This window comes from Schistocerca cancellata, chromosome 1 (assembly GCF_023864275.1).
Source record: "Schistocerca cancellata isolate TAMUIC-IGC-003103 chromosome 1, iqSchCanc2.1, whole genome shotgun sequence".
NCBI lineage: Eukaryota > Metazoa > Arthropoda > Insecta > Orthoptera > Acrididae > Schistocerca > Schistocerca cancellata.
Window position 1 is genome coordinate 1,025,879,366 of NC_064626.1, and position 576,716 is coordinate 1,026,456,081.

The 576,716-nt window shown below is 42.8% G+C and overlaps 1 protein-coding gene across 1 annotated transcript; it reads right to left on the reverse strand.

Moving 5' to 3' along the window:
* Positions 1-3,641: 3,641 nt before the first annotated feature.
* On the reverse strand, positions 3,642-467,033 carry LOC126089510 (GTP-binding protein Rhes-like). Its single transcript, XM_049906915.1, has 4 exons — positions 466,921-467,033; positions 190,477-190,544; positions 66,707-67,149; positions 3,642-5,567 (listed from the first exon to the last, which is right to left on the reverse strand). The coding sequence occupies exons 3-4, from the start codon at positions 67,103-67,105 to the stop codon at positions 5,205-5,207; spliced, it is 762 nt and encodes a 253-aa protein (XP_049762872.1). The 5' UTR covers positions 67,106-67,149; positions 190,477-190,544; positions 466,921-467,033; the 3' UTR covers positions 3,642-5,204.
* Positions 467,034-576,716: the final 109,683 nt, after the last annotated feature.

Consider the following 576,716-nt stretch of genomic DNA (forward strand, 5'->3'; position numbering starts at 1 on the left):
AACCTGTAGAATCGTTGCCACACACAAACTCTGGTGTCGTATTCCCAAGGCAGACCAGTACACTATTAAATAGGTGGTCATTACGTCTTGGCTCAACAACCCAGTTTGTCAGGAGAGTTGGCAATAATTATGTAGCTACATAGGTTGTGGCCTTTTTGTCTGTGTTATACATGTTTTTGTTTAGTCCGTAAAACACACGGTTCACGTTAAACTGACACGTGGCCTTTACCAATCAGCCATAGTAATGTAAAAAAATTTGAATTGTAGCTATTAGTTTTGCTACTCGTTTACTTTTGGACAAAGGCAATCATCAAATATAAAAACAAAGTTCATGAATATTAGTCTTTTATTAATAAAGTTAACACATATGTACAAAATACATCAAACTGTATGGCAATCAGTTGCATGAATCATGTGGTCGTGACGCATACAACCATCTAGATGTAGACAATGACAAAAAGTGTTAAAATATTTATAAACAAACTGGTTTAAATTGTTTATAAACTTACCAAAACTTCTACTACAATGACGCTTTTATATTGTATTGTATTACATGTAACACTGTAGTATATCTAAGTTTTCTGCGTTTCATTTCTACAACATTATGATATAACGAAATGACAATGAGTTATTCATGCATGAGATTCTTCTAATACATGCCGGATGTGGTACTAGGAGTAAATATAGTACTGATGGGGATAAATACTGGTATAATTCCGCACAGTAATATCTTATTCCTCACATAATTTCTTTTTCTGGCTTTCTAAACACACAACAAACTACATACACATATATATTTTTTGAGTCATGGCAGGAATTGATTCTTACATCGCGCAGAAAGCCTCTCACTGAAATCTGTCATTAGTTCATGTGTGAGCATGCAAATAATACATGCCGGACGTGCTACTAGGAGTAAATATAGTACTAAGGGGGATAAATACTGATATAATTCCTCACGTAATCCCTTTCTATGGCTTTATGGGCACACATCAAACTAACTATGCCGAATGTTATCTGTTATGAATTGTTTGGAGTTATAGCAGAAATTGATTTTTACATCATGCAGGATGTCAATTACACTTTCTGAAGTATGTCATTACTTTATATGTGTACTGTGATGCTGTAACATACTTAGGAGGTCTGTTGAAGCGCTCACCACTGAAGGACGAGATATAAATTACTTTTGCGCTGTTACTTAAACATGGAGCAGACTAGAATCTATCAAACACTTAAATAAATTATTCGATTAACGCGTAAAGTATTTATACGTTGAGAAAACTGCAGTATCTAGTTACTTGTGCTCATTGGTATAGAATCATTTTAATAGCACAGAGTACTAATCGATATAGTTTGGGATATATGTAAACTTTCTGTATTGATATTTAGACTGTACTTTTTCCAGTTATCTTTCGAAACGTTGAAGACTAACTCTGTATTCTATGTTTAGATTTAGCATGCGCAATTCAGTATAATGTAAAACGCATGTACACCGTACATATTCGAAAAATTAATCTTTTATATTATGTGTATGGGTTCTGAAACAATTCTCAACACATTTATGGAGCATCCGTATGGTATAAAAATAGGTGACATTCCACAGAACCAACTGCAGCCTCAGTCCTTTTCGGAAGTTTAGAGATCAATTTCATAATGTTCATTTTTTTTAATCAAGAATGTCTTATCATACGGAAAGTAAGCAGTAGATATGATGGATTCTAGCTCCTATTTTCGTTGAAGAAGTGATCAATGTATTTGCGATGTAATTCCTAGTTCCTATTCAACATGGCACACTTAATTTGACTCAGTATATATTATGGTCTCTGTTCCCTTAATTGAATCAGATGATGATATTTTCGAAACACGTCATTAAAAAGTGTGGTCACAAGTATACTTGTGGCTATTTTTCTATTATCATAACGTCCATAATAGCCATTCTCTTTCTCCTATCTAGTGAGCAATGCATTTCCTTTGTATAGCGCTGCGGATCAGCTACGACAATCATTTGTTACCCTTAAAATTCACACTACATGTCACTGTCTGCAGTAGTGTTGCCTGTTCACTAGGGTTCGCAACTAGTAATTGATCTGAGACGGTAAGTGTCAGTTCATTGAATTCAGAAAAGTCGTACTTGGAGATTTTAGCGCAAACTGGTGTGTCCTGTACATCTTACCTCGTATAAAATATTTTCGAATTTGTTGGTGAACTCGATCTTTCCGTGGACATAGTTTGCTTTCTTCGATAACTTCTATACTACAGTTTTCTTCGACGTTTTGAAAAGATGAGTGATAGACAATCAAAATATAATCAAAAAAATATTTACTACAGACAGCTACAGACCTGAAACAACATTGGTACTCATCAAGCCGATAAACGTGAATATTCAATATACAGACGCAGAAGCATCGAAAGGTATCTTATGAAGCTCTTCGATTCAACGACACAGTGACGATAATAATGTCTCACTTGCCTTCATCGGCGTCTAAAAACGCTAGTGAATGACCCTCAAAGCTCACAGGTTGCCTTATAACTTTATAAAGGAAGAAAAGAGAGCAACCGTTATTTCCACCCCAATGCTCATATACCTCAGGATATTGGAGACGGAGCTTTCAGCAAAGCGCAGTCCCCAACGTCGTGAAGGCAACGTTTTTGTGATCGGTCCGATGGCACACAAAGCCAAGGTAAGCGTAGCGCAGTCAGTAGCAGCGCCTCTCCCCGCCTTTATTCACAAAACTCTTTTCCTGTACGAAACCGTGCTGTTACAAGACAGCGAAACGAAGCGCTTGTTAACGAAAGTTTTATATGAAAAGCTGTTACATGGAACATATTTGACAATATAGGGGCTCTTTGCATCGTCACAAAACCCTATCTATATTTCCAGGACGATATATTGAAATGTTTTTAGGTCCAAAATAATTTTCAGCGAACAGTAATTATCCTTATTGAGAAATCACAGCAACAACAATGCTTTCTCATGGTATCAATATCGCAGATCTGTATCTTTGAGAGAACGTATTTATTATGATAGAGCTGTGAAACATTTACCAATTTAGTAACATGGCAGTAGCAAATGTTACAAGAAATAGTAAAAACAAGAAAATGCGGATTCCATCGTAAATTTAACCGAAATAGAAATGACCGTAATCTACATTAATGGATAAAGTCTGTCTGGAAATAGATTCCATCATATATCGCAGGTGGACACAAATTTGTAATTAAGTTTTGAGATTTCATTCTTCAACAGCTGCAACATTCAGGTGGGATGCTTACATTTTACGCACAACACAAGCAGAAAGAAATGTATACATAAATTTGCTGTCTTGGTCTCATTGCTCCACGAAGAAGCATGCTATCGTTTCCTGGCATTTTCATGTGTATCAAGCGACCACAAACCAAGTTTTACAGAAAAATATACCTGTTACTTTCCCTCTACAGATATCACTGGAATGCGTCGTAAAGGAATTGCTACTAAGACGCTAGTATGGTGTACGAACAAGAAAATGAATAAAGGCTAAAAATGTTTGTTCTGTCAGCACTACATACATGTGCGTAAAAGCTAGAGTGCGCAAATAAAAATGGAACACACAAAATGACGGAAACGATGTCTACACATCTAATATGAATTCCAAAAATCGTCGTTCATATAGATAAGTGTCATTACAGAGGGTGCTACAACCACAGTTTACAAATATTACAGCCATCAAACACACATATATCTGGGACCTTTGAAGTCACAAATATTTACAAAGTATCATGTAATGATATCGTCATCTGAATGATTAAAGAAAGCATTAGGGGAAATTTAGAATACATAACGTAATTAATAACCCACATGCCTTACTAATTCCGTAATAAATAAATTGTCACTACAGAATTTACACATCAGTCTGGTACCTATGATGCAATGAAATGAGCAACTTTCATCGAAGATAGATCTTTGGCAATCATACGTGATCAAGATTGCGTTGAAGTAGCATAAGCTCTTCTCTGAGATATGGTCAAACATTTTCCTAAGAAAGAAAGAATATATTGTCTTTGAATGACTTGAGATAGATTGTAAACGCTTTCTTAAGTTAATGCGAAATGTTATGCAAAATAATCAAGAAAAGAAATAATTTGAATGACACAGAGAACAGGTGAGTTGCAACGAACATCAGCCTCTCCTCAATTTGTTTCCCACTCCATTCCGCACAAAAATTTTGCATATTAACAACCGCCTGAATTCTTATATAATGGTCTTGCTACAGTATTTCCTTTAGGAAGACAAACAACTTAAACTATATATAATGACTGATGAACCATTCAAATATAACATCAGAATAAGGTTACCAATCGAACTTTCGAGGACTCTCCACAATCAACGATAGGAGAGCTTGAAGAGACCTCGGAAATTCGACTAACTGTATTGAAGCGATAAGAGTATTACGTGTAAATTATTTAATCAGTGTGCAGACAGAGATATTTTGCAAATAGCTGCTGGTTACAACACAGATAATTTTACATTGTCTGCACCAAAAGTGCGATCTCACTTTTGTCTCGTTTAGTCGCAACCTTCGTTTATATATCGGTGCGAGATATTGTATTCCGTTTCGTCATTTGCCAGAAAACGTCAACCTTGCAAACCTTGTACATAAAACACAACGGGGACACATTAAGCTTAAACTGAAGCAAAATGGTGTGACCTTGGTTATCAGTTACGGCACATAGCAAACACTTCAACTTCACTCGACCCGCCCTCACGTAAAATTTAAATTAACATTAGCTGCAGATAACAGCGTGCTAAGCATTACATGGCAATACAATGTTCCTCGAAGTTGCCTCCTCAGTTTTAGTAAAGTATCTGGTTAACTAATAATCGCAATTTCTTTGCTTGCTGTACGTCCGCAACTTTTTTTCTTTGAAGCGCAACAAAACTAGAGCTCCATTTGTAGCGATGCTGTTGCTGTTCCAGATGATGTTGGCTGGAAATAAGACAGTTGTCCCTTCAATACTAGCTCATGCAAGGGACTGAAAGTAAACTGCGAAAGTGGTATAAGAAGGCTGACGAGGTAAAGCTCGAAATGCTCGCCATGTGCCCCACCTGAAACTTTAAAAAATTCGTATTCTGGGCGCTGGTAGAAACGCGATCGCCCAAAGAAGCCATTTGTGGAGCCCCGCCATATCCAATACTAACAGCGGCCGGCCAGCGGCCGTGAAGGGTGAGGCGCTCATGCGACTGAGCAGGAGTTCCTCTTCAGCATGTAGCGCGTACCGCGGGCTTGCTGCCCATGCCCCTGCGCCTGGGCGTGGCCGTGGTGTCCGCCTGCGGTCGGGTAGTTGGGCAGCGACTGGCGGCGGCGGCGCACAGCCGGGCTAAGGTTGTAGCGCACCTTGGCCTGCGCCAGCAGCGCCTTGAACACGTCGATGATATGCGTGTTCTCCTTGGCCGAGCACTCCACGTAGCCGCACTCCCACTCGAATAGTGCCGTCGTCTCGGCCACCTCGCGCGCCACCTGCCTCTCGGCGTCCGGCAAGTCATCCTTGTTGCCCACCACCACTATAGGCACGCCGTTGCCACGCGCTTCCACAATCTGCAACAAGATATTACAGTTCTTCTTAACGCACTATGGGGAGAATGTCACTCACAGAAATATACTTTCACTCAATTTTCAATCAACTAATTTGGCAATTGGTCGAAACAAGACCCCGGGAGTAGACAACATTCCATTAGAACTACTGACAGCCATGGGAGAATCAGTCCTGACAAAACTCTGCCATCTGGTGAGCAAAATGTATGAGACAGGCGAAATACCCTCAGACTTCAAGAAGAATGTAATAATTCCAATCCCAAAGGAAGCAGGTGGTGACAGATGTGAAAATTACCGAGCTATCAATTTAATATGTCATGGCTGCAAAATACTAACACGAATTATTTACAGACGAATGGAAAAACTAGTAGAAGCCGACCTCGGGAAATATCAGTTTGGATTCCGTAGTAATACTGGAACACGTGCGGCAATATTGACCCTACGACTTATCTTAGAAGCCAGATTAAGGAAAGGCAAACCTACGTTTCTAGCATTTGTAGACTTAGAGAAAGCTTTTGACAATGTTGACTGGAATACTCTCTTTCAAATTCGGAAAGTGGCAGGGGTAAAATACAGGGAGCGAAAGGCTATTTACAATCTGTACACAAACCAGATGGCAGTTATAAGAGTCGAAGGGCATGAAAGGGAAGCAGTGGTTGGGAAGGGAGTGAGACAGTGTTGTAGCCTCTCCCCGATGTTATTCAATCTGTATATTGAGCAAGCAGTAAAGGAAACACAAGAAAAATTCGGAGTAGGTATTAAAATCCATGGACAAGAAATAAAAACTTTGAGGTTCGCGGATGACATTGTAATTCTGTCAGAGACAGCAAAAGACTTGGAAGAGTAGTTGAACGGAATGGATAGTGTCTTGAAAGGAGGATATAAGATGAACATCAACAAAAGCAAAACGAGGATAATGGAATGTGCCGAACCGTTCTAGGCGCTTCAGCCTGGAATCGCGCGACCGCTACGGTCGCAGGTTCGAATCCTGCCTCAGCATGGATGTGTGTGATGTCCTTAGGTTAGTTAGGTTGAAGTAGTTCTAAGTTCTAGGGGACTGATGACCTCAGATGTTGAGTCCCATAGTTATCAGAGCCATTTGAACCATTTGATAATAGAATGTAGTCGAATTAAATCGGGTGATGCTGCGGGAATTAGATTAGGAAATGAGACACTTAAAATAGTAAAGGAGTTTTGCTATTTGGGGAGCAAAATAACTGATGATGGTCGAAGTAAAGAGGATATAAAATGTAGACTGGCGATGGCAAGGAAAGCGTTTCTGAAGAGGAGGAATTTGTTAACATCGAGTATAGATTTAAGTGTCAAGAAGTCGTTTCTGAAGTAATTGTATGGAGTGTAGCCATGTATGGAAGTGAAACATGGACGATAAATAGTTTGGACAAGAAGAGAATGAAAGCTTTTGAAGTGTGGTGCTACGGAAGAATGCTGAAGATTATATGGGTAGATCACATAACTAATGATGAGGTATTGAATAGAATTGGGGAGACGAGGAGTTTGTGGCACAACTTGATAAGAAGAAGGGACCGGTTGGTAGGACATGTTCTGAGGCATCAAGGGATCACAAATTTAGCATTAGAGGGCAGCGTGGAGGGTAAAGATTGTAGAGAGAGACCAAGAGATGAATACACTAAGCAGATTCAGAAGGATGTATGTTGCAGCAAGAATTGGGAAATGAAGAAGCTTGCACAGGATAGAGTAGCACGGAGGGATGCATTAAACTAGTCTCAGGACTGAAGACCACAACAACAACAATTTGGCAATAATAACATCATTCAGGTACAGATGTTTAAAAAGTGGCAGGTGGTTTGCAAATGCCTTACAATGTCAAGAGGTGCAACAGAAGAGAAAAAATACGTAAAGAGGGTGCGTAAATTTATTTACCTCTATCTACGATCTGTACTTTCTGTCTTATTTACTTCTATTCTCTGATGAAGTGGTCAAGACAGGCTGCTTGAAGACTGACGCATTGCATGGCTCCATTCTTTTCAATCAAATTCCAAAATAACTGGGAGGAGATGAAGCAAGACGAGGTGTCACATACAGAAAAGTCTACAACCGTGCTACCGCACCATCTGCTCGCTACACTAGAAAACAGTGCGTCATAAGTACCATATAGGTACAGGGGCTCCACTGACTACCTGCACTCTTTTCCAGTCTGGTGACCGAACAATGTAACTACTACATTTTAAGTTGAAGAAAAGAAGCATCAGTAAAGAATTATCTGAATGGGAAGGAAGCCGGTAGACCTGATGTACAAGTACAGGCAAAGAATTAAATAAAATTTTGGAAAAATGTTAAATAATTTATTCAAGAAAACGAGCTTCACAACTGAGCAAGACAATAACATATTGATTCACCTTTGGCCGTTATGCAAGTAGTTATTCGCTTGGTGTTGATTGATAGAGTTGTGGGATGTCCTCCTGAGGGCTGTCGTGCCCGATTCGGGCCAATTGGCGCGTTAGATGGTCAAAATTCTGAACTGTTTGCACAGTCCTCCCCATAATGCCTCGAATGTTCTCAGTTGGGGAAATATCCAGCTGCCTTCCTGGCTAAGATAGGGTTTGACAAGCACGAAGACAAGCAGCAGAAACTCTAGCTGTGTATCGGTGGGCATTATCTAGCAGAAATGAAGGTCCAGGATGGCTTGCCAAGAAGAGAAACAAAACGTGGAGTAGAATATCATCGACGTACCGCTGTAATGTGAGGGTGCCGAAGATACCATGCAAAGGGTACAGCTGTGAAAGAAAATGGCATCTCAGACCATCACTCCTGGTTGTCAGGCCATGTGATATTTGACAGCCAGGTTGGTAGCCCATCACTATTCACATCGTCTCCAGACATGTCTTCAGTAAGCATCAGAGCATGGAATCTCATTGATTGCAGTATAATTATCTTCAGTGATGAGTCTGAAATGAGCCCCGACGATCAGTGAAGGAATGTCTGGAGACACCCCATACAGCAGTGGGATACCAACCTGAATATCGATCGCCATACAGCCCAACAACTAGGAGTGATGGTCTGGAGTGGCATTTCATTTCATAGCAGGACCGCTTTGTCTTCTGTGACACCCCTATAGTACAGCGACATTCTACACCCCAATCATACAATAAAGGCTTTCACGACCGGATGTTTCAGCTGCCGAGAATTCTTCCGGGTTGTATGGCCATGGTCCATGGAAGTCCAAAGCTACGTTGGACATCTTCGGAGGTGCTCCTGGTTGTGCTGAGTCTTGCCGACTGACGAGTCGGACGTCGAAGAACGGCTTAAATACCGTGGAAAGTGGGCGTGGTCTGGATTTCACGTTTTATCAGAGATGAACCTTGTCAAAGATAAAATACAACTATAGATCATAGTACGTCAAAGATAAAACTTCTCATCGATTCTGTAGCGCCACTGTCCTTGTATCGCTAACTTTCATAATTTCTTCTTTTCTGTTAAAAGTACCTCCATGTTTGAATATTTCGATGGCTTCTCTATATAGCCGTGGGTAATAGACCAACTAAGAAAATAGGCCAAACACTTCGTTCAGTTAAGGATAAACGTCCCCCTCTGTCTGAAAGTTGTGTATACAAGATTCTGTGTGCATGTGGTAGGGTCTACATTGGAACTACAAAGAGAAGTGTGAATGCACGGTTGGAGGAACATAAAAGTCTTTGCCGAGCAGGGAAAACAGGCAAGTCAGCCATGGCGGAACACGCTCTTCAGTCGGGTGATCACTTAGTGAAATTTTCGGAAACTGTTTATGTACTATGACGTACTATTATCCACGGCTATATAGAGAAGCCATCGAAATATACAAACATGGGGATAATTGTAACAGAAAAGGAGAAGCTATGAAACTTAGCGATACATGGACAGTGGCGCTACAGAATCGATGAGAAGTTTTATCTTCGATGTACTATTTTCGTTAGTTATATTTTATCCTTGACAAGGTACATCTCTGATATCACCTGAAATCCAGACCATGCCCACTTTCCACGGTATTTGGGCCGTTCTTCGACGCATGACTCGTCAGTCGGCAAGACTCAGCACAACCAGGAGCACCTCCGAAGATTTCCAACGTAGCTTTGGACGAAAAGTCATGGATAGAAGAGTTCCATGACCATGGCCATACAATCCGGAAGAATTCTCGGCAGCATTCTACACCCCGTTTTGCTTCTCTTCATGGCAGACCATCCTGGGCTTAAATTTCAGCAAGGTAACTGCCGCCCACACACAGCGATAGTTTCTACTGCTTGTCTTTGTGATTGTGAAACCATTTCTTGGCCAAAAAGGTCGCCGGATATCTCACTAGTTGAGAACTTCAGGAACATCACGGGTGGGGCCCCCCAACCAGCTTAGTAATTTGACGACGTAACACGCTAGATGGACAGAATTTTACTCGATGCCTCTCATAAGGCCGTTCAAGAACTCTATTAATTGTTTCCAAGCTGAATAACTGCTAACGTGGACAATTCATTATTAACCTGCTCAATTAATGAATATCTTTCTCTTGAACAAATCATCCAATTTTTCTGCGATTGTAATCACTTGTTTGTCTGTATATGCCTATCACAACTATCGATTTCTGTCACATTGGGATAGTTCCCTCGTTGTATGTTGATGTTTCTTCTCTTAGAGTGTATTTTGTTTGTCACTGGCTACCGCTAGACGACATAATGAATTAGATAGTACCACTGGATATAAAAGAACCGCTTCTCACAGACTGATAATTAATGATATTGTATTTAATAAGTTAATGATTTTGTAAAGTTAACATGTGCAAGAGAATATTGTTGATGATCTGAAAATGTATATAAGACGACTGTACGTTGAGAGAGGGTGTTCTAATTTGTAAGGTAAATATGCAAATGTGTAACGTAATACGTTGAAATAATATTGGTGAGGCAGGCGGAAACAATAATTGCAGATTACGTCTTTGAAGTTTTTTGACGCATTACGAAGGATACGCAGTTATGCAACGTGTTTATCGTTACGCATCTGTGGAGTAATAGTGCATAGTGTGTAGTGCACAGTACTAGGCGGTAGTGAGCGACGACTGGGCGTGCAGTTGAAATTATGAGAAAAGACAACGTTACTGAGAGGCTTTGGAAGTGCATTTCAGTGACAAGATTGTATTAAAAGCAATGTAACCTCTGGTTGTGGCATGGCTAGTATTAGTTAGGTCCCAAAGATTCGGAGACTCCACTTCTCAAAATAGTAGCTACAAAATAAGGAAGTGGAAGTATACCACGCAGCTTGCCAGACGTGAGTGCTTTGCTGTTTCATTGTGCACCAAATGAACTTCATCAGAGATTGAGAAACTGTTTTAAATTTGTATATTGCCAAAATACATGCCGTGACGGAATGAGTTGTTGGGCTACAACTGACTATGCCAGGGAAATGACCATTGTCCTCATGACACTATGTAAAATTAGATTTGGTACCCATCTGTTTGTAAAATAATAAAATGAGTATGTGTTTTTATAAAATACAGTTAAATTGAAATTTTAGATTTTAAATCAAACTAGCGGCTGTAATTTTAAAGAATTAGATGAAAGAGTGTATTGGTAAATATCGCAGTTTCGAAACTGAGTACAAAGTGGACTTACTAGTCATTATGCCTTTACTTAATTTCTTGGGATACCGAATTCTGTACAACTCTTATGAGTGACAGTGTCTGACATTTCGCTGTCCTCGATTTCCATTATTAGGACAGATTTATTGTTCAAGGAATCCGTACTTTGCATTTACCTTGACCCATGTTATTAATAAATGAATAAGTCTTCATGTATTAGCCTGAACTCAATCGATTCCATCCTTTTATTCTGCCGGCCGGAGTGGCCGTGCGGTTCTAGGCGCTACAGTCTGGACCCGAGCGACCGCTACGGTCGCAGGTTCGAATCCTGCCTCGGGCATGGATGTGTGTGATGTCCTTAGGTTAGTTAGGTTTAATTTGTTCTAAGTTCTAGGCGACTGATGACCTCAGAAGTTCAGTCGCATAGTGCTCAGAGCCAGAGCCTTTTATTCTGTCCTACCGCGCTAGCACACTACAATGTGCGCGCAAGTGCAGTCTAGTGTTTGTGCCGATGTTTATGATGTCAGAAGGAGAGTTTGAAGCCTAGAGCTCCTCTTGAATGGCATGAAGAGGGCCGCCGAGGTTAACGTTTCCATCCGATTGATTAATCACCATCTACAGTGCCCTGTGCCGTCAATTCATGACAAATGGTGAAATCTTTCATCCAGAACATCGATGAAGAGTGTGGTGATCAGGGAATTTACCACACCAACTGTCATTGCCTTTCTGGAAAAATACTAGTGATGGAAATCTTTGCAACGCCAGGATTTGAACGTACGACCTCTGAATCGAGCGCGAGCACACGTATGTGCATTAGTGCCTTGGGGTTTGAAAGCTTAGTAGTGATTGGGCGATTGGACATGTTGTTAACATGTTTCTAGGATAATGCGTTCCCATCAGAAATATAAAACCCAATTGTGGGTAACGCTATCTACATAGAACATAGGACGTTTGTGTATTTAAGAGAATAAAATCGATGACTTGTGCTGCAGTGTACATGATACACAGAGTATCCTTCACTAGAAATATTTGTTACGTTCAATTTTGTTATCTTGTAACTGTCTGAAAATAAGATGGGTCAGGTTTGAATATGTAAAGACCGGAAGAGCTGAGTGTTATGTAACTTATTTCTTAAACCTTCTTATCGGTGTATGAAAAATAAAATAATAGCAGCAACAAAACAAAAGACAAGCCTTTTTTCTAACAAGTACTATTCAATAATCTTTGTAACTCTTTTTCGTGTATCTATTGTCTGCAGAAAGAACATTTGCTTATTTAAATTTATGTGAATGTTAACAAAAATTTATGTCTTTCTGCTAAATTATCAGATGAAGCGTGCACCATAGACACTCACAGAAAGAGGAAGTGTCTTGAAGCAGCTTGTGGACAGTTTCAAACGTAACATGGAGTCCTAAGTCGAATACAGTGTAGGTAAAGTCTAAAGTGAGAAACGTCAACTGCATAAACACAGTCATTTTACAAAACCATTCAGCTGATTAAATACTTTGTGTCACGGAGTTTGAGAATGTTTGCATTCGCAACAGCATCTCGCATCTGATTACTGTCCTATTTCACCCAGCTTCTAACTCAGAGATGGATAGGTTCGCGTGAACATTCAAGACCGTAATCAAGAAGTCCATGTCTACCATGTCACACGATGACGCATTGTTTAGCTTTCTTGCCACGTAACAGACAACATCGATGAATGGGTGTGGTCCGGCGGAATGTTTGAATGGGCGCCAGCCATGGGGTTCTTGGATTTGATGCAACGCATGTCATATTTCCGCCGCATTTTCTTTGTGTGGCTGTCGTTTTGTCACAGCATTATTCTCGTTTCCTCCTGGAAGAGGGCGTGATAGGCCTTTGCTCCCATGACTCCTGATGCTGAGCCCATGCGGCTGCAAACTGCACCTTCCATTCCCCTCTCATCCGTGGATGACGCCTTGATCCCGATGATGCCGGTGGACCTGACATTACGCCAATCTCCAACACCTTCCACCGTCCCGGCGAAGTCAGGGGAGTCGTTATTGCCTACTTAGGTGGTAGACCCGCTTCGGAGGTCGTGGCAGAAATCAAGTCACTTTCAGCTCTATGAAGGGCTGGATTTAGTATCCCGCCAGTGGACATACATATGGACGCAGATGAACTCCCATAGGGCTTGTGGCAGGGTTGTATTGAAAGCTATCATAGACGGCACACGCAGAATGTGTATGTGCAGAAACACTGACTCAGGGGTTTACTTTCCGGAAGTGACAAGCCAGGCCAGTTGGTTCATGCACTGAGATTAAATAATAGGCACCTGGCATGACTTTCGCATTTGTTTCACTATTTCACGCTAGTTGCGTTTCGGATTTTCTCTGTGGTTGTCTCTGCACAGTTTTCGGACTCTCTGCTCCCCCTTATACTGGCCCACAAAGTCGAGTTTTCCTATACCAGGGTCCGCCTCTCTGGCTTCATGGTCTAGCACTCACCATCAGCACATCTGTGCCTACAGGACAGTTCTGCGGCGTTGTCACCCCTATGCAGAATCAAAAGATTTAATTGAAGTTCTCTGTCTATTAGCCTTGTTCCCTTCACTGCTCAAGATAAGTGAATCAGAAAAGGCTTTAAACAAAGTTGTTTGATGTCCCCACGATCCAGTAAACAGAAGAGTATCAGGAGAAATCAACCAATCTGACGGTATGGTAAACAGAGACAGGTAAAACTGCTCGCTTCTCTCAATTCACAGTTGGCTATCTGCAGACTATCCACTGTGTCTAGGATTAACAAACTTTTGGTATACTGAAGAGTCCATATTGCAATGGTTAAGCTTCGATTATACATGATAAACGTTGTGAGAAATGTAAATTTGAAAGAAACGTCAGACAAGGGGGTTAAATTTCAACAAAGTATTCTCAGCAGTCCAAGAGATATTTTTCATATAATTAAACTGGGAAAATTGAGAATAAAATGTATTAATCGAGGATATGCAAACAGCTCGGGTTCTTCTCATGATGTATCACCGTACTGTACCGACACATTACCTTCAGCGGAAGATATGGTCATCACTCCACATGATTACCACAGCTGTTGTCCAAATATCCATCAGAAGCTGTATATAAGGAAAAGATTAGTGTGTGCCTAAACTGCAAATAAAGCACACCAAAACATAGTTAACTTAAGAGCAAGTTTGAAAACTGATAACAAAAAGAGAATATAATTTAAGACTTTCCCGGAGATATAATGTCATCTCGTAGAATCGGATATACTGCCGGTGGTCTGCGTCTTCCCAACACGATATTTCAAAGTCGTAACTCGGCGTCTTCATCAGGTGTTCCCTGAGACTCGTGTTGGGAAGACGCGGACCACCGGCAGTACACCAGATTCTACGGGATGACAAAAAGAGAATAGTTTATAGTCCACGTATATAGAAGAACATAATAGGAATTATCAACGAAGTCGTAGAACCGGAGGATTAGATTTTTATATTTAGAGTAACTGAAGACAGGAAAGGATACAAACAGAACGGAAAAAAATGCATGTAGTGTTACTGGGAAACTAACTAGCGGATTCAAAATATAAGTGTCCTATCCTTATGACATGGAAAGTTTAAAATATTTGCGTATTACCAATTTGTACTTACGTTAGCGACTTTTAAAGTAAAAATCTGTAAAGATATATTTGATATGTAAGGGAGGGTGGAAACGAGGAATGTAGAGCAAATCTAGAACATTGAAACAAACAGCTTCTTGCACAAAGAAGAAATGAAGAGACTGTTGTCGGGTGTTGTCTGCCCTTGCGATAGTTGCCGTGTATTTTGTGGTATATGGGACAAACGTACTGTAGCAACCATGTGTAATTGACCTAGTTCCTACAGAGGAAATTTCGTTACATAGTATCCTTATGAGTACTGCGATACTAGTGCACTTTTATATGAAGTGTACTGTATTCAGTGAAGGTAGAATGCAGTGTTGTTATTCTGTGCCAAGCGCTAGTGTTTGTTAACAGTGATTGCAGTCGCTTCCATTATCAAGCTGTTAGCAACTGTGGACAAATGTACAGTGCTACGGCTAAGGTAAACATACTCACACGAAGTGGAAAAACAACGCTGTCGTTTCAGTAATCGAGAGCATGTTGCGCGGTTATCATATTCGTCTGTTAGCTGCAGCGACGAGAACACTTCTCCTCGACTGCTACCCTATATTGACTTAAAACGTTCGCTTTGTTAGGATCCTCCCCATTCGCATTTTACAGACAAACAAGTTTCTTAATAAATTAACATTTAATTGATTGAAAGGTAATGTTGCGATTCCCAATGTTAACGGCAATTTCCGGTGTCGCCCAGTGTTTATCACACTTACATCCGGTGTTGTAATTTAATGTGTGTACCTCTTTTTGGTTCAAATGGCTCTGAGAAGTATGGGACGAGGTCATCAGTCCCCTAGAACTTAGAACTACTTAAACCTAACTAACCTAAGGACGTCACACACATCCACGCCCGATGCAGGATTCGAACCTGCGACCGTAGCGGTCGCGCTGCTCCAGACTGAAGCGCCTAGAACCGCTCGGATACACGGGCCGGCTAAACATTTTTCTCTTAGCTTTAGAAGTGCTACACATTCTCTGTCTTAAAAAAAAAGCTACATACAATTTCTGTTTCATGACACCTATGCAAAATTGTGTCTTTATGAGTGGTTTTGTGGTGTTTGCTTTCGGGCAATTTCTGCATACTTTCATTTCGTTCATTTCGTAACTTGTTCTCCATTATGCATTGTCTTTGAGAAATGTGATCTGTAATGTCCGTCATTAGGTCGGTCAGCTTCAAACAATAACGGCATAGAAAGGGGCTCAATTATCGATAGAAAATTCGTTCAAAGCGGACTTCTAGAAATTAGCAGCTGCACAATGAAAACAGCATTTATGTTCTAAATTTTCATACATCAGTATTACTGTGCTGATGAGTGAACTTGATCAACTTTTTCGTTAATACAGCAATCATTTCAATTCACGCACATGCAACTTGCATCAGTTACGAAAGTAGTTGTTACTTATTGACTTCTATAATAATGACACAGTTTTACCAGTAAAATTATTCAATTTGTCCTTAATTGATGAGTTAATTTTATCAACATTTTTTGGATTTGGTCGATTTTAGCCATAATTATAAACAAACGATTCCTAATTTCATGGCAATGCTTTAATAAGGCATCCTTAGAACAAGGTATGCGAGAATAATAAGATTTATTCGAATGTGTTTCAATTTAAATACAATTTTGGTTCTGTTTTAATGCACTTAAACGGTAGATACTGACGTATTGATTTTCATTTACATCTGGTAACAAAACTATAAACATAAAATGTTCATATCAACGATAGTATAACTACAACCAAAGTAAAAAGTAAACATTTATACCTGTACGTGTGCATTTATATTTCTTGTTACAGTCGTCCCTGAACTTCTTTCTTTAATACTGCTCTCGGATTTATATTTGAAATTACAGAGCTTAACATGTATCGATGTCATTGCAATCAACTGACGAATTACAATACTCTATCGTTATTCGTGTGGTCTTCACGCCAGTGAATGGTGGGATGTAAATGTTCACGCTAGTCTACTCTGTGCAAGGCTCTTCATCTCTGCATAACTACTGCAGCCTACATACATAAGAACTTGTTTACTGTATTCGATCCTTGGTCTTCTTCTATAGTCTCTTCGTCTACAATTTTAAGGCCTCTCCCACATCCCCCCCCCCCCAGACTTGGCTCCATAACAAAATACACGATTCCTTGTTCACATAGTGTTTTTCCTATAAAATGATGCCTTATTTTAGACAAATTGTGGCAATAAATTCTCCTCTCTCCTCAATTCCATTCAGTATCTCGTCGTCAGATGTTCGACTAATCATATAAATTTCACGATTCTTATTTAGCATCTCATTTCGAATTCTCTTTGTCTTTCACGTTTCAATTTCGTACAAGGCTTCAACAAAAATAAAAAAATAAAAAAGAATATTCAGAAAAGAATTCCTAGTATTTAATTTTACATTCAGTGTAAACAAATTTATCTTTTCCGGAAACGCTTCTCTTGCTATTGCCAGAATCCATTTTATGTCCTCTCCGCTTCTGCCGTCATCAGTTGTTTTGCTGTCAAGTAGCAGTACTTATCCACTACTTTTATGTCTCATTTCCTGTTTTATGTCCCTCAATATCATATGATTTAACTCGACTACAATCCACAACAATACTTTTACTTTTGTTGATGTTTATCTCACAATCTCTTTTACAAAACGCTATTCATTTGATCGAACTGTTCTTTCAAGTCCGTTTCCATCTATGACAGAATCAAAGAATGAACAAAAGATTTTAATCCTTCCCCCTGAAGCTTAATCCCATTTCCATATTTCTTCTTGGTGTGCTTCACACTTTATGTAGGTGTTGAATAAAATCATAAAAAGTATAAAACGCAGTCAGACTTCCAATTAATGCTTCTGTTTCATGTTCTTCAATTTTTCTAAGTGCAGCCGATTTTCTATACTAGTTGTAAATAATAGCTCACTCCCCGAATTTTACACCTGCTGCCTACAGCATTTCACCGAAAATAGCTCAGTCAACATTTCCAGAAGCGTTCTGTAACTCTACAAACGCTATCTTTCTTTAAATCGTAGAAACAGTAATGCCTCGCGTATTCGTACACTTCTCCAGTACCTGAAATAATCTTCTCTTAAGCCGCCTTTCACCTGTTTTACCATTCTTCTGTAAATTATTCATGTCACTATTTTACAACCATGACTTATTTAATTGATAATTCGCTAATATTCGCACATGTCAGCACTTGCCTTGCTTTTCAACTACCACATGCTCTATCACGTGAACCATCACATTCCTCTTGAACCTTGAGGATATTTCGCAGGTCTCATACAACATACATACCAGGTGGAATACTTCTGTCGTGGCTGGCTTTCTCACGAATCCCTATAATTAAGATGAAATGTCATCTATTCCCGGAGACCTGTTCCGACTTCTGCGTACTGTCAAATTTTGCTTCCAGTAATTCCCCATCTCATCTTCATTTACTTCCTGTACCCGGCAATATCTTCATTTCCCGTGTGTAGCCATTCTGTGATGTGTTCCACGTTTACTTAGTAATGGCTTACCATCTCAACTCTTGATATTCACACAGCTGCTTCTCTTTGCTCCAAAAATAACTTTAATTTTCTTATAGGGGGCATCGTTCTTCTTCTAGACATGCATGGTTTTACAGTCTCGCATTTGTCAATTACTGCTTAGACATTTTGCACATTCTGTTAATATCAGTTTTTAGACATCTGTATTCTCTCTCGCCTACTCCACTTGCTGCAGTTTTGTATTCTCTTCGCCGGCCGCGGTGTCTCGCGGTTCTAGGCGCTCAGTCCGGAACGGCGCGACTGCTACGGTCGCACTTCGAATCCTGCCTCGGGCATGGATGTGTGCGATGTCCTTAGGTTAGTTAGGTTTACGTAGTTCTAAATTCTAGGGGACTGATGACCACAGATGTTAAGTCCCATAGTGCTCAGAGCCATTTGAACCTTTTTTTTGTATTTTCTTCATCCGTCATTTTAATTCGGCATCTCTCGTGTTATCCAAGAATTTTCACTGGGAATTAGGTTTTGCCTTTTTTATCCTCTTCTCATTTCACTCTTTCGTACCTCAAAGCTGCCCATTCATCTTCTGTTGCAATCGTTTCATCAATTGTCGGCTGAAGCTCCATTTCAACTTCTCAGAACCCTCTTGTTCTTTCAGTTTATCCAGGTCTCGTGTCCCTAGAATCCCACCTTTTTGCAATTTCTTCAGTTGTCATGTGGTGCTCATAAACACCAAATTACGGTCACAGACTATCTGCCCCTACAACTTATTTCCAGTTTAAAATTTGGCTTCGAAATCTCTGTCTTACCATTGTGTTATCTATCTGAAACCTTCCAGTGTTTTGAGGTAGCAGCAGCAGCAGCACTCCGTCTTCAGGATGCAAGTTTCCCATCGGGACCATCCGACCGCCGTGTCATCCTCTGATGAGGTTGCGGATAGGAGGGGCGTGTGGTCAGCACACTGCTCTCCCAGTCGTTATGGAGCCGCTACTATTAGGTCGAGTAGCTCCTCAATTGGCATCACGAGGCTTAGTGCACCCAGAAAAATGACAACAGTGCATGGCGGCCCGGTGGGTCAACCGTTCAGGTGCCGGCCACGCCCAACAGCTCTTAACTTCAATGATCGGAAGGGAACCGGTGTATCCACTGCATCAAGGCCGTTGCCGTTTTGAGGTACGTTCGATGTACACAACCTTCTTCCATGATACATCTATTAGTACGTAGTTAAATTATGCTCAGAGCAAAATTCTCCCAGGCTACTTCCCGTTTCAGTTTTTTCCCCAGTCCATGTTCATCTAACACTTTTCCTTGTCTACTGTCGAATTGCAGTATCCAATAGTAACAACGTTTTAATCTCCCTTAACTTTCTGAACAAATTATATCATAAATTCTCTCAATCCCTTCATCTGATAAGCCAGTTGGCATACAAACATATACTGCTGTGGTGGTTGTTTGTTTATCTTGACTACGATCATGCTCTCAGACGCTGTTTATACTAGCTTACACGCATTACTGTTATTAGACTTTCATCTGCATTACCTTTCCTTGAATTTGTATATATACTCCTGTACTCGCCTGATCAAGGTTCTTGCTCCTCTTGCCACCGTAATTTACTGATTCCCACGATTCCTGACTTCAGCCTATCGCTTTCCTGTTTTAAATTCTCTAACGTTTCTATCCGATTAAGGAACCTAATATTTCATGCTCCGATCGGTAATGTCAGTTTTGTTTTTCCTGATAGACGTTATCCTCCTGAACAATCTCTGCCCGGCGATCCGAATGGAAGACTATTTTATCTCTGGAACTTTTTACCCAAGTGCATGACCTCCCCTTAAGTCATGCAGTACAGCTGCTTGGTTTCAGGAAACATGTCAGTTGTTGTGTCCCCTTGTCTTCGTCAATTCGCAATAGCAACACAGCAAACTCGCGTGGCCAGTTGCACTAGGCCAGATCAATCAGCTTGATCCAGATACTGCTCCGTTGTAGTTGTATCCGCGGTGCGGCTGCCCGTGTCGTTGAGGCATGCAAGTCACCCGTCCACGGAAAAATCCATGGGGGATAGTTCACTAAAGTATGTAAAATAGGTAACTGAAGTTTCTGGGTGTACAGCGGCTAGTTGTTGACATGTAGACCCGTCCATCTTATAATTTATGCTCTGTCGCTGGGTATGTTGGCACTTCAACTGTTTCTTGATGGCTCATCATACGCTTATCACATTTGATTCTTTAGTGAAATAAATATTCCACACTTTTTACATTCGCTTATACATTTCTGTATCCAATTTATATGCAGATAATTTGATTAATAGCTGAAGACAGGACGTAATTCCGGATATACATATTTGTAGAAATAAATTTGCTAATATCTTATTTATGTAGATGACGCTACAATTCTGGAAGAAAGTGAAGATGAGTCACAAAAAGCATTGTATAAATTACACCAATTAGGGAACAGAGAATTGACTTTCGAATGTCAACAACGAAAACTAAAATTATAACCCATTATGAGAAGTAACCTACCCAGTAAAAAATAATAACAAATAATACCCCACTTCAGCAGGTCTCCAACTGTAATTATGTAGGATGCGACATAAGCTATGACATGGACAAAGGCATATAAAATGAGATCAACAGATATCAATCAGGGAAATGAATTATTAGCAAAACACTCCAGAACAAAATACGTATACGCAAGGAAACAAAATTAAAATGTTATAATACCATGGCTACAGCTGTACTGGCACAGGGAAGTGAGTCATGGGTCCCTAGAAAACGCAATAAGAGTAAACTGCAAGTAGCGCAAATGAGACTTCTTAGTTAAGTGAGAAGGGAAGGCCGTAAAAGAAATGAAAGTATTAGGAATGAACCAGATTTTTATAATATTAATAAGAATATCGTGGAAAATAAAAGATTATGAAAACATCACGTGCAAAAATAAGTGCAGAGAGAATCCCACATCATGTCATATTATACCAGTCAAGAGAAAGAAGGGACCTAGAAAGATTCGGAACGAGGTGGCAGTGATAAGTGAAGACGGAATATGCGTGGCTAAGTCTTGAAGGGCAGAAGAAGAACAAGAAGAAAACATTACGTTTTCAATGCTTACATGTCTGTAGTTGTGACCGTTGAAGAAAAATTCCTTTATGCTGGTATTGGTTCGACGAAGAATGGTTTGTAACCTGGTTTAGTTTCTCATGCCAAATGATTTGGCTGTGTAGAAGTTTCTCTCCCTTCTCTTTGTGGATGCCACAGGAAGGTAGTTCCTATAATCTCTCTTAAATAGAAACCTGACACTTCAGGCTTATTTAAGAACATTACTCTCATGTTATTTTGATTCAAACATGCGATCTTTAAGAGCAACTTTATGATTCGTAGCAATTTTGAGCGAAATATCTGATTACCTGAGATAAACGAGAAGGATATTTTTATGAAAGAATTTCACTGATTGAGTGAAAAGAATGGATGATTAATATGAAAATACATGGCAGAGATCGAGAAATTTTATGACAATGGGTGAACACAAAGAAAGAGGATACAAATGGTAAGTGTCGTTATTTAGCAGAACCCAGGAGGCAGCGGAATGGTACAGCTGGGCAGTGCGAAATCCAATTAGGGCAGAATGTGGCGCTTTTGCTGCCCATACAGCGCATTTATTACATCGCTGCGACTGCCGTAATTTTTCTGCCACATAAAACTCTGCCACTATTGAGCACATTATCTCTTCTGAGACTGGACGTTTCCTCTCAGCGCAAAAAACCAAATCAATATCATACTTGGCTGGGTGTGGAAGAAGTGGAGTATATTTATCGAAACTGGCCGTGTATTCCGCATGTTATGAAACATAGGTATTGTGTTGGTGATTTCAGTTCTGCGATTCAAAGTTCTTCCACGAAAGCTCGTTTACGTATCACTGCTCCTTGCTACTGGAATTAACGCCTGTAAAACGAAGGAAGATTTTTGATTGTTAAGTGTTGACAATGTAATCAGTCTAGTTTCTGTGTGTATGAAAACTTCAATTTTATACAAATAATTCAAAATACAACAATATGGAAACAACGTGACAAGTGGATGCTTGAATATAAATTCAGATGCTAGCCAAGCGTGCAGGTTGCATTTGGTTGTATTTGGTCACGAACGGCACATGTGCAATGTCTTCACTCCGTTGCAAGAATCAGTTGTGGTCATAATAGTATTCTGTGGAGTCGTTAGTGCATTATGTCGGAGCTCAGTACATTCGAATGTGGCGAATTGCAGGTGCTAGTATAGTGTCTGCATCTATAACGGAGGAAGCCGAAGTTTTTAGTATTTCCAGAGGCACCGTATCGAAGATTTATGCCGCATACCGGGAAAGCGTAAGAACATCATCCACTAACTCATGAGGCGGACGGAATTGTATGTTGAGTGATCGCGACGGACGGTCGTTGAAGAGGATTGTGACGAAAAATTAGACGACAGTAGCTGCAAAAGTCATTGCAGAACTGTATGTCGCACTCGCGAACTCTGTCAGTACCAAAACAATACAAAGGATGCTCCAAAGGCCGAGAACTGCAGGGCAAGCTGGAATTCCACGACCACTCATCATTGATGCAAATGCCTGTAACAGGAAAGCGTGGTACGGAAGTCATAAAACCTGGACTATAGAGGACTAGAAGAATATCATTTGCTCTGACGAGTCTTGTTTCGCACTGTTTTCGACTTCTGGCCAAGTTTACGTCTTAGGAGTGGAACATAGCGGAGGTTCGGTGATTTCGTTGGCGACCATATCGTGGTACTCTAGGCCATATGGTTATTCTGCAAGGTTGAATTGCTCCCAAGGATTATGTCAACGTTTTGGTTGATTAGGTCCAGCCAGTGGTATGGTGTTTATTCCTCACTGGTGATACCATGTTCCATGACGACATGGAACCGGTTTTGCTCCACATCCTCTGGCGATCACAGTCTTCAGATCTCAATATTGTTGACCCACTGTGGTCTAACATAATCGTTATCCACTTCCATATTCGTTACGAAAAGTTGCCAATATTTTGCAGGAGGAATGATGTGAGATTCCACGGAAAACCATACAGGACCTATATTTGTACTCTCCGAGACGATGGAAGCTGTTTTGATCACCAACGGTTTTCTACACAATATTGGAAACAGTAATGTGTTGTTTTTTGGCGGTTCCATATTTTCGTCTACTGCCTGTAATAGGCTCTGTTAATATTGCAGACATCATAGTGGCCGGCCGAAGTGGCCGTGCGGTTAAAGGCGCTGCAGTCTGGAACCGCAAGACCGCTACGGTCGCAGGTTCGAATCCTGCCTCGGCCATGGATGTTTGTGATGTCCTTAGGTTAGTTAGGTTTAACTAGTTCTAAGTTCTAGGGGACTAATGACCGCAGCAGTTGAGTCCCATAGTGCTCAGAGCCATTTGAACCATTTTTGAACATCATAGTGAAGGCTTGAAAGAATAAAAACATGTAAGAAAGGCAGTTCACTGCGTTCGGCGGAAGACAAATATTTTGAAAATTTAGTTTTATGAATGTTAACTTAGAATCTCTTAGAGCAGTCCATACGTAGGAAGAATTCATTTATCAGAAAGATTCTGTAGGTAATTTTTAATTTCTGGTTTTATGCTCAAATCTCATGTAGGCAACTGGAAAAGAAATCAGGCGTCCTAGCAACAAAAGTACGAGACAATAACCAGTTAATGCAACATTTTGTTCACAATTTTATAACAGTTTAAAAACAAGATTGGAATTCAAAGGGGGGAAATTCCTGCACTGTTCACATCATAACCATACTTTTGCATACATGTGAGACTAATATCTGATCTTAACTGTAGATTAAGAGAAACATAAAAAGTAAGTCACGAACATAATTAGCATGTAATCGTACTTCCAATGACAAAAAATGTATTATACTTGTAAATCCACTTATTTATTCCAAATAATATAAGGGGCGGTCAATAACTTGCTGATCGAAAGCCGTGAATTCCATCATAGATAAGCCAAACAGCCAAAATCCCCGTCAACATTGAGGTAATCACCCAACGACGCACTAGGTTGAAGATAACCGTTTGGTTAAACATGAAGAAGTCCGTAACTGCCTGCTGCACATCTTCGCCACACAGGAACCATCGGCACTACAAAGTTTTTTATATATATATAGGGGTCCAAAGGCATGATAATCTCGTGGGGAGAGGTCAGAAGTATAGGGCGAGTGTACGAGGTTATCCCACTTGAGTTACCCTAACTTCTGCGATATGATATTTGCGATATGGTGACGTGCGTATCGAATCGCGACCACCACGAAACTTGGAGCACCATTTCACAACATGCTGCACATTCTTCATTCACCGGTGTTAGATCTTCGACAGACAAGAAAAGAATAGCATCTCGTTAGTCCTGTTTGGAAACATTGGGTATTAACATCGACATAGTTGACGTTTCTGTATTTACCGGACGCGGACGTGCGTCGGAAAGACACGAATGCCACGCTAATCTGTTCTGTATATACGCATCGAAGTCGCTCTGTGTTGCATATACGTTGCAGCAATGCTCTCAAAATGAAATTTTTTGATCTCCCATGTAGCTAGATGTCGGAAATATGACCTTTCCAACAGATGCCACGGGTATGCTGAATACAAAATTTAAGTCGGTTTACAGGCTATTAGGTGGTTTCCTACACAATTTTGGAAAAATACCTTGGGGAACTAATCTAATCACTGTCCATTCTGTTGAAGTACAGTGTTATAACAGCTTGCCTTTAAACGTTTCCATGAACAGAATAATATTGCCCAATCATGATCAGTTTTTCCAAAGATTTCTTTCGAGAACGAATTTACTTTGTATGATAACGGGTCTGGAATGAGGTACATCAGTTTCTGAGTAGTCTATTTCTGGAGAAACAGATGTGTGAGATCACAGTCAAGAACGGTGAAGACGATAACGCGTGACACCTTTCTATGCCTTCCGGAGATAGCGGGAAATGATTACTCGTACACCTAAATGTCCTTCCCAGATAAAGTTGAAGTACTGACTCATGGAACAGTTTAATAACGTGTGAAAAACATCACGGGAAGCAATAGTTCTATCACGTACTTTGATTTGTCAACATTGATTATGATGACGTCATCTTGCGGGTGTCTTCACGATTGACGGTTGATGTTAGTGATTACTCATTTCTGGACAACTTTTATGCTTATTTTTAAAGTGCTTTTTCTATAAACTCTTATATAGGACATTCTATAGTTTTCAGACTGGAAAGTGGACCAATAAATGTTCACTGATTGCTTGTCGTACATCATCAATATATCATTTCCGGTTCATGTCATTTTGTAGACTAGGAGACAAAATGTTCCTGAGCTTCATGTCCTACAAATAAATTTTTATTTATAATCAACGGAAGTTTGATGTTCGCTTTAAATTAACGGTTATATTAACAATCCTGAAACAGAAGACAGGTCACAAAAATTATTTTCTTTGTTGATGATGATGATTTATTTATTGTTAATGGTGTTAACTGACTGACTTGCCAGGGTAGCCGAGAGCGCTAATGCGCTGCTTCCTGGACTCGGGTAGGCGCGCCAGCCCTGGATGGAATCCGCCCGGCGGATTAACAGCGAGGGCCGGTATGCTGGCCAGCCTGGATGTGGTTTTTAGGCGGTTTTCCACATCCCGCTAGGTGAATACCGGCCTGGTCCCCAAGTTCCACCTCAGTTACACGACTCGCAGACATTTGCAAACGTTCGCAATATCTCATGACTTACACTAGACGCAGACAGCTGGGGTACACTACTTCCGTCCCAGGGGATTCGGAGTGGCGGCAGAAAGGGCATACGGCCACCCTATGCCATTAACACTGCCAAATCCGTCATAACAAAGCTGACCCAGCGTTTTAGCAGGACAATGGGCCAAGAAAGAAAGGAAGATGTTAAATGGCTGGTAGTGTACTGTGACATTTATCAATTTTCTCACGGAAAATGGTGAGTAAGCATATCCCATTTTTTACTTCGAAATATTGTCTACAATACAGTTTGTTTATGGTAGTAAACATGTTGACCTACCCACCCAAATAGCCGAGGGCGTCAAAGCACCAACTCCCGAGTCAAGGGGAGGCGAACAAGCCCCGGGCAGAATCCATCCTGTGGATTAACGACGAGGGCAGGTGAGCCGCTCAGCCTAGATGTGGTTTTTAGGTGGTTAAGCACATCCATTTAGGTAAACACTGATCTGGTGCCCACGTCCATCTCAGATACATTTAGAAAACGTTATCAGAAGTGACCATGACATCTACACTAGACCCAAACATATGGGGTGCGCAGGTTCCTTCTAGGGAATGTCAGTGACGTCAGGAAGGTAAACCGACTACTAAATGCTACTAACACTGTCAAAACCGGTAAACAACTATGCCGGCCACGTCGAGAAACGAGAAACAGTAATACAGATATGTTTTCTGTCCAGCATATGTAGCAGAACTTGTAATAACATCATACTGTACATGCTTGCCTGTAGGTTCAAACTACCATATCAGTAATTACAGTAGTGAAATTTTTATAATGTGGTGTCAATTGTTTCGGACAAGTCGGAAAGAAACAAACAGCATTAAGACATAAAGGAATTACAAACACTGACTGAGTGTGGGCATTTATTGAAGTCAATGGGTAAAGTTGAAAATTTATCCGTGATTGAGACTCGAACCCGGGTCTCCTGCTTACTAGGCAGACGCTCTGTCAGTTTTTTTTTTATTACCATTAATACCAACGAGGACGGCAGGAGGGGGCGCGGCAAACCGCCAGACTCAGTGAGACACTCGAGGCATAGCTTTTCGGAAAAGAGCATTCCGATGACCAGAGAATATACCGATTATAAGACTGTAAGAGGCGGGGATCAATTTGTCATGGTAGGAACACCCCAGCTCTGGGCTGGTTTAAGGAAGACACTACAAAGAAAAGTGGAAAAAAAATGTCTGAGATTACGGGCAACCGCTTCAGGCAGTGCCAAAATTCAGTGAGATTTTTCTCGCTGTCAGCAAACAAGCAGAGAACTGCGTGTCCACGAATCCACTTGTCGGAGTCCGGAATGGGGAGCAGATGAGGGAATACATGATGAGGAGTCGTACGGATTATTAGGGCCAGCATCTATTGCACCAGGAACCAGACACCTGTCGTCGATCTTCACACCGGTCGATGTTCGTCCGTATCCAAAGATCACAAGCGATACACAACGGGCTGTCTGCAAGGTGAATCCCATGAAGGAGTGACCGGCATACATGCTTCCCGTTGGCCCTAAGGTACCATCCAGATTGGACATGAGTGGCAAGATAAGAAGCATGCAAGTAGAAGCGGAGATGTTTCCCCTCAACTACATTCGGTGACCTGAGCAGCCGAAGAAAGCCTTAGATCGCCTTAGTGGATGTCAAGCGCGTTGGCAGTATCACAGTACGGTCGTATCTCAGTTGAAGGAAAACGAAGGGCGACGGGACGTCCGAAAGTTCCGTAGGGTCGGCGAAAGAGCGCGCCACAGTACCGTCTGAGAGCTGACGAAAAGAGCTGTCACTGTAAGGGATACGATAGAGACTTAAACGGCCCCTGCAGCATGAGAGCTGAATAGTAAGACGTGGCAAACATATGAACCCAATGCCGCTAGCTGGCGGCGGGCCATGGACGGTGGAATAGAAAGTGTCTGTGCCACTAGGGGGATACGTGACGCCAAATGTACATATAGGTATTGTATCTGCTGCAAAAGATCGAATGCTTATAAACAGTGATCTAGGAGCCCGACAATTGAGGGCAATCATGCGCCGCAGATCACTTGCGAAATCGAGTCCTAATTATCGGATAGTATCAGCTGCACGCAATGGAGCAGTGCTGTCCGCAGGAAGGCCCGCACCCACAGCCAGAGTGCTCGATTTGCGGACCCTTAAGGAAGCTACCGGAAGCTTCACCGTATGTGGTAGCCCATGCCAGTGACTCCCTGGCCTCAGCACCACAACGACGATGAGATGGTTCGTCCACTAAGCCATCCGGACACAGTGGTCATTCCAAGTGAACTGCCCTAGCACACCCACATCAGACCCAAATTCTCAAGTTACACCACACAATACTTTTGTATTGTCCTTTGCCCGTTGCCACTTGCACAATTTTTTAACTGCCCCATTGATTTCAGTCAATGCCCACTCGCAGCCAATGTCTGCTGGGTCAAAATAGTTTCTGTCCGTTCTGGAATGTCTGAAATAAGACACCACAGAGCCGGCCAATGATATCTTCAGTGCAGATGCACACAAGGCTCTGAGTCTTACGGGAATTGGCGAAGTGCCTCAAGTAATGAGAATAATGGGCAAGGGGCACTCATTGGTATTGCGCGGATAAGTTTAGAATTTTGGTCTGACGGAGGCGTGTAGAATAGCTCCTGCGATTGCAACGACCACTGCGTCCGGCTGTGCTACAGTGCGGACACGTGACTGCGTTCCGCAGGAAGTCGCAGCCAGCCGGTTTTTGTGTTTACTGAGCCCGTAACAGCGTGCCGTCGTTTGTCTAACAATACACCATGGAATACAACTACCGCAAAGCGACATTGTGGTTCACTTTTTGCCTTGATTACGCCTGTCCCAAGGCGCTCGATGTCGAACGATTTCTGACCCAAAGCGAAGATACGGACGAAACGACATCAGTAGTACTGTCTACGTGAACATGATTGCCGCGCGGGATTAGCTTAGCGGTCTAGCCGGCACGGTAGCTCAGCGTGTTCGGTCAGAGGGTTAGCTGCCCTCTCTAATAAAAAAAAACTGAGTTAATCGATCAACAACGAAGTTAAACGGATGTCTTACGACGTCCGTACCGAGCATATGCAACGAACAAAAGCGAACAACATGAAATTAAAAATTTAAAAAAAAAGCGGTCTAGCGCGCTGCAGTCATGGACTGTGCGGCTGGTCCCGGCGGGGCTTCGAGTCCTCCCTCGGGTATGGGTGTGTGTGTTTGTCGTTAAGATAATTGCAAATAAACAATGTTCTTCAAACCAATCGCAACAATTGTTGCTTCATGAGATGGCGCACTGTCATCCATAAGAATTCTGTCGTTGTTTGGGAACATTAATTCCATGAATGGCTGGAAATGACCTGCAAGAAACTAAACATATCCATTTCCAGTCAATGACCGGTTCAGTTGGACCAGAGGACCTAGTCTACTGCATGTAAACACATTCGACACCACTATGGAGACACCACCAGCTTTCACGGTAACTTGTTGACAAATTGGGTTCATAGGTACGTGAGGTCTGCGTCACAGTCGAATCCTCAATGAGCTGTTACCGACTGGTATCATGACTCATCTGATAAGGCCATGGTTCTTCAGTCGCCTTTAGTCCAACCCACATGATGACTAGTGCAGGAGAAGCGCTACAGCCGATGTTGTGTTGTTAGCAAAGGAACTCGCGTCCGTCGTCTGCTGCCATAGCCCATTAACGCCAGATTTCGCCGCACTGTCCTAGCGGATACGCTCATCGTACGTCCTACTATGACTTCACATCCAGTGAATGACTTGGCCACGCATTTGCAGAATGCGAATCCCATCGAAAATTTATAGGATTTCATCGAGAAGTCAGTTCGTGCACAAAATCCTGCACCGGCGACACTTTCGCAATTATGGACGGCTATGGAGGCAGCATAACTTAATATTTCTGCAGAATACTTCCAACGACTCGTTGAGTGGATGCCACGTCGAGCTGATGCACTACGCCAGAAAAAGGAAGTTCTGCACGATATTAGGAGGTATGGCGTCTTAAGCATTTAGATGAGCGAAAAGCATGTTTTTGCTTAAAGTGGAGCGCAAGTTATTGCCACTATTCATCCAGTGTTTCGTAATGAGAGCTGTTTTATACAGGGAAGATCTATCTCTATACAACCGGGGGTTTCCTGGTATTTAATGGACAACAATAGACTCATCAAAATACTATCCGTCTTAATTAATTCGAAGAAGGTTAAAATAGGCGGGACAGAAGAAACTAGGTAAGATTTACAATAAATGATTTTCATAGAAGAAATCATAGTATCTCATCTGGTGTTTTAACGCTAGTAGCGAAGCATAGATTACTGAGAATCCTAGAAAAAAAAGCCAAGGTGAGAAGGAAAAAAGAAAAACATATTAAATTCATGAAGAGGTATTGGAAGAAAAAGAAGGCAGAAACCATTAAGCCAGTTATCATGTTTAAATGTTTTCTTTAAGAACATGTAAGAAAGAAATAATAATAGCAATAAATTGCTTCACTAACGGAAGACACATTCTGTTTTTGCACGAATGCATCTTGATTTCTGTTAGAGCTAGTTTCTGCACCATGTTGCTTAATAAATGTGCGAGGTGGTCAAGGGATTAGTTGGAGATGAGGCCTCCAGCCTTCAGCCAAGCACGTCACCCCGTCGGGACATGTTACGAGATGAACAGGGCAGCCATTCCTCGTGGGTATGACTACAGTCTTGTCCCCGCAGTTTATGTTCCAAGCGCGGAGCATTATCGTAAAAGGGTAAACATCGCCGACTAACTTTAACCTTTGAAGAGTTTACGGCTACCGGTCGTGTAAGTGTCCTGAAAGGCAAGCCAAATATTTTTTCAGTATAGTGGTCGCCGACAATGCGTCAGTAAATGTTTTTTACTCTTGTGTTACCTCTCTGTGTACGGTAGTGACAGCAGAGAGTAGATAATATCAGCATTCAGTCATAAATCATCTGGGGCGACCAGTAAAATTCCTGCCGCACGAAACGAATGAATGCTACACTGCTTATTGAAACACTAAGATACACTATTTCCGACGAAGGAACGCTTAGAATTTTTTAATTAATAAGATGTAGATTGATTAATAAGATGTAGATTGTGAGTTAGTGATAGTCTTCCCCTATGGAAAAGAAGCTCCGATGAAACTAGCATACACAATAGGTTTAAAACATAGTGAATATTACGTGTAGTAGATTTTCAGGTCGATTTAAATGGGTATACTTAACAATGACTAACAACGAGACTGACCAGCAAAATCCACAATTAAAAAACTATTGATTTTTGCAGTTATGGAAATTATTATTTCAATTTTTCTTCCTTGTATAACGTGAGCCATATTCTCGCATTCATTTTCGAAGATCTTCCGTCTTTTCCTCTCTCCGCGTTTGAGTAGAAACATTTGTCCACCATGTTTCTTCTCCGGAGGATCATATTTCGGGAAGTCATCGTGTGAAATTACTAGATATTTGAAATCTTTTTCCACTTCGGTGTGCCCAAACCTATGTTTTTTTAATTAAAAGGTAGACAAAGATTTGACTGGACAACATTAGTTGTCTTACTCTTTGTTGGTGGCAACAGAAAGAGTTCCGAGTCTTCCGAAGGTGTCTGTAACCGTCTCATTATATTACTGTAGCTCTTTTTTGTGCCTTATTCTGCACTCTCCATATGCTTTAACTGGGCCAAAAATCTTCTCATAGATTTCCTATCTTTCAAATGGTTCAAATGGCTCTGAGCACTATGGGACTTAACATCTGAGGTAATCAGTCCTCTAGAACTTAGAACTACTTAAACCTAACTAACCTAAGGACATCAGCCATGCCCGAGGCAGTATTCGAACCTGACACTGTAGCGGTCGCGCGGTTAAAGACTGAAGCGCCTAGAACCGCTCGGCCACAGAGGCCGACTCCTACCTTTCACTTTTAGAATTTCTGACATATGTTTCCTTTCTTTATGAGGCATTATTCTGTATAGAAGGCTTCCTGTCTAATGCCTACTTAAAGGCGTTCTATGTTATATACTTCTTTTTGCAACGTGCTCCATTACAATATTTGCAATGATACATATAGTTGAGCATGACGTATGTATTGAGGATTTTACATAACCGCCTTTGGTAAGGTAGTGTGTCCCCATCTTGAAAATTCTTGACTTAAGAGTCCTCTTTCTCACGCATTCTGGACACTGTTTACTTCCTTACGCAATTAGACCTTCCTACCTGTTTTATCAGTCTCTGATTCGCGATTCTATTCTTTGAGGTAAACATTTTATTTTCGCTAAAACAGTGTGGTAATTCCGGCAAGCAATAGATACAAAATCCGGGAATGACAATGCACGTTACAGATGGAACTACTAAACTTGAAGATATCGTACTAACTTCTACAACTTTGGTGATTTCCTCCAAGCGATTTCAGGAAAGTAAACGGAGACAACTAGATTATAGTTTAATGCTTTTACGACAGCTTCGTTACAAACTTCCTGGCAGATTAAAACTGTGTGCCCGACCGAGACTCGAACTCGGGACCTTTGCCTTTCGCAGGCAAGTGCTCTACCATCTGAGCTACCGAGGCACGACTCACGCCCGGTACTCACAGCTTCACTTCTGCCAGTATCTCGTCTCCTACCTTCCAAACTTTACAGGAGCTCTCCTGCGAATTGGCAGAAGCGAAGCTGTGAGTGCCGGGCGTGAATCGTGCTTCGGTAGCTCAGATGGTAGAGCACTTGCCCGTGAAAGTCAAAGGTCCCGTGTTCGAGTCGCGGTCGGGCACACAGTTTTAATCCGCCAGGAAGTTTCATATCAGCGCACAGTCCACTACAGAGTGAAAATCCCATTCAGGAAGCTTCGTTACAGCTGTAGCACGAGATCAAACTTACGAAAGAGAGAAGAAGAAAATCAGTCGCATCCTGACTCACATATCTTACTGTTTCCAATGTGCTTGATAGAGACTCTTGTCAACTGTTGCTGAGGACATGCTTTTCACGTCGGGTACAGAGGCCAGTGTAGCTTCACATAGCGACAGGCTGCGTAGTCACGAGAGGGAATGAGCGACGTAGATTGATGGGCTAAACACCTACTCATCGTCCGTTTGTGGATTAGCGGAAGTAGTTTTGATGTAGTGGTAGATTTATGGACTTTCATATTTCTGTCGGATGGAGTATTCCGTGCCGGTGGTATAATTACGTAACCACAATGTGATAGTTTGGACAAGTCTTTCAAGTTTAAACGCCGATGGTACAACAAATGAAAGTACTTACGAAATTACTTTTTTATAGTACCACATCTCCCACACTGTGATAAGAGTTCCTAATGGATCCACTTACATATCAGATAACGTTCATACACGTAACACAGTTATAATTGCGCTGTAGTCCCAAGAAAATCGTTTGTCCTGCACCGACTTAATCCAAGCTACATACCTAGTGCGGGTTCTGTTTCACGTGTATAGTGACAAAACCATGCGGTGCGTTATGGCACTTTACGGACATTCTTTACTGTTATGCAAGTAGTGACGTGTACCAGCATAACAAAAATAAAATTTCCTTGTAGTCAATACTATATCGTTGCCATGTTACACTTTTACGTATTCCTCCCGTAAATAATCGAAACGTATCTCTAATTTTGGATGCCAATTATTTTAATAACATATTAAGGTTTCACCTTATGGATCTCTGTTTATGTATTATATTCTATGTCTTAGTTCTGTTGCACCCATTTTCTGGAACTTATGTAGTTAGATTATAATATTTTTCTTCCTCAACTCCGTCTCCACAGGATGCAATGCGAGGGGCGGGGGTTAGATTCCCAGCAGGTTCCGGAATTTTCTCCGCTCGGGGAATGGCCGTTGTGTTGTCTTCATCATCATTTCATCCTCATCGACACACAAATCGCCAAGTGGCATCAACTAAGAAGACTTGCACCAGACGATCGGTATACCCGACGGGAGACCCTAGCTACACTAACATTTCATTCCATTTCTTCCTCTAGCGTTACGGCCTCTGTAGGACCACGGGTAGCCGCTTCACGGATTGCATTTTTCACTTCTCCTCCCAGAGCTTCTTCAACCTCTCACTTTTTCTCCCCCGATTTTCTTCCGAGTTCTTCAGAAAACCTTTATCTGCTCCACCGATGACTCTCTATCCTTTTCCTGTATCTTTCTCTGCGTCGATCTCCAGCATTTTGCTCTATATGTACTTACTTCTCCAATTTTCCTTTCTTTCCCCCTTGACAACCAATTCCTTATAACATTATGACTGTAACAACATTTTTTTCACTCCTAGAAATTTTCTCACCGATCACCAAATGTATAGCTAACTCCGCAATTGAGTTGATCATGTTAAAGACCAGTGCAAAACCACTCCTGTCGGAGCTCAAAAAATACGAATGTGTTCCTGTTTAAAAGACTCTCATATAAAATGAGAAACCAGAAGCCTCACAATATCATTCCGCTTTCCTCACCAAAATTTTGGTATGCGAAATAATTCGCTGTTTCTTAACGCAGAAGATTCTGAATCGCTTTCCCGAGTCTCTCTTTGTAGTTATGCTTTCATACTCAGCATCTCTCTCTCGCTACCATTGTGTGTATGTGCCTCTCTCCCACTGTTTCTTCTCCCATTAATTTACATTACATCCAACTGCCACTCTCTCCTCTCTCACTTACACTGTCTGCTTTTGTCTTTGTTTCCCACTCCTACTACCTCCCCATACCTTGAAAACTCATATTCTGGAGGGTTCCACTTATTTTTCCCTGTACCGATGTATTTAATATTTCGGTTCAAAATACGACCTCAACGGACTGGGCACGTCCAAACATCCCCCCCTCCACCCGAAGCCTGTATATGATCTACACATATCTGCATTTTGTATTTCCACTGTCTCTTTTTTTCTCGCACTGCTTCTATATCCATCTGTCTCTCTTTGTCCATTACTGCCACTGTCTCTCATTGACCATCCATATCTCTCCTCCCCTTTGGCTTCCAATGCTATTGTCTTCATCTATTTCACATTCACTGTCACTTTCTCTTTCCCACCAAACTGTCACCTCTGTCTTTCTCTTCCTCTGGTACTCTCTCTGCTACTTCTCTTTCAGCACAGAAAAGAGATAATATGTTGGCCTAGCGAGGCTGAAGATCGAGGCAGCTGGTTCTCCACTGTCAGATTCTTTTAAAGAGGAACATTATCATTCCAACGGGAATATTTTTCAGCTGGTTTCCTTCTTGTCCTTGCTACAGCATAGTGTACTGTTTATACGAAGTCTTCTTAACAATAATTAAAATATGCACATCATAGTTGTTGTCATTTGGTATTACCGCACCAACGTTTACTAGTGCACTAGCTGAGAGAATATCGGATGACAACCACCATGTTGTGCATGTTTAAACTGTTATGGAGTCGAATTTTTATATTTAACTGACGCCTTTCTGCTGTATTTTAACGTACCTGCAGACAAGTAGTTAATATTTCCTTCTGAAGAAGAGGTTTTTATAAATGTTGAAACCGTGGTGAAGAGGTTTTAATAAGCCTTCCATTTTGCAGCTGATTGGCTAATCACTACTTTTACAAGAAGATTTTATCCTATGGTTGCTACTCTAGCCATGTACAAAATTTTAAAACGAGTTCTATAGGTGAGTAAAGTCTTGACAGTTTATTTATATAATTCGACACATTTAAATACATAGGCACATATAAACAACAAGTAAGTATGCATAGTATAAATTTAGCATGAAATCCACTGATTTACATTGTTTTTCTGGACACTTCGGTCATTCATTACAGTTCATCAAAAATGCACCCCCTTGTGATTTATGTCTTAAAAGAGTAAAAATGTTAGTGAAAATTTTTTACTGAATTCGCAATCTTTCCAGTTGTACATGATTTGTAAGTCATTTTAAGTTCATCTCTGGCATTTTTGTTAATGCAGTACTACTTTGGGCATATACCACTTTGAGCACTATTGTATAAGCGTGAAGTGCCTATTATACAGATTCAGCACGTCATTAAATTTCATTGCTGAAAAAATGATGATGACTCAGAACTAGTCTGGTGATCAAAGAACCCTTCCGATGACCCTAGAACCTTCGCGTTTATGCCCCAGACTGCATGTTATGTCCATCGTCTTAATAACATATGGTAAAAAGTTCTACAACCCCTGCCTCACCCCACAATATATGTGGGTGACTTCAACAGCCACCACGAACTGTGGAAATACCGCACATCTGACCAGAATGGTGAAGACTTGGTGAAATGGGCTGAAGATTGCAATACACAGCTAATCTTTGACACCAAAGACGAAAGTACATTTAAGTCAGCTGCATGGGGAACAGAAACCCATCCTGATCTATGCTTTGTTACGGCTGACACTAATAACAAACCTATACCAGCCTCCCGCAGAATACTTGGGGACTTCCCTCACTCCCAACATCGTCCGGTTCTCATAGAAATAGGCCTTACTATCCCCCTAATTTCCTTGTATCCTCGGCCCTGATGAAACTTTGGGAAAGCGGACTGGGCTAGTTTCTCAGAAAAACTTGATAAACGCCTTGGATGGATACCTCCAACTTATAAAAATTACAAAAGATTTGTGGGAGCAGTCATCAGCTCAGCTACGAACAGCATTCCCCGGGGATTTAGAAAAGAATACGTGCCGGGGTGGAACGAAGAGAGTGAGCGCCTCTATAAACAGTTCCTAGAGCATGGGGATAGGGAGATTGCAGATGACTTATTTCACAGTCTGGACGCTGCCAGGCGCACTAAATGGATAGAGACTGTTGAGGAAATGGACTTCACAAAATCAAGCAGAAAGGCGTGGTCGCTACTTCGGAAACTTGGTGGCAGTAGCAGGAACCAACAACCAGCCAGCTCTATTTCTCCAAACACAGTTGCAGCACACATCAGGAAAACCTCTAGAGCTCCAGGGGATCGAGCTCATACCATAAAAGTTTAAAAGGAACTTAAAAAGTTGAAAACTTTAGTAGGAAACAATTCACTGCACTCGCAGCCCTTCTCAATCGAAGAGAGAACACTGGCTCTGAGAGACATCAAGCCACGGAAAGCCCCAGCTTTTGATGGAATTCATCCAGAGTTTCTGATTCACTGCGGTAAATTTGCAAAATTATGGCTTGCACAATTCTTCTCCAGCATGATGGAAACTGTAAGAATACCAAATACCCTTAAGAAAGCAAAAATCATAGCGATACTGAAACCAGGTAAACCGAATGACGAACCAAATAGCTACCGCCCAATTGCCCTTCTTAGCATGATCTGCAAACTACTGGAGAGATTTATATGTAACAGAATAAGTCCAGATATCCTAAAGTGTATCCCTGTGGAACAAGCAGGCTTCCGGCCAAACAGGAGCTGCACAGATCAAGTCCTCTCACTAACTTCCTACATCGAGGCAAACTTCCAAAGACAAGAAAAAACATCCGTGGTATTTATAGACCTGACAGCGGCTTATGATACTGTATGGTGGCAAGGCCTGATTTACAAACTACTCCGCATCGTGCCATGTTTGAAAATGGCTAACCTTACCAACGAGATGCTCTGCAACAGACCATTCCAGGTGATACTTGGAAATTATAGGAGCAAAACAATGAAGCTCAATAATGGCTTGCCCCAAGGATCAGTCCTGGCACCGCTACTTTTCAGCATGTATATAGCCGATATGCCTAATACTAAATCTGAAAAGTTTGGATATGCAGATGACTGGGCCATAGCTACACAACATCGAGATATGGAGCATACTGAGACTGTCCTGACAAGCGACTTGTCCTTGCTGGGAACGTACTTTCGTGAATGGAGACTACAACCTAGTCCAACTAAAACTGAGGCTATGTGTTTCCACCTGAATAATAAATTGGCTAACAGACGCCTTAAGATATATTTTGATAACAACATTCTGCCTTATAATAAAAATCCAAAATACCTGGGAGTGACATCAGATAGAACCCTGAGCTACAAACAACACCTCATCAACACTGCTGCAAAAATCCGTACTAGGAACAATATCATTCAGAAACTATGTGGTACCAGCTGGGGCTCCTCCGCCTCTACCTTGCGATGCTCTGCGTTGGGACTTGTCTACTCTGCGGCAGAGTACTGTTCCCCTGTTTGGCTAAAGAGCGCTCACACAAAGATGGTGGACACAGTACTGAACCAAACTATGAGGATTATTTCAGGTACAATAAAATCAACCCCCATTCACTGGCTACCTGTACTGAGCCACATACCGCCACCTCACTTACGAAGAGAACATGCGCTTCTCAGAGAATTTAAAAAAATACAAGACAACCCGCAACTTCCGATTCACGCTTTGAGCAATGGCATTGACAGAGATAGATCGCGCTCTAGACATCCACCCCTTATAACGCCCAAAGATCTGGAGGAAAATGGTTTCTGTCTTGAAGAACGCTGGAAAGTGGAATGGGAAGAATCAGCACCACCACAGGTAAACACCTTACTGAAACCGTCGAACAGACCTCTAGGCTTTGGCTTACCACGTAAAACCTGGACCATCCTCAACAGGATCAGGACGGGCCACGGTCGATGTGCGGACTCTCTACACAAATGGGGAAGAGCACCATCCCCAAAGTGCGACTGCGGCGCTGAGAAGCAGACGATCCGGCAAATCATTGCAGAGTGCCCTCTGAGAGCCTACTCAGGTCAAACAACGGACTTCCTGGATGCGACTCGAAGTGCAGTTCAATATATTAAAAACCTAAATGTTAATTTGTAATTATATATATGTTGTTCATGACATAACTGTATTTAATTCTTTATGTCTTGTTTTTTAGTGCCAAAGTTATAAAGTTATTGTAGCAGCTTATTCCTCTATAAACGTGATTCGTACTTGCCATACGCTAAATAAATAAATAAATGGTAAAAACGTCCGTGATCTGCAATGAATAAAATTTATAGAAGTCGACATCCCCAGAACTGGTACTTTCGATACTAAAAAAATCTTGTTATTTGGTATGTACCTTGGTAACGCATAAGAATTTCGATTACAGTAATTAATATGTATCACTAAAGATTTTACAGTAACATATGAGCCCTATGTTGGAGTTAGTCAGTTAGATAATTACGGCTCACGGTGCTGAAACTACTGGAAACTGGTTTTTAGGTTTTCTGGATAAATTTGGTCATCCCCATAATTAGTACTTTTCTTACCTCAGTCTTACGGTTTTTCGTGGTTTTCCCTGGAGCCTCCCATGAACGAATGGTGCTTTTATAAGCCCTCCTGAGGTGCCCCCTAGACCACACATAATCCAAAAGGGCCAACCGATTTGCCCCATTTTCCTGGGCTGGAGGATGTGTGTAACGTTCAAATTTTTATCCTCTATTGTAGGATAGCTACAGTATACCGTTCTTTCGATAGATATATGCATATTATCGCTAGGCCAAGGCCTATTCAAAACCCTTGACCCGTTATCTCTATGATCAACCGAACCAGAGATACGACCACCTGAAAAATCCCGTTCCCGTGCTCGGTTTTTGAACGTATTGGTATCGTTCACTATCATGCACGGATCGATGTTGTCGGCAGTAAAGAATTTCTCATTTGCGTGCTTTTGACGCTCTTTTATTTGGGTGCTCATTACAGGGAGTATCGGTGTTCATTTACTCGAATGATCAAAGTGCTAGTTGTAAAATACGCGGAACTACTAATTTTCACGGGTGTAAATTTTGGGGATGGTAACATTCACTATAAACTGTGGATACGTCAAAATGCAGTGCACTGTGGCACTTGAGCTATGCTTTTAAACATTCCGCTGCAAATTCCATAATATCTGGTTAATGAACAAATATCAGCTTGCCAACAGAGTACAGATCTGGAACGTATTAGGGTTGTTTGCGTCGCTATATTTTGTAACAACTATCAATGGTTCATTAGGGAATGTGTAACATAAAACAATAACCACCATCGAGGCAATTTTTCAGTACCTTATACTGATAAATAGTTGAAAAACTCAACAAAATTAATCTCTAAAGTAGAACGTGTCTAATAGTTAATGGCTAATTATTCTATATCATCTTCCGTAAGTTCCAAACGAGAAATTTGTTACGAAGCTTGACATAAAATTCCTCCCTGACGTCAATATATGGTATAATGGATAAGTTACCTAAACAGTCTAACTTTGGCGTTAACGTAAACGGAGTTTTAAAAAATTGTCACTGGCCTGTAAAAGGTCAAGTGCCATGTTGGAGTGTCCATCTGGCACTCAGTATTAATCTCACAGAATGTTCCACTCTTAGACAAAAATCATCACATTTATATCAAAGCCCTTCTGGGCTTAGTACTCATCATACAAAACGGAAGTACTTATTCTGGAACGGTGTGGTGCAATGAATCGTTGCTCAAATCCTACACACACTCGCAAGCTTGTAAATGCTTTACGTGTGGTTATAAGGAAGAGCCTGAGTAAATGGTAGAGAGAAACAACTTTGACCTTAGCAATATACATAGCGCAACGTGAATTTAGAGCTTTCCAGTAATGTGTACACGACTCGTTCTTTGGGAAGCTTTTCTTGACCAAATCCAGAACTACTATGGCACTAATGTTATTGAAAGAAGCACCTATATAAGTACTGAATGGCGTTCCCAAAATTTTATATTTCCCATGCTAAAATTACTTTCAATAGTGGTGTGAGAAACTTGAAAGTTTCTGAAGTTTCAAATTGTAATCACTCAATCGAAATCGTTGAGTCATCACTCATCGTATGATGCGGCCCATCGCGAATTCCTCTCCTGTGCCAGCCTCTTCATCTCAGGAACGCACTTGCATCTTACGGCCTCTGTTATTTGGCGTATGTATTCCAATCTCAGCTGCATTACAGTTTTTACCCTCCATAGGCTCTTTAGTACCATGGAAGTCACTCCCCGCTGTCATAACACATGCCTTATCACCTTGTCCCTTCCTCTCGTCAATGTTTTGATGATTCTGTCGAGATTATTTTCCATCAGTCCACCCAATGTATCTTCCTATAGCACTGTATCTCAGACTCTTCGAGAATTTAGATGAGCGTTAGGTCACTGTCTTACTGTAATTATTGACTGAATTCATTCCGCTTCAGGCTTTTATCAAATGTAAGCAGGATACCTACACGCAATCAAAAGCTTCGATATTCTTCTTTTCCGGTTTTCCCAGAGCAAATCTTTCGTTTCCGTGCGATGTAGTGCTCCAAAAGTACAGTCTCAGAAATGTCTTCCAAATTAAGACTAATCTTCCAAAGTAAGGCTAACCTTTAACACCAGTATATTTCTTTTGAACACAAAAATTTAACAGACATTCACAACTAAACATCTTCATGTTGAATAAAAACACTGATTCAGTAGTGTGGTTACGAAAGCACGATCGGTTATGAAAAGTTGGTTACATCACCTGGTCAAGTCAATTACATCATGATGCTGGAGTACATTTGTTATTAAACTATTTGCCCGTTTCCTATAATTTTACCCCATTCTATTTTATCGTGAGGGTGACATGATTTTTAGAATGGAGTAAAAATGGTTCAAATGGCTCTCAGCACTATGGGATTTAACAGCGGTGGTCATCAGTTCCCTAGAACTTAGAACTACTTAAACCTAACTAACCTAAGGACATCACACACATCCAAGCCCGAGGCAGGATTCGAACCTGCGACCGTAGCTGTCACGCAGTTCCAGATTGAAGCGCCTAGAACCGCAGGGCCACACAGGCCGGCAGAATGGAGTAAAGTTCTAGGAAACGGGGGAAACTGTTTCACATAAAATGTACTCTAGCATCATGTTGTAATTAACTTTTACCAGATGATGTAACTAACGTTACGAAACGACTCGTGCTTTTATAATAAAGTAGCCGCAGAGCTGCAGCGGTGGGTTTACTCAACAAGAGATTCCTTTACGAAAATAATGCCCTCTTTGCCTGTGATAATTCACCTGCTACTTGGGCCCCAATTTTGATTTAAGTTTATCATCAGTAACAATGTCATCAGCGAATCGCACTGCTAATGTTCGATGTACAGACTGAACAGTAGGAGCGAAGGACTATATTCCTCTCTTACACTCCTTTCAATCCGAGCACTTACCTCTTGGTCTCCCATTCTTATTATTCTATCTTGATTCATGTTCATATTATGTATTAACCGCCATTCCCTGTAACTAAAACCTAGATTCCTGAGAATTTTGAACATCTTGCAACTTTTTAAACTGTCAATCACTTTTTTTACTTCTACAAATCCTATGAACGTGTTTTGTGTTTAGTCACGCTTCCAGTATCAAGCGCAACGCCAGGACTGCCTCTCTTGCCCGTTTACCTTCCCTAAAGGCAAACTAATCGTCATCTGAAAGACCCTCAATTTTCTTTCCCATTGTACTGTATATTACCATTGCCAGAAATTTGGATGCATGAGCTGTTAAGCTGATTTGCGATGATTCTCGCAATTATCTTCTTTTGCTCTCTTTGGGATGCGGTGAACGACATTCCTCCGAAAGTCGGATGGTACGTCTCCAGCTCATAGGTGCTACAAACCAACTTGAATAGTCTTTGAGTGCCACTTTTCCCAACGATTTTAGAAATCCTGAAGGAGTGTTACCGAGCGAGGTGGCGCAGTGGTTAGACACTGGACTCGCATTCGGGAGGACGACGGTTCAATCCCGCGTCCGGCCATCCTGATTTAGGTTTTCCGTGATTTCCCTAAATCACTCCAGGCAAATGCCGGGATGGTTCCTCTGAAAGGGCACGGCCGACTTCCTTCCCAATCCTTCCCTAATCCGATGAGACCGATGACCACGCTGTCTGGTCTCCTTCACCAAACCAACCAACAACAACAATGAAGGAGTGTTACCCAAGCCTTCCGATTTATTTGATCGCAAGTCTTCTAGAATGCTGTTAAATTCTGGCTCCAGTATTGGATCTCGTATGTCTTCCCGACAATGGGTCTGGCATCACTTCACACTGTAAACACACACACGTATTTATCATAAAATGAAAACTGCAAGTCATTTGTTGTAACATGCGTTGGCGTAAAAACGCCGGAAATCGGGCAGCTGGATCATGGGGGTTAATGAACGCATGTCCAGGACCACACATATGGGCTAACAGCGCTGTAAATCGCCGCTGGGGATGCTTCACTAATAAAAGAAATGAAACGCGTATGGCAATAAACGAACTGCCTTTCATTTAATTACATAAACGATGAATTTTGAAGCAACTAAGGAACGACGGAAAACAAAAAAACGACAGTGTCAATACATATTTTATCATGTCATCAGGCAATTCTCACCATTTTTGAGATACACAATGTATTCTTTCGACCTATCTGCTCCATCGTGTTTTCTTTTAAAAGCAGAATCCTTCCTGCACTCTTAATGTTGACGCCAATTATTTTAATATAATCGAAAGCTGCCCTTGCGATTTCTTTTCGATTTCTTCACATTTTTCTGCAGCTTTTTCACTTTAGCTTCCCCATGTTTCCTGCTTGTTTCATTCGTAAGTGACTTATGTTGATGTGTTTTTGCCTCTTTCTTTCGTCCATCAGTTGAGAAGTATTCCATCTGTTATCTTCCTTGTTCCTATATTTGTCTGTTCAACTTCTGTGATTGCCCTTTTATATATATCCTTTCCCCACCAACAGACTTCCCTACTGTGGTATCCATTATCACAGTATTTCCTGCCTGAGAGAACTTCAAACGCATCTCATCATTCCTCACGACTTCCCTGACCCACTTTTCTCCATTCTGATTCTTCGTGACGATTCTTTTAAACTTCTGCCCATTTTTCATCGTTTCTAAACTGTGGTCTGAGTCTATATATGCTTCTGCATACGCCTTGATATCCAGCATCTGATTTCCGAATCTCTGACCATGATGTAATCTAGATGGTCTCTGTTTTGACATAACGAACTCGCATTCGGGCAGAACGGGGTTCAAACCCCCGTCAGGACATCCTGATTAATGTCTTTTCGTGGTTTCCCTAAATCGCTTACGGCGAATGCTTCAACGGTTCCTTTGGGAACGATACTTTCGATTTCTTACTCCATCTTTGCTCCTTCTGAAGCTGTACTTAGTCAATAATAGAGGTTCATGCAAACCCAATTCTTCCTTCCTTTTTTCTGTCTAGCTTACGTCCTTCAGGGTCAGTCGAACACTGCCCATGAGTTTTTAAGAGATATCTATCCCACGTTTAGCTCGTATTTACATGATGGCCCCAGCCCAGCAAACAATATTCATGAATAGATCATGTGATGATTTTGAAGGTGACCTTTACTCTAGTGTAAATTTTAATTACTTGGATCTTCTGATGTATTTTAGTCTAGGATCTGGCATCTCCACCGCTAGATTTGTGTAGTCTTTGGATGTAAAATCGCCCTCATCAGATACTCCAGCACTCCTGGCCGTTATGACTGTTTCCAATGCCTGATCAGCATCCGTGTAGATAAATGACATAATGTCTTTCCCTCTAATCGCTCTTGTTTTCCCAGCGTATCCCTAAGTTGTAGGATTCTAGGGTGTCTGCCCGGGTCACATCGTTACTTTTCCACAATATTCCGGGAAACAGACTCGTTCATGTCTTCGAGTGGTTCCTGATGACTTTTGTTCTGGCCGTGTCGGCATCCTATGTAAGTTGGTCGTTACCGCCTCCACCATTTCACACCTGTCGCTATCTGACAGCCGTCTGGTGGATGCTGGCTGTGGTGAGGGTAGCGACGCCTGTATGCAAACTGCGCTCTCCAGTCCACATGATACAGCCGCCGGGCGGCGACCTTAGTTGCACGCCTCATTCAGTTGTAGACCGCAGTCTTTGTTCATTAAATCGTCTTGGGCCATTATTTCAGTGGCCTCTTTGATTTCACAATCCCAAAATGAGGAAGACCGCCTATTTTGCTTTTGCTGTAATTACCCGGTTCTATAATATGGTCAACCACGAATAATTTGGTGGTATGGCGTAACTCAGTATGACGTCTACGTTCAAGGAATCTCTCCTACTGCCTCTCTTCTACTGTGCGAACAGGTTCCTCGATTTATAATTTGTCGCATTGGCTGGTGATTCGGTAGACCGTGTTTTGCTGAGGCCCATATTTTCATAGAACGTAGTTGTACCAAGGTCTCACAGGGATGGCGAAATACACATTAGACACTGTGTCGGTCTAGGATTCTGCTTACTTTTCTGGAGGTATTGCCGACAAACAGGATGCACGTTAGTGATTTGTGATCCTGTGTCTCTTCCTGCTGTTGTCTACGTACAACCTTTCTAAAAGCACTCCTTGCTTGCTGATGTATCCATTCTTTCGCAATGTTGTCACCAGGTGCTTCAGATCAATTGGAAGACTGTCTTCGCCGCAGGTGGATCGTGCTCTGTAAACAAGTGTGCTTACCGAGCGAGGTGGCGCAGTGGTTAGCACACTGGACTCGCGTTCGGGAGGACGACGGTTCAAATCCGCGTCCGGTCATCATGAATTAGGTTTTCCGTGATTTCCCTAAATCGCTTCAGTAACTGCCGAGATAGTTTCTTTGAAAGGGCACAGCCGATTTCCTTACCCATCCTTCCCTAACCCGGTGGGACCGATGACCTCGCAGTTTGGTCGTCTCCCCCTAACCAACCAACCAAACAAGTGTACTTAAGACGCTCTCACACTGGGACATGTGATGGCTACTGGTGGCGTGTAGACACAGATCGGCATGTGTAGGCTTTGTGTTCACCCTATGTCCCAGCTTGCTGTCTGGTGGTCTTTTCACCTGGTCGTCAAGAAACCTTGAAGACGCCATCACGTTCTACTTCCATTGTACACGGTATGTGTACCATGCATGTCCCATGCATGTGGCAAACGTGCCACCCACGTAATGGAAGATCAGTTTGGTTTCCTCCAGGGCCTTCACCTCGAAATACTCGATCTAGTAGGTTAAATTTTGTAGTAAACTCCTGACGGCGTAGTCTTCTTGCAACAACAGCGTTGTTTGTGAAGAGCATGAAAAAGCTAAAACCCTTGTCTGCCAGAGTGTTTACACATCAACTTTTTTTTTAAGAACACGTATAACTTTCGGAATATTTCGCAACGAATTAGACGTGACTCTAGGCAAAGAAGTAATTAACTTTCTTTGAAACGGAATGTACATTTTATTTACTGTAGAATCCCGATATAACACGGTTGTCGGGAGACATGCTTTTCTCCCGTGTTATAGCTTACACGCAGTACATCGACAGTGAACCGTGTAATGACAAACTACAAGTGCAAAGTTAAGAAGAAAATGTAGTGCAATATTATACATACTGAACGATACTGTATTTAAATTTAAAGAACATAAGAAGTAAAACATTTCAGAAACTTACCAAATAGGGTGTACACCTAAATTAATGTCGTCTTTTTTTTGGTAAAAACAAGGTTTTTTGTTTCTCTATCTCCTGATTGCAACGCATCAGCAGATGGGGGAGCTGTACAGTGATCACCGATTAGTAGAGTGTAAGTGACCGTAGGTGCGTGCTTTCTCACTGACAGAACAAACTCCTCTTGAAACCAACTGGTGAGAATGTCACATGTCAACCAAGCATTCCTTGAACGCTTTTAAATGAGTTGTAATAGTGACACGTTTACAAGCTTTAAATATCTCAGGCTTTTACTTTACCCATACAAGAAGGTCTCAGCGGATGGTTTCCCGATTTATTCGTGGCTAAAGGGACTGTTATTCTTTTATTCCTTTTTTAATCATTCTTAATTCTTGAAATTTTGTTTAGAGAGTTCTAGTTAGAGGCAATCGATAATACAGCGCTCTTTCATCATAATTATGCATTTGACGATTTTTAAACTTTCATTTACCGTTACATCGTGTAAAATGTCAAGAAACGGTGAAATAAATTCTGTGTCGCAAGACCTTGCCTCTCCTTCAGTGGTCGTTTGGAGAATTCAATGGTAACATTTCTATCTTGAAAACAAACCGTCTGAAGCCATCATGTAATTGGCTCAGAAAGTAGTACACCTTCATGTCTCTTTATTACATCAATCTATTTCTCCAGTTCAGTCTTTTCCTAGTTTAGCGCTTCTTACGTGCCTTCCCACCTATCTTTCAACCTTGTTTACAAAAGTACTAAGTTTATGTTTTCTATCCATTATCTAATTGTTCCTTCAGATAAATCACTCCCACGCGATAAACTTGCATTAGTTTCACAATTCTTCACACTATCAACAGATTATGCTTTCCTTTTCTATGACTTCGTAAAAACACAGAAATATAGACAATATATTAATAATTTATGATCCACATGAAATGCTCATTACGACTATTTTCAACCACTGTTGCATAATCACTTTGCTGACTGTGTTACAATGTCAACCGAGAGACGTGTATTCAAAGCTGATATGATGGCGAGACAAACCAAAGGCTGAGATCAGTGACGTCCATCTATTTTGGTTATACCAGGGTAAACCCAAAACTAAGGTCTCCTACTTTTCATAAGTACATAGACCTGTTTATTTCCACAATGGTTTACCTCAGTTTACAGCTTCAACATTTAGCTATTTTTCGACATAATCACCATTTCTGTCGATGCATTTTTGTAGATGCTATGACAGTTTTTGTATGCACATGTCATACCAGCTCGCCGCCATGATGTTCAGAAAGTTATGAACATCTTCTTTCACCTCGTCGTCGGAGCTGAATCGCTGGGACCACAATTAAAGCTGACAGGTACTGTGACACTCTGAAAAAACTCAAACGGGCAATTCAGAACCGGAGTAGAGGAATGTTGAGCACGGGCGTACACATTCTCCATGACAACGCTCGCCCAAACATCGCTCGGCAAACCGCTGCTCTACTGCAACAGTTTCAGTGGAACACCCACCCAGCTATAGTCCTGACTAGGCGCCCAATGACTATCACCTGCTCCCTAGGTTAAAAGAACATTTGGCAGCAAAGCGATTCAGGTCCGACGACGAGGTGAAAGAAGAGGTTCATAACTTTCTGAACAGCATAGCGGCGAGCTGGTATGACATGGGCATACAAAAACTGCCACAGCGTCTACGAAAATGCATCGACAGAAATGGTGATTATGTCGAAAAACAGCTAAATGTTCAAACTGTAAACTTATGTAAACCATTGTAGAAATAAACAGGCCTATGTAGTTATAAAAAAAAAGTGGGAGACCCTACTTTTGGGATTACCCTCGTAGCTGAGAGAGTTTGGAGGTTGCAGCAGCAAATTACACTGCAGAAAGGGTACATGCAGACTGGAATACGATTTTTCTCAAGTACATAAAATAGACTGAGAGTGCAAAAATCACTCATAAAGGATATATTGTGATATAATGGGAGAGATACTTCAAGCCGCGTTATATCCGACTCCACGGTACATCCGATCGCGATATATCGGACTTCTACTGTAGTAAGGAAAAAAGTGGTTCAAATGGCTCTAAGCACTATGGGACTTAACGTCTGAGGTCATCAGTCCCCTAGACATTAGCACTACTTAAGCCTAACGAACCATGCCCGAGGCAGGATTCGAACCTGCGACAGCAGCGGTCGCGCGGTTCCTGACTGAAGCGCATAGAACAGCTCTGCCACTGCGGCCGGCTACTGTAGCAAAATACGAGCCCTAACAAGAGCGTGCGCTGTATTTCCTGTTAATAATTCCGAAATACATTAAATTCCACCCGATGTTAGCACTTCTGCGGCAGGTTGACATTATTACGGAAATTTGTCGACGTGCGACGTCAGTAACGTGAGCCCCTGCAGGGACGAGAGCAGTGGCCGAGGCGCAGGCTTTTGTGATGTACCCAATACTGCGACAAAGTTCCCACGGGAAAGTTACCCCGCTACGGCAAAGAGTGTCTACGGAAGTTTGGCGGATTAGGAGAGCGACAGGGGGATGGGACGCGGAAGGCTGGATCGCAGCGTAGCCCCTGTCGGACACGCCCTCGCTGGTAATTAAGGGTAGTAGGGGGCTGCGAAGTGGGCGCCGCTGTGCCGGCGCACGTCAGCCGCAGGCGGCGCCGAAACATCAGGGGTGCGGGCTGCACACAGCTCGCCGACGACTACTTACGACGAGAGCCCCATTACCGCTGTTCCAACTTCACGACCGCTGATCTGAGAAGCGATGCGAAAGGATTCTAAGCAGCCGATTACTCCTCCTACAGCTACTTCTCTACATCTACATGGCTACCCTGAAGACCAAATTTAAGTGGCTGACAGAATGTTAGATTAGATTAGATCAGTACTTGTTCCATAGATCATGAATACGACACTTCGTAATGAGGTGGACCGTGTCAGGTTAATAAAAGGTGTCTATACAAGATATTGCATTAGACAAAATATTACATGGCACTCAATATTTTTAATTTTTTTATATTTTATTTATTTATTTAGTTTTTAATTTCTTTGTGGGGTTGGGAAATTACCCACTTACTATAACCAAAAATTCATCTAATGAATAGAATTAATTGCCATTAAGAAATTCTTTTAATTTCCTTTTAAATGCTATATGGGTATCTGTCAGACTTTTGATGCTATTAGGTAAGTGGCCAAAGACTTTTGGGGCAGTATAATTTACCCCCTTCTGAGCCAAAGTTAGATTTAACCTTGAGTAGTGAAGATCATCCTTTCTCCTAGTGTTGTAGCCATGTACACTGCTCTTACTTTTGAAATCGTTCGGATTGTTAATAAGAAATTTCGTAAGTGAATATATATATATTGTGAGGCTACGGTGAAGATTTCTAGCTCTTTAAATAAGTGTCTGCAGGATGATCTTGGGTGAGCTCTAGCAATTATTCTGATTACACGCTTTTGTGCAATGAACACTCTTTTACTCAATGATGAGTTACCCCAGAATATGATGCCATACGAAAGCAGAGAATGAAAATAGGCGTGGTAAGCTAATTTACTCAGATGTATATCGCCAAAATCTGCAATGACCCTAGTAGCATAAGTAGCTGAAGTCAAACGTTTCAGCAGATCCTCAGTGTGTTTTTTCCAGTTCAACCCATCATCAATGCATACACCTAGAAATTTTGAATATTCTACCTTAGCTACTGATTTCTGATCGAAGTCTATATTTATTAATGGGGTCATTCCATTTACTGTGTGGAACTGTATATACTGTGTTTTGTCAAAGTTTAATGAGAGCCCATTTGCAGAGAACCACTTAATGATTTTCTGAAAAACATCGTTTACAATTTCACCAGTTAATTCTTGTCTGTCGGGTGTGATAGCTACACTTGTATCATCTGCAGAAAGTACCAGCTTTGCATCTTCGTGAATATAGAATGGCAAGTCATTAATATATATTAAGAACAGCAGAGGACCCAAGATCGAACCTTGCGGCACCCCATTCTTGATTGTTCACCAGTTTGAGAAATCACCAGTTTGTTTGCATATTATGTGAACTGTTTATTTCAACTTTCTGCGCTCTTCCAGTTAGGTATGATTTAAACCATTTGAGCGCTGTCCCATTCATACCACAGTACTTGAGCTTATCTAGAAGTATTCCATGATTTACACAATCAAAAGCCTTTGATAGATCACAAGAAATCACAATGGGTGACTTCCGGTTACTCAGAGCATTTAATATTTCGTTAGTGAAAGTATATATAGCATTTTCCGTTGAGAAACACTTCTGGAAACCAAACTGACATTTTGTTAAAACTTTATTTTTAAAAAGGTGTGAAGCTACCCTACAATACATTACTTTTTTAAGAATTTTGGATAGGGCAGTCAGAAGAGAGATTGGGCGGTAGTTGTTGTCACCAGTCGTATCCCCTCTTTTTTGCAGTCGTTTAACAATGGCATACTTCAGTCTATCTGGGAAAACGCCCTGCTTCAAAGAGCTATTACATACGTGGCTAAGAATCCCACTTATTTCTTGGGAACAATCTTTTCATCGAACAACCTTCACACTAACTCTCTGTCGTTCCAATCTCGAAAAGCGCGCGGAAGAAAACGAACACCTATATCTTTCTGTGCGAACTCTAATTTCCCTTATTTTATTATGACGATCGTTTCTCACTGTGTAGGTCGGCTTCAACAAAATAATTCGCATTCGGAGGAGAAAGTTAGTGATTGAAAATTCGTGAGAAGGCCCCCCCCGCTACTCAAACCGCCTTTGTTTTAATGGTTTCCAGCCCAGATCCTGTATCATGGCTGTGACTCTCTCACCCCAGCTGGCCGGGGTGGCCGAGCGGTTCTAGGCGCTACAGTCTGGAACCCCGCGACCGCTACGGTCGCAGGTTCGAATACTGCCTCGGGCATGGATGTGTGTGATGTCCATAGGTTAGTTAGGTTTACGTAGTTCTAAGTTCTAGGGGACTGATGACGTCAGAAGTTAAGTTCCATAGTACTCAGAGCCATTTGAACACACACCCTTATTTCTCGATAATACATAACGTGCTGTAGTTCTTTTAATTTTCTCGCTGTACTCCGTTAATCCTACCTGGCAAGGATCCCACACAGTACAGCAGTAGTCCATAGCATAGGCAGTCATTTTAGTAGATCTGTTGTATCTTATAACTGTTCTGCCGATAGAACGCAGTCTTTGGTTCGCCTACCACACAAATTATTCTATGTATTATTTCCAATTTAAGTTGTTCGTAACGGTAATTACTAGGTATTTAGTTGAATTTGCGTCCGTCAGATGTGACTGATTTATCGTCTAACCGAAGTTTAACGGATTCACTTTAGCACTAATATGGATGGCCTCGCACTTTTCATTATTTAGGGTTCGCGCCAAATAGATATCTAAATCGTTCTGCAATTAATTTTCGTATTTTGTTTACTATACGATAAACGACCACAACATGTGCAAACAACCTAACGGCTGCTCATATATATATATATATATATATATATATATATATATATATATATATATAGATACATATATATATATACATATATATATATATATATATATATATACTCCTGGAAATGGAAAAAAGAACACGTTGACACCGGTGTGTCAGACCCACATACTTGCTCCGGACACTGCGAGAGGGCTGTACAAGCAATGATCACACGCACGGCACAGCGGACACACCAGGAACCGCGGTGTTGGCCGTCGAATGGCGCTAGCTGCGCAGCATTTGTGCACCGCCGCCGTCAGTGTCAGCCAGTTTGCCGTGGCATACGGAGCTCCATCGCAGTCTTTAACACTGGTAACATGCCGCGACAGCGTGGACGTGAACCGTATGTGCAGTTGACGGACTTTGAGCGAGGGCGTATAGTGGGCACGCGGGAGGCCGGGTGGAAGTACCGCCGAATTGCTCAACACGTGGGGCGTGAGGTCTCCACAGTACATCGATGTTGTCGCCAGTGGTCGGCGGAAGGTGCACGTGCCCGTCGACCTGGGACCGGACCGCAGCGACGCACGGATGCACACCAAGACCGTAGGGGACCGCACCGCCACTTCCCAGCAAATTAGGGACACAGTTGCTCCTGGGGTATCGGCGCGGACCATTCGCAACCGTCTCCATGAAGCTGGGCTACGGTCCCGCACACCGTTAGGCCGTCTTCCGCTCACGCCCCAACATCGTGCAGCCCGCATCCAGTGGTGTCGCGACAGGCGTGAATGGAGGGACGAATGGAGACGTGTCGTCTTCAGCGATGAGAGTCGCTTCTGCCTTGGTGCCAATGATGGTCGTATGCGTGTTTGGCGCCGTGCAGGTGAGCGCCACAGTCAGGACTGCATACGACCGAGGCACACAGGGCCAACACCCGGCATCATGGTGTGGGGAGCGATCTCCTACACTGGCCGTACACCACTGGTGATCGTCGAGGGGACACTGAATAGTGCACGGTACATCCAAACCGTCATCGAACCCATCGTTCTACCATTCCTAGACCGGCAAGGGAACTTGCTGTTCCAGCAGGACAATGCACGTCCGCATGTATCCCGTGCCACCCAACGTGCTCTAGAAGGTGTAAGTCAACTACACTGGCCAGCAAGATCTCCGGATCTGTCCCCCATTGAGCATGTTTGGGACTGGATGAAGCGTCGTCTCACGCGGTCTGCACGTCCAGCACGAACGCTGGTCCAACTGAGGCGCCAGGTGGAAATGGCATGGCAAGCCGTTCCACAGGACTACATCCAGCATCTCTACGATCGTCTCCATGGGAGAATAGCAGCTTGCATTGCTGCGAAAGGTGGATATACACTGTACTAGTGCCGACATTGTGCATGCTCTGTTGCCTGTGTCTATGTGCCTGTGGTTCTGTCAGTGTGATCATGTGATGTATCTGACCCCAGGAATGTGTCAATAAAGTTTCCCCTTCCTGGGACAATGAATTCACGGTGTTCTTATTTCAATTTCCAGGAGTGTGTATATATATATATATATATATATATATATATATATATATATATATATATAAGATGACGTGCTACAGACGTGAAATTTAACCGACAGGAGGAAGATGCTGTGATCAGCTTTTCAGAGCATTCACACAAGTTTGGCGCCGGTGGCGACACCTACAACGTTTCCAACCGATTTCTCATACACAAACAGCACTTGACCGGCGTTGCCTGGTGAAAAGTTGTTGTGATGCCTCGTGTAAGGAGGAGAAATGCGTACCATCACGTTCCCGACTTTGATAAGGGTCGGATTGTAGCATATCGCGATTGCGGGTTATCGTATCGCCACATTGCTGCTCGCGTTGGTCGAGATCCAATAATTGTTAGAAGAAGATGGAATCGGTGGGTTCAGAAGAGTATTACGGAACACCGTGCTGGATCCCAACGGCCTCGTATCACTAGCAGTCAAGATGACAGGCATCTTATCCGCATGGCTGTAACGGATCGTGCAACCATGTCTCGATCCCTGAGTCAACAGATGCGGACGTTCGTAAGACAACAACCATCTGCACGAACAGTTCGACGACGTTTGCAGCGGCATGGACCATCAGCTCGGAGACCATGGCTGCCGTTACCCTTGACGCTGCATCACAGACAGGAGCACCTGCGATGGTGTACTCAACGACGAACCTTGGATCACGAATGGCAAAACGTCATTTTTTCGGATGAATCCAGGTTCTGTTTACAGCATCATGATGGTCACATCCGTGTTTGGCGGCATCGCGGTTAACGCACATTGGAAGCGTGTATTCGTCATCGCCATACTGGCTTGTCACCCGGCGTGATGGTATGGGGTGCCATTGGTTGCACGTCTCGGTCACCTCTTGATCGCATTGACGGCACTTTGAATAGTGGACGTTACATATCAGATGTGTTACGACCCGTGGCTCTACCATTCATTAGATCCCTGTGAAGCCCTACATTTCAGCAGGATAATGCACGACCGCACGTTGCAGGTCCTGTACGGGCCTTTCTGGATACAGAAAATGTTCGACTGCTGTCGTGGCCGGCACATTCTCCAGATCTCTCACCAATTGAAAACGTCTGGTCAATGGTGGTCGACCAACTGGCTAGTGACAATACGCCAGTCACTACTCTTGATGAACTGTGGTATCGTGTTGAAGCTCCATGGCCACGCTCCCGTACACGCCATCCAAGCTCTGTTTGACTCAATGCCCAGGCGTATCAAGGCCGTTATTAAGGCAGAAGTGGTAGTTCTGGGTACTGATTTCTCAGGATCTATGCAACCAAATTCTATGAAAATGTTATCACATGTCAGTTCTAGTGTAATATATTTGTCCAATGAATACCCGTTTATCATCTGCATTTCTTCTTTGTGTAGCAATTTTAATGTCCAGTAGTGTATACATATAAGAGCAGAGGGCCTCTAATATTACATTGAGAAACACGAGCAATCACTTCTGTTTTACTCGATGACATTCCGCTAATTACTATGAGCTGTGAACTCTCTGACAGGAAACCAAGAATCTAGTCGCATAACTGAAACGATATTCCATAAGCAAACAGAGTCTGCGGACGTTAGCTCATACCATATTTAACTCAGTTACGCTAAGTAAACGACAGTTCGTTGGGACAGTTCCTAATATTTATACGCATGATGTATCAAAATGAGATACGATTTCGAGACTTTTTCAGTTTTATTGTACATTATAAAAGACAACGCATAGTCCCAGTACTCACTTTAACCACAAGGTGCATAACAGCGGTCTTTCGGTCCCGGACGCTTTCCATTTATTAAATGTATTAAAAATCGTTTATTTTAGTTCACGTTATGTATAATATTTGGGAATGCAGTTGACTTCGTTTAGTGAAAACATTATTTGATGTAAGTCCAATTAATTGTTTTTTATTAGTTTTGTAATGTTTCACATCTAATGCATGACAGTCATTAGACCCCCTTGCTATCAAGTCATCTTTCGAATAGTCGATTATTAGTCGGAATGGCACATTACACTGGCCAGATTACTTACAACAGTTAATCGTTGTTACTCCTACACTCACTGTGTAAAAGTCATATGTTCTGCATAAGCTACAACTGAGTGTTCTTTTGGAATGTAAGTCTATTTCTCTACGGCAAAACTGCGTCAAGTGAGCATAAGTTTAGTTTCACGGACAGAATAATTATGCGAGATATTTCGGTCCTTTACTTACAGCATGGGTCACAAATAATCCGTCAGAAGAAAAAAGAACGTCGTCTGAAGTCAGCACAATTAATCGATATTTTAGAGCAATAAATGTTGAAATTGAAGCTGTTTCTGATCACAAAGAAGATAGTGATTCACCTTTGGTCCCGAAGACAAAGAATCCGTGCCTTCTAGTCGTCAAAGTGAAGGCAGGCCACAGGAACGCTGATTTCATTATTGGTTGGGGTGGAAATCAATGGAATAACACACCACCACCAAGCAACTCACTTCGAGTACACAGTGTCATGAAAATTGGATTTGAATCAGTAGCAACTAGTGTAACGGTCACTTGTGACGGTACAAACCCCCGTTACTAGATGAATAGGTGTAGTATGCAAGGACTGCTTTGTGGAGAGCGAACGCGCGACATGGCGCGCGATTCGCGGAAGCGCGTGGCGCGCCCGCGCGAGGTTTGCAACGGTCAGTGGGATGGTCTCCGGCCCGGGCGGCCACGTGGCCCGTAGGTTGAGGCATTGTTTGGTTTTTCGCGCATTACGTGAAAACTATGTAACTTACAGTCAAGAGCGATGCGGCAGTGGATTTTCGTCCGCAATATGCACCTTCTGAAAGATCGATCTTTATTTCAAGTCACGAGACGCAAAAGTTATAGTAACCTCAGAATCGGTTAATATCACGAATACTGAAAGATTAATAAAAATAGTAAATAACAACTTACAGGGATGAGTGAGCACTCATTAAAAACGTTTCGTCATAGTGGACCGAGTGCCATAGTCATATGTTAAGATTCATAAATAATTAAGCACGTAAAGAGCAATAAACAAAGTTTGAGGGAAAATTGTTTATAAAATTCAATAGAAAATTTATGACGAAAAGAACGGCACTATATAATATTTTGGGTGGCATCACACGTATTTTAAACTAGTTAAGTTACACTATGCATGTAACTTGAAATAGCTTTGATTGTTTGGAAATTACTATTAACATTTGTCGCCCATAATTAATTAATTATTATAGATATGAAGATTTTGAGCAGCGCAATGTTTAGATCACTATAGATTACGTCTAGAAACGGTGCTATATACAGTTCCATGTTAAAACTTTGCAGCACAGATGTAAACAAACAAATTTGCGCTAAGTGGCGGAATTTTGCAGAAACTAAAACTTGATTTACGGGCGATAGAATAATCCTAGAAATTAATGTAACATGGTAAATAAGAATTACTTTTTAGCGCGGTTCCGGTGGTGTACTTATTTCTGTCGAGGGATGTATGTATCAAAATTTGTAACCTTAACTGGTGAGATTAGTACTTGCATAACCAAGGGATGGACATCCGAGCCTATATAAGCGAGCGGCCATCTTGGCCAGTGGTCAGTCGTTGGTCAGTCGTTTTGGAGGGTGGGTGGCGAGCCAGCACCACTTGAGGGTGGCCCATGTGGTCGTTTAAGAATTCCTTTCGCGCCGATTTATTTCGCCAAGAGTATAGTTTAATAGTGCAAATGTGCAAGCATATATTTGGTGAACTGGAAATGCTACGATTATTTGTGTGAGTGCGAATTACAAGGTATACACGGGCGTAAGTGAACATATGGCGATTTGTGATTTCGCGACAAAACTGCTAGAACAAAGAGGACAGTGGGACTTGCGGTTCTGTTCGAATTATCTGAATAATTTTCGTTTATAGCAGCCTACATTACTGCTGTTGGGGGCTTGGAGTAAAATTATTATTAAAGTAAAACTGTAAACCGTCTCACCAGTGATAATTTCATTGTGTGAAGGAAAAGGACAACGGCAATAAATGGTGACTGAACTGTGTTGTGAAAAAAAACTGATTTTGCTATAATAATCGCCTAACTTTTTTTCCCCTAGCATAAACTGTACTCATGTCTGAGTGAATAATTAATTCAAAAACTATAAAAATGCGCGGGTGTGGAACAGTATAACTAATGCACCGTGTGGAAATCATCCCCTGAGGCTTACGTGAGAGCCAAAATTTGCAATAATATTTTCTAAACAGTGAACATTCGAAACCGCTTCTTTATTATTTACGGCCCCTTCGCACACTCCAATAATGCATGGGATTATCTTACCCCGCCAGGAATGTTAGAGGAGATCACGCATTGTACTAACTTAGATGGTAGGCGCTTTGCTAATATCAAGAAAATATAGGCAGATATTACATCTGAGAAGATGAATACATTTTTTGGACCACTACCAGATAAAACAAAATAAACCTGTGTTGCTTTTGCTAGAATAAATACACAACTGGAGAAACCCCAAAAAATTCTACTACGGTTAATTTTTTCATGAGTGTTCCATTATATGAAGAACTAGAGTATGAAAAGATTAAAGTAATCGAACCAAGAAAACAAGAAAATCGCACGATTGATGAAGGCTCCTGGACCCAGAGAAATTTTATCTTCATCATATGATCCTGATGAGAGTTTTACAACTAAAGGTTATATTCCCAAAAAGAACAAAAATGCCATACAACTCACTTCTCTGCACCACAGTGCCACAGTTGACGTAAAATGAAGCCAGAGAAGTTCTACTCAACAACAAAACTAAATAAGAAACTGATTTTCCTGACCAGAAGCCAGAGGCCATCAAGAAGATGACCTTTTGACATATGGACATATGTAATTGACATAGTACCCATAAATACTATGTTTATTTTTGACAGCAACAGCCAACCACCTTGAAGGCAGCTCTGAAGAAAGAAGCATTTTCCTCAAGAAATTAGGGCAAAATGTAACAACTCACACCTCCAAAAGAATTTTCTTCCAGCCATGCCAAGATGTGACATTACTCGCCAACAGAGAACTGGAAGATCACCAAAAAGATGTTCCGTGTGTCCACATAGATTAGACAGAAAATGCGATGGAACATGCAACAAATGCACAAAAATATCCATAAAAACATAGATAATTATTTGTAAAACAGTATTTTTCATGAGAAGAAATTGCGGTTTAAGCACAGTAAAACAAAAATTTGTATAATCTCAGATAAATTATAACGTACTTTATGATTTTGTATTTCATGTACTAAAATGAAGGTCACAGTATCATGTTAAGTATTTCTTATTCGTTATGTGTCATCAAACCATCAAAATTTGATAATAGCTTTCTCTTTTTATTTGTTGTGTGGTGTGGGTGTTCACCTCTCGTACCCTTTTGTGAGTGCAGACGCTTATGTACCCAAGGGTTAAAAAGCAGGTGTTCAACCGACAAATTTACCCTACGTATGATCAGACATACCAAGAATACTAAATTAATGAGTTAATTTAAATTGTGCATCATTACCCATGATTTTAAACAGTAGATACACGTCCATTCTTCGTGCTCGCAATAAACAGTAAAACTAACAAGTGTCCAATATATGCCAAATGTGTATACTGACAAACTTCTTAATTCATAAATAAACAAAATTCACACAATAATTAGGTGAAACTGGGGTATAACCTGGTAGCTACGGAGAAAGCAAGATGACAATGACAATTTCCATTGTTTGGACTTCAAATTTATTTCAGTGACGAATAAACAAAGCATGAGCAACATAAATGAACTATGAGGACTTATTTTTGATGGTTTAAATCGTATTAAATGTAACTCACCACTATGCAATATACGGTTTACCCATACCTTGGGGTAAAAGTAGGTACTCTGTGGTGTAGAAACGCAAAATTTTATGTATCCTGTCTGACGCATGGGACACAGCTATAATCAAGCAAGTCATCATCTCTGTACAATCCTCATAGGCCAAACTCTCACACTTTAAATACATTACTTGTAACGCCGGAAATGCATATCCTCCTATTTCCATCTATTGTACTATAAATTTGTTTTCCTTATTTTTGTTACCTGAATATATGACATTTCTGTGTCTTTACATACTGTAATTGTTTTACTATTTGTATATATATATATTTACGCATTTATGTCGATGTATAATTGGCTTGTTTCGTAAATATTATTTGTATTTTTACGCTGGGTCTTGCCTAGGGAAAACTGCTATCGAACGATTACATCGATAGGTCGTGTGAAGAATCAAAGTTTGTAGGATCTTTGGTAGTGTTAACTCGGCCGCGTGGAGTGCGGGAGAGAGAGTCTGGCTGGAGTAAGGTGCAGTGGAGCAGGTGTGTTGTGTGAAGCTCCCGCGAGTTGCCGCGCTTTCGGGGTTTGGCAGCATGTAATTGCGCTCGACTTGTGATGATAGTTTCTGACATGGTGTCGCGGACGGGAAGGATTAGCTGGCGCACATCAAGAGCCCGTTTCGTCTGGTGACCGTGTCGAGAAGAAGGCGCGCCAACATCCAGCTTCTGCAACAGCGACGGCCGACAATGAGTGACTGTCGCCACCTCCTCGATCGACGGCTTCAAACCTTCAATCAACCAACAAGGAAGACTGGAAGCACGTAAAGTTTTAGAACTGTATGGCAGACCTCAGCTTTTCAAACTTTTAAAATTGTTGCATCACAAAATTACAGCAACTTAGCATGAACGTTTGTTGCTTGTTGTCCCAATTGCATTACCAAGCAGGGTCCCTTCCTTTTCCGGAATGAACCCGAGTGTCGTTGAAATTCAAACGCAGCATCATTCGATTTCGCTGCTTTAATTTCAAAGTTCAGTTAAGGTATTCATAGCTGGCTACAATATTCAGATTACACAAGCACAAATTAAGAGTGCGAGTTTTGTTACCGTATTTTAGCTTACCTGTGACTGCAGCTCAGCTTGGTACGTACGATATTTTACTACTGTTAATTGTTCAGAATCATTTAATTCATGTTCAAAGTTAAATCTCTTATTTCTAAATTGCGTAGATTCAAGTAGCTTTTGAAATGATTGTTGAGGTAGTACATGACTAACCGTATTTTACTGAATTTCGATGTGCTTCAGAAAGAAAGCTCACTATTAACTTCAGTCTCTAAATTAACTTTCGATTTTCCGGTTTTATTAATTCTTTTGCTAAATTAAGTCAGAGTGTAGCGAAATTTATTACTTCTGACAAACTTTCAGTTTTCACACTATACGTGTCAACCTTCAGTTGCCACGCTTCTAGTGCTAATTATATTTGTAATAACCTTTCTTTTTCAGTTACTATAGTAATTGTCCTTAGGACTGGCGACCGTAATTTCCCCCAAATCTCAAATATCTAATTACCGCTAGTTAATTGTTAACGTAACGGCCACACATTTCTTTATTAACTTTATTAACTTTATTAACTTTAACTTAACTTTCTTTATTAACTTTACGCCTTTTCAGAATTAATTTCCACCAGGTTCATTAGCATTTTTCCTTTCATTTAGATGTAACCCTTTCCTCCCTCTTTACCGACAAATTAACTTCGGTGACGATTGCTTTTCCCAAATTTCCATTAGGTACACGCGGTTTAATTTTTCACTGTCATTAAGGTCGATAAGTGAGGGGGAAGTTACATACTTAATCATCTTATTTTCTTGTTGATGAGTAGATCTCTTTGTAAACAAGACAAGGCATTTCATTCTGATCTTCAGAATAGCTGTTCTCCCACACGTCTTCAGACTCTTCCAATTTTTTTCTATAGACCCGGAGTCTTTCAACAATTTTTCAACCTGCGATGAAGACGCTTTTGTGGAATTGAGTTCATTTTCGTAGGAAGACTGCGCGATCACGCCTGCGTTTTCCTCTTCATCTGGTTGAGAATGGTCTTTCGTAATGAGGAACTGGCTTTACACTTTTTGGTGATACGGCAATCGAAGACTGTATCTGCACATCAGTCGCCGGGCCAGGATGTGGAGAACAAGCAATAACTGACACTTTTGTTTCCTGGGAATCTTGCATTACTCTTTCCGTTTTGTTTAACAGCGCAAAGTCCTCCTCACCAAATGCGTTTGCATCAAGCGGGAAAATGACTGTCTTTCTAAATCCATATAGGTCATTTTGCACTGCTATTGTTGCAGTACATGCAAGTCCAAACAAATGAGTTCTTTGGTAGTGAGTCCCGACTCTTCCCGGATGGCTACTAAGTCCACTTTTAATTTCCTGAGAGTATGAAGCATTTGATGGTTCCATCTCAAATGAAAATACTCCTCTTCAATAAGGGATAATTATTCAAATTAAAGCGACAAAAATAATCCGTAAATTAGCGTAAAATAATTGTAAATTCTATATGCTATTATTAAAACATGTACACACAAGTAGCGTACTGTTAAAAGCACATACTTCTTACGTCACACATATAAGTAATACGTAACGAAGTCATGGGGGTAATATCAGGCAGTTCCTGTTTTACCCCACTGCCTTTACCAGGCTTTACCCCAGCTGTACCATATCCATAAAATTCCTCCTGCATAAGAAAGAAGATGAAGAACCGTTTAACGTGACATTATGTTCATAAAACCTGATAAAAGTGTTATTAATTGTGTTACTGGTTTCAGCTTTTAATACGACGGTTTAAGTGTTTTACTGAACAAAAAATATCACAAGGTAAGATACAGAACGACAAAAATCTATTAAATCATTTTGCTCAACAACATCGCGTCTGGCGCCACCAAGTCTCATGACGGTACTGAGGTTTCCAATTGTCTTCACTGTTTCAGGACCAAAACTGAGGGTTCTTGGTTTCACCTCCATACCCAATTATACCCCAAATTCCCCTATATAAAATAACATCATTCCATAAATACAACCGAATTCACCGAGTGTAATAAAATGTTCAAATGTTTGTGAATTCCTAAGGGACCAAATTGCTGAGGTCATCGGTCCCTAAACTTTCACATCACTTAGACTAACTTCTGCTAAGAATAACATACACACAGTTTGGAAGAGGTCATGTAATAGAGCTACAAGAGGCTGGATCTTGCTGCAGCGATCCTGCAGAAAGACTTAACAGGAAAGTAGCCACTGTAAATGAAAGTAGACAGCGGTTGTCACGAGAATGTATGGTCACAAGAAGACTGGGCGCTGGATGACCACAGGGCACTACTGCGGGGGGAAGACCATCGTGTTCGGCATATGCTCTGTCTCACTGTACTGCTTCTGCAGCAGCAATTTAAGCATCAGTTGGCACCACAGTGACACAACTGTTGCTAATAGGTTACTTCGAGGATAGCTCCGAGCCAAGATGCCCATAGTGCGCATTCCACTAAGTCCAAACCATCGCCATTTACATTTCAGTGGTGTCAAACAAGAGTTTTTTGGAGGCTAGAGTGGAGACCCATTATGTTTTCTGATGGAAGCTGGTCCTGCCTCAGTGCCAGTGATGGCCATGTTTTGGTTACAAGGTGGCCACTTGAGGTCGTGGTAAAATCCTATTTGGGTGCTGGACACACTGGACCTAAAGTTGGATTTATTGTCTGGCGTGCAATTTAGTATAACAGCAGAGCACTCTCGTGGTTACCCTACCCAACCTGAACTCAAATTTGTGCTTCAGTTTGGTGATTAGACCTGTTGTGCTGCCATTCACGAACAGCATTCCAGGGGGTGTTTTCTGCCAGGATAATGGTCGCTCAAATACCACTCTTGTCAACCAACGTGCTCTGCAGTGTGTCAACATGTCGCCTTGACCTGCTCAATCACCAAACCTGTCCCCCTACCAAGCACATATGGGACATCATTGGGCCACAACTCCAGCGTCATCCACAATCAGCATTAGCCGTGTCTGTATTGAAGGAGTGGCACACAGCAATCAATCGCAATCCCATTAGTTTTTATTAGTCTTGCAAATCTAGATTTCGGCTGTAAATAGCCATTTCATTGAATTTGGTTTACAATTCAACAGACTCAGATGCTCTGAAGATGTTGCAAGAATAATAAAAATTAATGGGATTGCGGCTAATTACTGTATGCCTCTCCTTCCTTATAGTGTACGGTCTGTTTGACAACGGTTCCTCATGGAATGACAGTTGGTTTTTCCCTGTATTGATCGAACAAGTGCAACAGGCATGGAACTCCATCCCCAAAAACTGACACCTGTGCAACGCAATGCACGCACATTTGCATGCTTGCATTCAACATTCTGGCGGTTACACTGGTTATTAATGTACCAGAATTTCATATTTGCAATGGCTTATCTCACGCACATATTAACCTGTGATCTTGCAGTGTTAATCACTTTAATATGTTAGCAAACAAATGTATTCTCGAATTGTCATTACTTTATATTAATTATTTTTTCGTATTACGATTTTTTCCCAACGTGTATTATCATGTCATGACGGTGGGAATCAGTATCGAATGAGAATGACTCAATGTAGTGGTCCAGTTCCTGGTGACAACTGCCGAAACGTGGTACAAGTGTTTCAGCACCAATCCCGATCCAACGAAACAGGAAGCTCTGGGAAAGTACGCGCAGATAAGAATGGGAGAGGTGTTGATTTCCAAAAATATCTACACGCTAAATTTGATGGTTCAGCTCCTTCACCGCCAAAGATAGAGGGTCATGATATGCCCAGCCTAGGTTGTCCAGATTGATGGGGATATGTGTGAGGTTCGACTGTTTTTAGATAAAGTGGGGGAGAAAGGATACCCACAGGAAATCCTAGTGCTGCAGTCCTATTTGCAAAGGTCAGGTACAAACTGGATGTATTGTATGTATGAATACAAAGTGATAGATGCAACTTGCTATGAGCAAGGTAGACCTCAAAGCGTGATACAGTTAGAGCTAAACGTTGGCGGTTTGTTGATTAAAAGTACAACATGCGACAGATAAATCACTGAAAGCACTGTTAATCCATAACCTGACCTACCTAGACGATGTCACAGAAAACGACTTCCATCACTAACTGGAAAACTTACAGCGATGCAGGAGGGCTGACTTCCTCTGAGCAAATACTCCAGCATATACAATAGTGTTATGATAAACGGCACCACTCAGTTGTAAAGACGAGTGTCACAATATCCGGCACCCGGCACCCAGCGGTACTGACTGTACTTTGTGAAGTCTGCGTCTATTTTAGGTAGAAAATCTCTCATTCTCGAGAACTTCCAGTACGACAACTGCCAGTGGACTTGATTATCCATACAAATAAAGCTTAGTTAAGAAGAATTAGTTAACGAGCCAGCTAATAAAGAGTTGGAGAAAATGAGTTGCAAAGTGGAAACAAATGATTTCCAGACCCATGTTCATGTAACATAATTTCTTAGTCTACGTATGAGGAATGTGTCCTACAGTTTGTCCCGTACATTTTGTTACACCCTGTATTCTCTTTTCCCAGAGAGACAAGTTATACATTATTTTTGTAACTCACCACTTTCTTCCAAAATTGTTACATGATCTCCAGTCATAAGAATAGTGACACTGATTTCCATTAATGTGTATACCTGGGTTTACTATCTTCGGTTCTGAATCAGATCATGTATACATACATTAAATGAGATTGGTGACAGGCTACAAAGTTGTTTGAGTCCCTTATTAGTAATGATTTCTTACTGTTACTATTGCCAACTTTTATAATTATTTTTGTGTCTTTGTCTAAGCTTTTTGCAGCTTCAGTAAGATGAACAGGTCATACAGCTCCACTCACAATGTCCCATAGTTTCTTTCTGTTAACAGTGTTAAGAGCTTTTCCGAAATCAGTAACAGCTAGATGTGTCTCTAAGTGGCCTTCACGTTCGTTCTGTAAATTTCTGTACACGCTAAGAAAAATAAGAGGCACCACGAAGGAATTATCTAAATGGCATGGAAATCAATGGATCATATACAGACAAACAAACGATAACAATATCTGAAAAATTTGATGATTTGTTCAAGAGATAATACAACTCAGTAACGTGTTGGTCCACCTATGGTCCTTATTTAAGCAGTCTTTCGGTTTGTCATTGCTTGAAAGGGTTGTTTGATGTCCCACTCAGGGACATCTTGCCAAAATCTGTCCAACTGGCGCGTTAGACCATGAAAATCACGAGGTAGTTGGATGGTCCCACCCATAATCCTCCAAACGCTCTCAGTTGGGTGAAGATCGGGCGACCTTCCTGGCCAAGGTAGGGTTTGGCAACCACAGAGACTAGGAAAAGAAACTCTTACCGTGTGCAGGCGGCCATTATATTGCTGAAATGTAAACCCAATATGGCTTTCCATGAAGGGCAACAAAACGGGGCGTAGAATATCAACGATGTACCGCTGCGCTGTAAAAGTGCTGCGGATGACAACCAATGGTGTTATGAAAAGTGACATCCCAGACCACCGTTCCTGGTTGTCGAGTCAAATGGCGGACGACGATCAGGTTAGTATCCCACCAGTGTCCACGGCGCATCCAAACACGTCTTCGGCCTGGAATGTCATTGACTGGAGTAAAATTGTCTTCAGTGATGAGACCCGCTTCGTATTGAGCCCCAAAACTGCGTCTGGAGACCCCCTGACAGTGGTGAGATACCAACCTGACTGTCGCCCACCCTACAGCCCGACAACTGGGATTGGTGGTCTGGGGTACCACTTTCTTTCTGTCATAGCACAGCCCCTTTGTTTGTCATCAACTGCGCCATTACAGCACAGCGGTAAGTCGACGATACGCTACGCTCAGTCTTGATTCCCTTCGTGTCAAGCCATTCTAGGATCACATTTCAGCAAGATAATGCCTGCTCGCATAGGACGAGAGATTCTGCTGTTTGTCTTCGTTGGTGGACATTCAGTTTTAATCTTACGTGCTAGTTGGCATGTACTTCACGATAAACACCTGTATTTTGTGCATAATTTTATGAGACCAGTTTATGTAGTCTTGCGCTGAAGATGATCTCTCTGTGACTGAAATCCATATGAACGGTTTCCGGTTTATTCGATATCCAACTACTCTGACAGTCAGTGCCAAGCCAATTGCTTGCACAAGGACCAGACGTAAAGCAAAGCGTTATTGACTTGCTCTACACGTGAAGCTGTTTCTCTTGAATAAACCATCCAATGTTTCTGAAATGGTAATCAATTTATTCGTCTGTATATGTATGTGATATCCTCCGATTACACCGAATTGCTTCCAATTCGGACACGTCCTTCATGGTGCGTTATTTCTGCATAAATAGCCATTTCGGAATCTACTCTGTTGTTCTAATAGGAGACGATAACATTCACAATTATTAATTTTTTAAAATTTTGTAGTGATAGTTTATCAGGCTAATTCTTATATCATTTTCACAAACGTTTTTGACCTTTTTAAAAACTGTTATTGGTAATTAACTACAAAACTAGGTTGGTGATTATCTGTGACTAGCCATCGTCTTATTTCGTGGGGAACATACATACGGCCCATTCGGCATCGGAGGTTGGTCCAGAGGTGCGGCGCTCACCTGCTGCCGGAGGCGTCGCACCTCATCCCAAGAGGCGGCGTCGTCAACAGCGTAGACGAGCAGGAAGGCGTGCGCCGTGGCGATGGAGAGGGCGCGCATGGCGGGGAACTGGTGCGCCCCCGCCGTGTCCAGGATGTCGAGCGTGAGCGCCGCGCCGTCAGGCAGCTCGTACTCGCCGCGGTGCAGCTCCTCCACCGTCTGGCGGTACTTGGCCGGCCAGCGGTCGTACAGGAACTGCGAGATGATGGCCGACTTGCCGACGCGGGCCGCGCCCATCACCACGACGCGCTGCTGCTGGCTGACCGCGCCGCCGCCGCCGCCGGCAGCCCCAGAGGAGGACCTGGAAGGCGAGTCGGTGCCCAGCGAGGGCAGGCGAAGGCGGCCGCCCGCTCCCGGCATCCTGGTCGAGCGCTGCTCGGAGGAGTAACTAACGGGGGCTGGACCTGCAATGAGGAAACGCCGAGCTCAGGAACATTCTACTCAGTGACTGTAAAACCTGATTCGTTAAGTCGCGCCATAACTACTCTTAAATCTTATCCAGTGTTTGATATTTCGATCTCTCTTCTGGAATCTTCTTCAGCACTCCACTAAAGTCATTAATGCTCCTAGTGTTCAGCCATCCTGGGACAGCAGTAGGTAAAGGAAGGATATATACGAGACTAATCCCAAAAGTAAGGTTCCCTATTATTATAAGTACATAGACCTGTTTATTTATACAGTGGTTTACATCAGTTTACAGCTTGAACATTTAGCTTTTTTTCGACATAATCACTGTTTCTGTCGGTGCATTTTGGAGACGCTGTGGCAGTTTTTGTATGCTCATGTCATATCAGCTCGCCGCCATGCTGTTCAGAAAGTTATGAACTTCTTCTTTTACCTCGTCGTCGGAGATGAATCGCTGGGACTACAATTAACGCTTACAGGTACTGTGAGACTATGAAAAAACACAAACGGCAATCCAGAACAGGGGAAGAGGAATGTTGAGTAAGGGCGTACACATTCTCCATGACAACGCTCGCCCACACATCGCTTGGCAAACCGATGCTCCCCTGCAGCAGTTTCAGTGGAACATAATCACCCACCCACCCTATAGTCCTGACTTGGTGCCCAGTGACTATCACCTGTTCCCTAGGTTAAAAGAACATTTGGCCGGAAACTGCTACGGCGTCTACAAAAATGCATCAACAGAAATGGTGATTATGTCGAAAAATACCTAAATGTTCAAGCTATAAACTGATGTAAACCATTGTAGATATAAACAGGCCTATGTAATTATAAAAAAATGGGAGACCTTACTTTTGGGAATTACCGTCACATATATATATATATATATATATATATATATATATATATATATATATATATATATATATATATATGTGTGTGTGTGTGTGTGTGTGTGTGTGTGTAGCACTTGCCACCTATTACCTCAGTTATTTGCTGTCTTCCTCTACAGTTCTTTCCCTCTACAGCTCCCTCTAGTATCATAGCAGTTAATCTTCCACGTCTTAACAATTGTCCTATCGTCTTGTCCATGCCACTTGTAAGTGTTTCCCATAAATTTCTTTTCTTTCCAATTCTACGCAGAACCTCACAATTCTTTATGTTATCAGTCCACCTAATTTTCAACAATCGTCTGTGGCGCCACATCTCAAATACCTCGATTCTTTTCTTTTTCGGTTTTCCAACAGTCTGTGTTTCACTACCATACAATGCTGTGCTCGAAACGAACATTACAGAAATTTCTTCTTAAAGTGAAGGCTATTAGATTTCTATCGGCTAGGAATGCTCTTTTTGTCAATGCTAATTTACTTTTTATATTATTTCTCCGGCAATGATAGGTTATTTTGCTGCCTAGGTAACAGAATTCCTTAACTTCATCTACTTTCTGATCATCAGTCCTGATCATTTTCTCGCTTTTCTCATTTCTGGTACTTCTCATTACTTTCGTATTTCTTCGATTTACTCTCAGTCCATAGTCTGTACTCACTAGACTGTTCATTCCATTCATCAGATCATGCAATACCTCCTAACTTACACTCAGGACACCAATGTCATCAGCAAATCTTCACTTATATATCCTTTCACCTTGAATTTTAATTCCAGCCTTTTATTTTCATCATTGCTTCTTCGATGTATGGATTAAACACTGGGGCGAAACACCGCATCCTTGTCTCACACCCTTTTTTATCAGAGCATTTCGTTCCTGGTCTTCCACTCAGATTATTCCCTCTTGGCTCTCGTACATGTTGTACATTACCTGTCTCTCCCTGTAGCTTATCCCATTTTTCTTATCACTTGGAACATTTTGCACCATTTGACGTTGTCGAACGCTTAGGGTTACATATGAAGCCAACCACTAGTGATTCAGTCACACATGCTTCATGTTGCCATCCAAATCGTTGTAGACTGGATTTTTCAGCTCCTTGATTGATCGCATCCCTAATCTACCTCTTGGTAAAGATGCCACCACTGCTTGAGCTTGTGGCCCAATTTTCCGGATTCTGAGTTTGGCCGCAGCGTCCCTCATACGCGTTGTGCTCGCGTTTCATGAAGCTCTGCTGTACATGCCAATGAGTAAGGTAACTAAACGATTTTTCTGTATGTATTTTCGCGGTCTAGTTTCGTCTCCTTTTTAAATCTAAATAATTCACGTTTATCAAACCATAAAATTTATTCGTTGCACTTTTTCATCATTCCGGTTCTTTTCAGGAACACATTTGACAGACATTTGGGGTTTTCAACCTTTTAATATCCTAATCGCATTTTTACCGTCTACTTGCATCGTATAACATTTTTATGGACGGCCTGCCCCATGAGTAAGTTTGCGTAAAATCTTTTCCGTAGAGAACCCTCTTGCACGAGATGGGATCAGGACGTTTTCTTACACCTATTTTTGTAATTTATTGCACTGCAGTTAATCTGGAGATAACTATCACAGATGAAACGCTTCACTGAAATTTGAAACTCAAAACCTCCGCAATAAGACCGTATTTTTATCTCTAGGGCTTAACTTCCCGTAGACAACAAGGTTATTTGAGACGGAGCACATTCTCGAATTGGTTTAGTAGTGGAAAGGAAGTCGGCTGAGCCTTTTCAAAGAAATCATGCTACCTTTTCGCAGGACTGAGTTAGATAAATCACAGAAAATCTAAATCAGCATGATGGGTCGTGGATGTGAACCGTCGTCCTCGCGATTGCGAGTACAGTATTCAACACCTGCGCCACCTCCTTCGGAATTCCAGTGAAAGAGGATCCCTGTAGGGGGAACGAAAGGTCGAACGCTGGACAAATTTTAAGAGGAAATTGGCTGGCACTAACTTCTCAGGAAATTTTATCAGCAATGACAAAGGTCAAGAAAGCTTATAGACATGTACGTTTGTATGCTGTTTAGTGATTGAATCTCAGATTGCTGCCGGCAAGTGTGGCCACGCGGTTAAAGGTGCTTCAGTCTGGAACCGCGCGACCGCTACGGTCGCAGGTTCGAATCCTGCCTCGGGCATGGATGTGTGTGATGTCCTTAGGTTAGTTAGGTTTAAGTAGTTCTAAGTTCTAGGGGACTGATGACCTCAGATGTTAAGTCCCATAGTGCTCAGAGCCATTTGAACCATTTAGATTGCTGTCGTATTGGAAAAAGAGCGCTTTTGCTACCATTGTGAATGAAATATACTGAAGACAATTAAAATTCCAGCTTCTTGAAGGCGGCGCGTAACAAACGTCAAGTTGACATCAACATTGGATATGGAAAAAATTAGCGTGACAGTCAAGGCAATGAAAGTAGGTAGGAGCAACGAAATTTTCTTTCTGTGTAAAGGAATTATTACGCAAAGAGAGTGTATTTCTAAACTCACATTTCAATGTTGGTTGATGCAAAGAGTGTGTAATTCTAAACTCATATTTCAGTGTTGGTTAATACCGGTATCGTGTCAAGCCTGTGTAAGAGAGAGAGAATACCACAACGCACCCCATTTCGACAATGGCAGGATCATGACCCGTCTAGAATACGATTGCTTGGGACTTCACAACTCTAACGCAGGTATGGATCTGATGGTTTTATGAGGGCCGTACTAAGTGCAGGCGACACCACGCGACAATACTTCAATTACAATAAAAATCACGACACGACAATAGAAAGAATGGCACACTCTAACATCAAACGCACATCATCACACAGAGTAGGAAATATAATAAAGAAACAAGGATTACATATTGCTTACAGAACAAGAAACACGCTCCAGTCACGTTCACAAACAGAAATAGACAAACCAGATAAATACCAAGAAGCAGATATATGCAGATAGAAACTCAAGAAAGCGAATCAATGTATCTGGGAATCTACATCTACACCTACATGGCTACTCCGCAAATCACACTTAAGAGCCTGGCAGAGGGTTCATCAAACCCCCTTCACAGGCCGGAGTTTCAAACCTAAGTACAAAGCACATATAAGAAGTCTACCTTTACCGAAAACATGATTAAACATTGACACGAACCACTCGTCACGGAACAGGACATTAAAATTATTAGAGTGAACAATAACAACAGCAAAATTTTCATATCCAAAGAGCCCTTGCAATGAAAAAGAATGTAATTAATTACCAAATCAAAATAACAATGAATCTCTCCTCTCTCCGTCTCTCTCTCTCTCTCTCTCTCTCTCTCTCTCTCTCTCTCACACACACACACACACACACACACACACACACACACACACACACGCATACATACACATACAAACACACAAAATAAATGATGAGATATCAAACCAGCCATACACACCACAACACAAACAAAAGACGAAGGATAAACACATCAGCAGCTGGCAACATGACGAAGTGTAAAGACACGCATTCATTGCAGATTGTTGAAATAAATGTCGTCGAGGAAGCGGCCATCTGGAGTGTGAAGACAGAGTAAATACATGTTCACGACGACATACATGGATTAACAACATCGAAAATCGTAACACCAAACGACATTTTAATCTCAAGAAAATTGTGCAGCAATAGTTGATACTGACCTTAAAAACAAGAGAATAACGAAAGAAAATGTAATATTGTAACATACTTGCAATTACTACATAACGCATTTATTATATGCATGAAGCAAACACGTTTTACACGTCACCGAAGACGCTTCACAAGTAAAAGAAGTGAAATGAGTATCTCAAAAAGCAAACTGCTTTTCATTTACTTTCAAAGAGGAATATACCTCTACGATCTTATAACTGTACTACGGCCACGGTTCTCAGTATGTCTAATTTCCTCAACACAGTGTAAAATTGTAATCATCTACAAGGGGGCTCGTCTGTAATATTCGCTTGCCCAAAGGATTGCTGAGACTTGCCAAAATTCGTATTTCCGAATATCTCAAGATTTATTTATTTATTATTTTTTAGGGATGTGATGGTCAGTTACACTGAATCATTAAATTATACTTAAAGAGATGTACGTCAGGTTTTGTTTACATTGAATTATTATCCAAGAGATGTACACCAGCTCTACTTACAAAAGTATTTTTTATGTTTTCACGCTTACATCTAGAAACAAATAGAATTTTGTAAATATCCCATGCTTTTACCATTTTTGGCGTTCGTAAATCCCTTGTTTAGGTCCATAAATTGAGTATTATAAACTCCGGTAAAGGTAGAACAATGGTCACGTCGCTCGTACATGACAAAATTTCACCATTTTGTTCCTGCGCGCATAAGAAGATGCACAATACACGTACTTTCACGAGGCCAGATACAGTGGTTCAAAAGTTCAAGCTGCACTTAGAATTCCTTTGATTTTTTAGTTCTCGTGTTTCTAAGACATCACTGCAAGGAACAGAATCTATTTTCAGAGGGAAATCAAAAAGTACCGCAATGCTTTAATTTCGTGTAGGCAACTTTATTTTTGAGAATGGAACGAGGTGTACCGTGCTGTTGTGATTCTTAGCAGCAACAAAAGGGAAGACAAAGTAAAATGGACACAACTACAGCTCTATTAATAGTACATATTTAAACACAATTACTCCGATTTCTATTTTAAATATCATCAGAAGAATTCAAATTATCGTTTTTCTATAACTTCTGATTTTCAAAAGCTAGGAGGTTACACACATCGCTGCAAATATACTAACCAAAAAAAACCAACATATATTTGACCCAAACAGGTTTCACAGGACCAATGTGACTACATCTAAGGCAGCGTGTTCAATAAAAATCTTGCTTTAATTTTCCGAACCCATCAATCTGATTGAAATGTCGAAGATTTCCTGTCGTTGATAACAGCGCATTCCAAGTAACAAAATTCTGATTATAACTAGAAATGTTTAACTTAGCGCAAGTGCTATCAACGTCCTGCAACAGAGACTGAAAATAGCTATGAAACGAAATCCGAAAAGTTGTCCATCTTTATTCGATCGAAGGTTTTTTTAATTTTTTATTTTTAATGACTGCTGTTGAGGGTGCTAAGATATACTTCGACAAGTACGTGCGGAATTACACATATCTTTTGGCACATTTTCTAAGCATTAAAGTATTAACAATATATTTTCTAATGAACAAAGTGGAAGGCGCTAAAAACTAATAGTATGAAACACTTCTACAAACAACTGACAACTTTTATGCATTTCGAGAAGAGTCGCTGAAATGTGTAAGCGGGAAAGTTATTGTTTTAAAAATATTATAGGAAATTATCTATGAATTAACAAATTTCCACAAAGAACAGTCGCTACATGGGAACTGAGATTACCTTCGTTGATATCAAGTAGACCGCACAATGTTCAGTTTATTGCCAAGAGTATAGAATTTTAAGAATTTCCGCAAGTTCTTGACGGAGGTTTCCCCTGACCTCAAGTGCCAGCTGAAAGCTAAAAGTGTGATTTACCTCCAAAAACGAGAATACGTCTTCTTCCTAATGAGCTAGCACACGAAAAAACCTCAAGCACAAACCACTAAACAGACTTTTTCCTCGGAATCTGTCTTCTTGTGAATACACAGGAAAAAGGAAAAAAAGTGTATGCTCGCGACACAGCATTAGCTACTGGAGTACAACTGCCGCAAGTAAATAACAGTTTCGCCTACAATTAGGGTCACTAAGTTCTTCATTTGCAGAGGATGTGCCGTCAGCCTCAGAGAAGCATAAGCACTGCTGGGAACTTGCGGTATAAAGCTTTAACAAGTTCCACGCTAGCTGCCACGACTTTCATGTTTAAGCTCTACGTCTGTTGGAAAAAGTATTTAATGAGGACAACGAAAGTTGGTAGGCTGACAGAGCAGTAATGTCCTATAAGATGCGCTGCCAACAGAAAATTACTCGAAAGTAAGTTCTATCCTATTCTTGATAACTTGTTAACCTATTAATGAGTAGAATTAAATTTGAATTGAAATAAAATGAACTGGAAGACAGCTGTATTTGGTGACTTCTTTACTGTCACACCTCAGCGCCTTCCGTGCTGTTCCCTTGCAATCACCACAGGCATGCCACCGCGCTATTCGGCCCGATGACCCGTTTTATTTCACAACTTCCCCTCTTCACGAGTTTGATTTTTTACTACGAACTTTTGGGGTGTCTTAGTGCGCTAATGTGACACTTGTTTCACCTGAGAACGCTGTTTTAAAGCAGCAAAACCGGTTGTGACAATAAAGAAATCACCGATTACTGCTGTCTTCTCGTCCGTCTTAGATGCGTTAACTTTACTCATGAAACCGCATAAGCTTCACTTTAACTTGTGACTATTAAGTTTCAGATAGCTGTTGGAGGCGTACTTAATGTTGGCCTGCAACGCCTTTTACCCTCTGACCAACATTTGGTCTATTTTTTCCGATTTCACAACATACTGTGCCCCGTGACAATGATATGCAAAATATTTCAAAAATAATGTTAATTAAAAAGATATACAACAGATGATATTAACAGTGAGACAGTATTTTATTGAATAGTTAACATTATACATTATATGAGGTGAAGAGTTTGGCGCAGAAGAGGAATTCGTGGCGGGCCTCATCACACCAGTCAAAAGACTGATGACTAAAAAATAAAAAGAGCTCCGTTGTAAGAGTTAACAAGCGTTACTCGCCTTTAACATAGTAAGGTCTTCGAAAGACATAAACTGTTACTCTGAAGAATACGAAAAGAGAAAAACACAACCCACTTTAGTATCTCACTGCATATACAGGGTGAGTCACCTAACATTACCGCTGGATATATTTCGTAAACCATATCAAATACTGACGAACCGATTCCACAGACCGAACGTGAGGAGAGGGGCTAGTGTAATTGGTTAATACAAACCATACAAAAATGCACGGAAGTATGTTTTTTAACACAAACCTACGTTTTTTTTAAATGGAACCACGTTAGTTTCGTTAGCACATCTGAACATATAAACAAATACGTAATCAGTGCAGTTTTTTGCATTGTAAAATGTTAATTACATCCGGAGATATTGTAACCTAAAGTTGACGCTTTACCTTTTTCATGGTCTTTTTCACTGACGCACATGTACATTACCATGAGGGGTGAGGTACACGTACACACGTGGTTTCCGTTTTCAATTACGGAGTGGAATAGAGTGTGTCCCGACATGGCAGGGCAATAGATGTTCAATGCACACAATTGCAATCTCTGGCGTAATGAATGTCGTACACGCCGCAGTACATCTGGTGTAATGTCGCCGCAGGCTGCCACAATACGTTGTTTCATATCCTCTGGGGTTGTAGGCACATCATGGTACACATTCTCCTTTAACGTACCCCACAGAAAGAAGTCCAGTGGTGTAAGATCAGGAGAACGGGCTGGCCAATTTATGCGTCCTCCACGTCATGGTAATGTACATGTGCGTCAGTGAAAAAGACCAATAAAAAGGTGTTAGTATGTGGACGTAATGTGCTGTTCCAGTCTCTTCTGTACCTAAGGTCCATCACCGTTCCCTTTGGATCCCTACGTAATTCGGTGCTCTCCGATACACACGATCGAACAGCGGAGGAGTGGTACTCAAGCGTCAACTTTAGGTTACAATATCTCCGGATGTAATTAACATTTTACAATGCAACAAACTGCACTGATTACGTATTTGTTTATATGTTCAGATGTGCTAACAAAACTAACGTAGTTCCATTTAAAAAAACGTAGGTTTGTGTTAAAAAACATACTTCCGTGCATTTTTGTATGGTTTGTATTAACCAATTACACTAGCCCCTCTCCTCACGTTCGGTCTGTGGAATCGGTTCGTCAGTATTTGATGTGGTTTACGAAATATATCCAGCGGTAACGTTAGGTGACTCACCCTGTATATGCAGTGAGATACTAAAGTGGGTTGTGTTTTTCTCTTTTCGTATTCTTCAGAGTAACAGTTTATGTCTTTCGAAGACCTTACTATGTTAAAGGCGAGTAACGCTTGTTAACTCTTACAACGGAGCTCTTTTTATTTTTTAGTCATCAGTCTTTTGACTGGTGTGATGAGGCCCGCCACGAATTCCTCTTCTGCGCCAAACTCTTCACCTCACAGTAGCACTTGCAACCTACGTCCTCAATGGTTTGCTGGATGTATCTTAAACTCTGTCTTCCTCTAAACTTCTTTCCCTCTACAGCTCCCTCTAGTACCATGGAAGTCATTACTTGATGTCTTAACGATGTTCTGATGTCACTTCTCCTTGTACAGTGCTTCCCACATATTCCTTTACCCTCCGTTTCCGTCAGAACCTCCTCATTCCTTACGTTATCAGTCCACCTAATTTTCAACATTCATCTGTAGCACTATATCTCAAATGCTTCGATTCTCTCTGTTTCAGTTCTCCCACAGTCCATGTTTCACTGCCATACAATGCTGTGTTTCACACGTACATTCTCAGAAATCTGTGCCTCAAATTAAAGTCTATATCTGATAATAGTACACTTCTATTGGCCAGGGATGTCCTTTTGGCCAGTGCTAGTCTGCAATTGAAGTCCTCCTTGCTCCGTCCGTCATTGGTTATTTTCCTGCCTACATAGCAGAATTTCTAATCTTCATCTACTTCGTGACCATCATTCCCAATGTTAAGTTTCTCGCTATTCTTATTTCTGCTTCTGCTCATTACTTCCATCTTTCTTCGATTTATTCTCAATCTATACTCTGTACTCATTAGACTGTTCGTTCCATTCTGGAGACGCTTTCATTCAGGATAGCAATGTCGTCAGCGAATCGTATCACTGATATCCTTTCAAAAAAAAATGTTCAAATGTGTGTGAAATCTTATGGGACTTAACTGCTAAGGTCATCAGCCCCTAAGATTACACACTACTTAACCTAAATTATCCTAAGGACAAACACACACACCCATGCCCGAGGGAGGACTCGAACCTCCGCCGGGACCAGCCGCACAGTCCATGACTGCAGCGACAGACCGCTCGGCTAATCCCGTGCGGCTGATATCCTTTCGCCTTGAATTTTAATTCTACTCCTAAAGCTGTCTTTTATTTCCCTCATTGCTTCTTCATGTACAGATTGAACAGTAGGGACGAAGGTCTACATCCCTGTCTTATAGCCATTTTAATCCGAGGACTTCGTTCTTGGTCCTCCACTCTCATTATTCCCTCTTTGCTGTTGTACACTTTGTATATTACCCGTCCCTCCCCATACCTTACCCCTATTTTTCTCAGAATTACTAACATCTTGCACCATTTTACATTGTCGAATACTTTTCACAGGTTAACAAATCCAGTCAACGTGTCTTGATTTTTCTTTAGTTTTGCTTCCATTATCAGTCGCAATGCAAGAATTGCCACTCTTGTGCCTTTACCTTTCTTAAAGCCATACTGGTCGTCATGTACCACATCCCTAATTTTCATTTCCTTTCTTCTGTATATTATTCTTGTAAACAACTTGGATGCATGAGCTGTTAAGCTGATTGTACGATAATTCTCGCTCTTGTAAGCTCTCGCAGTCTTCAGAATTGTGTGGATAATATTTTTCGGAAAATCAGGTGGTATTTCGCCAGACTCATACATTCTACACACCAACGCTTTGTTGCCACTTCCCCTGATGATTTTAGAAATTCTGGTGGAATGTTATCAATCCCTTTTGCCTTATTTGGTCTTAAGTCCTCCAGAGCTCTCTTAAATTCTGACTCTAGTACTGGATTACCTATCTCTTCTAAATCGACATAAACGATACACTAGGACCCAAAAAATGAAACGAAGTGTCGAGGATATAAGGTCCGATGTCTATGTAATTTCGATGTAAATGATTACAGTTGCAGTTCTGTGTTAATCACTGTGACAGCGCATTAGCGTTGAGCCTGTTAATTGTTGTTACCAGGCCTGGTACTGCATACAAAGCGTGTGGAGGCGTAAGATGTCGAGCGACAGCCTTATCAGCACTTGACAGAGTTTGAAAGCGGCCTCAGTATGGGCCGGCTGGTTAGGTCGTACAATATCCAGATCAGTGGCATATTCGGACGTGACACTACCTGATGTTCCACTATGTGCAATCGCGACGGCAAGCGTACTCGCTGAGGTTTCCGACGAGAACGCCTCACCAGCACAAGGGACGATCGTCGTATTGTACACATCGTAGACCCTTTGCATTTGCGCCCGCCTTCCGAGAGCAAGTAACGAACTCTTTCTACGTTCTGTAGAACTCTGCACCATTGGATAGAAACTATCAGCAGCCGGGCTAGAGGAATTACAGTACCACGCATTGGCTGCCGTTAACACCACAACACAATGCAGTCGTGACCTGACCGGCGAGTATGGACTGCTGACGCATGGCGTTGAAGTGTGTTCAGTGATGACTCGCGATTCTGTCTACCCGCTACCCCGGATGACCATCGGAGGCTCATATGAGGGCAAGTTGGTGAGAAGTCTCGCTCTTCCAATGCTTTGGAGAGTCACAGTTGAGTATTCCTGTCGTGGGAAGCCATCGGGTGTGACTTGGGGCAACAATGACGGCGCAGCCGTACACCACGGACATCCCACTTCCCTTCCGACAGTATATACTGCCACATGTCAACGGGACAATGCTCATCGACACATGTCACGTATCCCTATGAGCTGTCTGCTGAAGTACTCCCACGGTCAGTAACATCTCTAGTTCTGTCTGCGATAATACATGTGTGGAACCAGCTCAGATGTCACCTTCGTCCCAGAGCTAGTATCCAGGATAACATGGAATAGTTACAATAGTTGTCGGTTAGCTTGCAGCAAGAGGAGACACAAGGGCCTTCTGACACCCATCCCAATCGAAGGCCAGGCCAGAAGCGGTGTAATATCCTGCTGTTAAGTGAGCTCATACTGGCAAGTTCTTGATAAATTTGACCCAATTTTGTAATCACTGAAAGAAATTCACACACACTTACAACTCACACAGTTTCATTTAATCCCCTCCCCCCACCACCACCACTTGTATGCTTGACCTTTTTCTAAGGCAAGGTGACAAGTCATGATATAATCGTGCCGGACCCCCTTCTTCCGGCTTAGTGTAACAACTCGACGTGGCATGGAATCAAGAAGTGTTCTGCAGAAGTACTGAGTCATGTTGCCTCTATAGCCGTCCGTAATTGCGAAAGTGTTGCCAGTGCAGGATTCTGTGTAGGAATTTACTTCTCGATTATGAACCATAAATGTCCGATTGGATTCACGTCGCTCGAATTAAACCAATGGCGAACAATCATGGAATGTTGGAAATTTGGAAACTTGTGGTAAGGATTATGGGACCAAACGTCTGAGGTCATCGGTCCCTACGCTTACCCACTACTTAATCTAACTTAAACTAACTTACGCTAAGGACAACACACACACCCATTCCCGAGGGAGGACTCGAACCTCCGACGGGAGGTAGCATGTTGACTAAGCCTATTATCATACATAAAAATTTGATCGTTGGTTGGAAACATAAAGACCATGAATGGCTACAAATCGTTTCTAAGTAGCCGAACGTAAACGAGGACCCAGTGCATTCCATGTAAACACAGCTCCACACCATTACGAAGCAACCAACAGCTTGCACAGTACCTTGTCGACAACTTGTATCCATGGTTTCATTGGGTCAACGCCGAATATGGACCCTTCTGTCAGCTCCTAGCAACTGAAATCAGGACTCAACTCACCAGGCCACGGTTTTCCAGTCGTCTAGGGTCCAACCGATATAGTCACAAGCCAAGTGGAAGCACTGCACTGTGCTGTTACCAAAGGCATTCACGTTGGTCGTCTGCTCCCCTAGCCCACTGACGCCAAATTTCGCCACACTGTCCTAACGGACACGTTCATCGTACGTCACATATTGATTTATGCGGTTATTTCAGGCAGTGTTGCTTGTCTGTTAGCACTGACAACTCTACGTAAACGCCGCTGCTCTCGGTCGTTAAGTGAAGGCCGTCAGCCACTGCGTTTTCCGTGGTGAGAGGTAAAGCCTGAAATATGATATTTTCGGCACACTCTTGACGCTTCGGATGTCGGAATACTGAACTCGCTAACGATTTCCGAAATGGGATGTCCCATGCGTCTAGCTCTGCTACCATTCCGCTTTCAGAGTATGTTAATTCCAGACGTGCGGCCCTAATTACGTCGGAAACCATTTCCCCTTTAATCACGTGTGTACAAATGACAGCTTCACCAATGCACTGACCTTTTATACCTAGTGTATGCGTTACTACCGCCATCTGTATATGTGGATATCGTTATCCTATGACTTTTGTCACACCAGCATATGCTGAACTTTTGCAAACGTGTAGAACGACAGCGAAGGAATAGTGTAGACTTACTTGATAAACGCCCTGTAACATTGTAGTAACGTGCCGGAATATATGTTGATAGCCTTTATCCAGCCACTAAAACAGATTTTTTCACTCTTGAAGATTTCTTGTAGTTTGTATCAAATCAACGTTACAACCGTTTAGAGTAATTAGATCACAGGGTATCAGGTTCGGTTCCCAGCCAGACACTCCATGTTTCTGTTGTCCTAATCGTTTCACCTCACCTTCATCATGAATACGTGCAAACCACTGAAGTGGCGTTGAATAGAAAGCCTTGCACCAAGCACCCCTAACGGGATCTATTGGCCAATAATGCCATACCATCATAAATGGTATGTAATGGACTGAGGCGATCCGAAATGCGTTCCCAATTCACCTGTTTGCAGCTAAAGCCGATTTGAGATTATCTGATCTTCTAACATATTTTATATTCCAACGCCACGTTTTCGCACATGGGTTCCTTATAAAAATGTTGTCAACTAACTGTCCTATGTATTTGCGTTTACTTATTTTTAGTTATTAGAACAATGAATCCATATCTTGTGTTTGTCTTTTCTTTGTATACTTCTCCTTTCAAACATTCTAATGTACACTCCTGGAAATTGAAATAAGAACACCGTGAATTCATTGTCCCAGGAAGGGGAAACTTTTTTGACACATTCCTGGAATCAGATACATCACATGATCACACTGACAGAACCACAGGCACATAGACACAGGCAACAGAGCATGCACAACGTCGGCACTAGTACAGTGTATATCCACCTTTCGCAGCAATGCAGGCTGCTATTTTCCCATGGAGACGATCGTAGAGATACTGGATGTAGTCCTGTGGAACGGCTTGCCATGCCATTTCCACCTGGCGCCTCAGTTGGACCAGCGTTCGTGCTGGACGTGCAGACCGCGTGAGATGACGCTTCATCCAGTCCCAAACTTGCTCAATGGGGGACAGATCCGGAGATCTTGCTGGCCAGGGTAGTTGACTTACACCTTCTAGAGCACGTTGGGTGGCACGGGATACATGCGGACGTGCATTGTCCTGTTGGAACAGCAAGTTCCCTTGCCGGTCTAGGAATGGTAGAACGATGGGTTCGATGACGGTTTGGATGTACCGTGCACTATTCAGTGTCCCCTCGACGATCACCAGTGGTGTACGGCCAGTGTAGAAGATCGCTCCCCACACCATGATGCCGGGTGTTGGCCCTGTGTGCCTCGGTCGTATGCAGTCCTGATTGTGGCGCTCACCTGCACGGCGCCAAACACGCATACGACCATCATTGGCACCAAGGCAGAAGCGACTCTCATCGCTGAAGACGACACGTCTCCATTCGTCCCTCCATTCACGCCTGTCGCGACACCACTGGAGGCGGGCTGCACGATGTTGGGGCGTGAGCGGAAGACGGCCTAACGGTGTGCGGGACCGTAGCCCAGCTTCATGGAGACGGTTGCGAATGGTCCTCGCCGATACCCCAGGAGCAACAGTGTCCCTAATTTGCTGGGAAGTGGCGGTGCGGTCCCCTACGGCACTGCGTAGGATCCTACGGTCTCGGCGTGCATCCGTGCGTCGCTGCGGTCCGGTCGCAGGACGACGGGCACGTGCACCTTCCGCCGACCACTGGCGACAACATCGATGTACTGTGGAGACCTCACGCCCCACGTGTTGAGCAATTCGGCGGTACGTCCACCCGGCCTCCCGCATGCCCACTATACGCCCTCGCTCAAAGTCCGTCAACTGCACATACGGTTCACGTCCACGCTGTCGCGGCATGCTACCAGTGTCAAAGACTGCGATGGAGCTCCGTATGCCACGGCAAACTGGCTGACACTGACGGCGGCGGTGCACAAATGCTGCGCAGCTAGCGCCATTCGACGGCCAACACCGCGGTTCCTGGTGTGTCCGCTGTGCCGTGCGTGTGATCATTGCTTGTACAGGCCTCTCGCAGTGTCCGGAGCAAGTATGGTGGGTCTGACACACCGGTGTCAATGTGTTCTTTTTTCCATTTCCAGGAGTGTATTTTTACATTTACCACTCCCTCAGTAACGACGTAATGATTTGTGTTCTAGTGATCGCTGGTTTTCAATGTTATAAGGATCTAATGATTTTTATTCAAATGTTCACTGGTTTTGTATGCCTCACTGAATTAGTGAGGTTAAGCACATGGATATGTGTTGTGTACGACCTTCCTAGCTACGTACTACAGACCACTTGTTGAATCCACTATTTAAGATATACTGAGACTCTTTACAGCGAATTGTTGTTTGTTATTTAGAAGTTTGTAATTGTTTTATGTATATTTTTACACATCTACCTTGTCTTCGTATCTTTTTCCTCGGCGTAACAATACAGTAGTAATCTTGCGATTACGCATCACTCTAAGTTAACTTCCTGTTTTGGACATTTAGGTTTTAAGGGAGCATTTTGTTTGTTCGGATTTTCTGCCGAATAGAAATTTTCTCTAGATAATCATATTGTCATAAATTTCATCTATGCTATAAATTATCTATACTGATGTGCCAACTTGGTCTCCAAAGAATGTGAGTGCTACTGCCTTTGCTTTGTTCTCTGTTTTATTTATGAAGTTATCAGCTTCCTAGTTTTAGTTGTTATTGCCGTATTCTGCTTAATTTCATATAATATTTGTACTACAAACGTATTTACATTCTTTATTTAAGTATGTTTGCCACAGTGCCATCTATCGCCTTGTAGTTTTCCTGAAAAGAATGTAATATCAGCGAATCCGCTCGTTGCTCTGAACTGGGCGCACATTACTGTTTGATGACTGCGTTTTCGTTATGGCTGCATGTTTGTTCAGTGTTATATATTGGGCACGTAACACATATTGCTATTAAGTGGTACACTGTTACTACATATGAGGTGTTCAGAAATTACCATTACAAATTTCCAGAACTTACAGAAGGAAGAGTACATAATCTTTTGAGTACCGTTTCCGTTCTACGACGATTTCAATTCAATTATGTAACGCGCTCACGTTTGCTGAGAGAAAGAGAATACTCACAGAGTTGCTTGTCCCGGTATAACTTAGGGTAGACAAGATGACGTTTACTGCCTCAGTCGGTCCTGGATCGAGTTCTGGTAGCTGCATTAGAAACTGGGGAGACACTACGTGCAATGGAGAGCGTGAATAAAACACATTTCGCGGGTATAATGTCTGTCACAATGTTGGTGGTCACCACATAGAGCCGCTGTTGTAATGCATCAGTACTGTTGTGTACATGCAGTACATATTTTTTTCCTTTGAGTAATGTAAACACGCAATGTTTAAGTGTTAATATAAATAAATGTGCTTTGAGTACTAAATGGATGCTTCGCTATGTTTCCTTTCGAACTGTTACCTAATAACTGTACGGTTTATGCCTATTTCAGTTCTTCGAGCAGAAGTGGATGAAATAAATATCTGAACTGAAACCCTCGTAGTACGGGAACGACTCGCCTAGACATGTGTTGATATTCAAAATATTGTGTGCATCAAAAAGAAGCATCCGATTAAAAACAAAAATCATAACTATTACGTTATTTCAGATATGTCCGTGAACAGCGTACTATTGGAAAGAGCAAACTCTCTCACTAGCTAGCAGCAGTGTGCGCCCACTTCAGTTCTAGCAAAAATGGTATCGGCACAACAGAAAGCGTTTTATATTCTACGTTTCGCGCAGTGCGGTAAGTAATAACTGTTCAGCGTGACTTTCGTAATAGGTACGGTGTCGATCCTTCAACAGCACAGAGCATGAAACAGGTTGTTTGTGTAAAGGGAAATCGCCGGGCCGCCCCGAGGGTATGACACAGACATCGAATGCATCCGTCATAGTTTCACAAGGAGTCCGCTGAAATCCTTTTGACGTGCAGCTCGACAGCTCAGGATGCCCCCGATGTGCGTCCTGCGTGTGTTGCGTCGACGCTTAAACAAGAAACCATACAAAATTCAGCTACTGCAAGCTCTTCGTGAAGGTGGCAAACAACAACGTGCGGAGTTCTGTAATTTCGTTCTTGGTAAGATGGAGCGTGACAGTTTTCCTCCACGCTTAGTGTTTAGTGATGAGGCAACATTCCATTTAAATGGAAAGGTAAACCGTCATAATGTGAGGATATGGGGTACGAAACAACATGAAGTTGTACAACATGAGAGAGAGATCTGCAAAATTTACTGTGTTTTGTGCAGTTTCACGGGATAAGGGGTCCATTTTCCTTTGCCGAGAACATTGTTACAGTAAGCACATGTCTCGATATGCCTGAGAACTTTCTTTTGCCATAGTTGGAGACTAATTCGAATGACTTCATTTACCAACAGCACGGGGCACTACCACACTGGCGTCTGGAAACACGTGAATTTTTAAATCAAAGAATTACTGAAGGACGGTTCGGTCGCACTGGACCAAATGATTCAGCCTTACATTACTGGCCTCCAAGGTCACCGGATCTGACTATATGTGATTATTTCTTGTAGGGGTTTATAAAAGACTCTGTTTGTGTGCCTCCATTGCCAACAACAATTGATGAACTGAAACATTGCATAACAGAAGCTGTGGAAGCTATAACTCAAGCAGCGTGAGAAATCTCAATACCGCATTGACATATGCCGTGCATCTCATCTCGCTGCTGCGTGGGAAATCTCAATACCGCATTGACATATGCCGTGCATCTCAAGGGGGGCGTATTGAACAACTATGTAAAAGTATGAATAAAAAAACTTTTGAGTTTCCCGTTCACCAAAAAAGAAATTCATTGTATATTTTTATTGGTTTCAGAAATATAGACGTGCCATATCGGATAATTCTTTTTGATACACCCTATATTATGTGCTCTCTCCCCTCTCCAAGTCCTACCCGTTTGTAACGGGAATTTCCGAACACCCTGTATACTATGTATAACTTACTTACCTGTCTGAACGTGCAATGGAGAAGTATGTGACGATTGATACTCTTAGTTTATATACATTTTAGGTATTTGTTAGACAATATTCCGTCGATTTCTAAATTCTAAAATGTTTCCTATGGTCACTTTCGTGCACAAGCTTGTGTTACGTTGATGAGAGTGTGTCTGCATCCAGTCTTGCGTGATTAGACACTGCACTGATTTACCTAATGTTAAATTTGTCAGTGTCCTTTATACTGTTTCCCTTTATGTATAGTTTTCTACGCTTTTTAAAATGAATATGTGAGATTGTTCAGCGAAACTAGTAACAACGATCGTTACAATATTGCGATACGGATTATTAAAGAATTTTAGATAAAAGGAACATTAACGTTTAATTTTTTGATAGACCGCTTGTTTCCAACCTAATTATACCAGGAAATAACATCGGTTAAATGGCCAGTGTTACCACCTGCATTTTCCAGGGTGGTTGCTCTTACTACTGAAACGCGTGTCTGTGCTGTTAACCCTGCAGTTAACAGGTACACGGCTGATGCAGCCGGTGCTCAGCGGTTGTAATGGATTTGCGGCTCTCATGATTACGTGGCAGCTGTGGGCAGAACCGTTGATGAGGCCGTGCAGAACGGCACGGTGCGTGCGTTATAAGCCAGAGACCGCCTGGTGCGCGCTTTAACAATTGCTCTGCTTCAGAGAGCAGCAGAAACGAACGCCGCGTGAGTGGCTTCATTAGAGCTGCGTCAAAAGGAAGAGCAGATAATTTGGTAGTATCGAAGCAGAAGATTGCGATGCGTGTTGTATGCCTTCAGGTCACTATCGTTGAGATGCTACAAGGAGCCAAAGCGTTCTCTGCCGAAAAGTGTACCTAAAAGTTAAAAGATATAGCCATTCTAGTGATAAACATAATATCAGTAATGCGGTAAGGGCAGTACGTTAACACTAGTGTCTACCTAGTAAGCGAAGTGAAGGTAACCTGCTGCCTCGGAAGCAAAATAATGCATGATATTAGAAGCAGACTAGCTAAGGTATATAGGACAGTCTTCTATACAACAACTGCATTAGTGTCATAGTGGTTAATTTATAAATTACTGAGAATGTACCTCAGCATTTCTCAACCGCCATGACGTGACCAAAATGCTGTCGCGAATACCTGTCAGGTGAGTCGTGAGCTTTTTAATGTCTTCTAATCTTCTATTGATAAGATAACTAGAACAAAAAAACTATGTCGCCAAATCGCTTCTTGGAGTAGCGCAATGTGCAAGAAATCTCTCGTCATTATTCGTGATTATACACGTAGTAATAAAACAATGTATTGTATGTACTTTATTCGTTTGATTTTTTGCATCTAGATGAAAATCACATGTCGGTGTGTCGCAGAAGTTTCAAACGTGCTTTGGTGTACCCTAAAGGGAAACAATTGTTGAGAAACGCGGGTCTAGAGTACCATATTGTATGGACGTGGTTCGTGGACTGCGAAGCAAACGAAAACCAAGAGGAAACGACGTTTTTGAGACGTGTTGCTATAGAACGACATTGAACTTTAGGAGTAAACGAAATAATTCCAGCAAAAAGTGAGATTCTCAGTGGGATTGACGAGAAAATAAATACGTGGAAAACGCTGACAAGTAGAAGGAACATATGTTAAGGCATCAGGGGTTACTTCTATGGTATTAGATGAAGCTGTAGATTATAAAAACAGTAGTGGGAGAGATATATTTAAATGTGTCAACAAATAATTGAAGGCTTTGGGTGTAAACTCTGTTATGAGATGACTATGTTGGCACAGGAGAGGAAGTGTGAGTGGGATACATGTCACCTGAGGCACGTTGTACGAGACGTCGGCGATTATGTCGAAGTGTCCCTACAGATTAGACTGATGTCGCCAGCGAATTGAGCTCACACTCGATAACGTCATGCCTCAGCTACAAATTTTAATATAATGTGAGCTAATAACAATGTAAGATCATATCTGACCTTTGATGTGGACAGTCACAAATCAGAAAAACATCCTCACCAATGCTGAGGTCAATCATGAAGAGCAAACACGAATTTATTTATTAACTCTTGCAACAGCTTTTTTCGAGTTTTCCTCTACGTTACACAACTTATGCAAATGAAAATAGCCGAACACAGAACGAAAGCGACCACCTTACATACAGCACGGTACTGGAAACACTTTATCTTCGACTCATAAGCTCACCGGGAAAAAAATTAGTCAACCGCTGGAGTAATCACTTCGACCATCATTTAATAGCACGTAATTCCGCCCCTGGACTTGATAACCAAGTGGATTTCGTAAGGAGGTGAGCCCACAAGGTTGTCCAAGTACGTCGCATCCATTTTAAGAAACTATCTGTGGATTTGATTATCCAATTCCTCTAAATTACAGGTATGCTGATGCATGCAGGTAGTCCAACATCTCCGACAGATTTTCTGTGTGGCTCACATCAGGTAACATTGTAGGAGAGTAGAGACGTAATAGCGTGTACGGGTGTTCAGAAAACTTATTCTTCCAGCCCGATGAACTTCGCTGCTGTGGTCTTTATGTGCCTGTATGAGCAATGGACTCTTGCCAGGTGACTGACTCCAAACGTTCATTTCATGTAGTCGCCGCCGCAATGGGGATGACCCTTCATTGACTGCCTGCAGCAAATCCTGTCCAATTTGGAAGCGATTGTCATTCGCAAGCTGTGATAGGCGTCTCCGATCTCTCTCTGTCAGGGTCTTCAAAAATGGTTCAAATGGCTCTAAGCACTATCTGAGATCATCAGTTCCCTAGACTTAGAACTACTTAAACCTAACTAACCTAAGGACATCACACACATCCACCGTAGCAGCAGCGCGGTTCCGGACTGAAGCACCTAGAACCGGTCGGCCACAGCCGCCGGCCTCAGGTTCTTCTTACGGCCAAAATTCTGAAATGGTTTTTCGTGGATACTGCTAGTAGACACCTTGAATAGTACGCCACGAGACACCAAAATATGCAGCAGCTTCACAAACCGAATGGCCATGGGTATGGCCAAACACGATAGCCCTTTTTTGCCACTCTCTCACGTCCTTACATTTACCCATGTTTATGACAAATAACGCATGAAACATAAATGTTTCACTGATCGCTGCTGCCTTAAGCTGACGTAGAGGCAGTGCGAGTGCAGTTGAGCACATGATTCAACCGCTGTGCCATCCGTTAAAGCTTAACGATTCATCTGTGTGTGCACACTGGGGAGATATATTTTTTTCCCGATGTGCTTATGAAAGCAGACTCACGCCCGCTAAAAGCTCTCACATCTTGCAGATAGCTCGAGGCAACATGTATTTATAGTTCATAACTTGTCCTCACTGCCAGTGTCAAATGTATTACCGTCGACCACCATCACAATGCGATGTTCCACAGGGCACCTGACTTTATTGATGCTTTCTCTTAGATTGGTTATATCATCTAATTTATATCCCTAGACAATTCGTAGTAAACTGACTGCTGTAAATTCTATAAAGTAATGCAGTGACTACTGGAACTGCGCTTTTAATTTCATGTGCGTATTAAGCATAAAACTGGAGGTGTGCGTACTTCACGTTGTGCAGGACACATCTCAAGCAATAGCTTTCTTAAGGAGAACATACCTTGAACCTTGAAGTGGTAACGGAAAGAGCGATTGATCTGATCTGATCGGGTACCTCATTTCACTTCGAGTTGACGTTTTGTCTACACCCAGAATGCATGCTCGCATATGTTCTTTCTTGTACCATAAAAACAAAATATCAGGTTGGTACGAAAGTTCGTAGCGTTTTTGTTTCTCATGTTGGTATTTCGGTTGCTACGGATTTATTTACCAACTGTCATATTTTTTGTAGTTCGTTGATGCTATTTGAGTTTATACACTACTGGCCATTAAAATTGCTACACCAAGAAGAAATGCAGATGATAAACGGGTTTTCATTGGACAAATTTATTATACTAGAACTGACATGTGATAACATTTTCACGCAATTTGGGTGTACAGATCCCGAGAAATCAGTACCCAGAACAACCACCTCTGGCCGTAATAAGCGCCTTGATACGCCTGGGCATTGAGTCAAACACAGCTTGGACGGCGTGTACAGGTACAACTGCCCATGCAGCTTCAGCACGATACCACAGTTCATCAAGAGTAGTGACTGGCGTATTGTGACGAGGCAGTTGCTCGGCCACCATTGACCAGCCTTTTTCAGTTGGTGAGAGATCTTGAGAATGTGCTGGCCAGGGCAGCAGTCGAATATTTCCTGTATCCAGAAAGGCCCGTAGAGGATCTGCAACATGCGGTCGGGCGTTATCCTGCTCAAATCTAGGGTTTCGCAGGGATCGAATGAAGGGTAGAGCCACGGGTCGTAACACAACTGAAATGTAACGTCCACTGTTCAATGTGCCGTCAATGCGAACAATAGGTGACCGAGACGTGTAACCAATGGCACCCCATACCATCACGCCGGGTGATACGCCAGTATGGCGATGACGAATACACGCTTCCAATGTGCGTTCACAGCGATGTCGCCATACACGGATGAGACCATCATGATGCTGTAAACAGAACCTGGATTCATCCGAAAAAATGACATTTAGCATTCGTGCACCCAGGTTCGTCGTTGAGTATACCATCGCAGACGCTCCTGTCTGTGATGCAGCGTAAAGGGTAACCGCAGCTATGGTCCGAGCTGATAGTCCATGCTGCTGCAAACGTCGTCGAACTGTTCGTGCAGTTCGTTGTTGCCTTGCAAACGTCCCCATCTGTTGACTCAGGGATCGAGAAGTGGCTGTACGATCCGTTACAGCCATGCGGATAAGATACCTGTCATCTCGAATGCTAGTGATACAAGGACGTTAGGATTCAGTACGGCGTTCCGTATTGCCCTCCTGAACCCACCGATTGCATATTCTGCTGGCAGTCATTGGATCACGACCAACGCGAGCAGCAATGTCGCGATACAATAAACCGCAATCGCGATAGGCTACAATCCGACCTTTATCAAAGTCGGAATCGTGATGGTACCCATTTCTCCTCCTTAACACGAGTCATCACAATAACTTTTCACAAGGCAATGCCGGTCTACTGCTGTTTGTGTATGAGTAATCGGTTGGAAACTTTGCTCATGTCAGCACGTTATAGGTGTCGCCACCGGCGCTAATCTTGTGTGAATGCTCTGAAAAGCTACTCATTTGCATATCACAGCATCTTCTTCCTGTCGGCTAAATTTCGCGTCTGTAGCACGTCATCTTCTTGGTGTAGCAATCTTAATGGCCAGTAGTGTATATTGCCATTTGTCGTTTGAAGATAGTGAATGGAGCTGTTGGCGCTAGAAAATGGAGTGACACATGGAGAAGTCGGAACATTTCCAACATATTCTTCTGTTTGAGTTCATTAGAGGGGTTACAGCAGCAGAGGCAGCCAGAAACACTTGCGCCCTGTATGGTGATTATGCCCTTGGGCAGAGCGAGGGACGAAAATCGTTCTCTCGTCATGAGGAGGATCGTTTTGACATTCGTGAAAAAATGGTTCAAATGGCTCTGAGCACTATGGGGCTGAACTTCTAAGGTCATCAGTCCCCTAGAACTACTTAAACCTAACTAACCTAAGGACATCACAAACATCCATGCCCGAGGCAGGATTCGAACCTGCGGCCGTTACGGTCGCGCGGTTCCAGGCTGTAGCGCCTAGAACCGCTCGACCACTCCGGCCGGCGACATTTGTGACTCTCCACGTTGAGGAAGTCTTTCACGGTTTGATGAAGATCGTTTGAACGCGTTAATCCACGATGTTCTTCGTCACTTTACTCGAAAACTGTGATGAACCGTGACTGTTCTACTACCGTGCGACATTCGCATGCAAAGGGGAAGCTTCAAAAATTCGGTAGTATAGACAGCGCATGCTATAAGCCAAAAACACAAAAATCAAAGGGGGGCGTCCATATGCGCGTCTCTGCTTGCTCGTCATCAACTGGCTCATGAACAACACCGATCATTCCTGTCTTGTGTTGTTACCGGTGACGCGAAAGAATGTGTTTGTGCTGACATAAGAAAAAGAAAGGAATGGTTGAGTCTAAACAAAGCAGCAACTACCCGAACAAAGACCTGCGCGCATCCAAAAAAGGGTAATGTTATGCTTCTGGTCGAAAGGCGACGGTGTGGGTTACTACGGATTGCTCCCACGAGGTACAACCATCACTGCTGACATTCAGTGTCGTCAACTGGTCTTGCAGACACAGTCCAAGAACAGTGACCAGGAAGACTGCCTGAAATAATACTTTTCCACGATAATGCCGTACCATTAGTGATAAAGTTGCAGAAGCACACTCCGCCACAGACAGTAAGGTGCCTTGCAGATTACACAGCGATGCATACATTTACAGACCTACACTGTTGACGTCGGTCTGTTGTAGAATTGTGGAACATGTTTTATGCTCAAGAATTATTACGTTTTTGGAGAACGAAAGTCTCATGTATAAAAAGCTATACGCATTCCTGCGAATCTCAGTTCCATGTGTTCCTCCATGCGATCCATAGTGTTATAGACTACAGCGCCGTGTTCCTTGACTTCAAGAAGGCATTTGACACCGTTCCGACTGCCAACTACTGAAAACGTTAGAGATTATCGAGTATCGAACCAGATTTTCGAGTGCGTTGAAAACTTTCTTGCAGATAGAATTTAACATGTCGCCCTGAACGGAACAAAATCTACATTAAAAGTAAATTCAGGAGTACCTTAAGTAAGTGTGATAGTACCGTTATTATTTACAATAAACAAGTACACAAAACATTAAAAAGAAAAATTTGGACGCCTATTAAGATTGTTCGCACATGATGCGATTGTGTATAACAAAGTATTATCGTTTTGCTGAATGGCCCACAGAGGATTGATAAACAGTGCAGGCTTCGGCAGTCGACCATGAACGCAAATAAAATTAACATAATGAGCTTACATAGGAAAAGAAAGTCACTTCTGTACAACTAAACTATTGATGAGAATCTGCTGGAAACTGTATTTACCGCAGAATCTACGAAAAACTATCCAGAGCGACCATAGTGCAGTGACCGCACAAAACAGATACTAGGAAAATCAGATGCCAGATTGAGAATCATAGGAAGAATCTTAAGGAAATGTAATTCAACCCCGAAGTAAGTGGCTTAGAAGCCGCTGGTCTGACCGATTCTTGAGTAATGATCAATATGAGATCTTTAACAGATAGAAACCCGTCGTGTAAGGGTAGTGCCGTTGAAAATTGTGAAAATGTCCTCGCCCCCGTGTTTGAACCGCACCACTGCTTAATTTTTTTAACAGAAGCCGTCAGCAATGGCGGCCGAAGACTTCGGCATAAGAACGGCCTTGTCAAAGAGGGCAGAGGAGCGGACAGAGATTCAGGGAGGTCACTTGCACTTGGTGTGGGAAACTGCCCCTGAAAACGGTATGAGAATGCAGAAAGAAATGGAAAGCGCTACATTAAAGACACATAACGTTTATCTACAGGACATGCAGCCTGTAACTGATAAAGTGTCATGATGATCTCTCCATTGGTGAAAGATTACGAGCTAGTCCCCATTCGGATCTCCAGGAGGGGACTGATGAGCGTGACGGTATTATGAGAAAGAGATTGAATAATCAACGAGAGGATGACGTTCTACGAGTCAGGGAGCGGAATGTCAGAATTTTGAAAGTCTTCTGACAGCTATAGAATCTGAAAAGGTAAATGCTAAAGTTCAATCTGTATATAATGGGAGTCAGTGAAGTGAAATGGAAACAAGACAAGAATCTCTGGTCCCATGAGTATAGGGTACTATGAAAAGCAGTAGTAAGAGGTATGACCGAGTAGGACTCGTTATGCTTAGGAGGGTAGGGCAGAGAGTGAGCTAATGTCATCATTTCATTGATAGTGTTGTTCTCTTCAGGATCGACGAAAACAGTTCAGGTATACAAGCCAATGTCACAAACAGAGGATGAACAAATGGGGAAAAAAGAGAATATTGAACGGGTAATTAAGTAATGGGAGATGAAAATCTAATAGTCATGGGCGATTGCATTGCGATGATAGGGGAAGAAATAGAACAAAGGGCTACGGGAAAATATGAGCTTGGCAGTGTGAATGAGTAGGGAGAAGGTTTAACTGAGTTCTACACAGATTTCTGCAAGTAATAGTGAATGAACGACAAGAGGAGGTGATATACTTGGAAAAGGTCGGTAGATACAGAATTTTTCAGTTAGATTACATCATGGTCAGACAGAGATTCTAAAATCAGATACTGTGTTGTACTGTGTAGTCATCGGCAGAAACAGACTGAGATCACAATTTAGTAGCGATGAAGAGTAGGCAGAAGCTTAGGAAACTAGTGAGGAAGAATCATTGAGTAAATAAATAGTATACGGAAATACCAAAGAATGAGGAAATGCACTTGAAGTTCTCTGAGGCTATAGATAATGTGATAATGAACTGCTCAGCACGTAGTTCAGTTGATGAGGAATGGACATCCCTAAAACGAGTAATCACTGCAGTTCAAAAGAAAAATACAGATACAAGGAAGGTAACTTGGAGGAAAATGAAATGAAATGAAATGATCGTATGGCATTGTTGGCCGGGAGGCCCCATGCGGGGAAGTTCGGCCGCCGTATTGCAAGTCCTTTTTAGTTGACAACACTTCGGCGACTTGCGAATCAATGATGATGAAATGATGATGAAGAACACACAACACCCAGTCATCTCGAGGCAGAGAAAAGCCCTGACCCCGCCGGGAATCGAATACGGGACCCCGTGCGCCGGAAGCGAGAACGCTACCGCAAGACCACGAGCTACGGACTTGAGGAAACCATGGGTAACAGAAGAAATACTTCAGTTGATCGAAGAAAGAAGGTAGTACAAAACTAAAGAGGAAATTAAGGAATACAAAAGACAAGTCGCTCAGGAGTAAATAAATACGAAGTATAGGGACGTTAAGGTTAAATGGCTGCACGGAAAATGTGAAGAAATCGAACAAGAGATGATTGTTGGAAGAACTGACTCAGCACATAGAAAAGTCAGAACGCCCTTGGTGAAATTAAAAGAAAGGGCGTAAACATTATAAGTATAATGGGAATTTCAATGCTAAATGCAGAGGAGAGACCGTATAGGTGTAAATAGTACATTGAAATCCTATATGAGAGGGGTGAAATGATAGAAGAAGAAACATAAGCCGATAGAGAAGAGAATCAGAATTCGAAAGAGCTTTGGAAGGCTTAAGAACAAATAAGGTACAAAGAATAGATAACTGTTCATCGGAATTTACAAAATCATTGGGGGATGTGGCAACAAAATACTATTCACCTTGGTGCACAGAATGTATGAGATTGGCGACACACCATCAGACATTGATAAAAATATGACCTACACAATTCAGAAGACCCGACAATTGATAGAATCATCGCGCAGTCAGCTTAACAGCTTATGCATCCAAGTGACTTACAAGAATAATATAGAGACGAATTGAAAAGAAATATGAGGATCTCTAAGGTGACGATCAGTTTGGCTTTAGAAAACGTAAAGGTGCTAAAAAGACAGTTCTGACGTTGCGGCTGATACTGGAAACAGGACTCAAGAAAAATCAAGACACGTTCATAGGTTTTGACGACCTGGAAAAAGCGCAAAATGGGACAAGATGTCAGAAATTCTGAGAAAAATAGGACTAAGCCATAGGGAAAGACGGGTATTATACAATGTGTACAAGAATCCACAGGGAGTAATAAGACTGGAAGACCAAGGACGAAGTGTTCGGATTAAAAGGTATGTAAGACAGGGATGTAGCGTTTTGTCCGTGCTATTCAATCTATACATCGAAGAAACAATGGCGGAAATTAAAGAAAGGCTCAAGAGTGGGATTAAAATTCAATGTGAAAAGATACCAATGGTAATATTCGCTGATGACATTGCTGTACTCAGTAACAAGAATTACACGAGCTGTTGAATGGAACGAACAGTCTAATGAGTGCAGAATATGGGCTGAGAGTAAATAGAAGAAAGTCGAAAATAATGAGAAGTAGCAGAAACGAGAACATCGAGAAACTTAGCACCAAAACTGGTGATGACGAAGCAGATGAAGTTAAGGAATTCTGCTACCTGGACAGCAATATAGCCAATGGCGGACGGAGAAAGGACAACATAAAAAGCAGACTAATACAGGCAAAAAGGGCATTCTTGGCCGAGAGAACTCTACTAGTATCAAACATAGGAAGAAATTTCTGAGAATGTACGTTTGGAGCACAACATTGTATGGTATGAGACATGGACTGTGGGAAAAGAATCGAAGCGTTTGAGATGTTGTGCTACAGAAGAATGTTGAGAATTAGGTGGACAGATGAGGTAAGGAATGATGAAGTTCTCCGAAGAATTGGTGAGGAAAGGAACATATGCAAAATACTGACAAGAAGGATGAACTAAATGAAAGGTCATATGTTCACACATCAGAGAATAACTGCCACGGTACTAGAGGGAGCTCTATGGAGTAACAACTATAGAGGAAATCAGAGGTTGAAAAACATCCAGAAAATAAATGAGGGCGTATGTTCTAATTGCTACTCTGAAATGAAAAGCTTGGGACGTGATAGGAATTTGTGGCGGCCCACATGAAACAAAGCAAATGCTTCAGAAATAAATATTGTGACTTGAAGATCACGTCAAAAGACTGATGTCGTTTAGTCAGCGCGTGATCGTTACCGACATGCCCAACAAACTCCTTTGGCAGTCGTTAGAAGAAAGGCGTTGTGCATCACGTTGATATCTGCTCCTGAAATTTTATGGGAACACTTTCCAGGAAGAGTCGGACAAAATATTACTTCTTCCCACGTTCATCTTGCGTAACGACCACGAAGAGGAAATTCGAGAAATTGGAGCCAATACAGAGGCTTACTGACCATCGTACTTACAAGGTGCCATTCGCAAATGGAACAGGGTAAGGGGGGATGAGACGGGGGGGGGGGGAATCAGTTAGTTGTACCAGATATACCTTCGACATACACCATTAGGTGCCTTCCAGAGTATGATGTAGATGTAGATGCATTAGGCACACGCGGTGCTAGGAGCTGCACAGTCGCCCTGTTGCTATGGACTGAGGCGCGGCGCTGCTGTGTAATTGCTTTCTGTCACGTGGCGATGTGGCCTGGAAGCCCCAGCAATGGGCTGTCCGCCTGTCCTTTGCAGTCGCAGCCTCGGCCATCAGTTAAAGGGGATGCTGCGCGCGACAGCGGAGCCCTCGCCAAGGCCGCGTGCCGGGGTCAGCACCTGCTGTTGCCCTGGCAACTGCCAAGCGCTGGCGCTCGCCAGACGCTGCCACGCCCCTCGCTGCCTCGACCGAGCGCAGCGGAACGACCCACTCGCGAGTCTCAATACAACTGTCATGTTGAAAAGAAGGTGAGCTACGAAAAGTCAATACCACGAGATTCCGCTGGCTGAGGACATCTCCAGATATTTCAATCTTAGTAAAGCTGCCCAAGTCGATTGTTAGTGATGTGATTGTGAAGCGGAAACGCGGAGGAACGAACACAGTTAACACAAGCAGCCAGATATCATGTACTGCCTGCAAGGATCGTAAAGCATTGTGGGAATGTGTGACAAAGCATGTTCCACCAATCACCCTACTTCTTATACACTCTTATTTAACCTATTAAGGCCAACAAAATTTTTCACTCTCTTTTCAGAATTCCGATGTTAATGTTTCTACATTAAGCACAAATATAACCAAATGGTAGAAACAAATTCCCCCACGAAAACTTAATTACGCAGATCATTTAGTTGTTTCCTAGATACAGTGAGGTAATTAGTTACGTTAGAAATGATGGCAATTGAAAGTTGTCTCAATTATAAAATTTCGTACATCTACCCATAGGGAATACCTTGTAATGCATACGTGCCAAGTATTACGCATAATTTTGCAATAGGGAATGCTCAGTAGCAGCCAAGCTACATGTACATTTGACAATTAAGCTTCAGCAAGGAGGATTAGGGATGAAATCATAGGAGGCAATGTTGTGGAACCTTAGTAGGGACAAGATCCGACTATTCGGGAGTAGGATCTTACAATCTGTGGAACGAGTCCATCACAGTTCTGTCTAACTTGTGTACTTCACAATTGATCTTCCATGCCTTGCTGTTAATTTATTTCTATGAGTTCATAGATATCTGCAATACTATTTTTCTTATATTTAAGCAGATTATTTCTTATAAAGTTAATAGTCACTTTAACAGGGATGCTGGTGTATAGGTTGACTATGCCTAGTGATGCTAATTTAGCTAATGGTGGGATGTGGATATCTTTAATTAAGCTTGTGAGTTCATGGGTGTTATGTATGGTGTCGTTACATTCACATGTATAGTATTTGGTAATGAGGTCTTTTAGTTTACGGCTTATGAAGTATGCAGGGCTGTTACTTGATTTAACAGTCGGGCGAATGGGACAATTTTCTTTATGAATTTTCGGCTGTGCATGCAGTTCTGGTGCTGAGGGAATCATTGTTATGCAGTTACGTACTTGGAATTTTACTGTGTGATATGATTTTATTTCAGTAATATTGTTGCTATGGAAAGATTGTAAGGTTTTCTCTATGTGTTCTCTTTCTTACATTACGATTAAAGGATTTCCTTTGTCGGCCTTTACTATAAGTGCCTTACCTTCAGATAGTTTGCTGTTAGTATTTTTCAAATCTTTAAGTTCAGTGCTTTGTTGGGTATTATTTGTTTTTAGTTGTTTCATTATCACTTTATTTGCGTTGTATGCAAGCTCATTTTTGTCACATGTGTCCAGTTTTGTTGTGTCACACGAAAGTTTTGTGCAGGCTATGACATTTTTAAAGTTGAAATTGTTTAGATTTGCTGCAAGATTATGTTTCAGACTTCTATTTGATAATGTAAGTTCACTGTTACTGAACTGGATGTTAGTTGTATTAATTACTCTGTCAAAAACATTTTGTTGTCTTAACTGTTTGTTTTTATCCCACTCGGATTGTTCATAGATTTTAAGGTTTCTATTTTCCGACGGCAAAAACGCGCAGCTTTCAAACACGATTTACCGTTTCAAAAGTACCTGATGCAAAAACTTTCGCAAACGCTTGGCGAAATTCCAGTGGATAAGCAGCGTAACATGTTTTGTCCTCGAATGATGGCGCCAGGTAAACTGTGGTTTCACCTGCAAATGTCGCCAGCGTTTCCGGAATTATTCAGCAAAATCCAAAGACATTCGTCCGAAGAATTGCAGCAGAGACTGGTTTCAAGCGTTCCAATACGCAGAAATACTGAGACAGAGCCTACACATGTTTCCATTTGAAGTCCAAACCCACCAGGCCATACCTGTACGACCTGGGCGACAGAGTGCGGAATTTGCGAACCAGATTCTCACAAAGTCTGATAATGAAGCCGGCCGCTGTGGCCGAGCGATTCTAGGCACTTCAGTCTCGAACCGCGCTGCTGTTACGGTCGCAGTTTCGAATTCTGCCTCGGGCATGACTGTGTGTGGTGTCAGGTTAGTTATGTTTAAGTAGTTAAATAAGTCTAGTGGACTGATGACCTCAGATGTTAAGTCCCATAGCGCTTGGATCCATTTGAATCACTTTTTTGATAATGAAGGATATGATGTTGGCTGCATCTGGTTCACAGATGAAGAACATTGTCATCTGGATGGAGTTGCGAATAAATAAAATTGGCGATTTTGGGGTTCCGAAAATCTGAATTTGTGTGAGGCACAACCGCTGTATTCTACTAAGCTACTGTTTGGGCTACGGTATGCAGCAGAGGCATTACTGCCCGTTTTTTCGTCTGAGAAATAATCAATAGTGAACGTTACGTTGCGGTTTTGGAACAATCTGTCGCCACACAGCTAGCGTTGGATGATCGACAAGGACGGACTGGTTAATGCAAGAGCGGGGCCGACCACGTTGCACAAATTTACTGGCGCATGGACGGGTTGGCATTCGTATTAACCGTTATGACTCCCTGTGACTACTTTGTGTGCGGCACTACGAAAGATAGTGTATACCAACCGTCTTCTCATGTGAGAAACGATAACCAGTGAATGTTACGTTGCGATTTTGGAACAATTTGTCGCCACACAACTAGCGTTGGAGGATGGACCGGGCACAGAGTTGTTCACGCAAGATCCGGCCAGGCCACGATGCACAAATTCACGTGCGCAGGGATGTATTGGCCTCCACATTCAACGGACAGACGCTGTCTACCGGAACTATCGCACCAGTCTGGATGAGCTTAAATTGCCAGTCTTTGTGACAACTGAATCCATTTCCGTTGCGACACAACCGAATGTGACGGTAAATTTCGTTGTTCGTTTGAGCCACATCCATACTGCGGATGGTGGACATTTCGAAAAAATTGTGAAGTGGTTGTAAACACCGCTTGCAGAGGACGATTTTAATTATACATGCTACAGTACTGTACGAGCTGCAAAGCGTACATCGCCATCTTTTAGCAATGTCTCGAATTATATCGAAATTTCTGTATAAATTCTGTATAAAATTTTTACAGCTTTCATAGTGCACTCGTCTGTAGATCTTAATTTTCGGGTTGTTTAATTCTGAACTCAGAGACTCCTTCGCTGGACAACCCTGTATTTTAGTGGCGCCCAATTTACGTGATGAATTAATTGGTGAGTAGCAGCACTTCACTGAAAAAGTTTTGGAATGCTAACGGTAGATTCAGACAGCTTTCTTCATGTAACCGCGCAACTGTAGACTGCTTTATCGGCGTGTTCCCTCTTCACACATCTCACTCTTGGATTAGCCAGAGTTAAGTCCCGTAAGATTTCACAGACATTTTTTGATTAGCAAGAGCGGTACCGACTTTGTTTTCAGTCTTTTGCTGTTTAGATCGGCGCTGGCAAGAGGCGCCACTCAGCGCCGGTAGGGGTGCACTGGGGCCAGTTGTTTGATGGAATTGTTGTCATCATGAGCGTTGTGAGTGTATGGTACACTACCTATTTTTAAGGTGTTATGGACTGGGCAGGAGATAACCATGGTGGCTGCTATGTCAAACTGACTTAGAATTTTGTATTACATAGGTGGACAGAAAGTGTAATAAACCTCTTAAAGGCAGTTAGTTTAGGTACTTATTTTAAGCATTTATTTTAAGTATTTGCACTAAGCAATTTGTTGTTGCCAGTTTATTGAAGCGCATATATGGCTCACTCGGGGTGTGAAGGATTGTTAAGCCGCTCATTCTCTTCGTTATTTCATGAGGAGTGTTTTAAGCTTTTTCACTGACATGGATGTTTTAGTTCCGGGCAGTTAGGGACCTTCTAAAATATTGTATGTGTAATACGCATGAGATGATGATGGGGATTGGGACTGTAAACTTATATCTTGACCGCACATTCCCATGAACAGCGCTGCCAGCAGTTATGTACGCTGGCGACGTTCCTGCCAGTCTATCTACATTACCGCGGATGAAACATCCAGCTTCTCGTAGCCCTATTACATGACGTACACTCATGCTCATAAATTAAGGATAACTGTAAAATGTGGTGCCACACAACGTGGCACTACACGAAACTGGCGCTAATAGCATATGCACATAGTGAACACACATGAAACAGATCCGCAAGTTAAGTTCACGGTATTGGTGATAAGCTGACAAAACGGTCCCGAAACACATGTGCTGCAAAACGCCACTGTTTCCTGTGTATGTACCCCGACATCAATATGGGATGTGATCACTATACACACGTACAAAGGCCGCACAACGGTTTGGCATACTCTGGATCAGGTGGTCGAGCAGCTGCTGGGGTTTAGCCTCCCATTCTTGCACCAGTGCCTGTCTTAGCTCCTGAAGTGTCCTAGGGGTTTGAAGACGTACAGTGATACGTCGACCAAGAGCATCCCAGACGTGCGCGGCGGGGTTTAGGTCTGGACAACAGGCAGGCCACTCCATTCACCTGATATCTTCTGTTTCAAAGTACTCGTCCACGATGGTAGCTTGGGGGCGGGGGGGGGGGGGCGTTATTATTTATCAGGAGGAAGGTAGGACCCACTGCACCACTGTAAATGCAGACATACTGGTGAAAAATGACGTCCCGATAGACCTGACCTGTTACAGTTCCTCTGTCAAAGTCATGCAAGGGTGTACGGGCAATAATCCTAATCCCAACCCAACCATCAAACCACGACCTCCATACAGGTCCCTTTCAAGGACTTTAAGGGGCTGGTACCTGGTTCCTGGTTGACGCCAGGCGAGAATCACTGTTCAGACTATACCTGGACTCGCCCATGACCATAAACTGGGACCACTGTTCCAATGACCATGTACTGTGTTCTTTACACCAGGCTTTACGGGCTCTCCTGTGACCAGGGGTCAGTGGAATGCACCTTGCAGGTCTCTGGGCGAATAAACCATGTCTATTCAGCCGTTTGTAGACTGGGTGTCTGGAGACAAATGTTCCAGTGGCTGCGGTAAGGTCCCGAGCTAGGCTACCTGCAGTACTCCTTGGCCGTTTCCGGGCACTGATGGTGTTGTACACTGTGGACAACCCGTACTGTAGCGACTGGACACGCTTCCTGTCTGCTGGAATCGTTGCCATAACCTTGTGACCACACTTTGTGGCACAGGGAGGGCCCGTGCTACGACCCGCTGTGTTTGACCAGCCTCCAGTTGCCCTAGTAGTCTACTCTTCATAACGTCATCAATACGTGTTCTTTGAGCCATTTTCAACACCCAGTCACCATTAGCAAGTCTGGAAACGTCTGTACACTTACTCGCAGCACCGTACTCTGACATGCACCAACACACCTCTGTATATGTGGACTGTTTCCAGCGCCACCGTGCGACGACCGCAGGTCAGACGCACCGCATGGTCATACCCCGAGGTGCTTTAAACCCGCATACCGCCAACCAGACCGTTGTTTCACCATGTATCAGCATTATCCTTAATTTATGAGCATGAGTGTAGTTTAGACTCAGTGAAGCATTGAGAGTGGCGTCGTTCTCGCCTTAAAGGCATCCTTTGCTAACATCAACTCACCACGTCCAGAGGTAACTAAAGCTCAGGAGCATTACAGCGTGTATTTAAAGTAAACCTGATCTGAAACCTCACAGTGACGCTACTACCGCCACTCTTACATGACTGGCATAAAATGGTTCTAATGGCTCTGAGCACTATGGGACTTAACTTCTGAGGTCATCAGTCCCCTAGAACTTAGAAGTACTTAAACCTAACTAACCTAAGGACATCACACACATCCATGCCCGAGGCAGGATTCGAACCTGCGACCGCAGCGGTCGCTCGGCTCCAGACTGTAGCGTGACTGGCATAAAACGTGAATAGACATCATGTTTCAGGTGAAGAAACACGCCTATGAACCTTCGTTTATGTTGCACATTTCCTGCTTGGTGCTGCAATTTCTCTTTCGTCAGTTTATTTGAATTACTGTGCAGCAGATATGCAGTAAGGTCATCTGTTTCATTAATCTTACACTGGCTTGCATATTTCCGGTAATCTTCGAAGTTTCGCCATATTATTGTTTGTAGTGACTTCGTTCGTTGAGACGATCGAACGAATCAGAGAATGGAAATTTCAACTCTTCATTGCACATGAAGATAACGGGGAATGGACGGGAGAGTTGTCTTCTTGAGCACAAGCGTCCATACACTTGCGTCATGTCATTTTTTGGTTAGTCATTCCAAACAGTGTAAAGTTATAAGCTGTACTTCCAGAAGGTTTGGATAATAGCTTCTAGAACATGTACACTCAAGCGCCAAAGAAACTGGTATAGGCATACGTATTCAAATACGGAGATATGTAAACAGGCAGAATACGGCACTGCGTTCGGCAACGCCTATGTAAGACAACAAGTGTGGCGCAGTTGTTATATCGGTTACTGCTGCTTCAATGCAAGATTTAAGTGAGTTTGGACGTTCTGTTACAGTCGGCGAATGGGTGGAGGGACACAGCATCTCCGAGGTAGCGATGAAGCGGGATTTTCGCAAACGAGCATTTCATGAGTGTACCGTGAATTCAGGAATACGGTAAAACATCAAATGCCATACTTCGCTGCGGCCGGAAAAAGGTACTGCCAGAACGGGACCAACGACTACTGAAAAGAATCATTCAATTTGACAGAAGTGCAACCCTTCCGCAAATTGTTGCAGATTTTAATGCTGGGCCATCAACAGGTATCCTCGTGGGAACCATTCAACGAAACATCATCCATATGGGCTTTCGGAGTCGAAGACCCACTCGTGTACCCTTGATGACTCTACGACACAAAGCTATACTCCTCGTCTGGGCCTGTCGACGCCGAGATTGGACTGTCGATGACTGTAAACAAGGAAACATGTTGCCTGGTTGGTCGAGTCTCGTTTCAAATTGTTTAGAGCGGATGGACGTGTACGGGTATGGGGACAACCTCATGAATCCGTGGAGCTTGCATGTCAGCAGGGGACTGTTCAAGCTGGTGCAGGCTGTGTAATGGTGTGACGCGTGTGCAGTAGGAGTGATGCGACCCCTGATACGTCTAGATACGACTCTGACAGGTGGCACGTACGTGAAACTACTGTCTTATTACCTGCATTCCGACGGACGTGGACATCAGCAGAAGAATGAGACACCCCACATGTCCAGAAATGCTACAGAGTGGCTCCAACAACACTCCTCTGGGATTAAACACTTTCGCTGACCGCCAGAGTCCACAGATATGAACATTATTGAGCATATCTGGGATGTGCTGTTCAGAAGAGATTTCCACCCCCCTCCACCCCTCCCCCCACCCCTCCCCCCTCACTCTTAAGGATTTACGGAGACAGTCCTGAAGGAATTAATGAATTCCATCCATCACTACTTCAGACATTAGTGGAGTTCAAGCCACCTCGTGTTCCGGCATTTCTGCGTGCTTGCGGCGGCCCTACACGATATTAAGCAGGTGTACTAGTTTATTTGGGCGCCCGTTGTGGCCGAGCGGTTCTAGGCGCTTCAGTCTGGAAACGCGCGACCGCTACGGTCGCAGGTTCGAATCCTGCCTCGGGCATGGATGCGTGTGATGTTCTTAGGTTAGTTAGGTTTAAGTAGTTCTAGGGGACTGATGACCTCAGATGTTAAGTCCCATAGTGCTCAGAGCCATTTGAACCATTTGAACTAGTTTCTTTGACTCTTCAGTGTATTTGTAATGGGACTTCCATTCTGCGTGTCTGTAATTACGCTTCTAAGCCTGAATGGTTGATAGTGAATGCTTATTAGCGCATTTTTAAATGTTCTTAGCCTCCGCGTCCTATACGCATTGATATTCAAATTGAATCGCTGAGATTAAGAAGTATCTGATCCATTATCTGTATCACAGCCACAAAAAGTTCTGTAGCGGCCTTCGCATGTCAGTCAAGCACAAGGATCGTAGGCAGAATGGGCGCCGGATATCTCGCATTTGCAGTGTCACTTCGTCTCACAGACGCCACACCGTGGACTGATGTCTCTGCTGCTCCTGTCAAATGATTCGAGCTTTTCTCCCGTTTTGACTGCTGTGTCCTTTTTCTTCTTCTTCTTCTTTTTTTTCCTGTCGGTTCTACATAGGCCTTTATAAAAGAAACAGACGCAGTTCTACATAGAAATTTAAAAAAAATGCGTCAACCCACTTACAACTTAGTGCTTATAGCGTCGAGATGTAATTCCTTAGTATAATTTAGTGGATCCATCTGTAAAAACGTGCAAATGAAGCTTAGGACGTAGAAATCGTAAGGAAAAGGTCTGACATACGAAGAGAATTTCTAACGTAGTAACCGATGCCTAAATATCTTCATGCATCCAATACGTGCTACACTGTGCGACCCAACAGTGAAGATGCACCACTCTGGGCCTGTATCATAATAACAACACCTATGGAAGTCACATTCTTGCCCCCTCCCCTCCCCCACACAAACACACCTCAAAATTTTCACCATTTTCTAGTAGGATGTCATTATTTCACGTTTATAAAGGACATATTATTTTAAACTACTTTATAGTTAACATTAATTCAGTAACTTGTTTCCATAATATGCAATTAAACATCTGGTGTCCAGTGAAAAATGCTCGTAACGTCAATAATAATATCCACTATACTTGTAAAAGTTTTTTATGAGCGAAAAGGAAAGCACTAACATGTTTGAGGACGTTGGTCTCGTCTTCAGGTGCATATTAAAGTGTGACCCTTCAATGTATGCATAACTAAGGTTTAATATTGCCTTGAATGCCGTGTACCACGGAGGCACTATTTTAAAATAGTTTTACCTTGTTTATGCGCATTTTAATATGCACCTGAATATAAGACATACGCCCTGAAACCTGGCAGTGCTTTCCTTTTCAGACATAAATAATTTTTACAACTGTAGTGGATTTTATCCTTGACGAGGAATAACGGTTGTCGATGTCTCTTCAAGAGTAACGTATGCTCGAAACTATGTGCAGTGTATTGTCTTCAAGGACAATTTCACACAAATATTACGACGATTTTAACATCCAACTGATTTTATGTACCAATCTGTTCCGCTGATGGGCTCCGGAACAGTATCTGAGAAGTTCCTTCTAAGGTACTAGACACTTCCCGACAACGGTGCCAACGAATCCTGGTATTCCATTAGCCAACCCTGCAACGATTTAACGCGTTCGTCCTATTTCGTACCACTTCGCGATATTAGCGCTAGAAATTTTACCGATGTAACTTTTTACCCCATCTTGTAATCTGAAACTGTCTGGTTGATCATGTGTTTATACTGAGGATTACGCATGCATTTTGTGATCGCCAGATTACAACTTACTACACTCCTGGAAATGGAAAAAGAACACATTGACACCGGTGTGTCAGATCCACCATACTTGCTCCGGACACTGCGAGAGGGCTGTACAAGCAATGATCACACGCACGGCACAGCGGACACACCAGGAACCGCGGTGTTGGCCGTCGAATGGCGCTAGCTGCGCAGCATTTGTGCACCGCCGCCGTCAGTGTCAGCCAGTTTGCCGTGGCATACGGAGCTCCATCGCAGTCTTTAACACTGGTAGCATGCCGCGACAGCGTGGACGTGAACCGTATGTGCAGTTGACGGACTTTGAGCGAGGGCGTATAGTGGGCATGCGGAAGGCCGGGTGGACGTACCACCGAATTGCTCAACACGTGGGGCGTGAGGTCTCCACAGTACATCGATGTTGTCGCCAGTGGTCGGCGGAAGGTGCACGTGTCCGTCGACCTGGGACCGGACCGCAGCGACGCACGGATGCACGCCAAGACCGTAGGATCCTACGCAGTGCCGTAGGGGACCGCACCGCCACTTCCCAGCAAATTAGGGACACTGTTGCTCCTGGGGTATCGGCGAGGACCATTCGCAACCGTCTCTATGAAGCTGGGCTACGGTCCCGCACACCGTTAGGCCGTCTTCCGCTCACGCCCCAACATCGTGCAGCCCGCCTCCAGTGGTGTCGCGACAGGCGTGAATGGAGGAACGATTGAAGACGTGTCGTCTTCAGCGATGAGAGTCGCTTCTGCCTTGGTGCCAATGATGGTCGTATGCGTGTTTGGCGCCGTGCAGGTGAGCGCCACAATCAGGACTGCATACGACCGAGGCACACAGGGCCAACACCCGGCATCATGGTGTGGGGAGCGATCTCCTACACTGGCCGTACACCACTGGTGATCGTCGAGGGGACACTGAATAGTGCACGGTACATCCAAACCGTCATCGAACCCATCGTTCTACCATTCCTAGACCGGCAAGGGAACTTGCTGTTCCAACAGGACAATGCACGTCCTCATGTATCCCGTGCCACCCAACGTGCTCTAGAAGGTGTAAGTCAGCTATCCTGGCCAGCAAGATCTCCGGATCTGTCCCCCATTGGGCATGTTTGGGACTGGATGAAGCGTCGTCTCACGTGGTCTGCACGTCCAGCACGAACGCTGGTCCAACTGAGGCGCCAGGTGGAAATGGCATGGCAAGCCGTTCCACAGGACTACATCCAGCATCTCTACGATCGTCTCCATGGGAGAATAGCAGCCTGCATTGCTGCGAAAGGTGGATATACACTGTACTAGTGCCGACATTGTGCATGCTCTGTTGCCTGTGTCTATGTGCCTGTGGTTCTGTCAGTGTGATCATGTGATGTATCTGACCCCAGGAATGTGTCAATAAAGTCTCGATATCTGAGTGCTTACACAATGCAAAGAATAGCGTTAAGTTGGATATATTGGTTTTTGAAATGGAGAGTTCTGACACGTTTCTTACAAACACTAGCGTCCCCCTATAGTATAAGTTCATAGTGGAACACTCGATGTACTGTGTTTGTAATATTTAATAAATTTACTATCAAAACAATAAGTAAAAAGAATTAAAGATAATAATTTATAAACTTCCTTGAAACACTTCTGTCCGATAGTATATGTACGTTCACATAAGTTTTCGTTTCATTTTTGTTTCCTTACAAGGTATACAGAAGGTTGAAGAAAAGTTGTACCGGTACAGTTTTTACACATGAGTAAATGCAAATTGGATTGGTATACGTGCAGTAAAGAACGTTTGTAACCTCATTACCATTTTCTGAAAGCTACATTTTGTTAATGCAACCACTCCCCAAAGGTACTGTGCTTAGGAAATACCGGGGACGTGCCTTTTCGACACTCAACTAGCAAGTCTTGCCGTTACTCAGTTCATCTTTAACCATGAGTGTGGATACTGATGGAACTGTTTCCACCATCAGGAATAATGATTCTACTTCTTCCTCTACCGTTAAGGCTGTCGTCTTCTACCGCCACTGAAATCATTGGTCTACCTCGTCTGTAACCTTAGATGAAAATATTAAAATAATAAATAATCGCAACAAATTTCTTCCTTTCATTTATATCAATCCGCAACAAGACTTGTAGCATAATTACATCGCTGGCCAATAAATAGCGAAACGTAGGAAATAACAGAACTTTACTTGTTGTGCAAATACCATATTGTAGGGATAATATATGCTTTAATTTATATGTGATTTGAGAGTGTACAGTATGCCAAAGTTAGAACACACTTCCACCACCTGTCACAGCAACAATAGTTCTAACCTGTCTGGACACGGTGCCAAACAGAGTATGAATGACAGATACGGGTACGTCATTCCATGCTGCTTCAACACTCTGTTATGGCGTTAATCAATCGAGGTGGCTGGCGCCTGGTGGCGTACAGGCGTAGTGGCGTCTCTCGCAACTCGAGATCTTTTTAATGAGTGAGCGACCTAGAGAACATGTTTTCCAGAGCAACAACTGAACACACTCTGTATAGAAGTGGGTCAGGACAGCCGAACAACATGTAGTCTTGTATTATCTTGCTGTAAAATAGCATCACGGAGATAATGAAGATGAGGCATAGTCGCCAGCCTTAATTCGTTAGAAACGTAACGCTTCCTATCCAAGTTACCGGCTTTGGGAACTACAGGTGATCGTATTGTGAACTCCTGGTACGATATGAAATCAGGCTACATACTGGGTCCGTGTGACGGTGACTAACACAACCTGGCGACGTTCGTTTTCTTCCGAACTTCCACACACGGATACATCCATCCTCACGTTGTACAGAGAAACTGGACGTCTGCCGCTCTTGTGTCCAGTGTTATCGTTATTCTCCATTGTCGAAGATGTTGACTCTGCTGCCACGTCAAAGGAAGCCACGACTATGGTCGCCCTGTTGATCCTGGTGCTTTAACCGTTGTCGCACTCTCTGTGGGTATACTTGCGTTGCTGCAAATTCGTGGTTGCACGGTCGAGTGATCAATGTATCTGTCGTCTCGGGGGTCTTTGGGGTACACTAAATCCTGCACGGCTTTGATGAACGTATTCCTCCTGAACACATCGGAAGTTGTTGGATCCTGACCACTACGAACTATACTATCGTAAAGCGAAAAGCAGCAATTTCGATAGTGCAGGACCTTTACGCTGTCGAATTCCGACCCTTGCTGATAAGATGTTTCCTTCCTACAAGACATAACTAGAGACATAAAAAAAATCGTTTTATTTTATAGCAACATTCTGTGGTTTTTTGCTAAATTCGGTTATTTTTTGCCAATTCCGGTGCTATTTTTAGCCAATTTCAGTGTTATTTTTTTGCCAATTCAGTGTTACTTTTTACCAATTGTTGTTCTTTGACAATTTCGGTGCTTTTTTCCAAATACGATGCTATTTTTTTTCAATTTCGCTGTTTTTACCGGTAATTAAATGTGTAGGAGATTATATTTGTGTGTCCCTGTGTTTTTTTCACGATTTCACTCTTTTCTGCCAACTTCGATAGTTTTATTTTTCGAAAATTTCTGCGTGTGTTTGGCGTCACATCACCGTTTGTTACGCAGGAAATGAATTGTCATTTCAAGACTAAACACGATGAAGCTTGAGGAAAACAGAGATCAAAAAGCAGTTACAATATTTAATAACTATGTTAGGAATATTGGTACACTGCCATCCTCAGCTTTGTAACACTTTTCGTACAGGAAAATGACAAATTTCACAACATTTCGTAAAAATCGTCGATTTCGCGTTATTTCACCAAAACCGGCTAATTTCGCCTTATTTTTCGCGTAAGAAAATCAGATACCATTTCTGAGTGAGAAATCCACTGTGTAATTTTTCCTTACATATATAATGTGTACATGGCGTTTGTAAGTGATCCGTGATCCCACGAACATAGATGCTAGTATCCGACGCCCAGGTCGATAGTAGACAGGAGTCGATCGTCAAGCTCTGCAGGAGGCAGTGAGACGAGTGTCGAGTGCGGAGTAGTACTAGAGAGTGTCGAGTGTCAAGTAGTGCTGGAAAGACGGGCAAGAATGGTGTGTCGAGTGAGAAGTAGTGTGGGAAAGACGGGCAAGAATGGTGGTCGAGTAAAATTCACCGGAGTACGACGAGTGAGCACGTCCCCCTGATCGTCATGGGGTTGACCCTCACTAATACCGATTCGCGAGTGATATGAAACAGAAAGCGACAAGTGCCGGATTACATGTTTCGCGTCAACCGCGTCGGCCAGCAACGTCCATGGATTGAAGTGAGGATTGTTGTGAATGTTAACCATCAGCATTGCGTATGACGAAGTACTGAAAATCAACAACCAATAAAAAGATATAACTGTGATTAGACGGGTAAGGCGAAGGTAGCAACTGCCTCAGAATGTGTGTGTTAGTAGGAAATATATATCAGTTTGCACACCGCAACCTTTGTGGTCCTTAATAATAGACAAATTTTCAATCATTCCACTATTCAGTTGCAAAACAGCCGCACTCGGTTGAAATACTCCCGAAACCATTGCAGAAAACCGATAGCCTTTCTTCCTTTAAGCACACGGTCATATAATCATAATAATTAACCGTTTGGCGGCTTTGATACATTACACAAACCCAAATAAGAAATTTTAATCGGGGGTGTTTCACGTTAGTGCAGGTACAGTGATGTGCTAATGATTTGCATATTTAAAGCATGCGGAATAATTCATGCTAGTTTTAGGTTTGCTGCATGTTATTTTCGTTGTGTTGGAATTTCAATAGCCAGCATTGCACTTAAGTCTGCATTCAGATTTTCGTTCAAAATAAAACTGTATGTACACTGACCCAGTGATATGAAAATTTCTATAAATCATTAAGATGTCGATGTTTTAGCGCTCCTTTTTATCCAAAGCCTAACTAAAGTCATGAATCATCTCCGGTGCGCAGAAGCATCCTTCTACGGAAAATTTTAACGTGATTATTAATTACGCGACTACAGCGTTTCATTCCCATCCACGGAACATAAAGCATCGTTATTAATTCTCTGTTAATTTCTTGACAGCCACAGAGAAGACTTATTGCGTTCTTCAAAGGCCTTGTCTCTCTTGCACGAATTAATTCGCTCTTACCTTCACATAAAATGGACGCTATATGTCTTTGTTTTCAGCAGTATTGTGATGTTTTTAAGCGCGAACGTACCCCTCTCCATTATTAGCTTCCGTTCGAAGCAGAGCTTTTCAGAGTTGAACAAGGCCGTAGTATGGAATCCGTGATGACCGACTCTAATCGAAAGTTTAAAGAAGTCGAACATGCTGTTGAGATCTCTGTCTATTGCAAAACGATGTGGAGCACATCTTCTTCGAGAATAATTCGGTTAACTATTTTTTTTTTTTTTTTTTTTTTTTTTTTTTTTTTTTTTAGAAACAACGGACTCTACGGAAGGGAATTGAATTGTAGGTCGGCTGTAGCCTGCACCTCGGCTCGACAGAAAATCAATCTCTTCAGTGACGTGTGTGTGAAACCAGAAAATCTGGTTAATTTGTAAGGCGTAACGTTTCCATAGGTGTGGTTCAATTCGTAGCATAGAGCACCACAAATTACTCACGGTTTTTGTTTGGCGACTAGTTATATACTGCGGATGATGCTTAATAATGTGTATCTTATCGTGTGCGTAATTTGACTGTAGCTTCGAACCGGCCACAAGTTTATCCGTAGTTCACGACGATCCTAGCTAATCCACAATCATCCTTGCTAATTCACATAACCCTTACAACCACACACACTTGCGTAGGTCCTAACGCACACCCACACAAGGTGTATAGATGAAGCGTCTAATACCATTACCCCTACCTCAGTTTTCAACTAAGAGATCCCATATTTTCAGTCCTCCCTCGGGTATGGCTGTGTGTGTGTTGTTGTTAGCATAATTTAGTTTAAGTTGTGTGTAAGTCTAGGTCCGGACCTCACGAGTTCAGCCCTTCAGGAATTCACACATATTTGAACATCCCATATTTTCCACTTACTGACATTACTCTCAAATCTCGAATCTACAACAGTAAGATCTTTTGTAACAGGTTAGAAAGGCATGTAGTTCTTGTAATACTCCAGTCGACAAAATATGTGAATGAGCTCATAACCGCCTTCCAATTTAATTACAAATAAAATTTGCAATTAATCATTTCTCATTATTTCATTACGTATTTTCCAGCATGTTTTCTATCCCTTAGTACTTAACAATGTTCACATACATTAAATTTCGAAAGTTCTTGTTCACTGAGTTCTGTTCGACAACACCATTCGAAGTGAGGCATCTAAGGTGGATTCTGACGACAGGAACACTTATTGTACACAAGGGGTAGTCAAATGAAAACCGAATACACTCCACAAGGGGACCAGGGAATAGTTCAGTTCAAAAGTAATTGCAACGCACATTAAGAAATATATCCCTCTAGGAGACGAGACGATCAACTCCTATTTCGTAGTATCGTCGAATGGGGTTGGCAGATGAATGATACACGATCGTACCCACTCTTTTACTTCCTCGTCCAGCTAAATGTGACGTCCACACATGTCTTTCCTCAGGTCGGAAAAGATGTGAAAATCTCACGGTGAAAGATCCGGCGGTCCGAAGGACGTTGTCGCGACTTTTTTTCCACTGCAGGCACCCTCTGCTCGTAGAGATCCTCGGGCGTGGAACCACAAACAATGTGCAGCGCTATGAGGACACTTTGCAGAAACTGCGACGCTCCACGAAGTCAACAGGCCCAGTAATGCTGTCGGACGGAATTATCGCACGATATTTTCTAACATTTCAGCAGTGTAGGGCCCCTGGTATTGTGTCAATCGGAACTCACCTGAAACATTTATTCGTTCTAAAAAGCACCTCTTACAGCAAATGGAGTGGTGTCACAATCATAAAATAAGAGCAAAATTTCTCATATTGTAATTCTTTTTCAGTACATACGAAGTATTTGAAATTACAGTATACCATGTTGCTTGTATGGGTTTTAAATTTAATTTATATCCGTTATTGGAAAGTATTTTTTATTTCTTGAATAAACTGTTGTGACAAGTTTGATAAACTGAATATATATAAACAGAAAATGTTGAGAGAGGGGATGGAGATATGATGAGTATCGACTGGCAGGCTTTCGAAGCGCGTTTCTGGAAATGGAGAGTGGGCAGGTGGATCGTCTTTGGCGGTATGTCGGTCGAAATCGAGCATAGAAGGAATCACAATGGACAAAGATGGCATGAGTGGGCGTAGTGATTCAGTCTGGTCAATCAAGCCGAACAGACGAAAATGATATCTGCGTATAGTATCATTGGCCGGGAGTTCCAAGTAGAATATCCAGCTGCTTGGCGCAACTCTTTTTATTTCCCACCACGTTTGGTACTTGCGCGTCGATGATAAAATGAGACGACAAACACACACACACACACACACACACACACACACACACACACACACAGTTCCGAGCGGAGGCCGTCCCCAACCTAGCCGGGAGTCGAACTGGGGGCCCTGTCATCGAAAGTCAGTAACGTAATCCCGAAATCACGAGCTGTTGGCAGATGAGCCAAAAATCTCGTGCAAATGCGCCATAGACGCGACGACTAATAACAGACGGCAACGAAAAGTTATGGCATTAGCGCCGTCGTGTGAACTACTGTGCACAAGATAATTCTAAGCAGTACATCTACATCAATATCTATCATCTGCGAACCACTGTAAAGTGCATTTCAGGGGCTACATCCCACTGTACCGGTTACTAAAGTTTTTTTCCCGTTCCATTCACGTATGGAGCGTTGGAAAAATGCTTGTTTAAACACTTCTCTCCGTGCTGCAATTAGTCTAAACTAATTCTCAAGATTCCATTCGAAGCGATATATAGAGGGTCGTAGTACATTCCTAGAGTCGTCATTTAAAGCCTGTTCTGAAACATTGTTGTAGACTTCTCTATTCTTTCAACATCTCAGTGACATTATCCCGCAGGTCAAAGAAACCTATGACCGTTCGTGCTGCTCTTCTCTGTATACGTCCAATATCCTCTGCCAGTCCATTTTGGTATGACACACACACACACACACACACACACACACACACACACACACACACACACACACTTGAGTAATATTCTAGGGTGGGTCGCACGAATGACTCGTCAGCGATCTCCTTTCTAGACGGCTTGTACTTCCCTAGTATTGTACCAATAAACCGAAGTCTGCTACACTGTTTACACACGACTGGGTCTATGTGATAGTTCCCCTTCATGTCCCTGCCAGTCCTATATAGCTTGGGTCCCATACACTGGAACAGTATTCTAGAATGGGTCGCACGAGTGTTTTGTAAGCAATCTACTTTGTAGACTGATCGTATTTCCCTAGTAATAAAGCGAAATCTACTGCCCACTTTAGGCGTAACTGAGCTTGTGGGATCATTCCACTTCGTGTCCCTACTAAGCGTTACACCCAAGATTTCCATGAGTTTGCAGATTCCAAATATAGTTAACTAATATTGTATTCACAAGACATTTACGCTTTTTGTTTTATGAAGTGCACAAATTAAATTTTTGAAAATTTAAAGCAACCTACCAATCATTGGACCTACCAATCTTTGGCCCGAGTGAATACTTGTACAACTTCCTTCAAACATTATTTTGTACCTCCAGAGTCCACCTATTTAAATATATGTTTTAGTATGCAAAGTATAAATTCAAATGTACAAAATATCTTGTTCAAGCTTCTATTTATTTTAATTGTAGCATTCGTAATTGTATTGCCATATCGTTTGTGGATGGCGAACTGCAAGTGTGATTTAAACTGGCGTTTTATGACAGTATAACATTAAACCAGTAGCTTTTTTGGAATTCTGATGTAATTTACTGTATTATTAGTTAGGTTTCAAGCCACTGTAGGCTCATAATAAGACTGCGTTGTTACAAGAGCATTATCTTGACCATGGGCAGCTAGAGATTACGGTCGTGGTGTTGGCGGCAATAATGAAGGGCTTATGAAGTGAAATGCTTACATAAAATTGATTATATCTTAAACTAAAGATCAGTTTCTCATTGTAAGCATGCTGTTTCTTGAACACTAGTTAACTGTACAATAAATAATATCAGAATTTTAAAACGCTTCTGGTTGCCTATTTTTTCCACATAGATCGCCAGTTCGAGCCACTGTATTGCATACAAATACGGGAGTAAGAGAGAGTGATGCTAAGGTATCGTATACAAGAGCGGCAGCACGACATTTTACCGGCGAGGCGGCGGCTGGCAGGCAGTAAGGACGCTGCAGAATGCTCCAGGCGGTCGTCGTGACGACAAGGTTCCAGGAGAAGCGCCTCAAAGAGCGGCCCGTCATCGCAGACAATAGGTCGCCACGGGCGACGCCTGATGCACCATTCATGCCTGCCACGTTCAGGACGCGCTCAGCGATGGCCACCAAGTCCTGTCCGCTGCAGAAACTTCGCCTCTCTGTGTTTACCGCAGAGACCGTATTACACCCTTGTTTGTCTCAACCAACGGATCGCATGTTCTTCTTTTAGTTCGGTATGGTAGCCGCAGATGCAGCACGTTTTATAATCACTGGGTATCATGTGTGCGTGTGTGTGTGTGTGTGTGTGTGTGTGTGTGTGTGTGTGTTTGTGTGTTAGGGGTGCTCACAACTAGATTATCCACGCACATACGAAGTTAGTATAAATGAATGAGGTTAAAACCGAGAAAAAAGATAAAGGGCAATCCGAGAGGAAAACGCAGTCAATCTCCCCCCCCCCCCCCGCCACCGCACCCCACCCCCACCAAGTCTCATCTTCGGTCAGCAGCACGATCGCACTGGTTCATATCACAGAAGAGAGTGTTAAAATTATTAAGATGTTCTAAAGCAGACAAATAAATCTAAGTAAGACAAGAAGAAAACTGAAATAAATTCTCAAGAATAAATGGCTGGCTGATCACTTACAAAAAAAAGGAAAAAACACCACTAATAAGTCAGTAACCATAATATAACGTTAAAGACATCGCCCTAAAATTTTAGGAAGCAAGTCGAACAGTTCACAAAAGCTTAAAAGTTTTACCTCCTTTGGCTGATTGTCAAGAAAAATAAATGGCAAATCTGTCGGTAAATGAGTTGTCACGCTTTGGTGCTAAAAGGAAACACAGTCTAGCAATTTTAGATGACATTTTTGGGAAACAACACTCAGCCAGTTAAGTAAAATCAATAGAAAAGAGTCTAGATCGTACAATCAGTTACTAAAACTGTGACCGTTTCCGGCCTCTAGCGGTAGGCCAGCTTCATATAGAGCACGATCCGGCAGACAATGATGACGCTTGGAACAGCTGTGGTGACTACAGTCGCAAAACTGGGATCACTACAGCTGTTCCAAGCGTCATCATTTGTCTGCTAGTTAGTCAGTTAGTTAGTTAGTTACGTGTTCCATTGATCAATAGCACGGAAAGCCGTTATGGTGTGGAATGTGTCAAATGCACAATAAATGTGCACAGGGAACAAGTTTTTTTACATTATAGTGTTATACCTAAATATTTCTGTTATCTATCCTATTCCCTTAAATGGCACAAAATGCATATATTATATCTCCGGATTTATTTACTCGTGTTCAAGAATTCATCTATGGTATAGAAGGAGTTGTCAAGGAGGTATGATTTTAATTTGTATTTGAAACTATTACTGCTGTCTGTCAGACATTTTAGTTCTTCTGGTAATTTATCAAAAAGTTTTGTAGCAGCATATTTTACCTCTTTCTGTGCCAAAGATAGGTTAAGTAAAGGATAGTGTAGGTCTTTCTTTTTTCTGGTATTGTAATTATGAATGTTGCTATTGATTTTAAACTGGTCCGTGTTGTTGAGAAAAAGTTTCGTTACTGAGTAAATGTACTGTGAAGCAGTTGTAAGAATTCCTAACCTTTTAAACAGATGCCTACAAGATGTGCGTCTATGAACCCCACACATTATTCTAACTACTTTCTTTTGAGCAGTGAATACCTTTTACGTAAGTGTTGAATTGCCCCAGAATATTATTCCGTATGACATCAGAGAGTGGAAGTATGCAAAGTATGTCAGCTTACTAATTTCTACATCCTCAAAATTTGCAATTATTATGATCTCAAAAGTTGCTGAACCTAGTCGTTTTAGGAGATCCAATATATGAATTTTCCAATTAAGATTCTCATCTATATGTACACCCAAAACTTAGTATGCTCTACCCTGGGTACTGACTTCTTTGGATGTGTTATGTTTATTGAAGGAATTATACTTTTTGCAGCAGAAAATTGGATTGCCGGGTTGTGCTCTATCTTAAGCTGGCCTACTACTAGACTCCGAGAACGGCCATATTTATGATAAATGTCTGTGCGATCGGCACTTTTTTTTAGTTATTTTACTGTGAAATAAAATGTGGCGCACTGTAATCTGTACGCCAATAGTAACACACATTGAAAGGTCCTCCCGGCAGAGCAAGAAGCCATACGTCACAGGGCTGTAGCCTATGCGAAGACACCTAAGCAGGGCCTCATACCGCCTGCGCAGCTGGCAGGAGGTACGCTACGGACATAACTAGGCGCTGCTTGTTGCCTGTCATTTACAGTTACTCTCCTTCTCATCGACGCGTGACTCCGTACCTCAACAGCGAGGCAGCAGTGTGCAGGGAGATGGAACACTGGGGTTCACGTAACGCCTCCTTGGCTGCTACATCTGTCCTTTCGTTTCCCACTCAGTAGCAGAAACACGCCTCCTTCCCCATCCTTCGTAAGTGCAGCAGGGCATCCAACATTTTCTGGATTCTTTTGTCTGCTAGGTACAAGCGTCGTAGAGAGTGAATGGAGAATGAAGGGTGCTGAGGGAACCGGAACAGATAAGGAGTTTAGCAATCGAAACACTTCTCGTCTCCTCCAGTGGCCGTAAGATGATCCATAATTCTGCGCCGAAGACAGTCTTGAAGCAGTCGTACCTTGATCACTCGATCGGAGAAAACACCAGATCAACCAACGGAATCCCCATCCGTAAATAAAACTATAGAGATTTGGTACTCAGTTAAAGTATCATAGCCGGCCGGTGTGGCCGAGCGGTTCGAGGGGCTTCAGTTTGGGACCGCGCGACCGCTACGGTCACCAGTTCGAATCTTGCCTCGGGCATGGATGTGTGTGATGTCCTTAGGTTATTTAGGTTTAAGTAGTTCTAAGTTCTAGGGGACTGATGACCTCAGATGTTCAGTCCCATAGTGCTAAGAACCATTTGAAACAAATATCATAAAATAATGTATTAAGAACATATGCAAGAGTGCAGCCTCTCCTCTACTCAATTAAATGTAAAATTACTCTGTGTCTCTACAGTAAATAGGTTGGCAGCCGATTAAAACTCTGAATTTTGGTTTGTACATGCTCCACTCCAGCACATGCTTCACACGGATCCCAAAAGTTCTTGTTGGTCGCTGACGCCACTCATCATCCGGCGGCATCTCCTCGTGGTGCGGCAGGCAAGTGTGTTCCTCGGTGCTCCGAATGCACCAGCATGCCATTCTGTGGCTCTTCCGTACTTGTAACACCTTTTCCTAATAGTCCGCGAGCAGCGTAGCTGTTTGGGATCTGCATGCAGCGTGTACTGGAGTCGCTTTGTGTGGAGATAGTACAAGCACCTACCATGCTAGTTGCAAAGACGCAGAGTGGTTTTAGGAACAGATTTGTGTAGTACACAAGAGGTTGCACTCCGCCATAGCACTGTTGAAGGTACATTATGTAATATACCCAGATCCCCAGGAAGAATGGTTAATATGCACCATCATTCGAAGCAAAAAAACTCTAGGGAACATGGTCTCAAAATGGCACACCTAAGAGCTATGAGCGCTTGTTCAGTAGCAGAGATATATATCCGATTATCGAAGATGAACAAGTGACCCTTAAGGTCTGCATTTTAGAAGCCATGTTTAATAGACAATTTTCTATTATTTTCGTCCATATTACCTCCTCCCAAAATATGGAAAGCAAAGAGCTTGTAGTAGAAAAATCTGTTTCACAGCATCAAAGATGAAGAAGTGGTCATAGGTCTTAAGGTATGCATTGTGGAACCCACGTATAGTAGTCTCTTTTGCTTCGCACGGTCGTTCCTATCATATCCCTGATCATCGACCATTCCTCCTGGTTCAGTCTAATTTCATTGCTATTGAGCAGTCCATTGCTAGATAGACCGCCAGAGACAGAGCACCTCATGTCCCTGTTGCTAATAACTGCACCGTTCATTTGTTATATACATTTTACAAGCTTCCATTACGAGCGACTTATTTACAGACACCTGTGCAGTCGCTAGTTTACTTTAATAACAGCGTAGCATACAGTACCACCATTGTTATCGACCCTCGTATCATATAGGCTTCTGTTTGTTTGGTTAGTGTTGCTCAGTCTCGTTTAGACTGTTAGTGAGAGAGCACTCCGAATTTCTGCAGCTAATAAGCCAAATACACTGTTCGTTTGTTACATATTTTTGCGAGATTCAAATACGAGCGACTGCAGTAATGAATAGGAACTGCGATTGCTGTGTACAGACGCGAGTTGAGTGGGGACCCTTCGCTCAAAGCTCCAGGCTCCGTAGGCTTCCGTCACACAGATTGAGGCTGCTGCCAAGGTGTATGACTGTGGGGGGGGGGGGGGGGGGGTCGGACGTGGGGATTCGATGGACTTCGAGCACGTCCCACATGTTACCCAATCGGTCCACTGCTGTGGCCGTCCTGGGTACTGCCTGCACTGAGGTTGACCCTTCACCTGTGGTCGAGCAGGCAGCGAAAAACATTCCGAGGGGCCGATGGTAGGGCCTCCCCAGTTCGTTTGACGAACAGGTTTCGGGCGTTATCTGTGGCTGACGAAGTCTCTGAGCCGGATGTAGTCGTCCAACCTGTTCCAGAGGAAGTTTCTCAGCTCGCAAGGTCTGGGCATTCACAGAGGATGGGTTTGCTGGTAGTTGGGAGCTCCAACGCTGGGCGCGTTAATGGGACCCCTTAGGAACATGGCTGCCAAGGAAGGGGAAGGAATCCAGTGTGCACTCCGTGTGCATACCGGGGGGAGTCATTCTGGATGTGAAAAGGCTGCTTCCGGATGGAACGAAGAGTACAGGGTGCAGCGAATTGCAGGTGGTGGCTCATGTCGGTACCAATGACGTGTGTCGCTTTGGATCGGATGAGATTCTCTCTGGTTTCGAGCGGCTAGCGGAAATGGTAAAGACTGCCAGTCTTGCTTGAGAGATTAAGGTGGAGCTCACGATCTACAGCATCGTCGACAGAACCGACTCTGGTCCTTTGGTTTAGAGCCGAGTGAAGGGTCTGAATCAGAGGCTCAGGCTGTTCTGTGACCATGTAGGTTGCAGATTTCTTGACTTGCGCCATCTGGTGGTGGGTTTCCGGGTTCCGCTTAGTAGATCAGGAGTCCACTAGACACGGGAAGCGGCTACACGGGCTGCAGGGGCTGTGTGGAAGAGACTGGGCGGTTTTTTATGTTAGAGGGTCTCAGGGAACCACAGAAAGGGCGTCCGTCTAAAATGGGGCAGGTAAAACACAGTAACGTAGTTTTAGAAACGGTCGGTATTGTAGTTCTGAATTGTCGTAGCTGTGTTGGGAAAGAACCAGAGCTCCAAACCCTAATAGAAAGTTATAGTTATAGGTACAGAAAGCTGGCTAAAACCAGAAATAAGTTCACCCGAAATTTTTTCAAACGATCAAACAATGTTCAGAAAGGATAGATTAAATACAGTTGATAGTGGAGCATTTATTGGTGTCAGAAGTAGTTTGCCTTGTAGTGAAATTGAAGTTATAGTTCCTGCGAATAGAATGGGTAAAGGCTATACTTGACAATCGGACTAAACTATTAACTGGATCGTTTTACCGCCCCCCCCCCCCCCGACTCAGAAGATATAGTGGTGACTTCAATCTACCCTCGATATGCTGGATAAATTATACGTTTAAAGCCGGTGACAGGCATAAAACGACATCCGAATGGTTCAAATGGCTCTGAGCACTATGGGACTTAATTTCTGAGGTCATTAGTCCCTTAGAACTTAGAACTACTTAAACCTAACTAACCTAAGGACATCACACACATCCATGCCCGAGGCAGGATTCGAACCTGCGACCGTAGCGGTCGCGCGGTTCCACACTGTAGGGCCTACAACCGCTCGGCCATCCCGCCCGGCAAACGACATCCAAAATTGTAATAAATGCTTCCTCAGAAAATTGTTTTGAACAATTAGTTCTTGAGCCCACTTGTAGCGTAAATGGTTGCAAAAGCATACTTGACCTCTTAGCAACAAACAATCCTGGACAAATAGAGAGTATAGTGACGAATACAGGGATTAGCGACCACAAGGCAGTTGCTGCTAGGCTAAATACCGTAACACCTACAACCATCAAAAAGAAACGCTAAGTACATCTATTTAAAAAAGCTGAAGAAAATGCTCTTAACGTCCTCACTCCTTCCGATCTGATCATGTAAGTTTAGAAAAGTTGTGGGATGATTTCAGACAGCAGTTGAGAGATATATGAAAAAATCATGTCAAATTGAAAAGAACACAAAATCCCCAAGACTGGCAAAGTTTTACAGAAGTTCGAAATATAGCGCGTACTTCAATGCGAGTTGGTTTTAATAATTTCCATAACGAAACTCTGTCTCAAAATCTGGCAGAAAGCTCAAAGAGACTCAGGTCAGACATAAAGCAGACAAGTGTTTAGACGCAGTTAATACCGTCACTACGCGATAATAACGGTGAAGTCACTGATGACAGTGCCAATAAAGCAGAGTTATTAAACACGGTTTTCCGAAACTCCAGCACCGAAGAAGACGAAGTAAATATTCCTGAATTCCAATCAAAAACAACTGCGAAGATGAGAAACAAAGAAGCATATAACCTAGGTGTCGCAAAGCAGCTTAAATCACTTAATAAAGGCAAGACTCTGGTCAAGATTGTATACCAGTCAGGTTCCTCTCAGAGTATGCTGGAACAATAGCTCTATTTTAGCAATTATATACAACCGCTCGCTTACAGAAAGATCCGTACCTAAAGACAAGAAAATGCTCAGTTCACACCAATACCCAAAAAGGAAAACGGGAGTAATCCGTTGAATTACAGGCCCATATAACTAACGTCGATTTGCAGTAGGGTTTTGGAACATATACTGTATTAGAACAGTATGAAGTACCTCGAAGAAAACGATTCATCGACACATAGTTAGCACAGATTAAGAAAATATCGTTCTTGCCAAACACAACTAGCTCTGTATACTCTTGAAGTAATGAGTGCTATCGACAGGGGATGTCAAATTGATTCCATATTTTTAGATTTGCTAAAGGCTTTCGACACCGTTCCTCACAAGCGTCTTCTAACCAAACCGCATGCCTATGGAATATCGCCACAGTTGTGCGACTGGGTTTGTGATTTCCTGTCAGAAAGGTCACAGTTCGTACTAATAGACGGGAACTCATCGAGTAAAACAGAAGTAATATCCTACGTGCCTCAAGGAAGTGTTATAGGCCCTCTATTTTTCCTGATCTATATTAACGATGCAGGAGACAATCTCAGTAGCCGTCTTAAATTGTTTGCAGATGATGCTGTCATTTACCGTCTCGTTAAGTCATCAGATGACCAAAACGAATTGCAAACTCATGTAGATAAGACATCTGTAAGGTGTGAAGTGGCAATTGACCCTGATGAAGAAAAGTGTGAAATTACTCACATTAGTACTAAAAGAAATCCACTAAATTTCGGTTTCGCGATAAGTCACACAAATGTGAAGACTGTAAATTCAGCTAAATACTTAGGGATTACAATTACAAATACCCTAAATTGGAACGATCACATTGATAATGTTGTGGATAGAGCAAACCAAAGACTGCCATTCATTGGCAGAACACTTAGAAGGTGTAACAGGTCTACTAAAGAGACTGCTTACACCACGCTTGTCCGCCCAATTCTGGAGTATTGCTGTGCATTGTGGGATCCACATCAGGTGGGACTGACGGATGACCTCTAAAAAGTTCATATAAGGGCGGCTCGTTTTTTATTATCACAAAATATGGGAGATAGTGTCACAGACATGATATGTGAATTGTAGTGGCAATTATTAAAACACAGGCGTTTTTCGTTGCAACGGCAACTACTCATGAAATTTCAATCACCAGCTTTCTCCTCCGATTGCGTAAACATTTTATTGGCACCCACCCACATAGGGAGATATGATCATCACGATAAAATAAGAGAAATCAGGGCTGTCACAAGAAACTGCAAATGCTCGTTTTTCCCTAGCGCCGTTGGTAGAGAGACTGCTTGAAGGTGGTTCATTGAACCCTCTGCCAAGCATATTTTTATGAATAGCAGAGTAATCATGTAGATGTAGATGTAGTTTTCAAGACCAGGGATGTAGCATGTTCCACATAAGGATGTGATCCTGTCTATCTAATTCAATTTGGCCATGGTTCTTTACTCTCTAGTAGATGGATAAACAGATTGGTGTGGAAACACGTTTTGTAATTTGGACCATAGTTTTAGGATTATTTGCATAGCAAGCCATTTCAGCTGTAATTTACTATTATTTTCAATCGATTTGTGTGGTAGTAAGTCCAACATGAGCCGATCCATGAGTAATATCCGGTGCAGGTAGGAGTTGTTTTATAGCCCGGAGTGATTCTCGACGCCTTCTGACGCACTCTTGTGAAAACGAATTATAGGGCGGCACCAGTGAACTCAAATGGGCAGGGACCACGTTAGGAGCGCGTATGCCATTACTTGTAAACTGTGAGGGTATTTCGTCCGCAAGAAATAAATGCACAGCTGTATACGTGCATTTTTTACGGTGCCCATCTACCTTGGTTTCATGTGGTGGATAACAAAATTCGATCACAAAGGGCAGATGTGAACTACTAACTGCGATACGAGAGGCTGACGTGTAAATGAATGGTCAGCTCTCTCTAGGAGCGTAAATCCCACGGATCGTACTGTATTGACTGAAGGATTCAAATGCTGACACCTCTTCTGAGCCGGCCGCGGTGGCCGTGCGGTTCTAGGCGCTACAGTCCGGAACCGCGGGACTGCTACGGTCGCATGTTCGACTCCTGCCTCGGGCATGGATATGTGTGATGTCTTTAGGTTAGTTAGGTTTAAGTAGTTATAAGTTCTAGGGGAATGATGACCTAAGATGTTACGTCCCTTAGTGCTCAGAGCCATTTGAACCATTTAGAACCTCTTCTGGTGAGCATTATTGACGGCACGTCCCCTAAAATGAGAGGTGTTTCCGTAGTTCATTCTAAACGACCTGACTCACAGTACGGGGATTTGTGCATGTTGTCTTGAGAGTGCGCAACACCACACACTGACGTTAAGTACCACTGGAGAGATACTGCAAATGCCACCCATGGCCGAGTTTCTAGCAAATGCGTACATATATTTATATGTGGCATGTATCACAATATTATTCTGTATCCTTTGGTACGCTCATTACCGCTGATTTCTAAGGTCTCTTTCGGACTGTTCTTTTTCATGCGTACCCCTAAGAGCAAAACTGAAACTATCGAAATAAACTGTTTATTTGAGATCACCTCAGACAAGCGGCTGTGTAGTTGAGTAGATAATCCTCACTAAGAACGAGCATATTAAACTACAAAAAATAGACCTAATACTCAGATGCTTTACTTTACAGCATCTAATGCGATAGAAAACCAAACAATGGAGAGCAACTAAACGACTTTCCTTGTTCGGTAACTGGTCGTCGACCTCTGGTAATTGAATCAATGGGTATTCGTACTGGAAACGGGAACTGTGAACCCTACGTCTCACGTAAAGGAAATGATACACGAATTGGGGTGACAATCATTAAAACAAAAGCGTTTCTCGTTGCGGCAGGACCTTCTCATGAAATTTCAATCACCAGCTTTCTCCTCAGAGTACGATTATATTTTGTTGGCGTCCACCTACCTAAGGTGAAATGGTCATGATAATAGTAAGAGAAATCAGAGCTCGCACGTAAAAGATTTAAGTATTCGTTTTTCGCGCGCGCTGTTCGATAGTGGAACGGTAGAGAAGTAAAACTTTCTGGCAGATTAAAACTGTGTGCCGGACCGAACTTAGAACTCGGAACCTTTGCCTTTCGCGGAAAAGTGCTCTACCAGTTGGTAGAGCACTTTCCCGCGAAAGGCAAAGGTTCCGAGTTCGAGTCTCGGTCCGGCACACAGTGTTAACCTGCCAGGAAGTTTCATATCAGCGAAGACTCCGCTGCAGAGCGAAAATCTCATTCTGGAAACATCCCCAAGGTTGTGACTAAGCCATGTCTCCGCAATATCCTTTCTTTCAGGAGTGCTGTTCTGCATGGTTCGCAGGAGAGCTACTGTAAAGTTTGGAAGGTAGGAGACGAGATACTGGCAGAAGTAAAGCTGTGAGGACGGGGCCTGAGTCGTGCTTGGGTAGCTCAGTTGGTAGAGCACTTGCCTGCGAAGGGCAAAGGTTCCGAGTTCGAGTCTCGGTCCAGCACACAGTTTTAATCTGCCAGGAAGTTTCATATCAGCGCACACTCCGTTGCAGAGTGAAATCTCATTCTGGAAACATCCCCAAGCTGTGAGTACGGGGCGTGAGTCGTGCTTGGGTAGCTCAGTTGGTACAGCATTTTCCCGCTAAAGGCAAATGTTCCGAGTTCGAGTTCGGTCCGGCACACAATTTTAATCTGCCAGGAAGTTTCATATCAGCGCACACTCCGCTGCAGTGTGAAAATCTCATTCTGGGTAGAGAAGTAGCCTACAGGCTGTTCGATAAACACTCTGCCAGTCACTTTGAATTGCAGAGTAATCATGTACGTTTAGATTTAGAAGTTGGGAGGTTTCCAGAAGCTCATTTGAATGATCAAACTGAGATGTGAACCAGTTCGTTATACTCGTCAGTGCCACCACGTCACTGAGATACGAAGAGGCTTCCCTATTTCCTTTTTCTCACAAAGGCTGGGGTCACAACTAACCTCAACGTGCACAGTATCCATTCGTACACTTGGCAAACTATGCATGGAATATGCACATCAAAGAGTGTTGCAAGGCTACAAACACATCCAGAAAATCTTATTTTTTTATGTTAAGTCCTCTAGTGGCTTTACAGTGTCTTGAACTGTCGCATGAACGGTACGCGAATATATTCTAGAATTATTGTACGTTCCTTTACGACATTTGCTCCACCAAACCATGTCCAGCAAACCAACAGCCCAGTTTAACGAATCAATACTAGAAAAAAGAATAATCTTCAAAAACATTTATAGTTATCTACTTTGTTGCAGAAGAGTGTACATTTTCAGGAACACACATCTTCATTAACTTGCCTGTAGCTGTAAAAAATTTAACCACGGATCAGTTTAAGAGGAGCCCAAAGGAGATATTGGCAGCCAGCTCATTCTGTTTCATTGGTGAATTTCTTTCAACCACAAGAACCGACTTCTAGTTCTGTCCAACTAACCACCTCAGTGCGTTGAATATTTACAAGTTGTGTGAAAACTTGTTTATCATCTTTTAAATGAAAATAGGTTTAATATATTTTTCTTTAGTCCACATTCATGATAATCATTTCACTTGGGAGCTGTGGAAAGTACATTTGCAATATTTGTTGTTCATTATAAATATGTATTGAGTATTCTTGTTTTTATGGCGTGTTTTGCATCTTCGGGGATCTCCTCGACATGGATCTACTGGAAAGAAAAGTGCAGCTAATGTAATCTTAACCTAAGCCACTGTAGTGACAGATGGGCTACAATCCGCCTTTCCTCACCACTTCCAAATGATTTAAAACTTTTCGTCCCCTGGACAATATTCTCCTACCGATTCTTAAGTTTTCTTCGGTCTATGTTTTTAAAATGCAGCCAAAATCTTTGACCGATAAATAATTAAATTGAGTCTACAATTTTCCAGAGTGATAATTCACTATTAATCATTTGCGCATGCTTTAATAGGTCAGTTTATACTTGACCCAAAACTCCATAGTAGCAGCCGTTCACGCAGCTCAATGATGACACAGCACTACTTGGAAGGTTTCTCTGCAGCCTTATATTTACACTTGTCCAACAGCCGACTGAGTCTAGCCAAGTTCGTTCTCTATGCCTTTCTACTAGAACGTTTACCTAGATGATTTTGTGGGCCTTAACGATGTTTCTTTTTCGATTTTTGGCGCAGAGATTTCAGACTGCCGGGCGGGAGTATGCAAATTTTTAATTGTTTCCCTTTACAAAGAAAAGCCATATTTTGGAAACCGCCTTTATTACAATTTGCAGCAACTGTGTTGCAAGCATTTCGGATTTTGCGTTGTCAGTGGCCATTAATCTTCATGCACTTACCGAGAGATAGTGATATTGCAGATTGGAGCATTTCACACCGTACTGGAGATTTCACCTGGCACGAATACACAGACTCCTGCAACTGAACGAGGTGTCGAGAAAAACACTATGCACCATTCACGCTGTTTCGTAAGGAACAAAAGCAGAAGTCTTTGGAAATTCTTTTGGTTTTACATGTTCTATCTTTTAAGTGCAATATAAATACAGGCGTACTTCGCTAGCTCATTGTCCATGTTGAACGCCAGCCCAGTGTATGATGAATTACAGTTCATTGTGACAAAAACCTCGAGCAACGAGGATCCGGGGTCAAATGACTCGCCATTTGCACCGAGGGAGTCGGCGCACTGGTTAGCAACTGTGATTTCCCTGTATCACTTCAGGACAATGCCGGGATGGTTCCTTTGAAACGACACTGTCGACTTTCTTCCTCATCCCTCCCTAAACCAACGGGACCGATGACCTCGCTGTTTGGACCACACCCCCAAAACAACCAACCAACCAACTCGCCATTTGTCACCCAGCTCAAACACCCAGGACGCTGTGCAGAGCATGGCGTGCGAAGCAGGAGGTCGGTCGAGTTACGGACGCGTGACATTAGGTGACGATACTGAATGCCGTGCTTACTTCTCCTCGGTCAGTAAGTGATGATCATTCAAGGAGAGTAGTAGTGGTGTTTTATTCAAAGTCAGCCATTTGCCATCCGTATCGCGATAAAAGTCTAGTCTCGACTTTTGAATGTAAGTCTTCAGCCACAAACATCGGCAGTTGCAATTATGGACAACCATCAGCTGTATAATGGAGTGACGACAATGAAATTTTGGCCCAGACTGGACTTGAACCGGTCTGCTTATCACGAGCGGTCGCTTTAACGTTAGGTTATCTGTGCGCGATTCACGACAGACCCAAACTTCCGCATTTCGTCAATCTTGTGTCTGCGACCTCCACATGTAGATACATGCACGTCCGAAAGAACATTGCTTCGTACTTCTGAACATAGGCACTATAATATCGTATGTAAACATCTACGTTGTTCCGAGATGTTTTCCATTGTCATCCCTGTTTAACTGTCTTCCGAGTTATTGTTATCTCTATTAATCTAGTGATGGATACTTCTCAAAGTAAATGTTTCGGAGTAATAGTCTCCCAGTCAGATTTCCGGGGGAGACGTTTTGTGAAGAATACAACAAAAGAAGAGGGTGCGAAAGAAGGCATGAAGTGCAAAATCAGAGTCGGAACTTTAAACACTGGGACATTGAAGGGAAAGAGTCGAGAGATTGTAGACATGGACGGTAAATATCCCGTGCTTGCAAGAGACCAGGTGGAAGGCTGACAAAGCCAAATATTGGCAGAAGGATACAATTTGTTCTATAGCAGTGCAGAAAAAGCGTCCAGAAATGGAGTAGGGATTATTGTGGATAAAGATCTAAAAGAGGAAGTCCGTGGAGTGGACAGAATCAATTACATAATCATGAGCGCAAAACTTACTATCGGAGGAGACGTCATCACAGTTTTAAGTGTGTATACTCCCCAGACAGGGTGTTCGGAGGAAGAGAAAGACGAATTTTGGAAAATCCTAGATGGAGTAACAATGGAAATACTAGTGAAGGAAAGGGTGATAATTGGGGGAGATTTAAATGGACATGTTGATGAGAGGAGGAGTGGGGAAGATAGAATGCATGGTGGATGGAGTCACGGAAAAAGAAATGCAGCAGGGTACAAGATTGCAAAGTACGCTGTATCCTTTGACCTAATGATCGCCAATACCTAATTAAATCGTAAAGGAGAGCAACTTATAACGTGTAGGAGTGGAGACCATAAAAGTCAGATTACTTGCTGTCCAGAAGGAAACACATAAAGGAAATAAAGAATACCAAGGTTGTATACAGTGAAAGTGTGGCTGCGCAACACAAACTCGTAGTGGCCGATTATGAAATGGTAGTGGGAAAAAGACGTAAATGTATCAAGCGAGAAGAACAAAGAATAAAGTGGTGGAAACTGAAAGAAGAGGTCTTACATGAAAAATTCAAGGAAACTGTATTAAGAGAAGTGAAATTACCAGAGGATGTACAGGAGTCGTGGAGTTATAATAGCAATGTAATTACAAATGCTGCAAAAGACGGGCTGAGTGTAAAAACAGGAAAGGGACCACCAGAAGATAAGGAGGCATGGTGGTGGAATGAGGAGGTTCAGACAGAGATAAAATTGAAGAAAGATGCAAAAAGAACCATGGGGCTTATCAGGAAGACAGGAGGATAGGGAGGCCTACAAGACTGCAAAAAAGATGGCAAAAAGAGCAGTGGCAAAAGCAAGGGCTGAGGCATTGCAAGAGGCGTATGAAGACCTGGAAAGAAGACAGGATGGCAGGCAACTCCTACGGACTGCTAAAGTAGGAGATGAGGCGACCAAGTACACAACATCAATGAGGCAGATAGAAGGTGAATCAGGTGTAGTATTACACGACCTTGATAAAATCCTGAATAGGTGGTGGGAGTACTTTGAAAGGCTATTGAATGCGAAAAATGTACGAGAGAAGTATGAGGATGGAGATATAAATGAAGGAATGACGCAAAGTAGGGAAGAAGCCGAACACCTGATGAAGAAAATTAAAATGGGAAGGCCCTATGGGCAAACCAAATCCCGATAGAAGCATGGAAAAGTCCAAGAGAACAGGGAACTGATATTCTCTGGGATCTAATACAGAATATCTGGAAAGGAGAAAGAATGGTACATGCATGGAGAAGCAGTATACTGGTTCCCATATATAAGGGGAAAGACGATATCCAAAACAGTGGCACTTATAGGGGGATAAAACTGATGCTGTACACCATGAAGATCTGGGAAAGAATAATTGAAAAGAGGTTTTGTCTAGAAACTGAAGTATGTGAAGAACAATTTGGATTTATGAAACTTCCTGGCAGATTAAAACTGTGTGCCGGACCTAGACTCGAACTCGGGACCTTTGCCTTTCGCGGGCAAGTGCTCTACCAACTGAGCTACCCAAGCACGATTCACGCCCCGTCCTCATTCTAATTTGGATTTATGTCGGGAAGAGGAACAACCGACGTAATATTTGCACTAAGGCAACTGATGGAGAGGCGCAGAGAAGTACAAGCTGCACTGCATATGACCTTTATCGATCTTGAGAAGGCATATGACAGAGTGCCGAGGCAAGAGATATGGAGATGCCTGAGAAGTAAATGCCTGACAGAAAAATATATCAGGGTGGTAAAAGACATGTATGAAGGTGCAATGACACAAGTCAGGAGCAGTGCAGGTCCAACAAAGGCATTTCCAGTGAGAGTAGGACCACATCAAAGATCTACTCTCAGCCCATCTCTCTTTGACCTTAACATGGATTTCTAATCAAAGATGTGAAGAAAGAGGCACCTTGGAGCATGATGTTTGCCGATGATGATGTAATCTATGAACCCACCGAGGAGTCATCTCAAGACCAGCTTGAACATTGGACAAAAGCTCTAGAGGAAATGGGAATGACAATTAGCAGGTTGAAATCAGAGTATATGTGTACAAACGATGCCAAACATCCATATATTAACCTGCAAGGAGAACAACTGAAGCTGGTCAAGAAATTTAAATACTTAGGCTCTTACATGCAAAGTGATGAAGGACTAGAGGCCGAAATACAGTACAGGATAAATAGTAGATGAATGAACTGAAGGAAACTGAGCGGAGTATGATAAGAGGGTTAGCTGCAGAATGAAAGGAAAGCTTTAGAAGTCTGTGGTGAGGCCTGCGATACTGTATAGCGCAGAAACTTGGCCAATTACAAAAGCCCAAGAGAAAAAGATGGAAATGGCAGAAATGAGAAGGTTAAGGTGGATGAGTGGGGTGACACGAAAGAATAGACTAAGGAATGAGTACACCAGGGGAACAATGAAAGTGGTGTCCATGGGGAAGAAGATCCAAGAAAGTAGGCTCAGATGGTGTGGACATGTGCAGAGAAGAGGGGAGTACTACGTGGGGAGAAGAGTTGAAGACCTAGAAATCGAAGGATCAACGAGAAGAGGAAGACCGAAACTGAGATGGAAAGACAAGGTAGCAAAGGACCTATGGGAGAAAGGATGGCTCAGAGAAGAAGCACTGGATAGGCATTTATTGAAGAGAAGGATCCAGCAAAGTAACGCCGACCCCACATGACGTCGGAAAAGTCTGAGATGATGATGATGATGATGATGATGATTAATCTGGTGTCAACTTCTCTGTTTCATCTGACATTCACTTTCCTGGACAGATAGCCTGTCCACCTCTTTTTGTTAGTTCTCCTTGGTTTTTGGATCGTTTGTACGTTAAAAGTCCTTGTCTCACAGTCATATATCATAATTTGAAACGTAAAGTAATTGTAACACATTGCAAGATTTCTTTCAAAAACGCTGCTTAATTTATCAAGTTCATTTTCATTTCTTACTTTCTTTTCCGCAAGTCTTACTCTTCAACTACCATAAATGCAATAATTCATCAACGGTTGTATGATCCCATACAAAATTTTTAATATTCTCTTTTCGATAAAATGGATACACTTTATTTTTGTCCGATTATAACTGAATTACAGGCCTACATCCATCTTCGCACCATTAAGTTCTTCCATGCGTTCTTGAATTTTACCCCTACTAAAAGTAGAAAGCAGGACGTCATCCTAAAAACGCAGGTGGTTCAAATGCGGTAAGTTACCACAGATTGCCCCGTCTGTTTTCCCGTCTTAAGGGTCTGATATTAATTGGGTCCCACTGAATCACTTTGTCAGATTTATTTTTTAAGTTGTGTATTTGTACCTTCATGAAGTCAAACTGAAGCTCTAGAATTGATAATTATATTTTCTTCAGTACAATAACATAGATTGAATAAGTGTCTATGAATACAGGTTCTTTCGAAAATGTGCCAGAAGTTTTATCAAAATCTTTTTATCCCTGTCAAAGTGGTAACTCATATTCATGGATCCGTTTGGACCTTCGTTTGAGATTTGAAAATGGTACATAGAGCAACATCCTTTTCTAACAGCAGACTGCTCTTTTTTTTCCGAAGTCCACTTTTCTTTCTATGGGATCGATGATAATTTTAGTGAGTTTCTCTTCCGTTAGGGAATGGTTTGGTAGAAACACTTAAACTATCTATTCAGTTCCCTTTGTAAAGCAATCTCTTGGAAATGTATGAAACCTTATTCATTCACTATGCCAAATACACTCTCATAAGAGCAAACGCAGTCACATAGACGAGGTGGCCGTAGGAAACTATCCGCGAACTGACATGGCTGCGCATCCCACAAACGCGTCCCAGTGTTACAAGATCGTAACTGCCTCCATCGAGCTAGATGCCCTGGTTAATTAGCAACCCTTCAAACAGAGAAGCCGTAACATGTTTAGACACGCCATACATGTGTCACAGAGTTATTCTCTTAAGCTTTATTCGATTATATTATGATTCCCACGGCAACCGCACTGAGTAGATCGAGCGGCAGCTGAAAGGCAGGTCGTTAGACGAAACTTGAGTCCCACAATCCACAGTTCTGTAGCCCTCGTTAGAGTGCAGTGATTCTCCGCTCACCCTTTCTCCTGTTCCTACCACTTCCTGTTATCTGGTCCTCTTTTTCATTCCCCCCCCCCTCCACACCACCAAACTCTTTCCCTCCGTACCTTCATCCCTCTTTCGCTCTCTCTCTCTCTTTCTTGCTGCCCTGCTCTTTCTCGTGTCAGCTGAACTTATTTATCGATCTCGCTCGTCTCCTGGAGGCACACGGGATGATAACATTTGACTTGCTATGCTGCTCCCCGTTTGAAGTGAGACGTACGAAAGGAATTCTGTCACGTAATACTTGGTGACAACACTTTCTGCGGCGTAGTTCCAAATAACAAGTCCTCGCGGAGAAGATAAATTGAGGGCTTTCTCGCTATTACCAGAAGGTGCGTATAAAGCCTGTGATACTAAATTCTGAATAGATGTGCATAAACATACCTACAAAGGGAATAAATAACAAGCAGGTTCCGTGTTTCTTAGATGACTAAAGTAAAGTCATCAGTCTAATGTGGCCCGCCACGAAACCTCTCCTCTGCCACACTTTTCATCTCAGTTACCTGCGGGATGTATTCCCATCTCTCTCTACAGTTTTTACGCTCTACAGCTCCCTCTAGTACCATGGAAGTTATTCCCTGATCCCGTAAGAGATGTCCTATTATATGTTCCTTCTTAGTGTCAGTGTTTCCCGTACATTCCTTTTGTCGCTGATTCCGCGGAGAACCACCTCGTTCCGTACCTCATGATTACACCCAGTTTTCAACATTCTTCTGTAGCGCCACTTCTCAGAAGCTTTGGTTCTCTTCTGTTACTGTTTTCCCACAGTCCATGTTTCACTACCATATAATGCTGCGCTCCAAATGTACCTTCTCAGAACCTTCTTTCTCAAATGACGTCCTATGTCTGAAATCGGAAGTTTTTTCTTGGCCAGGAACGCCCATTTTTATCAGTGCTACTTTGCTTTTTATATCCTCCTTGCTCGGCCCTTCATGGGTTATTCTGCTGCATAGGCAGTAGAATCCCTTAACTTTGTCGACTCAGTGATCACCAATTATGATGTTAAGTTTCTCGGTATTCTCCTTTCTGCTACTTCTCAGTACTTTTGTCTTTTTCGGTTTATTCTCAATCCACACTCCGTACTCATTAGACCGTTAATTCCATTCAACAGATCCTGTAATTCTTCTTCACTTTCACTACGCAATGTCATCACCGAATCTTATCACTTATATCCTTTCACCTTTAATTTTAGCCCGCACCTCGTGGTCGTGCGGTAGCGTTCTCGCTTCCCACGCCCGGGTTCCCGGGTTCGATTCCCGGCGGGGTCAGGGATTTTCTCTGCCTCGTGATGGCTGGGTGTTGTGTGCTGTCCTTAGGTTAGTTAGGTTTAAGTAGTTCTAAGTTCTAGGGGACTTATGACCACAGCAGTTGAGTCCCATGGTGCTCAGAGCCATTTTTTGAACCTTTAATTTTAACCCCGCTCTTGATCCTTTTATTCCGCTTATTACTTCTCCGATGTATAGTCTGAACACTACGGGTGAAAGACTACATCCCTGTCTTGCACCAGTTTTAATGTTTTCTCTTGGTTATTGTACAAATTATAAATTATACATCTTCCCCTACAGCTTACCTCTATTTTTGTCAGAAATTCGACAATCGTTTTATATTTTCTGATGTTGTTTGGAGGTCGACAAATCCTATGTACATGTCTTGGATTTTCTTCGCTCTTGCTTCCTGTATCACTCGAATGTCAGAAATGCCCCTCTGGTGCTTTTACTTTTTCTAAACCCAAACTGATCATCATCTAACACATCCTCAATTTTCTTTTCCTTTCATCTGTATATTATTCTTGTCAGTAACTTGGATGCACAAGCTCTTAAGGTGATTGTGCAATAGTTCGCGCAGTTGTCAGCTATTCCAGTATTCTGAATTTTGTGGATGACGTTTTTCCGCAAGTCTGATGGTATATCGCCTGTCTCATACACTTTACGCTTTAGCGTGAATAGTCATTTTGTTGCCACTTCCCCCAATGGTTTCAGAAATTCCGATGGTGTGTTATCTATCCCTTCTGCTTTATTTGAACTTAAGTCTTCCAAACCTCTGGTTCTGGTTCTAATATTGGATCCCCTATCTCTTCCCAAGCTAATCATGTTTTTCCTTATATCGAGTAATCAGAGAAGTCGTCCCCTTACAGAGGGAGAAAAGCAACGTGCCAAACGATGGGGAATAGAGAGTAGAATAAATGAAATAGTTCTGTTAGTTAGGTCACTATTTCACCGCGATAGTTTAAGGCGGTGTAAAAACGTTTTTGTTATCCGCTGAGGTATCAATGATGACGAGATACAACATAAAGTTGCCAAGTATTACGCAGTACAGATTCGCAGTAATAGTCCAGTAGTTCGATTCCTTAGTCTTAGAATGCCTTGCATGGAAGCGGTGCATGTTTTCTGTGTCTTTTTCTTACAGGTGTCTAGTTATTCCTTTCCTTCCCTTCCTTCCTCTCTCTCTCCCTCCTTCTTTCTCTCTCTCGCGCGCTCTCTCTCATTTTGTGTGTGGTTGTGAGCGCTTGTTTCCATGCATGTGCAGGTGTGTGTATGTTTTTGGCTTTAAGAGATTACGTATCATTCCTTATCCACGATAACGTTTTCGTGCGCTGCAAGTATGCTCTACCACTGTTGCACTGCTCTGGTATTCATGAAACCGGCAAAAATTTCGAATGAGACCAGCACTTTTACTACTACTCACTTTGTATTATATGCATTCCCACGGCCGTTCCGAAAAGTCACTAGCAATTCGGACTTCGTCCTTTTTCCCATTCTGCGGACGTCTGCCACGAATCCTGACACATTCAATCAGAATTCAAAAGTGCCTGCCTCTGAGACCCGCGACGGCTGTACGGTCCCAGAGGGAATGCACGAAGACGTATTGAGCCTGCGTAAAAAGAACTCCAAAGCTACGAGCAAGTTTCCACGTAACCAATAGCCTCTCACTTCGCTCGTCACTGCTGCTGTATGAGTAAACACATGTGGAGATTTTAAAGATGCCACGAACGGTCATTTGCAAAGCTGACAGCTGGATATTCTATGAAAGGATAGACAGAGAAAGCTAACTGCACTGACTGACAGCTACTCAACTCCGTAAGACTAATTGCACGGGACATATTCAACGTTCTCAGAATTAAAAACGTACTGACGATGGAAAAATGTATTGAAATTGGAACTACTTGTGTAAAGGAAATTGTGTCTTCCATCGAAACAGACCTACGGCATCACAATGACAAATCAAGTGAAGTGAATGATTTGGTTGAAGGAAAAACTTTTTTAAAAAATGCTATGTCACTCGCCATTACATTCACGCCTAATCATATACAAAACGGACAGTGATAACTTACACAAAGAAGTTTAGACCAGTCACCTTGAAGAAACAATAAGAGTGAGGGAGGTGATAGCACAATTTCAAAGTATGTACCTCACCTTATTTTTCAAATCATTTCACACAGAGAACGGATGATTGCATTAGGTTATGGTTGTCCATCTATTGTACAGAACTTTGTTGTTAAGTCAGTCTTCTGACTGGTTTGATGCTGCCCGTCACGAATTCTGTTGTGACAACCTCTTCATCTCAATTATTTGCTGTATGTATTCCAATCTCTGTCTTCCTCTGCAGTTATTACCCTCTACAGCTCCCTCTACTACCATGGAAGTAAATCCCTGATCTCTTAACAGATTACCTACCATCCTGACTTATGAGTCTTATCCATAATTCCTTTCCTCGCTGATTCATCGGAGAATCTCCTCATTCTTACGTGATCAATCCACTTAATTTTCAACGTCCTTCTGTAGCACCACGTCTTAAATGCTTCGATTCTGCTCTTTTCCGGTTTTGCCGCTCTCTGCAAGAGAGTTCAAAATAGGTTACCTTACTTGAAAGGTGCAAGATTGCCATTTTTGGCTGCAGTGACCGAAGCTTCTCGTGGTGATGACGGACCGCATTGCCTTTTACGCCTATATTCGTATAACATTCCTACTTAGAAACGAATTTTTATCTGTAGGTCCTACTAATTTTCTTTAATCTGAGGATGTAAGATTATTTCTTTTGAACTTAACTCCCTTGTTCTCAAAGAGCATAGGCGTGTTCGATATGGCATAGCGATGCTTTAAAACAAAATCTTTGGGGTTCTTCATTAGTATTTGTAGTATCACATAAAAATAACATTAAGGCTGTGTTTGTGTGTAATTTAAAAACGTGTTTCTGATTGACGCAAGAGGAAAATTCATGCATCATCCTCGACGATACGGCGTTCTTTACTGTGATTAATGCAATAACTTGATTGATTGCGATCAGTTCCAGGAGAATATTTGTTTGAGTGGAATTCCTGTTTTAACATATAGCCAAAAACCGATGTAGTTGGAGCACTGATTTAACACAGTTTAATAGCATTCGTTGGACGAAGCTCAATAACCGTCCGCTAATCGTAATCAACGTTTTTCATGATTTAAATCAAACATTTCAAGTCAACTCACACAACAAAGCCATAATCGATTTCATTACTTTCACTTGTCCAAGTGAATAACTGTGCTGTCGCTAATGGGCTAGGACCTTAAACTAAAATATGTAATAGATTTTGAAATAGTTTTACAGCCAGCAGTGGAAAATCTAATTTTAATCCCTGATCTGCCACATCAATCACAGCGGGTAAACAAGAGGCGCTGCTGCAGTGCGTAATTTTTAGATATCCAGTACCTTTAATTCAGTGTAGATTGATGGCGTAATACAAAAAATATGGAACTTCGTTTTTCCTTGGCGATCTTGCGGCTCATTTTGACCTTTATGACCGATCGGCTGCCGGTAGTAAATGTGAAAACGTTGTTGCCTTTGCCTTCAAATCGGACGTAGCAAAGCCGAGATAGTCTCTGGTCACCATTAATAATTTCATCAATCAATATGCAGATGACACAGTGTATAGTAAAATTATGTGTAACGTGGAAATGAATTTAAGGTGTATAATATGCCAAAAGTAAAGTGACAGACGAAAATCAGAGTTGCTAGTTGGAGTACTCCGTAGCAGAGCTGTTTATGCCGGTGACTGTAATTAAACTACAGATACTCGCGGAGGTACAGTGTGGGCTGTCATTACAGTATGTCTGCTGAACTTGCTAGATATATTATTAATAAGTTACTGCAGAACCTATTTGCGCTAAAAAAATTATTTCCACTTTTGGCCACAAGATGTAAATCTGGCGCAGTACAAGATTCATATTCAAGGATAACGCGATGTGACTGCTTTCAAATTAACTCAGAACAATGGCCCTGAATTAGTAGAAATCGTATCAATAACCTATACATTTCATAAGTCGCTTACCTCACAAAAATCTTCATTACCCGAACCACTGCAATTCCGGAAGAACCCATACTGCCAGCTAAATAAAACTATTGAAAGCTCTAACTACTGATAGGCATGTGGTTAGCAAAGGAAAGATTTCGTTGCAAAGCAGACAATGTATTTATACCTTAATAATGTGACATCCAGTTCAATAAAATATATAATCGTCCGTGACATCCAGGTCCAAAAATTATATCACAATGTAGACAAGTGTAATGTGCTGCGAATACATAGAAAGGAAGATCCCTTATCATTTAGCTACAATATAGCAGGGCAGCAACTGGAAGCACTTAATTCCATAAATTATCTGGGAGTACGCATTAGGAGTGACTTAAAACGGAATGATCGTATAAAGTTGATGGTTGGTAAAGCAGATGCCAGACTGAGATTCATTGGAAGAATCCTAAGGAAATGCAATCCGAAAACAAAGGAAGTAGGTTACAGTACGCTTGTTCGCCCACTGCTTGAATACTGCTCAGCAGTATGGGATCCGTACCAGATAGGGTTGATAGAAGAGATAGATAATATCAAACGGAGAGCAGCGCGCTTAGTTACAGGATCATTTAGTAAACGTGAAAGCGTTACGGAGATGATAGATAAACTCCAGTGGAAGACCCTGCAGGAGAGACGCTCAGTAGCTCGGTACGGGCTTTTGTTGAAGTTTCGAGAACATACCTTCACCGTGGAGTCAAGCAGTATATTGCTCCCACCTACGCATATCTCGCGAAGAGACCATGAGGATAACATCAGAGACTTAGAGCCCACACAGAGGCATACCGACAATCCTTCTTTCGACGAACAATACGAGACTGGAATAGAAGGGAGAACCGATAGAGATACTCAAGGTACCCTCCGCCACACCTCGTCAGGTGGCTTGCGGAGTATGGATGTACATGTAGATGTAGATATATAATCATGAATAATATTCAAAGTCGGACACGTACAGATCGTCCGCTCGCGCCAATACTGCAAACCTCCAACACCGACAATTACTGACCTCTAACTGCCATTACTGCTGACTACTCGCACCCAACTTCCATCACTGCTGGCTGTTCACCTCCAACTGCTGTCACCGCTGACTGTTAACTTCCGACTGCGAGTCTGACCAGCCACAGAGTCTCTTACAGAGGGCGCACAGCACAGAGTTATTAATGCAGAGCGCTACATAGCGCTGCCAACATACAAACACGTAAACAGCCTACTTACAGTATGACTACGACATCCACGCTGTCATTGGACGAGCCGTAACGTGAGTGAACAGTATTGCTAAAGTGGTCTAAAGAAGACGACAACGAAATTCGAAAACAGGGGTGAGATTGGTGTGTCACCTGAAGAGGTAGGCGTCCTATCCCAGTGACAGTTATTGAAGTGGTTGCTGTTGTTGCTGTAAATCACCCTGCAGAATGTGTCCTTGGTAGTGTTAGCGTTCATACAGTGTCACGAGAATTGCCTATCGCGTGGTCAACAGTACAGAAATTTATTAGGTCAATTTTATGCTAGTACTCGTTCAAGAGCCATGCGATGGAGCATCTGAAACCTCATGTACGGCAGCAATGTTCTCAACTCGTTCTTCAGTTTCCTGCAAAAATCGAAGTTAAGGCGAAGTTGATGACGTTTGGCCGTGTTATATTCTATAGGGTGACGAGACACATTTTACACTACAGGGTGCAGAGAATATACAGAACTGCCGAATTTGGGATACTCTTAAACTGCGTGTTGTGCACGAAGAACCATTGTAATCGGCGTGTATTACTATGTGGTGTGGATTCACAAGGATCTTCATTCTCGGTCCGTTCTGCTCTGAAGAGAATACATCCAAGGCACCTGTCGGGTATAACGTGACGTATGCACGTTATCGAGATCGCCTTGTACAACATGTGATTCCCGCTTCGGGAGAGGGCAATTCTATGGAAATCACTGTTTTCATGCATGATGGGGGGGAGAGGGCAATTCTATGGAAATCACTGTTTTCATGCATGATGGGGTAACACCGCGCATCGCTCACCCAGTGAAACGTCTGCTTTCACAAAAGTATTGTCTCCAGAGGTTTCCCAGATGCACGGCCTGTAAGACCATCTCATCTGAAACCCTGTGACTTTTGGCTCTGAGTATATGTAGAAGAATGCGTTCGGCCTCTACCTGATCTAAAGGTCAGTATACAGGGACACGTTAGTCACATTCCATTGGAACTGCTGTGAGGAACTGCTGATCACGCCTTTTTACGGATGCAGCATCTTGTCGACGTCTCCGGCGTTCTTGTCGACGTCTCCGGTGTTCATATTGAACAAATTGGGTAAGTGGTGGCTAATAATAAAATCAACATAAAGCCTTTCTCACTTCTTTGATCTTTTCTGCCCACTTACCATTCCTAATCCATTACATACGGTAACATTTCTATACATCTTCCTTGCCTCACTGCTCCAGATTGTCACCTAGTGGCCAAAATTGGCACTAATTCTTCTCAAGCATATCATCCAACATTCGTAGCCATACAAAATTACAGCCCACACTGGTTCTGTGTGATTAGCTGGACTTAAGTTACAACCAATGGTACATTTTCCTGTCCTGTAATTCCAATCTCGGTCTTCCTCCATAGTTTTTGCCCTCTACATCTACCTCTAGTACCATGGAAGTTACTATCTGATGTCGTAACACATGTCATATTGTCCTGACCCTTCTTGTCACTGTTTTCCATATATTCCTCACCTCGTCGATTTTGCGAAGCCACCTCGTTCCTTACCTTATACGTCCTTCTTATTTTCAACAGTCTTCTGTAGCACCACATCTAAACGATTCTCTTCTGTTTCGGTGTTCTAGCAGTCCACGTTTCACTAACATATAACGTTGTGCTCCAAACGTAGAGCCTCAGAATTTTTTTCCTGAGTTTAATGTCTATGACTGGTCATGAATGTTTTCTTTTCTCTGCCGGCCTGCTTTTTATGTCCTCTTTCCTACGTCCGTCATGGGTTATTTTGCTGCTTAGGTAAAAGAACTCCTTAACTACGTCTCCTTCGTGATCCCCGATTCTATTGTTAAGTTCTCGCTGTTCTCGTTTCGGTTACTTGTCACTCCTTTCTTCTTTCTTCGATTTGCCCTGCTTCCTTATTCTGTATTCCCTACACTGTCTTTTCCCTGCAGCACGTCCTGTAATTCTTCTTCACTTCCACTGAGGATAGCAATTGTCATCCTACCAATGATATTCTTTTACTCTAAACTTTAATCCCACTTTTGAACATTTCTTTTATTTGCATCATTGCTTCTTCGAAGTATAGATTGAACATCAGGTGCGATTAACGTTGAACAGTAGGTGCTATAAATTACATCCTACCTTACTCTCTTTGTCATCCGTACACTTTGTTCTTGGTCTTCCAGTATGATTGTTCGCTTCTCGTACCTGCTGTACGTTACCCATATTTCCCTATAGGTTATCACTATTCTCATAAGGTCCAACATCCAGTACTTTTACACTGTTGAAAGCTTTTCCCAGGTCGACAAATCTTATGAAAGGGTCTTGATTTTTCTTCATTCTTGCTTCCACTACCAAGCGCAATGTCAGAACTGCCTCTCTGGTGCCTTTACCTTTCCTAAAGCCAAACTGATCGTCGTCTAACAGATGACTCTTCTTCAGCCGTAACTCATCTCTGGTGCCAGCTGTGTGTCGCCTCTCCGCCTTTTAGCTTGCTTTGCCGTGGCGTGATTGGCCACGTGAAGTTTAAAAAAAGGAGCGGTCTAAGACGGGCTGACATGTCGCTCTCCAGCCAGGTTGGAGGGAGTTACTAGGTCGTCCGGGAGAGCTGCCGCAACTAATCATGTTAGCAGTGACAATTTTTTACCGCCAGTCGGGCGCGTTTGAAAACTTTTAGTGTCTTCTCACTATAAAATATTTTTCCTTATCTCTTTTTAGATGCAAGAAAATTTTAAAACATGTCTCTATAACAGCAGGTCTCATCAGTCAGCAGTTTGTCTTCGTTACCTTTCGCTCGCCATATTGACAATAATCACTGCAAAGCAAATTTTGACTGAGTATGCCCTGGATCTTCTAACGTTAAGACTATATTTCAGATATGTATTTATTAATTTTTAAGTCCACAAAATGTGGTGACACCGTACTGTCCTTTTTAGCATGTAGGTTCCATCTGTTGATAAGGATATAGGTCGCGAAACCGATTGGTTTTTAATAAACAACAATTTTACCTGCTGTTATCGAACTTCTAACATCAGATCTGGCAAAGGGTTTGCATCAGGACGCATGCGTGCGACTCAGATGTAATCCATGTAAATCATGTAAATAGGTTGGACTTCATTCCCTCCCGTTTCGACCAGTTACTGATTTGGGCAGAAGGCACGAATTTAGTGTCATTAGTTTTTATCCTACCTGTCAGATAACGGTAAAATTACTTAAGAGCGCTGCAGTTACCTGTGTGGTTTACGATTTGTTCTCGTAACATGAAACTTTATCCACAGCTGATTAGATCGCAAATATACGCTACTGGCCATTAAAATTGCTACATCAAGAAGAAATGTAGATGATAAACGGGTATTCAGTGGACAAATATATTTTACTAGAACTGACATGTGATTACATTTTCACGCAATTTGCGTGCATAGATCCTGAGAAATCATTACCCAGAACAACCACCTCTGGTCGGAATAACGGCCTTGATACGCCTGTACATTGAGTCAAACAGAACTTGGGTGGTGTATACAGGCACAACTGCCCATGCTCCTTCAACACGATACCACAGTTCATCAAGAGTAGTGACTAGACTATTGTGACGAGCCAGTCGCTCGGCCACCATTGACCAGACGCTTTCAGTTGGTGAGAGATCTGGAGAATGTGCTGGCCAGGGCAGCAATCGAACATTTTCTGTATCCAGAAATGCCCGTACCAGACCTGCAACATGTGGTCGTGCATTGTCCTGCTGAATTGTAGGGTTTCGCAGGGATCGAATGAAGGATGGAGCCACGGGTCGTAACACATCTGAGATGTAAATTCCACTGCTCAAAGTGACGTCAATGCGAAAAGAGATGACCGAGACGTGTAACCAGTGGCACCCCATACCATCACGCCGGGTGATACGCCAGTACGGCGATGACAATGTGCGTTCACCGCGATGTCGCCAAACACGAATGCAACCATCATGATGCTTTAACGAACCTGGATTCATCTGAAAAATGACGTTTTGCCATTCGTGCACCCAGGATCGTCGTTGAGTACACCATCGCAGGCGCTCCTGTCTGTGATGCAGCGTCAAGGGTAACAGCAACCAGGTCTCCGAGCTGACAGTCCATGCTGCTGCAAACGTCGTCGAACTGTTCGTGCAGATTGTTGTTGTCTTGCAAATGTCCCCATCTGTTGACTCAGGGATCGAGACGTGGCCCCCCACGATCCGTTACGGCCACGCGGAGAAGATACCTGTCATCTCGACTCCTAGTGATACGAGGCCGTTGGGATCTAGCAAGGCGTTCCTTATTACCCTCCTGTACTCACCGATTCCATATTCTACTAACAGCCATTGGATCTCCACTAACGCGAGCAGCAATGTCGCGATACGATAAACCGCAATCGCGATAGGCTACAATCCGACCTTTATCAAAGTCGGAAACGTGATGGTACGCATTTCTCCTCCTTATACGAGGCATCACAACAACTTTTCACCAGGCAACGCCGGTCAACTGCTGTTTGTGCATGAGAAATCGGTTGGAAACGTTCCTCATGTCAGCACGTTGTATGTGTCGCCACCGGTGCCAACCTAGTGTGGATGCTCTGAAGAGCTAATCATTTGCATATCACAGCATCTCCTTCCTGTTGGTTAAATTTCCCGTCTGTAGCACGTCATCTTCGTGGTGGAGAAATTTTAAAGGCCAGTAGTGTAGGTTGGAGTTCATTCCCTCCTGTTTAGACCAGTTACTGATATGTGCAGAAGGCACGAATTTAGTTTCATTAGTTTTTATCTTACCTGTCAGATAACGGTAAAATTAGTTAAGAGCGCTGCATTACCTGTATAGTTTATGATTCGTTCTCGTAACATGAAACTTTATCCACAGCTGATGAGATAGCAAAAATAGTTGGGTGTTCGAAAGTGATCTGTTGAAGCGTTTCGGGCTCTGCCCATCATCAAAATATCAAAATAAGAAAAAGTCCAGCGGATCCACATTACTCCATACTCTGTATGAATATTTGCTTCTTATTTTGGTGTTTTTGTTGATTTTCTGATACCGATGGGAGGGATACGTATTACTACATACTCTTTAACAAGACTTTGATCTCATCCTGATATTTTTGATGATGGTCAGAGCTCGAAAAGCGTCAATAACCCCTTCCAAATAGCAAAGAGAATAATTATGTTAGCGGTTAATCAGCAGTGATTAAAGTTTCAAGTTTACATGATCGTCACATGCCTCCTGCAAGAGTTCAGGTCGTATCTTAAGTGTTCTCGTAATATATATTTCATATTTTATGTATATTTATTTCATACTTTAAACAGATGATGCATGTAACAAAGTCTGACAAGAACGATAGACGCTCACGTCCTTTCTTTCTTTTTATTGCTGACCGCTACTTCTGTGTTTTCAGCACATGAATATTTTAACCGGCCGTAGTGGCCGAGCGTTTCTAGGCGCTACAGTCTGGAACCACTCGACTGCTACGGTCGCAGGTTCGAATCCTGCCTCGGGGAAGGATGTGTGTGATGTCCTTAGGTTAGTTAGGTTTAAGTAGTTCTAAGTTCTAGAAGACTGATGACCTCAGTGACCTCAGAAGTTAAGTCCTATAGTGCTCAGAGCCATTTGAACCATTTTTTGAGTATTTTAACTCAGATTTTTCATGGCTGTAATTCGAAACACGTATTATTGTCAGAAGTGTGTCCAACCGTGATGTATATATCGATTGTAGCTATAACCACTCGAAAATTATTAACAGGTCGAAACTGCAATAGTGGATATTGCAGTAAATGTAAAGTCAGTGGTGAATAAAAGTCATTTAAAATATTCTACGAGACTGAACCCACAACAAACTGAATTGTGTAAATGAAGAAATGGCAAACAACTACTTCTTGTGATGGAGTGGTAATTGCAGTGCACTGGATGCACGATTGTATCGTGGAGCGTATCCTCAGAGAAGACATCCAGACAGCAGACTGTTTACTAGGTCCCATCAGCGCCTGCATTAGATCGGTTCATTTAAGCCCAACAAACCCCACGCAGGTGGACTAACAACAGTGTCGACGCCACTAAAGGGAAAGCTTGATTACAAGTGGACGCAAAGCCGGGCACAAGTGCCTGAATGACGGTAGCAGAAGAATGTGTTTCGCACTCCACCATACGGTGGGTATTAGACGAGGAACAATTGTATCCACATCGTATACAAAGTATGCAAGCTCTGGACGCACCAGACTTTCCAGCACGGGTTGCCTTCTGCCAGTGGCTCATTACACTATATAATAATGGCCAACAGTTCCTCGTGCACGTGTTATTTACGCACGAAACATGCTTTACCCCAAACGGTATTATGAAAATCCATAAAAAACACGTTTGGGCTTATTTGAACCCAGTAAATGCCATTCAGACGATGCATCGATGATTTTCCGCCAACGTCTGGGCAGGTCTCGTTGTTGTCTGGTTGATAGGGTCACATTTTCTGTGTGGACGACTTACTGGTCGTGCGTACCTTCATTTCCTGTAACACAAGCTAATCGACTGTTTTGGGTGTAGTTCGTTATGGTGGAAAGATGCGTGTGTGGTATGTGCATATGGTGCAACGGGACAATTTCATGTGGCTGTTCGCTACACGTTTCACGAATTTTCAACTAATTTATCGGCCGTGGGTTGGCAGTACCACGGCTTCTCAGGCCCCCGACTTGAATCCATTATATTTTTTTATGCAGTGGCACCGTACACTTTGACTGGGATGTATTTATGATGCATACAACATTTTAAGTAAACCTTAACATTTCTACAGATATGCCTTTTTACTATACATCATGTATCGTAAGAACCAACAAGCTATGGTTGTGAATATACCCATTTTCACAAGGTGCTTTTTACCTGTGTATGGTTTTACTTATGACAAACCTATTAGAACGTGCTGTACTTTTTTTAAGGTAATGGAACACGGTTTTTAACCTAAAGCATTTTGAAGATTAGAAGATGACAATTTCAACATTCGTAACAGAGCTCAATAATATTAAATTAATGCTACGCTGGCTGTAATAACGTTTTTTCAGTTATTTACAGATCGGTCCTTCTATTTTCTAAATATGAGAAACTTTAATCATCCTATATACTCACGCCAAGGCAACCATACAAGCACAGTAAACCGTTTTAATAAGCAAAAAACTCTGAACGAACAGTGTTTACATTTTTATGATATAATGCGAAGAATAATTCATTTGGAAAGCAATTAATAACGGATAAATTGAAGGAAATTAATTAAATTTATAAGAAATGAAGACGATTAATACAGAAAAACTAAAGAACTGGATGAACGTGATGCACTACTGACATTTAGCATATCATCATATTTCGCCGTTGCAAGGCAATTACAAGTTATGTAATTAACCCAGTTTAATTAGCCAGACAAGACACAGAGAGTGGCAACGCAGCACGTGCTAGAATGTGAACACATTCATTATGCGCTACCTTTAGGTTAAATGATTTCCAAATTGTAATTAGTTGTTCAGTGCCAATTTTCGATTTATAATTTAAAAACCTCTACGTTGATCTCTATTAAAGTTAAAAGAATTCTGATAGCACATGCAGAATGGGAAGGTAATTCCAACAGGAATGATGCTCCACTTGCTTTGTAATTAACCATCTACTCACTACCTGCACCACTGTAAAGTTGTGCTAACACGATAATTTCATTTTTGTTACTTGTTGATAAACTGTTCAACTTGAACCTTAGTACGACATTTCAACTAGACCAGCTCAGTACCACGCTATTTCGTATTTGTTTGTATTCAAATTATTGCTCAAGGATACAAACGTTTAATTCTGTGATGGCGCCCTATCGCAATGCGGTGTAATACACTGCTAGGGCTTTCATTTATCCATCGTTTGTTAAACATCGATTCATTTTCAGTGTCAGTGCTGGATACGTAGATATTTTATAGCGTTTATCTAAGCGACTTCTGGGATCATGAATCAGAAACGGCCATTGTTTTAGACGCAGTTATAGTAAGATATTTCGATTCTTACTTGAGTTAGCATCGAGCTTGTCTTTTGTCAGGTGGTCACTAACAACAGTTATTAGTTTTTGTTATAATTCAGTAAACATTCAGGTCCTTCGTACAATAATCATATCGGCTGCGTGATTCACTATAGCTACCCCCAACTGCTATCTTAATGTTTGTTTTGTACCCTACACATAGCGTATTTTTGCATTTGTCTTTGAATTTGAGCTTATAGCGACGTCGCCACCTACGACTATACAATTATGAGCAAATACCAAAAACTGTGACTGAATTATCAGTTGAACATCTTGTTCTCGGCTTTACTACAGGAAAATGTACAAGATACGGAGATTTACCATGGTACGTTGGTAAATTTTGTAATGTTAATATTATTACAAGTTTCGTGTTACTAAGATACGGTTCATATGGGAAAAGATTTGAAAACTGTGAGTAGGACGCGCGTTCTGCGGCTTCCCCCGTCGGAGGCATGGGTGTTTGTGTGTGTGTGTGTGTGTGTGTGTGTGTGTGTGTGTGTGTCTTCCTTAGTGTAAGTTAGTCTAAGTTAGATTAAGTAGTGTGTAAGCTTAGGGACCGATGACCTCAGCAGTTTGGTACCATAAGTCCTTACCTCAAATTTCCAAATTTTACTCGCGTTCTGAGGGTACCCCGCACACTTACACTGATGATCCAAAACACTATGGCCATCGGTTTAATAGCTTGTTTGTCCACCTTTGGAATGAAATACATCACCGATTCTGGGTATCAGGGATCCGACAGTTCGTTGGTAGGTTTTTGGAAGTGTGAGGCGTTAGATGTCTATGCACAGGTCATGCAGTTCGCGTGAATAACGGGTCGTTGATTTCCGTACGTGGTGATGGCGCCCGATGGCGACCCAGACGGGTTCCATAGGATTTACATCAGGCGAATTCAGTCATCAAGACATCAACGTGAGTTCATTATAACACTCCTCAAATCACTGTAGCACGGTTCGGACTCCGAGATGCTGCTGCTTTCTTGCCGAAAGGTGACACCGCCGTCGGAGAAGACATCAAACAGGAAGGGTTGCAGGTGGGTCGGAGCTGTCAGCGTTTCTTCGATTACTACCACAGGTCCCTTGCGAGCGGAGGAGAATGTCTCCCATAACACAGTACTTCCCCCGCCAGCCTACGTCTGTGGCGCGCTGCATTTTTCAAGACGCCGCTCACCTCGATGACGGTGCGGCGTTTGTAGAGACGATCATCGATGTGATTCACCTGAAGAGCCGACACATTTCCATTGATCGACGGTCGAATCTCGATGGTCCCGTGCCCACTGCAAAAATAATTGACGATTCCATTGGGTCAATATGCAAACACGTAGGATTAGTCTACTGCGGAACCCTATGTTCTACAATGTACGAGAGCAGTGTGCTCCGAAACACTTGTACATGCACCTGCATTGTGATCCTTCGGTAGAGATGTCGCAGATCACCATCTCTCCTATTTTACAGATCAGACTAGCCTCCGAACCGCACGTTCTGTGAAGAGTCGTCCAACGATTTAGCGCCTAGTTCTAATTTTACTGTCCTACGTCATCTCGTAGGTGCTCACGACAGTAGCACGTGAACATTCCACCAGCTATGCCGTTGTCGAGGTACTCGTTGACAAGCTCTGTGCAATAATTACCTGCCCTTTGTTGAAGTCGCTTATGTCAACGGATTATTTCCCCGTCTGCAGCCCATATCTTCGCTAAAGTGATACGCCGTCCGTGCCTGCTCCGCTTACATACTTTTGGTACCGCGTCACGTGCCCGCAACACCACTAAGTGGCATCCACGGTCGCGGTGGGTAGTGGTCATAATGTTTTCGGTTATCAGTGTAATCACGTATACAGGTAGTCAACATGGAGGTTTGATAAGTGAGTCTGCAAGTACTAAATTGTGTGACTTTTGATTGCTGTGATTTAATTTGCAAGCTTACTCTTTTTTTTACACCGCCAAGAGGCACTAGACTTCAGTATCTTACATAAATGTCAGCTTGTTGCCTCTACCTATTCCTGAGGGAAAGAGGTCTTAACAGATGGACAGACAGACGGATCCTGTAAGGTTTCGGACTTAGGTATGTAACGCTAAAAATGACGGATAAAACCGGAAAATTTTAACAAAATAATATACAAGTGGTGTAGCACAACGAACAATGACAGTGAGAATTTTCGGTCGAATAGTCGAAATAGTGGCATAGTGGCTACTTGTTACAGAAATGAAGTCAACAGCGGCCAAAAAAATTAACAGCGTCGACATACTTCCCTCGTTGTTGAAATTAATATCACATGAATTATCTGTTTTCGTTACGAATATTGTAACATCAGTCTTCATTTGATGGGTATCAAAGGAAAGTCTGAGAAAATAATGATTTTGTCTGTGACATAAACCTTCACCTGACTAAAGAGTTATAGCAAAACGGTTTTACATTTTATTCTTTCCTAAAAAATAACCCGATCATTACCACCATTCTAGATGCTAGGTATCTATTTAAATATAGTAGATTCATTTTAATGCCCACGTCGTCGCAAAAATTAGAAGAGATTACATATCTTAGAGTCCTTGTGAAATATTTGTTACTCGATTTTCACCCGAACGGGTTTCTAATAATGTGACTGGATGTAAAATTTCTGCAGTTTGTTGCTCAACGATTGACTTTTGATTTGATGCAAATTTTCTTCAGTTTGTATTTCAATAATTGACTTTAACATGATATTTGTCTCCTGAAAGCAATTATACACATTCTCCCCCAGCTGTCTTTAATTAGAAAGAAGATTATGTGCCGTACATAGTTCACAGACATTTCTATATTCTTGATGGTATTGCTTGAAAAGCAAAGTAATACTCCTAAAGCCATTTGTGCCTTCACCGTATGATGGTTTTTGTCAGTTTCGTATGATAAAACTTACAGGAAGTGTCTCATTACTGATTTAAATATTAGGTCGAGGGAAGGTACGTCCGTTCGTCCGAATGAAGACAAGAGAAAACTTGACTGCAGTATTCGTTATAGTAGTGTGAAATCTGAATCACTTATGTTCAACGTTAGCCATAATTCTCCTGATGTCCTACCAAGATAACACAAAAATAGTAAATTATACGTTGTCGTAACACATTGAGAGATTACCGCACATTTAAAGCAGGCAGTCATGTTCCTTATGTTCGATGGAATTTTCATAGGAACTGTACAGGAATATCTGCTACTGTGCCAGGCTGGAATTTGTAGACTTATAATGTGATAGGTCCTGTTGAGAGTAAATCACTCATGCAGCACATCTCCGAATCAACATGATAATGGGTGAAAAATTTCCAGTCCAAACATGCGATATATTGAATATTCGGCTATAACGCCGAAACGTTATGCATACAAAAGACGGACATAACGAAATATAGTTAACGTTAGCAAGGGATGCACATTTAACATGTCAAAAAATAGTTTAAACTCAAGATCATGATTAAATGGTTCAAATGACTCTGAGCACTATGGGACTTATCTTCTGAGGTCATCAGTCCCCTAGAACGTAGAACTACTTAAACCTAGCTAACCTAAGGACATCACACGCATCCATGCCCGAGGCAGGATTCGAACCTGCGACCGTAGTGGTCGCGCAGTTCCAGACTGTAGCGCCTAAAACCGCTCGGCCATCCCGGCCGGCTAAAATCATGATTAAACTTAGATTTCTTTTTCTCCTGTGGATTCGCCATCAGTGAATTTACTTGAAGTGAATTTATTCGTAAATCATTGTTTTTTAGCGTATGCTCCTTACGAAACTAAGCAGCAATATTTAACAATCTTTATTCAGATTGTATCAGCGACATGTTAAGTTATTTTCCATACATTTTTTTCAGACTGTAGATTCTAATTTAATCGTGTGAAACGAGCCATAAAGAAAACTACGGGAGCTGTAGTTTTTAAGCGTGGCGTTTCGGTATTCATGAAGTGGTTTACACAGGATTACGTTGTAGAGCAGTGGTAATTTATTCGTTAAATCGCTTACTTGTGTTCTTGAAAACTTAATGCTTTAGGCAGACATTGAGACATTGGTCAGAGGCGTTAGAAATGGCAGGACTCCAACGGCTGTTATAATCTCTTGTTATGCCTGTGTCTTTCTTGTAGAGTAATTTCGTGTGTCGACTGCTGACTGTCCGTTGAACTTGACAACAAAACTTACAGGTATATCTCTTCCAACTAGAATGTAGTAAACAACACCTTCTGAGGCAGGAATATGTTGTGTGCGTATGTTCAGTTTAATTTGCCACTCTTCCAGCAGGAATGAAAGGCCTTAGCATATTGTCACTTCACCCAAAACCTTATTAACATTCTTTTCTTTCTACGGTCGTATAATTCTGGATATTACGAAAGTAGTTGTTTGATGAATGTAATCTGTGATGGACCCTTCCGCAGAAATTGGTACTGCGTTGATGTTCATAGCCAATTTTCTACACTTGCACCAAGCGGCAGTGGTCTCTAGATCTTTCGCTACAATTCCGCGGTGAATTCTTTCAAGAATATCCCATGGTATTTCGATTTATAAACCAGATCGTATACACTGAGGTGACAAAAGCCATGGAATACTTTAAACCATCATGTAAGACCTAATTTTGCCCTGCGTAGTGGAGCAACTCGACGTAGCATGGACTCAACAAGTCGTTGGAAACTCTGAGTGATGTTGCCTCTATAGCAGGCCATAATTGTGGAAGTGTTGCCGGGACATGATTTTCTGCCCTAACTGACCTCTCGATTATGTCTTATAAATGTACGATGAGATTCATGTATGCAGATCTGGCAGCCAAATCATTTCCCCAAATTGTCCAGAATGTTCTTCAAACCGATCGCGAATAATTTTAGCTCGGTAATGTGGCTCATGGTCATCCATAAAAATTCCATTAAATCAGTGAATGTCTGCAGATGGTCTCCAAGCAGCCGATCATAAGCATTTCCAGCCGATGATCGATTCACTTGGACCAGAGGCTCCGGTCCATTCCATGTAAACACATCCCATATCATTATGGAGCCATCGCCAGTTTTCACAATGCCTTATTGGCAACTTGGATTAATGGCTTCGTGGGGTCTGCGCCAAACTCGAACTCTACCAGCATCTGAACTGGTCTCATCAGACCGGGTCACGGTTTTCTTGTAGCCGAGAGTCCATCGAATAAGCTCACGAGTCCGGGAGAGGCGGTGCTGCAGGCGATGTCGTGCTGTTAGCAAAGGCACTCTCTTCGGTTATCTGTTCCCATTGTCCATTAACTCCACATTTCGTCGTATGTCCTATATTGATTTCTGCGGTTATTTCAATTTGTGTTTCTTGTGTGTTAGCACTGAAAACTCTATGCAAATGCCGCTGCTCTGGGTCGTTAGGTGAAGAACGTCGGCCACTGCGTTGTTCCTGGTGAGAGGCAATGTCTCAGATTTGGTGCTCTTGGCGCAGTCTTAACAACGTGCGTCTCGGAATACGGTATTCCCAAACTATTTCCGAAATGTAATGTCTCGTGCATCTAGCTCCAACTACCATTCTGCTTTCAGAGTCTGTTAATTGCCTTCGTGCAGCCCTGATCACGTCAGGAAACTTTCATATGACTTACCTGCGTACATATGACAGTGCCGCTAGAGAACTGACCTTTAACACCTTGTGTACGCTGTACTACCGCCATCTGTTAATGCGAATATCGCTATCCTGTGACTTCTGCCACCTCAGAGTATAAACATATTGTATCCAGTGTTCTTTTTTTTCCATTAGCGATTACCCCGTCTAGAACAGGCCCACCTGTACTCAAGTATTGGTAAATACACTACTGGCCATTAAAATTGCTACACCAAGAAGAAATGCAGATCATAAACGGGTATTCATTGGACAAATATATTATACTAGAACTGACATGTGATTACATTTTCACGCAATCTGGGTGCATAGATCCTGAGAAATCAGTACCCAGAACAACCACCTCTCGCTGTAATAACGGCCGTGATAGGCCTGGGCATTGAGTCAAACAGAGCTGGGATGGCGTGTACAGGTACAGCTGCCCATGCAGGTTCAACACGATACCACAGTTCATCAAGAGTAGTGACTGGCGTGTTGTGACGAGCCAGTTGCTCGGCCACCATCGCCGAGACGTTTTCAATTGGTGAGATATCTGGAGAATGTGCTGGCCAGGGCAACATTCGAACATTTTCTGTATCCAGAAACGCGCGTACGGGACCTGCTACATGCGGTCGTGCATTATCCTGTTGAAATGTAGGGTTTCACAGGGATCGAATGAAGCGTAGAGCCACGGATCGTAACACATCTGAAATGTAACGTCCACTGTTCAAAATGTCGTCAATGTGAACAAGAGGTGACCGAGACGTGTAAGTAATTGCATCCCATACCATCACGCCGGGTGATACGCCAGTATAGCGATGACGAATACACGCTTCCAATGTGCGTTCACCGCGATGTCGCCAAACACGGGTTGGACCATCATGATGCTGTAAACAGATGTAAGTAGGCTGTTTATGTTTTCTTTATGTAAGTTTGCTGTTTATGTTTTTTATTGGCAACGTTACATAGCACTCTGTATGAAAATCACTGGCTGTGCTGTGTGCAGTATGTGGCTAGTTTGCATTGTTGTCTGCCATTGTTGTCATGAACTGCTATAGCTGGATGCGAACAGCGCGTAGCGCTGGGCAGTTGGAGGTGAGCCGCCAGCAGTGGTGGATGTGGGGAGAGAGATGGCGGAGTTTTGAAAAATGTCATGAACTGCTGTATATATTATGAATCTTGAGGTAAATACATTGTTTGTTCTCTATTAGAATCTTTCATTTGCTAAGACTATCAGTAGTTAGTGCCTTCCGTAGTTTGTATCTTTTATTTAGCTGGCAGTAGTGGCGCTCGCCGTATTGCAGTAGTTCGAGCAACGAAGATTTTTGTGAGGTAAGTGATTTGTGAAAGGTATAGTTTAATGTTTGTCAGGGCCATTCTTTTGCAGGGATTTTTGATAGTCAGATTGCGTTGCGCTAAAAACATTGTGTGTCAGGTTAAGCACAGGCTTGTATAATTGTTCTAAGTGGACGTTTCATATGTATAATTTGTTCAAAGGGGACGTTTCATATGGCGACCCTGCCAGGATTCGAACCTGGAATCTTCTGCACTACAAATATTATCTGTATTGTTATGTTTTTAATGATGTTTTTTGTACCTTTGTCATTGTATTCTTATGTTATAAAATTGTAATTGACAGCAGTTCATCAAATTAAGTAACTTGTAAGTTCCATCTCACTGCACACATTTCTGTTGGTCATAGTATATGGACAATATGTGAGAAGTAGGGACTGATAGTGTTTGCACGTGTGTTACTAATTCAGCAAGGGACTGGATAACAGCATTGCTGGTTCTAAGGACAATTCCCAAAAACTTTGTGCGTGCACAAGTGGTGGTTTATTGCTATCTTCTCTGCAAGACTCTTCGATGGTGATTGTGCACCTGCACAGTCGCAGCAGATGGCTGCTGGCCATCTCTACCAGGACTACAGTGGGTCTACACCTTTGCTGACTCACCAGTACCACAATTTCTACAAGGACTACAGTGGGTCTGCACCTCTGGTGGCCCACCACTACAATACTCTCTACCAGGACTGCAGTGGGTCTGCTCTGTGATGACCTACCTACCAATATTCTTCAACACGTCGACTGACTCTGCTGTGGGTTTGCTCCATTGTGGCGCATTACCTGTCAGCATGTCAAGAGTCAGCACTGTCTTTCTGTTGGAAGGACAACACTACTTCTTCAAGACTGCATGGACATCCACTACTTCCGTGTGCATTGTCTTTATTGCTCAGACTTTGATAAAAGAAACGGCAGTTTTACTGTGGTGAATGATCAGGACTGTCTTTATTGACTGTGAGAAAATTTTAGCTTTTGCCAACATTGTATTAATCAGTGTGTGCATTTGATATCTTTGTGATTGTAATTATGAAAAATTTTTTCAAATCTGTATTGGCCAGTGCCCAACACCATTTGTAAAATTTTTTGTGGGGAGCATGGGGGCTATGTAAGTAGGCTGTTTATGTTTTCTTTATGTAAGTTTGCTGTTTATGTTTTTTTATTGGCAACGTTACATAGCACTCTGTATGAAAATCACTGGCTGTGCTGTGTGCAGTATGTGGCTAGTTTGCATTGTTGTCTGCCATTGTTGTCATGAACTGCTATAGCTGGATGCGAACAGCGCGTAGCGCTGGGCAGTTGGAGGTGAGCCGCCAGCAGTGGTGGATGTGGGGAGAGAGATGGCGGAGTTTTGAAAAATGTCATGAACTGCTGTATATATTATGAATCTTGAGGTAAATACATTGTTTGTTCTCTATTAGAATCTTTCATTTGCTAAGACTATCAGTAGTTAGTGCCTTCCGTAGTTTGTATCTTTTATTTAGCTGGCAGTAGTGGCGCTCGCCGTATTGCAGTAGTTCGAGCAACGAAGATTTTTGTGAGGTAAGTGATTTGTGAAAGGTATAGTTTAATGTTTGTCAGGGCCATTCTTTTGCAGGGATTTTTGATAGTCAGATTGCGTTGCGCTAAAAACATTGTGTGTCAGGTTAAGCACAGGCTTGTATAATTGTTCTAAGTGGACGTTTCATATGTATAATTTGTTCAAAGGGGACGTTTCACAGAACCTAAATTTGTCCAAAAAATGACGTTTTGCCATTCGTGCACTCAGGTTCGTCGTTGAGTACACCATCGCATGCACTCCTGTCTTTGATGCAGCGTCAAGGGTAACTGCAGTCATAGTATCCGAGCTGATAGTCCTTACTGCTGTAAACGTCATCGAATTGTTCGTGCAGATAGTTGTCTTGCGAACGTCCCCATCTGTTGACTCAGGGATCGAGACGTGGCTGCACGATCCGTTACAGCAATGCGGATAACATACCTGTCATCTCGGCTGCTAGTTATACGAGGCCGTTGGGATTCAGCACGGCGTTCCTTATTACCCTCCTGAACCCACCGACTCCATGTTCTGCTAACAGTCATTGGATCTCGACCAACGCGAGCAGCAATGTCGCGATACGATAAACCGCAATCGTCATAGGCTACAATCCGACCTTTATCAAAGTCGGAAACGTGATGGTACGCATTTCTCCTCCTTACACGAGATATCACAACAACGTTTCACCAGGCAACGCTGTTTGTGTATGAGAAATCGGTTGGAAACTTTGCTCATGTCAGCACGTTATAGGTGTCGCCACCGGCACCAACCTTGTGTGAATGCTCTGAAAAGCTAATCATTTGCATATCACAGCATCTTCTTCCTGTCAATTAAATTTCGCATCTTTAACACGTCATCTTCGTGGTGTAGGAATTTTAATGGCCAATAGGGTACATTTTTATTTAACTTTTCGCCGGGATGCGCTTCCTGTTGCGGCAGTCGTCAGTTACCTAAGGGAGGGAGATCGTGTGCCCCTCCACCGCCCCCCTCCTACTGCCCTCCAACCATGTGCGAACTGCGTAAACTTTTTTTCTGCGTGATCATGTTTTAGGTGTTCATGTATCATACATTCTGAGGCTAAATGCCTCAGCTGCGCCGGTTTTGTCGCTGGTTCCTTACGCAGACCACCATGGTGCCCGGATTTCTGTTCAAATGGTTCAAATGGCTCTGAGCACTATGGGACTTAACATCTATGGTCATCAGTCCCCTAGAACTTAGAACTACTTAAACCTAACTAACATAAGGACATCACACACATCCATGCCCGTGGCAGGATTCGAACCTGCGACCGTAGCAGTAGCGCGGCTCCGAACTGAGCGCCTAGAACCGCTAGACCACCGCGGCCGGCTCCGGATTTCTGTGATCCGTCGTATTCACAGATGACGCTACCTTTACGAGACGCTGTATCATCAACCTTCACAACACCCACCTACGGTGCGTCGAGAATCACCATTGGTGGTGGCAGTCAATCAGCAGTGCCGTTTTAACTCCACTGGGAAACCTGGCGGTCACTCCTGAGTGTGGAGCAGAACACTGATGGTGACAGATCATTCCCACTTGCTATGTGTGTTCCTTGTGTGCTTTCAGTCACTGTTTCTTCCTTCAGACGAGTGTAAGTATGTTACGAGACTGATTACTTTGTTTCAAAGACCAAGCAATTCTGAGAAGAGCAAAAGCAGCTGAACTAGACTGTGCTTCCTCAAGTTCACGTGATCGTCAGTATGTAACCCAAAAAGGTCGAGCTTTATACTCCGTTTACTGACTCTGTTCGTGTACTATGTTAGTTACTGGTATGATTCCATTTGTTATACAGAACTAAATTTAGCATATTTTCTCAAAATTTAGCCAGAGTCCACTTTCAGAGAACCACTTACTTATTCTTTCAAAAAGGAGAACCATTAACTGCTTTTACTGTTTGTTGCCTTCTCTCTAATGAGTTTATTACAACTCTAGCAAACGACTGTCTGCTTGAATGTTTAGGCATCATCCATATCCTCATAACGATTTTAAAAAAGGAAGGAAGAGAAACATTTATCTGTTACACCTACGTAAACAAATCTTAATTAAATTCGACAATCAGTATTTTTACTAAATTAAAAGGCTGAAATTATTTTATTCTCTTTTGCTATAAAGTTATTTGACCTTTTGTTATACAATGATGATGATGATGATGATGATGATGATGATAGGTTTGTGGGACACTCAACTGCGTGGTTATCAGCAGCCGTACAAAGTCTCAGTCTGTACACAGTACAATCTCGCCACATTCACGAATGACGATGAAATAATGAGAATAACACAAACACCCAGTCTCCGGGCAGAGAAAATCCCCAACCCAGCCGGTGATCCAGAGGCAGCAACGCTAGGCCCTAGACCACGATCGGCGGACTTCTGTCATACAATCGTGTATGTCTTCTGTTGCTAGAAGAGTTTTAACATTTGCTGGTAAAGCTCACCCTGAGGACATCAGACGCTGTATTAGTTACGTAGTTTTGTGATATCCTCTGCCGCAATCGTGGGTTATTCACATATTTAAGGTATGGTAGTGGATCCATAATTGAGCTCGTGAGTTATTCACATATGTAAGAAATGGTAGCTGATCCAAAGTTGTACGGAATGCCACTCCCTCCATCATTTCTTCACACTTATTACAATTTTCTAGCATAGTTTGAGTTCGCCTTTTTTATGTTTTCCGTCGTTCCTTAGCTGTTTTTATATTCTTCAAGTTATGGTCTCTCTGCGCAACTAAATCTCATTTCACTACAAGGGAATTAAAACTATAATACAGTAACACACCTACAGTCATTATGTAACGCAATAATTATATACACAAAACGAATACGGATTACTGGAAACTGAAAATGCTTCACAAATAAGAAGAAGCGAAAAGCGTTTGGCGCAAAACAACGGCCTTTCATTTTGTTTCCTTAGATGGATTACAAGTCGAAGAATTGCTTAAACTGTGCAGCATAGCCTTCTGTATTGTGTTTGTTCGTTATTATTCATACTAACAGTTGGTGAAGCCATCAGTTCCGCGAAACTTAAGTTTCCTAGGAGAATAACATGAGGTACACAGTTAAATTACTTGAAAAGAAGACTGAAGAATGACATCAGATATAATCTGCTTCTTTGCAATGGATACTATGTGTCTGTGTGAGGAGTTTCCCCAGAACATTACTGCAAAATTAAGTTTCTAATATTTCCATCACCAATTGCAAGTTCACCACCGTAGATACTGGTCATGAGAAGGAACCGGGTTCGGTTCCCAACTCTGTCTGGGGCTTTATTCGTGGGGTGAGGACTCGACCGCGGCGTAACCAGCCTCCTGAAACCAACTGAGGAGCTACGTTGTTGAGAACTAGCCCCCCCAGGACACCAGAATGACAACGACCGGCGGGGCGTTGCGACGACCCCACGCTCCTCCATATTGCATCCAGTGACGCCATTGTTAGAGGATGAAATGGCGGTCGGTCGCCTCCGATGAGCCCGTGATGGTCTGTGGACGGAGCTTACGTTAATTTCAAGTAGAGCAAATGCTGCTCTGCTGTATTTAGAAAATTTAAGTCAGACGGCGTAAATGTCACAGTTGCTTTATTTCATCCCCTTCGGGAATTTCCACCCAATTTGAAAGCGTCCGTCTGAATGTAACCGTCATGCCCTCCACTCTCCACCCCTTCTCTCTCTCTCTCTCTCTCTCTCTCTCTCTCTCAGATTCACCCTCCCCCTTTCCCACACCCTCGTTTTTCAACGTCTCTGGTTTGTGTGTACGTGCGTACGCGCCCGTATTTCTGTGCGTGTGTGTGTGTGTTTGTGTGTGTGTGTGTGTGTGTGTGAGTGGGTGGGTGCTTCCAGCAGCTGCATGACGAGGTCATTGCCCCCCGCAGCCGCTTGCTCCTGCCCGGCGTTTCCTCTGCAACTGACGGCTGTGAGCACCGCGTTGGCGCACGTGACCTGAAAAAGAGCAGATGGTGCTTGCTTGTCTGGCACTAGCCACACCGCAGTCTCTACAGAAGGGGCAGTCGTTACGCCCCCTCCCCCGTCCCTCCCCCCGTTCGATGCCCTCACTCCGCCGCTCCTAAAAGTTTTTCAATACTACCGCTACTCATGTGGCTCACGTACATCTCACAGTCGACTGCCCTGTGTCCGACAACTAACTGAATGGTCGTTACACTGCCTATCGGCCTTCCAGTTCACTTGGCTAGCCGCTGTCAGGTTTCACGTGCTCGGTGCTATCAGACGGACTCGCATTAAATCTCTGCTCCAGCCCTGACTAATATCTGTGGGAAGGCAAAGTGTTTCAGCAGAACGATCACTGTTTAAGTCCCAGACCGCGTGAATGACAAACGGATCCGATATTGCACTCCAAAATATAGTGTTAAGAACCTTACCCAGCAGCTACTAGGATGAAAGGCTGCCACAATATCTGTAAAACCGTCCATACATTTACCTCAAATAGTGTGCACTGCTGCCCAGATGAAATATAATTCCAGATTTCTCTCGAATCTTCAGCAAATACGCCGATGAAGACTGCAGGTGGACATTCAACACCAAGTTGGATCCTGAGAGTACTGCGGGGTCACACTGAACTACGACTTTGCACGTTGAATGCTTCATGCAGTAATTCTAATGATGTTGTAGTTCTATGAATGATAAATTACTGGCGAAGCGATATTGCAACTAGATCTCATCCTAAAAGGATGTTGAACCCTCATGAGTATGTTGTTACACCGCAGGAAGGCAATAATTCTCATATTTTGACACCTGAACACATTACGTCTAAAACAGTTTAACTGTTGATAAAAATATACACAGTTTTAACCTTAATGTGCTGCTTCGCTTAGTTTTGCGATGACATCTCTCTTTTTTCATTGGTTAATATTCTGCAAAAATAACTTAAATACTCGTGCATCAAAATTGAAGCAGGAGTAATGAATTAAAATTTGCGCCATGGCCAGGACTTGAAATTAACTGTTTCCAAAGAAGATGCACGAACTACTACACCGCAGTAGCAATATGGCTATCAAACCTGCACGGGCTACTCTCCCCCAGTGCCCTCTGTAAAACAAACTTCACGCTTTCAGTGCATTTTACCCTTCTTAAATCGTCAGTATCGCTGAGGTCCTTCGATATTGGAAAAGTACCCCAACGTTGTGCATAAAGGGAAAATCCAGCCCTGTACCTCAGACGTAGGTGATATATTGATCTGTAAGAATTACATTTTCCTACGCGCCTCAACTCCATCGGGGTATTTGTTGAATGTTCTACAGAAATTTGGGAATAATTGTTTCTTCTGGAATTATGTCTTACCAGGAGAACAGTTCACCCTATTTGAGGCGGACGGGGGAAAATGGGCTGAAGGCGTGAATTGAAGTTAGTGCTAGTTAGGACAGTGAACTGGAGATGTCCACTTAGGTGCGCTAACCACAATGCGACGGTGGTAGGTGGCTAGCACATCTACCTAATAAGTGAGAAACCCCAGTTCATCCCAGCTGTAGCACAAATTTTAATTTATTACTTCGGCTTATATTCTCATCGAAGATAAAGCTGAGACTCATATGTCTCCAGAGAAATGTATTTCTAAGTTTTATATAAATTATAAATTAAAAGAAATAGTTCTTTTGTCTTGCATCCTTATCAAATTGTTGTCAATGTGTTATCTGTTGTGAAGGCGCAGTACGACAGTATCGCAACATTAGTACAAAATTTGTGTGGTTTATTTAATTCAAAAACATAACGTTCTCATATTCTCTGTTTTCTAACGATACGACGATTGACTGTCGTTAGTCAATAAACAGAGCTCTGCTAAAACGTTACATGTCACTAGTAATTATGTATGTCATGCAATTATATGTATAACGGAGAGTCCTTATATGTTTAACAATGCGCCGAATAAATCACATGTTTGAACAACTGGTGCCTCATTATCTTTGTTCTGCGGTCAATATGATGCAGAGCTATGCAACACGTTGTATACTTGCTAAACATGAAGTCCGCGAATAGTGATTCACTCAACTCTGCTTGCTCTGTTCGTCCATGGGCCGGAGATAGCAACAGATATGAGCGACTGCATTGATGTTCTGTTACTAGATGGGGCTACGTGTTGTTACTTAGTGAAGAAAATAAAAGATAAAGGAATACTTAGCACACCATTCTTAAAGAGAAGATGTAAATGTAGTTTCGGACATACCCATACGGAATGTGATAGTGTTGTTACTAGATACAGTATATCACCTGCTCGTACAGCGTAACGCGCAGTGCGGTAGCTAGCGTGACAGGAAGATGAGCCAAACTAGAATCGCTGGCTGGTGCACCACGCTCGTTTATACAAATTCTGAACTCGTCCCAAATTTCGTGGGTAATAATACCCGCACATATCATGATGATTCGGATAGTGCCGGCTGACGCAGAGAACGTTCCACACGGTCGCCTTGCTTACCCAGTACCGGCTTGCCACATGCCTTATCCTGAGACCGGGATCGCATCCTATGAACTGATTTTATCTCCACCTTCGACCGCCTCGGTAACTGCGGGGTCAGCGAGACAGATTGCTAAGTGAAGAGATTCAGGCTCTGAGCACTATGGGACTCAACATCTTAGGTCATAAGTCCCCTAGAACTTAGAACTACTTAAACCTAACTAACCCAAGGACATCACACACACCCATGCCCGAGGCAGGATTCGAACCTGCGACCGTAGCAGTCCCGCGGTTCCGGACTGCAGTGCCAGAATCGCTAGACCACCGTGGCCGGCCAAGAGATTCAGGTTCGAGTCCCAACCGGGTCGGATATTTTCTCCGCTCGGAGGCTGGGTGTTGTCCTTACTTCGTATCGTCATAAATGACATTCTACTGTTGAGGTGGCTCTATGTACACGTGTCCCCCCCCCCTTTTTTTTTTTGTCACTGGTCTTCTGACTGGTTTGATGCAGCCTGCCACCAATTCATCTCCTACGGCAACCTCTTCGTAGAGTATCACTTCCAACCTACGTCCGCAGTTATTTGTTGGACGTATTCCAATCCCTTTTTTTCCTACAGTTTTTGCACTCTACAGCTTCCCGTAGCACCATGTAAGTTATTCCATGATGTCTTAACACACTTCCTACCACCCTGTCACTTCTCTTCTCGTTTTCCATATATTCCTTTCCTCCCCGAATCTGCGGAGAACCTCCTCATTGCATACCTTACCAGTCCACCTGATTCTCAACATTCTTCTGTAGAAACACATTTCAAGTGCTTCGATTCTATTATGTTCCTACATTCCATATAATGCTGTGTTCCAAACGTTCATCATGTGAAACTTTTCCTCAAATTGAGACTTAAGTTTGATATTAGTAATGCACTTTTTGCCAATGCTAGTCTTTTTGTTAATGTTCTCCTTACTCCGCCCGCCAAGCGTTATTTTGCTAGCTAGGTATCAGAATTCCTTAACTTTACCTACATCGTTATCGCCAGTCCTGATGTAAAGTTTCTCACTGTTCAAATTTCTACCATTTCTCAGAACCTTCATCTTTCTTTACTCTCAGTCCGTAGTTTATAGTCATTAGACTGTTCATTCCATTCAGCAGACCATGTACATATTCTTCACGTCCACTGAGCATAGTAACATAATCAGCGAATCTTATCACTGATATTCTTTCAACTTGAATTTTAATTCAACTCTTGAATGTTCCTATCATTTTCCTCATTGCTTCTTTGATGTATAGATTTAATAGCAGGGGCGAAAAACTATATCCCTGTCTTAGACCCTTTTCGATTCGAGCGCTTCGTTCTTGGTCTCCCACTCTTACTGTTCCCACTTGGTTCTTTTACATATTGTATATTACCCATCTTCTCCTTAGCTTACCCCTATCTTTCTCAGAACTTCGAACATCTTGCACCATTTTTCCGGACCCATACACATAAAACTTGGGGAAAAAAAGACCTTTATTACACATTATTAAAGATGTCAGAGTACGAGAAGGGAATTCAATACCAAAACACTGGGAATCTTCACTAGTCACAGCGTAACCTTACACTTGCACTGGAAGAAGCCATTTACTCAACCATAAAAATATACCATCTCACTTACGAACTAAAGATGGTAAATCACGTTCTCAAACGCCTGTACTGAATCGCTGTAGTCTAATCTTCTCCCTTGTCCTTAGGCCATAGCTTCTTGAAGTCGGAATGTTGATTCCTGTAGCCTCCACCCCCCCCCCCCCCCCCCCCCCCACCGCCCAGGAAATTGTGTACGCCATCTGTTTGCGCCTAGTGGTATCCATGTGGAAGTGTCAGAAAGTTTTCGAAATGTTTGAGAAACATTTAACTAAGTAGGGACATGGCTACCAGGCTATGTGGGAAATTGACCAAAAACGACTTTCAGGCTGGCCGGCCTACCGTTCCTCGTCGTTAATACGCATGATACATTTGATCCGGGCCGGTACTTTGCCCTATAATCACTGAAGCGGCGAACTTGTGGTGTACTTCGCTATCTGAGAGCGGGGGGGGGGGGGGGGGGGGGGGCAGATGTCGTACCCTAATCACTAACACATTCAGGTGTTACGTGTTTCACATACGACGCAGCTGCTGGGTCGTATGATGCTATGCGAGAAACAATACCCCAATAGTAAGTCTCTAATCGCTGCATACACTCCCGTTTCCGATCACTACAGAAGGTAGCGTACTGCTTTTAGCTGATGCTTCACGCTTTAGAATCGGCCTTCAAAAGAAGTCTCAGAAAATGGTTGCGCTGTTTAGAATTTTACACGAGTAAGTAGCATCTTCTCAGAGAACTGAAACCTTACAAAGTAGCAGTAGCATGATGAGGGATCAGTTCATATACTTTTACTTTAAAAGACACCATTCTCGTCACGGACCGTACTACATGTTATAATTTCCACAATTGTCATTTCGATATTTAAGTCAGCTTAACGTGGCTAATCTGCTGTACATCAGAAACAGTAATGCCGGCCGGTGTGGCCGAGCGGTTCTAGGTGCTTCAGTCGGGAACCGCGCGATCGCTATGTCTCCGCATTATCCATTCTTCCAAGAGTGCTAGTTCCGTGAAGTTTGGAAGGTATGAGTCGAGGTACTGGCTGAATTAAAAGCTGTGAGGAGATGTCCTGATTCGTGCTTGGGGAACTCAGATGGTGCCGGCACGGTCGCTCACCGTGTTCGGTCAGAGGGTTATCTGCCCTCTATAATAAAAGAAAAAAAACTGAGTAAATCGATCAACAACGAACGGATGTCTTACGACGTCCGCCCCGAGCAGATTCAACGAACAAAAGCGAACAAAATGAGATTAAAAAAAAAAAAAGATGGTAGAGCTCTTGGCCCCGAAAAGCTACGGTCCCGAGTTTGAGTCTCGGTAGGGCACACAGTTTCAATCTGCCAGGAAGTTTCATATCAGTGCACAGTCCGCTGCAGAGTGAAAATTTCATTCTAGATCCGATTTTGGTAAATACTGTTACAACCTTGGATCAAGTAACGCCATCTGTTAGCGCAACATGTGAATTCAGTGTCAGTTAGTCTTATTTATGTCAATACGGTGAGTTTTTATGCAGACGATACGGCCTTTCTGACAACTGGACGACACTAGGACCAACTAATCGCTAGGATGCAACGGCAACTTGCTGTAATGGAACGCTGGGCGCTGCAAAATAAGATAACAATCAACCCGACGAAGACGGCAACCGTTCTGTTCACACGGAGGAAACCAGTTCTGAACGACAGACTCCAAGTAGCTGATCAATTTATCCCATGGTCTCCGGGAGTGAAGTACTTCGGTGTCTACCTTGTTAAAAAATTACTCTTTACGCAGTATATTGACGACAAGAAGACGGCAGCCCAGAAGATGGCCAGGTCATTGATTCCGTTCCTGAAGAGGGAGGATCTCAACCCTAAGACTAAACTCCAATTGTATAAGGCAACGGTGGAACTCACAATGTTATATGGCTCCACCTCGTGGGGAACTACGTGCGTCTCCAACTACAACAGACTCCAAACGCTGCAAAACATTTGCTATCGATGGATTAAAGGAGCTCCATGGTGGACAAGAAACGCCGACATCCGCACCGCACTCCACGAGACTACCATACAAGAGAAGGTCCATGACAAGGCTCTACGAGTTTTTGACAAAACCGATGCCCTTAGGGACGAATTTCGACAATTAGAATCGGTAGGAACGGTAAACCCTGCAAGATGGCACAAGTATCGAGTACCGAAGTCAATAACGTTTCACCCCACATAGGCAATCTGCCATAACACGAGGAAGCAGTCACACAAAGCCTAGACACATGCCACTCTCCACAGCAGATAGACATCACCAAAGACAGCAGGCTAAAGGATCCATTGAGTGCCCAAGCCTAACTGAATGTGTAATAAATAAAGTGTGTTCCTTTTATCCTTACATACCATCCTAGAAGAATGAGTTATCTAGGATGATCTCTTCAGCTCACACTACAAAAAAATTATGTCAACAAGTTTATGTTCACAAGGTCGTCACACAGATGGAGTTGCTTGTTGCGCTTTCTGTATCGACGATGAGAGCAACTTGAAAATCTAGCGCCGTCTTTCGAGAAAATATCAGACATTTACAGTACTACTGGGCTGAAACTATTTAAACAGCGTCGCTTTGAAGAATCAGGCGTTCCTATTTGAACAGCGATCTGAAATACAATTCTTTCTAAACATAATACGAACAACGAGTGCAAGTTGGTAATGTTGGAAGTGCTTACTGCGTTTGTATAGGGCGTGAAATGTACAGTGACGCGTACTTCGATGGCTAAAGTGCTACTGTCGACTTTTTACCGTCTAATAAAGTTATCATAGCCTGCGATAGCCTACGAAAATCCCTAACGATGGAAAGAGAAAGTGTTACTTTTCGAATGAGTACACAAAAGAGTGGTCATTTGTCAAGAAAGGATGTACGGATTAGGAAACGTTGTGTGAGATTTTTAGCTGTTTCATCTCAGTAACTCCCGGAGTTATAACAAATTTGAGGCATCACATTTCTACGAAGAATCGTATAAACAGATTCGCGGTAGCATTGACATCAAATCCTATTTCTCCATTCATGATTAAGGGAGATACCCAGGAAGAATTTGTCGTTGCTGCTGTAGAACTAACAACAGCTTATAAAGTTGTCAAGCGTCACCATTCCATCAGTTTAATAAAAAAGTAATGATTATAGTTTTTCCGAGTCCGTTTACTGAATTAAAACTGCGACAATATGTTAGAATGAAGTGGCGAAAAGGTTTGCGATACATTATGCATAATTACAGGTCACAAAACACAGCAAAGGAAGCACAGTATCACAAAAACCCAAGTACAGAACACCCACTGTTGGTATTTCCGGCCTGTTACAGGGATCACGATATCTCTTATTTATTGTTTTGGTTATTTATTTACTGCTGCACACCTGTTGCTGTTGTATAGGCGTTATATTAAAGAACAAGAGTACACTAGGGAAAGTACCAGCATGCTAACAGTGGGAGCGGATTTCAGTCTGTCAGTTCAGGCTGTGCTGTAGCGGTTGCTGCCTACTTTGCATGCACTTCGCATCACTCTCGCGATTGTGTAAGGAACATTGATATTCAGATAATTAAAGTTCGTATAGAGTATTAGTCAGTAAAATTACTCATAGTATATTGTTTTGTCAAAACATGTTTTTTGTCGATGTCCGTCGTCTATTTAATCACGTAGCTAATATAAATCGCTGTTCGTCATACAAGTTACAAATTTTATTGTCATTATCAAAGTCCTTCAGCTTCACATAATGTCGCTTGGAATGGGCGCAAAATTTCGCAAATACCGGTGACATTACCCTCGGCTGTGGACAGGAGAGAAATCAGAGCTGTGCGAATCGGAGTGTAACAGGCAGCTCGTCCCACGGGAAAGGTGACTCATTTTACATTCGCGTAACTGATAATGCCATCTGTGAACGGATGCACGACTTAACTAGAGTGCTATTTTAACTACCTCCCGTTTCAAATTTAACAGCGCTTGCATCACATACTGCCTGTAATAAGCGAAACTTGAACACTGTCTTTTGAACTTCAGTTGTGAAAGGAGTAACTGAGTGACGTGGAAACATTAAGTTTTGTTTTAAATGTGACACTTTTGAAATACAGACTGTTTTATAGCAGTGGAGCAATGAGTTGTGAAAACGATTGTACGAGGTGCATTCAAGTTCTAAGGCCTCCGATTTTTTTTTCTAATTAACTACTCACCCGAAATCGATGAAACTGGCGTTACTTCCCGACGTAATCGCCCTGCAGACGTACACATTTTTCATAACGCTGACGCCATGATGCCATGGCAGCAGCGAAGGCTTCTTAGGAGTCTGTTTTGATCACTGGAAAATCGCTGAGGCAACAGCAGCACGGCTGGTGAATGTGCGGCCACGGAGAGTGTCTTTCATTGTTGGAAAAAGCCAAAAGTCACTAGGAGCCAGGTCAGGTGAGTAGGGAGCATGAGGAATCACTTCAAAGTTGTTATCACGAAGAAACTGTTGCGTAACGTTAGCTCGATGTGCGGGTGCGTTGTCTAGGTGAAACAGCACACGCATAGCCCTTCCCGGACGTTTTTGTTGCAGGTCAGAAAGGAATTTGTTCTTCAAAACATTTTCGTAGGATGCACCTGTTACCGTAGTGCCCTTTGGAACGCAATGGGTAAGGATTACGCCCTCGCTGTCCCAGAACATGGACACCATCATTTTTTCAGCACTGGCGGTTACCCGAAATTTTTTGGTGGCGGTGAATCTGTGTGCTTCCATTGAGCTGACTGGCGCTTTGTTTCTGGATTGAAAAATGGCGTCCACGTCCCTTCCATTGTCACAACCGACGACAAGAAAGTCCCATTCATGCTGTCGTTGTGCGTCAACATTGCTTGGCAACATGCCACACGGGCAGCCATGTGGTCGTCCGTCAGCATTCGTGGCACCCACCTGGATGACACTTTTCGCATTTTCAGGTCGTCATGCAGGATTCAACAGTCATTCGGCGATCCCCCAAAACAATCCTCTCCACTTTCTCGATCATGTCGTCAGACCGGCTTGTGCGAGCCCGAGGTTGTTTCAGTTTGTTGTCACACGATGTTCTGCCTTCATTAAACCCATGAACGCACTTTCGACACATCCATAACTCCATCACCACATGTCTCCTTCAACTGTCGATGAATTTCAATTGGTTTCACACAACGCAAATTCAGAAAACAAATGATTGCACGCTGTTCAAGAAAGGGAAACGTCGCCATTTTAAGTATTTAAAACAGTTCTCATTCTCGCCGCTGGCAGTAAAATTCCATCTGCCGTACAGTGCTGCCATCTCTGGGACGTATTGTCAATGAATGTGGCCTCATTTTAAAACAATGCGCATGTTTCTATCTCTTTCCAGTCCGGAGAAAAAAAAATCGGAGGCCTTAGAACTTGAATGTACCTTGTAAGTCATATGCAAGGTTTCGTGGTGGCAGAGAGATCATTGAAGATGATCCACTTCCATGAGCATCCATGACCCAAGATCTGGACAAGGTTTTTTGTTTGAGGGATCTAACACAAATTATAGTTAGAAAGGGGCTAACTCAGTCAGAAATTGAATATAGAATTCGACACAGATTCCACTGGACCCTGAGGCTTTGTTTATTTTTAACGATTTCAGCTGTTTCTCAACACCACTTACACTATTCAACTATGATTACATAAGGAACGCCGGCCGCGGTGGTCTAGCGGTTCAGGCACTCAGTCCGGAACCGCGCGACTGCTACGGTCGCAGGTTCGAATCCTGCCTTGAGCATGGATGTGTGTGATGTCCTTAGGTTAGTTAGGTTTAAGTAGTTCTAATTTCTAGGGGACTGATGACCACAGCTGTTAAGTCCCATAGTGCTCAGAGCCATTTGAACATAAGGAACAATTCTTCACAGCGACCATAGACTGCAAGGAAAGAGAGACACACAGGAATCAGACGCGCTACCGTTAGTTTTCATTATTCTTGCAAAACTAAATTTCAGCTATAAACGGCCAATTTTGCTGAATTTCAGTCGAGGCAGTACGTCATCCTGTTCCTTCTGTAAGAACATGTAGTGATATGTACTGCCAAAAATCTGTTGAATGTAACTCAAATGCATTGAAGATGGCTATTTATACCTGAAATATAGATTTTCAAGAATAATAAAAACTAATGGCATAATGGGGAGAGGCCCCCCAGACCCCCCCCCCCATGGATACTACATGTAACATCCACAAGATAAATTTTAGCTACAGTGCGACGAGAGGACATTATACCTCTAACAGTGATAAACATTAGCTATCCAACATATGGAAAGACAGTGAAAAAAACGATGATAAATATAAATTATTTATATAATTTTTATGATGTAATTGGACATATCGATGTGTATCATACAAATGCAATGATAATTGTAAATTCCTTTTATGATCTGCGTTTCTCTTCCATTGTTTTTTACCATTTTGTGGCTGGCTTTTGTAGGTTGCGGATGCAAGATGTACATCAAACTGAGATCTGTTAAGAAATTGTAATTATTTGTTAATTATTACTGGAAAATAGAGTTTATTATTATTATAAATATAAGTGAATAATTATTTGTAACTTTAATTCCTCCCTCAATAAGCATTATCAGTGTTAATTATTTCTTTCTGCTGCAAGGAGTGCAGCCATTGATGATAGCGATTTGTATTGCGTTTTTATCTGTGTTTCTTCTTTATCTTCTTTGCTTGATGAAAATTAGTCTAAATAGTGCATAATATGAAGGCAAAATTTAATAAGCATTTCAAATACTTATCTTGTTAAAAGGGAATTTGCTCTAACAATAGAAAGTCTCTATCAATTGTCTGCCGCCATCTTAACAATTATCAATTATCAAATTACGCAAGTCTGCACACATAAATGCCAAAGGTCATAAAAATGTGTAAAAATAAATGTGCACCAGAGGTCCCGAACTCATTTTAATGAAAATAATTCGAGTCAGATTGGTTCTTTAAAAAACAGTGCTCATAGCACGATCCATATAACAAACTTTTCTTGCTGATGTATGGAGCCGAAATTGATTGCACGCGATTTGCGAAGAATATTGTTTCACGTAACATACATCAGTGTTGCGCGCGTCTGATATTCGGTGGTTTTAATGATCAATTTGCTGAAGATAACTGTTTACATCATAATCAACAGTTGTATAGAATCTGTTGTATGAACTGTGAATTAGTGACACTTACACAACTTACAGACAACTCTTTAACATAACGTTAACTGGAAGTTCTTTAGCAACTTGACCAAATCTTTAGCTGGGAGAAAAATTATTTAGTAATTACTCACGTAATAAAATAAGTTTACCATTTTCATTTACAAATTAGTTAAATACCAAACCACTGAACAACACATGCACGTTGATCTTGCCAAAAGCTGAGAAGTGTATTTTACTATACCATGGTACATATTAACTCCCAATTAAAAAGCAAGAGTCAAAACAACGAAATCATCAAGACTTTGGCTATGCCACCATTATATATATATGTGTGTGTTTGGAGCTTGAATTACATCATCCCTATGTCAAGAATTAGACATATAGCATCCTGGAAGGTATCATATGAAATACTGATATACTCATGAGCTAGAACTGCCATTACTCCACTACTACTAGTTACATAACAGCATGACTTGCACTGACTAACTTATGACCATGGCTGGCCGCACAGAATACACTGAGCATAACATGGAGATCTTATCAGCTATACACAGCAGCCGCACCGCGATACTGCATGTACATTATGCGTAGCATATGGGGGGTGGAGGTCTGGGGGAGGGGAGGCTCCCCACCATGGATACTACACAATGTCGCTGAAATTCTATTGAGTGACCTTTGTGCATCTACTACGTTAATTTATGAGCTGACTGAGATTCCTAAAGTAACTGTGCGTCTCATTCTAAATGAAAAGTTGGGCAAAAAGAAGATTTGTTGTCGCTTTGTTCCCCATTCACTCAGTAACGATCAAAAAGATTGCTGAGTGGAACATTGCATAGACATGAAAATATCGGCAGCTAGGAGACCCAGACTTGATGTCTTCCATCGTAATAGGTGATGAAACATTGTGTTTTCAGTATGAGCAAGTTACAAAGCGCTAATGGTCGGAATGGGACTGTCCAGAATCTCCGACACCGAAAAAGTGCGCATGCAGAAAAGCTGCGTCAAGACACTGCTCACTGTTTTCTCTTATCAAAAGGAATTGCCCATAAGAAATTCGCTCCAGAAGCTCAAATGGTGGACGCAGATTCCGGTTCCACCTGAGTACGGGAGTCAAGGAACATGGTGTTCATTGCACGACAATGCATCGGCGCACGAAAGCAGGAGTGTGCGCGGACTTCTTGGATCAAAAATGCATCGTGGTGCAGGAACACGTTCCTTATTCGCCCGATTTCTCTACCTGCGGCTTCTGGTTATTTCCAAACATGAAAAGCTTTTCGACAAGATTTCAGGTACCCAGAATGCTATGCTCATGGAACTGCAGGCAATTTAAAGCGTTAAATGTCAGAATTTATTCAACAATTTCCCAACGCTTCGAGTTCTGTGCTGACTCACAAGGAGCCCATTTTGAAGAAAAAGTTATAGAAATTAAAGAACGTCGTCTTGTATTTTCTTTCATATGAGACACCTTTCCAGGGAGACGGACTGTGACAAGAAGAATGCAAAATCCCCAAGATTGGCTAAGTTTCACGGAAGCTAGAAATTTAGTGCGAACGTCAGTGCGAGATGCTTTCAATAATTTTCACATGAAATATTTTCTCAAAATATGGCAGAAAACCCAAAGAGATTCTGGTCGTATGTAAACTACACCAGTGGCAAAAAGCAGTCAATACCGCCACTGCTTGATAATGATGGAAATGTTACCCATGATGGTGCCACTAAAGCACAGTTACTAAAAACAGTTTTCCGTAATACCTACAAAAACGAAGACGAAGTAAATGTTCTAGAATTGTTAGCATGACTGACATAAAATTAGATATCTTAGGTGTTGCGAAACAACTCAAATTACTTAAGAAAGGCAAGTCTTCCGGTCCAGATGGTATACCAATCAGATTCCTCTCAGAGTATGCAGACACAATAGCGCCTTTCTTAGCAATCATATACAACCGCTCACTTGACGAGAGGTCTTTTCCTAAAGACTGGAAAGTAGCACAGGTCACACCAACATTCAAGAAAGGAAATAGGAGTAACCTATTGAACTACAGACCCGTATTACTGACCTCAATTTGCAGTAGGATTTTGGGGCATATAATGTGCTCGAAGATTATGAATCACCTGGAAGAAAATTACATATTGATACATAACCAACACGAAGATCTCATTTCTGTGCAACACAGCTAATAGCTCTTTATTCCCATGAAGTAATGAGTGCTGTCGACAAGGGATCTCAGATCGTTTCAATATTCCTAGATTTCCAGAAGGCTTTTTATATCGTTCCTCAGAAGGGTGCATATGGAGTATCGTCTAAGTGGCGTCACTGGATTCGTGATTTCCTCTCAGAGAGGTCACAGTTCGTAGTGATAGACGATAAATCATCGAGTAGAACAGAAGTTCCGCAAAGTAGTGTCATAGACCCTCTGCCGTTCCTGATTTACATAAATGATCTAGGTGATAATCAGAGCAGTCCTCTTAGACTGTTTGCAGATGACTCTGTAATTTACCGTCCGATAAAATCATCAGACGATCAATTCCAATTCCAAAATGATCTAGAGTGAATTTATGTTTGGCGCGAAAATTGGCAATTGGCACTAAACAAAGAAAAGTGCGAGGGCATCCACATGAGTACTGAAAGAAATCCGATAAATTTTGGGTATACGATAAATCGCACAAACCTAAGGACTGTAATTCGACTAAATACCTAGGAATTACAATTACGAGCAACTTAAATTGGAAAGACCACATAGATAATATTGTGTGGGAGGGTGAAACAAAGACTGCGCTTTGTTGGCAGAACACTTAGAAGATGCGACAAACCCACTAAAGAGACAGCCTACATTACACTTGTCCGTCCTCTGCTGGAATATTGCTGCGCGGTGTGGGATCCTTACCAGGTGGGATTGACGGAGGACATCGAAAAAGTGCAAAGAAAGGCAGCTCGTTTCGTGTTATCGCACAATAGGTGTATGAGTGCCACTGATATGATATGCTAGTTGGAGTGGCAGTTACTGAAACAAAGGCGATTTTCTTTGCAGCAAGATCTATTTACGAAATTTCAATCACCAACTTTTTCTTCTGAATGCGAAAATATTTTGTTGACCCCCACCTACGTAGGGAGAAATAATCATCATAATAAAATGAGAGAAATCAGAGCTCGAACGGAAAGATGTAGGTGTTTCTTTTTCCCACGCTCCGTTCGAGAGTATTATGAAAATGGTTCGATGAACCCTCTGCCAGTGAATTAAGTGTGAATTGCAGAGTAACCATGTAGATGTAGATGTGTATATGACGTCCAAAGGACACCGTTAAAGTATGTAGGACAAGCCGTCGTGACCCTTCGACGTGGCATCTACGAGTGTAAAAGACTGGAGTGACTCGCGACAGAGAGCAGGCTAGAAAGAAAAGTGGATAACATACGCAAAAAGAAAGAATGAGTATGAGAATGGTGACGCTGCAACGCAGACGCTAGTATACATGGATGAGGGAAGAGGGAGGTCACTCTCTGGTTAAGATATTCACGCTTCTCGAGGTGTGAAAAATCCGATCACACAGAAGTGGGTGTATCTGGTGTTCTGCAAAAACACCTCGTCAAGACTCGTCCTCTTCATAAGCAGGTCACGCTTACAACATGTAATTTGGGTAAGATATCCGTCGCCCCTGTTTGTATTTCGCAAGCTGACGAAACTGCCGCGGGCACGGGATTTTCTCCCTGAGCGCTGTCGCCTAGTATTTGGCACTGGCTGGGGATTGGCTGCGCGGCTTTGATGTTCCTCCGCCGGGACTGGCCTTCCACTCACTGCCCGTGACCCCAGGGGCGTAAAGTCGACTGGGCGAGCAGAGGTTTACTATCGGGGCGCCTCTGGTAGCGCGTACAGTGGGTCAGTCCCCAGACGCCGCGCAGATCATACGCAGCAGTTGCTGTGTGTCATGCCGAATCTCCGTGGGTGGTAATTCTGAAGGGAAGATTGGACAGCAGAACATACAGGGCTTTGTTTAATTTAGGAAAACGTTTCCCATCTCTCTTTTAGCGTGAAAATGACACTGAGTGTCTTTGTACATTTACCTGTCCTTTTTCTTGGTGTGGCAAAACGGACGATGTTTCTGGTGCTTTAGCATGCAACTTTCATCCAGATGATTGCGCTGTCTCCTTGATGAAGACTGCTTGCAGTGTAGCCTAAATACGGTAATTTTATCACATTATGTGGAGAATTTTATTGAAAAACAACGGGATGCTAAAATTCGCACTCATTTATACCTCACTGCGCTTCAGCGTGTTTAAAAAGGTTGATACATACTAATTAGAAATTTGTGACAGAAAATGTAAGAAATGACGCTGGGAGCTTATGCTTACATCTGTTTTAAAGTTGGTAACTAGTACCGAAGCGAAAAATAAAAATCATGATCGTGCGCATTTTCGGGTTAGACGCCTTTGCTGTTCCGAAATAAAGAACATTAGAGTTGATCCCACCATATTCATTGTGGTGCTCCTATCTTCTTCTAACCTAGGGTCTCTCGTCATAGATTTTCCTTCATTTCTGGTTTTCATCTGTACACGGTAAATGCTCATGTCATTCTTTTCTATAGTGTTGGATCTTTCCTGCTATTCTTAGAACAAGGAACTCCTCTCTTACCTCACTGTTCCTCTTACGAACCACTGACTTCCATCCTGCCAAAGGTCTTAGAAGTCCCATTTTCTCCGTTTCATTTCCCGGAGGTTTTTTGGTCGTTAAAGTCCATGTTACAGGTCCACAGAGGAGTGAAGGTATATTCGTAATATTATAGAATTAAATTTTTGTTTCTTTCCTGCTTTTGTGCATGAACTTCCTCTTAATGGCACATAACATGTTTAAGTATCTTTTTAGTTTCTTTTCAACCTACATAGATGAATGTACGTACTTACCACAATGAAAAATGCTTTGTCAATATATCTCGAAAGAAAATGGAAGATTCCTACCTACCGACACGTACAGTATGTAACCCACTCATTTTCGCAGATGGTCAGACTGTACTCGCAGTTGTGAAAGACAATCTACAACTAGCTGTTTGGTTCTTACATGTAATGGCAAAATTGTAATATAAATCATATCCACAAAGAGAATTAAAGTGAAAGCGTTTTCACATTGACATATACGCACTTTATTATTTGTTGTTATTAGAATCCATGTCATCTACTGTAATATATCGTGAAACAACAAATCCATACCCGGAAGTTTTTAGCTATTAAATGTATGTTGTTCAGCCAATTGATATTATATATTGCTTACTATGGCGGGCGAATCTTCTAGATTCTGGCCACAGGGGCGGGAACTGCCCGTAAATTATAAGATGTAGGTGTGCCAAAATCTTGCAGCTAACAGACCTCCCTGGAGCACTCATGTAAGGTTAACTCGTAAAAAAAGAGCGAAAACATTATATGTTTTGATTTAAATGTCTTTGAAGCTGCCAGATAAGTGAAAAAGCTAGTTCACTTCTTTACATCCCTAACTTTGCCCAGGACGTATTCGCCTTTTTGTGGCATGACAAGCATTTTTCATTTTGTTTCCCAACATTTTTTCTCTTCCATGATTTCGACATTAGACCGGAACAGGTTGGGAACCGATGTAAATTTTTGTTGACTTGGGCGACGCTGATCCGGTATAGGCTTTTTTATTCTTGCTCGAAACATGTTTCTTATATCGTGGTAACGGTAAAGATCTCATAAAATAACAGGATGGCCATTAATTACTTGTATCCGTATACGTTCTAACAAATTTTAGACAGATTCGCAGATGTCTTTAACATGTAACTGACGTGCATAAGAAACCCTCACAAAAAACGTGTTTTTTTCACTAATTAAGCTAGATTATTGAAACGAAGTTTCCAATTTTATCGATAGAATGCAGCTTCTATCTATTTGAATCACTTTAAACCGTTTCCACATTAAGCCCGATCGGTGCCTACGGAAATGATGTCATTATATCTGTATTAATTTCAGCCCAATTAATACTTTTTGCAAAGGGAATCAATCGATACCCACAAACTACCTGCGCGCCAGCTGCGGTTCGTCGTTCAAACCTTACTGTAGTATAGATACTATAAGACAGAAGAGCGAATGCTTCCACAAATGGCCTCTGGTTCGCGCTAAATCAAAAACTTTTTATCCATTATCCTAGCTGAAATAGGAACCGAAGACCCCCTCCCCCCTCCAACCGCGGCCTTCACGGTCTTCGATTATGATTTTGGCTCTACGTTGTTATTTTCCACAGAATTGCTATAACTTTAGTTTTCTTTGTTGAATTCGATTAAATTATAGTTTTGCCATTACATGTAAGGAGCAAACAGCTAGTTGTACATTGTATTCCGTATCTGCCAGTTTATCCTGGTAATCTGCAAAAATGAGTGAGTTACATTTGTACGACTCGGTATGTAGAAATCTTTTGAGATTTATTGACTGTGTCGTTTATATGTATGATAGTGTGGGCTATAGAAGACGCGTATCTTGATATTGTTACTAGCATACAAACTCTAATTCAACTTATTGAATGCTAAGAAAAGCCACACTCTTCAAACATTTCCCGTAGCTTAAAGCTCACACCTCAGTGAAGGCATTTTCATAATACTCAAAAACTATATGCGTTGGGAGAGTAAATTCTATATGCTTTTCTGTTATCTGGTTCGTAGAGAAAACACAATCCGTACGTTATTTTCTCGATCTAAAGCCACTCCGTCGTTCTGTCAGAAAAATTTTTGTTGAAGTATTTAATCTTTTGAAAAGTGTATTGTCATGTACAGTCGTGCTCAAAAGTATCCGAACGACCTGAATTGCATTTCGTCTGATTCGCATGCAATCCACATAACGCAGCTGTCTAGCACGTCCTCTAATCGCTCCTTGGTACAGCCGTTTGACTATTGAAAATGGCTCCAACAACACGCCACTAGAAAACTCGGCACTGTATCGCAATAATTCAAGATGTAAAGTAATACCACAATACTACAAATATCAGGGAACACCTTATCACAAATAAGACTGTCCTTAAGGCTTGTAAGCTCACATTTATTGCAATAAATGACATACCTGAAATCTTACCACTCTTATTATTACGTCAGATGGGTAATGCACGGAGTAAGTTCGTCGTATTCATGATTTCCTCTCCAAAGCAACAGACCGTACTTGTTATTTAACACAAAATGATATTAAAAATTTAAGTTATTCACGAGCGGCTAGTTGAGAATATGTATGAAATACAAATGGCACGACGAACCGTCTCGTTCTGCATTTGGATTCAAACCCAGGTCATGCAGACTAAGGTTTCGTGACTGACGGAAACTAACAGTCATTCCTGACTAGGCATACAGAGAGTGATATACCTCGATTTTAGACAGTATCAGTTAGCAAATATCAACTTTAAATTACATAACGTAAACATTTTTAACGGATGCGAATTCCCACCCAGCATCTATTGTCCCTGTTAACGAACTACAGGGGTGTTAAATATTACTTCTTCAAAAGTAACTTACTTGAAATGCCGTGATGCAAAGCTTTGTGTTGGACAGGGATTCGAAGCCAGAACCTAATCGGATTGTTATCGTAGCACAATCAACTGTGACATATCGGATTTCCTCGGCAGTAGCTAGATGTTTTAACTGAAATGACGAGACGAAATATTAATTTTTTCCTTCCCGGGACTCCAACTCGGAACCTATCGCTGTTATATATTAGAGAACGTTACATATGGGTTTGCTACATCAGCAGCGACATGTGATCATGTTTGAACTAGAAATAATATGACGAAGAGTTCAATGCTGATTGGGAATCGAACCCCACACATACCGTTGTTGACCACACACAAACAGACGTCAGCTACAGAATTTTTCTCCACCAGAAGCTCGGAATAACATCCCTGAACTTAGAGTGATCTCTCAAATAGTCCTGTGTCTCACTGGGACTCAAAAACGTCAGATACCGTTAGTGTTGACAATGAATGAAAATGCATTAAAAATCAAAATTGTTATCCATCAGCAGATAGGTGTTCTCATGCTAGAGCTTGATAATACATAATGAAAACTTTAGTGCCGGTCCAGCATTCGAACCCATTTACGCGCAGTATGTGGAGATGTTGAGGAATCTGCAGTTTTCAACAAGCAACAAATTGTAGTCGAGCTGTATTTTCACGAAGGGATCAAACTCTGCGTTAAGGGCGGTCTGAGTTGCATTCCAAGTTCAGAACCAATTTTATCGACATACAGAAGCTCAAATAAAAGATGGAATATGGGTCCTGTGACCCTACATAGCGTCTGTTTCGTCACTATAAATAAATAACTAGTATAAGAAAGCTTACTGGTGACAGAGATCCCACATTTCGCCACTCCTGACTTTATTGTGGTGCAACCTAACGACTACTTGGTAGAGAAGGAATATCATGTTTAATGTGAATTTCGGACCGCAATGCCATTATACCTTCTTTACTTGGCGTACCCAGAAGAGTATAGAATCTGTCTCTCCCTATTAAAAATCATGGGCAGAAGTTGGAATCGAACCCAGCATCAACCCAACAGACCACCAGACCATCTTCTGTAAGACCTATTTTCCTTTCATAACACCGTTGCGGCACACTCGATGAGAATTATGACACACAGGCTCCCTGTAGTGGTTTGCAACATGTTCGGTACATTCATTTACTTGGTTGAGCGAATCGCCATGCACTAGTTGCCTCGGCTACCCAGTGCATACATTCGACTCTATTTTGTAATCACCGAAATAAAATCATGTAACTGTCACCTACACAGAACTGCCAACAGTGTAGGATGCAGAAATTTAAAGAGGAAGTGTTCCTTTCCATTTGAGCTGCTCTATTGCGCTATCTGTCTGTTGAAAACGTCGTGCAATGCAAAAGAAAATCTGTAACTGTCTGTCACTCGGAAGTCTAGATCCGGCCATATGCATTATCTCACAGCACTGAGGAATGCGGAAGATCTGGAAGAACTATTGTTGACTTTTGGAGGTGCGTCTGCTGAAGTTACCAATTTAATGGATCTTTGAACATAATTACCTTCACTTCTCAACACAAAATAGCCGCATGTGGAAAAAGGGCTAACTTCTGAGACATTTTGTTCTTTTCAGGTTTAATAGACGGCCAGGCAGCAGATGCATCTCGAATCTTTTCTATTATGTATCGGGAGAGCGCATCGTGCCAAAATGGTCAGAAAAGTATTTTCTACATTATCTGTCGTCTGGTAGTGGTATTTTATTCTTCTTCAAACCTTGTTTGACAGCTTTAACTCAGAACAAGTTTTGTACATGCATGTAATCAATAAACTGCATGTGCAATCTCAGAGTGTTATAGATAACATCAGAGAATTAGCATATATCATTGATGAGTAATTCTCTCTCATGTTTAGTATTGTTTCAACAACACTAAAAGAAACCTTACGAAAACTGTGCACTGTATTGAAAGAAATGAATAAAACTACGCACGATAACCTTACGATGAAAGTCTGTTTTGATAAAACTGAGTATCTGTACACAAGTGTGCCTCTATCGGCACGAATTAGTAAAAAACTACTCACTTAGATTTCGATTGGGTCTGTGTTTAATTGGTATGCTGTGTCATACTCAACAGGTATGCAAACGTGGCATTTCATAAATAACGTTATGTATTCCTAGAGACCCAAAATTTGCTTGTCAGCGCCGGCCGAAGTGGCCGTGCGGTTAAAGGCGCTGCAGTCTGGAACCGCAAGACCGCTACGGTCGCAGGTTCGAATCCTGCCTCGGGCATGGATGTTTGTGATGTCCTTAGGTTAGGTAGGTTTAACTAGTTCTAAGTTCTAGGGGACTAATGACCTCAGCAGTTGAGTCCCATCGTGCTCAGAGCCATTTTGCTTGTCAGCAGCGGAGCGAAGCGTTACCTGTTGTGCAGCATTGTAAGTTTTTCACCATTGCATTATGAGCTGAAAGTATTTTCTTGCGATTTCCTTATCGATGTTTCATCTGACTGCTTGTAGCTCTTTCACACAAGGGATAAGAACGTTACATTCAGCGAGGCTGGAACCGCGAACCATAACAGACGCATTTTCAGAGGTCAACGCGTCACCACAGAGCTAGCGAAGAGGTATGTGCACACCAGGAAGTAACTCGTCGATCATAGAGTTTCCAAGTATACCTTGCCTTGTTGCCAAATCTCAGTTACAGTACTAGCAGGAAGAAGACGAACCGATGTGGTCCTACAGCGGGCTGGGAAGTGACCACAGGTGGCCTTTCAAAGACGCGGCTGCGACGGCGTGGAATACATAATGCGTCTGATTCGCATTTCTCTAACCAGGTTTACGGACTGGAGCGTAGTTACTAATAATACTCAGAACTGACTGCGAACTAAGCATCATAAATCAGTAACTCTCATAGTTGTTTTTATATTTATTTCGTAACTGTACTCAAACCTAAGAAACTCATTCACAGACGTTTTCGTGCCTCGCCGATAGTCGAGTACACCAAACAAATAAAAATAAAAAAGAATGTGTGTGTGTGTGAGAGAGAGAGAGAGAGAGAGAGAGAGAGAGAGAGAGAGAGAGAGAGAGAGAGGAATAAAGATAAAGAAGAATGAGAGAGAGGGTAAAAAATTGTTGTAAAGAAATTGAATACCGGTATGGAAAGAAATCTTTCATTGAAATAACACGTTCCACATCATTACGAAGTGTCGTATTCATGATCTATGAAACAAGTATTAATCCAATTTAATCTAATCAATCATATTGCTGACTAGCCGTGAAGAGTCATGAATTTCCGAAATTTTCGCCAATATCAGTAACCAAATCTAAACTTGAAAATAGAAGACTACAGTTTTTGTAATAAACTAGGACTCCTATCAAGACCCTTTCATCCCTGTTAACTAACCACGAAAGATGTCTGATATACCTCCATTCAGAAGTAACAAAGTGTGTATGCATTTAAAGATGAAGTGCATGATGTGAAGTTCTGTGACAGAGTTACAAACCCAACACGTAATCGGATTGTTAACTAAGAAAAATCAAATGTTACGTATCGGTTTTTCTTACCAGCTGCTAGGTTCAAATGGCTCTGAGCACTATGGGACTTAACATCTATGGTCATCAGTCCCCTAGAACTTAGAACTACTTAAACCTAACTAACCTAAGGACAGCACACAACACCCAGCCATCACGAGGCAGAGAAAATCCCTGACCCCGCCGGGAATCGAACCCGGGAAAGCTGCTAGGTGTTTGAATCTAAAATAAGGATAATAATTTTTGTGCCTGAGCGACATTCGAACCACATTCCTATCGTTCTTCTTTATCGTCCAAGAATGTAGCTGAAGTATCAATTACTTACTCACCAACAGTAAGATGTGTGCGTGTTTGACAAGAAATTGTTGTCAACACATGAACAAACATTAAAAATACACGTTAATTTTCAGTAGCAGGTCGGCGTGCACGTGATAGGGCTTGAAATGAAATTATGAATATTTTTTAACTAACCACGAAAGATGTCTGATTTACCTCCATTCCCGAAGTAATAAAGTCTGTATGTATTTAAAGCTGAAGTGCATGATTTGAAGTTCTGTGACGGAGTTACGAACCCAACACGTAATCGGATTGTTATCTAAGTAAAATCAAATTATGGATAGGTTTTTTTTACCAGCTGCTAGGTGTTTACACACAAGTATACAATACAATGATGGCTTGCAGAAAATAAAGGCGAAACGCGTATGACACTAAAATTGTGTTTTATTCAGTTGCTGTCAGACGGTCCTTAAGTAAAAATTATCAGTATTCCGTAATACAACTTACTGTGTCGAGCTACCAAGAGAATTTGATGTGTAAAGGTTTTCTCCTGATTTCGTTACAGAACTTTTATGGAAATTCGCAGCCCCTTAAAATAAATCAGAAAAAAGCATGCACACGCTGGCCCCTTCCACAGTTAGAACTGACGACTTATTGAGCCGTTGCAGCACGAGACATGGGCGGTATCTAGGCTTTTGCTTCCTGGGACTTCAGTTCTTGTCGGAATTTTAAAAAAACTATTCAGATGCTCATCAATGCAGAAGGCATTTTTTTCGTTCCCATTTTCGTTTTAACATTTTCCTTCTCTCGCAGAGCAGTGGAGTAACTTTCCTTCAACAATGAAGTGATAGTCTTTTGTGCACCATAAAATTTTCTGTTCACTACTTGGCTAAAAAAAAAGGGGGGGGCTACGGAAACACTGCTAACAGCACGCCACTCTAATCATGGTGTTGGTCGCTCAGCCTCATAATGCATCGTGAAAGATAATAAAAGTGTCACTTATGTAAAGAACAGCATTTCTTTAGCCAAAAAATTGAATTTTCTGACTCAGTGTCTTAGATTACATGAGGATTATGTAGCACGAGTCATGCAAATGGATAAGTGAGTCAATTAAGTACCATACGCAGAAGTGATTGCACTGTCACAGTGTTTCCAAATGTTTGTGACGATGTTGCCAGTTCTCAACTGTGCTAGGAACAGCTCTGTAGTGTTATGGGAGGAGAATCCCGTGCTCATAATATAGGAGGATACAGAGAGGAGACGCGGGGTTTGGTTAATATGCAGCGTTTTCTCCTACCAGTTGCGTCAAACATTCAGGTGTGCAATCTTCCATCACGATTACAGTTTCCCACAAAATATATACGAATAAAACACTTACCTTGTTACTTTGTGACAAAAGATTATTTCAGTACAATAAAAAGTCTTTGGAAATCAACTTTGCCACCTTTCATAAAAAGTTAAGATAACAAACACTTTGCACCTCGAAATCGATTGCATCTATGTACAGTCTTGTGATCATACAAGTAGAATTTCATGAATTGCACGAGAATGTAGAAAAATGTTGGTGCAAACAGAAGCTGTAAGAAACACAGTTAACTAATTATTTTGTACCACGTAATAATCAATTCATTTTAAAATTCAGAAGAGAATAAACTAAAAATTATGCCCATTAAGACAGAAACTAAAGTGCAGATTCGGGCACTGTGCAGATGTGCACTTTTTCGTCTTCAGATATACACTCCTGGAAATGGAAAAAAGAACACATTGACACCGGTGTGTCAGACCCACCATACTTGCTCCGGACACTGCGAGAGGGCTGTACAAGCAATGATCACACGCACGGCACAGCGGACACACCAGGAACCGCGGTGTTGGCCGTCGAATGGCGCTAGCTGCGCAGCATTTGTGCACCGCCGCCGTCAGTGTCAGCCAGTTTGCCGTGGCATACGGAGCTCCATCGCAGTCTTTAACACTGGTAGCATGCCGCGACAGCGTGGACGTGAACCGTATGTGCAGTTGACGGACTTTGAGCGAGGGCGTATAGTGGGCATGCGGGAGGCCGGGTGGACGTACCGCCGAATTGCTCAACACGTGGGGCGTGAGGTCTCCACAGTACATCGATGTTGTCGCCAGTGGTCGGCGGAAGGTGCACGTGCCCGTCGACCTGGGACCGGACCGCAGCAACGCACGGATGCACGCCAAGACCGTAGGATCCTACGCAGTGCCGTAGGGGACCGCACCGCCACTTCCCAGCAAATTAGGGACACTGTTGCTCCTGGGGTATCGGCGAGGACCATTCGCAACCGTCTCCATGAAGCTGGGCTACGGTCCCGCACACCGTTAGGCCGTCTTCCGCTCAAGCCCCAACATCGTCCAGCCCGCCTCCAGTGGTGTCGCGACAGGCGTGAGTGGAGGGACGAATGGAGACGTGTCGTCTTCAGCGATGAGAGTCGCTTCTGCCTTGGTCCCAATGATGGTCGTGTGCGTGTTTGGCGCCGTGCAGGTGAGCGCCACAATCAGGACTGCATACGACCGAGGCACACAGGGCCAACACCCGGCATCATGGTGTGGGGAGCGATCTCCTACACTGGCCGTACACCACTGGTGATCGTCGAGGGGACACTGAATAGTGCACGGTACATCCAAACCGTCATCGAACCCATCTTTCTACCATTCCTAGACCGGCAAGGGAACTTGCTGTTCCAACAGGACAATGCACGTCCGCATGTATCCCGTGCCACCCAACGTGCTCTAGTAGGTGTAAGTCAACTACCCTGGCCAGCAAGATTTCCGGATCTGTCCCCCATTGAGCATGTTTGGGACTGGATGAAGCGTCGTCTCACGCGGTCTGCACGTCCAGCACGAACGCTGGTCCAACTGAGGCGCCAGGTGGAAATGGCATGGCAAGCCGTTCCACAGGACTACATCCAGCATCTCTACGATCGTCTCCATGGGAGAATAGCAGCCTGCATTGCTGCGAAAGGTGGATATACACTGTGCTAGTGCCGACATTGTGCATGCTCTGTTGCCTGTGTCTATGTGCCTGTGGTTCTGTCAGTGTGATCATGTGATGTATCTGACCCCAGGAATGTGTCAATAAAGTTTCCCCTTCCTGGGACAATGAATTCACGGTGTTCTTATTTCAATTTCCAGGAGTGTATACAAATAATATATACTAACCAGCGTATTCATTGCTTTCGTAATGTTTCCCTCTTGTTTAGTCTTCTAGTGATGAACTGGATCCACACCCATGAATCTGATTGTTTCTTTGTATCCTTGCATCTACTATCTTTGTGTGTTATTGTTCGGTGTTCAAAAAGCAAAATATTATGCCTGCTCCCACGAGGTATTACAACGAGGTTCCAAGAAGGCTAACGAATTATAATCAAAATACAGTGAGACGCCAATTTGTCTGTCGTCATGGTGTTAAGTCGACAGAAATAGTTTGGTGTTATTGCCTGCATCACCGGCATCGCGTTGTCTTTTCTTATTGAGATTTTCATATTAACCTGAACACAAGACGCCGAGATAAATGTGTATATTCTCCGCGACGGAACATCCCATATTCCATTCATCCTGATCCATTCGTTGCATGCATCGGCAGCAATGAGTGATAGGGAAGCTATTGTGAGCTGACGAATAACAATAAAAATGGTAGTAATAACGAATCAGTAATCAAGGATGTTATTGCATTACAGACGATTAACAAAATAACCAAGAAAATCTGAGTGTTTAATTGGCCCACTGCATAGGTGTTCTTACCACTTTGCTACTGAATTCTGTTCTGGTTGTTTGCAGAGAGAAAAGAAAGAACCCTGTTGCCATACATATCGCTAGTACAACGAGATATACCTATCAACTATCCTTGCTTTACATCACATGGCCTCCCCGAGCTGATATTTAAAATACATTTCTGTTTTCTCTCTCTGTCTCTCTTCATTTATTTTTGTTTTTATTTTTTGAGGAAAGCATCGTGAAGCGCGAATAATAATCAAGTAGGCATATAAACTGTTTACTGTTACTTTCACTGGGATACGTAATGCAAAAATACAACTTTTAAGTGTATTATTGCGTAATTCCAGTTATTGAGAGTCTATTCGTGAACTTCTCGCATTCAGTTGGGTGAAACCTATCACAGAAGCAAGCAAAACACAAATATTTCTTGCACCATGCGCATCACACAAACGAAATCTCGCTGCACTCACGTGTTGTCCGATATATGGCACGGAAAACATATCTGATTCATGTTGATAAATACAGCTCTATCAGATACAAATTTGGATGCGTACCAAGTGTATAAAAGTGTATCTCGAAATACGCAGAAAGTCACATGCAGGTATTCGACTGAAACATAGCGATGACCAAGACTATAACTGTGGTCGACAGCATCGTCGTCTACCACCTTGACAACTCGTACGGTGACAGTGCTCGGCCGGTTACTTACGTTTACTGGTATCAAAGCTACAGCATGATAGCACAAAAATGTTAATAACCTGAAGATCATTAGAACCCATAGAAAGTAAAGCAGTCATCAGTCGGTTTGAATACCACAGTGCTTTAATAGGCACTGTCTTGTTGGAGGTGGTATGCCGTTGCTTCCCTCCGACCTTTGAATTGACTTACCTAGCCAGTTAATAGGGGAACATACAGCTTAACGTGGCTTTCGGACCACAGCGCAACTCGGCATTTTTCACATCAACAAACACTGCCTGTCGGGAAATAAGTGTAAAATGGCACATAAAAATCATGGGCCTAACGACGGATTGAACCTGAGACCTTCGTATCCGTTCTCTTGCTCTTTATCACTTTGCCACTATGCAGGGACTACTTTGGTTTTTGCTTAGCATTAAAATTAAGGATCTCTCGTTTGAGCCTGCGTTATCACATGTGTGTCCCTTAGGAGTCCTTACTTTTGGGATTACCCTCGTATACGTGTGTGTAAATGCCTTACGATGCCCACTCAAGGAAGACAAAGATATGCAGTCTAGCTACAATATTATAAATATATCTCAGTTTGTGGATGAACTCAGACTTAGGTTGATAATCATTTTGAATATTTAGAAGCGCTGTACCCACTGGTGTTAAACTAGTTTTCAGCCAATGATTCCCACACCTACAGTGTGGGGCGGCGAGTGGAATAATTGTTAATGTTCCTATTATTTATTTAATGCTGTTGTTTGCTGTTCTCAACACTGGCTCTCTAACTACAATATTGGCAACCAGAAAGTGATTATCAAAACGTGAAGCCTGTAATTTGAATTCCTAGTGCCCACTTCATCTGAGAAATACATTTATAGCTACAGCTTATAGCTCTGAGGAATTAGGGGATTGTCTGGGATTCATAATCAAAAACCATTCTGTCTAAAATGTTCAATATATTCTGAAAGTCACATGAAGGCTTTCCGGCAGTCGTTCTTCCCGCTAACCTTACGCGACTGGAACAGGAAAGGGAGGTAATGACAGTGGCACGTAAAGTGCCCTCCGCCACGAACCGTTGGGTGGCTTGCGGAGTATAAATGTAGATGTAGAAGCAGCAGTGAAGTGGTATTGTTGTATGATAACTTCCTTCTGCCTATATACACGTGAAGTCGTCTAATGGCATTTACTGCTGCGAGTTTGTTGTCACTCAAATGCACTGAAGATAACTATTTACAGCTGAAATCTGTATAAGCACGAATAATAAAAATCCAATGGAATTTCGACTTAATGTTTTGTCCCTATCCTTCCTTAAGTAACCACTCGTCCTTCTTGTTCCAAGCTGGGTGGCTAATACTGTCTTCCACACGCTGACAAAATACCAACACAGGGAAGTAACAATGATAAACTTCCGCAGATGCACATCACAACTTGTGCAGCAAACTTATTTTTCACTTGTGGGATGGTTTTAGTGTTCCTGCAGTGATTCTGTAGAAGAAGAAGCATTACAGAAAGTCACATATAGTTATCCCGACAGGTGGTTCCATAGGGCGTTACCTGAAACGCAACACCAACTCAAATTAAAAAATGGAAAGCCCAGTACCAAAAGCATTGTCTGAAAAATGTTTAAGAATAGGAAGTATTGTCCGTGCAGTAAGCGTTAAATTATCTTCTGTGTTGCAGCTGAAATATGGAAATGTTCTTTCGTTTAAAGGAGCAGAACACGCCGAAAAAGGGAATGCAAATAAATGAAACATCCGGGGAAATAAGATAATGATACTTCAGCATTTTATAAAGGAATTAAGCAGGTGCAGTGATCTTTAGAACAAATGTTCCGATCTGCAGAAACAGATCCAAAAGCAAATTAATCAGATTAATACATTTCCCATGAGAACTTATGGTACTGGCTACAAGAAATGAAAGGTCGTGCTATTATGAATGGTCCATCAGTGCATTTCTGTTGCAGATATTCTCTTCAAGACTTATGTCAAAGTCCACTGTTAGAGTTATTCTGCTAGAGAAGCACTCAGCACTTGTAATTTTGAGAATTTTCCGGAGACGGAACATCCATTTAAACACATCGCGTTGGGCCCAGCAACGAGAAATCGTAGCGGATGTGATTGGCGCTGGTGAATGTCACGTGATACATCACATGTTTCCACAGAGCATTTTGTCTACTCAAGATTAGCCATCTGCAGGGTGAGATATATACTGCCACCTCGCGATAATTTCGTCCGCAGCTGTGAATCATGCACTCTTCCTCGTTCCAAAATCAACGAGTCATCAGAAACAGCGTTCTCACTGGACAGTATAGCAAGCGTGGACAATCTAATCAAAAGTTAAATTTCCTTTTCCTTTCACTTTTCTTGTACATTGTCAGTTGGCTATGAATATACTTTTGGATCCCCGTAACAGACATTAAAACATAGTAGTACAGTAATCGTTACTTTTTCAGGTAACTGAGTATCCTCACTCAGTGCATTTGGTGCAGCTCACTAATTTCTATTTTATGAATGTTGATTAATGAACTAATTAAAAATTGCGTGTCTGAACTGTCTTCCAGCGGCTGGGACTACTGTATGTTCTTGCCTTATATTTAATGACATGATATGACAATTGACTACATTATTTCATCGGAAGCGAAGAGTAACAAAGTCAGATAAGGAAATGCTAAAAAACTGAATAGTGAAATACTGAAGTATTGTGCAGCTGCTGAACTACAGCTATGAACAAAATCATTAATGCTAAAAAAAGAAATAACATTCTGGGGGACAATAGTGCAAAGATCACTTACCTTGCTTCTGAGAGCGACATATTAATACTATGTGTGGGGGCTAATGTGCCAAGAAAAAACTTGACAGTCTTATTAAAGCAGACGCAGAGTCGTCTACAAGGAAAGGACATTGGACATCACTGGAGACTAGAAAATGCCTAAATGCACTGTGCAAAATGGGGACAAATTTAACAACATGGGAGGGTTTCGCTATGAAGAAACAGGAGTATTGAGGGTATAAAAGAGAGGGCGAAGAAGTTGAGAATGATGCGTGATCAGAAAAGCTTACAATTTTTTTTTAAATGTGGAAAGATGCAAAAGTTGGACACGAAAAGGCAACAGAGAGGATTATTTTCGGCCGAGCCGATACCGCCTGGAAAAAGTGGAACTGAGAACCAGAAGAAAGTAGAAACCATTAGTAAAAGGAGGAGATGAAACACGAGAAATATGATAAACAGTAGAACTATTTAAGAACTTGAGGAAGATATCAGAAAAATCTAGTCGCACATGTGATCACGATTTGTAAAGTGAACAGAACAGGAAGTCAGAAAATGAGTGGGAAACAATGGAATGACAAGAACCAAGTGGATTATTGAATTCAGTAATATACGCTCTGAGAAATTACAACTGGCGAAATTACACGCCGTAGATCAGTGATGCAGAACGGTACAGAAACAGGATGGATGGTTACAAATTGAGCAGAGGAGGAAAGAGGACACTTAAGGCCTCAGAAAGAAAGTGGGCGAGGAGGAGGAGAGGAAAACACAATCAACGAATCTATGGATATACAGAAGAGGTAGCTTATAAGATGGCACGAATTAAATAGCCAGGATGATGACTGCATGAATCTGCCTACGAATGTTAGAAATCTTTCCATTGGTGTGCAAGCAGAGGATTCATGATGTTAAAAGGATACTTACCAAACAACGTGTGGAGAAGCGAAGTGACTTGGTCGTTCCCGAGAAGATGAAGGACGTTCTAGTTTCACCTGTTGACACACGAAATAGACTCTATTAACAAAATGAACAGGCAGACAGTTAAATTATGATTTTTTTCCATTATTTAGATGGTTCGTAATTCTTTTTCTCACGTGCTCGTAACACGAAAATGCACAGCGTCTCCAGGACACTCATATTTGTCTTTACATTCGAACTCATTGATTTAGGAACATCAATCTGAATCTGAAAGTAAAATGGTAATTTCTATACACTCATCACTGTAATACGACGGTAAAAAATATCGGAGACATGTTCGAGTCAGTATTCAACATACACCACCTCGAATTACACAAATAACTCATTAATTTAATGAAAGAATGACTGTTTCATAATTTCATTTCTGGTACACCGTAATGAAATATGCAATAACCACAAAAAAGGTTAGAATATGTGCTTCTTTACGGCTTTAGACAAATAAACGCCTTTGATACTCCGCAGTTCCGCGTTTAATATAATATTGTACCAAACGTAATGCAGAACTGCTAATAATTTCGGCACTGAAGGTTAATTCTTAGTGGATTCGAGGCCATGTCATTTTCCTCTCCAGATTATTCTAATCGATCGACGTTTCAACATCTGATCTTAGCTGAACGTGAACACCACGAGATCGCAATAGATGGTTTGATACGTCGATCGAGTAGAAGAACTTGAAAAGGAAAATGACGCGCCCTGATATCCTACAAGATTTTACCTTCAATGACAACGACCACAGAAACGTGCAGACTTGGCGACAGTTCTTCACAAAATCCCGCGCTCCAGAGTGTTTAGTTCAGTACAAGGTCGCAGGCGTTTTAGCCGCTCAGCAATATCTATAGTCGATAAGATATAGAGTACTTTTTATTTCGATCAGCCACTCACAAGTAAAGGAGTTCTATTAATGCTGCATATTAATTCATAGGATAAGATACACTCTATTTTATATTGCGTTCTCTCTCTCTCTCTCTCATAAATAAGATCTCGGATTGTGTGGCAGTTTCACTCAAAGAGTCCCTAATACTTTTCTAAAAGTAGAATAAATTGTTTACTGTGATGTAAATGTGCCAATGAGATATTCAAGATACTGTTTACTAGAGGAACACAAAGCTACTGAGATCGCTAATACAAACTGCAAAGTACCATTTATGGCAGCGTTCGATGGAGTACACGTAACAAGTCAGTTATGTATAATAATTATTACCCCTCACAAAGCGAAGAAGAACTCACATTATGGAGCGTACCCACCAGACAGTGATATAACAGAATTTTATAGTATTGATTCAGATGCTTTTTCTGCATTTCGCGATTACCGCTTGCATGTGTGTTTGGGTTCTGCAAAGGCGGAGCAAGCTCACCTGCAACTGTTTTTATTGTGCGAATACATTGCAAGTGCATATTGCTGTTACAAACAGTTTTGCTTACAATCTCGGTGGCTTTCGTGATCCACCAGAGTGCTCAATACAGAGCGCTGACTACCTCAAAAGCAAATACCAGCACGGAAGGAGAGCTGTTGTATCGTAAAATAAGATAAAATAAAAAGCAGCGTTCCATATTAGAGTGTTCAAACGCGCAGCTGCAACGAAAATCCACGGATATCAAACTAACATTCAAAGTACGTCCAGATTTCAATAACACGTTTAATAGTACGAGTGGCCAACTGAACACCTGCGTAAGCGCAGCGACACAGTAATCGTCTATCAGAAGGATCACGGTAGCTCCTGATTGCCGTTCTGCTGTGGAGGCCGGATTTTATCGAGTAATTATTTCCACGTGGTGACAAGCGTGGTCGTATACTGATGGTGCAGGCTGCTAATGGACAGTTTAAAAGGCTACAATAAATTTGTGTCCTCTCTAAGCCGTAAAACAGTGATGTTCGCTTTCACATTTTGTGCTGGTGTACAGTGAATAAATTTACGGTATGCAGTGAATAAACTAACGGTATATAATGTCTTTACTCCCAGGTTTAGCTTTAGAAATTTTGATTTTGTTTTTCAGAATAAATTTTTCTCAGTCTAAATTATCTAACTGCGTTGTTTTCGTATTAATTTTTAGTGACTGTATCATTTTACATTTAATCTACTGGTGTGGTCTTTCATGGTATTGAATTTATCACTGTTAACAAGCCTTAACACTCACTTTAAACTTGTGGCTCTTTGCAGCATTCATTGGCAGGTTGTGAGATTGTTTTGATTTGTATTTTCGACACCACCTTCTTTATTTTCGCAAATAATTTCTGGTCTCTGGCATGTTATTTTAATAACTAGTGAGTCAAAACCTTTTTTGATTAACACTAATTTCTGTAACCACTTGTTACTAGACTCGTTTGTAATTAATGACTTTCTTTGGATTCTGGCACTGGACTTGTGTTTAACTGGTAAAAATGAGGCTTTGGAGGGTGTATGTTGAGACTGTAGTGAAAATCAGGGGGACCTGCAGAGAATGGACGATTAGTGCAGGGACTAGCATTTAACCATACAAGGAAATAAACGCGCCATATTGTGCGTAAATAGTCAAAGAAACTCACTACGCTGTTTACGATAAACTACTGGAATCAGAAATAAACATAAAATACCTAGTAGTCACTGAACGGAGTGACCTAAAGTGGAATGTAACTAATTACAGGAAAAATGTTTGCCAGGCTAAGATTTATAGAAGGAAAATAATGGAAAATGCAACTCATCCACGAAAGCACTTGCATTCGGGCGCTGATAACCACGCAGTTGAGCGCCCCACAAACCAAACATCATCACACACTCCGAAAGCACTTGCAACACAGATTATCAAATACTGCTCTTTGGTCTACGATTATATCTAGGTTGGATTAAAAGAAGAGATAGAGAAAATCCGATGAAGAACAGCACATTTCGTTAAGCGATGTTTAATAGGCACGAGAGCGTTACTGAAACGCTACAAAAATTCCAGTGGAAGACGCTACACGGACGGGGTGTATCACGGACAGGTTTACTGATGACGCTCGGAGTGCGTACGTTGCAACATCAATATGCTTCCTCCCACACATGCCCGCGAAATGATCATGGCGAGCAATTCAGAGAAATCAGAGCTGATACAGAGGCATGTCGACAGCTGTTTTCCACTCCGTGTAGCTGATCAGGGCAGTGCAAGTAGGAAATTGTACTAGAATTACCAAACTTCACACAACGTAACGTGGTTGGCAGCATATAGATACAGATGTAAATTTAGATTGTAATATAAAATGGGTAGGAATAATGAGAATATCATTACGATATAAAATATCTGATCATTTAATCGCAGCCAGATCACTGGGGAAGTGAAAAGTATCACTCGCCACATTAATACACACATCAAAAAAAGTTTTGTATCACCTCGGTTCAGATGGCTCTGAGCACTATGGTACTTCTGAGGTCATCGGTCCCCTATAACTTAGAACTACTTAAACCTAACTAACCTAAGGACATCACACACATCCATGACCGAGGCAGGATTTGAACCTGCGACCGTAGCAACTGTAGTGCCTAGAACCGCTCGGCCACTCCAGGCGGCTTTGCATCACCTCGGTTCCCAGAGTTTGGGAACTTGTACAGAAAATGGGAATAGAGATCAACATAAATATTATTTCCGCCCTTTTTATTGCTCATGGAAACCACATATTGCATGTTGTACCGCCATACAACGAGACCTCCAGATTGCTGTACACACCGGTACTTCTAATACCCAGTAAAAGGACTCTTGCATTGATTCATTCCTGTGTTCGTCGTGGCATACTATCTACAGGTTCATCAAGGCATTGTTGGTCCAGATTGTCCCACTCCTCAAAGTCGATTCGACGTAGATCCCTCAGAGTGAATGGTGGGTCACGTCGTCCATAAACAGCCTTTTCAATTCATCCCAGGCATGAAGTTGCACATCATGCCGCTTACTGAGCAGAGTTTGAGTCGTAACACGACGTCCTGTTTCTGCACGAAAAGCATTATTCAACATGGTGACGTTGCTGTCAGGGTTCCTCCGAGCCATAATCCGTAGGTAGTGGTCATCCAACGCAGTAGTAGCCCTTGGGCGGCCTGAGCGATGCATGTCATCGACAGTTCCTGTCCCTCTGCATCTCCTCCATGTCCCAACAACATCGCTTTGGTTCACTCAGAGACGTCTGGACGCTTCCCTTGCTGAGAGCCCTTCCTGGCACAAGTAATAATGCGGACGCGATCGAACCGCAGTATTGACCGTCTAGGCGTGGTTGAACTACAGACAACACGAGCCGTGTACCTTCTTCCTGGAGAAATGACTGGAAATGATCGGCTGTAGGACCCGCTCCGTCTAATGAGCGCAGCTCATACACTGTTGTTTACATCTTTGGGCGGGTTTAGTGACTTCTCTGAACAGTCAGAGTGACCGAGTCTGTGATACAATATTCACGGTCAACGTCTATCTCCAGGATAGGGAACCGGGGTGAAGCAAAACTTTTTTTGGTGTATGTAGTTAATCACTAACAAATGTATTATTTGATAAAAAGTATCCGAACATCTATTATAGGACATTAATATGGTGTATGTCCACACTTTGCCTTTATGATGGCTTGAAGTCTACTGAGGACACTTTCAGTGAGGTTTCGGAATGTCTGTGGAGAAACGGCAGGCCTATGTTCCTCAAGGGCCGAAACCAGAGAAGGTAATGATGATGGCCCTGGAATCTTGAACGAAGTCGACATTATAATTCATCCTAAAGGTGTCCCATTGGGTACAGTTTGGGGCTCTTGGCAAATCAGTCCATTTCAAGAATGTTACTGAACACAATCAATTGCATTACAGATGCTGCTTTATTGTGGGATGCATTATCATGCTAATACAACATCGTCTCCGCACCGTGCCTCTACCGTACACAGTAACGTAAACTATGTTCGTATTCTTCCGCATTTAGCGTTTTCTTAGGCTCGATTGGGGGATCATACCCTAACCACTAAAAACACCCCCATACCATGACACTACTTCCTCCATACTTCACTATTGACGCAACACATGGTAGCATGTAACGTTTTGCAGGTAGTAATCGAACCAAAACATACTCATCAGACAGCCACGGAATATGGTTTGATCCTCAACTCCAAATCGTTTCCAGTCGTCCACTGTGCATTGGCTTCCCTCTTGACGCTGCCCTAATCGTCGCATAGCACTAGCTACAGAAATGTGTGGTCATGAGGAGCAGCTCGACTATCGTTCCCCATTCTTTTTAAAACACTATGCACACATGTGCACAGTGGACTGCTGGTAGTGATTCCAAGGCAGGCTCCATGCAAGTTTCTATGAGCGCTTTCCACAATATTCCACTCTTCATGTACGTCAATAAACGAGCTCTGTCTGTTCTTTGATCAGCTGTGCTGGTTTCTTCGCTTTCACAGTCACATCAAAGAAAGTCGATCTTGGCTGCTTTAGCAGTGTTAAAATGTTCCCGATGGATTTGTTACTCAGGTGACATCCAGTGACTAGCCCACGTAAGAAGCCTCTCAGCTCTCTTGACCGACATTTTCTTCATCTACATCTATAAGATGCTGTGCAAGCTACTTAATGGTGTTTGGTGAAGTTTACTTGTGGTACCACTAACTGATCTTCCTACCCTGTTCCACTCGCGAATGGCACATGGGAAGAATGATTCCCGGTAAGCCTCTGTATTCGCTCTAATTTCTCGAATTTTCTCGTCTTAATCATTACGCAAGATGTATATGGGAGAATGTAATACGTTGTCGGACTGTCTGCTCAATGAACTTTATAAAGAATGGTGACCTTATACGCAAGGACTAGCATGGTGACCGTCACAATAGGAAGGAAGATTAGAATTTAACGTCCGTAGACAACGAGATCATTAGAGAAGGGCAATGAGCTCGAAGTGTAAAAGATGGGGAAGCAAATCGGGCGTGTCCTTTTCAGAGGAATCATCCCGGTATTTTCCTTCAGCGAAAGTCACGGAAAACCTAAATCTTGATGAGTTTTCCCAAATGCGAGTCCAGAGTGCTAACAACAGCTCCACTTCGCTCGGTCCATTGCATAGCAGTTTCCGGATTCTTTTACCAGATACTGCATTCGCAGCTCTGATATCCTATTCTGTTGCTCGTCAGGTAGCTAACTGAATTGCACATAATTTCATTAAGTTGTACATTTTCTCGCTAAATAATGATAGTGTGACGTATCCTTAACTGGCACATCTTACTTGAGATATTAAACGAAATGTCCAGGAGTTTTTCGTTACACTATACGAAGCAAGTCGGTGGACACTGCAGTGCTAAGAACGTACAACGAAGTTGAATACCTGCTAGGTGGAATTTGATCACTCTTTTACATATATAAGAAGGACGTTTTGCTTTCCTTTGAAACTTCTTACATGTTTCTGCTATGGGCCATGTCTAAAGCAAGAACAACATTGGAATGTCTCGTTGCCAACTGTTTCATAAACGAGTGCAATTTTCTGCAGAAATCTTCATTCAAAAAATAAGTGTTGCACTCTAGCTCTGCTATTTCTCTTCCACGTCCTTTCTTTACGGGTAGCTAGGTCAGCAAAAAGTATAGCACATTTTGTAAGTTATTTTGAAATTTTGCGCCATGCACTGACATACTGAACATACGACTTGGCTGGTTCAGACGAAAACATCGTCTGCGATAGACAAGGGTCAATGTGAGTACCATACAGCACGCACTTTTAATCAGAAACCGTAGATAATTTAAACCAACGTTATGATCGCGATGGCACGTGGCGTTATTACAGCCACAACGTCTGCCGGATTAGCTACCAATGCCCGCTGAGTAGCCACGTGCCGATGAATTCGTGTGTTCACATTGAGCGCTCTCTCTCTCTCTCTCTCTCTCTCTCTCTCTCTGTGTGTGTGTGTGTGTGTGTGTGTGTGTGTATTTCTGTATTTCTCTCTGTGGTCGTTGCTGTACGTATTTCCATCTAGAATGGTAACATTGCTAAAGATATTCCGGTTTTCTCTTGAAAGCTTAACCACATCCCTTACCTGCTGTCTAACTATGTTCTAAATTAAAAAAAAAATTACAAAACTTTAATATGAATTTTCTTTTCACTGCCATCCCATTACTTCATTCTACCAAACAACCCCAGTTACGCTTTCACTTTCTTTTAAGAATTAGCGACATTAACCATCCCGTAAAAAATATGGTAGCAGTAGTTAAATAAGGTAACAGTGTTGGCATTCCCTTCATTAATTATTCACTAAAGAGATGAAAGCGGTAGTCAGACGAGGAATAACAGCAATATAAACACGAATAGTGGAGAAGATACTGTACGGCTGAAAGGATTGTAGTAAGACACGAAACACTTCAAGATGACATCTGCAAGGCGCTTAACAGGAATCTTGCTGTCGCAAGTTAAGAAAGCTTTCTTCACACGTAACTCTACCATTACCAAGTACTGAACTGGAAATTAGAAAATAACGCGTATGAGGCATGAAATTATACAAGGTGTCTCCATACATTGGAAAGACAAAAAAGAATCAGTCATAAGCCATTTTTGGCCGTGACCCCCCGAGGTGTATCTTCTAACATCCTATCATAATTTTCAAACGATTGTGTCTTGTTTTGAAGGGATCCCACAGACGAACGACAAGTCTCAGAAATCTGTAATCGCCAGGTCGCGAGAAATGTTAGCAGATCGCACGTGTGTGGGCAAATCACAACCGTTGAAATCGATCATGAGCGTGATCTCAAGGTATAGATTGTAAAACTGCACACAACACACTTTACTTGAAGCAGATAATTTCTTCTGTAACAGAGCCTACTGTTACTGTGATAAGCATTCCAAAACTAATGTAATAAATTTTAATTCACACACACATTCACATGGATTTGGAAAGTACACTGCCTGACAAAGAAAATGAAGTACCCAGAAGACATGCTCGGATGCCTGTGTAACATTACAGACGTGCGCACCATTGACAGGTGTGTAAAGGATTAGTATTGCAGTTATCTGTGAGTGATGGAACCTTCACCTAAGTGCGTTAGTGTTGTTCGTGTTTAATGTTGTTCCCAGGGCTAGTAAAGTATATAAGGAGTGTGAATGTCATCAGATGATGATACCTCTGAATAACATACAGATGCCGTGTACATGTATGAAATGGTTCAAACGGCTCTGAGCACTATGGGACTTCACTGCTGTGATCATCAGTCCCCTAGAACTTAGAGCTACTTAAACCTAACTAACCTAAGCACATCACACACATCCATGCTCGAGGCAGGATTCGAACCTGCGACCGTATCGGTCGCGCAGTTCCACACTGTAGCGCCTAGAACCGCTCGGCCACTCCAGCCGGCGTACATGTATGAGACAGCGTTATCAGTGCCTAACGGAATTTGAAAGGGGCCTCATTGTGGATCTCCATTTTGTAGCGTGACTTTTTAGTGCAATTAATATATCTATACCTGTAGTGTAGGGGTAGCGTCTTTGATTCATAATCAAAACGTCTGTGGTCCCGGGTTCGATCCCCGCCACTGCATAAATTTTGATAAATAATCAGCATTGGCGGCCGAAGACTTCCGGCATAAGAAGTCAGCCTCATTCTGCCAACGGCCTTGTCAAAGAGGGTGGAGGACCGGATAAAGGTTCAAGGCACTCTCTTGTCCTAGGGGTGGGAAATTGGCCCTAAAGGCGGAAGAATCAGCAATGATCAACGACATGAGGATGCAGAAGGCAATGGAAACCACTGCATTAAAGACACGTAACGTGTATCCACAGGACATGTGGCCTGTATTTGAAGAAGTGTCATGATGATCTCTCCATTGGCAAAAGATTCCGGAATAGTCCCCCATTCGGATCTCCGGGAGGGGACTACCAAGGGGGAGGTTACCATGAGAAAAAAATTGAATAATCTACGAAAGGATAACGTTCTACGAGTCGGGGCGTGGGATGTCAGAAGCTTGAACGTGGTAGGGAAACTAGAAAATCTGAAAAGGGAAATGCAAAGGCTCAATCTAGATATAGTAGGGGTCAGTGAAGTGAAGTGGAAGGAAGACAAGGATTTCTGGTCAGATGAGTATCGGGTAATATCAACAGCAGCATAAAATGGTATAACAGGTGTAGGATTCGTTATGAATAGGAAGGTAGGGCAGAGGGTGTGTTACTGTCAGCAATTCAGTGACCGGGTTGTTCTAATCAGAATCGACAGCAGACCAACACCGACAACGATAGTTCAGGTATACATGGCGACGTCGCAAGCTGAAGATGAACAGATAGAGAAAGTGTATGAGGATATTGAAATGGTAATGCAGTATGTAAAGGAGGACGAAAATCTAATAATCATGGGCGACTGGAATGCAGTTGTAGGGGAAGGAGTAGAAGAAAAGGTTACAGGAGAATATGGGCTTGTGACAAGGAATGAAAGAGGAGAAAGACTAATTGAGTTCTGTAACAAGTTTCAGCTAGTAATAGCGAATACCCTGTTCAAGAATCACAAGAGGAGGAGGTATACTTGGAAAAGGCCGGGAGATACGGGAAGATTTCAATTAGATTACTTCATGGTCAGACAGAGATTCCGAAATCAGATACTGGATTGTAAGGCGTACCCAGGAGCAGATATAGATTCAGATCCCTATATAGTAGTGATGAAGAGTAAGCTGAAGTTCAAGACATTAGTCAGGAAGAATCAATACGCAAAGAAGTGGGATACGGAAGTACTAAGGAATGACGAGATACGTTTCAAGTTCTCTAACGCTATAGATACAGCAATAAGGAATAGCGCAGTAGGCAGTACAGTTGAAGAGAAATGGACATCTCAAAAAAGGGCCATCACAAAAGTTGGGAAGGAAAACATAGGTACAAAGAAGGTAGCTGCGAAGAAACCATGGGTAACAGAAGATATACTTCAGTTGATTGATGAAAGGAGGAAGTACAAACATGTTCCGGGAAAATCAGGAATACAGAAATACAAGTCGCTGAGGAATGAAATAAATAGGAAGTGCACGGAAGCTAAGACGAAATGGCTGCAGGAAAAACGTGAAGACATCGAAAAAGATATGATTGTCGGAAGGACAGACTCAGCATACAAGATAGTCAAACAACCTTTGGTGACATTAAAAGCAACGGTGGTAACATTTAGAGCGCTACGGGAATTCCACTGTTAAATGCAGAGGAGAGAGCAGATAGGTGGAAAGAATACATTGAAAGCCTGTATGAGGGTGAAGATTTGTCTGATGTGATAGAAGAAGAAACAGGAGTCGATTTAGAAGAGATGGGGATCCAGTATTAGAATCGGAATTTAAAAGAGCTTTGGAGGTCTTACGGTCAAATAAGGCAGAAGGGATAGATAATATTCCATCAGAATTTCTAAAATCATTGGGGGAAGTGGCAACAAAACGACTATTCACGTTGGTGTGTAGAATATATGAGTCTGGCGATATACCATCTGACTTTCGGAAAAGCATCATCCACACAATTCCGAAGACGGCAAGAGCTGACAAGTGCGAGAATTATCGCACAATCAGCTTAACAGCTCATGCATCGAAGCTGCTTACAAGAATAATATACAGAAGAATGGAAAAGAAAATTGAGAATGCCCTAGGTGAAGATCAGTTTGGCTCTAGGAAAAGTAAAGGGACGAGAGAGGCAATTCTGAAGTTACGGCTAATAATGGAAGCAAGGCTAAAGAAAAATCAAGACAGTTTCATAGGATTTGTCGACCTGGAAAAAGCGTTCGACAATATAAAATGGTGCAAGCTGTTCGAGATTCTGAAAAATGTAGGGGTAAGCTATAGGGAGAGACGGTCATATACAATATGTACAACAACCAAGAGGGAATAATAAGAGTGGGCAATCAAGAACGATGTGCTCGTATTAAGAAGGGTGTAAGACAAGGCTGTAGCCTTTCGCCCCTACTCTTCAATCTGTACATCGAGGAAGCAATGATGGAAATAAAATAAAGGTTCAGGAGTGGAATTAAAATACAAGGTGAAAGGATATCAATGATACGATTCGCTGATGACATTGCTATCCTGAGTGAAAGTGAAGAAGAATTAAATGATCTGCTAAACGGAATGAACAGTCTAATGAGTACACAGTGTGGTTTGAGAGTAAATCGGAGAAAGACGAAGGTAATGAGAAGTAGTAGAAATGAGAACAGCGAGAAAGTTAACATCAGGATTGATGGTCAGGAAGTCAATGAAGTTAAGGAATTCTGCTACCTAGGCAGTAAAATAACCGATGACGGACGGAGCAAGGAGGACATCAAAAGCAGACTCGCTATGGCAAAAAAGGCATTTCTGGCCAAGAGAAGTCTACTAATATCAAATACCGGCCTTAATTTGAGGAAGAAATTTCTGACGATGTACGTCTGGAGTACAGCATTGTATGGTAGTGAAACATGGACTGTGGGAAAAACGGAACAGAAGAGAATCGACGCATTTGAGATGTGGTGCTATAGACGAATATTGAAAATTAGGTGGACTGATAAGGTAAGGAATGAGGAGTTTCTACGCAGAATCGGAGAGGAAAGGAATATGTGGAAAACACTGATAAGGAGAAGGGACAGGATAATAGGACATCTGCTAAGACATGAGGGAATGACTTCCATGGTACTAGAGGGAGCTGTAGAGGGCAAAAACTGTACAGGAAGACAGAGATTGGAATACGTCAAGCAAATAATTGAGGACGTAGGTTGCAAGTGCTACTCTGAGATGAAGAGGTTAGCACAGGAAAGGAATTCGTGGCGGGCCGCATCAAACCAGTCAGTAGACTGATGACAAAAAAAAATAAATAAAATAAAATAAAATAAAAATAAAAACAGGTAAGAAAGACACTGTCACGTAGTGTAACAGTAGCCACAGGCTAGTAGCCACAGTGTGGCGACGTGTGGGTCGAATAACACGTACAAAAAAAGGATCAGGAGTTGGACTACTCACACTCGTCGTAGAATTGTACTGCGCAGCGGCAGTAGCCGTAGCAGGCGGGTCGATGTCACCATAACGTGACTGGGTGCCAGGTTTGAGTGTTACAATTAAGCGCCAGGGCCGTATATACAACTCTGAATTTTGAAGCAGAGACAGTTTGGAGTCCAGCAGCACCACCTTGACACCAGGACCATACGGGACGACGAGACGATTGGGCATCATTGCAGCAGCCATGGGTTCGTGTTCACGTTGGGCCAACCGCCACCAGCACTGAGTTGCTTTGCAAAGCTTGGTGTCTTAGCGCTGCTGACTTGCCAACCGAGCAGCAGCCGTGCGACACCTGGCAGAGGGCAGTGAGTACCATCCCTCACACAGCAATCACCATTCGCTGCCGCCATGTAGGTCTGAATCACAAGGACAGGGCGCTCCCTCAGGGGAACGCCGTCGCAGTAGAACACGCCGCGCCGCTGAGGTCACAGCCGTGGCTTACTGAAACTGCCACCCTCCGGCTTGTCGTCACTAGGGCGCCTAAGCGAGTATCTCCTCGCTGAATGGAAGCAAATGTCCACGAGCCAGCACCGGCCAGGGTCGACTGAGTGAGGCGTCTTTGCCTCGCCGAGCCAACGACGCGGTGTGTTATTAAAGTTGAAGGGAAGCATTCATTTCGGTTGGCAGTATATCCACTGGGCTTCCAAGCGCGTTGTCACCCTCATTCACCCTACCGAGTGCAACAGACCCATACTGGACCACTGTCACACTCGAATGCTTCACAAATTTGGGTACAGCCCTGGGAGCGCAACTGCACTCCTCAGCACAGTATCCAGATTTTGGGGGATCAGTGTGTGACAGTGTTCCAGACGGGGCTGCACGGTAACGTGAGGGCATGCGTACTCGTTGTCAATCGACCATATATGACCACCACAAGGGAGGATCGCTTCACATCTGCACTTGCTGTGAACAGTGCCGCACTGTGTTCGCAGTTAATCGCAGTTCCGGAGTGGACAGGATGTCCAACGTCAGCGAGTAAGGAGGCGACACGGAGAGAGGTCCCATTTTACAGTGTTAAGGAGAGGCAGAGAGAGTGGTACTCCTGGCATCATGGCATGGCAAGCCGTCAGGTATGACTTCAGGCCACGACTGGTCGTGACTGAGGGAATTCTGACAGCACAATAGTACGGTACGCATCCGGCTTCCTCATGTGACAGTTTTGTGGCGAGATTTTTCTACAGGACAATGCTCGTCCACACTTGGCATGTGTCTCTATGAACTGGCTTACTCTTGTTTCCAGCAAGATCCGCAGATCTGTCCCAGGTATATCGTGTGTGTGACCAGCTCAGATGTCAACTTCGACCCACTGCCAGCATCCAGAACACCAAAGACCAATTACAGCAGTTTTAGGCAACCTTGCTCGCTCTTCAGTTTTGAGCCATACGTGGGAGGGAAATGCATGGCCATAATTCGGCGACCTGCCCTCCCTCACGCTTCTGTCCTCCAATACCCCACCACTCTAAAACCCGTCCAATTATCCGAAAACTTTATCCCTTAATACGGTTCTGCCGACCGTTGTGACCGAGCGGTTCTAGGCGCTTCAGTCCGTAATCGCGCTGCTGCTACGGTCGCAGGTTCGAATCCTGCCTCGGGCATGGATGTGTGGGATGTCCTTAGGTTAGTTAGGTTTAAGTAGTTCTAAGTCTAGGGGACTGATGACCTCAGAAGTTAGGTCCCTTAGTGCTCAGAGCCATTTGAATACGGTTCTGCTGCAGTAATCTGCCCTTAGAAGTGGAACACACCATTAATATTTGTCCTTAAACCATCTCATTTAACAATAAACATTAATTTTATACCATTAAGGTACTGCTTTTAATAATCTGTGAGTTTTTCATCCCCATTATCTTCTGTTGGCCCACTGCAGCCAGTTTTCTGTTGTTTTTCCCACCCACCGCAAGACAGCTGCCCGCAGTCTGCTGGAAGTCTGCGCAATTATGACCGCGCAGAGGCTTTTTTCATGGCACCGAATAGTAGATAATCACGAGGGGCCAAGTCAGGGGAATACGGTGGACATGGCGGTACCTGGAACCACTTTCCAGCGATGGCATCCGTGGATTTCCGACTCATATGGGAACAAGCATTGTTTTGCCTGAGCACTTCACGTGCCGGTGCACTACCTCCACATACTGCCAACAATCGCCTGTGAATATCGGCAGTTTTTACACACCCGTTCCACAGGAACCCAGTCGACCAGCCCTGTCCTTGATCATCACGCACCATATCGCCACTAATATAATGACAGCAGTGGTTGGCTCTAAGCACTATGGGACTGAACAACTGAGGTCATCAGTCCACTAAGACTTAGAACTACGTACACCTAACTAACCTAAGGAGATCACGCACATCCGTGCCCGAGGCATGATTCGAACCTGCAACCGTAGTAGCAGCGCGGTTCCCGACTGAAGCGCCTAGAACTGCGCGGCCACAGAGGTCGGCAATGACAGCAGGGAATAGGAATTACACTTCTAGTGATTGTCCTACCACTGACGGCTGGACCAAAGTACTACAAACACGCAACTGTAATGACGAGTCGTATGGCGCACCATGAAATATGAGAAAAAGTAAAGTGTGGATCAGCATGGAACGCCCCTAATAGTTTGTGCGTGGCTTCTACAGAATACAGCACTTACAGACAGTAGTAATAAGGTAATGTCGCTTGGGAGGAGAAGGCTAGGAGAACTTTTATTCCGAGGCTCCTCCTCCTCAATGACATCCTGAATAGTATTTAAAGTATACTGCACACAAGCAGTAACATATTGCTCGTCTTATTGTGTTCTGACACAAGTATATTCTCTTCTCTATTCAAAGCTACAATCAATGAATTTTATATATCAGAAATGTGTTAAGGGGGGTAGGACGCCAAACGAGCCGACTTGGAGCAGCAGAGGCATCTCAGGACATTTTAATTTCCAGTGTCTATACTTTTCCAAATAAATTCATAAGACTTTGTCAGCATCACCAGGAAGGATTCAAGATTGACACTCATTGCAGTGGAAGTTCGCAAACATAACAAAATAATTTTTTTACGTGCGAAATTTCATCATTTTTTCACTTACTAATGGCTGCATTTGTTGCTATAGGTACACATTTCTTCATAAGTTAGAGAGACTCTTCGATGAATTTTACACAGTATACATACCATACTCACAGGTGTATGAAGCTATACAACTTATTTAATTTACGAAAAAACGAATGAACTGTTATATTTCAAACTTCATGTTCAGAAAAAACACAAATTTTATAGTTAATTACCTCAATTTCTACCAGTTTTTAATAGATTTGGAAAATTCTAGAGTTTCATACACCGTTAAGTATGGTTTGTATGCTGTGCAAAATTCATCGAAGAATCTCTCTAACTTATGAAGAAATGTGTACCTATAGCAACAAATGCTGCCATTAGTAAGTGAAAAAAATGATGAAATTTCACACGTAAAAAAAAGTTACTTCGTTATGTTTTAGAACTTCCACTGCTATGAGGGTAAATTCTGAATCCTTTCTGGTCATGCTGACAAAGTTTTATGAATTTATTTGTAAAAGTATAGACAGTGGAAATTGAAATGTCCTGTAGTGCCTCTCCTGCTCCAAGTCGGCCTGTTTGACGTCCTACCCCCCTTAAGTTATTTAAGGAATAATGCGTTCAGGTAGCAATGAACTATATTCTATTTCAACTAACAAGCTACAAACATAAGTGTATTTCTCATGTAAAGCTAAAATTCATTTATTCTCAAGTGCTCAATCAGCTTTTAATCTGTATAATCTGTGTAAACACACATTACACAAACCAGTTCAGATAAGAATACCTCGAGGTTGTACCGAGACCTTCTCATCTGAAATAGGTAGAAACAGGCCATTATTAACCAACATGCTACTTAGACTGTATTACTCACCCAAATACAGCACATCACTTCCCTCTACGTACTAGAAATTATTTTCGCCACGCTCATTGTGTTACATTTTATATATTTTTTTTATTTTTCTTTGGCATTTGCATTATATAAATTAATTTCCATCAACTAGGTAGTAACAAATTATATGGAACCATTTTAACAATTGTTAAGAATTCTATTCGCTGTAAACTCAGAGAAATCCTTATACATTATGTTCTTTATATTATAAAAAATGCATTAACAAATCTATACCAATAAGATTGTAACAATGAGATTTCTTTGCTATTAGATTCAGAAGCATCCGACGCACCTTACATTTCAAGTCGGTGGGTTACTCTGTACTATTAATGAAGTAAATAAATAAATCAATCTTACGGACTCCCAGAGCATTCCGGGCTAACGTTAAGGAAGTCGTAACAACCTCCACGTGAATTTCAGGTTCGGCTACTTAAAATGTTGGAGGAATCAACAAAGTGGCTAAACCTTCGCTCTGGAAACCCTGTTTCTGTTTTTATGAGCTGTTAACGGACGTTTAATGTTGATGTTTCGATACTGTTAAGACTTTCTTTTGTTTCTGGCCTTCAAAATTCTACATAGTGTTAAGGCATGCTAAGTTAGTAAATGTAATACGGTAACTTCAGTTTCAACACGAAAGGCGCGAAACCTAATTTAGTCGGTTAAATAGCTGATAATCTCTGGCAAGAGTTTATAATCGTGCTAATGGGTCTTCGGCTGTTTTATTACATCTACCAACTGTCTGTTGTCCCTGCTGCAGTCACCCAGGCGTTTGAGCTCTATCAAGACGCCCACACCCAGTCAAAAATATCTATTGAAAAGTGTGCCGTCCGTGAAACCTTACGCTCACAAACTAGTAGTTGGTCCCTTGCCTCGGTGCCCTTATTAGATTTCGGACATGATAGGACAACAATAATTGGGAATCTGACCTGATGTAAAACATAAACCTCTTGTTTACGTCATCAGTAACAGGCCGCACATTGTCTCGAAGTTAATACCTGCCTCGCTCAATTTTTTCCCTGTGATGTTTTGCAGTATTTATTGGGTAATCGAAAATCCACTTTGTTTAGTAATTTAGGAGCACTCGTTATGTGGGAGTGGAATTAATAACGCGAATGTACACAAAGCGCTGGCTAAATTTCACTGTTCATGAAATTCGCTGTTTGCCAGGAGCACTTCAAATTATTTACATACGTGGAAGTGCCTGCAGCGTTGTATGCGGGGTGAAGCCATCCATCTAAACTATATTTATTTCGTTTACTGTTCTTTGTAGAAGTTCCGTTTACCTAGAAAACTAGTATTTTCAATTACAATATACCAATAACGCTGTGATAGCTTTCAACATATTTCTGAAAATAATTCCATTATTGAGACTCCAGTATTACATTTTTCCACATGAGCTGCACTGAAAATATTACATTCCCAAAACTGAAACTAGTTAATGGTATATGTTTTTTTATAACCAATCATTCCCAACTAATTCCCTCGCAGTATGACAATTTCTAGTGCAACAGTTCCAATGTATCCGAAAACAGTCGTTGAAGATACGATATACGAAAGGGTGTGAATATTCTCCGAAAGCACGCAGCGTGCTTATACTATAAAGTTCATAAAATTTCCTGTACTGTACAACAATGTTAGATGTTTCGGCGTAAATCATGACGTTTTCGTAATTATCATCTCATCGATGAATGTGCCACGTGTTTCAGCGTAATCATTACCCACATATCACTTCATAAATGTGGGTGATATCAGCTGAAAATCAAAATCAGTTATATCAAATAAGAGAATATAATGTGTGATCACAAATGTCTTATGGACGATCTACAATACATTATAAACGCCTGCAACTCCTACGTTGGTTTATTGTCATGCGTCACAAACTCTGCACAATCCTAACTGTTCCATGAAACTAGCCGATTATGCTATACAAAATTTCAATGTTGGTGATTTTCTCAGAATTTCCGCTTTAACATTTTTATTATTTCCTTGGATATTTTGCTATTTTTATTATTTTGAAACCTGGTATACCTTTCTGATATTCCAATGTTCCAATTTATATCTCGTATTTTTGTTATACTTCTTCCCTGCGTCTGCAGTTTTTATGTTAGACTGATATTACTCTCACTTTCTTGCATTAATTTAGTCATTCTCTACGGACGCAAGAGTGCGTTATTCATGCCACAAATGTCGTTTGTCTCTAATGGTCATCCTTTGTACTCTTCCTTCCAGTGCCAAGAACAGGCAAATTAAGGTTATCGTTCCATCAACGACTACATCATTAAAGATGGTTATTTCTGGGCGCCGTAACAGATGAGATATTATGCCATTCGTGTTTCTACAAACAATTTCAGATTCACTTTCCTTCTTTCTTCTTTCTTGTACCACATCACTTTTTATTTTCTCTATCAAAATAACTTTAATTTCTTTTTATAGTTTCTTTTTCTTCTAGTTTCCCTACTTTTTCTAAGCTACAGTTTTCATTCCCATTTAAAAGAATGTGCTAAACATTAGAGTGAAAATTATACACACGATACATGATCCTAGACCGAATGTTTTGAGATGAGGAACCAATTATTGCAAATAAACATTTCTCACGGTACGTGATCCTGAATGAGCTAAACTTCGTGTGTCTTGTAGCAAACAACTGTCTCATTCAGCATTTGTTGGTGGTGAAACGTTAGGAGCCACACACACGAGTGACTGGTCGCCGTTGATATAGCCTACAATCGGTCGGTCAGCTCGACTCCGCCACACATGAGCGATTTACCAAGCACTTTCAAGCCGTATTTCGAACGTCACTGTATAGTGCAGTTTGCAGTTCCAGCATCAGAAATGAACTGCTGTGTTTAGCAACAGTGTCGATTTATCTATGCGTGTCAGCAAATGAACCGTTTAGAAAAGACGGCCTGGGAGAAGAGAACGAAGCGAAATGAAGGATCACGGGTTCAGAGGATATATGACGTTATTTCATTACAATATCGATGAAATTTACGAATAACTCGTTAATACTAATCCACTTATCAGTGCGATGTTGCACGCAGTCTGGCCGGGAATGATTGCAGTGATTCGCTGGATAGGGTGTTTGTATAGAGGAGTTATATTAAGCTTTTTGAGTACATATTTATTATAATGTTAATAATGAATAGGACTGCTCTACAGGAAATTTAATGCAGTTTAATTTTTTACTGGGAAAATATTCGCTATAAGCCGAGATTGTCGAGGAGTAAAGCAAGGGAAACAGAAAAAGTCACCTAGAATTCCCCAGCCCCGCGGTCACCTCCGGTTCCCCCCCCCCCCCCTCCCACACACACACACACACACACACATAGGTCAGTAATTTTAGTACGTTAATAAAGGCACTCTCTTACACGAATTCTTTCCCCTGTTCGACGTTTTTCTTTTTTTTTCGACTTCGCTGATTGGGCTGCTGATCCAAGATATCATTTAATCGTTTCGTTTTGTCTCTGAAAGGTTTCTGGCACATCAAAAGAAAGCTACATTTCCGTGGATTTTGTGGTCTGGGCCTAGAGGGTACAGGCTAATTTAACTACGCTGTTTTTGGTATTATTAGTATTGAGCTTTTACTCATAAGGGTTTCTTCTCTTATTGTGGATTTTAGTTACTGTTATGTGAATCTCTGTCGCTGAAATTTGTTAGTCACAAAACCGGTTCTAGTTATTCTGCATTTATTTAGCAATAATTTATATGCTGTTCTTGAATTTTAGATGTAAGAGTTTCCTGATTAAGGATTTGTTGCATTATTTGAGTGTTATTTAAAGTTTGACTCTTGAGCTTCTGTTATTCGCTTACATATTTTTAATAGAAAATCTTGTCACTTGTTTGTAATTGCCTTGATGATAGTGTTACCAATAACTATTGTATTCTGGCAAGAAACGCATGCGCCCCCGCAATCCACAGTAACTTCCGCTCCTCAACCCACGTTGCTGCTTATTCAGCCGTATCACAATCTCTGTCCGGACGGTACTGAAGATGATGTGCTCTTGAACGAATCTCAGAATGATGGGGGAGGAGGAAATGAAACGGACTCCCATGATACCGGTAATAATGACTTTAGTGATTAATGATGAGTAACGTACATAATTTACGGTATGTTAGTTTTCAGGTGATGTAAGTAATCAAATTAGGTGTCCTTTTCTAATAATGACTTTGTCAATTAACAATGGGTCACTTAAAAATTGTTTTTGTTTTCATAGTTCGTGTATAAATCTATCTATTGCGTAAACGAAATTTAGCCTACAAGTGATGTGCCAACGAACTCATTTTTTTTACGATTTTAACTTTTAAAGTTGGGGTGGCATTACATTGCCAGGCACATTATATTCGCGTAAATAGTTATGTAAAGATGTAGAGGCTTATCTCACTAGGGATAAGATGGACACTGCCTACAGGAAAATTAAAGAGACCTTTGGAGAAAAGAGAGCCACTTGTATGAATATCAAGAGCTCAGATGGAAACCCAGTTCTAAGCAAAGAAGGGAAAACAGAAAGGTGGAAGGAGTATATAGAGGGTTATACAAGGGCGACGTACTTGAGGACAATATTATGGAAATGGAAGAGGATGTAGATGAAGATGAAATGGGAGATATCATACTGCGTGAAGAGTTTGATAGAGCACTGAAAGACCTAAGTCGAAACAAGGCCCCAGGAGCAGACAACATTCCTTTAGAACTATTGACGGCCTTGGGAGAGCCAGTACTGACAAAACTCTACCATCTGTTGAGCAAGATGTATGAGACAGGCGAAATACCCTCAGACTTCAACAAGAATATAATAATTCCCAAAGAAAGCAGGTGCTGACAATTGTGAAAATTACCGAACAGTCAGTTTAATAAGTCACGGATGCAAAATACTAACGCGAATTATTTACAGACGAATGGAAAAACTGGTAGAGGCCGACCTCGGGGAAGATCAGTTTGGATTCCATAGAAATGTTGGAACACGTGAGTCAATAATGACCCTATGCCTTATCTTAGAAGCTAGATTAAGGAAAGGCAAACCTACGTTTCTAGCATTTGTAGACTTAGAGAAAGCTTTTGACAATGTTGACTGGAATACTCTCTTTCAAATTCTGAAGATGGCAGGGGTAAAATACAGGGAGCGAAAGGCTATTTACAATTTGTACAGAAACCAGATGGCAGTTATAAGAGTTGAGGGACATGAAAGGTAAGCAGTGTTTGGGTAGGGAGTGAGACAGGGTTGTAGCCTCTCCCCGATGTTGTTCAATCTGTATATTGAGCAAGCAGTAAAACAAACGAAAGAAAAATTCGTAGTAGGTATTAAAATTCATGGAGAAGAAATAAAAGCTTTAAGGTTCGCCGATGACATTGTAATTCTGTCAGAGACAGCAAAGGACTTGGAAGAGCAGTTGAACGGAATGGATAGTGTCTTGAAAGGAGGATATAAGATGAACATCAACAAAAGCAAAACGAGGATAATGGAATGTAGTCGAATTAAGTCGAGTGATGCTGAGGGAATTAGATTAGGAAATGAGACACTTAAAGTAGTAAAGGAGTTTTGCTATTTGGGGAGCAAAATAACTGATGATGGTCGAAGTAGAGAGGATATAAAATGTAGACTGGCAATGGCAAGGAAAGCGTTTCTGAGGAAGAGAAATTCGTTAACATCGAGTATAGATTCAAGTGTCAGGAAGTCGTTTCTTAAACTATTTGTATGGAGTGTAGCCATGTACGGAAGTGAAACATGGACGATAAATAATTTAGACAAGAAGAGAATAGAAGTTTTTGAAATGTGGTGCTACAGAAGAATGCTGAAGATTAAATGGGTAGATGACATAACTAATGAGGAGTTATTGAACAGAATTGGGGAGAAGAGTAGTTTCTGGCACAACTTGACAAGAAGAAGGGACCGGTTGGTAGGACGTGTTCTGAGGCATCAAGGGATCACAAATTTAGCATTGGAGGGCAGCATGGAGGGTTAAAATCGTAGAGGGAGACCAAGAGATAAATACACTAAGGGCATTCAGAAGGATGTAGGTTGCAGTAGGTACTGTGAGATGAAGAAGCTTGCACAGGATAGAGTAGCATGGAGAGCCGCATCAAACCAGTCTCAGGACTGAAGACTACAACAACAACAACAACAACAGGGTGGTTGAGGTGCCTCTGCCAATGGGTTTTAAGCAACCAGCCTTCAAACACCATACACAAGATTTTCATATTCTCTCGCTTGCTATATGCAAACTGTTGCTGTTGTTGTGGTCTTCAGTCCTGAGACTGGTTTGATGCAGCTCTCCATCCTACTCTGTCCTGTGCAAGCTTCTTCATCTCCCAGTACCCACAGCAACCTACATCCTTCTGAATCTGCTTAGTGTATTCATCTCTTGGTCTACCTCTACGATTTTTACCATCCACGCTGCCCTCCAATATTAAATTTGTGAGCCCTTCATGCCTCAGAACATGTCCAACCAACCTATCCCTTCTTCTAGTCAAGTTCTGCCACAAACTTCTCTTCTCCCCAATCCTATTCAATACTTCCTCATTAGTTATGTGATCTACCCACCTAATCTTCAGCATTAGTCTGTAGCACCACATTTCGAAAGCTTCTTTCTATTCTCTTCTTGGCCAAACTGTTTATCGTCCATGTTTCACTTCCGTACATGGCTAAACTCCATAGAAATACTTTCAGAAACGACTTCCTGACACTTAAATCTATACTCGATGTTAACAAATTTCTCTTCTTCAGAAACGCTTTCCTTGCCATTGTCAGTCTACATTTTAACTACTAGTCCTATAAAAAAAATGAACAGGACTTTCTATAGGAAATTTAATTTAGTTAAAATTTGTACTGGAATACGTTGTCGCTAGAGGCCATGTTTTTCACGTTATTCAAGAAAAACGCGTTTGAAGCTCACTTTTGCAAATTTCTCTTGAATAATTCGAAAACTGCGGCATCTAGAGAAGACGCATCCGAGTAACAATGCAGCTACATTACATTTCCTACAGAAATGTCCTTTTAACTTTTTCTGTGGGACTAATAGTTGCCCGCCGGAGTGGCCGAGCGGTTCTAGGCGCTACAGTCTGGACCCGCGTGACCGCTACGGTCGCAGGTTCGAATCCTGCCTCGGGCATGGATGTGTGTGCTGTCCTTAGATTAGTTAAGTTTAAGTAATTCTAAGTTCTAGAGGACTAATGACCACCGAAGTTAAGTCCCATAGTGCTCAGATCCATTTGAACCATTTTTGACTAATAGTTTGCGCCTAGAGAGCAAGAAATAACACAAATCTTGTGGGTGGTTTTTGAAGGCGTTGTGTGTTGCATAAAACCCGTAGGTTTGGGCAGCTCAATAACACTTAATGTTTGAATCTGGTTATGCTATTACAGCTCAGACAGCGGAGATAGCTATTAGGAATATGATTTTTCTCATCTGTCCAAAATATCGTTGCAAATAATGAAATCGCTGTTAACGTGAATTAGCGAAACGAGCACTAACTACACAGATTTTATGCAAGCATTCAGAGAGTGTGTGTGCGCCATATAATCCTCAGGAACAATATCGCGCGCGGGGTATGACGTCGTAGCGGCTGCAGTCCGGGAGTTGGATTACGGCCGCCCTTTGTCAGTAAGTGTTCCCTGGAGAGAGCCGCGCAGCTGCGGCTGTCGGGTTGTTGTAAACTCGGGCTGGTCCAGCACGCCGACGCAACCGCCAATTTGAGTGTCGATCAAGTTCGCTGGCGCCGGAGTTGGAGGCGGCCCCACCCCAGGTCAATAGCCTTGTGCAAGTGCCGGAAAGGACCGCAACCCGACACGGGAAGGGCGCACGACAAGGTCAGTAGGAGCATACCGAATGCTCGCCTGATACTGCAGTGGCACCGAGCAAGTCAGGAAAGATTATCCGAACAAAACGGTGGAATTTTATTGCATTACTGCTTCGGGAACATCCTCTACGTATACGCATTTTATTTCTAATGGTTTTACGGTTGTTTCATCCAGGGACGCACAACGGCTAATGTCGTTCCCACAAACACAGTTACTAATTATGAATCAAGTCAATACGTTAACTGGTTCACCTGTTACAGTACTGTGAATGGCTACGATGTGCAGTACAAATGGGGCACCGGTAACGGTGAGAGGGGGGGGGGGGGGAGGTTAGAGGGGCAGGGGTCAGTGCTGAGGCCACTACTGTATCTTATTTATATAAATGATTTGCCATCTAGTACTGCAGATGATCTTAAAATATTTCTGTTTGCTGATGACATTATCTTGTGAAGGATGCAGTGTACAATATTGATATAGGAGGGGGACCCAAAAGAAACCGGATTGTTGTCTTAAAAAATTTATTGATGAACCTTTTTACAAAATTATTTGAGTCACCTTCAAAATACTCTCCATTACATGTGATGCACTTGTCAAGTCTCTTTTTCACTGTTGGAAGCATGTTTGGAACTCTTCAAGTTTGATATTGTCCAGTGCCCTTCGCGAAGCTGTTTTTACCGCCTCCACATCGTCCCCTTTTAGCGTTTTTTTTTTCATTCGTGGAAAAATGAAAAAGTCGCACGGGGCTAGTTCCGGCGAATACGGAGCGTGGGCAACGACAGACCACCTCTGAGATGCCAAATAGTGCGTCACTCGCAAGGCCGTGTGTGCTGGAGCGTTGTCGTGATGCAGAAACCAGTCACCTGATCGCCAAAGTTCCTGGCGTTTCCTCCTCACATCCTCTCGCAGACGCCTTAAAACATCCAAGTAAAAGTGCTGGTTAACAGTCTGGCCAGGGGGTACGAATTCCCGATGCACAATTCCACGAACATCAAAAAAGACAATGATGATCGTCTTCACATTTGACCTCACTTGCCTTGCTTTTTTTGGTCTGGGAGAGTTGGGAGTCCTCCACTGGCTTGACGATTGCTTGGTATACCCGTAACACCAACTCTCATCCCCTGTAATGACTTTGTTCAAAAAGTTTGTATCACGTGCAACCTCTGTTTTCAAGTCCTGACGCACATTCGTGCGGATGGTTTTTTGCTCATGTGTGAGAAGGCGCGGAACAAATTTAGCAGCAACACGTCTCATGTGCAAATCCTCACTCAGAATCCGCTGGCACAAGCTCCAACTGATCCCTGTCTCTGCTGAAATTTGGCCGATCGTTTGGTGACGATCCTCGTTGACCTTTTGCCGGACTTTTTCAATGTTCTCCTCATTTCGCGATGTTGAAAGGCGTCCAGAACAAGCTTGGTCTTCAACACACATCTCACCACGTTTAAAGCGCCCAAACCACTCGAAAACCTGTGTGCGGCTCATAGCGTCCTCCTGGAAAACTTCCTGAAGCATTTGGTGTGTATCCGTTGCAGTTTTTTTAAGCAGGAAACAAAATTTCACACACACTCTTTGTTCTTTTAAAGTTGCCATAACGACTTCGCAGAGGTAACCCGCCAACAGTCAGAGAAACACAATACCACACTTGCATGTTTAGCTCTACACTGACGCCGTCTGCACAGCTGTTTTATGAAGGTCTAAACTAACACCATCTAGCGTGAGAACCCTGCACTACGTCTACGAGTGGCAGGGCCCTCGGAGTTTTGACAAGATCGATGCCCTTAGGGACGAAGTTCGACAATTACAATCGGTAGGAAGGGTAAACCCTGCAAGATGGCACAAGTATCGCGTACCGAAGTCAATAACGTTTCACCCCCCATAGGCAATCTGTCATAACACGAGGAAGCAGTCACACATAACAGCCTTGACACATTTCACCCTCCACAGGAGATAGACATCACCAAAGACAGCAGGCTAAAGGACCCATTGCGTGCCCAAGCCTAACTGAATGCGTAATAAATAAAGTGTTTTCCTTTTATCCTTACATCCCATCCTAGAAGAATAAGTCATCCAGGATGATCTCTTCAGTCCACACTACACACACACACACACACACACACACACACACACAGACACACACACACACACACACACACACAAAAGCCCTCGGAGTCCGGTTTCTTTTGGGTCCCCCCCTCGTATCAAATAATGTACTTAAAGACACACGTTCATGGCTGTTGCTAAATTACAATAAAGCTCCAATTTTACAGCCTATAACTCACAATTCAGCAAAAACTGACATTTTTATTATACAGAATGGGTCTATGATGTGAGGCTGAACAGTTCAAATTTCTAGGCGTTAGACATTAAGCTGTCCTCGAAAGGATGTTCAGGATATTGTTCAAAAACTAAAGCTTCGTTAACCATTAAACTAGTATATGAAATAAGTGATAGTTCAACACGAAAGGTAGTGTACTTTGCTTATTTTCATTCGCTTATACTTATTGTATTATTTTTTAGGGTAACTCTTCTGATTCAGAAGTCCGCAGCTCGTGGACTCGCGGTAACGTTCTCGCTTCCTGGGAACAGGGTCCCATGTTCGATTCCCGGCGGGGTCAGGGATTTTCACCTCCCTCGAGATGACTGGGTGTTGTTTTGTCGTCTGCATCATCATCATTCATCCCCATTATGGTCGGAGGAAGGCAACGGCAAACCACCACCACTAGGACCTTGCCTGGTGCGGGTCTCCCGCATCGTCCCCTGCGCTCTGTTACGAAGTGTGGGACTTCTTCATCATCTGATTCAGAAACAGTATTTTTTCGACCAATGTGTGGTATAAGTTCGTGAACCTCTAGTCGATCACTGTTCAGTAGTCTAGAAATTCTGAAATTGGCCTCTCAGTACATATTTTCTTTAATTTTGTTTTTTGTTAACATTATCAGCCTATTCCCAAGAGTTCGCAGCTTTCACTCAGTTAATACTAGGCAGAAATAGCATCTGCGTTTAGAGCGCACGTCCTTGACTCTTGTTCTTTGTTTTCGATAAGATGCCACAAGAATTCAAAGATCTTAGCAGTAACCCACACACTTTCAAGTGCCTCGTGGCTCACTCCTATTTTGTCGAGGAAGTCCTGAAAAAATTAAGTTAATTCTTAAGTTACGTTGTTGATTGTGTTTATTTAAATTTATGACTAGTCGCCTGCATAGGATCCATTTTATCTATTAGTACTCTTCTGTTGTAATTTCATGTACTGACCCGTTACACGACTATGGACACTTGGTAGTACGGAACATGAAATATAAAGTACATAAAACATAAGTCCTGTTTTCATAAATTTAATAAGTCCGAAAGTCCAAACCATCAAAGAATTTAGGGTTGTAGGCATGTCGTAGCGTATGTTAGGAGAGTTTCAGGTCAAACAAATAAACTGCCATGCCAGAATTGCGGTTTGGTGACTTAATAGGTGAGTGCCGGTTCGGGGCGCGATTCCCATTCGGTCCCAGAATATTTTTCTCACATACCCATTCTTTCACCTCTGCAAACGATCTGTTAATGTGATTGCCAAGTTGTGCCTTGGTTTGGAATTAAACTTATTTCTATAGACTACTGAGTAAATCTGTTCAAAGATCGGAGGAAGTATGGGGAATGTCGCCTCCAATAGGTGGGTTGGGTATTCAATGCAAGCTACGTTTTGACAGCTTAATTGTGTTAAGAGCCAAAAGAGAAAGGAAGAAAGGATTTCAAAACACACAGATGGAAGGAAGTCATCCTGAGAAGACACTTAGTGGGCCATTGCCATGTGAAACAAAGCTACCACCTGTACTGAAAGACTGGTTAGTAACTGGTGCGTAAAATACACATATTTCTATGTACACTGTCCGTTAATGCATTTTTCTGTATTTTCTGACACCCTTTTACCTCTGAGAATATCAGACAACCCACCATGAATTTTGTCTGACTACGATGAAGAGCAGACCGAAGTTAGAGACTCGTCTGAAAGAAAAAATGTGGAAAATACTGGGATACTGAACTACTGATTAATGATGAGGAGCGATCGACAGTAGGCTCTTCAGTTGAAAAGAGGCGTACATCTCTAAAAAAGGAAATGTGAGACTGTGGATATAAAAACACAGGTACGAGGAAAGAAACTGCGAAGAAAATTTGGGCAACATAAGAAATTCTCCAGTTGACCGACGAAGAAGGAAGTACAAAAAGTGTTCAGGAAAAGATGTGAATAAAGCAATACTGCCGGGAAGCCAAGGCGAAATTAATGCAGGAAAAATGCAAAGAAATCATCCGAAAAACATATTCAACCTATAGAAATGTCAAAAAATCGTCTGTGAAATAAGCAAAACCGTCAACCTTAAGAGTGCAAGAAAAGTTCCAATGTTAAACTCAGGGTAGGTAGAGAATAGGTGGAAAGTGCACACTGAAATTCTCTGTCAGAAAGAGGAGGAACTATCCGAAGTGATAGAAGAATAAATAGGAGCCGACGTGGAAGACATGGCGGATCGTGTTTTAAGTATCAAACAGAGTTTTGGAAGACGTGTGCCCAAATACAGCTGACGCCAAACATAACATTTCTTTGGAAAATCTAAAACCATTGGGGAAGTGTCAGCTAAACGCCTATTCATGTTGACGTGTAGAATCTATGTGTCTGAAGACACACTATGAGGTATACAGAAATATCATCGTTCATGCAATCTCGATGATTACAAGGGAACATTAGTGCGACTAGTATCTCACAATCAACTTGACGGCTCATACTTAGAAGTTTCTGGCAGAAACAATTTACAGAAGAACGAGGAAAACACCTAAGCATCCATCAAATGGCGGTCGGGTTAGCTCTAGGAAGGGTAAAGGTCGAGAGAGGTAATTCTGGCACTGCACTTGATATGGAAAAGGACTCAAGAAAAATCAAGAGAAACTCATAGGATTAGTCAAGCAAACAAAAAGAGTTCGATAGTTTAAATGGTACAAGATGTTCGTAATTTTTAGCAAACAACAGAGAAGGAAACAACAGAGAAGGAGAGGTGATTACAATATATGAAAATCAAGAGAGAAAAACAAGATTGAAAGATCAAGTATGAAGCGGTCGGATTCGACAGGGTTTAAGACAGGTACGTAGCCTTCCGCTCCTACTGTGGAATCTGTCTCACAAAAGTATTGGTGAAAATAAAACAGAAGTTCAGAGATGGGATTAAAATTTAGGGGGAAAGTATATCAATCGTAAGATTCGCTGATGACATTAATATCCTCAGTGAAAGTGGCGAACAACTGCAGGACCTGCTGAATGGAATAAACAGTCTGCTTATTACAAACTATAGATTGAGAGTAGATCGAGTAAAATAGAAAGGGTACGAGGATTAGTAGAAATACTATTAGCGATAAACTTAACATCAGAACCACGAAGTAGACGAAGAAATTCTACTTAACGTAACACTTGGTGGAAGAAGCAAGGATGAGGTAAGAAGCAGACTATCACAGGAAAAGAGGACATACCTGAGCAAAATAAGTCTAGTAATATCAAGGATCGACCTTAGCATGAGGAATAAACTTCAGAGAGTGTACATTTTCAGCACAGTGAATCACTGATTGTGAGAAAACCAGAAAACAAGAGAACTGAAGGGTTTGAGGTGTGGTACCATGGAATGATGTTGAAAATTAGGTAGGCTGGTTAGATAAGAAATGAAGACATTCTCAACACAATCGAAAAGGTTAGCAGCACGTGTAGAATATAGACAAGAAGAACTGACAAGATGATAGGTCATGCGTTTAGACACCAACGAATAACTTCCACTGTACTTTAGGGGGGTTGTGAACGCTAAAATTGTTAGAGGAAGACAGAGACTGGAATACACCCAAAACGTAACTGAGGACGTTGGGTGCCTGGTCTGAGATATAGGAATTAGCGTAGAAGAGGAGTTCGTGGTGAGTGACATCAAACAATTACGAATACTGAGGAAATGAGAGTAATTTTCTTTGTTTTGTTGTATTTTCAGTCTTTTTCTTCGAATTTAGCTAAAAATTTAACATTTAGTTTGGTGAAAAAATCTCTTCTTGAAATATTCTTAATCATTTTGACCACCATATATGATTGACACTAATATCAACGACTGCTGAAAACCACTAACTTTGTATTATTACACAATTTATTGGGTCACGCCCGGTTTCGTTCTTAGGAGATCATTAGGTTCCTGAGTTGTACCAACATGATGATGTTCTCAAAATACAGTCTTCCTACGACCCCTTCAGATGCATCAGATCTATAGCAGTGGCAGTCGTTTCATTCTCGTCTCATTTTACTAGTTTATGAAAGTGATGTGAAGTCGCAATGTTATGAAATTGTAGCGATATGTAGGAAGGCCTGCAGAGGTTCGTTGTTAGATGTAGGAATTGGCCAGTTGGTCCTCAATATAGACACACGTAAGGTATTGCGTATAAATTGGCATAAAGAGCCATTATTCCCTGATTAACTGATTATAGAAGCAGTTTAAAGTGAGGCGACCACATACGTGACGTAACAGGCGTGAGTATATTTCTATTGGTGACTGAGGACGGTAAAATACGTCATTTTCAGACTAATAATTACAGCTATTAGAATTACTACGTTATAAGGTTGGTTAGTAACTCCAAGTACATGCGGTAAGAACAAGTTATTAATGATTAATTCCCACGGGCAGCAGGTCAGGTGGTGAAGTGTGACGCGTGGACGCAAAACGGAAAGTCTATACCGCGCAGAAAATATGAGGTAGTACATTATGTGACGTGTTTGTGAGAACACTGTTCGACGCAAAGAACAAGACAACCAACATACTGATATGTGTACATTATGTGACGTGTTTGTGAGAACACTGTTCGACGCAGAGAACAAAACAACCAACATACTGATATGTGTACATATTAAGGTACCACACATAAAAATATTCGCACTTATACCCGTTACACCCTCTATAACTGATCACAGAAAAGGTGGAAACCAGACTGAGATTCATTGGAAAAATCCTCAGTGAGTTGCAGTACACCAAAGAAGGGAGTAACACATAAAATCCTCGAACGACCAATTTTCGAATGTTGCTCGCCAATCTGCGACCTGTGCCAGACAGAACTGACAGAAGAACTGGAGAAAATCCAAAGAAGAGCAGTGTTTAGTCGCAGGCGCATTTAGCAAACGCAAAAGCACCACGGCGATGCTTATCCAACTCCAGTGGCAGGTGCTGCAAGAGATGCGTTGTGCATCATAGAGTGCTAGCTATTAAAATTCTGAGAACGTATCTTAGTAGAGGAGGCTACCAATATATAGAATTCTTCCACATGGACCGATCAAAAGTATACATACACTTTTTACTGGACATTGTATTGCACAGTCAGCATAACAGATCGTGCATCAAAGCAACCGACAAGTGTAATATATAGAAGAACGGTAACAAATATTTAGGATCTGTGAGACGACGATCAGTTTGGTTTTGAGAAATATGAAGGCACCAGAGACACAGTTCTGACATTGCGCTTGATAATGTTCAAAATGTTCAAATGTGTGTGAATTCCTAAGGGACCAAACTGCTGAGGTGGTCGGTCACTAGACATACACACTACTTAAACTAACTTATGCTAGGAACAACACACACACACACACACACACACACACACACACACACACACACACCCATGCCCGAGGGAGAACTCGCCGGCCGCGGTGGCCGAACGGTTCTAGGCGCTTCAGTCCGGAACCGCGCGACTGCTACGATCGCAGGTTCGAATCCTGCCTCGGGCATGGACGTATGTGATGTCCTTAGGTTAGTTAGGTTTAAGTAGTTCTTAGTTCTAGGGGACTGATGACCTCAGATGTTATGTCCCACAGTGCTCAGTGCCATTTTCGAGGGAGAACTCGAACCTCCAGCGGGATGAGGAGCTTGATAATGGAAGCAAGCCTGCAGAAAAATTATGACAGATTCATTGGATTTGTAGACCTAGAGAGCGTTAGACAGTGTATAATAGTTGAAGACGTTCGAAATTTTGAGAAACATATGAGTATGCTATAGGGAAAGACGGATAATATACAATATATACTAGAACCAAGAGCGAATAAGACAGGAAAACCCAGAACAAGGTGCTGTGATTAAAAAGAGTGTAAGACATGGACGCAGTCTTTCGTCCCAACTATTCAGTCTAAACATCGAAGAAGCTATGATGGCAACATAAAAAATGGTTCAAGAGTGGGATTAGAATTCAAGGTGAAATGATATCAACGGTAAGATCCGGTAATGACTTTGCCATCCTCAGTAACAGTGAAGAAGAATTACACGATGTTCTGATTGTAATGGTTCAGTGAGTATAGAATATCGGTTGACAATAAACGGTAGAGAGACGAGAGTAATGAGAAGTACCAGAAATTAACAGCGAAAAACTTAACATTAAAACTGATGATCACGAAGCAGAGGCAGTTAAGGATTTCTGCTACCTTGGAAGCAAAATAACCTCCGACAGAAGCAAGAAAGACTTTAAAAAACTGACCAGCACAGGCGAAGACGTCATTCCTGGCCAAGAGTAGTTTACTAGTATCAAATATAATCTGAAGAAATTTCTGAGAGTGTACTTTTGGACCATAATACTTATGGCAGTGAATCATGGGCAGTGGAAAAACTGGAACAGAAGGCAATCGAAACGTTAAGATGTTGAAAATTAGGTGAACTCATAAGACAAGGAATGAGGAGGTTCTCCGCAGACTTGTCGAAGGAAGGAAAGATGGAAAACACTGACATGAAGAAGGGGGTAGGATGATAGGAAAAAATGGTTCAAATGGCTCTGAGCACTATGCGACTTAACTTCTGAGGTCATCAGTCGAACTAATTAAACCTAACTAACCTAAGGACATCACACACATCCATGCCCGAGGCAGGGTTCGAACCTGCGACCGTAGCGGTCGCACGGATCCAGACTGTAGCGCCTAGAACTCCACGGCCACTCCGGCCGGCAGGATGATAGGACACTTGTTAAGATATCAAGATAAAATCTCCACAACACTAGAGGGAGCAGTAGAGGGTAAAAACTGAGTGGGAAGAAAGAGATTGGAATTCATCCTAGAGAAAGTTGAGGACGTAGGGTTTAAGTGCCACTCTGAGACGAGATGAAGCGCTTAGCGCAGGAGTGGTATACGTGGCGGGCCGCATCAAACTAGTCAGATGAAAAAAAAGGAAGGCCACAAAATGTCAGTTTTCGACAAAGCAGAACTGACTATATGAGTTGTGTCAAACAAGAAGTGCGCGGACGGCGACTTCCATCGGTTCGAAAATCCCTGTGGTATCATGATTTTCGTAACCAGCATCACAATGGAAAAAGATGTTTCCATAATAGTTTCTAACACATATAAAAGGGCCTGCGATTTAAGGTCGAATTTTTTCAGATGTAATTAAACGATCTGCGACATATTTTTTTTTCATTGTCTTTGGGAAAAAAGGAAACTCTCGTATTTAATGAAGAGCTGTTACATTGCCGAATAAGGTCCTAAGCTTCATGGTTAGCGACATCGTCTGGTATGTTGGAAATGTTTGTAATCAGACTTAAGTTATTCTGTGTTCTGAGAAAGCACTGAGAACGTTTTACAGCTACGCAAAACCTAGCTAGCTAGCGTGCGGATGGAGTCCCTGGAGAGATTCTATGATGGCGGGACCGCACTAAGCTGCATGCTGACGGAGGTCAGCCGCGAAACGGGATTCTGCCGGCAGCAGCAACACCACCGCCCGCTTTTATCGCGTTAGGGGGATTACTGCCCTCTGACGTCGGAGCAGTCCGTGCCCGCCTGGGGGCGACAGTCTTTGTAAATAACGTGCCGGCTAGGAGCGGCGAAAGCATTCCCTGTCCAGGAGTTGCAGCACATCGTACTTGTCGCACGGTGCCCCAAGGATAATCACTTTATGTACAGGCTTAGCAGCCGGCCGAAGTGGCCGCGCGGTTCTGGCGCTGCAGTCTGGAACCGCGAGACCGCTACGGTCGCAGGTTCGAATCCTGCCTCGGGCATGAATGTGTGTGATGTCCTTAGGTTAGTTAGGTTTAACTAGTTCTAAGTTCTAGGGGACTAATGACCTCAGCAGTTGAGTCCCATAGTGCTCAGAGCCGTTTTTTGCTTAGCACTCACATGCACGTTTACTCAATGACCAGCCTAATTTAAGGAGGGCCCACGTACGTTCTCACGACGAGAACACGGCAAGTGGCATCACCCTATTTCCCAGAGACTTACCCCGGTTGAACGGGACTCAAAATAAGCGATTACGTGTCTCGGATTGTGAGCAGATACTCAACCGTTTCTGAAAAAAAAAAAAACGGTCAAAGTTTTCGCAGTATTTTCGATGTCATTTATTTGCCTTTTATCGCATAATATTCTCAGACGATAGGGTGGATCAGCGGTTGGCGTCATGGGTTTTTAATCTTCCGCCCAGTGCTCGGAAACCGATTTTTTGTTATTTTATTTTTATTGTTTCATTTATTTACTCTCCCCGTATAAGGCTACTATACGAACTAGGGGATGCAAGAGCGTTATAGTAATCGCAAAATTACGGATGGATTTCATAATAAGTGCCACAAATTTATGATACACTCAAGTGCCAAAGAAACTGGTATAGCCAAGCGAAATCAAATACAGAGATATGTAAACAGGCAGAATACGACGCTGCGGTCGGCAACGCCTACATGAGACGACAAGTGTCTGGCGCAGTTGTTAGATCGGTTAATGCTGCCACAATGGCAGGTTATCACGATTTAAATGAGTTGAAACTGGTATTATAGTCGGTGCACGCGCGATGGGACACAGCATCTCCGAGCTAGCGATGAACTGGGGATTTTCTCGTTCGACCATTTCACGAGTGTACCGTGAATATCAGGAATCCGCGAAAACATCAAATCTCCGACATCGCTGCGGCCGGGAAAAGATCCAGCAAGAACGAGACCAACGACGACTGAAGAGAATCATTCAACTCGACAAAAGTGCAACCCTTCCGCGAATTGCTGCAGATTTCAATGCTGGACCATCAAGGAGTGCCAGCGTGAGAACCATTCAGTGAAACATCATCGATACGGGCCTTCGGGGCCGAAAGCCCACTCATGTCCCCTTGATGTTCAAAAATGTTCAAATGTGTGTGAAATCTTATGGGACTTAACTGCTATGGTCATCAGTCCCTAAGCTTACACACTACTTAACCTAAATTATTTTAAGGACAAACACCCCCCCTCCCGAGGGAGGACTCGAACCTCCGCCGGGACCAGCCGCACAGTCCGTCTACCCTTGATGACTGTACGACAAAAAGCTTTACGCCTCGCCTGGGCCCTTCAATACATACATTGGACTGTTGACGACTGGAAACATGTTACCTGGTCGGACGAGTCTCGTTTCAAATTGTATTGAACGGATGGACGTGTGTGGGTATGCAAACAACTTCATGAATCCATGGAACCTGCATGACAGCAGGGGACTGTTCAAGCTGGTGGAGGCTCTGTAATGGTGTGGGACGTGTGCACCTGGACGGATCTGGGAACCCTGATACTTCTAGATACGACTTTGACAGGTGACATGTACATAAGCATCCTGTCTAATCACCAGCATTCATTCATGTCCATTGTGCATTCCGAAGGACGAGCAATTGCAGCAGGACAATGTGACACCCCACACGTCCAGAATTGCTACAGAGTGACTCCAGGACCACTCTTATCAGTTTAAATTCTTCCGCTGGCCACCAAACTTCCCACACATGAACATTATTCAGCACATCTGGGATGCCTTGCAACGTGCTCTTCAGAAGAGATCTCCACCCTCTCGTACTCTTGCGGATTTACGGACAGCCCTGCAGTATTCATAGAGTCAGTTCTCTGCATGACTACTTCAGACATTAGTCGAGTCCATTCAGTGTCATGTTGTGACATTTCTACGCGCTCGCGGGTTCTCTACACGATGTTAGGCAGATGTACCAGTTTCCTTGGCTTCTTAGTGGTTCAAATGGCTCTAAGCACTATGGGACTTAACATCGGAGGTCATCAGTCCCCCAGACTTAAAACTACTTAAACCTAACTAACCTAAGGACCCACACACATCCATGTCCGAGGCAGGATTCAAACCTGAAACCGTAGCATCAACGCAGTTCCGGACAAGCGCCTAGAACCGCACGGCCACAGCGGCCGGCGGCTCCTTAATGCATAACATATGTGTGTATGGTATAACGACTGGTTACAGTCTTTTTAAATTCTCACATTCTGTTATATCATTCCCGTATCAATTCTTACATTAATTATTATATTTTATACTGATATTAGAAACATTCGAAAGAAAGACATTCCCAACACTACGAGCATCGCGCGAAGGCAGATTTCCGACAGTGAATCTTACTGGGGAAAGAAACGTCGTTAACACTGGTGAAGATTTCGGCATTGGCAATAATTTCACGGCAGACCATGCATAACGGATCATTTTTCCGAAAACTGGCACTTACACTACAGGAATTTCACAGAAAACAATTTCAAATAATCTTTTTATTTTAAAAAAAAAGATATTCATCCGACACACAGTTAGTAGATGAATAAGAACAGCGTTATATCAATACACACTGGAAAACATTCGTGTAACAATCTTCTACAGAAATGGGTATGTAAACGATAAAAAAGTAGAAGTAATAATCGAATTTCGAACATGGGACGCAAAATTAACAAGCCACCACTTTGTACGAGGATACAGGGCGGTAACAAACACATAAAATAACTCAACAAATACCTCAAACTATGGACGTCGTTTTCTTTTTTTCAGATACGGTCGAGTATCCACGGATAAGCCGAGATATGTGTTCGCTTATATCGGTCCCTGTTCCACTGAGCCAAGTTTCTGGGAAGTCGGATTATGGCACTTGCCGTGTTCTCCTCGCCACCTGCATACTTTAAGGTGCAAATGGTTCAAATGGCTCTGAGCACTATGGGACTCAACATCTTAGGTCATAAGTCCCCTAGAACTTAGAACTACTTAAACCTAACTAACCTAAGGACATCACACACACCCATGCCCGAGGCAGGATTCGAACCTGAGACCGTAGCAGTCTCGCGGTTACGGACTGCAGCGCCAGAACCGCTAGACCACCGCGGCCGGCATACTTTAAGGTACGGGTGAGCACTCGGCAACCCGCGTGAGGCATCCGGACAGCGGTTGGTTTGAATCGGGTCAGCGGAAGAAATTAACGTGTGTGTTTTGTGTGTTGTGTGAGGGGGAGAGGGGAAGAGGTAGAGAGGAAGTAACAGAAATGGAGCGACAGCGAGGCGTTCCCGTCGTGTTCCCGTCGTACTCCGCCAAGTACGCATCTACCGATTTTTCCGCCAACACTCTGCTCGCCTCTCGTTTGAAACTCACGACGTAGACCACCGAACGTATTGCCTAATCTGCGCATACGCAATACCATTTCGCCGCCGCTGGACCTCAACAACAATGAGATGCACGTTGCCAGTCTGAGGGTGAAGTCAAGGCTTATGTGATTATCTGCAGGTGGAGAGTGAGGGAGACAACTCACTACCTTGGAGGTGTGTGGCTGGACGTATTTTCACCTCAGGATGAGTGACACACACTTTATTTACTGCGAGATCTTTCAGAAATGAACAACAGCACAACAAGTCTTCCGGTCCAGATGGTACAACAATCAGGTTCCTTTCAGAGAATGCAGACACAATACCGCCTTTCTTAGCAATCATATACAACCGCTCACTTGACGAAAGGGCTGTTCCTAAAGACTGGAAAGTAGTACAGGTCACACCAATATTCACGAAAAACCCATTGACTAACAGACCCATATCACTGACCTCAATTTGCAGTAGGATTATGGAGCATATACAGTACTCGGAAATTATGAATCACCTTGAAGAAAATGACTTATTAATACATAACCAACTCAGATTCAGAAAATATTGTTCTTGTGCAACACAGCTAGTTCTTTATTCCCATGAAGTAATGAGTGCTGTCGACAAGGGATCTCTGATCGATCCCATATTCCTAGGTTTCCAGAAGGCTTTTCATATCGTTCCTCACAAGCGTGCATATGGAGTATCGTCTCAGTTGTGTGACTGGATTCGTGATTTCCTCTCAGAGAGTGATAGACGGTAAATCATTGAGTAGAACAGAGGTTCCGGAAGGTAGTGTCATAGGCCCTCTACCGGTCCTGATTTACGTAAATTATCTACGTGATATTCTGAGCACCCTCCTTAGATTGTTTGCAGATGACTCTGTAACTTACCGTTCAATAAAATCATCAGACGATCAATCCCAATTACAAAATGATCTAGAGCGAATTTCTGTTTGGTGCAAAAACTGGCAGTTGACACTAAACAAAGAAAAGTGCGAGGTCATTCACATGAGTACTAAAAGAAATCCGATAAATTTTGGGTATACGATAAATCGCACAAATCTAAGGGCTGTCAATTCGACTAAATACCTAGGAATTACAATTACCAGCAACGTAAATTGGGAAGACCACATAGATAATATTGTGAGGTGGGCGAAACAAAGACTGTACTTTGTTGGCAGAACACTTAGAAGATGCGACAAACCTACTAAATGGACAGCCTACATTACACTTGTCCGTCCTCTGCTAGAATATTACTGCGCGGTGTGGGATCCTTACCACGCGGGATTGACGGAGGACATCGAAAAAGTGCAAAGAAGGGCAGCTCGTTTCGTGTTACCACACAATAGGGGTGAGAGTGTCACCGATATGATAAGTTATTTGGGGTGGCAGTTACTGAAACAACGACGGTTTTCTTTGCGGCGAGATCTATTTACGAAATTTCAATCACCAACTTTCACTTCCGAATGCGAAAGTATTTTGTTGACACCCACCTACGTAGGGAGAAATGATCGTCATAATAAAATGAGAGAAATCAGAGGTCGAACGGAAAGGTTTAGGTGTTCGTTTTTCCCACGCGCCGTTAGAGAGTGGAATGGTAGAGAAGTAGTATGAAAATGGTTCGATAAACCCTTTGCCAGGCACTTAAGTGTGAATTGCGGTGTAACGATGTAGATGTAGATGTTACACTGCAGTTCCAGTACACCTTAAGTCGAAGTACTGATAGACTGCTATTGGATAATCCATTCAACTATAATAGTGTGCAATTAACATGACAGATTTCGAAATTATCTCAATGAAATAACATTAATAACACAGCCGAACTGATCATCCGGTAAAAATAGACGTGTCAATGAAATACATATGAACACCCCTGAACAGCCATGACGACCAATCAGAACAACATAAGACGAAATATTACTTTATAGAAGCTTGTCAGAGTTATTGCTTATGTCTAACTGACACTACTGCACAAAAACTGCCACGAAAAATCAGTAGAAAAATTAAATCAAAGAACGGCGACGCGAGGGTTTTTTTAACATTTTCGGCAGCAGGAAGCACCATGAAGCAACTGGAAAACTCACGGAAACAAGACAAGCATGTCCTCCATGTGATTTCTGTGTTTTGTGGGAGCTTCGACAAGGCAGTCACGAAATCATCGTCTGCGTACGTTTCTTCTTCATTACCTGCCGAATCGACTTTCTAAAGCCATTTAAACTATGACCTTCATTACATATCCCTGCCTTTAGTGTGAGCTAATATCTGGACGTCAGACGTGGGGTCCAACTACAGCCCGCCGTCTTTCCTGCTATGCAGGGAAACGTCGGCTGGTATAGGCCACTTACGCAAAAGTTATGTAAATATTTTGTTGTAGCTTTGAAATAAGTTATAAATGCATAAAATCTTTACATTGACATTTGTTTTGGTGTAAACAGTGAAACAAAAGGTACCTAACGAAACCGAGACACAGAAAGAAAAAACTTTCCAAGATTTAAAGTTCAAATTTTTAAGAAAAGTTTCGGTTAGTATGAGCTACACAGCGAAATACAGGTTTTTAAATGAAAACCGTCTGTTCGTGATTCGCAAACAAATTAATCTGTTTATATATCAAAAGTGCCACTTGTGGCCCACTGTACCTGACAACACATTAGACATGCTGAGTAAGGGTTCCTGTGAGACAGTTCAAGGTGTCTCTTTACACAGTTTTGGTAGTGTACAATACCAGATACTTTCCTTTGTTAAATCTACGACCCAGGTTTTAATTTTCTGCAGTATCATAAGCTAAATTTTGAGACTCAACCTTATCTAACGGTATTATCATGGAAACAAAATCTATCATGTGACCTACAAGAATTTCATCCTTTTTCTGAAAATACTTTAAAAACAACAGTCTCGACTGCAATAAAACATTTCGGTCAGTATGTCACCATCCTCATACCCTTATACCATCATCATAGGAAATGGCGGTGAACGGAACAGGTGATATGACTTCTGTTAATTCCCTATAATAGTGTTGAGCTCAATTGCAAAGTAGTTCTAGGAATAGCAGCCGCCGCGCGCGTTTAGCCGAGCGGTCTTAGGCGTTGCAGTCATGGACTGTGCGGCTGGTCCCGGCGGAGGTTCTAGTCCTCCCTCGGACATAGGTGTATGTGTTTGTCCTTAGGATAATTTAGGTTAAATAGTGTGTAAGCTTAGGGACTGATGACCTTAGCAGTTAAGTCCCATACGGTCGCAGGTTCGAATCCTGCCTCGGGCATGGATGTGTGTGATGCCCTTAGGTTAGTTAGGCTTAATTAGTTCTAAGTTCTAGGCGACTGATGACCTCAGACGTTAAGTCGCATAGTGCTCAGAGCCATTTGAACCATTTTTAAGACCAGACAAACGTCTTAAAATGCCTTCCTGATGCTGTGTTATTCACAAAAGCAGTAGAACTTTTTATGTCTAAAGCAACTGTTCAGTACACACGGCAGAAATTAAGACAAAGAAATAATCGCAAGCAGTAGTCCGATACTGTTTTGGGGCAACTCACATGTCGGCGCCAGCTTTAAACAGAACATACAGAGTAATCCTGTGGTGCCACCTCCCCTTGTTATACCTCCATAAACATAAAAACGTAATTACTTCTCTTTCCATTATAAAAAAGTAGCATCTCTTAGAATATCGTAACTATTTTTTCCAGCGTGTATATGATAATTTTTGCTATATGGTATTATAAGGAGGATGTAGGTGGGCAAATGTGCTACATTATAACACAAAATACGGATAATATCACGATTTATTTAACAGGTAGCTCCATTACGTCTTCAGTTTCTTCTGTAAGAAACTTCTGTCACTTCCAAAAAATACGAGCAGCAGATCTATCTTTAAACATATTGTTCAGAATAAAATTACTCAAAAAATATAGAACATATTTCGGCTGGGAGTAAGAAATTAAAAGTAAGTAGACCATGAGATTCATCCTTGTTGTCAAATTTAGTCGATTATTTAAAACGTATGACATGTACAGTGAGTTTCATTGCCATGGAAACCATTTTCGCGCACAGAAAAGTTTGTTCACTAGTTTTTGGCAAACAAATAAATATTCCAATTAGTTATAACCGCAAATTAAATGTTGCCAAGCAAATAAAATCAGTGTATATTAATTAACGATTATATAAACTTTTTTCAGACGAGGTTTATTCAAGTACAAAGTATTCCAACTAGGTCACACAGGAAAAATAAGTTAATAATGCTTCCTTGTCGTATGTCGAATTAGAACTTCCGCAAACATCTATGTCGTTAAATGTGTCTGGCATGTTAAGATGTTGCTCTTGAGTATGTCTACTGCTGCTAAAACTCTTTGTATTTAATCGTGACTGCATAGAACTAAGAATAGTTGTTACTTTTATGTAGCCACTGAACTTGTTAAAATACACTACTGGCCATTAAAATTGCCACACCTAGAAGAAATGCAGATGATAAACGGGTATTCATTGGACAGAGATATTATACTAGAACTGACCTGTGATTACATTTTCACGCAATTTGGGTGCATAGATCCTGAGAAAACAGTACCCAGAACAACAACTTCTGGTCGTAGTAACGGCCTTGATACGCCTGTGCATTAAGTCAAACAGACCTTGGATGGCGCGTACAGGTACAGCTGCCCGTGCAGCTTCAATACAATACCACAGTTCTTCAAGAGTAGTGACTGGCGTATTGTGACGAGCCAGTTGCTCGGCCACCATTGACCAGACACCATCGCTGGCGCTCCTGTCTGTGATGCAGCGTCAAGGGTAACCCCAGACATGGTGTCCGAGCTGATAGTCCATGCTGCTGCAAACGTCGTCGAACTGTTCGTGCAGATGGTTGTCGTCTTGCAAACGTCCTCATGTGTTGACTCAGGGATCGAGACGTGGCTGCACGATCCGTTACAGCCATGCGGATAAGATGCCTGTCATCTCGACTGCTAGTGATACGAGGCCGTTGGGATCCAGTACTGCGTTCCGTATTACCCTCCTGAACCCACCGAGTCCATATTCTGCTAACAGTCATTGGATCTCGACCAACGCGAGCAGCAATGTCGCGATACGATAAACCGCAATCGTGATAGGCTACAACCCGACCTTTATCAAAGTCGGAAACGTGATGGAACGCATTTCTCCTCCTTTCACGAGGCATCAAAACAACGTTTCACCAGGCAACGCCCGTCAACTGCTGTTTGTGTATGAGAAATCGGTTGGAAACTTTCCTCATGTCAGCAAGTTGTAGGTGTCGCCACCGGCGCCAAACTTGTGTGCAAGCTCTGAAAAGCTTATCATTTGCATATCACAACATCTTCTTCCAGTCGGTTAAATTTCGCGTCTGTAGCACGTCATCTTCGTGGTGTAGCAATTTTAATGGCCAGTAGTGTAGAACTGGCAGTACAAGGCCCAGGTCTACACAGATTTATGGCGTTTCCCAACGGGCATAAGCGAACAGTGTATCATCAGTCATATGGCCTGTAACGTCTGTCATTTAATTGAGAAATGAGCTCTCCTTATTCAGACATTCAGAGTAAATCTGCAAAACAAGTTTTCTTGGGATGGAGCACCACTGTTCCTCGTGCTCTCCATTAGGTAGATATATACAGGACGATTCACCTACGCTGCTCACTCCAGATGTTTCATAAAATCTTTTAATATAGCATAATCCTGACTCCACAAAAAATTTGTGAGAAAGTACTCACTAAATGACGTATAGTGTCCTTTCACAGCTATATTAATTACAGAGACATCGGTATCAAGTTGGCTCTTCCAAATGGATGCAAACTAATTTTTTCTGACAGTATTTTAGATGTAAAAGAGCCAAATTCAAAGGCGTTTCTGTCTTGTCTTCAAAATCCGGTTAGTTTTCTCGAAGACATTTCAGTATTTAGAACTAAAGAGTTATATGTTTCGAAACCGGCCGATGTCTTACGTGAAAGCTCATGCTACTACATAGGTCTGTGGCATCAGACTTGCTTACAGCTGTCTTGAAGAGTCTTCCAGTTCAGTTCCTTCAGTATCTCTGTGACACTCTTCCATTGCTGAAACAAACCTGTGACCATTCATGCTGACCTTCCCTGTAAATGTTCAGTATCCCCTGTCAGTCCTATCTGGCACAGGCGGGATGCCCCGTGTGAGAACACAAAGAAAAGAGAATGCTGGCTAGCCTGTTAGTCAAGGTGCAGCTGTGCCATTAAGTGTAGAAGATCAAGCATGCTCCGTTAGTTCTGCAGTATTTTTCACATGATTTTAAAGAAACTATTCATAAAAAATTATTTACACTCTACGTATAACTTTATATTTCACCTTAAAGGTGAAGCACCCACCATTTCGCTAATCGTCCTACTTATTGTGATATTCTCTTTTAAGTAAGACGCTGCGCAAAATTCGAAGAAGTGTGCAATGAAAATTATGGCTCGCTATGATTTTGCGTTTGGTGCATATTATACCATATGTTGCTGCAAATAAAATTTGACTAATATAATTAATTTTTCTTTAGACTTGGGAGGAGATCTCTCACTGTCTCCAACCTTGACATAATTGAATTTATGTAGCACGTTCACTTATGAACGCACATGCGAGAAATGAAACATTTATAACATGCCTCATACCTCTTAAACCATTCGAGAGATATCGAAACAAGATTTTAGCAAATGATAGCACACAGTGAGAGAGTGTGTTATCGTACGGTTAACATACAGAACTCTCTCATCTATGTCGATATACCAGAAGCTGTAATTTTTATGTAATTTCTTTTGAATCCAGTGATGTAATCTTTAAGAAGTCATTGATTAGTAGTATGCAGTATTGTACTATTAGAAATAACAAACTTGATGCCTCTGTATCTGTGGATAACAATGTTACAAAAACATGATAGTCATTACTTCATGAACTAGTTATTAAGGTTAAATTTACTTGAAGGTCACCACTTCACTATGTTTGGAGATCGCAATAGATATTAGATACACTAGTTGCTACGAATTATTTTCTGTTTACTCACATGAAAAAAATGGAGAAAATCCTTTGGTAAGTTTCCATTCCAGTTGTTCACTATTAAATTTATGGTAGGTTACATGATTCCATCAGAATTGAAATGGAATAGACGATTTATTTTTGTCTCAATTGTTAACATTGGCCATTTGAAGAAGCATCATTAGTTATCCAGAATAGCTACATTTCTCTTTTTGACAGGTTTAATTTTACTTTTTTTGCCTAAACGCGGTATAAACTGCACAAACTCACCTTGCAATAGCTATTGCGACAGAATGTTGGAACACAGTGTGTGATTAAACAAGCAGTAGGCGACCTAAGTGGCCAATACTTCACAGAAAACCTCAGCGTGTCAGTTTGCTGTAACTTAAAATGAGAAATTTCTCATATATTTTCATCCTAGTAAATTCTCTTTTTAATTTCTGTCAAAAATTCTTAAAAAAATTACACTTCTGGATTGAAAAAATAAAATGAAAACCGCCACTTCTACTGTATCGGCGCAGGTAAGAATGTTATGTATGTTAACAACACAGCAGAATACTCCCCTATTCACATACTACCACTTTCCAAAATCTCTAATTGATATCTTGAACGGTTTATGAGAATTTCATTGTTGTGCACGTATGATTAGACTGGATTGGATTGATTTGGCGCCGGCCGGGGTGGCCGAGCGGTTCTAGGCGCTACAGTCTGGAACCGCGCAACCACTACAGTCGCAGGTTCGAATCTTGCCTCGGGCATGGATGTGTGTGATGTCCTTAGGATAGTTAGGTTTGAGTAGTTCTAAGTTCTAGGTGACTGATGACCACTGCAGTTAAGTCCCATAGTGCTCAGAGCCATTTGAACCATTTGAATTGATTTGGTGGAAGAGACCAAACAGCAAGGTCAGCGGTCTCATTGGATTAGGGAAGGAAGGGGAAGGAAGTCGGCCGTGCCCTGTCAAAGGAACCATCCCGGCATTTGCCTGAAGCGATGTAGGGAAATCACGGGAAACCTAAGTTAGGACGGCCGGATGTGGGATTGATCCGTCGACCTCCCGAGTGCGAGTCCAGTGTGCTCGTACGATTAGAGCTGTACGTGCTATATACTTTCATTCTCTCGCGACTTAAGACAGATGGAGACCTTCTCCGAAATCTAAAGAAAAATTCACTATCTTAGCTAACTTTCAGTCAGAGCAACATATGGTGTAATATCTACCAAACGCAAAATGGTAGCGACCCACATTTTTCATTGCACTCTTTTTCGAACTTCGCGTAGTGTTCTACTTAAAGGAGAATGTCACAATATAAGTATGACCATTATCGAAAGTTTGGGTACTTTACTATGAAGATGGCATATGAAGCTGTAACAGGTAGCCCACTTTCTTTCTGTGCGCGATCTAACGCGGGTTAGAGAATCTGCTTACAAAAGTGGAATAGTGGAGAAAAGTTTTGTTTAGAACGTCCTAATCACACTTGTATGGTTCAAAATGGTTCGAATAACTCTGAGCACTATGGGACTTAACATCTGAGGTCATCAGTCCCCTTGAACGTAAAACTACTTAAAGCTAACTAACCGAAGGACATCACACACATCCATGCCCGAGGCAGGATTCGAACCTGCGACCGTAGCTGTCGCGCGATTCCAGACTGAAGCGCCTAGAACCGCTCGGCCACAGCGGCCGGCTCACACTCGCATGAAGACGGCAGAAACACCAGCTGGAAGCCGGTGCAGTGACACAGTTTTGTCACAGTGCGTGGGGGCGGCAGGGACAACACAGAACGTTGTGTGTTTCCGGACGCTGTGTTTACTGCTGAGCCTGACGCTGCAAGACAGCCAGCGCTGTTAGCAGTAGGCCGGCCACTGTTGACAGAAAGTGTAACCGGGGCATGTATCCGTCACTCATGTTGGCAGACTCGCCTCTCATTCGTCAATAACAGCAATTAAACTACTAACGATAAAGCTTACAATTGGTTCGCCTCTTACTTTAAGAACAGAAAGCAGAAGGTAATTCTCCGCAATATTGAGAGTGGTAGTGATGTTCAGTCCCAATGGGGCACTGTTAAGTGGGGCGTTCCCCAAGGGTCGGTGCTGGGACCACTGCTGTGCCTTCTAGTATTACAGGTGATTCAAAAATATTTCTGTTTGCTGATGACACCAGCTTGATAGTGAAGGATTTTTTGTGTAATATTGAAACAGTATCGAATAATGTAGTTCATGAAATAAGTTCGTGGCTTGTGGAAAATAAGATTCAGTTTTTAAAGTTTCTAACTTACAATTCAACAAGAACCGATATTTCGATCAGACAGAATGGGCATATTATAAGCGACACGGAACAGTTCAAGTTCCTAGGCGTTCGGATGGATTGTAACCTGTTGTGGAAAGCCCATGTCCAGGATCTTGTTCAGAAACTAAATGCTGCTTTATTTACCATTAGAACAGTATCTGAAGTAAGTGACACTTCAACACGAAAAGTATTCTACTTCGCATATTTTCATACGCTTATGTCGTATGGTATTATTTTTTGGGGTAATTCTTCTTATTCAAAAAGGGTATTTTTGGCTCAAAAACGGGCTGTTCGAGCTATATGTGGTGTAAGTTCGAGAACCTCTTGTCGACCCCTATTCAATAGTCTGGGAATTCTGACATCGCCCTCACAGTACATATTTCCTTTAATGTCGTTTGTTGTTAGCAATATTAGCCTGTTCCCAAGAGTTGGCAGCTTTCACTCAGTTAATACTAGGCAGAAATCCAATCTGCATGTGGAATGCACTTCCTTGACTCTTGTGCAGAAAGGAGTGCAGTATTCTGCTGCATCCATTTTCAATAAGCTACCACAAGAACTCAAAAATCTTAGCAGTAGCCCAAACTCTTTTGAGTCTAAACTGAAGAGTTTCCTCATGGCTCACTCCTTCTATTCTCTCGAGGAGCTCCTGGAAGAGCTAAAAAATTAAGCAAATTCCAGTGTTACATTGTTGATTTTCTTTATTTAAACTTAAGACTTGTCACCTGAATATGTTTTTTTTTATATTTCATTTTATCTGTTTCTAATATCGTGTTATAATCTCATGTATTGACTCGTTCCATGACCATGGAGACTTCTCCTTAATTTGGTCCCACGGAACAATAAATAAATAAAAATAAATAAATAATAGTACGTGAGCCTCCCTCACAATTTACACAGTCCTGCCCTCCATTGAAATGTCGAATTCATTTTCTTTGTTGATAACTGATAATAGGAGAAACAACTTGCAATCAGATCCTAAACTGGCATTTAACCTTGGATTACTGAACCCTCCAGAAATTTACCATTGTAGTGCGGTGTAAGACAGAACATTTTATAATTAATTTGGTAGGTAACATACCACTGGAGATCTAACAACGGCTGTTACCTAATGCGGAATCTGTAAATCATGATTTCCTTTGAATAAAATGTGGGATAGTAAACTTTATGGTAGTTTAGTAGCAACGCATCATTCAACTCGGCACCCTTCAATGCCCTAGGATTAATCAGCAGCAAATAGAAGCATTATCACTTGCAACAGTGGCACAACGATTTATCTACACAACGTGATAACGCACTCAGATACCATGAAAAGTATTGACGAGGAAAAAATGGTCGCAGAAGTATAAGCTAACACGTATTCAGTGCACTATCTGCCGGCAATAGATACAGAAATAATCAAAGGTTCATTGTTATAAATTACTTTCCCTTCTTGGTGTTCACAGTCATTTCAAACTTTTCGAAAGGCGCCATAATCGCCTCTGACTTATTTCTAAAATTCACTATAACTGTTGCTACCTTTTGTCATTTACAAGTGTAACTTGGCGAAAATTTCATGCTTTGGCATATACCAAAATGTATGTGTGTCTCCATGACGTGTTTTATCTTCATTGGATGGGTAGTGCGATAGTGACATATATACAAGTATCAGTAATGTCCTTTTGAAAACCATGGGTGTTTGGAAATTTCCCTTACAGACTACTAGGACTTGTAGAGGGGAGTGAGTGCATACTACTTTTAGCAGGAACCCAAATCCGGAAACGTAGCGTTTCCGCTCTACGACGGTTTTATTTCAGATGCTTAACTCATTCACTTCTGCCCTGGGAATTGAATTAGGCGTGACGCTGTACAACTATTGGATAACATAAATTTCCTTTACTTAACGTACAGCCGGCCGCTGTGGCCGAGCGGTTCTAGACGCTTCAGTCCGGAACCGCCCTGCTGCTATGGTCGCAGGTTCGAATCCTGCCTGGGGCATGGATGTGTGTGATGTCCTTAGGTTTAAGTAGTTCTAAGTTTAGGGGCCTGATGATCTCAGATGTTAAGTCCCATAATGATTAGAGCCACCTGAACCATTTATTTACTTCACGTATATGGTCACAAATTTTCTTGTCGTCAGAATACTGGTTTCAGTCTATAAGACCATCTTCAGATCTGCAACAAAATATGGGAAACACACAAACAGACTAGCAAATTGTCTACAGCTTAAAACAATAAACTAGACCATAACGAAAACTGTTACCAACACACATGTGCATTTGCCCGCTTTAAATGTGATGAGGCATACCTGTATTATAAAGACATGTCCTAATATACCGGAGCCATGGTGGCATCGTCAAATGTTAAACACAAAATCAACACCAGCGTCGTCAAATATATACAATTAACATCATATGTAGAAGTATCTTGTCAGCAGCACTACTGCCCAAAACAAACTGCCGTACAGCAGCCACAAAATGTTTGTGTAGCAAGGTCACCAAATGTCGCTATTGTAGGCATACACATATTCTTCAATGATTAATTGTACAACATAAAATAAAGGGTGGTACATTCAGTAAAGTCTGCAATGGGCTTATAAGGTGTAAGAGGCATTACAGTAATAAAAAGCGATGAAATAAAACACGACAAAAAGAAAAAGGTAAGGACCGTAACTGACATACGCTCAAGTGCCAATATTATAGATAATGATATAAATAATAACCAGCTTTCAGAGTGCACACATCTAGTGGGTTGGATCCCCTCCTTCGAAAGCGTCAGATTGCAAAGCCTGGGCTACTCTCAGGGTGGAATCCCCGTCTTCCAAGATTGTGTCTGTCTGTCTGTCAGTCTGCCTGTCTGCCCGCCCTCCGCTTGCTGCTGTAGCTGTTCGTCCGTCCGCCCGCCTGCTCGCTGTCCGTCGCCGTAGCCGCTGCCGCCGCCGCCGCCGCCGCCGCCGCTGCCTGCTGTCCGTCCGTCTGCCCGTCGCCGTTCGTCCACTCCCCCCTCCACTGTCATCTACACCTCCCCCTCCCCCTCTCCCACAGTCACTTCCTGGAGTGCCGCCCCTGGCCTCCCTCCTTACACCTCCCCTCCCCTTCCCCCACTTTTCTATCCCCCTATCTCCTCTCCACGATCCAAGGTGGCCTTGTACCCTTCCCCAGCACACCCGACCCAAAAGTGACACCACCCCCGATGTTGTCATTGCCTCTGCCAAATTCCTTGGGCGTATCGCTGTCGCCGTACTTGACCCCACAGGTAGCGATCACCTCCCTGTCGTTCTCACCATAACGTCTGCTCACCGCCCCCTCCAGCTGTGCACCCTGCACCCCCTCCCAAGGTCGTCCATGACTATCACTGTGCCAACTGGGATGCCTACCGGGAATCCATCACCACCTGGGTCGAAAGCCACCCTCTTACCTATCGCCACCCTGGTGACATCATCCATACCTCGTCCTTCCTTCAGAAGGTAATTACTGACGCTGTGGAGGCCCATGTTCGTACTAAAACCATCCACCCCCGCCGTCCCACTCTCCCTCCAAGGGCTGTCCTCCTCCTCCGTGAATCCCGCCACCTCTATCGATCCTTCCTGCGCACTCGTGACAGGGCTACACTCCAACACCACCGGCAAATACAGCGACACGTACGGAACCTTATTACAGCAACGAAACGCCGAGACTGGCGCCAGACCTGCACAGGACTCAACGCCACCCTCCCTCTCAGATCCTCCAAGTACTGGTCCGCCTTCCATCGCCTTACTGGTTCCCTTTCCGCTCCCCACTACCCCCTTCTCCATAACGATTGCCCCCTTCCTGACAACCTCAGTAAGGCCAACCACTTCGCTTCCCACCTTTCCGAGGTCTTCTCCATCCCAGATGATCCCCACTTTGATTATTCTCTTTTCCCCACCGTCATAGAACGTGCTGATACCTCAGTCGCTCCACTTGCTCCTAGTCTCCACTACTTGGGGCAGTTGCCCCACTCTGACATAAACACTCCCATCACAGCACAAGACATTAAACTTATCCTCCAGTCCAAACGCAACACGGCCCCTGGTCATGACTGTGTCACCTACCGCCACCTTCGAGAAAGCCCCTATTCCTTCCTGACTGTCCTCGCCCATCTCTACCTGTGGAAGACCTTCTGCATCCTCTTATTCCTCAAACCAAACAAACCCCCTTCTGCCGCCTCTTCCTATCGTCCCATCTGCCTCACCTCCGTCTTCAGTAAGGTCTTTGAATCCATCCTCTCCCACCGTATCCATCAGCACCTTGCTCAACACCATCTCCTCCCCCTTACCCAGTGTGGCTTCCGACCCTCCTTCTCTGCTGAAGACCAACTCCTCAACCTCATTCACCTTCTGTCCCTCCAGCTCAACTCCCATCACTCCGCCATTTTTGTTTCCCTTGACCTCCAAAATGCCTATGACCGTGTATGGCATCCCGGTCTCCTCTTTAAACTCTAAACCTATGCCCTGCCTATCAATTTTGTCCATCTGGTCGCTTCCTTCCTCTCTCACCGTCCTTCCTATGTCACCCTCCACAACACCAACTCCCGTATCTTTTATCCCACAGCTGGCGTCCCCCAGGATTCTGTCCTCTCCCCTCTCCTTTATCTCTTGTATATGGCTGATATGCCCAAGCCACCCCCACCAGTCCACCTTCTCCAGTATGCTGATGACACCGCCTTCCTGGCTCTCTATCCTACCCTTCAACGGTCCAAATGTACCCTCCAAACCCACCTTAACCAGTTCACCACTTGGTGTAACCAGTGGTTCCTCTGTCTCAACCCCTCCAAAACCCAGGCAATCATCATAGGCCGCACCACTCACTCCTTTCGCATCCATGATTTCTACCTCACCCTTTATGGTCGTCCCATCCAGCTCACCCCCACCCTGAAATACCTTGGCCTCACCCTCGACCGACGTGTCAGCTGGACCCCTCATCTCCAGACTGTCCAGCAGAAAGCCCATTCCCGCCTCCGCCTCCTGTCTGGCCGGACATGGGGATTGCATCCTTCTACCATCCTCCACACCTACAAATCCCTCATCCGTCCTATCCTCTGTTATGCCAGCATTGCCTGGATCTCCGCCCCCACCCGCTTTTACATGGCCCTCCAAATCCTTGAATGCCATGCGCTCTGCCTTGCCTTCCGTATCCGCCTTCCTTCCCCCACATGGCTCCCGTATGAACTGATCCCCTTCCCCCACCTCCTGCTGTTCCTCCAACATCTCCGCATCCTTTATATTGTCTGCAGGCTTGATCCCCCCACCCTCTGGTTTCCTCCTTCCTCTCCACCCCCCACCCGTTGCCACGCACCTACCACTGTATCCCTGCCTCTCTCCACCTCCACACACCCCATCTCCTTCATCAGGACAATTTCCAACACCTCCCCCTCATGGATGACGAACCTCACTGTGACATCTACCCTTCCTTCCAACTATAACCTGGCCTTGTTCCCCCCCCCCTCCCCAGGGCCCCCTTTTTTCTCTCCCCTCCTTCTCCCAGAGCGGATTTTCCTCCTTCCCCCCCCCCCGAGACCCTGCACCCCATACTTGCCTCTTTCCTTCCCACATCGCTCCCTACCTGGCCCTCTCCAGCGCGCTCCCTGCCCATCTCTCCCCTCTCTTCCCCTCCCACCCTTCTTCCGGTCTCCCTCATCTCCTTGCGCCTGTCAGTTCCTCCCTTTTTTATCATCGTCAGTGTGCCACGTCAGTATTGTGTTTAGTGCTGTTTCTCCTGTGCGCCAAGAGGTGTGATTTTAATTGTGTACTGCCTAAGAGGTTCGGCGTCAGTGTTTGTTATGTGCTACGCCATTCGTCGATACCTTTTATGCTCCAGTCATACTGTGCCTTGTGTTCTTTTAACTGTCGCAGTGTGTGGCTTTTTGTGTGTGCTGCTTTTAAACAGTTTTTTATCTCCATTTTGCAGTCACCCCGTTTTTTTGTCTGTTGCCTTCCCTGATGTTCCCCTTTTTTTATATCTATGTCCACCATATTCTCTCCTTTGTTATTTTTAAATGTCTTCTATTGTTTGTTCTATGTCTTTCGGCTGAAGAGCAGCGCATATGCTGCTGCCAGCCCGCTCCGATGGGGAATTGAAATACAATAAAGGAAAAAAAAACAGAGTGCACAGAGTAATATAAAAAGTATAAAACAAGTATCTAAAGACGTTTTGTTGTGTTGGGTAGCAATTCGAAAGGAAACAAATGAACCATCAATTTATCACTTAAGCACATATACTCATACTAATATACCGAGCGAGGTGGCGCAGTGGTTAGACACTGGACTCGCATTCGGGAGGACAACGGTTCAATCCCCGGTCCGGCCATCCTGATTTAGGTTCTCCGTGATTTCCCTAAATCACTCCAGGCAAATGCCGGGATGGTTCCTCTGAAAGGGCACGGCCGACTTCCTTCCCCATCCTCCCCTGATCCGATGAGACCGATGACCACGCTGTCTGGTCTCCTTCCCCAAACACCCAACCAACCAACTTATATTAATATTTAAATGTTACCTGTTTACATTATTCCAAAACAAATGAGAATGCAGCATTCTGTTCGCACAGAACGTATTGTTTAAGTATTAATACAAACAAACGTGCTTAGGTGATAAATGAATGTTCCGTTATGTTTCCTTTCAGATTGTTACTTAATAACTGTATTGTGTCACGCCTAATTCAGTTCCTCAAGCAAAGGTAGATGAGTTACAGATCTGAACTAGAAGTTTCTAAAGGGAATTTCGAACACCCTGTAATTTTTTGATAGGGCAAATCGATGGGTAAATACAGCGCACAGCAGTGTGACTGAAGTGATTTGTTAAAGCACAAGAAAGCCGTGTTTTGCTGAGATGACGCTGCAACAGAACATACCATATGATGGCGAATAAAAAAATCTGACCTCATCCATCATGCAGGAAACTTGTGTTTTGCTTCAGAGTTTCTAAGCTGCACGCTGTTTTGCAAGTTGTAACATAACCTACCATTCGAGAGAGTTATGGCATAACTAGCCAGAATTTGCGAACTCTGCAATTCAAATACTGTCAGTGCGCGTGCAGACCCACATTTTAAAACTGGTCTGTTCTTTTTTGTATCTACACACCGCAGCGCAAACTCATCTTCAACGTGTAAAACATTTCTAAATTTTCCACTGTTTGATGTTTGACGTGTAGAAGTTTGCGGCCCCTCTGCATCACTTTGCTATATGCATCGAAGTTCTCAGCGCAAATTTTAAATTTACCATTAATATAGCACGCCGGAGACAACCACGGTGGAGTAATACGACGAGGCATGTCTCACTGAAGCGTCGTCAATATATTTTTCAATATCAACGATTTTCTGTATTTTTAGAATGGAACTGGTAACCTAATGTTACAGTTAACTGTACTCCTACATTATATGATGGAGTCATTCTTATACTGACACCTGCAAAGCTCGGTTCTATTATTTTTATTTTGCCCTAAAATGCCGTTAAGCTACATTTTTGGTTTTGTAACGTGCATTGAAGTTCTTTAAAAAGTGTCATTCGTTATTGGTCTTACGGGATGTCGATTTAGGAAAACAGTACAACGCATAGGATCTGATACGAATTTGCGTTGATGGCCTTTAAAACTATCACGAGAGGGAAGCAAACGATAAATTTTATTTTCTGTCCTGTACAGTGGAATAATAAGAAGGCATGGTTAAATTTATTGATAATCCGAAGGCATATAGAGTGGGAAACATAACACACTGAACACCTCTTGCAGTGACAATGGTTCTAACGATTTTGGACGCAGAATCGAACTGAGCCTGGATGAAAGATCCAGGTACGCCGCTGCATGATGTTCCAACTCTATTACAAGTTTCATCAACCGTAGTATAGAGTGCCACAGAACAGAAAAACAGATCAAATACTGGAATTTGAGTATTAACAGAAAGGACGAGGAAAACAGCCCTCAGATACCACAGATATGAAAATGAGAGAAAGCGCGTGATGACGCACCTTGATTGGATTATATGTACAAGAGAAAAGAAAGGAGGAAGATACAATGATGTTCTGTCATACAGTGCAGACAGAAATTGAACAAACGAATGAAGAAGACTATTTCATTCTGGTTGGAGATTTAAATGCAGGAGTAGGGAATATGGAAACATAACACGTGCTATGACAGTATGGAGGAAAAAAAACACCGGAAGTGACATATCTAACGCTCGTTTTCTATTTCTTACTAAAATGATTCTTTGGGCAATGTGTAAAGGAGAAAGGAGAAGTGTAAAAACGTGTTCTAAACGAGACCGATTCATAACTGGCGAGATAAAACAAGAGTCTCAAGTACAAACCCTAAACGATGAAATACAATTAGATAAAAATGGGAAGACCATCTAGAATTTTCTAGAACGTCTGATTTATAGAAGATTACCAAAAGCAGCAAGTCGATGCAAGCCATTTGGAAGAAGAAATGTAGTAAGGCCAAAGAAAAAACTGGAATAAATCCTATAAGCCGAAAAAGGTCACTAAGGCACAATTCTTGTTGGGATGAAGAAGAGAGGAAGACCAGTCGAAGTAACTGGCGATGGTGGGGTGCCATTGTCTCGGCAGTCCATGACCAGATATTTCCCATGGATGCGAGATTTGGAGAACGTGCTCGTCATAACATATGTCGAACACCCTCAGTAACGACGTAAGTCAGGACGGCATGGCCAACATACAGTTCAAAATGGTTCAAATGGCTCTGAGCACTATGGGACTTAACATATGAGGTCATCAGTCCCCTAGAACTTAGAACTACTTAAACCTAACTATGCTAAGGACATCACACACATCCATGCCCGAGGCAGGATTCGAACCTGCGACCGTAGCAGTCGCGCGGTTCCGGACTGCGCGCCTAGAACCGCTAGACCACCGCGGCCGGCCCAACATACAGTCTTCCGTTCTATGATAACGTCGCGGAGAGCTAAGAATCATATCAAAACCACCGTCCTTATCACGCCAGATTACCTGTTATGCGGATCACAGGTGAACGTTCTGCATACCCGATGGCACTTCACACCATAACGCCAGTTATTGAGCCCGTATCATAAGGACAAATACAATCTGACAACGTTCATTTTTTGTGATATGCGTCCATTGTGATCCTGAATACAAAACCGGGAATATTCTGAAAAGACGACTCGGTGCTCTTCCTGTGTCTAGTATTATCGTCGGGCGCAACACTCTCTCTTCTTCTGCCTCAAGGTAAGACGCAACAATAGTCGTCGAGCTGAATGTCTCTGATGCCCCAGTAATATTCGAACTGTCTGGGCTTGCCATTTCCTGACTGAAAGTATCAGACATGGCTGAACGTACCTGCACGGCCGAGTAAAGAAAATGTCTTTGTAACCTCCCCCTCTCTTACCGGCCTTAATGACAGTGAAAAATGAAACCGCGTGTACCTAATGGGAGTTTTGGAAAAGCAATCGTCACCGAAGTTAACCTGTCGGTAAAGAGGGAGGAAAGGGTTACATCTAGATGAAAGGAAATGTGCTAATGAAACTGGTGGAAATTAATTTTGAAAAGGGGTAAAGTTAATAAAGAAAGTAAATGTGCAGCCGTTACGTTAACAATTAACTAGCGGTAATTAGGTATTTGAGATTTGGGGGAAATCACGGTCGCCAGTCCTAAGGACAATTACTATAGTAACTGAAAAAGAAAGGTTATTACACGTATAATTAGCACTAGAAGCGTGGCAACTGAAGGTTGACACGTGTAGTGTGAAAACTGAAAGTTTGTCAGAAGTAATAAATTTCGCTACACCCTGACTTAATTTAGCAAAAGAATTAATAAAACCGGAAAATCGAAAGTTAATTTAGTGACTGAAGTTAATAGTGAGCTTTCTTTCTGAAGCACCTCGAAATTCAGTAAAATACGGTTAGTCTTGGACTACCTCAACAATCATTTCAAAAGCTACTTGAATCTACGCAATTTAGAAAGAAGGGATTTAACTTTGAACTTGAATTAAATGATTCTGAACAATTAACAATAGAAAAATTTAGTACGTACCAAGCTGAGCTGCAGTCACAGGTAACTAAAATACGGTGACAAAACTCGCACTCTTAATTTGTGCTTGTGCAATCTAAATACTGTAGCCAGCTATGACTGAACTTTGAAATTAAAGCAGTGAAATAAATTGATGCTGGCGTTTGAATTTCAACGACACTCGGATTCATTCCGGAAAAGGAAGGGACCCTGCTTGGTAATGCAACTGGGACAATGAGCAACAAAGGTTCATGCTAAGTTGCTGTAATTATAGTTACTAAAATGGTACAGTTTGAAATGCTGAGGTCTGCCATACAGTTCTAGAACTTTACGTGCGTCCAGTCTTCCTTGTTGGTTGATTGAAGGTTTGAAGCCGTCGATCGAGGAGGTGGCGACAGTCACTCATTGTCGGCCGTCGCTGTTGCAGAAGCTGGATGTTGGCGCGCCTTCTTCTCGACACGGTCACCAGACGAAACGGGCTCTTGATGTGCACTAGTTAATGTTTCCCGTCCGCGACACCATGTCAGAAACTATCATCGCAAGTCGAGCGCAATTACATGCTGCCAAACCCCGAAAGCGCGGCAACTCGCGGGAGCGTCACACAACACACCTGCTCCACTCGCTACTCCAGCCAGACTCCTTCTGCTCAGCCCGCGCTCCACGCGGCAGAGTTAACACTACCAAAGATCCTACACATTTTGATTCTTCACACGACCTATCGATGTAATCGTTCGATAGCGTAGTTTTCCCTAGGCAAGACCCAGCGTAAAAATACAAATAATATTCACGAAACAAACCAATTATACATCGACATAAATGTATAAATATATATATATACCAACAGTAAAACAATTACAATATACAAAGAGACAGAAATGTCATATCTTGAGGTAACAAAGCAAGGAAAAAAATAATAGTACAATAGATGGAAATAGGAGGATATGCATTTCCGGCGTTACACGTGCCCCACATTGTCTGAGGATGTTCCGTGTAACGTAAACAGACTCAGAAAATGTCCCAAAAAAGAAACAGCGGAAATGCATATGCTCAAAACATCAAAAAAATTTAGCATTCGTCTAATTAACCATAAACCAATTTTTAGACAATAATAATTGAGTGGAGACATTCCTAATCTTATTCCACTCTGTCATCTTGCACAAAATAAAATAGGTTGACAACATATCAAAATTCATAGAAAACATAGAAAATGGTTTAGCTATTCCAAAATCATTATAATTCGTAACACTATAAGAAATGGAATACTATTTGCAAAATTAATCAGAGTACATGGTCATAAAAAACAGGTATATCAAAATACGCAAACTAATGATTAATTACATAGAATACACATTTTTATGTAACCTTTTCATAATTAATTTTCTCGGCATGTCCAATTAACGCTAAACAAGAAAATAATATACAGCAGATCGAAAGAAAACATAAATATTGACTGCAGAATTCTTTCACATCAGCTGTCCGGGAAGAAAAGCAACTCCACCTTCCGTACTCGCAAATACAAAGGATGCCGACAGCGGCATAAGAGCCGACAGCGGCACAAGAGCCGACAGCGGCTTCGGCTTGCAAGTATTGTTGCGCCCGCCTGTGCGGCACGCTTGATCTCACTCGCCCTTGTAACGGCGTTTCCAGAACGTCCGTTTCACTGAATTCTTTCGGAAAAACTCACTCCCGAGTAATCTCAAGGAGTCCATAAACACTATCATAGCGGATAATTCAACACTGTCCATCATGACACGCATGTACTAGCCTGAAACTTAAAACAACGTCTAAGTACATCGGCAATGACTAATAAAAACACACCTTCATGAAATATTACAGCAAGTTACAATATCATATTTACATTCCTTAATCTACTGTGACTCAGCTGAAAACTTAAACTAGCAGCTTGGATTTTTCAGATGATTACCAATCAGTTACTCTTAAATCATTTAGTCAAAATTAATTACTTATTAATTACAACTTCTTTAATGACCTCTAGGTCAGGCAAAAGCATCGTAACATGGCACATCCTTAAATCTTACACTCTATATTTACATACTGTACAAGTTACCCATTGTGTGGTATTAATCGATCCTAGGTTGGTACAATTTCAAGTCTACAATATTCCGTATACCTAATCGTTTTCCAGAGCTTGGATACTCTAAGCAATAAGCATTTGCGTGAGGTATACCAATGACTTTATATGGTCCATTATAAACAAACTTAAATTTAGAGATTTCATTGTCTATCTCGCTCGATTTCTCGTGAGCTTTTACAAGTGCTAAGTCTCCGATTGCAAACTTAGCAAAACGCGCTTTAGCGTCATGACGATGTATGCGACCATCGGTTCTTGGCTTCATTACTTCTCGCAAACGATCTTTTTTCACACCAATACTAATGTCAATCCGTGGAGGGAATTTGATTATCTCTTCCAATTCACTTTCTACACTTTTGTCAATGCCGAAATTCCTCACGTTACGGCATTTCAAATTCATTCCTACGTCAATGTCATCCGGCCAGTTAACAATGTGTATAGGCTGGTATTGCCTATGCACACCGTCTCCTGCCTCGTCAAAACCAACTACCATTGTTTTATCTAGTGACATACATGTCAAAGTTTTGCTTTCGCAATTAATCACTGCACGGTACTTTAATAGCCAATCTAACCCGATAATTACTTCCGTAGTCAAGTCTGGCACGACCACAAACTCTTGTTCAAATCGTGCCCCACCTATCTCGAAGTTGACAAAAATCTGTTTTGTGACCGGTTTACTGGCCTTCCCAGTAGCACCGATAATTTTCACTCCTGTTACTGGCATAACTACGATGCCGGGTCTGTCTTTCAGTAACTCAAATATTTTCCCAGATACAGCACTCAATTCTGCACCGGTGTCAATCAACACGTTTAGTTGTAGGTCGTGCATATTAACAGACACTACTATCTGTCTACACTTGTCCTCGGCTGTTTCTTTATTTTCCCACAGTAAATCCTCGTCTGTATCCAGGTCATTCCAGAAAAAACCATCCGGCTTTGACCCTAAATCCGGCTTATCTGGCGGCTTTTTCAGCCTCTGTTCACATACAGTTTTAATTTCAACACGTTTGTCCTGAGGCTTAGCCTGTAGCTTCGCCTCCAATACCGAAACCTTTTCCTGTAACTCGTCAACTAGTGAGTGTTGCTTTGCTATCAATTCATTAATCGTCACCTTCCACTTTGGTCAGATCAATCTCATCCGCCAATCTACCTGGAGGAATGTGTCCAGTAGTTTCTGCAATTACTTCCGCTAGATCTGCGCAACCCACACTGCTATCGTCTGACCGTATAATGTCAGCTCTAACCTCATACACGTTGTAATCTATGTGCTTTTCTACCAATCGTGTCCGGCTATCACTAAAATTTTCGCAATCTTTCTCCTTAATACTCTCGCAATGTTTAAACTGGAGGTTTGCGTCGGGTGGGTCGGTTACTTTTACCACTGAAACTTTCGGTAAGGTCTGCCGGTTAGGGCCAGAACTTTCCGTTACTACTTCAACATCTAACTCCTGCGGGACGAAACACGACGAATCTTGCTCGTGCTCCCCCTTAACATCAACTATTTCTAGTAAAGTCTGCCGGTTAGGGCCAGAACTTTCTATCACTTCACAAACACTATCTTCCTGCGGGACGAGACGCGGCAAATCCTGCACGCGCTCCCCATAAACACTTCTCCCATACAGACCCCTATAATCTCTTAGTTCGTCGTATAAGCGACCGAACTGCCTTAACCAGACCTCATCCCTCTCTGCATCCCCTCGCTCGATGACGGACGTTTTATCCGACATCTGATCTTCTCTCAACACTTGTGAATCATTATTAAACTCAATCTCCAGTTCCGCTGTGGGTATTACAGCTGCCACTTTATGATCGATTTCCGGAACACTACTTAAATTGTTCTCACTGACAGCGAATATATTTTCTACTGCCGTGTATACAGCTGATCTACTACTTGTGGGCGCACTCTTTTCTCTTAACACTGGCACACTCTCCCGCCGTTGATTAGTCCATACGGAATTTTCATAACGGCGACACCTGGGTTTTCTCTTGTTATTGGGCCGCCAAAATTTCTCCACGCCCGCTCGGCCCCTCACCGGCGCGGCTAATGGTTTCCCTGTCTCGTCCCAGCAGATACGCTCCCCGGATGCTGCTGAGGCGGCTGATCACACCCTCTGGCGTTACATCTTGCAGCCGTTGAAATCCTGAACCCATCGATTCCATATTTACAAGACAGTATTGGGATCCCGGCCAACGCGGACTGGGAACAAGTAACTGCAGCCGTGATAGATCACGATTGTTCAGCTGTCGGATTCCGACACTTGCTGGTAGATGCACCCCATTTTACACGAGGCAGTATCTGATTTCGGAATCTCTGTCTAACCATGAAGCAATCTCGCTGGAATCTTCCCGTGTATCCCGGCTTTTTCGAGCTATACCTTCTCCTCATCTTGTGATTCTTGGACAGGTTATCCACTATTACTACCTGACATTTGTTGCAGAACTCAATTAGTCTGTCTACCCTCTCATTCCTACTGCCAAACCCATATTCTCCTGTAGCCCATTCTTTTACTCCATCTCCTGTAACCGTTTTCCAGTCCTCCTTGACTATTAGGTTCCCATCTCCCTTTACGTACTGAATTACCCGTTCGATTCGTCACATAATTTCTCTCTCTCTTCACCTTCCGACGTCGGCATGTGTGCCTGAACTATCACTGTCGGTGTCGGTTTACTGACGATTCTGATGAGAGCAACACTAACACTTAACTTTTCACAATATCGTACTGCGTGATCTGCATTCCTATTCGTAAAGAGTCATACTTTCGTTACATCGTTTTCTGCTGCTTTTGATGTTACTCTATTCTCTCCTGACCGTAAATCCATGTCCTCTTTCCATTTCACTTCACTTACACCCCAGTGACTGAGACTTAGAATTTCCCGTTTCAGATTTTGTAGCTTGATTTTCTAGCTTGTCTGCCACGTTCAAACTTATGACATTCCACGTCCCGACTCGTGGAACAGTATCCTCTCGTCTCCTCCCCCTCGACATTCTTTCCCCGCAAATCCAAATGGATTCGATCATTGCCGATTCTTCCGCATCTAGGGATGATTTCCCACCTCAAGACAAGTGAATGCCTTGAATCTCTGTCCAATCCTCCGTCCTCTTTGACAAGGCCGTTGACAGGTTCAAAAATGGTTCAAATGGCTCTGAGCACTATGCGACTCAACTTCTGAGGTCATTAGTCCCCTAGAACTTAGAACTAGTTAAACCTAACTAATCTAAGGACATCACAAACATCCATGCCCGCGGCAGGATTCGAACCTGCGACCGTAGCGGTCTTGCGGTTCCAGACTGCAGCGCCTTTAACCGCACGGCCACTTCGGCCGGCCCGTTGAGAGGGTTAGGGTGACGTCTTATGCCTGTTGTTACACCAGGTCGATGGTCGTGTCCAGATAGGCTGTCATTCACGTAAAGTGCTGCTCGAAGCACTAATCACACCACAGATGCAGGTCGGTAAGGGCTGTATTATTCTATGAAGGACATTCACCTGTGCTTCCATGGGACTTCAGGTAATAATCGCAGACACAATGACAGCTGTGGACTACGTGCGGATTATTGTGGGCCACCAGTATCCCCACATGGGTGGTGTCTTTTCCGATCATGATGACTTCTTCCAACAGGATAACTGTCTATCTTACAAAATGGTGCTACAGTGGTTTGCGGAAAATGATAGTTCCTCCATTCCAATGAACCAGTCTCCCGCATTCGTCGACCTACAGAAATAAACACTCGTGGTCTGCATGAAGCCTCTTATGGAAATCTACGTATCTTTCCAGATGGAGATATTCATCCACCAAATAATTGTTAAAATTCGTGGTGAAATCTTCAGCTGTCATTTGTTTTGCACAATTCGCTGCTAGTTTCAATCAATGACCACTATCAAGCTTAGCTGGCATAAACGGCAGGGAAGCTATACCATAATTTGAATTTTTCCGTCAACAAGTAAGTCCACGTTGACAGCTAGTAACGATCCTATAGTGGTCTTAAAAGAGCAAATTATTTTTGTTCAAATTATGGCATGAATTTCCTGCCGCTTATGCCAGCTAAGCTTGATGGTACTCATTGACCGAAACTAGTAGCAAATTGTGTAAAATAAGTGTTAGGTAATCGTTGCCCGTACGGTCTTTCAGCAGCGGGAGCACTGCAACGTACTTCCCCATTCACAAGGTGCATGTCAGTGTCTTCTGCGAAACTCTTCCGGTACTGCTCTATCGTATTGTACTGCAAGTTTCTGAATAGCACTGAGTAATGAACGGGTCTGTCGCTGATTCATAGCGCAATCTGCCATGGGGCGATGTAAATACGATATACTAGAACTACCTGATGGACAAGTAAAGCAAACAAAACCTGCATCATGACTTGCTAGTAATCAGGCTCGTCTTCCTTATTTCCTTGCAGGAAATAAGGAATGTACATGTAAATAAACAATACACTACGTGCGAACCTGTAGACATCTTACTTGCAAATAAGTGGAAAACAGTAATGACAGACAAAGGTATAGACAAGTTTACTTCTTTATGACCTTCGGCTGGCTTCTATGACCCCAGATTCCCTACCTCAAATTGTTCAGTGGAGCGTTCTCTATATCTGTTACGAAAAATCCCTGTACACACATACTTCTTCTTTACAACAAGTACAGTGTGGTGCACGAAAAACTGGCCCAGTCTCTTCGGTCTGGAACGGCCCGACCACTATGGTCGCAGGTTGGAATCCTGTGTGTGATGTCGTTAGGTTAGTTAAGTTTAAGTAGTTTTTAGTTCTGGGGGACTGATGACCTCAGATGTTAACTCCCATAGTGCTCAGAGCCATTTGAACTGGGCCAGTGCACAGATTGCCCGCCAATTACGCACGATTTGTTGCCCCTCAAGAACAGATACAACAACAAATTGGTAAACATGTAATACTCAATTAATAAGGAAATACGAGTAACAAATAAGGTAATACAAAGGTCTATATTTACGGAACTGATCCTGTCTTTTACATCACATTAGGTACTGAAAAACGCCCTCCTCGTTCTTCAGGGAACTTTTGCGCTCTCCGTACCATTTTAATATACACTCTGCCCAAGTTTGTCTCATCAGTTCTCGAAATTTCATTGCGAATATTCTCTTTCAAGTCCTATTATTGGGCTATTTGCATGCAGTTCATCCTTTACGCTGCCCCACGGGTGAAAGTCACAAATGGTTAAGTCCGGAGAACGCAGCGGCCGCAATCCTTTGCTGACAGTCTTTTCCTCTGTGGATCTTTCAGAAACTCGTGAAGTTCGACTCGCGTGAAATGTGACCCGTCGCCCCATCCCGATGAAAGACAGCATACGTAGGCTTCTGAGGAATGAGGGGAGTCAACTGTGCGTAAAATTCCCCAAATATTAGCATATACAGCCCGTCGCAGTGGCTGAGCGGTTCTAGGCGCTTCAGTCTGGAACCGCGCGACGACTACGGTCTCAGGTTCGAATCCTGCCTCAGGCATGGATGTGTGTGATGTCCTTAGGTTAGTTAGGTTTAAGTAGTTTTAAGTTCTAGGCGACTGATGACCTCTGATGTTAAGTCCCATAGTGCTCAGAGCCATTTGAACCATTAGCATATACGCAACAGTGCTTACTGTTGTTTCAAAGAAATATGGGATCTACCATCCCACTTGCATACTACATTCCGATTTTTGCACCGTGAAGAGGTTCCTCATTAACCGTACACAGTTTGTTGACAAGGACCTGGTGCTCTGGGAGTTTAAAAGTACTATCAGATGGAACTAAGCTTCATCACTCATTAGATACAGTATCGGATCCAACATTCCACTCTCCATTGTTTCACATAGCCAGGTACAGTAATTCACACGTTTTGCTTATCTCCTTCAGTTCTTCGACAAATGTCATTCAGTGAGGATTCGTCCCTATATGGTGTAAAACAGACAAGACCTACACGAAACGTTCTATTGTTGCGACAATTCTGGTATCGACTTCTTTGGCTTCTGCATCAATCGTACGCGAATATTCGTGATCACTACAGGTGTACGAAGAGACGAATTTCGATTCATTTTTGAGTTTGTATCTGACCCTGTAGTACGGTACATTGACATTACATTTTGTATGCTGTTCTTTGTTGGTATGGAGCGCCAGGAAACATTTTTGCAAAAATGTCCCACATTTCCTTAAATGAACGGGTAAACACGTACGTCTGCACTATTGCGAATGTTTCTTCAAGAGGATACATCTCGCTGAGGCATTTACTTCTTGAAACGTCCTGTGCCGGGCCGAGACTCGAACTCGGGACCTTTTCCTGTCGCGAGCGAGTGCTCTACCAGCTGAGCTACCCGAGTATGATTCACGCCCCGTTGTCACAGGTTTCCTTCTGCCAGTACCTCGTCTCCTACCTTCCAAACTTTACAGAAGCTCTCCTGCGAACCTTGCAGAACTAGCACTCCTGAAAGAAAGGATATTGCGGAGACATGGCTTAGCAGCAGCCTGGGGGATGTTTCCAGAATGAGATTTTCACTCTGCAGCGACGTGTGCACTGATATGAAACGTCCTGGCAGATTAAAACTGTTCTGCAAAGTTCGCAGCAGAGCTTCTGTAAAGTTTGGAATGTAGGAGACGAGGTACTGGCAGAAGTAAAGCTGTGAGGACGGGGCCTGAGTCGAGCTTGGGTAGCTCAGTTGCTGGAGCACTTGCCCGCAAAAGGCAAAGGTCCCGAGTTCGAGTCTCGGCCCGGCACACAGTTTTAATCTGCCAGGACGTTTCATATCAGCGCACACTCCGCTACAGAGTGAAAATCTCATTCTGCATTTACTTCTTGTTTTATCCAAGTCGCAGCGTCAGCGTCTTTCGTGCTGACAGCACAAAACGGAGTCGCAACAGCTTTGAAACAATAGATGGCCATTGGGGCCGGATTTCCGTGCGCCACTCTGCGGCAGGTCCTAACGGTGCCGCACGGCCGGCCGCGGCCGGTCGACCCTGGCTCGTGCTGTAATGAGAGACGGCGTGGGGCAGGCGCGGGCTCCAGATCGATGCCCGCCTCCCCGCAGCCCTGACCGGCCCTTATCGCGCTGTTAATTGAGGCAGCAGAGCCCGCGGGAGATAAAGCGCGTGCCGGCCGCGCCAGGCAGCCAGGTGCCGCTCTGGCGGCGGCCAAAGGCGGCCGGCTAGGGTCGTAAACACGCGGCCCACTGACAGCCAAACAATTTCACACGACTTCCACCAGAAACGCGACACTGTGTATTGACATAAGGGGCGACCAAGGTGTTGTATAGCTAGAGAAGGCCGAAATGCACGCGTTAAACTCAAGCAGGCGGGCGTGAGGTCTGAAACAGGATACGTAATGAATGCTATAAAGAAAAGTACGTAGCTTCTGGAATACTTAACTTTAATCCACATTTGTAGAACATTGCTCTTGATGATACAAAAGTATTATTGCAATTGAATACGGCGCCTTGCTAGGTCGTAGCAACTGTAGCTGAAGGCTATGCTAACTATCGTATTGGCAAATGAGAGCGTAATTCTCAGTGAACCATGGCTAGCAACGTCGGCTGTACAACTGGGCCGAGTGCTAGTACGTCTCTCTAGACCTGCCGTGTGGTGGCGCTCGGTCTGCAATTACTGACAGTGGCGACACGCGGGTCCGTCGTATACTAGCGGACCGCGGCCGATTTAAAAGCTACCACCTAGCAAGTGCGGTGTCTGGCTGTGACACCACACAAGGAGTTTCCGTTCAAATCGCCTTGAGCGTTGAGACAATCATCCCACCGAACCACCAGGCTGAAGATACCCGTTCGGTAAAACACCGTGTCCTGCTGCGATAAGAACTCCGTAACTACTCGCTGCACGTCCTCGTCCGACGGGAACGGTCGACCTTTCAAGGCCTTTTTTAAGGGACTGAAGGCGTAATTGCATGGGGAGAAATCAGGACTACACGGCGGGTGTTCGATTATCTTCCACTTGAGTTGGCGTAACTTCTTCGTTACGACGTCTGTGATATGGGAACGAGGGTTATCATGAAGCAGCAGTATCCATTGTCGTGCCATTTGACAAGGGTGGTTCTCGACGTATGGTGCCCCACAAATACTTCACTTTCCGATGAATGTCAACCGGTGTTTGATCTTCACCAGCCAAGAAATAAATAAGGGCACTTTGGTCCTGATTGGACGCATTTGGTAACAACTTCGTGTAAAGGAATTTATAACGCGTCCTCTTATATTATTATGTTTTGTTATTGTTGTTGTTAGAAAAATCTTTATTCAGTCGGTCGTCGAAATTTTGAAATAAAAGTTGTTGTGGATGTCGCGTAATAATATGTCGTGTGAAGCGCTGTTGCGACACAGGCAAAGATCAATTGTGGAAACTAAATGGTTCAAATGGCTCTGGCACTATGGGACTTAACTTCTGAGGTAATCAGTCCCCTAGAACTTAGAACTACTTAAACCTAACTAACCTAAGGACATCACACACATCCATGCCCGAGGCAGGATTCGAACCAGCGACCGCAGCGGTCGCGCGCTTCCAGACTGAAGCGGCTAGAACTGCTCGGCCACTCCGGGCGGCGTGGGAACTAAGCCACTGAATATTACAAATAACGTTATTAAAGAATACGGCCGACCGACTACATCAAATAAGAGGGCACGTACATTCGCTAATGAGTGGTAAAAAAAAGCTTTAATACTGTGTAGCAAATATAGTTACGCTTGTACACACTCAAATGTATGCGAACGTACGAACAGGATAGAGGCACGTACAATTTGTGTGTAATCATCCCCCGTGGCCTGGATTAAAATAATTGCAGTTAAATGCATTTATTCATCTTAGCACGTAAATGCGTGGACTTCGCAATTAAATGAAAAGAAAGACTGCAGGTTTTGAATGTCGCGGGAAATATATTGAAATTGACGGTAGCGGCCACGAAAGGAAAAAGATGAACACAAAAAAACTGGCTCTGAGTATTATGGGACTTAACATCTGAGGGCATCAGTCCCCTAGAATTACTTAAACCTAACTAACCTAAGGACATCACACACATCCATGCCCGAGGCAGGATTCGAGCCTGCGACAGCAGCAGTCGCGCGGTTACAGACTGAAGCGCCTAGAACCGCTCGGCCACACCGGCCGGCAAGATGAACACATTCACGTACCTCTATTGTTGAGCAGCGTCGCTGTGAAGATCGTTGCCTCCATCTAAATTCTCTGAATAAAATTAAAATAATAGTAACAATTTTCCAGAATTTCAGGAGCTGGGACCCATGGTATCAAAAAAGACGAAATCGCTCTGCTTCAAAATCACTTCCATTATTTAACCCAATTTTATCAGTAAGAAATGGCACAACACTTCTTAACACTAGGACAGGATAACAGCGAAAGGTAACTTATTCTAAAACTAATAAACGAAGAGCGTAAAGCTTCTTTTGTTCAGCAAATGCTTTACGCATTAATCTCTGGTAGTTGAACTGGTGTCTATACATTCATAAAAAAATTTATATAATTCCTTTACAGTCGCCATAGTTCACGCTTCCGCATTTACCGCAAGCGCGTGGGGAAGACACGAATGCCACACTAGTTACTTGCCTACATTTCGGTGCTTATATACCCACATCGAAGACGCGCTACGTTGCAGATACGCTGCAGCAACTCTCTCAAACTCAATCTTTTTGATCACCCTTTACATTACTTTCAAATAAATCAAGTGATTACTCAGTTGCTGTTCCATTTAAAACCAGATACCACTGACTATCTTTTTCATGGCCATCCTGAATCACATCTACACTCAGTTAAACACTGTGCTGAATCTTCCACAACAAATAGACACCGTTCATACAGATTCTCGTAACCACCAAGAACAAAAGGCATCGTCGATGATGCAATTAGCCGTAGTGATGTCGTATGGACCTGGAACAGTTTTTATAATATGGGTAGTACTCATGAAATGCCCTGTACTTGTCGTCCATGGGCAACAACTGTGGTAGATGGCTGGCGTATGCGACATGTAACCAGACCAGACTGACACCGTGATGACTGGTGACTTCGTGAGGGCCGGCAGGAGACACGTGAAAACAGAGTACACGAAAGTTCTTTTTATTCTAGATGGGCGTGAATAGTCTCGACCCTTAAACCCAGACACCACGCCCAAAGGTTCAGATAGACGTAAGATCGCCGAGGAAGAGCTCTGAAAACGTGGTGCAAGGTTCTATTCAGAAATGAATGCTGCAAATGTCTGATACCAGATCACCATCGTTCTGCCTGGAAGAAACATGTTAATACAGCAACCCGGAGAGATCTGGTCAGACGAGTGCAGGGAGATGACAGGTCAGCAATGTTCAGGGTTAGTACCATGTGGAGGTGTCAGATTCCACTGCTGACCATCCAGGTTAAAAGCAATCCTCCACAACACAACCAATCCCAGAACCGTCTCAACAATATATCTGGAAATAATTGAAGTTTACGGATGAAAAGTATTTAGTTTATCGCGCACGAATCGCCAAGTATTGCATCACTAGTGCCGTTATTCAGTGACTGAATTGGCCTTCATGTTCCCCCAATATGAATCCTATAGAATACGCCTGGTAAAAAAAAAAGTGCAAGCACGTCCTAGCCATCAAAAAATATGCAGGTGTTTCACATGGATGCCCTAAAGAATGACATGACTAAACAATGGGCCTTCACGAGGTGGACCAGTTGATACGCTGCCTACGATTTAGTGATTCCTCAAGGGTTGGAAGGGTTGGACCTAGTTGAAGATTAAGCACCATTCGTAAAATACATAAGTCAATTTATTTAAAACTACATAACAAGATTGAAATGCTATCTTCATAAAATATTTAAAATAATTTTAGTAGTGATAAAAATATTTCGATTAACACAGAACAATAGCCCTTAGCCTCCGTTGGAGCTTTGAAATAACCAGTCAACAGTGATTCTGAAATGCTGATGGCAAACCATTGCTCAAATTGAATACAGTTTAACAAGGATTATTAAGCAGTATTTAAACTTTACAGGAATGATACTTGACTTTACTACGAGCGTTGCCCAGAAAGCAATGCACCTCATTTTTTTCTTCAACAAGTCTTTATTGAATAAAATAAGAATTACACACACGAAATAATAGTGTTTTATTTACACACTCTATTTTTCCACGTAATCTCCTTCCCGTTCTATGGCCTTCCTCCAGCGCGAAACAAGGGCGTGTATGACCTGTCGGTACAATCCTAGCCCTGGTGGCGGAGCCAGTGCTTCATTGTTTGAATCACCTCCTCATTGTCCTCAAAATGTCTTCCACGATTTGTATCCTTTAATGGCCCAAACAAGTGGAACTTCGAGGGGGCTAGGTCAGGGCTGTAGGGTGGATGGGGTATCACTGGGCAACCCTGTTTTGCGATGTGCTCAGCAGTCCTCAGACTTGTGTGGGACCGAGCGTTATCGCGTTGCAGCAAAACATGTCCTGGGTTGCTGTCTACATCTGTGGCACCGAAGTAAATGGAAGCGCGTCTTGAGTTTTTGTTTATGTGTGAACACACCTTCTGAGTTAATGGTACCGTCTCTTGGCATCACATCAATGATAATCACACCTTCACTGTCCCACAACACGGTGATCATGCCCTTACCGGTGGAAGCATTGCTTCGAATTTTTTCTTCTGTGGGGAATGGGACTGGCGCCATTCCATCAACTATCGTTTTGTTTCGGGCTGAAAATGGTGAACCCACATTTCATCACCTGTCACAATCCGGTGCAAGAAGGCCTCTCCCTCGGCTGCAGAACTTTGCAGCAAATGAAGACAAATGTTTTTCTGTGCGATTTGTGATCCACCGTTAGACACCCCGGGACCCACCTTGCACATACTTTTGAGTATCCGAGAGTGCGGATAATTGCATCCACACTTCCTATGTTGATTGACAGAAGCAGCCCCAACTGCCTAGTCGTAATGCCTTTGTCCTCGAGAATGGCAGCATCAGCTCACTGTAACGGATGAATTGTGACAGCCGTGGATGGTCTCCCCAACTGCTGCAAATCGTGAAGCTCCGCCGAACCGACTTCTGACGACCTGGCCCTCCTTGCCCAGCGACTAACTCTGCTTCCGTCGACAGCAAATGCTCCATAGACTTCGCGCAAGCGATTGCGAATATTCCCCACAGTTTCTTTCTCTGCAGTGAGAAATTCAATGACGGCCCGTTGCTTGTAACGTCCATCATCTGCCGAAGTTATTCTGCAGCTACGCTATCTGTCGGAAGTGACGGAAAATTGGCGCGCTCACTCGGGAGACTTCAAATAACACATACGTAACGTTTCGCATTCGTAGCATTGTTTTCGACTGAGCAAAAAATGCGGTGCATTACTTTCTGGGCAACTTTCGTAATCAGAAACCCAAAAGGGGGTAAGATGAAGCGCTCCAAGAGCTGTACAAAATTTAAAATAAAATTTTAGCAACGAGAACAGTTACAGAATAACAATGGTTTCATAAATACAGCATCAGAGTGCAAACTGCTGTATCCCCCATGCGGTACTATCGTATTTTGTCGCCTCCTATTTTCTCTCGAAAATTTTTATTGAAAACACTAGAAGGGATTATGCAAGTAGTAGAGTGGATTCAGGAAGGAAGGGAAATTATGTGTTAGGTAGATAAAAGTTATGTTTAAGGTAACTTGTGAAAAAAAATGGTGCCTACCGGTATTCATTTTCAGTTAATGCAACAACGGAATTGATACCACGGTTACAGTATGCCTACAATGAAGTGCAGCAATGCGTTGTTTCATTGTTTCTTTTCTCTCACTATTCTGCGGCCTCGCTTTCGTCACTATCATCACTACTTTGAGGCTCAGATAACACACAATTTTCTTCATTTACACTATTCCACAACATGTGACCCTCGAAACCGACAATGGCACAAGAAATTCTAGTTTTCTTTAAAAAAAATGTCGTAACAGTATCGACACTATTGTTCTCCCATGCAGGGATTATCCACTCGCACATAGTCTATATTGGTGGTTTCCTTATTTTGCCTTTCGGAGTCAGCTGATGAGATCCCGCCGCCATCCATTCTGAACACAGGCGTCGAAGATGTTGTCTGAAAGATTTGTTAATGCTGACATCTAAAGGTTGAAGAATGGACGTTAAACCTCCCAAGATGATAACAGTACGGGAGCTCATCCGATTCACTTCCTCTCTTACAGCTTTCACAAGACGACCCTGGAAGCTGTATAGGCAAAAAGGGACTTCTTTTGTAATAATGCACCTGGTCGGCTTCCCCAGACTTTCTCTAACCAATCCATCATAAAATCTGTTGTCATGCAGCCCCTTTCCTGGATTTGTAAGTGAATTCCATGTCGGGTAGTCCCCTGTGGTAATGTCTTCCTTGTAAAGATGGCATACGGTGGATGTTTATTGCCAGCTGCTGCAGTGCACAACATCACTGTGCATCTTAGTTTCTCCGTTCCATTCATCTTCAGAAGAATACTTTTTGAGCCAGTTGGAGCAACGGTAGTATTATGCGGTATATCAAAAAACACTGTCGTCTGGACAGTGTTACCAACCAACCTGGCAGAGCAAATAGTCATTTTGCTGCCGCACTTGTATTACTTAACGACGGAATTCGATTACCTTATCTGTGTAGTCTCGAGGCAAACGCTGGCACAATATGTTCTCCTTCGTAGACTGACATTTTGCCATGTCATGAAACAAACCACTCAACCAGTGCTTTCTTGAAAATCGTTTCTGTCAATGTTGAGCTTGGCAGCTTTCTCACGAGCTTTGTTCTGAATCATTTCGTAAGGGACAGCACAACCATCATTCCGAAGGTCACTGACATAAACAATTACGCCATTATCAATTTCGGGATGTTTCCCGATTTTAGGCCCTCAGAAAATTTGGAGCTTGCCTTTGCAACCATGTCTCCACAAATACCGTATTGAATTACGATGAACGGAGAAATGTCTTTCTGCATCTTTCATTCCGTTTGTATCGGCATAAGATAAATGATTTAATTTAAATTTTGCCGTATACTTTAAATATTTCGGCACTATGGTGACTTGTAACAAACTGATCCAGAAACACGTAGCATCACTTTTCAAATTTACGGTATATTGTGAACCGCGATATTAATAAAATAAATTTTAATGTTGAAAAATGGCAGAGAGGAGGGGGTCGAGCTTATGCGACAAAATAGATATATTATCGCATCCGGTGTCCTCTGGCCAACCGACCCGCTGCACTACCTTTAAAGCTAAGCATGGGAGCAGAGCATGTCAGCAACGCACAAAATACTCTCTTAGAAATACACATAACAATTAAATATCAGTTCAAGGATCTGACCGCAGTATCGGGTGTGAGTTCATCACAGGACAAATCAGTGCCGGCCGCTGTGTCCGATCGGTTCTAGGCGCTTCAGTCCGGAACCGCACTGCTGCTACGGTCGCAGGTTCGAATCCTGCCTCGGGCACGGGTGTGTGTGTGAAGTCATCAGGTTAGTTAGGTTTAACTAGTTCTAAGTCTAGGGGCCTGATGACCTCAGATGTTAAGTCCCATAGTGCTTAGAGCCATTTGAAACAGTTTTGAAACGCCACTCTCGCGAATGTATATTTTCATATTCTGTTTTTAATAATGGCATTCACTTTATAATTGCTACATTAAAAATTACAGTAATTTCTCTGGATGATTAAAGTTTTTTTTCAAACTGAAAACGTATTCCAAGGTACAAAATTGTCATGTACTAAGGAGCGAATATGCTACTGAAATTTAAAGGATTTACAAATCGTAGAAAGCTCGCCCATACAGTATTTAATCTGTTACTTCATTACTCAACTAGACTTCAGTAATCAGTAAGTCACGCCAAATTTAGCAGAATTATTAGAAAAAACCAGTTACAAGTTAAAAACAGTTCAAAACATTTTAAAAAAACACAGTTCATTTGACAATGCCACGTGTTCCATGATACAAGTGCTTTTTCCGCTTAAAGGCGAAAAATGCTGCATCACTGATGAATTATGACTTAACTGTCCACATTTATATAACTAATTTTAAATTTACACCGACTTTCACTCACCATAAATCTCTGTAATTGAAGAATTAGCAGTATCCTCCAAATACCTTTAATATATGATAGAGCACTTAACAGTGTAGAACTCGAAATAATTAAACGTGCTACACAGGAGACAATCTCAAGTCTGACAAGAATAAAACCTGTAAAAACTTGTGGAAACTGCTTATGGCGGTCTCTAGTGTACATGTAGTTATGTAATTCTAAAATCAGTCACTATACTAAAGTACCGAACGTAAACATTCCCAGGTACAATATTCCCTGGATACAACACTCTCCCATACTTTGTCATACTACGACCCTCCATATTTTCCTTAATTAGATTTCTTAATTCTTACTAAGTCCCATAAATTAAACTATCCTGTTGAACAGTAGCTTACAGAGCTACAGGATCGTAGTGGGATGCCGTTTCTCTGGGCAGAGAGACCTTGAGCACGACACAGATCCAGGTCAGTGGTGTGAGGAGAATTTCACTACGTGCCAAGATTCTTGCGCGCTGCTGTATATATCTGAGATGAATCGGAGAATGGGAACCACTCATAACTCGAATTATAAATATTAATAACGTCGGTCGCTCATTTTTAATTCAGAAAATGTCGAGGGGGGGAGGGAGTCTATCATTCATTCACCATAATTATGCCACTTTCACAATGCAGGAGACTTCGATTGTTTGCTAAGTAAACGAGGGTGACAGAGTCGTCCTGCGAAGAAGTACGACACAGTACGGTGTTGTGTAGATCTTGCAGCACAGCAAATTTGTAAATCGGCGCTTCGACATGATACACTCAAGATCCCCGTCTAGGTTATCACATTAGTACTATTTTCCACTTTCATTATCATTGCCTAGCGTCGAAACCCCATGAGCTAAGCGTGGCCATCCCAGACAGTAGCTTTCCTTAGGGCCAGTCGAAGGGCTTGGTTTGATCTGTCCACCTACTCGCTGCTCTCCCATCGGTCTCGGGCCCTCGATCTTTTCTTCCGTGATTCCTTCTTTTGGACTTTATCCATCCCTTCTCACAATGCTTCCAAAGATAATTTACCGTTCTACTCTAACAGATCTTGTGAGCTGCTTCATAGGTACTCCCCCAAGCATGATCCGCCTTATTCTTCACAACTTCCAGTGACGCAGATGGTTCAAGCAAGATACAGTAGATGAAGTAATGCACAACATCTAATTCCTATAACAATCCTGTGAGCTGGACCTGCAGTCTGGACTCGCTGAGATTGATGTTTAATCCATATGAGAGACTAACATTCTTTACTTTTTTCAATAGCTCAGCAGGTTCGCCTTTGCTGCTGGCTAGAAGAACACTGTCATCGGCAAATCAGAGATTTTTAATAATTCTTCCACTGACAGATACCTTTAGTACTACCATCAAGAGCTTCCTTAATGACGTGTTCGGCATATATGTTGTACACTTGAGGATAGGATACAAGTCTGTCAGGCACTTTTACACTCCTGGAAATTGAAATAAGAACACCGTGAATTCATTGTCCCAGGAAGGGGAAACTTTATTGACACCTTCCTGGGGTCAGATACATCATCACATGATCACACTGACAGAACCACAGGCACATAGACACAGGCAACAGAGCATGCACAATGTCGGCACTAGTACAGTGTATATCCACCTTTCGCAGCAATGCAGGCTGCTATTCTCCCATGGAGACGATCGTAGAGATGCTGGATGTAGTCCTGTGGAACGGCTTGCCATGCCATTTCCACCTGGCGCCTCAGTTGGACAAGCGTTCGTGCTGGACGTGCAGACCGCGTGAGACGACGCTTCATCCAGTCCCAAACATGCTCAATGGGGGACAGATCCGGAGATCTTGCTGGCCGGGGTAGTTGACTTACACCTTCTAGAGCACGTTGGGTGGCACGGGATACATGCGGACGTGCATTGTCCTGTTGGAACAGCAAGTTCCCTTGCCGGTCTAGGAATGGTAGAACGATGGGTTCGATGACGGTTTGGATGTACCGTGCACTATTCAGTGTCCTCTCGACGATCACCAGTGGTGTACGGCCAGTGTAGGAGATCGCTCCCCACACCATGATGCCTGGTGTTGGCCCTGTGTGCCTCGGTCGTATGCAGTCCTGATTGTGGCGCTCACCTGCACGGCGCCAAACACGCATACGACCATCATTGGCACCAAGGCAGAAGCGACTCTCATCGCTGAAGACGACACGTCTCCATTCGTCCCTCCATTCACGCCTGTCGCGACACCACTGGAGGCGGGCTGCACGATGTTGGGGCGTGAGCGGAAGACGGCCTAACGGTGTGCGGGACCGTAGCCCAGCTTCATGGATACGGTTGCGAATGGTCCTCGCCGATACCCCAGGAGCAACAGTGTCCCTAATTTGCTGGGAAGTGGCGGTGCGGTCCCCTACGGCACTGCGTAGGATCCTACGGTCTTGGCGTGCATCCGTGCGTCGCTGCGGTCCGGTCCCAGGTCGACGGGCACGTGCACCTTCCGCCGACCACTGGCGACAACATCGATGTACTGTGGAGACCTCACGCCCCACGTGTTGAGCAATTTGGCGGTACGTCCACCCGGCCACCCGTATGCCCACTATACGCCCTCGCTCAAAGTCCGTCAACTGCACATACGGTTCACGTCCACGCTGTCGCGGCATGCTACCTGTGTTAAAGACTGCGATGGAGCTCCGTATGCCACGGCAAACTGGCTGACACTGACGGCGGCGGTGCACAAATGCTGCGCAGCTAGCGCCATTCGACGGCCAACACCGCGGTTCCTGGTGTGTCCGCTGTGCCGTGCGTGTGATCATTGCTTGTACAGCCCTCTCGCAGTGTCCGGAGCAAGTATGGTGGGTCTGACACACCGGTGTCAATGTGTTCTTTTTTCCATTTCCAGGAGTGTATATACAGTGAAGAACTCAGGCATACCAATTAATTAAGTACGTCAAAATCAGAAGTGCATTTCTGTAACCCTGACGGTGTTAACTCTGTTTTTATTTATTAATGACAGTTTCGCCTAATCATATCGGAAGCCACACGTTATCAGTTTACAGCATGGAAGGTATTACCGACTGCGAGGAACATTATTACAAATGGCTCTGAGAACTATGGGACTTAACTTCTGGGGTCATCAGTCCCCTAGAACTTAGAACTACTTAAACCTAACTAACCTAAGGACATCACACACATCATGCCCGAGGCATGATCTGAACCTGCGACCGTAGCGGTCGCGCGGTTCCAGCTGTAGCACCTAGAACCGCTCGGCCACCCCGGCCGGCGAACATCATTACATGAACTGGAAAACGGAGCAGATAGAAGATTGACTTAATACTTACTTTAAAGGTCAATTCTGAGACAGACTAATTTCATCTTTCTTCTGAAATGCTTTTACCCCATGTATCTGTACGGCAACAGGGATACCGTTCATGGGCCAAGAGTCTGCTTATAATTTGCAATCGTGGTGGCAAGGCGAGAGGGGAACGCTGCAAGTTCTCTTATTCTCCCGAACAATGAGACGTGACTGGGCTGGAGGTGTAATATAGTACCTCTTTAGTTAATTACAACGTTGATTCGTCAGTAAACAAGAGACAAATCGTTGTCAATGAAACTTTAACATAATTCTTCATCCTGAAAGGAGCGTAAGTATTATACTTGCACCATATAATGAATTAGTGTCTGTCAAAAAACGATGCGTATTGGAAGAAACACAAACTATTATAACACTTTTTTTACCAACTGCAAAAAAAAAAATGTCTGAATGACTCTGGAATGAAAAAGTCATCATAGATAAGAAGACATTAGAAACTTAGATGGAGGCATATAGTCGAAAGTTTACCTACGGGTATGTTGATACCTTTACACAGTCTGTTTGCTTTACGTGTCCTAGAACTGGAGAAAAATTTGGAGAGAGAGGCATGCAAAGAAGACAGTCGTGAAACTAGGGCATCCTCTGAAGAAGGCTGTCGAAGAGGCCCCGTGATGGCGAACTGCAAAGTGTCATTTGTGATGGACGTCTTTTTAGTGTCGGCGCACGGGGCAAGGACCCACTCGACCCACAGCGTGCCTTGTAAACAAATAACGCCAGAGCGGCGCCCGCGCGCTGACGCAGCAGGTAAATGGAACGGCCTCCGCTAATGAAAGTGCCCGCCACGTGGCATCATGTCGACGGGAGGAGCAGAACAGAGCCGACACAGGAATGCGGTGGCCCTCCTCGACTCTGGACGTGACCCGAATGTAGGCCACCAGCGAAACACGGGGCTCTCGCTGGAGGCCGAGGACTGTTCGCTGTGTGCAGTTCTTCGCTGACGTCACAGAGACAGTACGAGCCCCAACTACAGCGGCCATCACGGAAATAGGCACCATCACAATCCTACAGCACTCTCAGTTACTGTTAACTTCAAATGTTTGGTAAAAATTTTGGAAACTGGACATATATATTTTTATTCTGGAATATGATGGAGTACGTTCTAAAATAAAATTCTTTCCCAGTGCTACGAAAAGAAGTTGAAAATTAACGGTAAGAATATATGAGTAAAAAAATTTTTTAGTTCAGCCTGTGGAAAAAATCAGCACCACTGACATATTTGTACTGAAAATAATAATAAATGAACGTTGTCAAGGTTTATGGAAGCTTGTACTATTTTTTTACAGTGAATACATAAAAATATAAAATACGTAAGAGGTGTGAAACTTTTCCACCTGTGTAAGGAAAAACGTCGTCGATGATGTATTTGCGTTCTATTGGATCCTGTGGAAAATTTCAAGCGAAAGTTGTTAAAGAAACAATGAAATTAATTTTGATAACATGTGAGGCTTGATGTATGACCATATTTCATTTACGAGAGACTCAGACTCAATGCGCGATTTTTTTTTCTTTATTGTGATTTATCACCTTACACAAGGCGGGCTGGCAGCAGCAGAGTACGCCGCTCTTCAGCCTTGAGTGTTACAATGAGTAATACATAGAGGGGGCACAGAGAATACAATCAAAACGGCGGGCAAAACAATGTAGACACTAAAAAACAAAAAACATGGAGCCGTTCACGCTGGACGAGAAAACATCACTGACACTAGTTGACACGGCGCACATAACATGGATGATGGCGACGGTACACGTGAACAGTGGCGGCGTGACGGCGAACAAACACTAAACACAAACGAAGGCACACACACGAGACTCTGATGGCGATGACCTCCGGCGCGCGAATGTTCACTGTGCGTGTGCGAGTCCGGGAACCTGCCAAGAGAGGAGGAGGAGGAAGGGGAGTGGGAGAGCGAAAGGGGATAGCAGAGATGCCACGGGCAGGGGAGATAGAGGGAGGGAGGAAGGGGGAGGGGAAGCCCGGGGTAAGAGGGGTGGAGGGAGGGGACGGGGGAAAAGGAAAGAGGAGGGAAGGGAAGAGAAGGGAGGGAGGGTGCCTAAAGGAAAGGACACCGGAAGTGGGGGGTGGGGCAGGGTCAAAGTTGATAGGAGGGGTAGATGGAGGGGAGGAGGACATCTACATCTACATCTACATCCATACTCCGCAAGCCACCTGACGGTGTGTGGCGGAGGGTACCTTCAGTACCTCTATCGGTTCTCCCTTCTATTCCAGTCTCGTATTGTTCGTGGAAAGAAGGATTGTCGGTATGCCTCTGTGTGGGCTCTAATCTCTCTGATTTTATCCTCATGGTCTCTTCGCGAGATATACGTAGGAGGGAGCAATATACTGCTTGACTCTTCGGTGAAGGTATGTTCTCGAAACTTTGACAAAAGCCCGTACCGAGCTACTGAGCGTCTCTCCTGCAGAGTCTTCCACTGGAGTTTATCTATCATCTCCGTAACGCTTTCGCGATTACTAAATGATCCTTAACGAAGCGCGCTGCTCTCCGTTGGATCTTCTCTATGTCTTGTATCAACACTATCTGGTACGGATCCCACACTGCTGAGCAGTATTCAAGCAGTGGGCGAACAAGCGTACTGTAACCTACTTCCTTTGTTTTCGGATTGCATTTCCTTAGGATTCTTCCAATGAATCTCAGTCTGGCATCTGCTTTACCGACGATCAACATTATATGATCATTCCATTTTAAATGACTCCTAATGCGTACTCCCAGATAATTTATGGTATTAACTGCTTCCAGTTGCTGACCTGCTATTTTGTAGCTAAATGATAAAGGATCTATCTTTCTGTGTATTCGCAGCACATTACACTTGTCTACATTGAGATTCAATTGCCATTCCCTGCACCATGCGTCAATTCGCTGCAGATCATCCATCATCAGGGAGGAGGTGCTGGCGGAAGCCACGTTGGGAGAGGGTAAGGAGGGTGGAGAGATGGAGACCGGGTGGGACGTGGGAATACAGGCGCGGCAGCGGGCGGGGATGGGAGAATAGCGGGTGAGGAGGATCGAGTTTACGGGAGGTGTACAGGATCCGTATCCTTTCAAGGAAAAGGAGGAGGTGGGGGAAGGGGATGAGATCGTACAGGATCTGCGTGGGGGAGGGGAGACGGATGCGATAGGCAAGGTGGAGAGCGTGGTGTTCAAGGATTTGGAGGGATTTATAAAAGGTAGGGGGGGGGGGGGCGGAGATCCAAGCCGGATGGGCATAACAGATGATAAGGCGGATGAGGGATTTATAGGTGTGGAGGATGGTGGAGGGGTCCAGACCCCACGTACAGCCAGAGAGGAGCTTGAGGAGACTGAGTCAGGAGCGTGCCTTGGCTTGGATTGTCCGGAGGTGGGGAGTCCAGGAGAGGCGACGGTCGAGGGTGACGCCAAGATACTTAAGGGTGGGAGTGAGGGCGATAGGACGGCCATAGATGGTGAGATAGAAATCAAGGAGGCGGAAGGAAGGGGTGGTTTTGCCTACAATGATCGCCTGGGTTTTGGAGGGATTGACCTTGAGCAACCACTGGTTGCACCAAGCGGTGAACCGGTCAGGATGGGATTGGAGAAGGTGTTGGGAGCGCTGCAGGGTGGGGGCAAGGGCAAGGAAGGCGGTGTCCGCCTGGAGAAGGTGGACGGGGGGTGACGGCGGCGGCATGTCCGCCGTGTACAAAAGGTACAGAAGGGGGGGGGGGGAGGACGGAGCCTTGGGGCACACCGGCGGAGGGGAAAAAGGTGGAGGAATCTGTGTTATGAATGGTGACATAGTAAGGACGACGGGAGAGAAAGGAGCCGATCAGACGGACGTAGTTAATGGGAAGGGTGAAGGTTTGGAGCTTGAAGAGGAGACCGGAATGCCATACGCGGTCATAAGCACGTTCGAGGTCCAGGGAGAGGAAGATTGCGGAGCGACGGGAATTAAGCTGGTCGGAAAGGAGATGAGTGAGGTGAAGGAGAAGGTCGTCGGAAGAGAAGGACGGCCGAAAGCCACACTGGGTAACGGGAAGGAGGCGGTGCTGGCGGAGATGCTGGTGGATGCGTCGGGTGAGGATAGATTCCAGGACCTTGCTGAAGACCGAGGTAAGGCTGGTGGGACGGTAGGGGGAGACGGCGGACGGCGGTTTGCCAGGTTTAAGGAACATGAGCATACGGGAGGTTTTCCACAGGTCGGGGTAGTAACCGGTGGACAGGACTACATTGTAGAGCCTGGCCAGGGTGGAGAGGAAAGAGACAGGAGCTTCACGAAGGTGACGGTAGGTGACACGATCGTGACCAGGAGCGGTGTTGCGTTTTGTGCGGAGTGTAGCAATGAGATCCTGTCTAGTGATAGGGTCATTGAGTTCCGTGCGTGCAATGTTGTCCAAGTACTGGAAACCAGGAGCGAGGGGAGGGACAGAGGTGTCAGTTCGATCGCGGATATCCGGGAAGAGGGAGTAATCGAACTGGGGATCATCGGAGATGGAAAATACATCGGAGAGGTAGGAGGCAAAGTGATTGGCCTTACTAAGGGTGTCAGGGAAGGGGTGATCATCATGGAGAAGAGGATAATAGGGGGAGGGTTTAGTTCCGGTAAGGTGACGGAAGGCTGACCAGAACTTGGACGAGTTGATATGTAGGGTAGCATTTAAACGGGTGCATGTCTGTCGCCAGTCCCGGCGTTTCTTAGCCGCGAGCAAATTACCAATGTGTCGCTGGAGTTGCCGGTGGCGTTGTAGTGTGTCTGGGTCACGCGTGCGGAGGAAAGCACGTGAGAGACGGCGGGATTCACGGAGGAGGAGGACGGCCTGTGGGGGTAAGGTAGGACGGTGGGGGTTGATGGCGACAGTAGGGACGTGGGCCTCCACGGCCTCAGACAAGGTCTGCTGGAGAAAGGAGGCGGCATGGGTGATCAATGCGCGATAGTGCACGAGTACTTATTTCCCACGGCTCGCCTTAATACGACTGAGAACATTACCTACTTCCTGAAAATTGTTATTTGTAGCTCTTACTGACCGTTCGTCACTGCAACCACCGCCCGAATCGCTGATATACGCCACACAAAAGTAGCTGTAGGCACTTTTGAGCCAGTATTTCCGTTAAGTCGAGCATTTCGTTTTTGTGAAACTCAAGTTCTATCTAAGTATACTACAAGACTGTTGTTCTCAGCACGCAGTAACTGCATTTTACACAAAACTCTGTTCTTGTCGCTGCGATTTCTCTGCATTCCGTTAAGAATATTTGTCCATTATTATACTTTCTGAAACAATTATTAAATGAGTGGGGAATCCGAAGAACGGGGATCTCTAAAACAGTGTAATTAATTTTTTCACAGAGTTCATTCCATATTATTCTAGCTGTCGGATACTCTTCTCTGTCGTAGTGGCTCTGAGCACTATGGGACTTAACATCTGAGGTCATCAGTCTCCTAGAACTTAGAAATACTTAACTAAGGAGATCACACACATCCATGCCCAAGGCAGGATTCGAACCTGCGAGCGTAGCGGCCTTGCGGTTCCAGACTGAAGCGCCTAGAACCGATCGGCCACAACGGCCGGGCCTCTGTCGTAGTATCGAAGCACAGTTCTATGCACAAAATTTTTCTCAAAATCAACAAATTCCGTAATCTCCGTTTTCATTCTATCCCACTCTTGGAGAATCGAAACACATGCTCAATCCTAGAGCTTCTGTCGACGTTAGAGCACTGTTAACAAGAAATACAGTTGATTCGGAAATACCACAAGGTTTTGTTGTTACTTTATGAACGTGCGTAAAATTTGTATTAGTCTTGGCTTCTTCACTGTTGGTCAGATCAGCAGAAAATCTTCAGTACGATATGACAATTTTAGACTTTGTCTTTTAGCCCTTCACGCTCACGGATTGGACTAGAACTACATGTAGGACCTTGCTCCTGCATTTCACGCACAGTCAGGTCAGTGCACAGTTACACGGAGTACACGTGAACACACAATATCGCACTGAAACGCAGAACATTCAGCTGGCCCTGGTGCTGATCTACTGAACTGTACCAGTATACAAGCGGCAACAAGGCTATGTGGCGGGCGAATCACAGCAGCGGAGGCGGACCCCAGGGAGCAGGTGTGACCTTGAGGTGTCTAATTTCGTGACAGTCGCTCTGATGATAGCAACGAAATGAAAACAATCGAATGTCGGTTGTTTGAAAGCGATGGATTCTTTCGATTGTAGTTTTACTTATTGGTTAAGTTATTCATTTATTCTGTTGTCTGGAACCTGTATGTAGGAGCAACAGAAAGGAAACAGTCGTCGCAGTCATGCCCATTCAGTACTGAGCGGAAATATTCCATCATTTTGCAGTTGTTAAATCATTATTGTTGGGTGCACTCTATTTTCACCTGTCGTCGCTATTACTGCCGTTCCGAAATTTGCTTTTTGTTGGGAGCCATTAAGTAACTTTTAGTTAAGTTTTTCGTCCATGGTTATGAACAGACGTTTTATTAGTACTGAACTTCGTACCTGGATCAAAGTGATCCTCGGGCAAATTCAATGAGATACACAGTACGTGCAAGAATAATTCATATTATGAAACTAAATTAAAGAAATTCATAGAAAATTGGCGAAAAATAACGATTATTTCTTGAAAAAATTGTTGTTCCAAAGAAAGTGATACAAAATATTTCTCTTATATGCTTCCTGTTCATGTCAACTACGTATTTACCGGAAAAGAATTATCGATGGCGAGTGCAAACCAGCGTGAAGAGACAGACACAGAGCTCCAACACATTTAAACAAAAACGTAATTCTTCATTTACTTAAACATAAATATATAATGTAGCATTAGTCATCAACTTTTCAGAACCAACCAAACATCCATATTTAATACCAGAAGTAAGTAAAATTCGTATTTAGGTACAAACTTGCATACATTTTGAAAATATTTCATGCTTATAAATATACTTTTTAGTCATCTCTCCTTGAAATAAGATACGCTGTATGTCTCCATAAAGTTGGCAACCCTAGTCATCGTTCATGTGTAACGGAAAACGCTGAAAAAGTGTTTAAGCGAAATTGCTCAATCCTGCCGTCATTTTCGAAGGCTTGGAATAGTCAGTGGTCAAACAGTGAGTGAAAACGCTCATATGACTGATGATGGCTGTAGAAAATACTTTCTTTCGGTTGTTTCATTCGACTGGAAGAACTGACTGAACGAAAAACAATCGACTTTTCAAGTGGTTCAAATGGCTCTGAGCACTGTGGGACTTAACATCCGAGGTCATCAGTCCCCTAGAACGTAGAACTGCTTAAACCTAACTAACCTAAGGACATCACAAACATCCATGCCCGAGGCAGGATTCCAACCTGCGACAGTAGCGGTCGCGCGGTTACAGACTGAAGCGCCTAGAAAATCGACTTTTCATTCGGTAGTTTAAACCAGTCGACTGTCTCCCATCACCAGCCCTAACGACGCCCAGCCATGCCATGTTACAAACCACCCGACTGAAATGGCTCATTATCTACTTTACGTTAACTTTTCATAGCCTGGGTTTCGTGCCTATATCGCCAACATACCTAATTTCCAATTTGTCGTTGCAACGATGTGCTGAACAACATATTTGGAGACAGTTTGATATTTTACTTAGGTTCTTGTAAGACAAACTCAGTGCAGATGTTTCTTAAATTTATTAAATTATTTTCGACATATACAAGGAGAACAAGGGTGGCTATAGGTCAAATCCAAGGCTGTAGAAACAGGTATAACTAGGTAAGTGGTAGGTGCCCCATACAGAAAAATTTTTAAAAAAGTCTTTGGAGAATAGACGAGTAACTGTAACTATAAAGAGCTCAGATGCCAAGCTACTACTAAGCAAAGAAGGAAAATCTGAAAGTGGAGAAAATATGTAGGACTGTTCAAGGGAAATGAACTTTAGTGTGGTATTATAAAAAGAGAAGAGGGAGTAGATGAAGATGAAATGGGAGAAGAATTTGACAGGGCACTGGAAGACCTGTCTAAACAAAGCCCCTGCAGAAGACGAGACTCCCTCAGAATTATCGATATCGTTGGGCGAGCCAGCCATGACAAAACTGTCCCACCTGGTGTGTAAAACGTACGACAGAGGCGAAATATAGTCAGTATTCATGACGAAAGTAATAATTTCAGTTGCAAAGAAGCCAGACCTTGACCTGTTTGGATATTACACCCGGCCGGTGTGGCCGAGCGGTTCTAGGCGCTTCAGTGTGTAACCGCGAGACCGCTACGGTCGCAGGTTCGAATCCTGCCTCGGGCATGGATGTGTGTGATGTCCTTAGGTTAGTTAGGTTTAAGTAGTTCTAAGTTCTGGGGGACTGATCTTCTCAGATGTTAAGTCCCATAGTGCTCAGAGCCATTTGAACCATTTCTTCAACATTACCGAAGTGTCAGTTTAATGAGAAATTTACAGAAGGTGGAAAAACTGGTAGAAGACAACCTCACTAAGACCATTTTGGTTTCCGGAGAAACGCAGGAACACGCAAGGGCATGCCAAACCTACGACTTGTTTCAGAATATTATCACATTACTCTGAGTTTAATGTTGAATACTTTTCCGCTATTGGGACCGTAAATCCACATAAACAAAAGGTAACTGGGCCAACAAACCAAACGAATCATAATTATACACAACAGGCCATTAAAATTGTTACACCAAGAAGAAATGCAGATGATAAACGGGTACTCATTGGACAAATATATTATACTAGAACTGACATGTGATAACATTTTCACGCTATTTGGGTGCAGAGATCCTGAGAAATCAATACCCAGAACCACCACCTCTGGCCGTAATAACGGCCTTGATACACCTGCGCATTGAGTCAGAGACAGCTTGGATGGCGTGTACAGGTACAGCTGCCCATGCAATTTCAACACGATACCACCGTTCATCAAGAGTAGTGACTGGGGTATTGTGACGAGCCAGTTGCTCGGCCACCATTGATCAGACGTTTTCAATTGGTGAGAGATCAGGAGAATGTGCTGGCCAGGGCAGCAGTCGAACATTTTCTGTATCCAGAAAGACCCGTACAGGACCTGCAACGTGTGATCGTGCATTATCCTGCTGAAATGTAGGCTTTCATAATGATCGAATGAAGGGTAGAGCCACGGGTCGTAACACATCTGAAGTGTAACGTTCACTGTTCAAAGTGCCGTCAATGCGAACAAGAGGTGACAGAGACGTGTAACCAATGACACCCCATATCATCACGCAGGGTGATACCGCCAGTATGGTGATGACGAATACACGCTTCCAATGTGCGTTCACCGCGATGTCGCCAGACACGGATGCGATCATGATGATGCTGTAAACAGAACCTGGATTCATCCGAAAATATGACGTTTTGCCATTCGTGCACCCAGGTTCGTCGTTGAGTACACCATCGCAGCTGCTCCTGTCTGTGATGCAGCGTCAAGGGTAACCGCAGCCATGGTCTCCAAGCTGATAGTCCATGCTGCTCCAAACGTCGTCGAACTGTTTGTGGAGATGGTTGTTGTCTTGCAAACGTCCCAATCTGTTGACTCGGGCATCGAGACGTGGCTGCACGATCCGTTGCAGCCATGCGGATAAGATGCCTGTCATCTCGACTGCTAGTGATACGAGGCCGTTGGGATCCAGCACGGCGTTCCGTATTAGCATCCTGAACTCATCGATTCCGTATTCTGCTAACAGTCGTTGGATCTCGACCAACGCGAGCAGCAATGTCGCGATACGATAAACCACAATCGTGATAGGCTACGATCCGACCTTTATCAAAGTCGGAAACGTGATGGTACGCATTTCTCCTCCTTACACGAGGCATCACAACAACGTTTCACCAGGCAACGCCGGTCAACTGTTGTTTGTGTATGAGAAATCGGTTGGAAACTTTCCTCATGTCAGCACGTTGTAGGTGTCGCCACCGGCGCCAACCTTGTGTGAATGCTCTGAAATGCTAATCATTTGCATATCACAGCATCTTTTTCCTGTCGGTTAAATTTCGCGTCTGTAGCACGTCACCTTCGTGGTGTAGCAATTTTAATGGCCAGTAGTGTATTATTCCCCCTTAATACCACGGCTCCCTTATACCTAAACGCTTATAAAATTTCCCTGAACAATATAAACTTTGGTGGTGGAGTTCATATTCACGCTGAATACTATTCCGCATACATCTTCATTAATTTTTGTCTTGCAGATGGTATGTGCATTCATGTTGCAGCCATTTACTTGTTCGTAAAACTAAGTGTTTATATTTCTATGTCGTTTGTGTTTTTATGAACTATTTTTCTCTTTTCTCCAGGCCTCTATGCGTGCTTAAACAATTATATTTTTACATGTACTATTGCGATTCTTACAAATGTTAAGCCATGAAGCTGTACTACGATGTCTGATCGCAATTTAGTAAGGCATTTCATAACATGTGTTCTTCAGAAAAATCAGTAAATTAGCCTTTTCCCCTGATTTCATCTCGTATTGTTTTAAAAGTGATAGAAGAAAAGATTTTGAGGCATTGTAGGCGACGCAGCGAATGCAGGAAAAGAAAGGAGATGAGACTATTATCACATGCACTCACAGAACACTGAAAAGCGTTTTTTTAAAAAAGAAGAAAAAAAATTTTTGTAACTAACTTCTTTTATAGATTCCGTTCCCTATCCTCAGAGGCGCAGATCCAAAATAAGAGTTCGAGGGGATCATGACGTTTCCCGCTCCTTCTTCTCCTCCCATCAAAAGACATTTAACTAGAGGTGCTTATATTTTTCATACACATAAATTTCCTAATTTGTCAGTGTGATTTCGGAGAATGAAGGATCATGAAAACTAAGGATCTCAGAAATGGACAATTCTAGGAAATTGCAAGCCATTTCTAATACAAGATACTAGTTAGTTTCTAGTCAGATACCGAAACCACATGAATGGGATTGCGGCAACAGTAAAAATTCCAAACATTCACAGGCTGATCGTTTCCGGTCCCCGGAAAAAAACTGACATAGTTCGCGACTCAAAACATGTTCAAATGTGTGTGAAATCTTATGGGACTTAACTGCTAAGGTCATCAGTCCCTAAGCTTACACAGTACTTAACCTAAATTATCCTAAGGACAAACACACACACCCATGCCCGAGGGAGGACTCGAACCTCCGCAGGGACCAGCCGCACAGTCCATGACTGCAGCGCCTTAGACCGCTCGGTTAATCCCGCACGTTCGCGACTCCACAGGTGGAATCCGGAAGCTACAGCTGCCATGGCAGCAATTCATTTATTTTTCCTTCACCAAACAGGGTCTAATAACCCTTTAGGCCTAAATGGAAGGTCAGTCAGGCAAGACAGACTTGAAAACACACTTCATAAAAAATAAATAGATAAATAAAAATAAATGGGGGACTGACTTTCCCGAATGTAGGCAGAAAAAAAACAGCTAGATAGTGTCAGTCTACATACCTGTGTCCACAAGCGTAGAGGTAAATGACATATTGATAATGACGAAAGCAGAATTTCGATTCCCGTGTGGAGTTTGCTGGTCTCCCATCGGGCGCCTCCCCAGGTGGCGGATAGGGGAATGCTCACCAGACATGGTGGGTACTGGGGAAATAAAATACCCGCGGTGGACCAAAACTAGCAACTGCTGCCTTGTAGTATGATATTGGCTTATCAAAGGCTAAAGGAAGAAAACCTTGATTAAAAATTACCTGGTCCTCCGGGTTGGGGGTTGTGCAGTGGGCCAGTCCCTCACTCACATAAAAACACAAAAATGCTAAAAAACCTAATAATATGCCTCGGAAAAATTGGAACTTTAGGCCACGAAATGGCGATGAGAAACGGAAAATGATGTTTGGACTAAAATAAATTTACTACCTGCAGAACTTGACATGTTCAACATGGATGTTGTCGTACCCTCTGAAACAAAGAAGAAAGGCCAAAGAGAAGAAGAACTGGATAATTATGTACATATCTGGAGTGGGGTATCAAAAGCAGTAAGAGCCAAAGCAAGAGTCTCCATTATGATAAAGAAATCATGGAAAGTAAGAATCACATAGTGGACATTCAACGATCAACGTATTATAACTGTTGAAATGACATTATTTGCTAGGGAAGTTGTGATTATTGGCGTATATGCACCCACGAACGAGCAAAAGATAAGGAGAAAGATACATTCTGGGCCACCCTCAGGGAGACTATTGAAAAAATCCCAAGAAGAAAGGAACTGATTATCATGGGAGATCTGAATGGAGTGGTAGGAATTAGAGAATCCTGTAGAATAGTAGGAAAACATGGAGAGGACGAATATAATGACAATGGGGAACGATTGAATGCAATTTGTGAACAATTTGATCTAAAAATTACCAACACATTTTTCAAACATAAGGGCATTCATAAATATACTTGGCAACAGCACACTAAAGAACTTCGTTCTATAATAGATTATAATATCAGTAGGCAAACAAATAGTTTCAAGGCAGTAGACGTCAGATCTTATTGAGGAGCCCAGTGTGGATCAGACCACTATCTAGTAAAAATGAAGTCTTTCTGGCCATGGAAGAATGCAAGGAATGATACAAGTAACATAAATAAAACGAACCAGACTGAGAAAGATGAAAATTTACCTTTTAATATTGACAGCCTACAATACGAAAGTATCAGAACACTCTTTTCGGCCAGGATGGAAAGGAAACTGGTTGAATCATTTGAAGGAAGCACAGAGGAAATGTATGACTATATAAAAGCTAATGTGAAAATCATAGCAACAGAGGTGTTGGGTAAAAAAGATAGCAACCACAACCGTGCAGCAGAGTGGTGGTCAGAGGAAGTAAAGGTCCTCGTTAGAGCAAAACGAAATGCGTTCCTTCAGTGGCTGAATGATAAATCAGAAGAAACAAGATCAATATACAAGGAAAAGAAGAATGAAGTGATGAAAAAAATAAGGATGGCAAAAAATGAAGCATGGGAAAGAACTTGTGCCAAGGTGAATAGCAAATTAGGATTTGGTAGAGCAAAAGAAGCATGGTCGGTATTAAAAGGGCTTCGACAGGATACAAAAAGCAAAACTAATCTCCAAATGATAAAACAAAAGGAATGGGAAGATTATTTCCAAAAATTATTAAATGAGGACAGAGAAGAATATCTAGAAGAAGGAACAGTGGAAGAAAAAGGACATGAAGATGATGAAATCCAAATTTTAGAAAGTGAAGTACTTCAGGCGTTGAGAACAGGAAAGAATGGTAAATCAACGGGACCAGGCAATATCAATCTGGAGTGTCTGAAATATGGTGGTGACAAAATTGTGAAACTGATAACACAGCTCTTCAACAAAATGATACATGGAGATTCGATACCCAATGAGCTGAAGCTAGGTTACACTAATACAATAGTTAAAAAAGGGGATCAGAAAATTTGTTCAAACTATCGAGGTATTTGTGTTAAAAACAAATTAATGAGAATTTTTGCGAAAGTAATTAAAAACAAACTGGAAAAAAATTTAGAACCCAAGAAGAACAATGTGGATTCACCGCTGGGAGATCATGTGTAGACCATATTTTCACATTACGACTGATTTTGGAGAAACATAGGGAAAAAGCAAAAAATATAGGATTAATTTTCATAGATCTAGAAAAAGCGTATGATACTGTTCCAAGGAAATTACTTTGGAGAGCACTACATATGGCAAACATAAACCCTTCCTTGATTAAAATAATACAGCAGATGTATAAAGATAACATTTGCCAAGTGAAAGTTGGTAGTAAACTTTCACAGAAATTTAGAACAAGCAAAGGCCTTTTACAGGGCTGTTTCATGTCACCATCATTATTTAAAATCTATATAGATATTAGCCTTAGAACATGGTCTAGTAAATGTAATAGTATGGGATTAGAAATTAGAGATGGAGTTTACCTACATCATTTATTGTTTGCCGATGATCGAGTAGTCTTAGCACAAGATGGGGAAGATGCTAACTATATGTGCAATCAACTAGCAGTAGCATACGAAACTTGGGGTTTGAAGACTAATTACCAAAAAACAGAATACTTGACTAATGATTCAGATGAGCTATACATTGAAGGAAAGAAAATCAAAAAGATAAACACTTTCTGTTATTTGGGATCCATTTTAGAAATCGAGGGAAAATCAGAGTCAGAAATCAGTAAAAGAATTAGTAGCGGACGGAGGATCTTTGGGATGCTTAACTCAGTCTTATGGAGCAGGAATGTAATGAGCAGAACTAAGAAATTAATATACATATCCATATTAGAGAGTGTGGTTCTGTATGGAACGGAGTTTTGGACAATTAACCTGAAGCACATTAAAAAATTACAAGCTCTAGAGATGGACTCCTGGAGAAGATCGGCAAGAATCTCCAGGAAAGAAAAGATAAGGAACACCGATATAATAAGGAGAATGGAAATAAAAGAAAGAATATATGACGTAATGGAGAGGAAGAAATTACAGTGGTACGAGCATGTACGACGAATGGAGAAAGCTAGAATACCAAAATTGGTTTCGGAGTGGGAACCAGGGGGGAGGGGGGGGGGGGGAGAAGAAGACGACCTATGACCACCTGGCTACAGGATGTACAGCACACAGTATGGATAATGGCGCTGAGGAAGAGGACACACAAGATCGAAACACCTGGAGGAATACTTTGAAAATATAGTTTAAGAACTTCATTCTTTGTATTGTAATTTCCAAGTAAATTATTATGTTGGAGAAAAGCCTCTGTAATGAGGAAAAGCTCAAAATAATAAAAATAAAGAATTTCCATTCATAACGTGTAAATTATAGCTTTCTGAAAAGAGCGTGTTTGTTGCTATTATTGTTGTGAAATTACAATCATGATACATATCCTTCTCAAATTTTACAGGAACTTATTCTGAAATAATATATCTTTATGAATTTGAATTTCTTAAGTGTTAAGCTAAAATAATGCATCAAACACTGTTAAAAACTGAGTATTGCTGTTATATTAAACGTCTGTTATATCTTTTATTGCCATAAAAATTCTAGGCTTATGTGACATAAAAGAAGTGGTGTGTCAACAAGTTATTTTTAAGAAAAATGTGGGTACAGTAACAAAACATAAAAAGCTTCCTAGAGGTTCATTATTTATGGTAGCTGTTACCGCATTTTCTACGGTAAATGTAGCAGACAGCACAAAGAACAGTCGTTAAATTTGCAGTAGATTTATATAGCGCCTTATGTTTTCTTTTCAAGTGCTTTAAAGAGATCTATACTGAAATGAAAATAAACTCTTCTGTCGTGAAATTTAGCCGGCCGCTGTGGCCGAGCGGTTCTAGGCGCTTGAGTACGGAACCTCGCTGCTGCCACGGTCGCAGGTTTGAATCTTGCCTCGGGCATGGTTGTGTATGATGTCCTTAGGTTAGTTATTTTTAAGTAGTTCTAAGTCTAGGGGACTGATGACCTCAGATGTTAAGTCCCATAGTGCTTAGAGCCATTTTTTTTTTTTTTTTTTGGTCGTGAAATTTATGTCTGATATTCTCCGATTATTACAATTACTAAAGCAACTTCAGTGCATATACAGTTAATTTGCCAGAAATATGACGTAATTGCGAGTCACTGTAGTACAGAGTGGGTCTCATTAAGAGCGTTCGAAACTCTCGTTCTGCTGCGGTGAGGTTCAACGACATGCGGACAAATGTCCCGGAAGCGCCGACCACATGACACTGACAGACTGTCCCGTTGGCTCGGTCATTCCAATATCAGACGAACAGAAATCTCATACACTTTCATGGGTTTTGAAAGCGGCGTTTTTTTGGCGAAATTCTGCTTCGTGAGTAAATATGTAATAACCGACAGTGGTTGATAAAAATCCGTTATCGTGGTAACATAATTATTAAATGTAAAGTAGAAACAATCGCTTTTTTAAAGTAGACCTATTAATTGCAACAAGTTTCAGGTAAGCATATTATGAGATGGTGATACAATCCTTTATGACTTACCGTGCGAGGTGGCGCAGTGGTTAGCACACTGGACTCGCATTCGGGAGGACGATGGTTCGAACGCGCGTCCGGCCATCCTGATTTACGTTTTCCGTGATTTCCTTAAATTGCTTCAGCCAAATGCCGGCATCGTTCCTGTGAAAGGTTACGACCGACTTCCTTCCCCGTCCTTCCCTAATCTGGTGGGACCGATGTCCTCGCTGTCTGGTCCCCTCTGCCAAATCAGCCTACCAACAAACCTCTGTGACTCGCGTCCTGTTCACATTACGTCCATTATATTCAGAGTCATATCTCACAGTGTTAAGGTAAACTCTGTCTGGTATTTGCGAGGCTCCTATTTCTAAAAAGAAATACTAAATGTAACTACACCTTGAGCAAAGCTGTTTATTCGATGAAGATCACCATTACCGAAGTAATATGTCGTTAGCAGTTACCTGCAATTTCTCACTTCATATAATGCCCTTGTTCCACATCAACTCCAGATAGCAAAAAGTGCTGTCGAAATCGTAAAGAACGAACCCAAAACAAGAAAACGAGAGTTTATACGAATATAGACCTCGGTCCATCCGAATTAGGCTGTACAGCAGTTTTTAACTTTCTCGGTCATTGAACCGTACTATCAGCCTGCGGCGATAGATACGTGGATACATATAGTAGACAATGTTGTCAGGGTGTGGGAGCATTGTTGTACATTTCCTTCCTGGTACTAGACTGAATTCCTAAAACGCACTCGTTACGCATTATAACAGGATAATGAAACATTTGACCAACATTTAAAGAAAGATCTTGAATTGCTTTTAAACACCAAAATTCTCACTAACAAGTAAGCATCATTCCATTTGTACCATAAGTATTCAGGGTTTGCATAAGGCAATTAACCCATGTTCTGTTCTGTACAAATGAGAGGAGGCTTCGAGAAAATTTTAAAGATCGAAAACGGGATAGTAAGATAAGCAGATCAGAGTTTTGATCACGTCGAAAAGATCATTGCCCAAGGTCACTACTACAAAACAGATAACGGACATCTGGAACTTTATTCCAATGACTTACTACCACATAGTTCTTTTTGTCATCTCCATGAAGATTTAATCCAAAAATAATAAACGCGTCTATGATGCATAATTTCTTTTTCTGTTGCGAAAGGGTAAGTTGATCATCTCCAAGCAGAGCATCCGTAACGTTTCGGTATATTTCCATAGGGTTTAAAACGTATTCAACAAAAATTATTCTCTTTTGGAATTTCTCAATGCCTGCAGGGACGGATGCAGAATTTTGACGATATCGTGTGAAAGCACTTTATGATTTCAGACTGTGAACGAGCGTGGTCCATGAAATTACTGGAAGTCCCGTATTCCCTAGCTTCTACACAAATTACGAAATTTGGGACCACAAAAGTAGGTTCATGTGAATGCAATAGCTTTGCAGAAATGAATAGGCTTCCACAGGATGTCCTTGCGTGGAAACATACATCAAGCTGCAGTGAAGACAGAAACCATATGAAACAAGGAGTACGCTCTTAACTCCCGCACTCCCCCACATTCGAAAAGACTAAAATCTCGTATATTACTGAAGACTATAATATTGTAAAGGTAATAGGAAGATATTAAGAAACTTTCAGGACCTTCAAAGCGGAGTAAGCATATCAACACTCCGATATACAGCCAAATAAAGCGTGAATGAGATAAATATTGCCCTCTGGAAAGTCGGATTACGTTGTAGAGCAACTCGGGGCTTCGTGTATCATTCAACTCTACGCGCAGTCGGAGACAATTAACGGTCGTAAGGAATTAGCAAACTTTCTCGGTGCTAAGGCCTTAGGAGAGATAGGGGGAACACCGACGCCTGAAGAAATTTTTGTTTTATTTCTGAATCTGTCCATGGAAAACTCATGATACCCCACGTGACCTAGGAATGTTAGACGCACAGCCGTACAGGGAAAATCGAAAAAATATCGAACATCTTTGAAGCTCTGTACGTATTTTCTCAAGTCTGCAACCTGCCAGTATTGCCCCAAGTACCTGTGAAACATCAACACCCTTACAAGGCAACAACAATTTCATCAAACATAGAAAGAAAAAATTCTTGTTCTAAGAAAGTAACACACTTTATTATCTTAACAAGCATCAAAATACGTGCACAGCCTGTTTTTCGAAAATGGTGTACAAGTTGAAAAAAATAAATCAACCTATACTGTACTGAAACCTAGAACTCTATTGACATTTGTTGCTGGTGCTTTTCTTAAGCTTGTTTTAGGATTTCTCTTTGTAAAAACCAGAAACTCAGTCTTTTCCATCCATTTTGGTGATTTTATTGAAATTCGATTAAGACCTAGTTTTCGGGCAGGGTCAAAGGGAACTCACCGCATTGCATCCAGAGAAATACCGTAGGATAACTGTGTCAATTTGTAATATGGTTGACTAAGTCTTGCCCTTATACATGAGTAGAAACAGTTCTCCTATGGAAGATTTACTGTCTGATTTTGCTTTTAATCGTTTATGAAGTGTAACTTTTAGTATGTTCAGCTTCTGTGATAAGGTGTTCAGTGATTTTCATGAGCGCATTGAATTCACTCACTTCATTAAACTTAATGCCTATTTCATTGTTCCTTTACTCCATTTAGCCCGTCCTGATTTTCTCATTCTTGTTCTCGTCATCCTAAATTAGTTATAAGGCCTCACTTAAGAGTTAACAACTTTCTTCTCAACTTTATTGTTATTGCTGTCAGAAAGTACTGAAACGCTCATTTTAGTTTAAGTATAAACTAAACATAATGTCAAAATTCAATATAAATTTACTTTTAGCGCCACAATAAAACTATTGTTTACAAAACTCCTCGTCTCTGTTCCCTACTTCTGGCATCATCCGCAATTCTACAGCGATATCCCCCACTGACTAAAGAGCTACTCAGCTGTAAAGACGATGGTGTCTGTATTGCCTGACATGTCAGTGTTCCCCCAGTCTACTTTATAGGGAACTTTCAAAGTATGAGCAGTAACTAATGGTCCGCCTTCGTGGACATGAACGTTGAAAGTAATTCGACGGAATGTAAACCAGTCAATAGACCGCAAAATGACCACAATACGCGAGAACACCAACTCAAAAATCATCATTATAGCTGCAGAATGCAGAGTTTCGTCTTTGGTGCAGTTCCAGTTGTTCCACGTATGCCACTGCCTGGATCCTGCTGCATCATCCTCCAGATCGATTAGCGAATCTAGATGGTGCTGTAGACGATGAACACAACCGCCGACCGGGGACCGATGAGGGACAGTCGGTATAGGCTATAGCGAAGCTAGATAATGTGACGACACAGTGGACAACCTCGGCACTGATTTGGCTAAGCGAAGGGAAAGAAATCATGGCTGTCCGCATCAAACATATCAGAAGACTGATGACTCAGAACAAAAATAATGTGACTGAGCTCGGATCTTGTACTATGCGGTCAGCGAACAGACACAGACTAAAGCGGTATTTGGAGGTATGATATGAAGTTATTATTCGCCCTCCGAAATAGCACTAGCTAGAATCTGATTGCTCATTTCATTGTATTGTTCTTCTTCCTTGACTTTCGTAGTCATAGATTTCAACGTAAGTTACACATCACATTGCATGAGGTTTCATCTATGTCACCTATACGAAAATAATATACACTCGACATTTTACGTTAGGGAGGGATCATTTATCTCACGTTTTTGAGCAGACGTCTCATTTCAGAAGTATGTGTCCCATATGCAAACTTCCGTAAGCTAGAAATTGTATGTTTTTCACCGATGCGGGCAGCAGATACTCAAGGACATCATATTCTTGGCTATTGTTACAAAAAATGGTTCAAATGGCTCTGAGCACTAAGCGACTTAACTGTTGAGGTCATCAGTCCTCTAGAACTACTTAAACCTAACTAACCTAAGGACAGCACACACATCCATGCCCAAGGCAGGATTCGAACCTGCGACCGTAGCGGTCGCGCGGATCTAGACTGTAGCGCGTAGAGCCGCTCGGCCACACCGGCCGGCGGCTATTGTTACAACAAATAACATTTGCTTAGTTGAACACTATGTCTTTTCATGTAATTTTTCGTGAAAAACTGAAATCGGAGGCCTGAATCTCAGTACCTTAAAGCTGTTTCTAAATTTTAAAATGTTTTCGAAGTAGTAAAAAGCAATGAACACACAGGGTAAAACATCTACGTTGTTCCCTCAACTACCTCTGAAGCAGTGCAATATACTGTAAGTCAGTTTACACCTTGAAAAATTGGAGGAAAGGTTACACTAAAGAGCGTACAGTTCCTTTGCATAGAAATGTTTGGTACGAAAATGTTTAATTCCCATTTTTAATTTCAAGTGAAAATACAGTAACTTTTGCTACTTATATCATAAATTTGAAGGAAAGAAAATCTGTAGAAGTTTACTCTCCGAAAACCAATAATTAGTTTTGCAGAATCTAGAGTACTTGCAGCTTAATACTTCTCTGTTTTCTACATAAAATAGAGCATCGTTTTATGAGGAAGTGCCTTACAGCAATGTTGGATCTGACAGATGGGAGATGTGTCGCTCTGCCTTGATCTGAGTGAGACTAATTGCAAACTGGAAATAGTGAAGAGACAAAATGCAGAACTGTAATTCCTCTCTGCTCGTTTAATATCACTGTTGCAGAGGTGCAACATTTCCTACCGTCTGTATCCGAAGCGACGTATTTCGTAACTTGATAACTCGAGTATAAAGACGATGATCTGTAAAAGACAGCAATAAGTTTCCTGTTTAAAACAAAGAAATCATACGTTCAAAAAACTGCAATATTCCACGATGTCCCACAACAAATTTCGCGTTTTTTTCAACCGAAACTTGCTGAGAATGCCCCTCATATACTGTACGTCGCGTAAGACAAAACAGTGCCCTTGCAAAAGCATTAGAGAGAGTCTATTTCCCTCTCTCGATAGGGGAAAGGACAGGGAATCTCTACTGTTGTGGCAAAGTACCTCCGCCTTCACTGCAAGTGCCTTGTGGAATGTACGAGGGCAGTTCAATAAGTAATGCAACACATTTTTTTTCTCGGCCAATTTTGGTTGAAAAAACCGGAAGTTTCTTGTGGAATATTTTCAAACATTCCCGCTTCGTCTCGTATAGTTTCATTGACTTCAGACAGGTGGCAGCGCTGTACGGAGCTGTTAAAATGGCGTCTGTAACGGATGTGCGTTGCAAACAACGGGCAGTGATCGAGTTTCTTTTGGCGGAAAACCAGAGCATCTCAGATATTCATAGGCGCTTGCAGAATGTATACGGTGATCTGGCAGTGGACAAAAACACGGTGAGTCGTTGGGCAAAGCGTGTGTCATCATCGCCGCTAGGTCAAGCAAGACTGTCTGATCTCCCGCGTGCGGGCCGGCCGTGCACAGCTGTGACTCCCGCAATGGCGGAGCGTGCGAACACACTCGTTCGAGATGATCGACGGATCACCATCAAACAACTCAGTGGTCAACTTGACATCTCTGTTGGTAGTGCTGTCACAATTGTTCACCAGTTGGGATATTCAAAGGTTTGTTCCCGCTGGGTCCCTCGTTGTCTAACCGAACACCACAAAGAGCAAAGGAGAACCATCTGTGCGGAATTGCTTGCTCGTCATGTGGCTGACGGTGACAATTTCTTGTCAAAGATTGTTACAGGCGATGAAACATGGGTTCATCACTTCGAACCTTAAACAAAACGGCAATCAATGGAGTGGCGCCACACCCTCTCCCCTACCAAGAAAAAGTTTAAAGCCATACCCTCAGCCGGTAAAGTCATGGTTACAGTCTTCTGGGACGCTGAAGGGGTTATTCTGTTCGATGTCCTTCCCCATGGTCAAACGATCAACTCTGAAGTGTATTGTGCTACTCTTCAGAAATTGAAGAAACGACTTCAGCGTGTTCGTAGGCACAAAAATCTGAACGAACTTCTCCTTCTTCATGACAACGCAAGACCTCACACAAGTCTTCGCACCCGAGAGGAGCTCACAAAACATCAGTGGACTGTTCTTCCTCCTGCACCCTACAGCCCCGATCTCACACCGTCGGATGTCCATATGTTTGGCCCAATGAAGGACGCAATCCGTGGGAGGCACTACGCGGATGATGAAGAAGTTATTGATGTAGTACGACGTTGGCTCCGACATCAACCAGTGGAATGGTACCGTGCTGGCATACAAGCCCTCATTTCAAGGTGGCGTAAGGCCGTAGCATTGAATGGAGATTACGTTGAAAAATAGTGTTGTGTAGCTAAAGGATTGGGGAATAACCTGGCGTATTTCAATGCTGAATAAAACAACCCCTGTTTCAGAAAAAAAAATGTGTTGCATTACTTATTGAACTGCCCTCGTATTTATGTAAATGTCGTCATTCGTCATCTCGACGCACACGTCAGAATAAGTGGTCTACTTGAGGACGCGCTTTCACAGTCTCCCAAATGACACCACTTAGAGCGGAAGATGGGGCTGGTTTAGGGGCCTCTGTGAGGTGGCAGGGTACGGACCGTCGCCGCTTCGCCGCGCCTCTCCCGCCCCTAACAAGCTGAGACGGGCGGCCGCGGCAGCGCAAACTTGTCGCGACGCGTAATGCGGCGCACCCCGTCGCCCCGCCCTGTGTACCTTCCGCGCGGCCTCGGGCAGACACCTGCCGACCTGGTGACCCAGTAACTCCCAGGGCGGCCCCTAAAGCTCCGTCCTAATCCCGGCAGCAAATGGCGGGCTCAGGGCGCGCCGAGGCCCTGCCGCAGGGAGCGCTTCTTAGGATGCGAAGCGACCAAGGCGAGGTGCCTGGCATTTCTCACCAGAATCCCGTGATGGAGTGGGTACTACCGTCACATTAGAGCCTGCGCAGATCCAACTTACGTAACAGTGGGCGAAAAACTCCTATCAATAACCACACAGAAACTGCGTATTACTGTCGCGTCCCGGCACAGCCTCACTATACCAGAATGAAGTAAGTGCGAACTGCGTAGCGCAATCGGGACGTTAACGACAATGGGTTAGTTATAAATTGCTGTCAACCTTTATATCGGAGATGAGAGGGAGAGAATCTCCTTGGTTTGAAGCAAATAGGTTTCCTGAAAAATAGTTTACAGAAATGCAACAGGCAGAAAAGATTGGTTAGTTTCTATCAAGTTTATTCTCACTTATACTTACGTGAGGTGTTGAACCATAAACCCCTTAGTAAGATTCAGTCTATTTATTCGGACTTGCTACTTCAAAGCTAATTGCCGGTACATATAAGAAACAAGAACAAAGCAATCACTTGTTCTTGGTTAGCACTAAAATCTCTCTAAGTAATTGAGACAAAGACTGACAGCCTCTGTTCGACACTTGTAAGTAGGCTGTTTAGGTTTTTATGTTGGTAACGTCACGTAGCGCTCTGTATGAAAATCACTGGCTGTGCTGTGTGCAGTCTGTGGCTGGTTGGCATTGTTGGAATGTTCGCCATTGTAGTGTTGGGCAGTTGGATGTTAACAGCGCATAGCGTTGCGCAGTTGGATGTGAGCCGCAAGCAGTGTGGACGTGGGGAGAGAAATGGCGGAGTTTTGAGAGCGGATGATCTGGACGTGTGTCCATGAGAGACAGTAAATTTGTAAAACTGTATGTCATGAACTGCTATATATATTATGACTTTTGAACACTATTAAGGTAAATATATTGTTTGTTCTCTATCAAAATCTTTCATTTGCTAACTATGCCTCCAGTAGTTTGAATCTTTTATTTAGCTGGCAGTAGTGGTGCTCGCTGTATTGCAGTAGTCCGAGTAACGAAGATTTTTGAGAGGTAAGTGATTTGTGAAAGGTATAGGTTAATGTCAGTCAGGGCCATTCCTTTGTAGGGATTATTGAAAGTCAGATTGCGTTGCGCTAAAAATATTGTGTGTCAGTTTAAGCACAGCCGTTTAATAATTTTTCCAAGGGGACGTTTCACACTATTCCAATGAAACTCTAAAAATCCTACTTGATCTGCAGTTCCTGAGTGTCCACCAGAGTCTATCACCGTCTTCTCGTAGTTGAAGTCTTTATCAGCTGTATCGGCTGCTATGGGCCTACTCGGCCCCGCTGGCGTCTCGCTGCGGAATCTCCAAACTGCCGGCACTGGCTCTCAATCTGCACCTGAATCTCTGTCTCTAACTATTTCGCTGCCTGGCCTTTTACTTCCTTTCTCATGTACTTGGGCGCACACGAGTTAATTTGTTTCACATGACCCTTTCATTTCTAAGTGATCGGATTGCACAAGAATGCCTATGGTTCCACACGACACTCTCGTTTCTTATTGGTCGGCTTGCACAAGAATGCCTTCGGTTCCACACGACACTTTCGTTTCCAGGTGCATACAACTTAATTTGGTACCACAGGAGTCTTTTCCGCATGTGACTGACTCTCTTTCTTGCTGTATTATCGCCCTGGTGTTTGCGTCTTCCACTGCGCAATTTTGATTCATGCTGCTTCCTCTGGCAGGAATTCAAACACTAAGTTATATGATCAACAAGCCATACTTGGCAGCCTCCGCCGCTTATCTTGTCCCTACGTCCTGGTGGAATATTTCTTAATGTCGGCTGGCTGTTTGCCTATGGAGCCTGGACTCTTATTATGGTCACAAAACCAAGAATAAAAATTAAAATTTTCTACGGTCACAACAATACTTTTAACTAGCAAAGTCCCAGCTGTGTGGCCTGCACATACTTTTTTTTGTTTTTTTTTAGTCGAGTTTGTGTGACGTTCACAAATAGTAAAATCTCCTTCTAAGCTTTTCTCACTAATTAAAGTAACAGAAGCACGGTGTTTTCCGAATTACTTCTGACCAAAAAGAGCTTCTGTTACCTGGAGTCAGTGGTCGTTAATCATGCCTTTTGAGTTATTGTGGTATTCCCAAAACAAATTTAATCCCCTAACACATACTTCTTTAGAAGCCAATTACCAGTTTTCACAGACTTAGCTTTAAATGTGTTTTAATATAACGAAATATTTTAATAAAAAATTTCCTCCCCTATTTAACTTCCTTATGGACTGAATTTCCAAAAAAACCTTGAAACACATATTATTTTTATTTGTATCCACGAAGCCGAATACATATTTTCAGAGATTTAGTTTCAAAAATGCTTTTGTAATGAAATACTCGCATAAAAACTTTCACTCTCTATTTTGCCCCATTATGTGTTAAATTAGGAAAAACACTAAAACACCTACTTTTTTTTATTTCTAGCCAAGAACGTAAACATCAAATTCAACAGTTGTATCTTTAGAAATGCTGCAGTATTACTGTAATCATAATAATTTATTTACATTATAAATTTTCACCCACTATTTGACTCCCTTAGTGAATGAATTTTAAAAAATGCCGAAACGATAGTTTCTTTATTTTTGACAGAGCAACCAACTATAAATTTTCGTAGTTCTAGCTTCAAAGTTGCCTTAGTAGCGACATATTCTCAAAAAAACCTCTCTTTTCCTACACACCCCCTTAGGGATGTAATTTCGAACAATCCCTTACTAAATGATACCTGCAGTGTAATATTAAGAGGTTTGGGCTGGGTGGCGATGTATCAGTTAATCAGTCGGGCCCTGTTTCATCCCCTTAGGTGTTGAACTGCCAAAAACATTGAAACATACAATTTTTATTTCAAACCGAGGAGACAAATTCAAATTTTCGTAGACTGAACTTTCATGATGGATTTCATTTCTAACATTTCACCGCCTATTTAACCATCTTATATGCTGAATTTCCAAAATAATTAAAAAATTTTTTTTGTATTTGTCACCAAGATGTCAAATACCAGTTTTCATAGATGTAGCTTTAAAAATGCTTTAGTAGTTCCTTCATAATGATTTCTTTTCAGAGAAATTTTCATTCACTATTGCACTCCGAAGGTCAAATTTACAAAAATGCTGTACGACGTCTTTCTTTATCTATGACCTACAAACCAACTACCAATTTTCATAGTTCTAGCTTCAAGATTACCTTAAAAGTGACATTTTTCAAAAAACTTTCATCCCTTATTTCATCCTCTTAGGGGTGGAATTTCGAAAAAATTGGTTCTTAATCGACACCTACGGTTTAAGATCAACATATTCCCCAATTTCAAGTTTTAGTCTTTAGCGGTTTTGGCTAGGTGATAATGAGTCAGTCAGTCAGCACATTTCCTTTTATATATAAAGTTTACATTTTTACTTCTTTACGGACAATTTTGCCTAACTATCTGTCAGTGAACATATGCTCTGGACCTTTTATTTAATAACTTTTTAAAATACCAGTTCACAAAAATTCACTAAAAATTTTCTTTAATTTTGAATAAACCAGCTGGGTAGCCACAATAATAACAAGCTTCCTCAATAAAAGCCGAATTCAAGAAACGGTAGCAAGTAATTGAAGCCCACAGTGATTTCGTTTAAGCTCATTGTGATTGTTCAACCTCAAGGAATAACAGCAATTATAATCAAAAACATTAAAATCAGATAATAAATTTACACTGTTCAAACAGAAATCCAAATAAAACTCCACTGTGAGAAACGTCCACTAAACGCAATAATAATCAAACATATTTAAAGCCGAGAATAAAATTACAGTATTACGTTAAATATAAATTAAAGCGGAGGACCAAATAAAATTACTCTCGGCCTCGCTTAATATAGCCTGCGATCCTGATGAATTATGTATTGCAAAATAATTAGAATTACCACGATGCCTGAAAAATGTCGAACAGCGTGTTATTCAGATGCGTATGCATCAGCAAGACAAACACAGTTTTATTCACTGAGCACGGTTAAGTAAATTTCTAGTTCAGCTTAAAGCTTGTGCTCACAATCAGTCACATAATCATTTAACAGCTGTACAAGCTAACGTAATCAAACTCTTAGAGGCACTAAGTGACAAAATACAGATTACGGCTATAGTAGTTTAAAGATCTATTTGTTGTAACGGATCCGATTCGGCTACATTTGCACCTTCAGACCATCTGCGCAAGTTACCTCTGTTTTATTACAATGTTGGTTAATCGTATTTTCGGTTAAACAAATTTGGTCTACATACCCTCAGTGGTCGCTGTCACTGTATTGTATTACGACATGGTGTAGATGTAAGACTCATATGCCATTATCTGTTTTGTGGTTTCCTCTTCTTGTTAATCGCCCTTTCTTGTAGTTTTTTAAAATTTGACGTTTTATCGTCATTTTGACAAATTGACGGTTGTAACAGCTGGTCATAGATGCTATGGTGTGTTGAAGTTATCATTATGGGCTGTATGTATGATTTTTGTAATCGATACTGCTGTCGATAGGTGTTTCTGTCTTTCCAATGTCTTCAGTTGTAAATTCAATAAAATTTTGTATGGAAAGTTTATGTTGTAAATCAATTTATTCATTTTAAATATCATCCGAGCGTTGTATTGTGTGTATGCAGATTTCTTTCTCTTCAAATACGTTCATTGTTAAACCTTTATGTAATATGTGTAAAATTGTCATTGCCAAATCATTTTGTTTTGCGCTACGGTTATTATTCTTTAAGTAGTTGAAAAACGTGGTGGATTATTTTCGCTAATCCTCACATGTTGTTGTTGTGGTCTTCAGTCCAGAGACTGGTTTGAAGCAGCTCTCCATGCTACTCTATCCTGTGCAAGCTTCTTCATCTCCCAGTACCTACTGCAACCTACATCCTTCTGAATCTGCTTAGTGTATTCATCTCTTGGTCTCCCTCTACGATTTTTTACCGTCCACGCTGCCCTCCGACACTAAATTGGTGATCCCTTGATGCCTCACTATATGCCCTACCAACCGATTCCTTCTTCTAGTCAAGTTGTGCCACAAATTTCTCTTCTCTCCAATTCTATTCAATACCTCCTCATTAGTTATGTGATCTACCCATCTAATCTTCAGCATTCTTCTGTAGCACCACATTTCGAAAGCTTCTAATCTCTTCTTGTCCAAACTATTTATCGTCCACGTTTCACTTCCATACATGGCCACACTACATACAAATACTTTCAAAAACGACTTCCTGACACTTAAATCTATACTCGATGTTAACAATTTCTCTTCTTCAGAAACGCTATCTTTGCCATTACCAGTCTACATTTTATATCCTCTCTACTTCGACCATCATCAGTTATTTTGCTCTTTTACTACTTTAAGCGTTTCATTTCCTAATCTAATTCCCGCAGCATTACCCGATTTGATTCGACTACATTCCATTATGCTCGTTTTGCTTTTGTTGATGTTCATCTTGTATCCTTCTTTCAAGACGAGGGTCCATTCCGTTCAACTGCTTTTTTCAGGTCCTTTGCTGTCTCTGACATAATTACAATGTCATCGGCAAACCTCAAACTTTTTATTTCTTCTCCATGGATTTTAATTGCTACTCCTCACATAGGCAAACACAATTTAATTCACCGAGTACTGTCCTATTAACCGTCAGCTCAACCTAAGCCTTGAACTCAAAGACTGGTCTGACCGGTCCGTCACAGCAGAACAACATAGTCAAGCTCACAGTGCGATTGGATGTACACGCCCCATGATACTACAGTCTGCCTCCTGTAAATGCAGTACCGTCCTTTCAACAGGTAGGTTTACAATACGCACCAAAGCATGTTAAGAGCTGCATGTTAACTAGTACACACATAGCTCAAGGACAAGCCCAGTTCAGACACTCCAGTAAGGGCACAAGGCGGACAGCTTTACTCAACGCTCTCTGTAATTGCCGTACTTGTTCCCACGAAAGAGCATAATCTTATTGTCAGCCAGCTGTTACCCAAATGTGTCTTCTAAGGTTTGCTGCTTGACCGGTCCACAATACTGTGCCTTCCCGTCGTCAACATTCTCCTCGGTGGTACTCACAAGGGAACCTCCCCATCGCAACCCCCTCAGATTTAGTTATAAATTGGCACAGTGGATAGGCCTTGAAAAACTGAACACAGAACAGTCGAGGAAACAGGAAGAAGTTGTGTGGAACTATGAAAAAAATAAGCAAAGTATACAAACTGAGTAGTCCATGCGGAAGATAGGCAACATCGAGGTTAGTATGAACTCTGGAGCGCTGTGGTCCCGTGGATAGCGTGAGCAGCTGCGGAACGAGAGGTCCTTGATTGAAGTCTTCCCTCGAGTGAAAACTTTAATTTCTTTTTTTAAGACAATTATTACCTGTCCGTCCGTCCGTCCGTCCGTCCGATGCGGGGTAACTGCATCGTAGTATGGGGACGCTACACCTAAACAAACATCGAAACACACGACGTCAGTCGACTACAGCGCACGGAAAAGAGAGTATTCCTGCTGACGAGGCTCCCTGGCTGGCAGTTGACTGTTCGCTACTTTGGACGATAGTGCATTCAATACGTGAGATGTATTCCGTGGGCAATATGAATCCAGCAAACATAGCTCGCGACTTCAATAACAAGGTCAATGAACATTAACCGAACAGTAAGGAATCTGAAAGTTCCTTAAGGGATCGAACGATTGTCGAACATTTGTATGATTATTTCCTATATTTGTTGATAAACAGTACGTGTGGTCATGACGATACCTTGCTGATTGCTGCGGGGCTGTATGTATCAGATGATGAGGTTGTTGACGGTCCGTACGAAGAACACGAAGAGGAAATACTGCGACTTCAATCTGATGGTATTTCTTTGGGTTACATGCTCCAATACAGGCTACGTCCAATTAAAAGACGCAAATATAGATTATGGAGTGAAGTAACAAATAAATTTAAGAAATTCAAAAGGATGGAGGAAAAAAGCACAATTAAATATTGCAAAGAAGTCGTGGAACGAGGTGGAACCCGAAGATAGAAGTTCAGTAAACTAGAAAACCATGTATACCGACAATTTAATAAAGCCAGAAATGAATGATTTGGGGATTGCATTACGCTAAACAAATCGGCCTGGATTTCAAGGCTTCATCTCATTGGCTTGTCACGTTCAAAAGAAAATACAAAATTACGAGCAGGAAGATTACGAAATATGTAAGCAAGAACTACGCGAGTAAACTGGAAGAATTTTTAGAGTGTTCCAAGACGTTTGTTACAGAAATTAACGTCAAATTCCAACAGTATGAAGACGCATATATTAACCACACGTATCAGTCCGGTTTTAACTATGAAATGAAATCGACCCGCACGTTATCGTTAGTTAGAGAAGGCAACACGGAATGTACTGTACATTTACAGCTGTAGACCAGCTGCATGCCAATTCACATAGTTATACCATGCAATATGCTCTGAACAAAGCAGGATTTCTTTCACCTACATTTTATTTATGTTTGCAGGAAAAAAATGGTGTATTTGGACCGCAAGTTCAGCAAACAGGTGAATAGGGTACTTGCGCAAACGCCGAATGTCATTGTGAATTGCAGTGCGTCAGGAAAAATGGAGAAAAGACTAGTGAAAGACTTTAATGAGCGTGTGATTGATCCTTAGGCGGACAAAGATTTTGCCTTACTCCTTGACAGCTATACAGGACAGAAGGATCAGGCATTGTACAATTTTAGTGTGGGAGTAGACGTGATTACCATTCCTCCAGGTTGTACACCTCTTGTGCAACCGTTAAATGTGTTTGGTTTTCGGCAAGTGAAATACTTTGTGAAAAGATTCTGTGATTTCGCGAAGCTGCACAGTTACACAGAGCAGTATTGTTTACGTGATCGTGTGTCAATTATCAAAGTTCAGGCACTCACACGTAACAACTTCGCTCTCAAAAATTCCAGGACATGTTCAGATTTTCTTGGACATGTGCAGGATTTGACGGTCTACACACGGAAAAATTTGAAAACGTTAATATGTTTTGACAGAGCACAGGGAAAACTGTGCGACTGTGAAACTGTTGCATTCATTTGTTGCAGTTTATGTGACGAACTCTTATTTTTTCATCACTTTTTTGGGAGTGATTATCACATCTATAAGAAAACCTAAATCGGGCAAGGTAGAAAAATCTTTTTACTCATTCGCCAAGTGTACAAGTTGGGTGGGTCGACAACATATTCCTGTCACGTGACACACATGCCGTCACCAGTGTCACATAGAATATATCAGACGTGTTTTCCTGTGGAGGAATCGGTTGACCTATGACCTTGCGATCAAATGTTTTCGGTTCCCATTGGAGAGGCACGTCCTTTCGTCCACTAATCGCACGGTTTTGCGGTGCGGTCGCAAAACACAGACACTAAACTTATTATAGTGAACAGAGACGTCAATGAACGAACGGACACATAATAACTTTGCGAAAGTAAAGAAAGTAAACTTTTCACTCGAAGGAAAACTTGAACCAAGGACCTCTCATTCCGCAGCTGCTCACGCTAACCACGGGACCACGGCGCTCCTGTGCTCACATTATGCTTCTTGTTGCCTATCTTGCGCATGGACTACTCATTTTGTATATTTTGCTAATTTTTTTCATAGTTCCACACAACTTCGTCCTGTTTTCTCGATTGACCTGTGCCAACTTACAACAAAATCTGAGGGTGGGTGCGATGGGGAGGTTCCCTTGTCAGCGTCCTTGTCGCTGATCCACGGCGGTCTGGCGGCCTATTCCTTCACCACAGCCGGCTCCGCACGTTGACTGACGTTACCGCTGGCGGCGCCATCGCACTGCAGCGCTGGTGCGGTCGTTGTTCTGTTTTTAAGCAGCCTTCGACGTTGCAGCCAACATGTGACGTCTAATGACAGAACAATTTCACAGAGCAATTCAAAATAAATGTACCAATTACTATTTAATACAGGGAGATACGTCGATGAGACTTAAAAAGATCGTAAGAGGAAGTTCAAAATTTCGTCGCTGCCCAATCGCAGACCGGCGCATGTGCGGTGTTACGTAAGTGAAAATTGCTTTGTCATAAGTCGAAATAGCAATTACCATAGAGAAGGCATCCAGTGTGTTAACAATTATTATTCTGTCGTCACACTACAGAGACGATTTCATCAGTGATATTATCAAGCACCTTTAAATGCCGACAATCCGCAGACGGCATCAGCTGTTTGTAGCAACAGGGTGTTACAGCGAAGGAAGAAGAAAACCCGCCGACCACGAGTATAGATATAAAACGTCTTTCGTTCGATTGCTTTGTAAGGGGTTGTGTGAGAAACCTTGTGATTCGGGGGCAAGGGACAAGTGGGAAGGGGTTGGAAGTGGTAAGGTGATGGTTATAATTTTAACCAGGACATTACTAACTTATTCTTCTGTAAAATGACAAATACGTTTTGTACAAACTCATTTCCATATTTCCCCACAAAGGGGAATTACTCGATTCGATAACAAAAAACAAATATCGTGAATTTAATAACAAGTACAGCCTTTAGCTATCTGAATTGATTAATAAACTCCGCCTCAAATGTCGGCGAGATTATTGAACAATAAAAAGAAGAACAAAATTTAACTAATGTTATTAGTTAGCCACTCTTATTTCAAATGTTCAAATGTGTATGAAATCTTATGGGACTTAACTGCTATGTTCATCAGTCCCTAAGCTTACACCTGCTTAACCTAAAGTATCCTAAGGACAAACACACACACCCATGCCCGAGGGACGACTCCAACCTCCGCCGGGACCAGCCGCACAGTCCATGACACTCTTATTTCAAAACAATAATTGAAGTATACTTCTGGTTTAAAGGCACTGGCATAGCCAGCCAACTGGAGCTTTGGAGTGGTAATAAGAAAGCGACAGGATAAAACAGTAACAGGTTACTGTAACAGCCAGAAATCAATAGAATAAAAAAACTGGATTTAGACTGTTAATAGCATCTAAACGCAAATGAAATTTGGCCTCTAAGAGGACGGGAGATGCTCAGACATACTTGTCGAAAACTTTGAAGCATTTAAACCACAGCAGTGATGATTATGGTTAAGTGCAGTTGAATATATTCTGCTTTGGCACTCCCGACACCAATATAGCTTAAAGACCATAGCTATATTAATTGGATTCCACAGCTGAGGCAATAATAAAAAAAGGAAACACAACTGTCAAATGGGTCAACTGCCTCTGAGCACTATGCGACTTAACTTCTCAGGTCATCAGTCGCCTAGAACTTAGAACTAATTAAACCTAACTAACCTAAGGACATCACACACATCCATGCCCGAGGCAGGATTCGAACCTGCGACGGTAGCGGTCGCTCGGCTCCAGACTGTAGCGCCTAGAACCGCAGGGCCACTCCGGACGGCACAACTGTCAAACCATTATCACCCAAGGCTGAGGAATATCAGAACACGTTCCAACACCCAGCCTATTCAGTGTCGCTATGCATCAGCATGGAGGCAGATTCATCCTGGAGTGTGCAGTGGTAGCACTGAGGGGTGTTTATTGGGCCAGCCTTATACAGCACTCCATTTGGCCACAGGAACGCACTGTGTGCTCGCAAACGCAGCCGACTGTGGAGTTCTCACACACACCCGTCACACTGGCGACGTTGACGTCCGTTGTTCTGGGTCATGGGCGGCAGCTGCCAACGGCGAGAACGAAGGTGGCCACCCAGGGATTTCTGGAGTTTCGCTGGCTACGCACCCCCGTGTGTACTCGTTATCCCCATGTTGTGCACTTCGATGCAATAGCTGACGCCAGATATCCTTATGCCGAGTAGCAACGCCCCGGTCACCCTCCAGGGGTAGACCAGGCCAGTGGCCGATGACGGCTAGGCGTCGAGGAGGCCGTGAGGGAATGTCTGCCCTTATACAGATCATAGACAACTTGTAGTTCATTAGCCGAAGTCCCTGCATCAGTGAAATCTCCCCAAATTCCACAGCCGCTACGCCACAGGTATGGCGCGTCTCGTACCGGAACTTGATGAGTTAATCAATGAACTGGCAACCCAGTGATAGCTATGGTTTCTCTGAAACTTCAAACGTTTTCATTCTTTCCGGTTGAGGATGCCGATAGAAAGGCGGCTCGACTCAGTGGCTTGAGCCCCTAAGCTCAATTATGCGTACCCTTACAGCTACTCTCTCGTGTAGTCCTACTGGGGGAGGGGGCGGGGGAGGGTATGTTGGCTTCATTACTTCTCCTGTAAGTTTTCCCTAGCTTGTTCCCCGAGCACGAGTTGCTAAGCACGAGTTGCTAAGCACGGTGAAATTTCCAGCGGGTTTCTCGGTAGCATGCAAGTGTTCTGTGTTAGATTTACTTCACTGTCGTCCACTCTGTGATGCGACTTTTGCGGTCCTGTGCACACTCGGCCATGACCTGTGTAGCAAACCTCGTCTGGCTCGAATGTTTGGTCATATTGTAAACAATACTCCCCAGTGGCTTACTTGACTAGTAAATCACCCGATCGAGCGAGGTGGCGCAGTGTTTAGCCCACTGGACTCGCATTCGGGAGGACGACGGTTCAATCCCGCGTCCGGCCATCTTGATTTAGGTTTTCCGTGATTTTCCTAAATCGCTCCAGGCAAATGCCGGGATGGTTCCTCTGAAAGGGCACGGCCGACTTCCTTCCCCGTCCTTCCCTAAATCGATGAGACCGATGACCTCGCTGTTTGGTCTCTTCCCTCAAACCAACCAACCAAATCGCCCGAATTGGCCTCTACTCCTGGCCATGGCTGCAATTTCGAATTCACGAGCCAAACTTCTTCCGGGTGCAGCAATTTTATCCCTCAGAATAAACGACACTAATGATCACATATGCAAAATATTCTCCATAAGTTAAAATTCAGTGCCGATCTCTGGTGAGATACGAAATGGCAATGTTTAGAATAAGATTCTCACCAAAATAATTCTCCTCTGTGGCTGCTCAAGAATTAAGATTTCCTAGCTGTCGGTGCCGTGTGCCAATGAGAATGCACTCGGGCTCGCTTACTTCCTAAAACACTTCTTGAAGTTAACAATCAGGCTTGGAGTGAAGGAAACGCACCAGAAAAAGAGGCCCCAAGTTTAAACCCCGCACTCACCCACTACCTATGAGCAGAGACACTATCCACACTTCCTCCAACCGAAGACTACCTCGGCTAGCACGACCACTAAGAAAAACAGTACTTGCGAATCTAGCAAAGATACAGCCACACATCCATTTTTGATCCTGTGGACTCCCAATGGCCACCTTGTGCAATGCTCTGTGCCGGCCGAAGTGGCCGAGCGGTTCTAGGCGTTTTAGTGTGGAACCGCGCGACCGCTACGGTCGCAGGTTCGATTCCTTCCTCGGGCATGGATGTGTGTGATGTCCTTATGTTAGGTAGGTTTTAGTAGTTCTATGTTCTAAGGGACTAATGACCTCAGATGTTAAGTCCCATAGTGCTCAGGGCCATTTGGATCGTTTTTTTGGAATGCTCTGTTGCCCAAAAGTAACTCCAGAAATCAAAATTAGCGTTTCTAATCCTCTCACATTGGTGACTAGACATATGCTGTAGAACATAAGGAGTGAAATGGATCATACTTCGATGTTTCCGTGACACCAACAAAAGCCATCCATTGACAAGCCGGAACTTTTTGACCACTTCCCACCACGAGACTGATGCCACCTGGCGGCGTTTCATAAAGGGATAACGGAAATATATAAGCGGAGCAGAGTCGATTAACGAGTCAGTCTAACACCTGCTGTGCAACTGAGGAAATGTGACATTTATGAGGAAACCTAATGACAACCAAACGACAGAACAACTAAAAATGAAGACAACTAATAAAGAGACTCGATGTATAGCTTTCGTGTTTGAAATCCACCGTCACTCAAGGGGAGATCCATTCCATCGTATACTGTAGCAGTGGTATGGGCCCAAATGGGGAAATCTACTGATATAAGCGACAAGGGACATTGTCATGGCCCAGTTACTGGGGCAGTCACCTCAGAAACTGCATAGCTGGTCGGCATTTTGCATGCTATAGTCGAGAGCACGTGTGTAGGAAAGTAGTTGAAGCACATTGAAACGACGAGCAGGCGAAAAAGTGTTGGCATCCACGACTCACTGCAGAACCTGGAGGTCGAACGATAGTCGGCACCTGTTGAAGGTCTGACGACAGTTTGCAATACTGGTGCTGGCATACATGTTTTGCAGCACATCATGTAGACTGGCAGCAGACGATCCGTACGTTTTCCCATAAGGACCCAATGACATCAGAAATCACCGTGGTATCACATTGCGATACCACCCAATGGGCGTCGTGAAGATGGTAACTGAACTGCAAGCCTCCGTCAGACGCTGATAGCCGTCGCGCGGGACCTGGCGGACCCAATGGTGCGCGCCCACTGAACCCCATCTTCAGTGGCTCAAGACTGTAAGCACCTTCTGCTGTCGCAATATACGACGGCTGGCGTCACCCATTCAGCCACACGCACTTGGAGCCTCTCCGCGACGACACCATAGTTCGTGCTTGTTTTAGGAAACCTCATCCTTGCAAAAATTGTCATAGCTGGACTCTCTGTCTTGCTTTGCACAGGCTCTGATGACCGCGCAGTTGAGTATCCCACAAACCAAACATCATCATCATCATTACTCTCTCCTTCATCATGTATTCTCTATCGCGAATGTAGAACTAAGGGCCGTTGCCGAATGTGCACCCAGTGCTATAACGAAAAAAAGAATTGAATAAAGTTACCGGATCGTTACGATGAAATAAACAACCACTTATTCGACGGTATAGGGTATATTACCATATTAAAACATATTCTAAATACATTGTAGTCCAATAGTACTAAATGTAAGTAGAAATTACCATTAGTTCTAGAAGCCATGGCAGCAGTTCGATAAACAGCTTTATTCAATCAGATGCTGAAACCTACAGGGACCTTGTAGGAACGAGAACAGTTGATGGGCAGAAAGCACATGGTGCAAAGTACACGATACAGTCAGACACAGCAAACTTTCGTTAATTGACTAAGCTAGAAAAGAATAAGAATTGGATGTATGATAATGCTACATGAGGACTGAGGAGGATAAAACCCAAAATGAGTAACATATGTGACGGGAAGCAATAATTTATTGAAGGGACCATAGAATAAGTTGGGTTTAGTGTGAGGTGAAATACGTTGTACGAAGAAAACACTGACTTTAGAACGAAAAAAAAAAAAAGAAGAAAGGAAGTAAGTCCATGGAATATGTGATGAAATACGACCTCTGACATTAAAGTTTGCTGAATGAAGTCAGAACAGTCGATTTGGCAACAATGGCGTAGCGGCCGGTGTTGACAACCTGCCCCCATCAGAGTTCAGTTGAACATCGTGTGTGTTCCGTGTTAGTCCTGTTGGACGAAGTGCTCAAAAATGGTTCAAATGGCTCTGAGCACTATGGGACGTAGCATCTGAGGTCATCAGTCCCCTAGTCTTAGAACTACGTAAGCCTAACTAACATAAGGACATCACACACATCCATGCTCGAGGCTTGATTCGAACCTGCGACCGTAGCAGCAGCGCGGTTCCGGACTGAAGCGCCTAGAAACGCACGGCCACAAAGGCTGGCCGAAGTGCTCGTTTAGTGCTTTGGTTCTGAACTGAGAACAGGACAATGGATGAGTAAATAATCAATTTGAAGTTTTGTTTTAAGCTTTGTATGGCATCAAAAGAAACGCATGAAATGCTGATACGTGTCCATGAAGTGTGTGTACGAGTTGTTCGGCCGTTTTCGAGGAGACCGCGAAAGTGTTTCTGACAACTGGCGTAGAGGACTTCCGGCGAACGCCATAAGTGACGAAAACATTGAGAAAGTGTGTACATTAATCACGAACGACTGTCGATTAACTGCAGATGAATTGCAAATCCGTGCGAAGAATCGTTGTCCAGGAGTTAGGGAAGAGGAAAACGTGTTGTCGTCCTGTGCCACATCGCTTGACTGACGATTAGAAGCAGGCATGTTTAGAGGCTTCACAGGATTTTGTCGAAACGGTGGATGCGACACCCAATTTCTTGAACCGTATTGTCACTGAGGATCAAACCTGGTGTCTCTGGTGCAATCCTGAAACTGAACGGCAACGCATGGAATGGCGTTCTGCGACATCACCTAATTGGAAAATGGTCAGAGCGGAAAAATCGATCAAAACGCTGCTCATCACATTTTTCAATATCCACGGCATTATCCACAAGGAATTTCTACATGAGGGAACGACGTCGAACGCTGCACGGCACGTCGAAATTTTGACCCGTCTCATGCAACGTATACGCAGTGTACGATCACAGTACGCACAGCAAGGTTCCTGGTCTTTTGTTCATGACAACGTTCGCCCACACACAGCCAATATCGTCAAACAGTTGCGGACCAAAAAAAGGGGGTGGTGCAGCTTGAACATCCACCATACCCGCTGGATCTCAATCCTCCAGACTTCTTCCTATTCCCTCGACTCAAACTCGCTTTGAAAGGAAAGTGATTTCATGATATTGCTGACATCCAACGAAACGTGACCATCCCAAAGCAAGACTTCGTGCAAAGTTTCCAGGACATGTACCGCAGAGCTCATCGGTGCACAGTTATTGGAGGTGATTATTTCGAAGAAGAGTAAGGTGAATGTAGTTCATAGTTCACCTACGTTAATTGACCGGACTTTACTGTCAGAGGTTGTATATTTTGTAATGAAACTAAATGTCTTCCCTATTAGATAGCTGGTATGAATTTATTTCTACGATTTTCGTGTGAACTCCATCAGGCTTTTAGTTACAACTGCTGCGTTAGTAATAACTGATGTCGTAGCATTTGTGTACACGTGTCCACCAGGCAGGACACCCACGAGCCGTAATCCGCAGAGCGTCGGGCGCCACCACATCCCTAATGGATGAGACGGGATGGACACACATGTTGGTCGCGTGCACGGTCGGGGCGCCGCGGGGGTCGCGAATACCCTTTCTGTTTGCGTAACAGGCTGGCGCCCATCCGCTTTCCCCGCTGCTGGCCAAAGGTCAAACGCCCTGAAAAGAACTTTTATGGCTGCCTCGGTCGGCCCATAACGCTGCCGTGACTAGTGCCGTTCAGTTCAGCCAACGCCGCCATTTCCCCGTCGTACTTACAAACTAGAATAGTAAGAAAGAGCGGAACTCTTGAAATTAACGCTACCTATCGTGGCCGTTGCTACTCAAGTGCCGTATCACGATTAAAGAATTACAGGGTGACACACGGGAGACGGACGGTTTTTAATGAAATAATACTCTGCCAACTTTCAAATTAATACATGTTTATTTACACAAAATAGCTCATTATTTGCCATTTTAGTTAACAAAGTTATTTGTGAAACATAATGTCGTCAAGGTGATGTCCATCACACGGACTAAAATCTCTGCAGGGATGGTAGCAATTACTTGAATGATTACATTCTTCAACTCGTCCAAATTTCGTGGTTTGTGGTTATAGACACAGTTCTTAAGGTACCCCCAAGGAGAAAAGTCACATACTGACAAGTCGGGTGACCTAGGAGGCCAAGAAACATTGCCAAAACGCGAGATAATCCGGCCAGGAAACATGCCTCTAAGAACTGTCATTGAAGCGTTTGCGGTCTGCGATCTTGCCCCATCCTGCTGGAACCAAACGCGTTTTAAAGGGATTCGTCGTCTTCTTAGTTCTGGTTTCAAGAATGTTTCAAGCATACGAATGTAACGAACCGAATTAACAGTAACTGTGGCCCCGTTCTCTTAAAAAAATAAGGTCCAATAATGCCAACAGAGCCAAGAGCACACCAGACTGTTACTTTTTCCGAGTGTAGAGGACGCTGGTGGATTAGGTGTGGATGCACTGGAGCCCAGTAACATAGGTTTTGCTTATTCACGGTCCCGTTTAAATGAAAATGAGATTCATCGCTCATCAATAAAATTTCATTTTCATTCGATCCCAAAAGCATTTGCATTCAGTAAGCGAAGTCTTCTCATACAGCAAAATCTGTTTCCTTAAGTTGTTGGACAATGAGCATTTTGTAGGGATAGAATTTTAATTCTTTATGCAAAATTCGTCTGACCGATTCTGTTGTTGCTCTGCGTCTTGGGCCAGGATGCTTCTTATCCAGTATGTTTCCAGTTGATCTGAAGTTTTTCACCCATCTGAGGATTGTGTTATGGCTTGGAACAGCTGAATGTCGACCGACGTTAAAACACGCACGAAACAATCGCTGTGTAGCAATAACGGACTCACCACTTTTCTCGAACTTATCATAGACAAACACTCGACGTTGCAGTGAGCGAGTAAATGAAATGGCGTCTTGTGTGGATCAGAACTATCCCCACCACGACCACCTACCACCACCACACCCTCAGTACTACGCAGTTCAAAACCGTCCGTCTCCCGTGTGTCATCCTGCATTTATTGTCCTTCTTTCTGATTAATTTGATGAGCAGCAGCGCACAATGGTACGCTATCTACGATTACTGCATCTACATCTGCACATCGCATGCCACCTAAAGACTGACGGAGTGTATCAACGTCACTTCCCTCCTTTCCTGTTCAAGGTGCGAATGGCGCTTGGGACGAACGATTGTTCGTTATTCTTGAATTCGAATGTCTCTAATTGTACCTTCGTGATCTTTTCGTGCCGTATACGTAGGAGGATGTAATATGCTGGTCGTCCTAGAAATGTACGATCTCGGAGATTTAGTAGCAAAACCTACAGTGATGCATTCCTCTCTTCTAACATCTGCCACTGTAGCTGAATGAGCATTTCTGTGATGCTTTCGCGCTTACAATCAGAAAAGATTCTTCTGTATGTAAATATTGCTATAACTAGCGAACCGGGAAATGTTTCGCATCTGCGAAATATGTGTGAGAGTCGGATATATGTCGCCATGTCGTTCTCTCTTCCTCGCCCCTCTCTTTGACGATCTCACTCTGCCGATCACCTCCTGCCATCTCTGTCTGTCCAATTCCTCCTTCCTTCTCTTCCCTGTCCTGATTCACCCCTCTCATTGTCCTTTTACTCCTTTCCCCTCCTCTCTATCTCACTAAACCACGTCAACCGCCCCCCCCCCCCCTCCCGCCATCATCCCACCATGTACCTTAAATATTCTTTATTCTTATTGCAAACGAAACCTTGATTGGAAATCGAAGTCATTTAAAATGAATGGGTTAATTGGTTGCGATCGTTTGTGTACTAGGTTTGAGAGAACCTCTCCAACTGCTTGATGAGGACAGTAGCTTCAATGATAGTGTTTCGCGCAGTTTTCGTTTGCGAGCGGGTAGGGTTACAAAATTTCGGATGGTTCAGATTCCCTAGTAGTATTCTAATCGTAAGCCGATAAGCTATAAATAAAACTTTCCTGTTTTCTGTTGAAATCAACTCCAAGGAATATAACAAAACAGCACTTTTGTCGTGGATACAATTTTTGTTTAAATTATATATAAGGAGAAAGACTATATTTGGGAGAAATAATTTTTCTAATGGTTTAAAACCCTGCTCCGTAGCCCAGCACTGCATTTTGTTTCTTGATGTCACTTTTACAAGAAAACTCGAACATTGTTACATTGTTAAAAAAAAGGTACATAGCCTGTGTTCCTCCTAATATTTATGAGGACATAGCGTAGAAATTTGCAGTAAATGGGTCACGAACTTTTCGAAATTTTTGGAAAACCTTTAAATGATTCCTTGTCTTTATGTAGTAGTACTGATTACATTATTATTATTATTATTATTATTATTATTAATTTACTTAGTTTCAGCTTGTTTCTAGGATATTAATTGTGATCTAAGGCATATTTATGTATCTACCTCTTCGTCTCTTACATTGGGAGACATATTCAAGGCTGTGGAGGCTGTTTGAAGGCTACGTGTCCTCTCCGTAGGCAACCAGCTAGTACCTACTAGTACAACGAGGTTTACATAGGAACCACAAAAAGAACCACCTGGCTTGTGGTGCACAAGAACAATATTTTCATCTCGGTCACAGTGTTAGCAGCAGCAGCAGCAGCAGGATCATGCCCTGAGACACGGTGACTAGTATGTACGATTCACCGCAGCTGATGTCTGAATTGAACAGAGCGTTTACAAATTGAAAAACGAAAAGAATGGGAGCAGCTGTAGCAGAGAAAGAGTGCTCGATGTGCGTAGCCATTGGTCCCGAAATTGAAACAAAGAGAACAGCAACTGCCGAACGAACTCTTAACACACCGAGCAAGATGGCGCAGTTGTTAGACCACTGGACTCGCACTTAGGAGGACGACGGTTGAAGCCTGCGTCCTGGTTTGGGTTTCTCGTGATTTCCCTAAATCGCTTCAGGCATATGCCGGGACGATTCCTTTGAAAGGGCACGGCCAACTTCCTTCACTGTCCTTCGCTAATCCGATGGGACCAATGACCTCGCCATTTGGGGCCCCTCCCTCGGATAACCATCCAAACAACCCTTAACGCTGACTTTATCGCGATTCGGCGATCTTTCACAATTTGGGATGACTACTCGACACAACTAAGCACTGAAATTCTTTAGTTCAATGGCTCTGAGCACTATGGGACTTAACATCTGAGGTCATCAATCCCCCAGAACTTAGACCTACTTAAACCTAACTAACCTAAGGACATTACACATCCATGCCCGAGACAGGATTCGAACCTGCGACCGTAGCGGTCGCGCTGCTCCAGACTAAAGCGCCTAGAACCGCTCAGCTACAGCGGCCGGCTGAAATTCTTTGAGAGTCTTCTTCATTACTCCCGGAATGAACAGAAGTCTGCAACGTAACAGTTTTTCCTTTCATTTTGCTTAGATGATAATGTTTGCTCTTTACGACTGGTTATTTTACAATTCGTTTTGCTCCTTCTTTCACTACTTGCTGATTAGCGTGTCATTGTGTCTGCACTAAGACGATGCTATTGGCGCTAAGATGACGTTTGTGTCAATAGCGTCCGCAGCTCGTGGTCTCGCGGTAGCGTTCTCGCTTCACGAGCACGGGGTCCCGGGTTCGATTCCCGGCGGGGTAAGGGATTTTCTCTGCCTCGTGATGACTGTGTGTTGTCCTTACGTTATTTAGGTTTAAGTACTTCTCAGTTCTAGGGGACTGATGACCATAGCTGTTAAGTCCCATAGTGCTCAGAGTCATTTGAATCATTTTTTGTCAATAGCCTGGATGTGGTGGTTGTGGGAATTCCACGATTTCTCATAAGGGAGTCATCAGACACCTATTTTCGTACTAAGGAGGGAAACGACTGCTGCGGTTGCGCTAAGGGAACTCCGATGCTAGATGGTGTGCCAGACACAGTGCAATTCTGTGGACTCCTGGTTCGACGTGGATGTGTATTTGCCACACTACAAAGGCGTAATACTGTGCCAGTTCAAAGTGTGGTAGTGATGTTGTACACTGACAAGCCAAAATATTATGCCCCTTGTCAACCGCAACGTTGGATACTGCTTGGTGGAGTTGCGGCCACGTGAAGCGGTAACAAAAATGTGTAATCGAAGCAGTCACGGACAGGGGACCACCCAAGCAAATATATGGGCTGCAAATAGGAAAATCCATTGTGATAACCGCTTTTGACAAAGGGCAGGCTATTTTTATGGAGTGCCTGTGGACGAGTAAGTGGAAATCGGAGAAGGTGGTCGAATCTTCGGGCGCTAGTGTCGTGAGCGTCTACGGAAACTAACGCTAGGCGCTAAATGGTTGGACGTCCACAACTCTTCACAGGACGAGGCGTTTGGATACATATCTGCTCTGTAAAAGTAGGATAAATGGTGATCTGGGGCATTTCTGCCTAAAAATTGCGATGCTGGTGAACGCAGAAATGTTTCGGAGCACACAGCTGGTCGTACATTGTTGAACACGGAGCTCTGCAGTAGACCGTCCCTGTGTGTTCCCAAGTTAATCGAACGACACTATCAATTCCGATTGCAGTGGGCACGGGACCGTGGGGAGTCGACTGTCTATCAATGGAAACGTGTCGGCTCTTCGAGTGAATCACATTTTCGCTACATTAGGTCGCTGGTCCTCGCCACAGACGCCGCCATCGAGGTGAACGGCGGATCGAAACGCGCATCGCGCCTCGGACGTAGCCTGGTGAGAGCAGTATCATGCTACGGGAGACATTCTCCTGCGCTTGCAGTGGAACCTGAGACAGCAACCAAAGACATGCTGACAGCTGCGAACCACCTTCATCCCTTCATTGTTGATGTCCTCACCGAAGGCATTGTCATCTTTCAGGAGTATAATTTTCCGTGTCTCGTACCCATAACGGCGCTACAGTGGTTTCAGAAGCATTATTGTGAACTCATGTTGATGTTTCAGTGACCAAATTATCCTGACGTAAGACCTATGCAACCCATATCCGTCGCTATCGGGCGCCACCACCGAGTATGCAAATCAGGGGCCCGTTATTTTACGAGGTTTGGAACTTTAATAGTGGAAACAATTCATTTACAGCTCGTACAAAGTAGATACGTGTTTCAAAGTTGTACTGACCTTCAAAGTAGTCACCAGCATTGTGTATAAACCGTTACCAGCGATGTGGAAATGGTGGGATACTCTTAGCAGTGCCATTTATGTTGACACTTCGAGCGACGCGGTCCATTGCTCGACGAATTTGTAGCAGTTCTGAAGCGAATGCCACGAAGTGTTTCCTTCAGGTTCAGAAATCGTGTTGAACTCTCGAGAGCTTAAGTCAGGGGAGTGCAGTAGTTGGTATAGCACTTAGCAGCCCCATCAGTCATACAAATCAGTAACAGCTTGCACTGTACGTACTTGAGCATTGTCCTGTAAAATGATGGTCGGGTCCTGCAGAAAGTGTCATCACTTCTGTCTATAAGCTTGTCGTAGGTTGTGTTCCAAAAACAAACAGCATAGGGACAGAAGTGACGACACTTTCTGCAGGACCTGACCATCATTTTCCAGCACAGTGCTCAAGCACATACCGTGCAAGCAGTTATTGATTTGTTTGACTGATGGGGCTGCTAAGTGCTATACCACCTACTGCACTCACCTGACTTAAGCGCTCGTGAGTTCAACTCGATTTCTAAACTGAAGGAAACACTTCACGGCATTCGCTTCAGAACTGCTACAAATTCGTCGGGCTGTGGACCGCGCCGCTCGAACTGTTAACACAACTGGCACTGTCAAGAGTATCCTACGACTTCCACATCGCTGGCAACGGGTTATACACAATGTTAGTGACTGCTTTGAAGGTCAGTAATACTTTGAAACAGGTATCTATTTTGTACGAACTGTAAATAAATACTTATCGCTATTATACACTACTGGCCATTAAAATTGCTACACCAAGAAAAAATGCAGATAATAAACGGGTATTCATTGGACAAAGATATTGTACTAGAATTGACATGTGATTACATTTTCACGCAATTTGGGGGCATAGATCCTGAAAAAACACTACCCAGAACAACTACCTCTGGCTGTAATAACGGCCTTCATACGCCTGGGCATTGAGTCAAACAGAGCATGGATGACGTGTACAGGTACAGCTGCCCATGCAGCTTCAACACGATACCACAGTACATCAAGAGTAGTGACTGGCGTATCGTGACGAGCCAGTTGCGCGGCCACCATTGACCAGACGTTTTCAATTGGAGAGAGATCTGGAGAATGTGCTGGCCAGGGCAGCAGTCGAACAATTTCTGTATCCAGAAAGGCCCGTACAGGACCTGCAACATGCGGTCGCGCATTATCGTGCTGAAATGTAGGGTTTCGCAGGGATCGAATGAAGGGTAGTGCCACGGGTGGTAACACATCTGAAATGTAAGTCCACTGTTCAAAGTGCCGTTAATGCGGACAAGAGGTGACAGAGACGTGTAACCAATGACACCCCATACCCTCACGCCGGGTGATACGCCACTATGGCGATGACGAATACACGCTTCCAATGTGCGTTGACCGCGATGTCGCCAAACACGGATGCGACCATCATGATGCTGTAAACAGAACCTGGATACATCCGAAATAATGACGTTTTGCCATTCGTGCACCCAGGTTCGTCGTAGAGTACACCATCGCAGGCGCTCCTGTCTGTGATGCAGTCTCAAGGGTAACCGCAGGCATGGTCTCCGAGCTGATAGTCCATGCTGCTGCAAGCGTCGTCGAACTGTTATGGTTATTGTCTTGCAAACGTCCCCATCTGTTGACTCAGGGATCGAGACGTGGCTGCACGATCCTTTACAGCCATGCGGATAAGATGCCTGTCATCTCGAGTGCTAGTGATACGAGGCCGTTGGGATCCAGCATGGCGTTCCGTATTACCCTCCTGAACCCACCGACTCCATATTCTGCTAACAGTCATTTGATTTCGACCAACGCGAGCAGCAATGTCGCGATACGATGAACCGCACTCGCGATAGGCTACACTCCGACGATTGTCAAGGTCCGAAACGTGATGGTACGCATGTCTCCTCCTAACACGAGGCATCACAACAACGTTTCAACAGGCAACACCAGTCAACTACTGTTTGTGTATGAGAAATCGGTTGGAAACTTTCCTCATGTCAGCACGTTGTAGGTGTCACCACCGGCGCCAACCTTGTGCGAATGCTCTGAAAAGTTAATCATTTGCATATCATAGCATATTCTTCCTGTTGGTTGAATTTCGAGTCTGTAGCACGTAATCTTCGTGGTGTAGCAATTTTAATGGCCAGTAGTGTAGTACCAACCCTTGATTATACGCAGAATCAGTGATATATTTCGTTCCAAAGACGGACAAACAAGCTATTAAGCAGGTAGTCGTAATGTTTTGGCTCATCTACATCTACTTCTACATTTATACTCCGCAAGCCACCAAACGGTGTGTGGCGGTGGGCACTTTACGTGCCACTGTCATTACCTCCCTTTTCTGTTCCAGTCGCGTATGGTTCGCGGGAAGAACGACTCTCTGAAAGCCTCCGTGTGCGCTCGAATCTCTCTAATTTTACATTCGTGGTCTCCTCGGGAGGTATAAGTAGGGGGAAGCAATATATTCGATACCTCATCCAGAAACGCACCCTCTTGAAACCTGGCGAGCAAACTATACCGCGATGCAGAGCGCCTCTCTTGCAGAGTCTGCCGCTTGAGTTTGCAAAACATCTCCGTAACGCTATCACGGTTACCAAATAACCCTGTGACGAAACGCGCCGCTCTTCTTTGGATCTTCTCTATCTCCTCCGTCAACCCGATCTGGTACGGATACCACACTGACGAGCACTACTCAAGTATAGGTCGAACGAGTGTTTTGTAAGCCACCTCCTTTGTTGATGGACTACGTTTTCTAAGGGCTCTCCCAATGAATCTCCGCCTGGTACCCGCTTTACCAACAATTAATTTTATTTGATCATTCCAATTCAAATCGTTCCGCACGCATACTCCCAGATATTTTACAGAAGTAACTGCTACCAGTGTTTGTTACGCTATCATATAATCATACAATAAAGGATCATTCTTTCTATGTATTCGCAATACATTACATTTGTCTATGTTAAGGGTGAGTTGCCACTCCCTGCACCGAGTGTCTCTCCGCTGCAGATCTTCCTGCATTTCGCTACAATTTTCTAATGCTGCAACTTCTCTGTATACTACAGCATCATCCGCGAAAAGCAGCATGGTACTTCCGACACTATCTACTAGGTCCGTGTATTTAGCACCGGATAGAGAAACCTGATGTTACCGATCACGCTCCTCCACAGCTTCCGCCGCCGCGGTCGTCTGGCTCCCCGGTCAGCTGCGCTAATCACTTCCATGTCGTGCTGTCTACACGGGCGTCACAGCTGATGGTTCTCCGTTCCCAGTCATTTGACGTGGATGTGACCCCCTTTGACTGGTTGGCCCGACCACTACACATTTATCTTTCGATAATTATTTGCTGGCACCTAAGAAGAGGAGGCTTTAGGTGCCGAAACTGGTCGTGCAGTGAGTAGGAACTATTGAAAACTGTAGTGGATCTTTTATCCTATTAACATAGATCTGGATTGTCTATTACGGTTTTGAGCTCTGATCCTCCTGAAAAGGTGTTCAGTGTCTTAATCATTGTACTATCTCAGTCTGTGCCATGTGAACCAACACTGTCAGGCCTATCTCATGGTGTACTTCCGTTGGCAGGTATTGTTCCACGACATGAGTTAAAATTTCAAAGTGTAAATTTTAAGGACGGAAGTCTTTCTTCGTAAATAATGGATTACGGTGACACAACAACATTATGACAGTGAGATTTAGTAGTGATAGAAAAAAAAAGTGTTGTAAATAGGTGGAACGAGGGACAACTATAGAAACCTTTCGAATTCTGTCGGCGCATATAAATTATTTGTCAAATTCTAATGAATATACGATTTTCTCGTGTTTTGCTATCGTAACCCCTTCCGAAATATGTCGTTATTTGATGTTCATGGAAGAAATAAAATTTCATGTGTAAGGAAACTACAGGTAGGATTTAATGTCATGCTCATCATAATCTATTGAAGTTATTGGTTCCTGCTTCTTCATGAGGTGTCCATCTTAGTCCTTCGATACCAGCGTGAAATCGCAAATTGGTTCACTAGTAAGTAGTACTTGAACTTTAATTTGTGTAAGTGCTAAAGCAGTAAAGCTACAAAGTGGAAATTATACTAAATCTCTGTCTATGGCTTTTTCATAAATTTTCGTTCTGAACATTATTTTTCTCACGCCTAAACTTACACAGAAAGTATGTGCAAGAAATATACGAAATATTTTCAGAATTTGGGGTCCTTTCTGAATAAGCATAATCTCAATCTGGCCAACAACTGAGAGGAACAAGAGTGAAACTGAGAACGAATAAACAAAACAAGGAAACGATATCACCCTGTGCAACACAAAAACAAGTCGGATCCTAATATTGACTACAGGCTTACATAGTGGACGTATTTACTAATGAAGCTAAGAAAATCATTGGTGCGTCAGCACTTAGATTTACTTAACGGAAAATGAGGGTTTTTCGAGGCGATATCAGCGGTGAACGAAAAGTAACTCATTCAGGAAATGCTGGTGGTAATACAGTTTAAAATTTCAATTCACCTGACAGTGTTTAAACATTATCTCGGTTTCTGTAGAGTCTGTAAAGATCTGGCTACCTGTCATTCATAAAGCTGCCATAAAATATTGTTTTAAATACATAAACGATGTGCTATTTCTGCAACCTAGAATAGACGAATCCTTATTTGTTACTGCCGTGTGTGCAGATATTTCTTCGTGGATCTGCCTATGTGAGTTAATTTTCTCAATCCGAACAACGAAACTTTTTCCCCTTTCTTAGGATTTCCTCTTCAAATTTTTATGACACCTGCGGGTATCAGTGTTTTAACATTTGTGTTTTGCTTGCTCATATGATACATATACAAATAATTCCATTTAATTATTAGTGGAGGGCAACAGTAGAGTGAAATACGAAAAGACAAATCTACTTTTCATAACTTTTTAATGATGCATTGCTATAGCTTACGCACAGGACAAACTACAAATGAAGCGCATACCTCCGCGAAATAAACACTTTAAATATTCAAGTACCTTTCAGCAGCATGTCGTTTTCTGTTGCACATAACACAGTATGTGTTATGCACATGCAAAATAACTTCATCAAACAATAACATTAAGGGCCAATACATCAAAATAACATCACTGCCGTTTTGCATTATCGTCTGGAACATTCTTAAGCGGTTCAGCCTCCTAAATCGAAAAAGCTTCCCTTATTTTCACTCATTGGGTACATTCTGTCTCCTTGATAAACCGTGTTGTTTGTGGGCAGAACTCAAGCACGCAGTAACTGAACTGATTGAAACACTGTACGATGTACTGCGCACAAACGTAGAAGGATCAAAGTCGTTTCTGTTAGTATATAGTCCTCAAATAAAATACACACCAATGGTTTGAACTAGTTTAACGAATGGTAGATACAAACGGTATCATTCAGCTGAATTCAGATATGGTCCCGTATGAAATATAGTCTTTAGTGTTGCATTTAATAGTATATTTTATGTAACATGTCACCATTAATTTTAATTGTGGCTGTACTTATTTTAGTCAGAAATGAGTACTCAAAACGACTGTTATTTGCTATGATAAACCTCGCACGCTGCAAACAACAACAGAAAAAAATTATTTTTCCCATGGTGGATACGAGGTCAAGATAATTGAAAACAGTGTTAAAATGTAGGCTCAGGCAGCTCACGCAATGGAAAAGCAGACACGGATTTATTTTATTTTCCTGGCTGGTCGTATACAGTTGAAGCACATTCAAGGACTAAATGGTTAAAAGCGAAATGACCAGGGATTTCTGATACTTTATCGCATTTATATGATTCTTGTAGGATCATTGATGATGGCAGTTGTTCCCTCGATAACCGTCAATTCTATTGCATTTGCATTGTGAAAGATGATTAGCCTACATTTCAGATTTTAATGAAAACGTTACCACTCTGAACCTATATCTACATTTACGTCTACATGATTAATCTGCAATTCATAATTAAGTACCTGAGAGAGGGTTCATCGAACCAGCTTTAAGCTGCTTCTCTATAGTTCCACTCTCCAATAGCGAGAGGAAGAAACCAACACACAAAATTTTCCGTGCGAGCCCTGCTTTCTCTTATATAGTCGGACGCCAACTAAATATTTTCACCCTCTGCGGAGAAAGTTGTGATTGAAATTTCATAATAGGGCCCTGCCGCAGTGAAAAACGCCTTTGTTCTAACGAGTGCCACCCCGATTCGTGTATCATGTGCGTGGCACTCTCTTCACAGTTTAGCAATAACACAAAGCATAGCGTAAGCGGTCTCTTTAGTAAACCTGTTAAATACTCTAACTGTTCTGCCAATAAAACGCTGACTTTGATTTGATCTCCTCAGAATATTATCTATGTGATTAATCCAATTTAAGATATTGGTAATTGTACTCTCAAGTATTTAGTTGCGTTTTCAGCCTTTAGATTTATTTGATTTATCGCGTAACAAAAATTTAGGGGAGACTTTTTAGTCGGTTCTAGGCGCTACAGTCTGGAACCGCACGACCGCTACGGTCGCAGGTTCGAATCCTGCCTCGGGCATGGATGTGTGTGATGTCCTTAGGTTAGTTAGGTTTAAGTAGTTCTAAGTTCTGGGGGACTGATGACCTCAGATGTTAAGTCCCATAGTGCTCAGAGCCATCTGAACCAAGACTTTTTAGTGCTCATGTGGATGACTTCACACTTTTCATGATTTAGAGTCACTTTTTGCACCAGACAGATATCTTGTCTATATCATTTTGCAATTCGTTTTGATCATCTGACGACTTGACATTACATGACGGTAAGTGGTAGTATCATCTGCAAACAATCTAATAGGACTGTTCAGATTGTCTTCTAAATAATTTATGTGAATCAAGATCTACAGAGGGCCTATAACACTTCCATGGAGAACCTCAGATATTACTTCTGAATTACTTGATGACTTTCCGTCGATTATTACGAAATTCTGATAGTAAATCACGAATCCAGTCACAGTCCCTAGGTACGCAATTTATTTGGAAGTCGCTTCTGAGGAACAGCGTCAAAAGCCTCCTGGAAATCCGAAAACATGGAATCAATTTGACATGCCCTGGCGATAGCATTCATTACTTTATGAGAATAAAGAGCTATTTGTGTTTCGAAAGAACGATATTTTCTGGATCCAGTATGAAGAAATACGGTCATACAGTATGTAACTAGTGAGACGAGTTAGGTAGATCTTCTGTTATCCAGCGCTGTTCCGTTTTCTGATGCGAGAGAAGTAGGTATAATTTCCAGTTTTGCCGGCCGGAGTGGCCGAGCGGTTCTAGGCGCTTCACTCTGGAACCGCGCGACCGCTACGGTCGCAGGTTCGAATCCTGCCTCGGGCATGGATGTGTGTGATGTCCTTAGGTTAGTTAGGTTTAAGTAGTTCTAAGTTCTAGGGGACTGATGTCCTCAGATGTTAAGTCCCATAGTGTTCAGAGCAATTTGAACCAATTTCCAGTTTTCACCGTAAAGATAAATTACCAAGGTAAATTACCAAGGAAGATGATAAAATTAGTATGTTAATCTAAATAGTGCTTGTCACTGTATATCATTTCTTAGTAATACGTGTTACTGTCATGGCGTTGCTTAATTCATTGGGTATAAATTCAAAAGAATTAGCGCATAATTTAACAGTTCTAAACGCGTGCAGGGGCCATTAGGATAATTAACAGTCTTCTGACGCAGCTAAAAAGAAAGGAAATATCAGAGTAATATTGTAGAGCGAGGTCATTAGATTCAGCTTGACGAGTACAAGGAAAAAGTGGGCAGTGATCTCTTCGAAGAAATCATCTGGACATTTCCTTGATTGTAACAATTTATAGAGGAATTTTCCTCAGTGTCTCACATTATCAGGATCTGTTCTGCTCAGAGATCAAAAAGGTGTTCTGACGGTTACGACTTACTCTTATTTTGTTTCAAGCTTCTGACGACGCACCGTAACCAGAAACAAGAATAACGTAACTCCAACATGGTTGCATTAATTTACTAACAGGACTACATTGCAGCTTCTAGATTCTGTCAACCGTTCTCTGCTCTGAAACTCATTCCTGTGAAATGGAGACGTGCCGTCACAATAGCATTTTCATTTAATTGCGTGTTAATGAGATTGGTGTACGGAGATTAGAATTTCCATAAAAATTAAAATGATTTTAAGCGCTATCAAATCCCACATGTTTTCGGAAACGACTTCTGGAACAGGTGCGCTCAGTCACAGATGTTGACCGAGGCGGGGGCGCGGGACGCAACAGGTGCTCCAGCTGCAGGCAGCTGCGATGAAACCCGCCCACGCTGTTTCTGGAGGGCCTACACGACGCCTGCCGGGCCACGAGGTCTGTTATCGCGGCTTATTGAGCGGGACAGAGTCGACCAACAAGACGCGGAAATTGCTTCCCGTAGGCGGTGCCAAGAGGGCATCCCAAAGGACGAAGGAAGAGGGCCGTGAGCGCTGTGCAGCCACGGGCGCTTGCTTTCACTACTTCGAGGGCTCAGAGGAAAATGATCTAAAGCAGCATAGCAGAATTTTCCTCCCCCTTTGTGTCGTTCTACAGCCTCATCATCATCATCATCATCATCATCATCACATCATTATACGATTGCTTGCCACCAATTCCTACTACAAAATTCTGGCAAGTCATAGGGTTTAAGTGCGTTACCGATTTAAATGTTCGTTGGTGTCAAGGGGACGGCCACTCACTTGTGATACAACACTGTAATTATTTATGTTAACTTCGTAATAATTATTTAATGTTGGTAGGCCTGTGGTCATTGGCGTTAAATGATAATGTTTCAAACACCAGGCAGATAACATTCAAATTAAAAGTGTTTGTTATTCCTTTAAATTCGTGAAATCAATGCAAAGACAGATAGGATTCCTCGCAGTTACGCAGCACACCACGACACTTTTTAATACTGAAGTTACTGTGACTAACTGTCCAGCACTTTTGCTTAGAAGTTCAAGTTCACCAGCTAACAGACTTAAAAATTTTAGAAGTCAAGACACTTCTACTCACAGTGCTCAAGAACAACTACTGAAACTTTTCTAATTTTTCAGAACTCATATGCAAAATTTTAGAAATCCACGAAACTATCGCTCGAATAATACCAGTTACTTAGATTCCGCTACTGATTCGTCGCTGGTAAAAACGTGTGTCCCTCCTCACTCAATTCTCTCAAAGCCATCTGTTCCTTGCCAATATGGCCTCCACCCTTAAATAGACGTGATCTATCGTTGCGAATTTCTCAAATATATATTTATTTATTTATCTCATTCCTACTGCACATATTAGTTATCATTTGGGACCAGAATTTTATCAGTTTTGCTGTGGTATCATTATTTCTGCTGGGAGTCTTACTTTTCTGGTCATTTACATTTTAATCAATGAGATAGTTAACGTGCCCTAATTTGCTATTAATTAGGCCTGTTATCAAACATAATGAAATTTGCACGACTATAGACGGCTACATAAACTGATACCCGCTACTTTTACTAACATATACTTTGTTTCATGTTAAAATACATTTATGGTTCTTGGAATGAATATTCCTGCTGATAAACAAAGAATATTACACTGATAAAAATTCTGGAACTGAATCTGAATAGGGCTGTTGAAGTGTTGTATATGGACACTTGTTTCCTTAAGGCGTTTGAAAGTCGTTCATTTCTTAATTCAGTAGCTATTCCCAAACCTTGCATCTATAATATCTTAGGTGCTATTCCGCCCACCAAGGGGGCGTTAACTCCCACTTTCTTTCTCGCTATAATCCTTCATTTCGTATTCTTGTCCAACCTGTAACTATAATAATTTGGATTTTATGTACACTGCTTGACAAGGAACAGGCACATTGTTGGATGGGAGTAATCACATGCAATCATGGACGACACGAAACACAGAACATATGGTGGTGGTGGTGGTGGTTAGTGTTTAACGTCCCGTCGACAACGAGGTCATTAGAGACGGAGCGCGAGCTCGGGTGAGGGAAGGATTGGGAAGGAAATCGGCCGTGCCCTTTCAAAGGAACCATCCCAGCATTTGCCTGAAACGATTTAGGAAAATCACGGAAAACCTAGATCAGGATGGCCGGAGACGGGATTGAACCGTCGTCCTCCCGAATGCGAGTCCAGTGTGCTAACCACTGCGCCACCTCGCTCGGTACAGAAGATATGTAACAGAGATGGAGTAGTATATTTATAACGAAAAATGGTATAGATTTCATCACCGGGGAAGGATCATAACAGACATAAATAACTTTCGTGTTTTTCATAGGACAGACTCGCGGGATAAAGGTCGACATCGGACTCTGAGTAAGAAATACGACCTCCTCGGGCGCTGAAGCACATTTGGCACCTGTTACTCATCCTGGCTACCGACTAGATGGATGCGATGCAGTCGAGGTCGGTTAACTAGTTTGCCGCTACCACGCTGAGTATTCGAGAAATCGTTCGTGGACCGCTTACCATATGTGCTGTCACACATACTGGGATACTTAATTTCGATGGGGTTGGGCGGGCATCACTGTTGTAATACTTTGTAAACTGTTTTCGTCTGCAACAAACGTGTAAGTGGTAAAGAACGTGCAGTTTGTGAGGTGGTATCGAGAATGGCGTAGGGACCACTGTCATCGGGGACATCAACTCTTGTGCGATAGTCATCCATGTGGAAGCCGACAAAGAGTTAAAACCGTTATAAAATTCGATGGGGATACCATCAGGCCCTGGGTATCTGTTATCAGGTCCCTCCTTGATAGCATCGAGTACTTCATCTGTGGTAACTTCTTGCTGGAGTTCATGCGCTACCTCCACTGGGGGAGTGCTCGTAGTAAGTCGGGAGTGCTCGTAGTAACTCATGCAACCTCCGTGATCAATTCCGTGGAATGTGGTACAGCTGATTACAGTACGGTGAAATGGTTGTGGAGAGAATGGGCGATGGTTTGTTGGGTCACATCCTGGTGACCTTCTGTATCTGTGAGGACATCGATCAGAGCCCTGCGTCGTCATTGTCTTTCCTCTAGGAGGTGGTATATCGACGATGCCTTTGAGGAATATGATTAGAGGTCAGCGATTGGACTACAGTACCTTCCAGGTGATGGCAAATGATCAAGGAAATCTGCGCTTTCTTTCGTTGTATCACCGTCTGGCAGGCTGGCGAGAAAGGCATCTTTGCACAGAGACGAAGGATGGAATAATGAAAGTGCAAGATATCGCAGTAGTTCGCCATGCCTTGAATTCTTTACCAACGCTCATCAACGTTTCACATACGGTCAGCTTTGCACAGGAGAGCCACCAAGATAGGGTAGAGTAATAGGTGTCACAACGAAGGTGTCCTCGCATCTTCGACCATATAGCAACAGTCTGGGGGGAGGTGGGCGACATTGGATTTACGCAGACCACGACTATGCCACACACGCTGTCGGGCGAGAGTGACGTCGCAGACGTATACTTAATGGTCTGCAAAGGTCCTGGGTCAGACTTCTGCATGGCAACTGAGGTAGATGTAGTCTATGGGGCTTGATGAGTGCCTGGTGTAAAATATGAAACCTGTTGGCTTCCATGGAACTTCGTCAAGGTATAAATGAGTCGCAGGTGACTGATGACCACTGCACGAGGTGAATGCCATGGGAGTTGGTCAGCGAGACCATGTGTCGAGCCGGCCGCGGTGGCCGAGCGGTTCTAGGCGCTTCAGTCCGGAGCCGCACGACTGCTACGGTCGCAGGTCCGAATCCTGCCTCGGGCATGGATGTGTGTGATGTTCTTAGGTTAGTTAGGTTTAAGTAGTTCTAAGTTCTATGGGACTGATGACCTCAGATGTTAAGTCCCATAGTACTCAGAGCCATTTGAACCATGTGTCGAGTTGAAGGCCACCGAGCACCAAATCTTCTTGGGCAAGTGAAGAGCAATGTGACCTCCTTAGTGAAGAATGTATGTTGGTCATGACGGCGGCTAGAGCCAGATGGTGGATATTAATGATATGCACACCAAATAGGTGTGGGTCATAGTCCATGCAGTGCGAGGTATGCGACATTATTTACAGGGAGCCTGTTGATTAGTAGGATGACGACACCGCTGCTGGTGACGGAGGCGTGAGAAACGTGGGGAGCTCTCCCGGTGGAAACTGGGAAGTCAGTGACGAACACCTCCTGTAGGAGTGCAATATCAACATCTGCAGAGTAGATGGTGTCTCAGAACATGTTCACTTTATGAGGGGCTCGGATGGTGGCAAGAATCATTCTGGCGACACAACATTGCTATGTATGGTCCTTTTCAGTTGACACAGAATGTGTGATTGATGCATCTGGCGGCTGGAGACCCTCTGGGACTGCCACAGTGGTCATGATTACTGGCAAAGTTCCAGCTCAGACGCCTACATGGGGTGATCGCGCTCAGAATTGCTGGTGGTCTGATCCACTCCTTCTTAAAAATCACTGACCCAGTATGCTAACATTGAAGACATGTGACAGTCTATTACTGTCAGAGTCTGTGGAAGGGGGTGCTGCAACAAAACATGTGGGGGATCTGTCGTCCTCATGTACTGGCAACATCGAATATGTTTTCTGGATAGAGAGAGGATTCTTCACAAGAGGGGCGTCAGGAGTGGTCACACCAGGTAACTGGACACAATATGGAAGGTCACCATCTGGTCGTCATCTTGCGAGGATACCTGGAGGATGGCGTTGATGGTTCGTCGGCGTTTCTTGCGCTTCCTTGGTGACCACTGTTTCCTAATAAGTTGCTCCAAATCAGAATGTGGTCTCCCAGCTTCCGATGTCGTACCCATCCGGATATAGGCAGAAGTTGGCACATCTTGTTCGACGTCCAACGTTCGAGCAGGGTCGTCCATCACGTTCCTGAGATTGGATGGTCCCTGTTTGAACACTGGGAATGACACCATGTTTGTCCCGTCTGCGTGTTGTTATGCTGTGGATTGCGCTGACGAGGCTTCAGGAATATCCTGGAATAGCGTGGCAGGGTTCTGTGCTACCGTTCTGTGAGCGTCTATGCTGGGATTACTTCACCCAGCGGTGTCTGTATCAAACGTCGGCGTAAACATTCGGATCGGATATGTCCTTCCTGGCCACATCCTGTGCATGCACGTGGCTGGCCATCGTACATGACGATGGCCCGCATAGCACCAATTATCAAGCACGATGGAATGTCTTTCTTCAGCTCAGTTTCGATCTGCCGGACGCCATTTAACTATGGGTAGGCCATAAATGTTTGCCACTTCTCCGCGAAGTGACCCAAGACCTTGCGATATGGTTGACATGCAGCAATGACTACTTCTTGAGGTACTTCGAACGGGAGCTCATCACTTGGAAGGTTCGGAGGCCGAATTCCACATAGTTCACTGTCACTGCACCTACACGTTCATCAGAAACTTAAATTTTAGTCCAGCGGCATGTCGTTGGAAATCTTCTTCAACATCTTGATACATACAACACTTTCTCTGATGGAAATATGTATTCCAATCACATCCACGAACTTTACGTTTAAATGCAGATCCTTTTGTAAGAACTGATCAACCACAACGTTCGTGAATGTTCGACGCAATATACACAAATACCGTGTCGCGGAAGTAAACAACTACGAGAATGGAGTGCTGGCGGGCGTTCGGGACAGTTCCACACGCTACCACGACTTAGAGCCGACTGGTCCACTAGACCACGAGCTGCGGACGGGGCAAAAGGAGTTCCGACACAGTATTAGAAGGCATCCCACGACTTTTATCACCTCACTGTAAAGATTGTTGATGGTCAAGCTTCGTTGCATTCAACATGTCCCACACTATATACTTCCTTTTACTATCACGAGTCGGGTGTTCCGCACCTATTTTCGGTTGTTCTGAAGCAATTGGCAATTGTTTCTTACCAAGTTTCATTTGTTTTTTTTTTTTTTTTTTTTTTTTTTTTTTTTTTTTTTTTTTTTTAGCAAATGTGAAGTAGTGTATCTTGCTACTACGGAAAGAATTTTCCGTCACTGACTCCGCACATGGTATTTCATCCTACCGGCGCCCTGCCCCCCCCCCCCCCCCCCTGTCAGCCGACTTACTCTGTGGATTCTCGTTTCAGCCAATTGTAGAGGTTAAAGTGTCGTCTGCTAGACGAACCAGACAACCCCTATCGTTACGTCATCGCAAGCTATGCTCTCCAGTGTCTGTATTCGTGCGCACCGCATCCTGTCACCTGCCGAAGAAACTCAGAAGCAGCTCTCAGGTGACGTACATCTACAGAGAGGCAAGTTAAGTGTTTATCAGTGTTTTCACAAAGTACATTTACTAAATTTCGTACGTGTTTTTCTATTTGAGAGGCACAATCTCACATTTTTGTAAATGTAAATTCATTCAGTTTGCAGCGCAATGGTTGCTCACTGAACACCCAGCTACATAGCTCATTAACGCATCAGCGCCAATTGGCGACACATCACGAGAGTAGAAAGCCGCGTAAAATTATATCTGCTTTTATAGTTCCCCTCTTCTAGTGGTCTTGCTGGGATGCTTACTACGTGTGCATGCTGTGCGGACGCAGAAGGAGCTGGCAGCAGTTCGCGAACAGCTGAATGCGCTTTTGGCTAAGGTCAATCACCTTCAGGCTGCTGCCTCGGGGTGTGGCTGCGCCGGAGAATCTGGCGCATCGCAAGAGATACCTCAGGTGTCCCTTTGTTGCCCATGAACTCTGCTTCCGACGCACTTCCTTGTGTACCCGACGCTGTGAACTGCGCTAAGAAACAAATGAAACTTGCTAAGAAACAATTGCCAGTTGCTTCAGAACAACCGAAAACTGGTGCGGAACACCCGACTAGTGATAGGAAAAGGAAATATACAGGGTGGGACATGGTAAATGCAACGAAGCATGACCGTCAACGTTCTTTACAATGAGGTGACAAAACTCATGGTAAGTAGCGTTTGTGGTGGATGGTAACGCGTTAGCGTCGATCGAGGCTCAGGGCCAATGTAAAGACTAGCCGCCTAGCCGCCTGGCCTCGCTCATTCACCCTGAGAGTTCACATGTGTCCGCTCCTTCAGCAGGGTCTGGGCTGGCACGGGGGAGGGTTCTACTGACTATCGCCAGCTCCAAAGTTGGGCGCGTTACGGAGCCACTTCGGAAGATAGTGTTCAGGGGTGAAAAGAAAGCCAATGCGCACTCGGTAAGTCTGCTGGGGGCCTCATCCGAAATGTGGAGGCGGCTTTGCCTCCCGCTAGCGATCGTGCAGGGTGCAGTCGTCTGCAAGTTGTGGTTCAGATGGCTCTGAGCACTATGGGACTTAACATCTGAGGTCATCAGTCCCCTAGAACTTAGAACTACTTAAACCTAACTAAACTAAGAACATCACACACATCCATGCCCGAGGCAGGATTCGAACCTGCGACCTTAGCGGTCGCGCGGTTCCAGACTGTAGCGCCTAGAACCGCTCGGCCACTCCGGCCGGCCTGCAAGTTGTGGCTGACGTCGGCACCAACAAAGCTTGTTGCGTGGATTCGGACGCCATCCGCAGTTCACACAGGCGGCTGGCAGAGGTGGTGATGACTGCTGGCCCCGCACGCAGGGTGCAAGTAGAGCTCTCAATTTGCAGCATTTTCCCCAGAGCTGATCGAGGTCCTTTGGTTTGGGGCCGAGTGGAGGGTCTCAACCAAGGCTTCGTCGACTCAGTAGTGGTCTTGGCTGCAAATTTCTAGACGTGCGTTATCGTGTGAGGATTTGTAGAACTACCCTTGGTAGGTCAGGCGTGCGCTACACAAAGGAAGCAGCTACTCGAGTAGCAGTACATGACACAACTCCAATCAGTAATTCATAACTACCCTCCAAAGTTGTGCGTTCAATTAATGACTCAACAATTAGAAATTTCAGAGAAAATCTTCAGCAGTTAGACTGGGATGAGGAGTACAAGGAACCCGATGTTGATTTAAAATATAACATATTTCATGATACACTTGTAAGAGAATTTGAAAACTGTTTCCCCAAGAAAGTAGTTAAATCTAATTATAAGAAACCATGCAAAAAACTTTGGCTTACTAAAGGAATAAAAATATCTTTAACCACAAAAGGGAAATGTATCTAACAACAAGAAAGAGTAATGACCCAGAAACAGCAAAATATTATAAAAACTACTGTGCTACATTAAGACAGGTTATTCAGAAGTCCAGAAGCATGTGCATCATGTCAGAGATTAATACCTCTGGTAACAAAATCAAAATACTTTGGAATATTATTACAAGGGAGACAGGACAACCAAGAGTACAGGAAGACGGGATCACCATCAAAGCGAATGGAAACTTGATAAACAACAAGCCGGAAGTAGAAAACATTTTCAATAATCATTTTTTAAATGTTGTAGAGAAAATAGGATCTAAATGTTCATTAGAAGAAGCAAGGCAATTAATGGAAGAGGCCTCACCCACACCATTTGATACAATTGAAATTCCACCCACCTCTCTTTCTGAAATTAGGAAGATAATAAACTCTTTCAAGAATAAAAGCTCACATGGAATTGATGGTATTTCCAGCAGGATAATAAAAGTTTGTTCCCAAGAGATAAGTGGAATTCTTAGGCACATATGTAATAGCTCTCTGAAGCAGGGTATTTTCCCAGATAGACTGAAGTATGCCATTGTTAAACCACTTCATAAAAAAGGGGATACGTCTGATGTCAACAACTACCGCCCAATCCCTCTTCTGACTGCCTTATCCAAAATTCTTGAAAAAGTAATGTATTGCAGAATAGCTTCACATCTTTGTAAAAATAAAGTTTTAACAAAATGTCAGTTTGGTTTCCAGAAAGGTTTTTCAACGGAAAATGCTATATATACTTTCAATAATTAAATATTAAATGCTCTGAGTAACCGGAAGTCACCCGTTGGGATTTTTTGTGATCTGTCAAAGGCTTTTGATTGTGTAAATCATGGAATACTTCTAGATAAGTTCAAGTACTGTGGTATGAATGGGACAGTGCTCAAGTGGTTTAAATCATACCTAACTGGAAGAGTGCAGAAAGTTGAAATAAACTGTTCACATAATATGCAAAAAACTGGTGATTTCTCAAACTGGGGAATAATCAAGAATGGGGTGCCGCAAGGTTCGGTCTTGGGTCCTCTGCTGTTCTTAATATATATTAATGACTTGCCATTCTATATTCATGAAGATGCAAAGCTGGTACTTTTTGCCGATGATACAAGTATAGCTATCACACCCGACAGACAAGAATTAAGTGGTGAAATTGTAAACGATATTTCTCAGAAAATCATTAAGTGGTGCTCTGCAAATGGGCTCTCATTAAACTTTGACAAAACACAGTATGTACAGTTCCACACAATAAATGGAATGACACCATTAATAAATATATACTTCGATCAGAAATCGGTAGTTAAGGTAGAATATTCAAAATTTCTAGGTGTATGCATTGATGAGGGTTTGAACTGGAAAAAACACACTGAGGATCTGCTGAAACGTTTGAGTTCAGCTACTTATGCTATTAGGGTCATTGCAAATTTTGGCGATATACATCTGAATAAATTAGCTTACCACGCCTATTTTCAGTCTCTGCTTTCGTATGGCATCATATTCTGGGGTAACTCATCATTGAGTAAAAGAGTGTTCATTGCACAAAAGCGTGTAATCAGAATAATTGCTGGAGCTCATCCAAGATCATCCTGCAGACACTTATTTAAAGAGCTAGAAATCTACACTGTAGCCTCACAATATATACATTCGCTTATGAAATTTGTTATTAACAATCCGAACGAATTCAAAAGTGCTAACATTCTACATGGCTACAACACTAGGAGAAAGGATGATCTTCACTACTCAAGGTTAAATCTAACTTTGGCTAAGAAGGGGGTAAATTATGCTGCCACAAAAGTCTTTGGTCACTTACCTAATAGCATCAAAAGTCTGACAGATAGCCATATAGCATTTAAAAGGAAATTGAAAGAATTTCTTAATAGCAACTCCTTCTACTCATTAGCTGAATTTTTGGAAATAGTAAGTGGGTAATTTCCCAACCCCCACAAAAAAAATTAAAAATATTGAGTGTCATGTAATATTTTGTCTAATATAATATCTTGTATAGACACCTTTTATTAACCTGACACGTTCCACATCATTACGAAGTGTCGTATTCATGATCTATGGAACAAGTACTAATCTAATCTAATCTAATCTAAAGCAGAGTACTTGTGGAGTACACATGAGGGTTTTTTAGGCTAAAAGGGAGTTTGAAGTTCTCTGGTGAACACTCGCCAGTCGATACGCAGCAAGGAAAGTAGACGATGTTCAGTGTAAACATACTTCGAGTGTTAAAATTTTATCAGTAAACTGTTGAAGTATTCGTAACGAAGTTCCCGAATTTACTGCCCTCCAAGAAAGTTCGGCACTCAAATCATTCTTGGGACCGAGAGCTGGGTGAAACCTGAAGCGGACAGCCGGAGTGGCCGTGCGGTTCTAGGCGCTACAGTCTGGAACCAGGCGACCGCTACGGTCGCAGGTTCAAATCCTGTCTCGGGCATGGATGTGTGTGATGGCCTTAGGTTAGTTAGGTTTAATTAGTTCTAAGTTCTAGGCGACTGATGATCTCAGAAGTTAAGTCGCATAGTGCTCCGAGCCATTTTGAAGCGGAAAGCTCAGAGATATTTAGCGAATAGTAGAACGTATATCGGAAAGACAGATAGACCTTAAAAGTAGGAGTGTTCATTGCGGTTGACAACAATGTTTTCTCTGTTAAGGTCGATATTGAGTGTGACAGCGAAGTTATTTGGTGGCATACAACAGGTTTAGGTGAAACTAAGTTAATTGTCGTATTTTTTACCTGCCACCCGATTCCGCTGTGACAGTTCTAGAGTCATTTAAAAATAGTCTGCGGATAGCAGCGCGTAAATATCCAGATCATGCAATACTAGTTGGACGCGACTTTAGCCCACAGAGTATACACTGGCATGGGTTGGGTTGTTTGGGGAAGGAGACCAGACAGCGAGGTCATCGGTCTCATCGGATTAGGGAAGGATGGGGAAGGAAGTCGGCCGTGCCCTTTCAAAGGAACCATCCCGGCATTTGCCTGGAGCGATTTAGGGAAATCACGGAAAATCTAAATCAGGATGGCCGGACGCGGGATTGAACCGTCGTCCTCCCGAATGCGAGTCCAGTGATACACTGGCATGCCTATGGATTCATTGCGTACAGACAGACAGTTGCGCGAAATACTCCTGCACACGTTTTCTGAAAGCTCTTTTGAGCCGCTCCCTCGGCGGCCCACACACAATGGAAATATCTTACACCTTGCAGCTACGAATATGCTGGACCTTATCTACAGTGTCAGTATAGAAAAAGGGATTCAAAACGTCATTATAGCAACTATGGTTCCGAAAGTTAATAAATCACTCAAAAAGGCTAGGACAGTGTTTGTGCTAGATAGAGCACTTAGACAGTGAACTGACATCACTTAGTTCCAGTAAGATGGACGCAGAGGATTTATGGGCAAAGTTTAAGTAGATTATAACTAGTAGTGTGGAAAACCATGCACCTAGTAAGTGGATAAGGGATCGCAAAGACCCACCACGATTTAATAACGAAACTCTTAAGATGTTAGGGAATCAGAGGCTGTTGCGCTCACGGTTCAAAAGAGAAAGCACAAATAACAAGCAAAGGTTAGTACAGCTTCGTGCGTCTGTGAAACGATCTAGACGAAGCATACAACAACTACCACCGTCATACCCTAGCAAAAGATCTGGCAGAGAATCCGAGAAAATGCGAAACTCAGTTTGCCCTTTTCTCGCGTGATATACTGCGAACTATGGATTAAAGATAACAGGTCGATTCCATATTTTTATATTTCCGGAAAGCATTTGACACGTTGCATCATTGCAGGCTGTTAACGAAGGCACGAGCAAATGGAGGAAATTCACAGATACGTAAATGTCTCGAAGACTTCATAAGTAATAGAATCCAGTATGTTGTCCTCGACAGCGAGTGTTCATAAGAGACAAGGGTATTGTCAGGAGTGCCCACGGGGAAGTTTGATAGGACCGCTGTTGTTCTTTAGACACAAAAACGATGTGGTGGACAGGGTGGGCATCAATCTGCGATTGTTTGCTGGTGATGCTATGGTATACGATAAGGTGTCGAAGTTGAGTGACTGTAGGAAGATTGAAGACAACTTACACAAAATTTCCAGTTGGAGTGGTGAACGGCAGCTAGCCCTAAATGTGGAAAAATGTAAATTAACGTGGATGGGTAGGAAGATCAAACCTGTAATGTTCGCATACAGCGTTAGTAGTATTCTGCTTGACACAGTGAAGTCGTTTAAATATCTGGACGTAACGTTGCAAAGCGATATGAAATGGAACGAAGATGTCAGAACTGCGGTAGGGAAGGAAAATGGTCGACTTCGGTTTATTCGGTGAATTTTAGGGAAGTGTGGGTCACATGTAATGGAGACCACATATAGGACCCCACTGAAACCTATTCTTGCGTACTGCTCGAGTGTTTGGGATCCGTACCAGGTCGTATTGAAGGAAGACATCGAAGCAATTCAGAGGCGGTCTGCTAGATCTGTTGCCGGTACGTTTGCACAAAGCGTATGTGTTACGGAGATGCTCCGAAACGTTCTCTTCGAGGAACAGTACTGTGAAAATTTAGGTAACCAGCATTTGAAGCTGGCTACCGAACGATTTTACTGCCACCAATATGCATTGCGCCTAAGGACCGCGAAGATAAGATACGAGAAATTAGGGAGCATATGAAGGCATATAGATAGTCGTTTTTCCCTCTCTCCATTTGCCAATGGAACAGGGGAGGGACTGGCTAGTAGTGGTTCATGGTACCCTCCGCCACGCACCGCACGATGGCTTGCGGAGAATCTGTGTAGATATTTAGAAGAAACTCGAGCGCGTTTGCCCGCATGTCTGTATACAATGCCTCAGCGGTGTGTGAACCCTCAATTATCATTTTCATAATCGTCATCGTCATCATCATAAATAACAACAACAGCGTCATTGAACCACGAGCCCGTTATTACCCACTGCTGAATATAGGGCTCTCCCAAGCTTCGCCTACATTACGAGCTAACACTTTTCGTGGCCGAGCTGGTCACACTTCGTTCTTTTTGTCTTCAATCCATCTTCTACGAGGTCATCGTTCAGGCCTTTTCGAATAACGAAAAACACATCACAGAATTTCTTTCACCATCTCTCATCCTTTTTTCTTGCAACACGGCCAAGCTTTCTATCTCTCTCTGTTCCGCAAAAGCCGCCTTTACGCCGAAGCGAACACAAGCGAACGCGCAGCAGCGAACGAGAATTCTCTCTACTGTAAACGCTTCGCACGTAGTGTTCGGTCGTGGGCACGTCGCATTCGCAAGTATTCTCTTGTGACCCTCTGGGGATCGGTTTTAGAACAAACAGTCAAAGGAAGTACGCGTTCTTTCTACTTCGGGGCTAGCTTCATTGAATAGACATAGTACACTCGCTTTGCCGCAATGTGCTGTTTTTCGCTCGCGATTTCTTGTTGGTGTTGTTTACTGCGTTTTTTATGGTGGTGTTGCTGTTGGATGAAAACGTGCTTCTGATAATAGAAGAGTACAGATCCCGCAGGTGTGTGTGGGATCCTAAAGATCCGCATCATGAAATGTGTAACAAATAAAATGATGCTTGGCAAGAAATTGCCGGAGCGTTGGCAGTGCCACGAGAGCAATTTAAGATGTTTCACGTAATTCCTACAACCGCAATAAATATCGTCCAAATAAACAGGTAAAGTAGATTAATGTAAAAAAAAATACACGAAAGACCTGACCATTCTCGTGGCCTACATTCAAGGTATCTGTCTTAATGCTACAGATTAGCTACTGTTTTAGGAAATATAAATACAGGAACACAATAAGTGTAAATTGTTTTCTCCCCTGTAATGATGTGGCTGGTCTTTCGTATATTTTTACATTACATTACTAATTTTTAATGACAGTATCTCCCTCGCATTTACATTTATAGAATCAACGAGTATACACACACCAGGAATTGTTCGGGAGACATACACGGTTGATATACGAAAAATATATTTCAGGCTAGCTTAACTGTCACCTGTTGCTCAGAATCGTAGCGTTAGTGCTAGCCTCTCTCTTTGCTGATATGGAACGTTGATAATTTCTGTCTTGCTTGAAATCGTCAATTCAGAAGCAGCTAGAAGGTGGTGAAAGATATGCGGGTGAAGTTTTGGAATAAAGCAAGCGATAATTGCAGCAGAGAACCACTAATCTGAACCAAACACCTACTTCTTTCACGCCTGAGCAAAAATTCTAAGGGCCACATTTTTTCTGCATCTAAGCCGTTTTGCTTTCATGACAAATAGCGTGTTCGCTGTGCAAAATAAACCAAGCTGTGTTTCTTCTTCCTTTCACGTTGTACCGAATCTGGGTTAGGCCGGTATTACACAATCAAATTTCTTTGCCAAAGATATGATCAAATACGTGATCAAATATGTGATCAAATATTCCGTCAAATACATCTGACAAAGATATTTGACGTAGCGTAGCGCTAGAAGGGGTATTACACTGTCATCATATTTTTCGTCAAAGTTCAAGATGGCTGACAACAACAACTTGTTAACCGCAGCAGTTGCATGTACAACAATTGCACTGTGTGCACATGCGGAGGAGAAACAACGGAGGGGTATCTGTTGAGAGGCCAGACAAACGTGTGGTTCCTGAAGAGGGGCAGCAGCCTTTTCAGTAGTTGCAGGGGCAACAGTCTGGATGATTGACTGATCTGGCTTTGTAACAATAACCAAAACGGCCTTGCTGTGCTGGTACTGCGAACGGCTGAAAGCAAGGGGAAACAACGGCCGTAATTTTTCCCGAGGGCATGCAGCTTTACTGTATGATTAAATGATGATGGCGTCCTCTTGGGTAAAATATTCCGGAGGTAAAATAGTCCCCCATTCGGATCTCCGGGCGGGGACTACTCACGAGGATGTCGTTATCAGGAGAAAGAAAACTGGCGTTCTACGTATCGGAGCGTGGAATGTCAGATCCCTTAATCTGGCAGGTGGGTTAGAAAATTTAAAAAGGGAAATGGATAGGTTAAAGTTAGATATAGTGGGAATTAGTGAAGTTCGGTGGCAGGAGGAACAAGACTTCTGGTCAGGTGACTACAGGGTTATAAACACAAAGTCAAATAGGGGTAATGCAGGAGTAGGTTTAATAATGAATAGGAAAATAGGAATGCGGGTAAGCTACTACAAACAGCATAGTGAACGCATTATTGTGGCCAAGATAGATACGAAGCCCACACCCACTACAGTAGTACAAGTTTATATGCCAACTAGCTCTCCAGATGACGAAGAAATTGAAGAAATGTATGATGAAATAAAAGAAATTATTCAGATAGTGAAGGGAGACGAAAATTTAATAGTGATGGGTGACTGGAATTCGAGTGTAGGAAAAGGGAGAGAAGGAAACATAGTAGGTGAATGTGGATTGGGGCTAAGAAATGAAAGAGGAAGTCGCCTGGTAGAATTTTGCACAGAGCACAACTTAATCATAGCTAACACTTGGTTGAAGAATCATGATAGAAGGTTGTACACATTGAAGAACCCTGGAGATACTAAAAGGTATCAGATAGATTATATAATGGTAAGACAGAGATTTAGGAACCAGGTTTTAAATTGTAAGACATTTCCAGGGGCAGATGCGGACTCTGACCACAATCTATTGGTTATCACCTGTAGATTAAAACTGAAGAAACTGCAAAAAGGTGGGAATTTAAGGAGATGGGACCTGGATAAACTGAAAGAACCAGAGGTTGTACAGAGTTTCAGGGAGAGCATAAGGGAACAATTGACAGGAACGGGGGAAAGAAATACAGTAGAAGAAGAATGGGTAGCTTTGAGGGATGAAGTAGTGAAGGCAGCAGAGGATCAAGTAGGTAAAAAGACGAGGGCTAGTAGAAATCCTTGGGTAACAGAAGAAATATTGAATTTAATTGATGAAAGGAGAAAATATAAAAATGCAGTAAATGAAGCAGGCAAACAGGAATACAAACGTCTTAAAAATGAGATCGACAGGAAGTGCAAAATGGCTAAGCAGGGATGGCTAGAGGACAAATGTAAGGATGTAGAGGCTTCTCTCACTAGGGGTAAGATAGATACTGCCTACAGGAAAATTAAAGAGACCTTTGGAGATAAGAGAACCACTTGTATGAACATCAAGAGCTCAGATGGAAACCCAGTTCTAAGCAAAGAAGGGAAAGCAGAAAGGTGGAAGAAGTATATAGAGGGTCTATACAAGGGTGATGTACTTGAGGACAATATTATGGAAATGGAAGAGGATGTAGATGAAGATGAAATGGGAGATGTGATACTGCGTGAAGAGTTTGACAGAACACTGAAAGACCTGAGTCGAAACAAGGCCCCCGGAGTAGACAACATTCCATTGGAACTACTGACGGCCTTGGGTGAGCCAGTCCTGACAAAATTCTACCATCTGGTGAGGAAGATGTATGAAACAGGCGAAATAACCTCAGACTTCAAGAAAAATATAATAATTCCAATCCCATAGGAAGCAGGTGTTGACAGATGTGAAAATTACCGAACAATCAGTTTAATAAGCCACAGCTGCAAAAATACTAACACGAATTCTTTACAGACGAATGGAAAAACTAGTAGAAGCTGACCTCGGGGATGATCAGTTTGGATTCCGTAGAAATGTTGGAACACGTGAGGCAATACTGACCTTACAACTTATCTTAGAAGAAAGATTAAGGAAAGGCAAAACTACGTTTCTAGCATTTGTAGACTTAGTGAAAGCTTTTGACAATGTTGACTGGAATACTCTCTTTCAAATTCTAAAGGTGGCAGGGGTAAAATACAGGGAGCGAAAGGCTATTTACAATTTGTACAGAAACCAGATGGCAGTTATAAGAGTCGAGGGACATGAAAGGGAAGCAGTGGTTGGTAAGGGAGTAAGACAGGGTTGTAGCCTTTCCCCGATGTTATTCAATCTGTATATTGAGGAAGCAGTAAAGGAAACAAAAGAAAAATTCGGAGTACGTATTAAAATCCATGCAGAAGAAATAAAAACTTTGAGGTTCGCCGATGACATTGTAATTCTATCAGAGACAGCAAAGGACTTGGAAGAGCAGTTGAACGGAATGGATGGTGTCTTGAAGGGAGGATATAAGATGAACATCAACAAAAGCAAAACGAGGATAATGGAATGTAGACGAATTAAGTCGAGTGATGCTGAGGGAATTAGATTAGGAAATGAGACACTTAAAGTAGTAAAGGAGTTTTGCTATTTGGGGAGCAAAATAACTGATGATGGTCGAAGTAGAGAGGATATAAAATGTAGACTGGCAATGGCAAGGAAAGCGTTTCTGAAGAAGAGAAATTTGTTAACATCGAGTATAGATTTAAGTGTCAGGAAGTCATTTCTGAAAGTATTTGTATGGAGTGTAGCCATGTATGGAAGTGAAACATGGACGATAAATAGTTTGGACAAGAAGAGAATAGAAGCTTTCGAAATGTGGTGCTACAGAAGAATGCTGAAGATTAGATGGGTAGACCACATAATTAATGGGGAAGTATTGAATAGGATTGGGGAGAAGAGAAGTTTGTGGCACAACTTGACCAGAAGAAGGGATCGGTTGGTAGGACATGTTCTGAGGTATCAAGGGATCACCAATTTAGTATTGGAGGGGAGCGTGGAGGGTAAAAATCGTAGGGGGAGACCAAGAGATGAATACACTAAGCAGATTCAGAAGGATGTAGGTTGCAGTAGGTACTGGGAGATGAAGAAATTTGCACAGGATAGAGTAGCATGGAGAGCTGCATCAAACCAGTCTCAGGACTGAAGACCACAACAACAACAACCTGGGTGAAGCCGTGGGTTTTACGACGACACGATAAAAACATTCACCAAAACTTGTTACGTGAGCTTATAGTGGAGGACGTCAAGTCGTACATCAATTACTTAAGAATGGATGAGCATACAATTCTGTATGTTCTCAATGAAGTGTATCCTCATAACACAAAGCACAATATTCACTTAAGAACTGCTACATCTGCGGAAGACAGGCTCATTGTAACACTCCGATTCCTTGCTACAGGAGAGGGTTAGGTTAGGTCAGATCTCCAATCTTCTTAATCTGTTTTTGTATTCAGCGTGCCTCATGTTGTAAAGTGGCTCATCAGCTTCATACATCTCTATTAATTTTGTAGTTGTCGGCACACACCAATTGTATTTACCGGCAAAGTTTATAAAAACTCTACAGACAATAGAATGCTGCAACGATGCTAGCGCTCCATGTGGTAGCATATCACATTGCAGTGAACAGAAGACAAGCGACTTCTTTGATCAAATCTACAGCGAGGCCCTAGATTTGCTCAAATGTTGGACGACATTTGACAAAGTTCCCTATTACACCATAAAATTTCTTTGACAAAGATATTTGATAAAGATATTTGACAAAGAAATTTGATAGTGTAATACCGGCCCTTCGACCATAAATATAATAGACTGGCCCTGACGTCATTTTCGTGGCTCCAACATCTCAGGGCTAAAGTCACGTGAATGTTGGCAAAACATGGTTGTTTCGTGTTGCGCTTTCGGCTGTACTCAGCGTTTTGTCGGGGGAAATGGCATTACATTTCACGTGTAAGCGTTCCCATGATGGTGCAGATGCGTTTATGGAAATCTGCTGAAGTGACTTTTATGTTTTTTACACTTGAAATAGAGTATCACGTAAATTAAAGTGTTGAAAGTGATGCCTGTAAAGTCAGACTCATATTCCATTTTCGAAAGTATCTGTGATAATTCGGTTACAGAAGTGAGTATAACTGTTAACTCGTTCCTACTCATAGGTTCCCTAAGGATGAAAACCGAAGGCAGCTTTGGATACAGGCCCTGAAATGGAAAAACTTTAAGCCATCTGCACATACGCGCCTTTTTGTATAAACAAGTGAGATTATAATAAGGTAAGAGCACCTATAGTCGACACATGAAGAGAATTTTTTTCTACCTTCTGATACTATTAAATAAATGTAGGCTCCAAAATTATTTTCTGAAACTTCAAAGTCTCACCTTTCATCTAAAATGTCATTTTTTTAACTGATAGTTTAAACTTTTGTAAAAATAGTAGGAAGTGAACCTTTAGAGTGCACCTAAAATTGATACTCTAAAATGGACCTGCTCCTAAAGTCGACAATTTTGGCACCTATAGTTGACGTAATTCCCATATCCCATTTTCTTTTATAAGTGACTAGAGCTCAAAACGCGGCGAATCCAATGTTAGAAGTTTTGACACGAGCCCACTTTTACCGTTTAAAAGAATTTTAACGACATTTTCCTTTAATTGATAGTTTATAGTAATTTCGACCCGCTGGCCACCAGAGGGGCGTTCGATGTATTTGTTAGATTTTATAAATGGTACTATGAACAAATCCAGGTCAAATGTAGTTCTGACATAATTTTTCGCAAATAAAAAAGTAATTTTTGTTGGAAGCGTTTGGCAGTCAACTGAGAAATGTGGGTAAAATACGATACAAACATAGGATGGCAGACCGCTGATTTGAAATCCCGCCACGTTTTGCCTACAGTCACGTGGTTTATGTTGGAGCCCCACCAGCCCTATAGCTTCTGCACAGCAAGGCCAGTCTGGTCGAAGTACCGGCCTTAGTCATGTACCGTGACATCGTTTTAGCGCCAAAAAACAAAACACATCGTATCTTTTCTCTTTCGTTCGCTCTAGAATAAATGTTTATGCGCAGGTATGAGCCAATGATGGCGCGCGCAAGCGAATCCCCTGCACATTGTTTACGAATGGGCATTCGCTGGTGTTCGCTTCGATGTAAAGGGGGCTTAACAATCACTGCCATATCTTCAACCTCAGTCTTTTTTCTTACCTCTATACGTTCTTGCTTTGCCCAGTAAGCAACTATCCATCACCAGTTTAACAACACTACATTTTTGAACAGCTTACCCATTCAGCCCCCATGTTTCACTTCCGTAAGTTAGTACTGGCAGCATACAATGGTTAGAGACATTCCGTGTAAGGGACTTTAGGATATTAGTTCACAGGGCAATATTTATCTATCAAAATAAGCTCGAAGCCACATCTTCCTCTCTGTTTCTATAAGCGTCCGTTCGCTTGTTATTAGTAGTCCTAAGTATATAAATTCGTCTACAACTTCATTAACTTTTTCTATTTTCTGTTGGCTTCACGATCTCGCCCTGAAGACTTCGCAATGTCGACCGGCCACCGTGTCATCCTCTAGCATGTGGCTTCAAGCGGATGCGGTATGGGGGGAGGAGGGTTTCATGGATAAGCACAACTCTCTCCCGGCCATCGTCGGCTTTCCAGATCCTGGTGCCGCTACTTCTCATTCGAGTAGTTCCTCAGTTTGCTTCTCTAAGCCGTATGTACCACGTTTCAGTTCTCCCACCGAGCAAAGTTCCATGGCAGTACTGGAAACTGAACCCATCTCCTCCACATCAATGTTTGACGTACTGACCACTAGGCTATGGACGCCGACCCTACATTATTTTGGTCTACAATAATTAATACTCCGACGTACTGTCATATTTCCCCTGCTCATTTTGTTTCTCCTTTCCATGAAGTTGTAGATAAGCAGTGAACACAAATGTTATCTGCAACATGATTCAGATAAGATTCAGCTAAGCATCGTCCTCCTTCAAACCAGTTTCATTGTTAGAAGACCTCTTCCAGCGGTACAAAAAAAGTTTTTGATGAAATGAAACACTTTTAACGACATGGTTTTTGTTGGTATTGCCTTGACGTAAGTATGGTTCAAATGGCTCTGAGCACTATGGGACTTAACTACTGAGGTCATCAGTCCCCTAGAACTTAGAACTACTTAAACCTAACTAACCTAAGGACATCACACACATCCATGCCCGAGGCAGGATTCGAACCTGCGACCGTAGCGGTCACGCGGTTCCAAACTGACGCGCTTAGAACCGCACGGCCACACCGGCCGGCTGACGTAAGTATACACACGTCGATAGCCTTTAGCTGCGAAAAATCTCATGATGGGTACACTTTGCAAAGTTTTACTTTTCTGTTCAACAAATGTTAACAACTGAAAATTTCATTCATGGGCGCAGGAGAAAAGGCTTTGTACGACGAGTTCTTGCGCGATGGACACATAACTTTTCTTTCCATTCTCACGTAAGTAACTTTCTCGAGTAGGATTGCATTTTGAAGGCACTGATCTAATTTCTTATTTTTGACATGGTGGTTCTATAAACTATAAGAAACCGAGAACACCAAGTATTTCATCCAATCGAAGCTACATACTTTTTTATATTGCTATGTCACGTTTCCTAACGTCACGTGTGGACTACAATAAGATTTAGATCTTTTGAATGACGTTGCATACAGACAGATAGATGTCGATCCTGCTAATGAAATCTAGAGGAAGATGATGACTCTTCTCAGTGAGTCGGGCATGCCACTTAAAACCACTAAAGTTCTTAAGACACGAGCAGCACTGTCACCACGTCTATATGGGTTTCCTAAGGTACAAGAGAAAAGAATTGTTCTAAGATACGTAGTTACTAATATTGGCACACCTAGATATCAGCTTGCAAAATATCTAAAACGCATTCTGAGCGAATATGTGGGAAACACGAAACCACCATCCACGACTCCGCTGATTTTGCACACTGCCCCAGTCAATTATGGCTCCAGGATTCGGATATTATAGTAAGTTTCAATGCAGTCTCCCTCTTTATGGAAGTTCCACTTTAAGCTTCCCTGGAAATAACAGTGGAGAAATTCGTCTGCTGTTTCACAGAACTTTTTTGGCACTTTCTGATATGCACTTATTTCCTATTCGACGGAAAATTTTATGAGAAAAACGATGAGACGGGGTTGGGTAGTCAGTTATCAAGTGACGAACCTATACCTAGAACGCTGAAGCAAACACCCTACAACCGGGCAACTTGAAACCAGCGTCTTTCTACAGCTACGCAAGTGGCCGACACATTTGTAGTATGGCCATATGGGCAGAAAAAGCTTCAAATGTTTCAGGAAGATTTAGGCTTCATTCATTGCAGTATAAAATTCACCATGAAACTTTCAAAAGAGGACCAACAACGCTTCATCAATGTGATAGGAGAAAAACGGTCGGATCCCTGTGTCAAAGTGATTTAGAAAACCTGCGGACACTGATCTCTATCTCTACGGTTCTACCCACCATAATACGTCACAAGAAATTTGACGCTAAAGACCCTGGTCCACAGAGCTCGAACACTTCCAGACAGGAAGAGCCTCGCCGTAGAATTAAACATCTGCGAATGGTGTTCCGAAGGAAAGGTTACTCAGATCATCAAAGTGAACGGATGATGCAATCAAAATCAAGAGCTCTAGAGAAAGAGGTTGAACTGAGACAGAGGAACAGAAGCCCAAAATCGTTAATGTACCTTGTGCTGGCTCAATATCCGGAAAGATCGGTGGGCTCCTATGGAAACATGGCAAGCGGTGTATTTCACTCACGTCAACTGAGACAATAGTGTTCTTTGTCATGTTAAAGATGATGTAGGTCTCCGAAAGCCAGGTGTGTAATGCGTTCCATGCGAATGTGGCACGTCTTGAATGGAGCAGATTATCAGAACAGTCGGGTCAATCGAGGGGAGATGCAAGGAACATTAACGACACTTCTAATTAAGATGTCAGAAACCCCAATAAGCGGAGACGATGGCTTAAATTTTAGTAACACTTCGGATCAGCCACGTAATTGATTAAGATCTCCCCCACCATCACATCCACCAGAAATGGAAAACGCTGACAGAATTTGCGATTCGCGGAGTATCAGTGCGAGCTCTAAGAAACAAAAGAGTATCAAAGGGTGTAGTTGGCGTCACTCATCGAATTCGGCTATAAACAGCGGTGTGAACATTGTTGCCAACAGTTAAAGTAAGCTCCCCACCAGTTTCAAGAGCAAAAACCACCAGAAAACCACTAACAAAAATACCCCTACTGTCTTAATCGCTAAAATTTCCACTAATTTTTTTAATTATTATGAAAGAAAACAATAAGTATATTAGTAATTAGTTTCCTTTATTATTAAGTAATATTCCCAATCATTAAATGAGCATACAATAAATAAATCAGCAGGTCAAGGTCAGGAACATACAAAAAGTTCTATAACAGCTAATTATTTAAATGAATTCGTCTTCTTCAAATAAGTCATTTTTGTCTTTATCGTCATTATCGTCGGTTTCAGATTGATATGATTCTTTGATACCGATTTGTTTTACAACGTTTACTGGAATTTCATATTAGTTGCAGCATTTTCCTTCCAACCTAAAACCACAGCGTATTCTTAATACAGTAGTTAAAAGATTTGACTTCATTCAGTTCGTCTGCTTGTTTTTTCTTACATTCATGCATAATCTCTGAAAATCGGAATTGGATTGAGGCAGTATTAGGAGAGTAATCGCAAAAGTCGCTAATTCCTCACATCTGGATGCCTCTTGAGCATTTTTGAAATGCAATACATCATTCCACATTTTTTTATGTCTTTGGTCTCGTATCAGTTAATTTGTCGCCACTGATCACCCGCTCTTGCTACAAATTCTAAACTTTTATTGAACTAAGCCATTATATCAATTAGATTTCCTTTATTGTGAGTAAGTGCTTGTTCAACACTTATTTTGGGATTTTTTTTTCATCAACGTCCAATTTTGTGGTAACCTGTTTTTTATTTCTTCAATCAGACTTACTATAAATGTTACGCACCGATTATACAACGTTTCTTCTTCTTCCAGTGGTAATCCTTTCTCTATCATTTCAACCAACTGCTTTTCAAAGCAGAATCCCAGATCAAATCTTCGATCGAAGGCATCGCGAATATTTTGAGTAAAAATATTAACTTTATTTGCAGGTAACGTAACTTTGCTAACAAACATATCCATCAGGTTGGTCAACTGCCGGCCGGAGTGGCCGAGCGGCTCTAGGTGCTTCAGTCTGGAATCGCACGACCGCTACTGTCGTAGGTCGAATCCTGAATCAGCCATGGATGTGTGTGATGTCCTTCGGTTATTTAGGTTTAAGTAGTTCTAAGTTCTAGGGGACTGATGACCTCAGATGTTAAGTCCCATAGTGCACAGAGCCATTTGAACCATTTGTTGGTCACCTCATCACAGTTTAGTGTGATGTGTATCTTTCGACTCGAACATTTTGTTGCTTCTGTTTATTTCAATTAATATTGGATGTAAAAATGAAATATGTGCGTAATTAATCTCGTTCGCATACATAGCGTGCTATAACTCTGCCATGTGACACCTTTCGCACACGTGAGCTACGGAAAAGTGTATTTTTAGGTTGACCATTGAGTGTATAATCTTGATACAGCGGATTCTATTGATAACCACCTTGTCTGGCGCGCTTGAGCTATTTCTAACAGTTTCTGTCCATCGTTGACGGTTTTGTATAGCTCCTTATAAAGAGAATTTCTGGAAGACGAGCGGCTAAACCAATAATACTTGTCTTTTTAGTTAAAAACTCCACATTTCTCGGTAAAAATTCTTTTTCAGCAGCTGAAACAGCCAGATGCAAGGAATGGCACAAGCAACGTACTAAAATCAGGTGTGGGACCTCTTCTTTCAATTTCGTAAATACTCAGTTATTTACGCCTACCGTGACTGAGGCATTACTGTATCAGTGACCGTTAAATCTTCATGTCGAATATCGAATCGGTGAAGTGTCTTCTTTATAGTAGAGACAATAGCTTCAGTATTCCACTCGTGCCGTTCAGTAAGGTCAAGGTATGTAGATACTATTTTTTGGTGGAATTTACTGTAATAAACTATAATCAATCCCAAGTATTTATGTATAGCAGTATCAGTTGATTGAGCACTTACTAAGCTAAATGGCAGATCTTTGCAATCTTGTTGTAGAACGTCAGTGAAATGCGGTGCTAACTCTTTTGTTTTAGAACTGAGGTGCACTTAGTTCGGTGCAGCTTAACTTTTTCGATATCTTTTTCATGACTGTGATTAATTACATCTCCCAAATGGTCGGCTAGACGTATACTAGCATGCATGGTTGTGAATAATGCAAATCTTGCTTCTTCCTTTTTCTTATTACCAACGAGCTCTGACTTAAAAGCAAATTTAGGCTGCATAATTACAACCTGAAATAATATACTTAGCCAAAGAGTGATCAAAGCTGTAAAACCAATAAATCAGTGACCAAACAATTTAAAAAAAGATTGCTTAACTTTTTATTTTGTAAATGCTTCTCTGACATCCCATGAGACTTCAAATCTCCATAGTGACTCCTTAAAACTGCACCACAAAATTTGCACTTCGCTGCATAACCCGTAGTACTTTCAGCAACTTGAAGCCAATCTTTTAAATGTGGGTCTTGAAGCCAAGAATCCCGAAACTTTTGCCTATGTTTTGGTTCCGGCATAGTTATACACGTATGAAGTCGTGAAATAATACCACGCGATGAGAATCACAACTGAATAGTGCACACCACGAACGACGACAGTCGAGTAACTTTTTCTGCGCATCTGATGTCACCCACCCTGCGTGAACCAGCAAGCGCTCAGTGGCTATTCGAATCGACAATGAAGTAAGTGAGCACCCATTATTTAAAACCGGTTGCTGCACTCCCTGCACCTGCGCAAGCCGCCTTCGGTTGTGAAACGAACTATAACTGTTCATTCTACAGGGAATCCACGCATGTACTCTATAGAGTATGATGGTTCGTTTGATGTCACATTGTAATGCATCAGTGTTGTCTTCGTAGTAAAAGTTAAATACTGCTGAAATCAAATAAAGTAGAAATAATATATTTTGAAACATATAAGTAGCTTAGTGGTTGAGAGGATTCATTTTCTGTACTTGAAACTGAATTCTACTAAACCACGGTAAAATCCACCAGCCACTTGAAGCAGTATTTCGCCACTAAATGAGAGTAGAAATCTCCAGTTTTAGTGGAAAATCCACTAAGCTGGTTACACTGGGTGTGAGATCAACAGCACTTTACAGCCCGATTGGAGTCCAGGCAGGGAGTACACATAAACAGAAAAACTTGGAGCACCGGTGATACGATTTTGTTAATCATAATGGATGGACAAAATAGAGTGGTAACTGCTAATTTACGTCCTCCAGTAAAACAAGTAATTGTTATTGGAGAATAGTTGATTAATTAATTCATACATTTCAATATTTTGCCAAATACTTTTCTTAAGTCAAAGTATACCTCTCGTTTTTGTTCAGAAACAGTTATAGATTGTGTACTAAAAATACGCCTGTTAATTAGTACTGACACATTAGTTGTTACTGATCTTTGTCATGGCCACCTACTGTAAATAATTATGTTTCTTGTCATGTTTCATCTACATTTTCTTGAACATCGTATGAGAAATGATTTCTTTGATATCATATATTATAATGCTTTAAAGCTATATTTTCATGTCATGACATCCACTGAGCGTAAATACTTCAACAGCTTATTAATTTACCATTACGTATTATTTATCTATTATGTTTTTCCTGTCTACTGGAGACCTTCATCGATTGAAACCTTACGTCGCTATAAAATTCCAGGCGAATATGTACCTAGATCGGAAATGTGTGGCGATCCTATGTCATCCCGCGTCAATATACAGGGTGTTTATAAATGAATATAGGGGTTTTAACGCTTCATAATAATTATTATATTAAACTTACAGTTATAAATGATACGTCAAATGAAAGAGCAACTCAAACAGTTTTACCAAGATCCTTATAAACGTTCAATGTGAGCACCATTTGTCACACAGCACACATAAAGTCTGTAGCTGAGCTCTTCCAAAAAATTGTTCAAATGGCTCTGATCACTATGGGACTCAACTGCTGAGGTCATTAGTCCCATAGAACGTAGAACTAGTTAAACCTAACTAACCTTAGGACATCACAAACATCCATGCCCGAGGCAGGATTCGAACCTGCGACCGTAGCGGTCTTGCGGTTCCAGACTGCAGCGACTTCAACCGCACGGCCACTTCAGCCGGCTGAGCTCTTCCCAAACGTTGTAAATGTGTCTTCAGTGATTGTAGCAACAGCTACTTCAATCCGGTTTCTTAATTCAGGGAGGTCTGCTGGTAACGGAGGCACGTACACACGATCCTTGATGAAGCCGCGAAGGAAAAAATTGCATAGCGTTAGGTGGCGTGCACGTGGAGGCCATGAAAAGCAAGCACTGTCATTGGGCCCCTTACAGCCTATCCAGCACTTGGGGTACAGTGAAGTTCAACCAATCGCGTACTTCGCTATTCCAGTGAGGTGGCGCACCATCTTGCTGGAAAATGAAGTTATCTGGCTCATCTTCTTCCAATTGAGGGAAGAGTCATTGCTCTAGTGTATCAAGGTAAGAAGTACCAGTTACAGTAGGTTCACCAAAAAAGAAAGGCGACAACATGATCCAGAAAATCTTCATCGTCATGTAACGACACATTGTTTGCGAAGTTGGCACGTAATCAATGGTCTGCCGGCTTTAGAGCCTGTAATAACTGTAAACAGTAAGGACGTAGTTGTACGCGTTTTCTTAAAACTTTCCTAACAGTCGACATGGGAACTTGTAATTCAAGACTAGCCTTCCAGATGGATTTCGTTCGGCTACGAGTGAACGACTCACTCAACCGTCTCTTCACTAACTCTTGGGCGTCCTATGCTCTCCCCTTCACAAAGGCAGCCGGTATCTTCAAATTGATGATACCATCTACGAATGTTATTATCACTTGGAGGATCACAACCAAATTTGAGCCGGAACGCACGTTGCACAGTAACTACAGATTCGGTCTTTGCAAACTGCAAAACACAAAACGCTTTCTGTTCTCTAGTCGCCATCTTCGCTACTATCTCTATCTAGCGGATTGCGGCAGAAACACTGCGCGCTGCAAATGCGCAGTGGTGCCAAACACAACTGTTTGAGCTGCTCTTTCATTTGACATATCATGTATAACTGTAAGTTTAATGTAGTAAATTTTATAAAGCGTTAAAACCCCGATATTAATTTATAAACACCCTGTATTTCTCATTCTTTGTGATATTCACTCGTAAACTTATCGGTCTACTTCATCACAGAGCGGGTCCGGCTGCTTAGGTGGGTGGTAGCGTGCTTGCGTTCGATTCCCGGCCGGGTCGGAGATTTTCTGCGCTCGCGAACTGGGTGTTGTGTTATCCTCATCATCATTTCATCCTCATCATCGGCCGCAAGCCTCCCAATGTGGCGCAGAATGAAGTAAGACTTTCACTTGGCGGCCGAACCCGAATGGGACACCCGGCCAACAGTGCCATACGATCATTTCGTTTACTCCTTTTATCACAGAGCGTATCTTACGTTAACGCTACAGCCGCTGGATTAGCCAAGTGCAGCTTTTCAGAGTAATCGCTGCTAGCCTACAATGCTTTCAGTAGTAGTGATTTATTTTTGTTAGGCACGATCTCTCAATGTGGCGGGCAAGGGCTCGAGACATTGCTAGACGGCAAGTGAAGCTCAGACGATGTACATGCTGCTACTAGTTAACTCACTTTCGGTTTAATTATTCGCGCCGCTTTCTGTTTAGCTTTTAAGGTTTCAGTGTGAAGCAGTGTACATACCGTGGCATGTGGATTATTGCTAAAACGTAGTGTCTTTCAAAGAGTTTGAAATGAGTAATAATTTCTGTAATAACCAGTACTGTTGGTGATTCGCTGACCTTAACAGCTCTCATTCGAACCCATCACGTCCGCTTCTTCAAACTATCAGTAAATGAAATAAATATACCGTTAACTTCCTGGATTGGAGAGAGGCAGCATCGTTTAATATGGTATACCTAGCGGTCGTGTTATTAGTAGCTCAAAACGCAATTTCGTAATGGCACCTACTAGATCATTTTAGTCAGTCTGCCGATGTGTACTGTCGTATGGTTCAGACGAAACAGACGAAGTACAGTAGAGGGGCTCTGTAACTGCCGACATATCTACACTCTCCATGCTTTAGGTAATGAATATTCTTAGACGAAACTGTGACATCTGTGGGGAAAGTAGAGGTGACTCAAACATTTACATCATGAAAGGAGTCCGCCCCAGTAGCTGAGTGGTCAGCGTGACGGATTGCCGTCCTCCGGGCCCGGGTTCGATTCCCGGCTGGGTCGGAGATTTTCTCCGCTCAGGGACTGGGTGTTGTGTTGTGTTCATCATCATTTCATCCCCATCCGGCGTGCAGGTCGCCCAATGTGGCGCCGAATGTGATAAGACCTGCGCCAAGGCGGCCGGACCTGCCCCGCGAGGGGCCTCCCGGCCAATGACGCCAAACGCTCATCATCATCATCATCATGAAAGGAGTACAGGAAAGAGAAACCATGTTTGATACTCACTCCTGACATACTTTCACTAGTTTTGCTGCAGATAAACGATGATTACTCGGGAAAACAGATAATGTATGCAGGTCGGGTTAGTTGCAGTATGTCATACTGGTAATTATAAAGACCGCTCCACGTAATAACGGTCTTCAGTGCAACTTAATAACCCGTGTGACAAAGTCATAGAAATGGTTAAGCGTTTTTTCGCTAGTTTTTCCGTCTTGTTAAGTTCATCTGTATTTTCGTGTGCGTGGAGCAAAGGGACCTACTCTCGTCTCGTGTAAACTCCTCAGTTAAATGTAAAGTTTTATAATATAACTGCTCTGTTATTATTCACTAATGCCGTCGCTTTCTTGCCTTCCAGGGTACGACTAGCAACAGCTAATGAGGTTCAAAGCCGTATTCTCAGTTCAAAAATTTCAAATACAAGTCTGGCTGCACCCACGGACCACAGAAGTGACCAGCGTAAATTTTAACACCTTATTCCCTGAGTATACCCAGACGCTGGTGCCTGATTAAGACAGTGTTTTCGACTATGAAAACGCACGTAATCACATTCTCTTTAGTGACATGTTTCCGCTGATGTTCAAATGGATTTCAATATACTTTTCCAAGCTCCTGAAGGTCCCAATTAGACTATTACTGAGGTCTGTTCTATGTTTCACAGTATAAAACCTGGTTTACATTCGTTTCCTTGGTAAATCAGATGGAAATACGTACTGTTCTGCATGGAAAATAATATATAACTCGTATGGAAACTATTTACAGCATTTGTTTTTGTTGTTACAACAAGAATCGACATGTTAGATATCATCAACCTTGTATTTTTCAAGTGCGTTTTGGTGTTTCCTCCATTTTCATCATCCGAAATCTGACCGAGCGGTTCTAGGCACTTCAGTCCGGAACCGCGCTGCTGCTACGGTCGCAGATTCGAATCCTGCCTCGGGCATCGATGTGTGTGATGTCCTTAGGTTAGTTAGGTTTAAATAGTTCTAAGTCTACGGGACCTCAGATGTTAAGTCCCATAGTGTTTAGAGCCATTTGAACCATTTTTTTCACATTTTCTCTAGACCATAATGTGTTTACTAGTCCTTACGCCACGTTTTGGCCATACTTGCTATCAAATGGAAAATCAGAAAAACATGCAATATATCTGTTACTAATAATCCGTTTTTATCTGATCTGATTATGGTTATGACGGAAATGATAATTATAATACAGAAACCGAGTTCTAGACAAAATCTGGGTGTAACTACAAAGAACCATCAAATGCTGTCTTATCCTACGTATCTATAAGGAATATTGGAAAGAACGATTAACCCTCAATTAATTTTTTATCTGAATTAAAGATATATCGTTCGTGAAGGCTCAGGTCCAAAAGAACGGACCACTGAAATGCTTGGAAGGACAGAGGAGAGTCTTCTAAGAAACTGTCCTTCACCGTTCCCTTCATGTCCGTCACGTTCCCTCCACATTCTCTTTCATTTGGTATTGTTCTACTTCCGCCACTCCTAGTTCCCACTTCGGTCTCGTACCGAGCGAAGTGGCGCAGCGGTTGGCCCAGTGGACTCGCATTCGGGAAGACGATGGTTCAAACCCGCGTCTGGCCGTCCATGTTTAGGTTTTCCGTGATTTCCCTAAATCGCTCCAGGAAAATACTGGAATGATTCCTTTGAAAGGGCACAGCCGATTTACTTCCCCATCCTTGACACAACCCGAGCTTGTCCTCCGTCTCTAATGACCTCGAATGTGACGAGACGTTAATCTTCCCTTCACTTCGGTTTCGTTGCAGTCCTGCTGTTACCCGTTCCCGCCTGAGTCTAGTCCCAGTGCCATCGTTCCTCGTTCCAGTTCGTTAGGTGTACATCTGTATGACAACTCTGTAGTTCACACCTAAGGGCTCGACAGAGTGTGTCGTTCCAGTCCCGCCATTCCTCGTTCTCTTCTCGGTCTCGTTCAGCCGTTCTCATTTTTTATTTGATTGTCTCTCGTTCGTCATCCCAGCTCCGCCGTTTACCGTTCAGTTGTAAGTCCTTTCGTTCATTCCTTTCGCTCGTTCTTCTTCAGCTGAATTTCAAACTGTTCTCAAACTCTCGATTCTTATTTCCTTGAGTACGCCGTTCAGTTCCACGACTAGTAATCTACAACATTGCTATGACTATGTATTACAGTCAACTCATGATGTCCTGATTCCCAAGAACTCGTTTTCTTATATGTTAGTGCGTATTTTTGAAAACGAAAGGTCCATATTTTCCACATTAGCATTTACAGACTATACCTATGAATGGCAATTTTAAATTAGATGAATGTATCAAAACAGTTCCCTGTACCTTTTGAGTCAGAGACGATAATCCTTCGTAAGCACTGAAGACCAGTCACACTATTTGGAGTCCATTTTAAACTATTTCGTTCAGTCAAGTCACTAACTATTCTAGTCTTAGAAATTACTGTGCCCACTTGACTTTGATGTATATATATTATTTGCCTAACAGGGGACCTTCTCCCTTCGATTTTCTTCATACTTATAACATTTAAAGGTCAATGTCTAGATATCAGTTACCTAAAGCAATACGACGCAATCCTCACAAAACTCGAAAAAGCGGCTTTCAAGTGTGGAAGATTTTCGAGCTCTGTCAAGTAACAGACATTCTAGATTATCAACGTAAAAACAGCGTGTACCGCAGAAATTTTGTAACGTTAAGGTCTCTGGTTAGAATCTCACTAGCAGCAAAATATATATATATTACTTTTATTTAATTTCCATGTACATTAAAGAATGGAAATGTTAATTAACGAAGATCAATTTTTACAAAAAAATTGTTCAAATACCTCTGAGCACTATGGGATTTAACATCTGAGATAATCAGTCCCCTAGAACTTAAAACTACTTAAATCTAACTAACCTAAGGACATCACACACATCCATGCCCGAGGCAGGATTCGAACCTGCGACAGTAGCGGTAGCGCGGTTCCAGACTGAACCGCCTAGAACTGCTCGGCCACTGCGGCAATATCATTTTTTTACACTTTTTAAAAATGGTCTCTTTTCACAGGAAAAAAATAAAAGTTTTCTCCGGACGCACCCTATTACGTTATTACATACGAAGAAGAAGCGTGAATGCACAGAAATGAACGGATCACAGAAATGAATGATTTTTTCCATCTCTAAAGTGAATTATATATTGAGTGTCGTTCGCGATTATACGGTGCATAACCTGTAGACAGATTCTCGGATTGCCATCAATGATTTGTTTGCTATAGAAAGAAAAGCTCCCGCTTACTTTATAAAAGCTGAGACATAGCTGCTGGTTTTTGGAGCTTGTGGTCCTGTTACCAATTAGTAACTGGAGAAACTCTGACGCGAAGAAAGCCGTGTGACCACGCCTTGGTGCACACGGCACTGCGGAATCCCGGGAGCAGCACGGCTGACGCTGGCGGAACAACTTTGATTTCTCAAGCGGCGCCATTACAGGGGCAAGGCCTGGCACACAAAAAGTTCCATCCCTCGACCGAGAGAGGCCTTTAATATTCGAAAGGGCGCCCTCGGCGAATCTGCGTCCGCCTGCCATCCCGCCTGTAAAGAGACATTGCTACCCAAAGCAGCTCACTGCGCCCAGAAAGTCAAGGCTGAGGCAATACGGGCGACGAAATTGCTCCGACGTGGCGAAGACGACGATAAAATTTCAAATTCGTGAAACTCACATTTTTAAAACGTGAAGTATACAGAAACAGAAGCGGGCTGTATGTATGTTCTTTTTGTCGCTGCTATTGTCTGACACTGCGGTGACTTTGAAAATGATCATATACCAGGGGTTCCCAACAAAATTTTCTCGAGGACCCCATCATCGAGCATGATTGGTACCTTGTCATATCACAGCATCAAGTACCTAAAAAAGCCAAATTAAGAGTCTTTTTATACTTTTTCTATTTTTTGTACTTAGAAAAAATATGGACATTCATTATTGAAAAAATATTGAGCGGCCAAAACAAAAAATCTGTTATCATACGAAATGTATTTAATATATTTTTTACTCTAACAGCATCTTGAGGACCCCTCTGGCATAACTCGCGGACCCCTGGGGGTCCGCGGACCACCTCTTGGGAACCACTGTCGTATAGCATTGTTGGCCGGGAGGCCCCATTCGGGGGAGTTCGGCCGCCGTATTGCAAGTCCTTTTTAGTTCACGCCACATCGGCGACTTGCGAGTCAATGATGAGATGAAAATTATGATGGACACACAACACCCAGTCTCCTGCCGGGAATTGAACCCGGGCCCCTTGCGTGGTAGGCGGTAACGCTACCGCTACGCTTTTTTTTTTTATCTCATTTTGTTCTATTTTTTTCGTTGTATATGTTCGGGGTGGACGTCTCATGACATTCGTCCAGGTTGTTCGTTGATCCGTTCACTCAGTTTTTTTACGAACACGCTGAGTTACCGTGCCGGCTACGCTAGGGAGGCGGACGCTGAGGTAATAAAATTCATGGGATAGAGATATGCAGATGGTTCAGATGGCTCTGAGCACTATGGGACTTGACTTCTGAGGTCATCAGTCACTAGAACTTACAACTGCTTAACCCAAACGAACCTAAGGACATCACACACATCCATGCCCGAGGCAGGATTCGAACCTGCGACCGTAGCGGTCGCGTGTTTCCAGACTGTAGCGCCTAGAACCGCTCGGCCATTCCGTCCGGCAGAGATATGCACTTACACGGATGGCGGCAGTATCGCGTACGCAAGGTATACAAGGGCAGTGCACTGGCGGAGCTATAATTTGCAGTCAGATGATTCATGCGCAATTTTCCAACGCAACTATGGCCGCAGTGGATACACCAGTTCCCGTGAGATCACCGAAGATAAGATCTGTTGGGCGTGGCCGGCGCTTGGATGTGTGACCATCCAGCCGCCATGCGCTGTTGCCATTTTTCTGGATGCACTCAGCCTCGTGATGCCAATTGAGGAGCTACTCGACCGAATAGTAGCGGCTTTGGTCAAGAATAACATCTTACGACCGAGAGAGCGGTGTGCTGTCCTCTGAGGATGACACGGCGGTCGGATGGTTCCAGTAGGCCACTCGTGGGCTGCAGACGGAGTGCTTTAACTATGGCCCCATGACGTATACTAACAGACTTTGAACGCGGAGTTGGAGCTAGACGCATGGGACATTCCATTTTCGAAATCGTTAGCGTATTCAGTGTTCTGAGATCCACAGTGTCCAGAGTCTATCGAGAATACCATTTTACCAATTATTGTATTGTACTGTATGTTAACCGGGGACCCAGAAACGACGGAGAGGCTCCGTCCCCGCCGCTGCCGCAGCGGTCCACAACCCCACGACGACTACCGCAGTCCACCCCTCCGCCGCCCCACACCGAACCCAGGGTTATTGTGCGGTTCGGCCCCCGGTGGACCCCCCAGGGAACTTCTCACACCAGACGAGTGTAACCCCTATGTTTGTGTGGTAGAGTAAAGGTGGTGTTCGTGTACGTGGAGAACTTGTTTGTGCAGCAATCGCCGACATAGTGTAACTGAGATGGAATAAGGGGAACCAGCCTGCATTCGCCGAGGCAGATGGAAAACCGCCTAAAAACCATCCACAGACTGGCCGGTTCACCGGACCTCGACACAAATCCGCCAGGCGGATTCATGCTGGGGACCAGGCGCTCCTTCCCAACAGGGCGGGCCTTACCAATTACCTCTCACTACAGGCAACGCTGTGCGCGACGGCTTTCAGTTAACGACTGAGAACAGCGGCGTTTGCGTAAACACTGTGTGAAATAATCGCAGAAAAATGTCGGATGTGCGACGAACGTATCCGTTAGAACATTGCTGCGAAATCTGGCGTTAACTGGCTATTGTAGGAGACGATCGAAGTGAGTGACTTTGCTAAGAGCACGAAATCGCCTACAGTGCCTCACCTGGACCCTAGACAACTGGGAAACGGTGACCTGGGCAGATAAGTCCCTATTTCCGTCGGTAGGAACTGCTGGTAGGATTAGACATCAGAGCGTGACACTGACCCGACTAAGGCGTAGACGTAAGTTGTCAACAAGGCACTGTGCAAGCTGTTGGTGATTCCATAATGGGGTGAACTGTGTTTACACGGAATGGGCTGTCTTCTGGTCCAACTGAACCGGTCATTGACTGGAAATGGCTGTGTTCGGCTACTTGTAGCCATTCATGGACTTCATGTTCCCAAACATCGATGGAATTTTTATGCTTGGCAACGGGCCATGTCACCGGATTTCAGTTGTCCGCGACTTGTTTGAAGAACATTCTCTACAGTTCGAGCGAACGATTTGTTCTCCCAGATCCCATCGAACATTCATGGAACATAATCAAGAGGTCAATTCGTGCGCATAATTCTGCACCGGCAACACTTTCGCAAATATGGACTGCTACATAACATTGCTCAATATTTCTGCAGGGGACTTCCAACGACGTGTTGAGTCCATGCCTCGTCGAATTGCTGCACTACGCCTGGTAAAAGGAAGCCCAAGACGATATGAGGAAGAGTCCAATGACTTTTGTCACTTTATTGTAATGTGGCAAACGTATTATTTTGACCGGTGCAACATTCCAGAGAGACAAAGAATTACCTCGATGAAATTCTAGCAGTACACTTTTCATGTTCTTGCTTGAACAACGAATTTTGATATTGATGATACTGTTTGCCACTGTCTGTAACTGTACATTGAACAGCCAAAACATTATGGCCATTGCCCACCGCGACGTTGGATGCCATCTGATTGCGTTACGGACACGTGACTCGGTAATAAATAAATAAATAAATAAATAAATAAACGTAGCCAACCACTGTGTCCGAGCGGTTCTAGGCGCTTCAGTCCGGAACCGCGCTCCTGCTACGGTCGCACATTCGAATCCTGCCTCGGTCATGGATGTGTGTGACGTCCTTAGGTTAGTTAGGTTTAAGTAGTTCTAAATCTAGGGGACTGATGAAGTTACATGTTAAGCCCCATACTGCTTAGAGCCAGTTGAAACATTTTTGAAAAATATGTAAACGGAGCGCACAAGAACGGGGGATGACCCTAGCAAAGATACAGGCTGCCAATGGGGAAATCCACTGAGATAAGCTACTTTGACAAAGGACAGATTACTATTACACAGAACGAGTATCTCGAAAACGGCTAAGCTGGCTGAATCTTCATGTGCTATGTCATGAGCACCTACGAAAAGAGGTTGGACAATGAAACGAGCTCTAGGTGCTAAATCACTGGAAGACCACGACTCTTCACAGAAGACAGTGGGTGTTTTGGACCTTCCATCGAGGTACAGACCTCCTTGAAGATGTCCTCCGCAGACGGGGACGGAACGTTGGGAATTGACGCAGAATTCATCAACCAACCACGGCATAACATCCCGGATAATTATAATGGACATGACATTTCCGGACGTGAAAGTCTACATTTTAGTAGCAAGCAGAATTTCAGACATTTGACTTGTGTTTCATATGGACGCTTCAAAACAGCAACCTTTTCTATCAAGATGCAACCGCAGCAAGCAGCGTGCATTTCAGTCGTCATTAAAAATATTTTTGAAATGAAAGTTGGATAATGTCATAACATGCTGCCTGTAGCTGCACTTATTTGGTGACTACAAGAAAAAAAGGGAAATTTTGCAGACACCTAATTTCAAAAACGTAGCTTAACTGTCTGAAACCGCGGGACCGCTACGGTCGCAGGTTCGAATCCTGCTTCGGGCATGGATGTGTGTGATGTCCTTAGGTTAATTAGGTTTAAGTAGTTCTAAGTTCTAGGGGACTGATGACCTCAGAAGTTAAGTCCCATAGTGCTCAGAGCCGTTTGAACCATTTTTTGAAGCTTAATTTAACAAGCACAAATCAAAATTAAAACTACTAGATCCTTTACCAAGGCTAGGAAGCGATCTGACTTAAAAAAAGAAAAAAGAAAGAAAAAGAGCGGAAGTGTGTTGGAGCTGGCTTTATAAAACTGCTTCAGATTGTAACATACTGTTCCATGTGTGTTATCATAATATGGGCTACGACAAATGGGTCTAAAGTACCACTCCAGAATTTTCATTCACAGAATGCTCTTTTGCTATTGTAAAACAGATACAGACGTTAGTAGCCGAAACGTCATGAAACTGTGCAACAGTGGATAACTGATAACAAAGGATTTAGTAAATAATAAATGTATTCATGGTTCCCTTTTCAACCAATTTCCTTCAGTACACATTCCATTGCTTGAATAACCTGCAGATAACAATAGACAATGCTTTTTGAATATTTCTTTTTTATTTTGTAATCAGCAACCATAATGTCAAAATAGAAGGGTTCCACACAGGACATAACCCACTACGGTGGTGTTGCAATATTTTTAAGGTCACAGCCGGTTTTCAACTGACTTTCTTATCAAGTGGCAGGTACCTAATAATGCAACATAGTACTGAAATCAGAAGTGAAATCGACAGTTCAAGAAAAAGTGCTGTTGTCACTGCTGGTAATCTTTGGTACACATATCATTAGCTTCATCAAATATACTACCTGATCAAAAGTATCTGGACACACCTATATAATACCGAATTGCCGCTAGATATCACGAGAGGTGGGCCCACCAATATAAAAGGGTGAATGGTGTATTTTGCTCCTGCTGTAATATCTCGACCGTTTACAGTCACAAAATACACTAGTGCAGAAATGAGTTGCAACAGAGCCAGCTGCATGCAGGTGAGAGTGTTATGCGTTGCAAACCAAAACACAGCCACACTCTGTTGCAGCCATTTGTGTACCAAATGATTCTTGTCGGGGTATCTCAGCTTACACCAGGAGCCTGTGACACCCAGAGCAACGTCCCGGAATGCAGTATGGGTTCTGCTCCTCTACCACGAGACCGAGGCCTACGAGAAAGACAGGCCGCGCCGCGTACGTCACGAAGGTGGGCCAAGCTCGCGCAATTCAGCAGACAAACTGCGTTTCTACACCTGTTAACTCGTAACTGGGTGTGTATGTGCTGTGAGCGTGGGGTTGATCTGCTATTCTGTTATTCTGCGCAACTGATTAATCTGAGATGTACCATTTACCCTGTGGCTCCTGCAAGATGCTATTTCCACCTCCACACTATTACAGAAGTCAGACAGACGCTCCTAACGTTCTAAAGAGAAATGTCTGAAAAACTTTCAGCAATAAATATCTTCTGGAGGCGTCCGCTGTAAGGAAATGACATAAAAATTCACAGAATTTCTTACGTAACTAGTGGGATACTTGGGCACTGGAGTAGTGCTAGTTAGTGTAAGAACAACATGAAACTAACGAACGAAAATTATTATTTATTTTGAAAAAATTCTGAGAAATCACAATGGCACTTTTAGTTATGAAATGAACGAGTTATATCCTGGTTCTTTTCGGAATGTGGAATTACCTCTTAAGGATAGGATTCGCTAATGAAATTTCTCTACAAAGTTTAAGATTGTTACTGACTTGGCAGAATGGCTGAGAGGCACGCCTACTCAACTTGAATAATTATTCTTTAGAATGTTGCTAGGTACAGCCGAGGCTGTCGTGTGTGAAATGCAGTGAAGTGTACTGTTGTGGAGGAAATATGGGGCTCGCAATAGCTGTAGCGCACAATACCGTAAGCTGTGATGACTGCTGTCTGCGCCGCTCGTTGCTGACAAATGAGATAACTCTCGTTCTATCTGGACTGACCTTCGCCAATCAAATTCTCCCTACGCCTTGATGAAGTTAAGGATTCCTATTCGCCCGTAGTTTAACTCTGCTCCGCTGAGACTCAGCGGAGCAGCGCCTCTGAGGAAGTTGAGTCTCAGCGGAGCACCGCCTCTGAGGAAGTCCAGCGCAGTCCTGGTCGAAACATAAGGAGCAGAAAAGTTCTTCTTCTAAAGCGGGAGAATGACGTTTCGTTTAAGGCGACCAATCTGGAAATCTGTAGTATCGGCGTTTGACGTTTGCTGTCTCCCTGTGAAAATCTCTGAATCTGCATGCTATGTCTAAAGAATGCGTAGGTTGGACGCCCGCACACAATGTAGTGGAATTTGCTTTTAAGCCGAACACGGGGTCATTCTCTGTTTCTGTAGAATGAAGGCTTTCACGACCAGGTGACATGGCTGTTGATATACTTTCCAGGATGTGAGGTCGTGGTCCAAGAACTTTTCTGCTCCTTACGTTTCGTCCAGCGCAGTCCTGGACGAAACGTAAGGAGCAGAAAAGTTCTTGGACCACGACCTCACATCTCGGAAAGTATATCAACAGCCATTCCCTGTTCCACTTGGGCACATGCTGTCTGCTCCATGTGTGGCCGAGGTTGACTCGTCTTCTGAAGGGACCGGCCTCCCGCTGTGTGGTCTGCCTCTCTCGAACTAAAAGCTCCTGTGACCGTCGTGTCTGGAATGTACGTGTGTACGCCAGCCTCGAGTATTTCAACCCCGGTGTGCACCTGTTATTTGCATATCGTTTACATGAATTCATACAATATTGACTTTATCTTATCGAGTTCGGGTTTGAATGAAGCGTCTTGACGTGCGGAATATGATTGTGAGGGCGGAATATGTAAGCAATGAAGGTCATGAGACCACGACGTCTTACAGTGAAAACGAGAATTGCATCTTCTGCTGGAATCCGCTATTATGTAATCGTACTATTATTAGTCCTGCAATGATAGCAAGTCGGTAGACCTAATAATAACTTGTTACAGCTGTACTGGGATACAATAGAATCACGCCAAAATGATTATCAGTTGCATAAGGCACCACATCTTCTATGAAATGAGGACTGTTACGCAGAAGAGACTAAATGCTGTAAGCAAGCCGTTATACGATTTATGTGGAGCACTGATGTTCAGATGTGTGTGAAATCTTATGGGACTTAACTACTAAGGTCATCAGTCCCTAAGCTTACACCCTACTTAACCTAAATCATCCTAAGGACAAACACACAGACCCATGGCCGAGGGAGGACTCGAACCTCCGCCGGCACCAGCCGCACAGTCCATGACTGCAACGCCTGAGACCGCTCGGCTAATCCCGCGCGGCGGAGCACTGATTTTAATTTTGTTTTACGACTAGTAATCAGTAAGACTTCATAACAGCAGATTCCAGTAGAATATACAGTTCTAGTTAGTACCTGCACACCCACTTGCTTAGAAACTCATTTTGCCCGTTGAGTTAAGTGAGCGAGCGAGCTCACGCCTGCCTTCGTGATGTACGCGCCGCGGCCTGTCTTTCTCGTACGCCTCGCACGAGACAGGGCAACCTGTCTGAGTCACGAGGGAGCCGCCCACTTGCTGGAAGAAGTTCACGGCCATTGCCAGCTGCGCCGCCACGCTGTCTTCACGGTCGCAGCTGGAGACGTAACTGGCAGCAACATTCAAGTGGCATCATGTTCGGCCCCGCTCTTTCCGCTGTCAGCAATGTTGAACGTCTATTGTTTTGTATGAGAGGCAACTAAATACCTCCACCAAGCTGTTCCTGATGTACAGTCGTGGACAAAATGAGCGAGACCCCTCGCCTTTTCGTTATGCTGATCTGCACAACTTTAAAGTCTGCTACACAGCATAACAGGCAAGGCGACGAAGTGCTACCAACATACTATGCACAGGCGTGAAATTGAAAAACTATCCGAACTTTGTCAGACTGTTTTCAATCATGTCTAAGACTATATTATAGCTGATTAGTGTTGAGGCGTAGCGGCTTCGCGTTGCTCCTGTCACTTGTTAGGACGATATCGTTATAGGCATGAGTCATCGACAGATGTCACCAGCTGACATGGACCTGAGTTACAGAGCTGCACATAGTTGTACTAGTAGGCGGCAGAGGTCAGCAGTTGACTGACGGTGCTAGCAGTCGTAGTCAAAACAAAATGAGATATCGAATATATTGCTTCCCCCTACTTATACCTCCCGAGGACATCACAAATGTAAAGTTAGAGAGATTCGAGAGCGCACGGAGGCTTTCCGGCAGTCGTTCTTCCCGCGAACCATACGCGACTGGAATAGAAAAGGGAGGCAATGACAGTGGCACGTAAAGTGTCCTCCGCCACACACCGTTGGGTGGCTTGCGGAGTATAAATGTAGATGCAGATGTAGAACAATGTTGTAAAGTTATGTTTGATTAATATTTAATGTATTTGCATAATTATAATTATTTTATATGTGTAGTAATTAGCAGTGTGAGTGTTGTATGAGTGAAGAAGATCAGAAGTAAATAAAAATTGTTTTGTTTATTCACGAAGTACTAGTTAAACTTTACAGGGGATTCACTATAATTAAATGTGCAGTCAGTTTATGGTACTAATAAATCGTGAGTAGAACACAAATTAATCGGTAATTTCAGAAGGAGTAATTTTATATTTGATACTTTTCTAAATTTATTTATTTAGCAATTGCCATAGAAAGAAATGTTTTACTATGATTGGTCACTGAAGTAAAGCGCGGGTTAGCGTGGGATAATACTTCAACCTGATTTGCTGTTTGAGATATCAGCCGATCAGAAAAATGCAGGCTCGCGCCAATCTATGCTGGGAACAAGGCCTTTTGTGTGATCTATGGGGGTCGGGACTGAGGGTACGATCTAGTAACATCTGATTGAAAGCAGCTCCGACGAAAGTACTGTAAAATCGCGGAAAAATGCTAATTACGAGGTCGCAAAGTAGTACAAAGTGTATTTAAGTGAACGGTATAGTGGAAGTCGTGTGGAATTTCGGACGGAATATCAAAAATATTGCTTTTGACTGTTAGTTAAAACCGCGTGGCGTGTTGTGCGATCTAAGACTGGAACAGGTATTACGTGTAGAGCAGAGTGCACAACATTTGAGCGAGCATTTTCATAACCTAACGATCCGGTGAACTCTATTAACTTCGGTAACGGGTGTAAATACCATAAACTTTCTACGTGTGTGGTTGTGGTGTGCATTTGAACTTTACATTATTTTGCCACTTAGTACGAGCTGGGCAGTATTAACTGTGATCTTTATCGTAAAAATACACCTGAAAATTTACATTGCCAAGTTAAAACTTTTATTTCCGTAGCTAGCCACATCCCGTTTACCGGACAATTCTATGTATGTTGCGACCTGCAATAGACAGTAGTGGTCTAGTATTTTCTACTTCAGCTTTTAGCTAGACAAATGAACATTACTGGATACTGGCAGGGCGGTAAAAAGTAACGTGCCGCGCCGCAGTGTGTGAAACTCAACACGTAATTATAAGATATAAATGAAAGAAGAAACGCTAATTAGTATGAACTGTACTAATAAAAATGAATTTCAGCTTATCGAGATAACATAACTGTTTTAGTAAGAAAATGTACTCCAGATCCATACGAATTAGCAAAATATTACGCACATTCGGCTGCGAAACGGTCTGTGTCAGTGTTAAGACCAGTCATACTGGATTATCGTTGCTGATCTACCGTGAAAGAGTGCAAATTTAGCAATTCGTGAAGATTCATAACAAAATTGAGTTAAAAATCAATTCAATTATTGACAGAAGCGGAAAAAGTAGGCAGTAACAAGTATGAAATTCCACAAGAGTTTCATATTGACATCCAAAGGGCGCCGGTGCAGAATAAAGGTAGCAAAAAACCGTATTCGGGGTGCAAGAAATTCTTAAAATTGCTTTATTGGTAGTCTACCTGCCTCCATCGAGATAAGAGCCGAAAACAAACTAGACCTTCCTTGCAGTAGCAAACACCTTTCACTACGCTAGCAGACAGCCCAGGCAAACATCCCTCTATTATTACGTCAAGTCGGCAATTTCGCAATGCAAATGGCAAAATGATCTGCAGTTTCTGTTGCATAGAGCTTTCTGGACTCAACACGAATTTTCTACCTTTATGTCACCGCTTATGTGACAATCATTCGGGATGTTCATCGAAATACCAAATACTGTTATTAGCGACTAAATTTAGTAGGAAAATTCTGCACCACCCCAGGAAATAAATGGCGACATAGCTGCCAAACGTATTCTACAATGTTTCGAATTCTCCATTACAGTCGCCACAGCCAGGAAACGTTCATTAGCCGAAGTGGTTCTTAAGCTATGGGAATGCTCGCACTTCTAAAACGCGGTGGCATTAATACTAGGATGTGAATTACCACGTGTATACGCAAATGGATTTTATTTGCTTTCCTGTAAACGTGATTTGGATCGAAAGCGTAACCACGATTAATATGCTGATGTATCGACTGCAACTGGAACATTTCGAATGAAGAGTAGGGGGAATTATTTATGCAGCCCTCATCTTCAGTAACTGTCGTAGCTATTTTCGTTGTTAGGATTTAGTCACCTTAATCGGTAAAAATGGAACCCTACTAGTCTCACTTTCTTGACCGTCTATCTGTCTACGCAACCCTTAAAACCCGTTTACCTCGAGTACGGGTAGACATAATAAGTGGAAATGTATCGCACTTCCTGCGGTATACGGTCCCTTGGTGGTGTAAAAAAGTGAGATTTTATGTGAACGCAATGAACATTGACACAGACCGTATCGCGGTCGAAATCGCATAATATTTTGCTAATTCGTAACGATCTGAGGTACTTTGTCTAACTAAAACAGTTACGTTATCTCGATAAGCTGAAATTCATTTCTATTAGTACAGTTCATATTAATTAGCGTTTCTTCTTTCATTTATATCTTATATTTACATGTTGCGTTTAACACACTAATCAGCATTATTATAGTATTAGACATGATTGAAAACAGCCTGACAAAGTTCGGATGGTTTTTCAATTTCACGCCTGTGCATAGTATGTTGGTAGCACTTCGTCGCCTTGCCTGTTATGCTGTGTAGCAGACTTTAAAGCTGTGCGGATCAGCATAACGAAAAGGCGACGGGTCTCACTCGTTTTGTCCACGACTGTACTACAGCCGAGGGCAACAATAAAGAAATTAATTGAAGAAATCTACAGTTGTTCTAACGTGCCCTTTCACTCTCCATGGGTGACAATTCAAGGGTCATTTAACTCTGCCAATAGAGAAGAGTAACATCAGAATGGGTTGGTCGGAAGGGCCCACTGATCTCGAACATGGATATCATCTGAGTAACAAATCCATCAAGGACATCTGAATACTTCTAAAGGCCTGCTAGATTACCATAACCGGGCTTGCCATGTCAGGCGGTTACCTCCCATGCGATGCTCCATCCGTGGGGAGGGGGTGGTTAAGGGGAGGGGGGGACGACTATATTATTTACTGATATCTGTCGGTAAATTTCTCTGCCAAGTTTTGAAGAATAAAGAAACATGAAAACAGTAACAAAATGCCAAGGATACGAGTAAATTACAGACTAACGCAGGATCCCACAAGGTCGTTTCAGTCAGAGTCTGTCTGCGTGGACATAACTGCAGCCTAACCGGCTGCAGAGAACATTCCAGGCAAATTAAGATGAACAGCCATAGGCGGATCGTATCTGCTACCAGCAGAAGCCTACACTCTTCATGAGTCCACGGGTAGAACCGCCAATTTACAAGAAAACTGTGTAAACCAAGACAAAACAGGAAAGCACTAAGCAAAAAATAACAAAGACGACTTTCTCAAATGTCGGTGGAAACGACTGGAAGTAACATCAGTTCCATCTCTTACACGTTTGCTCAGCTACTGATAACTTACGTTCAGCATCGTAGAGTTTAGTGAAATACTAATAATAGTGGAAGCATACTCCGGTTTTATATCTTGCAAGTTAGACGTTGTCAGAGTTGTGAAAAGTAACTGCTATCATAATTCGGAAAGGAACTGCGTGACGCTAGTAGATTTCAATTTTTCGCACAAACGCTTTTCAGTTACGTGAAGCACAAGCAATTACATGGGAGCTGCATTGAAGAAAAGGGCTAAGCACTCATCGAAACGAATTATTACCACTTCACTCCAAGTTTAAACGCAGCCAAAACCTCTCAGACAAACAGAAGCTAAACGATGTCAAAGTTAGCGTAAGGAGGGCTATGCGTGAAGCGTTCAGTGAATTCGAAAGTAAAATACTAGGTACCGACTTGACAGAAAATCCTAGGAAGTTCTGGTCTTACGTTAAATCAGTAAGTGGCTCGAAACATCATGTCCAGACACTCTGGGATGATGATGGCATTGAAACGGAGGATGACAAGCGTAAAGCTGAAATACTAAACACCTTTTTCCAAAGCTGTTTCACAGAGGAAGACCGCACTGCAGTTCCTTCTCTAAATCCTCGCACCAACGAAAAAATGGCTGACATTGAAATAAGTGTCCAAGGAATAGAAAAGCAACTGGAATCACTCAACAGAGGAAAGTCCACTGGACCTGACGGGATACCAATTCGATTCTACACAGAGTACGCGAAAGAACTTGCCCCCCTTCTAACAGCCGTGTACCGCAAGTCTCTAGAGGAACAGAAGGTTCCAAATGATTGGAAAAGAGCACAGGTAGTCCCAGTCTTCAAGAAGGGTCGTCGAGCAGATGCGCAAAACTATAGACCTATCTCTCTGACGTCGATCTGTTGTAGAATTTTAGAACATGTCTTTTGCTCGAGTATCATGTCGTTTTTGGAAACTCAGAATCTACTATGTAGGAATCAACATGGATTCCGGAAACAGCGATCGTGTGAAACCCAACTCGCATTATTTGTTCATGAAACCCAGAAAATATTAGATACAGGCTCCCAGGTAGATGCCATTTTCCTTGACTTCCGGAAGGCGTTCGATACAGTTCCGCACTGTCGTCTGATAAACAAAGTAAGAGCCTACGGAATATCAGACCAGCTGTGTGGCTGGATTGAAGAGTTTTTAGCAAACAGAACACAGCATGTTGTTCTCAATGGAGAGACATCTACAGACGTTAAAGTAACCTCTGGCGTGCCACAGGGGAGTGTTATGGGACCATTGCTTTTCACAATATATATAAATGACCTAGTAGATAGTGTCGGAAGTTCCATGCGGCTTTTCGCGGATGATGCTGTAGTATACAGAGAAGTTGCAGCATTAGAAAATTGTAGCGAAATGCAGGAAGATCTGCAGCGGATAGGCACTTGGTGCAGGGAGTGGCAACTGACCCTTAACATAGACAAATGTAATGTATTGCGAATACATAGAAAGAAGGATCCTTTATTGTATGATTATATGATAGCGGAACAAACACTGGTAGCAGTTACTTCTGTAAAATATCTGGGAGTATGCGTGCGGAACGATTTGAAGTGGAATGATCATATAAAATTAATTGTTGCTAAGGCGGGTACCAGGTTGAGATTCATTGGGAGAGTCCTTAGAAAATGTAGTCCATCAACAAAGGAGGTGGCTTACAAAACACTCGTTCGACCTATACTTGAGTATTGCTCATCAGTGTGGGATCCGTACCAGATCGGGTTGACGGAGGAGATAGAGAAGATCCAAAGAAGAGCGGCGCGTTTCGTCACAGGGTTATTTGGTAACCGTGATAGCGTTACGGAGATGTTTAACAAACTCAAGTGGCAGACTCTGCAAGAGAGGCGCTCTGCATCGCGGTGTAGCTTGCTCGCCAGGTTTCGAGAGGGTGCGTTTCTGGATGAGGTATCGAATATATTGCTTCCCCCTACTTATACCTCCCGAGGAGATCACGAATGTAAAATTAGAGAGATTAGAGCGCGCACAGAGGCTTTCAGACAGTCGTTCTTCCCGCGAACCATACGCGACTGGAACAGGAAAGGGAGATAATGACAGTGGCACGTAAAGTGCCCTCCGCCACACACCGTTGGGTGGCTTGCGGAGTATAAATGTAGATGTAGATGTAGATGTAGATGTAGATGTTTCAAAACAGTTTAAATATTTTATTGTTATTAAAAATATAGGCCTTTGGGGAAAGTTTAAAATGGTTGTGAGGGCTAGTTATAGAGGGTGCCGCAGGGGAATGGTAAGAATTCAGGGATATGACAGGAACGCTCATTCGAAGCAAAAGAAGCTAGTAAACAATGTCTTTGAAATGCATACCTTGAGAGCTATGGGCACTTGTTCATCTTCGGTAGTGTAAAGCTCTTTGCTTTCCATATCTTGAGAGGGGGTAGTATGGTCCAAAATAAGAAAAAATTCTGTAGTACACATGAGCTGTAAAATGCATATGTTAAGATCTATGAACACTTGTGCAGTAATAGACGTGTGTTTCACATTAGCGATGGTTTTTGTGGCCCTAGCTGTTAAGGTATGCATTTTTGAGCCAATGTGTACTGTATTTTTATCCTTCGAATGATCGTTTCTATCATGTCCTCGAATAATGCTCCTGGGACAGGTTGTATATGGAGCAGCCGAGGGGGGGGGGGGGGGGGGCTTGTAATGAAACGTTATCCCCCTCCCCAGTATCTAACAATCGACCCACACCGGTTACCCCCAAGCAGATGTATCCTTCCATTAGCTATGTCCTGATACTTACAAAGGTACCTATCTTCACAAAACTAACTACCGCCTTCTTGGTGCAAATTAATAATTATAAATTGAAGGCGTCGGCTGTAACCAATGGTAAGGGTCAGTTGATGATAAACAGTTACTGCACGTAAAACATGGTACGTAATGTGCTTTATTCATATTAGTTTGAAGTTTCACGATAAACTGAGAAATAGCAGCTCTGTATCTAATTTCAGAGTCCTGCAAATTACAACTTTGTCCCGATGTTAGAATGTAAACAGTGGTAAGTGTCAAAAGTATGGCTGCCAGTAGTAGCACGTGTGCAGTGTTTGTGCTTTTCACAAATCCGACGGTGATGTGGATAAGTATGCCTTAGATAAATATCCTGAACGTGTTCCTGAACGCAAACGCACCTCAAATATTGTCGCTAAGTAGGTAAATGCGAATAACTGTTTAAGCAAGTAAACTATGTTGTGCCCCACACCACTGTAACCACGAGTTCAAGAGGCAGTATAATGGCAGAAATGTTAAGGGTCATCCTTAAAATTATTTACATGCTACAGTAAAGAGAAAATAAAATTAATTACATATTGTACGGAATCATATATTATTATCATAGCAAAAATAATAATAATTATTATTATTGCACAAAATTGTAATCCGAATCTTAGTATCTTAAATAGAAACAATGTGGACCTTTTAAATTCGTATTTTTGATAGGCTTGACACTAATGTTCCGTTACCACACCCAGCAAGTAAAAGCATGTGGTATCCCAATGTTAACGCATGTTAAGTGCAATTAAACCACCGACGTATTTTTAAGAACAAACTTTTCGATATAATTTATGATTTTAAATACGTGTTTTTGCTCTATAACTATTCAAAAACAAAGACGTATCTGAATAAAAAGTGACAAGAATGTATTTCAGATACCTTACCCACGTAATTTTTTTGAAATTTTACTGCGCAATTTCTCAAAACAAACTATTTGTCCTTTATCATTATTTACAGCTGAGGTCTTCAGCTGATAAGAGTAACATTACAATTAGCGTAACCGAAAATGCTTCCATGCGTAATGAAATCAAATTTTCGTCTCTCTTCCGATTTGGAAGCACGCAAGATACCGCTATGAAAATGTTTCAGTTTATTTATTTTTAACTTGTTTTGTAAAGGAAACGTATACTATCCGATTTCATTAAATGTACTTAAATTTGACGCATGTAACTTTATTGAAATCTGTATCTTTTTGGGTGTCAGGAACGACACTCCGTGACCTAAACCCTACCCGTTCATTCTCCACTAAAAATTCTAATAGACTACTTAGTCACAGGAACCTCGAAGAAAATTCCGGAATATTACAGCACATTACTTTTCCTTGGAATTCTGGTCGTGAAATTTTGGAATTCTTACCGAACTGTGTATCCGTGAGAAAGATAAAGAGTGAGGAAAAGATATTGATGCCTTGCAAGATCATAGAAGTGCCATTATGCATGTGTGGGCTCAGATTGTAGCTTCATATCACCAACGGCAAAAGTAGAGATCCATCTTTAACGTCCGCTTCACTCTTTCAGTGTTAAGTCGGATTCCGCAGCCGAAATAATTCCAGTAAAATTCTTCGCAAATTGTGACCGCCTAGTGGTGCGAAATTTTTCAACATTGTACCCGTAATTATAGGTTACCTTTTATTGATTGTACTTCATCTCTGTAATAAACGCACTTGCTACAATGATCAAAATGACATAGTGTTTTACGCAATTGCTACCAAGAAGAATGTCGTACATCCCGTAATACGTGGAGATGAAAAACCTCGCAACATGTCGGAAAAAAAAATGTTCAAATGTGTGTGAAATCTTATGGGACTTAACTGCTAAGATTATCAGTCCATAAGCTTACACACTGCTTAACCTAAATTATCCCAAGGACAAACACACACACCCATGCCTGAGGGAGGATTCGAACCTCTGCCGGGACCAGCCGCACAGTCCATGGCTGCAGCGCCCGAGAACGCTCGCCTAAACCCTCGCGGCGCAACGTGTCGGAGATTTGTTGTTAGCGTCCACTCGGCAATTCGGGAAAACAAGGTCGGATTAGGGAAGGATGGGGAAGGTAAATGGCCGTGTGCTTTCAAAGGCACCATGCCGGCGTTTTCCTCAAGTAATTTAGGGAAATGACGAGAAACCTAAGTCAGGATAGCCGGATGCGGGGCTGAACCGTTGTCCTCCCGAATGTGAGTCCGATGTTCTAACCACTGAGCCATCCCGCTCGGTCTCGCAACTTGTCGATACGTCATCAGTGCCTCGGGATCATAGTAGCTTCATTGCTCAAGATCTCGAATTTTCAGGAAGAGAGCTCTCTCTCTCTCCCCAATCTATCTTCTGCCGAAATAATATTTCCTCACATCCTCACCAGAAGAAAGGGGAAACAAAACTTTTTTGAATCTTCGGCAATAGTTGCGGAGAAATTCGCGATAGTTCATTGAACTCTTTAGAAATATTCTCACATCAACATATTTCCTGTTTGATGGTATAATGATGAGTGGTCTGTTACCGTCTATCGTGTTGAACTTTAACACGGAACATTTTAAAGCAAATGCACTAGAAACAGCTAAGTTCACACTAACGTGTTTCTGTCGATACGAGGAACAGATGTTTGTGTTGTGGCCACATGGGGCGAAAAAGCTTGAGTTTCTGGATGAACACAAAATTCGTAAGAAAGATATCCAATTTCCATTCCTGAACGTGTTGGTTAAGAGAATGAGGGACCTATACCTGGGTCACAGACTACGTAGAGAGTCAACGCACATGTTCTGTCCCTGTGGATACAGTTATCACCAGCCTTCACATTCCTTACCAATGTCTAGTCCGTAGAACTCGAATGCTGCCAAGCAGGAAGAACTGTGCAAAAGAATTACATTAACTACGTTCCAAGGGAATGGATACTCAGACCGACACATACTGCGGTAATTGCCCTCAAAATCAACAACACCAGAGAAAGTAGTTGAGGCAGTGAAAGAAAAAGAGAAGCTAACAACCGTTCATTCACCTCTTGCTGGTCCAATTTCCGGAAGGATCGGTAGACTTCTACGGAAACACAACATCCAACGGTCGATCAAATGAAGAGGAGACCTATGGGAAAAAATAAGTAAACTGCTTATTATTTCAAAAACAATCGCTGAGCTGTTAATACATTTATTCCACTGTGAGAAAAGACAGTAAATGTCCTGATGGAAAAGTGTTTGTGGTTGTTTACGGAACCATGATTGTACCCAGTATAGCATCGCTTCTTGAAAAAATTAATGTATATCACTTTATCGATATGTCACTACAGTGGAGTAGCTATACGTGCTCAGAGAATTGTAATTACTATTATCTCTGTATCGTAGTATATAAGATTTCATTGTCTTCTCTTGTCTTCTTCTTCTTCTTTGTCGTCGTCATCGTCTTCCGTGCCTGGTTGGTTCTGATGTCGCATTTAGATTACGGTCTGTAAAGAAATATGGCTACTATATGTAATGTATTTAGAATTTCTGCTAAATATATATGTTAGTATTTAATGCAGTATGTGTTTTTGTTAAAATGGTTCAAATGGCTCTGAGCACTATGGGACTTAACTTCTGAGGTCATAAGTCCCCTAGAACTTTACTTAAACCTAACTAACCTAAGGACATCACACACATCCATGCCCGAGGCAGGATTCGAACCTGCGACCGTAGCGGTCGCGAGGTTCCAGACTGCAGCGTCTACAACCGCTTGGCCACCCCGGCCGGCGTGTTTTGTTAGTAGCAAGAAAGTACCTTCCATGTCACCTTTATTTAATTAATTACGTAACAATTAAATGTTGCCCTGGCCATTTGTAATTGCATTGTTGAAGCGACGCCATTGCCGTTAAAAAATTCTTCATAGCTATTTAATTCTGAAAGTAGTGAAAGGATTTAATCCCAGTAAATGTAAAACAGCGTCTCATAATAATTCCCATTTCATTTTTGGCCAGAAGTACAGTGTTACTGAAAGAAATTATTTTAACTGTGTACGCTGCCATTGCACGTAGGCAGTTGTACTGGAGCATCAAGCCTCACAAAAAAATATTTGTTTGAATATTATATTAAATTTGGTATTTTAAACGTAGCTGCACAACAGCAACGGTTCCACGACATAAAATTATAAATAGCCGACCAGTTGCAATGTATAAATAATTCTTTACCTAGTTTTCGACAAATATAAATTTGCCTTCTTCAGAGGGTGGCCTAAGGACAATGAACATCATACCTTACATTAGAAAAGTATGAAACTTAAGTCAAGAATAGATTTTAACACAAATTAGAGAGCTCTTGCTTCACAGAAATATGAGAACGACGACTGGTACTTACAATTTTACATTAGTAAGGACTAATGTACCATCGCCGTTTTTACAAATGTCGGCATAGATCCATTTGTCAAAATTGAAATATAGCACTAGAATTAGGGTTTGTCACGCAAATATAAATTAGTACATGGATCTTGCAGAGCTCACAGCCGACTGAGTGTAACCGGAGAGCGTAGTTACTCTGAGACCAGGGCAGGTGGCTCTCATGTCGCGAACCATGTGCCAATTGGCGTACAAAGGCAACGTGTAAATTATCAGTATTAATAACGTCCTTAGATATATCTTAAATTTGCTTATGCGTAACATTAAAGAAAGGTAATTTTTTTATCTATCGTAAGACGGATGTCCTCACGTTGGAATACGCATGGTATTTCTGGTCATAGACGCCTGTGAAAATTTAGCCGTGGCGTTTAATGAACGTAAAAGAGATTTTATTTAATCAAACATTTTCATTCCAAATTAAGGAACTTCTTTTCTGTCTTTCGAAAAAAGTAAGTTCCGCGATATCAGGCCTGCGCCTCTTTGTTGTAAGCAAATCGACTGTCAATAGTATCTTTCTTCAGCGCTCCAAAAGTATGGAAATTGCATGGGGAGAGGTAGGGGCTATATGGAACGCGTGTAAGGGCTTCCCTGTGAAACTTCTGCAGGGTATTCGAAACGACGTGGTAACATGTTGGAGGGGCCACATATCTTCCATACGGTGGCGACATCTTCCTAGGCAATTTCCAGATTTTTTGAGCCCTGAAGAAAGACATTCGTGACCGATGATTTACTTCGTAAGAAGAGCTGCACGGCGACGTACTATCATTATTCCGCAGGCGACAGCAAACATTTTTCCACGATGGCATTGATTGTCTTGTGTCACAGTGGGATAAATATATTAACAATTGTGGCGATAATTTTTGAAATAATAAACAGTTTACTTACCCTTTTCTGTGTGTCTCGTTTTTATTTGACTGTCCCGTAACATAGATCTGGTTCCTCCCCTCTTCCATCCTGTGTTCTCCCCGCCTACCCTCTCCCTATCTCTTTTCTCCCCTCCCCACCCCCCGAGTCCTTTTGTACTCCCCTCCTCTGCCTTCCACACTCCCTGGCACGTCTGCTCAGCACCCCCCACCCCTCTTATGGATCCTCATCTTCCATTGGCTCCTTTCCCCCCTCCCCCTACACTTTTCCTCTCCTTCTCCCCCTTTTTTTCCCGTCATCTGACCAGTTTCCCCCCACCTGCTCTCAGGTGTGGTACGTCATATTTGTGCCAACTTTTTAGTGCAGTGTTTAAGTGAGTGTTCAGTGTTGTGCGTCTTTCCACAGTGTTGCGAACAGAAATCATGTTGTCGCTGGGTGTGCATTTTATATCTCTTGCGAACAGAACCCAGATTGTCGCCGTGTTTTTTAATTGTCTGTCTATTATTTTTCTGCTTCCTATGTATTTTATTAGCATCATCAACCCTGTGTTTTATGTTTTAAGCTCCAGAATTTTCTGCCATTTTACCTTTAAGTCACCGATTTTATCGCCAACTGTTATTATTTTTTATTATCTTCATCTTTTTAAACCAAATTTTGTAGGCTGAAGAGCGGCGTAATAAGCTGCTGCCAGCCCGCCCCCTTTAGGGGGAATCGAAACTCAATAACGAAAAAAAAATAGATCTGGTGTGGTGGCAAGTCTTATGTGGGGCAAACTATTAGAAGACTTAAATAGAAGTGCAAGCTCGACTAATACCACCAAGCACATCAGCGGCCGCTGAGCACTGCTCCCTTTATAAAATGAAATACGACGAGACCAGTAGAGTGGTTCAGACAAGTTTACGTGGCAAAGTAACTGAGATGTCAGCGAAATAAAGACACCGGAAAAAATTAGAAGCGAAGCAAGGCTTGGGATCCGACATTTAAGCTGGTAAGACATCGTCGACCTTCACATCCACCACAGTTGGAAAACGCTGTGGGGTGTGCTTCGCGGAATAACAGTGAGGACTCCGATAAACAAATGACAGTTAATCGTCGAAGGAGTACGGGTGCTGGGAGTCGCACTCGGATATGAATAACGGAGCGGCACCAACAATGCAGCCTGACGGTAGTCCAGGCAGCAAGTACGCATTATAACACAGCTGACAGCAACTGAAGTGGACCTCTGAGTCGAGTGTCGAAACATCGTGCAAAAAAGAAAAAAAAAATGGAATCAACAACTCGGCTGAACACGCGAAAGCACACCACTACCCAAACCTCAAACTCACTCACGGCAGTAGCACAACAGGGGCGGGATCCAGCACTGGCAGTGAATTCTGTGCGATGTTTACACAGCCTACCTGTAAACCCACTGTTTATCCGTTGCGATGTGGCGGCCGGGGGAGCAGTGGCAGCAGTTGTAGTACTGTAGTAGTAAGGCGAGCCGGGCCGCTGGTCTGTGGCGCTCCGCTTTGTGTGTTTGTATCTCGGCTCGAGGGGGCGGGGGTGTTTCCCGCGGCGCCGACGCCCGACCCGCACAAGCCGTGTTGCGGGCGTAATTACCGCCACATGCGTGTTATCTGACCCACTTCACCGCTCCGGAGTGCGGCCGCGCCGCCGCTGTTCAAACTTCGTTAGTCTTCGCTTCGTATGCAATTATGTGTACCCTTCACAGCCGCTTTGCTGGCGCTGTGCGTTTGTGACATCTGAATGGCGTATAGCCCCTGCGTTTGCTAATTCATTTCGTTCCAAAGTCGTGTCTCATGAAGTGCAGATGTTGCTCCCCAACATTATGAAATTCTGCTATGTTCTTACCACGATTTCACAGATGCGGCCTATTTCGCCAGTTTCTCTGTTTGTATTAACCCATTTATCACACGACCTCTTACATACATGGGATGGACGAAAATGTGGAAACACCGAAACCCCAACACTTTGCCATATCTAACACAGTGTAGGAAACCCGTTGGCACTAAAAACAGCTTCCAGTCGTCTCATAATCACGAAATATAGATCCTGTATGGTTTTAAAGAAAATCTCGGACCATTCTTCCTGCGAAATAGCGGCTGGGTAACGATGATGAATGCAGATAACGATCACGCACCCTTCTGTCCAAAGCAGACTACAAAGGGTCAATAATATTGAGATCTGGTAACTGCGGTGGTCAGGGAAGATGCGGAAATTCATCAACGTGCTCACAAAACAGGTCCTGGACGTTGGGAGGTGTGTCGACAGGTGCCCTTCCTCTTGGAACACAGCATCACCATTGGAGAGCAAATTCTGTACCTCGGGATGGATCTGATGAGCCAAAACGATCACACAATCCTTGGCAGTAATTCGACCTTGCACAGTAGCTACAGGGCCATGGAATGTAGCGACATGGCTGCCCAAATCACCACCGAATTCTCACCGTGCTTCACCCTTCGGGCGTAAACTCTGAATCAAGTTGCAGACACCATGAAACAAGACTCATCCAACCAAATGACTTTCTCCAATTGGTAATAGCGCAGGTTTTGTGGCTTCGGTGCTACGTTTTCCTGTTACGGGGCTTTTCATCACTGATGAGAGGTTTTCCCAGCTTATGGAGCTGCCTTCGTATTGTTTTGGTGCTGATAGAATTCGTGAGGGCGACTTTCAGTTCTGTAGCTACATTTGCAGCTGTCGTTGTCTTATTTTTCGTCATAGCTCTCTTCAACGACCGTCTGTCATGGGCACTCAACATACACATTCATCCACGTTGTGACTTAGCCGATAAGGTTTTTGCAATTTCCCTGTATGCTGCATAAATCTTCGAATCGGGCCCTTGCGAAACAACAAACACTTCGGCTACCTTGGTTACGGGGGCACCATACGAACACGAACAGTTTTCCCAGGCTCGAATTCACTTAGCTCCGACACAGTGCATTCACAACTAAAAAGACACCGCTTTAAACACCACCGACTCTTCCAATCAGCAAGATGGACATCAGAAGACACATCTGACAGTCAGTGATGTGAGAGTCAAAAGAAAAGACCGCGTTAAGTATCTGGGAAGCATTTTTAACTATCGCAGTAGCTGTGAAACTGGAATTAAGGTAACACAGGAGTTAATAGAGTTTAATTTAATCTCTCACTTATACTAATAAACGTAGCAATATGGTGATGGAAGTAATCATACTTCTTCAGATATCTAAAAATGGCTCTGAGCACTATGGGACTTAACTTCTGAGGTCATCAGTCCCATAGAACTTAGAACTATTTAAACCTAACTAACCTAAGGACATCACACACATCCATGCCCGAGGCAGGATTTAAACCTGCGACCGTAGCGGTCGCGCGGCTCCAGACTGTAGCGCCTAGAACCGCTCGGCCACTCCGGCGGGCTCTCCAGATATCTGCTCAACCAGTAACGCTCTTTGTATATGAAACATTAGGCATCAGGAAATCAAATGAGCAGAAGTTGTAACATTTTGAATGGAAACTTGTAAGAAACATTTTTGCTTCTGTAAGGTATTTCGAGATACACGAGGGGGGCATATTAAAAAAAGTGAGTTCCCAACATTGTGAATAAAATTAAACAAAGGAAATTAGTTCGCTGAATACTAATCCCTGATATCAGCTGTATCTGGTGAACATCTACTATCAGACAGTGACATATGAAAATTTGTACTGGACCTGGAGTAGAACGCCGGCCGCGGTGGCCGTGCGGTTCTGGCGCTGCAGTCCGGAAACGCGAGGCTGCTACGGTCGCAGGTTCGAATCCTGCCTCGGGCATGGGTGTGTGTGATGTCCTTAGGTTAGTTAGGTTTACGTAGTTCTAAGTTCTAGGGGACTGATGACCTAAGATGTTAAGTCCCATAGCGCTCAGAGCCATTTTTTTTTAAATACTTATAAGCACGTGTGAAAAACAGACACTGTTAACAAACACAGTTGCACTAAATAATCCGAAATCAATTTGCGAATACCTTGACCCCACATGTATAGATCTGCTACCTAACAGTGACATATGAAAATTTGTGCCATTTTCTCTGCCTCGTGATGACTGGGTGTTGTGTGATGTCCATAGGTTAGTTAGGTTTAAGTAGTTCTAAGTTCTATGGGACTGATGACCATTGATGTTAAGTCCCATAGTGCTCAGAGCCATTTGAACCAAAATATGTGCCGAGCTGGAACTCTATCGCAGACTTCCCACATAACGTGACTGGTCGCCTTGCCTTCATCAGTTCGGCTATCCGTGCATGCTTCCCGGAATGACCCCAACTTTCTATCTCAGACTGTCTACATCCTTATACTGTAGCCCTCTGAAATCATCATCTACTGCTTGGATGGCTGAAGTAGGTACGGTGACTGTGAGAAGCAGCATCTGGGTTCGAGTCCCTACCCGGCATAAATTTTCATGCGTTACTTCTGTGTAACAGTACTGTATCTCACGTGTATGTGTGTGTGTGTGTGTGTGTGTGTGTGTGTGTGTGTGTGTGTGAATTCCTAAGGGATCAAACTGCTGAGGTCATCGGTCCCTAGACGTACACACTACTTAAGCTAATGCTAAGAACGACACACACAGCCATGCCCAAGAGAGGACTAGAACCTCCGACGGGAAGGGCCGCCCAATCCGTGACAGAGTGCCTCAAATCGCACGGCCACTACGCGCGGCGATCTGTATCTGATACAGCTGGTGTCAAGGAATTCGCATTCAGCGCATTAAACTGGAATTTTTCGTACGTCTGTGGATCGTTGGTAGTGTCTGTTGTTACAGAAAAGCATAAAAGGAAACTGAATTTGGTAGGAGATGTAGTTAGGTTGCTATATGGTAGGATTCAATTAGATGATGATGATGATGATGATGATGTTTGGTTTGTGGGGCGCTCAACCGCGTCGTTATCAGCGCCCGTACAAATTCCCAATCTTTACTCAGTCCAATCTCGCCACGTTCATGAATGATGATGAAATGATGAGGACAACACAAACACTCAGTCCCCGGTCGGAGAAAATCCCCAACCCGGACCGGGAATCGAACCCGGAATCCCGTGATCGATTCAATTAGAGAAATGAGGTAGGCCTCGAAGGAGACTGGAAGACATTATCAATGGAGGCTAAACAGCACGAGTGGCAGAAAGCGAGAAGACACTACCACTGACCTAAAAACATAATGAAGAAGAGTAGAGGAGATTTATAGCCAGCTAGAGTGAAGCGATGGACAGTTAAGTAGAGCAAAACATGAAGACGTCGCAGTACCGAGGCTGACATGTTTCACTGGAAATATAACAATTTACGCTTATAACTTTACACCCGTGAAAGGGGAGGAAACAACCTGTCTCTGTTTTCCTTTTATGAAACGCTGGTAGGAGTTCCCTAACGGAAATGCAGTTACCCTTTGTCGAACAACGATGTCTAACGAAGGCTGTTACGGGAAGCGGAAACCGGGCTAAAAATACGGGCGGTAATTTGGGAGAAGGCGCGGCAGAAGCTGGACCTGGTTTAGCGCCCGGTATCCGGCTTGTGCACTGCAGCAATTCGGCCTGTCGGCTAATGGGGGCTACTCTACGCGTTAAGCGCGCCCCGGCGGACTCGCCGCCACTAGCGCCGCCTTGCGTTAAACCAATTAGAAACTCCAGCGGCCAACCCCCGGCCTGTAACTACCGTGCTGTCTCTCACCCGCCTGTCGCCGCCACACTTCGTGAGGGCATGAACGGACTCAGGAACAACGGAAGCTGAGTGCTGTCCGAGAGGGCGGCAATCACACCTCTTACGTTCATGTGTTTCCGTCCTAATCTCAGCTGCAGCTACACTAAGAAATCTTTAGATACCCCAGTAAATTTGTCAGTGTGATGTCGGCTAAGCGCCCTTAGACCTACCAACACAGGCTAAATAGTTCAACAGCATCTGAATACTTCCCCTCGGGATGAGTCATAGTGAGAGGAACGCGCACGAAGTAGCTTGGTCCGTACCTGCACAGACGGCGTGGCTGGGAAGGGCAAAAGGGTAGTGGTGGGGCCACGTTGCATGAGATCAGCGCACAGTAGGGGAGGTGCTACTCAGCAACTGAATCCTCCTCACCAGAATAACTTCTAGGCTGCAGCTATTGAGAAAGCAAGCGATCGAATGAAGAGGTTATCACAGTACGACCAGTAATTCGACGGGTCAGTGGCCACAGATTATTCAGTAAGAAAATCACCACATAAACAACTGAAACGGCTGCTTTTAACGAACGAAGACCACACTCCAGCAAGCGACAACATACAGTACTGACACAGCCGCCTTTGGGAAGAACGGACTGGACTAGCTCAGCGCTGAGAACACGAATTTGTTTCTGTGCAGGGGACAAGTTTTGCATTAGCTCTAGTAACGTCGCGTTGTTGTAGAAATATGGAAGGAATGAAGAATAAGTGGTGGTTAATATAATATATCACTGAAAGGATGGAACACAAACTCGAATTGAGCAGGAAAAAAAAAGTCAACTGCCTCCATCTCAAACAATGTATTTGCCTTAAGCAATTTGTAGAAACCACGAAAAGTTTGAATCTAAATGGGCAGATGGTGTTTTGAACCACAGATGAAGGGACTTCTCGTGAACAGATAACGAAATGCACAATCAGGGCAAGGGAAATGGAGCAGTAGCTTCTGCAAATGAACTGAGTCAGTATGGTGGGAGCTGGCTGTTGTGGGTATACTGCTAGCCATCGTAATGCCTATGTTAAGTAGCGAGATAAATACACCGCAACTGTTAAGCAAATCGTCGATTTTACCCCGTATATGAAGAAAAATTTTCCGTAGACTATCTGTATTGGTTTAGAGAAACACAGTAATCATCTTTACTGTACACCAGTTTTTCCCTTGGCTTCACCTGCATATGAATTTGACACATATATTCAACACAACTCCTCGTCCCCCTCTCTGTCGCCATCTCTTCCACCCTCCATCTGCCTCAACCTCTCACTTCTGTCCATTTCCTCTCCTCTCCACCTCACCCCCACGTTCTTTGTCTCTTCATCTCCTCTATCCCCTCTCTTTACCCATTTCCTCCAACACTTCCACCTGACCCTACACTCAGCCCGATCTCCCTTTCCATCTCTCCCTCTCCTCTTGCGTGTTTAGCACACTGGACTCGCATTCGAGAGGACGACGGTTCAATCCCGCGTCTTACCAACCCGATTTATGTTTTCCGTGATTTCCCCAAGTAGCTCCAGGCAAATGCTGGTATGGTTCCTTTGAATGGGCACGGCCGACTTCCTTCCCCGTCCTTTCATGATCCATTGAGACCAATGACCTCATTGTTTGGTCTCTTACCCCAAACAACCCAACCCAACCCTCCCCCTCTTTCTCTTCTACCTGCCCACTACCCCTCTACACCTTCCACCATGCTCAAGTATTTTCCTGTTACTCACTCTGTCCATTTACTCCTACCCTTCACTCCAACCCACCCTCTATCAATCTGAACCTGTCCTCAGCCATGTTCAATGGCATATGTAGCCCCTGCAATACTGTTCCATAAAAAAGGCCGATTACTACTACTACAACACATGGGGCATGCAGGGCAGCCTACATCTTGGGACCTGGAAAAACGTTTCTTGCCTTTGACATGCAGGCTGTCCTGCAAAGTAGGTTCATTTGGTAGACCGATACTGTTCCCACATAACATTCCTGTCATGCAGGGCAGCCTATACACCAAGAGCTGGTAAAAACTCGTTTTGCTCCTACAGGAGGTAGGAGGTTATAAACCACACAGAGCTGATGCTCATGAGGCCTGCTGTTTCTGTGTTAAATCTGGCTGAAATCGATTCAGGGCTTTGGGAGGAGATATTGGATGTACATATAAGAATGTATACACTCTGCTTTATGCATATACTAGCCTTTTCCATACAGCTTCACACATGTATTAATTCGACATATGTACACTGAACACACCTCCTCCCCATTCTCACTGTGTCCACCTCATTCTCCAGCATCTCTCTGTGTCTTCCTCCCCACTCTCTCTTCATATTCCCCTCTTCCCCTTCCTCCTCCTCCTCCTCATCCTACTACTACTACTACTACTACAACTACTACTATTACTACTAATACTACTCATGGTCCTCCTTTCATCAGCCCACCTCAACCTCCCACCTGTCTCTCCATTTCCTCCTTCCCATTCTCTATGAGCTTCATCTTCTCCTCCACCTCTATTTGTCCATTTCCTCCAACCCATCTTACTGACGGTATCTTCCTACCCCTCCCTCTCACCATATCCTCCTGCCCCTCTCTCTTTCCATCTTTGCCTCCCATTCTACCTTTCCAGTTCCATAATACCCCTCTACAGCTTCCACCTACCTTACTTCATGCATCTCCCCCTCCTGCCCTTTCTCTGTGTATTTCCCGCTCACCCTTGCTTTGTCCATCCTCTCCCCTTATCCATCTCAACCTGTCCTCAGTCATGCTCATAAATACATTTAGCCCCTACAATGCAGGTCAATAAGGCAGGATGAAACTACTCTTACAATAGATCTGTAATGTAGGGCAGGCTACATATCATCTGGGTGAAAATACTTGATTTCCCTTCGTTGTACTGGCCGCCATGCAAAGCAGGTCGATAAAGCAAGCCAATACTACCCAAACATATCATGCCTGTCGTTCAGGACAGCCCACATATCAGGTCCCAACATTTAGCTTCATTGTAAAGCAGTCTTATTTGGCAGATAATATTGTTTCACCATAACATACTCCTCATGCAGGGCGAGCTGTACACCAGGTGCAGGAAAAAACACTTTTCTGCCTGTATCTATGTTCCTATTGGAGCTGGGAGAGAGGCACATGTTAAGGTAGAAACCATCAAAATATCTGTAGCTATACCCGTAAGACCCTATAGGTAGAGTACATGTTAAGATAGCAGATATTTTGATGATTGCCACCTTAAGATGTACCCAGTTCAGTGTGTTTGTATTTCCATCCTGTTTAACAATCTTCCTGCAAACACATCACATAATCTGGTACCTGCATGATCATAACTACTCCATTAGATATTAGATATCGTGATTTTTCGAGAAGTATTTCCGTGTAAGACATATAAGGGTTGGGAATCTAATTTACATGTAACAGAAAAGTCTAAGTGGACTACGCCTGCCTCATTTGCGCCCATGTCTCCCCGCTTCAGTACCTGACCTGCTGCCCCAGGAAAAACAACCTTTAATTGCTTCTTTGTGCCAGTCATACTGGTGGCACGACCCAACCTAAAAACATACTACTTGTAATAACAAAACTAAACTCCGCCCGAACAGGACATGAAGGCCCAACAGTACCTTGTCATCCTCAGCCCACAGGCATCACTGGATGCTGATACAGAGGGACATGTGGTCAACACACCACTCTCTTTCCCAGATGCCGGTTTCTGAGACTGGAGCTACTACTTCTGAATCATGAAGCTCCTCAGTTTGTCTCAAAAGAGCTGAGTGCACCCCCGCTAGCCAAGCAGATGGTCACCCATCCAAGTCCTGTCCCAGACCAGCAGCACTTAACTTCGGTAATCTGATGGGAACTGGTGTTACCACTGTGGCAAGGCCATTGGCATAACACTTGCACTAGCAATAATTATTTGTCTGCAAATGAAGTAATTACTGATGTTATATTTTCAGTACACTCTTATCAGTAGTTTTAACCAAAGCAGAAACATACTACTCGTAATAGCTATCATTATTAGTCTACAAATGATATAAATACTGATACAACGTTTTCATTACAATGTCCTTAGTCAACAACAGGAATATCTGCACTTATAGCATGCTGAGCTGAAATATACACTGCATGACAAAAAAGTGAAGCACCTAGAAGCCATGGTCAGATGAAAATGTAGCTTCATATACACTCCTGGAAATTGAAATAAGAACACCGTGAATTCATTGTCCCAGGAAGGGGAAACTTTATTGACACATTCCTGGGGTCAGATACATCACATGATCACACTGACAGAATCACAGGCACATAGGCACAGGCAACAGAGCATGCACAATGTCGGCACTAGTACAGTGTATATCCACCTTTCGCAGCAATGCAGGCTGCTATTCTCCCATGGAGACGATCGTAGAGATGCTGGATGTAGTCCTGTGGAACGGCTTGCCATGCCATTTCCACCTGGCGCCTCAGTTGGACCAGCGTTCGTGCTGGACGTGCAGACCGCGTGAGCCGACGCTTCATCCAGTCCCAAACATGCTCAATGGGGGACAGATCCGGAGATCTTGCTGGCCAGGGTAGTTGACTTACACCTTCTAGAGCACGTTGGGTGGCACGGGATACATGCGGACGTGCATTGTCCTGTTGGAACAGCAAGTTCCCTTGCCGGTCTAGGAATGGTAGAACGATGGGTTCGATGACGGTTTGGATGTACCGTGCACTATTCAGTGTCCCCTCGACGATCACCAGTGGTGTACGGCCAGTGTAGGAGATCGCTCCCCACACCATGATGCCGGGTGTTGGCCCTGTGTGCCTCGGTCGTATGCAGTCCTGATTGTGGCGCTCACCTGCACGGCGCCAAACACGCATACGACCATCATTGGCACCAAGGCAGAAGCGACTCTCATCGCTGAAGACGACACGTCTCCATTCGTCCCTCCATTCACGCCTGTCGCGACACCACTGGAGGCGGGCTGCACGATGTTGGGGCGTGAGCGGAAGACGGCCTAACGGTGTGCGGGACCGTAGCCCAGCTTCATGGAGACGGTTGCGAATGGTCCTCGCCGATACCCCAGGAGCAACAGTGTCCCTAATTTGCTGGGAAGTGGCGGTGCGGTCCCCTACGGCACTGCGTAGGATCCTACGGTCTTGGCGTGCATCCGTGCGTCGCTGCGGTCCGGTCCCAGGTCGACGGGCACGTGCACCTTCCGCCGACCACTGGCGACAACATCGATGTACTGTGATGACCTCACGCCCCACGTGTTGAGCAATTCGGCGGTATGTCCACCCGGCCTCCCGCATGCCCACTATACGCCCTCGCTCAAAGTCCGTCAACTGCACATACGGTTCACGTCCACGCTGTCGCGGCATGCTACCAGTGTTAAAGACTGCGATGGAGCTCCGTATGCCACGGCAAACTGGCAGACACTGACGGCGGCGGTGCACAAATGCTGCGCAGCTAGCGCCATTCGACGGCCAACACCGCGGTTCCTGGTGTGTCCGCTGTGCCGTGCGTGTGATCATTGCTTGTACAGCCCTCTCACAGTGTCCGGAGCAAGTATGGTGGGTCTGACACACCGGTGTCAATGTGATCTTTTTTCCATTTCCAGGAGTGTATATGTACACCATCAATGAGTATGTAAATGATTAGACTTACAATCTCTGTGTCAGGTTGAATGACCTCCTGAATGCCGTTGAGTTCTTTGTGTTTAGTGTTGTTACTAGGTACGGTTGGCAATATAACTGGCGTCAATAGCGTCAGATATTGACTGATCACTATGAAGGACACATAGATGCTATGTGGTCTTTTAAGACAGTATTACCAACTCCTGTCTGAGTTCGAAACGGACCTAATTGTGGGTCCTCCATTTGGTAGGCAGTTCGAATTGTACAATATTCAGACCTGTGTGGTATACAGATATGGCAGTGGACCAATGCTGAACTGCTTGGGAACTTGAAGACACCAAGCGGGGTGGTGCTGTGGTTAGCACACTGGACTCATATATGGGAAGATGATCGTTCAAACACACGTCCGGCCATCCTAATTAAGGCTTTCTGTAATTTCTCTAAATCAATTCAGGCAAATGCTGCGATGATACCTTTGACGACTTCCTTCCCCATCCTTCCCTATTCCGATGGCATTAATGACCTCGCTGTTTGGTCGCCTCCCCCAAATCAACCATCCAACCAAATTGAAGCCTATCACATACGACCATTACAGGGGAGGATCTCCGTGCTGTGCATCGAGCTTGTCATAACCTGTCATCCAATAACAACTGGTGGACTCTCTGAAACAGTCTGTGTCTTCCTGCACTATTGCTAGAGGACAAGCAGCAGCCTCACAAGGTAATCACCATTCCATGCAAGGGCTGCCATTAACAACTCAGATGGCTGTGTTCAGAGTGTTGCCATGACCACAAAGCACATACTGCTGGTGAATGGCACCACTTTGTGTTCTTTGATGAATCACTGCCCAGCATTACTCCAGATGACCATCAACAACGAGAATGCCAGCGACCTGGTGAGAGGTGTCATTCTTCCAATGGTTTTGATGCTACAGTGGTGTTGCTCCTGGCATCATGGTATGGGGAGCCATCAGGTGCGATCTTAGGTCATGGCTGGTAGTGACTGAGGAAAGCCTGACGGCACAGTGGTATGTCATGGACATTCTGCGTCCTCCTGTGTTAATTCTGATGCGACAGTATCAGTGTCGCATTTTTCAACAGGACAATACTTATTCACATAGCACTTGTATCTATATACTGTCTGCCTGATGTATAGGTACTGCAATGGCCAGCATCCCCAGACGTGTTTCAGATAGAACTCGTTTGGGACCAGCTTGGAGGTCAACTTCATCCTACTGCCAGCATGCAGTGCCCAGTGTAAGCACCAGTTACAATAGTTGTGGGTTAATGTCCCTTCAAAGGGGATTCAATGGCTTCCCTCCCCAGCTGAATCATTTCCCACATCCATGCAAAGTCATAATAATTGGGACTGTACTACCAAGTACTTTGTCAGGCACTTTATGATAAAACATTAATCAATAGTTTTAGTTAACTATATTGTAATATATTGCCATACATATTATTCATGGACAGTGGATTAAATTTAGCCGGCAGGTGTAGCCGAGCGGTTCTAGGCGTTTCAGTCTGGAGCCGCGCGACCGCTACGGTCGCACGTTCGAATCCTGCCTCGAGCTTGGATGTGTGTGATGTCCTTACGTTAGTTAGGTTAAGTAGTTCTAAATTCTAGGGGACTGATGACCTCAGATGTTAAGTCCCAAACTGCTCAGAGCCATTTGAACCATTTTTGATTAAATTTATTTCTCATTCATCGGTCTGACCAAGGATTGTGAGAGGATTTTTTTTACTGCAACAAATTTACCAGAACAGGAAATCCCTTCCCAGATATTTCTAATTGGAACTTCCCTCTCTGCCTCACTACTGACTTGCCTGGTATATGGCTGAAAATACCCGAACTGTACAGCAGGTTAGAACCTTTCATGAGAGGAAACAAATGAAAAGTATTGTAACGCAACAAGCCGCAGCCGCAACCAAGTACCGAATCTAGGGCACTCACATACCTCTGAACCCAGCTGCGGTCACTGACCTGCCGACACAGCCACTTGGTGGAGGTGACGCGCACCCGCTGTTCCACTCACCATGATGAAGTGGCACCCAAGACTAGGTCATTGACACCAGTTCAAGATGCTTTCAACTGACTTAGAAATACGGCTCCTTATGCACAATCAGAGAGGGGAGGTAAACATACCGGGAGACACCATGCTGATGTTTCTGCCATGGGCACCAGGGACCTGCGCTAGCAACACCGTAGACTGACGAATGTAAATAAGCAGCAATAAAGAATTTCTTGCATCCTCGAATTGCATTCTTCTGTTTTATCCACATCTAACTGTGGTAGAAGACCATGCCCGCACCAAGCCATATTAAACACGCTGTTATTCACAACTGGCCATTAAAATTGCTACACCAAGAAGCAATGCAGATTATAAACGGGTATTCATTGGACAAATATATTATACTAGAACAGACATGTGATTACATTTTCACGTAATTTGTATGCATAGATACTGTGAAATCAGTACCCAGAACAACCACCCCTGGCCGTAATAACGGCCTTGATACGCCTGGGCATGGAGTCAAACAGAGCTTCGATAGAGTGTACAGGTACAGCTGTCCATGCAGCTTCAACACGATATCACAAATCATCAAGAGTAGTGACTGGCGTATTGTGACGAGCCAGTTGCTCGGCCACCTTTGACCAGACGTTTTCAATTGGTGAGAGATCTGGAGAATGTGCTGGCCAGGGCAGCAGTCGAACATTTTCTGTATCCAGAAATGCCCGTACAGGACCTGCAACATGCGGTCGTGCATTATCCTGCTGAAATGTAGGGTTTCGCAGGGATCGAATGAAGGGTAGAGCCACGGGTCGTGACACATCTGAAATGTAAAGTCCACTGTTCAAAGTGCTGTCAATTCGAACAAGAGGTGACCGAGACGTGTAACCAATGGCACCCCATACCATCACGCTGGATGATACGCCAGTATGGCAATGACGAATACACGCTTCCAATGTGCGTTCACCGCGATATCGCAAAAACACGGATGCGACCATCATGGTGCTGTAAACAGAACCTGGATTCATGTGAAAAAATGACGTTTTGCCATTCGAGTTCCTAGGTTCATCGTTGAGTACACCATCGCAGGCGCTCCTGTCTGTGATGCAGCGTCAACGGTAACCGCAGCCATGGTCTCCGAGCTGATAGTCCATGCTTCTGCAAACGTCGTCGAACTGTTCATGCAGATGGTTGTTGTCTTGCAAAGGTCCCCATCTCTTGGCTCATGGTTCGAGACGTGGCTGCACGATCCGTTACAGCCATGCGGATAAGATGCCTGTCATCTCGACTGCTAGTGATACGAGGCCGTTGGGATCCAGCACGGCGTTCCGTATTACCCTCCTGAACCCAACGATTCCATATTCTGCTAACAGTCATTGGATCTCGACCAACGCGAGCAGCAATGTCGCGATGCGATAAACCGCAATCGCGATAGGCTACCATCCGACCTTTATCAAAGTCGGAATCGTCATGGTACGCATTTCTCCTCCATACACGAGGTATCACTACAACGTTTCACCAGGCAACGCCGGTCAACTGCTGTTTGTGTATGAGAAATCGGTTGGAAACTTTCCTCATGTCAGCACGTTATAGGTGTCGACACCGGCGCCAACCTTGTGTGAATGCTCTGAAAAACTAATCATTTGCATATCACAGCATCTTCTTCCTATCGGTTAAATTTCGCATCTGTAGCACGTCATCTTCGCAGTGTAGCTATTTTCATGGCCAGTAGGGTAGTATTATCAAAGGTTCCAAACTGTTGAAAGTATTAATTTGCTAAGAAAAGTATTCTAAAGTATTGTTCTACTCTCTAGAATCCAGATCAGAAGGGACTGGCGGAAGAAAAGAAAAATCTTCAGGAGGAAAGATTCGCATCTGTGTTAACTAAGACCGAGAATATCATGAACTAAGAGCAAACCTCTATGATAAATCCCTTCATCTCGAAATGGAAAGTTCATAAATGTTAACACTGTATCAGACACCTAAACCAAGAACCCCGCACAGCGCCTATTCAATCCCGTCAGTAATTTTTACAAGCGCCGCGTTGTGTATTGATGTAGATGTCTGAAATTCAGTAACATAGCAGCTTCATTATTTTGGAAATTAAGTTATCTACAGTGAAACGGGAATCGTCTTTCGTATTCGGTAAATGACAACCTGCAGAAAATGCAGTTAACTGGCTTCACCCTGGAGACATTCAACTTTAGAAAATGGGAACAATGGGCTTTAGTGAAGTTAGAGCGATGCGGTTCGCTTCAAATAACAGTTTCCAGCGCACACTCACTTTTGCGGCTGCGCCTTTGAAGGGCGTGCTTTGTTTAACTTTCCTGAATGGCCATCGCAGTGTCGCCTGATAACTGACGAGGTGCAGTCGTGTGCTTTCGTGGCGACCCGTGTGCATTCGCCGTTATCGACTGACAACGTTATCGATTGATAAAGGATTACAGCCTAGGTGAATGGCGGGGCGCCCACTTTGTTGTTATTCGGGAGACAATATTTTTAGCCCTAAAACTGCCGAAAGTTAAGCTTCCCGTGGCTGATAGACAAGCGTATCGCTAATGAAGCCATAGAAACCACAACCCGGCTGCATCACAGGCGCTCTCATACCGGTTACGTTTCGCCACACTTGTCCGAGAACTTTCTATAATTACCTCATTACAATTACGTTCGTCATACGCTTCATCGCTAGCATTGCTGGAAGTTATTTTCTGGAATCCCGCGCGCATATAGAATGCGGGTAACGAAGTGAAAATTGTAGTTCAGAGCCATTGCTGCATAAACAGCGAATATTCATATAGCTCGCTGTATCACGGGATTTCTGTTAATTCAGCACGCGCTAGCAAACATGTGTGACATTGTGTCAATTCGATAGACTTTTTTATTTCGAAAATTCCGTATGCTTTGGCAATATTCACGCCGGGTGCATCGAAAGCGAATGTTGACAGTCCAGTGATTGCAAAATTAGGTTGTTGACGTGCTTGGAGAGTCTGTTCCAAAATGAGGCGGAAGAAAGTAAAAGCGAATATAGTTTTAGTTTAGCATTTACTTCGAAACAGTTTTCAGTGAAGTAACGGGGTTAATATAAACGGAAAGTATATAAACAACATTAGGTATGCAGATGACAGTTTTGTCGTAGCAAATGATCTACCTGCTCCCCAACACATGAAAGTCCATTTAGTCCAGCGCAGTGAAGAGTTTGTCTTGTTCGTTAACACTTCCAAGAACAAAATTGTAGGCTTCTCATAGAGAAGAATTCAAGCAACCTTGCCAATAAAAAGAAATAATATTGAACACGTAGCCTCCTTGAAGTACACTGTTAAGACAAAAAGAGATGCACCACGAAGGAATTATCTTAATGGGACGGGAATCGGCAGATGCTAAATAAATGTACGGACAAACAAATGATAACAATTCAGAAAAATTAGATGATTTATTCAAGAAAATTTGTTTCACAGATTGAGAAGTCAATAACGCTTTGGTCCACCTATGGCCTTAATGTAAGCCCTTATTCGGCTTAGCATTGATTGACAGATTTGTTTGATGACACTGAAGAATATCGCGCCAAGTTTTCCCCAGTTGGCCTCCAGTATAATTGTCTTCAGTGATGGTAACCACTTCGAACTGAGCCCCGATGATCAGCGAAGACGTGTCTGGAGAAGCCCGGAGAGCGGTGGGGTACCAGCCTGCTTGTCGCCTGCCGTACTGCCCGACATCTAGAAGTGATGGTCCGGGGCGCCATTTCTTTTCAAAGCAGCACCCCTTTGGCTGAAATCTGCGGCACCCTTAACACCATAACGGTAAGTAGTATTGTGATAAGGCCTTCAGCCGTTACTGTAGCATGTTACAGTTTTTGATTGTTTAAGAAAAAACATCTTGTTAAAGTGTAACTGCCTTCCTCACTTGTAATTCAGGCCTTCAGCTGTTGAGTATTTTGAAGTTGCTTGTGGCCGTCAGCAGACAAAAATTTTGAATTCTTTCTTAGTAAGGCCTTCAGCCTCAGTGTAGTAAAATATTTTAAATTGATTGTTGAAAGTTATTTCTTCAAATAAAGTGTATGGGTTTTCTGTAGCCAACGGTAGCTGATTACGGCCCCATCCACAATCGCTGCCTTATCCTGCCTCTCCGTGATTACCAGATTACAGTGATGTTAACCCTGCTGCAACCAGACGGTTCCCAATGGTCCCTAATGACACAGCAGCTCCAACACGTTGCCGGATTTCGTCCCCGATAATTTTCGGTAGGTCACCATGAACCGCACAATCCATCGATCCTACTACGGGTCCGTCCTACGCCGACGCCCATAACCTGGTCTTTACGTTTAGAAATGTTCCACAGACCAGTGTTGAAAGTAGCGGCACAAAACCGATAAACTGTGCTCCTCACGTGCGGCATAGAGTACGCCGCAGGCTAACAATGCGACCCCATTCAAATTGCTGAAGATATTCAGCAGGAGCACGTACTCGTCGGTGGGGGGTGGTTGTGACCTGGAATGAACGTTACAGAAATTATTCACCTCTGAACTCAGTGCTGTTATTGCCCGCAGAATCAGACCAATGGCATCACAGACAGGCCTCCTGAGCGTCGTCTGATCGTCGATGACCGTGACACATGAACCACTAACCACTGAATCCCTCAGTATGCACATATTGTACACTGGTTCCAGTGAAGACAGTCCTTGAGTGTGTTGCGTTTTTTGCCGCAAGTGTAAAATTTCTTGAAATTATCCGCCTCGTTACATACCAATCTTCATACTTGTAATTACTTTCTCAGCTAATTTAGTGTAACTCAAGCTTTCGCGTTTCAGGTCCATTTTAGAAATTTTTTTCAGCATTATCAAAATTTACTCGAAGTCAGAACCAGTTCCTGCAACTTAATACGTTGTGGCGGCATGGTTTTCATGGTCTGATCCCTCAGAGCCTGACATCAGCATACGTTCAACTTACTTTTCACCACTTTCCTTAAAACAACATTCTGAAGCAGTCAGTCTACGAGAACTAAATACCCCAATATAGATATTAGTTGCAATATCAATTAAATAAATCATCTATAACTAATGAAATACTTGGCCGAGTACATATCACTAATCTATGAATCAGAGTAGTTTTTTAACAAGCTGCGGGTCTGTGGGGTATCGTCTCAGTTGTGCGACTGGATTCGTGATTTCCTGTCAGGAAGGTCGCAGTTCGTAGTAATAGACGGCAAATCATCGAGTAAAACTGAAGTGATATCAGGTGTTCCCCAGGGAAGCGTCCTGGGACCTCTGCTGTTCCTGATCTATATAAATGACCTGGGTGACAATCTGAGCAGTTCTCTTAGGTTGTTCGCAGATGATGCTGTAATTTACCGACTAGTAAGGTCATCCGAAGACCATTATCAGTTGCTAAGCGATTTAGAAAAGATTGCTGTACGGTGTGGCAGGTGACAGTTGACGCTAAATAACGAAAAGTGTGAGGTGATCCACATGAGTTACAAAAGAAATCCGTTGGAATTCGATTACTGGATAAATAGTACAATTCTCAAGGCTGTCAATTCAACTAAGTACCTGGGTGTTAAAATTACGAACAACTTCAGTTGGAAAGACCACATAGATAATATTGTGGGGAAGGCGAGCCAAAGGTTGCATTTCATTGGCAGAACACTTAGAAGATGCAACAAGTCCACTAAAGAGACAGCGTATACTACACTAATTCGTCCTCTGTTAGAATATTGCTGCGCGGTGTGGGATCCTTACCAGGTGGGATTGACGGAGGACATCGAAAGGGTGCAAAAAAGGGCAGCTCGTTTTGTATTATCACGTAATAGGGGAGAGAGTGTGGCAGATATGATACGAGAGTTGGGATGGAAGTCATTAAAGCAAAGACGTTTTTCGTCGCGGCGAGATCTATTTACGAAATTTCAGTCACAAACTTTCTCTTCCGAATCCGAAAATATTTTGTGGAACCCAACCTACATAGGTAGGAATGATCATCAAAATAAAATAGAAAACATAGCTCGAACAGAAAAGTTTAGGTGTTAGTTTTTCCCGCGCGCTGTTCGGGAGTGGAATGGTAGAGAGATAGTATGATTGTGGTTCGATGAACCCTCTGGCAAGCACTTAAAAGTGAATTGCAGAGTAATCATCTAGATGTAGATGTAGATGTCTCAATCATTGCAGTGATTTTCCTTTTTTTATTGTTTTGGTCCTTACGTGCTCATGTCAGCCCGGTTCAATCAATATACGTAGTTCGTCGTAAACGTTCCGAGACTGATTTATTTTGAACTAATAACTGTAAACAACAGAATACTTGCATTTGACCAGTGATTTATAGGCAGACAGTGTTCATTAGTTGACGTGTGGCCAATTGTCTCAACAATTTTGTGTCACAAATCCCCTCGAGAAACACGTCTAAATCAAGTGTTCGAGAAATTCCCCAGAATATTTCGACGAAGAGAGAAGTGTGTGCACAGTTTGTCCCGAGCACCTTGAAAATGCCTCTGAGCACTACGGGACTTAACATATGAGGTCTTCAGTCACCTGGAACTCACAACTAATTAAACCTAAGTGACCTAAGGACATCACACACATCGATTCCCGAGGCAGGATTCGAACCTGCGACCGTAGAGGTCTCGCGGTTCCAGACTGAAGCACCGCTCGACCACAACGGCCGGCCGCGCACCTTCACTCCACAACAAATACCACGATGCGTGAGCGCTCGTCGCGAAATGACTGATACGAAACCATGGACCATTCTATTACAGAAAAAAGTACACTCCTGGAAATTGAAATAAGAACACCGTGAATTCATTGTCCCAGGAAGGGGAAACTTTATTGACACATTCCTGGGGTCAGATACATCACATGATCACACTGACAGAACCACAGGCACATAGACACAGGCAACAGAGCATGCACAATGTCGGCACTAGTACAGTGTATATCCACCTTTCGCAGCAATGCAGGCTGCTATTCTCCCATGGAGACGATCGTAGAGATGCTGGATGTAGTCCTGTGGAACGGCTTGCCATGCCATTTCCACCTGGCGCCTCAGTTGGACCAGCGTTCGTGCTGGACGTGCAGACCGCGTGAGACGACGCTTCATCCAGTCCCAAACATGCTCAATGGGGGACAGATCCGGAGATCTTGCTGGCCAGGGTAGTTGACTTACACCTTCTAGAGCACGTTGGGTGGCACGGGATACATGCGGACGTGCATTGTCCTGTTGGAACAGCAAGTTCCCTTGCCGGTCTAGGAATGGTAGAACGATGGGTTCGATGACGGTTTGGATGTACCGTGCACTATTCAGTGTCCCCTCGACGATCACCAGTGGTGTACGGCCAGTGTAGGAGATCGCTCCCCACACCATGATGCCGGGTGTTGGCCCTGTGTGCCTCGGTCGTATGCAGTCCTGATTGTGGCGCTCACCTGCACGGCGCCAAACACGCATACGACCATCATTGGCACCAAGGCAGAAGCGACTCTCATCGCTGAAGACGACACGTCTCCATTCGTCCCTCCATTCACGCCTGTCGCGACACCACTGGAGGCGGGCTGCACGATGTTGGGGCGTGAGCGGAAGACGGCCTAACGGTGTGCGGGACCGTAGCCCAGCTTCATGGAGACGGTTGCGAATGGTCCTCGCCGATACCCCAGGAGCAACAGTGTCCCTAATTTGCTGGGAAGTGGCGGTGCGGTCCCCTACGGCACTGCGTAGGATCCTACGGTCTTGGCGTGCATCCGTGCGTCGCTGCGGTACGGTCCCAGGTCGACGGGCACGTGCACCTTCCGCCGACCACTGGCGACAACATCGATGTACTGTGGAGACCTCACGCCCCACGTGTTGAGCAATTCGGCGGTACGTCCACCCGGCCTCCCGCATGCCCACTATACGCCCTCGCTCAAAGTCCGTCAACTGCACATACGGTTCACGTCCACGCTGTCGCGGCATGCTACCAGTGTTAAGACTGCGATGGAGCTCCGTATGCCACGGCAAACTGGCTGACACTGACGGCGGCGGTGCACAAATGCTGCGCAGCTAGCGCCATTCGACGGCCAACACCGCGGTTCCTGGTGTGTCCGCTGTGCCGTGCGTGTGATCATTGCTTGTACAGCCCTCTCGCAGTGTCCGGAGCAAGTATGGTGGGTCTGACACACCGGTGTCAATGTGTTCTTTTTTCCATTTCCAGGAGTGTATTACAATTGACGACACATGATATTATCAACAGGATCCTGTGGGACACATATGCCTATGTATTGTATATTTAACCAGACGCATAGTCTTATACCAGACGGGTGTACCCCAAATGTTTTCGAGGTAGAGTAACTATGGTGTATGTGGAGACAGTGTTTGCGAAGCAATCGCCGACAATGTAACTGAGGTTCAATAAGGGGAACCAGTTCGCATTCGCCGAGGCAGAAGGAAAACAGCCTAAAATCCATCCACAGGCTGGCCGGCACCCCCGACATCGACACTAATCCGCCGGGCAGATTTGAGCCGGAGACCGGCACGCCTTCCCGCTCGGGAAGCAGAGCGTTACACCGCGCGGCTAGTCGAACGGGCACATATGCTTACTCTAGCGACTAACAGAACAACGGTGAGGCATGAACGAAGGAGTGTACTCCTGAGGTTGTCACCGTCCTTCCGCACTAAATCAAAAAGGGAAGGAAGACTGGGTTAAGTTCCATCGACGTCGAGGTTACTAAACACGGAGCACAAGCTCGGATGGGGTAGCAAATCGGCTATGCCCTTTCAAAGAAGCCATCCCGTCATTTGCCTGGAGCGATTTAGGGAAATCACAGAAAACCTAAATCTGGATGTCTGCAGGCGGGTTTCGACCATCTTCTTCCATTAGGCTAATCACTGCACCACTGCACTCGGTCCGCTATCTCGACAGAGGCGCTATGTGTCGTGTTAGGTGTCTTTCCAATCGATATAACGAGCAGATATCAGGCCGCATGCTACTGGTTTAACGGGGGAAGACGTGATAAGATCACTGAAATAACAAGGGAAAACTTCGAACACAAACATCGACTAAACATTGGAGGTCGGATGTCTGGCTGCCGGAGTGGGACCAAAGTGACCCAGGCCCTAGGGTGTGCAACTTTTCCCGAACATCAGTGGACGGTTGCGGAAGTATCGTGCCGATCCCGGCCGCAGCATGGTTCATTTCGTGACTGGCCCATATCCAGCGCATCTACAGCGCTTGTCACTTTCTCTGGACGGCACCTGCCAATGCGGTGAACATGGATCCCCTGAATACATAGTCTGCACTGTGACTGGTACTTTTCTGATGATCTTACAGACAGTTTTATTAAATATCTTGTGTGAAACAGAATGCAGTAGGGAGAAGTGTTGTAATAACTGTGGAGCGAAAGAGGTATCGATAGTTGTCGGGTCGAACAGTGACGCAGATGACGCGTAAGCATGGCGGTACGGAAGCAAGCACTGTGTGTAGTAATGGTGTGCGTTTAACGCTATATTAATACCGGACTTTGTTTTGTTAGACCGGTTTGGAATTTGACTTTATGATGGATATTCTAAACGGACTGCACAATAACCCTGAAAGAGTGGTTCAGTGAGGGGCGTCGGAGGGGTGAAGTGGACTGAGGTGGTCGTCGTGGGGTTGTGGATCACTGCGGCTGCGGCGGGGAAGGAAGCTCTCCGTCGTTTCTAGCCCCCCCCCCCCCCCGGTTAACATACAATACAATAATGTTATTAGTTAGCAAATTAGCTTCAGAGTCTTTTACTGTTGTCCACTATCAAAGGATTTTATTATCAGGATTTTAACAGGATAGGAAAACTTCTCATATAGAGGTGTGCTTTTGAAGTTTCCGGAAGTAAAACGGGTTCTTGGGGTTTACCCAATATTAATTTACTTCATGCATTTTTTTCTTTAACCATTTTCTGATTACTAATTCAGGGTCATAATAAAACTCCAGGAACCTTTTTCTTCACAACTCTCCGTCCAGTTGTACATCTTTGATGACGTGTGGTCTTTGCCTTCACTTACACCTGTTTTCACTCGATTTTTACACAAAGATACGCTTTATTATTGTCGCCGTTTCGTTGTTCATCATTATTTTCTTTCAGCTCAAGGTGGCGCTAATTTTGGTTGTTTGGTGTCTCCTGGGGGAATATGTATAGAGATAGAGAGAGAGAGAGAGAGAGAAGGGACTATACTTGATTCCTTTTATTCACTTAAAAAATCGCCAGTATTCTGGAGTAAAACTTATCTTTTTTGGTTTGTCTCTATATCTAAAAACAGTTATACCAGAAAATACTGAAATGTGATTTTCGCCTGATTAACTTTGAGATTTTTTTGTGTCGTTTGCATGCACATTATTCAGGTATTCCTCCATTTGTCAATGACGATTTTCGCCTGACTGTATATCAGCTTGCGCCACTACAGATTGCGGATGAACGTAAAAAATCAAAGTAACGTTTTTAGATTAAGCAGCAAGCTATTCAACAACACTACGCACACAAAACACAGAGACACACTTTAAACCCGGGGAACCTAAATAAATATTAATGACGCAATATTTTCTCAGATTTTAACGTCAAAAAATATGTAATGCGGTGGGCCAGTGTGATATTAGGCCGAAAACAGCACTACAAAATGCACAAATCCGTAAAATATGTGCATCTAGAGAACACTTTCGGATGTAAGCGGAAACCAAATAGAAATGCAGTAAGCAAAAAAAAAAATCACACATCATTATATTTTGGAACGACATACCTTTAAAACTAAAATAGTAAACACATTCGATTTCAGACCGCTGGCGATGTTTTTAATGAATAAAACGTAACACTGATGCCAAGACATGGGAGCAAGTCATAAAGTTTGAATTACTTCGTCGAAGAAACGAAGTAAGGCAATTAATTTGTTTCTTTACCTGCACATGAATGTCGGCAGTGTTGAAATCACAGTGTCACAGTACGGAAGGACAGCGCTAGAGGATCGAAATCGCAGCACTCTATTGATGTTAAATACGCTCCAGATCCCTCAAGTATTGGGGCGATTTAGAGTAATATGAAATAAAATAGTAAATGCTTCAACGGTCAAGATCGCTAATTACAGTTTTATTTTTGATGACCAGTTTCGGCAAATCTAGGCAGACATCATCGGGTGTTAAGGAACTACACCTCAATACATCTCCATCATACACCACTGGCCATTAAAATTGATACACCCCGAAGATGACGTGCTACAGACGCGAAATTTAATCGACAGGACGAAGATGCTGTGACATGCAAATGATTAGCGTTTCAGAGCATTCATACAAGGTTGGCGCCGGTGGCGACACCTACAACGTGCTGACATGAGGAAAGTTTCCAACCGATTTCCCACACACAAACAGCAGTTGGCCGGCGTTGCCTGGTGAAACGTTGCTGTGATGCCTCATGTAAGGAGTAAATGCGTACCATCACGTCTTCGACTTTGATAAAGGTCGGATTGTAGCCTATCGGGATTGCGATTTATCGTATCGCGACACTGATGCTCGCGTTGGTCGAGATCCAATGACTGTTAGCAGAATATGGAATCGTTGGGTTCAGAAGGGTAATACGGAACGCCGTGCTGGATGCCAACAGCCTCATATCACTAGCAGTCGAGATGACAGACATCTTATCGCCATGGCTGTAACGCATCGTGCAGCCACGTCTCGATCCCTGAGTCAACAGATGTGGACGTTTGCAAGACAACAACCATCTGCACGAACAGTTCGACGACGTTTTCAGCAGCATGGAGTATCAGCTCGGAGACCACGGCTGCGGTTACCCTTGACGCTGCATCACAGGCAGGAGCGCCTGCGATGGTGTTCTCAACGCCGAACATGGGTACACGAATGGCAAAAACATTTTTTCGGATGAATCCAGGTTCTGTTTACAGCATCATGATGGTCGCGGTGAACGCATGTTGGAAGCTTGTATTCGTCATCCACATACTGGCGTATCACCCGGCATGATGGTATATGGTGCGATTGGTTACACGTCTCGGTCATCTCTTGTTCACATTGACGGCACGTTTTCAGATGTGTTACGACCCGTGTCTCTACCCTTCATTCGATCCCTGCGAAATCCTACATTTCAGCAGGATAATGCACGATCGCATGTTCCTTGGGCCTTTCTGGATACAGAAAGTGTTCGACTGCTGCTCTGGCCAGCACATTCTCTAGATCTCTCAACAATGGAAAACGTCTGGTCATTGGTGGCCGAGCAACTAGCTCGTCACAATACGCCAGTCACTACTCTTGATGTACCGAGCGGGGTGGCGCAGTGGTTAGACACTGGACTCGCATTCAGGAGGACGTTCAATCCCGCGTTCGGCCATCCTGATTTAGGTTTTCCGTGATTTCCCTAAATCACTCCAGGCAAATGCCGGGATGGTTCCTCTGAAAGGGCACGGCCGACTTCCTTCCCAATCCTTCCCTAATCCGATGAGACCGATGACCACGCTGTCTGGTCTCCTTCCCCAAACCAACCAACCAACCAACTACTCTTGATGAACTGTGGTATCGTGTTGAAACTGCATGGGCAGCTGTACCTGTACACGCCATCCAAGCTCTGTTTGACTCAATGCCCAGGCGTATGAAGGCCGTTATTACGGCCAGAGGTGGTTGTTCTGGGTACTGATATCTCAGGATCTATGCACCCTAATTGCGTGAAAATGTAATCACATGTCAGTGCTAGTATAATATATTTGTCCAATGAATACCCGTTTATCATCTTCATTTCTTCTTGGTGTAGCAATTTTAATGGCCAGTAGTGTATTTGTCCAATGAATGCAAGTTTGTCATCTGCACTTCTTCTTGGTGTAGCAATTTTAATGGCCAGTACTGTATATTTACGATATGTTATGTCAAGTCATAGCACGTTACCACAGGAACATGAAGGAAATGATACATCAGAACGTGAATAACAAAACAAGATTAACGTAACATATCACAGACTGTTCAAACCCATGGGTATGCGTAAGATGAAGGTGACGCCCTTCATATGTCATGTGAACACGAGCTTGTGCATTCGACGCAATACGCAATTACATAAACGTGGTTTTATCACTGACATGCCAATCTGAGGACAGTGGTCTGAACAACATTACATGAGTATTTACGTCATTTGCAGATTAATAACTGTAGCTATTATGGGTAGTGTGTTTTTAGGTTGGTTAGTACCGCCAAGCACATGTGGCAAGAGCAAGCAACTAATGCTTATTCTCCAATAGGTAGCAGGTCAGGTGTTGAAGCGTGGATGCGTGGACCCAAAACGGTGAATCTACACTGAAAGGCGTAGTCCACTTTTTGGTGTAGTACGACTGTACAGAAAATATCAAGTCGTAAAGTTTGTGTCGTTTGTGGGACGACTTTTCGATGCAGAGAAAACGTAAATAACACACTGATGTGTGTACATATTAAGGTACCACATATAAAAATATCTACACTTGGCACCCGTTGCACCCTGTAATGTACGTAGATGAAGGAGACAAAAGTCTTAGGAGACCTCCAAATACCTTATTGCTCCTTCTTTTGAACGGAGCAGCGCAGCATCTCGACGTGGTATAGACTTCACAAGTCGATGGAAGACCCCTGCAGATATATGGAGCTATGCTGCCCCTACAGCCGTGCTTAATTTGAAAGTCTTTACCGGTGCAGGATTTTGTGCATGAACTGACCTCTTGATTACGTCCCATAAATGTTCGACGGTATTCATGTCGGGCGATGCTGGTGACCAAATCATTCTGACGAATTTTCTAGAATATTCTTCAAACTGTTGTCCAATAACCGTGGCACAGTGAGATGGCACTTTATCATGCATAAAACTTCCATCGTTGTTTGGGAACATGAGGTCCATGACTGGCTGCAGATTGTCTCCAAGTATCCGAACATAATTGAGGACCCTTTTAATTCCAAGTAACACAGCCCACACCACTGTTTAGCCAACGTCAGCTTGCAAGTGCCTTCTTGACAACTTGGGTTCATAGCTTCGTGGGGTCTGAGCCAAATTCGAAACCTACCATCAGTTCTTACCTACTGAAATTGGGACTCATTCGACCAGGCCATGGCCTTCCAGATGTCTAGGGTCCAACTGATATGGTCATGAGCCCAGGAGAGGTGCTGCAGGCGATGTCGTGCTATTAGCACAGGCATCCGAGTCGATCGTCTGCTGCCATAGCCCATTAATACCAATTATAGCTGCGCTATCCTAACGGATACTTCATCGCATGGTCCACATAGATTTCACCCAGTATTATTTGTACGTTAGCACTGACAACTGTCCGCAATTCATAGTCTCGCGGTAGCATTCTCGCTTCCCGCGCACGGGGTTCCGGGCTCGATTCCCAGTGCGGTCAGGGATTTTTCCTGCCTCGAGATGACTGACTGGGTGTTGTGTCGTCTTCATCATCATTCATCCGTATTATGGTCGGAGGAAGGCAATGGCAAACCACCTCCACTATGACCTTGCCTAGTATGTGAGCACTATGGGACTTAACATCTGAGGTCATCAGCCCCCTAGAACTTAGAACTACTGAAACCTAACTAACGTAAGGACATCACACACATCGATGCCCTAGGCAGGATTCGAACCTGCGACCTTAGCGGTCGCGCGGTTCCAGACTGAAGCAGCTAGAACCTCTCGGCCACTCTGGCTGGCCAGGGCATCGTCCCGTACGCTCCTCAGAGTATGGGACCTCATCATCATCACTGACAACTATGTGAAAACGCCGCTGCTCTCGGTCGTTAAGTGAATGCCTTCAGCCATTGCATTGTCTGTGGTGAGAGGTTATGCCTTGTAAGGTGTCAGGCAAATCCAACACCTTCCATGAAAACCCTGACATGATAAGCAAATCCAGTAGTATGTCACATAGCTCCGAATAAATCGTGACATTAAATTAACCAAAGTAATACGAGTAACGAGTGAGCAAATGGAATACCACAGACTAACACAAGAATGTCTAAATGCATGTCATACCTTCCCACCGTGAGACAGACGCAGTTCCGAGGGGAAAAACGCGAACAGAAGCGGAGAGCAGAACCGTGTTAAGCTAGAAGGCCCTACGATAAGCGACGGACACCCAAGTCGCCAGTTAACCGCCAGGACCACCCCCCAGCCCATGTTAAAAGCTAGAGCTTTCCAGAAGAACAGTATAGATCTTACGATAACACTAAAAGGGCCACATCAGCTGCAAGTTTTAGCGTGAGACTTTTTCACGTCTCTGTTACGTTGCAAACGTTAAAAACATTGCCCCACCACAAAAAGTAACCGCCAGGACCACCCCCCAGCCCATTTTAAAAGATAGATCCCTCCATAAGAACAGTATAGATCTTACGATAACACTAAAAGGGTCACACCAGCTGCAAGTTTTAGCGTGAGACTTTTTCGCGTCTCTGTTACGTTGCCAACTTTAAAAACATTGCCCCACCACGAAAAGTATAACGTTTCTCATTGGATAGACAGAATTTTTGTAGGCGGAGCTCAAGGTTAACATTGAGACCCTGATTGGTCAGATGAAAAAACAGCCAGATATTTTTTTTTAAACCAACTTCGGTAAATTGTAGTAAGGAGAAGTTAGGAGAGAGTTGCTTCCGAGTCGGCGAGGTGTGTGGAGCTGTGCCGACCGACGCCCCCTGAGACTGCCTAGCCAACGACAAGGTAATGAACGCACGCGATGCCGCATAACAGCGCATAATGCTTCACTCAGAACTGCGGAAGTCTCATCTGTTACACCCCCGTTTTGCGTAATACTAGTGTCGTTCGTCAATTAAAGCTCATGGTATTCACATTTGCTACGTAAGTTAAAATCTGAAACGCGATGATTTTTCTGTTATATAATTATTGAGAAGCCACATCAGCCACTGTAATTTACGACAAGTTAGATAAGTAATCAAAGATAATTGAGGGTCACTGTAGACCATTTTGATAGTTTTCTCTTTTGTGAAACTTAATTTAAACCTATATTGTAGATGTGATATGGCATAGGTCATCCTTCGATCCATTGTAGAACTTGGAAACCCGTTCAGGGAATATTCGTTCACATTTTTGTTGAACGCAGTTGGTTTTTATCATCCTGTATTAAAACATTACCTTTTATCAATAGTGCAATTTATAAACAATGTTTTGTGAGTAGAATAAAATTTCCAATGGTAAACTTAACTGCTTTTTCGACGTTATTTTACCAGCTAACTAAAAATAGGAAATCCTTGAACCCCTTCCACTAAATTTAGTTAGTATTAAGATTCTTTTACAGGGAGTGCAGTGGATGGTTCAAATGGCTCTGAGCACTATGGGACTCAACTGCTGAGGTCATTAGTCCCCTAGAACTTAGAACTAGTTAAACCTAACTAACCTAAGGACATCACAAACATCCGTGCCCGAGGCAGGATTCGAACCTGCGACCGTAGCGGTCTTGCGGTTCCAGACTGCAGCGCCTTTAACCGCACGGCCACTTCGGCCGGCGGAGTGCAGTGGAGCTGACGCTGAAATCATTAAGTATTTGGTTATATCATCACTAGTCTCACTGAACTCTCCTGAACTTTACATGGCATGTGTGGCCTGGCGTCTCGTTACTGGCAACAGGTCCCAGGTTCAAACTAGTCAATTCCCTAAAAAACATGCTCAGAGCGTCGTTGCGCGAAAGTGGTAGGGAGACACGACATAGAACAACAGACACCACGCAGAATGTTAGAGCCTGAAATTTGGTATCCTCGGCACACTCTTGACACTGATATCGGAACAGTGGTTTCTCAAACGAATTGCGAAATGGAATGTCCCACACATCTAGCTCCAACTACCATTCCACTGTTATTACTCTGTCATGTGGAAACCTTTTTACTTGAATCACCTGTGTGCAAATAACAGCTCCGTCAAAGCACTGAACTTTTGTACGTTGTACTCATCATACTACTACCATCTGTATATGTGCATATCGCTATGCCACGACTTTTGTCACCCCAGTGTAATTAGCGATCTTGGTTGTTGAATGTCACCTCAGTGTAATTAGCGATGTTGTTTATTCAATGGCACCTCAGTGTAACTAGCGATCTTGTTTTTTCAATGTCACCCCAGTGTAATTAGCGATCTTGGTTCTTGAAAATCACCCCAGTGTAATTAGCGATGATGGTTGTTGTGTGTCACCTCAGTGTAATTAACGATCTTGGTTGTTAAATTTCACCCCAGTGTAAATAGCGATCTTGGTTGCTGAATGTCACCTCAGTGTAATTAGCGATCTTGGTTGTTGAATGTCACCTCAGTGTAATTAGCGATCTTGGTTGTTCAGTGTCACCTCAGTGTAATTACTGATCTTGGTTGTTCAGTGTCACCTGAGTGTAATTAGCGATCTTGGTTCTTGAATGTCACCTCAGTGTAATTAGCGGTCTTGGTTGTTGAATGCCACCTCAGTGTAATTAGCGATCTTGGTTGTTGTATGTCACCACAGTGTAATTAGCGATCTTGGATGTTAAATGTCACCCCAGTGTAATTAGCGATCTTGGTTGTTGAATGTCACCTCAGAGCAATTAGCGATCTTGGTTGTTGAAAGTCACCCCAGTGTAATTAGCGATCTTGGTTGTTGTATGTCACCACAGTGTAATTAGCGATCTTGGTTGTTGTATGTCACCACAGTGTAATTAGCGATCTTGGATGTTAAATGTCACCCCAGTGTAATTAGCGATCTTGGTTGTTGAATGTCACCTCAGTGCAATTAGCGATCTTGGTTGTTGAAAGTCACCCCAGTGTAGTTAGCGATCTTGGTTGTTGATCTTCTTACTTCCGTACTTTATCAGTGGGCTGCGACGTTCTGTTTTGGGTGTTATGGTGGAGAGCAGTGGTATTGTGGCACAGGGTTTTCAATATTTTTCAGGACACGTTCCGGAAAAAACAAAGTAAAATTAAAAAAAGATGTAGCTTTATTTTTTCAAACTGCCTACCCCTCGCAAACAAGCACTGTTGAGCAGTAGCAAAGACGAAACTGAAATTCCTTAGGTAACTTTACGTCTACTTCGGCGGCTACAGGCACACCAAAGTAGAATTTCAAGGCTGATGCCGAGCTGCGTAATTGCTTAATCCGGTGCGTGGTTCAGTGATGGGCGTCCGGAGCTACGAAGTGCCGAGGCTCGGCTCTGATTGCGTGACGTAGGACAGTTCAGCTTGTCGGGCAGCCTAGCAGCGGGAGCGGTTAATTAGAGGCCTCGAGACGGGCGCGCCTGATCGCGGGACATTAATTCGCCCGCGAGTGGCCTCTGCCGGCAATCTCAGCACAACTCAGTGGGCGCAGCAATCTCAGAGCACTCGGCGCGTTTCCTGCCTCGCCGAGTTTAGCCCGCCGCTGCGTCCAGACGTCAGGTGACCTACATTCCCAGTGTTGCTCGCCAACTTCCTAATTGCTTTCCGCCAATCAGTGCGGTTATTTCCAGGTGCGGAAATTCTGAGACCTGCGTGGAAGGAGTTACTGTATCACGAGCGGCGTTCTAAGAAGAAAGGAAGAGAAAAAATCAATATGAATAGCCTCCGGTGAACAATTTAATCCCTGGGTTGCTAATACCAGATTTACACAGCCTCAACGAAGATTGTTGGGCTGGTGCATAATTTCATTACATTTTTCCATAAGTTTAATAAACACGACAGCTATAGATAACAGAGACTTAAGTCATCAGTAATATAATATCCTTCACTATTTACAACGCTAAAGCACGTCTAACGCCCGTAGCTCAGATGGATCAGGAACACATTGCCCCCTTACGCTTCAGTGATACTGTCCGCTGCTTGGGCTTAGATTTCATGAACGACATGCGACGCGCGACGACGCTCAATTATCGACGCCTTCTTAACCAGATTACGGCCGGAATTGCGAATCAGCGCTTGCGACGTATCTCTTACCCTCCCCAAGGAAAAAGGTGGTCTCGGCCTAGTTAACGTCCATGATAGGGCCATTGCCCTCTATGTTAGCTCACATTTATGTCTGCTGCGCCGTTGTCCTACGAGCCTCACGAGTCTGCTTCTGACGGCGCTACGACCTGCTTCACTAAGAGCGCCGGTGCCACTACAGGACATCCCAGCGCTCCTATTTTATATAGGACGTTTCTCTTTAGAACAAAGTTATTGCAGTGCAGCGCTCACGACACCACGAATGGCTACAACTCGACGCCTATATCATGACATGCTGCAACGCCGCCCCCTAAATGTGGTCGAACTAAAATATCCTGACGTACGGTGGCGCGTGGTGTGGACGACTGTACACGATGCCGTGCTTGATTCCGATGTTGTTTCCCAATGGTACGTAGTCGTTAATGGGAAGCTGGTGACTCAAGAACGTCTCTACAACACCCACATGGCATAATCTCCCAATTGTGTGGGTTGTAATGCAGTAGATTCTGACGAGCACCGCCTCAGCTGTGGAGAGGCGTAACCGGTTTGGCACCTAGTGCGGCAGATGCTGGCTTATCTCTTGCGAGCTAGGCCGGAGCATATATCTGCACGCACGTTATTGTTTCCGAATGAGACATTTTACCCCAAGACTCGAACCAACTCCGTCACCTGGATACGTGGACATGCGGCCTACTACCTCTGTCGTGACGGACACAAGAATTTACTTGACTTCTGGCTCTACTTGCAAGAAAGGCATCATGCTATTTCCGGGCATACCAGATATCGACAATGCTTCGCAAACTACCTATGGAGTGCCTTTCACAGCCCGCCGTGTAGTTAGAATGTTCCAAGCACTGGAAGATGAGGTCAGAACGAACTGCAAACGATCATATATTGAACAATCTTCATCAGTGGGCGCAGCCGCTGGAAAGCCTAACTACGAAGTGGTAGCTTTTATTTTCATGTTATTTATGTTTACTATCTTCGATGGTGTCTTCATTCTGTTTTAGTTTTCCATGCTTGATTACCTATGACTGTTCGCACATTGATATCTATATAAATAAAAAATAAAAACTTTTAAAAAACTAAAAAAACAATAAAAAATAAAAAAGTACATTCCGCATCCTACTAGAAATATCCTTCCCCCCTTCCTTTCCTCGTGTTTTTGTGGGTTGATGCACACACGTTAGTCTCGTATAGTGTAGTTTCTTCACATTTTTAGATGGGGGTGGTTACGTATAGTTAGGAAAGCAACGCCTGAAGAGGTAAGAGTTCATTTTTGTTTGGCAGGGACACATGTGGCGGTGCCAAATAGGGATGGCTATGATTCTGTTTTATTTCTTTTGTTAGGAAAAAAAACAAAGATGGTAGAGCACTTGCCCGTGAAAGGCAAAGGTCCTGTGTTCGAGTCTCGGTCCGGCACACAGTTTTAATCTGCCAGGAAGTTTCAGCGTAAGAGTTGTCTGCACACTCAGAATTATTTAGGTAAGTGGGAGAAATGTGAAGAATAGGCAGAAAAGGAACTGGAAATATGGACAACAGTGTGAATGAACGGACATAGAAAGAGATGAAGGAAGATACTCAGAACAGGACACTAAGGAGAGCCTCCAGTTGAAACCTGTTTTTAATTTTTTTTAATTTGAAAGGAAGTTCGCGATTGTCCAGATTTGGAGTATCCATTTTACAAAGTATCCGTGAATATTTCTTAAAAGAAATTTTCGCCTTTTAACAGTAGATTATTTATTTTACGCAATCATAATCTCAGCTCTACAGCCATTCTCAAGTGCTTATTGAAATATTACAATACATCTGAACTGTCTGTGACATGTCATCGTCGAAGAAACAAATTTCTAGTCTTATAAACCAAACGTCGTAGTACAGGATATGAGTACATATCGAAGGTACATAATACGACTGACATCGTGCACACTGAGTAACCTTTAACACACAGTATGACACACTTGACAGCGAATGCCTTCCTGTGACCAGCACTCACTGAAGCCAGAGGACACGCTTGGGACGAGTTAAAACGTCGACTTCTTCTCTAACAGCTAAATTTTATTGGATTCTGTCGCGCGGAGTGGCCGCGTGGTTTGAGGCGCCATGTCACGGATTACGCGGCCCCTCCAGACGTACATTCGAGTCCTCACTAGGGAATGGGTATGTGTGTGTCTGTTGTTCTTAGCGCAAGTTAGTTTAAGTTAGTTTAAGCAGTGTGCAAGTCTAGGGACCGAAGACCTCCGCAGTTTGGTCCCTTAGGAATTCACACACTGTTGAACATTTGAACGGTGGATTCTGGACTCATTACTTGAATTCCATTACTATTGTATTTGGTATGTAAATCTGAGTTTTTCCCGTGTTGGTGGTGGCTTTTTGGCGTACCTATTGCTTCGCTGACAGTTATCTATCCAAACAGATACAGCCAAACACTTTCACCCCCAAATATCATCATTATGAAGGGAATACATTTTTAAAAAGGCTAACTGGACAGAATATTAGCCATACCCTGAGAAGAGCAGAATTACCGCTTTGCATCGCTATCAGGCGATGATTTGATCCTCCACTTCTAACCTACGTAGCAGCAAAAAGTGGTGTGACAGTACTAGACAATGACAGTACAGACAATAAATAGATATGGAAACGTGACAGAAAGCTACAAACGAGCAGTCGAGTTTCAACGTGCCGATGACCACACCATGAATAAAGTAGCCCGATTTGACCGTTCCCAGTGCACACTGTCCAATGCGTCTACTGGGAATACCGTACCACACGCAGCCACGATAACAAGGCGTTAGAGCAGTGGTCGTAGAAGGATCCGAAAGAACTGAACGAGTGTTGCTCCTTGTCCATGACCATCTGTTTCAGACCCGACGTGAATTACCACTGTCAGTAAACGCAGATCCATCTGAACCAGTTTTCGAACGATTACTGCGATTGGATCTGCTTTCAATTGACATCTGAAGTCCTGTATCCAGCACAAGTCCATTGCTAACACCGGTACATGAAGCTACACGCCCTCATCGGGCCAAACAACACAAAAACTGTAGTGTGTAATGTGATTCGACAAGGCGCAGTTTTGCTTATTTTCGAATAACAGAAGACGTCGAGTGTAGTGATGGCACAAGGAGTTGTTTAGCTCTCTGTGTTTGGAAGATGTAATTCACACCAGAGGTGGTTCTGTGATGTTTCGTGGGTGTTTGTCGTATCATAACCCATGTCCACTCAGTAAGGAAAACTTGAACACGAATCAGAATTTTACTTAACTTGGAATCCATAAGATACCGCTGTGCAGCGACCGTCGGATTTTCACGAAGGAAAAACAGTGATCAGTCGCACACAGCCTGATTTTTCTTGCAGATCGATTTCAACTATTGAATAGTCATCGTCAGTGCTGAAAACGGTACGAAGGACAGAAAATGAGTAAAGTAACAGTGCTTACGACCAGTGTCACACATCCACACAAGGTATGTGTAAAAGTAAACATACCGTGAAATACCTGGTGTGGTCACATTGACATGAAATTCAGACGCATATAGACCACAATTTGAGTACAGAAATACGCATAGCAATCCTTACCAAAGATACAACCAGTGGAAACAAAGTGGTCAGAGTCTAATAAAAATCTGCAGCTTTCGTCAACAAAAAGACTGCAACGGCCTTTCATTGCGTCATATCAGAACATTCATGCATTCTACGTGGGCACAGCATTAATTTTATGACACCAAACCATTTTATTGTAAATTAATTGCAAAAACCAGTGTACATTAATTACATCACTCTGTAAGACAATAAAAACTGAAAATATTTAACAGCTAAAGCATACTGAAGTAAAAACTGCATAGATCGAACATGCATGCCCTCTACATCATTAACTATGTTAGACCAAGTTATTTTATTCTAAATAAACGACACATATCAGCGAGTATTTATTACATCAAAGAGTAGGGGTATAATACTGTGAGATTTTCCTGAAATAGTTATCCATAAAATGGGTGAACAATACGAATAGAAAATATTTAAAGACATAGCGCCTATGTGGCCTCGCTTCATAGCAAAATTGAGGTGAACATAAGTAATAAAGCACGATACACATAACAAAAAAACATTAAAGGCTAAGATATTCTGGTGTAAAATTCCTTAGCTGGAACATATAAAGGGTGTTTCAAAAATGACCAGTATATTTGAAACGGCAATAAAAACTAAACGAGCAGCGATAGAAATACACCGTTTGTTGCAATATGCTTGGGACAACAGTACATTTTCAGGCGGACAAACTTTCGAAATTACAGTAGTTACAATTTTCAACAACAGATGGCGCTGCAAGTGATGTGAAAGATATAGAAGACAACGCAGTCTGTGGGTACGCCATTCTGTACGTCGTCTTTCTGCTGTAAGCGTGTGCTGTTCACAACGTGCAAGTGTGCTGTAGACAACATGGTTTATTCCTTAGAACAGAGGATTTTTCTGGTGTTGGAATTCCACCGCCTAGAACACAGTGTTGTTGCAACAAGACGAAGTTTTCAACGGAGGTTTAATGTAACCAAAGGACCGAAAAGCGATACAATAAAGGGTCTGTTTGAAAAATTTCAACGGACTGGGAACGTGACGCATGAACGTGCTGGAAAGGTAGGGCGACCGCGTACGGCAACCACAGAGGGCAACGCGCAGCTAGTGCAGCAGGTGATCCAACAGCGGCCTCGGGTTTCCGTTCGCTGTGTTGCAGCTGTGGTCCAAATGACGCCAGCGTCCACGTATCGTCTCATGCGCCAGAGTTTACACCTCTATCCATACAAAATTCAAATGCGGCAACCCCTCAGCGCCGCTACCATTGCTGCACGAGAGACATTCGCTAACGATATAGTGCACAGGATTGATGACGGCGATATGCATGTGGGCAGCATTTGGTTTACTGAGGAAGCTTATTTTTACCTGCACGGCTTCGTCAATAAACAGAACTGGCGCATATGGGGAACCAAAAAGCCCCATGTTGCAGTCCCATCGTCCCTGCATCCTCAAAAAGTACTGGTCTGGGCCGCCATTTCTTCCGAAGGAATCATTGGCCCATTTTTCAGATCCTAAACGATTACTGCATCACGCTATCTGGACATTCTTCGTGAATTTGTGGCGGTACAAACTGCCTTAGACGACACTGCGAACACCTCGTGGTTTATGCAAGATGGTGCCCGGCCACATCGCACGGTCGACGTCTTTAATTTCCTGAATGAATATTTCGATGATCGTGTGATTGCTTTGGGCTATCCGAAACATACAGGAGGCGGCGTGGATTGGCCTCCCTATTCGCCAGATATGAACCCCTGTGACTTCTTTCTGTGGGGACACTTGAAAGACCAGGTGTACCGCCAGAATCCAGAAACAATTGAACAGCTGAAGCAGTACATCTCATCTGCATGTGAAGCCATTCCGCCAGACACGTTGTCAAAGGTTTCGGGTAATTTCATTCAGAGACTACGCCATATTATTGCTACGCATGGTGGATATGTGGAAAATATCGTACTATAGAGTTTCCCAGACGCAGCGCCATCTGTTGTTGAAAATTGTAACTACTGTAATTTCGAAAGTTTGTCTGCATGAAAATGTACTGTTGTCCCAAGCATATTGCAACAAACGGTGTATTTCTATCGCTGCTCGTTTAGTTTTTATTGCCGTTTCAAATATACCGGTCATTTTTTAAACACCCTGTATGTATGCATACATCAGGTTACAAACAGTCATATTACGTTTATTGTTAAACGACTAAAAATATAAAAAAAGGGAGAGCATAGAAACATCTCGTGGTCGTGCGGTAGCGTTCTCGCTTCCCACGCCCGGGTTCCCGGGTTCGATTCCCGGCGGGGCCAGGGATTTTCTGTGCCTCGTGATGGCTGGGTGTTGTGTGCTGTCCTTAGGTTAGTTAGGTTTAAGTAGTTCTAAGTTCTAGGGGACTTATGACCACAGCAGTTGAGTCCCATAGTGCTCAGAGCCATTTGAACCATTTTTTTAGAGCGTAGAAAGCGGAATTTACGTCAGTAAAAATGAGCGACAGAAGGCGTTGACAATCTATGGATGTAAAAATGATGAGCTATCTGAAAAACATTACAAGTTGCTTTGAAACAAAACAGTTTTTATTAAAACCTACAGAATAACAACTTTTACTACACTACATTTTATGTGTTATATATTTTCAATTTTAATTTTTTATCCATTTTAAGTATTTTAAAAATTTCAATATTATACACAATGTGTCCACTGATTTTTGTAATTTATTTAGAATAAACTGGATTGGTCTGATACAATGAATGGTATGCCATATAGTAGGTGTGGAAGTTCGATTTTGACGAAGTTAAAGGCCGCTGCAGTCTTTTTGCAAGCAACAGCTTCAGTTTTATACTGGATTTTGACCACTTTGGCTCCACTGGCTTTTGTAATGATTGCTATAAGTACTACTGTAAACAAATTGTAATCTTTGCAAAAACAGACATAATGTCTGATGGGAAATCGCAATCACTAGTTATACAATGTTAATTATAATCCGTCTTGATTGTAAATATATTTATTCAGATGACCGGTTTCGTTTCCTCTAGAACCATCTTTAGATCTGCAGTTTCGGTTACAGGAGTAACCCGTCCACACACAACCACCTTCACATGTGAAGGTTGTTGCATGTGGACGGGTTACTCCTTCACAACAACCTAAATATGTGAAGGCTGTTGCGGGTGGACGGGCTACTCCTGTAATCGAAATTGCAGATCTGAAGATGGATCTAGACGAACCGAAACCGGTCATGTGAAAAACATTTTTGTAATCAAGACTAATTATAATTAACATTGCAAATTGTGATCCCCACGCGCCTGAACTTCATGCCAACGTGACCACACTAAGTGTTTTGTGCTATGTCGTCTTTCACAGATACCTTATATAGCTGTGTGACACTGATGTAAGCATTGTTACTTCACAGATATTTTGTCATTTCTACTGCTTTTAGTACTGTTAATGACTATTGTATAGTTTAAATCGATCTGCAATAAAGTTCAGATTACTCGCGACTAAACGCTGTGATTGTTCCTATAAATTTCAGCATCCTCGGTGACCAATTGTTGTCCATTCTTCTATATCTTTTTGATGAGTATGCACACCAGCCGTGGCTCAAATGGCTCTGAGCACTATGGGACTTAATTTCTGAGGTCATCAGTCCCCTACAACTTAGAACTACTTAAACCTAACTAACCTACGGACATCACACACATCCATGCCCGAGGCAGGATTCGAACCTGCACCCGTAGCGGTCGCGCGGTTCCAGACTGAAGCGCCTAGAACCGCTCGGCTACACCGGCCGGCCACCAGCCGTGTTCACAGGGTTGCAACCATACATTCTTGCTCTAACGAACACTCAGGTACCCTTTCCTCAGAAACAGGGTCAAAAAATCATCCATTTTCAGTCTCTTAAAAAAGTTTGGGACTTTTTTGAATAATGAGAAAATCGTAGCAATGAACATTCTCAATTTTGTTAGCTCTGTAAAATGTATTCATCATCCGAAAAAACACGTAGATTTTCTTCTTCGCCGAAATGAAGTCATTATCGCTGCAAAAGGCTGTGATATGTGGTATCAGAGTAATGTTTATTGGTGGCGCCTAAATTTTTTGTCCGGTATGTTTATTGGACAATATCACTTTCACTTCCCGTATATTCATTTTCCCTTCATGCAGCGTAGCTCTTCTGGTCCGGAACGATACGTTTCACCCAATTATGCGAAGCGCCGAGTCGTAGCAATTTTGGAATGGAGTGTCTGATGGAAAGCCTACCGGTTTATATTACAGTCGCAAACCGCACGCCCCCCCTCCATCACCCCCGCCCATGCATCCCCCGCGCAGCGACTACATTACTCGACACTTTTCCGCCCCGCGAATCACAATTCAGTTTGAACAGGCGGCCGGGAGCGCATGTATGACCCGGAGGAACGTGCGCGCCCTGGAGCGCCGCTCTGCGCATGCGCCGCCGGATCGGCGCACCCACGGGCGCTACGGGCGAACCCTGCCGGTTGCGCGGCAACGTTCCTACCCGTTGCCTGGCAACGCTCTCTCTGTACCCGGTGCGACCGACGCGGCGCGCGCGGTAGGCGCAAACGCGCCGCAGACTGCCAGAAATAGCCCGGCTGCAGCGGCTGCGTGGGTGGCGCTATCTGGGTCACTGGGCGCGCGCTCGTGGGGGTCAAGGCGGCCGCGCGCGACCCTGCCTCGAGAGCGCGCGCTTGGGCGTGGCCTCTGCCGCGGCCGGAGGGCTCGTCATTGAAGTTTGCGGAACGGCCGACGTCCCGTACGCCAAAGGCACAAAGGCCGCTGAGTGACAGGCGCCGTATTGAACGTTCGGCACACATTACAGTAGCGCAGCTGTGACCTATTGGACTCGATTCCGGAAATCGTGACACCAGGCTACAATTGAAGTTTCCAGGGAAGGTAAAATGACTGTGTTTGGCATTATATGAACATTAAAGATGAAACATTTGCTCTTCTGGGCAGTGGAGGGGGGAGAAGAATTAGATTGTAGCCTTGTCGCAGGAACCATTCCGTTGTCATCTGAAATGATTTAGCGTTAAGAGGGACAAATGCGAGGATAGAATTCCTTTCAAGCCGCCCGGGATTAGCCGAGCGCTCTAAGACGCTGCAGTCATGGACTGTGTGGCTGGTCCCGGCGGAGGTTCGAGTCCTCCCTCGGGCATGGGTGTGTGTGTTTGTCCTTAGGATAATTTAGGTTAAGTAGTGTGTAAGCTTACGGACTGATGACCCTAGCAGTTAAGTCCCATAAGATTTCACACACATTTGAACAATTCCTTTCAAAGGTACACTGCTTGACAATTTTTAAGGAACAGAGACTCTGTTGGACAGGAATTGTCAAAAGCAATGTTGACGCAATACATTGTAACAGAAGTGGAGTGGTATATTTGCGAGTGTGACGACAAATGGTACACATTATACAACACGGTGAAGGAGGATAACAGACATAAATAACACCCAACATAAACATCGATGTTGACTCTCAGTAAAAAATATGCCCTGCTTGGATACTAATGGACATTTTGTACCTGTTATTCATGGTGGCTACCAAACTGTTGAGGATACTGTCCCAATCCTCTCTCAAGGCGGTTTCCAGTTCTTGCATAATTCTGGAAGGAAATTTTCTTTGAGAACCACGTCTGCCTGACATGCTTCATGATGTTTTCGGAGAGTACGCTGGCCATCCATACATTCAGAATATCTTCATTTTCCAGTGTGTCCGGCACCTCAGCGATCCTGTGTGACCGGGTATGCTCGCCCATAAACATACACTATGTGATCAAAAGTACCCGGACAACCCCAACGACATACGTTTCTCACATTAAGTGCATTGTGCTGCCACCGACTGCCAGGTACTCCATATCAGCGACCTCACTAGTCATTAGACATCGTGAAAGAGCATAATGGAGCGCTCCGCGGATCTCACAGACTTCGGCCGTGATCAGGTCATTGGGTGACACTTGTGTCATACGTCTGTAAGCGAGATTTCCACACTCCTAAACATCCCTGGATTCGCGGTTTTCGATTTGATAGTGAAGTGGAAACGCGACGGGACACGTACAGCACAAAAGGGTACAGGCCGACCTCGTGTGTTGACTGACAGAGACCGCCGAGAGTTGAAGAGAGTCGCAATGTCAAGTAGGCAGACATCTATCCAGACCATCACACAGGAATTCCAAAGTGCATGAGGATCCACTGCAAGTGCTATGACAGTTAGGCGGGAGGTGAGAAAACTTGGATTTCATGGTCGACCGGCTGCTCATAAGCCACGTATCACTCCGGTAAATACTAAACGGCGCCTCAGTTACTGTAAGGAGCATAAATGTTGGAAGATTGAACAGTGGAAAAACGTTGTCTGGAGTGACGAATCATGGTACACAATGTGCCGAACAGATGGCAGGGTGTGGGTATGGCGAATTCCCGGTGAACCTCATCTGCCAGCGTGTGTAGTGCCATCAGTAAAATTCGGAGGAGGTGGTGTTACGGTGTGGTAATGTTTTTCAAGGAGGAGGCTTGCACTCCTTGTTGTTTTGCGTGGCACTATCACAGCACAGGCCTACATTGACGTTTTAAGCACCTTCTTGCTTCCCACTGTTGAATAGCAATTAGGGGATGGTGACTGCATCTTTCAACACGATCGAGCACCTGTTCATAATGTACAGCCTGTGGCGGAGTGGTTACACGACAATAACATCCCAGTAATGGACTGGCCTGCACCGAGTCCTGACCTGAATCCTATAGAACACCTTTTGGAACGCCGACTTCGTACCAGGACTCACCGACCGATGTCGATACCTCTCCTCAGTGCAGCACTCTTGACTGAACGTATGCCTGCGAGAGTGGAAGCTGTCATCAAGGGTAAGGGTGGGCCAACACGATATTGAGTTCCAGCATTGCCGATCGAGAGCGTCAGGAACTCGTAAGTCATTTTCAGCCAGGTGTCCGAATACTTTTAATCACATAACATAAGGTTGAGACCTACCCCACCCCTAATCCGACGGACGTGATCCAGAATAATCTCCCTGCAATGTTCAGTGACTGTATATAACACCTGCCCATACTGTAACGCCTTGAGCATATTGATGACGTTCATGAACATTCTATGGAGTGTAACGTATTTACCACTAACTAGTGGGTAGAATCACTTGCCACAGTGGAACAGAACACTTTCTAGGCGATGGCGTGGTTAAAGTGTTATGTATTTAACAGGCTTCCTACGAGGCAGACCAGCCGGATTTAATCGCCGCCAACTGATTCTGGCAGAGGCACGTACGCCGGTGGCGGTTGCGAAATCTGCAGCGATCGGTCAAGGAATGAGATGTCTATTCCTTTTCACCATTTATCCATGCTCTTGCGGTGTGGCGGTCCGTCAACGACCACCAACACGCTTTCGCATAGCATTGCCACCTTCAGCGGCCTTTTTTAATAGCGAGATTACACGATTGTACACTTACATTACTGTGGCCACAGTAGTGGCACTGTGACCGATGATGATGATGATGATGATGATGTTTGGTTTGTGGGGCGCTCAACTGCGTGGTTATCAGCGCCCGTACAATTACCCAATCTTTGCTCAGTCCAATTGCGCCACTTTCCTGGAGGATGATGAAATGATGAGGACAACACAAACACCCAGTCATCTCGAGGCAGGTGAAAATCCCTGACCCCGCCGGGAATCGAACCCGGGACCCCGTGCTCGGGAAGCGAGAACGCTACCGCGAGACCACGAGCGGCGGACACTGTGACCGACTTCCAGCCATGCAACAGCTCGTCCACGATCGTAAGCACTCAAATAATGTCTTACAGACGTGTTGCCGTACCACACGGAATGTCGCACTGAGCGGGTCCACAATAACCTTGGTCAGTCGCCGTACTGCATTAACTGTCGAATGCATACGGAGCATTCGCGCACAGGCTTCGCTGCAGTAAACACATGCCTCCCACTACATTTTCTTTTACTGTCACTGGGCGGGTGTTCCGTAGCAATTGGCAGTTGTTCCTTAGCAAGTGTGACTTTTTGCTTAGCAATTGTCAAGATATGGAGATTATTTTTACGTCACTGACTCGTTTTAGTAATATGTTTGTGCTCACTCAGCACTTATCACTTGTAATACGTTTTAATTAGTGTAGAACAGGTGGCGCATGTGACCTACGCCCAGTTTCCATGGGAGGGGGTCACAGTTTTGTGTGATGGACGAAACGTGAATAAGGTTCTCTAGATGTCATATATACAGGGAATGGACAGAAATATGAAAACACCAAAAGCACATCACATTACCATCCCCAGTACGGTGTACAAAACCCTACATCTACATCTACATCCATACTCCGCAAGCCACCCGACGGTGTGTGGCGGAGGGTACCTTCAGTACCTCTATCGGTTCTCCCTTCTATTCCAGTCTCGTATTGTTCGTGGAAAGAAGGATTGTCGGTATGCCTCTGTGTGGGCTCTAATCTCTCTGATTTTATCCTCATGGTCTCTTCGCGAGATATACGTAGGAGGGAGCACTATACTGCTTGACTCTTCGGTGAAGGTATGTTCTCGAAACTTTGACAAAAGCCCGTACCGAGCTACTGAGCGTCTCTCCTGCAGAGTCTTCCACTGGAGTTTATCTATCATCTCCGTAAAGCTTTCGCGATTACTAAATGATCCTGTAACGAAGCGCGCTGCTCTCCGTTGGATCTTCTCTATGTCTTGTATCAACCCTATCTGGTACGGATCCCACACTGCTGAGCAGTATTCAAGCAGTGGGCGAACAAGCGTACTGTAACCTACTTCCTTTGTTTTCGGATTGCATTTCCTTAGGATTCTTCCAATTAATCTCAGTCTGGCATCTGCTTTACCGACAATCAACATTATATGATCATTCCATTTTAAATCACTCCTAATGCGTACTCCCAGATAATTTATGGTATTAACTGCTTCCAGTTGCTGACCTGCTATTTTGTAGCTAAATGATAAAGGATCTATCTTTCTGTGTATTCGCAGCACATTACACTTGTCTACATTGAGATTCAGTTGCCATTCCCTGCACCATGCGTCAATTCGCTGCAGATCCTCCTGCATTTCAGTACAATTTTCCATTGTTACAACCTCTCGATACACGACAGCATCATCTGCAAAAAGCCTCAGTGAACTTCCGATGTCATCCACCAGGTCATTTATGTATATTGTGAATAGCAACGGTCCTATGACACTCCCCTGCGGCACACCTGAAATTACTCTTACTTCGGAAGACTTCTCTCCATTGAGAATAACATGCTGCGTCCTGTTATCTAGGAACTCCTCTATCCAATCACACAATTGGTCTGATAGTCCATATGCTCTTACTTTGTTCAATAAACGACTGTGGGGAACTGTATCGAACGCCTTGCGGAAGTCAAGAAACACGGCATCTACCTGTGAACCCGTGTCTATGGCCCTCTGAGTCTCGTGGACGAATAGCGCGAGCTGGGTTTCACATTACCGTCTTTTTCGAAATCCATGCTGATTCCTACAGAGTAGAACCCTTTGGCATTCAAGGCAGCTTCCAGTCACATCGGAGTGGATAAATACAGGTCCTCTATGGATTCCAAGGGAATTTTGTACCATTCTTCCTGCAAAATAATGGTAAGGTCAAGTAAGCCCGCCCGCATCTCGTGGTCGTGCGGTAGCGTTCTCGCTTCCCACGCTCGGGTTCCCGGGTTCGATTCCCGGCGGGGTCAGGGATTTTCTCCTCCTCGTGATGGCTGGGTGTTGTGTGCTGTCCTTAGGTTAGTTAGGTTTAAGTAGTTCTAAGTTCTAGGGGACTGATGACCATAGATGTTAAGTCCCATAGTGCTCAGAGCCATTTGAACCAAGTAAGCCCGCCCGGCTAGCCGTGCGGTCTAACTCACGGCTTTCCGGATTGGGAAGGAGCGCCTGGTCCCCGGCACGAATCCACCCGGAGGACTTGTGTCGAGGTCCGGTGAGCCATCCAGACTGTGGATGGATTTTAGGCGGTTTTCCATCTGTCTCGGCGAATGCGGCTGGTTCCCCTTATTCCGCCTCAGCTACACTATGTCAGCAATTGCTGCGCAAGCAAGTTCACCGCGTAGGCGTACACCACCATTACTCGACCACGCAAACATAGGGGTTTCACTCATCTGGTGTGAGACGTTCCCTGGGGAGCGGGGGGGGGGGGAGGGGGGGTTCCACCGGGGGCCGAACCGCACAATAACCCTGAAAGAGTGGTTCGGTGTCGGGTGGCGGAGGGGTGAAGTGGACTGCGGTAGTCGTCGTGGAGTTGTGGACCACTGCGGCTACGGCGGGGACGGAGCCTCTCCGTCGTTTCTAGGCTCCCGATTAACATACAATACAATACATGCAACCAATACAAGGTTAGGTAATGATGATGGAGGCGGGAATTGTTCACGCAACCTTCTCATCAAAGTAGACCACGAATGCTCGGTAATATTGAGATCTAGTAACTATCCTGGCGAGAGATCTGGCATTTCGTCCTTGTGCTCATGAAATCAGTCGTGGACGATGCGAACTTGTGAGCAGAAGATCTTTCGGTTTGGAAAACAGCATCGCCATAGCCGTTAAAACATTCTGTCATGGCATGGACCTGATCAATCAAAATGGTGCCTCCTCGGCCTAGTGACCACGGCGCCCCCCGATATGACAGCCCGAATCCTCACCGAACCCCCGCCTTGTTTCACTCTTGGTACATAAAATCGGCAATGAGTTGCAAAGAGTCTGAAACAAGACTGTTCCGACCAAGGGTCATTCTTCCATTGTTCCACTGTTTACGTTTTGTGGCTTGGGCACAGTGTTTTCTTGTCCGGAGGGATTTGCATCAGAGATGAGTGGTTCTTGAATTACAGCTCGCCCTGAAGCTCTCTCCGGCTTCTTCTGGTGGTGACATTCAGTTCTGTAGCGAATTTTTCAGCTATTGCCCTCTCAATTTTCGTCACAAAGCTCTTCGTGGCTGTCTGTCACCATCACTCAATGCACACTTTCTTCCGCGTAGTGACTTACCCGACTGATGCTTCTTCGCTTTCCGTGAACCAGATATAACTCTTCGATCAGTGCCTTTTGAAACACCAAACTCTTCGGCTACCTTGGGCACGGAAGCACCCACCGTACGAGCGCCAACATTTGGCGCCGTTCGAATTCTCTTCGCTCCGACGTAATGCACTCACGACTGTGCAGATCACCACGGACACATGCAAAGTATTCAAGACGCTCCACAGGTGCCTTACGTAGTTGTGTACAACAGCGGAACCTGCAGCATCATGTTCAAGCATGCATTTCTGACGCTGTTTCCGTATTTTTTTCCAACCCTTGTAAATCTGCCGCAGTAACAAAACCCCTACCACAGAAACGAACTGCTGGTATTAAGTGGCTGATTTTGCACGTAGCAGTTATGCAGTGTCCTCATTGGACGAAACAGGTTTATGCAACGTCTTCTGCAAAACGATGGCAACACAGATTAGCAACAACTTTCAACAACAATCAGTCCAGAGACTGGTTTGACGCAGCTATCGATCCTACTCTATCCTGTGCAAGCTTCTTCATCTCCCAGTACCTACGGCAACCTACATCCTTCTGAATCTGCTTAGTGCATTCATCGCTTGGTCTCCCTCTACGATTTTTACGCTCCACGCTGCCCTCCAATACTAAATTGGTGAGCCTTTGATGCCCCAGAACATGTCCTACCAATCGATCTATTCTTCTAGTCATGGTGTGCCACAAATTTCTCTTCTCTCCAATTCTGTTCAATACCTCCTCATTAGCTATGTGATCTACCCATCTAATCTTCAGCATTCTTCTGTAGCACCGCATTTCGAAAGCTTCTATTCTCTTCTTGTCCAAATTATTTATCGTCCACGTTTCACTTACATACATGGCTACACTCCATACACATACTTTCAGAAATGGCTTCCTGACACTTAAACCTGTACTCTATGTTAACAAATTTCTCTTTTTCAGAAACGCTTTCATTGCCATTGGCAGTCTACATTTTATATCCTCCCTACTTCGACCATCATCAGTTATTTTGCTCCCCAAATAGCAAAACTCCCTTACTACTTTAAGTGTCTCATTTCCTAATGTAAACCCCTCAGCATCACCTGACTTAATTCGACTACATTCCATTATCCTAGTTTTGCTTTTGTTGATGTTCATCTTATATCCTCCTTTCAAGACGCTGTCCATTCCGTTCAACTGCTCTTCCAAGTCCTTTCCTGTCTCTGACAGAATTACAATGTCATCGGCGAACCTTCTACATGGATTTTAATTCCTACTCCGAATTTTTCTTTTGTTTCCTTTATTCCTTGCTCAATATACAGATTGAATTTCATCGGAGATAGGCTACAACCCTGTCTCACTCCGTTCCCAACCACTGCTTCCCTTTCATGCCCCTCGACTCTTATAACTGCCATCTGGTTTTTGTACAAATTGTAAATAGCCTTTCGCTCCCTGTATTTTACCCCTTCCACCTTTATAATTTGAAAAAGAGTATTCCAGTCAACATTATATAATTTTATTTTGAAGACAGTATGCTGCAATACTTAAACATGCGCTTGCACTGCTCTGTCTTTAACTCTGGTCTAGTGCTTGATCGATTGAACGATAACTATGACCACTTCTAGAATGTTTAGTTTTAATTTTCTTGGTGGCAACTGTAGTCACAGTTCTGATGTTGTTTTGGTCTACTGTGGATACTATGTGGTACTCTCACTGATACCGTGTTGAGAGGAGCAGTGTATCCGTTTATGTTCGTGTTCGGTGGAAAGAAGCCCACTTGGAAAATATTTGAGTGACGTGTGGTGGAAGTATACAGTAGCTCTTGCCATATGGCCCCCTCTATGGAGCCTGTGTTTTAGGCTCCTCGGCGCTTTTCTGTGTATGGTTGTGTTCCATACCTTCTGGAGAACACAGCAGGTAGAAGGAAAGAAAAAAGAGACAGAATGAAGAAAGCGAAAGAAGAAGAAGGGAACGGCTTGCAGAGCACAAGGGGAGGTACAAAGGTCCAAGGACAAAAGTCATAAGATTATTCAGACTGGACTTGTTGACTAAAATCTCCACGAGACCTTAATTTCAATGATGCAAGACGTTTTGTTTCATTTTTGCGGCTGTTAGATGGAGCCACTCTCGTTATGTCAACCGAGACAGTGCAACGAAAGTATAAAGAGTATATTTAGCATTCGGTGCATTAGTCGGCAACGAAGCAACGAAAATGAATCGCTTTACGGTTGTTAGCACTGTGACTCTAGATTATGTATAGTTCTACGTTTTGAATTGTATCTCACGAAACAGAATTGTATAAATATGTTCCTTTTATTTCATTGTGAATCGATGTTGATCGCAATTAACGTAAAAATAGGCTAGATAGCGAAGAGCGTTGAACGAAAACTAAAGGTGAGGTGTTCGTGGGCTATGGGGAAGGGGCCGGAGAGGCGCAAAGTTTTCCCTGGCCGTCAGTTATCCTAGTTACGCCATAGTATGTAATAATTATTATCTTTACCTACACCCACAGTTTATACCCGTGATGTCCTTACGACATGCCACAGTGATTTAGCTCTTTTTATGTAAAGATTTTTCCATAACATTTCGTCGCTCCTTTATAGTACTCCATTTTGTATTTTAACTGATCTTTACCTTTTAGCAACGTTTTGCAAGGGCGTATTCGACTCTGGTTTAATCCAACCCTGAGCTCATGGCATTACACGGTAGTAGTAGAGCTTTTGTGTCGAAGAAAGCTGACGTTTCCCCTGCCGATTGATCTCTGCTGTATGCATTAATTCACAAGTCTACAGTTATGATGCTTCCTAGGTAATTGAAACCCCAGCCTTCCAATTTGTCTTCACCAGTTGATATGTTTAATAACTTGTTAGACCCGCTCCTACTTCTCTTCATTTACTGAGTCGTCAGTTTATTAACCGTAATACCTTTTCATTGTCAAGTTGCCTATTTAATCGCACTCAGCATTTTTTCTACATAGTTTGCCATCAGGTGAGAATTACTCTTACTAAGATACTTTCATACGTATTTCGTGCCAAATGGTATTAGTAGAAACAAAATACTTATGAAATTGCGTTTGGAGCCCGTCAGATCTCAGAAGAAAAAAACTTCCCTGTGGCTGTGTGTCGGGAGAAAAACGGTTATTTCTGAGTCTTTTAATCGTAGCTCAAGTCGCTGTTAGTTGTGCTTTTTACGCTGCAGGTGGCGAGACCACTGTAAATTATTATGCTGTTCAGGTGTGTAATAAGAGGCGTTAAAAGGATATTCCACAGTACTTCATAAAATTTTCTGAGGTATCACAGATTCATACGAAGAACTTTAACTGCCATGATCGACATTCTAGTAAAGCACAGCGTTATAGTTATGTCCTGTTTTGTGGCGTAACAAGCTGAGAAACGTCTTACTAGGAATGTGGCTCAATTGAAATTAGCACTGATTTCCGCACTGTAGGTTCCTGTAACACACAAGGACAGTCGACATAGACAGGTAAACAAGAACTACCAAGACACCTTGCACCTTTGTAAATAAATAGCATTAATCTACACTCCTGGAAATTGAAATAAGAACACCGTGAATTCATTGTCCCAGGAAGGGGAAACTTTATTGACACATTCCTGGGGTCAGATACATCACATGATCACACTGACAGAACCACAGGCACATAGACACAGGCAACAGAGCATGCACAATGTCGGCACTAGTACAGTGTATGTCCACCTTTCGCAGCAATGCAGGCTGCTATTCGCCTATGGAGACGATCGTAGAGATGCTGGATGTAGTCCTGTGGAACGGCTTGCCATGCCATTTCCACCTGGCGCCTCAGTTGGACCAGCGTTCGTGCTGGACGTGCAGACCGCGTGAGACGACGCTTGATCCAGTCCCAAACATGCTCAATGGGGGACAGATCCGGAGATCTTGCTGGCCAGGGTAGTTGACTTACACCTTCTAGAGCACGTTGGGTGGCACGGGATACAGGCGGACGTGCATTGTCCGGTTGGAACAGCAAGTTCCGTTGCCGGTCTAGGGATGGTAGAACGATGGGTTCGATGACGGTTTGGATGTACCGTGCACTATTCAGTGTCCCCTCGACGATCACCAGTGGTGTACGGCCAGTGTAGGAGATCGCTCCCCACACCATGATGCCGGATGTTGGCCCTGTGTGCCTCGGTCGTATGCAGTCCTGATTGTGGCGCTCACCTGCACGGCGCCAAACACGCATACGACCATCATTGGCACCAAGGCAGAAGCGACTCTCATCGCTGAAGACGACACGTCTCCATTCGTCCCTCCATTCACGCCTGTCGCGACACCACTGTAGGCGGGCTGCACGATGTTGGGGCGTGAGCGGAAGACGGCCTAACGGTGTGCGGGACCGTAGCCCAGCTTCATGGAGACGGTTGCGAATGGTCCTCGCCGATACCCCAGGAGCAACAGTGTCCCTAATTTGCTGGGAAGTGGCGGTGCGGTCCCCTACGGCACTGCGTAGGATCCTACGGTCTTGGCGTGCATCCGTGCGTCGCTGCGGTCCGGTCCCAGGTCGACGGGCACGTGCACCTTCCGCCGACCACTGGCGACAACATCGATGTACTGTGGAGACCTCACGCCCCACGTGTTGAGCAATTCGGCGGTACGTCCACCCGGCCTCCCGCATGCCCACTATACGCCCTTGCTCAAAGTCCGTCAACTGCACATACGGTTCACGTCCACGCTGTCGCGACATGCTACCAGTGTTAAAGACTGCGATGGAGCTCCGTATGCCACGGCATACTGGCTGACACTGACGGCGGCGGTGCACAAATGCTGCGCAGCTAGCGCCATTCGACGGCCAACACCGCGGTTCCTGGTGTGTCCGCTGTGCCGTGCGTGTGATCATTGCTTGTACAGCCCTCTCGCAGTGTCTGGAGCAAGTATGGTGGGTCTGACACACCGGTGTCAATGTGTTCTTTTTTCCATTTCCGAAGACAAGAAGACGTTAGCAGCACGTAGTCACATCCTTCTCTTAAATGTTGCTCTCATTTTCAAGACAACGTTCAATCCTATATTTATGTCTTTTGGTCTGTGACAGTATTTCCTTCCTATCACAACTTAGGTTTACCCACTCAGATAGACGAAACATCTGTATCTGTAAATCTTATTACTGTCCAGAAAGTTTTTCATATTTGAACAGTTGGCATTTCAGTATGGGATTATAGTCCGTCCCGATAGCTGAATGGATGCGGAGGATTCGGTGGTCTTTTGGATTGATAATAGATTCATATTATTATCAGCCGGCACGGTAGCTCAGCGTAATAAAAAAAACTGAGTAAAGGAATCAACGATCAACTTCAACGGTTATCTTATGCCGTCCGCCCTGACCAAACGTAACGAACAATAATGATTTTTAAAAAAAATGGTCAGCGTGACGGACTGCCGTTTTAAGGGGCTCGGGTTCGATTCCCGGATGAGTCGGGGATTTTCTCCGATCAGGGACTGGGTGTTGTGTTGTCTTCATCATCATTTCATCGCCATTGTGTCAGTTATAAATACCGATAGAAAACGCCGTCTATTTGCCTCAGCTCACTGCTGTTGAAGAAAACGTGAGGACCGAAGAATTCATTATGGTTTTGAAAGAATTGCAAGCACAGTTTTCCAAACGTTTCAAGGACGCTGTCAATCTTACATCTGTTTTCGAGATTATTTGCCAATTCAGTTGAGTGCCCCCTGCCCATGTGCAGATGTAACTGCTGATCTGCAACGTAATTCCTATTTTAAAGACAAATCCCTTTACGTTGAAGGAGTAGAGTTTCCATATCTACATAATGAGTGCACAATATTTTTTCGATTATGAAATTAAATAAGTCACAGTTACGTGGCAACTTGAGTGCAAAAATCTGTGAAATTGTCCGTGTCTGTATGCCAACAGTCTGTTCCAGATGAAAATTATATTTTGCTTCTTTGCGCCAGAAAATTTGTTTTGTTTGTTGTCTACATCATTGAGAAATGTGAAATATAAAACCAAGTCATATGCAGTGAGGCTACTATGCTATTTAAATGAGGTGCGTTTCGTTCACAGTTTCGACCCTTATCACGCTCAGGCAGCGAACCATGCCGTCAAGGAAGTGGGCAGCTAGGCTGAATGGTATGGCAGTCGCGCCAGAGCGTACATCACTTCCCGAATTCTTTCAAGAAATTATATTTCGTTATTTTGGTAGAAGAATAAATTTCCTTTCTGCTGAAAACTGTGGGAAAATATTTTGTATCGCAACCGGTACTGGCTCTGAGCACTATGGGACTCAACTGCTGAGGTCATTAGTCCCCTAGAACATAGAACTAGTTAAACCTAACTAACCTAAGGACATCACAAACATCCATGCCCGAGGCAGGATTCGAACCTGCGACCGTAGCGGTCTTGCGGTTCCAGACTGCAACGCCTTTAACCGCACGGCCACTTCGGCCGACGCAACCGGTACTCAATTTGGCTACGGCAGTCTCTCTCTGTAGGAGGAAGCATCCAGTTGTTCAGCGTCCGAGGTAACAAAACCACTAAGAAACACCCTCTCTGTCTCAGTTCGTAGCAGTTCTCAGAATACGTCTCTTAGTGACTGACAGTAGCGCGGTAGTTGCCGCTTTTTTCGCGGTACAAGTGTTGATCTAAGCCAGTTTTTCCTTGACTTGTTCTGTGATACCTTGCTTGTTGCCAAATTGTATGGTTCTAAGTCAATGGGAAGCACCCTATAGGTTTTGGTGAGTGATTTTGCGAGTATTGAAATGTCTGACTTAAGCAACCGCATAATTTGATTGGGACGATTTAGATCCTTAAATTTTTCACATCGCCAAGGGACCGTACACCTTATTATGTGACATAAATTTCAACCAGCAACCTCTAACTGTTCTTGAGAAAAGAGGTCTTAACAGACAGTCAGACAGACAGACAGCAAAAAAAGCGTTTTTACTGAAAGAGGTATGGGAGCCTAAAAAAATAAAAAAGAACAATGGATATGGAACTGTGTGGAGTAAAAATAAGGAGTCGAACAAGAAGAACCGTGCATTATTATGCTCATTTATAGCCAAGATGATCCCATTTGAACTGTCATAACACATCCGACTGTGATTAAGATGAAAATACACGATTTGCACCGCGAGAAATCAGCATCGGTGTTTCATTAACGTTAGAGCCGTAATCTTTGTCTTGCTACTCCTCATGCATGCTCATCACGTCTCCACTTATTGTTCATTACATTCGTTCCTCGTTCTAAGTTCTGGTGATTCATCTCTGATTTCTCTCTGTGAACTAGACTACTTAGGTGGCCATAGGCTTCCGCGGCCGATGACACTGTCAATAAAATTCTTCAGGGTAAGTACCCGCATTGTTAATATGTAAAATTCTCCGACCTTTTGGCAGCTGCTGCAAACGGCCATCCTCAGGTCGTTTCACTGAATCAATCAGAAAAACACCCTCAGGAAAGTCATTTTCAATAATGGCAAAAACGTCGGTGAATTTTACGTATTGACATTGCGGTCAAATGTTCTGAAGAATTTGTAGCCCAATTATTATTATTTCTGAATTGTTTCTACGTATTTTCATGTACTTCAGGGTCAGCCCAAACTAAGTCTGTGGATCACCATGTGTTCCAAATTTGTGACCTGGCAAGTTACCATTTTTTGTAACGAGATTGCCCAGCATTCCTACATGTTATAAAAAATATAACTGGGTTAATTGTAGCTGCCTGTCTGCTACTGGTCTATAGTCTCCCACTATTCCTTGATTAATCAAGTATTTTAACACGTCAATAAACTTCCCTGCTGTAAAAGAGGATGTCTCATATCTTTACGCCGGCCGCTGTGGCCGAGCGGTTCTAGGCGCTTCACTCTGGAACCGCGCTGCTGCTGCGGTCGCAGGTCCGAATCCTGCCTCGGGCATGGATGAGTGTGATGTCCTTAGGTTAGTTAGGTTTAAGTAGTTCTAAGTTCTAGGGGACTGATGACCTCAGATGTGAAGTCCCACAGTGCTTAGAGTCATTTGAACCATTTTGAACCATATCTCCACGGCCCAGGGGCAGATCACAGTCAGGTTCGATATTTTTCATCTGATGATAGGGGAAACACAAGCTTTTCACAATAGGCAAGGACCACCGTATCTATAAAATACATTTCTATTAAGTAGCAGAACATTTAATGCTGCAGTTGGCGTCTGATCTTAACAACACGTTTGCAATTATCTCACAAAGGAGACATGTGTGGTGTGGCACTTACTGAAAGGCTTTCACTTCTGTTATCGTCTACTTTCAGCAGTGACACTTTTCGCTGTCAATTATTATACACCCTGTTTATAACAATAGCTGAAATTATAAATACGTGTGGAGAAGAAATATGATAAATCGTAAACAAAGAATTAAAAATAGGAAAAGAAAATTGGAGAAGAACGACTGGGACTCTTTGTTTCCAGACTTGTGCTTTAACGTTGACCACGCGGCCCGACCGATATGCACACGTGTATTTCATCTACAGATTTTGAGTTTGCGAACATCAAAATAGGTGACAAATATGGCCGTGTCTTTTGACTGCATTGATTTAGAAGAATAAATTACATGCATCGACAATGGACTGTAGACATTACTATTTCACACAAATTTCAATTTGACACCTCTACTCGTTCCTGAGTATGCCGATGGATAGACAAATGAATAACAAATGAAAAAAGTGTTAAAATTACAAAATAACAGTTTTCGAGTTTTTCCTGTACTTGTACTGTGATACCTTGCTTGTTGCCAAATTTTATGGTTCTAAGTCAATGGGAAGCACCCTATAGGTTTTGGTGAGTGATTTTGCGAGTATTGAAATGTCTGACTTAAGCAACCGCATATCTTGATTGCGTCGATTTAGATCCTTAAATTTTTCACATCGCCAAGGTACCATACACCTTATTATGTGACATAAATTTCAACCAGCAACCTCTAACTGATCTTGAGAAAAGAGGTCTTAGAAGACAGTCAGACAGACAGACAGCAAAAAAAGCGTTTTTACTGAAAGAGGTATGGGAGCATAAAAAAATAAAAAAGAACAATGGATATGGAACTGTGTGGAGTAAAAATAAGGAGTCGAACAAGAAGACGAAAATATAATAAGTAATGGGAACTGGAGTTAATATTACTCAATCAATTAAACAGTACCAGTAAAGTGATTATCCAATGGCCTTGCCGCAGTGGTAATACCGGTTCCCGTCAGACCACCGAAGTTAAGCGCTGTCGAGCTTCGCTAGCACTTGGATGGGTGACCGTTCGGTCTGCCGAGCGCATTGGCAAGCGAGGTGCACTCAGCCCTTGTGAGCCCAATTGAGGAGCCACTTGATTAAGAAGTAGCCGCTCCGGTCACGAAAACTGAAAAGGGCCGGGAGAGCGGTGTGCCGACTACACGCCCCTCCGTATCCGATCCAGTGATGCCTATAGGTGAGGATGATACGGCGGTCGGTCAGTACCGTTGGGGTCTTTCGAGACCTGTTCGGACAGAGTTTAGTTTTAGTTTTAGTAAAGTGTTTAGGAAACATTAAAGTAATTAATTTCGGAAAATGACCCAAGAGAATAATAGAGTACTTTTCCCATCCCCAGGAAGAGACAGACAAGAATGAGAGAATGGAAACCCGAAAACTGCACAACAGTTACTGGGAGGCTGATGAGACTGAGAACTGAGCTGCGAGAGCAGGCTGTAAGAAACTCTCAGCTGATCATGGTGTCTATTCAATGTTCGTGGGGTAGCCGCGCGGTCTCAGGCGCCTTGTCACGGATCGTGCGGCTGCCTCGATCGGAGGTTCGAGTCCGCCCTCGGTCATGGCTGCGTGTGTTGTCCTTTCTGTAAGTTAGTTTCAGTTAGATTAAGTACTGTGTAAGCTTAGTGACCGATGACCTCAGCAGTTTCATCCCATTGAACTTACCACAAATTTTCCATTGTGCGAGGTGAAGGTAGGAACATCTAAATTTGCCTAAAAACGTTTGAAGATTTATTAAAAGACAACTGGGATAGGAAACGGAGCGAAGAAGAGTCTAATGTTGCGGGTTGCATGCTTCAAATGTAAGTAGGCTGTTTAGGTTTTCTTATTAGTAACGCCACAAGGCCCCCGGAGTAGACAACATTCCAGTAGAACTACTGACGGCCTTGGGAGACCCAGTCCTGACAAAACTCTACCATCTGGTGAGCAAGATGTATGAAACAGGTGAAATACCCTCAGACTTCAAGAAGAATATAATCATTCCAATCCCAAAGAAAGCAGGTGTTGACAGATGTGAAAATTACCGAACAATCAGTTTAATAAGCCACAGCTGCAAAATACTAACACGAATTCTTTACAGACGAATGGAAAAACTAGTAGAAGCCGACCTCGGGGAAGATCAGTTTGGATTCCGTAGAAATACTGGAACACGTGAGGCAATACTGACCTTACGACTTATCTTAGAAGAAAGATTAAGGAAAGGCAAACCTACGTTTCTAGCATTTGTAGACTTAGAGAAAGCTTTTGACAATGTTGACTGGAATACTCTCTTTCAAATTCTAAAGGTGGCAGGGGTAAAATACAGGGAGCGAAAGGCTATTTACAATTTGTACAGAAACAAGATGGCAGTTATAAGTGTCGAGGGGCATGAGAGGGAAGCAGCGGTTAGGAAGGGAGTGAGACAGGGTTGCAACCTCTCCCCAATGTTATTCAATCTGTATATTGAGCAATCAGTAAAGGAAACAAAAGAAAAATTTGGAGTAGGTATTAAAATCCATGGAGAAGAAATAAAAACTTTGAGGTTGGCCGATGACATTGTAATTCTGTCAGAGACAGCAAAGGACTTGGAAGAGCAGTTGAACGGAATGGATAGTGTCTTGAAGGGAGGATATAAGATGAACATCAAAAAAAGCAAAACGAGGATAATGGAATGTAGTCGAATTAAGTCAGGTGATGCTGAGGGTATTAGATTAGGAAATGAGACACTTAAAGTAGTAAAGGAGTTTTGCTATTTGGGGAGCAAAATAACTGATGATGGTCGAAGTAGAGAGGACATAAAATGTAGACTGGCAATGGCAAGGATAGCGTTTCTCAAGAAGAGAAATTTGTTAACATCGAGTATAGATTTAAGTGTCAGGAAGTCATTTCTGAAAGTATGTGTATGGAGTGTAGCCATGTATGGAAGTGAAACATGGACGGTAAATAGTTTGGACAAGAAGAGAATAGAAGCTTTTGAAATGTGGTGCTACAGAAGAATGCTGAAGATTAGATGGGTAGATCACATAACTAATGAGGAAGTATTGAATAGGATTGGGGAGAAGAGAAGTTTGTGGCACACCTTGACTAGAAGAATAGATCGATTGGTAGGACATGTTCTGAGGCATCAAGGGATCACCAATTTAGTATTGGAAGGCAGTGTGGAGGGTAAAAATCGTAGGGGGAGACCAAGAATGTATACACTAAGCAGATTCAGAAGGATGTAGGTTGCAGTAGGTACTGGGAGATGAAGAAGCTTGCAGAGGATAGAGTAGCATGGAGAGCTGCATCAAACCAGTCTCAGGACTGAAGACAACAACAACAACAACGCCACGTAGCGCTCTGTATGAAAATCACTGGCTGTGGTGTGTCCAGTCTGTGGCTAGTTTGCATTGTTGTCTGCCATTGTAGTGTTGGGCAGTTGGCTGTTAACAGCGCGTAGCGTTGGCAGTTGGATGTGAGCCGCCAGCAGTGGTGGATGTGGGTAAGTGAGATGGCGGATTTTTGAGAGCGGATGATCTGGACGTGTGTCCATCGGAAACAGTTCATTTGTAAGAATGGATGTCATGAACTGCTATATATATTATGACATTTGAACACCAATAAGGTAAATACATTGTTCTCTATCAGAATCTTTCATTTGCTAACTATGCCTATCAGTAGTTAGTGCCCTCAGTAATTTGAATCTTTTATTTATCTGGCAGTAGTGGTGCTCGCTGTATTGCAGTAGTTCGAGTAACGAAGTTTTTTGTGAGGTAAGTGATTTGTGAAACGTATAGGTTAATATTAGTCAGGGCCGTTCTCTTGTAGGGATTATTGAAAGTCAGATTGCGTTGCGCTAAAAATATTGGCTGTCAGTTTAGCGAAATGTCTGAGTACGTTCAGTTCTGCTCAGCTGTTTGAAAATCAAATAATGTAAGAGGTTTATCAGCACAGTAATTCATTAATTTTTCTAAGGGGGCGTTTCACAAAAAGTAGGATGTAGCTGTTACATCAGGCTAATGGGTTTCCTTCGACCCTGCTGCAGTTCGCGAGTATGATGATTCTGAGGACGTCGGCGCTGAGGTCGCTTCCTGCTCCTTCACTCGTTCCCTGTTACTGAAGCGTACAGGAGTGTCAAGCTAGTCGTGACTTACTGTTAGTACGGAAGATAAGTACACAATCTTGCAGGTGTAAAGTAGCTCTGACAAGGCGGAAAGACAAGTTGTCGGGATTAGATGGCTTTCAACAAAGCTGTGGAGGGTGTAATATGAAAATTAATTGACGCAAAGTACACAATTGCAAATGTGTTACGTTAGAGGAAGAGATATCTGGAATAAATTTCATGCTATAGTTCACGTCTGAGACGAAAAACATACCAGTTTCGTACAATGTAAACAAAATAGCTGAATCCCTGTTTATTCCACCTTCACCATTAGAAAACGGAAGAGCTGCGTCGGACGAAAACTAAGCACAGAGCCACGTCACTGTTATACGCCTGTGACGAAAACAGCGCGCTATTTCTGTATTCGTTCGATCACGACGACTTGCATCAGTGGGCTAACTGTGAATTTCTTTCTGAACTTTTGATAATTAACAACTATTTACAGATTGCACTTAAAGCTCATCCCACGTTTTCTGGTACCGTCGTGGTTCTTTCTGATCATCAAAAGCCAAACACAAACTGATCTGTCATTTAGACTGACGATCGTGAATCAGCCATGCTGAACCTATCTCCTCTGACTCATGACCATACGCTTCAGCCTGTACGATTGTCTCTTCAAGGTGGCAAGTACATACATCTAGCTCAACTGCAAATAAACTCTGGTGGGAGGAGCAGATTTATAGTTTGTCTAATATTTATGAAAAACAAAAAAATAGCTAGAAATTTTCTTGAGACTTTCAAACAGAATATTTTTCGGTGTTGTGGATTACTGAATAGTAGTATGACCATTGTGACAATGTAGTGAAAAATAATGAGCATAACCAAAGAATGCAATTTTATTAATTGTGAATTTTATATATTGTGGTTTTATAAACATATCAGTAGAGCTGTTACTTCTCGCTTCAGCGTAAGCTGCACAGGGGCAGTGGCCGATAGGCGGTGACAGGTATTGCTCGGATTTATGGCGGTGAGATTGTGGGCAGGGAGGCGAGAGGCGGGAGGCCAGTATTGTGAGGCAGCTGGCCGACAAAGCCTATTGTGCAGAACGAGTCTGTAGCGCTACCGCCAGAGCAGAGCTAGGAAAGGCGCAGGGTCCACGAAATGAATCTGCGACAGTCCCTAAGTTCATTGATAAGGGAAGACGTATGCACGATGGAAACATGGAACAGGAATGTACATCGAACAAGTTATAACCATTAAGAGAGCTGTGTGGAAGACGGTTGAACACATAGAGGAGACCTGGGGACACTAGAAGATTTCAGAGTGATAGTATAATGGTGAGACAGAGATTTCTAAACCAGCTTTCAAACTATAAGACTTTTCGGGGGGCACATTTGAACTCTGACCATAACTTACCGGCTACGAGCATTACCCTAAAATTTAAGATATTGCAAAAAGGTGACGACTGAGATGGGACCTGGAAAAATTTAAGGAACCAGAGGCTGGTGAGAGTTTCAGAGGGAACATAAGGCAACCCTGGACTAAAAACGAGAAAAGGGATACAATAGAAGAGGAATGACTAGTGCTGAGAAACGAAAAAGGCAGCAAGGATCACGCAAGTAAAAAAGTAAGGCCCAGTAGAAATCCTTGAATAAAACAGGAGATCTTAATTTAAACGACGAAAGACGAAAATATAACAATGCGGTAAATGAAGCAGACGAAGGGGAATACAGATGTCAAATAAAGGAGACTGACAGAAAATGCAAAATAGTTAAGTAGGAAAAGCTAGAGGACAAGTTCATGTCTGTAGAAACCTGTATAACTAGAGGAAAGATAGATGCCATCTAGAGGAATATTAAAAACGATCTTTAGAGAAAAGAGAAATACCTGCACAAATATCAAGAGCCCAGATGGCAAGACAAAAAATGGAAATCTGGAAACTGGAAGAAGGCACGTATGAAGAGAATGTAAGAGAAAGAAGCTTGGGGACAACATTGCAGAAAGAGAAGCGAATGTACTTGAAGATGGGATGGGAGATACTGAGAGACGAAAGAGCTAAGAGCAAACAAGGTCCATGGAGTAGACGACATTCTCTAAGAATTGCTGAGTTTCTTCGGAAGGCCAGCCATTACAAAATCATTCCGTCTGGGGTGTTAAGATACGCGGAAAGAGCGAAATACTCTCAGATTTCCAAAATAATGAATTAATTCCAATTCCAAAGAAGGATGGTGCTGATTCCTCCAGTATTACCGAACCATCAGTTTAATATGCCATGGTCGCAAAATACTGACACCTATTACAATCCTGGAAATTGAAATAAGAACACCGTGAATTCATTGTCCCAGGAAGGGGAAACTTTATTGACACATTCCTGGGGTCAGATACATCACATGATCACACTGACAGAACCACAGGCACATAGACACAGGCAACAGAGCATGCACAATGTCGGCACTAGTACAGTGTATATTCACCTTTCGCAGCAATGCAGGCTGCTATTCTCCCATGGAGACGATCGTAGAGATGCTGGATGTAGTCCTGTGGAACGGCTTGCCATGCCATTTCCATCTGGCGCCTCAGTTGGACCAGCGTTCGTGCTGGACGTGCAGACCGCGTGAGACGACGCTTCATGCAGTCCCAAACATGCTCAATGGGGGACAGATCCGGAGATCTTGCTGGCCAGGGTAGTTGACTTACACCTTCTAGAGCACGTTGGGTGGCACGGGATACATGCGGACGTGCATTGTCCTGTTGAAACAGCAAGTTCCCTTGCCGGTCTAGGAATGGTAGAACGATGGGTTCGATGACGGTTTGGATGTACCGTGCACTATTCAGTGTCCCCTCGACGATCACCAGTGGTGTACGGCCAGTGTAGGAGATCGCTCCCCACACCATGATGCCGGGTGTTGGCCCTGTGTGCCTCGGTCGTATGCAGTCCTGATTGTGGCGCTCACCTGCACGGCGCCAAACACGCATACGACCATCATTGGCACCAAGGTAGAAGCGACTCTCATCGCTGAAGACGACACGTCTCCATTCGTCCCTCCATTCACGCCTGTCGCGACACCACTGGAGGCGGGCTGCACGATGTTGGGGCGTGAGTGGAAGACGGCCTAACGGTGTGCGGGACCGTAGGCCAGCTTCATGGAGACAGTTGCGAATGGTCCTCGCCGATACCCCAGGAGCAACAGTGTCCCTAATTTGCTGGGAAGTGTCGGTGCGGTCCCCTACGGCACTGCGTAGGATCCTACGGTCTTGGCGTGCATCCGTGCGTCGCTGCGGTCCGGTCCCAGGTCGACGGGCACGTGCACCTTCCGCCGACCACTGGCGACAACATCGATGTACTGTGGAGACCTCACGCCCCACGTGTTGAGCAATTCGGCGGTACGTCCACCCGGCCTCCCGCATGCCCACTATACGCCCTCGCTCAAAGTCCGTCAACTGCACATACGGTTCACGTCCACGCTGTCGCGGCATGCTACCAGTGTTAAAGACTGCGATGGAGCTCCGTATGCCACGGCAAACTGGCTGACACTGACGGCGGCGGTGCACAAATGCTGAGCAGCTAGCGCTATTCGACGGCCAACACCGCTTTTCCTGGTGTGTCCGCTGTGCCGTGCGTGAGATCATGGCTTGTACAGCCCTCTCGCAGTGTCCGGAGCAAGTATGGTGGGTCTGACACACCGGTGTCAATGTGTTCTTTTTTCCATTTCCAGGAGTGTATTTACAGATGAATGGAGAAACTGACAGATGCCAAACTCGGGGAAAATCAGTTTGGATTCCAGAGAAATGTAGGAACACGGGATGAAATACTGGCTGTACGACTTACCCTAGAAAACAGGTTGAACGTCTACAATATTACTATATTCACAGAAAGCTTTTGACAATATTGAGTGGGACTTTTGAAGCTAGCAAGGATAAAACACAGGTAGCGAAAGGTTATTTACGACTTCTGCCGTAACCAGAGGACAGATGTTACAGTCGAAAGACATGAAAGGGAAGCCATAGTTGAGAATGGAATGAGGCGGGTTTGTAGGGTATCCCTGATGTTATTCTCTTTGTACATTCAGTAGGTTGTGAAGAAAACCAAGGAGAAATCTGGAGAAGGAATGAAAATTCGGGAAGAAGAAATAAAATCTTTGATGTTCGCTGATGACACTGTGAGTCTGCCAGAGACAGCAAAGGGCTTGGAAGAGTAGTTGTAAGGAATGGATAGCGTCTTGAAGAGAGATTAGAAGATAAAAATCAAAAAAGTAAAGAAGAAGTACTGGAATGTACTGGATTTGCTGTTTTGTTGGCCCACTGACGACGATCAGTCTGCTGTCCAACTGTGGCAAACGACATCTGGTGAGGTGCTCGACTGTACATGTCCGTTTCGTGCAGTTCTCTTCGCAATCTTCACTCCAAAACTGGTTGAGATGCATCAGCATTCACGCGACAACTGCAGTTCCTGTGCGTTTAAAGCCGATTGTCGTTTGCAAGGCACGACACTCGTTCCAGCGCTCTATCGACTAGGATCACTTTTCGAGCGACTTCGTTACGTCGTCTTACTTGGCTGCGAGTGGTACATCAGGCCGCGTACACAAGCTTACGGTCGGAATTGCAACATCAGCAATCCAAATCAGGAAACTTCATTCGCTTTATTGTCATAACAGGTGCAAACATGACAGCTCCTTTTCGCCATTTTGTCACGTCTCCACGTCCACACATCTTAATCCGCTGGTACCGTACAGCCTGCTGGCATATACACACCACTTTACTGTCTGGCGGCATACGAGGTGCGACAATAAAGTAATGAGACTTTTTTGCAAGATGTGGCAACCCTGCAGGCTTGCGTAGGCACAATATCTTAACCCTTGGTCAATAAGCTGCTTCTAGTACTAGCGGTACATCGATGCAACTGCGCAGTCGTGAGTTGTGATGTAATAAGTTAATACGTGTTTGTGTCTCTCGTCATGGAAATGGAACCGCATAATATTGCGTAACGGTATGCCATTTCTTTTTGCGTTAAATTGGGTGAAAACGCGACGACAACTTACGGTCAGCTTCAGAAGACTTTTGGAGAGGAGGTTATGTCAATAGCTCAAGTTTTTCATTGGCATCAAATGTTTAGTGAAGGCAGAACGAATGTTGAAGATGAAAACCGCAGTGGACGACCATCAACCTCACGGACGGATGTCAAATTTGCCAGGGTGCGTGAACTCGCACGATCTGATCGAAGATTATCCGTGAAAATCATAGCAGAAGAACTGAACATGAATCGAGAAACGGTTTCCTATTTCCAAGAGTCAAAACTGCGGTCAAGGGACGCCATTTTCAAACAACACAAGATGTCCAAAAAGCTGTGACGAGGGTCTTGGAGGATATTACAGAAGATGAGTTCCAGAAATGTTACCATCAATGGCAGAAGCGCCGGAAAAATATTGGGAAATCAGAAGGCAACTACTTTGAAGGAGACAACACTAAACTTGACAAACGGTAAGCAATATTTTTTTTTCACATGAGTCTCATTACTTTATTGTCGCACCTTGTATACACGCCACTTTACTGCCATGACTAACGTCAGCGTTTGGTCTCGTGGTACCAATTCTGCACCATCAACACAACGGAAAGTGAGCAGTGCGCTCTTCTAAAACGGTGATTAATGCAAGGGGCTATAAGAAAAAGTTCGAAAGCCGTACAGTTCATAATCCATATGACATACAGACAAAATCGCCGTGACCATTGAGGCAATCAAGTCTCTGTGTGTCCATCTTTGCAGAGATGTTTGCGGGACTCAACTACTCGATACAGGATGTCAACTCAAATACTTTTTAACCGTCTAATTTCCAAACTGTTATTTTATTTGGCTACTTGTTTCGACGATTTACTACTCCATCTTTAGGCCCCCTGACCGACGTGTAGGAAGTTTCCAACCTCGGTTCTGGTCAAAATAGGGGCCAGCATTCAAATGCTAGATGCTGGCCCCTATTTTGACCAGAAGCGAGGTTGGAAACTTCCTACACGTCTGTTAGAGCGACTGAAGATGTTGTGATATGTTGCAGGAACTGGTAGCCAAATGAAATAAGTCTATAAATTAGACTGCTGAAAGGTGTTTGATTTGACATTGAGGCAATCATCCCACCGGCGCATTGCGTTATAGACACCCGTTCGGGAAAACACCGTGTCCTGCTGCGAGAAGTCCGTAACTACCTGCTGCACATCCTCGTCTGACATAAATAGTCGACCCTTTAAGGCGTTTATTAAGGGAGCGAATGCGTGAGAATCGCATGAGGTGTCAGGACCATAGGGCGGACGCTCGAGTGTCTCCTACTTTAGTTGGCGTAACTTCTGCATTACGACATTTGCGGTATGGGAACGTGTATTATCATGAACAAGCAGCACTGCTTGTCATGGTTTTCATTCTACAACCGTGGTTTTCGACAGACGTGCTGCCCCATGTTTCTTCATGCTCCGGTGAGTGTCTACTGGTACTTGTCATTCGGCAGCCAAGAAAAGAATAGCAGCACGTTGGTCCTCTTTGGATGCATCTGGTAATAAATTCACCGTAGTTCACGTTTCGCTACAGCAACGTCCTCAGAGGGAAACTTTTTGATGGTCTCTTATATTTTGAACGATGAGCTTACTTTCAAATTTTTACTGAACGGTGCAGTGTCTTACAACGTATGACAAAAAATGGACTTAGATGCATTGAAACATGGGCTTCACAACTACGAAATGCACAAGTCTAAATGAAGAAGTTTTAGAGATTGTAGGAAATGACAGAAGTTGTGTAAAATCCCTACCAGTACGTTGGTGGCATAATTATGAAATTCAGGAATCCAAACATAGTAAAACTGGCTTTAGAATGAGCAGTATAGGGACAAATTTGACAAGCGGAAACAGAATAAATATATAAAACAGTTTGTCGTGGGTACTGGGAGTTGTAAGAATGTACAGGTGAGATTGTTACATCAGTCTAGAAAGAGCTATGGGTGGTGGTGTAGGGAAAGGGAGTAATGCTACACTTGTCGAAAGAACGATGACAAAAAGAGAATAAGAAGCATAAATGACAGTCAGTGGGTATGAACAGTCGACACCAAGAGAAAGAATCACTTGTGTTGTCTGGTGTGAGAAAGCAGCCATAGACGACCGTACTGAAATCTATGTATAAGTTTTAGTGTATAACTGTGACCACTGCCAACTCAAAACGTAACTAGCACGTACAAGCCACTAATTACCATTCACCAGAATTAAAATATTTAGCTTCTAGATTAAATAGCTTTCACTATAGACCTGTCTTGACTTGAAAATACTTAAATAACTAGTCAGCTGATAGAAGCTTGATTTGAACACAATGATGCTTTGATGAGGGGGAACACCCCTCTTCCCCCTCTTGCAAACAGAGAAGTGAACTATCTAATATAACTGAAATATTATTTCCAGCAAATGTATAACCAAAACACTACAAAGGGGGCTAACGCGAATAAATATTATCTCGTATTTACAAATTTCTTGTTAATACTGTAAGCAGAAGAATAGAAACAGGCAACTTCGAGATACCCGTTTAGGATTAGTTTAACAGTTCAACAGTAAACGTACCAGAGAAGTAATTATACAATTAATTCCTTTTATGGAACTAGAGGACATCTTTCGAGAACGTAAGATGCAATAAGGCATTCAAAGTACTTTGTAAAGTAACGATGAAGTACAGACTGTCGACAGAAGAGCCATCAAGAGTGAGCCGGCCGCGGTGGTCTAGCGGTTCTAGGCGCTCAGTCCGGAACCGCGCGACTGCTACGGTCGCAGGTTCGAATCCTGCCTCGGGCATGGATGTGTGTGATGTCCTTAGGTTAGTTAGGTTTAAGTAGTTCTAAGTTCTAGGGGACTGATGACCACAGATGTTAAGTCCCATAGTGCTCAGAGCCATTTGAACCATTTGAATTTTGCATCAAGAGTGAAAGCTCGTCTTAAGAAGTGTATAGGACAAGCTCGTCTTAAGAAGTGAATCGGACAAGTTTGCAGATATTTTCCGTCTTGCTACTATAGAATTTCAAAGAAGCAAAGAAGGAAATTAAAAAAAAATGTTTCAAATGAACAACATTAAACTGACAAAAGGAAGGGATACGAACACTAACGTTCGCACGTACATACGAATAGCCATTGTAGACGAATGGGAGATTTAAGATAACTGCAGAATAGGATGGATAACGGGTATAAATGTGACTAATAGTCGTAAAAAGAAGTGCTGGACTAGAAAATTATCGTGAAGTATGGAGAAACACGAGACAAGTACCGACACATGTATCCTTTGTCTATGAGGGCTGGTCTGACGGCTTGGTGTAAGTGCTACCCGATGAAAGGAAATATCAGGATTTGAGTCTTCGCTATGCGCGCAATCCTAATTTGTTAGAGAGTGACTTTATAGCAGGGAATACGGCAGTAAAGATTCATTATGTCACATGTTTGTTTGCTGCACTGGATAACCTATAATTATTTCGTAGATCGTCAACGATATTGTAATACAGATATTGCTTGTGTTTTCCGTCTCCAAGTCTCAGCTGTCGCAATCTTAACTGACATGGCTGCAAAAGATACTTCATACACGGGCGTTAACGTACAGCCAAGTGATGAAGCAACTTAAAATTCATTTCCTGAAAACTGTTGATCTCCTTTGTTATTCAGAATTTCAATCACATTTAAGTTACTTTTTTTTCACTTTTGCATCACGGACCGCACTTTCCGTCGGCGCCGCGAGCTATAAGAACTCTTCATTTAATGTACATTCCGCGTCTGTCCAATCTCATCACGAGCAGCACTTCTTCTGCCGGTGTTTTCGAAGCCGCGGAGCTGTCGGCTTACGGATCCAGCAGCTCAAATGAGAATAGATGGGGCTGCGGGCGAGGGTTTCTTGTTTAAGGCCTCTGGGAGTGTTGGGAGGGAAAAGGGTTTCACAACCTGAGGCCAGCGCGCCAAGGCCCTTCATCGATCAGACCCATCACTTTTCGAAATCAAAATTCTCCGCACCGAAAAAAACCTGCAGAGGCTCCAGCTAAGAATTGTGGGAAAAGAAATAACATGTCCTCTTCCGCATGACCGTAATTCTGTTTGTGTTCATTACTGTCAAAGCTTACAGATCAGTCTCATATGCACTGACTGACAAAATAAAGTGAGGAAGGGAAGGAGGAACCGACTCGTCCCACACCTGTTCCATTGGGGACAGATCTGGTGATCTTTCTGGCTACGGGAGTACCCCAATATCACGCACACAGTTCGTAAAGACGCGTACTATGTTTGGACGAGCGTTGTCATGTTGGAAACCGACATCACAGTACTTGAAAACAGCCTGTTGAAACACGTTTTCATAACTGTTAAGAGCCCTTAGCGTCTTAAAGTGTGAGCAATGTCTGTTTCTCTGTCGTTTTTATGCATTTTTTAGCTCCGCCGCTGTTACACGGAGTCTCTGAAGGAGGGAGAGCAATTCTTGTGTTTATTTATTTCCTTACGCCCCGCATTGTACCTATTCTTCCTTGTGTGTGCCTCCGTATGATTCACTGCAAGCGTGTTTGAGGTTGCTCACACATAGAGTTTGTAACACTGTAAATTTGTAATACCATCTGATTAGGCTGTAACAGGTCATAGGAACCAGAGCGTTTTTCGAACAGAGACTGGATAAGAACTGGAACAAAACATTCTTCAGCATTTAGTTGGTACACTGTGTCCCACACTAAGGGAGCATTTTCCCCGCCCAACTGACTCTGCCCTGTACATTTGGACTCAATACATGTGGGTCCGGCTTCTACCACCCACTGGTAGAAGGGAACAAATGTATTGAGGTTTCTAAGTTGGTCCTAGTGGATCACAGCCGTTTTTGCTTCAGCTAAGATACGCTAGTGGTTCGGTGCTTTTATTCTTATCCCTAAATTTTTCATGTTTCGCATGTGGAGGCGTACACAAGATGGCCTTTTTTGTTTCGTCAATAGCCCCACGGTAATGTTGGATTTTCCCTAGAATATTGTAATGCCTGCTGCATATCAATTGATTATTCTTTAGGACATTTTTCGCATTTTGTCTTTGTATTATTCTTGGTACCACTTGAGCCTTTACTTCCCGAAATGCCTAAGACGCATGGGATCGTGGTACTGCGTTGCTTAAATGATAGTTCACAGTGTGTAGATTCCAGTGAGTATCTACACACAACACAAATTTGCATTGCTTACTTATTTTTGATTTTCTCGAGTTAAAGTAATTCGGCTATTAGCCATCCACCTGCACTCTAGTTTGTAGATTAAAATGTTGATGAATACCTTCATGTAAACTAAATTTCCGTTATTTGCTTAGCTTTTTAATTTCTTGAGTTAAAATAATTCAGCCAATAGCCACTGACTTCCACCCTGATGCTCTCTGAGAGCTCCACTGTGTAGCTTGAAAGTTAGCTCAATGTGCACCTACACGTAATACAAATTTTCCATTGTTTGCTTATTCTAGGATTTTTTCGTGTTAGTGCAAAATTGATCTTCGACCTGCCCACATGATGACCGCTAGGAGACTAGTTTCAACCTATCTTTTTCAAAGCATAGATCATGATCTGATGGATTGAATGACTGCCTGTACATGTGCTCAGGTTAACAGAATTTTTTTGTGAATTATTGACTCACTGCATTTTTTGTCTACCCTGCCCACTAGTCGAGAGTGCCAACATTTAGGCTGGATTCAGTTAATGGGTGCCTTATATTAAATATTATGGTTGCCTGTGTATGTCGAAGGACTGTTTCGATATCTAGTTGCGATTTTGGTTCCAATTTGTGTGCTGATTGTGGCACTACGGCACCAAGTCATTAACACATCCCTGTTGCTATCGATTGGTTTTTCAATTCTAAAAAGTGGCTGAAGTGAAAGAGTAGCTACTTTATCTCATACATGAATAGGATGGATGGATGGATATGGTGTTATGGGCGCTCAACAGTGTAGTCTTTAGCGCCCGAACGGAAACAATAACGGGCGAGTGTCACTAAAATGCAGCAAGTGCAAAAATAAGACTAAAATTAAAGGTTACAGTCTACATAGGCAGTGTGCACGTTAACAGTAGCAATGTGGAAAGCAGCATGTAAAGAGGAGAATCATACATGAATAGTGATATGAGTGATTTTTTCTGTTTTCCTACTTCGTCCTTACTGTGGCTCCCCAATAATCTGAAGTGAAAGGTGTGCTGTGTTAATCTATGTATTTATGATTACTTTTCCAAATTCATTTATCCTACTTTCAGGTATGGAATTCTCTATGGTAAGTTTTATGTGTTTTCTAACCCTATGAATGCCTTGTGGGAATATTTATGTTATTTTTTCACCTCTGTTAACTAATGAATCGCTTGTTAATTACTGAAATTCATGTGTTTACTAAAGCGCCTCCAAATACAGGAAGTTGACGGTTGTGCATATTAAATATTGATACTGATTTATGTAATAGGCCGTTCTTGTATGCGGACCTAAATTAACGAGGGATGGGCATGCTAGACACTAAAGGTGACGGATACATCTTCTTTGGTACTTGAGATTTTATAACGCGCCGTTTTTTGTGTATCAAAACATACATCCTAACCTCATTTCAAACCTTCACACGAGAGGTACCACACAGGGACGTAGGATGTTCATGCCGTATCGTTGTGACATCAGTATTCTTTCAATTACTACTAGCCATGACCATAAGTCATACCTGGTGACTACCCACAACATGACGCTAGGAGTAACAGCACAGTGCCTCTCCAAAACATTGGAAGATTGCGTCCTCTCCCCGCCATACTCGCCAAAGATGGTCATCCGGGGTACTGAAGAAGCACAAGTCATCCATGAACACAATACTAAGCCATTCTTGAAGAGTCCATGATTCCTGGGCACTGCATCGCTGCCATTTGTGTCATGGTATTAAAGAAACGTGCAACGGTAACTCCGTTGTCTGACTGTTTCGGTTCTCCGATCAATTATGTAGGATGACACAGAATGTTCAAAGGAGTTCATTACTTATTTTCGAATGGCAGGCGCATATATGAAGGGGTTACAGTGTGCCTGGTGCACAGTACGGCGACCTTCCCTTGTGGGGACAGACGTGGTCCATCAGAACGATGACGATGAGTGTTCCCCCCTCACATTCTTCTGCGGACCACATCCGAATGCCCCACGAATCTGCATCTTGCACGATTCGATCAGCCGGGCAAAAGGTGGTCCGCAATGAGGCCCCTTTCAAACACTTCCATGTGCTGATAGCGCTGTCTCACATGCGTGCACGACATCTCAGTGCTCACTCAGCAACTGTCGCTGTTCACGCCTCTTATATACCCAACGGGGTATACAGGGTGTCCCAGCTATCTTGTCCACCCAAAATATCTCTGAAACAATAACAGCTATTGGAAAACGACTTTCACCGGTATCAATGTAGGGCTAGGGCCCATGAATGTACATATTTGGAAACATTCTAAAACGAAATCATATGTGTTTTTTAACACAAATTAATGTTTTTTTTTTTTTTAATGGACCTCCTATATTTTTTCTTCAGCAATCCATAGCATGACAAAGCAGATACACAATGGCGTTGATTGCATCGCAATATTCCCATTACATCCCGAGATATTGAGACGCGAAGTTGACGCTTGAAACACCCGACATGCGCTGCTAGCGCACGTCCTGAGGCTCAAGCGTGAAACCCATGCTGCCCGTAATCGCGATGTGATTGACATGTGTAATCACACCTCCATACTTATCAACAGGTCCGAAACGAATAATACGGTCTGCTGCGATTACGGGCAGCATGGGTTTCACGCCTGAGCCTCAGGACGTGCGCTAGCAGCGCATTTCGGGTGTTTCAAGCGTCAACTTCGCGTCTTAATATCTCGGGATGTAATGGGAATATTGCAATACAATCAACGCCATTGTGTATGTGCTTTGTCATGCTATGGATTGCGGAAGAAAAAATATAGGAGGTCCATTTAAAAAAAAACATAAGTTTGTGTTAAAAAACTCATATGCTTTCGTTTTAGAATGTTTCCAAAGATGTACATTCATGGGCCCCAGCCCTACATTGATACCGTTGAAAGTCGTTTTCCAATAGCTGTTATTGTTCCAGAGATATTTTGGGTGGACAAGATAGTTGGGACACCCTGTATATGAAGTGATTATTTTAAAAGTGATGCCTCGATTACAGTGATACCGTGATAAGAGGAAATACGAATAACGTAAACTGGAACGATCAGGTAGACAATTTTGTGGGGAAAGGAAACCAAATACTGCGATTTATTGGCAACACGCTTAGAAAAAGCAACAGGTCTACTAAACAGATGCTTACACCACGCTTGTGCGCCCTCTCCTGGCGGGGTGGGATCCGCATCATATGGGACTGACGGAGGACATCGAAAAGATTCAGTGAAGAGCAGCTCGGTTTGCGTTATTGCGAAATAGGGCAGAGAGTGCCGCCGACATGATACGTGAATTGGGGTGGAAATCATTAAAACGAAGGCGTTTTCCGTTGCGGCAGTATCTTCGCGGCAAATTTCCACCACCAACTACCTCCTCCGATTACGAAAATATTCAGTTGGTCCCCTCCTACATGAAGTGAGCATCATGATAACATAAGAGAAATCAGAGCTCGCTCAGTAATATTCACGGGCTCATTTTTTTCCGTGCGCCGTCCAAGAGAGGAATTGCAGAGAAATAGCTTGAAGATGGTTCCATGAACCATATTCCAGGCACTTCATTGTAAATTGCAGATAAATCATGCAGATGTAGATAAGGAATATCATTTAATTTGAAGCTTTTTGTCAGTTTAAAATTGTGTGCCTGACAGGAACACGAACCCAGAACCATTGCCTTTTGCGGACAAATGCTCAATCAACAGAGCTTTTCAGCTACGATCCACGGTCTGCCATCACAGCAATATTTTCCCTAATATCTCTCCTCATCCTACCTTCCTAACTTCCCGGCTATTTCAATTTCTCTCTTAGTATGCACGGGGCATCTGAAGCATAGCTACCTGGCTATGGAACTTGTATACACTCCTGGAAATGGAAAAAAGAACACATTGACACCGTTGTGTCAGACCCACCATACTTGCTCCGGACACTGCGAGAGGGCTGTACAGGCAATGATCACACGCACGGCACAGCGGACACACCAGGAACCGCGGTGTTGGCCGTCGAATGGCGCTAGCTGCGCAGCATTTGTGCACCGCCGCCGTCAGTGTCAGCCAGTTTGCCGTGGCATACGGAGCTCCATCGCAGTCTTAAACACTGGTAGCATGCCGCGACAGCGTGGACGTGAACCGTATGTGCAGTTGACGGACTTTGAGCGAGGGCGTATAGTGGGCATGCGGGAGGCCGGGTGGACGTACCGCCGAATTGCTCAACACGTGGGGCGTGAGGTCTCCACAGTACATCGATGTTGTCGCCAGTGGTCGGCGGAAGGTGCACGTGCCCGTCGACCTGGGACCGGACCGCAGCGACGCACGGATGCACGCCAAGACCGTAGGATCCTACGCAGTGCCGTAGGTGACCGCACCGCCACTTCCTAGCAAATTAGGGACACCGTTGCTCCTGGGGTATCGGCGAGGACCATTCGCAACCGTCTCCATGAAGCTGGGCTACGGTCCCGCACACCGTTAGGCCGTCTTCCGCTCACGCCCCAACATCGTGCAGCCCGCCTCCAGTGGTGTCGCGACAGGCGTGAATGGAGGGACGAATGGAGACGTGTCGTCTTCAGCGATGTGAGTCGCTTCTGCCTTGGTACCAATGATGGTCGTATGCGTGTTTGGCGCCGTGCAGGTGAGCGCCACAATCAGGACTGCATACGACCGAGGCACACAGGGCCAACACCCGGCATCATGGTGTGGGGAGCGATCTCCTACACTGGCCGTACACCACTGGTGATCGTCGAGGGCACACTGAATAGTGCACGGTACATCCAAACCGTCATCGAACCCATCGTTCTACCATTCCTAGACCGGCAAGGGAACTTGCTGTTCCAACAGGACAATGCACGTCTGCATGTATCCCGTGCCACCCAACGTGCTCTAGAAGGTGTAAGTCAACTACCCTGGCCAGCAAGATCTCCGGAGCTGTCCCCCATTGAGCATGTTTGGGACTGGATGAAGCGTCGACTCACGCGGTCTGCACGTCCAGCACGAACGCTGGTCCAACTGAGGCGCCAGGTGGAAATGGCATGGCAAGCCGTTCCACAGGACTACATCCAGCATCTCTACGATCGTCTCCATGGGAGAATAGCAGCCTGCATTGCTGCGAAAGGTGGATATACACTGTACTAGTGCAGACATTGTGTATGCTCTGTTGCCTGTGTCTATGTGCCTGTGGTTCTGTCAGTGTGATCATGTGATGTATCTGACCCCAGGAATGTGTCAATAAAGTTTCCCCTTCCTGGGACAATGAATTCACGGTGTTCTTATTTCAATTTCCAGGAGTGTAGTTTCCAAACGCTGGTTACAAAACAAAAACAATATGAATAACACGAGTTTTATTAGTACACTCACCAGACGCTAGATGTCTTAAGACTCCCGAGAGGCCTAGAGCAATGTGCAAAAGAACTTTTAAGCCGGAACTTTCATCGCCGTTAACAACATGCTATTTGCAAGGAACTTTTCAATCCAAACATAAAATTATACTGATAACATGTATCTTGTTCACGTGGCGACGACGTGTAACTGCATCGAACGTTGACCAGAAGTCAAGAAACACGTTATCAGTCTAGACACCCATATCTGTTGCCTTCAGTGCCTCGTAGACCAACAGAGTGAACCACACGACCTTAGTTGATGGAGTTATGTCGCCACTCCGCCTCCAGAGGTCATATAAAATTATAGTTAGTTTACATGGAAACAAATTTTATTAATAAATTTTCATAATTTAAGATACGTAACAAAGGCGTGGAAGAGAAATATTCAGTGCTCAAATACATAGTTATTTCTAAAGTGGTTCAAATCATTTAAAGCCTAGATTCTTGTCTTTGTAACAAATATTTTACTATTCTCCAAAAATTTCTTAATCAGAAATATTCATTTTCAAATATTACCTGTTCTAGAGCATTAGAATCTTAAACAATGCCTATTTCCGAAATTCGGTACAGTGGTTTTGTAGCCCGGGTTCTTCTGATTCTAAAAACAGTCCAGTCAAATAATTTATTATTTTTTTAAAGTTTTATTTTCTAAATTTTTACAATTTAGCAGCTTTTGATGGCCGTTGTGTATCCCGGGGAAGAAAAAATAATTTCCAAAACTAGTGCTTATGATAATGCCCTTTCTCTGTTTATAAAGTTCATAGTTAAACAGACTTGCACTTATACCCATTAAAATTCCGTGTACTATAGTTTCGCTACCTTTTCTGTTAATATTAAAAACATAACAACAAATTTTGATTGTTAAGCTTATAAGCATTTAAAAGTGGCTTGCATGATAGTTCAGCGGTCAGCCTGTGCGTTGACAATTGAAATTTATACCTCACTGTGAATCAGTCGCGAATTTGCAACAAATTGAAGTTAATCAGCGCCCAATAGTGAAATTGTAAACCTGCATGTCTCACTGTGTCAGCTCATTAACATCACGTAATCAGCCAGTCGCTACCAGCCAGTTGGTTCGCGTTTAGTTATCAACATGTTAACTACTGACTAATTTAGCCACCAGAAATTCTGAGTATTAATCTGACACTGGTATACTGCGCCATAATGAGTATTTAAATTTAGTTGCCTGCCTGGTTCATACGCTGAAACCATTGCTTGCGACAAAGCTGATCGTCAAAAAGTAATATTGTTTATCTATAAATAAATAGAAATTGGAAGTTCTTTACTGCAATGTGAGGTACATTGTTTGACGTATGTCCACCAGCAGTGTTCATAACACGGAGTTCATCAACTACTGAGTGCCATAGCAACTCAACAGTAGAAAATACCTGGGAAGAAACGTACACACATTAATTGTATTAAATTCGTTAATTATTTAGAAGGCTGTATATTAATCTACATTAAGATCCGACTTTTTAAAAAGGGTTTAAAGTCGATTATGAATCAGCATGTGACACACTATAGATCACTAGAGGAAACTAGGTGGTTACAAACAAATTATAGAAACGAAATACAGTACAATCCTTTCCTATTATAATAACTGTTCAAGACTTTTCAACTCTCCAGTTCTTTCTAACGGTTCTTCATTTCCAATTTCATAAGTGCATTCAGATTATAATATATTTCTATAGCTCTATGTTTCAAATTTCTCCACTTTCTTATTTTTTCCAGGACCCATTTTTTACAGTTATTGAATGCAGAACTTCGGTTTCAGAAACATCTCCCAACTTCTACGACGATACTTCATACTCATAAGGGTGGTAAAGAACTAGTATTTTATTAACATTGGATGAGCCGCATTCAAACACCGTAAATCTCATGAACTTCGGAAATGTGTCGTTCAGACACCGTCGTCTTAACTGATACATTGATTAGTGAATGATGTCAAGTTGATATTAAGCTGAATAATATCCTGTACTCACACCTCATCAATTTGCCTCATAATCCCCCTTTATTTCCAAAATGCAGATGCACTCCGCAAGTCAGTTTGTCATTTTTCCAACCTTAACACAGATCGACTCCTGTAGTGCGTCTAGAATAAAATAGAGACCCATGATATCTCACAAAATTATATCGAAAAATAGTGTTCGAGATGGGGTAGTACGCCAAGTAGTCAGTCTTTTTGTATGATTTACAGTCGTCGACTTTTATGCGCTGACTTTTTGAAGAGAGTGTGGTTTTTACGCAGAATAAAAATGTTGTTCAACAGTAGCAGAGACTTCAAAAAGGGATACATAATTTTTTGAGTTACCAAGGATGGAAATAAAAAGTTTTAACGGGTCAGTTTAATTAAGAAACACATTCTAGAATTTTTTTAAGTTTTTATTGGAAGTCTGAGACAAACAAATCCGTCAATCAATGTATAGTGCTTAGGGCCTATTTTTCTTTTAATATTGTCCTTTGGAGTATTTTCCTGGAGTAATTCTACTTCGTAGAAGAAAGTTTTGATCGCAGAAAACGTGCACCAAGAATAACACAGAAACAGGTAAATAGTGTCGCTACAAAGTTATTTCCCCAATAAATATAATAAACGACAACGGGACTATAAATGGAAGCCAGTTATGTAAGCCCTTTGTAAAGTTATTTATTCTTGTAACTCGCCATATTAATCATTAGATCACATTTCCTACGTAACTGTCCAACGAAAACAACTCATTTTTATCTATCTATAGTTTACTGTCTTCATGTCGGTATTTTGTGCGTTAACACTACCGTGATTTTTTTTAAATAAAGAAAACTGTACGGTGATACCGACAAATTATCTCTTTTTTCGTGTCATTTGAAATCCAAAAATCTGCTCTGTTGTCACAAATGACTTTTCGCTCTAAGCATCAAGACCTCGTTTCGAATTAATTTCGATTCATAAACTATTTCGAATGGAGAAACGCCTGATACTGTGTCGGCATCTAAGACACTGTAATTAGTGGCCAACTCCCTTCATGTGCTTAAAGAATCACATAATTTACTGCCATGCATAAACAAATCAGAATTCTGTACGACATTTGCCTTCCCACAGGAATTCCATCGCTGTTTCTGTGGTAAGTTAGCTGCCGATTACGCAACATTGATTTTTAACCACATATCTTCTCAGCCTACCTGTCTGTCTAGAGCGAGAGTTTGATTTATGAACGGGAAAGTTTAAAAGAAACGCGTGGTATCAAAGGAAACGGGAAGTGATTTTTCAGTAGGGAAGCTGAAGGACTTCTCTTCTGTTGACTTATCCAGATCCATATGATTTGTTTTGTGGTCATCCACATAGTTCTTACAAACGAGAATGCAACTGTATATTGAAAACTAAAACAGGAATAGCTATGTTTCGTAAGTAAAGTCAAATTCAGCAGCAACGCATCTATCAACTGAGAAGACAGTTTGTGCATAAAATGGTAGTATAACAGACGGACATAAATTAACGCCTTTCACTCTTTGTATTGAAACGGAGATGGATATTACTGATAGGACCACGATTTCTGACTACAGCCTACTGCGAAATTAACGCGGTAGTCAAATAATAACATTAAATTGGGATGAAACAGTGTCTATATCCGAAAGCCGTTATTTTAACTTATGATCTTGGTGTTTTCTTCGATTTACTACAAATGATTACTACCACAACTGTCTTAAATAGAGAGAACAACGTCTCTTCTCCTGTTTTATCCGAAAGATCTAATTGTCGCTCATCGAATTCGCTGTTTATGAAATGTCATATTTTGACGGCACTAAATGTTTTCAAACTGGTTTACTGCGGTCTTGTTCTTTCACTTTAACCCAAAGAGAACAGTGCAATTATTAGTCGATGAATAATACTGTGAATAGTTTGAGGACGTGCTTGCTGCAATTCTGGGGCTGAATCTGCCTGTTTTATTGTATCAGTCTCGTAGGAGATATCGTGCTATCGTATCGGTTTATTAGACGTTAGAACAGTTACTCGATCACGTTTAGAACACTGCTAACTACGAGGGCTATTCAGAAAGAGGGAACGTTTCCATCTGACGCCGCTAGGCGCGCGCCGATCGCGTATATTTTGGTATGTGCGTGCTCGGCAGCTCAGTCGGCATCCATCTGTGACTGCGGGAGCGTCTCTGCGCGTCTGGTCTTCTCGATATTCGAATTAGAAATGTGCGCTGCAATCAAAAATCCCGCCAGTTGTGAGGGGCTGTCTGTGATACGGTTTTTATTGGCAAAAGCTTAAAACTTATAGAAATTTATCATGAACTGTGCGATGTGTACGAAAACAACGTAATGAGTGAATGTTCTGTCCGGAAATGGTGCATTCGGTTTAAAAATGGCCACACCAACGTCCTTGATGAAGAGAAGAGTGGACGCACGAGCATTGTGACTGAAGATCTTGTCGCTAAAGTTGATGAAAAGATTCGTGAAAACAGTCGCTTCACGATAACGGAGCTTTCGCTTTCACATCCACAAGTTTCACGGATTTTATTGTTTGAAATTATCACTCAAAAGCTAGGCTACCACAAATTTTGTGCACGATCGGTGCCCAAAATCCTTACATAACACAATAAAGAACAGCGAATGGGGCAACGTTGACATTTCTGGAGGCCTACCACAAACATGGTGATTCATTACCGGATCGAATCGTAACCGGTGACGAGACTTGGGTGAAACACGTCAATTGCGAAACAAAGTTACAGTCCATGGAGTGGGGGCACACAAGGTCCCTCTAAAAACCAGGAAAATGTTTGCAAACCTTGTAAGCAAGAAAGTTTATGGCGACAGTGTTTTGGGATAGGCAAGGTGTGCTTCTTATTGATTTTCTCGAACGTGGATCAACCATAAATTCTGCCAGGTACTGTCAAACTTTGAATAGCCTTAGAGGAGCAGTTCAAAACAAACGCCAAGGAAAGCTGACGTCCAAGATTTTGAAAAGTAGTGCGCCAGAAGAAGAAAAATCTACCAGAAAAAAAATAGTAGTGAAAACTCAACTGCTGTAAGCGCAAAACGGAAAGTTTTAAGCAGGAACCAGATTGAGAATTAACCTTGATATGAACAGGATGTTTCAAAATTATCTTTACGACGCTGACCACGTGGATTTCAGAACTGGGGATGGGCGAAAAGGTTCGGTTTGCAGCATAATGTTCATACACACCTAAGTTTGTTTTTTCACCGGTTAGTTAATGCTGAAAATAGCCTCTTGCCCCCTCTTCCCCTCTTCAGCATATGGCACAATGTGTGGAATGGCTGACAGAGACGAAGGTCCATCTGGACTTCGGGCAACGTTACAGTAGCACGCTACCACTATGCTCGACCACCAGACAGTGGTACATGAGGCTCAGGGAATCCTTAAGTGTCATGAAAAGGACGAGTTCTGGACGACAGAGCAGGAGTGATGCAAATGTGGAATTGATGTTACAGCTATTTATCCATAGCCAGCCCAATCAGTCAAACGTCCCCACAAGTTTCTACTGCTACCAACTGCGGTGCACAGGATGCTACACTGGCACAATGTGTGTTCCTTGCCTACAAGGTGCAGCTGGTGCGTGGCTTCAACCTGATGACCGCCACGGAGCAAAGCATCTGCAATTGACATTCTGAGTCGCATCGGCGGTGACGCAGACTATCAGAGAAAGGTGGTGTTAGAGAACGTAGATTGTTTTCAAGTGTCCGGGAGAGTATACCGACATTATGGGAGGATCTGGAGCTCTTAAAAACCTCAGTTTAGCATGTAAATCGTGCGTGACAGTCCAAATGTAAAAGTCTGCTATGCTCTGCATCACGGAAAGTGTTTCGCGTCCATAAAACGTCTGGCTGCACTAACTTTTCAGACCGGAAATTGACACCAAGTGACCATACCCACTCGGCTTCAGAGATATCTGGCTGCGCGAGTTCTACCATTCTGAAAGTAGCTGCTCAGGTGTGTGCCACGGTTGTCTGCTGCTATATCGTTTCGTTATTCTCATTTCGCTTGCTTTCTCTTTTATTTTTTGTTTGTTGTTTTATATTTTCTGCCTGAATTTACACAATATACTTATTAGGTCTACAACTTTGCTTCCACCGTTTGTAATAGATGGCACTGGTGGAAAGTAGTGGTGCAAGTCGTTCGTCGTAAGTGTCCTAGAGTAGGATTAGGCATTTGAGAACATAACGCCATCAAAGTATTATCGATTTTTGAGTGCATCATAAAGTTATTCTCGACTGAATACGTCAACTTATGAGTCCAATTCCCGTCAGTTGCTGGAGGTCTTAATTTTCTGCTTTGATATGAAGAAATCTGCGGCTGAGGCTCATAAAAAGCTGGGTAAGACCGATGATCAGACGCCTGTTAGTAACAGAACTTCGCATAAAATGGTTTCCATGCTTCAAGTATGGTGATTTTGACGCTGAAGACCGGCATGGTTGTGAAAGAGAGAAAGCTTTAGATGCTACTGCAACCTACGGGAACAATCACAGGAGATCGTTATCGAAAGCAGTTGATGTGTTTGAGCCGAGCACTGAAAGACAAACGGCCACACTACAGCGATAGACATGAAAAATGATTTTGAAGCATGACGGTCCACGACCCCATGTCGAAAATCCCGTCAAAACATACTTGGAAACGTTGAAATGGGAAGTTGTACCCCACCCGCTGTATTCTATAGATATTCCTCCCACTGACTGCCTCCTTTCTCGATCTATGACACACGACCTAGCTGACTAGCACTTGCGGTCATATGAACAAGTGCAAAATGGGATCGATTCATGGCTCCCCTCAAAAGATGCCCAGTTTATACACTGTGGGATTCGTATGCTGCCCTAAAGCTAGGAGAAAGCAGCGACCAACGACAGCCAATACTTTGAATCGTAAATTTTTTGTAAGTTTTTCTCAATAAAGTCTCGAACTTTGAGAGGAAACGGCGGAAGAAAAGTTGTAGACCTGGTATTTTTCATATAGGTTATGCTACTAAAGAGATGAATACAATAAGTTCAAAATGATGTAGTTTGCAGTAGTTATCTGGAGACGAAGAGGCTTGCACGAAATAGAGTAGCGTGGAGAGTTGCATCAAATCGGTCTTCGCACTGAAGACAACAACAACAACAACAACGACATTGTTATGGTGATGACTCTCACTGTTTAAATAGTCTGTTATTCCTTGCCCATTACGTTAGCTTTTTTAAAAAAGCGACATTTACCGTAATGTAAATACACGCTAGACGTAGAATACCTAAACTCTTAAACAGGGGTTTACAGAAGTTTCTAGGTTTGCATTCTTTATGATTCTAATGGCCTTTTTTTTATTCTAAAACACCCTTAGCTTCTGCCACATTATCTCAGAATATAACCCGATATTTAGCTGCGAAAGAAAGTAGGCATAATAGATACACGTTATTATTTTTCACATGACATCCGTATTTTAATTAACACTCAAGCTGATGCTATTTACATTTTCCATCACAGACTTAGTGATGGAGTTAATACGTATGCTCGATCAGACGGCTAGTCAAAGAGCAGGACCTCAGATCTACAGGAATATAACAAGCTATTAAAAGTGGTTTCATTTCTCACAAATTAGGAATCATTCTAAGTGGAGAACAGTTGCTTACATCCTAGATTTTTTTGTTAAAATCTCTTCTTTGTATTACTCTCTGTCGAGACTGTACTGTACTCTAACAATCTTCGTGTGGCAAAAGGAAACAACCAGAGCTATCAAAGGAATACTGAATAGGTGACTGAATCGTATAGGCCACCCTTCTCAGTATTTTACAGCATTAATTGTATTATCATTGACCGCTAAAAAGCTGCCTTATTCCAAAAGCAGCAGAAGTTTGGTTAGTCATTATCGCAAAGATGAGATGTACAAATACATGAACCTACATCTCGATAGCTTTAACTTCGCTGGTTTGAGAATGTCACTAAACTACCTGTATCAGTGATACAGACGCCTAGCAAAATATGACAGTTTCTCTGTCACACACCAAGCACTAACAAGAACTGTTTATGAAATTACTGTTTACAAAAACAGTTATACAAAATGAAAGTAATTTATGGACATAGATTAATGATTACATTTAAAATATCTGTATAAATGTATTTGACGTAATTCATAATGTGCCAGTTGCGTATGATATGGCTCAGTTGCATTAATTTTGTGAGGAAAGCTTCAGTACCGTAACACATTTCTCAGTATTTAATGCACGGAGATAATTTGACGATAACAATTGTTGAGTACTCTTTAATCCAGAGTCTACTTGTACAACGTGGTCACACACGTGTAACAAAATCTTTCTTTCTGTCGGGCGAAAGTTCTTAAGTAGGGTACCCCCCCCCCCCCTCCCCCCTCTGTGCACAGTATGGTGGCTTGAGTTGTATGTATGTAGATGCAGATTGCAGCGATTGCAGCTACAAACAGGCATTTGAATTCATAAAACAAATATCAATATAGTTGTATGTTCTTCAGCAGAGGTTGAGATAGTGCTGAATCTAACACCTCTTGAACTTATGAAACATATCAGTCACTTAAAATTCTTCGTTTATAAATCAGTTAATGAAATTATTACGACTGAAGCAAACCACTTTCAAATAGAGTGTCTAGACTTGGGGTATTAATCACTTAAGGTCCCCTGTCAACGTCGATGTGATGCATTACGTATTCAAAGTACTTCTCAGTAAAATCAGGCGGCAGCTGCGTAGATCGGCAGCTGTCGCCGCCGGCGCCACTGTCGCACCACCTGCGCACTGCCACTCTTGTTTGTAAACACGCAGGCGATCGTCGGCCAGCGACGCTACTCAAAGCCCTTACCGCTCCAAACAGTAATTACCTGTGCGGGTGAATGACACTCTAGTCCACACCTAGCGTCACTCCAGTCGCTCATCTGCGCTTCAATGCCTCCCGACGCTTTCCGTGTTTTTGGCACGTCAGCAAACCAAAGAGTCAAGGAGATTCTTTGTTTTCCACGAAATGTATTCGCAGTCCCGGATATGAACAACCATTAGCAGTACAACAGAATGACGACAGTGAAAATTTGTGCCGGACCGGGACTCGAACCCTGATTTCCCAATTGTCGCGATCGGTCCCCTTACCGTTAGGCTATCCGAGCACATCTCTGGGCCTGACCTAAACTTCCACATGTGGTCACCCATGAATCTACAACCTGCACTTGCACATCGATAAGGTATATTCCCGTACATGGGAGACATTTTAATTGAAAATCCCTTGTCTGCTGTCGGCGGAGAAACACGATATAGGAGTGTATGTGTTGTTCGTTAAGTACGGTACAATCGCATTCTTTGTTTCAGTTCTCGTTTGTTACTGCAACTTATGTAGTACTCGGAGCGTTTCCATATTACATTCAATGGCCAAATCACCTTTACAACCGTGCAAACGTAATGTGAAGGACCGAAAGCGTGTTCTCTCAAGACTTCGGCATTTTCCTTTTCCGAAAATATTCAAGACGTTATGATGATGTCAGTTAGCATTATTCGTCTACTATTGCGAGCCGTCGAATTTTGTTAGGTATCATTAGATACAAGCTCCGCCGTAGTGACCAAAAGCGGCACTACTAATCACAGAACCTGATGAATAAGTAAGTGCACTAGCCATGTGAAGGGCGTCAATGTCAAATGTAATCTGTCTCTAATATTTGGCAAGAAGCTAAAAATCCATGCGCCACTTTCAGGTGGATACCATCCTCTCACAGTGCTCAAGAATCAGGTTTACACTTCCACCCGTTTAAACATATGCGGTTATTAACCACTCAACTATGCGTATTTCTATTTCCACTCTCCTTGACGAATTATTAAGTCAGGAGAAAATAGCCCCATTATGTCCAACAAAGTGTGTATTGTCCCACAATCATCAATATACTCCAGTATAATACACACATCAAAAAAAGTTGTCATCACGCTGGCCCCAAGAACTCCTGAAGATACACGTTCACTGTGGATGTTGTATCACAGACACAGTCCCTTCGACTGTTCAGAGATGTCACTAAATCCACCAAAAGATGTAAACAACCACGCATGAGCAGCGCCTATTAGATGGTGGGGATCCGACAGCCAATTGGTTCCAGTCAGGAAGGAGGTACACGGCTCGGGTTGTCTGTAGTTAACCATGCCTAGACGGTCAATACCACGGTTCGATCGCGTCCATATTGTTACTTTGTGCCAGGAAGAACTCTCAACAAGGGAAGTGTCCAGGCGTCTAGCAGTGTACCAAATCGATGTTCTTCGGACATAGAGAAGATACAGAGAGACAGGAACTGTCAGTAACATGCCACGCTCAGGCAGCCCAAGGGCTACTACTGGAGTGGATGACCGCTACCTACGGATTATGACTCGGAGGAACCCTGAAAGCAACGCCATCATGTTGAATAATGCTTTTCGTGCAGCCACAGGAGGTCGTGTTACGATTCAAACTGTGCGCAATAGGCTGCATCATGCGCAACTTCACTTTCGACGTCCACGGTGAAGTCCATCTTTGGAACTACGACACCATGCAGCGCGGTACAGATGGGCCCAGCAACATGCCGAACTGACCGCTCAGGATTGGCATACTGTGCGCAATAGGCTGCATGATGCGCAACTTCACTTTCGACGTCCACGGTGAAGTCCATCTTCGGAACTACGACACCATGCAGCGCGGTACAGATGGGCCCAGCAACATCCCGAACTGACCGCTCAGGATTGGCATCACATTCTCTTCACTGGTGAGTGTCGCATATGCCTTCAACCAGACAATCGTCGGAGACATGTTTGGAGGCAACCCGGTCAGACTGAACGCCTTAGACACAGTGTCCAGCGAGTGCACAAGGCGGAGGTTCCCTGTTGTTTCGGGGTGGGATTATGTGGGGCCGACGTATGCCGCTGGTATTCATGGATGGCCCTATAACGGCTGTACGATGCGTGAATGCCATCTTCACACCGATAGTGCAATCATATCGGCAGCTTACTGGTGAGGCATGCGTCTTCATGGACGACAATTCGCGCCCCCATCGTGCTCATCTCGTGAATGACTTCCTTCTGTATGGTTATATCCCTTACTGCTTTACGTCGAAACTCTGGTGTCCATTTTTCACGATATTTGACATATCTGCTTTTAAAACCTTCACCTGCCAAGTATTGGACACTTAAGTTCGTCAATGAAAGTCAAAAAAAGTGTTAGACATGGAAAGCTTCAACTATTAGCTGATAGCACTTTAACTGCTCTTCCAGGCTTACATTTAGTCTGTGGTGGGACTACCTCTGTACCGATAGTTCTGACATCCACGTTCAGTATGTCTCACTAGTACTTTTGTGAAACTTCTCACAGCAGACATATACGTATATCATAACGATGAAATCGTCTTTGTTTTTAAATATTTCTAATGTGAAAAACGAACATGGCTCACCAAGTGACAAGGACACATGTATTGTATTTACTGCAGCACTGAATTTGTACTGTAAGTACCGGGTGGTTAGAATTAAAGTGCATCTATTCACGGAGATCCAGTGTGGGTTGTAATTGTCGTATGTCAACGAAATTTGGTAGATATGCTTATGCGTTAATGCGGAACCGACTTGTGCAGTAAAAATATTGTTCCAATTGTGGCCACCAGGTGCAAGTCTGGCACTGTACACTTTTTGTAAGACGGTATGACATCCACGCTGTTATTTGACAAGCCATAACGTGGTTGAACAGTATGGCTATTGAGAAAAGAGACCTTGCACTGTTAGTGAAACTGTTTTATGTAACGGCAGTAATTACAGTACTGCATTGAGACAGTATTGCCGACTTAAAGATATGTAAAGATATGAGGAGAGGCCCGACGTCATTAAGTGGTTTAAAGAGGGTGATAATAAAATTCGTAAACAGGGGCGAGCTTGGTGCTGTACCTGGAAGAGGTAAGGGTCGTATCCCGGTGTTAGTTATTGACGGGGCTGCTGTTGCTCTAACTGACCATGCAGCAAGTGCTCCAGGTAGTGCCACCGCTCGCGCAATGTAACACACATACATACATACATTAATCCTTGTACCATAGATCATGAATACGAGATTTCGTAATGATGTGGAACGTGTCACTTTAACATAAGTTTTCCTTACACAAAATAATTAATTAATTTTTTTACTGTTTCTACTTTATATCTGAGAACTCATCTATTGAGTAGAAGGAGCTCTCATTCAGAAATCATTTTAATTTGCTTTTAAATGTTGGTTGGCTATCTGTCAGACTTTTAATACTATTTGGCAAATGACCAAAAATTTTTGTGGTAGCATAATTCACCCCTTTTTGTGCCAAAGTGAGATTTAATCCAGAATGGTGAAAATAATCCTTTCTTGTAGCGTTGTACCTATGCACTTCGCTGTTATATTTGTATTGGGATGGGTTATTAGTGACAAATTTTGTAACTGATTCAAATGGTTCAAATGGCTCTGAGCACTATGGGACTCAACATCTTAGGTCATAAGTCCCCTAGAACTTAGAACTACTTAAACCTAACTAACCTAAAGACATCCCACACACCCATGCCCGAGGCAGGATTCGAACCTGCGACCATAGCAGTCCCGCGGTTCCGGACTGCAGCGCCAGAACCGCTAGACCACTGCGGCCGGCTTTTGTAACTGAATATATGTACTGCGAATCTACTGTGTATATCCCGAGTTCCTAAAATAAATGTCTGCAAGGTAATCTTGGATGGCTGTTATTCTGATTACACGCTTTTGTGCAATGAATACTTTGTTTTATTGAGGAATTGCCCCAAAATATGATGACTTATGAAAGCAGTGAATGAAAGTAGGAATAGTAGGCTAATTTACTGATATGTTTATCACCAAAATTTGCAATAACCCTAATAGCATAAGTAGCTGAACTCAACCGTTACAGCAGATCATCGATGTGTTTCTTACAATTCAATTTTTCATTAATGCACACACCCAGAAATTTTGAGTATTCTGCCTTAGCAACAGACTCCGTTCATAGTCTATATTTATCAATGGTGTTATGCCATTTACTGTACCGAATTGTATTAACTGTGTTTTGTCAAAAATTAGTGAGAGTCCATTTGTAGAGAACCAGTTAATAATTTTCTGGAAGACATTACTTACAATTTCCTCAGCTGATTCTTGCTTGTTGGGTGTGATTACTATACTTGTATCATCAGCAAAAACAACTAGCATTTCATCTTCATGAATATAGAGTGGCAAGTCGTTAATATATATTAAGAACAATAAGGGACCCAAGACTGAACCATGTGGGACACCATTCTTGATACCTCCCCAGTTAGAGGATTCTGCTGATTTTTACAGACAATCTGTACTGTTATTTTCAACCTTCTGTATTCTTCCAGTTAAGTATGAATTAAACCATCTGTTCACTGTCCCACTCATACCACAATACTTAAGCTTATCTAGAAGAATTTCATGATTCACACAATCAAAAGCCTTTGAGAGATCACCAAATATCCCAATGGGTGGTGTTCGGTTATTCCAACGTGAATTGTCCATCGCATAGTCAACAGTACGCGAAATTTTGAGGTCTATTTTACACTGATAGCCATACAAGATCAAGATGGCGCAGCAACAGAAACCTCGTGATCCGTAGCAACGTTCTGAATTTGGTCTTCGGTTTCTGGCACACACCGAAGTTGATGACCTTTGGCTGGGCAACATTCTGTGGAGTAGCGAGGCAAATTTTTCACTGCAGGGTGAAGTGAATACATAGAACTGCCAAATTTTTTGTACTGTCAAACCACGTATTGTGCACGAACACCCCCTGCACTAACGGTGTGTGACTGCGTGGTGTAGATTCAAAAGCAGCTTTATTCTGTCTGAAGAGAATACGCCCTGAGGTGTACCGTGGTGTCTGAACGTTATCGACACCTCCTTATACAGCACGTGATCCCTGCTTTGGAAAACGACAACGGTGTAGAAATCACTCCGGGAGTTCTCTCGCAAGATGGAGCAACATCTCAGGTCGCTTTCCCAGTGAAAGATCTGCTTAATGCAACCTAAAAACGTGTTATCTCCAGAGGATTTTTTTTAGATACATTGGCCTTCACGATTACCTAATTTGAATCTGTGTGTCTTTTGGCTCCGGGAGTATTTACAAGAACGCTTTTACCGGGGACACGTTCGTTCTCTACCTGATCTGAATGTCAGTATATGTCAGTATACAGGAACACATTGCTCGGATTCCCCGGGACTGATGCGAGCAATTGTTGATCATGTCGTTTTATCGATACAGCACATCGTCGACGTCTCCGGTACTCTTATCAAACAAGTTGTGTAAGCAGCGCTTAATAATAAAATCAATATAATGCGTTTCTCACTTCTTTGACCTATTCTGCCCACTTCCCATTTCTAGTCCATTACATATCGCAGCATTTCTATACGTCTTTCTTGCATTCACAGCGCCAGATTCGCATCTTGTTGCCGAAATTGGAACTAAGTTTTTCCAGCGAAAATCGGTTCCCCATTAACGAATTAGAATATCTAGCAAGTTTCGCTGCCACACGATAATTACAGCCAACACTGGACCTGCATGAGTAGCTGCACTTCTATGAGAACCACCCGGTTTCTAGAGAGTGTTGAAGTTAACGTCTCCCCCTGTTTTCCAACACACAAAATTTTAAATTTCGATTGCGGGTATATACTTCTACTCCGCGATGTGATTCTTCTTCGAAATATTTCCCCACATGAAATATAACTAACTCTTCCAACGTTTGGGGGACTAGGTGAAGTCTTTGTAAAAAATGTTTGTTTTGACTACTTAGTAGCGACAGCAATAGAAGTTACAACATGTCTGGCAGTTTTAGAAATAAATGAAGTGTAAGTTCGAACTGCCATACCGTCCTGGCCACATTTCTCTTTAGTTAATGGAAATGCCGTGTGGCGAGGGCCTCCCGTCGGGTAGACCGTTCGCCTGGTGCAAGTCTTTTGAGTTGACGCAACTTCGGTGACTTATGTGTCTATGGGGATGAAATGATGATGATAAGGACAATACAACACCCAGACCCTGACTGGAGAAAATCTCCGACCCAACCGAGAACTGAACCCGGGCCGTTAGGTATGAAATTCCGTCGCGCGGACCACTCAGCTACCAGGGACAGACATTGCTCTTTAGTGATGTGGACTGAAGTACTGATATGTACTATTGTGACAGGGTGGACATGACGGCTCTTATTTTTGTCGCTGGTTACACGATTTAAACAAATTCCAAAGAGAATCCTACTGCCGATTCGCTGTACTCCAACCAGTGACTAGAGATTTTGCTAGATTTCATACAGGAAGAAATATTGCCGAAGGTTCACTGAAGGAAAAAAATTCCCAACACCAAGAAATAATTACTGTAGGGTAATGAAATTTCGGTAATACACTTGACTAGGTAACATATATAAGTGATTAATGTTGAAAGACCACATGTTAATACAGAAGCGAGAAAAGTCTTTGCAAATGTGAAGTGCTGGTACATTAATAACTGGTGTAGCCGCCAGAATGTTGACTGCAAGCATTCAAACGTGTTCAATTGTTCAGTTGTGTGTGATGTTTCTAATGGCTCTGAGCACTATGGGACATAACATCTGAGGTCATCAGTCCCCTAGAACTTAGAAGTACTTAAACCTAACTGACCCGCGGCCGTGTGACCTTGACGTGGTTATGAGGCTTCTCTGCTCTGGGGGCACAGTAGGTCATACTGGATAGGTCAACCGCACCAGGCAGGTACTGTAGGGAAACCAGACTAACATTCCACAACTCATGCAACATGGCTCGAAAGACAATAAAAAAGCCTATACCGGATCAGTCGTCGCCTGAGTCAACAAAACTCTACATCTACAAAGCTATGGCGCTATAATGTCGAAGTTATGGTAGATTAAAAGTTGGCAACCAGAGTGGAAAATGCTGGATGTTAAGTCCCATAGTGCTCAGAGCCATTTGAACTATTTGAAAAATGCTGTTATCATAACATAAAAAATCGTGAATATGTCCTGGGGAGAGTTAGGGATGTAAAAGAACGGAACTGGCTTTTCGACTTATCTGCCAACTTTAAAGACATTTAAATCAAAACATCTTGACACATTCGCACTTTTTTACAAGTTAACCCTACTCCCCACCACAGTGAATCCCTTTAGACGTACATGTATTTAAATATATGGTTGGTGGAAGGGGCATGTGTGTAAGAACAAATAGACACAAATTTATGTGCTTCTGAGACTGGAACGCGTGTCTACAATAGGACGTATCCAAGAGCGGGTGTTCATCTGTAATAGGCAGTATCCCAAAGCGGGGATGCGTGCTTATTAAACTTTAATGACACGTTGTGTCATTAGTGTACGACACCCCAAATGCCATGTTGGATGAGATGATGGCACATGTCATGTTATACGACATGACATCATCATGCATTACAATATTTTACTTGACATGATGTATTACCTTGCTAACAAGTAAAGTGCGAATATATATATATATTTTATATATATATATATAAGATATTTTCATTTAAATACCTTTGAAGCTGCCAGATAAGTCGAAAATCCCTTCTTTTAGATCCCTAACTCGGCCCAGGACATATTCGTTTTGAGCCCCCCCCCCCCCGGAGGTTCGAATCCTCCTTCGGGCTAAGTTAGTTTCTGTTAGTTTCAGTTTGGTCCTTAAGAATTCACAAACATATTCTGTTTTTTTTCTTTTGTACTATGATAGGAGCATTTTTCGTTCTGGTACTAAATTAGTCGAATATGGGACTAGTAATCTTCAGTAAGAGGCGACAAACAATACTGTCATGACACACGAGATGTGTTCAGCAGGCCGTCGAAAATCACACACCAGTTACAAGTAAATTGCTGCGTCCAGCTTTGCGTGGCAGTGCAGCGGAAATGAAAACAATATAGCGTCGTGATTAATTTCGATTTTCATTTCGTTTTACTTTATATTCCTTTTCGACAAGCGCTAAAGGGGAAAATACTGCGCCAGTATTCCTTTTCGACAAGCGCTAAAGGGAAAAATACTGTGCCAGTATTCCACTTTATCAGCTACTCTGAAGGGAAGGAGCATCACCACTTCAAGCTGACAGGTAATTACATTTTAACAGTCATAAAAATATTGTCGAAAGATTACCTTCACACGTTGTATTTTCTTGATGATGCTGTGAAAAGCGGCTATCAACTCTCCTCCACCACCGATGCTCAAACTTTTCAATTGGATTACTTTCAAGTACGGCATAAACGAGATTTTAACTAACGATGAACGTCAGTTTGTTTTCCGACTAATCCACACGCTGTAATCACGAGCTGTGCCACTCACTTGTCTAATTAACAACGAGAAACTTCCAGCCGACAACAAGAGTAGCTAATCTGTTAGCATAAAATTCAGTTATTGAAACGCTTTCTTATCTAATAACCGCATCGTCCACAGGTCGTTAAACCTTAATCATTTTTTGTAATACCGGTCACTAACTACAATTATCTAGTAAACAAGCTGACTGCTTTATTTGTAGATCTTTGAGGCATTTTTAATGTGAAGCTCAATTGTCTGCTTGTTCTACATATAAATAATACATTAAAACACAGAATTTACACATTTTGTTCCAGCTGTTCCATTGCGCAGGCCAGTTCTTTATGAAAACCTAATGTCAACTTTAATCCAGCATTGATTGTTAGTGAAGCGAAAATTACTTAAATGACATGGACCATCAATACAGCTTTTAATAATGAAAGAAAAAAGTGGCAATCCTAAGCCACCATTCCGATGACTGAAAAAAGTACTGTAACGTGATACGTCTGAGTAATTTGTTCGAACAGATGCAGTGCCAACAGTATTTAACAATGAAATTAGAGACAGATAGATGAATGAGCTGAAACTAAGTTTAGGCTTTCATTCCAAGCACTGACCTGTTCTACAAACATTTACTACCTTCAGTAAAATGCTCTTTGTGTCAATTATCTTCCTATTTCTTGTAAGAAAATGCAAGATATGCTACCATGCACAAACGTAAACGAAGAAGCTAATTATGAGAAAAGCTTAAAAAAACTAGGTCGCTAAAGGCTTTCTGCTCAGTACTCTTTTTAAGGGTTCCGTTCGCTGCAAAAATTACCCTGAGAATACACTAGGTTGCGAATTTTTTTATAGACGCTGTATTAAACGAAAGATTGAAATCGCACCAGAGAAGGTAACCAAACTAGAGTCACGATGTGACACAGAACCAATATGTAAAACAAAGTTTCTCACTCTGCAGAAAATGTCATACCTTCTCATCTCACATCTCCCACTCTGTACGTGACAGGAGAAGGCTGAAAACACGTTTCCACTTTGGATTTGTAGCTGTGTTTATGTTTTTCTATTAATGACGACAAATACGACATCTACGTGAAGTATCAAAATTGCTGTTGCATAATGTACACCTGAATGTCTACGACTTGTAAAATATTGTTACTTTTTACTTATCTAGGAAACAAAATTTTCGAGTCATTTCAGGTATATGAATGTAGTCTTACTGAACGTGGCGAAATCTGTAACTACAATTCAGAAAACCTCACCTTACCCAAGGTGTGCGCAGCAACGCATTTCTATACACGGTATTCTGTTTGGTACAGAATGAAACAATGTACTCTTTCTACTGAGAATAAATATTTAGGTACAAATCCTAGGTAGGTAAAGATATCTTTGTAACGCATTAGTATTAAAACACTGCTCTTAGTTGTAAGGTAGACGTGCCACCGAGTAGTACCTTCTCGATGCTGTAGTTTGGAGGGGACATAAAACAAGTCAAAATTTATTAGTGGGCCCTTCTTCCATTATTCACTCCCATAATGCAAAAATGTTTAGATCAAGTCGCTGGGCTTACAATTCGGGGTACGACTCCCGTGAAACAAATATGCAAGTCGCTTACAACGAAACTTCTATACATAAACATTTTCTCGAACTCATTCATTTCTCCATTCAGATTATCGTTTTCTCAACATAGCTTTTAAATACTACTTCCATATTCCGTCTGAACCTAATACTGATTATTCCTGATCCTTTTACTGAATAGGCGTAAACTGCCATATAATACAGAAACAATTACTTCAGATCAAGGCAGAAAAATCTGAGTACTTGTCTTGCAGATTATTTGAACTTTCGTTACCATTTCATGCTAATTTAGAACACAGTTATATATGTTTGGTAACAACAGTGTTTTTGAATAGATAAGAATATTTAATAAATTCCCTTTAATTTACCTTCTTGTCCTTCTAAAATATGTACTCAGAGTAAATTGAGGGAACAATGAAGCTTTGCATGATTGATATTTCAATTTTTGATAGCACAGAAAACATTGTGAATTAAAGGACTACGGTACAACTTCTAGTTAAGAAATAACGTTTACAATTTGCTGATGCGTATACACAGAGTAAAGAAGGGTAAATACACATGAAATACATATAAAGCACGATCTCTTCAGCGCGACCCAGTAAAGTATGCTACTAGAGCTCCGCGTGCAATATTTGTATTGCACACGTACCTGACTGTATGCTGTAGTTTCCGAGTCCTTTAACAACAAAAGTAAGTTGTAATTTATTTCTCGTTGTTTTACATCTACAGCTACAGCTAACGAGTCGACGCACTGTGTGCGACCAAGTGTTCGTGACGCTTCCTCTCTCCTACGCCACACCCCGTCTCCTCCCTGACCTGTTCAATGCCGTCGTGAAAACTAGAAAACTATCTTTCATATCATTATCCTTTCAGCGGCGCGTTTTTTCTCTGACCCTCTACCGCAAATGAAAAATTTCCCTCATAGTTAGGTAAGAGGAAATGAAATTTGCGAGAAACCGAAGGCATTATTCATACTGAAATCTAGCTAGCAAACATCTCATTTTTGTTATTGAAATGTTAGCTGCAAAGTTTCTTAAAAACAGTATTTCGATTTTCTCATTTTTACTCCTACTGCTTTCCTATAAACCGAAAATTATTGTAATTACTTGCATGATCGAACCTTTACACCATTCAGAACCTAAGGAATTCGTCCCAGATACGGAGAAGAGAAGTTAGCTGCAGACCATGATCTTCCAACCGACGTCCTTATTGTTTATAGAACTAGAAAATCTGGAGGACAAAGTGATAATAAAGCTTTTTTTTTTTCAAACATAATTGCGGAAAATCTAGCAGGCAGTGGGGAAAAATGTAGCTGATGCTACTCACCCCAAGATCTAGCGAGCAAGTGTTAGCGCGAGTTGCGATGCGGGTGCGTCGCCGCCGTGTTAGGAGGAGGCGGCAGTAGGAGGAGGCGGCAGCTCGTCTCTGGCTGTGGCAGCGGGCAGTCGCACAGTAGTCGAGCAGGCGCGACGCGCCGCCCTTATATAGGCGACGCCTGGGGGCGCATGCGCACTGAGCTCCTGATCCGGTGCTCGGGAGGGGGCCTCATTGTTTTGGATCGTAGGACAACACCGGTCATCCAAGGGCAGGTAGGTAGCGGTTTAGGTGGGAACAGAAAAGGAGGTGCTCTTCAAATGCGGAGCCTTTCGCTTTGTTACGGTACGTTAAACGAAGAATCGTACAAACATTCAGGCTAGGTTATCAGGGATTTTCTTTAACTCACCACCCTTCTGAACGGTTTGATTCCGCCCTCCAGCTTTTTCTGTCTCTCTTACTAATATTTATACCTCCATATACTTATTATTTCAAGAATTTCGAAATATAGTTAACAAATCCTAACCATTTTCTGCTCCTGTACATTTTCCAGAATTTTATCCATTTTTTCCCATGCAGTACTGAGTTAACTGTTACTGGTAGCAGCATGAACATTACCCTAACCTGCCCTCTCATTTCATCGTGCTTTCTGTATTCTTTCTTCACTTATCTTTTTAGCACACCTTATTTAGAACTTTACTTTTCTATTTTCTTATTTGAATCTTTCAATAGTTTTACATTTTACAGTCTTTCTGTTTCTTTTCATATGACGCCCTATCGCCTGCGTTTACCTTTCAGAGAGAACGGCGCTTCACAAACACACCTTCAAAAATTTTCTCCATAGTCCACGGTCTTTGGTTACTAACAGTACAACTCTACTCCTGCAGAAAATTTTCTTCACCTACAACGACCTAATTATGTACTATAAAATCTTATTTTAGAGGTAAGTGACTTCTTTGGCTTCTTCCGCTACTACCCCGTTCCTAACGTTGGCTTTATGCTAATATCCTTTCTCCTATTCAACAACTGAGCAGAGAAATTGATAACACAGCTTTTTTCATGAACTGTTGTGCAAATGCAAGCAAATTGCAGGCGCTACCCACCATGTTATCTAACGAACAAGTGTCAACGAGACGCCGTCATCGTTTATACTTAACCAATATACTGTGAAAAACTATGTTGTCCATTTCATTCATCGATTCTTCTAGGCCTTTTCTGTTTCAGGTATGATATCATTTGTAAACTCTTCCACTGCTGTCTATTCATTTTGTGCTTTTATTCGCCCCCTCCCTCGCCCCGCCCCTCACCTTTAGTGCACCTTGAACGGCCGGCCGGGGTGGCCGAGCGGTTCTAGGCGCTACAGTCTGGAACCGCGCAACCGCTACGGTCGCAGGTTCGAATCCTGCCTCGGGCATGGATGTGTGTGATGTCCTTAGGTTAGTTAGGTTTCAGTAGTTCTAAGTTCTAGGAGAGTGATGACCTCAGAAGTTAAGTCCCATAGTGCTCAGAGCCATTTGAACCATTTATGCACCTTGAACGAAAAAGTCAAACGTTTCGGTAAACTGGATTAGTTGACTGTTCCTGTGGTTCTGGACGGAATATTTTATGCATTATGAATGAAAAAACACACGCCACAGGCGTATCTTCTACAATGTTTATTATTTTACAAACCAATTCTCTGTCAGTACGCCATCTTGAGGTACAAAGACACACATCTGTGGCTGTGAAACTTTTGTGGGATCCAAGCTGTTAAACTAGTTCATCTGCAGAGTATCTCACTTGGTTTCCAAAGATGACAATGCATGATCTTTAATTGACGACTGAATTGACAGGAATTATTTCAGTAAAAATGTGACGTAAGGTTTTCAGCTGAGATAAAATACGTGACACACGAAATAATGAACTACCTCAGAAATTAAAACAGTTCTGAGAAGGAAAATAAGTTGAACAATGTAAGTTAAACTTTGGTGTCATGTACCAAATGGAGTGACTGAACAAATAACTAATCCAACATTACAAACAGGTGAAACATTACAAGTGATACTAAACAGATAAATGAAATAACTGTAACTACACAAAGTAAAACGTAAACAGGGTAAGTGAAAGTGCAAGAACTGAAATAATGGAAAATAGGCCATGTGATTGGAAGGTATATCTAAAAAGTGGTCTGTATGGGATAACTAGCAGTATCTGAAGGGAATTTGGTCTGACCATTAAGTACTAAGCTTGGGCAATTGGATACACCGTTATCAATTTCCATGATTTCAAAGTAGTTCGTCATTCTCCCTTAATGAGTGTTATTAAAGACTTTATTCACTCTAATACAGAAAAAAACTCACCACGAAGTAATCCGTAGATGTGATGTACATCATGTACAGACAAACAAATGATTGCAGTCTCAAAAAAATTTGATGATTTATTTAACAGAAAGAGGTTCACAAACTGAGCAACTCAATAACGCGTTGATCCACCTCTGATCTTAAGCAAGCAGATATTCGATTCGGTATTGATCGACAGGGGTACTGGATGACCGCCTCGGGGGTGTTGCGCCAAGTTCTGTCCAACTGTCGCGCTAGATAGTCGGAATCCGAGACGGTCGAAGAGCCCTGCCCGTAATTGTTCAAATGTTCTCAGTTGGGAAGAAATCCGGCGACTTTGCTGCCTAAGGCAGGATTTGGCAAGCACGAAAAAAAGCCGTGTTCTAGAGGGGATTGTCTTGCTGAAATTTAAGCCCAGGATGGCTTGCCACCAAGGACAACAAAACGGGACGTAGAAAATCGTCGGCGTACCGCTGGGCTGCATGGATGCCGCAGACGACAACCAAAGGGGTCCTCCTACAAAAAGAAGTGGCACCCCAGACTCCAGATGTTAGATCGTTCAGCGGCTGACCGTCAGGTTGGTATCCCCCGCTCTCCGGCGCGTCTCCAGACACGATATCTGTTGGAATCTCAAGGACTGGAGTAGAATTGTCTTCAGTTATGAGCCCCGTATCGAATTGAGTCCCGATGACTAGTGAAGAGTCATCAGTCTTCTTTCATCTCAGAGCAGTTCTTGCAACTCCTCAATTATTGCTGGATGTATACCAGTCCCTGTTTTCCCCTACAATATTTACCCCCGACTTCTCTCTCTAGTACTATGGAAGTTATCCCCTGAGACCTTAACAGATGTTACCTTACAGGTAACGAAAATTTAAATATTCATCTGTAGCTCCACACCTCAAACGCTTCGATTCTCCTCTGTTCCGGTTTCCCCACTGTCCATGATTCTTTACCATCCGGTGTTGTGCTCGAAATGCTCAGTCTCAGAATGTTCTGAGAATTCTCCTAGCCAGGAATGCCTTCTTTGCTTTTCTCCAAACGTTTAGGAACATGTTCTTAATGTGTTAACGGGTTGTCTGGCTCACGCATGTTTTTTATAAGTGGTGAGCCAGTCACATTTCCTGTGTTTGTTGTTTAACTCTTCTGTGGTTTTACTTCTGTTTTAATCCCAGGAACAGCATCTTCCACCTTTCTCCGTTGCATTAAGGCCTGTGAGATAGAGTGATTGTGTGAATCAATGCGAGTGGAGTAGGAGTGAATGAATGACTGTCAGTTCATAGATTTCTTCGTCAAGGTGTGTGACAAAGATTTTAGATGTTTTATCCACACTCGTTTCTTTTAATGCTTGATGGGGCGCTGATAACGTCGGTGTTGAGCGCCATTAAGTTCTAGACACACACAAACACACACACACACACACACACACACACACACACACACACACACACACGCCTTCTTTGCCTTTGCTGGTCTGCTTTTTATGTTCTCCTTGCTTCGTCCATTATGGCCAATATTACTTCGAAGTTAGCAGAACTCCGTAACTTTGTCTACTTCGTGACCAGTTCTGATGTTACGTTTCTCGCTATTTTCATATCTACTATATGTCATTACCTTCGTCTTTTTCCGGTATGCTGTCAATCCATACTCTGTACTCATTACGTGGTTCATACCATCCAAAATATCCTGTAGTTCTTCACATTCACTGAGGATAGCAACGTTATCAACCGAACTTACCAGAGATATTCTCTCACCCTGAATTATAATCCAACTCTTGAACTTTTATTGCTATCATTAGCTCTCCCACGTGAACATTGAATAGTAGGGGCGAAAGACTGCTTCCCTGTCTTACACTCTTTTTAATTCAAGCACTTCCTTCGCAATTTTCCAGTCACTGTTCCCTCTTGATTATTGTGCATACCTTACATTTCTCGTCTTTCCCTATAGCTTAGTTCTATTTTTAAGTGACCTGAATATTATTATACTTCCTTCTTTCGTCAGCCGTCCGGTGTGGCCGAGCGGTTCTAGGCGCTACAGTCTAGAACCGCGCGACCGCTACGGTCGCAGGTTCGAATCCTGCCTCGGGCATGGATGTGTGTGATGTCCTTAGTTAGGTTTAAGTAGTTCTAAGTTCTAGGGGACTGATACCTCAGAATAGCCATTTGAACTATTTTGAATCTACTTTCGTCGGTCAACTAAAGTGTTTATTCTGTCATCCATGGTTTCTTCGCAGTCACCTTGCTTGTACCTATGTTTTGCGATATAATGTCCGTGATTGTCCTTTTTGAAGATGTACATTCCTTTTCAACTGGACTACCTACTGAGGTATTCATTATCATAGTACCTATAATCTCAGAGAACTTCAAGTGTACCCCTTTATTCTTTAGCACTTATGTTCTCAATTCTATGCTCGTTGAACCTTCCTGACTAGTCTCATAAACTGCAGTCTACTTTTCATCATTACTAAATTGTGGTCTGTGTCTATATTTGATTCTGGGTTCGCCTTACAATCCAATATCTGATTTCGGAATCTCTGTCTGACCGTGATGCAATCCAAACGGAATCTTCCCGTATATCTCGGCATTTTCCAGGTATACCCCCTACTCTTACGATTCTTGAACAGAACATTCACTATTACTAGCTGAAATTTATTTCAGAACTCAATTAGTCTTTCTCCTCTCTCATTCTTACTACCAAGTCCATATTCTCCCGTTTCATTTCTTCTGCTCCTTCCCCTACAACCGCATCCCAGTCCCTCATGACTATTAGATTTTCATCTCCCTTTACGTACTGAATTACCCGTTCAATATCCTCACATACTTTCTCTATCTATTCATCTTCTGCTTCCTCAACTATTGTTGTCGCCGTTGGCTTGCTATCAATTTCGATGAGAACAAATCTATCACTGAACTATTTACAGTAACTTACTCGCTGCCCTATCTTATAATGGATTCTACTCCCATTATACCATTTTCTGCAACTGTTGGTAGGGGAAGGACGGAGATCATCAGGAATTGGCGTTGCCATCGGTTCATCATCGTAAAATTGCCGATAGTGTTCAGCAAAGGCAGACACCACCGCCGCCTGTGTTGTGTGGTGAACACAGTCGGAGGTCGTGATGTTGGGGACGAAAAGTCGACGTCGACGACTATGGTCGGATGCGGCATGGATTGTGGATGGGGTTTCGTCGTGGAGGAGGTCTTGTCGTCGGGAACGCACCACGACACCATGCAGTCGTGCACATTGGAGAGAGAGGAGACGAGCTTTAGTACGCTGTCGTTCCCTATGGGTGTCAGGTGATGGACGGAGCGCATCGAGCTCACGGAGGACGGCGTAGTGAAAATTTGTGGTGTCTCGATGCCATGCTGCTGCTTCCTTGCCACATTGTATGAAGGCCTTTCTGATTGCAGGTTTGGCACATTTGAGCCACCAATGGAACGTGGATGTGTACTGCGGGAAGATTCTTTCGCAAGACGCCTATGTTGTGGCAATACATTGTCAGCAGTGAGGATCAATAAGGAGGGAGGTATTAAGCTTCTAGTAACCTCTGCTGCGCCACACTGACTGAGGTGGCAGACCCAGGGAGCAAATGACGGCGCAGTGGTCCGAAAAAGCAGGGGGCCATCATACAGCTTGGGCGACTTCATTGCCAAGGTGGGCAGAGACATAACACCGGTCCAGTCTGCTCGCAGAATGTGCTGTATAATGGGTAAAACCGGGGGTATTGCCATGAATTTTCTCCCAAACGTCCACTAGAGGAAAATCTTCGATTAAGTTGAGCAGCGCCGGGCATGGCGAATAACCAGGCATTTGGTCCTGCGGATGGAGGACTCAGTTGAAATCGCCTCCCATGATAAGGCGATCATAGCGTCCAGAAAACAGGAGCGCCACGTCATGTCCGAAGAAAGTGGACCGCTGCCGACGGTGCGTGGAGCCAGACGGAGCGTAGATATTGATGACGCGTGTGTCGAAGATGGTAACACCCATGCCCCTTCCACAGGGAAGGATTGTCGTGTCCTTGAGTGGGATTCCTTCGCGTATGTAGAAAGCCACTCCACGCCCTGATTGATCACATGTGGACGTGTATGAGTCGTAGCCGTAGACTGGTGGTAGTGTGGCAACGCGTACTTCCTGAAGAAGGGCTACGTCGACGTCAGAGGCCCGAAGCATGTCACATAGGAGTTGCAGCTTGGGCGCAGTGCCGATCATGTTGATGTTCAGTGTGGAGAACCGGTACGTTTGTTTCAGTGGTGGTGGACGCGCATCTACCGTCACCAAGGGAAGTATGAGGAGGGCACCGACAGGAAGTCCCGTCCCATCAGCTGCAGTGCCTCGCTTTTGATGTTAACAGGCAGCCTCGTCTGGCGGAGGTAATTCATCTGGAGGAGGGGGCGTATCTTCCTCAATGTCGTCGGCCCATGCTCCTCTGCCGTGGGTCTGTCCAATGTCCATGGGAATTGCGTCGTGATGAGAGAGATCTGGAGTTGTCGACGGGGATACAGGCGTCTCAGCCTGCGCACCGATCATTACATTGTGCGTAGCGACCTCCATGGTGGTCCCGTCCTGCGAAACGTCTTGTTCATCGTGAAAGTTGTCCGCCGACCTCTGCGTGGAAATGTCGGCTGGTTGGGTGTCGTCTTCGTCGTCGCGGGTGACGACGCTTTGAGAGCCCGTGGGTGAACGGCGGCGGCGTTTGCTCCTACGTGGCGAGCGTTGTTTGCGCACGTGTTCCTCAGTGTCGGACGACGGCAAGGAGGGACGTCGATCTGGTTCGAAGGCGACGGTGGGTACAATGAAATTGTCAAACAGGTGTTGTGAAGAAGCACTGGTCTCCTCAGCGTCCGGTGCGGGAGCCTGTTCGGCGGCGAGTTTGTCAGGTGGGACGTCTGCACCGTCCGTAGGTGACTGGGACGGTGGGACGTGCCGATCGGAAGGACCGGGCGACGGACTGGACGGAACTGTAGACGTGGCAAGAACCGCTGCGTAAGTGACCGGTAGGGCGGTCCTCGTGGGCGTGACGGACGCTTCCGACAACGGGAGCTGCGCGACACGTCGTTGAATGCAATCAGACCGCAGATGATCTTCTCTCTCGCAACCGGAACAGGTCCGAGGTTGGCCGTCGTACAATATACTGGCACGGCAGCCTACGATACGTAGATAGGAAGGCACGTGTTTCTGCAACTCGATGCGGACCTGTCTAGCACCGTTTAAAACGGGATAGGTTTGAAATTGTACCCATCGTTCGGCAACATGTTCCATAACGTTGCCATAGGGACGGAGCACCTCGATGACGACGTCTGCAGGTAGTTCGAACGGCAGTTCGAAGATCCTTATCGTCCGTGTGCCGAGACCTGCGTGATCGACGGTAACGGGTCCGACGTTGCCGTCGGAATGACAGAAGCGCAGTCCACGTTTTGCCTCTTGAAGCACCTTGTCGCACGCCGCATCGTTGATCATTTTGAGGAGACGGTACTGCTAACGATGGACAAGTGAGTACCAATTAGATCCGATGGTGATATTTTAACTTCATCGCGAGTAAATCGTTCTACCTCCAGGGCCTTGGGTAGGGCGAAGTCGGAACAAAAGTTGAAACAATGTCATCTTCCGATAGTTGTGCGCCATGGTGGTCTAGAAGGAAAACGGCACTTACAGCGGCCGAAGTAAACACAAACACACGGTGCGCGCCACACCCGCAGCGCTCTGGCGCGTGACCGCCTCGCAGCACTGCCGGCGGCAGACTGTACTGAGCCACCCAAGCACGACTCACGCCCCGTCCCCACAGCTTTACTTCTGCTAGTACAGTGCAGTAGAGCACTTGCCCGCGTAAGACAAAGGTCCCGAGTTCGAGTCTCGGTCCGTCACACAGTTTAAATCTGCCAGGAAGTTTCATATCAGCGCACACTCCCCTGCAGAGTGAAAATCTCATTCTGGAAATGTAAGGGAGTATAGGAAACTAGAAAATGGGACACTACAGTAGTATATGAGTTCCGTTATTTATGTATAAAAAATTGACAATGTGAGGCCTAAATGGCATAAAAATCCAAGGAAATAACAGCAAGAAAAGAGTTTCTCATAACAGAAATGATTCATCGAATATAATTTTAAGTGTTATTAGATCTGTCCTGGACATTTTTGAAGTCTAGCCTTATACTGAAGTCAAATATGGTGGATAAGGAGCACAGAGAACAAGAGGATAGAGGCTTTTGAAATATAGTTTACCGAAGACTGCTGAACATTAGACGAGCAGATTGAGTAAATAATGAAATGATAGTCGCTCGAATTATCCGCCTCCGTAACTGAGTCGTCAGCACGACTGACTATCATGCGGAGGAACTGCATTCGATTCCCGGTACCGCCAGGGATATTTCCTCGGCCAGGACTGCAACAGAGTGCATTTAGCCTCGTGAGGGCAGTTGAGAAGCTACTTGATCGATCAGTTGCGACCCCAGGTCGCGAAAACTCGCAACGACCGGCAGAAGGTGTGCTCACACCACGCCCCTCCATACCGCATCCAGTGATGCCATTGGCAAAGGATGACACGGCGGTCGTTCGGTACCAATGGGCGCGGCAGGGCCTGCAAATGGAGTTAACGTTTGCATTACTCTACCGAACTGTCGAAAACAAATAGCCTTACGGCATTACGTGACTAAAAGAGGGGATAAATTAATAGGAAACATGCTGGAGCATCAATGGATAGTTAATAACTTAGTAATAGAGAGAAAATTGTACAGGAAGACCACGTCTTGGATACAGGAAGCAGCTCCAAGTGGAAAAACGTTCATTTACATAGACGGGACTTGGCAATGATACGCTGTTGTAGATATCTGCATGAAACCATTCTTCAGACTTAAAACCACAACAAAATGTGTAGTTAGTTCATTAACTTCACCAAGATGCGTTCTGATACTCCAGTTAACGTTTCCACCTCATACTTGAGCAATGTATGTTTCAGAATAACAGCAGAATCGCTAAGATTCATAAGACAAGATTTTCACTTGTCAGGTTAGTTATGCAAGTAACTGAACAACGCCGATACTAATTCAACATACACGACGTTAAGATTTTAATGTCCTGTATAGATAAAGGCTTCACAGCAAGCAGTTTCAGTGATGTTGCTTCTTTGCCATTACTGCATAGCGAGGTTTAATTTAACATGGTAAATTCACAGTACTGTTTCCCATAATAAAGATGTTGCGGTTAGATGTTATTTATATTTGAGGTTCTCATAATTAACAGCAGGCTTGTTTAATACTTCTTATATTTGATTATTTGATAATGGTGACTGATCTTCACCGAGACTAGTCATGTAAACTTTCTCTAATTTCCTGTGACTATGACTTGACTACTGTACTGAAGTCAAATTAAAAAAAAAAAAAAATTACATTTAGTCGCGCTCCTTAAGACAGTCGTGCCTAATTACAAAATATGTACCTCTGATGTCCCTGGAGTGGTTATTTCCACACCGAGAGGCTGCGATTCTTTATGCTCCGATACACAAACGACACCCGGCAACAGCGCTCTAACTTGTAAGACCTCACTTTACACTAAATCACCTCCGCGTCATTGCTGTCGATCCTATGCGAAAAATGTAAAAGTTCCGGCGGAGACCACTACGAAACCACCTGCACATGAACTTTTGACGTTTTGTCAATACACTGAAAATAAAAAAATTGTTGTTAGTTGGTATCAGTAAACCCCAATTTCTTGTTTGAAAATCGAACTCCCACATACGAAACAGATTCTAACGTCTGATTACTTTACGTATGAGTAAATGCGTTCAGTACTTAACGTTGAGAATGTAAGCGAGAAAAACTTTAGAAAATGTTTTTAAAGTTTTGTCTAACAAGGAATGGTCATCAGCTGTGGAATCAACTTTTTGAAACCATTGATATGGTGATGTACATTAAGACCCCAGGTATCACTCTCTGCAGCCATTCACCATGGTGGAACCTCGTTTGAAGTAATCGACGAAAAAAAATCGGAATTCTATGTGACGCTTAATAATATTAAAAGATAAAACCTTTGTAGGCTGGTTGTGTAGTGTCACGGATATAGTAAGGCATTCATGTACTGAATGTTGCGGGCGAAATTTTTTCAGGTGCTGCAAATTTTTTATACTTATTTTTTTATCGAAATTATTTTGATCGTTATCTTTTCCAATTAATTGGTTTAGACATATATTTTTTTTAATTTCAATTCGTTTGTCACATCATTGTAGTCATCATAAGAATTTTTTCAGTTGTTCTCATTTTTATTTATATCATTCTTTTTACAGAAGGCGAAATAATCTCCTCATACTGACTGTGCAATGTTGTCAAAAATGTACGATGATTGCCATCCAATAAAATGCACATTTTATAACGGAAAAATACAATCATTTAAAAAATAGTATAAATTTCTGTTGCAGGATGGACAAAATAGCGCTGATGAAGATTTAAACTGAAGAAGGGGTTATAAGTAAAACAAAATTAAATTAAAATGAGGAATCGAAATAATGAATGCAATAACATGTACGAAAACCTAAGATGATAAAACGAAACAAATTAAATCGAAGTTAATACATAAAATTGTTTAAAATCACATGAACAAAGATTTGATGTCGAAAAAAGAATGACAGGAAGAAAAATGACAGCAAATGAAGTTAATATAGTGATTTTAATAATACGACAAAGAATTAGAAATAAAAATTATATTTAAACCAATTAATTGAGTAAATAATGACCAAAGTACTTTCGACAAAAATTTAAAAATAAAAAAATATAAAGCTACAACCAAGTTTCGAACCTGTGACCTTCTGTACGTGAAGGGCTTACCCTATCCACCACACCAGACAACTAGTCATTAAAATAGCCCCATTACTTTTTTAATGCTATAGAGCATCACACAAACCTCCGTAACTTTTTTCGTCAGTAACTCGCAAACGAGAGTCGACGAGGGTGAATGGCTCTAGGGTGTAATAGCAGGTATCTTAACCTACATCATCGTATATGTGGTTTCAAACAGTCAATCCCATCGCTGGGGACCTTTCCTAGTAAGTGCTGTCATTATCAAACACTGGATGAATATACTCTGATAATGCGCACTCAGTTTTAAACATAAGTCAGTTTTTTACGCACCTCGATGTTTAAGACGTCTTATTTCATGATATATTAGTGGTACAATGGTATAATCTTGCAGGTATCTTCAGTGGTATATGTGGATACTGTGTACGAAATGTGTTGTGAATAGAGCCAGTAGCAGAGAAATAGTAAATTAAAACGTCACACCTGCGTGAACACCGAAGAAGTAGTAAGTGATAAACATTTTTCTTTTCATCTTGCTGTTGATGGTGTCAGCGAGAAAAAGTTTTATAAAAACTTCAAATTATGTATAATTTTCGATGGATGTCGCTAAGTGCTTTCCTTATCAAATACTCGATAAATATAATCTGGAGAATTTTCGCTCCACGAGTTATTTGTCTAAAAACACTTTACATAGTTTCTGAATGTAATATTTGTTTTACGGTGCTCATGAGATTATACATTCTAATGAGTAAGTTACACTGGGATTTTAAATTTTTAAATATCAAATATTGAAGACCAAATTCTTGTTATCACTGCAAATCGTTGGATTGACAACCTGCATCTGGTATTTTGTACCAGGAGCCATGAACCATGAACGAAGTTAGGCGTTTAATAATATCGATGTTCCCTTCCAGACAAGAAATTCAAGTTGAACAGACGACAACTGCGCGGTTCTCTTTCACAGTCGGATGAAATTATTACGCGAGAACAGCATTCAGTGAAATAAAAGAGAACTGTATTGAGACAAAATTGTCGCTGATGGTGTAGAGGGCAGCGAATGTTGGGTACTAAATTGAGGATCTGTATTCAGATTCGTAGCGGACAGCTTATGCAATTCTGATTAATAGATTCACTTCCCAGAATAAGATAGACACGCGAGATGGCGTACGAGGGAACGTAGGAATGTTCTCACCCTGACACAGAAATGGACTTGATACCAACGACTTTTTGATAGTGCAACACGATGTGCTGTAACCGCAATCAAGAGAGAGTGTGATATGGGAACACTTCTGTTTGCGCTATTATTTAAATTATTTTCTGTCTGTTTCTTTCAAAGATATTATACGGGAAATCGTGCCAGCACAAAATTATTTTATTTTGGATTTATGCCGCAAACATAATTTATTTAGTTGAGGTGGATATTTATTGATTTGCTTGCAAAGAAGAAAAATATAACTAGCGAATTCTATGCAATTCTTCCGCACCAGACGTACGAGCGAAAAAAAATTAATAAACGCGAGCACTGTAACACCAAAGTTCATGGTTCATCTCGTCAGTGAATCAGCTCACAGAATTTGAAACTAATGGATTTGAAATAAGAATTGTAACATTCGTGCTATTCACGAGATTTTGCATTCTGTCACGTTTTGAGTCCAATGAAAAGATTAATTCGACGTAGCTGGGAATATTTTAAACCTTCAAAACAGAAGTCTCTCACTGGAAAAACGTCGGCCAAATTCCGGTGACTTTGTCGGGGACTAAGCCGAAAAAAATGTATGTAACAGTAATAACGGGCGGTCTTTGAATACAGTCCGGTAACTTTTTATTTTGCCCTCGCATGGTGCAGAATATTACTCCGTGTATTGCTCGTACGAGTTGCAGCAACAAAAAACGATCTGTGAAATCATGTGAAACCCAGTGTCAATCTGTATTCGAATTTCGCAACCATGCATTAGAAGACGAAGAAGACCTGCATTCAAGTGTACCGTTCCGATATTTTAGTAATAACCTGCAAGAATGCACTAGATACACAGTGACAATTATTCAACTATATCTGTGGGTATATATTAAGGGCAAGGTGTACAGCAATAGCTCCAAAACCATTACTGAGCTGAAAACAGCCATTCAGGAGGTCAACGACAGCATCGATGATCCGACACTTCAGCGGGTCATGCAGAATTTCGCTATTCGTCTGCGCCACATCATCGCCGATGACATCAGGCGTATCGAACATGTCATAACCTAAATCCGAATATTTGCGTGTTAAATAAAGTGTGTGCATGCCGTAGTTTGTAATTTATTTACTTTTTTTCGTGTAGTTCAATAATTGTCGCCCTGTAACATGGAAATGTTGGTATCTCGTGCAGGAAGCTATTGAACTGACAGTTTCTGTTGACCCGATTGCATCAGGCAAAAAGTTGCACTTTTAGGGCATGTGGAATTGTTAATGTGTGATACCTAAGGAAGGACTCACCTTGCTGATTTCTGCATTGCAAGATATGTTTACGTGTTTGACTCTGAACAACAAAGTAAAAATAATATATACTTTTGACTCACAAAATACCAAAACGACCTCAGTTTTGAGCCGAGTCGGTTACTTTAATAAAAAATTGCCATTAGCAGATGTCCCAGACAATACGTCTTTCTCTTGAATTAAAGCCACGCAATATACACTAAAAATAGTATTCACTACATTGAGTCAATTATGAAGAACTTAGGGGAATCTTTACAAGACTAAAATCTCATAAACTGACTAACTCATTCCATACGCATAATCCCTCAATCTTTGCCGTTCGTTGTCTTTACCGTCATATTTACAGACGTATATATAAAATTTCGTGATAAACCGGTTTTAGAAATCATGTTTTTGCTTTGAAACATTCAGTGGTTCCGCTTCCATATAGGTTTATGATCTAGATAGAGTTCATCTGTATCTTTAAATTCCTTTCTCAGGATTAGGAAAAGAAAGTGAGTTCCATTTAGACCATGAAGACGCTGAGCAAGGAACAAAAATCAGCACATAACCATCTGTTTCTTGAAACATAATGCCTTGCGCCAGCTGTAACGTAATAAAACGGTACTTCTCCTTTTCACGTAACTGCTTACTGCCATCCAATACTCATACAGTTCCTCAAAGATACTAAGTGTCTATAAAAATGGAAATATGTAAAATTCTATTGAGTAGGCGTAAATGAAACATTCGTTTTAATCAAGCGGTAGCAATCCAAACAGTAGTACACACAATATCCGAAGAAAAGACAGTAAAAGTGCCTGCTATAGGTGGACTAGACACCTCTGGTGCTTGAAGGCCTTTAAGACAGCGATATAGCAAAAAATGATCCTAATTCATGCAAAAATATCAGACAGATGGTAGTGTATTCCTCCGTTACGGGCATCTCGTATTCTACTTACGTTTCCCGTTCACTGCTGTCCTACAGGTTTTTAAACCATCCCACGTTGCAGGTGACCCTCTTTTGTACACATTTTTGCAGGTAATATAATCCTTCCATTTTAGTAACTAACCTGTACAAAAAAAAAAAAAAAAAAAAACATTCTGCTTTCACGAGTGCGAGAAAACAAATCCTTATGTGGCAGGGTAGCATGCGTTTTGAAGAAGATTACTCGATTTTATGTTCTGAGGATCTCACAAGAATATTTAACGGTTGTGACAGTTCAAGGGCAATGGCTGTCCCTACAAAAGGGTGACGATGGGACGAAGGCGAGTTTCGCGGAAAATCGCGCGGGAAATCCGGGAGGTTCTTTTACGGACTCTGCGAGCCACACAAGTTGGCAGCTATCTTGCCATCTCTCCATTCACTGATGTTTTCAGAGAAGATGTCTACACACAATACCATTCCGATAGCAGATTCTTTGGCAAAGGAAGTGATACCTGGTGCTGAAGTATGAAATGGTTTGACGTACAGTCGTGCTTAAAAGTATTAGAACGACCTGAACTGCATTTCGCCTGATTCGAATGCAACCCACATAGCGCAGCTGCCTAGTAGGTCCTCTAATCGCCCCTCGGTACAGTCGTTTGACTATTGAAAATGGTTCCAACAAGTCACCACTAGAAAACACTGCTCTGTATTGCAATAACTCAAGATGTAAAGTAACACCAAGGTACTACAAATATCAGGGAACATCTTATCACAGATAAGACGGTTCTTCAGGCTTGTAAGTACACATTTATTACAATAAATGACATACACGAAATATTACCACTCTCATTATTACGTCAGATACGTAATTCACGTAGTAAGTTCGTCATATTCATGATTTCCTCTTCAAAATAACATACCGTACTTATTATTTAACACAAAATGACATTAAAAATTTAAGTTATTCACGAGCAGCTAGTTGAGAATATGTATGAACTTCAAATGACACGACGAACCGTCTCGTTCTGCATATGGATACAAACCCAGGTCATGCAGACTAAGCAAAGACTAAAAGTCATTCCTGACTAGGCATACAGGGAGTGATATAAATCGGTTTTAGACAGTATCAGTTAGCAAATATCAACTTTAAATTACGTAACGTAAACATTGTTAACAGACGCGAATTCCTACCCAGCATCTATTGTCCTTGTTAACGAACTACGAGAGATGTTAAATATTGCTTCTTCACAAGTAAATTACTTGAAATGCCCTGAAGTAAAGCTTTGTGTTGTACAGGGATTCGAACCCAGAACCTAATTGGCTTGTCATCGAATCACAATCAACTGTGACATATCGGATTTTCTCGGCAGTAGCTAGATGTTTTAACTGAAATGACGAGACGAAATATTAATTTTTTCTTTCCCAGGACTCCAACCTGGCACCTATCGCTGTTATATTCTAGAGAAAACGAACGTTAAAAATGGGTTTGTTACACCAGCAGCGACATGTGAGCATGTTTGAACTAGAAATAATATGACGAAGAGTTCAGTGCTGACTGGGAATCGAGCCCCACACATATCGTCGTTGACTGCACACAAAGAGACGTCAGCTACCGAATTTTTTTACACCAGCAGCTCGGAATAACATCCTTGAATTTACAATGATTTTGCAAACAGTACTGTGTCTCACTGGGACTCAACAACGTCAGATACCGTTAGTGGTGACAACGAATGAAAATACATTAAAAATCAAAATTATTACCCACCAGCAGATAGGTGTTCTCATGCTAGAGCTTGATAATACATAATGAAATCATTAGCGCGGGGCCAGGATTCGAACCCATTCACGCGCAATATGTGGAGATGTTGAGGAATCTGCAGTTTTGAACAAACAAGAAATTGCGGTCGAGCTGTACTGTCACGAAGGGATCAAATCCCGCATTAAGGGCGGTCTGAGTTGCATTCTCAGTTCAGAACCAATTTTATCGACATACATAAACTCAAATAAAAGATGGAATAAACGTCCTCTGACCCTACATGGCGTTTGTTTCGTCACTAGAAATAAATAACTAGCATAAGAAAGGTTACTGGTGATAGAGTTTCTACGTGTCGCGACTCCTGACTTCATTGTGGTTCAACCTAACGTTTACTTGGTAGAGAAGGAATATCATGTTTAACATGAATGTCAGACCACAATGCCGTTATACCTTCTTCACTTGGCATAACCAGAAGAGACCAGAATCTGTCTCTCCTTATAAAAAATCATCAGCAGAAGTTGGAATCGAACCCAGACCATAAGCACATGAACCTAGCAGCAATCCAAGAGACCACCAACTTCTTTTCTCTAACACCCATATCTCTACTGTAACTATGTTGCGCCACACTGGTTGAGAATTCTGACACACAGATTCCCTGTAGTGGTTTGCAGCATGTTCAGTACAGTTATTTACTTGGTTGACCGAATCGCCATGAACTAGCTGCCTCGGCTACCGAGTGCATAAATTCGACTCTATTTTGCAATCACAGAAATAAAATCACGTAACTGACACCTACACAGAACTGCCAACAGTGTAGGGTGCAGAAATTTAAACAGGAAGTGCTCCTTTCGACTTGAGCTACTCTATTGCGCTATCTGTTTGTTAAAAACGTCGTGCAGTGCAAAATAAAAGCTGTAACTGTCTGTCTCTCAGAAGTCTAGATCGGGCCATATGCATTATCTCACAGCACTGTGCAATGCGCAAGTTCTGGAGGAACTGTTGTTGAGTTCTATAGGAGTTGTAGCTAGGTGTCAGCTAGTAGCGTAACAGTAAGAGTCGCGCACTGTTCATAAGATAAATTTTTTAAAACGCCATACTGCTGTCTGCTGAAGTTATAGATCTAATGGAACTTCGAACATAATTCCCTTCACTTCTCAACCCAAAATAGTCGCATGTGGAAAAAGGGCTAACTTCTGCGACATTTTGTTCTTTTCAGGTTTAATAGATGGCCAGGCTGAAGTTGCATCTCGAAACTTTTGTATTATGTATGGGGAGAGCGCATCGTGCCAAAATACGTCAGAAAAGTATTTTCTACATTAGCTGTCGTGTGGCAGTGGCATTTTATTCTTCATAAAACCTTTTTTGACAGCTTTAACTCAGAACAAGTTTTCTACATGCATGTAATCAATAAACTGCATGTGCGTTGTCAGACTGTTGCTGATAACATCGGAGAATTCGTATCTATCGTTGATGATTAATTTCTCTCTCATGTTAACTAATGCCTTAATAACACTAAAAGAAACTGTACGAAAATTATGCACTGTATTATAAGAAATGAAATAAAAGTACCCACGATAACCTTACAACGAAAGTCTGTTTCAATAAAACTGAGTATCTGTACACAAGCGTGCCTCTATCGGCACGAATTAGTAAAATACTACTCACTTAGATTTCGATTGGGTCTGTGTTTGATTGGTATGCTGTGTCATACTCAAGTGGTATGCAAATGTGGCATTTCATAAATAAAGTTGTATATTCCTAGAAACCCAAAATTTGTTTGTCAGCAGCGAAATGAGGCGTTACCTGTTGTGCAGCATTGTAAGTTTTTCACCATTGCACTATGAGCCGAAAGTATTGTCTTGCGATTTCCTTATCGATGTGTGATCTGACTGCTTGTAGCTATTTACAGACGGAATAAAAACGCTACAGTCACCAAGACTGGAAGCGCAAACCATATCAAACGGTTTCTCGCAGGTTCGCACGTTTCCACAGAGCTAGCGAAGACACATGCTTGTAGGTCTCCTCTTACGAGACCAGTAGTGGCTAGAACTCGTAAATCGCTATTTGAAGGACGAGATTAGATGCGATTTTCTCGTGCAACGACTTACCTGGGCTGAAAACCGTAAATTTACAATATTTTGTTACAGCTCGAGCGTTAACACTAACTCAGATTATTCAATGGAAATGACAGGAAAAATCAAGTGAACTTTGAGGCTTAATTCGTGCACACCAGGAAGTAACTCGTCGATCACAGAGTTGCCAAATATACCTTGCCTTGTTGCCAAATCTCAGTTACATTACCAGCAGGAAGAAGACGAACGGATGTGATCCTACAGTGGGCTGGGAAGTGACCATAGCTGACGTCTCAAAGACGCGGCTGCTGTGGCCTGGAATACGTAATCCGTCTGATTCACATTTCTGTAACTGGGTTTAGGGACTGGAGCGTAGTTACTAATAATACCCAGAACTGACTGCAAACTAAGCTTCATAAATCAGTGACTCTCATAGATATTTTTATATTTCTTTCGTAAGTGTACTCAAAACTAAGAAAATCATTGACGAACGTTTTCGTGCCTCGCAGAAAGTCGAGCACAATAAACAAATAAAAATAAAAAAGACTGTGCGTGTGTGAGTGTGTGTGTGTGTGTGTGAGAGAGAGAGAGAGAGAGAGAGAGAGAGAGAGAGAGAGAGAGAGAGCGAGTGAGAGAGAGATAAAAATAAAAAAGAATGAGAGAGTGAGAGTAAAAAATTGTTGCAAAGAAACTGAATCATGAGATGTAAAGAAATTTTCGCCAATATCAGTAACCAAATCTAAACTTGAAAATAGAAAAGACGACAGTTTTTGTAATAAACCGGGACTCCTTTAAAGACCCTTTCGTCCCTGATAACAAACCACGAAAGGTGTGTGATATACCTCCATTCAGAAGGAACAAAGTGTTCATGCATTTAAAGATGAAGCGCATGATGTGAAGTTCTGTGACGGAGATACGAACCCAGCACGCAACTGGATTGTTAACTACGTGAAATAAAATGTTACGTATCGGTTTTTCTTACAAGCTATTAGATGTTTGCATCTAAAATAAGGATGCAAATTATTGTGCCAGAGCGACAATCGACCCGCACACCTACCGTCCTTCTTTATCATCCACGAACATAGCTTAAGTAACCCTTGCTTACTCACCAACAGTAAGATGTGTGCGTGTTTGACCAGAAATAACGACACCTATTGCGATTGTTGGCCACACATGAACAGACATTAAAAATGCACGTTAATTTTCGCTAGCAGACTGGTATGCACGTGATAGGGCATGAAATGAAATTATAAATATTTTTGTACTGAATCAGGATTCGCGCCCACGTACTTACCTTTGGAGGAGACCTAGAGAAGATTGCAGTCTTGCGAAAAGAAACGAAATGATTGAACTACACTGTTCCGACAGATTCAGATCCTCGAAAGATGAGATACGAATTCGAATCACTTTCCAGCACCAAATTTTACAACGTCTCTAGTCCAATCAAGTACAAGTAAAATAAGAGCTCTGTTCCTTTAAATGGCTATCGGTTCATCAAACAAAATGAAATTTTGTAATGTAAGTAAGTTTACTGGCGACAGTATTTCTGTTTACAATGACCTCCGCCTATGTCATTTCCCAAAGCAAACCGGCTCTGTCCACTTGGGAATGGAGGAACGTGATGTTTAATGCGGATTCTGGATTATAACGTCTTTCTCTTGAGGTTACCAGAGGTAAAGTAAATCTGTATGTGCCTCTTAAAAGTAAATGCCTGAACCCACGCATTGCACCTGTGATGGTTCGTTCCACCAGACCATTGTGGCCACATTTCCCAGCCCCAGGAGTGTACTGTAACGGATGATGTGCTTAGCATACGGTGGAAAAAATGCGAGTCTATTAAATGGTTAAGTAGAAGCAATCTTCTGACGTGGAGATTATGCTATTCTCATGTCAGCAGGATGTAAGACTCTTCTAGGCATCATAGCCTCGATGTAAAGCCATTTTGAAATATACACTAATTCAGCAAATTTCTTAGTTCGAGAAAATCCACTGTGAAGTGTGAAGTTACCGGATAATTCGATTATTGCCGTCACTGTTACTATCATTTTCTTCATACCGTTGCTGGAACACATGTGCTTGAAGATCATTTAATGCCTTTTGGTCATTATAGAAGTAGTTGCCCAAGAAGAGGTTCTTTTCCTGTCTACGGAATTCATGTTAATATCAAACATCAGCAATTACTCGCAGATTACATTAAAGCTAAAGTAATTGATGAAGACGTTACTTGATAACAAAAAAAGAACGCGCTGCCTCTCTTAATTTACATGCGCCTAGAAATGGCTGTTGAATACTACCAAACCAAAAGCCAAGGGATCTTACTGCCTTCCGTTATACGTCGCTGTCAGTTCTTCCACAAGATTTGCTCGACGTGACCTGTTTCAAGTTGTGTATGGCAGAAAATGTTTTAGAAAATCAATTGTTTTCCTTTGCAATAAACAGAAAGGTTTTCATTGTAAGCTATCCAAGTTCAAAATTTTCGCATTATTAGTTCAGATTTAATATTCATTTCTATAATGTAGGAAAGTATTTTGACAGTTACAAAACTCGCATCCGACTCATTGACCTTATACTTAGTCGCTGACCATAAATTCTAGCTCAGAGTGACACCAGTTTAAGTAATCTAATGTAGCGAAGGCTGTTTGCCAGTGCTCTTTTTCACCGGAAAATATGCAATTCACTCATTGGGCACCAATAGTACACTGTAACAGTAATTTCTGTGTGTATGCAATACATGCGGATTGTGGAATTTAGTGGTGCTCTCTCTTCCACTTCTGTATACAATATGCCTGACGTAAACGGGCCCTGGGCAGTGCAACATCATACTGACAACAGTAATGTGCTTATACTGACAGCCTCACTGTTCGTTTTAGCTGATTTTGTAATCATTTAAATAAAACAACGTGAACGTCCAGTGGGAGACATTTCTTCCCCCTTTTACTTGTGTGAAATTTGTTAGTAAGCTTTTTGCCTTCCAACCAGCAAAATGCGGCAGAGTACAGCCAGTAAACGATTCACAAACCACGATTTAGTACCGTTAAGTCGATTTATATAAATATTGTCGTATCTGAAGTAATTTAGTTTCTTCTTAAATCGTCTTATGGAGCAACGTTCACAGGCATCTCAAATAGGAAAAGCTCTTTATCCAGGTACGAAGGTTGTGAGACAAACTTCCCACAGTTTGTGTCAGGTTAATCTATTCGTCTGGTAGCACTGCATAAGTATTTTGTCTAAGAGGTATCACAAGTGGTGTTCCTGTAGCTGTGGGAATCATTGGTTGAAAACGAGTTTAACACGAATAGGTACAGTACTGCTAAATATTCAAAATGATTTTCAACCTGTCTGAGTTCATCCACAAATTGAGGCGTATTTATAATACGGTAGCTAGGCTGTGTATCCTTGTCTTCCTTGTGTGGGCATTACACACATGTATACAATACTATGAATACTTCGAACGCTGTAGCTAACGTTGCTCTCATAAAATAATTTTTTTTTTGTTAATTTTTCTGGGTGTTCAGCGTGCAATGTCTGTTGTAAATACAGTCTTAAACAAAAAAATTGTCCGTAAGTTGGGCAATACAATCGTGCTGCCATCAGAATTCTATGTCCGGAAATATGGTCGATCTGGCTACATTGTAGACTGCGTCACTTCCTGGAGGAAGTCTTGAGTGCAGTCTGAGTGCATCATTTTCCACTGCTACTGCAGTCTTGAGATAAAACGCAGGACTAGCTACTGCGACATCTGGCAACCGAAAGCACACGTCGACACAATTTTTATCACCCCTTTCCTCTCGGTGCTGAAGCTATGAGTGTATTTCAAACGAATCTACAAAATATTTCGCTTTCTGTCACATTGGTAATAACAGTTTGGTTCAACAACGTTTTTGCGTGAGATTTCTTGGCCGACCATCTGCCTCTGAACCCCGCATGCGTCTGAGTTCTCTGTGACCCGTTTGCTGCCTACCGGCGGGGGCTGAGGCACTGTGCTGCCTTCTGCCGGCTGCGTCTGCTCCACTCCTCACTCTCGATGATGTAAAATGCTTTAATGTTGTTGAGTGGTGACCCATAAAATCTGTCTACGATTTGTGTTTCACACTCTACTGCAACGGAGGCAAAAGACCGTTTTTATTTGGTGAGTATTTTATTACACTAGTATGCAATACATCAATGTGGCGCAGATTTAATTTCATTGTGATCCAGTGCGCTATAATTAAAGTGTCATATCCTGTTCTTTTTCCTTTCACAAGAGATTCTTCAAGTAATTTATTTTTTCATGCATTCATATGTGTTTGGTTCCTTTCTTTGATTCCCTCTGGTAAATGGATGCAAAACATAGTGTCAATACCTTTCAGAACCTACTACATAGCTACTCAGACATATTTCTTGTTTTGAGGTCTATACATTAATTAATGGAGAAGTGATCGCTGTTCAGAAGTGATATTTAAAATATTCATTTGGATTTAAGGCGACAAAATTGGCCATATTTGAAGCTACCCAGAGAAAAAGTAAGTCGCTAGAGCCGCTGTTAGTAAATGTCTGCAGAGAGTTCGTAACTGTTGCTGTGGAAATCTAGCATAGAGGCCCTACAGTAATCAAGAGGTTCATTCCCTTCATACTTATCACCCTGTCATGTGAGTCTAATGTGAAGAACAAGATTGAAATTTGTATCGTTGACGGTCGATTCGAATTTCTTCAGAGACGCTTGTATTGTGAAGCAGCTTGACAGTCAGAAAGCCAAGATCTATGACCATAAACACAACTTACTGGGTCGAGCTACCAAGAGGACTTGAAGTTGAAAGGTTTTTCTTCCGATTTTTAATCTGCAGTGAAATTGGGATTGTGAGGCCGAAAGTGCAGGATGTCAGGTCCATATGTAGGAGGATAAGAGTGGAGAAACTGCAGGATAAGGAAATCAAGCACAAGTACATAACAGCGATCTCAGAAAGGTACCAGTTAGTTGAATGTAGTCAGTTACAGTCATTGGAAAAGGAATGGACAAGGTACAAGGACACAGTACTAGAAATGGCTAAAGAATGTCTTGGAACAGTAGTGTGTAAAAGTAGGATGAAGCAAACAGCTTGGTGGAATGATACAGTCAAGGCAGCCTGTAAAAGGAAAAAGAAGGCGTATCAAAAATGGCTACATACCAGAACCCAGGTAGACAGAGAAAGTTATGTTGAAGAAAGAAACAAAGCCAAACAGATAATTGCAGCATCCAAGAAGAAATCATGGGAAGACTTTGGAAACAGGTTGGAGACTAGGGCTCAAGCTGCTGGAAAACCATTCTGGAGTGTAATTAGCAGTCTTCGAAAGGGAGGTAAGAAAGAAATGACAAGTATTTTGGACAGGTCAGGGAAACTGCTGGTGAATCCTGTGGATGCCTTGGGAAGATGGAGGGAATATTTTGAAGAGTTGCTCAATGTAGGTGAAAATGCGATCAGTAATGTTTCAGATTTCGAGGTAGAATGGGATAGGAATGATGATGGAAATAGGATCACATTTGAGGAAGTGGAAAAAATGGTCAATAGATTGCAGTGCAATAAAGCGGCTGGGGTGGATGAAATTAAGTCGGAACTCATCAAATACAGTGGAATGTCAGGTCTTAAATGGCTACACAGGATAATTGAAATGGCCTGGGAGTTGGGACAGGTTCCATCAGACTGGACAAAAGCAGTAATCACACCAATCTTTAAACATGGAAACAGAAAAGATTGTAACAACCACAGAGGTATCTCTTTAATCAGCGTTGTGGGTAAAATCTTCTCAGGTATTGTTGAAAGGAAAGTGCGAGTATTAGTTGAGGACCAACTGGATGAAAATCAGTGTGGGTTTAGGCCTCTTAGAGGTTGTCAGGACCAGATCTTTAGTTTACGGCAAATAATGGAGAAGTGTTATGAGTGGAACAGGGAATTGTATCTATGCTTTATAGATCTAGAAAAGGCATATGACCGGGTTCCTAGGAGGAAGTTATTGTCTGCTCTACAAGATTATGGAATAGGAGGCAAACTTTTGCAAGCAATTAAAGGTCTTTACATGGATAGTCAGGCAGCAGTTAGAGTTGACGGTAAATTGAGTTCATGGTTCAGAGTAGTTTCAGGGGTAAGACAAGGCTGCAACCTGTCTCCACTGTTGTTCATATTATTTATGGATCATATGTTGAAAACAATAGACTGGCTGGGTGAGATTAAGATATGTGAACACAAAATAAGCAGTCTTGCATATGCGGATGACTTAGTTGTGATGGCAGATTCGATTGAAAGTTTGCAAAGTAATATTTCAGAGCTAGATCAGAAATGTAAGGACTATGGTGTGAAGATTAGCATCTCCAAAACGAAAGTAATGTCAGTGGGAAAGAAATATAAACGGATTGAGTGCCAAATAGGAGGAACAAAGTTAGAACAGGTGGACGGTTTCAAGTACTTAGGATGCATATTCTCACAGGATGGTAACATAGTGAAAGAACTGGAAGCGAGGTGTAGCAGAGCTAATGCAGTGAGCGCTCAGCTACGATCTACTCTCTTCTGCAAGAAGGAAGTCAGTACCAAGACTAAGTTATCTGTACACCGTTCAGTCTTTCAACCAACTTTGTTGTATGGTAGAGAAAGCTGGGTGGATTCAGATTACCTTATCAACAAGGTTGAGGTGTCGGATATGAAAGTAGCTAGGATGATTGCAGGTACTAGTAGATGGGAACAATGGCAGGCGGGTGTCCACAGTGAGGAAATCAAAGAAAAACTGGGAATGAACTCTATAGATGTAGCAGTCAGGGCGAACAGGCTTAGATGGTGGGGTCATGTTACACGCATGGGAGAAGCAAGGTTACCCAAGAGACTCATGGATTCAGTAGTAGAGGGTAGGAGGAGTCGGGGCAGACCGAGGAGAAGGTACCTGGATTCGGTTAAGAATGATTTTGAAGTAATAGGTTTAACATCAGAAGAGGCACCAATGTTAGCACTGAATAGGGGATCATGGAGGAACTGTATAAGGGGGCTATGCTCGAGACTGAACGCTGAAAGTCATAATCAGTCTTAAATGATGATGATGATCATCATCATCATTACAGACGATTGTTCAAATGGTTCAAATGGCTCTGAGCACTATGGGACTTAACATCTGAGGTCATCAGTCCCCTAGAACTTAGAACTACTTGAACCTAACTAACCTAAGGACATCACACACATCCATGCCCGAGGCAGGATTCTAATCTGCGACCGTAGCAGTCCCACGGCTCCGGACTGCAGCGCCCAGACGATTGTTAAGGATTAACAAAATAACAAGAAAGACTGAGTGTTTAGTTGTGGCACTGCATAGGTCTTCTTACCTCTTTGTTACTGAATTCTATTCTGATTGTTTGCAGAGAGAAAAGAAAGACCCCTGTAGTAAACATATCGCTAGTACAACGAGATACTACCTACCAACTATCCTTGCTTTACATCACGAGACGAACATGGCGTCACCTAGCTGATATTTGAAATACATTTCTGTTTTCTCTCTCTGTCTCTCTCCCTCTCTCTATTTTTCTTTTTATTTTCTGAGGAAAGCATCGAGAAGCGCGAGTAATAAGTAAGTAGGCATATAATCTATTTAGTTATTTTCATCGGGATACATAATGCAAAAATACACATTTGAAGTGTATTATTGCGTAATTCCAATTATTGACAGTCTATTCGTGAGCTTGCTCGCATTCAGTGGGCTGAAACCCGTCACAGAAGCGAGCAAAACACAAATATTTCTTGAGCCATGCGCTACGCAGAAACGAAAGAGAAGACGGCAATGGGATGCCAGTGGTGCAGACAATAATACCCAACTATTTCTACCGACTTTACACCATGACGACAGACAAATTGGCGTCTCAGTGTATTTTGATTATAATTCATTAGCCTTCTTGCGACCTCGTTCTAGTACCTCGTGGGAGGAGGCATAATTTATTGCTTTTTGAACACCAAGCAGTAACACACAAAGATAGTAGATGGAAGGATACAAAGAAACAATCAGACTCATGGGTGTGGATCCACTTCATCATTATAAGACTAAACAAGAGGGAAACGTTATGAAAGCAATGCATACGCTGATTTGTATACATTATTTGTATACATCGGAAGAAGAAAAAGCGCAGATCTGCACAGTGCCCGCATCTGCCCTTTAATTTCTGTCCACACCCATGATCAGATTGTTTCTTTGTATCCTCCCATCTACTAAAATTAGATTTGACAGAACGATAGCTACAGCGTTCGAAGTATTCATAGTATTGTATACGTGTGTGTAAATGTCTTCCAATGCCCACTCAAAGAAGACAATGATGCACAGTCTCGATATCGTATTATAAATACGCCTCAGTTTGTGGATGAACTCAGACTTAGGTTGATAACCATTTTGAATATTTGGCAGTACTGTACCTATTGGTCTTAAACTCGTTTTCAACCAATGATTCCCACAGCTACAGGAACACTACTTGTGATACCTCTTAGACAAAATACTTCTGCAGTGCTACCAGACGAAAAGATTAACCTGACACAAACTGTGGGAAGTTTGTCTCACAACCTTCGTACCTGGATAAAGAGCTTTTCCTATTTGAGATGCCTGTGAACGTTGCCCCATAAGACGATTTAAGAAGAAACTAAATTACTTCAGCTACGACAATATTTATAGAAATCGACTTAACGGTACTAAATCGTGGTTTGTGAATCGTTTACTGGATGTACTCTGCCGCATTTTGCTGGTTGGAAGGCAAAAAGCTTACTAACAAATTTCACACAAGGAAAAGGGGGACGAAATGTCTCCCACTGGAAGATCATGTTGTTCTATTTAAATTATTACAAAATCAGCTAAAACGAACAGTGAGGCTGTCAGTATAAGCACATTGCTGTTGTCAGTATGATGTTGCACTGCCCAGGGCCCGTTTACGTCAGGCATATTGTATACAGAAGTGGAAGAGAGAGCACCACTAAATTCCACAATCCGCATGCATTGCATACACACAGAAATTACTGTTACAGTGTACTATTGGAGCCCAATGAGTGAATTGAATATTTTCCGGTGAAAAAGAGCACTGGCAAACAGTCTTCGCTACGTTAGATTACTTAAACTGGTGTCACTCTGAGCTAGAATTTATGGTCAGCGACTAAGTATAAGGTCAATGAGTCAGATGCGAGTTTTGTTACTGTCAAAATACTTTCCTACATTATAGAAATGAATATTAAATCTGAACTAATAATGCGAAAATTTTGAACTTGGATAGCTTACAATGAAAACCTTTCTGTTTATTGCAAAGGAAAACAATTGATTTTCTAAAACATTTTCGGCCATACACAACTTGAAACAGGTCACGTCGAGCAAATCTTGTGGAAGAACTGACAGCGACGTATAACGGAAGGCAGTAAGATCCCTTGGCTTTTGGTTTGGTAGTATGCAACAGCCATTTCTAGGCGCAAGTAAATTAAGAGAGGCAGCGCGTTTTTTTTTTTTTTTTAATCAAGTAACGTCTTCATCAATTACTTTAGTTTTAATGTAATCTGCGAGTAATTGCTGATGTTTGATATTAACATGAAAATAACTCCGTAGACAGGGAGAGAACCTCTTCTTGGGCAACTACTTCTATAATGACCAAAAGACATTAAATGATCTTCAAGCACATGTGTTCCAGCAACGGTATGAAGAAAATGATAGTAACAGTGACGGTAATAATCGAATTATCCGGTAACTTCACACTTCACAGTGGATTTTCTCGAACTAAGAAATTTGCTGAATTAGTGAATATTTCAAAATGGCTTTACATCGAGGCTATGATGCCTAGAAGAGTCTTTACATCCTGCTGACATGAGAATAGCATAATCTCCACGTCAGAAGATTGCTTCTACTTAACCATTTAATAGACTCGCATTTTTTCCACCGTATGCTAAGCACATCATCCGTTACAGTACACTCCTGGGGCTGGGAAATGTGGCCACAATGGTCTGGTGGAACGAACCATCACAGGTGCAATGCGTGGGTTCAGGCATTTACTTTTAAGAGGCACATACAGATTTACTTTACCTCTGGTAACCTCAAGAGAAAGACGTTATAATCCAGAATCCGCATTAAACATCACGTTCCTTCATTACCAACTGGGCAGAGCCGGTTTACGTTGGGAAATGACATAGGCGGAAGTCATGGTAAACAGAAATACTGTCTCCAGTAAACTTACTTACATTACAAAATTTTATTTTGTTTGATGAACCGATAGCCATTTAAAGGACCAAAGCTCTTATTTTACTTGTACTTGATTGAACTAGAGACGTTGAAAAATTTGGTGCTGGACTGTGATTCGAATTCGTATCTCATCTTTCGAGGATCTGAATCTGTCGGAACAGTGTAGTTCAATCATTTCGTTCCTTTTCCCAAGACTGCAATCTTCTCTAGGTCTTCTCCAAAGGCAAGTATGTGGGTCCGAATCCTGATCCAGTACAAAATATTCATAGTTTCATTTCATGCCCTATCACGTGCATACCTGTCTGCTAGTGAAAATTAACGAGCATTTTTATTGTCTGTTCATGTGTTGCCAGCAATCGCAATAGGTGTAGTTATTTCTGGTCAAACACGCACACATCTTACTGTTGGTGAGTAAGCAAGTGTTACTTAAGCTACGTTCGTGGGTGATCCATATTTTAGATTCAAACATCTAGCAGCCGGTAAGAAACATCGATACGTAACATTTTATTTTACTTAGTTAACAATCCAATTGCGCGGTGGGTTCGTATCTCCGTCACAGAACTTCACATCATGCGCTTTATCTTTAAATTCATTCTGAATGGAGGTATATCACACATCTTTCGTGGTTTGTTAACAGAACGAAAGGGTCTTTAAAGGAGTCCCGGTTTATTACAAAAACTGATGTCTTTTTTATTTTCAAGTTTAGATTTGGTTACTGATATTGGCGAAAATTTCTTTAATTCGTGCCTTTTCATGACTAGTCAGAAATATGATATGATTAGATTGTATTAGATTAATTCTTGTTCCATGGATCATGAATACGACATTTCGTAATGATGTAGACGGTGTCATTTTAATGAAAGATTTCTTTACATCCCATGATTCAGTTTCTTTGCAACAATTTTTTACTCTCTCTCTCTCTCATTCTTTTTTATTTTTATCTCTCTCTCTCTCTCTCTCTCTCACACACACACACACACACACACACACACACACACACACACACACACACGCACAGTTATTGTGCTCGACTTTCTGCGAGGCACGAAAACGTTCGTAAATAATTTTCTTAGTTTTGACTACACTTACGAAACATATATAAAAATAACTATGAGAGTCACTGATTTATGAAGCTTAGTTTGCAGTCAGTTCTGAGTATTATTAGTAACTACGTTCCAGTCCCTAAACCCAGTTACAGAAATGTGAATCAGACGGATTACGTATTCCAGACCGCAGCAGCCGCGTCTTTGAGACGTCAGCTATGGTCACTTCCCAGCCACTGTAGGATCACATCCGTTCGTCTTCTTCCTGCTGGTAATGTAACTGAGATTTGGCAACAAGGCAAGGTATATTTGGCAACTCTGTGATCGACGAGTTACTTCCTGGCGTGCACGGAATTAAGCCTCAAAGTTCACTTGATTTTTCCTGTCATTTCCATTGAATAATCTGAGTTATTATTAACGCTCGAGCTGTAACAAAAGATTGTAAATTTACGGTTTTCAGCCCAGGAAAGTCGTTGCACGTGAAAATCGCATCTAATCTCGTCCTTCAAATAGCGGTTTACGAGTTCTAGCCTCTACTGGTCTCGTAAGAGGAGACCGACACATGTGTGTCTTCGCTAGCTCTGTGGAAACGTGCTAACCTGAGAGAAAGCGTTTGTTATGGTTTGCGCTTCCAGTCTTGCTGACTGTAACGTTTTTATCCCGTCTGTAAATAGCTACAAGCAGTCAGATCACACATCGATAAGGAAATCGCAAGACAATACTTTCGGCCCATAGTGCAATGGTGAAAAACTTACAATGCTGCACAACAGGTAACGCCTTATTTTGCTGCTGACAAACAAATTTTGGGTTTCTAGGAATACATAACTTTATTTATGAAATGCCACATTTGCGTACCACTTGAGTATGACACAGCATACCAATCAAACACATACCCAGTCGAAATCTAAGTTATTAGTATTTTACTAATTCGTGCCGATTGAGGCACGCTTGTGTACAGATACTCAGTTTTATTGAAACAGACTTTCGTTGTAAGGTTATCGTGGGTAGTTTTATTTCATTTCTTATAATACAGTGCATAATTTTCGTACAGTTTCTTTTAGTGTTTTAAAGCGTTAGTTAACACGAGAGAGAAATTAATCATCAACGATAGATGCGAATTCTCTGATGCTATCTGTAACAGTCTGACAACACACATGCAGTTTATTGATTACATGCATGTAGAAAACTTGTTGTGAGTTAAAGCTGTCAAAAAAGGTTTTATGAAGAATAAAATGCCACTGCCACACGACAGCTAATGCAGAAAATACTTTTCTGGCGTATTTTGGCACGATGCGCTCTCCCCATACATAATACAAAAGTTTCGAGATGCATCTGCAGCCTGGCCATCTATTAAACCTGGAAAGAACAAAATGTCGCAGAAGTTAGCCCTTGTTCCACATGTGACTATTTTGGGTTGAGAAGTGAAGGGAATTATGTTCAAAGTTCCGTTAGATCTATAACTTCAGCAGACAGCAGTATGGCGTTTTAAAACAATTAGCAGTAAATGTACCCAAACTCGCGACGTCTTATCAACAGTGCACGACTCTTACTGTTACGCCGTAAGTAGGCTATTTATGTTTTCATAATGGTAACGCCGCCGCCACGCTGTGCTGTGAGCAGTCTGGGGCTAGTTTGCATTGTTGTCTGCCATTGTAGTGTTGGAAAGTTGTCTGTTAACAGTGCGTAGCGTTGCGCAGTTGGAGGTGAGCCGCCAGCAGTGGTGTATGTGGGGAGAGAGATGGCGGAAATTTGAGAGCCGATGATCTGGACGTGTGTCCATCAGAGACAATGCATTTGTAAGACTGGATGTCATGAACTGCTATATATATTATGACTTTTGAACACTATTAAGGTAAATGCATTGTTTGTTCTCTATCAAAATCTTTCATTTGCTAACTATGCCTATCAGTAGTTAGTGCCTTCAGTAGTTTGAATCAGCCGGCCGGTGTGGCCGTGTGGTTAAAGGCGCTTCAGTCTGGAACCATGTGACCGCTCTGGTCGCAGGTTCGAATCCTGCCTCGGGCATGGATGTGTGTGATGTCCTTAGGTTCGTTAGGTTTAATTAGTTCTAAGTTCTAGGCAACTGATGACCTCAGAAGTTAAGTCGCATAGTGCTCAGAGCCAGTAGTTTGAATCTGTTATTTAGCTGGCAGTAGTGGCGATCGCTGTATTGCAGTAGTAACGAAGATTTTTGTGAGGTAAGTGATTTAGTGATTTGAGAAAGGTATAGTTTTATGTTAGTCAGGGCCATTCTTTTGTAGGGATTATTGAAAGTCAGATTCCGTTGCGCTAAAGATGTTGTGTGTCAGTTTAAACAAAGTCATGTACTCGTATAATTGTTCAAAGGAGACGTTTCATATGTCGACTCTTATCCGAGGATACCTCACTGGAATCTTCTGATTTTTTCTTGTAGTTTGTGTAATTAGTGTAGCTTTTGTTTATTGCTAGCGCGTAATAGTAGAGAGAATCTCCTTTGTGGTTGTAGTCTTTCATTGTTGTACAGTAAAACAGTTGTGGCATGCATGTAGATTTGCACCAAGTATTTGGCAGCTGCGCTTGTAATTAACTAGATATTATTTTCAGTGCTATGTTAATGTGTTTTCTTATTTTGCTCTTCAAATTGTGCTTTTCTGTGTTGTCATGTGAAATATTGTAACAATAATGGCGTGTGAAAAACGTAATACTAGGCTCCAAAGTACACTGAGAAATGACAGTGTAGACGAAAGCAGTGTGTTGGCGCCACCGTGTAATGAATTAACTAATGTTCAACATAGTAATTTGGTAATTGTGCATAAGGAAATGGAGTGGACGGCAAACAATGGTGTAGACAGTGAAACAATTAGTGAACAGGGAAGCATTACCGATCGAACGGTCGGCAACAGCCCGCCTCAGGAATCGGGAATGACAATCTTGCAAATGCTGCAGATTCATGTTTTGGGTCCTCACCATTTTCTCAAATAAGTCAAGACACATTTTCTGCTTGTCAAAATATGAATGTTGCCGGTGCAACTTCACTGCCGAAAAGCACTCAGGAACATGTTTCAGACACCAGTGCATTGTTATTACAGTTAATGCAATAAATGGGACAAAGGCTACAAAAGTTAGACACAATGGAACAAAATCTTCAAAAGTTAGACACAATGGAACAAAATCTTCAAAAGTTAGACACAATGGAACAACACCAGAGACAAACACAGCAACAGTTAGACACAATGGTCCAGCACGCAGTTACGATTCAGGTAGAAATTCTCCACCACGTGACCGACAAGAAAGAAACTACAGAAATTACCGATATGACGACAGACGATATAATCATTACGACAGACCTGAATTTCATCAGATCTGGCGAGATTCAAACAGGGTTGGGCCCTCTCGTAGGGGAATTTATAGAAGTTAGGTCTCCTAATCCTAATAGCGATGCGCCAACAAAGAGACAGGCAATGACTCACACCGCAGGCAGCCGCGTGCGCCGGCTGGCTCAGAGAAAAATAACATAGACGCTAACCTTGAGAAAAATTCCAGTATTCTTTACCGACGTATACCACATGATAATTGCGTTCAAGTTGAAAGTCTCAGTACTATGAAGAGTAAAAGTTTGCACCACATTTCACATGTAAAACCGTTTATTGAGAGATAATCTGTTTTTTTAACTTGGTCTTTGCTATAAAATTTTTCACTTTATATTACTAGTATGCTTTGTCAGACTTAGAATCTGTTAACATGCAACAATATTTGAAGTTAAATATCCAGTCAAGAACCAAGAGAACTTATTTAAACAGAAATTACGAATGCATTGTTATAGTGAACAGACGACACAGTTTTGTTATTTGTACATTCTTGCTTGTTAGTTGCACGATTACGTAACGACTATCAGGCTTACATACTTAGAACATATACTGGTACTGCTAATGAGATTTTAATGCAACATTTTGGTTTACTTGAAAATACATTCTGGATTTAAAGTACTTTCTGCGAGATACCAGATGACACAGTGGTTAGTTTATGTGACAGCTACACGATTTTATCACGACGCTACTAATGAGTGACAATTTATAATTTTGCTTTTGCGGTGTTTCTGTTTTATATCTGCACAGTTTTTCTGAATTCTTTTGGAAAGGAAAACATGTTTTAGTAGTAACTTTTGTGGTATAGCTACAATGAGACAGCGTTTTCTGTAGCACAACAATACGTTACAGCAGAGTACTTTCTTGATCACGGTAAGGTACGTAATAACTACGATATCTATACGCAAAGCATTTCACTTTCGTTCATGATGAGGTAAGTACATTGACTTCAGCAGAACTTTGCTTACAGAGGACGATAACTACGACACTTCCACAGAATTATCTTACAGCAAGATGCACATTTAACGCTACAGGACACGCATTTGGGTAATTAATTTTGTACTTAAACCATTTATTTTTCAAGATTTTTGAATTACAAAGAAAGTTTTCTGTGATACATTTCATTCCATTGCTGTAATCTGTAACACCTGAGGGCATAATCACATTAACCCTCAGGGATTACACGCCTACTTTGTGTACCATGTGTTTGGCAAGCACAAGGAGCCCTAGCTAATATGGTATTTCCTTATACAACTTTACACATCGGTACCATATTTCCTTGACACATAAATTACACAGCTATCTGATCATTTAACTGAGAGAAACAAACATTTTTTTTACTACGTCAGTGATAAATGTTTACGCAATTACACCGTTGGATAACTTCACACTTACGAAATTGTATTTTGTCTGTACTTTGTGAACTGTTCATATTTTTTGGAACCATTGTGATACTATGAGAGCTATGAATGATGTATTTGGTAAGGGATCTTGATTTTTGAAGTACGTTTCAGGTAGATGACTTTATTGAAAGTCTTGAAATTATTGAAAAGAGCTGCGACTATTCTGAGATGTGATTGATCTGTTATGATGTTTATATTACGATGATGATGTGTATTATGCTGTTAAGGTATGTTTATGATCAATAAGCTGTTGCAATGTGAGGAATTTGATTATGCTATGTATTTATTATGATGAAATATTGAAGAATTGTCAACGAATATGTATTTGTGTAATAAGGTAAGGAATAATGAGTAGTGGTTAGGGACTCTGATTTATGAAAAGGATGTTGGAAACCAAGAATAGTACTTTAAGAGTTATGAAATGTGTGTAAATGCGTGAATGTATCACAATGCCGGCGAAAATTTTTTGGACACTGTTATATTTATAGGATTTTGTTTCTTCAGATTTGTAACGCAAATATTTCGACCTGTGAAATTTTATTTGTATCATACTGTACTGTAGCGGAAACTGATGTAAATATTTCGGTAAGGAAGGTAGGTCACTGTAAGCACCCAGCTGTGCGACAGTCGCCTGGGAAAAAGCCATTAGTTCAAAATCAAATGGCTCTGAGCACTATGGGACTCAACAGCTGTGGTCATGAGTCCCCTAGAACTTAGAACTACTTAAACCTAACTAACCTAAGGACATCACACACATCCATGCCCGAGGCAGGATTCGAACCTGCGACTGTAGCGGTCGTGCGGTTCCAGACTGTAATGCCTTTAACCGCTCGGCCACTCCGGCCAAAAGCCATTAGTGTGTGCCTTTCAGAGGCACAGGTGAACAAAAAAGGAGAGGCCATTAACCTCACTATTGACATTCCTTTCCAGAAAGCATCGCAAATACGACACGCTCATTGCTTGGAAAGATACTTACATCTGCACACCTGATTATGACAAGCGTCTTTCTACGAGAGTTGAGAGAATTTCTACTAACTTATGAAATGCCACATGACTATTGAATGATATTTTTATGCTTTACTTTGTACATAGAAGCTTATTTCATTTGACATCTGGTTTCCAGCTGTGTTGCAACATTGTTTTTATAATATAAAATTAAATGCATTTGCTAATGTGAACACTTTCTGCCAACAGATCCATTAAATAATAATTTTATGATCCACATTCTTCGAAAAAGGAGCACTTGGAATGGAAAGAACAATAAGAAGGGATTAATAGTAACTGCATACATAATTTTCTTTTCAACTACTCTGTAACTTTTTGGTAGAATAACATCTTGTGGTGCACCACTTTAATGACATAGATATTAATATGTGAGTAGACATTTACATTATCTGCATTGTTGTCTTTAGTGTACTATTTTTTCTGCTTGAGCTTTGTCATGTTTAGGTATAAGTTATTGCATTTGCTGCTGCTGCTTGCCAGGCATAGTGCTACTAAATTTCACTTTGTATTACTCTGTGAAGCCAGTTTTACTACTGATTTATTTTTCTTTTTGCTGCACATTGGCTCATATTAGTGATAATGTTGCATTTGCTCTGCAAATTTAGATTTACTGCTGCTAGCTTTGCCAATTTGCATTTTTTTGTCATTACTGTTTGTTTTAATTGTTTTGTGCTGCTGCATTGCCTCGTCCCTTAGTATATATATCTGAGCTCAGTAGATTTAAGTTATCTTAAGAGGGGGTAGACTATATAAGAACCTAACTATGGAGAATAGGGAAAGAATGCACTGAGAAGGTATATGAAAAAGATTTGGGCCAAATGATGAACGAAGAGAGATCTCCAAGAAGAAAAAAGGTTTTGTTTGCAAAATACTGCAGTACCAATGTTACACTGAAAACGAACCCTGTCCTTTCCACTGTGTTATCCCCCCATGTGTTTGTGTACCCTTGTGTATTTGTGTTTTTCCTGTCTTTATGTGTTTAGCTAATAAGATTTATGTTGTAGAATTTTTCTAGTACTAAGCTATATTCACTATGATGAGGAATACTGTTATCCTCAAATATAATTTGCATTTATAATATATTATTTTCTTTGTAAAGATGTTTAGAAATTATTTATTCTGTTCTGTTTCATTGCTCATGTGTGAAATTAATGTTTCGAAAACTATTCTCATTATTTTATATATTTACTTATGTCATAATTCCTGTAACACTGATGTATATGTTTATTTCTATTCTTTTGTAAAGCCTGTGTTATTACAAATGTTATCTGAACTGTTATGTTCTTTATTGATGTATTTTGTACCTTTGTAATTGCATTCTTATGTTGTAAATTTATAATTGTATAGACACCAGTTCTTCAAATTAAGTATCATTTCACTGAACACGTTTCTGTTGGTCGTAGTATATGCACAATATGTAAAACAAAAAGAGGACTGTTAGTGCTTGCACATGTGTTAATAATTCAGTAAGGGACTGGTTAACAGCATTGCTGGTTCTAAGTTCGACTCCAAATCTTTGTGAGTGCACAAGTGATGGTTTGTGGACTTGCTATATTGTCCGCAAGATTCTTCGATGGTGATTGTGCTCCTGCACAGTCGCAACAGATGGCTGCTGGCCGTCTCTACAAGGACTACAGTGGGTCTGCACCTTCGATGGCCCACCAATACCATTATTTCTACAGGGACTGTAGTAGGTCTGCACCTCTGGTGGCCCACCAATACCATAATCTCTACTAGGACTACAGTGGGTGTGCTCTGTGATGACCTACCTACCAACATTCTTCAAAACTTCGAATGACTCTGCTGTGGGTTTGCTCTATTGTGGCCCATTACCCGTCTGCATGTCAAGAGTCAGCACTGTCTTTCCGTTGGAAGGACAACACTACTACTTCAAGACTGAATGGAAATCCACTACTTCCGTGTGCATTTTCTTTTGCTGCTCAAACTTTGAGAAAAACAGTGCTATTTTCCTGTGATGAACGATCAGGACTGTCTTTATGGACTGTGAGAAAATTTTAGCTTTTGACCAACATTGTATCAATAAGTGTGTGCATTTGATTTCTTGGTTATTGTAATTGAAAAAAAAATTAACAAATATGTATTGGCCAGTGCCCAAAACAATTTGTAAATTTTTTTGTGGGGAGCATGGGGGCTATGTAAGTAGGCTGTTTAGGTTTTCATATTGGTAACGCCGCCGCCACGTAGCTCTCTGTATGAAAATCACTGGCTGTGCTATGTGCAGTCTGTGGCTAGTTTGCATTGTTGTCTGCCATTGTACAGTGCGTAGCGTTGCGCAGTTGGAGGTGAGCCGCCAGCAGTGGTGGATGTAGGGAGAGAGATGGCGGAAATTTGAGAGCCGATGATCTGGACGTGTGTCCATCAGAGACAATGCATTTGTAAGACTGGATGTCATGAACTGCTATATATATTATGACTTTTGAACACTATTAAGGTCAATACTTTGTTTGTTCTCTATCAAAATCTTTCATTTGCTAACTATGCCTATCAGTAGTTAGTGCCTTCAGTAGTTTGAATCTTTTATTTAGCTGGTAGTAGTGGCGCTCGCTGTATTTCAGTAGTAATGAAGATTTTTGTGAGGTAAGTGATTTAGTGATTTGTGAAAGGTATAGTTTAATGTTAGTCCGGGACATTCTTTTGTAGGGGTTATTGAAAGTCAGATTCCGTTGCGCTAAAAATATTGTGTGTTAGTTTATGCACAGTTACGTATAATTGTTCAAAGGGGACGTTTCAACGCCACTAGCTGACACCTAACTACAACGCCTCTAGAACTCAACAACAGTTTCTCCAGAACTTGCGCATTGCACAGTGCTGTGAGATAATGCATATGGCCGGATCTAGACTTCTGAGAGACAGACAGTTACAGCTTTTCTTTTGCACTGCACGACTATGTAAGTAGGCTGTTTAGGTTTTCATATTGGTAACGCCGCCGCCACGTAGCTCTCTGTATGAAAATCACTGGCTGTGCTATGTGCAGTCTGTGGCTAGTTTGCATTGTTGTCTGCCATTGTACAGTGCGTAGCGTTGCGCAGTTGGAGGTGAGCCGCCAGCAGTGGTGGATGTAGGGAGAGAGATGGCGGAAATTTGAGAGCCGATGATCTGGACGTGTGTCCATCAGAGACAATGCATTTGTAAGACTGGATGTCATGAACTGCTATATATATTATGACTTTTGAACACTATTAAGGTCAATACTTTGTTTGTTCTCTATCAAAATCTTTCATTTGCTAACTATGCCTATCAGTAGTTAGTGCCTTCAGTAGTTTGAATCTTTTATTTAGCTGGTAGTAGTGGCGCTCGCTGTATTTCAGTAGTAATGAAGATTTTTGTGAGGTAAGTGATTTAGTGATTTGTGAAAGGTATAGTTTAATGTTAGTCCGGGACATTCTTTTGTAGGGGTTATTGAAAGTCAGATTCCGTTGCGCTAAAAATATTGTGTGTTAGTTTATGCACAGTTACGTATAATTGTTCAAAGGGGACGTTTCAACGCCACTAGCTGACACCTAACTACAACGCCTCTAGAACTCAACAACAGTTTCTCCAGAACTTGCGCATTGCACAGTGCTGTGAGATAATGCATATGGCCGGATCTAGACTTCTGAGAGACAGACAGTTACAGCTTTTCTTTTGCACTGCACGACGTTTTTAACAAACAGATAGCGCAATAGTGTAGCTCAAGTCGAAAGGAACACTTCCTGTTTAAATTTCTGCATCCTACACTGTTGGCAGTTCTGTGTAGGTGTCAGTTACGTGATTTTATTTCGGTGATTGCAAAATAGAGTCGAATTTATGCACTCGGTAGCCGAGGCAGCTAGTTCATGGCGATTCGGTCAACCAAGTAAATAAATGTACTGAACATGCTGCAAACCACTACAGGGAGTCTGTGTGTCAGAATTCTCAACCAGTGTGGCGCAACATAGTTACGGTAGAGAAATGGGTGTTAGAAAAAAGAAGTTGGTGGTCTCTTGGATTGATACTAGGTTCATGTACTTATGGTCTGGGTTCGATTCCAACTTCTGCTGATGATTTTTGATAAGGTGAGACAGATTCTGGTCTCTTCTGGTTATGCCAAGTGAAGAAGGTATAACGGCATTGTGGTCTGACATTCATGTTAAACATGATATTCCTTCTCTACCAAGTAAACGTTAGGTTGAACCACAATGAAGTCAGGAGTCGCGACACGTAGAAACTCTATCACCAGTAACCTTTCTTATGCTAGTTATTTATTTCTAGTGACGAAACAAACGCCATGTAGGGTCAGAGGACGTTTATTCCATCTTTTATTTGAGCTTATGTATGTCGATAAAATTGGTTCTGAACTGAGAATGCAACTCAGACCGCCCTTAATGCGGGATTTGATCCCTTCGTGACAGTACAGCTCGACCGCAATTTGTTGTTTGTTCAAAACTGCAGATTCCTCAACATCTCCACATATTGCGCGTGAATGGGTTCGAATCCTGGCCCCGCGCTAATGATTTCATTATGTATTATCAAGCTCTAGCATGAGAACACCTATCTGCTGGTGGGTAATAATTTTGATTTTTAATGTATTTTCATTCGTTGTCAACACTAACGGTATCTGACGTTGTTGAGTCCCAGTGAGACACAGTACTGTTTGCAAAATCATTGTAAATTCAAGGATGTTATTCCGAGCTGCTGGTGGAGAAAAATTCGGTAGCTGACGTCTCTTTGTGTGCAATCAACGACGATATGTGTGGGGCTCGATTCACAGTCAGCACTGAACTCTTCGTCATATTATTTCTAGTTCAAGCATGCTCACATGTCGCTGCTGGTGTAACAAACCCATTTTTAACGTTCGTTTTCTCTAGAATATAACGGCGATAGGTGCCAGGTTGGAGTCCTCGGAAAGAAAAAATTAATGTTTCGTCTCGTCATTTCAGTTAAAACATCTAGCTACTGCCGAGAAAATCCGATATGTCACAGTTGATTGTGCTTCGATGACAATCCAATTAGGTTCTGGGTTCGAATCCCTGTCCAACACAAAACTTTACTTCAGGGCATTTCAAGTAATTTACTTGTGAAGAAGCAATATTTAACATCTCTCGTAGTTCGTTAACAAGGACAATAGATGCTGGGTACGAATTCGCGTCCGTTAACAATGTTTTCGTTATGTAATTTAAAGTTGATATTTGCTAACTGATACTGTCTAAAACCGAGGTATATCACTCCCTGTATGCCTAGTCAGGAATGACTGTTAGTTTCCGTCAGTCACGAAGTCTTTGCTTAGTCTGCATGACCTGGGTTTGAATCCATATGCAGACCGAGACGGTTCGCCGTGTCATTTGAAGTTCATACATATTCTCAACTAGCTGCTCGTGAATAACTTAAATTTTTAATGTCATTTTGTGTTAAATAATAAGTACGGTATGTTATTTTGAAGAGGAAATCATGAATACGACGAACTTACTACGTGAATTACCTATCTGACGTAATAATGAGAGTGGTAACATTTCGTGTATGTCATTTATTGTAATAAATGTGAACTTACAAGCCTGAAGAACCGTGTTATCTGTGATAAGATGTTCCCTGATATTTGTAGTACCTTGGTATTACTTTACATCTTGAGTTATTGCGATACAGAACAGTGTTTTCTAGTGGTGACTTGTTGGAACCATTTTCAATAGTCAAACGACTGTACCGAGGGGCGATTAGAGAACCTGCTAGACAGCAGCGCTATGTGGGTTGCATTCGAATCAGGCGAAATGCAGTTCAGGTCGTTCGGATACTTTTTGAGCACGACTGTACATGTGGTGTCAAAGGGCGGAGTACATGGTATAAAACGGCCACAACTAACATTACCGTAAGAGGATGCAAACGGACGTGAGCCAAATTTCGTTTGTTATGGTGCGAAAAGAAGAGCCTGTGCCTCACATTATCAACGAACAGTGCCTTATATTTCATCGACGACATCTCAACCTGAAGTGGGATCCAACTAACTGCTTGGCCAGACGCGGCTAGCCAGCATGTAGTTTGTTTTGTGTTAGAAATAATACTGAGTTACGCCAAAGTGTTGACATTCACTTTCATCTAAGGCAAAATATCTAAGTAGCATCCATCATATCCATTGTTGATGATTCAAGGAGTCCTAATGGTTGAGATTCTATTACAGCGTTATTATTAAAGAAACAATAGTAGATAAAATTTCAATAATTTGCAAAACAATAATTAAAGTAAGTGCTTTAATCTAGTAAACAGTAATTTGTAAGGCACTGCTTAACAAAGTAAAATTCAGTAAAATATTGTACTTTTTAGTGGATAAAAAGTTTTAATTTTTACGCAGCTGCAATCAGTCAGAAATGTGTGTTAAAGTCTTGAGCCGATAATAGCAGTAATTTAACAAAGTGATTTGCGGTAATTGTTATGAATAGTAATAAAATTTGAAGAAACAAGGAACAAATGCGTCAGTAAAGTCAAAACACGAACTTTGAAATTCATTTACAATCGAGATTTCGACCTCACAAATTACGTAATTGTAACTCACAAGAAAGTGATTATTGAATGATGCTGTATCATTACGCTGAATTTTAAACTAATTGACAGCAAGCGGTAATGAGTAAGCGTAAGTAACCGCTTGGGTAAAACTAAGTAAGCATTACAGTGAGTGACATAACGAAATTTTTGCATTTACTTAACCATCTGTTACTGATGAGATTTTGTTGTTTTTGATTATTATTAACTACTCCCATGAGCTGCAACCTAACTGAAAGGTATTTGTTCACTGTCACATATCCATCTAAAATCACGCTAAAGCAATATTTGTCGATTTTGTGCTGCTTTCACTTTGCAAGATAACCAAGCATTCTTCAGTAAGTTCTTCACCATTAGCAGACAGTGCTTACAACCACAGTAATTTTGCTCACATAGTGAGCTGGCGACCATTAATTTTAATTCATTAACTGAACTCACAACATGTTACAAATTGGACCAACTATTGCTATATTTCATACTTGTACCAAACCTGCCTCTACCATGCATGTATTTCTCCATCAAATAACGGATGCTGTAATTCCAATTAACCTATTTTTATGTTCATTTAACCTTAACCGAGTTTCATTTATGGTCGTCACTGCAGCAAGTACAGGGCATTGGCGATTCGGTTATAGCTCCACCTACATTTCTTGGGTTTCATTCCTTCTTCAGAGTACATGTCGTCCCCACGCCACAGGGAACGTTAGGTACACGGTCCATTTAAGTCCTAATTAACGGGAAGTGTAGATGGTGGTTAGAAGATAAAGAGAAATTGGAACACGAAATGAGTATGGTTAAACAACTGACATAAACTGAGAGGCAACGTCAACGGGGAAGGGAGGAAGATAGTCTGGTAATTAACTCATGAGCTCATTCCAGTAAATCAGGTACACATTTTACATCTGATGTGATGACTGCGTCGTTCTGGAGGGTTTAGGAAAATACACGCAGGAACTCAAATAACTGAGTGATGGTTAATTCGTCGACTGTCAGAGCATGAATTAAAACGTGATGCTTTAACTGGAAACGGTACTCCAACCTTATCACTAAGATTTCGCTTCGCTTTGCTGCCAGATAGTTAAAAGGCGAAAAGATGGGCTGTTTCTTCAGCAACTGCAGAAGTAGTCGGCGCTATATCTACTATCCAACGCCTGTACAGCGGTGGGATGTCTTGCCTCGGTCACCGTCCAGCCGTGGTGTACTGTTACGGCTCGGTCCCCATCAAGAGTACAGTTTTGCTTCACGCCCTAACTGAGAGAACCGTTCCGCTTTGTGTCCAGACCAAGAGTACTTCTCTCGTTAGCGGCCCGAAAAAGAGTAGTTTAAAAATGACTTTCCCCTGTGCTCTCTGCTGGAAGGATACTAAAAGTTCTGGTTGTCCAACCACATAGAATGTTAGAAGCACCGCCAGTGAAAGTCTACGTAGGAAACATTCCACTCTCTCTTCATAAAAGTTTGTTATTACTTGAGCCAGTCTCTCAATTTTTCAGTTTAAACAAATTTACAGCAATGTGGACCGAGACCCCTCCTGGGAGAATGGTGAAAGCCCTGACTAACCCAAGGTACCTCACGATTCCGCCCTTACGAGAATGCTACGTCAGTTCTCCCACTTTGCCTAATTTGTAAGACATCCTCCAGTCCACGAGTGCTCTATTTACCTCTTCAAAAGCTCGGGTCGATAACCTCCAAGTGCTGGCGCCAGAGTGGCGGTGGTGAAACTCAGGAGTGAGTCTAATGTGTGAGACAGCACTCCATGTTCTCCGCAAGATCTTATCCGCAGTCCAATTTACAGCTCAAATTTTCCACAAGTGTCCTGTGCTCGCCGGGTCGGCGCCATTGGCTGTATGGTTAAATTCGAAAGCGAGCCTACTGTGTACATGATTGCCCTCGGAAAGCTATTACCTGCACCCAGTACAACCGCCCAGAATATCTGGAAACATTCTGTGTGCCCGCCAGCATAACGCCGCAAACGACTGCATGGCCTGAGGCCGGTATTACACTGTCAAATTTCTTTGTCAAAGATTTGATCAAAGATGGGATCAAATATGTGTCAAATATATTTGTCAAAGATCTTTGATGTGGCGCTAAAAAGCGGTATTACACTGTCATCATATTTTTCGTCGAAGTTCAAGATGGCTGACAACAACAACTTGTTATTAACCGCAGCAGATGCATGTACCACAACTGCACTGTGTGCACATGCGGAAGAGAAGCGGGGGGTGGGGGGGGAAGGAAACGTACCTGGGTGAAGCCGTGGGTTTTACGACGACACGATAAAAGCCTTCAACAAGACTTGTTACGTGAGCTTATAGTGGAGGACGTCAAGTCAATTACTTAAGAATGCATGAGTATATATTTCAGTGAAGTGTATGCTCATATCACAAAGCACAATACTCACTTAAGAAATGCTATATCTGCAAAAGGCAAGCTCACTGTAACACTCCGATTCCTTGCTGCAGGAGAGAGTTAGGTTGTTAGGTTAGGTTAGAATAGGTCTCCAATCTTCCTAATCTATTTTTGCAATCAGGTTGCCTCACGCTGTAAAGCGCCCCATCAGCTTCATATCTCTCTATTAACTTTGTAGTTGTTGGCACACACCACTTGTATTTACTGGCTATGTTTATAAAAACACTACAGATGACAGAACGCTGCAGCGGTGCTAGCGCTCCACGTGGTAATACACCACATTGCAGTGAACAGAAGATAAGCGACTTCTTTGATCAAATCGACAGCGTGGCCCTAGATTTGATCAAATTTATTTGATGACAGACGAGATCTTGACAAAGTTCCCTATCACACCATCAAATTTCTTTGACAAAGAAATTTGACAGTGTAATACCGGCCTAACGGTCAGCAGACGCTGGGAGTGTTTGGCGTAGTGTGATGGTGTCTGCCGGACCACCCATCCAGCTGGCGATGCGCTTATCTGAGGAACCAGGTAGCCGCCATGCAGGCATTCTCTGCACTAAAGGATCCATTTCCCGCCAACTGCCACACAAAGAAAGAGCACTAGCCAGACCCCACATGCAAACCAACATGTGATTAATGGAAAATATTTCGTTAGAGGGAAATTGTAAACTCTGCAGTGATCATGTAAGATTCATTTGCATATCAAAACCCACACTGCACTCACACTAAAGAGGAGAAAATCTCTGTCTCTTGATTGCGTAACTACTACTCTTAATAAAAATAAAACTGGTGTGCTAGTTCCAGCATGAAACGTTTCAAATGGTCACACATTTTCTTTGTCTATAGGTTCTCTGCTAACTCCACCATTGTCAGTTCCAAGCCCATATGAGAAAGGAGGAGGGTTAGAAGATTAGAAGATGGGTCAACCCCCCACTTCTGTAAAAAAAGAACCTGGTTAAAGAAAACGACTAAAGGAGCAACCGGACGAATGAAAACGTTGACAAAACTGGATATGTAAGTGGATTCTCTGGATCTAGAATTGGAACATGGAATGTAAAGTCAGTCATTCCCCGGGAGGGGGGGGGGGGGGGGGCATTAAACGACTGGGAGAAACACTCGGTTAATATCAGTGCCTAGTGATGACAGCAATTCATGAAACAAGACTGCCTCAGGGAGTCATGAACATTGGAGATACATACAAACTCTTCAACAGCAACGATCAAAGTCAAGCCTGGACTTTGGGAGTTGGACTTTCTGTCCATAATAAAATGATATCGGCTGTCAATATATGGTCTCCAGTAAATGACCGCATCTGGTGGATGACATTAAGTACCAAACCATATAAGATCTGCTTCGTCAACTGTCATGCCCTATCAGAGAATGCTGACGCAGAAGCAAAGAACAATTTCTATCTCGAGCTAGAAAATGTAGTAGATGGACTACCTAGGCATTCAATCCAACTGGTAATAGATTTCATTGCCAAAGTGGAAAGAGAAAAGGAGTGTCGCCCAAAAATTGGCCCTAGTTACTTCCCAAGTAAAGAAGTTCATAAGGTTACCTGGATGTCCCCAGTTGGAAGTACAAAGAACCAGATCGATTATGTTCTAGTTGACCGAGAGCATCACGCAAGTGTCGATCGAATATGTACGAACCTTCCGCGGGGCAGATATGAACTCCGACCACTTTTTGATTTTAGCCAAACCACGTCTGAAACGGTCCATCAAATGATGAAATAATGCGGAAAGGATGGTCCGCTTTGACAAGGAAAAAATTAAAGATGTAGCAGTGAGATACCGCTACCAATAAAAAATTGCAGAATATCTCTCAACATTGGATGTTCTTAACAAAGTAAATGGCGCATGCTAAGGAATGCAGTGCTACTCAGCGCAAATACGGAGCTCGTTTGCCTCCCAAAACGCAAAGTCAAACCTTGGTTTGATGAAGAGTGTCGAAAATCCGTAGAGAACAGATCAGCGTGGAGACTGAAATGGCTAGAGCAACCTTCAGATGATACAAGAGTAACTTATTGTGGGGCAAGGTGAAACATAGACCAGCTCGTAAGGAGGAAGAAACGAGAACGCAAAAAAAAAAAAAAAAAAAAAAAAAATCTGTTAATAGCAGTCGAAGAGTCAAAATCATCACGCTCTTTTTTCCAGGCCTCAAGATTTGTCAGAGGTGTCGACCGGCAACTTGTATTGGTTTTAATGAGTGAGACTGGTGAAATGATACCAACACTACAGCCGGCAAACCCATTAAAAAAAAACATTTTGAGAGTTTGTTGAACCATGACAGCCCAACAGTGTTAACAACTCAGATACGGGTCCAATTTGATAGAGAGGAAATTCCTGAATCATCAGAAGAAGATATCCGTGTTGCACTAACGGCCCTCAAGAACAACAAGGCTCCAGCTGGTAGTGGTGCTACAGCTAAGATGCTACGTGTGTGGATTGATGAACTGATGATGGCGTTGAAGCGGTTAATACCTACCATCTGGACAGTGGAAAAAATTCCTGAAGAATCGAAGGGCGCAATTATATGTCCCGCCTTCAAGAAGGGAGATGCCACACAAGAATCCAACTACCGCAGAATCGCACCACATAAGGTTGAGTACAAAGTATTTTCAATGCTGCTCCTAAGCCTCTTGAAATCATTGACTGAAGTCAATGTGGCTTCGTGTCTCGACGATCGACTCTTGATTACATACACTCCTGGAAATTGAAATAAGAACACCGTGAATTCATTGTCCCAGGAAGGGGAAACTTTATTGACACATTCCTGGGGTCAGATACATCACATGATCACACTGACAGAACCACAGGCACATAGACACAGGCAACAGAGCATGCACAATGTCGGCACTAGTACAGTGTATATCCACCTTTCGCAGCAATGCAGGCTGCTATTCTCCCATGGAGACGATCGTAGAGATGCTGGATGTAGTCCTGTGGAACGGCTTGCCATGCCATTTCCACCTGGCGCCCCAGTTGGACCAGCGTTCGTGCTGGACGTGCAGACCGCGTGAGACGACGCTTCATCCAGTCCCAAACATGCTCAATGGGGGACAGATCCGGAGATCTTGCTGGCCAGGGTAGTTGACTTACACCTTCTAGAGCACGTTGGGTGGCACGGGATACATGCGGACGTGCATTGTCCTGTTGGAACAGCAAGTTCCCTTGCCGGTCTAGGAATGGTAGAACGATGGGTTCGATGACGGTTTGGATGTACCGTGCACTATTCAGTGTCCCCTCGACGATCACCAGCGGTGTACGGCCAGTGTAGGAGATCGCTCCCCACACCATGATGCCGGGTGTTGGCCCTGTGTGCCTCGGTCGTATGCAGTCCTGATTGTGGCGCTCACCTGCACGGCGCCAAACACGCATACGACCATCATTGGCACCAAGGCAGAAGCGACTCTCATCGCTGAAGACGACACGTCTCCATTCGTCCCTCCATTCACGCCTGTCGCGACACCACTGGAGGCGGGCTGCACGATGTTGGGGCGTGAGCGGAAGACGGCCTAACGGTGTGCGGGACCGTAGCCCAGCTTCGTGGAGACGGTTGCGAATGGTCCTCGCCGATACCCCAGGAGCACCAGTGTCCCTAATTTGCTGGGAAGTGGCGGTGCGGTCCCCTACGGCACTGCGTAGGATCCTACGGTCTCGGCGTGCATCCGTGCGTCGCTGCGGTCCGGTCCCTGGTCGACGGGCACGTGCACCTTCCGCCGACCACTGGCGACAACATCGATGTACTGTGGAGACCTCACGCCCCACGTGTTGAGCAATTCGGCGGTACGTCCACCCGGCCTCCCGCATGCCCACTATACGCCCTCGCTCAAAGTCCGTCAACTGCACATTCGGTTCACGTCCACGCTGTCGCGGCATGCTACCAGTGTTAAAGACTGCGATGGAGTTCCGTATGCCACGGCATACTGGCTGACACTGACGGCGGCGGTGCACAAATGCTGCGCAGCTAGCGCCATTCGACGGCCAACACCGCGGTTCCTGGTGTGTCCGCTGTGCCGTGCGTGTGATCATTGCTTGTACAGCCCTCTCGTAGTGTCCGGAGCAAGTATGGTGGGTCTGACACACCGGTGTCAATGTGTTCTTTTTTCCATTTCCAGGAGTGTATTTACCTTGAGGCAGCTATCAGAAAAATTTTACGAGTTTGATCAAGAAGTACAGCTCATGTTCACTGATTTTAGACAAGCGTATAACAGCGCTGACCGCTCCATGCTATGGCTGAGCCGTGGCGACTAGCGCTAGTCATGCTCCACTTGCGTCGCTGATATCGACACTCGTCTGGTCTTACATCTGTGACTGTTCTGCCTTTGGTTGTCCGGCCTGTCGTGTGGCCTATCTCTCTCGCTGGTCGGCGTTCAACGAGCCAACATGTTTCGAAGGCAGGCCCTCGTCTCTATCCGCTATGCCTGCACCCCGCCGTCGTCGCAGTCCTTGCCGTTTTGCCGCGCGCCGGGTGTACGGTGCTCATTAGTCGACGCGTTTGCGTGCGAAACGGTGGTGGGTCCGTCATCTCATGCTGTACACCTTCTCAGCGCGAAACTGGAAGCATCAAGTTACGTATGATTCATATGCTGCTGTTAACCTGTGAAGATTCATGAAACTTACGGTGGCATGTTGTATCTACCGGTGATTGGCAAAGGATGGTTCTGAATAAGAGAGTGTTATACTGAACTTACGAAGTCTAAGGTTTCCAAGTGTTGTTTACTGCTTCTTTTAAAGTTTCCTTGCAGTGTTAATTTGATGGAGTATTTTAATTACTGTACTCTCCTCCCAGTTTTGGTTTTAGACTTTCTTTTAACATGAAGGGCGGTGCTTTGTAAGTCAGTGCAGTTTTAATTGTTGTGTTATTCGGTAAAGGTCTCAGTTGGGTTGTCAGTTATGTTGCAGGTAGTCGCGTAGTTAGTAAGCCTTGCATGGTCTTCAAAAAGCTGAATCACGAGTCGAATTAGTCTGCCGCGTGAATTATTTGATGTTGCAGAAATGGTCTGCTCTGTGGGGTAGATGGGGTTCGTCGCCTTGGCGGGCAGGCTGAGATCCTATGTGTGCGGCGTGTTTTCAGCCCTGGTTTGCAGCCTAATCACCGATTGCTCTCTACTCGTTTGTTCCGAGTGCCACCGTGTGTAAGCCGTGCTCCCATCCTTTAGTTAAGTATCCGGCCTGTCCGCCGGGACGGACGAGATCTTTTTATAAGTAACTCAAAGCGAATCATTAGTGTTATGTAAATTTTGGTTACGTAAGCAATGAACTGAACAGTGGACTAATGGTGCTGCCTGTCTGTGATCCTTTTGCAATCAGATCTAATTATTATCTTTAAAATATTGTTTGTTATATTAATTCATGGCAAACGGTTAAAGTCAGTTGTATAGTTTCTTACGAGGACAAAGGTCCGAATTAAATTTTATGTTGTTATTCCAATTTTGTAAGTCCGTAATAATGAAATTTGTTCTTTCGTGGAAATTTAAAATTATGTACCAATCACAAGCTTTTCCACCAGCAAAGATCCCGAGCTTCCTATCTCCTATGAGTAGCTGAGGTTAAACTGCAATTTTGATTTTTGTAGCATGGCTTGAGCAGTCAAACAGCTCAATGGCAAACGTTAGAAGAACTCGTCATTCCACCTCAATACATCCGACCAATAGCTGCTTGCTACTCCCAACCAAGTTGCCAAGAAAGGTTCGGCAGCAAACTATCATCACCATTCAGTATTCAAAATGGAATGCGACAAGGAGATGCACAGGTGCCAATACTATTCAACTTGGAAAAAGTAAGCCGCGACACTGGTCGAAACAGAGGAATTGAGATGTTGGGAACAGACACAATCCTGGCATTTGCTGACGATGTTGTGAGCCTTGGCGACACCCAGGAGCAAGTAAATGCTGACACTGCACGATTCCTCCGCAACGCGAAACAAATAGGGCTGCTAGCGAACGAGAGTAAAACAAAATATCTCTTTGCCTCTCGACATCAAGCTCATATCTCCTTCATTATTGTTCACGGGCATGCCTTAGAACGAGTAAGAGAATTCAAATACCTGGGATCCATACTGACCAATAAAAATCAAGTGACGAAAATGGTGCAGCAACGAATAACAAAAGGTAATCGCGTTTTCTTCAGCCTAAACGATCCATTCAAATCCCGGCTGATATAGCTAAAGAATAGGATTCGGCTGTACATGACATCAATACGGCGGTACTTTTATATGGTTGTGAAACCTGGGCAACTTTCGCAACTACTGAAGAAGGAATTTGTGCGTTCGAGAGGAAGGTACTTCGAAAAATATGTAGACCCGTCTGGAATTCCATGGAAGGTAAATGGGAACGAAGAACAAAAAAAGACCTTTACCAGCGGTATAGAAAGCCACTCATCGGCCGAGTATTGGACAGAAGAGGCTACAGTGGTTTGGCCACATATTTCGAGCCGGTGGATCCTTGCGTAACCGTGTTCTCCATTCCCTACCTGCTGAGAGACGCCGAAATGGACGACCGAGGACGCGATGGAAGGATCAGGTACTGCCAATGCTCAAACAAGTGGATCCGACAGCGGTAGAAGATGAGGCTGGGGACTGACCGCGATGGACCACCATCTGCAATAAATATCTCCTGTACTGAGATTGTGACTGGTGTTTTTTTTTTCTTTTTGTAATGTGCATCTTTGCAATTTTTTTAGTGTGCAGTTTGTTGCATTCTTTTTATATTGTGGTTTGTACCCCTTTTTATTCTGCGGTAGGCCTCAAAGGCACGTAAATGAAATAAATTATGATGATGATAGGTTCTTTGCTATCTATGCAGCAAAATAACCAGTGACGGACAGAGCAACGAGGACATCAAAATCAGACTAGCACTGGCCAAAAGGGCGTTCCTGGCCAAGAGAAGTCCACTAGTATCAAACTTAGGCCTTAATTTGAGGGAGAAATTTCTGATAATGTACGTTTGGAGCACAGCATTGTATGGTAGTGAAGCATGGACTGTAGGATAACCGGTACGGAAGAGAATCAAAGCATTTGAGATGGGGTGCTACAGACGAATGTTGAAAATTAGGAGGTCTGATAAGGTGAGGAACGAGGAGGTTCTGCGCAGAATCGGAGAGGATAGGAATATGTAGAAAACACTGCCAGGGAGAAGGGACAGAATGGTAGGACATCTGTTAAGACATCAGGGAATAACTTCCATGGTACTAGAGGGAGCTGTAGAGGGCAAAAACTGTAGAGAAAGTCGGAGATTGGAATACTTCCAGCAAACAGTTGAGGAAGTAGGTTGCAAGTGCAAGAGGTTGGCACAGGAGAGGAATTCGTGGCGGGCTTCATGAAACCAGTCAGAAGAATGATGACTCAAAGAATAAGAAAAAAGGTTATCTCTGAATTTATCCAACCATTTTACTCCCCCATACTATCGTGTTATGTCCTTAGTGAAGCGACTCCGAATTTGTTCGTTCTCTGTTGTCACCCCTGGTAGATAAAGACTCCAGACACTGAAACATTACTCTAGAATTCTTGGCACTAGAGTTTCCTGAGTGCTTTCCTTCACAAGTGCTCAGCACTTACTAAGTAGCTTTTCATCAAATGTAAGTCTTCCATTCGTCCCTCCTAATACTGATTTTACGTGACACATTTCGCATAGCTTCTTAGTTCCCCTGACATTGCAGAACCTGACGGACTGAAGACGTACACCACTAATCTTGTAGTCCGAAACCGTCAGTTCCTTTTTGTTCAATATAGACATTATCTTTCATTGCGTTTGGTCCATCATCATCATCAGTTGTCTGCTATATTAGCTTTGCCTCTCCATTTTCTGCGATCCATTGCTTCCTTCTTAAGGCTGCTGTATGTTGTACCGTCCATCATGTCATCCAGTATCTGGAATCTCTTCCTTCCTCGCTTCATTTTCCCTTCTACATAACCTTCTAAAACTGTTTTTATGCGTCGGTCATTCTTTCTTAAGATATGCCCAATCCAGTTTCTTTTTCTTCTCTTTATTACATCTAGTAACTGTCTTTTCTCTCCCACTCTTCTCAGTACCTCTTCATTTTTTACTCTGTCGATCCAACTTATTCTTTCCATCCTCCGCCATGTCCAGATCTCAAAAGCTTCCAATCTTTCTCTGTCTTTTTTCCTCATAGCCCATGTTTCAGCGCCACATAGAAGAACACTCCATACAAGACATTTTATGAGTCTCTGAGTTCTCTGTCCAGACCGCTGCAGAAAATTCTCCTTTTCTTATAAAACGCCTCTTTTGCCATTGCTGCCCTTGTTTTAATTTCTGTGGTGCACTTCCAGTCGGTGTCTATCCTGCTTCCAAGATACTTAAAATTTTGCACCTGTTCTAGTATTTCTCCATTCAGCATAATTTTTATTTCCTTATTTCCTCCTGGTGCCAATATTTTTGTTTTATTTGTGTTAATTTTCATTCCATATTTTTTCCGTTAGTTGCAATGGTGTCCACCAAATCCTGTAATTCTTTTTCCCCTGTAGCTAAAAGGACCATGTCATCAGCAAACCTCAAACACCCTACCCTTCTTCCTCCAATTTCTACTTCTTTGTCATCTAATGAGCATTGGTCAATCATATTTTCCAAGTACAGGTTCAAAAGAGTAGGTGATAAACAGCATCCTTGTCTTACTTCTTTCCCTAGTCTTATCCAGTTTGCACTTTCTCCTCTCACTTTAACTGAAACTTTTTGATTAAGGTATAATGAGTTTATAAGTCTTCTGGTTTTCCAGTCCACTCTCTTTTCCCTCATTATAGTCGCCAGCTTGTCCCAAACCACATTGTCAAATGCCTTTTCTAGATCGATGAAGCACATTTTTCCATTTTCAATAAACCTTTCTCCCAAGATTCGTAGGAGCCCTATTGCATCTCTGGTGCCCGTATTCCGTCTAAAGCCATACACCTCCCGAATTTCACTGTAGATCTGTGTGCAGTTTAGACGTTCTCACAATAAGAATCGCACAGCAACTTTGTAGTACGTGTCCAGTTACTGCACCATTTCACTCCTACACTGTTATGAACCTGTTACCCACACAATGTTCACAAAATAACTTGGCCTATATCTGTGCAGACAATATGATAAGGGAGGGACAACAACACTGGTTGTTTTTCCGTTGAGAGGGGTCACCGCCCTTAGTGGAGGTCCGGTTCAACAGCTGAAGCCTGCACACCATCACAACATCTGACTCATGGCTAGCGAGTCGACAGATGCTCGAGTTAACAGGTAATGCCAGTACGACCATCAGTAGTCTCTTTAGTACCGAATAAGAAGCTCAGCACAAGAGAGATGGCTGCTTCCAGTGGACGAATCGGACAGCTCTGCGACCGACAACTTGCTAAGCTGGCCGCCCGTTCCAAACTAATGGGTGGACTCTCCCAGTGCTGAGAAAGAGATTGCGTTACTGCTCAGATGTAAGTAATTTTACGCGAGATCGACCGCAACAGAACTGTGTCTGCAGGAAAACCCGGAATACGTACTCTCTTCTGCACAATAGTCTTTGCGTGGGACGACATGTGTAACTTATTTTTTGAGTTTCGTAAGTGTCTTTGATTGTTGTACACATTAGTCTACTCCTCTTTGCCCTGGTTCATTGTTCCAAAATAAAAACCAATAATTGATGTAAGTGTTTTATTAACATTAATGTATCGGTGTTAGGTAGGTTCGCAAATAAACTGGTGTGTAACAAGGTTGTTTTTACTAATTACAGACAATCTGAAGATGAGCTAAGCACAAGAGATGTATAATTATTAATAGTAATGTTATTATTAATAAAACAACAGAGACTGGTTTCTATTTTTATCTTTCATTTAACCAAATGAAAATTTTGTTGAAGTCGCTCTCCATTGCCTTTCCTCCAGGGACTATTTCTTCCTCCACACAACAGACTTATAACCTTGTACTGCATTGTCCCTCTTGTCCTAGTCTAACGTTTTCTCTCAGTTTAGAAGCTATGTGAACCATATAAATATGCAGATGCGGAGAAAGAAACATTCACATGGAATAAGTCAGCAGTAACGAAATTCTGCTAAGGTGAGTCCGTTCTTTGAACTGTGAATAACGTGAAGATGTTCATAAGCTTAGGTATTCTATAGTCTCGCGATCTAACGCAGAGGGAATCGCCTGAAACTTGCACCTCTTTTACGTCGTAAACAGTCCGAGGTATCGAAACAACGTTTACAGCGTATGATAATGTACAGGAGCACGTTAACATTGGCTGTATCAGCGAAGATACTGATTCAGGTATGGTTTTTTAAACGGAACGATGCACTTTTTAATGATATTAGAACTCTTGAGAACACGAGTACAGTAATACAACGCCTGTTAGCGCTGGCGTTGAAAATTTTCGAAAACATATTCGGAAAATATGCTAAAATTTAAAGTCAAAGTGCTAGAATCGACAACTTGGGCTTAAACAGCGCCGATTGTGGCTCTCACTTCAGCCTCCGTCGTTATATCAAGCATTCTGACTGTTTGTTTGTTTCTACAAAAGCAGCTCACTTAAATATGAGTATGTTCACACATTTAAAATAGTTTTCCTCGACTACTTCCGTTATGGTAGTATTTAGCTGACCGTATGTGGTATTAAGTAGGCCCAAGAGGAAATACGTTTTATCATAGTAGCGTAGACCTATCTTCTTACTGCGTCTCTGTGATCGGTAGAACATTAGTGCCTACGTTGCAGTGATGTAACACTTTTCCTTATAGAATCTGTACCTTTGTGACAACAGTTTGTTGTCTTTGAGTAGTCTTGTCTAATCCCGTTTCAGGATCGAGCCTTTCAAAGGGTACTAGGAAAATTTTGCAGTACAGCTTTATTTATTTAATTTTTTCGAAGCAAATTCTGCCACACTGAATACACCTCGCCATCCTCTGAAACCAATCCCTAAACCAGTTCTCCCAAGTTTCTCTAGGGAGTACGGCACACTCGTGGTCCCAACCCCTCAGGAGGTCCTCGTCATTTGAAAACTGCACTTTTTTCAGCTTCATTTCCACATACAGGAACATGCAAAGTCACAAGGAGCAAGGTCTCGACGGTAAGGAGGATACTCAAGAAGTTTCAGCCCTGCACCCCGAAAATATTCGGTGCATTTTTTATTTTTATTTTTTTATTTTTTATTTTTAGCTTTGACTATTTTCTGTGTGTCTTCTTTATTGATCGTGATTTTCTGACAGCTGTGGGTGTGTCGTCATCTTCAAAGGCCCAAACTTTGTTTTTAATCTTAGTTGGCACGTCATAATACTACAGCCAATTTTCGTCATCTTTCACGGTGTTATGCACATACTGAGTTTGTACCTTAGAAAACTCCTTTACCGCCTTCCGGCACCAAGTCACACGTCGTGTCATCAGCTGTTCCGTCAGCCTATGCAGCATCCAAAGACAACAAAGTTTCTTTAACTGCAAATGGTGATGTAGAATGGAACGAATTGCTGGTGCATTTAGCCTTACGGTATCCTTTATCTGCTCATAGGTTACTCGCCTGTCTTCGTTTAGCATTTTCCTCATAGCATCAATGTTTTCCTCCGTACTAATGATCGTGGCGTTACCATCCTCTCAGCGTCCTGGTAATATGGTAATCTGGCTAAAATCGGAACTTAGAAACCGCTAAAAACAGACAGACCTGTTAACTAAATAGCTATATGAATTGAATTTTGAACTATGTAACGTCATTGACCCAAGTCGCCTAACGCAATTTCTTGACAATGTCGATGCACAGGTTAATAAGTTTCAACTAGGTACAGAATGTAAGGAAAAGAAAAAGGTTTCAGATCTGATTACAAAAGAAACAAAAGACGAATCTGTAGACCATGCATGTACACCACATAAATTATATCAGTGTTGTTCACAACTCCATGAAAAAACTTTCAACAATAATGAGACGAGCCAACTAAATAAAGCTTCAAACACAAAATTTCTCCCATACTAAATAAGAAAACTATCAAAAATTTAATAATTAGCACAAAGGTAGTTTGTGCCACAGCCAGACTAAACCACAACACACAGAACGCCAGAGCAAATCAAATTATAAAGAAAAACCTTATAGAAAATAAAATTTCACCATCAGCACACAGTGAGCAGATAATACTCGCAAACATCAATAAACAAAAACTTACTAGTCATGAAGCACTAATAATAAAAGCAGATGAAAGCAACACCTGTTATCATGTATTAAAGAGACTACAACAACAAAACACTTGAATTTTTTGAGTCTAACAATATCACTGAACTACAAACAGACTATCCAAAATTAACAAGGCAAGCCGAAAATATTACATCAAAACTGCAATTTTCTTCTGACCAGTAGTGAAACTCAGTACTGTGTTATAATGAAGCCACAATCTCATAGGTTAAGGTGCCACCCAAAGATTCACAAAACTGGTTGTCCGTATGTCCAATTGTAAATGCAGTAAACATCCCAGGATACAAAATTACCAGAAAACTTCATGATATACCGAGGTAAAATTAGACCTTTGAAAACAGGTTTTCAACAAACAACAGTTCTGAGTTAATCAACGACATTAAAGATCTAACAGTGCCAGACACAGCAACATTTGCCTCCTTTGACATAGTAAACCTCTACGCCAATATCCCCTGGAAATATACTCTCACAATAATACAAAATAACCTAATCAAATAGAAAAAGCTAACCAATACAAAATTTATGAACTCGTGATGTTGATTGAATTAGTCCTCTCACATAACTATTTTTCATTCAGTGAAAATTTTACATACAAAACAATGGTCTGGCAGTGGGTAGCACCCTTGCAGGGTTGCCTGCTGACAAATTTATACATAGTCTGGAACAAATCTTCTTAGCACTCCCACAATTTACTGGCAAAATTCTGTACTATAAAAGATATGTGGATGACACAATGATACTTTTCAAGGGGCCAGAAGTAGAACTAAATAACCTAGCAGATGAAATGGATAAAACGCACCCAAATATTAAATTCACAGTTCAACACAAGACCACTGAAAGACTTAACTTCCTCCACGTGACTATCTCAATAACAATCACACCTCCCAAATGTACAGGAAACCCACTGCCAGTGATGTTACCATTAACAATACCTCATGCCACTTAAACCAACAGAAAACTGCCTTCTTCAGGTCATCTGTAAACCATATGCTTTGCACCCCTATCAGTGAAGATGCATGTAAAAAAATAAAATAACTTAAATCTATAGCCCAAAATAAAGGTTATAATTTCTCTTCGATGAACACCATAGTTGAAAAAAACCAAAGTGAACTCAGGCAACCACCATTGCTATTACAACCTAAGTAGGAAACCCCAAAATTTGTCTGCCTTCTATTCCTTGGCAAAGGGTCATATAAACTTGCAGATCTTTTCAGACCCAATATAAGAATATACAGTACTTCCGCACTGACTATTAACCAAAAAATAAAATTGTTCACAATAATAAATCCACTGGAGATTGGCATAAAAATTCTGTCTTTCACAAACTCCTGTTCTTGCTTCTATAGAGACCAAACAGGGAGAAATTTTGCAACCCAGTACAAAGAACATATGGATGCCCTTCGACTCAAAAAAATCAAACAAGTCCAGTTTTACACCACATGTCGCTCATCATGAACACTCTGTTGGTGAGATCAGTGACAATCTTTCTGTGCTACACATTCCTGAGAAATAAATACAGATGGACCTTCTTGAAAAATTACAGATTTACATCCACAGACTAAAATCACCCTAAAAACATCCTGAATGAACAAACTGAGTCAACACAAAATCTTTTCTTCTAGATTTTCCGGGGTATCCTGGCGCCAAAACAACAAAAATGACAATAATAACACATATTCATCTTCATGCATGAATCTTGTATTTTTGGCATGTAACGAATATGGTATTCTATAACTTAAAAAAGTTTTTAATTATGTACTAATCATTCCACTCCAGCTGTTTACCTCTGCATAACTGTTAACCCATATTAAAAATTTGGTTACCAACATAAAGACACTCCTGCAGCTGGCAGCATTTACTGAAATGTAAAATCTGCAGCAGTAATATTTGTAACATGCTGCAATGCATCTCTTCCGAAAGACCATTATATCTATCGTATCCATGTTCTTTGTAAAAACATCGAGTGTTTACATTCTGTGAATCAGTGTTAAACAAAGTGTTGCTAAATACAGTACATTTGTGGACGTAGCTTAATAATGTACGTTATAAGAAGGAATCTTATATGGATATCACAAGGTAGTGCACTGTAAGTACCTAAAACAAAAAACTTTTGAGTTAGTAAATGTTTCGTCACCGATTACTAAATTTACGTCATTCCCGCCAGCAGCTCCAGCACTGCATCTAGCTACACTTGGTCCACAACATAGCGTTCTTGTAGCACCTCCATCAGACGATGACCCTGAAGTGGATCGAAAACATGTTAATTTTTGAAAAAATCGTAAAAAAGCGACTGGTTGCATATTTATTAGCAGATAAATCGTCAAAAATAAAAGTGAACTCAGTGCTCAAAGCAGTGGTAGTGGGTAAAGCAGCTATTAGATTTGTTCTATTTTCCAAATAAATTGCACAATTTTTTTCTGGGTGCATAGTCGCAAAGACTTTCTGTTTACTCGAATGCTTCAGTGTTTAACTATCAATGACTTAAAAAAGTACAAACTATTTCTTTCTCAGTTTTCATATGTTTTCTGCCATTGCAAATATTTCAGTTGTACTGTACGGGGACAAAGAGAAATGAGCGCGCTGCATGAGTAGCCAGTAAGGTCTTTGACTCTTTGTTTAAATTTAGTGGTAGTGCATTTGGTCACCAGTCAGTTGTGCAGTGCTGGGGTATCCTTATCTGAGGCATACTAGCGGTCAACTGAGGTTTTAGATAAAGCGATTTGATATTTGTGAATCCGAGACAAATTACGTGCAATACTTTACTGCGGAAATGAAAACTTGTTTGTAAACATTATCTTACTGATACTGTTTTCGGAGAAGATATTTTGGAGGAATTTTTCAAGGTAACCAACGCATGCGCAAGAATGAAAATTTATTTGTCAGAATCTTTGTCCCATTGATGACTAATAACATTGTCTATTATTGTTTATGTGATCTCTTTGTTTTTATTATGTTATAAGTAGTACAATTAGTTTAACGTCTGTATTTTTTTTTTTACTAATGAGACAATTTTGTAACTGTAAGAGTCTTCTTATGTTGTGCAGTCTTTTTTTCACAACAGTGAAAGTTTAATTTTTCAAAAATTACTTTCTTTAAACTAAAACCGTCCTTCATCACTCTTAGTATTGTTTTGAATATTTCGTCGTGTGTACATTGTACCTTACGCCACATGAAGCCATAGACTAGTAGATTACTTTTCTTTAGCTGCTACATTTGCTGATTTCAGTTTCCTTTCGAGAACGTCAGAACACCAGACACGAAAACAGCATGCTGTACATGAGATAAATTACTTTTATTTCAGGGCAGATCTCACTTTGCCTTCTTGGGAAAAAACAGTTCGTAATCGGAATAATTAAGTGTTGTGCTAAGCAAGCAGGTTAATTTACAGTAGGAAACCTCAAACAGTTATTATTCTTCTGCGTAGACGTTGTGGACGTTTCAGGTCAGAAATTGCACTTCATGTCACTCAACTTTCATAATGTACTTCTGTATTGAGTTTCAGTGAAATAGATTTCGCAGAGTGCACCATTAGTTACTTTTGGCATTTAATTAAATTAGTTCTAGTTATTTCAAATTCTGTATTTCACTAAGTTTAAAGTTTTATTTCACGACACTCTTTACATGCACAATATAGGGCCAACCAACAATCAGTATTGCTCAGCAGATGAATATGATATCTAAACCTCACATTGTATGAGGAGGTAGTTTTTGAGAAAAGAATGTTCAGTATTTTCATTTACAGATAAAGTTTTGTAGAAAGCTTACAAAATGACTTCCTGCTGCAGTGGCAACGAATAAAATATATAAATGGTCTGTCTATTACTGCCAAGTTAATGTTCATACAGGCTGATTTGTCCTACTACCAAGCTAAGTGGTAAGTGTCAACAAATCTATATTCGTTAGGCAGTATTCTTCCGAACTACTGTCTCTCATTCCTTTTTCTCAAAATACAGGAAAGACCAGTGAACAAAAGTAGATTTCCCACGTTTTTTGAATGATTCTGTAGGTCTTCTATTTTGCTTTTACACTTTTCGACAACGTTAATCACAGTTATTATTTGCTCCGTTACATATTAAACTATGGTACTTATGAATTGTAGTTATATGGTTCTATGGGGCTTGAGTTAAGTTTCGTTCATCTACAGCATTTTTAAAAGCAGTTTTCCTACGGTGTTCACTAACCGATCGGTATACTCGTCGGATCAAGGATGGACGAAGGAATAAATTGGAGTCACCGATATTAATTGGCAACCCTGAACTGTAGCCTTTGTCGGGATTAAACGTTCGTCCGAATCTGCCGTCTGATTTACGACTCACAATGAAGCAGTTATTCAAAGTGTTATTGGATTTGAATCCGCAAGCCACACGAGTGGGTGTTCTGGCACAGAGACACGGTTTCTGTTGTGCATGCCTTTTGTACGATACAACACTCTAATCTATGAAAGACACGTATTTTCACATAATGGAAAGGTATCGATTTCTGATGCCTGGTGGCGGTCTTAAGATAACGTGGTGTTTTAATACAGTCACCAGACTGGCAACCCGAGAGCTTTTCATCAAGAGTATACGCTGGAAATGTCTACGGTCTGTTCGCATGTTCTTGGAATGTATGGGCCTTTGGAAGCTCAATTGTAAGTATGTGGTACATCTAATACTTCTGATTTGAAATTAACTTTGTGCGATTGTAGTTACAAGTAGAGGAATCAGGAAATTATATTCTATTGTCGTTATAGGCACTTGTGCATGCACCATGGAAAGATTTTTGTATTTTTCGGGTACCCGATTATCTAATCAAAAATAACAATTGCCCTATAGTATGAACTTGAAATTAACTCTCTGGATCGCTTCCGGTGCCACATGTTTTTCCCAATTAGATGCTTTTCCAACCTCTAAGTTCGGCTTTGTTCCACTCGTTGATCTCATATAGCACCAGAACTCTTAGAAATCTTTTACAACTCACCAAGTCAAGTATTCCAACGAGTCCAATCAACAGTTTTCGCATAATAGTTCTTACGAATGTTTCGACTTCGTTCAATTCTTGTTTATCAGAAGGGTTCCTTTGAATCTGTAAGCATTTGTCTTTGCTTTCGCAGTGCCTACCAGAAATTGTTATTCAACTATGGTGAAAGCTTTCCACATCTACCAATCGTGGTGCCTACTTATCTAGTACACTGCCTGCACTACGTCTAAATTTGTGCTAGATACCTTTCTAATACCCTCTCCAGAGCTGGACGTTTTCTGCTGACTACTCAGGTAGCACCTAATCCTTTTTCTGTCACACTTCTTTAGCTAAAATAACTTTCTACCTTTACCTGTTTTTCGTTCAGTGTCAGTGTCAGTGATCAATGATTAAATGCCTTGTGGTCTGTTTCTCAAACAAGGCCGAGCAGTTCTAGGCGCTTCAGTCTGGAACCGCGTGACCGCTACGGTCACAGGTTCGAATCCTGCCTCGGGTATGTGTGTGTGTGTGTAACGTCCTAAGGTTAGTTAGGTTTAAGTAGCTCTAAGTTCTAGGGGAATGATGACCTGAGATGTTAAGTCCCATAGTGCTCAAAGCCATTTGAACCATTTTTCTCGAACAGCACTGTGGAACGACAGCCTGTTTAAACAATATTCTCTATTTCACGGTACTCACGCGGAGGACCCCGGCTCTCGAGATAAAATGTTAGATGCTCAGTCAAATTTGTTAGATTATTGGCTATACGATCATTGCGAATAGTTTGTGCCAATTAGCAAGAGATGATTTCCTTATTCGCGCACACTATTACGTTTTACATGTAAGTGTACGGTGTGGATGATTGACTACTGTGTGAGAAGTAGATTATCCTGTTTGTGTTGATAACAGTGAGATTCCGTAGGGAGAGAGTGAATCCCAATACCAGAACGTAGGATACTCATCTGTAATCGTACTAAATGGAATTCCGAGTGTCACGTCGGCGTCCGCAGAAGGGTCAAACTAAACGAAGTCACAATGTTTGAAATTTCAGAAACGATTTATCGAAACAATAGTGATGATAGTTTCCTTCGCCAGATTTCGAGTTAGCTGCATCTGGACAGAATCCGTTAAGGATCAGTACTAAACAGAAAAAGTAGATAATTAATCAGAGTCTGAAGAAATATTGTAACCTTGTTCGTTTCTCTTTTTACGCTCTTTAAAAGATGGAAATGATGCTGCCACCTTTGCGAGTTAATTTCGCTGTATTACCACACTCAGAGGAATCCTCCAGAAGAGAAAAATATCTTCGAGTAATAAGGTAGGGGAATTTAGCCTAAAATGGAACTCCATTTTAGCTTTGAGGAACCGAGACAACATGCGAATAATTAGGTAACAAATCACGAAACATAGAAAAAAATCAAAATACTTGCGCGCCTAGTTCTAAATAACAAAACTGTCGCACGTTGATTACCCGAGGTGATATAATCATAAAATCTGTGCTTCGTAAATCTGCTGATACAGAATTAGAAATAGTATTCTCTTCTGTTGACAATTAGTACGTGTCAGTCTTCTCTGCGAACTTTCGCGTAATTTATGTGAGAACCTAAAACGCATACTTGCGAAATTGTATACAGTTGCTCTGGTTGCTGCAAGCGTTAGTTTTAAATTCGCCATGAGTCAGTATACTGTGTAATTTCTTCGTCCATGGATTGAATTTCTTCTCTCTGCCTCCAGTAGCAACGACTGTTTCAACAGAACAGTTTGTACAAATGGGTGTGAGATAGTGCAGAGCGAAAAACGTATTGTTTACTCCGCTACGTGTCACATATTTATACAGGGTTTCCCTGTAAGAATGGTCAATATTTACAGACACGACAGGAACGCTAATTGAGGGGCAAAAACTTCATGTGGACATACACTCTATTCGGAATGGTTTCCGAGATAGAACACATTTAATGTGCATGTTGATAACACCAGTCATTTTAGGAGAGTTAATGACGCTTTAGAATTACTTCCATTTTTTATTTTTTATTTTAATTTAATTTGTTTATTTATTGTATTTATATATTTATTTTTTAAGATTCATTTGTTGAATAGACGTGTGGGGGAACATCACAACTGCACTTATCCTAATCGCTGGATTGATTGAGGTAGTACAATTTACTGGCCGCTAAGTTCGTCAGACCTTACGGAATTAGATTTTTGTTCACGGGACTAGATGAAGTCTGAGGCGTACAAACGAAAGATGAATACGCCACATGAACTGCTTGGTCGCCTCATGGACGCTGCAGCCCTCATTACTGAACTTGCAGAAGCACTCGAACAACAAACGCAACATGTTCCCTCAAGAGTGCACAAATGTATTGAAGTCGACGGTAGGATATTCGAACATTTATTGTGAAATGTACAACAGCTATAATGTGATATGTACGATCATGCTTAGAGTTGAATGTATTAAAAATACCTCCGAGGGGCATTTGAAAAGTCCATGCATAAATAAAAACAACTTACGTGTTTGGAGTAAATCTTTTTTTATTTTTCGACATAGTCTCCTTTTAGACTTATACACTTCGTCCAACGCTGTTCTAATTTGTTGATCCCTTCAGAATAATAGGAATTGTCCAAGTCTGCAAAATCGCTATTAGTTGGTGCAATCACCTACACATTTGAATAAAATCATTGCCCGCCAGCCATTTCTTCAAATTTTGGAACAAATAGTATAATACACGACAATTAGCTAATGAAAATGAACGAGAACTCCGGAGGACGTAGAAGTGTCGGAACGCCAACTCTCTTTCAACAGAGCTGATGGACACTGGCTCCTCTGACTTGGCAGCTTCCAGCAATGTAGTAAGTGGCAAACCGGCCGAGAAACGTTAATAATTACTGGGAAACCACATCAACAACATAACAAACAGAAATGTTTATGTTCTGGCCAATTCGAAATTATTTTCACAGCTGTCAGAACTTAACCAGTAATAACAGCTTACCAGTGTGGATATAACGTCTGTTTCTCAAACAAGGCCGAGCAGTTCTAGGCGCTTCAGTCTGGAACCGCGTGACCGCTACGGTCACAGGTTCGAATCCTGCCTCGGGTATGTGTGTGTGTGTAACGTCCTAAGGTTAGTTAGGTTTAAGTAGCTCTAAGTTCTAGGGGAATGATGACCTGAGATGTTAAGTCCCATAGTGCTCAAAGCCATTTGAACCATTTTTCTCGAACAGCACTGTGGAACGACAGCCTGTTTAAACAATATTCTCTATTTCACGGTACTCACGCGGAGGACCCCGGCTCTCGAGATAAAATGTCGAACGCTAAGGATGAAAAAAGAAAAAAACGGCATGTTGTAACCACCTAGAAAATAGTGTTGGGACATCCAGTACTTGTTGTGAAATGCAATACAATTAATTCGACGATCATATGACGACAAGAGCTATTCCTTAAGTAGCTATACATCAGTTGCACTCATGTTCAGAAGAAACAGAATACCTTGAATGACTAGTAATAGGACGATCGTATTCACAGGACAAGTACAGTAGTATGTTCTGCAGTAGCCTCGGTTCAGCATGTGTCTTGTTGCCTACTAGGCAACAGGGTCCGCCGTAGGTAGTGATTCAATGCGTGTGGCATCGACACATATAAGGCGCGAATGGCGTCCTTTGGTATAGTCATCAATGTTGTATTCACCTGGTTCCAAAGTGCATTTGGGGTGTAGGCATTGGGTCACAGCTTTGCATTCGTCGTTTCAGCATATCCCACACATTTTTGTCTGGCGAGAAGTCTGGTAATCCGGCGGACCAGGGCAAAAGGTTGATATCCTGTGACACCGACAACAACACATGGTCACGCATTGCTTGCTGAGTAGTGGCGTCTGGAATCTTGTGCAGAAAGGGTATGGCTGCAAGTCGCACTGGTGAGAGCGCTCTGGACGCGTACCCTCTGTGATTTGTGGTTGTCCCCAGTAGCACCCCACAACACAGGGCCTTGAGTTGGCGCTGTATGTCTTCTGCGAATGCAGTTCCTGTCTGCGGCGAACCAAAATGCGGCCATCACTTAAAACGAACAGAACCTGGAATCGTTCTAAAACACTATCAGATGCCATTCGTGCCCCCAGTGATGTCGTCCCATACACCATTGCCGTCTAGCATGTTTCTGCACATTCATCAAACGCAGGCGGATAAGTGGACGACGCGCACGTCACCCCTGCCGTAACCCCTGATAGTTTACGATGTGTTACCTCACCCATCCCATCGTGTTCTACGGCCTTCCGAAACCATTCCGCAAACACGCGTTGCACTGCCGAAACACTTCGTCCCACACGAGCAGAAATTTCCGGGCTGGACGCATCACCTTCTCTCATGCCAGTAATGCACCCTATTTCGAACTCACTGATTTGACGGTACTGTTCTTGCATACGTCTGCGAGGCATCCTGCACGTCTGCTCAGGTCACACTGATCCATTATCTTTGGTTCAACGCAGCAACGAGGGCCGCAGGCACATTTTGCCGATAGTTGCGACGCGATGTTGACGTTGAGCTTGGACCCGCCGACCGATACGATTCAAATGCTACCCATTTCTGCAGAACATACCAATGTACATGTCCTGTGAATATGAACGTCCTATGTCTAATCGTTCAAGGTGTATTTTTCTAAACATCAATGTACATTTGTCATTCTGCAGCTGTGCCAGCGCCAAAATTCTGATTCAGCATCTTGTAAACTTGTGTCTCTAAATGTACAGTACAGCAAGTCGATATGCGAAATGCTATAAGTTTTGTCCTATTGTTCCGCAACAATAACCTAGAGGTTTTTTAAACGATAGTACTGCTAAACGTTTCTTACGAACTATGTACGATCTGTTGTTTCACACTAACGATTGTAGTCCATTTTCACAAAAAAAGGCGGATTTTTCCGAAGAATCTGCTATGCGGAAAGAAATAAATAAATCACATGTCCTTGGACGGCGAACGTTGCCTTTCGGCTGAGGAAAAATATTTTTAGTAGGTATTCCACTTAGGTAGAAAATAAATGCAATGAAAGGTACAAAGAAGGTGTCGTTAATCTGACCAAGGTTCGCATGAATATTAACACGCAGTTTACTTTCCTCCTAACTCTTTTTCTGAAGAGAGTAAAACGTGCAGTTCGTGTATACATGCTGCAAATCACCCAACAACGCAAGTTCTGTGAGCATGTAAGAACTCAGAATGTTTTCCATCGACAAACAGAAATATGAACGGCCAGGGTCAAGCAAATCAGAAGCCAATTTCAATTTAGTTTCTGTATTTTAACTGAGACAGCATAGACGGTTAAAACATTATTATCTGAAAATGTAATATGTCTCTGTTGAATTGACAATCACTGTGACACAAGCATAAAAACATAAAACTGTATTAGTAATTAAAACTATTTTAGTAAGATCAGTTTCTGCTTTAAGTGCACCTGAAGGGTGTGAAGGAAGGACGTAGCCAGGATTTTGTCAAAAAGGGTACGGGGAGGGGGGGGTCCAATTTGTTAAATAGCACCTTAAAAAAGAAAAGACATGGTTTTCATCTGTTCTGAAAATTTCCATGAAGAACGATTAACCATTTTATTCGACAATGAACTCGTTATTTTCACCAAGCGGAGATAATCTCTCTTTACACAGGAGTGCTGGATTTTGGCAAACCACTAAGACGCAGTCATGCTCCTGTCTCCCTTCACATTCCAAGGTCGTTTTACACCGTTCTTCTTTCAGTCTGGATTTCAGCTGAGGAGGTGATCAGAAGTGGACGAGCTTTAATTTTTTGTGGCACTGTGATTATTACCGACAGGACTTCTTGAGTCAACAGATCTTTGCTCGACAGAGAAGCTAGAACAATTTGCATCTGGCACTCCTTACATTACTCCTTACACTCCTGATTTATTATTATGCGAGCCAGCCCATTTTATCCGTAAGCGGAAATTTAATGTGCCCCTTGCTCATTTTTAGAAAGAAAAAAGGGCAAGTTCGTACTAAAAGCGAAAAATATTTACACAAAGCAGGTAATGTCGTTGTGTTCGCTTCTAAGTCCGATAAACTGACATAGGAGCTAGTAATGAAACGGTTTGAATAGGTTTGTAGATCTAACACGAGTGAAAAATCTGTCTTATGTTTAGATTCATGGACCGGACAAAACGAAAAAAAAAATTAAAATGGAAAAAATGTGAATATTTTAATGATTCCTCCCAGAATGAGCCGTATGATTCAGTCATTAGTCGTGCACTACTTTCGACAAAGGAAAAATTTCTTCAAACATTTTTCAGACTTAATGATACTGTAAAAATTCAATACTTCTTTCACAGTGAGTTTTCTTCTCCCAGATTCTTCAAACTTTTAACTATTCATCGTACAGGAATGGCTACACTGAACAGAAATCACCTAAATGTGAGACAGGTGTTCACTTTTGATTTAAAAGCTGTGTGCAAAATCGAACTGCATTCAGCATTTCTTTTTTTACCAGAACGTTTCTGCCCTTCGTCATTACTGTACAGTTTGACAATGTTACAACAATAATGTAAAAACATTTTCAAATACAGACCTATTAAATCTGAAAAGGTCTCAAATGTAGATGCAGCGCAAAATAGTTACATTTCACAAAAGTAAAGTAAGGTATATAGAATAATGTATGTAGAATATACATGTAGAATATATTTATCTGCACAGTACATATTAAACAACCCAGCACAACAACTGTCATTGAAGTCGACACATATCGCGCGTGCTACGGCGATAAAAAGATATTTTTAGCTTATTTCTGAAAAATGTGCGTTTGGAATATCACTACATCATGTGCGATTGAATTTAGTATTAACAATGCTGCACATTTTGCTATTAGTCAAATGTCGAAATGAAAAACAAAATATCTGTTGATCAATTGTGGAATCAGGACAGCATCCGGTCAAATATCTACCGAGAAAAATCGCCAAACAGCGGTATATTTTGTGAAGTTATTTTATTTAGACAATCATTTCAATAATGCCATCTCCAGGCCCCTATGCAATCCATGTACAGACACTGATGTATATCGGTACATGTATACTAGAGTCATCAATATTTGGAATCCTTGAATTCGCCTTAGGAGTGTTTACTTCGAAGACTTGACTTGTTGTTAAGCTATTGATGGCTCCAGTATGCAAGCATCGATACATCCCATTGTTGACTACACGCGGAATGCATAGCGGCCTGAAGATGGCATTAATGAAATGCCGAAACTAGTTGTCTAAACAAAGTAACTTCTCAAAATGTACTGCTGTTTAGCTGTTTAGCGATTTTCCTTGGGAAAACAAAGTACTGGGGGGGACGAGATTTTGAAGACAATGATTTTTCGACTTATCTGGACGCACGGTTGCAACGAACATTAACAGCCATAGACCTTTTATTTAAAGTGTTTCTTTTCGTATGTCTGTTACCGTTTCAGCGGTATTAATTCAGAAGTATCGAACTCAATTTTTTAAAGGGGGTGTTTCACCACTTAACGGCCGTATGGGCACATATAAAAAATATGAGTCTCTTGTTTTGCTCTACATTGCAACATATTTAAAGCCGATCATAATGTAAGTATATCCTTAAAGTAGGTTTACTTTGCACCATTGGCTCACCTTCTGCGATTTCCTTCTGCTGGGGTCTAACCCCCTGGTGTATCGCAAGCCTCAGTCTGGGCTAGTGGCTCCGCAGCTACAGTTCACCAATCTCTGCGGGTCATTATTGCCGCCAACCACCATCTAGTGCCGGCTTACGGCTGTGACTTCGGAGATGTTGGGAACTGTTGTGTACTGCGACCTTGAGACAGCCAAGCTATCTGTGACTGCGCCGGCCAAAGATCAGCGTGCAGTCATCGTGTGGTCATCGTCAGCCTTCCGCAGCCTCGCTGATATCTGTGGCTGATCTGCTGCCTGTGCTGCCTCCCACACAGCTTGCTGACGTCCACGTGCCACGCTTCTTAGGTCAGCTGTCATCACGAGCAGTAGCCTTCATACCAGTGAGTACTTTGTCTGTGTACCTAACATGAATAAAGGACTTTCTTAGCCTGAGTTGTTTTACTAACGGTCCATCGTGCGATGCCAGTCATCACCAGCTCCACAACCCGCTTCCCGACCCCAACAACAGTGATAAGTGTATTCATACTGCAAAGTTCTTTGTAAATTTGACTCGATTTTGCAGTCACCGAAATAACATCACACACACTCTCAACCTGTGAAGTTTCATTTCGTTTCCTCCTCTCCTTCATCCTTTATCAGGCACTATAATAACATGACGAATGAACTGCATATATTTGTGTGTATTTGTATGTGTAGACGGCAACGGTCTTGCCGCAGTGCGTGCACCGGTTCCCGTCAGATCACCGAGGTTAAGCGCTGTCGGGCGTGGCCGGCACTTGGATGAGTGACCATCCGGGCCGCCATGTGCTGCTGCCATTTTTCGGGGTGCACTCAACCTCGTGATGCCAATTGAGGAGCTACTCGACCGAATAGTAGCAGCTCCGGTCACAGAAAACCATCAAACGACTGGGAGAGCGATGTGCTGACTACACGCCCCTCCTACCCGTATCCTCAGCTCAGGTTGACACGGCGGTCGGATGGTCCCTAAGTAAAAGTAATTAAGATCACAAATGGGTAAGTCGTTTTTTAGATTAAGACAGTAAATGAATAAGGGTGCCTTGTGTGACCAACCCTCCTTCATATTAATACCGTATTAGGTAAAGTAAGTAAGAAAATAACTTACCTGTAGTTGTACTGGTGCTTATTCCATATGTTTTATTTCAATGGTTTCAGTCTATTACATACTTCTAGGGCTTTATGTGCGGTTGAAGTACAGAAGCCGCTGATTAAAAAAATAAATAAATAAAAAAAATTAAGACTGTAAAATTTCGAATTTCTTGAAAAACAACTCAGTCTATATAATTTCTTTTGAAAATGAAGCAAATCTTGTGTTTCAATTATATCGTGGTAACGCTATATCTAAGAGTTCGAACCTTATTTCAACGTCACAATTATTGTGTGTATTGCTTTTATGTTGTTCTGTTTGAAAATATGAAAAGCTTGTAGTCATCTTTTTCCATCTTCTTCCTTGAGCCTTGCTACTTAAATATTGTAAATGTTCTATCCTATAAATGATACAGAAAAATAACTTACATTTAATTTATTTATGTCTTTCTTAAGTAGCAGTGTGTTCATTCCTGTCCTTCACTAATAATCAAGACTTCTGTGCATTTAAATTATTAGTAAGTGGTCGGTTTGGTGTTGCGACAATCGTATACCGTAAGTGCGCTACCATTTCTACATTTCAATATTCATAATCATCATTATTACGCAAACTACTGCTTTGTATTGAAAAGTAACAATAACACCGTCTTGTGTCACCGAGCTCACTGCTTTAGAACGCCGACATCTGCGCCTGTGGCTGTTATTAGCTTGGATAAAAGAAGAGGTATTTTGCAGAAATTCTTATGTAATGAGAGGAGAGGAAAGGAGTTCACACCTGCCTTTCAACTTTTAATTAAATGTTCTCTCTCTCTCTCTCTCTCTCTCTCTCTCTCTCTCTTCTTGTCGGCAACGTAAAGCGACCATGCTACCATCCTTCGCCAACATTTGAACTTCTTACTTAAATTTCAAAACTCAAGAAAGTAGGTAGCATTACAACTGCTGTAATATGAAATGCGATTTTTTCTAGGTATCGTGTGTAAAAAGTAACATTTTTGTGTTGGCGTTATTATATCCTGTTGATTAAAATGTCATTCTTTGAGCGAAATTACATAACTGACTCTACTGAGGGATTTTGAACTTCTGCATCGACTGAAATAGTTCAAACGGATGTTTGCAAAAACTCATAGAAAACATGTTGAGAGGCAGTTTTGTATTCACGGTGTGACTCACGGAGGATGTCCCAGCGCAGAAGGTGTTACGTGAGTCCATAAAAGGTGGTTTTTACGTCAGTATATGACAGCCGCTTTAGGTAAGATATCAAAAGAAACACAAATATGCAACTATTCTTATGTTGGAAGATATTTAGCTGTGCTACATACAAAGCATTTGTTATGAGCAAATATGGGTTATAAAAAGAGGGAGCGTGTAGTGTGAAGCACTCACTCAGTTATCTGTTCGGTACCTGCTGCCGATATTTGAGCACAGAAAGCAGTGGGCGGATGAGAATCCTGTCACGACATTCATAATTGGCGTTTTGTAGATCACAAAAGTAACGCTTTGTAGTGGCGAGAAAATGATAGAAATAGTCTGCCAATAAAAAACTCCTAGTCAATCACTGTTCTTAATCTTGTACTGACGATAGTTTTGCTAGCACACCACAAAGTCGAGACACTCTCAGCAGTTCTGTCAGATGGCATTCCCTCTGCCGGAGAATCAGGCAATAATCGACATTTTTTTCGCTTATGAATGGCACGCCCACGATCTCGTACTTCGGAAGAAACAGATTCTCCGAAAATTATGTTAACAAGCAGAGGTCAGCCTTTTTCCATTCTCTGAGCTTCCAAGTATAGCGTGCGGCCGGAGGAGGCCTTTTATGACCCTTCCGTGAGAGTTCGGCGTGATCACATTGTACCCTCAAGGTTGTCGGCGCCGACAGCCAGTAAAAGGGTAGGTCCGTTCTCGGAAACCCGCAACCCAGGTGGAGAAGGGTCTACGTCGACGGACTCGACTGATTTTCAAATGAAGAAATGTTGTAAGTTCTTTGACTGAGTCGAATTTTGTTATCCTTCCACGTCAAATGTATGCTTTAGATGTTTATGCTGTCTTCTGAGAAGGACCTCTCACTCTGTTTCAGATTGACAACAAAGCTCTACTGGAAATGAAAGTGACAGTTAACCAAAAACTAATAATAAGATACATGAGAAATAACAGACGTCGCCAGAGATAAAAACTTGTACTAGCTCCCGTTAACGTATATGGCAAAGTATCTTAGCATATGTATTGGATCAGAAATGTCTGACAGAAAGCAGCTCCTTATACCGGACGGCAAATGTTCCACATAAATGACGCCACGGATGTGCCCCAAGGAACGGATAACAGGACCTCTAAGGTTTTCAACATACGTAAACGGTTTATCAGACAGGATTGGCTACGGCATGAGGTTGTACGCTAAAAGTACGATTTTGTACAGGAATCTCTTGCTGCAGGATGATTGTAAGGATTCTCAAGAATACTTGGACAAAATTGAAAGCATACATGTAAGATAATTCCTATAACAAAAAAGGAAGAACTGTATATTAAGAGATTATAAGATTCGTGGTGAACATACTGAGCAAGTTACATCATGTAAGGGCACTTTTGGGAAAGAAGACACCTTCATGGAATGTGTTCAGGGGCACCACGGTATAATATGTGCATATCGAGGGCCTGGAGTATGAGTGATTAATATTTGTTTTGTAAATAAAACTGCCTTTTCCTGCTGCTAGTTACTTTATTTATCCCATTCGCGTTTCGCCTTCTCCTGTTCTAAGGCATCATCAGTGGGATCTATAATGATACAGTTTTGTTAGTTTTAGAATATTAAGCAGTTCACTTCGCGATTTTTTTTTGTAAAAAAGCAGAAAGCTCCAAACCACAGACAACAACACAACAGAACCAAACACAAACACGCAGTCCCATAACGACTACACAGGATAATTAGGGAAAAGATGAAAGAAAACACAAGATAGTACACAATGACATACAAAGACAAACTCACCCATAAAATCACCAACTTTTTCAAAAGACAGAGAATAAACATAGCATACACAACAGACTGTTCTATACAAAAATACACCCCAAACCTGAAAAAAAACAGAGACATATACCAGAAAGCAGGGATATATCAACTACAGTGTAACACTTGGGAAGGCACATACATTGGACAAACAGGTAGAACATTTGATGTCAGTCGCAAAGAACATATGAGAGCCTGGAAATATGGGACAAACCACTCCACATTAGCAGAACACCTAAGAGAAAATTACCATAAACGAACCACTAGAGAAGATGACATGAAAGTAATAAGAATCGACAGTAAAAAACACCTCCCAACCACGCACGAAAATTGCCACATACAGAAAACCAAAGCAGAAGGGAAAATCCCTTTGAATGACCAAGTACACATGCCGAGCAAACAAAAGATATGATTATATGGCAGTGATAAAAGTAGTAGTGCGACCTCCAGACCAGATGTGAGGAAACGCAGATCACCAAATCGTAAGTAATTACTTTTTTTACAAAAAAATCGCGAAGTGAAGTGCTTAATAATCTAAAACTAACAAAACTGTATCATTATAGATCCCATTGATGATGCCATAGAACAGGAGAAGGCGAAACGCGAATGGGATAAATAAAGTAACTAGCAGCAGGAAAAGGCAGTTTCATTTACAAAACAAGTGTTTATATGCTTGCTGCGGAGGATGGCCACACAAACAAACTTGTTGTGAGTGATTAGTTTGTCATGGCATCGGCGATCATATGGTGCTCAGAATGCCTTTCTTTTCACCCTCTGTGTTGACTCTGCAGGGTTAAAATTGCTGACTTTAGAGGTGAAAAATGTTTGCAACGAACATTTTAGGGTACAACGATACCCCGGCGACGAGTACATACTCTTGTTAAACAACTTCAGCCTTTCGATGAATAACTTACGCTGGAACGATCACACAGACAATGTTGTGGGTATAGCAAACCAAAGACGACGTTTTATCGGCAGAACACTGAGAAAATGTAATAGGTCTACTAAGGAAACTCCCTACACTACGCTTGTACGCCCTGTTCTGGAGTATTGTTGGACGATGTGGTATCCACATCAGATATGATCGATGGAGCACATACACTCCTGGAAATTGAAATAAGAACACCGTGAATTCATTGTCCCAGGAAGGGGAAACTTTATTGACACATTCCTCGGGTCAGATACATCACATGATCACACTGACAGAACCACAGGCACATAGACACAGGCAACAGAGCATGCACAATGTCGGCACTAGTACAGTGTATATCCACCTTTCGCAGCAATGCAGGCTGCTATTCTCCCATGGAGACGATCGTAGAGATGCTGGATGTAGTCCTGTGGAACGGCTTGCCATGCCATTTCCACCTGGCGCCTCAGTTGGACCAGCGTTCGTGCTGGACGTGCAGACCGCGTGAGACGACGCTTCATCCAGTCCCAAACATGCTCAATGGGGGACAGATCCGGAGATCTTGCTGGCCAGGGTAGTTGACTTACACCTTCTAGAGCACGTTGGGTGGCACGGGATACATGCGGACGTGCATTGTCCTGTTGGAGCAGCAAGTTCCCTTGCCGGTCTAGGAATGGTAGAACGATGGGTTCGATGACGGTTTGGATGTACCGTGCACTATTCAGTGTCCCCTCGACGATCACCAGTGGTGTACGGCCAGTGTAGGAGATCGCTCCCCACACCATGATGCCGGGTGTTGGCCCTGTGTGCCTCGGTCGTATGCAGTCCTGATTGTGGCGCTCACCTGCACGGCGCCAAACACGCATACGACCATCATTGGCACCAAGGCAGAAGCGACTCTCATCGCTGAAGACGACACGTCTCCATTCGTTCCTCCATTCACGCCTGTCGCGACACCACTGGAGGCGGGCTGCACGATGTTGAGGCGTGAGCGGAAGACGGCCTAACGGTGTGCGGGACCGTAGCCCAGCTTCATGGAGACGGTTGCGAATGGTCCTCGCCGATACCCCAGGAGCAACAGTGTCCCTAATTTGCTGGGAAGTGGCGGTGCGGTCCCCTACGGCACTGCGTAGGATCCTACGGTCTTGGCGTGCATCCGTGCGTCGCTGCGGTCCGGTCCCAGGTCGACGGGCACGTGCACCTTCCGGCGACCACTGGCGACAACATCGATGTACTCTGGAGACCTCACGCCCCACGTGTTGAGCAATTCGGCGGTACGTCCACCCGGCCTCCCGCATGCCCACTATACGTCGTCGCTCAAAGTCCGTCAACTGCACATACGGTTCACGTCCACGCTGTCGCGGCATGCTACCAGTGTTAAAGACTGCGATGGAGCTCCGTATGCCACGGCAAACTGGCTGACACTGACGGCGGCGGTGCACAAATGCTGCGCAGCTAGCGCCATTCGACGGCCAACACCGCGGTTCCTGGTGTGTCCGCTGTGCCGTGCGTGTGATCATTGCTTGTACAGCCCTCTCGCAGTGTCCGGAGCAAGTATGGTGGGTCTGACACACTGGTGTCAATGTGTTCTTTTTTCCATTTCCAGGAGTGTAGAAAAAAAGACTGGCAGCTCGTATTGTACAGTCGTGAAATAGGAGAGTTAGCGCCGCGCATATGATACGGGAATTCGGGTGGCAACCATTAAAATAATAGTGTTTTTCGTTACGGCAGGACCTTATCATGAAATTTCAGTCACCAACTTCCTCCTCATAGTGTGAAAATATTTTGTTGGCGCCCACCTCCATAGACATAAATGATCATAATGATAAAATGATAGAAATCAGAGTTCACACAGAAAGATTTAAGCGTTCGTTCTTCCCACGCGCTGTTTGAGAGGGGAACGGTAGAGAAATAGCTTCTATCAAGCACTTAATTGTGAATTGCAGAGTAATCACGTAGATGTAAATATACGAGGATTGGAACTTTAATAGTGGCAACTATTAATTTACAGCTCGTACAAAATAGATACGTGTTTCAGAGTTTTACTCATCTTCAAAGTAGTCACCAGCATTGTGATAGCCCGCTGCCAGCGATGTGGAAGTCGTAGGATACAGTGCCAGTTGTGTTGACAGTTCGAGCGGCGCGGTCTACTGCCCGTATAATTTGTGGCAGTTTTGAAACGAATGCCGTGAAGTGTTTCCTTCAGTTCAGAAATCGAGTTTAACTCAAGAGGGCTTAAGGGGAGTGCAGTAGGTGGTATAGCACTTAGCAGCCCCATCAGTCAAACAAAACAGTAACAACTTGCACTGTACGTGCTTGAGCATTGTCCTGCAAAATGATGGTCAGGTCCTGCAGAAAGTGTCATCACTCCTGTTTCTAAGCTGGTCCTAGGTTGTGTTCCAAAATTGAACAGCTTAGAGACAGAGGTCATGACACATTGTGCAGGGCTTGACCATCATTTTGCAGGACAATGCTCAAGCACCTACAGTGCAAGCTGTTACTGATTTGTTTGACTGATTTGGCTGCTAAGTGCTATACCACCTACTGCCGGCCGGTGTGGCCGAGCGGTTCTAGGCGCTTCAGTCTGGAACCGCGAGACCGCTACGGTCGCAGGTTCGAATCCTGCCTCGGGCATGGATGTGTGTGATGTCCTTAGGTTAGTTAGGTTTAAGTAGTTCTAAGTTCTAGGGTACTGGTGACCTCAGATGTTAAGTCCCATAGTTCTCAGAGCCATTTGAACCACCTACTGCCCTCCCCTGACTTATGCCCTCTTAAGTTCAACTCGATTTCTACACTGAAGGTAACACATCACGGCATTCGCTTCAGAAGTGCCACAAATTCGTCGGGCAATAGACCGCGCCGCTCGAACTGCCAACACAACTGGCACTGCTAAGAGTATCCTACGACTTCCACGTCGCTGGCAACGGGCTATACACAATGCTCATTACTACTTTGAAAATCAGTAAAACTTTGAAACCGGTATCTATTTTGTACGAGCTGTAAATAAATAGTTGCCACTAGTAAAGTTTCAACCCTCGTGGATGTAGGATCAGATCGTGGGCCTGCGAGAAACTGGACGGACGTATCAACGGCTTCAAGCACACGTTCGACACAATGTATCGGTTGTGTGCCGCTGCTTTCAGCAGTGGATGTCAGATTAAACACCTTTCAGCCTCAAACTTCCAACCATATTTTATTTGGCAACCAGTTTCAGCATTATACTACGAAATCTTCAGACCCCTGGCTGACGTGTAGGGAAAATTTACCTCGGTTGTGATCTAATCATGGGCCAGCAATACTGGTATACGTAGATACTTGCTACAGTGATCACTTTAGCTATCATCTGCAGACCGGAAACAACAACCAGCAAGGGCCGTACATTAACAACAGCTTCTATAACACACAAAGTCAACATTAATCTGCAATTCACTTAAATCACCACAACGGTAAAATATAGCAAATGGAGACAAGATTCGGCTCAAAGTTTCATAATATTGGTACCGAGTGATAGCGGCTAGAGTTGATGTGAATTCTGCCGTTAAGACAGCTTGAATCAAATTAACATTCATAAAAGATAATCTGCAGAACCCCTATGGACTCTGATCTAGTCTGGCCCACAGCCAGAAAGTGGCACAGCAACATCCAACTTACGTTGAAAGTTAACCTTCAGCATGCAGGCGAGGAATTCACTGACAGATCGTGAAAGAAGCAATTCACTCAGATAAAATACAATTTGCCAAATATCGGCCACAACTGACAGTAACCAAGAACTAACAGCAAAATCAACCAGGGCACAAGTCAGTTGATTCCACTCGCGATTAACAGTGATGCAAACTCGACACTCGAGCGATGTAGAACACCCCTCGAACAGAGTGGCTACACGGAGCAATCACAGTTTGAAAACGATACGCCAGACAAATAGCTCACCATTTGGAAATTGTACTGGGAGATGCCGCAGATGTACAAGAGAGGCCAAACTCACGGCGCAAAGGCGGAACGAGTCTTAAACAGCGCCTTTGTTCACTGGTCATTGCAGCCACACCCTCGCTCCACTCGCCAACAGTCACTGGCACCACAACAACACCAGTGCGGCACAGCAGTACGCCACGTCCCCCTGCGATGCCCCGTACACACTCGCTCCGTACTCCTTGCCCCTGCGCCGCGAAGCATATAATTTAGACAGAGAAAACTCCGCGAAAGCAAGAGCATCGCAGGAGGTCACGGCACAGTTTCCATTCATACGGCTTGGATTCAGGCTCTTATTTACCATTATGGCTTCGCTAAGCCTATATACACTCATAAATTTACTTTAATACACTACTGGCCATTAAAAGTGCTACACCACGAAGAAGACGTGCTACAGCCACGTATCGATCCCTGAGTCAACAGATGGGGACGTTTGTAACCATCTGCACGAACAGTTCGACGATGTTTGCAGCAGCATAGACTATCAGCTCAGAGACCGTGGCTGCGGTTACCCTTGACGGTGCATCACAGACAGGACCGCCTGCGATGGTGTACTCAATGACGAACCTGGGTGCACGAATGGCAAAACGTCATTTTTTCGGATGAATCCAGGTTCTGTTTACAGCATCATGATTGTCGCATCCGTGTTTGGCGACATCGCGGTGAACGCACATTGGCAGCGTGTATTCGTCATCGGCTTACTGGCGTATCACCCGACGTGATGGTATGGGGTGCCATTGGTTACACGTCTCGGTCAACTTTTGTTCTTATTGACGGCACTTTGAACAGTGGACGTTACATTTCAGATGTGTTACGACCCGTGGCTCTACCCTTCATTCGATCCCTGCGAAACCCTACATTTCAGCAGGATAATGCACGACCGCATGTTGCAGGTCCTATACAGGCCTTTCTGGATATATAAAGTGTTCGACTGCTGCCCTGTCCAGCACATTCTCTAGATCTCTCACCAACTGAAAACGTCTGGTCAATGGTGGTCGGAGCAACTGGCTCGTCACAATACGCCAGTCACTACACTTGATGAATTGTGGTATCTTGTTGAAGCTGCATGGGTAGCTGTACCTGTACACGCCATCCAAGCTCTGTTTGACTCAGTGCCCAGGCGTATCAAGGCCGTTATTACGACCAGAGGTTGTTGTTTTGGGTATTGATTTCTCAGAATCTATGCACCCAAATTGCGTTTAAATGTAACCACATGTCAGTTCTAGTATAATATATTTGTCCAATGAATACCCGTTTGTGATCTGCATTTCTTCTTGGTGTAGCAATTTTAATGGCCAGTTGTGTAGTTCTAAGTTCTAGGGGAGTTATGACCTTAGATGGTAAGTCCCATAGTGCTCAGAGCCATCTGATCCATTTGTTTCTTTTTCGTAAGTCACTCCAGTGCCGACTAACGTCTGAACAAGATCCAAGAAACCTTCACCTCCTATAGTTCCGTGGAGCTTAGGTCTCATACACACAGAGCCACGCATTTATCGACAGTTACCTCCTGAGAAGGTTCAGGAAGGCGCTTCTCGTTCACACAAGACCCTTAATTATTAGATACGCATGGATGGCAAGAAATATGTGAAGTGGCACTTGACACTTCAGCATGTGCGTAAATTTCACTACACAGCGAACAGCGAACAAAATTAACGTCTCTCCTATCGCATCCACTATCGGCCCTAAATACCGTCCAAACTGATCTTTTAAGATTCGTTTCACGCTGCGTGGTTCTGTGCTCACCACTGCTCAGCTTTTATTTTACTTTCCTTTTCCTTGACATACGTCCTTTCCTCTGCAAACCGAGTTAGATTCCGCGCTCATTTTCTGTGTTAAGAAAAGCAATGAAAAAGTCGCCTCATTGCACTAAGCACTGCTCTACTCGCCTCTCGTAAACTGTCGCTCGCAATTGCGGTCAGTGATACCACTAGTTCGTAGGTTGCAGCACACCAGTGCTTGCGCAAGGTACTGGCCGCCCGTCGGGCCCTGCAACGAACTGGTGACGTCACACTTGTCGGCTTGTCCGTCACACTTCGCGAACCCTTGGCTCTGTGCAGGACTAGACTGGAAATCAATTTTTAACTGAAAAGGCACCACCTAAAGGTCTTAATTTTGTAGTGTGCTGTCGAGAACTTTCAAGTATTTAAACACGCAGTTAATAATTACTAAACTTGACTGAATTAGTCACTTGTTCCCCGTCGGAGACGGTTACAGGCACTTGTAAAGACCTGAACTGTCGCGTGCTATGACGTGCGCACCACGGCCTGTCTTTTTCGTACAGTGACGTCAAGGGCTTGTTCAGTGCGGAGCAGTACATGCGCGGCCCGCGGGCGCACGTCTACGCACGACTCTGCCGAGCCCGTAGTAGACCGGCGCTTTCATACAGCACTGCTCGGCCCGTGTGGTGACGTCACGGGCTCGCTGAGCTCGAGACTGTTCAGTCCAGTGCGGCCGTAGTACTCGGGGTGGGCCTCTGTGCAAGTCTCTGGTAGGTGCCTGTCTCATCTTTTCCTCCATGTACAAGCACCCACGTCCCGTCGACTTTTCCTTAGCGCTTTCTCTCTCGCTGCACTGTCGCATGCGCTACATACACAGGTACCGCCTCGCGTGGCGCCCACTGTAGTCAGCGTACTGATGTTTTTTACTTATGGTGGTCGCGGAGTCGAATCCCAGTCGCACCACGGAAATTTTTCAGTCTGCTTTTAACCTAGCATGCACCGCTTCATAATGGTAAGATCCGCCAGGAACGACAAGGGCTCGGTTTCCACTTTAAATAGTATATCCGTATTTCCCCAACAGGCTTACTGGTCTAGGTTAGGGACGTGCAAATCACCAAAGTTGGACAAATTAAAAAAGAACTTGCTCAAAGCCATTGAGTAGCACAGAATTATTATTGTTATTATTATTATTATTACAAATGTAGAGGGCTGACTGTGTGGGTAGCTGGCAAGTGAAGTGTAAACAGCTTGGTGTGAGCTGCGTGGGAGTTTGTTAAAGAGGTGTGAGTTGGGTGTTGTGGGAACTGAACGTGATTATAGGAAGGGTAGATCTTTTTATGTATTTCTGGATCAGAAAGTGGGAGTTGCGGTACCGGATACAGAGTACGTGTAACTAAGAGAAAAAGGTATGTGTTCGTAGACAGTGGTCCACGTTTGGTATGAACACGAATTTGACCGATCACATTTAACTGGTCAAGTTTACGAGATGTATGGGACATCCGAATATGTTACAAGAACTTGAGGAGGGTTGCAGTTCAATCAGCAGGCATAAAACCAAGCAACGTTGCCAAGTTTAAAAATGGGGCATATGTGACTTCTGTAGGTAAGGACGATGGTGGAACAGTAAAGACTACAACTTTTGGGTATTAGTCGGTATAGTGGGGAATAAGTTCTCTGTTATAAAGTGGCAATTCTAGGTTAGTTTATACACTACTGGTCATTAAAACTGCTATAACAAGAAGAAATGCAGATGATAAATGGGTATTCATTGGACAAATATATTATACTAGAACTCACATGAGATTACATTTTCACGCAATTTGGGCGCATAGATCCTGAGAAATCAGTACCCAGAACAACCACCTCTGGCCGTAATAACGGCCTTGATACGCCTGGGTATTGAGTCAAACATAGCTTGGATGGCGTGTTCAGGTACAGCTACCAATGCAGCTTCAACACGATACCACAGTTCATCAAGAGTAGTGACTGGCGTATTGTGGCGAGCCAGTTGCTCGGCCACCATTGACCAGACGTTTTCAGTTGGTGAGAGATCTAGAGAACGTGCTGGCCAGGGCAGCAGTCGAACATTTTCTGTATCCTGAAAGGCCCGTACAGGACCTGCAACACGCGGTCGTGCATTATCCTGCTGAAATGTAGGGTTTCCCAGGAATCGAATGAAGGGTGGAGCCACGGGTCGTAACACATCTGAAATGTAACGTCTACTGTTCAGAGTGCCGTCAAAGCGAACAAGAGGTGACCGAGACGTGTAACCAATGGCACCCCATACCATCACGCCGGGTGATACACCAGTATGGCGATGACAAATGCACGCTTCCAATGTCCCCAAACACGGATGCGACCATCATGATGCTGTAAATAGAACCTGGATTCATCCGACAAAATGACGTTTAGCCATGCGTGCACCTAGGTTCGTCGTTGAGTACACCATCGCAGGCGCTCCTGTCTGTGATGCAGCGTCAAGGGTAACCGCAGCCATGGTCTCCGAGCTGATAGACCATGCTGCTGCACACGTCGTCGAACTGTTCTTGCAGATGGTTGTTGTCTTACAAACGTCCCCATCTGTTGACTCAGGGATCGGGACGTGGCTGCACGATCCGTTACAGCCATGCGGATAAGGTGCCTCTCTTCTCGACTGCTAGTGATACGAGGCCCTTGGGATCCAGCACGGCGTTCCGTATTACCCTCCTGAACCCACCGATTCCATATTCTGCTAAGAGTCATTGGGTCTCGACCAACACGAGCAGCAATGTCGTGATACGATAAACCGCAATCGCGATCGGCTACAATCCGACCTTTATCAAAGTCGGAAACTTGATGGAACGCATTTCTGCTCCTTACACGAAGCATCACGACAACACTTCACCAGGGAACGCCGGTCAACTGCTGTTTGTGTATGACAAATCGGTTGGAAACTTTCCTCATGTCAGCACGTTGTAGGTGTCGCCACGGGCGCCAACCTTGTGTGAATGCTCTGAATAGCTAATCATTTGCGTATCACAGCATCTTCTTCCTGTCTTTTAAATTTCGCGTCTGTAACACGTCATCTTCGAGGTGTAACAATTTTAATGGCCAGTAGTGTAGTCGAAGATTTATCTCAAGTATTTCAGGCTTTTAGTAAGCTGGTTGGAACAGGTGATGGTGGGATAGAATACGACTCACTAAACTGTTTTTGTGCTAGGCTACCTAGCTGTGAAAAGTTTTCGTGACTCTGCTGCACTTTTACACACTATCTGATCAAAGTAACCGAACAGCCTCTGTAATGCGGAATTGACCACTAAATGTCACCCGTCAACAAAAAGAAGGCGGGGAGAAAAATCAGTAATAGAAAAATGAGGCGGTCAGGAGAGCTCAGTGACTTTGAACGTCGATTAACCATTCGATGTCACTTACAAATCCATAAGGGTCATTTCAGCCCTTCTAAAGCCGTCGAAGTCAACTCTTCATGATGTGACTCTGAAGTGGAAACGCAGAGGAACAACCACAGCCAAGCCATGGCAAGCAGACCTCCTGTACTGACAGACACGGACCGTCGAGCACTGCGGAGGGTGGTTGTAAAAAAACACGTGCTTCCAAGGAAGCAGCCTCGTGAGTCCCAGACTGGTACCAGCAGTCCAGCTAGCACGACTGTACTTAGGGCATTGAAAAGAACGGGGTACAATGGTCGAGCAGCTCCTCACACCTTCTACATCTGCATCTACATCCATACTCCGCAAGGCACCTGACTGTGTGTGGCGGAGGGTACCTTGAGTACCTCTATCGGTTCTCCCTTCTATTCCAGTCTCGTATTGTTCGTGGAAAGAAATATTGCCGGTATGCCTCTATGTGGGCTCTAACGTCTCTGATTTTATCCTCATGGTCTCTTCGCGAGATATACGTAGGAGGGAGCAATATACTGCTTGACTCCTCGGTGAAGGTATGTTCTCGAAACTTCAACAAAAGCCCGTACCGAGCTACTGAGCGTCTCTCTTGCAGAGTGTTCCACTGGAGTTTATTTATCATCCCCGTAACGCTTTCGCGATTACTAAATGGTCCTGTAACGAAGCGCGCTGCTCCCCGTTGCATTTTCTATCAACCCTATCTGGTACGGATCCCACACTGGTGAGCAGTATTCAAGCAGTGGGCGGACAAGTGTACTGTAACCTACTTACTTTGTTTTAGGACTGCATTTCCTTAGGATTCTTCCAATGAATCTCAGTCTGGCTTCTGATTTACCGACGATTAATTTTAAATGGCCATTCCATTTTAAATCACTCATAATGTCTAATTTATGGAATTAACTGTTTCCAATTGCTGACCGGCTATATTGTAGCTAAATGATAAAGGATCTTTTTTTCTATGTATTCGCAGCACATTTCACTTGTCTACACTGAGATTCAATTGCCATTCCCTGCACAATCCGTCAAGTCGTTGCCGATCCTCCTGCATTTCAGTACAATTTTTCATCATTAAAACCTCTCGATATACTACAGCATTATCCGCAAAAATCTTCAGTGAACTTCCGATGTTATTCACAAGGTCATTTATACAGCGTGGTCCATTGATTGTGACCGGGCCAAATATCTCACGAGGCTCTGAGCACTATGGGACTTAACTTCTGAGGTCATCAGTCCCCTAGAACTTACAACTACTGAAACCTAACTAACCTAAAGACATCACACACATCCATGCCCGAGGCAGGATTCGAACCTGCGACCGTAGCGGTCACGCGGTTCCAGACTGAAGCGCCTAGAGCCGCACGGCCACACCGGCCGGCTATATCTCACGAAATAAGCGTCAGACAAAAAAACTACAAAGAACGAAACTTATCTAGCTTGAAGGGGAAAAACAGATGGCGCAATGGTTGGCCCGCTAGATGGCGCTGCCATAGGTCAAACGGATATCAAACTGCGTTTTAAATAGGAACTCCCATTTTTTATTACATATTCGTGTAGTACGTAAAGAAATATGAATGTTTTAGTTTGACCACTTTTTTCGCTTTGTGATAGATGGCGCTGTAATAGTCACAAGCATATGGCTCACAATTTTAGACGAACAGTTGGTAACAGGTAGGTTTTTAAATTAAAATACAGAACGTAGGTACGTTTGAACATTTATTTCGGTTATTACAATGTGACACATGTCCCTTTGTGAACTTATCATTTCTGACAACGCATGCTGTTACAGCGTGATTACCTGTAAATACCACATTAATGCAATAAATGCTCAAAATGATGTCCGTCAACCTCAATGCATTTGGCAATACGTGTAAGGACATTCCTCTCAACAGCGAGTAGCTCGCCTTCCGTAATGTTCGCACATGCATTGACAATGCGCTGACGCTTGTTGTCAGGCGTTGTCGGTGGATCACGATAGCAAATATCCATTAACTTTCCCCACAGAAAGAAATCCGAGGACGTCAGATCCGGTAAACCTGCGGTCCATGGTATGGTGCTTCGACGACCAATCTAGCTGTCATTAAATATGCTAGTCAATACCGCTTCAACCGCACGCGAGCTATGTGCCGGACATCCATCATGTTGGAAGTACATCGCCATTGTGTCATGCAGTAAAACATCTTGTAGTAACATCGGTAGAACATTACGTAGAAAATCAGCATACATTGCACCATTTAGGTTGCCATCAGTAAAATGGGGGGGGGGGGGGGGCAATTATCCTTCCTCCTATAATGCCGGGCCATACATTAACCCGCCAAGGTCGCTGATGTTCCACTTATCGCAGCCATCGTGGATTTTCCGTTGCCCAATACTGCATATTATGCCGGTTTACGTTACCTCTGTTGGTGAATGACGCTTCGTCGCTAAATAGAACGCGTGCAAAAAATCTGTCATCGTCCCGTAATTTCTCTTGTGGCCAGTGGAAGAACTGTGCACGACGTTCAAAGTCGTCGCCATGCAATTCCTCGTGCACAGAAATATGGTATGGGTGCAATCGATGTTGTAGCATTCTCAACACCGACGTTTTTGAGATTCCCGATTCTCGTGCAGTTTTTCTGCTACTGATGTGCGGATTAGCCGCGACAGCAGCTAAAACAACTACTTGGGCATCATTATTTGTTGCAGGTCGCGGTTGACGTTTCCCACGTGGCTGAACACTTCCTGTTTCCTTAAATAACGTAACTATCCGGCGAACGGTCCGGTCACTTGGATGATGCCGTCCAGGATTACCGAGCAGAATACATAGCACACGCCCGTTGGGCATTTTGATCACAGTAGCCATACATCAACAAGATATCGACCTTTCCCGCGATTGGTGAACGGTCTATTTTAACACGGGTAATATATCACGTAGCAAATACCGTCCGCACTGGCGGAATGTTGCGTGATACCACGTACTTATACGTTTGCGACTATTACAGCGCCATCTATCACAAAGCGAAAAAAGTGGTCCAATTAAAACATTCACATTTCTTTACGTACTACACGTATATGTAATAACAAATGGGGGTTCCTATTTAAAAGACGCAGTTGATATCCGTTTGACCTATGGCAGCGCCATCTAGCGGGCCAACCATAGCACCATCTGGTTTCCCCCTTCAAGCTAGACGAGTTTTGTTCTTTGCTGTTTTTTCGTTTAATGCTTATTTCGTGAGATATTTGGCCCGGTCACTATCAATGGACCACCCTTATATTGTAAATAGCAATGGTCGCACGACACTCCCCTGCGGCACACCCGAAATCACTCTCACTTAGGTAGACTTCTCTCCATTGAGAATGACATGTTATCTAGGAACTCTTCAATCCAATCACACAATTGGTCCGATGGTCCATATGTTCTTACTTTGTTCATTAAACGACTGTGGTGAACTGTATCAAACGCCTTGCGGAAGTCAAGAAATACGGCATCTACCTAGGAACCCGTGTCTATATCCCTCTGAGTCTAGTGAACGAATAGCGCGAGCTGGGTTTCACACGATCGTCTTTTTCGAAACGCATGCTGATTCCTACAGAGTAGATTTCTAGTCTCCAGAAAAGTTATTATACTCGAACATAATACGTGTTCCAAAATTCTGCAACTGATCGACGTTAGAGATATAGGTCTATAGTTCTGCACATCTGTTCGACGTCCCTTCTTGAAAACGGGGATGACCTGTGCCCTTTTCCAATCTTTTGGAACGCCACGCTCTTCTAGGGACCTACTATACACCGCAGCAAGAAAGGCGGCAAGTTCCTTCGCGTACTCTGTATAAAATCGAACTGGTATCCCATCAGGTCCAGCGGCCTTTCCTCTCTTGAGTAATTTTAATTCTTTTTCTATCCCTCTGTCATCTATTTCGATATCTACCATTTTGTCATCTGTGTGACAGTCTAGAGAAACGAACTACAGTTCAGTCTTCCTCTGTGAAACAGCTTTGGAAAAAGACATTTAGTATTTCGGCCTTTAGTCTTTCGTCCACTGTTTCAGTACAATTTTGGTCACAGAGTGTCTGGACATTTTGTTTTGATCCACCTGCCGCTTTGACATAAGACCAAATTTTTTTAGGATTTTCTGCCAAGTCAGTACATAGAAGTTTACTTCGTTGAACGCCCTTCGCATAGCCCTCCTCACACTACATTTCGCTCCATGTAACTTTTGTTTGTCTGCAAGGCTTTGGCTGTGTTCATGTTTGCTGTGAAGTTCCCTTTGCTTCCGTAGAAGTTTTCTAACTCGGTTGTTGTACGACGGTGGCTCTCTTCCATCTCTTACGATCTGGCTTGGCACATACTCATCTAATGCATATTGTACGATGGTTTTGAACTTTGTCCACTGATCCTCAACATTGTCTGTACTTAAGATAAAACTTTTGTGTTGACCCGTCAAGTACTCTGAAATATGCGTTTTGTCACTTTTGCTACACAGAAAAATCTTTCTACCTTTTTAATATCTATATTTACGGTTGAAATCACCGATTCTGTACCGCTTTATGATCGCTGATTCCCTGTTCTGCTAGTCAATGCTAAGCGACGCTTGACGTTGAGTAACAGGTGACACCAGTGGACGATGGATAACTGGAAACGAGTGATTCTAAGTGATAAAGCACATGATACCACATGATACCCCGTGGCAATCCGATAGAAAGGTTTGCCTGGAGTGCATTACCTGCCACCATGTGTAGCGATAACAGTGAAGTATGGAGGTCGTGATGTGACGTTGTGGGTGTGGTTTCCGTGGTTATGGAGTGATCCCCTTTTTGCGCCCAAGGAAACGCTAAATGGGGAAGGAAATGAACACATTTTACAGCACTGTGTACTGCATATAGTAGGGGAACATTCAGAGAAGAAGTTTCTTTGTATCAGCATGATAATGCAACCTGTCATAAAGCAGCATCTTGGGATTTGTAGACTATAACATGCCTGAAATGAAGTGGCTTACCAATGGAACACCTTTGGAATGAGTTGGAACGACGACTTCTCTTCAGTCCCTAACGTCTAACATCACTACCTTCCGTGGTTTCGGCTCTTGGTGAACAATGGGTAGCCATTTCTCCACAGATGCTCAGGCACCTGGTTGAAAATGACCCCAGCAGTGTTCAAACCGCCATAATGGCGCAAGGTAGACACAGCCCCTGTTAATAAGAAGTTGGTATCTATACATATATCATTGGTGATCTTGCAGCTCTAGAAGGATGAAATTATATTGAAATCTAGACCTTTATCTGCTTACAGGCGTTGATAAACATAAACGGGGAAAGTTGAAAAATGTGTGCCCCGAATGGGACTGGAACCCAAGCCCTCCTGCTTTAATGGCAGACGCTCTATCCGACCGAGCCACCAAGGGCACACACGATAATGCGACTGCACGGACTTTTCTCTGGCACGCTCCCCGTGAGACCCATACTTTCCAACTTTCTGTCCACATACTACATCTGTAGTGTCCCTGCCCACTCATCACTCGCGACAGTCAATATACCGATTCCTGTAAGTGTTTGAGCAATGTGAGTGCACCCGCACTGCAGAAGATCATTGGCTCAGACGGATAGAGCGTCTGCCATGTAAGAGGAGGTCCCAGGTTCAAGGCCCATACGTTTTTCAACTTTACCCGTTGATATTTATCAACGCCTATAAGCAGCCAAAGGTCTAGATTTCAATATAATTTCATGCCCTTGTTAATTTCTACTAACAGGACTCGGGATACATTTGATCAGACGATGAACGTTCACAAATTAAAATGGTTAGGTAGCATGGTTCAAATATTTTTGCACGGAATAATACTGTGCCACAGCAGGGTATTCGGCGCCAGATTCAACTCGTAAATCTTTGTGTTAAAAACTCATAAATAGCCAAGTTGCGAGTTATCATCAGATATGTTGAGTGGTAGAAAATGCAGATTGGACCGACAGTGATAAGAGTGTCAGTCCTCACTTTCCTCGTCGAACGCCGGAAACTGCAGCAATCGTAGGAGTTTGGTTCATTGACAAAACTCGCTCCCGTTGAATCTGGTTTAGTACCTGATGCTGTTGTTGGTTCTGCTGTTGTTAGAACACTTTATTTGTTTCTTATAGGTGTTCGTGACCCCCCCCCCCCCTTGTGACTGCTGCTCCTGCAGCATCACTTGCATCAGCTGCGATTCCAAGCCGGCCGGTGTGGCCGTGCGGTTCTAGGCGCGTCACTCTGGAACCGCGTGTCCGCCGCTCGTGGTCTCGCGGTAGCGTTCTCGCTTCCCGAGCACGGGGTCCCGGGTTCGATTCCCGGCGGGGTCAGGGATTTTCACCTGCCTCGAGATGACTGGGTGTTTGTGTTGTCTTCATCATTTCATCATCATCCAGGAAAGTGGCGAAATTGGACTGAGCAAAGGTTCGGAAATTGTACGGGCGCTGATGACCACGCAGTTGAGCGCCCCACAAACCAAACATTTTTATTATTACTCTGGAACCGCGAGACCGCTACGGTGGCAGGTTCGAATCCTGCCTCGGGCATGGATGTCTGTGATGTCCTTAGGTTAGTAAGGTTTAAGTAGTTCTAAGTTCTAGGGGACTGATGACCTCAGCTGTTAAGTCCAATAGTGCTCAGAGCCATTTGAACCATTTTTCTTTTTTTTTGGCATTCCAAGAGGTTGATAAATATGGAATCCAGTTCTGGATTTTGCCTTCACTGACTAAATCAGTTACACATATGTAAATTTCACTAAGTGAGCCTCACCGCCACTTCTGTGGGTGCTCTAACTCTATTTTGTTACAATGACACAGTAACAACTGTAAAGGAATGGATACTGACTCAAATAATGATAACCCTACAGCTACAGAGTCGCCATAGACTGAGGAGAGATCTGGTGAATGAGCCCACAAAACCAGCGTAGTACACAGTACAAGCTGCAACACTAAATTTCATTCGAAGTATTTATTATGTGAGCGAGCGTGTAGGCGCAACTTTCAAGTACTAGGCCAGAAAATTCTGATCAACCATTCTCATTTACTTAGGTTTACTTACATCCTACTGCTAGTTGTAAAACTTGTCCCATCTCTTCGTACTTTGGTTACACCATGCAGAAAAGAAAATATATGTATCACGCTGCCAAATTTCTTGACTTACTTAAATGCAACGATGCTAAAATAGCTACTAGCACTCTTTATTTTTGTAGAATGACAGTATCTTTTTTTAATGCCATTTCGATAATTAATGTCCCTTCTTTACATACAAGTTTTCTTCTGCATGTGACGGAATAACGTTGTTCCGCGATAGCGAATGAAATAAGAAGCCTTCGATGTCACAGAACAGATATTCGTTGGAGTATTCGTCGAAACAGTTCACATTTTAAAACATTGTGGCAAGACTTTAATAAACAAAAATGTTTGCTCAGAGCTATACTACTCAAGCACCAGTATTTTCAGAACGAGAAATGAGCACAGACACTATCTAAACACAGCTCGCACAACTCGCAGAAGTGTAACCTTTTTACCGAGCCACTTCGTGTTTACTCTGGTTCCTAGTGTTACAACATGTGTCACGGGCTGAAAGGACAGGTACACTTTCTCCTCCTGCGTGTTTTATTTGTAAACACAGTTTTACTGAAGAAAGACGTTGCTCCACCAGGCTCAATTTTGAAAATGTACTTTGTTGAGCACTACTCGTTTCGAGCGTGCCCCATTTTGAGACGCATATAAAAACTTAACAACACAGCAAATTAAATGAATGTTACGGTATAAAAAACCTATACAACTGTATTCGATGTAGTGTTGACTGAAACACATGAACTGCATATAGCCCATATGGACACATCATCCTCGTCGTATAAAAATCGTGCGGCATAGGTAATTCCGCTTCACATGGTCTTCAATTTTTATTCTTTGTCCTCATTATAACATACATCTACAGTTACATCCATACTCCGCAAGCCACCTGACGGTGTGTGGCGGAGGGTACCCTGAGTACCTCTATCGGTTCTCCCTTCTATTCCAGTCTCGTATTGTTCGTGGAAAGAAGGATTGTCGGTATGCTTCTGTCTGGGCTCTAATCTCTCTGATTTTATCCTCATGCTCTCTTCGCGAGATATATGTAGGAGGGAGCAATATACTGCTTGACTCTTCGGTGAAGGTATGTTCTCGAAACTTTAACAAAAGCCCGTACCGAGCTACTGAGCGTCTCTCCTGTAGAGTCTTCCACTGGAGTTTATCTATCATCTCCGTAACGCTTTCGCGATTACTAAATGATCCTGTAACGAAGCGCGCTAGGTGAGAAAATGATTACATTGATTTAACAAAAAAGTGGTGTGATCTGATGCGGTGAAGTCGACATTGAATAGTTAGCCGCTCGGAGATGATGAACTGATGAAGATAATGCTGACGTCGTTTTTTACTTGATGACCGGCTAATATTATGGATAAGTATCAAGAGGTCATAGGGCGGGTGGGCGGGAAGAGGGGGACTGGAGTGGATGGAGTATGAGGATATCAGGGTAGCGAGTTACAGAGTTAACATTGGAGTTACATAGAAGGAAAAAAAAAGTTTATGGGTGGGTTTCCGAGGGTTCCGGTGACGTGAAGAATCTAGCTTTGCTGTGCCGTGAGATTGGATTCTTTGTGGTCGGATGTGCTGCACAAAGTTGAGTGGGAAAGTATTAGGCAAGGACTATTAGTCGGGAAAACAGGAGGAGAGAGTGATTTTGGAAGTACCTGGCGGTGGTATTTAAACGGAATACAGACGAGCAGCAGAGGTGACTTGATGGAGATTATGAGGATGTGAAATGGGTGGATATTTCGAAAGTGGTAACGAAGCGGATGACGTCTTCAGCGATGGGAACAGGACGTAAGGATATGTTTGGGTGAAGTGATGTGTCGTTATGGCAGATTGGTATGGTCAATTAACATGTGGTTGTAGATTGCTTTACACTTACAGGAGTAGGTCGGAAGGGATGGTTGCCGGTGTTTAAGAGGAGTGGAGACTGAAGGTTAAGACAGTTGGTTTTACGATGGGGACATGCGGGTAGGTTTTTAGAATCTGGAATTAAATGGTCATTGTGGAGGAGGCATTTGTGGCAATGTATGGCTTGGGCTTGAAATCGAGAATGTTGTACTTTACGTTTACGGTGGTACGCTATGTGATCAAAAGTATCCGGACACCTGGCTGCAAATGATTTAAAGTTCGTGGCGCCCTCCATCGGCAATGCTGGAATTAAGTATGGTGTTGGCCCACCCTTAGCCTTGATGACAGCTTCCACTCTCACAGACATACGTTCAATCAGATGCTGGAAGGTTTCTAGGGGAATGACAACCCATTCTTCACGGGGTGCTGCGCTGAGGAGAGGTATCGATATCGGTCGGTGAGGCCTGGCACGAAGTCGGCGTTCCAAAACATCCCTATGATGTTCTATACGATTCTCGAAAGGACTACTACAGGCTAGTCCATTACAGGAATGTTACTGACGTGTAACCACTCCGTCACAGGCCATGCTTTATGAACGGGTGCTCGATCTTGTTGAAAGATGTGATTGCCATCCCCGAATTGCTCTTCAGCAGTGGGAAGCAAGAAGGTGTTTAAAACATCACTGTAGGCCTGTGCTGTGACAGTGAGACGCAAAACAACAAATAGTGTAAGCCTCCTCCATGAAAAACAAGACCAAACCATAACACCACCGTCTCCGAATTTTACTGTTGGCACTACACACGCTGGCAGATGACGTACACCTGGCATTAGCCATACGTACACCCTGCCATAGGATCACCACATTGTGTACCGTGATTCGTCACTCCACACAACGTTTTTCCACTCTTCAATCGTCCTATGTTTACGCTCATTACATAAAGCGAGGTGCCGTTTGGAATTTACCGGCGTGATGTGTGGCTTATGAGCAGCCGCTCGACCATGAAATCCAAGTTTTCTCACATCCCGCCTAAATGTTATGGTACTTGCAGTGGATCCTGATGCAGTTTCGAATTCCTTCGTGATGGTCTGGATAGATTTCTGCCTATTGCACACTACGACCCTCTTCAACTGTCGGCGTCTCTGTCAGTCAACAGACGAGGTCGACCTGTTGTGCGCTTTTGTGCTGTACCAGTCCCTTCACGTCTCCACATCACTATCACATCGGGAACAGTAGGCCTAGGGATGTTTAGGAGTGTGGAAATCTCGCGTACAGAGGTATGACACAAGTGAAATGAAATGAGCGTATGGCATTGTTGGCCGGGAGGCCCTATTCGGGGAAGTAAGTCTTATTTCAGTCGACGCCAGATTGGGCGGTTTGCGTGCAGGTGAGGAGGATGAAATGATGATGAGGACAATTCAACACCCAGTCCACTAGCGGAGAAAATTCCCAACCCGGCCGAGAATCGAACCTGGGCCCGCTGAATGGGAAGCAAGCGCGTAACCACCGAGCTAAGCAGGCGGACATCACACAAGTGACACCCAATAACCTGACCACGTTCGAAGTCTGTGAGTTCCGCGGAGCGCTCCATTCTGCTCTCTCACTATGTCTAATGACTAGTAAGGTCGCTGATTGGAGTATCCCTCAGTAGGTGGCCGCACAATGCACCTAATATGAAAAAAGTATATTTTTGGGGGTGTCTGGATACTTTTGATCACATAGTGTATATGTTGGCTCCATTCTGAAGGAGATGGTCTGTGGTGGGTTGGTCTACGGAGAGGACACGGATGTGGGATATGGCATGAGAGTGGTGGTGAATTCGAAGGGCTTTTCGGATTTAGGAGATGGAGCTTTTATTTAGTTTCCACTCGACTTACTCCACTGAGATATTGGGATCAAGCTTCTTGATCACAGCAGTGAGAGTCGGCTGGTGGCAGGGCTTGTAGTTGTCCCGGATGTAGCGAGCTAAATGGGAGCATAAAATTCATGAAATGACTAAGGGTACTATAGTATTAACCCACAATTAGAAAGTCACACATAACGACTAACAACAAGAAAATAAACCTCGTGATCCATAGTCACAAACCACTCATACACACAACTGTTCCTGTTACTGCCTCTTGTGCTCAAATATGCACGGGAAATAACTACAACTGACAGTCAGTGTAATTGGTTGTATTATCGCTACACGAATTCAAGTACATCTTTCGTCGTGTACGAACAGTTGCATGGAAGACGGGAGAGATTGTCATGTTAATATTTACGAATGGACCTCACACGTAAGCACTGGCAAGGAAAACTTTTCTTACAAATGTGAGGACGTAATACATTATCTGCAACTGTAGTAAGTTATATACATTGTGTTGCGTGTCTAATAACGTGGTAAATAACGTTCGGTTATAAGTTAACTTATGGCTCCAGTCTGAAACAAAGGAAAAGGAACGTCACGAATTATGTGCGAGTAAAACAATATTTTCTTAGTCATTACAAATAAAAATATAACAGTACAGAATACAATTGAGTTAAAATTGTAACAGTGGAACGGGGTTAGAAGGTATAACGTTATGAGGCTTAATATATAAGCAATGTTGTAAATTACTTACACCATTATATGGCATAAATACGTTTATATACATGGGAATACGTGTGTGACTGTGAATGCTCGTTAACAGTGACGCAAAGATAAGTTTATACAATTCAACAGTAGTTAATAAAACTGTTAAATGAAATTTTCATTCAGTGACACGTAATTATAAATTAACGGAATACTGCTATAGAGATGAAAGGATGATATACAGTGGGCAGGATAATACTGAAGAACCTAACGTTATAGTACTCACGAGGAGATTTTCCAGAAACTTCGCTCAGTGGCAGAGGAGTCAAAACAAGCGAACACGTCTCGGCTTATCCGCAGATACTCAACCGTTTCTGAGAAAATAACGGTCAAAGTTTTCGGGATATTTTCTAGGTACGATATGTGTCTTTTACCGCACCATATCTTCAGAAGAAATTGTGGCACAGTGGTTAGCGACGCGGTTTATTAACTTTGCGACCCATGTTAGAAACCCAATTGTTACTTTCAATTTTGTAATTCTTTCATACAGTCATGTCTGTAGAAGATTACTACACGAATGTTTACCAGTTTATAATGATATAACATCGTCTTTGTTCGTCTACTAACTGTATGTCAGATGAATGAATATAGAAAAATGAGAAAATTGTTTGAAACTGTTTTCGATGAAATTCCTGAAGTGTATCTTGTTTCATAATCACTTGCAAGTATCAGTTTTCGGAAAACTGATCCTTTATGCATGGTTTGTCGCGAAATTACTGCTAACGGACGAAATCTGCACCAGTGTTAACGACGTTACTTTCACGAGTGAGATTCATGCGAAGAAATGTCACCGTGGCAAACCTGTCTTTGCGAGTTTTTCGTGGTGTTTCTAAGATCGGTATCATCCAAGAGAATGCACCAAATCTTCGCGAAGAGTAAACATTTGAGTGAAATATAAGAATTAATATATGAATAGATATGAGAATGTAACAGATTATGAGAATTTAAAAAGATTGCAATACCTCAACATATCTATTAAACATATTTTGTACAATAAATTAATGACGCCTATTTTAAAATCCAGTTAATACAGTGTCTTGTAAACCCTCTTTTGGTAAGAAATATTGGTGTAGAAACCTTTTACGGACGTAGGTAGATAAATCAAAGAAATAAAAAAAACAAAATAAAATAAATATAAACAATAATCGTATTTCGAACACGGGACGCAAAATCAGAAGCCGCAATGCTAACCACTAGCCACCATCTCGTCTGAGGATATCATGAGGTAAAAGGCACACAGATTAACTCTAAAACATCTCAGGTAACTTTGACCGTAGTTTATTCAGAAACGGTCGAGTATCCTGTTGATAAGCCGAGTAATATGTTTGCTTATTTCGACTCTTCTTCCACTGAGTGATGTTCCTGGGAAATCCGGTGATAGCACTTGCGTGTTCTCCTCATCAGTGGGAAAGAAACATAGAGCACGTGACGCATATAAACCCAAAATAGCAAACTAGAACCATGTATTCATCTAAGGTTAAATTCGTTAGCTCTAGGTGTGTTTTAGTGTAACGCAGAGTCAAAAAGACATTCAGTACTAAACAATTAACACTTGTGGCTTCACAGTGTAAAACAAAAGACACAATCCAGAAATAATAGCTGTTAAGTTCAGAGTATTTGGTGGAAATTCTCTAAAAGTCTTTGTTCTTTAGCCCTGTGTTTACTTTAAGAACCCTATCAGAATATTTATGCAAGTGGCTGTATACTTCTTTTGCTTCAAGTATGTTCATTGTGCCTTTGCAAACTTTGTGTAAAAGTTGAAACTTACTATCAGTGTCCTGTGAAGTATGACTTTCGGTATGCAGGCAAGCGTTAAAGGAGAACCTGTCGTACTTACTTGGCATTGTGCGTTCTCTGTACTGTAACTTAAAGTTCCGTCCATTTTTCTCCTACGTACAATTTATCACAGGTATCAAAATTAATTTAGTATATTACTAATTGTAGTGAATTATTTTAAAGAGGTGAATCTTTTTCCACTAATAGTTATCGGTCGAGAAGTCTATTTGAATACTAGTAATCTTTAACGCACCACTACACTGAGTTAGTTCCTTTATAGGGTAGCACTAAGTATCTAAGACTTGTACTTTATAGATTTCTTCTCTAGTGTGATTTCATCATTTTAAACTGTTCGATTTAGTAAATGATTTCTTGATGCCTTCAGCTGACATTCTCTTTATTTGATGTACGACTGTACGATGTTGGCCTTATGCCATTTTCAAGTAAAACGAGAGAACTGTAGATTGGATGCATTAGTATTACTTGTGAATTTAAAATAGGAACAAAAAAAGTCCCAAGATATGCTAAAAGCATTATAACTTGCTTCATAAACGATTCTTTAATAGCATACTATGCCATGTACGTATTTGGTTCTATGACTGCATGTAATTGTCATAAAATAAATTAGGAGTATTTTTTAGTTATTTTAGCCGCACGTTACTTTCGAGCTGTAGCTGCAAAGCTCATATATAAATATGTCGATGTTTTTAACTTACAGAATCGGAAGATTATAATTACTTTACAGAAATTCGTTAATTAAGCTAAATAAGTCTTTGTTCCCAATTATATTTAACTAGCGTTCATCATTGATCTAAATATGAATGTATGCAATTTTTTATATAACTTGTAAATATTTGTTGTATTACTTTGGGAGCACGTCATTTCTGAATAGTTGTCACAAAGATCTTACATAAAAAGTTGATCACAGTATTCTAATGAGCAATACTAAAAACAATGAAAAACGAGTAAACCTTTCATGACCTGCTTTATATTTGAGTGATCTTTCGCATTAAAGTCATATTTGTTAATGAGTACAGCGATTATTATACATTCAATGATTCTATAATATTTCGTCGTAGAACTGGTAAAAAGTTGCCTAGAAATTTTCTTTTTCGCAGGTCTTCTTAGTCATTTATAACTCAGTCTGACTGGTCTTTTAAATGGATATAAATTTCAGTTTATACCATGATATAACCTCTCCGAATTACGAAATATTTATAGTGACTTATTAATATTAGGTAGGCCCTATTGTGTGGTTGGTGTCTTTTAAGTGTGCAGCAATGGTGGATGGGCTACTGTCGCTTATTGTCGTGTGTGTTTAAATCTGTTACAGTAAATAAATCGGAACTGTGTGTTTCCTGTCCTCTCCTACGGTGGTGCTTGTTTTTGTGTTGTATGAATTTCTTTGCTCCTAGGAGATTTTTTTTCTGTGCTTTTACGCTATGAAGTTTTTTGTTACTATGTATCATCATTTTAAACATTAAAGGAAGAAGATCATAGCTCCTAAAAGTGTTGTGTTCTTGCTATAAAATTATATCGTAAATTCACCACAACAGGTTATGGGCCCAGGTTTGAACGCTTCAGGTTATGAGAATTGTAGTATTCGTTCGCCAGACTATTTTTCCATTTACTAGGATATTCGTGAGGCTACAAGATATGTGGAATGGCAGACACAGTTGAGTGACGACAACAGTCGTACTAACATTCGCAAGATCAATGGGTAACATGGAAACGGTAAATTCAACTTTGTTTAAAGGAACATTTTCTTTATTCGATTATAGATGGTACACGTCCGTCATTAGCGATGGGAGACGAAACCATGCGACGCATATCGATGCTGGCAACGGGACAATGCTCAGGCAGCTCGTATCATTGTAACGGCGCTTGATGAGGAACCTGCTATTCGTGTAAAGAAGAAGATTGATGCAAAAGGAATTTGAGACACCCTTACGTCAATATATGAACAATCTTCATCCCAGCAATTATATACGTTGCTCGAGTGCTTCTTTGAAACATCAAAAGATGACGTCACGTCTATAATAAAACAAACGTCGCTACTGGCGAACATTTTCCATGACTTGTGCAGTGATCTGAACAAAATTAATCCAAACGCAGCTTTGGCCCTTTCTCTGTTCCACCATCGTATTTTCATAGTATTAGGAGCCTAATATCAGTTTTACAGGTCGGCCTGGTATCGTGATCCTGAATCTGAGCAGACAACAGAGCTTCTTATTGAGAATTTGCGTTCGATTGAGAATTCGTTAGCTACACAGGTAGCTGGTACTTTCCACACAAAATCAAAATCGGATGAGCAACATCAAAAACAGAAGAAATCTGCAACAGAGGCAAGTAAGTCAAAGAAGAAAGGAAGTCGTACATGCCTGTATTGCAAGAAAGCTGGAGATATATCGCAAACTACCGAAAGCGCATGGCCGCAGAGGAAGTAAAAGCGACAGCTAGCAACAATAATACTTAGAGTTCCACTTCCAAAGTGAGCAGCAGTCCAAATACCTTTCTAGCCACTAGCTTGTTGTTTCATGTTAATTTTGATAATGCAAATTCTTGTATATTGGACTCTGGCGCGACACACCATATTTCACCAAATAAACGGCTTTTCGCTACATTCTAAAAGTTTCCAATTCCACAGTGTGTACAGACAGCTGGCAAAGAAGCTATTTTTGCACGTGGGACAACAGTATTCATACTGAAATATTCATAAACAAAAGGTAGACACCTGCATTGCTTGCAAATGTTTGGTATGTACCTCATGCGAGACACCAACTTTCCTCTGTCCGTCAAGCCGCACAACGTGGGTATAACGTGACTTATGATAACATAGGTGTTATCATTCGGCGACATAGTGAAATAATTCCAACAGGAGGACTAGTTGATTAAGTATATGTTATGAACATGGGAGTTCGTCCTCCAGATTCACAGGTAATGATTAACTTAGCAACTTCAGAGACGATCATCAAGATAAACGTCATGTACAAAATGTGCTCTCTTGTTTCGGTATATCAGTTAAGTTCCCTGATCCCACATCGTTTTGTGATGAACATGTTCACCGCAAACCATTTAGCCTTCGCAGAAATCGTCCACAAACTGTCATTGGGTTGATCAATGCAGACGTTAAAGGACCTATGTCTGTTGTGGTTTTCTTTGCTATATGATTTTCAAAGATGGTTATTCTCGTTTCGTTCGGTTATATTTCATGCGAAATAAATCTCAAGTAGCTAACAATTTGAAAACATATTTGAAGGACTGAGACGCTGTTGGTCACAAGGTGAAAGTACACACATCAAAAATATTTTGCATCACCTCGGTGGTGAGAATTCCGGAACCTGTACAGAAAACTGGAATAGAGATCAACATAAAAATCATTTCCGCCATTTTTATTGCTCATAAATACCATACATTGCCTGTTCTAACACCATACAGCGAGACCTTCAGAGGTAGTGGTCCAGATTCCTGTACAGACTGGTACCTCTAATGCCCAGTAGCACGTCCTCTTGAATGGATGCACGCCTGTATTCGTCGTGGCATATTATCCACAAGTTCATCAAGGCACCGTTGGTCCAGATTGTCCCACTCTTCAACGGCAATTCGGCGTAGATCCCTCACGTCGTCCATAAACAACCCTTTTCAATCTATCCCAGGCATGTTCGATAGGTTTCATGCCTAAAGAACATGCTGGCCACTCTAGTCGAGCGATGTCGTCGTCCTGAAGAAAGTCATTCATGAGATGTGCACGACGGGGTCCCACATTGTCGTCCATGAAGACGAATGCCTCGCCAATATGCTGCCGATATGGTTTCACAATCGGTCGGAGGATGACATTCAGGTATCTTATAGCCGTTACGGCTCCTTCCATTACCATCAATGGCGTACGTCAGCCCCACATAACGCCACCCCAAAACATCAGGGAACCTCCACCTTGCTGCACTCGCTGGACAGTGTGTCTAAGGCGTTCAATCTGACCAGGTTGCCTCCAAACACGTCTCTGACGATTGTCTCGTTGAAGGCATATGCGACACTCATCGGTGGAGAGAACTTGATGCCAATCCTGAGCGGTCCATTCGGCATGTTGGTTGTCCCATCTGTACCGCACTGCATGGTGTCATGGTTGCAAAGATGGACCTCGCCATGAACGTCGGGAGTGAAGTTGCGCATCATGCAGCCTATTGTGCACAGTTAGAGTCATAACACGACGTCCTGCGGCTGCACGAAAAGCATTATTCAACATGGTGGCGTTGCTGTCAGGGTTCCTCCGAGCCATAATCCGTAGGTAGCGGTCATCCACTCAAGTAGTAGCCCTTGGGCGGCCTCAGCGAGGCATGCCATCGACAGTTCCTGTCTCTCTGTATCTCCTCAATGTCCAAACAACACCGCTTTGGTTCACTCAGAGACGCCTGGACACTTCCCTTGTTGAGAGCCTTTCCTGACACAAAGTAACAATGCGGACGTGATCGAATCTCGGCATTGACCGTCTATTCATGGTTGAACTGCAGAGAACACGAGCCGTGTACCTCCTTCCTGGTGGAAGGAATGGAACTGATCGGCTGTCGGATCCCCTCTGTCTTATAGGCGCTGATCATGCAAGGTTGTTTATATCTTTGGGCGGGTTTAGTGATATCTCTGAACAGTCAAAGGCACTTTGTTTGTGATACAATATCCACAGCCAACGTCTGTCTTCAGGAGTTCTGGAAACTGGTGTGATGCAAAATTTGTTTTTATGTGTGTATTTCGGTCTGACGGTGGACGAGGGTTTAATTGTAACATAGCAGCTGCAGTGCTACGAGACCGTGGTAACGAGTTTCGTCTTATGTGTCCAGACACTCCTGAGCAAAATGATGTTGCTGAACAAGCAAATCGACATATAGTTGAATTCACTTGCTGAATGTTAACGTCTAGCAAGTTGATTTATCATTTTGGGCTCATGCATGTGGCACAGCCGTTTTTCTACTCAGTTGTACTGGGAAGTCAAGTGTTGAGGGAAAATACTTTTCGAATTTTGGACTGGTAAAGTGTTCAACAGTTTTAGCTACCTACGCATTTTTATGTCAATGTGCTATGTTTATTTCCCAAAGAAAAACTGGCTCTGAGCACTATGGGACTTAACTTCTGAGGTCATCAGTCCCCTAGAACTATTTAAACCTAACTAACCTAAGAACATCACACACATCCATGCTCGAGGCAGACTGTAGCGCCTAGAACCGCTCGGCCACTTCGGCCGGCTTTGCCAAACAAATTTCGTTCTAAGTTAGGTGACAAGGCTATGCCTGGCCATCTCGTTGGCTACGTGAATGACTAAGACGGTTACAAAGTGTGGTTTCCATCAAAACATTGGGTGATGAAATCATGCTCTGTTGATTTTCAATCAGAAAAGCTACATACAACTATAAATTCAATTGAGTTGGAATTTAAATCCGTACCTGAAGAAACATTGAATCTACTGTTGGTCAGATACAAACTAGCGACCAAGAATATTCGAATGACCGACCAAATCGACGTCCAGTTCGTGAAATACGTCCCTCAGTAAAATGTAGTGATTACGGATTGGGATACCAGTCTCACCACTCTAAAGAAGCAAATGCATTAGTTTGTCTGACAAAAGCAATCCATGAAGAGCTTGCTCCAGCAGACTTCAATGAAGCTATGGGAAATAGTAACTCCAACAAATGGTTTAATGCGATGAAAGATGAAATGGAGGCATCTGAAGAAAATGATACATGATACTTGGTAGAACTGTCTAAAGGAAAACGTGTTATGAGAATCGATGGTTATTGCTTTCTAAATATATACCTGATGGCTCTATTGATCGATACCGTGTTCGTTTGGTTGTGTACGGTATGTTTTAACATGCCGTACTTGTTTATCTTTAGTCAAGTTGCTCATCATCGTTATGACGCTATTCGTGCTGCACTAGCGATTGCAGCAGAAGAAAATTTGAAACTTGGTCGATTCGACGTTAGAACTGCGTTTTTATATGGTGACTTGGATACAGAAACGTACATGACTCAACCGGAAAGTTTCGATGACGGGTCAGATTGTGTTTGTCACCTCACTAAATCAATCACCTTGTTGCTGGAATGATAACTTTCATCCATTCATGAAAAAAATGGATTTAATAGTTCGACAACAGATCCTTGCATTTGCATTCGACAAAGCAAAACAGAAATACTGCTGACTGCTATTTATGTCGATGACGGACTTATTGCAGCAACTACTCAAAGTTCAGCAAATTCATTTTTAGATATGTTAAAGTCAGAATTCAAAATAACAGTGGGATCTTTAAACTCACTTTTCAGTTATGCAAATAGCGCAGTGAGAGTCGATGTTGTTTATTTCACAGCGAGCATACACAGAGAAGAATTTACATCGTTTTAACATGGCGGATTCGAAACCTTTAAAAACTCCCCGTGATAGTGAACAATTAGACAATGAACTCTTGACAACAACATTACTTATTGTTCGACTGTGGGCTCATTAATGTACTGCTCGTCCAGATCTCGCTTACGCTGTTTCAAAAGTTGCTCTATGTATGGTTAAACCAACTTCTTCTGATTGGAACGCTGTAAAACGCATTTTCAGATATCTTCGTGGCATTTCAGACTAGGGTCTCTTCTATACTTCACCTAGTAGTAAACTTTGTGCCTATGCTGATTCTGACTTCGCTGGCAACACTAAAACAAGACGACCAACAAATGGTTTTGTTTCAATGATTGGCGATACGGCTGTGTCGTGGACATCTCAACTGCAGAAATAATTTGCACTATCCACCACTGAAGAAGAGTTCGTTCCTGCGCGAGAATGAGCCAAGGATTTATTCCAATCCCAAAGAAAGCAGGTGTTGACAGATGTGAAAACTACCGAACTATCGGTTTAATAAGTCACAGCTGCAAAATACTAACGCGAATTCTTTACAGACGAATGGAAAAACGGGTAGAAGCCGATCTCGGGGAAGATCAATTTGCATTCCGTACAAATTTTGAAACACGTAAGGCAATACTGGCCTTACGACTTATCTTAGAAGAAAGATTAAGGAAAGGCAAACCTACGTTTCTAGCATTTGTAGACTTAGACAAAGCTTTTGACGATGTTCACTGGAATACTCTCTTTCAAATTCTGAAGGAGGCAGGGATAAAATATAGGGAGCGAAAGGCTATTTACAATTCATACAGAAACCAGATGGCAGTTATAAGAGTCGAGGGACATGAAAGAGAAGCAGTGGTTGGGAAGGGAGTAAGACAGGGTTGTAGCCTCTCCCCGATGTTATTCAATCTGTATATTGAGCAAGCAGTAAAGGAAACAAAAGAAAAATTCGGAGTAGGTATTAAAATTCATGGAGAAGAAGTAAAAACTTTGAGGTTCGCCGATGACATTGTAATTCTGTCAGAGACAGCAAAGGACTTGGAAGAGCAGTTGAACGGAATGGACAGTGTCTTGAAAGGAGAATATAAGATGAACATCAACAAAAGCAAAACGAGGATAATGGAATGTAGTCGAATTAAGTCTGGTGATGTTGAGGGAATTAGATTAGGAAATCAGACACTTAAAGTAGTAAAGGAGTTTTGCTATTTGGGGAGTAAAATAACTGATGATGGTCGAAGTAGAGAGGATATAAAATGTAGACTGGCAATGGAAAGGAAAGCGTTTCTGAAGATGAGAAATTTGTTAACATCGAGTATAGATTTAAGTGTCAGGAAATCGTTTCTGAAAGTATTTGTATGGAGTGTAGCCATGTATGGAAGTGAAACATGGACGATAAATAGTTTGGATAAGAAGAGGATAGAAGCTTTCGAAATGTGGTCCTACAGAAGAATGCTGAAGATTAGATGGGTACATCACATAACTAATGAGGAGGTATTGAATAGAATTTGGGAGAAGAGGAGTTTGTGGCACAACTTGACAAGAAGAAGGACCGGTTGGTAGGATATGTTCTGAGGCATCGGGGGATCACAAATTTAGCGTTGGGGGGGCAGCGTGGAGGGTAAAAATCGTGGAGGGAGACCAAGAGATGAATACACTAAGCAGATTCAGAAGCATGTAAGTTGCAACAAGTACTGGGAGATGAAGAAGCTTGCACAGGATAGAGTAGTATGGACAGCTGCATCAAACCACCCGCAGGACTGAAGACCATAACAAGAGTCTGCAGTTCGTAGTCAAGCGGTAGCGTTTTCGCTTCCCGCGCTCGGGTTCCCGGGTTCGATTCCCGGCGTGGTCAGGGATTTTCTCTGCCTTGTAATGACTGGGTGTTGTGTGATATCCTTAGGTTAGTTAAGTTTAAGTAGTTCTAAGTTTTAGGGGACTGATGTTAAGTCCCCTAGTGCTCACAGCCATTTGAACCATTTTTTTGAACTACAACAACAACAACAACAGACTGCTGTTGGGAGGTCAGTGAAAAAAGAAACACGTCCGTATTGTTCATTGACAATGCCAGTATCATTAAATTAGTGAAAAATGCAGAGTTCCACAAACGCTCTAAGCACATCGAAGTATGATATTATTTTGTGCGGAATTTCTGTCAAAATGGGGATATCAATGTGGAATATGTATGTGTTGCTTGAGGCTTTCCCGACGGACATGTTGTATATATGGTTCTCGGGCGAGACGTCGGATGTCATAGTGAAAACTCCACAATATTTCGTCAGCGCAACTGGCCGACATCTTCAGGTGCGACGAACACACTGCTAACAAGGGAACCTCCCCATCGCACCCCCCTCAGGTTTAGTTGTAAGTCGGCACAGTGGATAGGCCTTGAAAAACTGAACACAGATCAATCGAGAAAACAGGAAGAAGTTGTATGGAACTATGAAAAAATAAGCAAAATATACCACCTGAGTAGTCAATGCGCAAGATAGGCAACAACTAGGAAAGATCAAAGTCACGTGTGCCGTGGTCCCGCGGTTAGCGTGAGCAGCTGCCGAAGGAGAGGTCCTTGGTTCAAGCCTTCCTTCGCGTGAAAAGTTTAACTCTTAATTTTCAGTTTATGTGACGCTTATGTTTTCATCACTTTTTTGGGAGTGATTATCACATCCACAAGAAAACCTAAATCGGGCAAAGTAGAAGAATCTTTTTACCCATTCGACAAGTATACAAGTTAGGTGTGTCGACAACATATTCCTGTCATGTGACGCACATGCCGTCACCAGTGTCGTATAGAATATATCAGACGTGTTTTCCTGTGGAGGAATCGGTTGACCAATGACCTTGCGATCAAATGTTTTCGGTTCCCATTGGAGAGGCACGTCCTTTCGTCTACTAATCGCACGGTTTTGCGGTGCGGTCGCAAAACACAGACACTAAACTTATTACAGTGAACAGAGACTTCAATGAACGAACGGACAGATCATAAGTTTGCGAAAATAAAGAAAGTATACTTTTCACCCGCGGGAAGACTTGAACCAAGGCCCTCTCATTCCGCAGCTGCTCACGCTAACCACGAGACCACGGCGCTCCTGAGCACACACTAATCTTGATGTTGCTTATCTTGCCCATGGACTACTCAGTTTGTATATTTTGCTTATTTTTTCACAGTTCCACACAACTTCTTCCTGTTTTCTCGATTGATCTGTGTTTAGTTTTTCAAGGCCTATCGAATGTGCCAACTTATAACTAAATCCGCGGGGGGATGCGATGGGGAGGTTCCCTTGTAAGGCAGGGCCAGGGCTCCCCATTTATGCCAGTTTTAGGCAGGAAGTGCGCATGCGTGGAGGCGCCAAATTCGATGGCCAATAGCGACGATATCAACTGATAGCTGGAAGGACAGTAACGCCACCTACAGGCCGGCAAAACTCAGAGCTCTCTTGGGCTCATCTAAGGACAGTCTTGGCCTAAGAAGACCCGGTGTTTACGAGATTCCTTGTAGCTGCGGCATGTCGTACATCGGACAAACTTGTCGCACTGTAGAAGAGAGATGCACTGAACACCGACGCTACACTCGTCTGGAGCAACCAGAAAAGTCTGCAGTGGCCGAGCATTGTCTCAGTACAGGCCATTCTATGAATTACCTACATACAAAAATTCTCGCATCGACAAGTTCGTACTGGGACAGTGTTATTAAGGAAGCAGTGGAAATACGTAGCTCGACGAATCTTGTAAACAGAGACACGGGCTTTCAGCTTAGTTCAGACCGAGCGAGGTGGCGCAGTGGTTAGACACTGGACTCGCATTCGGGAGGACGACGGTTCAATCCCGCGTCCGGCCATCCTGATTTAGGTTTTCCGTGATTTCCCTAAATCGCTCCAGGCAAATGCCGGGATGGTTCCTTTGAAAGGGCACGGCCGACTTCCTTCCCTAATCCGATGAGACCGATGACCTCGCTGTCTGGTCTCCTTCCCCGAAACAACCAACCAACCAACCAACCAGCTTAGTTCAGCATGGGATCCTGCACTGGCCATATTGAAGTCGCTTCGAGCAGAGAGGAATACTTTTGGTCACAAGACGGACGACGATTCACCAGCAACATAAATATTCTATTGACAACGGGAGGATAATCAAGGCGCCTACGTGGACGCGCACTACTGCTTGTGGCTTCCGACAGAGGTCGCTGGGGCTGCCGATGGCAGCACAGAGCTGCGGCGGCAGCCTCCGCGCGTGCGCCGAAGTATTTGGTTCTTCATCCTGTAGGTGGCGTTACTGTCCTTCCAGCTATCAGTTGATATCGTCGCTATTGGCCATCGAATTTGGCGCCTCCACGCATGCGCACTTCCTGCCTAAAACTGGCATAAATGGGGAGCCCTGGTCCTGCCTTAGCAGTGTGTTCGTCGCATATGAAGATGTCGGCCAGTTGCGCTGACGAAATATTGTGGAGTTTTCACTATGACATCCGACGTCTCGCCCGAGAACCATATATACATGGAATATGTATGTTCTTAAAATCAAGTTGGTGACATGTTTACAAAGCCTTTAAAATCAAACAAATTTAAAGCAATGTGTACCAAGATAGGACTTCGTAACTAATGTGCTTTTTGATCTCTTATTTGTTATTTAAAATTTGTTCACCACAATTTGATTTGGCGGGAAGTGTTAAAGCAAATGAATCAGACCTCTGTGTTTCCTGCCCTCTATTACGATGATGCGTGGTCCTGTGTTGAGTGAATTTCTTTGTTCCTAAGAGTTTCTTCGTCCTGCCGAATGCGAGTCCATTGTGCTAACAACTGCGCCACCTCGCTCGGTGCCATTCTGAAGGCTACATATAGCGCCGCCCCCCCCCCCCCTCCCCCAATTTGAACTCAATGACTCTATAGGGGCTGAAACGGGAATACTGTACGATGTCCCACAACGAATTCCGCATTTTTTTTTCAACCGAAAGTGATAGAGAAAAAGAAGTGTTGCATTACTTATTGAACGTACCTCGTATAAATGTTCATTGTGGCTATCTTTTGCAATACGACCAATGTCCCATCTGAAATTAGTTTCCGACCAAATTCTATGAAGCAAGACTTCATGAATGACGGCAACTGCTTGTGTTATCCGATGTCGCAGCTCATCGACGTTTCCTGGGAGCGGCAGAACAGATACTCTGCCTTTAATGTAAACGCATGTACACAAGTCGATTGAGGCTAGATCAGGTGATCGTCGTGGCCAGGATATTGTTCCGCCACGCAGGCGCATTCCTACGGAAATACGCGACAACTTGACGAAGATATTGTGGAAACGAGCCATCTTGGTGGAAAATAAATTCTGTGCCCATATCCTGTTGAATTTGAGGCATTAGATAATGTACAAACATGTCCAGGTACAATATGCCGGTTGCGGTAGACTCGGAAAAATAGCAAGGGCTGTAAACTTTTTTAAAGGCTACAGAGCATGAAACAGTTACATGAAACAGTCTCGTGACGTGTTTTCTGCTCACCCCATATCCGAATATTACGCCAATTAACGTTACTGCAGGTTTGGAAGGTGCCTTCATCAATTAACACAATTTTATTAAGAAAATCATCTTCACTCTGCATTTTGCTAAACATTTTTACAGAAAATCCGACTCTTTTTTCTTGTTCACTTTCTCTTAAAGATTGTAAAAGGTCCAGTTTATGGGATTTGAATGACAGGCGTTTCCGTAACACCTTCCACACTGCAACAATAGGCATATTCAGTTCTAAGCTGGCACATCTCGTTGACTATCAGAACTACGAATGCGAGACTGCCGAACTTGTACAGTTGTTGCGTCAGAGGCTGCTGGCCGACACGAACCCTGCGTCCTTTGCCATACACAGCCAGTTTCGGTGAAATGATTGTACCAATTAATAATAGTTTGTCTTTGAGGTGGCGGCTTATGATATTTACTACTGAATCGTCTCTGAACTGCAATAGAGGATATGGATCCACTAAATCACAAACATCACTGCACACACTCTGCACCGATATTGTCTGTTGGAATAACTCATTCGCACATCCTACCTAGTGGGAACGTCGGGAACTAACAGTGTTAGACGGGAATAAAACTTGAAGACATACAGCATTTGCCCGCATCTCGTGGTCGTGCGGTAGCGTTCTCGCTTCCCACGCCCGGGTTCCCGGGTTCGATTCCCGGCGGGGTCAGGGATTTTCTCTGCCTCGTGATGGCTGGGTGTTGTGTGCTGTCCTTAGGTTAGTTAGGTTTAAGTAGTTCTAAGTTCTAGGGGACTTATGACCACAGCAGTTGAGTCCCATAGTGCTCAGAGCCATTTGAACCATACAGCATTTGTTCTGTATCAAAAATTTCTCTCTTATTTGCCATTTTCACAATTAACGGGTACTTCTGAATAACTAATTTATAAACATCCTGTAAACGAGGAAAACTATGTATCTGCAGTTTCATTCGCAAAGAAAAATTTCTAATGCACCGAATGATAAAGAAAGCAGACAGTTTAGGTACAGGTGGTTGTGGAAACGGATCTTCCAAAGGCGAAAAGTGTTCTGCAAAAGCGCCTTATGCAGATACTGAACATTAATACAGTCTAAGTTTATGCGGCAATGAGAACAGTTGAATGCGAGGCTGTTCGTTCCAAATTATTTCCATGCTGTCCATATATAATTGATGAACTACATCTGGTCTTTTCCTTTTGTACTGGACAAAACAGTTAATTACCAACCGCAGATAAGTATGTTACGACATTCATAAAGTTCTTGCAGAATTGTGGACGTTCAAAGACCTTTCCTGGTTACTTCATTCGACTGTGCTGTCGTTTATATTAGAATAAGCATGTAGTCAAACCTACAGTTCCTGAGGCAATACTTTACTTTCAGTCTTATTGATTTTAACTCTCCCCGTGAGCTGTTATTAACAGTATATGTTTCTTCGAGAAAATTTCTACAGTAGGGAAACAGGACATTGCCTATCCTCCTGACATCAGTTATAGTTAAGAAGCAGTGAAGTGACACTTATGTTATTATGTTTCTATCAGAAACTACTCAGCTGTTCCGGAAAGGGAAAAGAAAAGACAGGTGACGTACCGAATGGACATCCAGCACCGATTAAGCTGCGCTTGACAAGGGACATGGGATTGATGCAAAGCTTGCGTTGAAAGCTTGGCTCCACTTAAAATCACTGTAAATTGT

What these genes read in the sequence shown, in the direction of transcription:
- LOC126089510 (XM_049906915.1), bottom strand. Translation starts at nt 67,105, where the DNA reads ATGCCGGGAGCGGGCGGCCGCCTTCGCCTGCCCTCGCTGGGCACCGAC. An exon ending in TGCGACGCCTCCGGCAGCAG is followed by an intron (nt 5,568 to 66,706) that starts GTGAGCGCCGCA and finishes ATCTTGTTGCAG; the next exon opens with ATTGTGGAAGCGCGTGGCAA.